Consider the following 576,716-nt stretch of genomic DNA (forward strand, 5'->3'; position numbering starts at 1 on the left):
AAGTTCTTTCTTCTGCTTGTTTGATTGTATTGCTGAGACTTTCCAGAGCATTTTGCATTTCTGTAAGTGCGTCCATTGTTTCCTGGAGTTTTTACTGTTTTTTATTTATGCTACCTATTTCATTGAATATTTTGCCCTTCCCTTCTTGTATCATTTTTAAAAATTTCCTTACATTGGCCCTTGCCTTTCTCTGGTGCCTCTCTGATTAGCTTAATAACTAACCTTCTGAATGCTTTTCAGGTAGCTCATGGATTTCTTCTTGATTTGATTCCATTGCTGGTGAGCTAGTGTAATTTTTGGGAGGTGTTAAAGAACCTTGTTTTATCATATTACCAGAGCTGGTTTTCTGGTTCCTTATCATTTGGGTAGGCACTTGTCAGGGAAGGTCTAGGGCTTAAGGCTGTTGTTCAGATTCTTTTGTCCCATGAGTGTTTCCTTGATGTAGTACTCTCCCCCTTTTCCTAGGGATGTGGCTCCCTGAGAGCTGAGCTGTAGTGATTGTTATCTCTTTTCTGGATCTAGTCACCCAGCAAGTCTACCAGGCTCCCTTGCACCCAGCAAGTCCACCAGACTCTGGTGGTACTGAGGGTTGTCTGCACAGAGTCCTATGATGTGAACTGTCTGTGGGTCTCTCAGTAATGGATACTGGCACCTGCTCTGGTGGAAGTAGCAGCATTGAAATGGACTCTGTGAGGGTCCTTAGCTTTGGTTGATTAGTACACTATTTTTGTGGTGGTTGGCCTCCTGCTGGGAGGTGGTGCTTTCAAGAGAGCATCAGCTGTGGTAGTATGGGGAGGAACAGGTGGTGGGAGGGGCCCTAAAACTCACAAATACAAAGAGTATATGCCCTTTGTCTTTAGTTACCAGGGTAGGTAGGGAAGGACAATTAGGTGGGGAAAGGGCTAGGTGCATCTGACCTCAGACTCTATTTGGGCAAGTCTTGCTGCACCTGCTGTGGGGATGGGGGTGCGGTTCCCAGGTCAATGGAGTTATGCTCCTAGGAGGATTATGGCTGCCTCTCCTGTGTCATGCAGGTTGTCAGGGAAGTTGGGGGAAAGGCAGCAGTCACAGGCCTCACCCAGCTCCCATGCAACCCAAAGGGCCAGTCTCATTCCCACTGTGCTCCCCACAACAGCACTGAGTCTGTTCCCAGGCAGTGGGTGAGCAGGCCTGAGAACTTGCCCCAGGCTACCTGCCTCCCAGCTAAGGAAGTAGGTAGGGCTTTCCTTCTTCCCCTGCCTGTGGAGTCTGCACACTAGATTCATGTCCTAGCCTGTGTTCTGGCCAGAAGACTTCTTGATTGGTTCAATTTGTTACAAAGTTCAGCTGGAGGTTTCCTTTTCCCTGTGGCTTTTTCCCAGTGCCTCTGGCAGCCCTCCTCAAGGACCCCTGTGAGGCAAGGCAGAAATGGCTTGCTAGCAGACCCAGTGAGCCTACAGGGCTTTTCCTGCTGCTTCCTCTACCCCTGTATTTCATTCGGCTCTCTAAATAGACTCAGCTCCAAGTAAGGTCAGAATCTTCTAGACCTTCAGGTTCTCCAGTGGGGGTGTGTGTTTGGGGGCAGATGATCTCCCTTTCCCACTTCCACAGTTTGGGCACTCACAGTATTTGGGGGGTGTCTCCTGGGTCCTGCAGGAGCAATCCACTTCCTTCAGAGGGTCTGTGAGTTCTCTTGGCTTTCCTAATGTATTCTTGCAGTCACCCTGGAGCAAAAGTTCATGATGTGAGCCTCCAAACGCTGCTCTGTCCGTCCAAGTAGGAGTTGCAGTCTCGTCCTGCCTCCTCTCCGCCATGATTTTCCATATCTTGAATTGTTTTTGTAGCTAGCGTGTAGACTGTGTACACAGTGCTATCAGGGTAAGAGGTTCATAGGATGATGATCCTGCAGGTAAAGGATCATTATTTTATGCTTGAGGAAGCTAATTATTAATATTGCTTAAGTTGGACTCAAGTCAAAATATGTATTGTTTCTAAATCCCAGCTCATTTTCCACTGATTGATGTATAATGATTTTGAGTCATGGTTTTAATGAATTAATTTCATAGTCTTCATATATTAGTTATGTACTGCTGTATTAAAGATTACCCAAAAACTTAATGGCTTAAAACAGCAATATATGTTTTTTATCCTCATCTATGAGTCAGGAATTCAGAGGTAACTTAGCTGACACTGTCTCAGCTCAGTGTCTCTCAAGAAATTGCTTGGAGGATATCGACCTAAGCTATAGTCAACTGAAAGCTTAATTGAGGCTGGAGGTTCTGTCTCCAAAGTGGCTCACTGAAATGGCTGGCAATTTTCTTTCTTTTTCCTCTCCTTTTTTTTGGGGGGGGGGCTGGGAGGCAGTGCCTTGCTCTTTCACCCAGACTGGAGTGAATGGTGTGATCATAGCTCACTGCAGCCTGGAACTCTTGGGTTCAAGTGATCCTTCTTCCTCAGCCTTCCCAAGTAACTGGGACTACAGGGAAGCCACCATGCCTGGCTAATTTTTAAAATAATTTTTTGTAAAGATGGGGTCTTGCTATGTTGCCTAGGCTGGTCTTGAACTCAGGCCTACCAAAGTATTGGGATTATAATCATGAGCCACTGCACCTGGCCCACCTTATGGGCTTCTGTTTAGCGGCTATTTGGATGTTCTCACAACATGGCAGCTGGCTTTCTTGAGGGTAAGTAATCCAGGAGCTAGGAACTGTCAGGCAGAAGCTCTGCTTTTTATGATGTAGTCTTGGAGGTCACATAGCATCACTTCCACCACATTATCTTCATTAAAAACAATTTACTAAGTCTGACTCACATTCAAGGGAAAGGGAGTTAGGCTCCACCTCTTGAAGTGAAGTGTATTAAAGAAATTTGTGAACATATTTTAAAATTACCTTAACAAGAAGAGACAGACTGATTTCTGTTTGCCATTGCATTATCTTTGATTAAAACTCAGAAAAATAACTGCTTGTTTTCTTGAGTTTCTGACCATCTCCATGTATTATGTCTGGTTGCACCTTACAGTCTCCAAAATTTAAGGATCAGTTAGAATCAAGTGCTCTTGATATTTTTGTCCTTTTTCAGGACAGGAAATGACTCTGGAATTTCTCACACTTTTATCATGGCCCTTTATCTATTCCAATACTTAGATTTAGTTTCTAAATACAAAAAGGCCATAGTTGCCCCCAGATCCTATTTATTAGGATACTTGCACTTGAGCTGAAATGGTGATGAGATTCTCTATGTCATTGAGACAAAGCCCCATTTATGTTAACAAAGTTTGTGATGACTGTTCTGTTTTCTAATCAGGTGTTGAGCTGTGACTGTGCTGAGCAGGCAGAAGCTTGAGCTCTGGATAGAGCTGCTCAATGCTTGTTGTCTGGCCAATCAGAAAACAGAGTGGGTGAGGGAAGAAGGTGGGGAATTGTGGAAGAAGATGATGTGCAGTAGGATAGATTTTTTTTTCCTTGTCAAGAATATTGACATTTTTAAATAGGAATGAGGATTTATTGAAATAATCCACATGACTACAAGGCATAAAAGCTTGGATATAGTAGACTCTAAGATAAAAAATATTTTTCTGGCCAGTTGCGGTGGCTTACACCTGTAATTCCAGCACTTTGGGAGGCCAAGGTGGGCAGATCACCTGAGGTCGGGAGTTTGAGACCAACCTGGCCAACATGGCAAAACCCTGTCTCTACTAAAAAATACAAAAATTAGCCAGGCATGGTGGCTCATGCCTGTAATTCCAGCCACTTAGGAGGCTGAGGTACAAGAATTGGTTGAACCTGGGAGGCAGAGGTTACAGTGAGCTGAGATCGTGCCACTGTACTCCAGCCTGGGTGACAGAGTGAGATTCTGTCTCCAAAAACAAAAAAGAAAATTTCTTAGGAATGCCATAAACTGGTGAGCATTTTTCAGTTTATAGATTTCCAGACTCACATCTTATGGTAAAGCTAATTTAGTCCCCTTTCTTCCCACATTTTATATGTAAGAAATCTGAAATCCAGTGAAGTTAGTATCAGTGAAGGAGCTAGAGGGATAACTCTTGGGATCTCTAATCCAGTTTTTTATTCAGTGTTATGCATTGTCTTAAATGGCCTATAAGGCTTTGTGTGGTCTGGTCCCTTGATAGTTCTTCATCCTCATCTCATCCTTCCTCTTCATTCTTCCTCATCTGAGCTGGCCTTCTTGTTAGTCCTGAAATACATTTTGCCTCAGGGCTTTGGCACTTGATGTTTTTCTGGTTTGAAAACTCTTCTTCCAGATATCTACATGTCTTTTCCCTGTCTTCCTTTATATCTCTGCTCAGATGTCACCTTATCTGAGATTTCCCTGACTACTCTATCTAAAGCATTCCCCAGTCCCTGCCTCATCATTTCCCCCTAACATAACCCCCTAACATTTCCCGTAATGTAGTATTTTTAAAAATTTTACATTACTACATTATATATTTATTATTCATTTCACTAAAATGTAAATTCTATGAAGGCAGGTATTTGATAACTGTTGTATCTTCCAGTTCTTAGAACAGTGACAGAGAGTAAATATTCAATGTAATGTAAGTCAGATTATGTTACTCCTTTGCTCAAAACCTTCTTGTTTCATTCACAGTAAAAAACCAAAGCCTTCAAAATGGCTTATGTTATGGACAGAATTTTGTCCTCCCTAAATTTATATGTTGAAGCCCTAACTCCCCATACACCTCAGAATGTGGCTATATTTGGAGATTGGACTTTTAAAGAGGTGATTATGATTAAATGAGGTCATAATGGTGGGGCCCTAATCCAATATGATTAGTGTTCTTATAAGAAGAGGAAGATGCATATGCATAGAGAAAAGACCATGTGAGGACACGGTGGGAAGGCAGCCAACTGCAAGCCAAGGAGAGACATGTCAAGAGAAACCAAACCTGTTGATACCGTGACTGTGGACTTGCAGCCTCCAGAATGGACAGAAATAATTTCTGTTGTCTAAGCCACCGAACTTGTGATTTGTTACAGCAGCCCTAGCACACTGATACAGCAAGTGTTTTCAGCTCCCCTCCACCTCATCTCCCATGTCCTTTTAATAATGCTGTTGTGGCCTCTTTGGGCTTTCGGCTTTCTCAAGTACAGCAAGCTGGCATTCACCTCAGAGCTTTTACAGTTTACTTTCACTCTTCCTGGAATACTCTTCCTCTTAGATTCTATACTGCTTATTCACACACTTGTCAGATTTCTGCTCCAATGTTGCCTTCTTAGTGATGCCTTTCTTGACCATCTCATTTCAAATTGCAGCCTCTGTTATGTGTCCTGATCTTGCTTTGTTTTCCTCCATAGCATTTGTCACCATTTGACATACTATAAATGTACTTGTTAATTTTCTGTCTCCCTGATCAAGGCTGTATGTGCCATGAGGGCAGGAGTGAGTGTTGCCTTTTGGTTTGCTACTCCTTGGTGGCTAGAATAGTTCCAGACACAGAGTGCACCCTCAAGTAATATTTTGTTTTGCGTTATTTTATGTGAGGGTCAGTCAGGTGCGGCCACAAGAGGAGTTCCAGGAGAAGCTCAGGGAAACAAAGTTTACTATGCTCATAGGTCCTAAAAGCAGGAAGCATGCTCTGCCATACAGGGCCACATGAGGAAACACCCAAGTCCATCAGGAGGCAGAAGGGGCAGGAACGAGTGGCAGAAGGAGGAGCCCAGGACAAGGTCTTTATTGGAGTTTCTCAGGGAAAGGCAAGACAGAGCAGGGTAAACAGCTCAGGACTGGCTAGTTTGAATCATTTCCGCAGGCTCTAAGCTATAGGAGTGGTCTGTAGTTGCCTGGTACCTGGCCCTGGGATGACTAAGGCAGAGGAATATTGCCTCCTGGGGTATACCGGCCAGATAGAGGAGGATGGCTCTGAATTGGTAGTTTGCATATCAAAGTCAAGCTCCGGCTGAACTTTGCCTTCTCTAAGAATTGGCTAGCCCCAGGAGTGGCAATTTCTCCCCAGCCAGAAAGGTTAATAAGATGTCAAACATCATAATATACAGAAAATAAAAACATAAACAATACATATTTACTGGCTCAGTTAATGAAATGGCCCTGACTCACCGGTAGACAAATAGATCGTTAAATCAGACTGGAAGGGCCATAAATCCATTTTTATACATGGAAACGAAATAGTTTTTGTTGTTTGCTTTTTAAGGGGAAGATATATTTCAATTATGTGAAAAAGGATGGTTTACTTAACATCTGGAACCTTCATTATTGCCTTTATTCATTTGGAAGAAAATGAAGCTAGATCTACCTCGTACCATAAAAATTATGTTAGATTGATTAAACATCTAAATGTAAGAAATAAAATTGTGAAGTTGTAAACAAAAGTGAACAATTGTGAACAACTGTGAAGTTTAGATAACTTAGGAGAATTTTGTGTAATTTCTGGGTGTGTATGCTTCAAGGGAGTGGGATGAAAAGAAAACTCAGAAGTCATAAATGAAAAGATTGATTTGATTTAATGAACATTTAGTTTATAATAGCAAAAGATAGAAACAAAATTTCAGTGAGGAGAAACTAATTGCCACATATTTGACAAATATATATATAGTGAGAGCTACCTCTGATAAGAGACAATCACTTCACTAGAAATATGCACAAAGAATATGAAAAGGAGTTATTTTGAATGAAGAAATACACATGACTCCTGCCAAAGCCTGGACATGGGAGCCTGGCTGGGACCTCTCCCTCGGTCCCTCCTTGTGTTGCCAATTTGTTAGCAGCAGATAAACCAGTTAAATGGAAACTTAAAAAAAAGAAAAGAAAAAAAGAAATACATCTGTCTAGTAGATATGAAAAGATGCTCGACAGTGACACACACACACACACACACACACACCCCCATCAGAGTCATTCATTCTTGGAAGAAATATTTGCTGATTTTCTACTATGTATCAAGTATCATTCTCTGTATTGGAAATAAAGCAGTGGAGAAAACAGACAAATATCCCTGACCTCAGGGAGCTTACATTTCTAGTGGAGGAAGATGGAGAAGAAACAAATAAATACATTATTGGTATATTGGAAGGTGATAAGTGCTGTGCAAATAAATAAAGCCATATAAGGGGCCCACGTAAAGGAAATGAAAGAAATTTCATAAGTTACTTTGCCTAACTCTAGGGAAATGTTTGAAAATCTAGATGAAATGAATGCTTTTCAAGCAAAATATAAATTACCAAATTCATTGTGGAAGAGAGAGAAATTCTTACCCAACTAAATATCATAAAGTATCAAGAGAAAATTAGAAGAACAACTCTCAGCAAAAGCACCAAACAAGATATTTCAAAGGTGAATTATTTCAAACTTTAAAGAACAGATAGAAGTCCAATGATATTTAAAGTATTTCAGGTTTGAGAAAGAAGTGAGTTTGTAGGGAAATGGTTCTTTTCTTTTCTTTTTTTTTTTTTTTTGAGACAGAGTCTGACTCTGTCGCCCAGGCTGGAGTGCAGTGGCACGATCTCACCTCACTGCAACCTCTGCCTCCTGGGTTCAAGTGATTCTCCTGCCTCAGCCTCCCAAGTAGCTGGGATTACAGGCACACACCACCAAAGCCAGCTAATTTTTGTATTTTTAGTAGAGATCGGGTTTCACCATGTTGGTCAGGCTGGTCTCAAACTCCTGACCTCGTGATTCACGCACCTCGGCCTCCCAAAGTGCTGGGATTACAGGCATGAGCCACCTTGCCCGACCTATTTTCTTACATATTTAGTGGAAGTGACACTTTGTAGAAACTTTTTGGGAAGTTTTCCTACAACACCTATTAAAATTAAATGTATATACACACATATACATTTAATCTAGCAGTCCCACTGTGATGATTCTAGCCTTTAGAAATTAAAGCATCATTTGGTAAGTCTTTGTATACAGCAATGTTTGTAGTAGCAGAAAGACTGGAAACAACTTCAGTGTTCAAAACAGGTTGAATAATTGCTGAGGCAGGTATACTATGAATATTATATAATTATTTTAAAAAGGATTATATGGTTTACTTGGAGAAATGTCAATAATCAGAAAAGCAAATAGCTAATGTGTGAAAAAAGAAGACATTTCCTGTTACATGCAAATAATGTGTTTGTATGAATATAAAGAAATGTATAGAAGGAAACTTATTAAATGTTAACATGGGTTATTTGGTGTTTAGGGGGCTCTTGTTGGCTTTTTCTTTGTTTTTGGTTTGTTGTCCCTAGCAGGATTTTTAGTTTGAAATGAAAATCCGATAAGATATCTTTTTAAAACGACTTTTCTTTTGAGTCTTTCAAATGCTTGTTTTAATGTGAATAAAAGAAATGCATCTGCTTGAGTGCTAGGTAAAACCAATGTGTGAGACTCAGAGTGGGTGGTGTGATTTGTGTGGTATGCATACGGCAGGGCTTGTAGCTTTACCAGATTTTGTCCAATGACTGGGTTTTCATATTGGTGTAGTACAGTCACCTTGAGAAGATAAAACATTGCGTAACACAGTTCTTTAACTTCTGTCATCCCAAGGTTTTTCATGGGTAAAATGAGGATTACGAATACCTACCATACAGATAGGGCTTTTTATTGTGAAATGACAGAAGGATTTTCAGAGTGTTCAAGTTTTAGCTGAATAAGCTTTAGTTGAATTCTAATTTACAGTTTTGAGTAGCAATGACACACATCATTGCCATAGGGATCAAAAGGTGCAAGGTGACAGGATAAAAGAAGGCAAAATCTTGACCATACAAAGCATTATATTTTGTGCTATGCATGAGTATAACCTGTTATAATGTTATTGTTATTATTATTATTATTTGAGATGGAGTCTCACTCTGTTGCCCAGGCTGGAGTGCAGTGGTGCGATCTCCGCTGACTGCAACCTCGGCCTCCCAGGTTCAAGCAATTCTCCTACCTCCGCACCCCCAGTAGCTAGGATTACAGGCGCGCACCACCACGCCCGGCTATATTTTGTGTTTTTAGTAGGGACAGGGTTTCACCTTGTTGGCCAGGCTGGTCTCGAACTCCTGACCTCAGATGATCTACCCACCTCTGTCTCCCAAAGTGCTGGGATTACAGGCGTAAGCCACCGCGCCTGGCCATATAATGTTATTATTGAAGGCACAAATGATCAGGGAAGACTTCATGAAGGAGGTGAGACAGTATAGATCTTAAAAGGATGAGCGGTTTGTAGAGGACAGGCACAGAACCAGCAAACGGGTGGAGACGGCGCTGGAGTTTTTTGGTTTTTTTTTTTTTTGCCGCAGGCGCCTTGGCCGCCGCCACGCGGGAGCGCCCCCTTCCGAGAGCCAGCTCCGCCCGGCTCTTCTCGGGCTTCTGGCGAGCGCAGTGCCAGCGGTACGCAGGCGCCGGGAGCCTACGAGGGCTCGCAGGGGCTGGAGAGGCGCGCATGCGTGCTGCTCATTGGAGGCGGTAGCTTTTTCGGCGTCGAGAGTGGAGGCTGAGTGCTAAACTGTGTGGGGCGCGAATGGGATCCGGCTGTTAGTCGGGTAGGCATAGGTAGGACCGCTGCCCTGTGGGGAGTAGGGGGTTGGAAGGCGGAGGCCCGTATCGTGGGGGTCCTGAGCCCTTCCTGCGAGATCCGGGCCGACTATTGTATCTGTGTCGCAGCGGCTCCGCACAAAATGGCGGCGGGCAGACGGCGGGGGCGGGAGGAGGTTGGGGGACCCCCGGGATGGGAAGGGAAGCTGTGCTGTGCTGCCCTGCTCCGTCGTTTGTTCACCTCGCTACCCGGGAGCGCCCGTCCGGGCACCCGTGTAGGACCCTGCCTCGAGAAGAGCTGCCTGACGCCGTTGCACTGGGCCGAGGATCTTGAAGAGCCCTCGGCGAGGCCGAGGCGGCCCCTTCCCCAGCCGCGCAGGGCCTGCCGAGGCTGCGCCGGGCCTGACAGCCGAGGAAGCGGTGGTGAGGGAGCGCCGAGCAGGGAGGAAGCGTTCCCGTCGGGCCCGAAGAGGCGGGGGAGTTTGAGCCAAGCCCCCTCTGGCCAGCGACATTGTGCAAGAAGCGTGGAGAGAAGAGCGTGTTTGTGTTTGGGGCTGGGGAGGGGGAGTCGGGATGAAGGAGGGAATGTTAGGATCCAGCGGCTTTTGCGGGCCGGCGTTCTGTGCTGCGTAGTGCAGGTATGAAAGCAAAGAAAATGTCGCCTCTGTGTGGGAGACTGAGGACTCATAAATGGTTGTGATACCTAACAGCATTTCCAAATTTCTCAGAGGAATTGTGAAAACAACGTCAGTGAATTGTTTGTGTGTGATTCTTTGCTTGAGCCCCGTTCTCTTAAAGGGAGGGGGAATGTATATATCACAGACTGGAGTCCTTGAGAACCTTTGAAATAGATCTTTTGTTGTTTGAGGTAATTGCTAATGAGGGATACTTCAGTATTACAAAATCATTAATTGAGCTAGACAGTGAAGGCTACCTGAAGCTAATTTTTCTTAATCTTAAAATTTGCCCTTAGACGAAGTTTGGGGCGAGGACCAGGAATTGTAGTAGTCTAAAGGAGTCCGGATGAAAAACTTGTCACCAGGATCCAGCGACTTATGTTAATTAAACAACTTTTTCCAACGAACTTTGGAATTGTGCATACAAAATTTTCTGCGTTTTTCCCTCATTTGTTTTAAAGGATTATTTTTTCAGGGATGTTGTGCTTGCTGGTTCAGATTTACAGTTAAAAATTGATAACCTGGAAAAAAGGATTGACCAAAAAAAGGTGAAGTTAAGGAAGTTTTCGCAGAAAAACATGTTGATGACATTACTTCAGATAACTTTAAATTTTGTTAATGATTAGACATTCGAGACTTAGTGGACTTACGTTGCTATCTTTTAAAAAAATTTATTTGACAGCATTTTGTATTTTATTTTGTACTCCATATTCTGTAATATGTATTTCTAAATAATTAGAGGGCATCCCAGCATGTTAATACACTGAAATATGCTGGGCTATTCCTTCCTTGGGAGTTTATTTGTCTTGGAACCAAGAAAGGGTAAATATAACAGCTGGAAGAAATCACAAAATCTTACTCGTTTTTATTAACAAGTTTTCATAATATGTTTATGGTCACATACTTTTTGTATATTGGTTGTATTTGTTTTGTAATTTTTTGCATTTTGTTTCGGAGGGTGTGTACGGCAGTTACTCTAGTTTAAAAAGGTTTAGGTACTCTAGTTTAAAAAAGTCGTCACTGTACTTGAAGACTATCTTACGGTTTTTCTTGGGTGCTCTTAAGTAGGTGATCTCTGGAAATTTTGTTCTTAGGTAGTGGAAGAAAATGAGACAGATTGTTTAGTGGAAGGAGAATAGGCTTTGCAGTCAGAAGATCTGGAATCAAATCTCTTCCTCAGTATGTGTGAGACTTTGGTAAATTATTTTAGTCTTTCTGAGCTTTTGTTTCCTTATCTCTAAAATGGTGACATTATTACTTCCTGCTTGGGATTTTTGTGAGTGACTGTTAAGTGAGACAGTTTATAGAAAACTCCTATTCCTTGCCACATACTAGGTGCTTATTGTTAGCTGTTAGTTTTATTTCAGAATTTAAGTACTTAGGCAGCATCATTTGATAGAAAATTATTATCTGTGGGTATTCTCTTCTAATTAAACAGCTTAAAAGGATTTAGAGTAATAGAATTTTGGAGTTGAAAGACAATCTAATCTTTTTAAAAAATGTTTTGTGCTTCTATAAACTTTTTACGTATCTGTCTTGTAGAACTTATCAATATATATTGTAACCATTTATATGATTGTTACGTTAGTCTTTGTGTCTTTCCCAGTGCCTGGTATGTATTAGATGCTAAGATGTTGAGTGAGTGAACTCAGCTCATAGTCACTAGAGCCTGGACTCTAAATCATGCTCTTTCCATTGTGCCTTAATGTATACTGTTTAAGGTTTGGACTAAATTTGTCCAAATCCTTAATAAAATGCCTTATATACTTAGAAACAGTACTTCCAGTATTGGTACCCAGTGACACAGTTTGGGCTGTTTTGCAAGGAAACAGGCGCTGATGAATGTTGCAATGTAGTGGTTTTAGAGACTCTCCAAATTGAAAGTAGTTATGTTTGTGGCTAAAACTAATAAGCCCTCATGTGTATCCAGTTTGTCTACTTTTCACTGCTTTAACTTTGTTTAGTCTTTTGAAATTTGTGATGGAAAATTAAAACGAAAGGAAAATAAGTATATAGCAGATGAGAAGAGAATAATGGAAAGGAGGAAGAGTGAGGAAAAGGTGAGATGTAGAAATAAAACACACAACTATAATAATGGGGGTGAGGGCTGGCCGCGGTGGCTCATGCCTGTAATCCCAGCAGTTTGGGAGGCAAGGTGAGTGGATCACGAGGTCAGGAGATCTAGACCATCCTGGCTAACACGGTGAAATCCCATATCTACTAAAAATAGAAAAAAAAGTTAGCTGGACATGGTGGCGGGTGCCTGTAGTCCCAGCATCTGGGGAGGCTGAGGGCGTGAACCCAGGAGGCAGAGGTTGCAGTGAGCCGAGATTGTGCCACTGCACTCCAGCCTGGGCGACACAGCCAGACTCCGTCCAAAAACAAAACAAAACAAAAAAACTCCGGTGAGGGTCAATAATAGTAAGGGTTTTGGATTGAAAAGAAAGTCTAGGAAACAGAAGTAGGTTTAATGTACATATGTTTTCTTGCTTTGTTTTGTTTTTGAGACAGGATCTCACTCTATCTCGAAGGAGACCATGGCTCACTGCAGTCTCTATCTCCTGGGTGCAAGCAGTGTTCCTGCCTCAGTCTCCTGAGTAGTTGGGACAACAGGCACACGTCACCACGCTCGGCTAATCTTTTTTAAAAAGAAATTTGTAGAGACAAGGTCTTGCTGTATTGCCCAGGCTGGTCTTGAACTCCTGGACTCAAACCATCCTCCCACCTTGGCTTCCTAAATTGCTGGGATTACAGGTGTGAGCCATTGCGCCTAGCCTGTTTCCTTAATGGTTACCCTGAGGAACATATATTTTGGATTTTTTTTTTTTTACTCTCTTGAACCAAAATATGTTTTTTGTTCATATAAAGTTTTAAAAAAATTTCCTATTTCCACAGCCTTTGTTTATTTTTTTTTTTTTTTTTTTTGAGACGGAGTCTCACTCTGTCGCCCAGGCTGGAGTGCAGTGGCCGGATCTCAGCTCACTGCAAGCTCCGCCTCCCGGGTTTACGCCATTCTCTCGCCTCAGCCTCCCGAGTAGCTGGGACTACAGGCGCCCGCCATCTCGCCCGGCTAATTTTTTGTATTTTTTTAGTAGAGACGGGGTTTCACAGTGTTAGCCAGGGTGGTCTCGATCTTCTGACCTCGTGATCCGCCCGTCTCGGCCTCCCAAAGTGCTGGGATTACAGGCTTGAGCCACCGCGCCTGGCCTGTTTATTAAGCTTTTAGCTAATTTGCCTGTTGTCTCTGCTGAATGTGAGTTGCCAACTTTTAAATATTTTTACCAAAAAAAAAACCAAAACATTTTACTATGGAAAATTTTAAACATATACAAAAGTAGAGAGAATGATACTAATTCATTCATGTGCCTATCCAGTTTTAGTTATCTAGCTAATGGTCAGTCTTGTTTCATCTCCTGCTTGCTTATTTTTAAACAAATCCTTCTATCAGTTCAGTATATAGTTCAGAATTTTCTCTAGAGTGTTTAGAAAAAAACACGCGTGTTACACCTAAAACAATAACAGTAACTATGAGTAATTAATTTTGATATCAGATATTCAGACAGATACCAGATTTCCCCAGGTATATCTCACTACCTCCCACCCCCATACATATGTGGTAAAGGTTGTTGGAGTCAGGATCCAGCTAATGTTCATAATTGGTTACGATTGATAACTCTCAAGTCTATAAACTCCCCACCTACCTTTTCTTACAGTTTACTTGTTGAAGAAAAACTTTGCTTTTTATACATTATTAGATAATCCTTTGCTTCATCAGCATCTGAATTCATGAATTTTGATGTGACTTTAAAAATTTACTTGATAAGGCTGGGCATGGTGGCACACGCCTGTAATTCCAGCACTTCAGGAGGCCGAGGCAGGCGAATCATCTGAGGTCAGGAGTTTAAGACCAGTCTGACCAACATGGAGAAACCCTATCTCTACTAAAAATACAAAATTAGCTGTGGTGGTGGGGCATGCCTGTAATCCCAGCCACTTGGGGGGATCGCTTGAGCCCAGAAGACAGAGACCGCAGTGAGCCGAGATCACCCACTGGACTCCAGCCTGGGTAACAGAGCCAGACACTGACTCAAAAAAATTAAAAAAAAGATTTTATAAATGTGAAATTTACTGAAGTTAGTAACTGTGATGACTATGAAAGAAAATATTTTTAGGAAATACACGCTAAAGTATTTAGGGATAAAGGACCACAATATATGCAACTTAACGTCAAATTTCAGGAAAAAAACATATGGAGGAGACAGGGAACTCCCCCATCACCTGGCACTTAAATTCATTCAAATATAGTGAATGACCTCCAGTACTGGAGGCTAAGGTAGGAGAATCGCTTGAACACGGGACACGGAGGTTGCGGTGAGCCGAGATTGCTCCTTTGTACTCCAGCCTGGGCAACAAGAGCGAAATTCCGTCACACACACACACAAAAGTACTTGATAAACAAGTTGCTAGATCTCAGTATAGGAAATACTGAAAGAAGGGTGAACATAAGCAATTAACACCTGTTTCTAATATAATTTTCTTTATTTTTTTTTTTTTTTTTGAGGCGGAGTCTCGCTCTGTCGCCCAGACTGGAGTGCAGTGGCGCAATCTCGGCTCACTGCAAGCTCCGCCTCCCGGGTTCACGCCATTCTCCTGCCTCAGCCTCCCGAGTAGCTGGGACTACAGGCGCCCGCCACCTCGCCCGGCTAGTTTTTTGTATTTTTAGTAGAGACGGGGTTTCACCATGTTAGCCAGGATGGTCTCGATCTCCTGACCTCGTGATCCGCCCGTCTCGGCCTCCCAAAGTGCTGGGATTACAGGCTTGAGCCACCGCGCCCGACCTCTAATATAATTTTCAAAAATTACTCAAGTCTTACTAAAAGGAAGAAACACCTATTTTCTTAAGTAAAGCATTTTGTTTACTGTTTAGCATTTTTTGCGCACCCCGTTGCATGTCAGGATTTACAATTTTAATTGATCTTCACAGCAGCATTCCGAATGGGTACTGTTGTTTCATTTTCACAGGATGAAACAGGCTTGGATTAACCAGCTTGCTCCGGGTAACATTGTTAGCAAGCAGCAGGACCAGAGTTATTTCACAGGATGAAACAGGCTTGGATTAACCAACTTGCTCAGGATAACGTTGTTAGCAAGCAGCAGGACCAGAGTTAAAACACTGAATATAGGGTCTAAGTTCTTAAACACTATGCTGTACTACCTCTCTAAAGCTGAATTAATAGTGTTAAATTTTACTTATGGGAGTTAACTAATTTTGCATGAAGTCATTCGCTGGCACCCCTCCTAGCAGGGTGGGTATCTTCAGATCAGTGGACATTTCCCCAAAGATTAGATTATTATGGATTGCATAATAGGCTGACTAACAGTCAATAGTTAGGAAGTGAACATGATGTAGACAAGAAGGGCCAAATCCAAAAATGTGTTTAAGGCTGATGCTCTTTATTATACTGCAAGTTTTCTGCCTCTTGCCATATTGCTTATAGTTTTTTTTGGACTTTGTATACAATAAGATAATATAGTCCAATGTTGGACATGAAATATTGGGTCATTCACTATATTTGAATGAATTTAAGTGCCAGGTGATGGGGGAGTTCCCTGTCTCCTCCATATATGTTTTTTTCCTGAAATTTGACGTTAAGTTGCATATATTGTGGTCCTTTATCCCTAAATACTTTAGCGTGTATTTCCTAAAAATATTTTCTTTCATAGTCATCACAGTTACTAACTTCAGTAAATTTCACATTTATAAAATCTTTTTTTTAATTTTTTTGAGTCAGTGTCTGGCTCTGTCACCCAGGCTGGAGTCCAGTGGGTGATCTCGGCTCACTGTGGTCTCTGTCTTCTGGGCTCAAGCGATCCCCCCAAGTGGCTGGGAGTACTGGCTCAGGCGCGCACCATCATGCCTGACTACTTTTTATGTTTTTTGTAGAGATGGGGTTTCGCCATGTTGCCCAGACTGGTCTCGAACTCCTGAGCTTAAGCATTCCACCTGTCTCGGCCTCCCAAAGTAGTAAGATTACATGCGTGAGCCACTGCATAGCCTATAAAATTAACCAATCTACTGTTTGTATTCTGGTTTTTGTCAATTGACCCAATAATGTTTTTTATAGAGTTTTTTTCCCCTTCCAGTACAGGACCAAACTAAGATCAGATGTTGCATTTAGTTGTTATGTCTTTTTAATCTTTAATCTGGAACATTTCCACAGTGTGCCTTTATCTTTTGTGAAGTTGACATTTTTGAAGAATACAATCTGCTTTGCTTTTCTCTTTAATAGAACATTTCTCACTTTGGATTTATCTGATGTTTCCTCTTGATTAGATGTAGATTATATGTCCCTGGGCAGAAAAATCACGTAACTAATGCTATGTCCCCAGGATATCAGATCTGGAGATTCACCATTTCCATTTGCCCTTCATGCATGATACTATGTGTGAGCATATGTTTTGGTTAAAGTGCTTGTTTCCCCCCACTCCCCCTGGAATTAATCTGGAGAGACATTTTAAGACCATGCAAATGTCCTGCTCATCAGAATTTACCTCTGTAATACCCACTCATGATTCTTACCTGAACCATTCTTTACTATGATGGTTGCAAAATGATTTTCTACTTCAGTTGTTATTCTACATTTACTAGTAGGTACTCAGCACTCTGTAAGAGCTTCCCTTCTTTCCATTGATTAATTTATTGCTATGTATTTATGGACTCCTGTTTTTTCCAGTGTTTGATAATTTATTGCGGTTCAGTTCTTTCTTGCTTTCTCCCATTTCCTATTTGTATTTCTTGTCTTCCACAATGAAAGCCCTAAGTTCCTAGCACCATCAAAACATTTACTTACTTGCTCAAATCTATGATGTGTCTAAAGTAGTTTCAGAATTGCTTCATCCATACCACTACAAAAAATAAAATTACTAAAAAGAGTGAAAATTTTTTCTTCTTCTCTTTCCCTTAGCTCCATCAAAACTGAGGTACATAAATTGTTTCCTTTATTTATTTATTTTCCTGGGGGGGCTGTAACTCTCAGGGGGTGTGGCCTCCTGTGAGGTACGTAAATTGAATAGCGGTTTTAAGTTTTTGGATTAGTTTTCTTTTTCCCCTTCAATGTATTGTGGTATGCATTTGAAATATTGGATTAGTTTGCTTTCAGTGTTAGATATTTTTCTCCATCCCATCCTTACTGATTTTAAACATATATGTAAATTGTTAACATGTTTCCAAAGGTTAAAACTGTACAGTAAGATGCTCCATGAAATAACATTACCATATCCCTTCAATCCTTTCTATCCATTACCCCTTGTAGATTACCACCTTCATTGTTTTCTGTATTATCTTTCCTTTGTTTCTTAATGCTAACCATAAACAGGTATATGTATGTTTTCCTATTTTCCTTTTTTGTTTAACACAAAAGGTGACATGCTATATGCTCATTTGTACTTGTAAAGACTTTAAGGCTTATGGTTTTTAATGCATTTAATCAGTTTAGTGTTTTTTTTTTTTTTTGTTTTTTTGAGACGGAGTCTCACTTTCACCCAGGCTGGAGTGCAGTGGTGCGACCTCAGCTCACTGCAACCTCCTCCTCCCAGGTGCAAGTGGATTCTCCTGCCTCAGCCTCCTGAGTGGCTGGGATTACAGGCGCCTGCCACCACACCCAGCTGATTTTTATATTTTTAGTAGAGACAAGGTTTCTCCATGTTGGGCAGGCTGGTCTTGAACTCCTGACCTGGTGATCCGCCCGCCTCAGCCTCCCAAAGTGCTGGGATTACAGGCATGAGCCACCGCGCCCGGCCAGTTTAGGTATATTTAATTGAAGATTTTAGAACCCACTTTAGGTCAATGGAAACATTTTTTGGCCCATGTGACTCCATGAAGAAAAGCAAATAACCAAATGGCAGAGAGGGCAAGGATGCAGTTAGGCTTCAGAAACAATTGGGGACTGTATATTGAATACCTTCATTATTGTCTTTACTTCTTGGTCTTGCTTACCTCTGTTCCAGTGGTTTTTTTTTTTTTTGTTTTATGGTGCAGTTTCTCGGTAAAGCAGTAAATACGGCTGTTAACAGCATTTGAATTTTAGAAACATCTACCACTTTTCTCATTTCTAGTTTAACAAAAAATCCTGGGGAAGATTTGTTTGTTCCAGCTTGGATAAGGTGGTTTCTCTTGGGCTAACCTGTTAGACCTTACTAGGAGTGTTTAGAGCAAGGCCACTAGTGCACATCTCCAGAGGAGCATCATTTACAATAAATAACAATGTTGTGCTCTAGAGGCCCGTTTATGTATGCAGTGTACATGCTTTTAAGAAATAAAAAGGTATATCTTACAATAGCTCATTTATCAAAAAATCGTTTTCCTGAAGTTGATAACAATATTAAATCATTGCTATATGGGATTAATGCCTGGTTCTCATGGAGATCTCTTCTTAACATTATGCATTAGCAGTTTTCCATTTCTTTTCGAATCTGAAATCATGGTGTTTATCAATCCTTGCAGTTAGTAGTGAAATTTGGTGTTGCCCTTCATGATGCCAAATAACGTTTCTAATTTTCTGCTTATTTTTGCTTTCTATTTCGTTGACTGTTTCTTTGAAGGCACCACATTTTGGCATTTTAACATGAAACGTGGTACTCTCTGTCAACACTTGGGCACCCTCAGAATTGTTACTTGCATACCTTTTGTGAGACAAGAGAGGACAAAAACTAATAGTAAAGAAGTTGGCTGAGTGGCTTCATCTGCGTGGTAGGAGAGATTGGCAGATTGAGTACCAGGAAAGCACAGAATGACATGCTAGTTTTTATAGCTGAATAAACAATCAACCTCTTGTATTAACTAGCCATTGTGATAACTGCATTCTTAAGTACCAAAGTGAATTTATATACTCTGAGACAAATAGTGCTCTAACAAAGCAGTACCAAATGAGGTATATGTTTGTATGTCTAGAAAAATAATGTTAGTGGTAGTTTTCATTTTGTGGGAAGATTATAGAATACTTTTTATTCTTTCCTGCATGTTATAGGGTAGTTTTTCTTTTTTGGGGGCGGGTTATGAACCTGTTGTGCTTTTTTATGATTAGAAATAAAGTTATAAAGTAAATTTATACTTAATGTATTTGGTATATGGGAAGAACACCAATGGGAGATGTTGTAATCTTGTTACTTCCTAGCTGTGTTTTACTTAATATGTAAACTGGAATTCCTTTGCTCTTAAGGTCATTGTGAAGCTCAGACGAGATAATATTTAAAGTGCTTTGTAAACTGTAAAGTAGTGTAAGTCCAAGTATAGGGTTTGATATAAATCTTTTCCTTATAAGTCTAATGGAGCCATTATCTGATGGATTGATTTTTGATGATTGCTTTGGATAAAGTACCCATATCTGTAAAGAAAATTAAGGGCTCCCTTCCTTCTGAAAGACTGCATCAAAATAATAGGCAGTTCTTGATTGTCCATGGTATTGGAGATCTCAGAAATACCTCACAGGATCTAATAGCACTATCTTTTCAATTCATCAAGCCGTTCTGTCATGGCTTCCTCAAGAACCCATTTTCTACTATGTGTTTCTGAAAGAATTTTTATGGTTGACATTATATTGAATATTTCTTGTTTTACAGTGGCATGTTTTTGTTCTTAAAAGGACACAAATGAGTTATTAGTTATTTGTTAAAATAAAACAGTTCAAAGGTTGAGAATATTTTGTCACTATTATCCAGTTTTGGAAAATATTAAATTTAGAAAAATAAAATGTCAATTGAAAAGAGCAAATAGCATAGTTCTAATTTTGTACAGTGTTTGATATACCACACCCGCCCATCATGCATGCATGAACATACACTAAAGTAGATGAAACTATACCAGAGTATTGATTTACTCTGGGTGATGGTTTTATTGGTAAGGATTTTGTTTGCAGGTTGTTACTGTTTCTGTAACAAGCACACGTTACTTACATAACTAGGAATAAAACATTTATTTTAAAGGGTTAATATTATTTAATTGCAGTTTTTTCCCCAACAAGTTAATAGTTAAGAACCCTGATCTCAACTCTCGTTTTTCCAGGTTATTTATTTCATAAGAAGACTATCCATAAATCTTCCGACGAACAAACCTCTTTATGACCAGAGCTCCTGGGGTTAAAGGAGAAAGGTTTTATAATGACTGTCTTAATTTGTTTGGTGGTTTTCCAGGTATTAATGCCAAATTTGCCTTTGGTTTCTGTTTCTTATCACATTGTTTTCAGGTTACATCTTTATCTTAAAAAGGCAGAGGGTTTATTTTCTTCGTTGTGATATAACCTAACTCTTAGAGGTTTCTTACCAAGATCACTTTGCTTGTTTTGCTTAATTTTACTTTCTAAACTTTACAAATTAATTTTTTCCACCAAAAGGTAGAATGAAACAAAGACAGCAAAATATCAAACTGTTCAGTAATAGTTAAAAAGTCAAGTGGGAAGGAAGGGTGTAGGGTATAATTTAAATGATTTTAGACTTAAATCTGAATTTATTATTTATACATTGCTTGTTAATCAGCTTTTTAGCTGATTTGGCTTTGTTAGACCTTGGTGTGATGATGTTAGATTGAGAAGAATGATGTCATCTTCACTAACTCATGTGCGTTGTTTTTTACTCTTCCCATTTTTTTCATTTGGTTAAAAATGTCATACCGGCCGGGCATGGTAGCTCACGTCTGAAATCCCAGCACTTTAGGAGGCCTAGGCGGGTGAATCACATGAGGTCAGGAGTTCAAGACCAGCCTGGCCAACGTGGTGAAACCCTGTCTCGACTAAAAATACAAAAAGCTGGGCGTGGTGTCGGACGCCTGTAATCCCAGCAATTTGGGAGGCTGAGGCAGGAGAATCGCTTGAATCCAGGAGGTGGAGGTTGCAGTGAGCTTAGGTTGTGTCATTGCACTCCAGCCTGGGTAACAGTGAGGCTCTGTCTCAAAAAAAAAAAAAAAAAAGTCATACCTAATATTTAGGACTTAAACTTTTTATTTTGGAAATCTTCAGAAATGTGAAAAAAGCACAGATAAATTCTTAGGGACTCATTACTCAGCTTCCACAGCCAGTATTTTTACGTGTCTTACTTCATCAAACTCCCTTCATTTACCACCACGACCTACCCCTGCCCCACTACACATGTTCACTCTTTCCCTCACCCCTGCCCAGATTATTTTAAAGAAAATCTCAGACACATTATTTTACTCATTAAGCACTTGAGCCTATAACTTCTGCCCCTTGTGGCCAGTGCGTCTGTGAATCTGCATAGATAACTGTAAATTTAAAGTTTGTAATAGCCAAAGAAAAGGCATTAGGACGATGATGGTGGTGAGAGGAAAAAGAAAAGTACGTATGAGAAGTGTTGACAGGAATACATTGAATTTTATGTTTAGAAATGGAGTTATTTTATTTTATTTTGTATCTTGGTAATTTGGTAAGAGAATTAGTATAGAGAGAGCAGAGGATTGAAAAAGCCACTAAAAACAGTAGCTGACATATGGCATAAGGGATGTTGGTTCCTAACACTTTTTTTCTGTCTTCGTAGCTGACTTGTATCAGATAGTCCTGAGGGTGCAAAGATTCTAATGTTTTAGCTGAAGCTATTTTTTTTTGTCTTGAATGTTATGCCTTTGTCAGAAAAACATAGTTAATAAGTTATAATTTACTTACTATCATTTCCAGTACAACTGTCTTACAAAAAACGTAGTTAATAAGTTATAATTTACTTATTATCATTTCCAGTACAACTGTCTTACAGTATTTCATCCAAAGACTTTAGGATACTCCAAATTTTTGAAAATTTGATAAACACATGTTTAGTAAGACATTGTTATTTGAAATCTCATTTCTACTAGTTTCCTCAAAACTGTAGAAGATGCCATGCTACAAAACTCAATTCAAGCATTTCTGTCTTCCAGAAATCCTTTTCTGATACTTCAGCCTTGTTATAATGCTGACAAACCTTACTGCAGTTTGTTTTTTTCTGTTAGATTGTTAGCAGTTTGGTTGTAGGAACGTAACTATTTTATTTGGCTTTAAAACTAGGAAGTAGCCTGGTTACTGTCATGTTAGGCTCTCAGAAGATATTTAATACAGTGAGTGAATGATTCTGAACTTACTCCTTTCCACTAAAATCAAAAAGGGGAAAAAGAAGGGTCTGTTAGGATGTATCTCCTCACCCCATCCCACAGTGGCATGCAGGATTTAGATGGACACTTGTAAGAAGGAAATGTGTGACCCACTGTCATTCCCTATTAAATGTTCCTGCCTGCCAATAAGTAAAACAGAAACAACAAAAATCAGTGTTTAGCAAAGTTGAGATGTATGGAAGTGATGATCCAGTAGAAAGCATTAGGCATGTAGCAGTGTAGGAGAGCCAGTACCTGAAAATTAAATGGAATAGAAGAGAGATTAGATTGTCTCCTAACCATGTAAATTGAGGCCTTAAAAATGTAGATTCTGACACCCCTAAATAGAATTTCTTAACCTTTTGGGAGTCATAGACCTTTTGGACAAATGGATGACAGACTCTTATAGTTTGAATTTGAATTTACTGCTTTATGCTCCCCTCTCCCCACCAAAAACATCTCAGATATTTTCCTGTTGTATCACACCATCTCCTGTTAAAATTAATAGCTTGCCCTCTACTTTTAGTATCCAAATTCTGAAATTCTCTCCAACCCAGAAGAATTTTCCTGTCTTGTCTGTATGGATTCTGATTCTGGTCATTAAAAGCCTTTACTTAGTAGTGTCCCCTTTTCTGAGGGAGATACATTCTAAAACCTCCTAATGGATGCTGAAAATATGGATGTACTATAGTTTATTTGACCAGTTTCCAATCTCTGTACAAGCTTTTATAATTGCAGAAGCGTGAAAAGGGAAGTTTTCAAGAGATTTTTAACTATATATTTTATCATTTTGTTTACCCTAATTTTATGAGATACTAGCTCCATCTGAAAAAGTAGAATGTTAGCTATATGAAGGAGAGATCTGTTCTGGCTTTAATATCTTTAGTCCTTCCTTACCTAGAACAATGATGTCAGTAATTATTTTGTATGAATAAAAGCTGAATTTGAACTTACTGTCTAGATTTATTGCTAAGAAAAACTTTCTCAAAATTTCTTGGGAATACTTAGTATTTAAAAAAATATCCTGAATGGCCTGATACTTAATCTTGGAATTTTATTCCCTTGAATTGATTGAGAAAGACATAAAAGTTAAGTGACAAAGTAAAGAAAAGTGCTGTTGGTGGAGCACCTAAGTTAAATTTGAAAAAATAAGACTGCAGAATTATGTAATTGCAAAGGGAAACTTTATAATACTTTATAAATAGAAAGCTTGAAGTATAACAAGCATCCTTTTAGTTAAAACATTTTATTTGGAGTGGATATGAATGATAGAAGACAAACTTTGCTAAATGATTAAAAATGTACTTAACACTTTTAATTAAAAGTGAAAATTGTGCAAATGAAATATGAGTATATACCACGGCTTTACTTTCTGCAGTTAGTTTTACCCGTAGTCAACCACCAGCCAAAAATAGGTGAGTATATAGTATGAGAATGGCATTTTGAGAACAACCACGTTCATATAAGTTTTATTATGCTATATTTTAATTCTGTTTTTTATTGTTAATCTCTTACTGTAGCTGATTTATAAACATTATCACAGGTATGTATGTACAGGAAAAAACGCAGTATACATAGGATTTAGTACCATCCATGGTTTCAGGCATCCATTGGGGATCTTGGAATGCTTTCACCTCAGAGAAGGGTGACCATTATACTCCTTAAATTTCATTCACAAAGAAGAGGCAACATAATACATACTTTTTTAACCGTTGAAGATATGTTATTTGGCATGTAGGTCATAGGCAGATTTTTTATTTATATAAATTTTTTGAGACAGGGTTTTGCTTTGCCACCTAGGCTGGAGTACAGTGGTGGAAACAGCTCACTGCAGCCTTGACATCCTGGGCTCAAGCAGTCCTCCCACCTCAGTCTCCTGAGTAGCTAGTTGGAAAAAGCCAGCATGCTTGGTTTTTTCATTTTTGTAGAGATAAGGTCTCACCATGTTGCCCAAGCTGGCCTAGAACTCCTGGGCTCAAAGCAGTCCACCTGCCTTGGCCTTCCAAAGTGTTGGGATTACAGATGTGAACCACCTGTATTTTAAAAAATGTCTTTATTACTTCTTACCAGTGCCCAACATTGTGTGTCATGCTTAATTTGAGAATCATGTGATTTTAGTAGGAATTCTAATAAAGCTGGGACAGTTGAACAAATGTATGGTAAAGTAATTGATTATAATTCTTTTTTTTTTTTTCTTGTTTTTTGAGACAGGGTCTTGCGCTGTCACCTGGCAGTGGTGCAATCATGGCTCACTGCAGCCTCAACCTCCCAGGCTCAGGTGATCCTCCTGCCTCAGCCTCCTGAATAGCTGGAACCACAGGGATGCCCCACCACTTTACTAATTTTTGTTAATTTTTTTATAGAGGTGAAGTCTCTGTGTTGCCTAGGCTGGTTTCGCAGTCCTGGGGTCAAGCCATCTACCCGCCTCAGCCCCCAAACTGTTACAGGCATGAGCCACTGTACCTGGCCCATAATTCTTCTTTTAACGATGTTTTGACAAAGTATTTCATCAGAAACTTCTCTACCAGGATTAGAAATGATGCGGTAGCATAAGAAGATGATGATTTTATATCAACTGGGTTATTGTGTGAAAATGTAACTATAAATACAAACTACAATGATATATACTACACATAAAAGTATGAAATTTGTGTGGCGTCTTGAGATAAGTTAGAAGCATTGGCTGAAAGTTCAGGAGGATTAAAGAAACTTGTTCTCAGAAAGGAAGTTGGCAGAAGTGACCTGTTGGAAGATTGACATGTGCTTCCTGTAGTAGGTTTCCCAGGATATGAATATTAGAAGAGAAACTTTCCTACCTCTAGCTAGCAGGTCCTGGGACCAGAATGCTCAGTAAATAACTGTAGCTGAACAGAACTCTGACTTTTCTTCCCAGTAGAGAAGGGAGAGAGATCTTCTAGGGAGAGCCAGGGCTACCAACTTATTACTCTATCTTCATTATATTAGATTTTAGGATGGGACTAACCATATGGGAGGTCAGGTGTCGTTTTTAAAGACTCCTAAAAAATGCAAACAGGCCATACCTCTGCATATTGATAGTTGAAATTCCTTAACTGGGAAAATGCCGTTTAATTCTTCTCTTCATGTGAATTCCAGATTGTTCTATGAAAGACTGGTGTCTTTGCAGGACTAATAGTGACTACACACTGACACCGCTGTGTTAAATACAGAAATAATTCTTCCATGATTAGCATGATTAGTAAGTAGTGGCTACTCCAAGGGTGGACCCCCACATCCTTTTCTCTTCTAGTTCCTTCCCTAGGGATGCCCCACGACTACCTTCTCATGCTACAGCAACTTAAACCCTTAACAGTTTAAGGGTGATAGACAAAGGAGGGGCTTAGGAGTCTGCTTCCACACTGTAAAACACCTATGTTTTGATTGTTCATTGCATGTGCTTTACCAGTTACTAAATATTTCAGACATGACCAGTTACTAAATATTTCAGACACTATAAATATTAAAAGGAAAGTTTCTCTTTTAACATTTATATTTTGGGAAACCCACCATAGGAAGCAAATGTCTGTTTTACGAATAGAAACCCAGGTTTGGGAAGTGGAAAATGTAAAAAGGATTTTGATAAACTACAGCAGGGCTTCTTGTAGCTTTTTTTCTTGTTTTTTTTTTTAAATACAGGATCTCACTCTGTTGCTCAGGCTGGAGTACAGTGGTGCAACCTCAGCTCACTGCAACCTCTCCTTTCCAGGCTCAAGCGATTCTTCAGCCTTAGCCCCCCGAGTAGCCAGGGACTATAGGCACGAGCCAACATACCTGGCTAATTTTTGTGGTTTTTTTTTTTGTAGAGACAGGATTTCGTCATGTTGCCCAGGCTGGTCTTGAACTCCTGGGCTCAGAGTAATCGGCCTGCCTTGGCCTCCCAGAGTGCTAGGATTACAAGTGTGAGTGAGCTACCTCACCTAGCCTCTCATAGACTTTAATATGCTAGTAGACATTATTCCCCTCTTAAAAAGCAAGTATGGTGCCCTTCAAACTTTCTTGGCAAGGGAACATCTTTGTAGAAGACCGCTCAGAGTACTGTAGTATTCTGGAGAGTACAGTTTGTCAAGGGCAGTTCTCTTAACCTCTGTAAATGTGTATTTGAATCAGTGTAATGCAATGTTGGGCACATTAGGAAATACACAGTAGATTTTTGCCTTTAAGGAATTCAAAATGGAGATGTTTCCAAATGATACTTCTTCACAATTACATTTAGTAATTAGATCACTCTGATTGAAATTTGCTGTTTTATTTTGGGGGAGAAACATTATTTGGAAGAGCTCGTGCTTATGAATTTATAAGAGGAGTCTTCACCAAATGGAATAAGTGGTTCAGAAAGCATTGTAATAACTAGATGATAAACTGCTTACATAAGCAATGTGTATCTTTTAGGATTGGGTGAAGACAGTTGTTTTTGGAAGAGATTTTATTATGTAGAAGGTAGGCACAATTTCATGTAATTTATGATTGTTTAAAAAGACCATGAGTTTGTTACAAATGAACTTTTTAATAGAATTTGGGTATCATTGTTTGGTAAGCTTGTGTCTGCAGCTTGTATATGGTGAATCAAAAACCTATGTATTTGATGTATTTTTGTGTTTCATTCTAATTTGAAAGTTAACCTGTGCATGTTAATAATGAATACTTTGGATGTGATCATTTAGATAGTTTAACAAATATTTGAGGATCTTTTGAGTAGGAGTAGGGTTTATATGCTTGGGGGATAAGACTTAGCCATGAATATAAACCTTCAGTTGACATTAGGTTGTTGAAAAAGATCATGTGTGTTTGAGCGCAAAAACGTAAGATATTAAGAATCCAAAAATGGTGCAAGCAATAAATAAAGGTTATTGGATGCTGGGCGATGTGGCTCACACCCCAGCACTTTGGGAGGCCGAGGCTAGTGGATCACTTGAGGTCAAGAGTTTGAGACTAGCCTGGCCTACATGACGAAACCCCATCTCTACTAAAAATACAAAAATTAGCCAGGTAGCATGGTGGCGCATGCCTGTAATCCCAGCTACTTGGTAGGCTGAGGCAGGAAAATGGCTTGAACCCGAGAGGGAGAGGTTGCAGTGAGTCGAGATTGCGCCATTGGACTCCAGCCTGGGTAACAGCGCATCCCTGTCTTTAAAAAAAAAAAAAAGTGTTATTGGAAGACTCGTTCTCGGCATTGGTAGTCAAGGGAGGTTGAATGGGGGTGACCTTGAAGGATAAATAAAGTCAGGTCAGCATCCAGGGCAAGATTTGTTTTTGATTGGAAGAGATGAAAAGAGTTGGGAAGAATAGGAACAAAGACATAGCAAAAATACCTGTCTGATAAAATTAGAAAGATTGGTTAGATTGGTTGGATCTTAAACAATAAAGCTAAGAAATAAAGGGAATGAGATATTTGTGGCTTTTTGAACAGAGGAGTTGTGTGGTAAAAATGTCCTTTTGCAAAGGTTAAATGTGGTGGCAGCATGCAGAATGATTGGAAGGGAGGGTGTTAACCAGATAAAGACCATTTTCCCAGCCAAATTAACAATTACTAACATTATATATAAATAAAGAGAAAAGTACATAGTAAAGTAATGGATGGAATTGTAGCTTGAACCAGACAGTGGTGGTTAGCAAATAGGATCCATGATGTTGATTTTTGTAATGATTGTAGATGCCTCAAGACCTCACATTGTCCACCATGCATTTCAATCACGCATAAAAGTGAGGTCCTGATAGAAAGCACCAGCATAGTCTATATGCTCATAATTTTTTTAATTGCAGGAGGAAAGCCAAGTTATGTAGCTGCTGACCTTGGTCCTGAATGATAGCTAAAGTACTGTTTTCTATCTAGAAGAGTGTTGAAGTGGGTAGTACAGTCTGATGGGCTGGTCAACAACCAGTTTTAACTAATAAATTGCCTGGAAACCGTAAGATACTTTGCTCACATCTGTTAATGGTTAAGAGCACAGATTATTGTAACAGATAACCTTGAATACAAATCTCAGCAGTAACTTGTCTTTGTAAGTTACTTTACCTGTGTGTGCCTTTGTGTCTTCTTCTGTAAAACTGTACATACCTCGGGATTGTTGTGAGCATCATTTAAAGTTCATAGAACACTGACTGACATATGGACAGTGCTGTATAAAGTTATTATTATCATCCATATATATTCGTCTAAACCGTGATTATGGAGGGAATCCAAAGGAAGGGTTACTGGTTTTGTTACATATTATGTTCTGTGTTATAACAAATTCCATGCCATTGCTTACTGTTTTCTTAGACTCTGTAGTCAAGTTATTGACAACACATTTTTATCTAACGAGAAACAACTATTTAATAATACGAACTTAAGTGTAGTTTAATTGCCCTGTGGGATAGATTAGATGTGAAGGCTGATTCCAAGGAAGATTGTGTTTTACAAAAATGGGTCTTTTAGGCTTACAGTTCTTATTTTCATTATTTGTGTATCTGATAACATGCATATTAAATATGTGTGCATTTGTAAGTATTTTAATGCCTTCATCTTTTTTTCTCCCAGTATTACAGCGTGAAATAGATTCCCAGTATTTTTCAAGATAATGTAAAAGGAGTTGTAATTACTGCTCAGCACCTAGGACAGCACCCAGAACAACACAATGTACATGAAATCTGACTTGAGGTTTGGGGCTTGTGTTCTGCATTCAGGAAAGAAAAGAAGAGAAAATTTTTGGGAAATTTAAATCCTCGTAAGCCCTTACTCCAAAAGTATATGAAATGCAGAATGGTTTCATGGCTTTATTTCAAAATGTTTTACACTGGCTGTAGAACCCACTTCATGAAGTAGTTTGAATTAAAATGATCTAATATTTGTGTTTTAACTTTCAGCTTTGTGTTATTCTTGGAAAATTTCGCACCACTTGTGAATTCCTTGAACCTGGGCATTGCAAACCCACTTCTGTTGGGCCCATCTCCTTTGCACTTTGCTCAGATTAAGACTCAGTTGGCGCTTCAGCAGCTGAATGCCGTTGCCTCACATGGTTCAACACCACCTTATACTTTATTAAATCAGGCTTTCTTGAAAATAGCCATGTCGAGACCCAGGTTTAATCCTCGAGGAGACTTTCCACTTCAAAGGCCACGAGCACCTAACCCTTCTGGGATGAGGCCTCCAGGACCATTTATGAGGCCTGGATCTATGGGTCTTCCAAGATTTTACCCAGCAGGGAGAGCACGTGGAATTCCACACAGATTTGCTGGCCATGAATCTTATCAGAACATGGGACCACAGAGAATGAATGTTCAGGTAACTCAACACAGAACTGATCCAAGATTGACCAAAGAAAAACTGGATTTTCATGAAGCACAACAGAAGAAGGGGAAGCCTCATGGTAGCCGGTGGGATGATGAGCCTCATATATCTGCATCAGTGGCAGTGAAACAGAGTTCTGTAACACAGGTTACAGAGCAGAGTCCCAAAGTACAGAGCCGCTATACAAAAGAGAGTGCCTCAAGTATCTTAGCAAGTTTTGGATTATCTAATGAAGACCTAGAAGAACTCAGTCGCTATCCTGATGAACAACTGACTCCTGAAAATATGCCATTAATTTTGAGGGATATAAGAATGCGAAAAATGGGGCGCCGATTACCTAATTTACCTTCTCAGAGCAGAAATAAAGAAACCCTTGGTAGTGAAGCAGTTTCAAGTAATGTGATAGATTATGGGCATGCAAGCAAATATGGCTACACAGAAGATCCACTTGAAGTACGTATTTATGATCCTGAAATTCCAACTGATGAGGTCGAGAATGAATTTCAGTCACAGCAGAACATCTCTGCATCTGTTCCCAATCCAAATGTGATATGTAATTCTATGTTTCCTGTTGAAGACGTATTTCGTCAAATGGACTTTCCCGGTGAGTCCTCCAATAATCGGTCCTTTTTCCCAGTTGAGAGTGGAGCCAAGATGTCAGGCTTACACATTTCGGGAGGACAGTCAGTCCTTGAACCCATAAAATCCGTCAACCAATCCATTAACCAAACAGTTAGCCAGACAATGAGTCAATCTCTGATTCCTCCATCTATGAACCAGCAGCCTTTTTCATCGGAATTAATTTCAGCTGTAAGCCAGCAAGAGCGGATCCCACATGAACCTGTGATTAATTCATCTAACGTACATGTTGGATCAAGAGGAAGTAAAAAGAATTACCAGTCACAGGCTGACGTTCCCATTCGATCTCCCTTTGGTATTGTGAAAGCATCCTGGCTACCAAAGTTTTCACATGCTGATGCCCAGAAGATGAAGAGACTTCCTACTCCTTCTATGATGAATGATTATTATGCAGCATCTCCAAGAATATTTCCACATTTGTGTTCTCTGTGTAACGTAGAATGTAGTCATTTGAAGGTGAGTGTTTTTAAAAAAAGATCACTGTATAATGATGCTCAGCGCCAAAGTTTTCTCTAAATTCTGATATGTATACTGCTGTTAACTAGGTGTTAAGGAAATAGCAGAAGGTAATTTTAATTGCAGCCTCAATACATAGTTGTAATCCTTAGTAGTTCTGGCCTTAGTACTGAGTTTAGTATTAGGCTTACTGTATTCCTATGACCGGGCACACCATATTTTAATAGTTTGTCCATTTATTTTGAACTTTTAGTTATCCCACTTATGCAACATAAAATTTATGTAACATAAGCTGCGTACTTACAAGACAATGTCACATGGAATCACCTTTCTCTAAAAGGATCTGTTAGTATAAAAATACAAAGAGACGGTATAACCCATTTGTAATGCACACATTTAAGAGACAGTATATTATAGACTTGCACATATATACCTGTCTTGGTTATCACAATGTTGATCTAAATATTTTATGTAGACTAGTGATTTTTAGTATTTTTCGAGAAGAAGCTCTCTAAAATAACTTCATAGCAAAAATAAGTCAAGGTGCAGTAAATTATTCTAGGACCAGCTGTGGACTCAAAAAATAATGTGAAATGATAGAAATTTGTAGAGAAAAATCTTTAAAAAATAAAGATGATTTAGGTACTTTGATAGTATAGTTAGAAGGAAGTATTTTGCAGAGGCAGTAAAGTTAACTATAATGTAGAACATACTATTCAGTTGTAATCATTGGTAGATTTGAGCAGGAATTTCCAAGTAAATTTTATATACTTACGTATGGTTGGCAATCACTGTTTCTTCTATTTGCTAATGTGATTTATAGATGTAGGTTGTAAAGGGTCAGAAGGGAATATACTAACATGGAAGAAAGCTTTGATTCAAGGCCATGGCCTGGAATTGGTTGTATACTTAGGCTTAAAAATCTATGTGTTATGCTCTTGTTCTTTTCTTCCAATGTTGCCTTTTGATTTTCTTTTCATTATTCACTCATTAGGTTTTCATCAACATGAATCTGATTAGATCTGTTGCTATGCTATTTTCTTAAGGTTAACCCCAGCAAAAGAAAGCAGCGTTCTACCCCATTTTAGCCAGATGTGCCAAATTCTGTTAAAATAATAGTTGTCTTATTCCATCAGAAGGGATAGCAAAGTCCTTACAAGGGAAAGTCTTAGAATAAATCATAGCACCTAATTGTAATCTGTAAGTAGCCCTGGCCTAAGTAGTGAATTGAGTGTTAGTCTCTCTGTTCTTGTGACTGGGTATACCACATAATTTTTTAAAAAATTTATTTTGAACTTTTAGTTGGTCATAATGAATCCAAGAAAATATATCTTTAAATAAAGAACTTGAAGTTTTGTATTCTGTAGAGTAGAAAAGGTGTACATTTAATTTAGTATGTACTTACGGATACCAGTTTTGTGCTTGACTCCAGTTAGGTACTGGGACAGAAATGAGGAACTGTGTAAAATTTTAGATGTTATTAAGCAGTTTATTCAATCTTATTGAGGAGAAAAATTATACTCCCAAGACATTTAAAACAATTAGAAGGCAACAAGTAGTTTTGTGATTTGTTTAACTTGTTTGAATATGCTGTAGGGAACAGAGATTTCGATCTTGATTTCAGGCGTGTATCACTCAGGCCAGCATCATCAGTTTACCAATTTAATCATTACCCTTTTACCAATTTAATTATTTTAACTATTGTATTTGTAGCAGTGTGTGTTTAAAAAGAACTATAAATACGCATCCTGACATCAAAAGACTTTTATAGCCTAGTTAGACTAATGGAATGACAGTTACTGAATGCACTGAGTCTGTCTTGACTAGAATGATGTGGGAGGGAAGACTTGATGGCGTAGGTTGAAGATGGGTCTTGAATGATAAAGAGGCTTTAGATATGCCTGTATAAAGAGGAGGAGGGGGCCGGGCGTGGTGGCTCACATCCTGTAATCCCAGCACTTTGGGAGGCCAGGACGAGTGGATCACCTGAGGTCAGGAGTTCAAGACCACCCTTACCAACATGGTGAGATTCCCTTCTCTACTAAAAATACAAGAATTAGCCGGGTGTGGTCATGCACACCTGTAATCCTAACTGCTCAGGAGGCTGAGGCGGAGAATCGCTTGAACCCAGGAGGCGGAAGGTTGCAGTGAGCCGAGATCGCGCCACTGGGCTCCAGCCTGGGTGACAGAGCGAGACTCTATCTCAAAAAAAAAAAAAAAAAAGAAAAAAAGAAGAGGAGGGATGGCAACAACATACAGAGAGGCAAAGGTCTGGAGAGAAGATTATATTTCATAGTGGTAGGAGGCACTTGGGAAAGAATGATGAGCATATTATAAGTAAGTATGAAAGGCCTTGAAGAGCTAGCCTAGGAGTTTAGACTTGAGGTGAGAGGCGTTAGAAAGCTAGATAAGTCTGTTGATAAGTGAAGTGACATGTTGGAAGTATGTTTTAGGGCAACCTGACTGAAGTATGCAGGGTAAATAGAGATGAGATGATGTGGAGTAGGACTTCCACTTGGAAGCTTCTCTAGTTGTTCAAGTATAAGATGGTAAAAACCTGGGTTAATGGGATAAAAGTAAAAATTTGAGAGGAGAGGAAATCATTTAGTCATCATTAGAGCTCACCTAGATTGCCGTTAAAAACACACACACACCTTTTAACAGACTGCACAACAGAATGGGGCTCATCTAAGTAATGAATTTTTCACTACTAAGTGGCCAAATGATGGGGGTTTGTGAAGGTGGATTTTGATAGTACACACTGCCTCTTGTTTCTGTGATATATTTTGCAGCCTCGTAAGTGTTTGTGTGTGTGTATATGTGACATAAATATGAAGCCAATAAATGTAAATTACCGATTGTAAACTTTTTCCTACTGAGTAAATCTGACAATATGTATATTCCCCACCTTCGAGTCTTTGAAACTGTAGCTGTGAAGATGTACTTTGAGAATGTGAAATGTATTTGCTTGTTAAATTGGGGTTCAGATTTTAAAGGAGAAACTTTCCTTGGTTTAGGAGCTGTATCATAATGACTTAAATAATTCAGTTTGAGAAAGTACTGACAATAAAAAACTGTTGAGAGTAGTAAGTGAGCCCTGATATGAGTAGATAGATATTTTCAGTTTCATTCTGAGCCTGCCTAATTCTGTACAGTCCTTGCAGCATCTCCTGTTAGTTGGTAATTATCACTTTTTCTCTGGGGAGGCAGTGCTGCTTTTGGACTATTATCTAATTTGGAAACTGTTACTAGAGAGTCTAGAAGTTGGGGTGGGATGGGTGTATTTACTGAGCTTAAAGCAAGTAATGTCAATTTGTGAAGCAAGCCTAAAAGAACATGTGTATGTGTGTGTTGAACTGAGAAGAGTATGTCTTAAATAGGGCAGCCATCATCTTCAGGTGATAGTTGCTATAAGAATGATACCCTGTATTACTGTATCTTCCTATTTTTTCAAGAAAAGCTGGAAATCTGGACTTGGGGGTAAAATCTCTGGATTATTGAATGTTGGCATCGTATTCAGATAAAACACTTTATGGTTCAAATAAATCATGCCCAACCCACTGCCTGCACCAGTGTGTCTGTTTGATGTAAACAATGTTCAATTAATATTAAAAATATGGGTTTTAGTTCTACTAGAGACTCTTAACTACCAATCTCTTCTAGCTTTCTATTTGTATTACTAAACAGGATATACAAACATTTCTTTTTTGTAGTCCACAGTCAGTTCCGTGGCTTAATAAAATAGTTTAGGATTTGTCATACCTTGTTGCTGAGTTTAAATTGATGCTGAGCATTGCAAATCAGTGTACCTTCTTTCAGATAGTTCTTGCCAAGGCAGAATCCAAAATTATTGTCAACCGTGATTTTAACTGTGGAAATTTCTAATGACCTAAAATGTGTTTCAAATGGAAACAAATAATAACGTTTTCCTTAAGCAAAGTGTTGAAATACAGAGTTATCTAGTAAGTTTTCTGCCTTTCCAAATGCTGGAAGAACAGTAAAACATTGAGTAACATACATATTGCTTTTAACTAATTGTTTCACCTTGGAAACTGTATCTTTGTAAACTGTATTGGCCTTTTTTTTTTTTTTTTTTAAACCAGGTGTATCTTCTAGAGTTATTTATGGGTACAGATTGTAATTTTAGGACAGATTTATTTGTAAATGAAGTAATGTATAAGAAAGCATTTTGGGCTGGGCATGGTGGTTCACGCCTGTAATCCCAGCACTTTTGGGAGGCCGAGGCAGGTGGATCACCTGACGTCAGGAGTTCGAGACCAGCCTGACAAACATGGTGAAACCCCGTCTCTATTAAAAATACAAAAATTAGCCAGGCTTGGTGGCGCATACCTGTTAATTCCAGCTACTAAGGAGGCCGAGGCAGGAGAATCGCTTGAACCTAGGAGGTGGAGAGTGTAGTGAGCTGAGATCGCATCATTGCACTCCAGCCTGGGCAACAAGAGCGAAACTCTGTCAAAAAAAAAAAAAAGAAAGCATTGTGTTAATTGTAAAGCTCTGTATATAAGGGATATTGGATCTTTGAAATGTTGTTACTTTTAAATTTTGAAAATAGATTTGATCAGTAGCATTTTTCCCCATGTTTTTCCTAATCTTATTTGCCAGTGTAGTGAGTACCTTGTATGGAATGGTACTGGTCTATGAGGTGGCATTTTTTGATTGTTGATGTTGTTAGCTTGAATTTTAGAGGTATTTTGTCATTGAAATACTGTATTTTGAAGATGCTGTTTCACAGATACCATTTTACTCATAGATTTTTTGGTGTTTTCTGGTGTGTTGTTTTTATATTTGCTTGCAGTAAGTTTTTTCTGATCCATGTTTTTATTTTCTCCAAGTTTATATATTGATTTCAAAATGAGCAGCCGTGGTTTTGATTTTTAAAATGTTTTCTGTACTAAAATATTTTCAAATGGGATCAGTGAGGTATGGTATTAAGTGCATTTGTTTTAAGGCCTTTAACTTTTGTTTGTGAAAATTTTATTGAGCAGCCAAGTGCTATTTATGAGTATGTTTGTTTAATTTTTGAAAAAAAAATTCTTTGTCTTTTTTAAAAGCCTAATTCATTAGTCAACATTAGGAATATTCTGATTTCAACACTTTTCTCCTTTTACAATAGGATTGGATTCAGCATCAAAATACATCTACTCATATTGAGAGCTGTCGACAGTTACGTCAACAGTAAGAACTTTTTTTTCTTTATTATAGATAGCATATTTACAACATAGTTAATGTTCAGATGTGACTTAAATACCTTTAGTATAATACTTTAGAGAAAAATATTTTTGGAAAGCTTTTGTCTTTTAAAAATAGTTTTGTGGAAGTATATTTAATATTTTTCCAAAATGGTAGAATTCAATATATCCTTTGCTCTTACACTTTTCTAGCTTAATTCCCAGTAGGTAAACTTTTTATGTCATTAGTTCATTCTTTGCTGGCTTACCTTTCCCAGGATCTTTTATCTATATCAGAGCAGGTATCTTTTCTTCTCCTATCTCCACCTCTTCCCATAGGACAAGTAACTGAAAATCAATGCAAACCAAACACCAGTATTTAATTTTGGAACTAAAACTCTTCTCTGACTTAGAACCAGTTTTCAGAATGTACCTTAAGTAAGGGATGGACAAGCTAGATGTCTTGCTTCCTTAACATTGGCTCTTCAATTCTTCCACCTTTTTCTTCTTAAAGACAGGGCACCTGTGAAGGTTTCCCTACTGGCCATGGAGGTGAAAAGTGTGATTTTAACACTGTGTTCCTGTATCTCTTGAAGTAGCATAAAATTAAACTCTCTCTTCCCTAATACCATTAAACAGTTCCTAGCCACCAGACTGACAGTAACATGTTACTGGGCAAATGGATTTGAGATTATCATTGAGGATCCTTCTGGTCATAAGTGATTAAAGTTGCAAATTAGTTGCAGTGGCTTATGACTGTAATCTCTGCACTTTGGGAGGCTGAGGCAGGTAGGCTTGCTTGAGCTCAGGAGTTCAGGCCAACACAGCAGTATCTCATCTCTACCAAAATAAAAATAAAAAAATCAGCCGGGCATGGGGGTACACATCTGTAGTTATAGTATTTGGGAGCCTGAGGTGGTAGCATCACTTGAGCATGGGAGATAGAAGCTTCAATGAGCCATGATTGTGCCACTGCACTCTAGTCTGGGCGACAGCCTATTTAAAAAAAAAAATTTTTTTTTTGAAGGAAGATAATTTGTAAGCTTATTTAACTGGGAAGCTTAAATCAGGTTGGTGGTTCTATTAATAGTTTCAGGAGCAGCTGTATTGGATGCTCAAATAAAAATTAGTGTCAGAAATACTTCTTTCTTAGCTGTTGTCTTTTACATTGGCCTTATGAAATCTTGGACACACTTCTTTCACATAGCAAAATGGACCCCACGGTTCTGGATGTAAGTGATGTGTATAGCTGGCATTTCTAGGAGTTTTTTTTGGTTTTGTTTTGTTTTTGTTTTCCCTACCCCACCCCTCACCCTGTGACACAGCCTTGGGAGGTTCTGAGAATATATGCCTCTTCCGTCTGACCTTTTTTCTTTAAAGCACTTGTTTCTCCGTAACTCTGGCAGAAGTCCTTGTTTTGACTCTTTGGTTCACTTTGGATTAGTTGTCCATCCCGAAACCCATTATAGTGGCTGTGGGAATAGGGTAGTCCACCTCAGTTTGTGTCATGTCTACTCCTGGTGTTGAGAGTGAGATAAGCGTCACCTGGATCTTTTGCATTAAGACTAGAAATCGGGGTTAGTATTCTATATAGATGCTGTACAGACAAATATAGGTTATCATGGGGAGATAATTTGTTACCTGAATTGGATATGCCTTACTGCCACTGTAAGGAATACAGTTGAAAATTGAAAAATCTCTCCAAAGCGGCATTTTCCCACAGGTACCCAGTGGGACGTCTTAATTCTTATGAAGGTGAATTTTTATTTGGGTGGGAGTGAGTTATTTATTTTAGAGAGTCATTTATGCTAGTAAGAGGATTATAGCTACATTAATTTACTTGAGCAAACAGCATGTGTATACCTATTAAAGCCTTTAGTGTAGGTAAGCCTATTATTTTTTCATACACTTAGGACCCTGATTTTTAAAGCATTTGCTTTCCATGCCTGCTACTTTAATATTCTACTCTATTTATTTTTTAACCATATCAAGTGTATTTTGGTTCTCCACAGAGATCAATAGGGAAGACATATATAAATATAAGCATACCTCATTTTATTGTACTTTGATTTATTTTTCTTCCCGTAATTTGCCTTTTTTACAAATTGAAAGATTATGGAAACCCTGTGTCAAGCAAGTCTATTGGTGCCATTTTTTTTTTTCTTTCTTTTTGACTTAAATTGGGAGAGAATAAATTTCTATTTAGAGTCCAGAAGTCTGAAATCATGCTGTTAGCTGGGCCACCATTCCCTTCCGAGGCTCTGGGGGAAAAGCTGTTCCATGCTTCTCTTCTAACTTCTCATGACGGGGGACAATCATTGTCATTTCTTGACTTGTAGCCCATCAATCCTATCTCTGCTACTGTCTTCACACCACCTTCTCTTCTCTTAAACCTCCCTTTGCCCTGCTATTAGAAGGACACTGGCTACTGGATCTAGGGCCCATTGGATAATTCAGGATGATTTCATCTCAAGAGTTTTAGTTTAATTACACCTGCAAAGATCCTTTTCCAAATCAGGTAACATTCACAAGTTCCAGGGATTGGAACATATATATGTATGTATCTTTTGGGGAACACCAAGATGGGTGCTGACGAGTTGATGGGTGCAGCACACCAACATGGCATAAGTATACATATGTAACAAACCTGCACGTTATGCACATGTACCCTAGAACTTAAAGTATAATAAAAAAAAAAAAAAAGAATCCATCTTAATCATTCTCCTAATACCAAATCGCTCTCTCGTTTGGGCCTTGAGCAGTGCTTTTGCTGCCAGAAGCAATCAAGAGCTGAAGCTGAAAATGAACAGTGTGTATATTAGCACCTGTATGCTGGTAAGAACTGCAACTGGATATATCCTTTGATCTGGCATCCTCTGGGTCAGTTTCCACTTTTTCCTATTGTGGAGCTTAAGTTCTTTCGTTACACAGGTAACTGTGGTTTGAAATTTAAAACAACAGTATATCTTTCATAATTCTCCAGGCTGTGTCTCCTAACCAGGCCTCATGATGCCTTCACAGTTTCTTACCTTCTGCACATTTTTCTTCACCTGGCCTCACTCTGATCACAATGGCAGATCCAAGGCCTCCCTCTTCCCTCGTCTCTACTGGGCCGGTCAGGACTCTTTCCTATTGGTGCCATTTTTCTAACAGCATGAGCTCACTTTGTGTGCCTGAGTCACATTCACAGTATTTCAATTTTTTTCTTTATTGTTATACCTGTTATGGCAATCTGTGATCAGTGATCTTTGATTTCAACTTACTGAAGGCTCATGATCATCAGTATTTAGCAATAAAGTGCTTTTAAATTAATGTATGTACATTTTTAAAAACATGCTATTGTACAGTTAATAGACTGGCATAGTCTAAATTGAACTTTTTATTTGCACTGGGAAGCCAAAAAGCTTATGTGTCTCGCTTAGTGTGATGTTTTAGAACTGAATCTACAATAACTCTGAGGTATGCCTATGTATTGTTACACAAGAGAGGATTTACTAGGGGAATTGGCTTACACCATTATGGAGGCTGAGAAGTCCCACAATATGCTGTCTGCATATTGAAGACTCCAGGCTTCTGGTAGTGTGGCTCAGTCCAAATTCAAAAGCTTCCACACCAAGGAAGCTGATAACATAATTCTCAGTCTGAGGTAGAAGGCCCTAGAGCCCCAGGAGTCTGCCGATGCAAGTCACATAGACCAAAGGCCAAAGAACTTGGAGTTCTGATGTCCAAGAACAAGGAGGAGAAGGGCATCCCGCTCTGAGGGAAGGAGGGGTGGAGGGAGGGAATTCCACCTTCATCCATCTATTTGTACCATCTGGGCTCCCAGCCTATGGCGTGATGCCCGCCCACATTGAGGGCAGATCTTCCTTACTCAGCCCACTGACTCAGACTAATCTTCACTGGAAACACTCATAGACATGCCAACAGAGAGTGCCTCACCAACCATCTAAGCATCCCTCAATCTAGTCAGGTTGACACCCAGAATTAACTATCACATTCAGGTTGTATGCACTTGAATAATTGCTTCATGACTTTCTCTCCACTGCAAAATAATTTAATTAATAATTAGATTTGGTTAGGTGCTTGGGATCTGCATTCTTTATTCTTTTAAGCTGCGTTATGAGGATATACCTTCTTTCTACTCATTCCTCCCTTGATGTATATTTAGATTTTTCTTTTCTTACGGCTTATTCTCTCTGGCTTTATTGGATCTTTCTGGATTATGACACAAGAATAGTTGAGGAAAGATACAGTGCATCAGAATTTTAGTATTAAAAATAGGTAATTATACTATGTTTATTGTGTGCTGGGCATTCTAAGTGCTTTACATAATTTAGTTTTCAAAACCACCTATGAGGTGTTAAGTATAAGGATACTTCCTGATTTTATCAGTGAGAGAACTGAGGCACAGAGACAATTTCCCTACCATAATGCAGCAAATAGTTAAACGGAACTAGTTTAGCTCATAGGCCTTTATGTATCATCCCTTCTACTTTTTTATGGCTTAAAAAAATTTCAGAATAAAATATTGAAGGGAAAAAGGAAGAAAAACATTTATATATTATTCATTTATAGTCACCATTTGTTAGTATTTGCTTTATTATATCTTCATACTTTTTCTGAACTATTTGAAAGTAAATTGCAGAAATTATGAGACGTCGTTTCTGAATTCAGTGTTTGTCTCCTAAGTGTAAGGACGTTGTTCTGCATAACCACAATACAGTACGTTTAAGGAGATTAGCAATAATTCCACAATTCCTTCTGATATATAAACCAAATTCATATTTTCCCATTTCTTTCCAGAATGCCTTTTATAATCTTTCCAGAATGCCTTTTATAACTCTTCCTGTCTGCCCCATCCATACCCCCAATCCAGTATTCAGTTAAGATTTATGTATTGCAGTCTCTTTTAATCTAGAATAGCCTACTCTTTGTTTTGTTTTGTTTTGTCATCTTTTTTTTTGTTTGAGGAGGATGTTTTTACAGTGTTGACTTTTTCCTTGAAATGTCCAGGAAACTTGTCTTGTTGAATGTCCCACTTTATATAGTTTTCTATTTGTTTCCTTAGCATTAAATTCACTGAGAACATTTTTGTTGCAAATACTTCATTGGTGATGTGTATATTTATTGCATCACATTGGGATAAAGATAATATCAGTTAACTAGGTCCTTGTTCTTAATAGTTATGTTATACCACCTATGTTAGGAGCGTTATTGCTTCTGAAGCACATTTTTGACTAGTTGGGCAGGATAGAGGTGTTTCCAAATTCTGCTTGCAGAATGTATACATGCTTTATCTTTCGCCCTGGGCAGCAGGGATAAGAACATGTGTTATCTAGTGAACAGGTCTAAACTTGGTGAACCTGAACCTAGTGAAGATCAACAATATTATTTATTACTAGCTCTCTCAGCTCACTGCAGCTTTCACTTCCTGGGTTCAAGTGATCCTCCCACCTCAGCCTCCTGAGTGGCTAGGACCACTGGCGAGTGCCACTATGCTCAGCTAATTTTTTGTATTTTTGGTAGAGACGGGATTGCCGAAGCTGGTCTCAAACTCCTGAGCTCAAGCAATCTGCCTACCTCAACATCCCAAAGTGTTGAGATTACAGGCATGAGCCACCATGCCTGACCATTATTACCAACTCTTGAATGATAGTCTTCAAGCTCTTGTGAACCATAAACTAGAGAGCTCTGGAAATTTAATAACTTTGATGTGTTGTTAATCACCTTCATTTCCAGCATATACATGTGAGAAAGCTAAGGCTTACACATACTAAGTAACTGGCTTTAAGTTTTATAGCCATTAAATGACAGCACCTACAGTGAAATCCACTTTTGTTTGATGATAAAAGATTTGCTTTGAATCACTGTAAGACTAGGAATTTATCCTCCTGGATGGTACAGAGCAATTAAAGTTTTTAAAAGTGTGGAAATAGATGGAACAGAATTATCCATATATTGGGAATTGTTGACACTAGGTGATGGGTATGTTGGATTAAAGTTAACTATTTTGTCTTCATAGCTTGTCCCCTCATAATTAAAAGATGCTCCAGACAATATATCTATTCTCAAAGTAGGAAGAATGAGGCAGAAGCTTTCTCAGATATCTGTCAGGGGTTTTGTACCTATGTCTCATTGGTTAGAACCTATCACTGGCTATCTTCTAGAGATAGTGGGAAAGCAAATATTTAACTTTTTTAGCCATTGTAGTAAAGGCAAACAAGGGAAAAGGGAATTGAGAATTGCCGTGGGGTTAGCTCATTAACACTGTCTGAGACAAATAGCAACCAAGACAAACCACTTGACTAAGATTTGACCTAACTTAATTTTCCTGCTTGGTGATTTGTCAGAAGTTTGCTGCCTCCATTTCCTTACCTGGCTTTCATCTTGCTGCTGAAATTGTATTCTTAAATGTAGTGATTTATTTATTTAATATAATCAGCTTGTCCAAATGCCTCTTAGAGTTCAGATTTTCTAGAAGTTGAGAGTGAAGATACAGCCTTTTTCTTAGGCTTCTGTGATACTACTGTTTCTCCTACTAGTTTTTTCTGTGATTACTCCTTAATCATTTATTGTTGTTTTTTTTTCTTTGCTTAATCATTTATTGTTTTTTTTTTTTTTCTTTGCTTTACTCTGAAGTTGTCGATGTGCCTAAGGTTCTGTCCTTGGCTCTTTTTTTCTATAAACTCCATCTTATGTTAGTCTCACTCTTAGGGCTGTAATTATGGCTTCTACATGCCTGATTTCTAAATAGCTCTCATCTTTTCCCCTAATTCCAGCTATTCCTTTACACTTGTTCTGAAAACATTCCTGTTGTCTTCTCTTACAAATGCTTGTTAAGTTCCCATTGTTTTTTCCTGTGTGTAACCTCATTACCTGATTTTAAGGCTCTTCATAATTTGTCTCTACTTGAAACAACAGACAGTCTGTCCAAGTTTCCCCCTTTATAATTCCTTTTCATCATTTCTATGCTGCAGCTAGACCAGTTCCTGAAACAAAACACCAATGTTTTGCCTCCAATCTTAGTTTATGTATTGCCACTGCATGAAATCTAACCTAATCCACTCCTATTAATAGGTCTTTGTAAGGGCTACTTGAAAAGCAGCCCTTTCTATGAATTCTTTCCTGATTCCTCTCACTGGATATATCTTCATGAGGACTACTTGGTGCAAGTTAAGGGGCACCATTCGTGTTGTATTCTGTGAGTTGCCACATGGAATGTGATAGGAGTGGTGTTCCCTAGAGTTCTGTGTAGTAGATGAACTGTCTTCTCTTTTTTAACCCTTAACCTAAGCTTGTATCTTGTACCTCTTAACACTTTTGTGCATATACTGGTCGTTTTACTTAAATAAAAGTTTAGTCCTTTAACATATGGGGAATGTGTTTCCCTGATACACCTATTAGCATAATACTTTGATTATTTATTGAACACTCAAAATGTTTTATTTCCAGCAAAGGTTGTGAAAAGTCCTTCTGATATATTACAGGTAAAGATTAATTGAGCCTTACAGTCTTATTTTAGCTGTTAGTTAATGTTGTTTATTTTCAAAATAGATATCCTGATTGGAATCCTGAGATCCTCCCATCAAGAAGGTAATTTTTAAAAATAGTAATATTATTAAAACTTGATTGTATTTTAAAAGTAAGCCGTTAATTTTAAGAAAGTGATTCTTTTGAGTTCTACTTTTGCCATTTAAACAATAGACAAATGCAAAAACCTTTATGAATCTGTGACTTACTCCAATGCTTAAATGTGACACAGCCCCGCCCCGATCTACTTTCTTTAGCCTTTTCTGAAAATATTTTATTCTGACTTTATTACTTTATGTTTATATCTTCTGTTATAAATGCCTTGACTGCTAGGAGTGGTATTATTCCGTTCTGTATACCCTAGGGGATTCTACTCAGGTTAGGTGTGTACACACACGTACACACACCTAGAGAAATCAGAGTCATATTTATAGATGGCATAATCTTTCAGGAAAAAATTATTTAAAACTTCTGTTTATGTAAATCATTTCCTAAATTCTTACATAATTTAATACTTTAAAAACATAATTAGATATAATGTTGGTACAGGAAAAACCAGAGAAGTTCATTATTGTATTCTTCTATAAACTAGAAAACAGACATCCAAGCAGTTGGAGGGCTGATAAACTGTTCTTGATTATTTCTTATTTACCTATAAGGCTGAATTACATTGTAACAGATTTTTGTTTTAAGGACATATCTTTTTATCAGAGTTTGGTATTGTTAACAGTCTGTTTTTAACAAGGTACTTCTGTCATTTAGTATCGTTTAAATTTACATTAAATTGCTGATCACTTTCTTCCCCCCCCCCCCCCCCGCTTGTAGAAATGAGGGCAATAGAAAAGAAAATGAAACTCCACGAAGACGTTCTCATTCCCCCAGTCCTAGGCGTTCTAGAAGATCAAGCTCAAGTCACAGATTCCATCGGTCTCGAAGCCCAGTGCATTACATGTATAGACCAAGAAGTCGAAGTCCAAGAATTTGCCATCGTTTCATTTCTAGATACAGATCCAGATCCAGATCCCGTTCACCATATCGAATTAGAAATCCATTTAGAGGTAGTCCAAAATGCTTTCGATCAGTTAGCCCTGAAAGGATATCAAGGAGATCAGTGAGATCATCAGGTACACTGATGGCCATGAAATAATTAATGTACTTATTCTGACTAAATTTTTAAATGTCTGTCTTTTTGGATTTTGAGAAATGTTCTATTTTTTTTAAAACTTTAGAATTGCTAAATGAGATCTGACCCACATCCCACAGAGTTAATTATTCCCTCTGGTAACTTGGCAAAGAAATGTGTGTGAATGTATGTGTCCACCAACATATTTAAAAACCAAGGATGATAAAAATGTCTTAGTTTGCTTTAATAATTGATTATCAAATTCCATGAATTAATTTAAAATGTTTTTGAAATGATTATTATTTTTAACCTGTGACTTAATGTTGATTTTATGGCCCTCTCAGAAATAATTCACACAGGCATGGCACACATACAAACACACTCCTTCTTCTACAATGAAAGAAACCATAGTTAATATCTGAGAAGTACTTCGACACTCCCACTGCTTCACTTGACTAGCCTGAAAAATTCAAAAATAGTACTTTGCACAGGTCTTATTGTATCTAATATAGTCTAAAATGCTGATTTCAAATGGAGATACCTTTAATATATAAGGCATTCCTTCTTAAAGTATGGTCCAAGGATCGATTGAGGTCCTCAAGATCTTCTGAGAGTTCTGTGAGGCCTTCTCTTTTCCAATTACATGCCTTTATGAGTCTGGATTTTCTTTATCCAGAAGCAGACGAAAGAATTTAGGTTCTTCTTTTAAGCCCAACATTAAAATGTTTGGAAGAAGATATAGTAGTGTTACTCATTTCACTAATTTTGTTTTGGGAATTACAGTTGGTTTTTATAAAAATACTTACGTTAATATGGGAATTTACTTTTTTTTGTCATTACACAGTGGCAAAGACTACAGTTACTTTTGCACCAACCTAATATATGAATTAAGAAATATTTTTAAGATTTTAATTTCTAATATGGTAAATATCAATAAATATAACACAAATCTTTGTAGTCTTCAAAAAGTGTAAAGCAATCTCAAAACCAAAACTTTGAGGATCACTGGTATAAGGGAATAAAGGAACTTCATGTAAGAGCCTTCTGAGTGAATAAAGTATAGGTTTTTTTATTGTCTGTGTGCTTCCTGTTTAGCTTGAGAATAGCACTATGTGATTATATCAGGAGATGGCTCCTACCTTAATTTTTTTCCAATTGAAATTGTGTTTTATATATTTTTACTAGATAGAAAAAAAGCATTAGAAGATGTGGTACAACGATCTGGGCATGGGACAGAATTTAATAAACAGAAGCATCTTGAAGCTGCTGATAAGGGACATTCACCAGCACAAAAGCCTAAAACTAGCAGTGGAACAAAACCATCAGTTAAACCTACAAGCGCTACAAAGAGTGATTCAAATCTAGGAGGACATTCTATTCGTTGTAAATCAAAGAATCTTGAAGAGGACACTGTGTCAGAATGTAAACAGGTGGCTGATAAAACCGTTTCTCTCCAGCGAAAGGTAATTCTTTAAAATAATTATTTTTGGAGATAAGGTTTCACTCTGTCGTCCTGGCTGGAGTGCAGTGGTATAAACATGGCTCACTGCAGCCTCGATCTCCTGGGCTCAAGTGATCCTCCTGCCTCAGCTTCCCAAGTAGCTGGCACCACAGGCGTGTGCCACCATGCCTGGCCAATTTTTTAATTTTTGTAGAGATGAGGTCTTGCCATGTTGCTCAGGCTGGTCTCGAAGTACTAGGCTCAGGCAGTCCTTCCACGTCAGCCTCCCTAAGTGCATGAGCCACTATGCCTGGCCTCGTAATTCTTTGTTAGTGCAAATATGCATACATTTGCTATGACAAACAGAAAACAAAATTGTTGCCAGGCATGGTGGCTTATGCCTGAATCCCAGCACTCTGGGAGGCCAAGCGGGGTGGATCGCTCGAGCTTAAGAGTTTGAGGCCAGCCAGAGCAACATAGTGAAACTCCCTCTCTACAAAAAATATAAAAATGAGATGGGCGTGGTGGCAGATGCCTGTAGTCCCAGCTACTTGGGAAGCTCAGGTGGAAGGATCACTTGAGCGCGGGAGGCAGAGGTTGCAGTGAGCTGAGATCACACCACTGCACTCCAGCCTGGACTACAGAAGGAAGACGCTGTCTCAAGAAAAAATGAAGTTGTCTTAACTTTTTTATTCCATATTTCCAATAACTTTGAAATTATGAGTCGTTAAATGATTTTAGTATGGAATATTTTACTGGTTTTCTTATAAATATAATGAAAGTCCAAGGTTCAAAATGTTGTAGCTTAGGAATTCCAGTGGTTTGGTGTTTGATGCGTCAAAAGAGAACATTTTGATGATTTGACATTTTTGGCTAGCTTCCCAAGCAGATCATTTTGATGAGTTTTGCTCTCTAATTGAGAAAGTGAATAATCACCAGCAGCATTATTGAGCTTTTGCAATCTTTTTTAGTAAGGTATAAGAGTGAGCCTCTCCTGAGAAATGATCTTTATTCATCTGTTCTATATTTTCTGTGGTACAGTTCAGAAGTCAAAAACTCTGTTGTACAGTGTAAAATGTATATTTTGGTACTGATTTTTAGTGTATTTTGACTGTAAGCTACTGGTTACAATACTAAGGTATTGTTTTATTGTGTATGTTTATTGAATCACTATGAAATAATATATTAAAACATCAAGAGACTTCAGAGAAAATCCTAATAGGCCAAATATCAAATATTTTGTATATTTTAATATTAATAAGTTTTCAAGTATTTAGGTGTGGTATGCATTGCTCTCAACAGTATCTAAATACATTAAAGACTTTCAGTATGTGCTGTTCCCTGCCCCAAAGAATTTAACATTTAGAAGGATAAACTTACAGTAATCAACCAGTAATAGAATTTTGAAGAGCATTGGGAACAAATTTTTGAGTATAAGGAAAATTTTGAAGAGGCTGAGTTAGTCTCATAAGATTATTAATAGATGAAGTTCTTTTCATTTTGGTTCAAGACTTCTAGGTGGTGGCAGTGGAACTTTTTAAAAAAAAGTTTCCTTATTTAGTAAAAAATAGGAGAGATGAGGGTCTCACTCTGTCACCCAGGCTGAAGTGCAGTGGCACAGTCATAAGTCACTGCAGCCTCAAATTCCTGAGCTCAAGTATCCACCTGCCTCAGGCTCCCAGGTAGCTAAGACTACAGGTATGCACCACCACACTGGGTGTTTTCTTTTCTTTTTTTTTTTTTTTGAGACGTAGTCTCACTCTGTCTCCCAGGCTGGAGTGCAGTGGCACGATCTCAGCTCACTGCAACTTCTGCCTCCCGGGTTCAAGTGATTCTCCTGCCTCCTGCCTCAGCCTCCCGAGCAGCTGAAATTACAGGCGCATGCCACCACGCCTGGCTAATTTTTTTTATTTTTAGCGGAGACGGGGTTTCACTGTGTTGATCAGGCTGGTCTCGAACACCTGACCTTGTGATCCACCCACCTCAGTTCCCAAAGTGCTGGGATTACAGGTGTGAGCCACCAGGCCTGACCTTTTTTTTTTTTTTCTCTTTTTAAAATAGAGAGTCTTAGTATGTTGCCCATCCTGGTCTTAAACTCCTGGCCTCAAACTCCTGGCTTCAAGCAGTTTTTCTGCCTTGGCCTCCCAAAGCACTGGGATACAGGCATGAGCCACCATGCCTGGCTCTAATTTTTAACATGAATGGTAAAGTTGATACTACAGTGTATTCAAATGGTATGCATTATATATGAATTTTTTAAAATATACCTGTCTAGATATCATTTCCAATTATTAGAACAGAGGGGGTGAGCAAAGCTGTAATTTCAGCTTTCCTTGTTGGTGGGCCATGTAGTTTCATAGAAAAATTCTCTCTAATGGCCTTGGACCATTCCCTAGATCTTATTTGCTATAAGATGCTATAAACAGAAAAGAGTACCTGTAAACCATTTCTGGGTTAAAAATATAAATAACATTTCTTATCACTTTTGCATTTAAAATCTTATTAAAGTGTTAAAATTGTGATTTAAAAAAATTGTGTAAAGGGGGTGGTGAAGGAAAAAGGAAAATGGGTAAAATATTTGGAAAAGACCCTTTAATGTACTAATATTAGTCGTAGAAGAAATTATATATAGGAAATTATTACTGTACATTGTAGCTTAATTTGGTTTATTTTTAATTTTCTTTCACTCCAAAAATAGCTTCGGAAAGAACAATCATTGCATTATGGTTCGGTTCTTCTTGTATCGGAATTACCAGAGGATGGTTGTACTGAAGAAGATGTTAGAAAATTATTTCAACCATTTGGGAAAGTGAATGATGTCCTGATTGTTCCATATAGAAAGGAGGTGAGTCGTTTAATCTGTGGTAAAAATTCATACAAAGTCACTGCTTTGATGATTCTATAAATTGCTGTTGTGTTCCTTAGCTGCTTGTACTGCATATATAATTGTTCTTTGAGAGTTATATAAATGTTTGGATGTGAATGAGCAAGTCCCCAATGTAATGTTTTATATCCTTTAAAATAAGTGTTTGCCCACTTTTTCTGTAAAGAGCCAGATAAATATTTTCAGTTTTATGAGCCAGTTATAGGATCTCAACCACTGTGCTCTGGCATTCTAGTACAAAAACAGCTATAAGTAGTATGTAAATAAGCAAGCATGGCTGTGTTGCAAAAAACTATTTACAAAAATAGGTAATATGCCATAGCTTGCCAATCACTGCTTTAGAACACCAGTTTGATAATACTAAAACAAATTACTTCCTTTGTATGGTAAGTATTGTCTGTGGGTTATATTCCTATAACTCACATGATAAAGTTAAGAACTATGAACAGTCTTTAAGCACAGCATAAAATAGTGAGTTAAGGCTGGGCATGTTAGCTTATGCCTGTAATCGCAGCACTTTGGGAGGCTGAGGCAGGTGGATCACCTGAGGTCAGGAGTTTGAGACCAGCCTAACCAACATAGCAAAACTCTGTCTCTACTAAGAATACAAAAATTAGCCAGGCATCTCTAATCCCAGCTACATGGGAAATTGAGGCAGGAAAATCTCTTGAACCCAGGAAGTGGAGGTTGCAGTGAGTAGAGATCGCGCTGCTGCACTCCAGCCTAGACAACAGAGTAAGACTGTCTCAGAAAAATTTGTGAGTTAAGACTGGGTGTGGTGGCTCAAGTCTGTAATCCCAGTACTTTGGGAGGCCAAGGCTGGAGGATCGCTTGAGGCCAGGAGTTCAAGACCAGCCTGGGCAACATAGCGAGACCTCTGTCTTTTTAAAAAATTCATGAGTCAGGACGGGGAACATGGTGATAGTGTTGTCTTTGTTGCGAGAAACCTTTAAAATGTCAGACCTACCACAAGCTGGACCATATCTTCCCTTCCCTCCTGTTGTTCAGTGAGCCCTGCCTTCTCATTTCCTCTTGTTCCATGAGACTGCCTGGATTTATCTTGGTAGTGGTATGGAAATTATGTAAGGTTAAATGTCCATTTCATGTGTGAAACATCCTTAATCAAATTACACATGAGCAAAATAAAAATGGGCAAAAACAACCATGACTTGAGGTAATTTCATAGTTTGATGTTACAAAAGAAAGGATTAAGTCAATTTTAAAATGCAGGAACTTTTAAAGGTAAATTTGTGACTAAAGATGGAATAAATTTCATTTTAGGCTTACTTAGAAATGGAATTTAAAGAGGCGATTACTGCAATTATGAAGTACATTGAAACAACACCTCTTATGATAAAAGGCAAAAGTGTGAAAATATGTGTTCCAGGAAAGAAAAAAGCACAGGTAAACTGGATTTAGGTCACTGTTGTTTGGTTTAACTTTTTTGTTTAAGTATGGCACACATACAGAAATATGCATAGAAACATAAATGTTAGCTCAACAGATTATATGTGCATTAATTCGAGTATGTTGAAATCAAAACTTCTTCATAAATGTATGGTGCTGTGTACAGTATTAAATAACAATGACTAGGAGAAAATACTTGGCCATATATAACACAAAAATAGCAAATATCTGTGAATCCGGTACCTAGGTCACAAAAGAGAACATTGACAGTACCTGGAAGTCCCTTGCTTACTTCTTCCAATTCTTACACCCTCCCTTCTTCTCACAAGTAATTACTAACTTGTTTTCTAATGCCATAGTTGAGTTTTGCCTGTTTTCAGCTTTACATAAACAAAATCATAGAGTGTATATTCTTTGGGCTTTTACTTCCTTAGAAGTATCAATTGTTGTATATTCTTTCTAGATCATTTCTATGCTTCAGTTTATATGTCTATAAATAATATCTAAGAATTAAGTTACCCTTTAAGGATGACCTTTCTGTTAGGTACAAAAGCTATATCTCACCTTTAAGGTTTTCTTTGTGTATGTGTGTTTTTTAAAATAGGGTGTTGAGAAAATATTTTTATAATTAAAAAAAAATTGTTTTATTTTTAATCTTGTGGGTACATGGTAGATATATATTTATGAGGTACATGAGATATTTAGATACAGGCATGTGATGTGTAATAATCACATTATGGAAAATGGGATATCTGTCCCCTCCAGCATTTATTCTTTGTGTATCAAACAGTCCAGTACTCTTACAATTGTTTAAAAATGTGCCATTAAATTATTTTTTACTATAGTCACTCTGTTGTGCTAGCTAATACTAGGTCTTATTCGTTCTTTTTTTTTTTTTGGTACCCGTTAATTATCCCCTCCTATCCCCTATTACCCTTCCCCGTCTCATAACCATCCTTCTACTTTCTGTCTCCATGAGTTCAGTTGTTTTAGATCCCACAAATTGTGGGATTTTTAAGATACCACAAATAAGTGGGAACATGTGATCTTTGTCTTTCTGTGCCTGACTTATTTCACTTAATATAATGACTTCCAGTTCCATCCATGTTATTTTAAATAACTGAATGTCATTCATTTTTATGGCTGAATAGTACTCCATTGTGTATATGTACCACATTTTCTTTATTTATCTGTTGATGGACGCGTAGTTTACTTCCAAATCTTAGCTAATGTGAGCAGTGCTGCAAGAAACGTGGGAGTGCAGATATCTCTTCGATATACTGATTTCTTTTCTTTTGGGTATATATACCCAGCAGTGGGATTGCTGGATTGTATGGTAGATCCTATTTTTAGTTTCTTAGGACCCTTCACACTGTTCTCCATAGTGATCGTACTAATTTACATTCCCACCAACAATATACTGAGGGTTCCCTTTTCTCCATATCCTGCCCAGCATTTGTTTTTGCCTGTCTTTTGGATAAAAGCCGTTTTAACCAGGGTAAGATGATATCTCATAGTAGTTTTGATTTGCATTTCCCTGATGATCAGTAATGTTGAGTATGTTTTCACGTGCCTTTTTGCCGTGTGTGTCATCTTTTGAGAAATGTTTCTTCAGATCTTTTGCCCATTTTTTTTTTTTTATCAGAGTATTAGATTTTTTTTTCCTGTAGAGTGGCTCGAGTTCCTTCTTTATTCTGGTTATTAATCCCTTGTCAGATGGACAGTTTGCAAATATTTTCTCTCATTTTGTGGGTTGTCTCTTTGTTGTTTCCTTTGCTCTGCAGAAGCTTTTTAACTTGAAGTGGTTCCATTTGTTCATTTTTGTATAGCATTTGCCTATGCTTGTGGGGTATTAATGAAGAAATCTTTGCATATACCGATATCCTAGAGAGAGAGTTCCTCCAGTGTTTTCTTGTAGTAGTTTCATAGTTTGAGATCTTAGATAAAAGTCTTTAATCTATTTTTATTTGATTTTTGTATATCTTGAGAGATAGGGTTCAGGTTCATTAATGCATATGGATATCCAGTTTTCCCAGCTGGTACCTCCCTAGGTTATATGCCACCCTAGTCCACTAGCTGTAATCCCAGCCCCAGCCCTAAGAGTTGCCTAGGAGTTGCAGTCCTTGTGTCCTAGACTGCCTTTCAGGTTTACCTAGGACCCTGGAGCACTTGAGCCCATGGTAGTGAGGCTTGCCAAGAAAGTCAGGTTCTTATTGCTGGGATGGATGATTCCTCTTTGGCTAGATCTGGTCCAAAGGCTCCGTCAGTGCATGGGCGCTGGCTGAGCCCAGCATGGCTTTCCTGTCCCTTCCTTAAGTGCACAGACTCTGTCCATGTTGTGGGGCCAGATCGGGGAGGTGTGCTGTCAGGGATTTAAGGCTGTCTCTCCTACCCTCTTCAATGCCTCTTTCAGTGATACAAAGTCGAAACCAGGTAGTATGATTGCTCACCTGATATTTGGTTCTTGTGATGATGCTTTTCTGTGTGCAGATGGTTGTAAAATTTGGTGTTCCTGCTGGGGGTGGGATGAACAGTGTAGGCTTCTATTCTACCATCCTGCTCCACCCAGTAATTTAGTTTTTCTACTTGCTGTGGAATGGCTACTTTTTAGGGGTTCTATAACACACATTTCTCAGTAATTTGATTTGGTAGTCTAACCATGTTAGTATATTTAGATTTTCCTCATTCTTTTTAACTTCTCTATAGTGTTTCTCTGTATGAATATACCACAGATATATTACCAATTTCTTACTGATTGATATTTAGGTTGTTTCTAGAAACAGAACTTGGGTTAACACCTTGTGTACATTGACAGGCCATCTTTTGACATTTATGATAGTGTTTTTTTAGGTGATACCTACCCAATGGAGTGGTTTGTTTATAGATGCACAATAATGGATAATGTAAGATTGCTCACTAAATAACTGTAATAATTTACTCCTTGGTAATTTATGAGAGTGTTACCAACATCTTAATTTCTTCAGCTTTAAAAATGCATTATATAGAAAATGATATCTAGTTTTAATTTGCATCTTTTTGATTATTCATTAACTTCATCTTTTTGTATAATTGTTAGCTCTATCTATTAACTGTTTAAGTGAGTTGTCTGTATCTTTTCCTATTCTGTTGTTGTTGTCATTTTAAAAATATTCATTTGAAGGTACATGAATGTTGCGCATCCTAGACACTAATTTTGCATTTTATGTAAGAAGTATTTTCTTATAGTGTGTTGCTTGTGTTATGCATACATATATTGAGTTTGAATTTTTTTTTTTTTTTTTTGGCAGAGCCTCGCTCTGTTGCCCAGGCTGGAGTGCAGTGACGCTATCTTGCCTCACTGCAAGCTCTGCCTTCTGGGTTCACGCCATTCTTCTGCCTCAGCCTTCTGAGTACCTGGGACTTCAGGTGCTCGCCACTAATAGAGACAGGGTTTCACCATGTTAGCCAGGATGATCTCGATCTGACCTCGTGATCTGCCTGCCTTGGCCTCCCAAAGTGCTGGGATTACAGGCATGAGCCACCTCACCCGGCCAAATTTGAAATTTTTGTGTACTCACATTTATTGGTATTCTGTGGCTTCTGTGATTTTTTTCTTTCTTTCTTTTTTTTTTGCCTGTGACACAACCTCAGGAGGTCCCAAGGACATGTGCCCCTGTTTTTGAGATAGGGTTTCACTCTGTCACCCAGGCTGGAGTGCAGTGGCACAATTTTGGCTCATTGCCACCTCTGCCTCCCAGATTCAAGTAATCCTCCCATCTCAGCCTCCTGAGTACCTGGGACTACAGGTGCAAGCAACCACGCATAGCTAATTTTTTATTTATTTTTTGTAGATAAGAGGTCTCACTTTGTTGCCCAAGGTGATCTCACACTTCTGGGCTCAGGTGATTCTCCTGCCTCGGCCTCCCAGAGTGTTGGGATTACAGGCGTGAGCCACTGTTCCTGGCCTGCGTTTTTCTTTTGTCTTTTTAAGAACTTGCCTGTGCTCAGGAGAATGGTGTAAACCCGGGAGGTAGAGCTTGCAGTGAGCTGAGATCCGGCCACTGCACTGCAGCCTGGGTGACAGAGCGAGACTCCGTCTCAAAAAAAAAAAAAAAAAGAACTTGCCTGTGCTAGTGCCTAGAAGATTTTATTCCTTAATCTATTACTTGCAGCATAGTATAGGATTGGAATCAGTATTATTTCCAAAATGGGAGCCAGTTAGCCTCAACACTGTTTATGTCTAATTTATCCTTTCTTGTTGATTTGAAAAGCTGCTTTTATTTGTATAAATTCTGTATACATAGATGTGTTTCATACTCTTCTGCTGTGGCAATACTATGTGGTTTCTGTTATAGCAATTATTATAACTTCATAATATTTCCCTGTCTTTCTTGTAGAGTTATTTTTCTTGGTTTATTCATTTTGGTTAATGTTTTTCCTCTTTATTTAAATTTTGTTTAAACTTGAACATTTATTCCTGCACATTAGTTTTAGAACCAGTTTATAACTTCTCTAAAAAAAACTTACTGGAATTTAATTAATACTGTGTTGAATTTGTAATAGTATTTTTACAACACTAAGTCTATCAAAAAACATGGTTCATTGGCTGGTGGCTCATGCCTGTTATCCTAGCATTTTGAGAGGCTGAGGTGGGCAGATAACTTGAGCTCAGGAGTTTGAGACCAGCCTGAGGCAATATGATGAAATCCGGTCTCTACTAAAAATACAAAAATTAGCTGGGTGTAGTGGTGCGTACATGTAGTCACAGCTACTCAGGAAGAGGCTGAGACAGGAGGATTGCTTGAACCCACAAGGTGGAGAGGTTGCATTGAGCTGAGATCGCACCATGGCACCCCAGCCTGGGCAACAGAGTCAGGCTTTGTCTTAAACAAAGAACATGGTTTGTCTATTTAGATTTCCTTTTACGCCCTTTAGCAAGTTTTATTTTATTTTTTTTCCATGAAGTTCTTGAACATTTTGTGGGGGTTAAATTTATTATTTTACTTATTATTAGAGAGGATCTTTATTTTTTAGTTCTCATATGTTTTCTAGTTAGTTACTACTAGAGTAACTTGTCATCCTAGTTTATACCTGCTACATGCCATACATTTATTCCCATTGTCCTGGTTTGGATAATTAAATCGTGTGGCCTTAGTTATTACCAATTTTACCATTTAGGATTTCATTGTTTCAAATAACAGAAAACCTCACTAGTAGGTTGTTAACAAATAAGAGAGATATTTATCTCATAACAGAAATCTGCATGTAGGTGGTCCAGTGCTGGTGTAACAGCGCCATAGTATCTTCAGGAACCCCGCCTTGTCTTCCAGCACTACTATCTTTAGAATGTGTCTTTCATCCTCAGTTGTAAGATGGTTTCTGCGCCTTCTGGCATCTTTTCTATCTTCGAGACATAAAGGAATAAAAATGAAGAGCAAAGTGAGTTTTTGTTTTCTTTTCTGGAAAGAATGAGTTCCCCAGCAGCATTTGCCTGCATTTGATTTACCAGAACTACCAGACACATGGCCATCTAGTTGCAGAGGCAGTTAAGGAGAAACAAGGATTAAATACATAATTTAAGAACTTAAACTTTATTCCGTAGAGAGGTATATGTTCAAGGTTTTTGAACTGGGGCATGACATAATAAAATGGAGATTAGAAAGATTCATTTGGAAGTGGTCTGGAGAGTGAGTTAGGCAAATGATTCTGAAGGCAAAGAAAGCCTAGCAGATTGATTTAAGTGGAGAAGAGCACTGAAGTCCAGTTAGAAAACTCATTTAATCAATATACTCAGCATTTTGTGATAATGGTAATGGTTTGGGGGTAGACTGGTAACCTTGAAAACAGAAAGGAATAGTGGCTTTTACTAGTGACTGTCCAGAAAGACCTAGCTGATCATTAAATTTTGGAAATTGTTGAGAAGGCCAGTTTTCTTTCATTCTGAACAGTTAACATAGTTAAGGATAAGGAACATAGGTAAGGATACATTTAAGGAAATAGAATGTTTCAAATAGCTTAAAAAATTCTCTTGGCCAACTTTTTGATGAAGTTGGTAAAGTAACAATGTAAGTCTAAGAGCCCAGGCATATTTACTGTCATGATTTTCTTAGTAATGAATAGGGTAAAGAAAATACTAGCACTAAAATCTAGAAAACATGCCATTTTCATGGCAAATATTAATGTTCTTCAGCTATGTATCGTTTGGATGATGCTGGAACAAGAGGGCTAACTCATGACACCTCTGTTGTGATAGAGCAACATGCCTAGGGATTGAATGGAGGGAACTCCGAACAGAATTTGAGTTGTGCCTTCTTCATATTGGAAGTATGTGGGCATTTGTTTTTTTTGTTGCTGTTGTTGTTTTGTTTGTTTGTTTTGTTTTGTAAATAAGTGTCTGAGGCAGGAAGGGGCAATCTTTTTGGCCTGTTACCACTTCAAGTTTTTCTACCAGTGCAAGCCAGAAATAAGCTGAAAGAACAAACTAGGAAAAAAGAGCTGTGCTATAGCTTTCTTGGTCCGGATCTTGATTTTGGCATGGCATGTCAAAATGTAGAAAAAACTTACCTTCCCAACGTTTGATATTTCATGTTAGGACTGCCTCTGACTCTAGCTATGTTTCATGTAACATCCTTTCCATGTTGCTGCTTCTAGGAATCAGTAAATATTACAGAAAAGGTTTTCTATATCCCTGTGTTAATATGGATTTGTACAATTCTTGTCAGAAACTAGGTAACCTAGTCTTTAACAATAACCTTGTAACCTAGTATTTAATAATAATAATTTAATAATAATCTCGACATCCATTCTTAGCAGTGATTCTTAAGTCTTTTTGAGCTACTCCTTGCCCCACCATTACCAGTAATCTAATGAAAGCAAACATCCTTTTTTTCCCCAGAGAAAGGGTCATATACTCATAGTTTAAAAGTTTTCTTCAGGCCGGGCGCGGTGGCTCAAGCCTGTAATCCCAGCACTTTGGGAGGCCAAGATGGGTGGATCACGAGGTCAGGAGATCGAGACCATCCTGGCTAACACGGTGAAACCCCATCTCTACTAAAAAATACAAAAAGCTAGCCGGGCGAGGTGGCGGGCGCCTGTAGTCCCAGCTACTCAGGATCCTAGGGCAGGAGAATGGCCTGAACCCGGGAGGCGGAGCTTGCAGTGAGCTGAGATCCAGCCACTGCACTCCAGCCTGGGCGACAAAGTGAGACTCTGTCTCAACAACAACAACAAAAGTTTTCTTTAAAATATTAGGAGCCCAGTGCAGTGGCTCACACCTATAATCCCAGCACTTTGGGAGGCTGAGGCAGGATAATTGCTTGAGCCCAGGAGTTTGAGACTAGCCCAGGCAATATAGTGAGATCTTATCTCTACAGAAAATTTAAAAATTGGCCAAGTGTGGTGGTATGCATCCAGCTGCTGGGTAGGGTGAGGTAGGAGTATCGCTTGAGCCCGGGAGGCGGAGGTTGGCTGGGTGACGGAGTGAGATCCTATCTCAAGAAAAAGGGGGGCTGGGAGATGGTCAGGAGCCCTTGATGTGGAAAAAAGTAGGATCGGATTTCTAATAAAACCCGTTCAGCCATGAAATACTACTGCAGTTCAACCTTGTGCAAAAAAACCCCAATTTTTAAAATTTCAATTCAGTGTTTTCAGCAAGATTCATGGGAACATTACAATTAAAATTGGAGCAAGTAGTCAACTAAGAAGATTGTATGGATATAATGCCGGGCGTTAGTGAACATTTGAGCATTACAGAAAATCTAATGAATTAACAAGGAGATAAAAGCGAAAATATGCAATCAGAATTCGGATGAGAGGTTTTCATTTTAATTCTGAAACTATTTCTTATTAGTTAAGTATCTGTTACGCATCTGTTGTGTCAGGCATTGTAACATCTACAGAAGATGCAGTGGTGAGCAAGAGAGATGTGATCCTACTCTTGGTGTGAAAGTTTAAAAGAGTGAAAAATGATTATAGGAAAGGCATGGTAGATATATTTAGATGACACAATCTGTACATAAGTGGAATTCCAGAAAGAGGACATCACTTAAATACTGACGATTTTAAATTTCATGGTTATGGTGGGGCACCTTATAGTGATCTAGGCAGAAAACAGTTTTTAACTATACAAAGAAATAGTCTAGCCTTAGATGGCAGAGCAACACCTTCTTAAGAGTTGGGTGGGAAAAAGATTGTGAGTCATTGTAATTGAGTACATTCATTTCAAGTGGAATCCTAAGGTGTGTGTTAGGGCAGTATTTATTCTCAGACATGCATGGACTTAGAAGGTAGTTCACTAATACATCTTTTTCCAAAACATTAAAATGAAGAATATAAGAAATGGAGAAGTTATTATATAAAATATTGGCAGTGAACAATGAAACCAGTTAAACATAGACTAAAATCTAAATAATCATATTTTTATAAAATAAATTTCAAGAAATATCACTTAAAATTACCAGAAACATAATTTTCATCTGAAATGTATAATCAAAAATTGGAATGTAGCCAAGGAGTAAAGGCTAAATGTTTCAACTTACACATTGGAACTCAGTAGTTTCAAATTTCTTTTAAAATTGAAAGTTACCATTAGTAAAATAGAACTAGAACTAATTTCTTCTAAATAATTGAGTTGAAGGAATGTGTGGGATAAAATCCCATATAGTGCAAAAGGAAATGACGAGAGTGCCCAAAAAGAACAGAAAGTATAAAATTGCATGAGAACAGTTATGATGAAATTCAGATCAAGTTAACAAATATTTGCTGAATGTTCAAGCACGACTTTATGCACTGGAAATAGAATATTGAAGAAAACAAGGTCCCTGGTATCACAGAGTTTTAACTTCAAGGGATAGGGAGAGAAAGACCACAAATAAGTTAAAAATGCATACATAAATTATGTTTGTTTTCAACCAGTGCTATGGTAAAAAAAAAAAAATATTAGGAAAGGGGAATAGAAGTACTCTTGTTGGGGAATGAAGAGCTGTGCAACTTTCAGTAAGGTGGTTGGGGAAGATCTCATTGAAAAGGTGATATTTGAGCAAACACTTGAAGAAGATGAGGGAACAAACCACATCATGGATTGAGAGCATTCCAGACAGAAGGAATAGCACCTGCAAAACCTGTACCTGTGTAGCATCTTAGAGGAGTAGAAAGGATGCTTGGGGGTTGGAGTGAAGAAGTATAGGAAGAAGTGTATTGTGGTTTGGGAGTTAGAAGGTAGGTATAACATATGTTGTAAACTCTTAGAGGCTGTTGTGAGTACTGGGTTTTTTTCCTTGAGTCTAATGAGAAGTTTTGAGTTGCAGAACAGCAGGTTCAGTCTGGTTTTTTGTTGTGAATAGAGAATGGGTGAATCCCAAGGACTGAAGCAGAGATGGTTAGGAGGCAATTGTAGTAATCAAAGCAAAAGATAGTAGTAGATTAGACCAGGGTGATAGCAGTTGAACTTTTAGACATCTGAAATGTCACAGTGCTATAAGAAACCATGTTTTTGAAAGATACAGTAGTTCCCCCTATCTGAGGCTTGGCTTTGCCGTTTTAGTGGTCAGTTGTGGTTTGAAAATATTGAATAGAAAATTCCAGAAATAAAAAATTAACATGTTTTAAATTGTGCCCCGTTCTGAGTAGCATGATGAAATTTCATGCAGTCCAACTCCAACCCACTGGGGCTGTGAATCATTGCTTTGTCTAGAGTTATCCATACTTTATATGCTACGTGCCCACTAGTCACTTAATAGCTGTCTTGGTTATCAGATTGACCGTCACTGTATTGCAGTGCTTTGTGTTTAACCCTCATTTTACTTAATAATGGCCCTAAAGTGCAAGTATGGTGATGCTGGCAATTTGGATATGCCAAAGAGAAGCTGTAAAATGCTTCCTTTAAGTGAAAAGGTGAAAGTTCTCAACTTAATAAGGAAAGAAAAAAATTGTATGCTGAAGCTAAGATCTACAATATAGTAAGATATTTTGACAGACCATATTCACATAAGTTTTATTACACTATATTGTTACAACTTTTTTAAAAATTTAAAATATGGAATGCCTAACGAATATGCATGTCATCCTTGCGCAGGGGCCATGCTAATTACTGTATCATTCCAATTTTAGTGTATGTGCTGCTGAAGTGAAGAGAGTATTTTTCTATTTTTTTATTGTTGATCTATTACTATGTCTAATTCATAAATTAAACTTTCATGTATATATAGGAAAAAACATAGTATATATAGGGTTCAGCACTAGCACGGTTTCAAGGCATCCACCGGGGGTCTTGGATAAGGGGAAACTGAATGATGATAAAACGCAGATGAGTTGTAAAAGATGAGATGTAAAATTAGGCTGTGTAATCACAAATTGAAAAAAATGTCTTTGTAAATAGAAAAAGGTAATAAGCATGTATGTATCCTTTAGAATAGGAAGATTTTAATTTTTTTTTTTTGTTCTATATTTTTAAAATTGCTTTATACTAAATTTCTTTTGTTCAAAATATTTTTCCTACATAGAGCAAAGAGGTGAAGAGAAAGACTTTAGAGTCAAAGAAAGTATCTGCATCTACCTTAAAGTAAGTGACTCTGATTTCATATGTGAGAATGTAATGTGCATGTGACTTAAGAAATTTTAATTTTTGGCCGGGCGCGGTGGCTCAAGCCTGTAATCCCAGCACTTTGGGAGGCCGAGACGGGCGGATCACGAGGTCAGGAGATCGAGACCATCCTGGCTAACACGGTGAAACCCCGTCTCTACTAAAAAAAATACAAAAAACTGGCCGGGCGCGGTGGCGGGCGCCTGTAGTCCCAGCTACTCGGGAGGCTGAGGCAGGAGAATGGCGTGAACCCGGGAGGCGGAGCTTGCAGTGAGCTGAGATCCGGCCACTGCACTCCAGCCTGGGCGACAGAGCGAGACTCCGTCTCAAAAAAAAAAAAAAAAAAAAAAAGAAATTTTAATTTTTAAAACTGCATTTTTAATATATTTTATCAATATAACTACATTTAAGAGGGGTATCACTCCAGTTGAATTATTTTAAACCTTTTTAGGTTTAAATATTACATTTTTAGGATTTTGAAGAACTTGGAATTCCTAAGTTGCTGCTAATTTTTTTTCTCCTTTTAAATAGAAGAGATGCAGATGCTTCAAAAGCTGTTGAAATTGTTACTTCAACTTCTGCTGGTAAGTTGTTACTTTTAACATTCTTTCAAATGAGTGTGTCTTGTCAGTTTAGTAGAAACTTAGATGATGATGCTAGGAAGACACTATTGTGCTTTAATGAAGGAGACCCAAATTACATTCTTTAATTGACCCCTGTATTAAGCAGGTGGTTAGTATTTAGTGCTGTGTAATTACAGAATCTGTGCTGAAGTAAATACAACAAATCTGTGAGATAATGTATATGAAATATCTATCCTAGTTCCATAGTTAATAGCTGTTTTTTACATGTTTAGGTTAGTTATGCAATATCTCCCTCCATCCCCTTCCGATAAACCCACAAGACAAAACCTAAGAAAGGTATGTTAAGATTGCTTATCTGGTCCCCTTTGATTTTGAAGGTTAATTGAGAGCCAAAAGGCAAGCAAAAAAGACTATCCAGAAATGGATGTTATCATACTCATGTGCTAAAATCTATTTCTTTATACTCAGGAAAATACTTGAAGCCATCATTATGAATCTAGTTAAATAAATTTTGCATACAGTTTTATTATCCGAGTTCTCTTTTTTCTTAGTCCATTTAGGACTAGAAAGGTGGAAAGAAGTTTTGAGACTAGTACTAGTGAGAATAAATAGCTCAATACTGAAAGACAGGAAAGAAAAGCTAAAATAAGGCAGACACAAATTTAGGAACTTACATTGCGTTTTGTATGTTCTGTTTGGGAAAGGTAAAAATACAGTGCGTTTTGGTTTTTCTACCTGGAATGAGATAAGAATTTAGGCACTAAGTTTTACTAGTGAGGTGAAAATTGGATTGTATGGAATATCTCATTTCCCTGTAGTTTTTAGTTGTATAGAGTACTAAAGTATTGAAGGTTAGTAGAGATACTATGAATGGCTTCTGGAAGGCAGTGCATTTTGATTAAGATTTTAAATTAGGTAACGTTATGTGAAGAGATAAAATGTGGAGGCAGAAGATTACTTCGTGTGGGGGACACATAACAAGGGTAACAAAGTGGAATTATTCTATTGAAGGCCTTGAAGGGTCATGCTGAGAAGTTTTCAAATTTGACCCCATTAGTAGCATTTTCAGAATATGTCATATTAAAGATTAATTTCTGAAAGACATTTTGGGTAAAAAAGTTTGGGGTGTGTGTTACAGCTATTTTTTCTCTTTTGAAAAAATAATTCACAGAACACATTTTATGAAGTCCTTCAGGAAAGAAACCTATTTAGCTTTGTTCAGTCCACTGTTTCCTAAGCTTGGCAAAAGTACACTCTAGTTTTTCTGTATAAGAGCTAGTAACAATTTGTTACAGACTCTGGGAAATTGCAGTAGAGAATATGGAGCCACTCACTAATTGTTTAGGATTCTTATATAGATTGGATAAATTGGAGAGATGTAAAAATCCCACTGAGAAAACACAGTTGGGCTTCACTTTGGAATGATTAAGACCTGATGTGAAAAAGGTTAAGTGATGTGAGGAGGTAAAATTTGCATTTTATTATATGGAATTTTTCAGTAAATGAGTTTAAAAAAATTTTTTAAGTAATTAAAACATTTCCAAGTTTCAGTCCTGATAGGCTTTACTAAGAGTGTGATGATATTATTGATTACAATTGGAAAACTCACAGTGGTACCTTTGAATTTGGGGTTAGGACCTTAGATTTCAACATTACCAAATTTCAGCTGTCACAGGTATCTGCTGGAGATATTCTTTAGTCAGCCAATCATGTGGCATTGAAAGTGAGATACTTGGGAATTTTTTTAAGTTTAAGGTCTAAATTTTGAAAAGCTAAGTACTTCCTTCCAATATAAATGTAGAAAGAAAAAGGAACCTATAAAACGGGGCTGAGAAAGTGACAGGTGAGAAAGAAGGGTACTTGATAATTTTTTGAGATCCGCTCAGATTGAAGAGTGACAGAGTTAATTAGGGCAGTTTTAAGGATAAATTTGATTATAAGCACAGGGAGGAAACAAGTGTAATTTGATCATAAATGGAAACATTAGAGCTCTTACCCAGTACTAATTAAAAAGAAAAATAGTAATTATTGAGTACCTATTATATGCCCATGATAGGGGGCACTTTGTAGAGGCTTAGGATGTATCAGTGGACCAAATAGGCATCCCCCCAGACAGTTTACATTTTTAACTTGAGATGACAAATATTAAATATAAAATAAACATTAAATAACACAAGTTTTAGAAAATGAGAAGTTCTGTGACACAGAGCAAAAGCAGAACCAGGGTAAAGGTGATGCAGGATTAGTTTGTTTTAAAGTTAGAATTTAGTATACAAAATAAGGTAAAAATGATTTGTTAAGTAGACAGGCCTGCTAACATAATCTGTACCAGAAGAGAGAAAACAAGGAAAAGAAGTCTAACATTTGTGGGTATGATATTTATGCTGGGCACATGGTATATTTATGTTATTTTGTTTAATCTTTCAGACCGTTCTTTGAGTTATAGTTAATGTTAGGCTGGGTGCAGTGGCTTGTGCCTATAATCCCAGCACTTTGGGAGGTTGAGGCAGGCAGATCACCTGAGGTCAGGAGTTCAAGACCAGCCTGGCCAACATGGTGAAACCTTGTCTCTACTAAAAATACAAAGATTAGCCGCGTGTGGTGGTGGTAGTCCCAGCTACTCTGGAGGCCGAGACACGAGAGTCTCTTGAATCTGGGAGGCAGGGGTTGCAGTGAGCCAAGATCGTGCCACTGCACTCCAGCCTGGATGACAAGAGCGAGACTGCACCTCAAATAAATATATAGTTCTGATTTTCTAGAAGAGATAGATTCAGAAAGGTTAAATGAGTCAGGATCACATGGAGGAGTTAGAATTTGAATGCAAAACTTTATGATTCCAAAGCTTTGTGCATATAGTAAATTACCTCCCTCAGGAATGAAAACTTCATGATCTCCCTGAATCACTACTTTTCTCCAGCCTTTCTAGTTTTCCTAACAATCTTTTCCTCTTCTCATGTCATACTTTTCTTCCTGGGTGGTTTCTTTTTTTTTTTTTTTCTTTTATTGAGATGGAGTTTCGCTCTGTTGCCTAGTCTGGAGTACAGTGGCATGATTTTGACTCACTGCAACCGCTGCCTCCCAGGTTCAAGTGATTCTCCTGCCTCACCCTCCCGAATAGCTGGGATTACAGGTATGTGACACTATGCCTGCCTGATTTTTCTTTTTTTCTTTTTTTTTAAGTAGACATGGGGTTTCACCATGTTGGGCCAGGCTGGTCTCAAACTCCTGACCTTAAGTGATGCACCCACCTCGGCCTCCCAAAGTTTTGGGATTACAGGTGTGAGCCACCATGCCTGGCCCTCTTCCTGGGTGATTTCTTTCCTCTCAGTCTTTAAGGACATCTCCCATACATACATAAACTCTTCTATCCCCTGGAGTATACTCTTCTCAGTTTCTTATATTACAATTACTACTAATCATCCAGTAGAGTAATTCTTAACCCTGTCTTCTCTTTTCTTCTCTTTGACATAACTCAGATTTAGATAACATCCTTCCTCTTTTCAGCTGGTCAGTGGCGGATCCGTATTTTCCCTTGAATCTACTTCAGCTCTCAGATTCTTTATACGTAGCTCCATCATGCCTATAACTCCTTTTAATTCAGACCTATCGTCTCACATTTGAACTTTTGAAGATAGCTTCCTGACTGGTATTTTTTATTCCATTCTCTGCTTCATTATACACATTGTTGCCCAGAGGTCTCTTTAAAGCAGATCTGATCATTCTACTTTTAGTGACCAGTGGAATAAAGTCCAAATTCTTTGACTTTCCATAAATTATTATTTGCCCTTTGACCCCAGATTATCTTTTGAACCTATTAACAGTCAACTGTGTACTATTTTCTAGTCACTCAGAATAATTTATTTATTTATTTATTTTATTTTCCATGTTGTTTCATTGCTTCTTTATTTATGCTGTCTATTTGCATGGAATTGATGTCTGACTTCATTTAACTTTAGTAAGCACTTAGTAGGTCACAGGCAAGGTACTGAAGATAAAAAGTCAGTTAAGACTCCTTTTGGGGGGAGTTAGGGGACAGATTCTGATTTATCCTGTAAGGCTCATCTCTGATGAAACTTCCTTGATCGAATGATTGTTTTCTTTTTCTGTGGCTTTTCTTTTTAAATAGTATGTCCCCTTTTCTTTTTACCTTTTCAATTCCTAGCTGAAAATGGCTTTCTTTTAAATCTAATTATAAAAGTAATGTTTGTTGTCAGTAATTTAAAATATTTCAGAAAATGTTTAAAGAAAGATTCACACCATTCAGAGATCTCCTCTTGTTTGTTTGCTTAAGTCAGTTATTTCCACAATAAAAACCCTCTGCTCACCTGTGGGAACTCCCACATGTGAGTTCTACCAAATCTTTTAGAAAGCAATATCGATTTCAGCTATACCGTGGCATTCAGGGGAAGGGAAAGCTTCCTATAAAAGGGGGAATGAGAAAAGGTGGGGGAACAGGCTAATACATCAAATACTGACAAAGACACTACACACCTATCTGAATGGCTAATATAAAAAATAATGATAGCACCAAATGCTGATGTGTATGTAGAGAAACTCATACATTGTGTGCAAGAGCAGTTGTGAAATAGTACAGCCATTCTGGAAAAGAGTATGGAAGTTTAACTTAACAAAACTAAATATGTGCTTACCATGTGACTTAGCACTTATACTCTTGAGCACTCATCCCAGAGAAATGAAAACTTACACTCATACGAAAGCCTATACACGAATATTTATGGGTACTTTGTTTATGATTGTCCCAAACTGGAAACAACCCAAATGTTCTTCAGTGGATGAATGACTATTTTAAAAAGTTTTATATTATAAAATTGCATGTATATCATACTGAAATGAAATTACAGAGAGAGAACAGATTAGGGATTGTCACTGTTGGTGGGAGGGAGGTGGCTATTGCTATAAATGAGTTTTAGAAGAGATCATTATGAAGGAACTGTTCTGTATCTTGGCTGGTGGTAGTCACACTGATACCTGTGATAAAATTTCACAGAGCTAAGTACACATTGCATGTAAAATGAGTGAAATCTGGATGTTGGTAGATTGTATCAATTGTATCCATTTTCTGTCTGTGATACTGTATTACAGTTATACAAAGTGTTAACCATTGGAGGGAAACTGGGTAAAGGGTATATGGGGTCTCTCCCTCTTACTTCATGCAACTCCATGTGAATTTACAATTATCACAAAGGTGAAAGTTAAGTATTTTGTTAATGCTGACAGCTTTCATAAAACTGTAGAACAATTATATTTAGGAATAATAATGTTAAATTTTAGTGTAAAATTTTAACATACAGTGTCTGCGAGCACTTTGAATAATGAACTATTCTCAAGAGAGGGTTGTATTGGAAGTATAGAGATGGTTCAAAATGAGGAAATTTTTTAATTCAATTCTACCATATTAAAAAAAGGAATGTATGAACCTTTCCGTAAATACTGAAAGGGGTATTAACTTCAACATCCATTTCTAGCATTTAAAAAAGAATTATTAGCGTGGGCAACCGTAGTGAGACCTAGTCTGTATCAGAAATTAAGAAATTATCTGGGCATGTCGGCATGTGCCAGTTACTTGCAAAGCTGATCTGGGAGGATTGCTTGAGCCCAGGAGGTCAAGGCTTCAGTGAGCTGTGATCATGCTACTGTACCCCAGCCTATGCAACAGAGTGAGACCCTGTCTCAAAAAAAAAAAAAAGTTTCTTAAATATGATATGTATGTGTGTAGATATACCTTTTTTATGCACACACATATACAAGTACACATATGTTAAAAGCCAGCATATGCATAATAATATGCTTAATAATGCATTAGAGGCATTCCCATTAAACTGAGACTATGCATCAGCACCTCTTTGAGTTAAAATAAATATTTTTTAAAACTAATAACCATTAACCAGTACAATGTAATTCAAGAGGCGTGGAAATTGGAAAGTAGGATACACCATTATTTGCAAATATGATAGTATGATGGAGAACCTAAGAGAATCAATTATACAGTGCTATTTAATTATAATTACCTATCTTAATTCTCTGATATGTAATGTTTAATTCTTTATTTATAAAGAAGAGCTCCTTATGTAATCTGATATTAAAGTCCATTTACAGTAATAAAAATGGTAGAAGTTATAAAAAGAAAACTAAAATATTAAAAGGCATAAAATGAGTCTTAAATGAAAAAACAACATTCTTGGATAGAAAGCTTCACTGTTATAAAATGCCTTTTTTTTCTTTTTTTCTTTTTTTCTTTTTTTTCTGTTGCCCAGGCTGAAGTTCAGTTGTGGAATCTCAGTTCACTGCAGTCTCCACCTCCCAGGTTCAAGTGCTTCTTCTACCTCATCCTCCTGAGTAGCTGGTATTACAGGCCAGAACCACCTCGTCCAGCTAAACCTTTTTTTCTTTATACCCTAAGTATAAAGAATAATAGCGATAAAACATTTTAAATTACATAAGCTGATTCTAAGTTTAAGAAATTAACATAGAAGAATAGGCAGGACAGTTTTTTAAAGAAAACAATGAAAACAGACTAACCACAATAAATATTAAAATATATTACAAAGTTCAAAGATTTAGAATCGTTTCACATAGTTACATAGACAAAAAAGTAGGACAGAAGAGAATCCAGAGATATTTCCCAAAACATACAGAACATCAGTAAATTTGTATGATATTTCATATTGGTTGGGAAAAGATGAATTAGTCATTAGCTACTTTTTTTTTTTTTTACTTTTGATTAAAGTAAAAGCACTCTGCTTAGTGCAGTGGCTCCTGCCTGTAATCCCAGCACTTTGGGAGGCCAAGGTGGCTGGATCACTTGAGGCCAGGAGTTTGAGACCAGCCTGGCCAACATGGTAAAATCCTGTCTCTACTAAAAATACAAAAATTAGCTGAGTGTGGTGGTGCTCTTCTGTAGACCCAGGTACCCAGGAGGCTGAGGCAGGAGAATCGCTTGGACCTGGGAGGTGGAGGTTGTAATGAGCTGAGGTTGTGCCACTCAGCCTGGGCAACAGAGCGAGACTCTATCTCAAAAAAAAAAAAAAGTAAAAGCACTTATATCAAACTGAAGTTGGATCAAAGATTTACTATGATACATAAGATGATAACAGTGTGGAGAATATTTTTGTAAAATTTAGGTTGAGAAGTTCTCAATCAGGAAGACATTTGACTACATAAAATGTATTAGTGCATCAGTATTTTGAGTGACTTTTTAAAAAAATTGTTAACCTATGTGTTAATTTTCTTAATATATATAAGGAACTCTAATAAAAAATAAGGAAAAAGCCTCAACCCAAAAGATAAATTGGAAAATAGTATGATTAGGCAGATTATAGAAAAAGAAGTAGAGATGACTTTTAAACATAAGAAGCTGGATACATCTACACTTAACAATTAAAGAAAAAAAAGTTCTACCAGTTTCCATTTCACATTGGGAAGGTTGATCATTTCAGTTAACCATGTTAGGCTTTTGAAGGAGACTGGTCAGGGTGGTGGGAAAAGTTATAAGGAGAGACACAAACCTTGGAAGTCCTAGGAGGTTTTGCAAAGCTTCGGGAGAGAATAAAGGCTGAAGGCAGCTGAATTCTCTTACCCTGAGGCTACCGGCAAGTAGTAGGTAACAAAGGAATTTATCTAGGTAAGTTTATTTACTTTTGCCGACCTTCGATCATCCGACCTTTGATCCTCCGACCTTTCATCATCTGACCTTTCATCATCTGCATGCAGGACTGCTCCCTACAGCGGGGGCAGCAGTTACCCACAGATTGTGTTGGCTCCAGGCCTTCATCATTAAATCTGTACTGAATAAATACAAGCAGCTCCAGGTTATTGGGGCTGCATTCTCTCTTTGGAGTCTCTAAGGCCGAGCAGTTTCCTAGCCGCGCTCACGCAAAATACCTGTGTCTGCGTACTTTTTTCATCCGTCGCTCGGCCAGAGTCGGCGGATCAGACTCAGCAGCTGGTGCCCCTCATGAGGAACGTTGCAAGGGATTACGATGGAACCACCGAAAATGAAGGCGAAGAGACTGTGCAGTCAGTAAGTCATTGGTGCCCGCTCGGGATATCCAAGTTCAGGGGAATTCTCAAGCTAGAGTTTCATCATGAGACAGCAGCTATCCGCACAACAGAAACAGTATATAAAAGTATTGAAACAACTGCTTAAAGATAGCAGAGCCTTGGTTTCACAGGCTCAGTTAAGGGACCTAATGCAAACTGTTGTTTCCCATAATCTGTGGTTCCCAGCAGAAGGAACGCTGGACCTAGAACTCTGGGAACAAGTGGGGAAAAATCTTAAACAATATCATGCACAAGGGCAACGGATCCCAGTAACGTCTTTAACCGTATGGACCTTAGTTAGGGCTGCTTTGGCTGCTTTGGCCCCGCTGTACGCAGAAGAGCCCAAGAAGGGAAGGGAGGAGGAACCATCACTTACCTTAGTGCCACCGCCTCCTCCCTCGTCCCTGCCATTGCTGGGTAAAGATACTAAAGAGGAAATGGAGGTTTTCCCTGAGCCCCCTCCCCCAATAAATTGGAAAAAAGACAAGGGATACACTACAGCTATGGGACCCTGTCTTAGGCAGGTGGCATTAGAAGGGGAGCTCTTAACGTGCCCGGAAATGCAAGATCACCAAGGCAATCAGGTATGTGAACCCATTTCTTTTGACACTTGTAAAGATAAGAGAAAGCATTCACGCAAACAGAGCTGTTAGTCCATTTACGAAAGGATTAATTGAAGCCGTAGCAGACAACTTCTGTTTGGCCCCATGGGACTGGTCAGTGCTAGCTAAAACAACTTTAGAGCCCAGTTAATACCTCCTCTGGAAGGCAGAGTATGATGCGTTGTGTGAACAACAAGCCAACCAGAATCAATTGGCCAGGCAAGACATATCAGCTGCTGTGCTTCAGGGGAGGGGTTCCTATGCCAGTGTACAACAACAATTAAGTTTTGTTCCCTAAGCCTATGCACAAGTGTCTTTGTCTGCTCTCAGGGTTTGGGACCGAATATCTGAAAGCGGAGTTCAACAGGGATCTTTTATAAATGTTCGACAAGGGCCTTAGAAAGCATTTGTTGAATTTATCAATTGGTTAACCCAGGCAATTAAGAGAGAAATTAGTCATGCCCAGGGTGCTGATATCTTATTGTTGCAGTTGGCTTATGAAAATGTTAACATCCACTGCCAGCAAGCAATGCAGGCAGTCAGAGGAAAGGCAGCTACGGTCAGGGAACTTACGTGAGCATGTCAACTGATGGGGACTGAAACACAGAAAGCGAAAATATTGGCTATGGCAATAAAGCCTCCTAAAGTGAAAAGGGAGAAAAACTCAAATTGTTTTCTATGTGGAGAGCCAGGTCATATGAAGAGGTAACTCAGGAAAAGAACCCCCTTCTGTACGCCCCCGATGTAGAAAGGGGAAACATTGGGCAAATCAATGCAAGTCCAAATTTGATAAAGATGGCAACCCCGTAAGTAATCAGGAAACTTCATGAGGGGCCAGCCCCAGGCCCTGCTCCAAACTTGGGCAGTACCAGCAGCTTGGTCAATTGGAAAGCCCATAGTCCACTCTATCAGAACAGCCACCTCTGGGAGCGCAGGATTGAACTTACTCTGCCCCAACGAATTAGTGCTAAAAGAAGGAGAAGACCCTAAAAGGGTTGCAACAGGGATCTGGGGCCCATTGCCTCCAGAACAGTGGGATTGGTACTAGGATGATCAAGCCTATCCAGTAAAGGAATCAGTGTGCTCACGAGGGTAATTGATAGTGATTTTCAAGGTGAGATATTAGTTATGATGGAATGTAAAGGTCGGTCTGCATATTCTTCCTCCTAAATCTAAAATAGCTCAGTTACTACTCTTACCATACTGGGTCCCCAGCGCCTAGGGAAAGGATAAAGGAAGTTTTGGAAGCACCGGAGCCATAGGAGTATATTGGAAACAATTAATCACTAATCAGAGACCCATGATTACCTTAAAAATTGGAAATAAGAATTTTACTGGCCTACTGGATACAAAGGCGAATATTTCGATTATTAGTGATCAAAACTGGCCAGAAACTTGGCCTTGGGTCACTCAGAAACAAAAATTGTCGGCATCGGGGAAGTGCACACAGCCAAGCAGAGCACGTGCCCCCTAACGTTGCGATTTGGAGGGAGAAAACAGTTACAAAACTCTAATCATGACCATCCCTGTTAACCTTTGGGGATGGGACCTCTTAGCCCAATGGGAGCTGCAAACCCCTTTCTAATAATGACCACTGTTGTTATTCCTCCCCTACCCCTGACGTGGCTCTCTCAAGATCCAATTTGGGTAGAACAGTGGCCTTTAAAGGGAGAGAAATTACAGTGAGCCCACGAATTAGTTGAGCAGTTAATAGCCAGCCATATAGAACCATCAAAGAGCCCTTAGAATTCACCAGTTTTCATCATTCTCAAAAGGTCTGGCAAATGGAGACTTGCGTGACTTACAGGCTGTCAGTGCTAATTTGCAACCTATGGGGCCCCTTCAACAGAGGCTCCCTTCCCCTGTGGCAGTTCTTCAAGATTGGCCTATAGTCGATGTTGACTTAAAAGACTGCTTTTATACATTCCCGTTGCAGAACAGGGCAGAGAAAAATTTACGTTTACCATACTAGCTATCAGTAATGAAAGGGCAGCTCAGTAATTTCGTTGGAAAATACTCCTCAAGGAATGCTGAACAGTCCTACCATGTGTCAGCATCATGTAAATCAGGCTTTGCTCCCCAGTAGAAAAAAATTTCTTAATTACAATTTATTTTGTAGATGGTATTTTACTAGCAGACCCAACAGCCAGTACTTTTAAGTTTATATGCCTCTGTTTTAAACTAAGTTTATATACCTCTGTTGTTAAGAGGTTAATCGTAGCACCTGAAAAAGTACAGATGTCCTCACCTTGGAAATACCTTGGATACATACTAACTTCCCGGTCAGTAAGACCTCAGAAGGTTAAATTAAATACTAGCAATTTACATACCTTAAATGATTATCAAAAATTACTGGGTGATATTACCTGGCATTCTCCTACCTTGGGCATTACTGATAAATTACAGAACCTGTTTTCTGTCCTAAAACGCAGTGTTGTCCTAGACTCACCCGGCATTTAACCCCTGCAGCAAAAAGGGAAATTGAGGAAATAGACCAAGTTATTTCTCAGAGACGTCTAGATCACATAGATCCATGATATTCAGTTCAGTTGTTTGTTTTTCCTACTAAACACTCCTCTACAGGATTAATAGGACAGATGGCCGCAGGGCTGCGCTTCCTAGAATGTGTTTTTTGCTCACGTATTGGGACTAAAACACTATCTCACTATATCCAGCTAGTTAGTAAAGTCATCTATATGGGCCACAGACGATGCAATCTGTTGCTAGGTTATGACCCTGGTGTCATAAGAATTTTCTTGAGTAAAAATTCGAAGCAGTCTTGCCCCATCACTAGATCTTCAGATAGCACTCTTTGATTATGCAGGCCATATGAAACATGCCCTTCCTGCTGACAAACTATTTCATTTCTTATCTCATACTCCTGTAGTTTTGCAAACAAAAGTAGTTCACTCCTTCATACCTAGTGCTTTAACGCTTTTTACTGATGGTTCTGGTAAAAATGGAAAAGCGGCTATTTGGTGGAAACCACATAATTCCCTCACTAGATCTGGATTTACTAGCTCTCAGAGAGCTGAGGTTGGAGCCCGAATACTGGCCCTAGTAACCTATTCCTCTCAGCCCATTAACATTGTTAGTGACTCTGTTTATTTGTTGCAAAACCTTGAGACAGTGCTCATTAAGTCCGCTCTCGAGCCCACCCTGAGTGCACCTTTTCTTGGACTTCAGCAATTGCTGGATCAACATACAGTCAATTTTATCACACATGTTCCAGCCCACAGCTCACTGCCTTGCCCACTGGCTTATGGCAGTGATCAAGCAGACCTGCAGGTTATGACGTCACTGCTTGACCAAGCCACCCAGTCGCATCAATTTTTCCACCAAAATTAGAGAAACTTAACAATTGCAGCTTACCCCAAGACTAGCTAAACAAATTGTCCTGCAATACCCAGATAGCCAGCTCACAGGCACGTTCCCTCCTTCAACAGGTGTTAATCTTAGAAGACTAGAACCTAATCAGTTACAGCAACAGATGTTACACACGTCCCTAAATTTGGAAAACTAAGATATGTACATGTATCTGTTGATACCAATTCCTACCTAATTAGGACACACGCTCTTCCTGGAGAGTCTACCCGATATATCATTAAACACCTTTTAACTTTTGTGTTTTTGGGGTGGCCCACAAAAATTAAAACTGATAATAATCTGGCCTATGCCAGCTCACTTTTTCAACAATTTTGTCACACATGGAGCATCCAACATTCCACAGTTATCCCGTATAACCCCCAAGGACAGGCCATAGTAGAACGTGCTCTCTCCACCCTTAAAAATATGCTCAGAAAACAAAAGGGGAAAATGAGTAAGGACCCTGCAACACTAGTAGCACAAGCGTTATTTACGCTTAATTTCTTCAATTTAAATGATACATTTCAATCAGCTATAGAAAAGCACTTTGCTAAATCTTCTCAAGACATAAAACCCGCAGTTTTATGGAAAGATGTAAATAGTAATGTATGGTGTGTCCAAATGAATTGCTAACATGGGGAAGATGATATGCTTGTGTTCACACCCCCCTCAGGCCCTCTTTGGATTCCAGCATGATGCATCAGACCATACCATGGCGTGGCTAGGACCCAGCATGGTACCAGAAGTGAAAGAAATGACCCCACAGGACCTGCAGCTCCAGACAACACAGCTTCCTCAGACGACACAAGCCCCGGACATTACCTGGGGGATGCTGAAGAAGACAACTTACAAGGCTGAGCAAATCCTGCTCCAGGCACAGAAACCATTCACTCCAGATAATTTTTTCCTTGCTCTGCTCTCTGGTGTAAGTTGCAACTCACATAGGATCATTTTTATGCTCGCGCTTTCCCTGCAACCTGTACCTGCTACACTCTGTTGGATCCGCCTTTCTTACGCCCTGTTACCTGGGCAGACACTCCCTTCCAGCCTTAATAATGTAACTGCTTGGCTAGGAGGGATTGACTTACCCCTAGTAGGGTCCCTTATTAATGGCACACATTGGACTAAGATGCCAGGTAACACTACATATCACTCCACTGTCCTCCCACTGTGTGTAAGTTTTAAAAGTTCTAACCCTTACTGTGTACCTGCCCAAACAAAATTATGGGTACATCATGGCAAAGGAAATGCCTTAACATTCTTGGTTGCCAGTAGCTTCAAACCAGGCAGTGCAATCAGTGCCACTTTCCCCAGCATTCCTTCCTGTGCTAAAGAATAAAGCCAGGAAAGTAATGGATTCCACTTTGGCTGGGAGGTCTGTCGTGGGGGACAAGCCCTTAGTCTCCAGTTAGGCAATTTAATATCTTAGACTGGAGCCCCCGACAGTTTACAGGGCGAACATACTGATGTTTGCGTCCATTGTGATAACAGTCATAGTTTCGTAGCCATGTCCGTTCCTTTATGATTTGGGCCGAAGGGAGGATGGGATATTCCAGACCCCAAGTAGAGTCCATGCCACCCCAAGACACTTTATGGCATCTGGGACATCTTAGCACCACCCTTACCACCTGGCATGGGACATACCATAATTCCAGTAACAATTATACTATGACCTTTATACATAATCACACAGATCAGTGCCTGATTTGCACTACTCATCCATATGTTTTTCTTACGGGAACCAGTATTTCCATTACACCCCAAAACTCCACGTTTGTGACCTGAGTGCAAGGACAGGCTTGCTTCACATCATGTATCACTAATTACAATATATCTAATTTAAATATTACTAGTGTTACGGTATTAAGGAGACAATCTGAGACATTCCTACCAGTCAGTTTGATACACGATTGGCAAGGTTCCTCTGCTCTTGCCACCTTAGAACATGCCATGTCCCAGGTCAGACACAAAAGATTCATAGTTACTCTTAGAGCCTTTATAGTCTCAGCTGTAGTCATCCTAGCAACTGCTTGTGTTGCTGTAGCATCTATTACTGAGTCAGTACAAACAGCTACTTTTGTAGATAACTTGACCAGAAATGTGTCTAATGGACTTCTCTTACAGTGGGGTATAAATCATAAGGTTCTTGCACGTCTGCAAGCCCTCAAGACTGCCTTGGAACAGTAGGGGAGTGACAAGATGCGCTGGCATTCTGACAGCAATTAAACCAACTGGGAGCATAAGCATATCTCTGTCACCTCTCTACCATGGAGCCAGTCAATACATAGTTGGGATGAGGTAAAGCACCTCTGGGTGACCTTACATGATAATTTAACAGCAGACGTAAAGCAACTTAAAACTAAAATCTAGAATTGCTAAGTGCCATAGATCTACATGCCCAACAGACAGCCATATGGAAGGATGTGCAAGAACATCTCTCCTGGATAGACTCCCACTCCTTGATTAGAAAAAGATATTACTAATTATACTCATGTTTGTCTTACGTTTTTACTAATTCTAGGATGCAAAGCCGGAATACGAACAGTAATCGCTACGCCTGACAAACCTGTTGCTGCACACATCTGTACTCTTCAATCAACAAAACCTGATGCAAAAAAAACAGAAAAGGGGGAGATGTAGGAGCTCAGTCAGGGTGATGGGAAAAGTTATAAGGAGAGACGCAAACCTTCTTGGAAGTCCGGGAGGTTTTGCAAAGCTTCAGGAGAGAATACAGGCTGAAGGCAGCTAAATTCTCTTACCCTGATGCTAAGGGCAAGAAGTAGGTAACAAAGGAGTATAAAGGAATTTATCTAGACGAGTTTATTTACTTTTGCAGACCTTTAATCATCCTATCCACACGTGCAGGACTGCTCCCAAGGAGGGGGGGAAGGGGCAACATGTACCTACAGATTGTGTTGGCTCCAGGCCTTTGTCATTAAATCTGTACTGAATAAATACAAGCGGCTCCAGCTTATCAGGGCTGCATTCTGTCTTCGGTGTCTCTAAGGCCAAGCAGTCCCCTAGCCGCACTCATGCAAAATACCTGTGTCTGTGTACTTTTTTCATCCGTCGCTCAGCCTGAGTCTGCGGGTCAGACTTGGCAGGATTTTGACTTGATATATTGTGTATGTTTGGAAATGGGGAATAATTCCTATGCTTATGTACTATTGATGGGAATATTAATTGGTTCAGCCTTTCTGGAGGTCAGTCTAATGTTAATTGTTAAAATTTAAATCTGTACGCCTTTTGACACATCAAGTCCATATCTAAGAATTTGCCCCCATAGTAATTCCATAGACATACAAAGATGAGTATAGGGATGTTTCTTGCAGAGTTCTTTCTAAATTATTGCTGGGTTGACTTAACTAAATCCAAATGATGTTATTTGTAATGTAGTACTTAAATGTTTTTCTTGTTATTTTAGCCAAAACTGGACAAGCCAAGGCATCTGTAGCCAAAGTAAACAAATCTGCAGGTATGTTTTTTAAATTAGGATTCTAGACTATTAAAACTTCAAAGTATTTTAAAATCGTATGGTAGTAGTCTTGGATTTCACATGACATAGTCTGTATTGAATGCATGCTAATCTTTGAGATTTATAATCATCTACCAGTTTTGAGAAATGATATATACTAGATAATGCTCCTATAGTAATTATTGAAATAATTTAACTGCAGAAGTTTCTCATGATGAATGTCACATATTTTCCTCTTTCTCTTTTATTGAGGTCTCTCTTCTTCCTTTCTTTTTATACAATAGTTTAATAAATATGATCCCTTACGGTTTTTGTGAGCTATGGTGGGATTTTAGGTAATTATTAAGTTTTTTTCTCTTCCCTGGCATAATCCTTTCCAGTTTTTCTCCCATTTCTGCTAAATCCTCATTAATTCAGGGTCATTTCTTTTAAGTGAATAGAAATCAATGTATTAAATTATCTTTCAAGTTGGGCATGGTGGCTCACGCCTATAATCCCATCACTTTGGGAGGCCGAAGGGGGTGGATCACCTGAAGTCAAGAGTTAGAGTCCAGCCTGGCCAACAAGGTGAAATTCTGTCTCTACTGAAAATACAAAAAAAATTAGCCAGGTGCCAGTGGTGCACACCTGTAATCTCAGCTACTAGGAAGGCTGGGGCAGGAGAATTGCTTGAACCTGGGAGGTGGAAGTTGCCGTGAGCCGAGATCTCACCACTGCACTCCAGCTTAGGGAGTACTCTGTCTCTAATAAACAAGTAATCTTTCGTATAATATTAAAAAGGAAAGGAAACAGCCTGGAACTGGCAAAAATCATTATTAGTGGCAGATCCAGAATTTTCATATAGTAGTTTCTTAGAAGCAGTAATTTGAGTGGGTCATGGGTAGCTAGGAAACTTGTCTTGAAGCTAGTGGGTCATGGGTGGCTGGGAAACTTGTCTTGGAGCTGCATTTATTTTGCTAACACTTTGCTGTTACTTTGATACTAAGTGTGTGGAGTCACTGGGGATGTGATAGACTGGGATTAAGCTGATGGCCACTCCTTTACTTGTTGGAAATTAATGCCGGCTATTTTTTATTTTTTCCTTAAGTCCCAGTACGCAGATGGAAGTTATAAAGTGAATTGACTTGTGATAATAATATAGGGATAGTGAAAGAAATATCTTAAGGGCTCACTGAGGTTCAGTTTACTGCCGTGTGGCAAAAGTCGTGAATGACTAAGAATTGACAAGCTAGGTGACAAGCTATAAGGATTTGTATTGTTCTTTTTGAGCAAAGATTATGGACTGTCTTGAATATAAAGGGTGGATTTGTAAACTGGTTCAGTTGATTTTTGTAGATGTCAGTGAATGCTTTTTGTATGATTTTTAAAAGTATGGTTGTATTCTCATAAGGTTCCTGTTAACATAATTCTGGCAGTCATCACCCTTATATATAGGGAAATATGTACACAAATCTGTTAGTGCCCCAAAGCTTCTCAATATAAATTGGAGTTCAATTTAGATCTGTTGATTTTTGATCTTGGGCTTTTTCCTCATCCATTCTTGCTAGTTGTTATGAATCCTAATTTCGAAGTTAAATCTTGTGTTGCTCTCTGAATAGAAAGGGTTTGGGCTCTCTGACAGTCTTCTGCAACACTTTGATGATCACATCTTTATAAACAGCACCATCTTGTTAAATAGGCCATAGTAATAGATAATGTAGGTACAAATAATGGTCAGAGCAATTTAAATAGTCCTGTACAGCTAGGAAACTGTAGGAATGAGTCAAAACAATCTTTATATGACCTGACCATGATATAAGTGTTCTTGAATGCTTTTTAATCAATTAGGAGCCATGGAAGCATGGGTTGGGAGGGTCTAGGTTTAACTGCTTTTGGAACTGCTAAAACTATGGGATTGTTTTTATGTCCTTGGAATTAGTAATTTTGCTTCTAGTTGATCCACACCTTCAGAAATTTATTTAACTTGCATGAATGCTATTTTAAGTACAGGTTGAGTATCCCTTATCCAAAATGGTTGGGAGCAGAAGTGTTTTAGATTTTGGATTTTTTTCAGATTTTGGAATGTTTGCATATATATAATGAAATACCTGGGGGATGGGAGCCAAGTCTAAACGTGAAATTCATTGATGTTTCATATACACCTTAGCCTGAAGGCAGTTTTATACAGTGTTTTAAATAATTATGTACATGAAACAAAGTTTTTTTTTTAAGTACTTATGTGGGAATTTCCCTCTTGTGTCATGTCAGCAGCACTCACGGTTTCAGGTTTTGGAACATTTCAGATTTTGGATTTTCAGATTAGGGATGTTTGACCTATACCCCAGTAGGGAGGTAGATTCTTATTTCAGTGATTTCTTTTTTCTGAAGAAATTATCATCATTGCTAGATTTAGAAAACGGCCTGTGTCCCAAAGATGATTTTATGTTTTGAATAAAATATAGTCTATTGTTCTTATATTTTTTTCTCTGTGAAGTTCTTTGGGGATTGTTGATACTAGTTAAGTAAACCAGTTTTGACTGCAGCTTTTGTGGTTTAGGGAAATCAGCAAGTTCTGTAAAATCTGTGGTAACGGTAGCTGCTAAAGGTAATAAAGCTTCAATCAAAACAGGTAAGACTATTGGGGAGGAGAGATTTTATTGTTTATTCTTTATTCACGTTTTAAATTCGTATAATAATTGTTAGCATCTAATACTTGAAGAGTTTAGTAGATATTTCCTTGATATTTAAAACCTGAGCCATTTTGTTGGAATTTTGTCTTTGGCAAATAGGCAGATACTTTTTTGTGCATGTAAACAATCACATATATATACAGCTATATAACTGTATATTTTTGACAGCTTTGTAATCACAGGTTGCTCTTTCATTTCCCTCCATAAATGGTTTAATCTTTGTTTCCCTCGGTTTTTTAGAGTTGTCAATTCATATTGCCATCTCCAGTTTGTACAATTTCTTAGATGCTTGTTACTTTTAAAAAGATTATGTTAGGAGAATTCTTTTTTTTCCATAAAGAAATGGAATACTATTTAAAATAAATGTAGCACCTTGGAACTAGAGCAATCTTTTTAGTAGTATCTTTCCTAATAGACTAATTCTAAAGAATCTGCAGAAATTACACAGTATTATTTTTGTGTGTATGTGATTATGATGTTGGTCTGCCATATGAAAGTTAAACATGTGGCTCTTTTGAGGGCATCACCAAAAAGTTGTATCTTGACTTAATCTTACTGGGAAAGAGGTACTGAAAATAAATAGAAATAATGAATATTCAGAAAAGAGCTGCTTTTGTAATAAAGTCAAACTAATTTACTAATACATTAGTGTGAAACATGCTAAATGATTTAACAGACCTTTAGAATAATGGCTCACTCTACTTTTACAAGCAAAATCTGGTGGGAAGAAGTCTCTAGAAGCCAAAAAGACTGGGAATGTCAAAAACAAAGACTCTAACAAACCTGTGACTGTACCAGGTAAGCTTGAAATGTGATCTTTCGGTGCTTTGTTTTCTTTTTTTTCACTTTTTAAGTTCAGGGGTACATGTGCAGGTTTCTTACATAGGTAAACGTGTCATGGGGGTTTGTTGTACAGATTATTTTGTCACCCAGGTATTAAGCCCAGCACCCATTAGTTATTTTTCCTGATCCTCTCCCTCCTCCCACCCTCCACCTTCCAATACGTCCCAGTGTGTGTTGTTTCCCTCTATGGGTCCATTTATTTTCTTTAGATCATCTTTAAGGTATATTTTGAAATTTTGCCTAAAAATTATCAAAGTGGGGATTGCTGTCTTTTGTTTTTCAAAGAGAGATGTTTGACTTAGGTCAGCCTAAGGAGACTTGAAATGTCAAAATAAACTAGCTTAAGTTGCTGTTTAGATTCATTAGTTTAATTATATTAGTGTTTTACTAGACTATTAAAGCAGACTATTTGATGCAGGAAACTCTGAAATAAAGACCAGTATTGAAGTCAAAGCCACTGAAGACTGTGCTAAAGAAGCTATTTGTGGTAGGTCAATAGAAATTTAATTTGTTCTTTTATGTTTAAAGGTGGAAGGAAAGTTAACATTTTTAGAAAAGAAATTCTTAATTTAGTATCCCCCCAACGCATTTACTTATTTTAATTACCAATGCCATACCTAAGTGAAATTAAGATTATTATGATTCATGTCTGTATCTCTTAATCTGAAATTTTGATCTGAAAAAGAATGAAATTTAAATGTATTTTTAAAAAGTCAATGTCACTTTTGTAGTTATTTTGTTATATAGTTATTCTCTTGACTTTTGTTGTATTACGCGTTTTCATGTAGCTACTGTTTATTGTGGAATAAAGTGGGATCTTGATAAATATGTCTGCATCATTTTTAATTTTATTTTGTATTAAGATGCTGCTTTGGAGACCACAGAAAATGAACCAGTTAGCAAGGTCAGTTTTCATATTTTATTTATTTCTTTAAAGCTCAAGACATTTTAATAAAATATATTTTTCTTATAAAGCCAGGTAAAAAATTCATGGTATTTGGCATATGAGAAATTCCAGTCATTTATGACTTTTAACACATGATTTTTAAAAAGGAAAAGAGAAAAAAATGTGATTTTAGCTCAGAAACCCTGAGGTGCAGAGTAAGTCACAAAAATTAGAAACAGATCATCAACAAATGTACATGTTTTTTGATGATTACTATTCATTGAGAACAACAGGTTATGCCAAACTGGGTTTTGGTTAAATTAGAATCAGTAGAATTTTGTGAAATCTATTTTTTTCTTAGAGGTAAATGGGAGGTATGTTAATGGTTAGAATACCAGTTGTTTGCATTTTTGGAGAAGCAAGTGGAGTTTGCAGTTTTATTTAAAGGACAGAAAGTTCACTTAATAATTGTTTTCTTGTGTTTATGTATATTATTATGAATACTTTACAGTCATTAATGTACATTTTACTGGTGTAGATTTTAGATCCTTCAGGTGTTGAGCATAAGTTTATTTTTGTCTGGTAGAGCCATTCTTCAAGTAGTAACTAAGTAGTAAGTCTTACTTTAGGAAAAATATTTTATAGTACCAGTTTAGTTTAAAGTCACACTAAACTGGTTTATGAAAATTGTAACTTCCTGCCTTTTTTTCCCCCCTAGAGATAAAAAATTGCCAAGTTGACTATAACACATTTTCTTTAGAAATTTCCCCAATAAGCATGAAAGGAATAATTGGCATTGATGAGAGAGTTACCTTGAAGAATAAAATAGATCTGAGAGAAGGGATGGCAGAAAAAGTGCCTAATTGCATTGAGGATTGGGTTATGGGGTAAAGATTCTCAGGAGCTTTTGTATTATTTATTGCCTAAAAGTGATTATATTATTCAGGAAGATAAAAGGATACACACTGATTTGGAGCTTGGGGATATTATCACAAGGCACAGGGATGGCGACAGTATATGAAAGGAAGCAGTTGTAGCCAGAAACAAATCAACTTGTGTTTGAAAACAGTGGGTGACAGCTGCTTGGGTGGCTGAGACACAAGAATCACTTGCACCTGGGTGATGGAGCTTGTAGTGAGCCAAGGTTGCACTACTGCACTACAGCCTGGGCAACAGAGCAAGACTCTCAAAAAAACGGTGGGTGAAAAAGAGACCAGCAGACCTGGACTAGATGACAGATGGTATAACTACAATTAGTCTGTGTACTCTTGAAGAGTGTAAATTTGCAAGCTTTTTTGCTTTTCTTTTTAATTTGAGGTTCAGACCAGCCTCTTGAGTTTATCAGACTTTCCTTTGTATTAAATGCAACGCTATATTAACATAAAACTTGATAATACAGTATTAACTTAAGTAAATATAAAAGCAATTAAAGAAATTTTAAGGCCGGGCGCGGTGGCTCAAGCCTGTAATCCCAGCACTTTGGGAGGCCGAGACGGGCGGATCACGAGGTCAGGAGATCGAGACCATCCTGGCTAATACGGTGAAACCCCGTCTCTACTAAAAAAATACAAAAAACTAGCCGGGCGCGTTGGCAGGCGCCTGTAGTCCCAGCTACTTGGGAGGCTGAGGCAGGAGAATGGCGGGAACCCGGGAGGCGGAGCTTGCAGTGAGTTGAGATCCGGCCACTGCACTCCAGCCTGGGCGACAGAGCGAGACTCCGTCTCAAAAAAAAAAAAAAAAAAAAAAAAAAAAGAAATTTTAATACCAGGGTTTTAAAAATTTGTTTTGAAGGAAACAGAAGAAATGTGTGTGATGCTTATCTCTAATTTGCCTAATAAAGGATATTCTATAGAAGAAGTTTATGACTTAGCAAAACCATTTGGTGGTTTAAAGGATATCTTGATTTTATCATCTCATAAAAAGGTAAGAGTTGATTAATAGCTGTTCATATCCTCTGCAAGCATACTTTGAAAAACACTAAATTTACAAAACTAAAAAGAAAGTGTTTAAAAGTAGTATCTCTAAGTAAACTTTCAAGCTAAGGGATTTTAAAATATAAAATACAGATATCCTGTGTTTTAGTATTGTTGTAATGAGACATAGTTTTAATGATGGGGACAGATGGCTTTCTAATATGTCAAAGTTTTACTCAAAATTTTAGTTTAATAGGAAATGTTTTATATCTTTAATATGTTTAATAAATAGGAAATGTTTTATATCTTAATATGTTTAATACATAAGTATATGTATGAGAAAGAGCTTATTACCAGCAAACTTTATCTGTTTTGGCTTTTTAGGAAGCTATAAGATTTTATAAATCATTCTTCTACTTGCATTTCGTACTCTTTTCTGCTCTTTTATCAGTGATACTCAAATGGGAAGACTCAGGCTAATGATGTCATCAATACTTGAAACAATCTAGGTTTATCTTTATGTTCTGAATTTTCTATAAGCATGTGTTGGCTTTGTGTTTTTAAAACAACACATTAAAATGTATGTAATAATCAACTTGTAGAAAATATGTTTAATCAAGCGAGATTTCAGGAAGTAGTTTTAAGTCATGGAAATGACACCATTAGAATAGTGGGAAGAAGTGTTCTTACAATAGAAAGGAGTTGGTATTCACTAGAGATTTTTGAAAGTAGAATAGGATATATGTTTTGAGGCACTCGGAGCCAGTGTGCTTGAGAAAATGGTAGAAGAGAATGAGTACAAGTAAGGTATATGTAATTTCACATTATGTTAAAAGTAGATTATTTGAATGATCACAGAGCTCAGTAAATACACTAAAACCCATTGCATTGTGTACAGCGATTGAACTTTAAACCTAAGTTATCTGCCCAGTTTTGAGTGGAGTTTAGTAAAATTAAAATTTTTGGCGACTTAATGAAACTACTTTAAACATTTATGAAATTAAAATTAACATAAATTAAAATGAAAATTTAAAAACTGAAGAGTATTTGTTTAAAAAAGGGAACAGGATTCACATCTACATTATGCTGTAACATTTTAAAACTATAATAAATAAATAGACAACCTTAAGAGATAATTCATTTCAAATAGGCTTACAACTATAAGCAAACATATAGCTTTCTACCTCATTAACTATCAAATATATGGAAGAAGTTTCAACCTCTACTTACCAAGGTGTGAATATTAAAACCAAAATGTATGGAGCTACAGTTTTACACCTATGAAAATAACAGAATGAAAAATGACTTCACAATTATTACACGTTTCTTTGGTTCTTTATTTCTCATATTTTATCAATAAATTTATTTACTCAAAAAATACTAATATTGATTAGAAATGTATCTGCTACATGCCAGATACTGCTCTAGGTACTAAGGATACAGTGTTGAATAAGATTTTTCTTAATGTCGGTGGCTAGAACGTCTCTTCTTTTTTCTCTCTTTAGTTTGCCTTAGTATATTAAGTTTAGTCATTCATTATTTCTTGCTTATGGTTGTAACAGTCTTTGGGCCTCAGTTTTCTGAGGACTGCCTTTTGTATCTTAAAAATATTTACTAAGTTGTTCAATTCACTTGACTTTGAAGTAGTTTTCTTATACTTGTAAGTCTGTTTTTGAGAAAAATTAACGTAAGATTTTTTTTGTTACCATAATTTCTATTTTAAAAGGCATATATAGAAATAAATAGAAAAGCTGCCGAGTCTATGGTAAAATTTTATACCTGCTTCCCAGTATTGATGGATGGAAATCAACTCTCAATAAGTATGGCTCCTGAAAACGTGAATATAAAAGATGAGGTAAATCAGACCACCATTTTTACTAGCTCTTACTAAGTTTTTAAATCAAATTTGTTACAGTCTGTTATGTTTTCTAGTTTTCCACTTTGGGTCACATTTTTCTCACAGACACTAAGAAAGCTTCTTCCTGTCCCTCCAACAATCACCCAGTCACCCATCCAACTGTTTGAGAGTTACTTTCATTGTGAGGGAATCCTATTCATGCATGTTGGGATGGAAAAAGGGTTGAATTTTATCTTAAAAAAAGGTTTCTTTCTTATCTTTCTGCCATTATCTGTCATCTGAACTAGAATTCTGGAAGTTATCTTTAATTTTTTTTCTCTCATTTCTTACATTGAGTTTTTGCTAAATCTTGTTTAACTCAGTGAGCTTGTTCCCTCTTCCTCATCCCATATACCATTGCTTTATCTCTTAAAAACTCTTACTAGTCCAGGTATGGTGGCTCACACTGGTGATCCCAGCACTTTGAGAGGCTGAGGTGGGAGGATTGTATGAGCCCAGGACTTCAAGACCCAAGACCAGCCTAGGCAACAAAGTGAGACCCCATGTCTACAAAACTTAAAATAATTAGCTGGGCCTGAAGGCGCACACCTGTGGTCCCAGCTCCTCAGGATGCTGAGGTAGGAGGATCACTTGAGCCCAGGGGTTCGAGGCTACACTGAGCTGTGACTGTACCACTGAACTTCAGCCTGGGTGACAGAGGGAGACCTAGTCTCTAAAACAAACAGACAGACCGCCTCCTGGACCTTTTGTGTATACAAAAGTAATTTTCTACATACACGCTACCTTCAGTTTTATAAAACTCCCTCAAGTTCTCAGCTTTTGTCTCATGTGCATACCCTTCAGTGCCTCTGTGTGGCCTATAAACATTTACTGTCAACTGCTAAGAAGCATGAGGTAGAAATATTGTATGCATTACATGAGGTAGAAATGTTACATCCTCTCTAGAGGCAGGTAGAAATGCATGTAATGTAAAAACACCTTTCATTAAGAATCACTGTAATGTGATATAATTGGCGAGATTCTTTTGTACACGTCAGTAGTATCAACAAGAAAAAAAGTTTAGGATCCTCAGTCTTACAAAGTCCAAGTTCCTTTGCTACACACAGAGCCTTCCATTAGTTGTCCTCTGCCTGCTTTGATATCCTTGTTTCATGATATTCTTGACCTCTTCATAATTCAGTAGCATCAAATCTGCATTTATGCTCTGTGTTGTTTTATTTGCCTGCATTTCTGTTCTTTCTCATCGGCTTTGCTTAGTTAACTTTTCTTTTGTAATTTGAATTCTCTTCCTTGTTGTCTAAATTAAATCTCTTTATTCTTTATATGTGAATTTGAATGTCTTTCCTAAATGTTACTGTCTTACTAGTCTTTTATGTTCTTAGGGGATATTAGTCTTTTATGTTCTTAGGGGAATAAGAAGAATTAAATTATATGAGTTAGGATGAGGCTTGTTGAGGAGAGAAAGATTTTTGGAAAGAATGTAAATCTTGCTGCTGCTTAATTTTATGAAATACTTTGTGATGTATATTTGTATAGATTGTCATGTTATAAATCTTACCTAAGTAAGTATTTGTATGAGAAAGAGCTTATACCATCAACCTTTATCTATTTTGGCTTTTTAGGAAGCTATATTTATAACCTTGGTAAGAGAAAACGACCCAGAGGTGAGTTTTGCATTTAAATGCTTTTGTATACTTATTTAATTGATGGAAACATTGTTTTACTTGTTTGCCTTTTAGGGATTAAAACCTTAGAACTAATTTTAAGATATTGAGGTGTTGGAAATGTCAGATGGGTCTTCTTGGTACAAATAAAAAAATAAAGGGTTATTGTAGTCCTTGATGCGAAAAAATTGTTCAGGTACTGGAGTGCATACTCAGTGGTCTAGTAGGTCAATATCTTGTCTGAGGATGTTTTGGGTAAACATTATGTTGATAGTAGAAATATTTTACTTCCCATTTTAGTACGTCGTTTTACTGATTACTTGTATGTAAAATCAAGACCTCACTATCTTCCCCCATGTAGTCATTTTCTTACTCTTGGGAGAGAACATCATCTAACCTCTGTAATAGTAAGTTAATGTTAATCCGTTTTATGGTTTGTTGCTTCAGCTGTGGTTTTTTCTATGCTGTCTCTTAAAAAAACTACAGGCAAATATAGATACAATTTATGATCGATTTGTACATCTTGATAATTTACCGGAAGATGGACTTCAGTGTGTACTTTGTGTTGGACTTCAGTTTGGAAAAGTGGATCACCATGTATTCATAAGCAATAAAAACAAGGTAACAAGTTCCCTTATAATTTAGCTATACATTCTATAAAGAATATATAATAACCCTGTATTCTGACGATCTGCAACTTCTAACTCAGCTTCTGATCTGAAGCACCTATAAATATTAACCACTTTGCACGATTATGATAAACCAGAATATTTTATTCTAGATTGTGCCGAGAAAGAAGAGATGATCTCTCTTTTTTCCGAACTCCTAGTTTTTAAGGAAAAATAAGACTTACACAAGGGGGAAAGGTAATAGTGCAGACAGCATTATCTTACTGGGAAGTTTAGACCTGAATTCCTTTGGCTCTGATCTTAACTATCTTTGTGGTCCTGGCTCAGTTGGTTTACACTTATTTGTAAAATGAAAGGGGTATTAACCAGTATTTCTTTAAGTCCCTTCCAGCTATGAAACACCTGAGTTAGGTCTATTTGTTTGTTTATATGGAAAGAGAGAGATATAGATAAAATAATTGCTGAATGCCGTGGCTCACTAATCCCAGCACTTTGGAAGGCTGAGGCGAGGGGATTGCTTGAGCCCAGGAGTTTGAGACCAGCCTGGGCAACATAGTGGGATGCCATCTCTACAAAAAGTTTAAAAATAAGCTGGGCATGGTGGCATGTGCCTGCGGTCCCAGCTGCCTGGGAGGCTGAGGCAGGAGGGTAGTTTGAGCCCAGGAGTTGGAGGCTGTAGTGAGCCGTGTTCACGGCATTACACTCCACCCTGGGTAACATAGCGAGATCCTGTCTCAAAAATAAAGTAATCATTCCTTACTTTCATGATTTGGCCTCTTAAAGAACCAAAAATTACTCATCTGTTTACATTTGGTATGCCTTCTGTATTTAATATGTGTTTCAGCTATATGTTCATTAAAATTAAATTTTTGTCAGTCATATTATTACCTAGAAAGGCAGGGTTTTACATAAAAGTGGACAGTATTCATAAAGAGCTCTTAATTAACCAACAACTAGATAATTTCTTTGATATGCTTCTGATAAATAGAGCATAGAATGGACTATGATAAATAGTGTGACATAGATTGGAAGGTGGGGCACAGATGGCACATAGGAATTCTGAACCTTTCTTGTAAACATTTTTAATCCTCTATTTAAAAAAATACCTATCATTCTCTTCAGTTTTGCCTTGCCTTTACAACATTTTAAGGATTGTTTTCTCTTATTTCCTTTAAATAAGGATTAACCTTACCTTTGTAATCACATATCTGAAACCTGAAAGAAGAATATATTCCAAACTTTTAAAACAATTAAAAGCATTTTTATTGTAGCAAAATACACAAATTTTACCATTTATAAGACATAAATTTAACATTTTAACCATGTTTAAGTGTTTTATTAAGCACGTTCACCACCATCCATTTCCAGAACTTTTATTTTCTCAAACTGGAAGCTTTCTATCCTTTGACAATAACTCGCCATTAATTCAGCCCTTATCAACCTTTATTTCTGTTTTTATAAATTTACTCTAGTTATCTCATGTATGTGGAATTGTATTTACTTTTTTGTGACTGGCTCATGTCACTTAGCATAATGTCTCTAAGGTTCATCCATGTTGCAGCATAAGTCAGATTTTTCTTCATTTTTAAAGCTGAGTAATAATTTTGTTTTATGCATATAACACATTTTTATATCCACTCATCCATTGATGGACAGTTGAGTTGCTTCTCCCTTTGGTCTGTTGTGAGTAATGCTTCTGTGAACATGAGTATACAAATACATGTTCAAGTCTCTGCTTTCATTCCTTTTAGGTATATACTAAAAAGTAGAATTGTTGGATTATGTGGTTATTCTAATTTTAATTTTTTTAAAGAAATACTCATAACTTTTTAATCTTCTCCAAAGGCAATTCTTCAGTTAGATAGTCCGGAATCTGCTCAGTCAATGTACAGCTTTCTGAAACAAAATCCACAAAACATTGGTGACCGTATATTGACCTGCTCATTATCTCCAAAGATAGACTTACCAGAGGTAAGATTTCTCTTGCTTCAGCTTTTGTGCTTTTAGAAAATACAGAGAACATAAAGGTCAGTCTTAGGCAGTAGTGAAAGTGTTTCTGTGTTTAGAGATGATTTTTATAATTTGTTTTGCAATCAGTGTTCCCATTTTCATAGTTTATAAAGCAGTATAAATTTGTCTAAATGAGAATAAAGAAATTTTCAACAGTGTAACATATATGCATTTGAATACTTATTGTTGACATGTAGGTATCTACATTTTTGTGTACAGTGACTCCTTGTATGTAACATGATTGTCTCCAGAATGCAGCTACTTTGAATCCATTTTGGCTTCCTCTGGGTAGAAGGAAGTTTGTTTATTCTTCTTTTTGTTTCAGTTATATTTATTATAAACTGTTTTTGTGTTAAGAAGTAAGATTTCGGCCGGGCGCGGTGGCTCAAGCCTGTAATCCCAGCACTTTGGGAGGCCGAGACGGGTGGATCACGAGGTCAGGAGATCGAGACCATCCTGGCTAACACAGTGAAACCCCGTCTCTACTAAAAATACAAAAAAACTAGCCGGGCGAGGTGGCGGGCGCCTGTAGTCCCAGCTACTCGGGAGGCTGAGGCAGGAGAATGGCGTGAACCCGGGAGGCGGAGCTTGCAGTGAGCTGAGATCCGGCCACTGCACTCCAGTCCGGGCGACAGAGCGAGACTCCGCCTCAAAAAAAAAAAAAAAAAAAAAAAAAGAAGTAAGATTTCACAGGTTCTTGGCTTACGCAGTAGTACATAGAGGAAAGCTATGAATAGGCCACCTTTGAAAGCATTAAATTCAAACTCAGATATTTTCTCCTTGTATTCCATTGTATGCTGATAGCAGAGGTAAATAATGGAACCTTACATTTGGTGTCCATGTGTTGTCTGTCAATCTGTTAAAAATCTTGTACTATCTAAAGAAAAAGGCAATTTCATCATCTAAATCTAAATTTGAGTATCTGTAAGTAAATGTATTACGATAGGTACCAGTTTAAGCACAAATGAGTGGCTCATTTCACTTGATAATTTCAGAAAAAATATTTTTAAAGTTTTTAGCTATTCCTCAGCAGAACGTGCATTTTTAAAAATTTGTCATTTATATTTTTCAAGTTATTATTTAGTTGTGTTCAACTAAGTTCAAAATTGAACACTGACTGTACAGAAATCCTTATCCCGGAAATACAGTCCCAAATGCTTAGAGTTAAAAGAAAATTAAACAAGTGAAAATTTACATAAACTTCTGCTTGAATTGGTACTTCATTTCCTAAGCGCTTACCCAGAACCTTATTCGTATAGCTTAAGTTGGATAGTACATGTGGCTTATTTATAACCGTTTTTAATTGACTACTATTTAAAATGAGTAAAGAATCAACTTTATATTATCCTCTCTTCAACACCTACTGTTTTTGTTAGACTGAAATGTTACTTCTTTGTGTAGTATGTGTGACCTTCATTTCAATATCTGTAGTTAGCTTGTATACAAAGCAATGTAGCCCTCCATTCTAAATACTGAAAACTAGTATCTGCATTTTTGATATCATGAATATGAAGATATTTACTGCAGAAATAAGTAGTAATGAGAATGGGTTTATAAAGAAGGCAATATGTAATATGTGTCCATAACCTCTACACTCACAGGTGAGTTTCTTATATTCCCAGTCATTTCTCAAAATGGTGCCACATTTTCATTTTCATAAATATTTAGATTACGGTTTTCTTGTATGGTTTAGGGTTTGTATTTTGTTGTTGAAAGGGGAAAAAATGACAGTCTTCATGTTACTCTGATCATCTGTGTAACTTAGTTACTATTTGTTGAATGGAATCTCCTTTCAGAGCTATTCTTGTGACTCTTTTCTAAAGTTATGGCCATTTGCTTTGTCGACCAATTATACACCCTTGGTTTTCTTTCATTGTTTTTCTGAATTATGTCTGCTTTTTCTTGGATTCTGTCACATCACAGGTTTTCTGTTTGCTAGAGTACATTCTCAAATTTTTTTTTTTTACCCCAGAAAGTATGTAGAGGCAGTACATTTTCTGAATCTCTGCATGTTTGAAACCGACTTTATTTTGCTCTTACGTATTTCATTGATTGATTGTCAGGATGTAAAATTCTGTGCTTAGGCTATTTTTCCTTTGATTATTTTTAGCATCCAGAATCCAGTATTAGGAGAAGGCTGGTTTGGGTCATAACTATTTTGTTCCTCTGAAAGGTTTTAGGATTTATATATTAATTCTTTAAACTAGTTTTTATGTTTGTTTGTTTTAAAGACGAAGTCTTACTGTGTCAGTCACCTGGGCTGGAGTACCATGGTGCAATCATGGCCCACAGAATCCTCAACTCCTGGGCTTAAGCAATCCTCTCACTTTAGCCTCCAGAGTAGACTCTAGGGGCATACCACCATGCCCGGCTAACTTTATTTTATTTGATTTTTTATTTTTGTTTGTGTGTGTCGATGGGGTCTCACTGTGTTTCCCAGGCTGGTCTCAAACTTCTGGCCTGAAGTGATCCTCCACCCTGGGCCTTCCAAAGTGTTGGAGTTACAGGTGTGAGCCACTGCCTGGCCCTAAACTAGTATTTGTCTAATTCCTTTTCTCTATGCTAACACTATTTTAGGTATTAGAATACCATGATGAACATTGTTTCAATGTCCTAGTCCTCAAGGATTATATTTTAGTGGAGGAGATAGACTATAAACAGATGCAAGTGGTAAAAAGACTGTGAATAAATAAGTTGAGATAAAAAGAGAATGATTAATGTGGGGAATGTGTATCTTAAAGTAGTCAGTGATAGTCTCTCAGCAGAAGAGTTATTTGAGAGACCTGACGGAAGAGAGCAAGCTTTAAGAAAATTTCAAAGAGAAGAGATTTTTTAGACAGAAGAACCAGATCAAAGGCTTTAGGGACATATTTGGTGATTCAAGAATTTCTGAAGAGAGGGTTGGTATTGCTAGTCCAGTGAGCAAGATTTTTTTCTTGGTTTGGGACTCATTTCCTACATCCTGTGTTTAGAGCAGGAAGTTTTCCCCCCCTTTTTTTTCTTTGAGGCAGAGTCTCGCTCTGTTGCCCAGGCTGGAGTGTAGTGGCGTGATCTCGGCTCACTGCAGCCTCCACCTGCCGAGTTCGAGCAATTCTCCTGCCTCAGCCTCCCGAGTAGCTGGGACTACAGGCACGCGCCACCATGCCCACTAATTTTTTTTTGTATTTTTAGTAGAGATGGGGTTTCATTATGCTGGCCAGGCTGGTCTTGAACTCCTGGCCTTGTGATCCGCCTGTCTCAGCCTCCCAAAGTGCTGAGATTACAGGCGTGAACCACTGCGCCCGGCCCCAGGGAAGTTTTTCTATTACTATTTTTTGATTTATTTCCTTCAATTTTTAATATTCTATTTTTCTGGAAATAGCACCAGCACTGATTTCACAGATACTATATTCTCTTGAATTTTTCTGAGGTTGTTCCTTTGAGTTTTTTAAAAGGCACTTCAGTTGTCTGAAATATCTTTTCTTTAGCTTACCTTGTTCACTTTTGTGCATTTGTTTTTATGTTATTCCTGACCGGTATAGGTATGTGATGTAGAGTTCCTCTGAGACCATACAGGGTTTTTTTTTTGTTTTTTCTCTAATAAACCCTCCTGAATGGAAAGCTGCTAATAAACAGTGTCTGTAATTGGGACTTAAAAACCATCATCTTTAGTTTTGGCAGTATCATTAGGATATAAACTAGACTTATCACCAGATATCCCAGTAAAGAAAGTCTTTACTGTTGGACTCAAACACCTATGCCAGGAATCCTCTCTAGACACATTGAATTTCCTTAAAGTACCGTTTTCAGTTTTTAGTTTGACAAAATCTTTCTAGAAAGTTTCTACCCAGAGAATGCATGATTTCTCAGAAAAGGCTTCCTTCTATTATGTATAAGCTCTGAATGGCAGATATTTTTGCCATTTTGTTCACTGATGCATCCCAAGTACCTGGGACAGTGCTTGGCATTTAGGGACTGATTTTTAATTCCTGCCCTTTTTGGGGGCTCCAGAATATTGCTTTTTGGGGCCCACATATCAGATAAATAAATTATTTATCACATATCAGACAAATATTTAACATGATTATTATTCAGTTTTGTTCAGCATTTCTACGTATTTTGAATAGGAAACTTTTTTAGACAGCTGATCTCTCTTAGAAGTCTTTTAAAATAATTCCACAAGGAAGGTGTTGATATTTCACATTTATTGTTTAGGGAAAAGATAGAATTTCCAGGCTTCTAAAGTTAAAAAAGTTTCTTATTTATATCATTATTAAGGAAACTTATTTTTTCATTAATGTAAGTTATTGTGTGACCTAATTTGGAGGTCTTTAATTAGAAAAAAAATTCTAGAACCTGATAGTAATGTAGATACTGAAAACTAGCTGCTTTGATACATTTTTGAGTTTTTTTTTTAGCTTAAATTTTAACTAAAAACATCGCTTTTATAGTTAAATATTTCAAATCCAGTGGAATAGCCTCTAATAAAATGCTGATTATATTACAGGTGCAAACTGAGCATGACCCAGAATTAGAAAAAGAAAGGTATGTTGCTGTATGTTTACTAACACTTTTGTGTAGTAGTTTCTGAATTTTATTGCTGTATTTTTATGGCTCACATGTAGTGAAAAGTTCTATTCTACATATTTATTCTGTGTACATATGGGCTTGCTACAGTTTTCTTTCTGGATTCAGCCTGACCTAGGAGTTTTGTTTGTTGTTTTTTGTTTATTTACTCTCATTTAAGTATTTACTGAATATTTAGGGTGACTGAACATATAAACAGTTTGTATTAAATAAACCACTTTATAAAATGTTTTAAGATTCTCCAATAACTCAACTTCACAAACAGTAATTACATTGTTTTTGTTAGATTTTCCTATTCCAAAATAAACATGATAGTAAAATTTTAACCTTTTAACATTACTTAATTTCATTGTGTACTTTGATACTTTTTAAAAACAACTGGGTCGGGGCAAGTAAGTGTCCAAAAAAAATTGTGTATACAGTTTTGCATTATCAGAGGAATGAAAGCTTGTTTTTCAAAGTCTCCACAAAGTGGTGACTTACAGCCTTGTTTTGACCACATAAAGTACACCCTCTCCTTAATAACTTTCTCATTCTGATGAGTATCGTCCTTATCACCACCGTTGTTCCACCAACTAATGACTTGCCTTTCACTGCTCTTCATTGTAAATCACTGATTTAGAATATTTCTTTTTCCTCCTGTATACTGAGCCATCAGTATTTATTAATCCATATTGTACGAGCGTATATTTGTTTGAAACAGCAGTTTGAAAGTGTTTAAATACGAAAAGTGTTTATTTTATCTGATGCACTGATGTTAAGATCCCTATAAAACAGAATGTGTTAACAGATTTTTTTTCTCAGTGATTTTCATAAAATCAGATTATTTTAGTTGATAAAGATCATGAGTACGTTAAAATATACCAGGAACGTTAAGCAATAGGTTTGCTCTGTGTGTCAGCACAAGGTTTTTTAATTTGTATGTCATCATACCAGGTGCATTCACATACCTAAGAAATAGTACCACCAGCAGTGTGTGATGTGAAAGCTCACAAAGGGCTTAATAAATAACAGTGCCAATGTAGTACTATATATAGACCTAAAGACTGGTCACGAAAACTCTGTGGCAAAACCCATTTTATTTCATTTTACAAAGTTTTTTGAGGTCCGCATGAAAAGTTGTTGTCCATAGCAATAGCAGTTGGTCATTGTTCTCCTCTCATTGTTTAGATATAACTTTTAAAATGGAATATATTTCTTTTTTTTTTTTTTTTTTTTTTTTTTTTTTTTTGAGGCGGAGTCTCGCTCTGTCGCCCGGACTGGAGTGCAGTGGCCGGATCTCAGCTCACTGCAAGCTCCGCCTCCCGGGTTCACGCCATTCTCCTGCCTCAGCCTCCTGAGTAGCTGGGACTACAGGCGCCCGCCACCTCGCCTGGCTAGTTTTTGTATTTTTAGTAGAGACGGGGTTTCACTGTGTTAGCCAGGATGGTCTCGATCTCCTGACCTCGTGATCCACCCGTCTCGGCCTCCCAAAGTGCTGGGATGACTTTAGAGCTATTCAACCTCATAAAACTAATTTTTAAAATTAGCACCAAAAACTTATTAATTCCCTTTTTTTTTTTGACTTACATTAGAGAAAAAAATGTGGAGTATGTCCAGAATACTAAACGTTTCTTTTGGAGTGAACTGATGCTGAGAAAATACTATTTGTTGGTTTTGTTGTTTGTTTTTCTTTTTTTTAGAGACAGGGTCTTGCTCTGTTGCTCAGGCTGACCTTGAACCTCCTGGGCTCAAGCTGTCTTCCCACCTCAGCTTCCTGTGTAGCTGATACTAGATGCACTTGTTTGTTTCGTTTTGTTTTGGTTTAAAGCGCTTATGGTTGCCAATTCATTATGAATATGATACTTCTGTTTATAACTAATGTAAACAATTTAAATACTGTTTAGAGGAAAGTCACGTGGATACAATCATAATTTAATAATTCACATTATGTCTGTACTCATCCTGTTGACATGTAAACAGATTTTATTTATCATCTGATTAAGGCCACAAATAAGAATGCTAGATGAAATTTTTCTAATTCATTAATATTAGGAAGTAACCAGTTGGCCTCTGAAGTAAACACTAATCTTTAGCATTGTGAAGTCCCAGTTTAAAGTTTCTCAGGATGTTTGTCTTTCAGTGTTAACGTTTGTTCTCATGCCCAGCTTTTACTGTATGCTTTTTCCAAAGACTGTGAAATTCTGGTATTACTGGGATATTGGGGCAGGAGGGAGGAGTGGCAGATGAGATATCTATATCTCAAATGCCTTTCTGGAATCCTTTTTTGTTCCATTTCCCAGAATATGGCTGTGTTTTCATTTGATCGTTACAAAGGGTGGTTGTTTAACTTTGGTGTTAATGTAATTTATTTGACATTTCAAACTCTTTTCAAACTAACTTGATCAATATTGAGGTTTTTTTCCCATATTAGCCAGAAAGCAGATACTAGTTTTGGTAAATGACTTCTCTAAAGAAAACACTATGATTTAAAAAGACTAGCACTCAAGGACAAATATGGAATTAAATAATTTTTCTGAGTAGACCTGTGTTCTCTGTTTCAAGTATGGAACTGCATAATGGTTCAGTTTGTATAAAAGATAATAACTTTTTTATTGAAAAACTTGTAAAGGGGAAAGTCTTGCTGTATCCTTGAGCCAGGAATCAAGGTCTCCGTTGTTATTCTAGCCCCATAGATGTTTTTACTTAGCCCTAAGTTCCTAAAGCTTTTTTTTTTTTTTTTTTTTTTTTTTGAGACAGAGTCTCGCTCTGTCGCCCAGGCTGGAGTGCAGTGGCCGGATCTCAGCTCACTGCAAGCTCCGCCTCCCGGGTTTACGCCATTCTCCCGCCTCAGCCTCCCGAGTAGCTGGGACTACAGGCGCCCGCCACCTCGCCCGGCTGATTTTTTGTATTTTTTAGTAGAGACGAGGTTTCACCATGTTCGCCAGGATGGTCTCGATCTCCTGACCTCGTGATCCGCCCGTCTCGGCCTCCCAAAGTGCTGGGATTACAGGCTTGAGCCACCGCGCCCGGCCTCCTAAAGCTTTTATATGCAGTACAGTAATGAGGCAGGAATTTAATATATTCTTCATTATTGGAAATGAGTCTTGTAATTTAAAGACAAAAGCTTGTTTTGAGAAATAATACTCATATACCTGCTGTAACTGAATGTCACTACTCTTTTTCCTGTTGTGTTTTGCCACAAATTTTATTTTGAATTGTAAAGATTTGAAACTGTTTAATTAGCCATTTGTATTTTGAATAAAAGGGGTGTGATTATTTCAAATAAAAACCATTTTAGCATGCAAAGAATAACTTGCACAATGAATAGAATATATATTGATTAAGGTTTAGGGTCAAGAGGTATTTCTGTAATCTGCTAGAAAAGTTTTCTCCTCAGGATGTAACCTTTGGGGCATGAGGGAGGACCAGTTTGGTTCAGATGATGTAAGACCCTGATTTGGTAGCACGACTTATTCCAATACTTCTTAAATATGGTTAACATCTCAGTACACAGATATACATCATCTTGTGTTGTTAACTAAAGGGTACATGGCCACCCTCTAAGAAGCAGGTCAAAAGGGATGATAGCTCATCCTTTCCTTCCTTAAAAAATAGGAGAAGAAAGTCAATACTTTCTAATAATGAGGTTTTGATATGATAGGATCACTTTCTGGTGTCTTTCTCCAATCTGCTGCTCATTATGTCAATATACTTGGTAAATTTTAATTTGCATTGATAACATGTTGGGCATTGTTTTTGGAAGCTTAGATTTTCCTTGTTCTTCTTCAAGAAAACCTCTGATTTGTGGAACATTAATATAAAAATAACTTATTCTGTGCCTACCTCAATGAAGGTACTGGAATTATAGGACCACTCACTTTTCATATACTTTAGATCTGGGGAGACCATGATGAAATAAGATAAATTACATATACTGGGCCATGTATTTCCTCCATTTGTTCTGAATAATATTACTTACACATTTAAGTTAAATATTAGAATTATACATTATTCTCTTGAATTGGGAAGGTTTATTTTTTAACATATGTCTTCTTATAGCCAAAGGCAAATATTTATAATAAGACTGTATGTTCACATAAGGTGATTGTATCAGGTTTTGTCACTAACTTTAAATCTTCACTAGAGTATATAAAGAATACTTTCCAAAAAATGTTTTAAGTATTATTAATATGGTTCTTGGGTAATTAAATATTTCACATCCAAAAAAAATAAAAAGGTGATATGATTTAGAGTATGGTCTTTTCCCCCCACCAATTTCTTTTATATTCTTTTTAGGTAAGGTTCACTTATAAAGTTTTAAATCGTAATGCATAGATCATTAGTTTTATTGTAGAACTGTACACATATTTTATTATTTCAGTTACCACTGTTGGGAATAGGACCTGATAATATTTGAAGTATCTGAGATTCACATTTGTTCTTTCATTGTCAGGGGTGAGCTTGACAGAGGAGGGAAAATATTGGCTATAATCACATGAGTGCAAAAGGAACATATCAACAGTCATAATTTATATTATTTACATATTTCCATCAAATAATCTTAGCCATTTTATGCCGATTGGTTGGATTTCCCAGTGCTTATTACGAATGCATCAGGAAGTCTTAACAATTGGCATCAACAGGATTCTTTATAATGGTTGAATTCTCATCATAGTTTGATTTTTGTTTGTGTTTTTGTTTGTGTTCTTTTTGTTTGTTTTTAAATACTTTTAGCCCTGACTTGAAAAACAATCCAGTTGATGAAAGTGAGGTGCAAACAGCAACTGATAGTCCCTCTGTTAAACCTAATGTGCTTGAAGAAGAAAGTACTCCCAGCATTCAAACAGAAACTTTGGTACAGCAGGAAGAGTCTTGTGAGGAAGAACCTGAAAAAGCAACATGTCATTCTGACTTTGCTATTGAAACTTTGGAGCTTGAAACTCAAGGAGAGGAGGTCAAAGAAGAAATTCCTTTTGTAGCATCCACTCCAGCCAGTGTTGAACAATTCACTGAAAATGCCGAGGAGTGTGCTTTAAATCAGCACATCTTTAACAGTGACTTGGAGAAGAAAGAGGCAGAAATTATTAGCCCTAAAACAGCATTGTTACCATCCGACAGTGTGTTTATAGAAGAAAGGAACATCAAAGGAATTCTAGAAGAATCTCCATCTGAAGCAGAAGATTTCTTTTCTGGAATTACACAGACTATGGTAGAAGCTGTAGCTGAAGTAGAAAAACATGAAACTGTTTCAGAAATATTGCCATCAACTTGTATTGTGACGTTAGTACCAGGAATTTCCCCTGGGGATGAGAAGACAGTGGACAAGAAGAGTATTTCTGAAAAAAAAAGTAACATGGATGAAAAAGAGGAGAATGAATTTAATACTAAGGAAACCAGAATAGATCTTCAAATAGGAACAGAGAAGGCTGAAAAGAATGAAGGTAGGATGGATGCAGAAAAGGTGGAAAAGATTATGGCAGCAGTGAAAGAAAAGTCTGCAGAAAACACTTTATTCAAGGCATACCCAAATAAAGGAGTGGGTCAGGCTAAGCCTGATGAAACTAGTAAAACTAGTATTCTGGCTGTATCAGATGTATCTAGCAGTAAACCAAGCATCAAAGCTGTTATGGTCTCTTCTCCTAAGGCAAAAGCTACGGTTTCAAAAACTGAAAATCAGAAAAGTTTTCCAAAATCTGTGCCCAGAGATCAAATAAATGCTGAAAAGAAACTTTCAGCCAAAGAATTTGGTCTGCTTAAACCTACAAGTGCCAGGTCAGGCTTGGCAGAAAGCAGCAGTAAATTCAAACCTACTCAGAGCAGTCTTACCAGAGGAGGCAGTGGAAGGATCTCAGCCCTGCAAGGCAAGCTTTCTAAACTGGATTACAGGGATATAACAAAACAATCTCAGGAAACAGAGGCTAGACCTTCCATCATGAAACGGGATGACAGCAACAATAAGGTGAGGAGGGTAGGAAGAATGGCGCAGTGTGTCTTTGAAGTGCTTAGCTCCGCTGCTGTAGCTATGGAGTAGGAGATGTAATTTTGTTTCATACTTTCATCTCCTCACTCTACCCCAGAAGCTTCCATTTCCTTTTCTTAAATGATTCTGTTGTTTAAGCCAGTAGACATTTAGAATATTAAGCTCAAGTTCATAATTTATTGACAAGTTTGAAAAGCATTATTCGGATACAATTTGGAAACAACTGTGGTTTAAAAAAAAAAAAAGTCTGCTGTGAATCTCCTAAGGTGATTTACCACTCTCCTTCTGAATGGGAAACTGTTTCCTCTCTTAAATTGAAGCTTCCTTTGTCAGGTCACTGATTGCCTAACTAGACATTGTGGGATGAAAAGATCAGTAAAACTGAATTTAACTACAACTTGTAGAGACTGTGCCTATACTGTTTAGTGACTGTTGACTTAGTTTTGTATACATGTTAATTTGCGTAATTGACTGTATTTGGGTAATGTTTACTGGGGGGTTTTTTTTTTTTTTAGAACATTAATAATCTGGTTGTAAATTCTGTTTTTCTGTATTTCTTATTTACTATTTCAGACTTTGACTGAGCAAAACACTAAGAATCCTAAAAGCACTACTGGTAGAAGTTCCAAATCTAAAGAGGTAAAAAATAGATCACAGACCCTAACCCTTCTTTTTCATCTCCATAGTTCATCTATCTTACAACTTGTGCCTGCCTTAACAATGTTAGAGAGTAAGAGTATAGAGCAAGGGGATAGGAATGAGATGTTTCATTTTTAACTTATCTCTAATTGTACCATTAATTTACTTTTTGACCTTGAGCTAGTCTAAACACCTTGTGTTCTTGGGGTGGCGGCGGGGGGGAGGTGGGGCGCAAAATGTTATACAGGGACAAAAAGAGAGTATAGTAGGGAAATACCTCCAATCTCATATTGACAGGAATAGGTTGTAGACACAGAAAAAATTATATATGTAAAAGAGACTGACATTTGACTTGAGTCATCCTCATTTTGTTAAAACAGGTTATCCTTTTGGCTCTAATTGAGCCTTAAGTGGATGATCTCTAAGATTTACTTTAGTGGTACCAAGTTCCATTGTCAAACATATTTTATATTTAGTTGTTATTTTAGGGTTTTACCATTCATAGAATTTTTTTTCAGTCATTTTACTTTTCTTATCTGGTAGGGGATGAATTTGGGCCTATGTTGTTGGGGCAAGGAGAAATGTTACTAGTTTTAAGCAGAAATAAGGATTATGGCTACTTCATTTTGCTTTGTTAACTTGATATTGCAATCGCTTGCAGATACTCTCCCTAGAAATTACAGGGTACATATTCTAATGTCGTTGTTATATATAATAGCAGTTGATCATTGGTAACACACTAAGTGTATAGGAGCCCTGGTAGGAATTTATCTTCTTTACTATTGACAGCATTGAAAAAATTACAGATATTGTTGTTTTCAAATAGTTATATTAGGTGTTGAGTCTTAGTAATAATTTTTTCATACAACTTTCTCAAAATGTAACCATTATATTTCTTTTATTATTATTATTATTACTATTTTGCAATGAAGTTTTGCTCCTGTCCCCCAGGCTCGAGTGCAAAGGCACAATCCCGACTCACTGCAACCTCTGCCTCCTGGGTTCAAGTGATTGTCCTGTCTCAGCCTCCCAAGTAGCTGGGATTACAGGCGCCTGCCACCACGCCCAGCTAATTTTTATATTTTTAGTAGAGACAGGGTTTGACCATGTTGGCCAGGCTGGTCTCGAACTCCTCACCTCAGGCAATCGGCCTCCCAAAGTGCTGGGATTACAGGCATGAACCACCACGCCTGGCCTGTATTTCTTAAAATATGTATTCTATATATAATTAATGTGTAATCAATATATACTGATAAATGGAACAGACTAATTAGCTGTTTACTTTCTAACTATATTTGAGGTGCTTTTAGAAGTCCAGTAAGTCTCCTAGAACACGTATTAGATGTTTGACATATGGAACAGTACCTCCTTTGTATTGTCTGACAAATACTTTAAACGTATTTTTATGTGTCATACTTCAAAACTCATCATTTAGGAAATGTAATCTTATTGAATTTAAGTAAAAGTGAAATTAGGTTGATATTGTTAGGATTTTACCTTTGACTTATACTTTGTGAATTTATAGCTAAGTCATTTGTGGGGCTTTAAAAAAAATAACTCTAATTTTAGCCTTTAGGAAACCTAATTTGCACTGAAATTCTCCCACATGATCTTCATGCACATTTGTTGTGACTATTTGGAATCTAACCAGTGGTCAAAATTTGTTTACTATGATTTTTAACTTTCCAGCAGGAACCATTATTTCCATTTAATTTGGATGAATTTGTTACTGTGGATGAGGTTATAGAAGAAGTGAATCCTTCTCAAGCCAAGCAGAATCCACTAAAGGGAAAAAGGAAAGAAACTCTCAAAAATGTTGCTTGCTCTGAACTTAACTTAAAGAAGAAAAAGGGGAAAACTTCTGCCCCTCGTGGTGTTGAGGGAGAACTATCTTTTGTAACATTGGATGAGATTGGGGAAGAGGAAGATGCAGCTACACATCTAGCACAAGCTCTAGTCACTGTGGATGAAGTTATTGATGAAGAAGAACTAAATATGGAAGAAATGGTAAAAAATTCAAATTCACTTTTTACATTAGATGAATTAATTGACCAAGATGATTGCATTTCCCACAGTGAACCTAAAGATGTTACTGTTCTGTCAGTGGCTGAAGAACAAGATCTCCTCAAACAGGAACGCTTGGTAACTGTGGATGAAATTGGAGAAGTGGAAGAGCTACCTTTGAATGAGTCAGCAGACATAACTTTTGCCACTTTAAATACTAAAGGAAATGAAGGAGATACTGTAAGGGATTCCATTGGCTTCATTTCTTCTCAGATGCCCGAAGACCCTTCTACTTTAGTTACTGTAGATGAAATACAAGATGACAGCAGTGATTTGCATTTAGTGACTTTGGATGAAGTAACTGAAGAGGATGAAGACTCTCTGGCTGATTTTAACAGCCTTAAAGAAGAACTTAATTTTGTTACTGTTGATGAAGTTGGAGAGGAGGAAGATGGAGATGATTTAAAAGTTGAGTTAGCACAAAGCAAAAATGACCATGCCACAGATAAAAAAGGGAATAGAAAGAAGAGAGCTGTGGACACAAAAAAGACAAAACTTGAAGCCTTGTCCCAAGTGGGTCCAGTAAACGAGAATGTTATGGAAGAAGATCTAAAAACCATGATTGAAAGACACTTAACAGGTAGATAATTGGAAGGGGTAGTCTTTTTGTTTTATGAGGGGATTACATTTAAAATTAATTTTAAAATACACGTTGTGGCATTACCAATAATGTCACCCAGTATTGATATTAGGGGCCAACAGACAGTTAAAGTCAACAATAAATTTTTCAAAGAAATGTGTACAAGTTTCACAGTTTTTTAAAGTTACACAGCAGAACTTGCTCCAGGTTATACTTCAAGAAAGGATGACAAAAAACAGAAAACAAGCTAAAGTAGCCAAATTAGAATTGAAATGAAAATGATATATTTGTATTGTGGGAAAAAGACAACTTTTGACAAATAGAAGAACATTTACATCAGATTGCCTCCCAGTGTTTGCTTAGACTTAGGATTAAGAACTATTTATAAAGGAACTATTTTATTTTAAAGTAATATGGTAATGATACAGAATAGTAGGGCAGCTCACTTTCCGAACTTGAGGGAGATAAACATAATTTCCATTAAGAAAATCTTGAGGCCGAGTATTGTGGCTCACATCTGTGGTCTCAGCACTTTGGGAAGCCGAGGTGGGAGGATCGCTTGAGGCCAGGCGTGCGACACCAGTCTGGGCAGCCTAGCAAGACTCCATCTGTACAAAAAACTAAAAAATGAGCCAGGGACAGTGGCATGCGTCTGTGGTCCCAGCTGCTTTGGAGACTGAGGCGAGAGGATTGCTTGAGCCCAGAACAGAAGGTCGAGGTTGTGATGAGCTATGGTGGTGCCACTGCACTGTAGCCTTGGTAACAGAGTGAGCCACTTTGTCTCCAAAAAGAAGAAGAAAAACCTGAAAGATTTAATTCAACTAACAATAAAAAGTACTAGGAAGGTCCCACGGGCTTATGGAACAAATTAGAAAAACATTTATAGATACCATGAGAAAAGAAGTTAGAGAAGCATAGTTATTTGGAAAATGATAACTGGGAACAAAAGGAAATGCTTAGATTAAACTGATTATTTAAAAATAGAATCCTTCTATTTTATGTTAGCAGTAGACTTCCCACCCAGATTTGGGTATTTTTTGCAAAAATGTATAATGTTGATTCCGACAGTATGTTTAATTTAAAGCAATTTAAAATCTGTTACTAGAGCAATAAATTAGGACTTTCTTTTTAAAGCTAAAACTCCAACCAAGAGAGTTAGAATTGGGAAAACTCTGCCATCAGAAAAAGCTGTTGTGACAGAACCAGCAAAAGGTGAAGAGGCCTTCCAGATGAGTGAAGGTAAAGCAGGATTGTTGGAATGGGAAGGAAAGTTACACAACACAAGAGAGTAATTGAAGTTTTACAGATCTAGCTAAGAAGAAAAGTAGAAAATCAGTGGAATGGAGCAGGGGTGGGAAAAGTCAACTATAGTTATTAGATGTGGGTAAGATTTTGGTCTTTGTAACGTAGAGAGAATGGATTGATATTAGAATGTGACAGATTAGAGGAAATGATCCTTGAAAGGTTTTCTGACCATGTTGCAGCATCAGAGAGAAATTATTTATTACTGGCTATTATTTGTGGACCTTGCTTTGTGGATGCTTCTAAGCAGCCAGCCAATGAATTAAACAAGAAATCTTAATAGCGTTTATAAAATTTAACTTGAAACAAATAAGGAAATGTCTAGTGAGAGATAATACTTTAGTCACTCAACCAGATATTTGTCATATTGATTGTATTGGTCATCTTTCATAACAATGTTAAAAAGTACATAGCTCCTGCTCTCAAGGGGTTTATTGATTCAGAGAGGTTAAGCAAAAAATCACCTTGCCAGTATGATTTAAATAGAGCACTATAAGGGTATCACTTTTACCATTCTCTTTGTAGCACACGCATTGCCCTCTTTCTTTCCTATCCTGTCTTCTCTAAAGAAAACTTAACCAAGTATGATTTGGTCCAAGGAGTTAATTGAATTTGATCTCAGGTGGGCTGTCAGTGCTGCTCCCAATATATTAGAGGTCCCCTTCCTTTACTATTTCCTAACCAGATGTAAAAGTAGCTTTTTCCCCACTACATCACCTAGCCCGTTTCTCACTGGATGCCCTTGCTTTCGTTTTTATTTCCCAGAGTAAATCTAGGATCTCCCTTGTCTGCCAACTTATATTTTGCTTTATACACATAAAATTTGGCCAAGTTTTTCCCATTGAAAGAAATATCCCTTTGACCTTGAAATCTCCTTAGCTCCTATCTTTCCTCCTTGCTTTTAGAGCAAAACATCTAGAAAGAACCACCTACTTTTATGTCTTAATTTCCCATTGAACTGGATGTATTTTGGTTTCTTTCTCCTACTACCTTCCTGAAAATGATGTTGATGACCCCCAATAGGTTGTTGTCAAACGTGATTTTTTAAAGTATTTTCTTCTTAAGTTAGTCTTACTTGACTTTTCCACATGATTGGTTACTTTTGATTATGCCCTCTCTTGCAGCTCTTTGCCAAGTCATGGTCAAGTGGGTATTCCTTGTTCCTTGTCTATTCTTTTCCATAACCAATTTTTGATAACCAAGCTATAGGTGGTGGTTCAGTAATTAGATTCTCACATGATTTCACAAGGTCACCCCCGGACTTCAGAATTTCTGTATGGTAGGGCAACTTTAGCAGTCAGCTTGCTTAGAACTACCTCATTGCAACCGAGTAATATAAAAGGATTATTTAGTTACTGCTTACATAACAATATATTTCTGCTAATGAACAATATGTTTTGACAAAAGGACCTAGCTTAAGAAAAAGTCATTTTTCCACACAATTGTAAACTTAAATCATTTAATTTATTTTAATTATATAATTTTAATATATGTTATGTATTATTAAGATAAATGTGCCTTTGGAGTGGCAGGAACAAGTATGTTTGGAAAAGTTTATTACCCTGATGAAGAAATAAACAATTATAGAAAGAGATTGGAGGCTGGAGGCAAGGAAACCAGATTATTTTAACCATCAAGTTAAGAAAAGGATGATACCTTTTTCTTATTGACTGTAGGACTTGATCAGTAAAATGTGAGGAGTAAGAGTAAGTAATGATTTCAGAGTTCCTGGCCATCCCCTCAGGAATACTAAAGAGTAGCCCAGATGTATGGAGGGAACACTGAACTTGAAATCACAAAGTCTTGGTTCCACCCTGTGTCACTCACTAGCTGTGCAACCTTGGGCATATCTGTTTATTACCTCTTGATTGTGCTTTCTCCATCTCTGAAGAAATAGGGATGGGATAATAATGATTTGACCTGCCTATCTTACATGAGATAAGAGCTAAATGAATGATTATATATGTAAAAGGGTTTTGTCAAGTATTAGGCAACAGTAAGGCATTTCAGCTACTGAATTGCTTGGAATCAGTCTTCATTTTTGTCTGTCCCCAAGATCATAGTATGCAGTCTGCTAACATTGAGTGCTTCTTACGTGTTACTCACTTTGGTGGGCATTAACATTTGTATTAATAATTTTACTTGTGATTCTAACTGGGGTCTTAGGCTATCAGTTTAGGCTCAATTTTTCTAGGTTGGAAGGGCCTCAGTATTGGGCCATGGAATAAATTTCTGCTGGTACCCTTTTCCCTTAATCTCCACTCTGCTCACCTTAGCACTTTGCATATATAAGTTCTCTTGCCAGTAACGATAAGACTTGTATTAGTCTTTAAATTCTGCCTGGAACATACATAAATAAAATTTGCTGTTAGCTTTAGACTGTATTCCTAAATCCATTTGAATGGATTTACCCATTTATTCCTCACATTCAAGAATCTTGGAGAACATCGTGCAAAGAATGGCCAGATAGGATTAACCAAGGGAGGTTTTCTCTGAGTTCTAAGGTAAGAATTATCGAATGTTAACTTTACAAAGTCTGTAAGTCTATTCTGAATAGCTTTTTTCCTTGAAAAATTTTAGTTGACGAGGAATCTGGATTAAAAGATTCAGGACCGGAGCGAAAACGCAAGAAGACTGAAGACTCTTCTTCAGGCAAATCAGTGGCATCTGATGTCCCTGAGGGTAAAGTTAAAATGACATTTTTTTCTTACCTATATGAAATAAAAATTCAACACCATAATGAGTATTCTGTTGTTTAGATGAGTAATTGGGTAACCTTGCCTGCACTGTCATTTTATAGTGGAAATTTGCGTGTTTTGCACAGTGGCATTTTCGAAGACAGCTTACTGGGCTGTTTTTACCTGAGAAGGATATTTTTACTGCACTCTTGAAATCTGGGATGTATCTCCTGTTTTATTCCTGGTACTTTCTTTGCCACTCTGGTGAGAATTGAGTTATACTTGGCCAGGCAGAAAGTCACTCCAGTTAAGCAGAACGTGCTGAAAGTCTTTGCTAGCCGACTTTGTTCATGGTCAGCTAAGGTGAGCTGAGGGGGACCTTATTCGGCCAGCATACTCCTCAATCAGACAGTTGACCAACATTCTACCTCTTCTCTCTCTTTTATTTTAATGGGATTCCTAAGAAGTTTGTTTTTATTGTATTTTATTTTGAGACAGGGTCTCACTCTGTCGCCCAGGCTGGAGTGCAGTGATGTGATCTCAGCTAACTCCCAGGCTCAAGCAGTCCTCTCACCTCAGCCTCCTGAGTAGCTGGGACTACCGTCATCTACCACCACACCTGGCTAATTTTTGTATTTTTGGTAGATACAGGGTTTCACCTTTTTGCTCAGGCTGGTCTCAAACCCCTGAGCTCAAGCAGTCTGCCTACCTTGGCCTCCCAAAGTGCTGGGATTACAGGTGCTGGAGCCACCTCAACTGTTAGGTTCTTTTTTTTTTTTTTTTCTTGAGACAGAGTCTCGCTCTGTTGCCCAGGCTGGAGTGCAGTGATGCAATCTTGGCTCACTGCAGGCTCCGCCTCCTGGGTTCATGCCATTCTCCTGCCACAGCCTCCTGAGTAGCTGGGGCTACAGGCGCCCGCCACCACACCCGGCTAATTTTTTGTATTTTTAGTAGAGATGGGGTTTCACCATGTTAACCAGGATGGTCTCGATCTTCTGACCTCATGATCCGCCCACCTCAGCCTCCCAAAGTGCTAGGATTACAGGCGTGAGCCACCGAACTGTTAGGTTCTTATGTAATGACTTGGTATTCTGAAGGATTATTGAACCATTCTTTGTTATCTGAAGATTCTCCCTGGGAATCTATTCAACTTGGCGTTATACCAAAGCAGTGGCATACTGCCTTTCCCTAGTGGCTCTGGAATATTATAGAATGTGTTAACAAAATAAAAACTTATGTTTTCTGATTAAAATTACTACTATTGATCCCTAAATTTATAGCAGTGTATACTGTTCTTATATTTAAGTATATACTGTGCTTAATATTTTTGTCATGTTTAAATAAATTGATGAAGGCCCGTTGTGGTGGCTCACACCTATAATCCCAAGCACTTTGGGAGACCAAGGCAGGCAGATCCTATAGGGGAGGTCGGGAATTCAAGACCAGCCTGGGCAACATGGTAAAAACCCATCTTTACTAAAAATACAAAATTAGTCGGGTGCGGTGGCGTGCACCTATAATCATAGCTGCGCGGGAGGCTGAGACAGGAGAATCACTTGAACCCAGGAGGCAGAGGTTGCAGTGAGCTGAGATCGCACCACTGCACTCCAGCCTGGACAACAGAGTGAGACTTTGTCTCAAATAAATAAATAAATAAAATAAATTGATGAACACAACTGGAGATTAATTATTGTTAAATTTCTTCTTTTCTTATCCCCTAGAATTAGACTTTCTAGTACCTAAGGCTGGATTCTTCTGTCCAATTTGTTCCCTCTTCTACTCAGGTGAAAAAGCAATGACAAATCACTGCAAGAGTACACGTCATAAGCAAAATACTGAGGTAATTTTTAAAATTCTTTAAGTTTAAGAATTTAAAAATTCTTAAAAATTAAAATTTAAAAATCTTGAGGTGTTGTTAATTGTCTTAGAATCAAATTATTTATCCACCCCAAACGTACATTTTTCCCCCCTTTAGGAGAATGTTTATGCCAGTTTATTCCTCTTAAGTCCTGTTTTCTCCTTCAGTGTACCTTGCCTGTAATTTCTAGTCTTTACTCCTTTTCCTTGAACAGCAACATTTGACAGAGTAGATTCTGCAGATCACTAGTCTCATATGACACTCCATTATTAAAGAAACTGCGTATTTTGATGACCTCTTCAGTCATGTAGACATTAGCATGTTCAAGTTTCTAAATTGTCTAGCCGAAATGAATCCTGCTTAACTTCATGCAACCCATTTATTAAACTGATTTAATCACAAAACCTTTTAAATTGTACTCATCTTTAAGAAGTGTTACTCTAGAGAATCATCATTAGCCATAATTGAAGTGGTGGTTCTAGTTCTGCTGAATATTTGAGAATTTTGTACGTCCTCTCTGTTGAATTTGTGGCACAGACACTCATCTAACATTTATTGAGCTGTTCTATGCTGGATGCTTATTTAATCTCCTCATCAACTTCATGAGGTAGATGCTATTATTTCAATTTTAAGGATGGGAAAACAGACTTAAGGAGGTTACGTATCTAAACCCAAGGTCACACAGCTAGTAAGTAGCAGACCTAGGATTTGAACTAAGCTCTATTTCATTCTAGGCCCAAGCTCTTATACATTGTGCTTTGCTACCTGTGTGCTTAACTTAGTTCATCATGTCACTTTTCCATTTAAAACCTTCTAGTAGCTTCATATTGCACTTGGTCTAATATCCAAACTTCTTATTTTGGGTCTTTAAAGCCCTGCATGATCTGATTCTTTTCTACTTCTCTGAACTCAGTTTTTTTTGCTTTCTGTGTTTCAGCTTTTCTGACTCTCTGTTCTGTTTTTCATACATGAGAGGCCCATTGCTGCCTTTGCACCTTTATATTGCTGTTGTTTTGCCCCCTCCCAGTCTTATTTGCATGGCCAGTTCTTCATGTTTTTTGTCTCAAGTATCAGTTCCCCAGAAAGGTCTTTGCTTAAGAAAGACCTAGCTAAGTAGAACCCCCCAAAAAGTTCAACCTCAGTTACCTTGTTGCTCTGTCTTTAAAGTGCTTACCACCACCCCCAAATTATTTTATTTTATTGTTTCTCTTCTCCCATTAGAATGTAAACTCCATGGTATAAAAGATCCTATCTGTCTTGTTGCCCACTGAATCCTCAGGCACTAAGCGTAATACCTGGTGTATCATAAACAACAAATGACTGATGAATGAAAGGAAGAAATGTTTATATAAGGCACTGTGTTTATAATATTTTGTAGGATCAGTTTCTTTTAAATTATAAATATACAGTAGATAAGTTTGCACACATAGCAAAATAATGTCTAATAAGTCTTCTATATTGCAAATTGCTTTTAACAGAAATTCATGGCCAAGCAAAGAAAGGAAAAGGAGCAGAATGAGGCTGAAGAAAGAAGCTCTAGGTGATTGGGGGAAAGTGGAAAGAATTCACTAGAAATTTGTTTAGGGTCCAGTTGATTTGTGTATTTTTGTTATCATTTAATTTGTAATTTTCATTTCAGAAGCAAATATTTGTGTTGTACAAATTTCTGATTGCCCTAAATGTAGAGAGACTGATGGGGAAAGTATGATGGGTTTGATTTTTATATCAAATCATCAGGCATGGACAAATATCTTTTAGAAGTGTTAAAATAAATGTTCCTACTGTATATTTAAAATATCATCTGTGTTTGTGGCTGATTTTTTAAAGACTTGCTTGCCTCTTATTGCAGACAAAAGTTTTTCACTACAACTCCTGTGATTTGGGATGTTTGGGGATTCTTCATGTATCACTGGAAGTCATAGCATGACAGTGTTTTTACTTGGCTTCAACCATTCATGTATTTACAGGTCATAGGTTTCTTAAAATTCAGTTTTTTTCTGGATAAAATTAGATTACAGCATGTTTTCCCCAGATAGGTTTGAATGAAACTTTGCTTGATTTTTATATGTATTGGAAAGGTGTTTTTTCTGCTTCTGGTAACACTTGCTGTTTCTGCCAGAACCCATTTAAGGTAACACCAAGCTAGTTGTTTATTATTAACTTGAATCTGCAGAGCAGCTATTACTTCTGTGGACCACCAGAGTAGCTTTTTAAACCATTTGAATTATAGTTGAATGTGTTTATAAGAAGTTTTAAGGGCACAAAAAATAATTGAATGGCTAGCAGGTGATGGAAATAGCCCTATACTTTAAAGTTTTTAGATTGAGCCATTCTTCAGACATAGTCTGCTTACTTATAATTGTTTTAGTATTTGATGCCTCAAGATAGAGTACACCAATTAATAATACAAAGAGGATGAATGGAGGGGAACAGCAACAACAAAACCCCTACTTTTTTTAGATCTCTTATTTCCATCACAGCACGAGAGAGACAACACAGTCAGCTTTGAAGGACTTGGACAACAAAAGGCAGCACCTCTTTGTCACCTCCTGTGAAACTCACTGTTTTAAAACCTTATAGGTGAATCCGTCAAGAGTTTGTTGGAATTAAAACCTTATAGGTGAATCCGGATAATCAGAGGGAGAAGAGCTGTTACAAGATTGTAGAATAATGTGCCTGTAAACTACAGAAACAGTCATAGTGAATAAGAATCTTACTTTTAAAGAATCTTCCTTGCTTCTCAGCTTGCTTTTGGAACTTTTGCAACTAGGGAATTTATAAGCTTCTTTAATCTTGTCTGGGTCAGTCTTTTGAAATTGGGATTCTAAATTAGAATGAGAGGAGGAGCTGCTAAAGTATAAAAATGGCAGGGGTGATTTTTGTGTTTTATCCTAGTGACCAATGTTGACCATTAATTATACATTATAAATAATGTTTTTCTCTGGGACTTTTTGCACTTAGTGCTGGTAATTTTTATCACAGGGCTTCAAATACAAAAGATTTGTATGAGGTTTTCAGAAAATAAACGTGCTGTTTGCATATAATTTTAGTATTGTTCTTGACATTTTCAGAAAAATCTGCCTTCTTTAGTCACCCCACGCAAATGGAACATCATATACATAGTAGTTTCTGCTTAATTAGTTGATTGAGGGATGTAATTAGGATTGCAGCTGACTTAATTTTCTTTTCTTTTTTCTGTTTTTTTTTTTTTTTTTTTTTTTTTTTGAGACAAGAGTTTCGCTCTTGTTGCCTAGGCTGGAGTGCAGTGGCGTGATCTTGGCTCGCTACAACCTGTACCTCCGGGGTTCAAGTGATTCTTCAGCCTCAGCCTCCTGAGTAGCTGGGCCTATAGGCGTGTGCCACCATGCCCGGCTAATTTTGTATTTATTTATTTATTTTTTTTAGTAGAGACGGGGTTTCTCCATGTTGGTCAGGCTGGTCTTGAACTCAGCATCTAGACTCCAAGGCAAAAAAAGTTTACATTCATGATGCTCTCTATAAAAGTTTTTAGATTTTTATTACCCTTTCTGGCATTAGAATGCTGTGGAAACTTGCCTCTTCAAACTTACTCCTTTTTAATCCTTCTTTAAAAAACATTTATAGGGGAGTCAGGTTTTTAAACCTTAAATTTTTAATTTTACTAATTTGTTATTTGATTGTGGAAAATGTTAAGCATATTAAGACAATAGGGTAATTACCCTCATACACTAGTTTCAATAATTATCGACTTAAGGCCAGTTATGTTTGTGTGTATCTCCACTCCCAACTCTCTTGTATTACTTTAAATCTCAGTATGTTTTACTCGTTAATTGTTAATTGTGTATTTCTAAAATGGATAAGGGTTCTTTTTAACATAACCAGTACCATTAAAAATATCTCTTATTTAAATAGTAGTTTGGTTCAGATTTTCGGCTGTTTCATAAGTTTTTTTTTGTGGTAGTTGCTTTACTAAGTCTGAATCCAGATTCAGATAAGATCCATACATTGTGACTGGCTGGTAGGTCTTTTAAATTATGCCATTTTGAATATATAGGTTCTTCCCTCCCTCCCTCCCTCCCTCCTTCCCTGTTTGTAATTTATTTGATATAGAAACTAGATTCTTGGCTGTGCCAAGCAGTGCTGCTCCAAATGTCTTTGGACCCAGTGCAGTGCCAGTTCAGAAACTTTAGTACTAGTTTATGATTAAGTACAGAAATTGAGAATTTCTAGAAACATTTTGACAGTGATTTTATGTTCATTATTGAATCTTACAATAAAAAAATTGGAGTTTGTATGTTTTTGTGGGGCTTTTTAAATTTTTTCTTTTTTTTTTTTTTTGGTACTTTACAGAATAATTGGTCTACAGTTAATTGAAAATTAGGGAGAAAAAGAAAACTGATGAAGCACATAGTTTGAGAAGCACTGTTGACAGGTTTCCCCAGGTCTGACTTTGTTGCTTGCAACCATGTAGTACCTTTAACGTGTCCCTTGCCCTCTCTGTAGCTTCTAAATTGGTAAGTGAATATAGACACTTGATTAGAGTTTGTTTTTTTCTGTCTTTCTTTTTGATAAGACTACTTTAGGCAGTGATGTGGTCTTCCTGATAGGAGGCGCAAACGGATTGCTTTCTTTGGGTTTGAGTAGCAGCTGATGCTTAGTTTTGATCCACTTATTCATTAGGGGTTGCAAAATAATGATGTCTTAATTCTATATCCCTTTTTCATGTGTAAGCAGGAATATTTCTCTGCAAGGAGAAACTCTCCCTCATCTACTATTTGGCTACTTAGTGGTACAGTTTGTGTAAGAAACACACAGATATGGGATGCTTTTCCTTTACTCACCTGTTTTTTACAGAATGAGTTGATTCTTTGGCATCCACCAACTGTGATAAATTTTTTTCTTAAGCATTAGTATGAACTTGTGAATTTTAACATATTTGATGTTTGAAACCTCTGCAGTATTAGTGTTACTGATCCTCATATGTCCCACATTTGATTTAATTCCTCATTTCTACTAGTAGTTATGTGTATGTCAAGATGTTTCAGGCTCACTTCTCCAGATCTGGGGTCAGCTATTTCTCTAAAGAACAGTGGCTGATTAGGGGTGTTCATTGCTTCTGGGCTGGTTATTACTTTCCCATAGATGGAACTTGAAGTGTATGTTTTGTTTTCTAGACCAGGGTTCTCACTCTGTCGCCCAGGCTGGAGTGCAATGGCGCAATCCTGGCTCACTGTAGCCTCAGCCTTCCGGGTTCAAGTGATTCTCGTGCCTCAACCTCCCAAGTAGCTGGGACTACAGGCATGTGCTACCACACCTGGCTAATTGTATTTTTAGTAGAGACAGGGTTTCACCATGTTGCCCAGGCTGGTCTCGAACCCCTGGCCTCAAGTGATCTGCCCACTTTGGCCTCTCAATGCATCTGTTTTGTTTTTCAGTGAAAATTCATCATTATTATACTGATTCTTCTGGTTCAAATTCATAACCTCTTCTATCTTAAATATAGGTCTTCTTTGTCCTGTGGCAGGTATTACAATTCTCCAGGACATCAGGATGATAGACATAAACTGTCACAGAATTGCTTAGCTTTTATCTCACCTTACATGCATCACAGTCACAATAACAATGCCAAAACCTTAACCAACAATGTGATTATTGAAAACAGTTAAAAAATTGTTTTTCAGTTTTACTTTTGTTTTGTCCTAAGGGAATACCTCATTAGGAATATACATTCAAATACGGGAAGTCTCAAAGGAGTTTTGTGTGTGTGTGTGTAGAATGGGGTACATACTAACTAGGTGTATATATTTGTGGTTTACATGTGATACTTTGATACAGGCATGTAATGTGTGATAATCACATCAGGGTACACTGGGCATCCATCATCTCAAGCATTTGTCCTTTGTGTTTCAGACAGTCCAGTTATGCTCTTTGAATTATTTTTAAATGTACAATTAAAAAAAATTTTTTTTAAGCAAGATCTCATTCTGTCACCCAGGCTGGAGTGCAGTGACACTATCTCAGCTCACAATAGCCTCAACCTCCCTGGGCTTAGGTGATCCTCCCACCTCAGCCTCTAGAGCAGCTGGGACTACAGGTGCATGCCACCATGCTCAGCTAATTTTTGTATTTTTTTGTAGAGATGGGATTTTGACATGTTGGCCAGGCTTGTCTTGAACTCCTGGCCTCAAGTGATGTGCCCACCTTGGCCTCCCAAAGTGCTGGGATTATAGGTGTGAGCCATTGCACTCAGCCTTATTTATTCTTTCTATTATTTGTACCCATTAACCATCCCCCTTCTACCCCAACTACTTTTCCCAGCCTCTGGTAACCATCTTACTACTTTCTGTCACAGTGAGTTCAATTGTTTTCATTTTTTAACTCCTACAAGTAAGTGAGAACATATGTTTGTCTTTCTGTAAGTGGCTTATTTCACTTAACATAATGACCTCCAGTTCTTCCCGTGTCATTGCAAATGACAGGATCTCATTCTCTTTTTTGTGGTTGAATGATACTCCATTGTGTATATTGAACCAGTTCTTAATCCATTCATCTGTTGGTGGACACTTAGATTGCTTCTAAATCTCAGCTGTTTTTTATAGTGCTGCAACAAGTGTAGAAGTGCGGATGTATCTTCGGTTTACTGATTTCCTTTCTTTTGGGTATACACCTAGGAGTGGGATTGCTGCATCGTAGGATAGCTGTGTTTTTAGTTTTTTGAGGAACCTCCAAACCTTAGCAGTTGTACTGATTTACATTCCCACCAACAGTGTACAGTGTTCCTTTTTCTCAACATCTTCAGCTGCATTTGTTGTCTCCTGTCATAGATAAAAGCCATTTTAACTGGGGTGAGATGATACCTCATTATAGTTTTGATTTGCATTTCTCTGGTGATCAGTCATTTTGAGCACGTTTTCATACACCTGTTTGCCATTTGTCTGTCTTTTGAGAAATGTCTATTCAGATCTTTTGCCCATTATTTTTATTGAATTATTAGATTTTTTTTTTTCCTTGTAGAGTAGTTTGAACTCCTTATATCTTCTGGTTATTAATCCTTTGTCAGATGGATGGTTTGCAGATGTTTTCTCCCTTTCTGTGAGTTGTCTCTTTGTTAATTGTTTCCTTCACTTTGCAAAAGCTTTTTTAACTTAATATGATCCTATTTATTCATGTTTGCTTTGGTTGCTTGTGCTTGTGCGGTCTTTGCCACAAGAAGTCTTTGCCCACTCCAATGTCCTGGAGAGTTTCTCCAGTGTTTTCTTGTAGTAGTTGCGTAGTGTGAGGTCCTAGATTTAAATCTTTAATCTATTTTGATTTTTTTATGGGGAAAGTTGGGGACCTAGTTTTATTCTTCTGCATATGGATATTCCGTTTCCTCAGCACCATTTTTGAAGAGACCGTCGTTTCCTGAAGGTATGTTATTGGAACCTGTGTGAAAATGAATTTACTATAGATATATTGTATTTATTTCTGTGCTCTCTCTGTTGACTGGTCTGTGTGTCTGTTTTTATGCCAGTACCATGCCATTTTTGTTACCATAGCTCTGTAGTATAACTTGAAGTCAGGTTATGTGATTCCTCTGGTTTAGTTCTTTTTGCTTAGGAGAGCCTTGCCTATTCTGGTTCTTTTATTGTGATTCTGTATAAATTTTAAGATTGTTTTTTCATATGTGAAGAATATTACCGGTATTTTGATAAGGATTACATTGAATCTGCAGATTGGGTAGCATGAACACTGTAAAAATATATGAACACTTTAACAGTATTGATTTTTCTAATCCATGAACATGGATTATCTTTGTTTTGTGTGTGCTCTTCAGTTTCTTGCATCAGTGTTTTATAGTTTCATTGCAGCGATCTTTGGCTTTTTTGGTTAATTCCTAGGTGTTTTATTTTGTAGCCATTGTAAATGGAATTACTTTCTTGATTTCTCAAAGGAAATTTATAAAACATAGAATTGAATGAAAATGAAAACAGAATAAATTAAACTCTGAGATGCATCTAATGAAATGCTGGGAGGGAAATAATATAGCACTAAGAGCTTAAATTATAAAGAAAGATCTCAAATCAGTAATCTAAGTTTCTGCTTCAAGATACTAGAAAAGTTAGAATGAACTAAATCCAAAGCAAATAGAAGCAAGGAAATGATAGAGCAGAAATTAATGAAATTGTAAACAGGAAAACAATAGAGAAAAATTACTGAAACAAAAAGCTGGTCCTTCAAAAATAATAAAATTGATAAATCTCCAATAAGATTGACTAAGAAAAAAAAACCCAAACCACTAATATGAATGAAATAGAAAATATCATAACAGATCCTGCAGCCATGAGAACAATAGTGAAGGAGTACTGTGAACAACTCTACTCAAATACAACTTGGAAGAAATGGACAAATTCCTCAAAAATCAGAAAGTACTAAAACTTGGCCAAGATGAAATAGAGAACTTGAGTAATTCTGAGACCATTAAAGATACTGAACTTGTACTGAAAGCATCCATGAAAAAGATAACCTCCAAGTCCTGATGGTTTCTCTGGAGAATTTTACTGAACATTTAAAAGAAGGATTGGTTTTGTACAACCTCTTCCAAAGAAAATAGAAGAGGGAACACTTCTCAACTCTTTTTTTTTTTTTTTTTTTTTTTGAGACAGAGTCTCTCCGTTACCTACGTTACCTAGGCTGGAGTGCAGTGGCACAATCTCAGCTCACTGCAACCTCTGCCTCCTGGGTTCACGTGATTCTCCTGCTTCAGCCTCCCGAGTAGGTGGGATTACATTTTATGAGGAACTTATTTCAGGCATGCAGGGCTGGTTCAATACTGGAAAGTCCATTTAATTGACTGTATCAATAGGCTAAAGAAGAAAAAAATGAGTATTATCAATTCATTTAGAAAAGGCATTTGATATAAAATTCAGCACTTACTCATCATTCTCAGTAGATCATAAACAAAGGAACATCCTCAGTTTTATAAAGAGGATCTACAGAAAAAAAAATGACATCATACTTAATGTTGAAAGTGTGTGTTCCCTCTAGGATTAGGAACAACGAAAGGATGTTCATTCCTGCCATCGTTAGGCAACAAACTTAGTACTGCAGTTTTCCAGCCACTGCAATTCTAGGCAAGAAAAAGAAAAGGCATGTAGATGAGAAATTTAATGAAACTGTCTCTATTTGCAGATACATGACTGTCTACCCAGAAAACTTCAAGGAATGTGTAATAAAACTTTTAGAATCAATGAGTAAGGTTGAAGGACACAACATCAATAGACAGCAGTCATTTATGTTTTCTGCGTACTGACAGCAAACAAGTAGAAACCAAAATAACAAGTGAAGTACATTTACATTTGCACCAAATAAAATTACTTAGGTATAAATGTACCAAAACATTTGTAGGATCTATATGATGAAAATTATAAAAGGCTGATGAAGGAAATTAAAGGAAACCTAATGTGATTTATCATGTTTGTGGATTGGAAGACTCAATATCGATGTTACCTCTCCCTAAGTTGTTCTGTTGGTTTAAGGCAATTTCTACCAAAATCCAATCAAAATTTTTTGTAGGCACAGACAGTCTTATTCTAAAGTTTATATGGAAAAGGAAAGATTATGCAAATAGCTAAAACAGTTTTGAAAAAGAAGAATAAAACAGAAGGAATCCATTTCTGATGCAGATGCTTACTACATAGGTCCTGTAATCAAGAGCGTGCTGTATTGGCAGACAGAAGGAAACATAGATTGATAGAATAGCATAGAAAACCTTGAAATAAATCTACACAAATACACCTAGTTATTTACACAGAAGCAAAAGCAATTCAGCAGATGAGGAGAGCCTTTTCAACAAATGATGCTGGAGCAATTAGACATCCATCAGCTGAAAATGTACCTTGATCTAAACCTCACACCTTATATTAAAACTAAAAAACTCAAAATTATATATTTAAAGTTATAAAAACTCAAGGGACCATAGGTTTAAAGGTAAAACATAACACTATAAAACTTACAAAAAATAAGAGAAATTCTTTAGGACCTAAGATTGGGCAAAGAGTACTTAGACTTGACATCAAAAGCACAGTTTATAAGAGGAAAAATGGATAAATCTGATTTCATCAAAATTTTTGTTCTGTGAAAGACAAATTATAGACTAACAGGAAATATTTGCAAGTCATAAATCCAACAAAGGCTTTTACCTAGAATACATAAAGAAGTCTCAAAACTTAACGTTTAAAAATTATCCAATTAGAAAATCAGTGAAAGAGATATTTCACTAAAGAGGATATACAGATACACAACACCTGAAAAAAGTGTCAGATATCAGTAGCTGTTAGATGTAAATTAAAACCACAATGAGATAACACTGCACATCTGTAAGGATGGCTAACATGAGAAATAGGATAACACCAAGTGCTGAAAAGGATGAAGTTGAAACTAGATCACTCATACAATGCTGATGAGATTGTATAATGGTGCAGCCACCCTGGCAAGTAACTGTATGACCAAGCACTTACATACTTGAACGTTTATCCCGTAGAAATAAAGACCCATTTTCACATAGAATGTATACAAGAATGTTTACATAAATCTTCATAGCAGTTTTATTCATAGTAGTTTCGAACTGGAAACTATCCATATATCCTTCAATGTGTGAATGGTTAAGCAAACTGTGAGTACATCCATACCATGAAATACTATTTAACAGATTTTGTTTGTTTTTAAGGAAAGCTATTGGCTAGTATTGATAGCATGCAGCAACTTGACCCTCAAAGAAATTACATTGAGTGAAAAAAGCTCATATCAAAATGATAAATGCCACATGATATCATTTATGTATCATTCATGAAATAACAAAGGTGAAGAACAGGTTACTTGGTGCCAGGTATTTGGAATGAGAGGATCATAAAAGGGTACTAGGAAGGCATCTTGTGATAGTGAAGTTGTCTTGATGATGGTGGTGATTATGCAAAGCTGCACATGATAAAATTACATAGAGCCATATACACAAAAATTAGTGCATGTGTAGTGAAATCTAAAGAAGTTTTATGAATTGTACCAATGCTATCTGTTGATTTGGATATTGTACTATAGTTGTTTAAGATGTTAACCTTGAGGGGGATGGAGATAGGAAGCACAGGGCTTCCCTGCATACTTCTTTGCAACCTCCTATGAATCTATAATTATTTCAAAAGAAAAAGTTAATTGGATTCTGGGATTGGGTTGGTCGTATATTCAAGGAGTGCATTGATAACCTCTTTGTCAGGGGTGAATGGGATATAGTAATTGGTGATGTGCAGTGTCCTCACAGTTATTCAGATTATTGCCAATAACATCATGGAATGAAATGCAGGTAGAGGAAAAGGCATTGGGAGATGAAGTGTCTGAGGCACTTAAGTCACTATAACAACAATAATGATTGTTAAAACTGAGGTCACCTGTTTCTTATAGCCCTCTTGAGCATATTTTGGGAATAAGAGAAATAAGAAGTTAAGAGCATACAATTAAGACAGGCACGGAGAACCAGAAGGCCTCCATGGTAGCTTTGAAGGAGTCCCTCATCTCTTGGAATCACAGAGCAGGTAAGGGTGAGGAGCCTCTGGTATGACACATTCTTCTACCATGTACCTGGTAACAGGTTGGCTGTATTCAGTCTCTTTTGTCATGGAGGGTACAATGCTTTGTCCTCACAGGAGATACTATGGATATGGATTTGCCTTCCCTGAGCTCAGGGCTTCTGATGGCACACTGTAGATTTATGGATGGACTTCTCCATCACCGTGGAATATCATCCAACTTCATTTTAACAAGGAGATACTTTTTTTGGTAAACGGGCATGTGGGCAATGGGCCCATGCATGCAGACTTGACAAGTTTTACCATACAGTCCATCACCCAGAAGCAGCTGGCTTGTTAGATGGAATGAGCTGCTAAACACTGGTTATGGCACAAGTTGGAGACAGCATTGTTGCAGGAAGTCAGGTACCCTGAATGGAGGGACTGACTGGAGCAGCGGCAGAGGAACATAAATTGAAGATTTCGTGGACATTTATCAGTTCCTAAAATTAATGCTTTTATAATTTCTTATGCTTGTGTTTACTGCAGTCTCTGAACATAAATTGTGAAGATTTCATGGACATTTATCAGTTCCTAAATAATCTCTTAATCCTGTTATCTTTGTAAGCTGAGAATGTACGTCACCTCAGGACCACTATTGTACAAATTGATTGTAGAACATGTGTGCTTGAATAATATGAAATCTGATTGTAAAACATGGGTGTTTGAACAAAATGAAATCAGTGCACCTTGAAAACAAACAGAATAACAGCAATTTTAAGGAACAAGGGAAGACAACCGTAAGGTCTGCTGACTGCCTGTGGTGTTGGGCAGAATAGAGCCATATTTTTCTTCTTGCAGAGAGCCTATAAACGGATGTGCAAGTAGGAGAGAGATCGCTAAATTCTTCTCCTAGCAAGGAATATTAAATATCAAGACCCTAGGAAAAGAATTGCATTCCTGGGGGAGGTCTATAAATGGCCGCTCTGGGAGTGTCTCTTAACGCGGTTGAGATAAGGACTGAAATACACCCTGGTTTCCTGCAGTACCCTCAGGCTTATTAGGGTGGGGAAATCCCACCCTGGTGAATTTGAGGTCAGACCAGTTCTCTGCTCTTGAACCCTGTTTTCTGTTGTGTAAGATGTTTATCAAGACAATACGTGTATAGCCGAACATAGACCCTCATCAGTAATTCTAATTTTGCCCTTACCTTGTGATCTTTGCTTTGCCCTTTGACTTATGATCTTTATTGGCCTCAGAAGCATGTGAACTTTGTTCTCCTTTTTTGCCTTTTGAAGCATGTAATCTTTGTGACCTACTCCCTGTTCATACACCCCCTCCCCTTTTGAAATCCCTAATAAAAACTTGCTGGTTTTGCGGGTCAGGGGGCATCATGGTCCTACTGATAGGATGTCACCCCTGGAGGCCCAGCTGTTTTAATTCCTCTCTTTGTACTCTTTCTCTTTACGTCTCAGCTGGCCAACGTTTAAGGAAAATAGAACCTATGTTGAAATATTGGGGGTGGGTTCCCCCAATACAGCATGCTGAGAAATATAGCTGTTGTCTTATGGAAGCTTCATGTGCCTTAAAATAAGAGGCCAACACATGTTGCTATCTCTCCCATGGCTAGAACTTACGGGTTTAGGAACCAAGAAGTTGAGGTGAGAGTGCCTCCTCTCCCTATTAGACCTACTGACCCACTTGTAGGATTTTAGTTCCCATCTCTGTGATCTTGGCCTCTGTTTTTGGAAGCCCAAGTGCCCAAGAGAGGAATTCATATACCAAGAAATAAGAACATAACTCTAATGAATTGGGAGCCAAGACTGCCCTCTCACCTTTTGGAGTTCCTCATGCCAGTAAATGAATGGGAAAAGGATCACTGTGCCTAATGGGAATGATTGATCTCTTTGCCAGGGGGAAATTGAATTGCTGCTACACAGTGGGGACAAGAACTGTTCTGAACCAAGGAGATTCATGGGAGCACCCCTTAGGTCTCTCCTGCCCGATAGTCCTGGTCAGTGGAAAACTGACAATCCAGTAAAGATAATCCCACCAAGGATTCCAGTCTGCCTAGTCTTCATGCTGGCAGAGGGTGAGAGAAACATGAGTGGAAAGATTTAACTCAGATTACCAACACAGGCCTTGCCACCAGCTACAGAAGTGGAGACTATAGCAGCCTTGTGTGGCGATTGTTGTTTTTAATCTCATTCCCCTCCATTATATGCTGGATGGCGCAAACTCAGGATGCTCTGACAAGTACCCATCCTAAAACCACTGAGGAGGGTTGAATATGGGTAAAGATTGACCTCAGAGCCAAGCTATAGGCTTAAAGGGGGTCACCTTGGAGGGGAAGGTATTCTTAAATGTCAGGGATGTCAATAGGATCTGATTTCTGGATCAGACAACTGGGTAATGCTTGGGCAAGGGAGCACGGCTACTGTGGAGGACTGGCTGAGTGTGAAAGACTGTACCCTGCTTTATCCTGTAGTCTTGGACCTTTATAAAGCTCAGTTCTGTTTTTCTCAAGCTGAATAATGAAGAACCTCAAGAAGTGTTCCTCAGCTGGCTCTGTAAAAAGCTGTTAGGAAGGCCAGGGATTTGCTAGTGTCAACAAATTACGTGAGCTCCCTGAGTTTTGGGGAGCCTGGTTAATAGGGCATGTTGTGGAAAGACAGAGCCCTACCAAAGTAGCAGGATTTGGGCCTTGAAACCCGTACATGGCTCTGGCAGCATTCATCCCAAGGATAATTCTCCCCAGGTTTCCTGCTGCATCTGCTTCTCCAACAAGTTCTTCCTTATTCGTCAGGATTAGGTTCTAAGAGGTCCCTTCTCTCAGTTCATCTTCTTAGAGATGGAATTGTCCCTAAACTAAGTCGACATTACCAGATGCATATCTTTGAGCTAATGTAACTTCCCCAAATGTCCAGAGAGTGGAAGTCTCTCACCACCTCAGCTTGCCCATGCACCTCCATTGATCATACTCTTCAGATTATCTCTTCTTGTCCTCAACTAGAGCCTTTCTTGCATGAGTCTTGGTAAGGATTTCCATGCAGGCGTATGTCTTCTTGATCTGCAGAACTCTCTTCTCCCTGGTAGTAACTCTTCTTTGAACAAGAAGTATCTTTCACCATTTTCAATACCTCTGTTGTTAAAACCTCAAATGATTCCAACATTTTATAGATGTCAGAGATCATAAACATTATTTGTGGCTTCATTTCTAAAGTTTTAATCCTATAAAATACTAGTCACACATTCCAATAATAGTAATATTAGCTAATATTTAACACCATAATGTATGTTAAGCATTTCTTTTATGAGGCAGGCATTTCTGTAGTTCTCATTTTACAGATAAACCAAGCTGGGAAGGTAAGATCACTTGCCCAAGGCCATACGGCTATTAGGTAAAGAAAGCTAAGATGTGAATCCAGGTGGTCTGACTCTAGCGTCATTTTTTTACACTACTGTCATTGTTCTTGTCCAACTGGTCTTACAGTTTTTAGCTGAATATTATCTTTCCCACTGTCTTTCCCCCTGCCTCCCGAGTCCCCCCTTTTTCACTTAAAGCCAATTTTCAGACAGTCTTACCAATCATTGTGAAATGTACTGCATCCAGATTCAAGGGTGTATTCATCTGGCATTTTAGGTTATGATCCAAAGAGCTGAAGTCTGTTCTTTGACACAACCTAAGTCAGTGGTTCCCAGTTTTTGGTCTGCATAAGAATAAGTGAGAACTTTTAAAAGCCAGATTCCTGGGCCATTCCCAGAGATTTTGATTGAGTAGGTCTGGGAATGGAGGGGGACCCAGGTGTCTCCATTTTTTACAAGAAGATTCTGATGGAAGAGACCTTTAGATTCATAGTACTTTAAGAAACACTAGGCCAGTCTCAGTGGCTCCCATCTGTAATCCCAGCACTTGAGAGGCCGAGGCAGGATTGCTTGAGCCCAGGAGTTCAAGACCAGCCTGGGCAACATGGCGAAACCCTGTCTATAAAAAACAACAACCAAAAAAACCCACTAAGTCAAATATTCACTTCTCTTGGTGCCCGTTTTCCAAAGTCCTGGCCGTCAGCCAAGGGGGAAACAAAGTGAGACATTTGTTGCCCTCTTAACTCCTAAAGATGTTCTTTAGGCCTTTTCTGGTGATGTCTTCCCATGAATCAACAGGAGTCCTTTGGGGTGTGAGCTTCAGGAAGCTTTCTGGCCCCTCTCTCGCCTGAGACATGCAGTAGGAACACTCAAACCTGCTCTTTTTGCCTGCATCAGCTCTGCCTGTGCCTTCATTTTGCACCCTAGCCAGGAACCAGCCATCACCAGCACCTGACTCTTCTCACTGCTCGAGCCTATAACAGGTTTCCTCACATTTGCTAGGATTGCTGCATCCTGTGGGATGTTGTGGCCTCTTCCAGAAGATGAGATACCCCACTTTGGAAAGAAGTTGAACTCGTGTTCCTCAGTCTTATCGCCCTGGTTTGGATCTTCCTCACTTCTCAGAAGCCCTCTGTGTGTGTATTAATCAGGGTTCTACAGAGGAGCAACCAATAGGAGGTGTGTGTGTACAGAGAGAGTAAAATGAAGCAGAAACAGAGTAAATCAATCTCTATTTGTTACGGGATTTGACTTATGCTATTATGGAAGCCAAGAAGTCCTACAATATGCCATCTGCGTGTTGGAGAATCAGAAAAGGTCACACGTTGGGAATGGAGGTGGGGTGGCCACCAGGAGCTCAGCTGTCATGACCAAAAGCAGGAGATGAATGTCCCAGCTCAAGAAGAAAGAGTGGCTCTTCTAACAATCACTGTGTGTGTAGGCTTTCCCTCATGCTCTCTAGAGACTCCTCACCCTCTCAACTAAATCCGGAAGGAGAACTGTGCACACAGGCTGACCTGCTCACATTAGTCCCAGAGCTGCACTCTTGCAGCTCAGGAGATAGGCTGCTCTTCACACCCTGCACAAGGGGAATGAGGGCTTTCAGAAACCCCTGCACCTTCATGCTAAGCTTACTCCTTTCCATTGTATCAGCAGCCATGCCTGAACAGAAAATAGTTTCTATTTATTGCTTACTGTTTATTATGGTAGATTCTTGGGAAATTGAAACTCTGAGACTACCATGAGTTTTTCTTCTTAGGGGAAGCAGATGAGATGACCAGGCTGTTACCAGGGTCTATGGTTCTTAGCAAGCTTTGCAAGGATCTGTGGTTTTGGCAGAAGACAGAGAACATAAAAATAATGTAGTGTGTTCACATTACCTCTTTGGTGAAAAATCTCTTCTGTTTGTTGTTGTTGTTGTTGTTTGGTTTTTGCTATTTTCTGTTGGAAAATAGTATCAAACTTGTCCCTTAGTTTCTCAGTGAAATTGGAGAGCCACCTCCCTCCCCTTTGTTTCTGTCCTGAAACAGTAAAGTAGTAAAAGTGGCCTGAAAACCAGCCCTCTTTAACAGGTTGGTTGTGTTGACAAAGCCTTGGTGTGTTCGTTTCCTGTGGCTGCTCTAACCGATTGTCACAACCATGTGGCTTAAAAACAAATTTATTATCACAGTTTGACAGGCCAGAAACTCAAGATCAGAGTGTCACCAGGGCCACAAGAACTTGTTCTTTTATAGCAAGAAACAGAACTGTGCTTCATGCTCAGGAGTTGGAGGTTGCAGTGAGCTATTTTGCCACTGTGCTCCAGCCTGGGTGACAGAGGGAGACTGTCTCTAAAAAAAATAAAAAGAATTGTGCTTCAAGTTACCCTAAGTAAAATGTGCAACAACTCACTGTAAAGACACTGGACATGTTGGTCTGGATTCCTGGCTGCTAGCTACAGCAGCAGCTAAGCCTGGATATCTGAAGCAAGAGGATTTCAGAAGAGCTCTGGGGGGCTCACAGAATGGAGGGAGGTTGGAGAACTTGGCTTTGGTTATGGACAGGACTTGGACAGCAGGCGCCATACCTGGTCATTTGCTGTCACATGGCAGCTGCCATGTCTGACTTCCTGAAGCTCAAGAACTTGTCTCAAGTCTTGGGAGAGAGCATCCAACTGTCTGAGCCTGGGCCACACTGCCCAGTGACAGAGAGGGAGGCTCTAGCTCTGAAGCTTCCAGGAAAAAGGCAGGCACTTCTGCCCACCAAGACCACTCATGAGGGGTGGGAAAAGGATGTTTTAGGAAGAGGGAGATTAAAAGCTGGAAGCCAGAAATGACAAATATCCATCACAAGGGCTATCTCAGCACTCACAAGCACGGAAACTCAAGGAATGAGAGCCAGGAACAACCAGAAGGCTCTCTTTCTGTGTCTTGTTTTCCCCACCTCGCCCCCTACATGTGATCTCTTTTTCTCTGACTGCGGAACTTTCTGCACTTCTCCATGCACGGGTCCCCCTCTGAGCCTCCCATTTTATTCTTCTCAGCTCCAGCCACACAGAAGCTAGCTTCTCTCAGTCCCAATTCCACATTTTTGGGAGATAATGTGATTGATTCAGGTTGGGTAGTCTCAGAGAAAGTGGTTCTTTTAAATAGAGAAGATACCCCAAACATGTCCTACAATTTGGGGGCAGACATGCTCACTAGAGGTTTATTTCTGCACAGACAGAAAAAGTTTGAAGACAGCCTTCTGTATGAATAAAGTAGTGAAGTTGGGAGGAAGGTGTTTAACCTATAAGGAAAACTGGCTCTTTTCAAATCACTGTAGCCACACCATATTTTCAAGCAGCTAGCCACTTCTTAGGTCCAATTTTAGCTCTGCCACAGAGCAGGTTCATGTTACTTTATACATCTGAATAGAGCCAAACTGTACTTCTTCAAAAATAGACCATAATTTGGGCTTCCCTACATCAACAGGGCCTCCTGCCCTTCTTCCCAAAGCAATTAAATTTTACTCCCTCCTTGGTATCTTTCTCTAAAACTTGAATCTGAAAAATGCTTGCCACAGAGAAGGTACCAATAAATGTTGGTAAATGAATGAATGAATGAGTCAATCAATTACCACATCCAAGCCAAAGCTGTTTTCTCCAGCAACACATAATGGCCCAGTTCTGTAGTGGGAAACTTGATTGCTTCACCAGCTCTTGCAGAATTTCCTTTCTTCCTCCTAGCTTTGCCTTACTTTGCGCCATCCCCCTTTTCACAACCTTGGTCCAAGTCACCATCAACTCTCACCCTGACCCTCTGCTGTAGCTTTTAACTCTTCACTTCCACTCTGATCCCTTGCACTGTGTTCTCCAAGGGTAGCCAAAGGGAGCTTTTGAGACGTAAATCAGATCCTGCCACTCCTCTAGACTTAGCAGGCCTCAGGAAGCTTCTCCCAGGCCCTGTGTGGTGCCCTCCAGCCTGCCTGCCCCATCCCACAACCCCTTAATCTACACTCCTCTCCTCCCATGACCTTGACACAGAGCGCTTCCTTCTTTCTCTCTGGAATACTCTCTTCCTTGCCCCCACCTCAGTCCTGCCCAGTGAACTCCTAGCTGGCCTTCAGATCTTATCTCAAAAGCTCTTATTGTCCTGGGCACTCGATGAGGACTCCCTGCTCTCTGTTCTCACACTCCCACATTTTCTTTTATGGCGCTTACATATTTGTAATGGTATGTGACTGACGTGTTTATTCCATAACTGTCAGTTTCACTCACTGAACTGGAAGCTCTTTGAGGTTAGGGACTCTACTTGTTTGCTAGGGCTGTCATAATAAAGTACTGCAGACTGGGGGTCTTAAATAACAGAAATTTATTTCTCACAGTTCTGGAGGCTGGAAGTCCAAGATCAAGGTGTAGTCAGCAGGCTTGATTTCTTCTGAGGCCACTTCTTCTTGGCTTGCAGATGGCCGCCTTTTCCCTGTGTCTTCACATGGCCTTTTCTCTGTGTGCGTGCATCCCTGGTTTGTCTTTGTATCTAAATTTCCTCTTTTTATAAGGTCACTGGTCAGATTGGATGACCCTAATGACCTCACTTCAACTTGTTCACCTCTTTAAAGGCTCTATCTCTAAGTAGAATCACATTCCAAGGTACTGGAGTTGCCTTTCACACAGAAATTTTGAGGGGACCTAATTCAGCCCATAACATGGGCTGTGTCACTTGTGCCCACCACTGTGTCCCCGACCCATGACAGTGCCTGACTTATTTTAGAACTTGATACATTCCCATTAAGTGAATGAATTTCAGCTCCCCGCTTCCTCTTCCTCTTCATCTCCCCACCATACATTGTGCTAAATGCAAAGAAAAGAAGGCATAGATCACTACAGAAGGACCCTGAGTGACCACAGGAAATGTTTGCTACCCTAATCTTGAAATTATAGACCTTTTTGGGGAGTGTTGCTCTTTTCTAGTATCTCCCTATGGGGAAAAATCAGCCACCTGTCAGCGGCCAGCCCATCCTGCCCTGGGTGTGTCTACTGCCCCCATGGGCTGCTGTGGGAGTTTTGCTGACAGCTGCACACCCATCCAACTGGCCCTCTTTAGAAGGTGAGTCACAGGCTGCCAGGAGTGTGGATCTACATATCTGCAGGAAGGCAGTTTAGCAATAGGTACTAGAACCTAAAAAAAGTCATATCCTGTGACCTTAGAATCTAATCTGAAGAACTGGGCGATGGGGAGGGGGGCTAAGATGAGTTTATATCTATTTTTTATTAAAAAGAAACTCTTTCTCACTATTATAATAGAATCTGGGGAGAGCCTAAATGTGAAAGAAGAGAAAGTTTGTGAATCTAGTACATTCATATGACAGACAATTATATAGTTACTGAAAATATTCTTTATGAATGATTTTTGAATGATGCAAGATGTTACATGAAAACATGGGACACAGACTGCATTCTACACTCAGATACATAATAAATACTGCAGTTTACATGTGTATATACATTCAGAGGAGAAAGCCTGGGCTGCCAAATACCCAAATGTTCATATACTATTTTTTTTTAGAACCAGGGATTTCTTTCTATATGCTTTTTGTTTTAAAATGGCATGTGCTGCTTTTAAAGCCAGAAAAAGGGGGCAAAGTTTTTAAGACAGCTGCCTTGCTTGTCAATGAAATTCTCAGCTCCAGGCTTCTCTTACGGAAAGAGCCTCCCCAGGATTCCCCGTCCTACCCGGGCTTGGGTTGGGTCGGGTTGGGTTCTGGAGAGGCTGCTCCAATCCCCGAGGCGGAAGGAGGCAACCGACTTGGCGCAGCGCTCAGCCAGGGGTGGAAGCTCGGGGGAGGAGCCGAGCCCTTCTCCTTTCCAAGAGCGAGATCTGGGCTACGCCTGGCGCCCGGAGCCCTGGTCCAGCCCCCGGCCATCGCTGCCGCCGCCCAGCCAGGTGCAAAATGCCGTGTCATTGGGAGACTCCGCAGCCGGAGCATTAGATTACAGCTCGTCGGAGCTCGGGAAGGGCGGCGGGGGTGGAAGATGAGCAGAAGCCCCTGTTCTCGGAACGCGACTGACAAGCGTGGTGAGCCCAGCGCGGGTGGGTACCCAGCCTAGCCCACTGGAGCAGCCAGGGGTGGCCCGTTCCCCTTTAAGAGCAACAGCTCTGAGCCAGGAGCCAGAGATCCAAGCCGACCTCGCCCAGCCAACCCTCTCCAGCTAGGGGACCCACAAGCGGCGCCTCGGCCCTCCCGACCTTTCCGAGCCCTCTTTGCGCCCTGGGCGCACGGGGCCCTACACGCACCAGGCATGCTGAGAGTCTTCATCCTCTATGCTGAGAACGTCCACACACCCGACACCGACATCAGCGATGCCTACTGCTCCGCGGTGTTTGCAGGTAGGAGAGGCCGGCCACCCCCGCCGGGGGTCGGGGTTGGGTAGAGGAGGTGACGCCGCAGCTCTCAACCCTAAAGAGCACCTGGAGCTGAGAGACAGGAGACTTTCTGGCCCCTCCAGATTGACGTGACGTTGAGTGTTGCAACGACACAGGTCTGCAGAGGGCGACTCAGAGGTAAACTGAGGCTGGAAGGAGAGATGTGCCTGACTGGTGCTTCTCCTGGAAGCTCAGCCCGGGTTGGCACTGAGGTAGGCCAGGAAAATGGGACCAGCATCTCTCCTCTCACCTTTTCGGGATCTCTGAAAAGAGGCCTTTCCGCGTTGCAAGCGGCGAAGCGCTGTACTGCAGGGCTCTCCTCCTTCTCCCCGAAGGCCTGGTCCCAGGCCTATTTATAACCCAGCTCTCTTACCCGCCCTGGTCTGCGCCTGGCTGCTTTCCTGGCCCTTTGCTCTCTCTCAGAGGCTGGCCTGGCAGGCTGGCAGCCACTGGAGGCGGAGGCACCCTACCCTTTTACAGGATGGGGGAAATTTAGCAGCTGGGCACAGCTGTCACAGCACCAACCTTTAGAGACTTTCTCTGCCCCCAACCCCTGCCCCCAACGGACCAGTGGATGGAGGGAGGTGGGTTCTATCTGGTTTCTATCATCAGAGTGAGGCCTCCTTGAGCAGGAAAGCCACTCCCCTATCATATTGGGACCTCCCGCAGGAGGACCTTCATAGAGTTATGACTTGACTTTTCCTCCAGGAGCTGAGGGATGGGCCCTGTCTGCTCTCCAGGAACTTTTCAGGACCAAGCCAGAGCTAGGATCTACACAGCTGGGTCTTTGGGCTTGGAACCATACTGGGGGAGAAGAACTAGGGGGAAAGAGTGTGAACCTTCCACCCAGCCTGCGGGTTTTCCTCTCAGCCTCCACTACCTGCCACTCCCCTTCTCCCCAGAGATCTGACTTCTAACTACATCCCAGGCTTCCAGAAATCATAGTATTAGTTGGTTTCTGGCCATTCAGCACAGACATTCCCTTTCAGTTTCACAAGCTCCTGGATACACCTGTTCACAGATGCCATCTGCACATACGATCCCAAGCACGTGCACACTCTGGAGCGTTGGAACACCTGTGATGTTCCAAGGAATAGAAGCTCTGAAAGCACAGGCCCTGTGTCCAGCTCAGCATGTGCAGGGGATCATGTCATGAGTACACTCTCCTGGGTGTGAGATTCAGGGCTTCTGGATTTGTTGGACCAGAGCAGAGCTCAAGGAGGAGTTGGTGAATGGTCCTGAGGCCTGGAAAGCAGTGTGCACCAAGAGCAGGGGCCAAAGGGGTGGTGGCGGCACTCCAGCTGTGCTTTTTCTCCTAACATGCTGCTTTGACCTGCTCTCAATCAGTTTCCCACATGGCCTCTGGAAATGAGCTTTATCCAGGTGTTTCCAGCAGGGAGGACATGGGAGTCTTTCATGCTTCCTCTCTGCATCCTCAGCTCTGGGCAGGTCAGGTCAGTGGCCCTGTTTAGCAGCCTGGTTGAGGGCTCTGGGCTCCTGTTGCACAACTCCAAGGGGCACCATTCAACTGTAAAAAGCCCCTTAATGGAGGGGAGGGAGGACAGGCACTCTGTGGGTGAAGCAGCCTCCTCCCACCCCAGCACCTCTTTCCCATTTATAGCCCCCGAACCTGGGGGCTGAGTAGGCTTTGTGAATGGTGCCCTCCCCAGGTGCACAAATGTACACTCAGCTGCAGCAGCCCCTGCTGTCAGGGGCTTTGTCTCTGGCTTCCACTCAGCCTGAACCAGATTTTCTTTTTTTTTTTTTTTTTTTTTTTTTTTTGAGACGGAGTCTCGCTCTGCCGCCCAGGCTGGAGTGCAGTGGCCGGATCTCGGCTCACTGCAAGCTCCGCCTCCCGGGTTCACGCCATTCTCCTGCCTCAGCCTCCTGAGTAGCTGGGACTACAGGCGCCCGCCACGTCGCCCGGCTAGTTTTTTGTATTTTTAGTAGAGACGGGGTTTCACCATGTTAGCCAGGATGGTCTCGATCTCCTGACCTCGTGATCCGCCCGTCTCGGCCTCCCAAAGTGCTGGGATTACAGGCTTGAGCCACCGCGCCCGGCCAGAACCAGATTTTCTTCCACCTTCCCTGACCACATGCCCCCTCTGCATCCCCATACACTCAATACACCAGGCTCCTACCTCATGGTCCCTCACCCAGGCTAGGCTCAGACCTCTGGTTGGAGAAAGGAAAGAATGAATAATAGATGGCAGGCACTTTCTAACCCCACAAGTACAGGAAGTGCCGGCTGGTGTGGCTTTTGTTATTTCAGCCCCAAGGGCCTGTGTGTGGAACAGATCCCCCCATCCTGCATCCTCCCATTTACACATCCCTGGCTGGACCCTCTCCCCACCCCCACCTGCCTTTTGCCTGCTGCCTGACTCTTCAGGGTAGGCTCCCCCTTTCCAGGGCCCAGAGCACACAGCTCACCTTGGGAAAAGGAAGTACATTTTCTGTGCCAATCCGTCATGAGCCCCTGAGCCTAGGAAGAGACTGGCTGGAGCCCCCACCCCTAGTCATCACTGAAACAGCCAGGCCGTCCTGGGGAATGCAGTCCCTCCCCTCCCCCAGCCCCTGGCCACATTTCACCTCCTGCATTAGCCAAGCTCCTAACCCATGTCCAAATTTGGCCTCCCTATGACATTCAGGCCTGCTCACTCTCCTTCTCCCTGGCAGGGTCAGCTTGGTGAATGATTACACAGAAGACTTTGGTCTCAGGGATGCAGCTCAAAGCAAAACACCAGTCTGGGAAGCCTTCCCTCCCCAGCTGGGCTGGGTCTGCTCTTCTGAGACTCTTTATCTGTTGTCCCATAAAGCCCCTCCTTTGGTTACATGATTATAATGCCCTGTAGCCACACTTTCAGCCCCTTTGTGCCTGTAGACATTCATTTCAAGCTCACAGGAGCTTTGTGAGGCAAAGGGCAGGGATGTTATCCCCCCTTAAAGACAAGGATATTGGCCCAGAGAAGTGCAGGAGCCTGGCCAAGGTCACATAGTGGCCACAGCGTCCCCACCCCCAACCCCTCATCAGTGCCCTTTGTTGTTCTCAGCATCCTTGGCGCATGAATAAGAAAGTGCTGTGGAGAGCATACCATGTGCTGCCCACAGCCAGGGCACTCGGACCTGAGCCAGCCAGGGAGGGCGGTGCCTGGGGTCCCCAGCAAGAGGCTGAGTCAGAGAAGGGGGAGTGCAGGGCTGCAGGAGCACAGTGTGAAACAATTGACCAAAAGATGGAGGATTCTGGGGTTTCAAATGGGTGTTCCTCACAAAGAGAGGGAATGGACATTTGCTAAGCACAAAAGCATACCATTATCAGATGGTGTTTCTTTAAAATCCCACCAACAGTCCTATGAAAGAGATCTATTTAACTGACACCATGGTTATTTTATGGCAGATACTGTTCTAACTAGGAAGTTAATATAAGCTACATCATGACCCAGTTATAATTTGTACCAGGCACTTACATGTAGACACATACACCTCAATCCCCTTAGCAAGCATATGTGGTAGCAACTGTCATCACTCCTGTTCTACAGATAAGGAAACTGAGGCATGAAGAGGTTAAGTTGCCTGAGGTTATACCCTGGTAAATGGTGGGGTTATGATTCGAGTCTAAGTATCTGGCTCCTGAGCCCCCACAATATCCCCAGATTTAACCACTCTACTATCTACCTCTGGCTTTAGCATGGATTTACCAAAGACAAGCAAGAAAAGGTGGAGGGACAGGACTTGAATCCAGGCCTGGCTGAGACTCTGATGCCCCACTCAGTCTGCACTTTGACTTCTCTCATCCTGCCACATCACGTGCATGGTCCTTACTGCTGCTCGCTCACCCAAGCACAGACATCCTCAGCCCTTATGTTCCGGTCTTGCAGATGCTTTCTTATCTCAGGGAGCCCTTGTTCTCTGCTTCACCCTCTCTATATCTGATGGGACCAATCAGTCACCAGTTGATGCAGGATGCTCCCTCCAGGCAGTACCCTCATTCCGGGCCAGCTCACAGCTCTGACAGGGCTATGGTGGCTGCCTAGATTCTGATAAGCCAAGGCCAGAGCAATGGTCACATGGCACTGAGGTGGGCAACCTGTGGTGGTTGTGGCAGGTGCTCTGGAACTTCCAGGGAGGGGGGTCATGTAACTGTGGATCCCAAGCTTAGCCAGTCTAGGAGAAAGTAAAAGTTGGGCGGGGGCTCAGAAGAGCAGCTAGCTGGCAGCCTGAGTCACAGTCCAGTGGGATAACAGCACTGAACAAGAGGGAGAGAAGGACTGCCTGCATCTTGAACTCGGGATCCCAGGTCTGCCACTTTCCAGCTGTGTGGCTTTGGGCAAGTTACTTAACCATTCTATGTCAGTTTCCTTATCTGTAAAGTGTTGATAACAATAGCTTGTACCTGCTTTGGAGGAATGATTCTGGAGAGTTTATGTGTTAGTCCATATAAAGCACTTAGAACAGCCAGGCAAGCAATAAATGTTAACTATAATAATTATTATTACATATAATTTTACATAAATTTATTATGATAATCATTATTAACATATATTGTACATGTACTAAGAAATAATTGTACACATCCTTCAATGTCTTTTTTGCTTGGTCAAGTCTGTCCTCAGCTTTGTTTGTCCATCCACTGTCCTGCCAGGCTGGACACAACAGGCTGAGTGGTGGGTGGCCATCTGTCTGCCCCTAGGGACACTGGGCCTGTCTTCTCTGGCTGCCCCTCCTAGAGCAGTCCCTTCTGAGGTGAAAGCACTTGGCCACCTGCCTGATGGCTGGCAGTGGCCCTCACTGGGGTACTTTCTCTTTCCGGGAACAAATATTCCTCTGGTGACACCCCAGTAGCCCACAAACCTCTTCAGTCCCTCTCCCCAGGCCAAACTCACTTTCTTTCTCTACTTCCTGCATACTAGTCTCTTTCCAGATTTGTCCACTAGCATGGGATGTTAGCAGACAGAGCATTCACATCTATTGTGGATGTATGCTGTGCTGGAGTTGCTAGTGTTTTGTTTAATCCTCCCAACACCACTGCAAACTGTCCTCATTCTCTTGATTACACAGAAGCGGAAACAGACACTGAAACGTCCAATCACATGCCTCAGGTCACACCACTAGGAAAGGGTGGCCTAGGACAGAAGCCCAGGACTGTTTCCACTATGGACGATTTCTCCCCTGACAGGCTCTAATCATGGCTGTAGACAGAACCAGGACTGCACGTGGGTTCTACCCTCTTGCTGGACACACAGGTCCCCTGTCAATTCTAGCTGGTGGATTGGGATATCCACCGGACACACATTCTTAAATGAATGTGAAGGGAGAGGGAAGAAGGCCTCATCTCTACTTCTGGAAGCCTTTGGACATTGGCAAATACGCCCTGAAGGAGTCCTGTTAACTCATATAGAATGTTCCTCTCAAGGTCGAGGACATTGATCAGAGAGGCAAGGTTTGTTTGCCTCCTGGGCTCCGCATGTTTAGGTCTTGGGAAACACAAAGAACCAGCTAACATTAGGAGAATGTGGTCAGAGAAGGAGAACTGGCCCAACTCCAGCAGCAAGAGGGGATTAGAAGCATGCCTTCCTCGATGGTCAGGAAGGTAGGGCCACAAATAAGTGACAGGGGTCACAAACTCACGCACTTCCAGAAGCGTGGCAGGTGGACTGAGATCAAGCCAGAGGGGACATCATATATGCCTACTGGGAGTGAGCTGAGGGGGGACACCCGGTTTACAGGTGCCAGACGGTCAGTGTTAGGTGGAAAATCTAGGCCCAGATGCCACCTTCTCTGATTTTTTTCAAGAGAAGCTGTAAATTCAGATTTATATGGGAAAAATTTCTAACGTTTAAGGTACAATTTTGTTATAAAACATTATACTGATTAAAGACAACATGTCTGTAGGCTGGATGTGTCCCAAAGAACACCAGTGACCGCTTCTGAGATGCAGTATTTCATTCAGTCCTGGAGACCTTGGGCCTGGGCCCTCTGGAGAGAAGACAGCCAGTGTCCTCTCCGTTGGGCTCATCAGGCAGCACCTGTCATCAGTGACTACAGGATGGAGTGAGTGGGAGAGCTTTAGTCCCCTTCCCCCTTACCTCTGTCAGCCCTGAAATACTGCAATAAGCATGAAGCTCAGTTTGCAAACAGGCCCCTCAAGCCCTTCCTTCCAGGCTATGGCTCCTAAGCCGGCCCTATCACCTTTACAGTGGGGCTGGAGTAGCCTGGGGTCCCGAGGGGCTGCCCTCACCTGAAGCCTCAGGTGGGATGCAGACCTAGCTGTTTGTAAACAAGCCCTAACTAACACTGGTATAAGCACGATGGTCTCTCCACTCACATAATAGTTGAACGTAGACAGTCCTGGCTGGTAAGACTCTGACCCACAGGCTGTCCAGGACCCCAGCTCCTCCTGTTTTATTGCTCTGTTATCCCCAGAAGTTCCCTCTGACAATGTGGTTCATCATGGCGCACGCCCCTGTCTATATTCCTGCCAGAGGGGAAAGGGGGCCAGGGAGGCGTGCCCCTTCCCTTTAAGGACACATCCAGGCCATTATATACAGCCCTTCTGCTCATATTCTGTTGGTCATCAGTTAGTCTCCTGGCTACATTCAGCTATGAGGGAGGCTGGGAAATGTTTTTATTTGGGTGACCATGTACCCAAGTAAAGTGCTATGGAAAATTTCTATGGATGAAGGGGAGAACATATATTGGGGAGTGGAGGTCAGGTCTCAGCCACACTTTCCATTAGAACTTAATTCCTGATGGTGTCCCCTCGGGAGGAAGCCCTATTGAGTTACTAGGCCTCAGTATGAAGTCTGCAGGAATCAGTTATCTGATTATGGAAAAGTCCAGGGCAGTGAACATCAGCCAGACTAGGAAGTTGGAGCCTGGGATGAGAAAGAGGCCTCAGGAAGTGTCCAGGGGTCAGATCACCAGTGGTTGCTTTTCTGGTTTGCAGAACAGATGTGGGGAGACCCTTTTCCTTGTACACAAGCCAAGGGAAGGCAGAAGTCCCTTGGAATGTTCCTATGGAAATATTAGTTACACCCACTACAGATTTCCATTTCCTGTGCTGACTCTGATGGATTGGAGCTGGGGTAGGGTGCGGTATGATAGGGGAAAAAGCAAAGCCAGGAATCATTGTGATAGACAGAAAAAAAAAAAAAGAAAAAAGAAAAAGAAAAAAAAGCTTTGTAATATCCAAAAAATCCCTCTAGGGGGCAGTACTATCCCCCCTTTGAGAACAACTGGCTGAACTCACCAGGGGCAGAACCCACACCCGGGAGCCATGTGCAGTGTCCACTATACCAACGCCAGGCCAGTCCTGTACCATACGCTGGGAATACCTGGGTCACTAAGGCAGCCGTGGTCTCTCCCTCGTCTCTCCCCTCCACAGTCTAGCTAGACACGAAACGGGTGATTACACTAATAGTTATTCCTGACCATTGTGATGTGTGCTAAGAAGGAAAAGCACTGCTGTGCAGTCATTTGCCAGAGGGACCCGTCTAGACCCGGGAATATCATGACTGCTTTCCTGGAGAGGTGATCTTTAAGCTGAGGCCTGAAGTATGAATAAGTGGTTCTGCAAAGGAAGAGAAGAAGGCAGCTGGAGGCAGAGAGGACAGCCGACCTCAGAGCTGAGAGGGAGCCTGGCATATTCTAGAAACTGACAAGACACTGGAGCTAGAGCTCGGAGAGCGAGAGGTGGAATGGCCTTGCCCTTTGTCCCAAGGAAATGAATCTGGGCTTCATCCCAAGAGCGCAGGAGAGCTTTGGATAAACCTCCCAAGAGGCTTTTAGCAAGAGAGTGACCTAATCATATTTGTTTTAAGATCACTTGGCTGCAGTGTGGATAATGGGCCAGACATAGCCAGAGTGATGATATGATGATGCGACCGACCAGCTAGGAGGCACCTGCAGTGGCCCGGGCAGGAGAGGGTGGTGGTAAGACTTGGTGGAGTCACTTGGATGCTGTGGGCACATAGATGGTACCAAAGTCACGGGTGTCAGTAAGGATGAAGATGATTTAGGCTGCAAGCAACTGAAATCCTGGCTCAAATAGACTTAAATGAGCAGAGAGGCAAGGTTTGTTTGCCTCCTGGACACCCCATGTTTAAGCCTTGGGAAAATCAATGTATTAAATGATAAATAGAATGATAAATAGTCTTAAGGGGATCAGCTCACGAACTGGTGTCCAGAGACGCAGTGAGCTCTGGGCACATAGATTATACAACTCTGTCACAGGATCCTTAGGGTGTTGCTTTTTCCAGCTGGAAACCTTTGTGACTGGTGGCACCTTTGCCTGAGTTTTGCTTGGGCCCACTGGGCTCGTTCCACCCACTCAGCCTGGCAGGCTATGCTCAGCTCACAGTACTAGCCCCGATCCCACGCCTGCCAAGGGTGAGCCAGGCACCGAACAGCAAGGGGTGTGTGAGCGAGTACAGTGTCCGGCCACTGTGCACAGCCAGGCATGCCAGCTGTGGTGGGGCAGGCAGCTCCAGGTGCTGGTACAGGTGCTGGCTCTGTGCAAGGCTGCAGCTGGACCAGGCATAATGCAAGCGGCTTCCACTGTGACTACCGGGGAATGCGGTGGTGCCCAGAAGCTTAGAGGCACCAGGAACTGCAGAGCCCCAAAGAGGGTGTCACAGCCATGTGACCCCTAGGTCTGGGCTCCCCGAAGGGCTGAAGCTTTTGTCTCCTTCTCATCACCTGCAACGTGGCGAGTGGGATTGGGGGGCAGGTTGTTTCAGCCCTGTTTGTGTTACAGCTATTTCATTCCTGCTACTCAGCAGGTCCTGAGTTCTTGTCCTGTGTCCAGGAAGAATGAGGTACACAGAAAACTGGAGGGTAAGAAAAGTGGAGAGAGCTTCACTGAGTGACAGAACAGCTCTCAGGAGACCTGAAGTGGGGTAGTTCATTTCTGCAAGCAGGTTCTCCTGATGAGTGTCCAGCTCTCAGCAGACAGGAGACCTGCAGAGGGTAACTCCTCACTGCAGGCAGGTCTTCCTGACCAGTGGAGGAGACCTGACCCAGAGTGGGTAGCTCCTTCCTGCACCTGGTAGTCCCAACATCTGTCTGAGTCTAGCTGAGTCCTGGGATTTTATGGGCTCAGAAGGTAGGAAGTGTGCGCTGATTGGTCCATGGGTGGCCAGGAGCAGGCCAGGGGAAAAAGTACCGTAAGTTCTCACTCTGGGCTGAGGACTCCACCTGGAACTGGCAGCCCAGCCCCCAGGCTTCAGGCCATCCCTGGCTTGTAGGTGGGGTTTCACCAGGGACCCACCCCTTTCTGCCCAGGAGACTGTCTGCCTCCTACTGCCATCAACATGCCTAGGGCACCTAGGCTGTTCATGCAGAGGGGTGCTTGCCGGTCTGGACAGAGCCGCCCCTCAGCTTCCCTCCTGAGCTTGTCAGTGCTCAAAGTCTGGGGGGCATTGAGGCAACAAGGGGCTGGCATGTCAGTGCACACACCTGGCTGGGTTGCAACAGCACCTGGGCTTGGACAAAACTTTGCTCCACCCTGGAGTGGGTGACTGGAGTGGGGAGAGGCCAGAGATGGGGAGAAGGCACTTCTGAGCCTGCAAGCTTCCTGGGCCCTGGAGAGTGCAGGGATGCCTGGGTCTGGGGCCACAGCCAGGCAGCTGCAGCTGTGCCCGGGAGCTCTGGGCTCCCACCCCACCAACTTGGTAGGGGGTGGGGCTCCCACCTATTCCCAGCCCCCACCGGCTCTGCAGAGTGCACCGCACTGGCCAGTCTCTCCACTGCAGTCTGCGTCTTGGCAGTGGCCATTCCAGATGGGCCACTGCTGTCAGCAACTCCATAGTATCATCCTGCACCCAGGCAGGCTCCATTTTTCTCTCTGGTCTGCTGTCCATTGTGTCTGCTATGTCCTTAACTGGTCAGCAATTGGATCTATAAGCTTCCTCATGCACACGAAGCAGGAGAGGGAGTTGGGCTTCTCTATTCATGGCATATAAATCTGTCTCTCCAGGGGAATGACTTAGGACACAGGTCTCTTGCTAGACCGATAGCCATTGCCAAGAAATGTGCTCAGATAGAGTGGGATCCATCCTGGAGCTGGGGCTACGTAACTGAGCAGTCAGGTTCTGCTAGGAGGGAAGCGGGTCTGGATGAATGTTGAGGGAATCAAATGTCCACCTCATCTTGAGGGGAGATGAGAAGGGTACAGTTGGGAGGAAGGGGAGAGGGTCCAAGCAGCTAGAGAATGTGCTATGATGAGAATGGGCTCAGACTCTCCTCACTTTCCTTTTCCCCACCCCCATGCTCATCCCAGCTCTGTCCTTTACCAGTCTTCCACTTCTTGGGAGCACTTCCCACAGTGCCTATAGATGTGGTTGCCACCCTCTGTGGTCTCTACCCCCTGACCAGAAGCTCCCTGAAGGCAGGGATGTGACTTATTTTCAACAAGTCAGAAGTGATGGATGAATGTTTATTCTTTCAGTCCATCATTTAGAAAGAATTTATGGAGACCGTGTTTTGCACCAGGTGCTGTTTCAGGCACTGAGGAAACAGCACTGGACAAAACAGACAAAAACCTTTGCATCTTTGGAGCAGACATTCTGATGGGGAAGACAGAAAACCAGTAAGACACATATGCTACACAGTGATTGGTGCTAGAGAAAAAGCCTGAAATGGAGATGAAAGAGGGAAAGTTGTGGTTTTCAATTGTGTGGCCAGGTTGGTCTCATTGGAGTGAATATCTGAAGGAAGGGAAGACATGCCAGCCAGAGGGAACAGCTGGCAGAGACCCTGGGGAGGCACTGGTCTGGCCTGTCTGGGGAACAGCTGGAAGGCTAGTACGCTTGAAGGAGCGTGGGTCCTGGGGAGGTCAGCGAGGTCAGCCAGGGCTTTTAAGGTTACATAAGGCCTTTGAGTTTTGTGCTGAGTGAGATGGGAGCAAAATCAGAAGACTTTGAGTAAAACCAGGTCATGAGAATTGGATTGAGGATAGACCGTGGGGGCAAGGGCAGAGCAGGAGACACATAGGGAGTCTATGGAGTTCATTAAATGACTCAGGCAAGGGATGACAGGCTTCCACTGGGGGCAGTTACAATGGAGATCGTGAGAAATGGTGGGATTTTGGACATATTTTGAAGGAGAGGGGGAGGGGGATTTGCAGTTTTGGTGACCTGGTGGGGTTGAAGGGGTCACTGGGTGGGTTCAAGACAGAATGGAGGAGGGAGATTGGAGACAGAAAGTATGGAGAGCTCCTTCCAAGGGCATTGTTGTGAAAAGAGAGAAATGACCAGTAGCTGAAGGGGATGTGGGGTCAAGGGTGTGCTTTCTTGAGAGCAATAGCATCATACTTTTGTGCTGATGGGATGATCCGGTAAACAAGGGTACTTAGTAAGGCAAGAGAGCAAGAGAATCACTGCAGACTCACCACTGAATGGGAGAGAGGGGATGGGGTCTATGTCCAAGTGTCCAGTTGTTCTCAGTGGGGAGTACAGGTGATTCATTCTTAAGAACAGGAGAGAACTCACAGGATTTGGGCACAGATGCCGAGGGCATTAGAAGGAGCCTGGGGGCCTGAGGAAGTTCTCTGCTCCTTAAAGAGGAAGCAAACTGAGAGTGGGGTTGGGCGATGGGGTATTCTAGGGGCATCTGGGAGAGAGGGAGACAAGATGTATAGTATGATTGCCCCCAGCAGTGAGGACTCACTTGAGTTAGGGGTCATGACTACAAAAGGCACCCCTGAGGCCGGCTGTGTTACTCTCCAACACATCAATGGTTGGGGGCAGGCTGAGTTGGATTCGCCAGGGTTATGGCTTAGCCCTGTGAGAATGCTGAATCCCTCAAAATAAGAGAGGGGAAAGGGAGTTGAGATTTTGCGCAGCAGTGCATTTAGGTTGAGTGAACAGATTGGTTAGTGAGGACTTGGGCCGTGGGAAGACGGACAGTGCGGTGGCCGGGGCTAGGTGCTGGAGTGCTGGGGGATAGAAGCGCAAAGCCAGGGCCCCTGTGTCAAGAAGTTCATAGGCTGGAAAGGAACCAGGCATAATAAGCGAAACGACTATCACCGTTCAAGGCTTACACCTTGAGCAGCTTTCCCACTGTGGAGACTAGGGAGTGTAGAGATTGTTGAGGATGGGGGACTTGCAGGGGACAGAATGGGCCGCAGCTGGACCCTAGTTCTCCAGGGAACTCAGTATGATTTGAATACAGATCTCTGCCTCCAAAGATGAGTGACTCGACACAGCCGATGAGAAGGCTCCGAGGCGGGTTGGCGGGGACTCGAACCTCGGAGTGTCTCCCGGCCTGGGGGTCCCAGAAAACCCAAACGGCCGCCCCGGCAGCCTGCAGAGGGGAGAGGACGGGCTCCTGGGCGCAGATCATGGGGCGGGTGGAGAGAGGCGAGAGGCAGGGAGGCCAGGGGCTCGGGGTGCACGGCACGCTGCGCATACTCCCCCTTCAGCGTGCCCTCGGACTTGGTTTCCCCGAAGACACACTCGTCCCCGCCTCTGATCGCCCACTCCTTCCGCCTGCACTCCTGCCTCCTTCTCACCCCTTCGCCGAGCGCACAGGGCGGCGGCCAGGTCGGCACCGGTGCGCACCAGGCCCGGGCGCCCTGGCTGGTGTGGAGCCTTGGTCACCGGAGGCTCCCGCGGAGCAGGCCCCTCGGCGCCTTGTGCACTCTCGGAGGCCGAGCTGCGCGCCCGCATCAGCGGCGCCTGGTTCCTGGCCAGTAGCTGGGACCCGCGGAGCTAGGGACCAGCGCCCCCACAGGCGCCCGTCTGACCCCTGTCCCTCCCCGCCCGCCGCGGGCAGGGCGGATCTGGGTAGGGGCCGGAGGGGAGGGTCCGCCCAGTGAGTGTCGGGTGTCCTCCCTGCAGCCTCTCTCAGGCATTGGCCACTTCTCCGCGGAGGAGCAGCGAAGGCTACAGCTCTCTTGGCGCGGCTGCCTGGGAGCCGGGCGCTTGCTGGGTGGGTGTTCGGCCCCGGTGCTCCCGCTCCCGCCCTGACTGCGCGCCTGTGCGCCGCCCGGGCTGCCCAGCCATGCTGTGCTGCCTGCTGGTGAGGGCCAGCAACCTCCCCAGTGCGAAGAAGGACCGGCGCAGCGACCCTGTCGCAAGCCTGACTTTCCGAGGTGAGAGCCCCGTGGCCGCCGCGCCCACCCTCGGGTGCTACCCGACTCTCGGCGCTCACTGGCGGGTCTGCAGCCCCTGCTCGGGAGCTAACCCTAGTCCAGGCCACAGTTTCTCCCTTTGTCGGCAGGGACAGTAATCCCAGTTCCAACTTCTGCAGGGGGGCGATGAGGAGAAATGAGCAGAGCACAATAAATGCCACAGGGCTTTGAAAAATTGGAAAAGCGAAAGTGCCGTAGGTCAGCGGTTATCACTTTTCTAAGACTGATACCCAGAGGAAATAAAGTCCGAGCTTTTACTGGGTAGTGGGGATAAGGGTAAGTTGGAAGATGGGTGCAGAAGGTAGAGAGGAATCAGGGCCACTGAAAAACGGGGCGTGTAGATGATGTGCTTTGAAAGTTGTCTTTTTTCATTCATTCATTCATTCACTCATTCATTCACCCATCTTTATCCAACATTGGCTATATTGAATCTGCCCCGTCTTAATCAGTAGGAAAAGGAACAGAATAGGATGGAAATGGCCTTGATACAAGGAATTTTGAGGAATGTCAAGGATATTTTCTCTAAATTCAAGAAGCTAAGCCCCTACATGTAGTGCTTAGAGTGGATACAGGTATCTCTGTGTGGGGCAGCAGAGAAATCACACACACACACTCTGCTTCTCACCAGACGTCCTGAGCCTCCTCCCCCAGTCCCTCCAAGACTGATTCCCATGGGAGCGGGTGTCTCAGGAGGGGAAAGGGAAGAGGAAGGATCTGTCAAAATTAAGAGATGGAACAATAGCTGTGAGTCAGGACTCCAGTTCTGCAGAGAAAGATAAATAAGGAGAGGAGAGAGGGTTTCCACTTAGCCAGGAGCCATACCCTGTAGCTTTGTGGAATCAATAATAAAAATAAGAATAAGAAAAATCCATGTATCAGAAAAGATGGTCAAATGAAGAGGGAAGAGTGGCTGGTGTTCTCATAAGACTCCTTCAGTGGAGGCACCAAGGGAGCTCTTTTAAGTCTGATCCGTGGTCTGAATCATATCTCCAAGCACCCCCAAAATAATGATAGGTGAAAGACACGATTTGGCAAAGGGAGATCTATGTGTAGCTTTTATTCTTTGCTGTGGGACAAATTATATGTATTCCTCTTTTGAAAAGTGTGATTTGAAACGTTGAAGAAAATTTCGCTATTTTCATTGATCGGTGACATGCCTGGGAGTTCACCATGCAAGAGCAACTTCAAGACAAAGTCCTTCATTCTCCATCGTCCATCAGATGCTACCTAAGGCTTTGCTGTGCAGAAATTGCAGGGTCACGATTGTCTGGAAAATAAATTCCCTAAGGACACTGAGCAGGGCACATATTAGTATATGGCTCTGGATGCTCTAACACTCTTTTGGGTCTGCTCACAACTCTTTCCCTTGTCTTGTAACAGTCCCGTGGTGGCTACCGGTGTCTCCATTTTGCAAATAAGGAAATTGAAACCCAGGGAAGTTAAATGTGTTCAGGTCAGTGGTCACAGCAGGGAGCTACCAGCGCTTGGAGTGGGCACTGTCCTTGAGTCGGGAAGATGACCAAATCTCTTGAGGCCCCTCTTTACTATTGCCCTGGCCCAAGTACCCCGAACACGTGCAGCTGCTATCTCGCCCAGATCACTGTATTCCTTCTTTGTAATGCCTTACTATTTATTTGCACTGGTGATCTCCTCAGAAAACAGAAATACCATATAATGAATGTAACATATCCAGCTGTTTCAAGTCTATTTGTGTTTCAAAGCCCAGGGCAATGCCACCTTCTCCAGGAGGACACCCAGGATTCCCCTGGCTGTCATGAGTCTCTCCTCTCTGGATGACAAGCAGCAGCACCTTGCTAGGGATGCTCACACCCTTGCCCCCACTGGGCTGTGCTCAGCTCCATGCTTAGGGCATCAGGGTGCCTTGAGAGCAGTGACCTGTCCTATTTGTTCATTGGTTTGTCCCAGTGCTGAGCACAAGTAGGTGCTTTCTAGTGTTTGTGCCCTTTCTGGCCCAGCCTCTAGCCATCCTCCAGGTGTGCCCGGGAGCTTCACTCAGTCTGGGACATGGTCCACTCACTTGACTGTTCTTGAGGATCACTTGTAGAATGTGTTTGAGAAACAGATTCCAGAGTCCCCATCTGAAGATGTTCTGATGCAGCAGGTCTGGAAGGTGACCTAAGAATCAGCATTTAACAAATACCCAATGCAGGTTATTTTGGAACCGCATCTTGGGGAAAATGGGTCTGAGATGTGGTGGCAGGTGAAATTAATGTGCTCCCCCTGGTGGGAGCATTCACGATGGAGTTTGGGGCTGAGTTGATGCCTAAGGAGGGAAACCTATTAGTGGTACATATTTTTGACTGATTGTGTGAATGAACTTACAAAGCATTGTAAGTTCACACTTACACACTGAACTTACAAAGCATTGTAGGCTGGGGGGACTCAACTCTGGCTGCACGTCAACATTGTGTGTGGGAGCTTTACCAAAGACCACTGCCAACCTCCCTGCCTGCCTTTTCTGAAGCCAAATCCCTTCCGGTGGGGCCCCAGGCATAGGTCTTGTCTCTGACAAATTTTCAGGTGTTTTGGATGTGCATCAGGGTTGAGAAGCACTGAGCCCAACCTTCTCATGGCACAGATGGGACAGTGGCCCGCTTGCCGAGAAGCCAGCCTGCACTGTGTGTTTGGCTCCTACAGGCAGCCTGAAATGTATGGGGCTGGGCTGGCCGCACTTTCCTTGCAGTTGTTCCCTGTCTCGGATGTAATTTCAGGACCTGCCTCCCAAAATAGACTATGAGCTCTGGGAGGCTGGACTCTGAGGGCAATTTTTTGGCTTCCCCGTCTAAGGACCTCTATTAATAGTAGAGGCTACTAATGAATACTGCTCATTCTTTTTTTTTTATATTAATTAATTCATTAACTAAAAATACCATGAGTAACTGGGCCGTGGTAGATATTTTTGACTGATTGTGTGAACGAGCAGCTTAATTTCCTATAGTATTTAATCGTCTGTACTTCTTTTCTGCCCTGCCCATTTTCCATTCCGTAATGTGATTATTTATATCCCTCTATTCATGCATTTAGCTCATTGAACAAATATTTACTGAGTACCTACTATGTGCCTGGTGCTGTTGTTCTAGGTGCTTGGATGCATGCAAGAACAAAACCAGATCCCTGCTACTTTAAAGCTGAAACATCTTATTTCCTTGAAGGCTGGATCTGCTGTGTCCCCACATGGTGAATTTCTGCCCTGTGTCACCAGCCTGGAACCCAGAAGTCATTACTGACACTTCCCTCTCCCTCATCCTGTCAGTCCTATCAGGGCGTCTTCTCCTCCAGCCTCCCCCTCCCACCTCTTCTCTTCTCTATCTCCTGGGGGTCTCTAGATTTTGGACAGGAGTCGGGAGATCTTATAGAACTAGTTGGAGGTGGATTCCTATCCTCAGGGAACACTCTTCACTCACCTGTGTAGGGAAAGTGGGCTGAAGGCCCCAGACTCTCTGAACCTAGCTGTTTACACATCACAAATGACTTAAAATATTGAAAACAGCGGCCAGGTGCGGTAGCTCACGCCTATAATCCCAGTACATTGGGAGGCTGAGGTGGGTGGATCACGAGGTGAGGAGATCAAGACCATCCTGGCTAATACGGTGAAACTCCGTCTCTACTAAAAATACAAAAAAATTAGCTGGGCGTAGTGGCAGGTGCCTGTAGTCCCAGCTGCTCAGGAGGCTGAGGCAGGAGAATAGCGTGAACCCGGGAGAGGGAGGTTGCAGTGAGCCGAGATTGCGCCACTGCACTCCAGCCTGGGCAACAGAGCAAGACTCCATCTCAAAAAAAAAAAAAGAAGAAGAAGAAGAAAAGAGCTTTATGTCCTTCTTTCCCCCTCCCTCCCTCCCTCCCTCCCTCCCTCCCTTCCTTCCTTCCTTCTTTCCTTTCTTTCTTTCTTGTTCTTTTTTTTTTTGTTTGAAATTGAATTTCGCTCTTATTACCCAGGTTGGAGTGCAATGGCACGATCTCGGCTCACTGCAACCTCCGCTTCCCAGGTTCAAGTGATTCTCCTGCCTCAGCCTCCTGGGTAGCTGGGATTACAGGCACCTGCAACCATGCCTGGCTAATTTTTTTTTTCTTTTTTTTTTTTAGTAGAGAAGGGGTTTCACCATGCTGCCCAGGCTGGTCTTGAACTCCTGACATCAGGCAATCCACCCGCCTTGGCCTTCCAGAGTGCTTGTATTACAGGCATGACCCACTGCGCCTGGCCTGTTTTCTTTTTAGAAACATAATATGTACTTGCTGTTAAAAATGACAAACTACAGAAAGGCATGAGGCAAAAGTAAAAAATAGCCCCAAATCATGCCATGTTGAATTAACTTGTTAACAATTTGACACGTTTCCTCCAAGATTTTTTTCCCTTTTAAAAAAAATTTTAATTATGAAATTTAACATGCAAGCAAAGTACAGAAGATATAAATATATGATTTAATACAGTAGTTCTCAACTGGGGGCAGTTTTTCCTCAGAGGACATTTGCCAATATCTGGAGACATTTTGGGTTGTTGCCACAGGGGTTGGCGGCACAGGGTGTGTATTTACAGGATAGAGGCCGGGGATGCTGCTAGACATTCCACAGTGCAAGGGGAGGTCCCCCACACCAACCACAGAGTTATTCAGCCCAAATAGTAATAATGCCATGGTGGAGAGTAAATATGTGTGTGAAGAGAATACCTGTGTGATATCACCCAGGTCAAACAGGTCAAGAAATAGCACCTGGTCATTCCCATTTCTCCACCAGAAGTCTCCAGACTCTTTCTTTCTAGAAGTAATCCCATCATAGATTTTTTCCCCCAAATGTTTGCACATTTGCTGAAAAATAAACCAGGGGGCCGGGTGTGGTGGCTCACGCCTATAGTCCCAGCACTTTGGGAGGCTGAGGTGGGCAGATTGCTTGAGGCCAGGAGTTTGAGACCAGCCAACAGGGTGAAACCCCATGTCTACTAAAAAATACAAAAATTAGATAGGCATGGTGGTGCGCGCCTGTAATCCCAGCTACTTCGGGGGGCAGAGGCACAAGAACTGCTTGAACCCAGGAGGCGGAGGCTGCAGTGAGCCGAGATCTCACCACTGCTCTCCAGCCTGGATGACAGAATGACACTCTGTCTCAAAAAAATTAATTAATTAATTTTTAAAAAGGGGCATTTTTTTATGTCAGTAAGTATTCTTCTGTAAAACCTTTTAAAATGTCTGCATAATATTTTATTATGTGAATGTACCATCATTAATTTACTCAACCTCCTATTGATGACTATTTAGGTTATATAAATGTTTATATTTATATCCAGTGCTTAAATTATACAGTCACTGTGAGGCACATTCTGGTGACTAAATCTTTGGCCACATATTTAATTATTTCCTTTGGGTAAATACCAGAAGATAAATTGCTATGTCAGAGGTTATAGACAGATTTAATGCATTGCTGCATTTCTCAAATTGTTCTTAAAGTCTAAATTGAATAAAGATACAGACTTTGAATAAAGTCTGTACCAACTTTATTCTCCTGTCAGCCAAGTATGAGGGCTTATTTTTCTAATAATCCTGCTAACACAAAGCACTGTCCTATAAATCTTTGAGACGTTCTAAAGGTACAAATACTATTTGTGATACTTCATTGTTATCATCTATTTGTATTTATTCTTACTGAATTACTTTTTCATTTGCCCATGGTGGGGCATGTTTGTCTTTTTCTTCATTAGTTGCAAGTGCTCTTTATATATTGAGAATGTTACCATTTTTGTCATAGATGTTTCTAATATCTTCCCCAGTTCTGTTTTTTTTTTTAAATTGGCAAGTAAAAATTATATGTAAATATCTTCCCCAGTTCTAATTGGCCTTCTGAGTTTTAAGACTACTTCTCTTGAAGTGCATTTCACCATGGCTCCCTCCCTTTTTGGCCACTTCTGTGGTTCCAGCTAGGATTTAGAAAGATGGGGTGGAGGGTGGTTGAGGGGAGAGGAGCAGTGCTCTGCTGGTGATAGGGGAGACAGCTGCCCAGTTCCTGGGGTGTCCAGACCTGTGTAAACCATGGCAGGGCAGGTGTCAGAATGACCATCTACCTGTGCTTTTTGTTTGGGGGTGTCTGTACCAAGAGGTAATACAGGCCCTTCCTTCAGCCCAGGCTAGGGCCATCTTTCCTTCTTTCACTTGCTGCTGCCTTGGGGTTTTCTGCTGATTCTTTGAATTTCTGTCACTTTCTTGGTCTTATGAGTATTCTAATGGGGCCGTCAAGAAATGCCCTGCACAAAGTAAGCCCTCGATAAATATTTGGGGGGAAAAGCAAGAGTCTGCATCCAGGCTGCTGCAGGATCCAAAGCCCCCTGTAGCTTGTGAGAGTAACTCCTGTTGCCTGACTCATGGGCAGATGCAGCTATCTCTCTGTCTCTCTCACTGGGAGTCTGAGACACTGCAACTTCTCTCCTTCTCTCTGTCCCCTCTCTAGGAGGGACATCCGAGCATGGGAGACCTCTTCTGCTCCTCCTCCTTCCCATTCCCCAAGCTGATACTGGCTGGTAGACCTCAGGCCCACCATCTATGTCCACACCCTTTCCCACCTGGACTTAAAAAAAAATTGTGGTAAAATGCACATAACATGAAATGCATCATCTTAGCCATTTTTAAGTATACAGTTCTGTGGCATTAATCTTTGTGCAGTTATCACCATCTCCAGAACTTGTCATCCTCCCCAAACAAAACTCTGTATCCATGGAACGCTAACTCCCTATTCCCCTCCCTCACTGTCCCTGGTAATCACAATTCTACTTTCTCTATGATTTATTTTTTATTTTTTGAGACAGAGCTTTGCTCTTGTTGCCCAGGCTGGGGTGCAATGGTGCGATCTCGCCTCACCACAACCTCTGCCTTCCGGGTTTGAGTGATTCTCCTCCCTCAGTCTCCCCAGGAGCTAGGATTACAGGCATGCGCCACCACGCCCAACTAATTTTGTATTTTTAGTAGAGACAGGGTTTCTCCATGTTGGTCAGGCTGGTCTCGAACTCCTGACCTCAGGTGATCCGCCCGCATCCGCCTCCCAAAGTGCTGGGATTAGAGGCGTGAGCCACCGTGCCCGACCGATTTTGACTACTCTAGGTACTTCATATAAATGGAATCATACACTATTTGTCTTTTTGTAATTGGCTGAGTTACTCAGTCTAGAGGAACCCTGGGGGTTTCATAATGATTCTTACACCTGCTGCTGGTCCCCAGTTCCTCAGAGCAGTTTGGGAAGAGGGCATGGCCCCCTTTCCTCACCCCGCATAAGCTGTGAGCTTTCCTGTATCTTAAACTTCTGCTAAATTACATGCATAAAGCCACATCTCTCAAGGCCAAAATTAGTGATCAGGAACAGGGCGGGTCGAAATCCATGATGAGGAACTATTTTCTCGACTGTTTCCTAATTATCAATGTGCCTTCCCTTTTCTTGGTGTCTGTAAATCACGTGATTGTGCTGAGTGAATGTTTCATTTGTTTCCTGCTCCTCTTTGGGGCTGCAGCACCCATGAGTGACCCCTTCCTTTGTGTTACCCAGGGGTTCCCAGAGTTGGCCCTTTTAACCAGGACTTAGTGAAATCTCACTGAGGGCTTTTATTCTCCTCATCTTCAGGGAAGGTAGGAAGTGGAAAATGATTAAAAGATATTTAGCACAGGGCTTGGCACACAGATATTGCTCACTTAAGGAAGCCTGGAGCACCAGGAAATGAGTTTCCAAGTGTGCACCTCAGGAGAGGCTGAAGATGGAATTTTCCATGTTACTCCTGTAGGTCACAGGAAGCTGATCTGTGATAGGGGAGGGGAAGTGGACACGTAGCTTGCATCTCAGGCCTCCTCAGAACCCTGTGCAGCAGACACTTTTGTTATGATCCATTGATTGCTGAGGAGCAAGGCCTGGAGGTTATGAATCCTCCCTAAGGTCTTCCCTAAGGTGGCTGTTAGTCGAGTGACTCCCAAGCGGTGTGTCTGACTCCTGCTGGAGCCACACCAACATGGGCCACAGAGAATTCCAAGTGGCTCAGCCAGGACCCTTCCCCTACATGACGCCTCCTTTCATCCTCCCTCCGCTGACAAACAGCCACACCATGAATGAAGTCTTGGGGCGTTCCCTGCAAACAGCGCTTCTATCCTCTCGTGAGGAAGTCAACTTGCAGTCAAGGTGGAAAGAAAAGGACCCATTCGCTCAGCACCCGATTACTGGCCACCTCGCTATAGACTAGGGTTACTGTTAGTAACATGAGTAAGGCATGGTGTTTGCCGCCAGAAACTCCCAGCCCGGTTGAGGGTTCAGAGCTAGACGAACACTGCTGCTATGCTGCTGTGCTGCACATGTGGTCACAGCTTGGTTAGGGAGCACCAAAGAGAGACCAGCTGCCTCTTTTGGGAGAGTCAGGGGAGTCTTACCAGAGGAGAGACAACCGTGCTAGGTGTTGAAGATGCAGTAGGAGTTCACTAGATCCGTCAGAGTGGGCACAGAGGGAAGGGCAGGGGAAGGAAACTCACATGTAATCAGCATGCTATGTGCCAGGCACCTCAACATTCTATCTTGGTAATTTTCATAACAACTTCTTGTAAGGTAGGTATTATTATGAGGAAATTGAGGCAAAAATGTTAAATGCATTTCTTAAGAGATTATTTTATTTTTTAGAGACAGGATCTTGCTCTGTTGCCCAGGTTGGAATGCAGTGGTATGACCACAGCTCACTGCAGCCTCAAACTCCTGGGCTCAAGCAAACCTCCCACCTCAGCATCTTGAGTAGCTGGGACCACAGGCACAACATGCACCACTACATCTGGCTATTTTTAAAAATTTTTTGTAGAGATGGGGCCCCACTATATTGCCCAGGTTAGTCTTGAACTCCTGGCCTCAGGTGATCCTCCCACCTCAGCCTTCCAAACTGCAGGGATTACAAGTGTGAGGACCTCACCTGTCCCTCAGAAGTTCTTAAAGTGTACATGGAATCTGGGGGGAATCCTCAAGATTCTTTGAACAGGTCAGAAGATCAAAACTCCTTCACAATAACTGCCTTTTTCACTGTTTGGACATTTGTACTGATGGTACAACAGCAATGGCAGCTAATGCTACTGGCACCTTAACACTAATCAAGGCCTTGGCAGGCTGGGTGTGGTGGCTCACGCCTGTAATCCCAGTACTCTGGGTGGCTGAGGTGGGCAGACCACCCGAGCTGAGGAATTTGAGACCAGCCTGGCTGACATGGTGAAACCCCGTCTCTACTAAAAATACAAAAATTAGCCAAGTTAGGTGGTGGGCACTTCTAGTCGCAGCTACTCAGGAGGCTGAGGCAGGAGAATTGCTTGAACCTGGGAGGTGGGGGTTGCAGTGAGCCGAGATCACACCACTGCACTCCAGACTGGGTGACTGGAGCGAGACTCCATCTCAAGGAAAAAAAAAAAGGCCTTGGCACTAAATTGTGCTTCTTGTTGTGTTTTTTAGATTGCATGCACTTACAATTAAAAATAAAAAGGCAGTTTCGTTCAAGAGTGTCCTTGATGAAGCAGTAAAAGGATCAGTTTGAATCCTCCTGTACAGGTGTTGAGAATGTTCTGTATGATGGAATGGGAAGTATGTATAGAGCACCTCTGCTGCCCATCACAAAGTGATGACTGTCTCCAGGAAAAGCACTGGACTCACTGCTTGAGTGACAAACCGAACTAGCTGCTTTTTTTTTTTTTTTCATGGAATACTGTTTTTACTTTTTTTTTTTTTTTTTTTTGAGACGGAGTCTCGCTCTGTCGCCCAGGCTGGAGTGCAGTGGCCGGATCTCAGCTCACTGCAAGCTCCGCCTCCCAGGTTCACGCCATTCTCCTGCCTCAGCCTCCCGAGTAGATGGGACTACAGGCACCTGCCACTTCGCCCGGCTAGTTTTTTGTATTTTTTAGTAGAGACGGGATTTCACCGTGTTAGCCAGGATGGTCTCGATCTCCCGACCTCGTGATCCACCCGTCTCGGCCTCCCAAAGTGCTGGGATTACAGGTGTGAGCCACTGCGCCCGGCCTGTTTTTACTTTAAAGAATGACTGACAAACTATAGTTATTTGATCTGGGCATTGGGCAGATATTTTCTTAAAAATGAAACAGTAAGCCTGCCATTTCAAGGAAAATGGCTTGAAATACCACTTGCTGCCAATCAAAGAAATTTGAGCTTTCAAGCAGAAATTGGAGTTTAGAAAACTTTGAGAAGTAACTTCCAGCTTCCCAGTACTGAAAGTGTTACTCCCCCAAAACTCGGATTTGTTCACATGGGGAGTAACAAACGACTCTGCATGAGAATGCAGGTTTTGATCAATAGGAGTTTTATTACTTGTCACAAGCCAGAGCACCGGGACAAAGCAGTGTCTCCCTGAGGGAAAGTGACAGGAGGGTTCTATGGGGCAACGGAGAGGGGAGAGGGTGCATCATGGCATGTAGAGGAGGGTTCCCAGTGGCACAGATGCAGTAAGTCAGGTGCCAGCACATAGGTCACATGTTATGGTAATGAAGTTACAAGTCTCCTGGAGTGCAGGCTTTAGCGTGGTCATGGGGAAAGTTCACTGGGGTTCATCTATAAGTTCCTGGGGCCTGTCAGGAACTGGTTTTAGCCCACTAGGTGACCACCTGCTACACAGAGCTTGAAAAAAACAGGCTGTAAGACAGAAAGCTGTAAAGCAGGCAGATTGCTCAATCACCCTACCTCCTTACGGAAGGCTGATGGTGACATTATGAATGAGTGTAATTTTTTGTTAGGGCATTATGAAATGTGTCAACATCTGGAAGATCTACATAACTGATTGAACACAAATTTTCCAAATGACCAGTGTAGTTGTTACAGAATCATACGTGGGTGAAAGATTCATTCAAAGTGCAAGATAGAACAATGAATTTTAATGTAGCAGAGTACAAACTGTTCATTGGCCTAGTTTCAGATTTCACATTGCAACTCACTGTTAAGAAGTTAAGAACTAATACTTGTTGAGTTTTGATGTAGTATCAAAGAAGGATATTCACAATTACCTGAAAGTTTATTATAATAGGCCTCCCTTTCCATCTACATATCTGGCTGGATTTTCTTCATAGACATCAACCATAAAGAGGAATCTCAGCAGTTTGAATGCTGAAGTATTAATAGATACGAGAATCAAGCCAGGCATTAAAGAGATTTGCAAAAATCTAAAGTGTCACTTTTCCTTTCTTGGGAAGTTACAGTTTTTTGTTATTGTTGTTATAAATGTACCACTTATGTTAATATTTATTGGGCTTGTTATTGTGATTTTAAAATTAACTACTAAATAATTATTTTTAAATGCTTCAGTTATAATTTCTAACATAAAAATTCATGGATACAGGCCACCTAAGTAGAAGCTCTTTGGCATCCTCAATAACTTTTTTTTTTTTTTTTTTGAGGCAGAGTCTCGCTCTGTCGCCCGGACTGGAGTGCAGTGGCCGGATCTCAGCTCACTGCAAGCTCCGCCTCCCGGGTTTACGCCATTCTCTTGCCTCAGCCTCCTGAGTAGCTGGGACTACAGGCGCCCGCCACCTCGCCCGGCTAGTTTTTGTATTTTTAGTAGAGACGGGGTTTCACTGTGTTAGCCAGGATGGTCTCGATCTCTTGACCTCGTGATCCGCTCGTCTCGGCCTCCCAAAGTGCTGGGATTACAGGCTTGAGCCACCGCGCCCGGCCCTCAATAACTTTTAACAGCGACATCCTGTGACCAAAAAGTCTGAACTGCTGCCCCAAAGAATCACAGGAAATAAGTGTTTTATGGTGGTCTAGTGATTTCAAATTTCGTGATTTTTTCCATGATCAGTGATTCGCAGGGGGAGAGGGAGTTTGGGAGCTCAACCTCTCCCTGCGGGAGGTTTATCGGAATCTCTGCGGGACTCACTACAGTGAGCAAAGATTTACAAGATAACTCCCTTAGAATCTCCCTGAGCTCCTCTCTGCCTCCCTCTCTCAGATGGTCTTTTGCTCCCTCTCACGTGTGCACTATTTCTCTCTCCTCTTCTTCAAATCCTCCCTCACCCCTTGCCTGCCTGCTCGATCCCTCTCTGCTTCCCTCCTCCTCTTCTCCAGGCTCTGAACCTGGCAGGTGGGGCCGACCCCACAGGAGGCTGCACCTCTCCAGGCTGAATGGGCACTGATGTGCTTGACTGCAAAGCTTACTGGGGCTCCCGGGAGATGTTGCCAGAGGCTCAAGGGGCTTTCGTGGTCCAGGCAGGACTCTCTGAAAGCTGAGCCATCCAGGTGGAGACCAAAGGCTTTCCACTAAGTCTTGCACAGGTCGGGTGGAATGAGGTGATCTTTAAGAGCCGACCCAAATAAAAGTTCGCTGTCAGGCTGAACTCCTTGAATTGTCTGTTGAACGCCCCATCTTTTCTGTTCCTGATGCTTACTGGAAAAGTCAGACATGGTTAGCCCTTCCTGTGCTCCCCAGGGCACTGCAGAACAAAGCTTCATTAAATGCTTTCTCTTCTTCTCTGGGTCTTTCCATACTCTTTCTGTGGGTCAGTGTCTTCATGGAAGATATGTCTGCAGACCTGCTGGGCTTAGTGGGGGAACCCCTCGCTCTGACCTGTCAGTCCACATGGTGGGCCCTCAAGTGGGGAGGGCCGAAGCTCTGTCCAAACTCCTTGTTTTGTGGATCATTCAGAGAGAGAAATGCACTTGCCAGCCCAGTAAAGGACCAGGGGCTGCGGCACCTGCCTGTTTCTCCCAGCCTATGGCTCTTCTATGGAAATGACCTCCCTGTTCACAGCTGTAGAACCTGCCCTAGGAGGGGGGTCTCCTTGTGCGTCTCCCTCTCCACTTTTCTTTCAAGCCTCACCTGTCCCACCTCACTGGGGACAGGCACTCGCCCCTTCATGCCCACTGCTCCAGAGGAAGGGCTTCTGCCTTGCATCGTCTGGGGCACTATGGGTGAGCTCTCAGCCATTAAAGTGTTAGTTCTTCTTGTCCACCTCAACGCCATTCTGCATGCCCTCAGCCAGCCCTCCCAGCCACACAGAGCTTCCTTGGGACAGCTTGCCTCAGACAGACTCCTTCAAGGCCTTGGAGGGTGAAGTGGATTTTGTTTTAATGGAAGTAAAATTAACATATCATAAAATTCACCATTTTAACCATTTCAAAGTATATAATTTATGTGGTTTTAGGTTGCAATGTTGTGCCATCAACATCATGGTCTAATTCCAGAACATTTTTATCACCTCAAGAAGAAACTCCATACAGTTTTATCAATCACGCCCCATTTCCAACTTCCCTTTCCCTTTTCTTAGCTCTTGGAAACAACTAATCTGCTTTCTGTCTCTATGAATTTGCCTATTCTGGACATTTCTTATAGATGGAATCCTATAATTTCTGGAGGTAGATGTTGTTCAAAAGAGAAATGAAATACTTTCTAGGAAGATGGTTCATTTTTAAAATTAGAAGGCTGGATGTGGTGGCTCACACTTGTAATCCCAGCACTTTGGGAGGCCAAGGTGGGAGGATCCCTTGAGGCCAGGAGTTCGAGACCTGCCTGGGCAATATAGTGAGGTCCCCATCTACACACACACACACACACACACACACACACACACCAGCTGGATCTAGTGGTGTGTGCCTGTGGTCTCAGCTACTCAAGAGGCTGAGGTGAGAAGATAGCGTGATCCCAGGAGTTTGAGGCTGCAGTGAGCTGTGATCTCACCATCGCACTCCAGCCTGTAACAGAGTGACATGCTGTCTCTAAAAAAAAAAAAAGCTAGAATCAGAAAATTTATAATTAAAAAATTTAGGCTGGGCGTGGTAGCTCATGCCTGTAATCCCAGCACTTTGGGAGGCCAAGGTGGGTGGATCACGAGGTCAGGAAATCGAGACCATCCTGGCTAACACAGTGAAACCCCGTCTCTACTAAAAATACAAAAAATTAGCCGAGTGTGGTGGCGGGCGCCTGTCGTCCCAGCTACTGGCGAGGCTGAGGCAGGAGAATGATGAACCCAGGAGGCGGAGCTTGCAGTGAGCCCAGATCACACCACTGCACTCCAGCCTGGGTGACAGTGCCAGACTCCATCTCAAAAAAAAAAAAAAATTATTTAAAAAGCCAGAAATAACAATAACAAACTCAATAAAGAGAGTCGACCTGGCTACTTTCTTTTGAAAGCATGTTTCTGAGGTCCCAGAGCTGACGGGGGAAGTTGTGTGACTGGCATTGGGGATTCATTGCAGACTGGTGGGTTCACGGGGAATCTGTTGGTTTTGTAAGATTTCCCTTGGTGACCGAGCTGAAGCACAGGTCTCAGAAGCTGAGTCTAACTCAGTGGAAGGTGCGGGGTGGGATGTGTCTCTCCACTCTTCCTTTTGTGTCTCTTGTAGGGGTGAAGAAGAGAACCAAAGTCATCAAGAACAGTGTGAACCCTGTATGGAATGAGGTATGTGAGTTTTTCTCCTTCCTTTTCTCTCTTTCTGCTGCAGTTGTGTCTGCAGGGACAAGTTAGGGGGCTTGTGGAGGAGGTGCCTTCTCAGCAGTGTCCTTGAGGTGGGGAGGGGCTGGTGGTCCAGCCTGCCAACGAAATCCTTCTGGCTCTAGGAACCTGGGAGGAGGGTTGGTGGCCTGGCCTACTAGGTAAATGGAGAGGAGCTAGACATTTTTTGTTTCTGTTTCCCCCCAGCTCTGGCCAGCCAAGTAAAGGGTGCTCAGGGACTCTCTTGCCTGCCTGTTTCTCTCACACAGGCTGTTTGTTTTCCTTGCTCAAAGCTCACCTTTTCCCCACAGCCCTACCTGATGAGGCAGGTCCTCCTCTGGCTCCTGCTGGCCCCTGTCTCCTCAACCAACTCCCTGCATACATGGCTCCTGAGTGGTCCTTTGGAAGCCCTGCTGCCTTGCGTGGATGGGGTGGGATGCACAGGGGAGCCTTTGCTCTGAGGAGAGTCATGGGGGCCTAGCCAATATGGCACTAACTCGTGCTGCCCACCAGGGCCTGGCTTCTGGACAAGCCCAATAATCTTGGTCCTTGAAGATGCTTCAGGGTCACCTGTTTTTTTCCCAGCCACACTCCTCGTTTGGCTTCCTGGGGATGGGTTGAAACTGAGTTGGGAGAGGGGCCTGTGAGAGCCCTCTCTCCTTCTCTCTTCTGCTGTCTTCAGCTCTTACTGTCACCTCTGAAGTTCTGGAGCTGTGGTCTCCATCTATCCATCCATCCATCCATCCATCCATCCATCCATCCTTCCATCCATCCATCAATCCATCTGCCTATCCACTAAAATCATTTATGAATGCCTACTCAGTGCCCTGGTGGCATGAGGGTGAAGCAGACACAGCCTCTTCTCCTAGAGGCCCATAGGTTAAGATACCTTTTCTCTTTTTCTTCCAGGGCTTTGAATGGGACCTCAAGGGCATCCCCTTGGACCAGGGCTCTGAGCTTCATGTGGTGGTCAAAGACCATGAGACGATGGGGAGGAACAGGTAAGGTGGCCAGAGCGGGGTGCTCCATGGCTTGAAAGTGCAGGTAGGATTGTGGAGGATGCAGACTGCAGAATCCAGGCCCCAGGGAGCTGGGGTTTCAATTCACATTTACCAAGCACCTCCTCCCATGGGACTGGCCCAGTGATAGATGCTGGGAGAATCTGGCTGTGGCTTCAGGAACTCAGCCATGGGTACGGCTGAGTTGCCAGGCTACAGGGGAGGGAAGGTGGGCTGGAATCAAGTGTCCACGTATTTGCACAGACAGTGTGTGCCCTAGGGAGCAGGAAGACTCGCTGCCTGCTGCTCCAGCCCAGAGGATCCCTGAGGTGGGCTCTCTCTCCTGGGCCAGCCCAGGCCAGTGAGGGCAGAGGCCCCCTCCAGGAGGCAGGCAGGCAGGCAAAGTGAAGCCGCAGCCAGCAGGGAGCTTTCCAGGAAGGCTTCATGGGAGGGGCAGGACTAGAGGTAAGATTCGTGGTTTAGAAATCAGAACAGTAATAATGGGTAGCCCGGCCTGGGCGCCTTCCTGTGTCAGGGTTTCTGCTGAGTTTTTCATGTACCCAGTGGGTGGGTTTCCTGGTGAGGGGAATAGCAGGAGCAAACTTGTGGTGGCAAAAGCTGGCTCCCCCCAGGCAGGCGATGAATCCCTTCTCTTGCCATTGAGCTCCTGGGCCTTGTAAACGGAGGCGGTGGGGTGGACAGGTTCAACCCAACCTGCAGATGGATGGGCCTTGGACTGGGGCTGTGGGTGGACTGGGAGACACAGCACGTGAAACTGCACGTGATGAGCCTCGAGCCTCAGGGTGTGAGTCCAGTTGTCCCTGCTGGGCATGAGAGGAGGCATCTGCATTAGATGCCAGCAGGAGTGGGTTCATGCTTCAAGTGTCATTTACAGAAGTCTAGGCCCAAGCATCAGGGATGGGCTTGCTGTTTTGTGACCTGCTCACAGGGGAGCCTTTGTTTGGGAACTAGGTCAGCGGCGTCTGCGTCCTGGAAGCCTGGCTGTGTTGCCCCGGGGTGGGGCAGGAGGGGTAGGAAGAGAATTCAGGAACCTAGGGAAGGGCAATTAGGGTCTCCAGCTGCAAAACACCTGGAAAATTTGAAATGTTAAAAACTCGGAAAAAACCCCAATTGCCACCTTCTCTCTGTGGCTGTGCTGGCCATGGGTGCACAGTGTGGGGCACTTTCACTGGGCCCCCAAAAGTGCGGCTGCAAGGTGTGGGGCCCAGGCCTGTGGGCCAGGGCATCTTGAGCCCATCTCTTCCAGCTGTTGGCCTCAGCCATCTCCACCTGCACGGGGGACAGGGATTGGAATCAGTTCAGCTACCTTCCCAACACAGACACTGTGGAAGGCAAGGCAGCCGCTAACAGGCATGAATGGTGGACCCGCAGACCACGGAGGGAGCAGCCCTGGACAGTGGGCAGTCCTCAAAGGCTTCCTGGAGGAGGGTCACTCAGACTGACTTGAAGGCAGGGGTAGGCTTTGAAAAGGTGAGAAGGGGAGGGTATTCCAGCGTGTGGATGTGGCAGGCAGCCAGGCTCAGGCCTTACAGGTGCAGCCCTGTAAGAAGTGGGCGGTGGGGAAGAATTGAGACGGGGGTCTCCAATGCCAGGCTGAGGAGAATAGCAGCAAAGTCACACAACTGCCACACAGCTGAGTGTCTGGCCTTGTGCTGTCTTATATACAAGTCCTTTACCCATCAGTTAGATACAACTGTTGTAACTGTCACCTTTATAGATGGGGAAACTGAGCCTCTGAGAGATTGGGCAACTTTCTTGAAGGCTAGTGATGGCAGAACTGTGATTGGAGGGCAGGATTTTGGGACATGCGCATAATCACTGAGCCCCATGTGCCTCTCAGAGGCTCCCGGAAGCCCCAGGGTGGTGTTGGTCCCTTCTGGAGAGTTCAGTTCCCCTGACAATGCTGGTGTTGACATAGTTTTGAGGGGCAAGGCAGGACAGTCTGGTGACTGCAGGCCATGCAATGGAAACACATGTTTCATTTTCATGATCTTATTCAGCATTTTTACAGTCTCTGTGGGAGATTCCCTCCACCCTTTTTTTTTTTTTTTTGAGACAGAGTCTTGCTCTGTTGCCTAGGCTGGAGTGCAGTGGCACAACTCTGCTCACTGCAACCTCCGCCTCCCAGGTTCAAGTGATTCTCCTCCTTCAGCCTCCCTGTAGCTGGGATTACAGGCACGTACCACCACACCTGGCTAATTTTTGTATTTTTAGTAGAGACAGGGTTCCACCGTGTTGGTCAGGGTGGTCTTGAACTCCTGACCTCAGGTGATCCACCTGCCTCAACCTCTCAAAGTGCTGAGATTACAGGTGTGAGCCATCACGCCTGGCTAGAGATTTCCTTTAAAAAAATTTTAAAAATTATTACGGGTAGATAATAGTTGTATGTATCTATGGGGTACACGTGGTGTTTTGACACAGGCGTAATGTATAACGATCAAGTCAGAGTAATTGGAGTATCCATCACCACAAACATTTATCATTTCTTGTGTTAGCAACATTCCAGTTCTACTCTTTTAGTTGTTTAAAAATATACAATAGATTATTGTTGACTGTAGTCACCCTATTGTGCTAGGGAAATACTAGATCTCATTCATTCTATCTAACTGTGTTTTTGTATCCATTGACCACCTTGCTTCACCCCCCTCTCCCTGCTACCCTTCCCAGCCTCTGGATTCTACTCTATCTCCAGAAGTTCAATTTTTAAAAAATCAGCTGTCTGTAGGGAGATTTCTAAGACCACAAAGGCACCACGAGAGCTGTGAACATATTTTTGATCAATTCAAGGACCAGTCTAGCCCTCAGAGTGACGGTAGGTGAGGGTCACACGCAGGCTGTTCTGGCTCTGTAGAGCAGAGCTCATATGGAGAACGGGAAGCTTTGAACCTTGGGGTCCTCCCACTGGCCCCTGTGGGTGCCCTCTAGTTCCTGGGGGCAGCTAGTTTCCTAAAAAGAAGTGCCCGATGTGAGCAGTTCACTGCAGGGCCGTGTGCCAGAAATCAGGTCCTCAAAGATCAGTTTGCAGGGCAGCCAATTCACCAGTGTCACCAATTTACCAGAAACACCTTTCTTATAGCATTTAAATGTAATTTTTGATTTTTCCAAACATTTATCTCAGTTTCAGATTTCTAGCAATTAAAACTTGCCTTAAACTAGATTGAAATGTGCACATACATTCATAAATACTTGAGGACTCTCAGAATATGCCCAAGCAACACTGTCATGGGAGGAAATGATAGAATTTTGACTTCATGGCTAGACACGGTGGCTCACACCTGTAATCCCAGCACTTTGGGAGGCCAAAGGCAGCAGATTACATGAGGTCAACAGTTCGAGACCAGCCTGGCCAACATGGTGAAACCTCATCACTACTCAAAATACAAAAATTAGCCAGGCGTGGTGGTGGGCACCTGTAATCCCAGCTACTTGGGAGGCTGAGACAGGAGAATCGCTTGAACCGGGGAAGCAGAGGTTGCCGTGAACTGAGATCACTGGCTTTGTGCCAGGAAAACATGGGATGTGTGGCCTCCTCAGCTGTTTGCAGGCAGGGGCAGTGCCTCAGGGGAGGCAGCAAAGGTACCTGCAAGGTAATCCTGTCACCCCCACCCCATGACCAGATGGCGAAGGACTTCCACCCTGCATATGGATGTGAGAAAGCAATCCAAGACAGGCGGCAATACAAATTCTAAAAGTGTAAAGAGAAAACCATACCAGGGAGTGACAAGACACTTTAAATTTTGAAAGAAAAGGAAAACCCTTCAGGGAACCCAGTTCAATGAGCATTTAATTAATTAATTAATTATTTATTTTTGAGATGGAGTCTCGCTCTGTCACCCAGGCTGGAGTGCAGTGGTGTGATCTTGGCTCACTGCAACCTCCGCCTCCTGCGTTCAAGTGATTCTCCCATCTCAGCCTCCCAGAGTGCTGGGATGACAGGTGTAAGCCACCGCGCCCGGCCCTTCAGTGAGCATGTTAGATTGAAGACCTCCTCACTGCCCTCCAGTCCTGCCCATTGGGTCAGGAAGCAAAGAGGGACTCAAGGGTTAGGTGACTGTGCCTTGCAACTGTCCTCGGGCCTCTCCAGTTGGTGGGTTCCAGTGAGGGTCCCCGGAGTCATCATGCAGCCACCCCTTTTGTTTGTGGGAGTCCTGGGCGTGTCTTCTGTGAGCTCATCTGCTGTCCTCCCTCAACCTCTTCCAAGTGAGGGGATCTCAGCCTTCTGCAACCATTAACCCTCTCAGTCCCCCTCCACCTTGCTCCCCTCTCTCCTCCCCACCTCCACCCTCTGGCTCACTCTGTTTCTAGATTTCCCCTCAAGCCTCCCTCATTCTGTACAGCCTCTCACTCGCACCTCTGTCTCTGCATCTCCTGCTTTGCTTCTTTTCCTTCCTGTACCCCTCCTTTCATTCTTTCTCTCCTCCTTCTCTTGCCCTTCCTCGATCCTCACCATCCTCACTGCCACTGTCCTCTCTTTCCTATGGCTCCTGGGGCGTTTGGCATTTCTGGGTTTTTCCTGACGATCACTGGCAGTTTAGGCGTGACCTCGTTAAACCAGACTGGTCTGCTGGCCCAGAGTGGGATGTGGGGAATCCTTTCATGCCTTGGGAAGGAACTCTCCATCTGGGAACCATCTCTGGGCTGCTCAGCATCCCACTAACCCATGAGAGGGGCAGCCCTAAGCTCAAGGATCCCTGAGCCAACTTCAGGGATGGATCTTTATCTGGCTAAAATCAGGTTTCCAATGCATATAAAAGGAAGCTCCACTCCTTAGGATGGAGGACACTCAGGTAAACCTAGCGGGCGGGTCCTGTTCCAGGCTGCACTGGACAAGTTCCTGTTTACTCGGGGCTTCTTAGAGAGAAACTGAAGGGGAGATGATCCAGGTCCCTGACCAGGTGTTTTGGTCCCCGGGATGTTCAGTCCAGTGGTTCCCAATTCAGGCCACACAATAGAATCACCTGGGCAGCTTTTACATACACCCATGCCCGGGCCCCAGCCAAGGTTCTGATTTAACTGGTTTGGGGCAGGGTCTGCGCAGCATCACCCACTCTCCAGGTGCTGGTGTTTTCATTGTGCAGCCTGGGCTGAGACCCACTGATCTGGACTCTAGACCAGCGCTGCCCACTGGAACTTTCTAAGATGATGGAAATGTCTCTGTGTTGACTAGTGTGACTGAGAAATTGAATCTTAAACTGTATTTAATTTTAATGGCTTAGATTTAATTAACTACATGTGGCTAGTGGCTGCTGTGTTGGACAGAGCAGCTTTAGATTTTTAGAACAGTGTTTCTACCCCAGCTGCATCTAGAAATGACCTGGGAGCTTAAAAAAAAAAAAAGTGTCTGAGCTCTGCACTAAACTGATTAAACAAAAACCTCTGGAGAGGGCTGCAGGAGTCAGCACTTTTGGAAACCACTGGGGATGGCAGGGGGCAGTGTGCACGCAGGGTAGAGAACTCATTGTGTTAGAGAGACGTTGGCATCTTTTGGTTGTTGTTGTTTAGACAGAGTCTTGCTCTGTCGCCCAGGATGGAATGCAGCGGCATGATTTCAGCTCACTGCAACCTCCGCCTCCCAGGTTCTAGCAATTCTCCTGTCTCAGCCTCCCAAGTAGCTGGGATTACATCTCGCCTGGCTAATTTTTGTATTTTTAGTGGAGATAGGGTTTCACCATGTTGGTCAGTCTGGTCTTGAACTCCTGATCTCAGGTGATCCACCTGCCTTGGCCTCCCAAAGTGCTAGGATTACAGGTGTGAGCCACTGTGCTTGGTCTGATGCTGGCACTTCTGAAAGGAATTGCTCTCGATTTTTCCATGGATTCGCTAAGAAATAGATAGAAATGGTCATTCTTGTAATTGTTTATGTATGTGATTATTGGCAAAATAATCACCATCAAGTAATAATGGCTGAAACTGCATATGGTAAAATTGTTAAAGAACTGAAAAACAGACTGAAGAATCCTGTTGGTAACTGCAAACACTGACCTGGGAAATTGGACTTAGTAGAAATAATTCCACAAAAGAAAACTCAAAATGGCAGGGAACGATATTTGATAAAACTTGATGTCAACCAAAAATAATTTTAAAATCTGTGAGCCAAATCTGTGTTGGGAAATTTAAACAGGGATTAATTGTCCTCAATGAAAAGAATTTTGGTAAAATGAAAATAAAGATGGTAAAAGAGAAAAAGAAAGCACTTTAATCACTCTGTATGCAAAACGTATCAACACATTAAACTGGTTATATTTAATTTGTTCTGGAAAAATGCCTTCTCGGTGAAAATTAATTACTGTAGGTGTTTTTTATATTTAAATGTTTGGTAAATTTCACCTGGAAGCAAAAACCTCCATGGGGTCAAAACATCCACCTGGCAAAGCACCAGGGTCAAAATGATGCTACTTCGACTGCAGTGACTCACTAACTCCAGGCCTAACCGGACCCCAAGACAGGGGGCCCAGATGCAACAAGGAAACATACAAAACACCCTGTTAAATGAGGAGGTCTCAAATACCACAGGTGACACCTTATATTAAGGCATTACTCATCGTTTCTGTGAGACACAGGCTTCAGTGGGCTCCCTGTGTTTTTCCTGGTCACTCTACCCTCCAGCCTGACCATGCCCCCAGCCTCCCTGCTTTAATCAAGCGGTATAGGAGGAGGTCTAGTCAGGAGGCACAGGATTGCCTTTAAAGCAGCTCTCTTTTAGGTGTTCACAGTGGCATTTTCTTTGGAATAGTGTGATCTGCTCTGTACCTTTTAGCGACCGGATGACTCTGTAAAGTGGGCACTGAGGGGCCTCTCACCTGCACTCAGATGCCTTCCTGCCTTTACCCTTCCCCATGGTCTGAGCATCAATCATGGTGCCTGCAACTGGAGAGGACCCAGGAGACAACCTGAGAACCTTCCTGAGCTCCAATGCTCCTTCTCCTCCTTCCTCCTTCAGCTGCTCCTCCTCCCACCCCCACATTGAGCTGGATGATCTGGTCCAGTGGAATAAGCGTGGACTTTGGGAAGAGCCAGGGTCTAGCTGCAACACTCTGTGGCCTTGGGCAGGTCACTACACTCCCCGAGCCTTACTTTCTTCCGTTCTTAGGGAGTATCAAATCAAGGGACCTGCCACAATGGGGGGCTCCCTAAATGTTAGTTCTGCATTGCTACCTTGACCTTGTTCCCCCGTGCTTCCTTCTGCTGCCCCCACCGCTCCAAGTCCCACTGACCCAGCCCTTTCCCACCAAAGGCTGCTCTCAGCCAGCTATGGGTTGAAGAAGCACCAAATCGTATGAATGCATAGGTGGCAGCCTATGGCTTCATGTTTCACTCTGTTTCAGGAATTGGGGGGTGCTGCTTTATAGCTCAGACTCTGCTTAGAAAAAAGGGAAGTGTTAATGGTAGGTGTCCAGCCACTGCAGCAGATTATGAGAAGATATTTTAGGAATGGTGTATCTTCCTGACATAGGGCCAACTCTGAGCCTGGCCTTGGTGCCATCGGGGCAGAGGTGAGGGTGGTCTGATGCCTCCTATGACAATGAGCTTCATTTGTTGAGGGAATGTGGAGGTTTCCAGGAAGGGTCTGAAGATGCTTTTAGTTCTTTAGGGTAGCCATGCATGGGAGATGACAGGCACCTGGGGAGGAGACCTGGCCAGTCGGGGCCTGTCACCTACACCTGGAGTGTGCTGATGGGATTGAGGGGCTCTGTACTGGGAGGAGCAGGCATTCTAATTCTCAGGCTGTCCATCAGAGCTTGCAGGGCAGGGGTGGTGGAATGAGAATGAGGATCAGGGGCTTTGCTCAGGGACCATCCTGTCTTTGACCTGGACCTCTCTGAAATGGTTTCCTCATCAGGACAATGGCAATAGCAGTTCCTATGTTGCAAGGTTGCTGTAAAATTTAAATAATACAATGCATGTGTGTCAAATGCCTGCTCAGTGCTTGAAATACTGAAGGTGCAATATATGGGGGCTGTTGGGAGCAGGATCCATACAGATGCACTCACATAAACCCCACAAAATACCCCACCGGGTGTCCAAACGGGCCACATGTGAGCACTATGTGTGTGGCCCGTTTGGACACCGGCAGTACCTGAGTGTGCACTAACATTGCATAATATGTTCACATGCATTTTTTAAAAATTTAAAACAACCAAAAAATTCCACAAAAATATAAAAAATCTAAGTAATTTTTGTAAGTATAAAAGTGCGTTTCATTCTTAAAAAGTTCTAAAGGAAAAAGTACAAGTTCTCCCACCTTCTACCCATGCATTTCTTCTCTTTTCTCCAGAGATGCCCATTGTTAACGATTTGGTGCATATCCTTCTTTCTTTTTTTGAGACAGAGTTTTGCTCTCGTTGCCCAGGTTGGAGTGCAATGGCATGATTTCAGCTCACTGCAACCTCCGCCTCCCGGGTTCAAGTGATTCTCCTGCCTCAGCTTCCGGAGTAGCTGGGATTACAGGTGCAAGCCACCATGCCCAGCTGATTTTTGTATTTGTAGTAGAGACAGGGTTTCATCATGTTGGCCAGGCTGGTCTTGAACTCCTGACCTCCGGTGATCCGCCTGCCTTGGCCTCCCAAAGTGTTGGGATTACAGGCGTGAGCCACCGCACCCAGCCTGGTGCATATCTTTCTGGACTTTTCCTAAGTGATCTACAGACATCTATTTATATACATGCATGCTTGTTTACTTATACAAAAATGGAATTATGCTTTATGTATTGGTCTGCACTTTGCTTTTTATCACTTCATCATTGATTCTTTCCCAGGTCAGTCCGTCACATTTTTAAATGGTTATGTGGTATTCCATGGTATGTGTGCACTGTAATTTACCCCCACCATACTCTCATTGACTGATGTTTAGTTTCTTTTCAATGTCTTGCTCTCAAATGCTTATCCAGTGAACATCTTTATCCAAATATTTTTATGTTTTTATGCTATTTTTTTCTTTAGGATAGGTCGTTGGAAGTGGGATTACTAGATCAAAGGGTATGAGCAAATAACATTTTTGTAGATTCTGCCAAATTGCTTTTCAAAAATGTTGTCCCAATTAATGTTCAGCAACAATGCAATAAAGTGCCTGCCAATTTATGTTTGCTAGTATGAGGGACCCAAAAAAGTATCTGTAATTTGTGTTTCCTTGGCCATTTGTAAAGCTGAGCATCTTTTCTGTGCTGATTGCCCCTTTCTATTTCTTCTTTTGTGATTGCCAATCATTGTATTTTGGGTTGCTTGTCTTTTTCTTTTTAATTCATAATAATTACATATATTTGGAGTATTATTAGGAATACTAACCCTCACTCTGTTCTATCTGTATAAAACTTTTTTCTCTCTGCTTGTCACCTGTCAGTTGCACACTCACATGGCAATAGGCATTTACCCAGAGATGCATGTGTACACACAAACCTTTATTTATTTGTTTTAAATTTTTAAGTTCAGGGTACAGGTGCAGGTTTGTTATACAGGCAAACTTGTGCATGGGAGTTTGTTGTACAGATTATTTTATCACTCAGGTATTAAGCCCAGTACGCATTAGTTATTTTTCCTGATCTTCTCCCTCCTCCCACCCTCCACCCTCTGGAGGGTCCCAGTGTGTGTCCTTCTCTTCTATGTGCCCTCCATGTTCTCATCATTTAGCTCCCACTTATAAGTGAGAACATTTGGTATTTGGTTTTCTGTTCCTGGGTTAGTTTGCTAAGGATAATGGCCTCTAGCTCCATCCATGATCCTGCAAAGGACATGATCTTATTCTTTTTTATGACTGCATAGTATTCCAGGGTGTATATGTACCACATTTTCTTTATCCAGTCTATCATCGATGGGCATTTAGATTGATTCTCTGTTTTTACTATTGTGAATAGTGCTGCAGTGAACATGCATAGCACATAAAGGCAGAGCGACTTTTTGCTGTGTTAGAAGTTGGGAAAAGGCATAGGCTTGGCCTCTGGTTTTAGCAAGCTGGTTTGCCAGCCCCCGGTTCTGGCATGCTTGGGAGGCTGTTTTGGGCAGGAGTATTTGCTCTTCACTGCCCTATTGTTTTCAGCGGGCCCGAAAACATTGACCATATCCTTATTTTCAAGGATTTTTACGACTATATTTTGCCCTGGATTCTATCCAGGACATCCCTGGGTTTCAGAATCATTTTTCTTTTGTCTTTCTCTAGACTGAAGTGGAAAACTATTTAGAGTTACCCTTGGGCAGGCCCTGGGGAATCAAATACCGGCAGGGAGGCTGCCAGAGGCCAGGGGACTCAGGGCTGTGGAATGTCCTGCTGTCCCCCGTTTCCCGCCCCTCACTGCCCGGCACGCATAGCGGAGAGCTGGAGGGGCTCAGAGGACAGGTGTTTCCTCCCCTGTACGGCGTGTGTCTCCTTCCAGGACAGGGCTCTCTCACTTTCCTGTCACCTGGCTCATTGACGCTAACCAGGGGAAGATGCAGCTGAGTCAGTGATGAGTTAGTGGTAATACTTACATGGTTTTAATTGGCATGTCCTTTTCTTAGTTTCAAAGAAAGAATGAGAAATGCATACATGGTAACCCTTCTGGAACATTTTTTAAAATTCAAATTTAAAGTTGCAAAAATAGTACAAAGAATATCCATATATTGTTTACTCAGATACACTTATTCACATTTTACTCCATTAGTTTTATTATATATATTTTATTATATTTATTATTATTATTATCTCCCTTCCTCCCTCTCTCTTTCTCTTTTCTCTCTCTCTTCTCTCCCTTCTTGTTTCTCCCCCTTTCTCTTACTCCCATTTGAAGGTAAGTTATATTCATCATGGTCTTTGACTCCTAAATATTTCAGTGTATATTTCTTAAGAATAGGGACATAGTTATCAACATCAGTAAATTTAACATGATGCCATACTTTTTTGTTTGTTTGTTTGTTTTTGAGACAGGGCCTCACTCTGTTGCCCAGGCTGGAGTGCAGTGCCTTGAACAAGGCTCACTGTACCCTTGACTTCCTGGGCTCAATCCATCCTCCTACCTCAGCCTTCCAAATAGCTGGGACCACAGGCACAAGCCACCTCGTCTGGCTAATTTAAATTTTTTTTCTTTGGTCGAGACAGGGTCTCATTATGTTGTCCAGGCTGGTCTTGAACTCCTAGGATCAAGGGATCCTCCTGCCTCAGCCTCCTAAAGTGGTGAAATTATAGGCGTGAGCTAAAGCACCTGGCTGATACCATACTTTTATCTAATATATTGTTTATATTCCAGTCATGTTAATGGATGAAATAGTGTTTTTCACAGCAATTTCCCTTTCCCTCTCCCTCAGTGCGGGATCCAGCCTGTGGTCCATATTGAATTTAGTCATGTTTCCATAGCCTCCTTTAATTTGGAACATTTCCATAGTCTTTGTCTTTTATGACAATTTATGTTTTTGAATAATATAGTATCCCTTTTTTCTAATAGAATGTTCCTCATTTGGGGCGTCAACCTAAATAACAAACGGAGAGAGACTCTCTAAAGAAAAAAGATATTTATGAGGGAATACAGCCAGCCATGGGAATAGGCATGCCATAGTAAACCATGTGAGTATTTAAGGAGGTAAAGAAACACAAAGATTTTCAGCTGGGTGCGCTGGCTCACACCTGTAATCCCAGCACTTTGGGAGGCCAAGGTGGGTGGATCATTTGAGGTCAGGAGTTCGAGATCAGCCTGGCCAACATGGTGAAACCCCGTCACTACTCCAAATACAAAAATTAGCCGGGCGTGGTGGCGTGCGCCTGTAGTCCCAGCTTCCCGGGAGGCTGAGGCAGGAGAATTGCTTGAACCCGGGAGATGGAGGTTGCAGTGAGCTGAGATCATGCCACTGCACTCCAGCCTGGGTGATAGAGTGAGACTCTGCCTTAAAAAAAAGAAAGAAAGAAACACACAAGTTTTTAAAGGAAAATAATTAGGATTACATAATTATTTTGAAATATTATCCTTGGCTATAAAAATCAATTACAAGGGTGATTCCTGTCTGAGGTTGGACAGGTAATTAGTGGGCAGATGTTCTTGCAGAAGTATTTTTTTGTATAAAACTGTTATGGCCTTTGTGCAAGATTGTGTTTTTGCAGTCTTTTGTGAGGGTTTGTTTTATCAGGCATACAAGCATGAGAACCCTCTCTTCACGGCCTTCCTTAGCTCTTTTTGTCAGGGTTTTCTTAACATTAGCAACTCCACTTTGATTCTGACAACTTTCACGGCAGTTTGTTTAATGTTTTCTCATGCTTAGATTCAAGCTTGGATTAGGTTACTCATCCCTGTCTAAGTGATGCTGTGTCTATCTCCGGATCTGGAGGCACGTGATGTTCCTTACTGGGGAATGTTAATTTCAATCACCTGGTCAAGGTGTTGTCTGATTTTTCCACTGCATATTTAATGTTCTTTTCTCCCCCCTGAAGTTTGTTAAAATATACTTTAAGATGGTGCAAATATTCTGCTTCTCAACAAAATGTCCCCCTAAATTTAGCATCTGTGGATGGTCCTTGCCTGATCCAATCCTTACCATGATGGGTATGAGCTGATTTTCATCTCCCGTACTCCTTCCACATGTACCAGGCTGGGCTGTGTGAGGCTCTCGTGGTCACAGTGGTGCTGGTGTAACCCCAGGGCCACCACACATTGATCCTTACATGTGCCTAGCACTGTGCCTTGGTGACTCATGCCTTGAGCCTCACCCCTTGGCTCAGGGCCATTCTCTCAGAGTTGAGAGACTTCTGGGCCATTAGGTTGGGTGTCTCATCTCTTCCATCCTTGATAGACAGTGTTGGAGTGAGGCAGACACCCATTCCAGAGCTGGATTATTCATTAGAAAGTCCTTCCTTCTATTGGCTATAGTTTTTCTCCCTGACATTTTGAGGGTCTTATTTCTCTATCCTCAGGAATGATCAAAAAGAAATCTAACCTTCTTGCACATGACAGCACTTCTAGTCATGATCTAATGTGGTCCTGACAGTCACTGGGTGGGATGGGAATGTGCAGAGAAGCACAGGAACATGGTGAGTGGGGAGGGGAAGAAGGGAACTGACGCCCACCAAGTCCTATCTATGTTCCAGGCACATGTGGGGGACGTTAGATGCATTAACTGAAATTTTACCAGAACCCTCTGAAGAATGCATGATTTCCTCCAAGCTCCAAAAGTGCAGGGCGGGTTGTCCATTTTATTCTCGTCAGTATCTCCAGTACCTACAACAGTACCTGACCCATGATTGGTGCTCACTATATATTTGTTGAATGAATGAATGACTTTTACAGATGAGGAAACAGTCTCAGGAAGGTTATGTCATGTGTGCCCAGCCATGCAGCTGGTCAGATTGCAGGGCTAGGTTTCTGGCATGGTAGGATGACTTGAGGGCTCTTACTGTTACTCACTGAATGAGTAATACTTTTTATTTATTTATTTATTTTTTTATTATACTTTAAGTTCTAGGGTACATGTGCATGACGTTTATATCATGTATAACTCCCCAATGCAATCCCTCCCTCCTCCCCCCTCCCCATGATAGGCCCCAGTGTGTGATGTTCCCCTTCCCGAGTCCAAGTGATCTCATTGTTCAGTTCCCACCTATGAGTGAGAACATGCGGTGTTTGGTTTCTCTTCTTGTGATAGTTTGCTAAGAATGATGGATTCCAGCTGCATCCATGTCCCTACAAAGGACGCAAACTCATCCTTTTTTATGGCTGCATAGTATTCCATGGTGTATATGTGCCACATTTTCTTAATCCAGTCTGTCACAGATGGACATTTGGGTTGATTCCAAGTCTTTGCTATTGTGAATAGTGCCGCAATAAACATACGTGTGCATGTGTCTTTGTAGTAGAGTAATTTATAATCCTTTGGGTATATACCCAGTAGTGGGATGGCTGGGTCATATGGTACATCTAGTTCTAGATCCTTGAGGAATCGCCATACTGTTTTCCATAATGGTTGAACTAGTTTACAATCCCACCAACAGTGTAAAAGTGTTCCTATTTCTCCACATCCTCTCCAACACCTGTTGTTTCCTGACTTCTTAATGATGCCATTCTAACTGGTGTGAGATGGTATCTCATTGTGGTTTTGATTTGCATTTCTCTGATGGCGAGTGATGATGAGCATTTTTTCATGTGTCTGTTGGCTGTATGGATGTCTTCTTTTGAGAAATGTCTGTTCATATCCTTTCCCCACTTTTTGATGGGGTTGTTTGTTTTTTTCTTGTATATTTGTTTGAGTTCTTTGTAGATTATGGATATTAGCCCTTTGTCAGATGAGTAGGTTGCAAAAATTTTCTCCCATTCTGTAGGTTGCCTGTTCACTCTGATGGTAGTTTCTTTTGCTGTGCAAAAGCTCTTTAGTTTAATTAGATCCCATGTGTCAATTTTTGCTTTTGCTGCCGTTGCTTTTGGTGTTTTAGACATGAAGCCCTTGCCCATGCCTATGTCCTGAATGGTACTACCTAGATTTTCTTCTAGGGTTTTTATGGTATTAGGTCTAACATTTAAGTCTCTGATCCATCTTGAATTAATTTTCGTATAAGGGGTAAGGAAAGGATCCAGTTTCAGCTTTCTAGTTATGGCTAGCCAATTTTCCCAGCACCATTTATTAAATAGGGAATCCTTTCCCCATTTCTTGTTTTTGTCAGGTTTGTCAAAGATCAGATGGCTGTAGATGTGTGGTATTATTTCTGAGGACTCTGTTCTGTTCCATTGGTCTATATCTCTGTTGTGGTACCAGTACCATGCTGTTTTGGTTACTGTAGCCTTGTAGTATAGTTTGAAGTCAGGTAGCGTGACGCCTCCAGCTTTGTCCTTTTGACTTAGGATTGTCTTGGCAATGCGGGCTCTTTTTTGGTTCCATATGAACTTTAAAGCCGTTTTTTCCAATTCTGTGAAGAAAGTCATTGGTAGCTTGATGGGGATGGCATTGAATCTATAAATACCTTGGGCAGTATGGCCATTTTCATGATATTGATTCTTCCTATCCATGAGCATGGTATGTTCTTCCATTTGTTTGTGTCCTCTTTGATTTCACTGAGCAGTGGTTTGTAGTTCTCCTTGAAGAGGTCCTTTACATCCCTTGTAAGCTGGATTCCTAGGTATTTGATTCTCTTTGAAGCAATTGTGAATGGAAGTTCATTCCTGATTTGGCTCTCTGCTTGTCTGTTACTGGTGTATAAGAATGCTTGTGATTTTTGCACATTAAATTTGTATCCTGAGACTTTGCTGAAGTTTCTTATCAGCTTAAGGAGATTTTGGGCTGAGACAATGGGGTTTTCTAAATATACAATCATGTCATCTGCAAACAGGGACAATTTGACTTCTTCTTTTCCTAACTGATACCCTTGATTTCTTTCTCTTGCCTGATTGCCCTAGCCAGAACTTCCAACACTATGTTGAATAGGAGTGGTGAGAGAGGGCATCCCTGTCTTGTGCCAGTTTTCAAAGGGAATTTTTCCAGTTTTTGCCCATTCAGTATGATATTAGCTGTGGGTTTGTCATAAATAGCTCTTATTATTTTGAGGTACGTTCCATCAATACCGAATTTATTGAGCGTTTTTAGCATAAAGAGCTGTTGAATTTTGTCAAAAGCCTTTTCTGCATCTATTGAGATAATCATGTGGTTCTTGTCTTTGGTTCTGTTTATATGCTGGATTACGTTTATTGATTTGCGAATGTTGAACCAGCCTTGCATCCCAGGGATGAAGCCCACTTGATCATGGTGGATAAGCTTTTTGATGTGCTGCTGAATCCGGTTTGCCAGTATTTTATTGAGGATTTTTGCATCGATGTTCATCAGGGATATTGGTCTAAAATTCTCTTTTTTTGTTGTGTCTCTGCCAGGCTTTGGTATCAGGATGATGTTGGCCTCATAAAAAGAGTTAGGGAGGATTCCCTCTTTTTCTATTGATTGAAATAGTTTCAGAAGGAATGGTACCAGCTCCTCCTTGTACCTCTGGTAGAATTCAGCTGTGAATCCATCTGGTCCTGGACTTTTTTTCGTGGGTAGGCTATTAATTGTTGCCTCAATTTCAGAGCCTGCTATTGGTCTATTCAGGGATTCAACTTCTTCCTGGTTTAGTCTTGGGAGAGTGTAAGTGTCCAGGAAACTATCCATTTCTTCTAGATTTTCTAGTTGATTTGCGTAGAGGCATTTATAGTATTCTCTGATGGTTGTTTGTATTTCTGTGGGGTCGGTGGTGATATCCCCTTTATCATTTTTTATTGTGTCTATTTGATTCCTCTCTCTTTTCTTCTTTATTAGTCTTGCTAGCGGTCTGTCAATTTTGTTGATCTTTTCAAAAAACCAACTCCTGGATTCATTGATTTTTTGGAGGGTTTTTTGTGTCTCTATCTCCTTCAGTTCTGCTCTGATCTTAGTTATTTCTTGCCTACTGCTAGCTTTTGAATGTGTTTGCTCTTGCCTCTCTAGTTCTTTTAATTGTGATGTTAGAGTGTCAATTTTAGATCTCTCCTGCTTTCTCTTGTGGGCATTTAGTGCTATAATTTCCCTCTACACACTGCTTTAAATGTGTCCCAGAGATTCTGGTATGTTGTATCTTTGTTCTCATTGGTTTCAAAGAACATCTTTATTTCTGCTTTCATTTCGTTATGTACCCAGTAGTCATTCAGGAGCAGGTTGTTCAGTTTCCATGTAGTTGAGCGGTTTTGATTGAGTTTCTTAGTCCTGAGTTCTAGTTTGATTGCACTGTGGTCTGAGAGACAGTTTGTTATAATTCTGTTCTTGTACATTTGCTGAGGAGTGCTTTACTTCCAATTATGTGGTCAATTTTGGAATAAGTGCGATGTGGTGCTGAGAAGAATGTATATTCTGTTGATTTGGGGTGGAGAGTTCTATAGATGTCTATTAGGTCCGCTTGGTGCAGAGATGAGTTCAATTCCTGGATATCCTTGTTAACTTTCTGTCTCGTTGATCTGTCTAATGTTGACAGTGGAGTGTTGAAGTCTCCCATTATTATTGTATGGGAGTCTAAGTCTCTTTGTAGGTCTCTAAGGACTTGCTTTATGAATCTGGGTGCTCCTGTATTGGGTGCATATATATTTAGGAGAGTTAGCTCTTCCTGTTGAATTGATCCCTTTACCATTATGTAATGGCCTTCTTTGTCTCTTTTGATCTTTGATGGTTTAAAGTCTGTTTTATCAGAGACTAGGATTGCAACCCCTGCTTTTTTTTTGTTCTCCATTTGCTTGGTAGATCTTCCTCCATCCCTTTATTTTGAGCCTATGTATGTCTCTGCATGTGAGATGGGTCTCCTGAATACAGCAGACTGATGGGTCTTGACTCTTGATCCAGTTTGCCAGTCTGTGTCTTTTAATTGGAGCATTTAGTCCATTGACATTTAAGGTTAATATTGTTATGTGTGAACTTGATCCTGTCATTATGATATTAACTGGTTATTTTGCTCGTTAGTTGATGCAGTTTCTTCCTAGCCTCGATGTCTTTACATTTTGGCATGTTTTTGCAATGGCTGGTACCGGTTGTTCCTTTCCATGTTTAGGGCTTCCTTCAGGGTCTCTTGTAAGGCAGGCCTGGTGGTGACAAAATCTCTAAGCATTTGCTTATCTGTAAAGGATTTTATTTCTCCTTCACTGATGAAGCTTAGTTTGGCTGGATATGAAATTCTGGGTTGAAAATTCTTTTCTTTAAGAACGTTGAATATTGGCCCCCACTCTCTTCTGGCTTGTAGAGTTTCTGATGAGAGGTCTGCTGTTAGTCTGATGGGCTTCCCTTTGTGGGTAACCCGACCTTTCTCTCTGGCTGCCCTTAAGATTTTTTCCTTCATTTCAACTTTGGTGAATCTGGCAATTATGTGTCTTGGAGTTGCTCTTCTGGAGGAGTATCTTTGTGGCGTTCTCTGTATTTCCTGAATTTGAATGTTGGCCTGCCCTACTAGGTTGGGGAAGTTCTCCTGGATGATATCCTGAAGAGTGTTTTCCAACTTGGTTCCATTTTCCCCCTCACTTCAGGCACCCCAATCAGACGTAGATTTGGTCTTTTTACATAATCCCATACTTCTTGCAGGCTTTGTTCATTTCTTTTTCTTCTTTTTTCTTTTGGTTTCTCTTCTCGCTTCATTTCATTCATTTGATCCTCAATCGCTGATACTCTTTCTTCCAGTTGATCGAGTCGGTTACTGAAGCTTGTGCATTTGTCACGTATTTCTCGTGTCATGGTTTTCATCTCTGTCATTTCGTTTATGATCTTCTCTGCATTAATTAGTCTAGCTGTCAATTCTTCCACTTTTTTTTCAAGATTTTTAGTTTCTTTGCGCTGGGTACGTAATTCCTCCTTTAGCTCTGAGAGGTTTGATGGACTGAAGCCTTCTTCTCTCATCTCGTCAAAGTCATTCTCTGACCAGCTTTGATCCGTTGCTGGCGATGGGCTGCGCTCCTTTGCAGGGGGAGATGCGCTCTTATTTTTTGAATTTCCAGCTTTTCTGCCTGCTTCTTCCCCATCTTTGTGTTTTATCTGTCTCTGGTCTTTGATGATGGTGACGTACTGATGGGGTTTTGGTATAGGTGTCCTTCCTGTTTGATAGTTTTCCGTCTGACAGTCAAAGGACTGTCTGTTGGTCTGTTGGAGATTGCTTGAGGTCCACTCCAGACCCTGTTTGCCTGGGTATCAGCAGCAGAGGTTGCGAAGATAGAATATTGCTGAACAGCGAGTGTACCTGTCTGATTCTTTCTTTGGAAGTTTCCTCTCAGGGGTGACTCCACCCTGTGAGGTGTGGGGTGTCAGACTGCCCCTAGTGGGGGATGTCTCCCAGCTAGGCTACTCAGGGGTCAGGGACCCACCTGAGCAGGCAGTCTGTCCGTTCTCAGATCTCAACCTCCGCGTTAGGAGATCCACGGCTCTCCCCAAAGCTGTCAGACAGTCATTCGCGTCTGCAACGGCCCCGCTCTTTCCCCTAATGGACTGCAGCTGTGCGCTGTCTGCAGAGGTAGAGTCTACAGAGACAGGCAGGCTTCCTTGAGCTGCTGTGAGCTCCACCCAGTTCGAGCTTCCCAGCGGCTTTGTTTACCTACTTAAGCCTCAGCAATGGCGGGCGCCCCTCCCCCAGCCTCGCTGCTGCCTTGCGGATAGATCGCCGCAGATGGCTGTGTTAGCAGTGAGGGAGGCTCCGTGGGCATGGGACCCTCCCGGCCAGGTATGGGATATATTCTCCTGGTGTGCCTGTTTCCTTAAAGCGCAGTATTGGGGTGGGAGTTACCCGATTTTCCAGGTGTTGTGTGTCTCAGTTCCCCTGGCTAGGAAAAGGGATTCCCTTCCCCCTTGCGCTTCCAGGTGAGGCGATGCCTCGCCCTGCTTCAGCTCACGCTGGTCAGGCTGCAGCAGCTGACCAGCACTGATTGTCCGGCACTCCCTAGAGAGATGACCCCAGTACCTCAGTTGAAAATGCAGAAATCACCGGTCTTCTGTGTCGCTCGCACTGGGAGTTGGAGACTGGAGCTGTTCCTATTCGGCCATCTTGCTCCGCCCCCCCCCCCCCCCCCCCCGAGTAATACTTTTGGAAGATAGTTGAGAGAAAGAACATTTTCAAGTGTTGCTGTAGGTTGAAAGGCACAGTTTGAAAACACTGGGTTGGAGAGTGTGCCATCCTAGGGTCAACCACCGGGGCTGTTCCATGAACCCAATAGAACAGGAGCTATGTGCCCTGCCAGCCTTTCTGGATCACTTTCCTTTGGGGCTTTGGGGGAAGGTAGCTTGTCTCCTGTCCACTTCTTTTTTTTTTTTTTTTTTTTTTTTGAGACGGAGTCTTGCTCTGTCGCCCAGGCTAGAGTGCTGTGGCCGATCTCAGCTCACTGCAAGCTCCGCCTCCCGGTTCACGCCATTCTCCTGCCTCAGCCTCCCGAGTAGCTGGGACTACAGGCGCCCGCCACCTCGCCCGGCTAATTTTTTATATTTTTTAGTAGAGACGGGGTTTCACCGTGTTAGCCAGGATTGTCTCGATCTCCTGACCTCGTGATCCGCCCGTCTCGGCCTCCCAAGTGCTGGGATTACAGGCTTGAGCCACCGCGCCCGGCCCTGTCCACTTCTTTTTCAGTTTGAGTTGTACCCACTCCTCCCATCTTCCTGCTGCTAACATGGCTCTCCTCACCAGGGCCATGGTCCTCTGGGCTGCCCCAGCCCTGGTTCCTGCACACCCACGTTCTTCAGCTTAAACCGCCACTGGCATAGGGGAAGTCCCGGAGTCACTGGGGGACTCTGCTACCCTCTGCAGGTGTGGAGGCAGGGCCCTAAAAGAGGGAGGAGAGGTGGAAGAGAAGGGTGCACTGTGGGTGCGGAGGCATGGAGACCACTTTCATTGGAATGGTGGCTCTTTTCTGGGTCCTCAGCCGTCCCACCACAGGGCTGCCTCTCTCTGACCCACTTGTTTTCTCCGGGGTCTCTGCCAGCTACCATGATGCAGAGCTGCACCCACAGTGCACCCTTCTCTTCCACCTCTCCTCCCTCTTTTAGGGCCCTGCCTTCAACGCCACCTCCTGAAAACTCCAAATGCCATCCCTGCATAGTGTAGACCTCCCAACCTCCTCTTCATATGAGACTTTAACCCATCTGAAAAATACAATTAAAAAGCTTTTAAAAGCTTTTTAAAATGGCCACTCAAGCCTGGGCATGGTGGCTTGTGCCACCATGGTGGGTCCCCAAGGTGGGTGGACCACTTGACCCCAGGAGTTTGAGACCAGTCTTGGCAGCAGAGTGAAACCTTACTATAAAACACACACACACACACACACACACACAAAACAATTAGCCAGTTAGCCAGTTGTGCACACCTGTGGTCCACAGGTGGTGCACACCTGTGGTCCCAGCCTCTCAGGAAGTTAGGGCAGGAGGATCTCCTCAGCCTGGAGGTCAAGGCTGCAGTGAGCTGTGATCATGCCATTGCACTCTAGCTTGGGCAACAGAGCCAGACTCTGTTGCAAAAAAAAAAAAAAAAAAAGAAGTGGCCTTGTTCAAGCCACTGCACTCCAACCTGGGCAACAGAGTGAAACTGTATCAAAAAAAAAATTTTTTTTTCATTAATTCCTGACTTCCCCAGCAAAGAACAAGCATGTGTGTGTTTTTAAATATAGATTTTATTGTTATTCAGGTACAGTGAGGCCAACAGTTCAGGAGATGGCTGTCATTGAAAAGATTGTGTGTTACCATTTCCAAGAGGAGAGGGGAGGCCACGCCGTGCAGCGCCACACAGGGAAGCTCTGGGGTCAGGGCCAGAATCAGTGCAGGAGTCAGTCGGTAGGCAGAAGGAGTGAGGGGAACATGGGGACAAGAACCTTTATTGTGGTTTCCGAGGGAAGGAATGGGCGAGGCAGGGTAAACAGAACTGGGGACTGGCCAGTTTGAATAATTTCTGTGGGCTCTGGGCACACTTACACGTAGACATAAAGCTGTCTATGTATAGACATAAACAGTAGGGACTGTCCTGAGTTGCTGGAACCTAGCCCTAGGTTGCTTAGGAGAGGGGAATGTGGTGGGCCCTGAGTGTGACAGGCCATGGAGAAGGTGTGAGGTATGGGCTCAGAGTGACTGGTTTGCATATGAAAGGCCTGCTGGCAAGTGGGGAGTCCTTTATCAGCTCTGGGAATTGTGGGAAGACAGTCCCTCCAAGGTCAACAAGACTCCAGATGTGAAAGCATCAGAAATACAAAAAATAGTGCTTGGCATAAGATTAAAAAAATATGGGCCAGATCAAATTTATAGACTGGGCTCCCCTTCCCATGGATTAAGCAAACCAACGACCTTTCTGTTTCTTTCATGATGCACTCATGGGCCTCTAAGGTGGCACAGGAGGCTCACTGTAGGGTTCAAAGCAAAGCCTTTGGAGTCAGGCTCTGTCATCCTTGTTATTTGTGTGAAATCAGGCAAGTCAAACACCTTCCCAAGTCCCAGTTTCCTTGTCTATGAGGTAGACTGAACTAATAACAGTACCTACCCCACAGGACTAGTGTCCGTTTAAAGGAGGTAGTGTATCTAATATGTACCTAGTTAATGTAACCGCCCTACGGATTCATCATGCTGGCTGCCAAGATAGAGCTGATTTATCAAGACAGGGGAATTGCAACAGAGAAAGAGTTTAATACACGCCGAGCTGGCTAAATGGGAGACTGGAGTGTTATTCTTACTCAAATCAGCCTCCTCGAAAATTCAGAGGCTAGAATTTTTAAAAGATTGTTTGGTGCTGATATGGTTTGGCTGTGTGCCCACCCAAATCTCATCTTGAACTGTAGTTCTCATAATCCCCATGTGTTGTGGGAGGGACCCAGTGGTAGGTAACTGAATCATGAGGACAGTGATCTCCACCCGGTTCTCATGATCTGAGGTTTTATAAAGTGTTTCCCCTACTTCACTCTGCACTTCTTGCTGCTGCCATGTAAAGAAGGACGTGTTTGCTTCCCCTACCCCCATGATTGTAAGTTTCCTGAGGCCTCCCCAACCCTGCTGAACTGTGAGTCAATTAAACCTTTTTCCTTTCTAAATTACCCAGTCTCAGGAATATCTTTATTAGCAGTGTGAGAACGGACTAATACCGGTGTGTTCCCAGACCAAACCGAGCGTCTGGCTACTTATTCTCATGGCCCAATAATGAGATACAGATGAACTGGGAAAGAAGAGAGTTTATTTTTGTAACCAGGTACAGGCAGAAGGCCTGGAAAATATCAGCAGACCAACTCAACATTACAAAGCTTTCCAGAGCTTATATACCTTCTAAGCTATATGTCTACGTGTAAGTGTGCATTCATCTAAAGACATAAGTGACTAACTTCTTTGAATCTATAACTAAGGTCTGAGTTTTGAAGACCTTCCTCCAGAGCCTCAGTAAATGTACTTAATCTAGATGGGTCCAGGGGCCAGGGGTGATTACCCTTTTCTTGTCTCCTGCTAAACCATGGAGGTTTGAGGAACTCCTTTAGACCCCCAATAAAACTTGTCAAGACCTGGGGAATTTCTTCAGACCCCCAGTAAAAACTTGTTTAATCCTAAATGGGTCCTGTTAAGAATTCCTTTGTTATCTTGTCATGCATCAAGGCCCGGGAAAGGCCTGGGCAAAACTCTTGGTGGGCTTTTGTTACATTCCAGCCTTTGTATGATGGCAATGGCTCTATCAGCTTTAAATTTTTTAAATTTAAAAAATTTTAAACATTTTTTTTGAGGCAGAGTCTCGCTCTGTCTCCCAGGCTGGAGTGCAGTGGCGCGATCTCGGCTCACCGCAAGCTCTGCCTCCTGGGTTCACGCCATTCTCCTGCCTCAGCCTCCCGAGTAGCTGGGACTACAGGTGCCTGCCGCCACACCTGGCTTATTTTTTGTATTTTTAGTAGAGATGGGGTTTCACCATGTTAGCCAAGATGGTCTCGATGTCCTGACCTTATGGTCTGCCCACCTCAGCCTCCCAAAGTGCTGGGATTACAGGCGTGAGCCCCCGCACCCGGCCTCAGCTTTGAATCTTTTTTCTTTCTTTCTTTTTTTTTTTTTTTGAGACGGAGTCTAGCTCTGTAGCCCAGGCTGGAGTGCAGTGGCCGGATCTCAGCTCATTGCAAGCTCCGCCTCCCAGGTTTACGCCATTCTCCTGCCTCAGCCTCCCCAGTAGCTGGAACGACAGGCGCCCGCCACCTCGCCCAGCTAGTTTTTTGTATTTTCAGTAGAGACGGGGTTTCACCGTGTTAGCCAGGATGGTCTCGATCTCCTGACTCGTGATCCGCCTCCCAAAGTGCTGGGATTACAGGCTTGAGCCACCGCGCCCGGCAGCTTTGAATCTTTAACTTCACCACTCAGTTGGTGCTGAAACAGTTGCTGAAACAGTTGTTATGAAGGCCTACCTGTTCAGCTGTTAGTGAGATCTGGCCTGCCACAGGTGGGCAGGGGGCTAGGGAATGGGAGTGCTGATTTGTTGGGTTGGGGATGGAATCACAGGAAATTAAGGCTGTCCTCTTGCCATGAGTCAATTCCTGGTTGGGAGCCACATGACCAGATGAGCCAGTTTACCAGTCTAGGTAGTGCCAGCAGGAATGCAGGGTCTGAAAAATACCTCAGACACCAATCTTAGGTTCTATCAATAGTGATGTTACCCATAGGAGCAACTGGCTGCATGACTCCTGAGCCATAATTCCTAAGCTTCTGGCTGATTTGAGTTTTACAAAGACACTCTGGTCTCCAGGCAAGGACGAGGTTTGTTTCTGGAAAGGACTGTTATCTTTGTTTCACAGTTAAACTATAAACTAAATTTTTCTATGGTTAGCTGGCCTATGCCCAGGAATTAATAGGGCATTTTGGAGATGAAAGGCAAGACGAAGTCGGTCAGGTCAGATCTCTTTCACTGTCATAATTCTCTCATTTTTATAATTTTTGCAAAGCCGGTTTCATTAATAGGAGGGTTGCTATTACTAGAATGCAAGTTCCATGAGGTCAGAGACTGTGTTTTGTTGCACATACTAAATAAGTATTTGTTGAATGAATAAATTCTAAGACTTTTAAGAAGTTTTTATGTTTTGTTTTTAAATTTAATTGTTTACATTGGTAACAACTTTACAAAGTTATAAAAACAGAAACTATATTTAAAAATGCAGTGAAAATTCTCCCTGGCCTCTTTGTCCCTGATCTGCCCAGTTCTTCCTATTCCCCAATAAGTAACCCCTCTTCTTAGTTTCTTATGGATCATTCCAGAGATCTTATATTATTGCTTCATTGCCCATATAGATTCTAACTTTCCTTTTTTTTATGCAGCAAGTAGCATATTATACATGCTCTTTTGCACCTTGTTTTATCACTTAACACTGTATCTTGAAGATTTTCCACGTAAGTGAAGAATTCCGCATTATTTTTATAGCTGTCTAGTGTTCCATTGTATGAATGTACTGTACTTTATTTACCTGTTGTCTATGATGGACATTTGAATTGCCTCCTGTGTTTTGTTTTGTTCTTACAATGATGTAATAAGACCAGTGTTTTAAAATAAAATTGTTTTGATTTCTTCACGCTTCATTAAAATAAATTGACTTGGCTGCCATGATTCCCACATGCTGCCTAAGGCTAAGGTTTGGGGGCCACCCATGCCTCCTTCCCTTCTGTCATAGGGCAGTAGCAGCATCCCTGGATGGTGAGTTTGGGAACTAGTTCTTTTTCCATGGAGGAGAAGCGTGTGCCCTGTCAGACCACAGGCTGCCTTGGCCTCTCCCTCCCTTGCCCATGCCAGTTCCTGCCTTATCTTTCTTTGGGATAGCTGTGGCTCTTTCAGTCCCCACACTTCTCCAGCCCCCACATTCCAGTAGCTCCAGAGCACAGCTAGCCAAGAGGTGTGTGGAGGCTGGGAGCACCTGTGGTATCTTCCTCCATGTGGGCTGCAGGGGTTTGACCAGGGCCCACCAGGGCCCACGGATGTCATTTCCACCTATGTAAGCTCTGCACACACTCAGAGCTGGCCCTGTGCGGACCCCCTGGCCCCCTCCTTGCCTCATCCGACCCTCTGGAGTCCTGTCTGCGGCTTGCCAGGCCCCTGGTTGGTGCCCACTGAGTGTGCAGCATCCCTGATGAGCGGAGGGCACCTGGCCCTGGAGCCTGTGCCTCAGTCTGACTCCAGATGGGGTGGGTCTCCTCAAGGGCCCCAGACCTGGAGGCCCCTGGATAAAGCCACATCTTCTCCATCCTCTGTAAAATGAATGGATGAATGATGAGTGGCCTTCTAGGTTTTCTGTGACCAAGCCGTAGACCCCTCTAGCCTCCCAGGGGGTCCCTCTTCTGCACCCCCCTCCTTTCCTCCCTGAGCAATGCTTCCTGGGAGGCTCTGAATTTCCCTGACTCTTGTGAACTTGACTACCACAGCCTGCTCCTTACACTGTGGGAGAAACAGCCTGCCCTGCTGTTTCCAGCCCTTCCTCCTACAGGAGTGGGGGCTGGTGAAGCCACCCTTCTTGGAGGGACTTACTCCCAGGTCTGTAGCAGGGGTTGTGGGGGTGTATTTCATAGCCCCAAAAGACATTTAAGAGAGGAAATAACAAGCAGTCAACTCTGATTGCTGTGTCTTGGGCATCCAAGACGCACCCCAGGCTGGCAGGGGTGGGGGTGCTGCTTCCTTCTGCATTTCCTGCCATTGTTCCCTGACCCACTTCTGGGAATTCTCCCTGGGCTGGGAGGGCTGGACAACTGCAAGGGAGGCAGAGGAGGTCTGGATTTTCTCGGCACCCTATGACCTGGCTGCTACTCTGCTCTGCTCAGTCCTGAGGGCTCCTAAGCTGGAGCTCCAGCTGCCATGTACAGCTCTCTGGTCCATGAGGCCTCCTTGGTCCCTGCCTCCCAGTCCCCAAGGAGAGAAGCCTCAGTGCTCTGGGGGACTGACAGGGAACCTAGATACCCGGGTCCTGGGGCTGACTCAGCCATTCTCCTACTTGAGCAAGTCACTCCCCTCTGCCACTCCAGTTTTCTCGTGATGGACAGGGTGACTCTGATCTCTGATGTTGCATGGACTCATGTGTCCTCTATACCTACTGTCTGGTCTTTGTGACATTGCCTGGGTCCTGAGGACAATTCAGACAACATACTGATGGGTGCCTTCTGGCACTAGCCCCTAGGATGGAGACACTCCAGGATCCCAGCTTATTAAGTGATGGTAAAAACCCTGCTCTATGCTATGAAGGAATGGAACACAAATCAGTTTACATTCTAGAAAATATGGCTGCTAGCATTGTGAGGGGACTTCGAACCCTGGATTGAATATTAGTGAATATCTCTTCCCCTCTATCTCCTTCTTTCAGGAAGGGTTAGAAAATGGACCTTGAGTGTATATTACATTTACTGCCTTGCTAGAAGGGCACGGGCAAGGCGACAGAGTCTGCTGCTTTCAAGAAGGATGGAAAAAGAGGGATTTCATTGTTGAGAAGCTTAAATAAATAGCTAGTTTTTTATTTTAATTTTTATTATGATAAATAGACATAAACACTACCATTTTAACCATTTGTGAGCACACAGTTCAGTGGCATTATGTGCATACACGATGTCATGCAGTCATTCCCACCGTCCACCTCCAGAATGTTCTCATATTCTAAAACTGAAACTCTGTACCTGTTCAATAATAAATCCTCACTTCCTCCTCCCCCAAGCTTGTAGCAGCCACCATTCTACTTTTATGAATTTGACTACTCTAGTTACCTCGTATCAGTGAACTCATACAATAGTTATCGTTTTTGTGACTGGCTGAATTCACTCTGCAGAATGTCTCCAAGGTTCATGATATTGTAGCATGTGTTGAAATCTTTTTTGAGACTGAATAATATTCCATTGTATGGATGAACCACATCTTGTTTACTCCTCTGTTGATAGAGACTTGGTTTGCTTACACCTCTTGGCTATTGTGAATAATACTGCTGTGAACACAGGTGTGCAAATATCTAGGTCTCTGATTTCAATTTTTTTGGAAGTATATATCCAGAAGTGGAATTGCTAGATCATATGCTTATTCTATGTTTAATTTTTTGAGTAACTGCTATACTGTTTCCCACAGTGGCTGCACCATTTTACATCCCTACCTGCCGTGCACAAGCATTCCAGTTTCTCCATATCTTGGCCAACACCTGTGATTTTTCTCTCCAGGAATGTGTGTGTGTGTGTGTGTGTGTGTGTGTGTATGTTTATAATAGCCATCCTAATGAATGTGAAGTGGTATCTCAGTGTGAGTAATGAGTTTTAAAAATCACCTAGTGGCTGGGCGCCGTGGCTCATGCCTGTAATCCCAGCACTTTGGGAGGCCCAGGTGGGCGGATCACAAGCAGGAGTTTGAGACCAGCCTGGCAAACATGGTGAAACCCTGTCTTTACTTAAAAAATACAAAAATTAGCCAGGCATGGTGGCATGTGCCTGTAATCCCAGCTACTCAGGAGGCTGAGGCAGGAGAATTGCTTGAACCAGGGAGGCAGAGGTTGCATTGAGCAGAGATCATGCCACTGCACTGTAGCCTGGGCGACAGAGCAAGACTCCATCTCAAAAAAAACCAAAAAAACCCCAAAACAAACAAACAAACAAACAAACAAACAAATCACAAAAAAACCCCTATTAGGTCAAGGTTGCAGTTTTATTTCATAGGGTCACAAAAATCTGTATTCCAATCAGTATTTGCAGAGACCAGAAAAGGAATGGTCCCAGATGACAGGTGTGCTGTTCATCCATCAGGAAAAAGCAATGAAGAAGTACACCTGTGGCTGTTCACCAGCCTAACATGGCCTTGTGCCCCGACAGTAACATGTAGGGTAAGTCCAGTTCCCAGGAGGCAAGCAGAAGTCACACACAGACACCAGGCAACAGGTTCTGATGGTCACAGGCCACTCTCCGCCCCTGGTTTCCTGCTGCCCCTACAGAGGGGCAGACTACATGGTGAGCCCACTTCATAGCTTCCTCTGCACTCTTTGAAGGGAGTGTGTGCCAACCATCGCACTGCCGACCTACTCTTTCCTAATAACCCGTCCATGTGCCCCACCCCTCCTGTCAGTCAGAAATGCAGCCTCTGGTGTGTGTGGTATGGACCGCTCAAGGCCTCTCAGGAGTGGGGCCTGTTTCCCCTGCCCCAATATCCTTTTCTCCCTGTCCCTGAAGACAGAAAGGTTTCTTTGCTTTTCTTGTACAATCACTGCTGGCTGAGCCCTGGGATTCCAATACAGACGGCCAGTGTAGACGTGGGTTGTATGAGCTGCTGGGGCTCAGGGGCAGTGTGGGGCTGATGACATACTGACCTGGTGGACTGTCAAGGGCTCATGGGAAGACAACCCTTCATCTCTGTGGAGGCGTGGCTGGGCCTCTGGGAAGGGGCGGGAAGGGGCCAAGGCGGACCTCGGGAAAGGAAAGGTATCTCTTATCTCTTCCCATGCCCAAGTATTTCCCCAGCTGCCAGGCCTTCCAGGAATGGTGCATGGTGGTGACTGGGTGTGGGGATGCAGGGGAGCCCTCGTGGGGTGCCAGGTGACTGTGTGGTCTAAGTAGACCAGCCTCGTCTAAGTGGTGGCACTGAGGGGTCTGGCAGAGGAGCCAGGGTGCCTTAGGCCAGTTTTCTACATTTGACTTCTCTCTCCTCTCAGGTTCCTGGGGGAAGCCAAGGTCCCACTCCGAGAGGTCCTCGCCACCCCTAGTCTGTCCGCCAGCTTCAATGCCCCCCTGCTGGACACCAAGAAGCAGCCCACAGGGGTAAGTGCCCATCAGCCTCTGCCAGATTATGGTCCAAGGCATTGCCAAGTGGCTTCTTCCTCTCTGGGCCTTGCCATTCTGACCCCAGACACGTGTCTGACTTCAGCTCCCAGGAAGCAGGCCTGGCCCTCCCTGACCAGAGTTTGCAGTGTCTGCAGAGGCACTGGACTAGGGGAGATGGGAAGGGCAGAGGGAGCCCTGACCCCATCTGCGGGGCTCAAGTCAGCCTTGGCTTGCAGCAGCTTGGCCTGCCCCTTGGTCTGGGGCTGCCTGTCTGGCCACCTCCTGTCCCCAGCTTCCTGGTCAGCCTTGGCTATAGCCCACCTAGTCTCCCTGGCAGACCTCCCCTCCTCCCTCACCACCCAGCCCTCTTTTCCAGATTCAGAATCTCTGAGACATCTGGATCACAGGGCATGAGGGAGGGAGGGAAACAGCCCTCTCCCCTGCCCACCGGGACCCTCTTCCTTTTCCTCCGTTGTTCTTCCTGTCCCTCCCCTGGCCTTCTCAGCGCTCCCCAAGTCCAATCAGACAATTCTCATCCCTCCTCTCTGCCTGTTATTTTTAGTGAGCTAAATATACCCTACAGGGTTCTCTCTTCCTGGAAGAATTCTTGACCTCTCCTGTGGGTCAGCCCCGCCTTCCAGGATGTACCAGGAACCATGGATTGGAAGTACTTCCTCCCTGTGAGGTCTGGGGGATTCAGGTCCTGACTTCTCTCAGGCAGGGCAGCTGCACTGCCCCGTGGCGGGTGTGTGAGGCCAGGGCTCCTGGCTGGCTGGGTGAGTCAGGAAGTGGCTGGTCTGGGCAGATCTCTGAATGGAATGAGACTGGATGCTGAGACCTAGAGAAAAGGAACCCCTGAAGTCACATAGTCAGTGGCTGTCCCCACAGGGGTCTGGACTAGGAGTTTATCCCCTAGACCCTCTGGTGGAATGGCCGTGGATGGACTCCTGGTTCACTGAACTCCCAGTCTGCTGCCCTCCTGGTGCTGGACTTTGCTCCTGAGAGGTCTTAGGCTGGGCATGGCTGGGCTGCTCCCTTGATGGGAGATGTCACTTCCCAGGAGAGTCCATCCCTTTCCCACACAGGGCTCACTGGCAGAACGTTCTGGTTTAGAGCAGTATTCACTGAGCCTGTCTCTATCACCCTGAGTCCCCTGTCATCCTCCCTTTGAGCCTCCAGTCTCTTAACACTCCCTGTGGTCAAGGAGGACCCCAAGGAGTTCTGGAACTACCCCTTCAGGGGTCCCGAGGAGTCTCAGACCCAACCCTCGAGGCACAGAACACGGATGGAGAGATGACAGGTATCAAGGCAGCTGGCGAGAGAGAGCCTTGGGGTCAGGCTTGGTTCTCACTTCCTTGCTGGCACACCAGCATCTCTCCACTCCAGCTCTGCTTGCATCCATGACTGACATTTCCTGCCCCTCGGTCCCCTCCAACCTCAAAGGCCTGTCCAGCCCCAAGGCAGAACTTTCCATAGCTGGTCCCTGTTCATGGGGCCGTGCCAGACTGGGGCCATCCCCTCCATGCTTCCCCTCGCCTACTGCTGCTCCTCATTCACACCCTGTCTGGGCTTCAAGCTTACCAGCAGGGAGCCTACTGCCTTCTCTTCCCTGGCCAGAGATTCCTGGCTGTCTGCAGAACTTTATAATCCTTCACCAACCATGTGTCCAAGAAGGGTGTGCGAGATCCAGGAGGTGGCAGATGGGAGAGAGTGCTGGACCCTGCTGGGTTGAGCCCCACTAACTGAGCACGGGCTGGAAATGGAGTGGGTGGGGAAACCTCCTCCCTGTTGCCTAGGAGGGAGTCATCACCTGTGCAGAGGGTCTAGGACCAGATTCTAGTCCATGTGATGGCATTAAGGTCACAGAGCAGCCCCAGACAGGTCATACGACCCTATGGGCTGGGGCTTCCTGCCTGGGACCTGGGCTGGCTGCACTGTAGTGTGAGGTAGGGATAACTGGGGGTGTGCTTGGCAGGGACAGAGAGCCAACAACATTGAGGGTTCTCGCTGGCCACTCACTGAGACCTCATGTCTCAGCTGAGCCCAATCAGCAGAGCATGCCAGGTGCCCCCAGTTCATTGTAACTCAGTTGCCTCTAAGGGCCAAAGGAACCTGCTGATGGGGTGATAGGAGTGAATATAGGGCCAGTGGGCTCCTTAGGAAACTCTGGCAGACTGAGAGGCGTGGGGGAGGCCGGGAGTCCTGCCGCAGGCTGACTGCAGACCCCGTTTGCCTTTTGCTCAGTGTTCTCACCCGAGTCTCTTCAGATATGGCACGCTGGGCTGTGTGCCATGTAGGATGCCAAATCTACCTGGCAGCTGCTAGGTTGATGGGGAAAACACTCCCTCTGTCCTGGAGGAACCTCCAGGCCATGGGGATTTAGGACACACGGAGGAAAAGAAGTAGCATCCTCCCAGATGTATTTTAAGAGCAGCTCACTCATGAAGGTGTGGACACATGGAGAAAACAGTAGGCGACACCCAGGCCTTAAAGCCAGGGTCGGATCACAAAGGAGGACAAGAGCCCACGAAGCCCAGTGGTGTGCGGGTCAGGGATCCAGGAGGGCACTGTGTGTTGGGAGCAGGGACCTGAAGTGGGCAGGACAGTGCTCAGTGAGTCCCTGAGCTTTCTTCAATGGTATGGAGCTTCTGTCAACCAACCCTGCGTCAACTCAGGGCCACAGCTACCCTCTGCCTGCTTCTGCAGGTTGTCTGAGGGAGAGGTTAGTGAGGGCCAGGCACATATCAGGCCTGTCTTGTCCACACGGGACATGTGTGTTAGGGGAGGTGAGAGTGGGCTGGTCTGGGTTTTGATTTTGATGAGGTCAGTGTTGGAGAGCTGTGGTCAAGGAATTAGGTGGCACACAATGGGTTGGGCATGGCAGGGTGGGCAAAGGACCCCAGAGCCTGACCACACAACCTGGAGAACAGTCACGGCCAGGGAGGGTCTGAGGAGGTCATTCACCTTCAGTTTCCTGAGCCCTCAGCCTGGGGCCAAACAGGAGCCTCAAGTTCTGCTGATCTCATTGACTGTGGGCCTCAAGGCAGCAGACGAGGGCAACCGAGGTTACCCTGCTGCAGGGCAGCATGTTTGGTGGACACACGATTGACTGACAATGGCCTTGTGTGGGGAGAGCCCTGGAGTGCTGCTGGGCTGGAGACCTGAGGACCTGGGCTGTCAGGCGGGGGCCTGTGATGTGGAGGACCTTGAGGAGGGTCCCACTGGGACTCTAGGCCCAGGTTGTGTGGTCTGGGAGAGCACAGGGCTCATATACATCCCCCAGGAAGAAAATCTCAGCTCTGTTTGTCTAGAGAAGGAGACAGGGGCTGAGCTGTGATGTCACGGTGAGGGTACAAGGTCCTGGTCCTGGGTGGGGCCCACGGACATGCCCATTTTCCCTTAAGAGCCTCAGCAGAGCCAAAGAATTTCGGTATTCACCATCAGATCCTGAAGCCTTGGTCCCTGGGGCTCATCCCTGGTGCTGAGATCTGTTCTAGACCCTGAACTCCAGAGCCTCTGGAGCTGCAGGGATGTCCCTGTGGCTTCCTGATGGGCAGCTAGAAGACGGACCTTGCTCTGTGCCAGAAGTCTCATTCAAGGGCCCAGAGCCACCCGGATGGTGCCAGTTCTTCAGGAGGTTGGTGTGGAGCTGTCGGTGTAGAAACATCAGATGCTCAGGAAGCCCCAGGAGGGGCTGCTTAAGTGGTCTCTGGAGTCCCTCCTGTCTGCATCCTGGAGAGGGCTGCTCTCGAGCCCCAGTGCTGAGGAGCTGGCACTGGTCATGGTGTGGAGGAGTTACACTCCGGCGGCTCCACCTCTCACAGAGACGGTGTATGGAAGCCCCCAGGTGGTGTGCAGTGACTGGATAGCAGGGTGAGCCCCTAGAAACAGGAAGGAGCACTCTTCCAGGGGATCTGTCTCCAAGGTCAGAGGCCCAAGGGCAGCCCAGGTGTGGCCCTTTTAAGTTTTTGCTTAACTCTCCTCTCCTCACGGGGGTCCACTCAGACCGCTTGATTTAACACTGCAACCTGCAAACCCTGTCTTTGCCCTGATCTTTCTTGCTCTGGTTTACTTTTTCTTTTCTTTCTAACGTACTCTCTTCTTTATGTATTTATTTTGTTTATTATTTATTGTCTGTCTTCTCTGCCAAGACATCAGCTCCATGGAGGCAGGGGCCTTTGCCTTATTTATGGAAGTGTCCCCAGAATCCTGAACAGTGTGTTTGGCCCTGGCAGGTGCCCAACATGCATGCATATGTGCGCACACACACACACATCCACACACGTAGAGGGAATGAACATGTGAGTTAATGAATGAAAGGGTCAGGCCACACATGTCAGGCAGGCCCTCACTCCTCGTCTTTCAGATGTGGGCCCAGCTCAGGCCACGTCAAACAAACACCCCACACAGGCCTGGCCTCTGGGGCCACTGCACGGAGCCCTGCGCTCACAAGGGCCTCTTGCTTAGCTTAATTCACTACTGTTTCCATCTTGAAATTCTTAAGGCTCACTGCATCCTTGACCTCCTGGCTCAAGTAGGCTCAAGTGATCCTCTCGCCTCACCCTCCTGAGTAGCTGGGACTACAAGTGTGGCTAGCGCGTCCAGCTAATTTTTCATTTTGGAATAACGGGCTCTGCATTTTCATTTTGTGCTGGGCCTGCACGTTATGCAGCTGGTCCTGACCTCATGCTACTCTTGGAGGGCTGGAGTCAGCATGGATGGGCAGGGGGCTTTATTTGTCTTCTGGTCCATCATTCTGAACTTGAGTGTGCTGTTCTCCAGTTAAGGACTTTCTCCTACATAACCAAAACACAGCCTTCCAAAGGACGAAACTACCATGGACACAGCACTCTCATCTAATCCCCAGACCCCAGTCCCGGCTCATTCATTTTTCCCACAGTGTCCTTTGTAGCAGAAGGATCCCACTGAGGCTCGTGTGTTGTGCCTAGTTGTTCTGTTTCTTCAGTTTTCTTCCGTTTGGAATAATTCCTCAGTCTTTCTTTGACTTTTATAACCTTATAGCTGGATTTTTTTTTTTTTTTTGAAATTCAGGCCAATTATTTGTAGAATGTCCCCCACACTGGTTTTGCCTGATGTTTCCTGTGTTTAGATTCAGGCTGTGCGTCTTGGGTGTGAGTGTGACACTGACGCTGCGTGGCTCTCTTTGTGCCCTATCAGGTGGGATGATTGTGATTTGTTTGGTCACCACACTGCTAACTGTGATCATTTGATTACACTAGCATCTGCTGGGTGTCCCTGCTAGTCATTCATCTACTCCCCTTTCTCATGTCAGAATTTTGTGGCTCTGTAATATCCTCTTTGTCATCTAACCTTTACCCATGAGTTCCATGAGCTGTTTTTTTTTTAATTTTTATTTTAATTTCTTTTGAGACGGTGTGTCACTCTGCTGCCCAGGCTGGAGTGCAGTGGTGCGATCCTGGCTCACTGCAGCCTCCGCCTCCTGGTTTCAAGCAATTCTCCCACCTCAGCCTCCTGAGTAGCTGGGATTACAGGGGCATGCCACCACACCTGGCTATTTTTTGTATTTTTAGTAAAGATGGGGGGGGTTTACCAAGTTGGCCAGGCTGGTCTTGAACTCCTGACCTCAGGTGATCCACCTGCCTCGGCCTTCCAAAGTGCTGGGATTACAAGTGTGAACCACTGTGCCCAGCCTTCATGAACTGTTTTTGTTTTTGTTTTGAGAGTGGTCTCGCTCTGTTGCCCAGCTGGAGTACAGTGGTGTAATCATGGCTTACCGCAGCCTTGCCCTCCCTGGCTCAAGTGATACTCCTGCCTCAGCCTCCTGAGTAGCTGGAATACAAGCGTGGGCCACCACGCCTGGCTAATTTTTTATTTTTTGTACAGATGGAGGGTCTCACTATGTTGCCCAGGCTGGTTTTGAACTCTGGACTCAACAAATCCTCCTGTCTCAGCCTCCCAAAGTGCTGGGATTACAGGCGTGGTGAGCCACTGCACCTGGCCATACCAGGAGTTTTAACATCACTGCTGTTTCTTGGTTGAATTCATTATTGCTTTGATGATTGCTAAATAGTGATATTCTCAGTTATTTTTCCTGCATTAGTCAGTTGGCATTTTGTGGTCAGGAAAAGCTTTCTCCTCTCCTATTTATTTATTGCAATATGGATTTGTGTGTTTCTATTTTATTCAATTGTTTAACCTGTTACTGTTATTCTGTATTTTCATGTTTCTGTTGTCTCAGATTTGGCCTGTGGGAGCTCTTGAAAGTTGGCTTCTGTGTCTTTTTGACATGTTTTTACTTTTTATTATTTATTTATTATTTTATTTTATGTTTTTGAGGTGGAGTCTCACTCTGTCGCCCAGGCTGGAGTGCAGTGGTGTGATCGACTCATTGTAACCTCTGCCTCTGAGGTTCAAGCAGTTCTCCTGCCTCAGCCTCCCAAGTAGCAGGGATTACAGGTGCATGCCACCATGTCTGGCTAATATTTTTGTATTTTTAGTAGAGACAGGGTTTCACTGTGTTGGCCAGGCTGGTCTCAAACTCCTGACCTCAAGTGATCCGCCTGGCTCGGCCTCCCAAAGGGATTACAGGTGTGAACCACCTTGGCCAGCCTCTTTTGACGTGTTTTTAAGAATCATTCATTCATTAAGCATTTCCTTCCTTTCTGGCACAAGAAGATGGTCCAGGCTCATCTTGTATCTTCTCTGCCCTAGCCCTGGAAGTAGTTATTTCTCCAAAGAGCCCAACTTACCTTTCGCTGAAATGGAAAAAAGTCCCAGGACAGTTATTAAACGTGCAAATACCCAGGGCCACCCTAGACCTACTGAACTGGCATCTCTAGGAGTCAGGTGTGGTGTCTGGAGGGACAGGAAGGCTCTTCTCTTCCCCTCCACGGTGTTGCAGGAGCTGAGGGGACTGACTGCTCAAGTGGCGACACCTGGTGGTGATTCAGGAACCCACAGGGCATGTTATGGCCATGCCTTGGGTGAGGGAATTCAAGGGTCGCAGTTGCCTTTGTCGACCTCCTCCTGGGTCTCCTGGGATGCTGAGCTGGCTCTTGCCTCCTTCCTTAGTGTTCTGTGCCCAGCTTTCCACCAGTGCTGCTCTCCCTTAGTGTGGCTGTCCCTGGGCCCCAGTCTGGAGAGTTCAAGCTCAAGAGTGGAGTGTGTCAGGAGCCTTCAGGCCCTCTTGTCTTGGGACTGAGTTTGCTCCACGAGTCCCTGGACGTCCCTAACATCATTCAGCAGAAAGGTCCAGTGAACTAGCCAGAGCCACTCAGAGGGACATTATGCCTCAGTAAAAACTGTGTTTATAAAGGGTTTGTCAAAACCTGGGAGAGCTTATTGTCTGACATTCAGTAAAAGAAAATCATTTTGCATACAGCAGACCTGTCTACTATTTGTTTGAAAGATTGATGAGAACTGGAATGTGGAGTCAGGGAATTATGGACAGTTGGTTTTCTTTTCTTTTCTTTTCTTTTCTTTTCTTTTGAGACGGAGTCTCGCTCTGTCACTCAGGCTGAAGTGCAGTGGCGCGATCTCAGCTCCCTGCAAGCTCCACCACTCAGGTTCATGCCATTCTCCTGCCTCAGCCACCCAAGTGGCTGGGACAACAGGCACCTGGCACCAAGCCCGGCTAATTTTTTGTATTTTTAGTAGACACGGGGTTTCACCATGTTAGCCAGGATGGTCTCGATCTCCTGACCTCGTGATCTGCCCACCTCGGCTTCCCAAAGTGCTGGGATTACAGGCATGAGCCACCGCACCCAGCCAACAATTGGTTTTCTTTTGCATTATTTTTCCAAAGCTTTCTGTGCTTCCCAAACTTTCTTAGAGTATCTGTTGTGCTAATTTGAGAGAATGGCTGCTCCAGGAGGCTTACTGGATCTGTGGTGCCGGGGCAGGGCTCAGGCAGGCCCAGGAGCAACCAGGCTGCAGAGCCTGCTGACGTTGTGCCATTCCCAGGTTCGGGGTGAGGGTTGGGGTGGGGTGGGCGCATGGGCAACCCGACCTTGTCTGTGAGGGATGTCACCAGTCCCTCTCCTCTCCGGCCGGTGCAAGCTGGGGCAGCTGAGGATGTGGTGGGGTCAGGAAGGAAGAGGGCTCCGCAAGGCTGGCAGCACGCTGAGACCCTCTCAGTGCTAGCTGCAGCCTGAGCAAAGCAGAGCAAAGCTGAGTCGTCCCTGGAGAAGTAGGGGCGAGCCATTGACTGAGCAGAGTGGCCAAAGGGACATTTTCCTGAAGACAGGCCGAGTGGAGAGTGGGAAAAATCCTGCAGGAGAGGTTGGATCCCTGATTCATTTGCAGAAGCCCACTACGTGCTACATCAACGAATTCACTCCACCTTTGACCTGTGAGGAATGAGGAAACTGAGGCGAGGGAGGTCACAGATCTTGCCTAAGGTCACACAGCTCCTGAGTGGTGGAAGCTGACCCCAGATTCTGTGCTTCGAACCACCTGACTATGCTGATAGGTCCCTGGGGGTGCCTTTGCCACAGCCTCCTGCAAACCTGGCTCTTGTCAGAGCCATATTCCTTGGTGGAGGGATGCCAGAAACAGGGAACGTACCGGAGGGCAGTGGTCCGACGCCAGTGTACTTACCTGTCTCCCATGTCTCATCTCTTCTAGGCCTCGCTGGTCCTGCAGGTGACCTACACACCGCTGCCTGGAGCTGTGCCCCTGTTCCCGCCCCCTACTCCTCTGGAGCCCTCCCCGACTCTGCCTGACTTGGATGTAGTGGCAGGTGAGTAGCCCACATTGGCCTGGCCGAGCCCCAGAAAGAAGGCCGGCAGTGGCACTTGAGCCTGGGGGCTGGGAGCTGCAGCAAGGCTTCCCAGCCTTTGCTGCCCTCCCCAGGTTGGGGGCTGCCCAGGCCTGGAGAGAAGAGGGTGCAGTGGGTGGGAAGTCCTGAGGGTTGCCTTCTGCCGTGCAGAAAGAAGGGGCAGCAGGCAGGTTCCCTTGGGTGCTGCAGCGAGTAGTGTGAGGATGCCTCCCAGCCCCAGCTGCCTGGGAACGGGGCTGAGCCCAGACTGGGTGTTCTGAGCTGTGCAGCTCTGAGAAGGGTGTGTGGGGACCGCGTCTGGCTCAGGTAATACCTGAGGCACCACAAACTCCCCAGAACCGAATGCTTCCCTGCCTCGGGACCCAGCAGGCCTTTGGTGATGGTGTGTGACAAAAAACTAGTTTTTTTCTTAAAAGAGCCCTGAGCTGAACTTCAGGGTTTCAGTCCTGCCTTTGACATTGAGTCCCTGTGTGACTTTGGGCTGATTACTTTCCCTCTCTGGGCCCCTAGATTATTTGTGAGGGGAGCAGACTAAATTAGCTAAGTGCTGTGCCTGTCTCAGCTCTCTTCACCTGGGTCTGCCAGCCTGGTCAGCCTGGGGTGGCTGGCTCTCCAGTGGTGGGCCTGGGCGTGGGAGCCTCCATGTGGTCCAGCCTGCTGGGGTTGGGAGGAAGCTACACAGATGGGCTAGGGGGCACTTGCCCATGGGAAAGATTCTCGAGTTTTTCTCTTAGTGAAGGGAGCTAGAAGCAAGCACAGCATTAAAACCTGAGCAGCCCATGTTTCAACTGAGTGTGCCCTGTGCCTGATCTGGGACCAGCCCAGCAAAGGGCTCTGTGGTGAGGTCGGCAGAGCAGAGCTGTCTCGCTGGGGCTCAGCACTGTCGGAGCTTAGAGAGGGGAGATCAGTCTGGACTGGAGTAACCTGGTAATCCTGAGCTGTGCAGCTGGAGTGGGCTCAGGGGAGGAAGGAGAGGTGCCCCTGGTGGCAAAGGGTGGGGAGCGGGGAGGACCCGAATGCTCTGGGACCGTGTTGAGGTGGATCTGACAGAGTTAGGTGCAGGCCAATCAGGGGAGGCTTCCGGACACGCTTGGGAGGCGGTGAGAATTGACAGGTGCCACTGGGCATCACAGCTATTTCTGAGCTTTGCACCAGGCTGGGGTGGGCGGGGAAGGCAGGGTTGGGGCTGGGGGTGCAGTAGGTTGGTTTCCCTCACCCCAACCTCCTCCCTCCCCTCCCGGGGTTATGCCCTGCCCACAAGACAGGCGGGGGACAGAGCCGGGCCGAGACTTGGTCCCTGCTCAGTGACAGCACCGTGGACACGAGATACTCTGGAAAGAAGTGGCCGGCCCCCATGGGTGAGACACGGGCCAGGACTGTCCTGATCCCAGACCCTCCCTGTAACTGTCTCACTAGCTGCCAGGGTCAGCTCGCTGGAGTGGGGCCAGGTGGCAGAGGACTCATCCTGCAGGACTTGGTGGGTGGGAGGGCTAGGGCCATTCTGTTTTCTTCCTGTTGACTAACTGGACTGACTGCCCTCAAGTTTCAACTGCTGGAAGCTCCTCTTCTTTCTACCTTATCCATCCTGGCTCACTGATGGGGAGGGAGGAGGGAGAGGAAGAGGGGTGAGTCTTAGTGCCCATGCCTTTTGGATCTTCTGCCCCCTGGGCTGGGTCCCGGGGCGGGGACAGGGCCAGAGGGACCCAGGCCTCATTAGGGTCCTCTCTTCTTAGACACAGGAGGAGAGGAAGACACAGAGGACCAGGGACTCACTGGAGATGAGACAGAGCCATTCCTGGATCAAAGTGGAGGCCCAGGGGCTCCCACCACCCCAAGGAAACTACCTTTGCATCCTCCACCCCACTACCCTGGGATCAAAAGAAAGCGAAGTGCACCTACATCTAGAAAGCTGCTGTCAGACAAACCGCAGGACTTCCAGGTGATGAACAGGCTTTCTCTGACCCCAGGATCCTCTTCAACCATCAGCTGCTGGTGCCAGGCACCTGCCTGGTTTGTCCAGCTTCAGGGGAAGATGTGTGTGGGAGCCTCAGGGCCCTCCTGCCGGGGGGAACCTGTAGTTTCCCTGGGTCTAGGCAGATGCCGAACAGGGAGTTCACATCTTAGGTCCACAGAACAAGCTTCTGCCCAGCCCCGTGGTTTTGCGCTTAAAAAAACAAAACAACACAAGACAACAAAAAAACTCACTGCAGAGGTTCAGCATGTCTTTGCATCTCTGATCTGTTTTTCTAACCAGGGAGTATCCAGACAGCAAGCTCCTGGCTATTCAGGTGTGGTCTGTGTCCAGCACCTTCTGCATCACCTGTGTACTTGTTAGACATGCAGGGTCTACCCAGACCTACTCTACCAGAATCTGCATTTTAACAAGATCCTTACATCAGAGAAGCTCTGTCTAACATCTTTTTTCTCCCTATATCTATCCCCCTGCATAAAGCCATAGATTTTTCTGAGAGTCATATGGAATTTGAATTTGTTCAAGCTCGTCACAGAATAAAAACTATTAATGTTAACACTTCGACACATTTTTATCCAAAAATCCATCCCATTTTATTTGCTTTTAACTTTGGTCCTTTGCCTATTTTTTTTTTCTGTTCAAAAGAATTTTCTATTTTGATGTAGTCACACAGTGATATTTAACTCTTTACAACTACTTTTAAGGTTAAAAGCAGGAACCTTAAATCTCTATTTATAATACTAAGTGCAACAAATTGCAAAAATGTGTTTCTATTCTAAATCATGGTAATTTAAGCAGAAGTCCTAGCTCTAACCACTGTTTGCCCCAAGACACAAAATCCTAGCCCCCATACTATTATTCCCCAAACATGTTCATATTGCCTTTGTTCTCTTTATGGAGATAACATATGTTTATTTCAGAAAGTTTGGAAAATATATTAAAATGAGGAGATTAAAAATCACTCATCCATCTTTCCATTGCCTTAATATTGTAAAATTTCATATTTTAAAATATCTTACCTAATGTTTGGAAGCATAGATGTTCCTGAAGTCTTCATTTACTTACAGCTCAATGGCAAAAGTTCCTCATTTATTTCTCAGAATGTAAGAAAGCATTGCATCTTATAAAGAATAAAGGCTATTTCTGGGGTCACTTCACTGTGTAAGTTCGACCTCTGAGGGAATTGTCAATAAAGAACATTCAGAGCACTTAAAAATGCCAGTATCAATGGGGTCTTGGGTGGGGCTTGTGCCAACGGCTGAATGATATAAATGGGGGCTGTATCTGCCCACCCCTGGGGTTTAATGTGGGTAGCTGACGAGGGGCAGCCTGGCAGCTCTTCTATGGAGCTATGGGATTTTCTATAGATGTCAGGGGCCTTGGTGGGAAAATATGATAGTTCATATAATGCTCTTCCTAATTCCTTTCTAATACTTTCCCAAGAAGCCAGTGGTGAGATGGTCCCTGAGATTTCTGACTCTTGGGGTGGATGGTGGGTGGGCCTTAACTCTCCCCCCTTCCTCCTACTCTTTCCTCCTTCTGGTTTTCAGATTAGGGTCCAGGTGATCGAGGGGCGCCAGCTGCCGGGGGTGAACATCAAGCCTGTGGTCAAGGTTACTGCCGCAGGGCAGACCAAGCGGACACGGATCCACAAGGGAAACAGCCCACTCTTCAATGAGGTGAGAGACACGGGGCATGAGGGCCGGAACCTTGGTGGGCCTTCCCATCTGGAAGCCCAGCGCACACACCTGGCAATTCATTCAAGAGTGTTTACGTATGGTGCTGATCTTGGGTGGTGAGATGTGCTGGCTCCCAAGGAGGTTATCTGTGGGGCTGGAGAAAGGGTTCCTGCTGTTACTTCTCCTGCTGCTCCGCATCCCTGTCACCCTATACGGCCAGCCACTCACCCAACCTTGAAATGACCATGTCTGTGAGGCCAGGGGCAGATCACCCCAGAACTTGTCCAATCCCCAATGCTGAGCCCAATCCACATTTTCTGAGGGGACTAAACTGCTAGGCGTGGAGGCTTGTGGGGGGTGGTCCTCCCTCTCCCTGGACTGAGGGGTCAGCAGGCACTGGTATGTCTCCCTTTGCTCTGAACCAACAGACTCTTTTCTTCAACTTGTTTGACTGTCCCGCGGAGCTGTTTGATGAGCCCATCTTTATCACGGTACGTCTCAGCAGTCAAAGTGTTCTCCATGGGCTATATGTATGCACATAGGTGTCAGTGCACACAGGTGTGTGTGTGTGTATGCGTGATTGTGCATGTGTGTGCATGCATGTGTGTGCCTGTCAGTATGTATGTAAGTGTGTGTGAGAGGGAGGCGTGTTAAAGCCTGACACGTGGATGATGTGGAGTAACTCACAGTCAGGCCCTACGGGTCACAGAAATGCCTGCAACAGCTCAGCTGGGAGACAGCAGCTGCAGAAGACCTCACTGCTCAGCATCCCCCTGGGGCCTCAGGTCAGGGTCCTTGAATCACTTGTGGCAATGAACATTTACGTTTCCATCTTATTTTGTTAATCCACGTGCCTGCTTCTGACCGAGATTCTCTTTCTCTGGGCCTTGGCTCTTCCCCCATCTCCTCTGAAAGGCACTACAGCCAAGTGGCTGAAAGTGTAGGCTCTGGCACTAGGGTGGATTCCAGCTCTGTCTATGCCATGTAGGGGTTGTGTGTTTCTCTACAAGTCTCTGTGCCCCTATTTCATCCGTGAAATGGGGATAATGACAGTATCTGCTGATGGGGTTCTTGTGAGGGCTAAACATTGCTTAGAACAATCTCTCGAATTGAGTAAGTGTGAAGTGTTGGCAGTTATTGTTTGGGAGGGAAGAGCTATTGGGTTGGCTGTGTGGGCCCCATGTTCCCTGTGAATGTGAGTTTCTGTGATCTTTCTCTGCAGGTGGTAGACTCCCGTTCTCTCAGGACAGATGCTCTCCTTGGGGAGTTCCGGGTAATTGCTTATTTTCAATGAAAGCAGTCAGTTCTCACTTCTCCGTGTTGGTGGAGCTTCTGTGGGCCATGGGCAGGGGTGGCGCTCCAGAGATCCTATATGTCTCTGCTTTGGGAAAATATTATTTAAAAAAACAACACCAAACCCTCTGCACAGCATCTCCTTTCACCCCAGAAAACTTTTCCACAAAGGTAGAAGAGAAAGAAAGCACTTTTTGTCATTGAAGAGGCCTTAAACCAGAGTGAGATGCACATCACAGGCAATGATCTGCTAAGATGCTGCAAAGACGGAAAGAAGTCTCGTGCTAATTTAGCCAGCGGGTTCAACTGATTGCCCACCACATACATTCTCAAGAGACGTCACACCCCACCCTCAAGTCAGGGGACTTGACATTTCAGACCTCCTGAAAATGACATTTGTATACTAAAGCTGACAAAAGACTTATTTGGTTTCTTATGTACAGCACCTTTGGTCACACCGAGTTCATCCCAAAGTCACCTGGTAATCGGAGTGACCATCTATGTTAGCTAATTTATTGTGTCCAGAAGACCAAACAAAAATGAAACTCATATTTTTATGACAGGAAGTAGTTTAACAACTTGGAGCCAGGTGCCCACGGGAGTTAGGCTTCTATCTTCCCACAGAAGCTGGGACACAGGGGAGCTATCTCCCTTGGTGTCAAAGAGATGCATTTCAAAGAGACAGGGAAAGTGTAATACATTTACAAGTTTTCTAAGGTAAGTGTTCTGACAAAAAGAGAGGGGAGGGAAGTACTTCTTCCCTTATTTCCAACAGGCAGAATCAAGACCCTTATTTGTAATTTGGATTTTCCCCCGCCCCTGGGAAGGCAGTGTGAGATCTGAGTTTGGGCAGCCCTTCTTCTCATCCTGGCAATCCTGGGCTGGTGAGACTCAGTGCTGTCTGCCCTGGCATCACTCTCACTCTGGATTGGGAGTGGGGTTCAGGTGTGGATCCCTGGGGGAGGGAGAGGCAATGGAGAGAGGGGAACCCTGCCCCAGCCTCCTTACTTGTCCCAGATAGCCCAGAAGTGAATAGTCCTGTTCCGAGAACCGAGAACCAATGGATTTAACAGATTACGTAAAGTAAAGGTAACTAGTAATTGCACAGACTAAAGGAGACCTGTATTATTATTATTATTATTATTATTATTTTGAGATGGAGTCTTGCTCTGTCGCCCAGGCTGGAGTATAGTGGTGCGATCTCAGCTCACTGCAACCTCTGCCTCCCAGGTTCAAGCGATTCTCCTGCCTCAGCCTCCCAAGTAGCTGGGATTACAGGTGTGTGCCACCATGCCAAGCTAATTTTTTTTTTTTTTGGTATTTTTAGTAGAGGCAGGGTTTCACCCTGTTGGTCAGGCTGGTCTTGAACTCCTGACCTTGTGATCTGGCCTCCTTGGCCTCTCAAAGTGTTGGGATTACAGGCATGAGCACCGCGCCTGGCCTGCATGGTGTTTTAATGTAATTTGATGTAATTGTTATAAATTTTCTCATTTTGAAATTTTCAAGGATTTATCAAAAGGAAAGAAAGAACACAAGCTTATTTTACCCTCTCCCCTCTATCCAAGTGTATTATGCCTTCCTTCTTTACATTTGTATTTTAAATACAAATTTAAAATAAGGGGCTTGATTCTACCTGTTGTCAGAACAGTTACCTTAGAATTATTTATTCTGCCCAATAAATAATTGCTGGGACCAGGCGTGGTGGCTCATGCCTGTGATCCCAGTGCTTTGGGAGGCCGAGGTGGGCAGATCACTTGAGGTCAGTAGTTCAAGACCAGCCTGACCAACATGGTAAAACCCCGTCTCTACTAAAAATACAAAAATTAGCTGGGCATGGTGGTGGGTGCTTGTAATCCCAGCTACTCGGGAGGCTGAGGCAGGAGAATCCTTGAACCTGGGTGGCAGAGGCTGCGGTGAGCCGAGATCACACCACTGCATGCCAGCCTGGGCGACAGAGCGAGACTCCATCTCAAAAAAAAAAAAAAAAAAAAATTACTGGGTTGGACCTGATGGCTAGATCAGCAGGTGAGATTTCTTTGACTTCCCAAATCATTGCCTGTAGGAAGAAGTCACAAGATAAAAAACTAAGTCTGTTTACCTGGAGAAGCATTTTTTAAAAGAATGAACTTGAGCCTGAGTCATTCTGTAACAAATTAAATCTTAATTATGTTTTGAGTCTCTTTACATTCTTGTTCTGAGAACCCAAGGGTTAAGTCAAAAAATTATTTTACTTGTATCTAATTATAAAAGTAATCTATGATTTTAAAAAATAGACAAATTTTTAGAGCTGTTTTAGGTTCACAGCAAAAATTGAGTGGAATGGATACAGTTCCCACATACTCCCTGCCCCCCGCCCCCGCTGCCCCCTGCGGCCTTCCCCACTGTCACCATCCTAGTAATCTATGGATTTTTAATGGAAAATTGTAAAACACAGGAAGGAATAAAAAATGAAATAAAAATCATCCCAATCTACCATGCAGAGATAACATAGTCCTATTGTGTTGAATTTCCTTTCCTCTTTTTTTTAGATGGATTTTTGCTCTTGTTGCCAAGGCTGGAGTGCAATGGCATAATCTCAACTCATTGCAACCTCCACCTCCTGGGTTCAAGTGATTCTCTTGCCTCAGCTTCCCAAGTAGCTGGAATTACAGGCATGCACCACCATACCCGGCTATTTTTTTTTTTTTTTTGTATTTTTAATAGAGATGGAGTTTCACTATGTTGGTCAGGAGGCTGGTCTCGAACTTCTGACTTCAAGTGATCCACCTGCCTTGGCCTCCCAAATTACTGGGATTACAGGCGTGAGCCAACACGTCCAGCCTCCTTTCCTCTTTCTTTTCTGTACGTAAGCATTCTTTATCAAACTGGAATCAAAATGTATTTCACTTTCTTTTCATGTAGTATCAAATGGTGAATGTTTCCCTGTGCTTCCAGAAGTTCTTCAAAAACATGGTTTTTAATGGAATCATGTAATGCACCACACTGTGTTTAATGCTTCAGCGGCAAGAGTTTGATTTGTGTCTCCTCTCGTTGATTGCAGATGGACGTGGGCACCATTTACAGAGAGCCCCGTGAGTTCTCACCACTTTGGCTGTATCCGTGCATTTTGGTTCTGGAGTCTGACTGGAGAACACCCACTTGGCATCCTCACTGCCCCTCCTGGGGGTTTTAGAATCTAGAGGAAGGGTTTGATCTTGGGAGAGAAGGCAGGTCGCTCGTCCTCCATGTGAGACAAGCCCTCGGGAGCGTGTAACGCTCGCCTGTGTCTCCGTTGGCCCATTCAGGGAGGCTAGATCTGAAAGGCCCCATTACTGGAGACTGGGCTCACGGCAGACAGGGACAGGTCAATTGGGTGACAAACCAGGATTTCTCCTCACCCTGATTTCCATTCTGGTCTGGTCACTTCCTGAACGGAGGAAAATGGCCTGGGTTTGGCTCTGCCAGCCCCTTACAGGGTTTTCTGTTAATATTTCTGACTCTGACCGCATGAACACTCAAAGTACCTTTTGATTCTGGAATCTGAGTGCTGCGCTCACGGCCCAATGGATGAGTCCTTTACGTCCCCTGTGCAGTCCATCCTGGGCTCCTGGATGTGGTCACGGGCTGGGGTCTTCTGATTCTGGGATCACCAGTGGATGTTGTCTCTCTTAGGGCACGCCTATCTCAGGAAGTGGCTGCTGCTCTCAGACCCTGATGACTTCTCTGCTGGGGCCAGAGGTTACCTGAAAACAAGTCTTTGTGTGCTGGGGCCTGGGGATGAAGCGCCTGTGAGTACATTTCCCTGGGTCTTCCTTGTGGTCCCCCACACAGCACTTGGTGGTGGGGGCACCAAACCACAAACACTGTATTTTTTTTTTTCTGATGTAAACTAATATATGGTAATTAATGAGAAATGTAGAACATGTAGAAAGGCATTAATGAAAAATGAGTGCTCTGGATGCAAGGTATTAATAAAAAATGAATCACTCATAATCCTACCACTCTGAGAGAGCTATTATTATCTCATTGCACATCCCTCTGGAAGGATACACACATATTTTTCTTTTTGCAACAGTGAGCTTATTCTATATATATTATGTTGTGACTTGAATTTCATTGCCTAAGAATGTATCATGCTCATCTCTACATGTCAGTAAGTAAAGTTATAAGTTGGAGGTGGTAAGAATGAGAAAAGTGTTGAGAGCAGGGGAGGTATCCGCATCTTTGTATATTTCAGAGGAGGAGAAAAGGTTTGGAACCATCTTGGTGGGAGAGGAATGACAGGCTAGATTTAATGAAAGGATTTCTGCACAAACACCAGAGTGCCCACTCTGGGTTGGATGCTTTGTTTGTAGTGGAGCCACTTGTCTCATGGTGCTCAGCAGCGCAGAAGCAGAAGAGAGGCATGTGGGTGGTGGACATGTTGGGCAAGGGCAAGCCAGGAGTCCTGAAGGTCAGGAGTGAGGTGAAGGTCAGGGGTGAGGTGAAGGTCAGGGGTGAGGTACCAGGGCATCCTGAACATGGCTGATGGCACTGTGCAGGGAGGGAGAGGAGGACAGGGCCCTTGGGGTCTCCTGCCATGCCTCGTGTCCCCCCCATCCTCACCACACACTGGTTCCTTGGCCACCTGGATGTGCTGCTTGGATGAAGATGGGTTTCAGCTGGGCCCTGAGTGCTGTCTGCCTCTTCCTTTACCTGGGTGTAGTTTACTCCTTATCTCATTCTCCTCATCTCCTTACTCCTTATCTCTCCTGGCTGTTTCCAGACTTTCTTCCCTTTCCTAAGCTCCAACCTCAGCTTCCCTTGGAGAGGCAGAGCTGCACAGCGATGTAGTGGTGAGAGCTCTGGGAGCTCCCATGGTCCTCAACTTGCCCCCCCATCTTCATCCACCTTCCCTCCCTTCCGCTGCCCCTCCCGCTCCATCATCCCACCACCTCCTGGCCATGACCTCACAGCCTCCACTGTCTTATTTGCCTCCTCTTTCTGATCTCTTCTCACACTTGTGTCCTCTGCCTCCTGCTCCATGATCTGTACCAGGCTCAAGATTTCCCCATCCTAAAGCACCCCTTCCTTGACTCATTTCTCCCCACCCCTCCTCTCCACTACTATTTTCTCTCTCTCCTACTGCTGGTCATCACCAACTTCTTGACAGGGTGCACTGCGTCCCCCTTTTTCCATTCCACTTCCAACTGCTCATTCTTTCTCTTCAGTAGGAATCCTACCACCTCCCCTCCCTGAAACCACTAGTGTAAGGATCACTCATCACCAGAGCTTAGGAGCTCTCCCCTGTTGTTAGTCTGCACCACGGCTCCACAGCATTCAATTCCAGAGCCCATGCTGTATTTGAAATTGCCTCCTCCCTTAGCATTCATGACTCTCCTGATTCTCCCTGCTCCTTTTCCAGTGGGTTCTTCGAATTCGATGTTGCAGTTCAGTCCCTGTTCCTTTGCTGTGTCCTGCCCCTCACTGTTGAGGAGTCCATCTCTTTCAGACACCACCTGAGACTTGTAAATTGCTCTTCTCCAGCCTGGATCTTCTGAGCTCTGGACGCTCAGTTTCAGTTGTCTTGTTATCAGGCCACATTAACGTGTCCCTTAGGCCCCTCTGACTTATTAGAGCAAAGCCTAGTATCATTTGCTGCCCACTCCCCACACCTGTTCCCCATCCTGTATTAGGTGACATCTTAGGAAATTGCATGTTTAGCCACTTAGTCCCCCAAACCAGAGGCCAGAGTTTCATTCTTTACCCCTCAGTCCCCATGCAAGTAGTTGCCCAGTCTTGTTGGTGTGAAAACCTCAGTGTATGCCTCTTCTTTTTCCCATCACAAGACCAGAGTTTGAGGCCCAGCTCCCGCTCTCTCTTACTTGGGTCTCTTTGTGAATTACAATACAGGTTCAGCTGGTATAACAAAGATGCCCCAAGTAATAGGCATTAAGGAGGACAGATGTTTATTTCTCTCTCATGAATGCCACAGTCCAGAATTGGCGCAGTGCTTTGGCAGTGATCAGAGACCCAGGCTCCTGGTCTTTTCTTCACTGTGATCATCATGCAGCCTCCATCACACGGCCCAAGACGGTGCTCCAGTTCCCATCACCATGTCTGTACTCCAGCCAGGGAAATGGGAGTAAAGGACTATGGAGACCACATCTCTTCCTTCAAAGGCGTGACCCAGAAGTTGTACACATTTGTGCTTAGGTCCTGTTGACCAGAACTTAGTCACATGGCCACATCTAACTACGAGGGAGCCTGGGAAATAAAGTCCATCCTAATGCTGTCCAGCTAAAAATTGAGGGTTTGTTAGAGGAGGCAGAAAAGATTGGACTTGGGGGAACAACTAGCAGTTTCTGCCATCCCTCCTAAGTGTCCTCTGAGGTCTCCTAACTTCTTACGTTATACTTCTCCACCTATCCCCACCTTATCATCAGTCACCCTTATTTTTATTTTTATTTTTATTTTTGAGATAGAGTCTTGCTCTCTCACCCAGGCTGGAGTGCTGTGGTACAATCTTGGCTCACTGCAACCTCCGCCTCCCGAGTTCAAACAATTCTCCTGCCTCAGCCTCCTGAGTAGCTGGGATTAGAGGCGTGCACCACCATGCCCAGCTACTTTTTGTATTTTTAGTAGATATGGGTTTTCACCATATTGGTCAGGCTGGTCTCAAACTCCTGACCTTGTGATCCACCTGCCTTGGCCTCCCAAAGTGCTAGCATTACAGGCGTGAGCCACTGTGCCTGGCCAACAGTCATCATTTTTAAACCCAGGTAGAGTCACGCGTGTCTCCTCTTACAAAATGTCCAGTGACTTCCCATTGCTTTCAGGATAGAGTCCAAGATCCTTAGCATGACATTCAAGGCCCTTGACATTTGGCCTTTGTCAGTTTCCCAGTCCACTTGCTGTGATGTATCTTCATGGGCCCCGTCTGTGGCCACACCAGATGATATGACTCTTTCCAGAACACTCTTCCATTCCTCTCCGGCCTTCTCCCCTGCTGGAATACCTTCCCTCTCTTTGCCTACCAAGTGCCAATTTGTTCTTCCAGGCCCAGTTCAGATGCCACTTCCTCCCTGAAGCTTGCCTCCAGGAAGAAGTCCTCCAGGAAAATGTATTGGTCTTTCCTTTGGGCCACCACCCAGCCCTTTGGTAGTCTAACCAGCTTATGTGTCTGTCTTCATCACTGAGATTCAGTTTCTTGATGATGGGGACAATATAGCAAATATGATATCTTTTATCTCCCCTCTTGCCTAGTATGGCAGGTCTTGTACACAGTAGGTGCTCAATCAGTGCTTATAGTCTAGGGGAATAGACACTTTTATGGATGCCTGAAAGATGATTGTTTTCTTCTGATATGAGCTGAGGAGAATAAACACAGAACACATCCCTTTGGGCATTGCTGTGATATGGGCATTCTGGGATTGAGTGTTTTGCTGCAAGGATCCTGAAGCAGGTTTCTACGTGTCAAGTGTGACTGAGTGAGAAATGAATGAGGTGAGGCTAGTCCAGGCAACTGTCCAAGGAGTGGGCTGCTGGGCACAGCCTGACCTTGCTATTCTCCTGTCCCTTCGCTGCTCGCTAGCCCAAGAGCAGCCACCAGATCTTTTGTCTGTTCCTCCAGCTGCCAACTTCCCCTTGTGCGAAGGCCTCTGCAAGAGTTGCCTCCTCGTCTGGATGCCTCCACCTCTTGCTCATCATCCAGGTGCGAAGGCCTCTGCAAGAGTTGCCTCCTCGTCTGGATGCCTCCACCTCTTGCTCATCATCCAGGTGCGAAGGCCTCTGCATGAGTTGCCTCCTCGTCTGGATGCCTCACCTCTTGCTCATCATCCAGGTGCGAAGGCCTCTGCAAGAGTTGCCTCCTCGTCTGGATGCCTCCACCTCTTGCTCATCATCCAGGTGCGAAGGCCTCTGCAAGAGTTGCCTCCTCGTCTGGATGCCTCCACCTCTTGCTCATCATCCAGGTGCGAAGGCCTCTGCATGAGTTGCCTCCTCGTCTGGATGCCTCCACCTCTTGCTCATCATCCAGGTGCGAAGGCCTCTGCATGAGTTGCCTCCTCGTCTGGATGCCTCCACCTCTTGCTCATCATCCAGGTGCGAAGGCCTCTGCATGAGTTGCCTCCTCGTCTGGATGCCTCCACCTCTTGCTCATCATCCAGGTCTCAAGCTGGGCAGCATTTCTGACCCCACCTCAGTATAGTTACAATCCCCCTTGCTCTGTGCTCCCCAAGCACGTGGGTTCTGCTTCCAGCCTGTGTTAAACCTCAGCTTTTGTATCTGTAAAGTGGGGGCATTCTAGGCCCTTGCACCCAGAGCATCTGTGGGCAAGCAGCGTGGGCATCACTTGGACACTTGTTGAAATGCAGACTCTTGGGCCCCACCCCAGACCTGCTGAACTAGAACCTGCGTTTTAATTGGAATGCACAGCAGTGGTCTAGAAGACACTAATTCTCAGCCTCTGTTGCCAGTTGGAATCATCTGGGAAGCTTTAAAAGTCACTGCTGCATGGGTACTCTCTCCCAGAAATTATGTTTTAATTGGTCTGGGGTGTGACCTGGGCTTCCCAGGTGTGTCTTTTCTTTTCCTTTTTTTTGAGATGGGGGTCTCCCTCTGCTGCCCAGGCTGGAGTGCAGTGGTGCAATCTCGGCTCATTGCAACCTCTGCTTCCCAGGTTCAAGCAGTTCTCCCGTCTCAGCCTCTGAGTAGCTGGGACTACAGGTGCACGCCACCACGCCTGGCTAATTTTTGTATTATTTGGTAGAGATGGCGTTTCCCCATGTTGGTGAGCTGGTCTTGAACTCCTGACCTCAGGTGATCCGCCTGCCTTTGCCTCCCAGAGTGCTGGGATTACAGGTGTGAGCCGCCGCGCCCGGCCCCCCCGCCCAGGTGTTTCTAATGTAGAGCCAAGTTTGAGACCCACTCAAGGGGGGTGCTGTGAGGATTAAATGAGAGAGTGCATCCACATCAATACATGTGGGATGTGATTTTTGTTATTACTGTTCCAACCACAAGACACAGGACATGTTATTGGATTCGTTTGCTGAAAGTCTGTTTTCCCTGCAAGATAGTCAGCTCCATGGGAAGAGGGCGCTTATTCATGTCGTCCCCTTATTCACTGCCATATCCCCTACCCTTCAGCACCATACAGACACCTACTAGTCACTCAGTAGCTACTGGCTGGGTGAATGAACACCGGCATGTTAGTGAAGATAGAGTGGCCAGCTTAGACCTCAGTTACTACTGTATTATATTTTAACTGGGAGGTGGGGGAGAGCGGGAAGGAGACTGAGGTTGGTGGAATGCTTGCCGTGTGCCACGTGCATTTCCATCATTATTGGAGATGTTAACACCTCGCACAGTCCTGGAAGGTCAGTGTCACAGTCTCTGCTGTACTCAAGTGGAAGCTGGGGCTCAGGTGAAGGACCTTGCCTGGGACTATGCGGTAGTCCCTTGTATGGGACTAAGTGGCGGAGCGCAGTCTGCCTTACTTCCGAATGTGGCATTTATGTGGCGAAGGTGGAACTCTTAGAAAAGGAGGGTCAAACCCTGTGCTCAGGGGAGCGTGAAGGAATCATATTTGGTTTCCTTTGTAGCTGGAGAGAAAAGACCCCTCTGAAGACAAGGAGGACATTGAAAGCAACCTGCTCCGGCCCACAGGCGTGGCCCTGCGAGGAGCCCACTTCTGCCTGAAGGTCTTCCGGGCCGAGGACTTGCCACAGAGTGCGTGGGGCGTGCCCTTGGGTGGGACGGCTGCAGGAGGCTGGAGGCGCCGGGCTGGTGAGGGTGGGCGGTGTCGGGTGGGGTCAGCTCCCTGGGGGAAGGAGAGGCGTCTAGGAAAACAACCAGAATTTAATGAAAAGTAATCAGTGTTGGTGGAGTTACAAAGATTCAAGAACTCTTGAGAGTAATAGCTGCCTCTCAGCTCCATTCCAGTGTCCTCTGGGCCTGGTGTGGCTATTTGGCTACTTGTGGACCCATTTGCTTGGTTGTCATTGAGGAGTCAGCACCATATAGACTCTATTCTGGCCTTAGGGCTGGCTCTCCCTGATTTTCCCTCCCTCTAAGAGGAAGCCCATCCTGCAAGTCGGCAGAGCTGGATTGGGGAGCAGTTGCTCTAACGTTGGAAGGGTTTGCTTGAAGGACTCCTGGGGCCCCCTGTCTTCACAGATGAAGGACACGGATCCACAAGGTGACCCACTATCCTAGCTTGCCTCAGATTGTCCTGGTTTTAGCACTGAAAGTGCCTGTTCCAGGAAACCCCATGGTCTCCGGCAAACTGGGACAGTGGGTATCCGACTTGCAACCATCTCTTCCTCCCAGGAGGGCCAATGTGGCCACTGCCTGGTTCCTCACAGTGGTTGGCCCGGTTCTAGACCCATCTGTGTGTTTAGTAAATGCTGGGGAATTATACTGAATATTCGAGAGCTCTGGTTATCAACTTGGGCTGATATTAGAATTACCTGGGAAGATTCAAAACGGTCCAAATGCCAGGGCCCTGCTTCCAGCATTTCAGATGGACTTGAGTTAGGGCAGGGCTCAGCACAGGTAGGGTTTAAAGGCTCCCCAGGTTGTTCTGCTGTGAGGCCCAGTTGTGAGCCGCTATTTTAGAGCATACATCAACACAACCAAGCCACTGTCCACAGCATAGTCAATGAGAAGGTTTGCAACGTGGGTCCCTGGTTACAACTTTTCCATAAAGATAATTGTTTGAGAGTTTCTGCTTTGGCTGCTGACATCAAGAAATGAAATGTACAAGCTTACTTGGACCAAATCCTGAAGAAAGCCTGTAAATAAGTAATGAGTATTAATTCAGTACTAAAATACATGCTTACAAATATTCTGCACTTATTGATTGCAACTATGTAGAAGTGAGGCTGGTGAACTTCAAGAGGGGCATGGGGAAATAGAAATATTTGCTTTTCTTAAGGTGAAAGAGCTTTGTGTTGAATTCCCTGCAATGTTGTTTGAAAAAAAAAATAGATGGGCAAACAGATCATAAATGTTTGCTAATTGTTGTGCCTTTTGTATTCATGTAGACATTAGCTAGTGTATAATCTTTAACTATCCCCCCCACTCACCCACTCATATGCCTATAAATATAACATGCTTTATACACGTATGTATGTGTATACACATATACATATCTATCTATCTATCTATCTATCTATCTATCTGTATCTACATATATAAATAATCTGACTCATTCAAAAAATAATTGGTTTGGGGGAGCATAGATTAAAAACTCTTTTTTTTTTTTGAGACGGAGTCTCGCTCTGTCGCCCAGGCTGGAGTGCAGTGGCCGGATCTCAGCTCACTGCAAGCTCTGCCTCCCGGGTTTACGCCATTCTCTCGCCTCAGCCTCCCGAGTAGCTGGGACTACAGGCGTCCGCCACCTCGCCCGGCTAGTTTTTTGTATTTTTTTAGTAGAGACGGGGTTTCACTGGGTTAGCCAGGATGGTCTCGATCTCCTGAACTCATGATCCGCCTGTCTCGGCCTCCCAAAGTGCTGGGATTACAGGCTTGAGCCACCGCGCCCAGCCAGATTAAAAACTCTTAAAAAAAAAAAAAAAAAACAGAATTGACTTCTTGGTTAACCTCAGGTAAATCGCTGCACTAATAGATTTAAAGGAAAATGTCAACCAGGCACCAATAATGGGATATTGTTATAACAACTGCCAGTCCTTTTCTGGGTACTCACTGCCCTTAGTGATGTAGATTTCTAATCAGTCAAGCAGTCGATAAGTTGGTAGATTTGATTGAAAGGCTTTGAATGCAGGGCGAGGACAGTGAATGAGCCGTTTGGGACTGGTGACAAAGTGGCCCGGTGCTCTCAGTAGTTGCTGCTCTGAGACAGTCCTCCCTCTGGGGGGCCCCTGGACTGAGTCCCTGTGTGAAGGGGTCACAACTTCTTGCTCAGGTAGTCCCAGGACTGCCTGGAGACAGATGGGGGATAGTCAGGGTTTTGGAGGTGAGACAGCAGGCAGGCAATGACTGGTGTGTCCCTCTTCCCAGTGGACGATGCCGTGATGGACAATGTGAAACAGATCTTTGGCTTTGAGAGTAACAAGAAGAACTTGGTGGACCCCTTTGTGGAGGTCAGCTTTGCGGGGAAAATGGTAAGGAGTAAGGGAGCAGGAGGGTTCTCTTGGGAGGGGACTTCCTGGTGCCCTGTGGACAGTGCGGGGTGAGAGCAAGACAGTGCGAGGCGCCCCCACCAGATGTGTGTGCACAAGGAGGGGCTGATCCTGGTGCGTGGTGAGACACCCACACAGGCCCAGCTCTCAGAGGCTGCCCTGCACACAAATATGGACAGGTCTGCCTGGGGGTGTCCCAGACAGACACATAGATGTAGATAGCCCAGGAGAGGACGTTGGACAGTGGATAGTAGAGGAACATTTGGGGGAAAATGGAGCAATAGCATGGAAACCAGACATGAAGGCATAAAGATAGGGAAACTATATTTGAAAGATGTGGGATAAAAACATAATGATTATTTTAAAAATGTTGTGGGGGGAGTTGGGCAGAGAAAGACCCCTCTGGTGGGTGCCCTAGTCTCTTCCTTGCAGCCCGCCTTCCTGCCCTGAGGTGGTGCTGTGGCTCCAGTCCCTTCTGACTTCTGTTCCAGCCCTTGTCTCTACACAGGCTGCCCAGCCCACAGTGTCTGTGTGCCCCCTGCAGGCTTTCCTGGCAGCCCCAGCCCTCCCAGGCTTCAGCCATCACCTCTCCGCAGAGAACTCGGTAGCTCTCCAACCCCTCCCTTCAACCCCAGGCCTCTCTGCGCCTCTAAACAGCTCTTCCTGCTGCTCCTCTGAGCCCTGGAGGGAGTCATTTTCTCTGCGCAAACTGCCCCATATCCAAAAGCCTCTGTCTTAACCAGGTACAACCATCAAAGGCAGAAAATGTGGACCTGCTTTGATTCTTCCCTTTTTTCTCTCTCCATATCACACATGCCATCTCTAGCTTTTGACTTTAAACATGTCCCCAGGGCCCACCCCTACCTCGTGTCCCCGTAGCCACTGCCAGCTGTTCCCAGGACCATTCCTTTGTTTCTCACCTCATGCATCGAATTTTTGAACAGCCCAGGCCATTTGTCCAAGTACTGGATTTGTTTGATTGTTTCCTTCTGTTGTTTCACTTGTTTCCCTGGTTCCTCTCTTTCCTGTAAACTGGAAGTTAGGTCTAGAGACTCGATTAGATTCAGATGAAGTATTTCGGCAAGAAGTCAGCATAGGTGATGTTCTGCATGTCATATGGCATCACAACAGAAAGCCATCATGTCAGGTTGTCCCATCATCAGGGATGACTGCCTGATCACACGGTGAAAGTGATGCCCCCAGACGGCTCCCTTATCAAAGTAAATGTTCCCCCTTTGTAATTAGCAAGTAAACTGTGGGCGATATCTTGGCACTGCACGGATATCCTATTTCTCAGCTATCTCTTACCTAATGGTCTGAGCATCCATTGACCTTCCTGTCTGAAGAAGTCATTTAGTTGGGACTGCAAAGTGGTGATTTTCTCATTATCATTCTTTTTCTCTTGATTAGTCGACTTTTTTTCTGCAAAGAAGAGCGTTCTCCCTCCTGCCTCGTTGAATATTAGTATGGACCTCAATGCTTTTTATTTTTAATGTGTTAAATCAGTCATTGTTGTGTTGATGTTTGAATTATACTGAAGGTGGCCATCGGGAGCCCCTTTGAGCTGGGCTGTCTCTCCTCAGAGACTAGCACAGGTCCCAGTGAAAATGTACACGGGGATGTAATGCAGATTTTAAACTCGTTCATGTGGAGGTGTAACTGCTCACTGCAGATCCTCACCTGAGTGCAGGTTTTGGTGTGGGCTCAGGGTACGGGTCTTACGCCCCACTCCTGGCATCAGGAGGAATGGGGACAGCTGCTTGAAGGCAGGAAGGAAAGAGGAAGCTGCGGCTGTATGTTTTTTGTGGGACGCTAGCTCCAAGGACTAGGATTAATTTTTCCACTTGACACTTGGGAAATTCATGTCCTGAGATTGTTCTTATTTCGCATTCCCAACACGGAAGGTATTTCGATGGTGGCTGGAACCAAGACCGACGTGCCTTCACATTCGTTGGAACTAAGCCTCAGAGCTCTGGGGCTCCTGGCTGATCCTGGGTCCCTGTTAGCATCTTTGATCTCCCTGGGTCTTCTGTTCTGAGATGCCCTTGGCTGGCCCTGGGGATTTCTGTAGGAAGGTACCAGTATCTAGGGGAGGTGAAGGGACAAAGGCGGCCAAGACAAGTGACTGTATACAGTGGGTTGGCATGTGGGCTCATGCAAGAAGCTGTACCTCCCATTTTTCCTCTAGAAAGAGGTGGAGGGAGTTGAAGAATGACCTTATGGTGAAGGAGGCAGCTGCAACACTCCGTCTTGAAAGTTTCAATCTGGCCAGCCTTCTCCGGTGGTCCCCAGGCCTTTGCGTCCTCTCTTCCCTGAGCCACCTCCTTGTGGCCTCCCCGCTTCTGCTGCTCTTATGGCGTGTCTCATTCTGCCTGTCCCTCTCTTTTAGCCTGCTTGCATGTCCCTTTTTTCTCATTACATCCTAAGCTGAAGAGCCCTGAGGTTACCTTCTGCGTGCCCCACCCACCCCAGCCGGCCTTCTTTGCATTTCCCCTTATGGACGCTTGGTGGCAGTATTATCCAAGATGTGAACCATACTTGATTTGGCCAAGTTACTAAGAAGATAGGAGTGTGGAAGAGTGCGTGCGACTGTGCACTTCATGGTATGGAAGAAACAAAAAGTAGGTACTTGTAGGGCAGGACAGGAAGTTTTAAAACAACTTTTTCCTTTTATGAATTCAAGAATAAAACCTACAAATTGCAAAAAATTGAAAAAATCAGAGAAAAGGAAAACAACAAAAACTCCCACTGCACCATATTCTGTACCCTGCACCATATTCTGTACCCTGCACCATATTCAGTACCCTGCACCGTATTCTATACTCTGCACCATATTCTGTACCCTGCACCGTATTCTATACTCTGCACCATATTCAGTACCCTGCACCGTATTCTATACTCTGCACCATATTCAGTACCCTGCACCGTATTCTATACTCTGCACCATATTCTGTACCCTGCACCATATTCTGTACCCTGTACCACCCTGGAGAGAATTACTGGTAACATTGATTTGTATTTCCTTCTAGTATGTTTTCTCTTTAGCTCCCACTACCCTCTTACCTCCCCTCTTCCCACTTACTGGGAATAAAATAATGAAAATATTGATTTTGCAAGCCCAAAATCAACACTCGTGGCACTTTAGTGATGATTTGAGGACACTTTCAGGGCTTCGAAAAATTGGGATCTCCCAGCACGTATGTTGGTTGCTGAGGTTGAACAAGGTGACTCTGCCTCCCTGCTCCAGCTCTCATGGAGTAAACACGTGTCCATGATCAAAAGACATGTATTTACTCTGTGAGAGTTGAAGCGGGGAGGCAGAGAGTCTCAAAACATGATACCACACAGGACACATATCAAAGGACAGAGACAAAACACGTGTCCTGTGTAGTCTCATGTTTTTCACGTTTTTGTGCCTTTGTTGGCAACTTCACTGTTTAAAATACCCCAAATGTCATGCTGAAGTGCCGTCTGGCTTTCCTAAGCACCAAACAGCTGTGATGTGCCTGACAGAGGAAGTGCGTGTGACAGGTAAGCTTCCTGCAGGCTTCAGTCACAGTGCCATTGGCTGTAAGTTCAATGCTGATGACTCAACAATATATATTAAAAAGTAAGGTGTCCTTCCACAGAGGCACACATAAACCAAGGTTACCTATCGATCAGTTGACAAAAACGTTGTGACAGAGGCTGGCAGGAATTTAACCCTGCTTCTCCTCTGGGATAATGAGTCAGTGTTCACCAATTCAGGGTTCCTGGTGACCTTATAGATAGTAACTACCATGAATAATGAGAATCAACTATATACATGCAGTTGGGTAAACTGCTTGTGTTGTCTCATCTTTTCTCAGATTATTAAATAGTCATTGAAATGATTTTTTTGATGATGGCATAATATTCTGTCAGATGAGTATACTATAACATTTGACTTATATTTGGATATATATAATTCCAATTTTCCCCTTTTATAAACAACATTGTGACAAACATCAGCATACAGGAATCTTCATCCACACTCTGACTGCTTTTCTATAGGGGAGTTTCTAGAATTGGGGCTGCTAAGCCAGAGGGCTTATTTTTAAGTGTCTGCTACAGATGACCAAATAGCCTTCCAGAGAGAGTGTGCTAATAATACTCCATTGGGGAGTGAAGGAAGATAAAGAAAAAAGGTAAAGGAAGAAGAAAAGAGAAGCAGAGGAAGAGGAAGAAGCAGCATGGTGCGGCCCTGGCTGAGTGCCTATGGGTGAAACAGGATGGGGGAAGGCTTGCAGGGATCTCTGGGGCCAGAGGCAGTGCCGGCTGGGGTGTGGTAGATAGACCAGCAGCTGTTCAAGCCCCCAGACCCACATCCCGGTGAAGGCAGCCAGGTTGAAGTGTTTGCGATGGAGGGGGGCCAGATGCCTGGGGCAGGGGCTGAAGCAGCCCGTGTACATCCTGTGTGTGTGTTGGGGCAGCCTGTGCCTTCTTATTCCAGGGACCTGGGGCACAGAGTTGGCAGGGCCACTCAGCTGGATCTTGTTCACGTGTCTTTTATTTTAAAAATTTGTTTATCTAATTTTTGAATTAGGTAGTATATTTATTCTATCTATCTATCTATCTATCTATCTATCTATCTATCTATCTATCAATCATGAAAAATCTCCCTCTTGCTCTGTACTCCATCCAACAATCAATTCATTAATTTCTTCCTTTTCAAAGAAAACCACTGCAATTAGTTTCTTTTATATTATTCTGGTTTTGTGATGCATGTGTAAGCAAATATGACTACAGATTCTTTTTTTTCTTGAGATGGAGTCTCACTCAGTAGCCCAGGCTGGAGTGCAGTGGTGCGATCTCGGCTCATTGCAGCTTCTGCCTCCTGGATTCAGGTGATTCTCATGCCTCAGCCTCCTGAGTAGCTGGTACTATAGGCATGTGCCACCACTCCCGGCTAATTTTTGTATTTTTAGTAGAGATGGGGTTTTGCCACGTTATCCAGGCTGGTCTTGAACTCCTGACCTCAAGCGATTCACCTGCCTTGGGCTCCCAGAGTGCTGGGATTAAGACATGAGCCACCGTGCCCATCCAACTATAGACTGTTATCTTTTGCCTTTTAGCACAAATGGCTGTGCATCACAGTCACCGCTCTGCACCTTGCTTTTTCACTTAATCATATAACTTGGAGATTGTTTCATGTCACTACCTAGGCATCCTCATTCTGTTTGCGAGCTGCCTAGTACTCCATTGTACCGATGGACCATATTTGATCTAACCTGTTCGGCACTGGTGGACACATGGGTTGTTCCAAATCCTTACTAGTTCAAGCCACGCTGCAGTGAATAGCCTCACACGTATGTCATTCTTCACATGTGCAAGTATTTCTGTAGGATGGGTGTCTAGAGGTAGAATTGATAGGGCAGTGGGAACATGCATCTGAAACGGCAATAGACAGTGGCCAATTGTCCTCTGGAGGGGTCAAACTATTTTGTTTTCCCCCCAGCAAAACATGAGCATGCAGTTTTCCCGTAGCCTTGCCAACAGTGGTCTGTCAGACTTTAGAGATTTTTATGAATCTGACGGGTGAGGAATGGCATTTTGTTGGTTTTCTTTGTGTTTCTTTATGAGTGGGATGAAGCATCTTTTTATATGTCTCAAGGCCTTGCGTCTTCATTCTGTGAACTGTCTCTTCCATTCTTTGCTCTTTCTTCCATTCTTTGCTCTTTCTTCCATTGGATTGGATCCTTGGTCTCTCTTCTTTCCTTACTCCTCTCTGTGGGCCAAATCCTGGCACTCAGTCCTGCACACAGCCCTGTGTGGCCTTTGTCTGGGGCTCTTTTTATAGGGAGGAGGGGGAAGGTGCGGGCAGGGGCCAGCACTGGGTGGACCAGGAACGGAGACATCCTCCTCACCCCTGGGGACCTGAAGTCTCTGATTTAAGTCAGATGCTCATTAAGTGAGATAATGCACATAAAATGCTTAGCACAAGGCAGGGCTTATCACAGTAAATGCTCTGAAAAGGCTGCTTATTATTTTCATGTGTAGGACATGGAAATCTACCAGGATCTGTGTTTCTGAAACTGAGTCTTTACCTGCCGTCCCCGTGTGTGGGTACAGGATGCGCTGGGGCTGGCTGAGGGGCCTGGTGTTCCTTATGGACTCCAAGGCCAGGGCTGGCCTGTGAGCTGCTGGTTTGATCTGGTTTCCACTCCTGTGAGGTTTCTTGTTTCCGAAAAGCCTGGTCTTTAGAGCAGGGCTGCTTGGAGGCAGACTATGGCTTACAGGGTTTGCATCTTCCCTGAATTTTCTTTCACTCTCCGACCTCTGTGCGTGGCTCCCCTCCCTCATCTCTGATCTCCTAGAGGTGACAGTCTTCCTACATGGTGGATGATATGGGGTAATGAGCAAAAGGGCCTTCTGGGCCATAAGGGCTTCTGGGAAAACCTATCTGGACTGGACTCAGGGCCCCCACATTTAGGGTCCTGGCCATAATGGGAGGTATGGAGGGGGATTTTCAGCCAGAGGTGTGAGTTAAGGGTAGAAGGGCTGTGGCATTCAGACAACCCACCCTACCCTTACCCACTCCCCAGCTCTGGGTCTGACCTTCCACTGAGCTTTTTCTCTGCAAAGATTCCCTGTGTCTGAGCCCCCTGTACTAGGCCCCAACCCGAGGGTCTTACACCCAGCCCTAAGGGCAGCCAGTGTGGCAGAGAATGGCCACTGACTGGCGTGGTGGCCCTGGGGGAGCCCAGAGTCCCCATGGAGCTCGATCCACTTGTCCCCTCCCTGTGTCTTCTAGCTCTGCAGCAAGATCTTGGAGAAAACGGCCAACCCTCAGTGGAACCAGAACATCACACTGCCTGCCATGGTGAGCCCCCCACCCCCAGCACACCCAAGGAGGCTCCTGGGGCTCTGGGCTTCGGGAGGTCCAGGGCTCCTGCCTCCCCAGCATCCTGCCAGTATCCCAGACTTCAGCTCGGGGTGGGGAGGGGCTGTTCCCTCCTCAAAAGGACTCTTCTCCCAACACGCCTCTATTCCCTCCTCAGTTCCCCTCCATGTGTGAAAAAATGAGGATTCGTGTCATAGACTGGTGAGTCCTGAGTCTTGGAGTCTTTAGGGCGGGCTGTCCTGGGGGGGCGCTGGGTCCCTCAGTTTCATTCGGCTCAGTGACTGGTAGTGAGAGTGTGAGGGAGAAGTTTCAGGTGAGGTAATGTCCCCTTGGGGTAGCCAGGGATGGAGAGGGTGTGAGCACTTCCTGGGAAGCTTACTCACACCTGCTTGTTGGCAGGGAGGCAGATAAGGAGGGGCCAGCTGGGATCGGCTGTGAGGAATCATCTCTGAGGGCAGGGGGAGCTGGGAAGGCTTCCTGGAGGAGGTGGGACAGGTGATGGCCTGGCAGGAGGGGTGAGGTTTTGCTAAGCTCATGATGAGGACATTCCATTGAGGAGAGGCTCACAAACCGAGGCCAGGGACTGAAAAGAGCAAAGCTTCAGGGAGGATGGGCTGCAGTGCAGGCCTGGGTTGGTGGGATGAAAAGGTAGGGTCCCCCGGCTGGAGGAGTGGCCCAGATTGCCTGAGCAGGGGACGCCACGGCAGCTGTGCAGCAGGTGAGGGCAGCAGCTCGCAGGTATCTTAGAAAGATCACGGCATCTAATACTTGTTGAGCACCTACTAAACACCAAACCCTGTTTCCAGCAAGCACTCGACACGAGTCATCTCAGGTGAGCTGGGCTCACTGACATCAGTTCGCAGGTGAGAAGGCAGGTTGGGAAAGATTGAGTGACCTGCCCGAGCTGACAGCTAGCTGGAAAGTAGCTGAGGCCAGGCTTGAACCCAAGCCTGCTGTTTCCAAAGCCTGTGTTCCTAACCACTAGGCCATGCCACCTCCTGCTAGTTGAGGGGTGTTTTCTCTTACACTTGAGGGGAACATTTGGGGTCCACACGTGTGATCTCGGGGCATTGGGCTTCCCAAAAAGAGAGAGTTGTCCTTTCTTTGCCCCCAAGAAGTCTTGGCTGTGTGGTTCCCCAGCGTGTTCTCCTTTGGTCTCATGCCCATGACACCCCCAACCAGGAGGATAATGAGAGACTAGGGAAAAACCCCCAGGCCACAGAGCCATTAAGCTGTGTGCCAGTTCCCCAGGCCTAAAGAAAACAGCTTGTGAGAATTAGAGGAGAGGAAAGAGAGCCGCCAGGAGGGCCTGTGAGGGAGAGGCCGCGAGGGCAGTGACCACGGGTATGTACCGTGGGGAAGCGGTTTGGAGGAAAGATGTGCTTTACATCCCAGAATGATCTCTTCATCTCAGCTCTCCATGTGTGCCGCTCTGACTGCCGGCAGTGAGCTGTGCGTGTCCCTGCGTGTTTGCACATGTGGATGTGTGTGGGTGCGGTTGTCTCTTGTGTTGTGGATGTGTCTGGCCTGAGTCCGGGTGAGCTGTGTCAAAGGCATCAGCGTACTGTACAATCCAAACACATTACAGAATCTGGTGGTTGCATCTCTGGTTTGGGTTGAAGTGGCATTTTTATTGTGAGTCTATTTTCAGACTTGCTGTATTTTCCAAAAGCAACCCCAAGCCCCAAAACCCAACTCTTGGCCAGAAAGCATTCTGCTGCTTCAAGTTCCTATCCAGAAGAGTGCTTTCTTCCCAGAAAGTGCAGATAAGCTCTTGTTATTACCTGAATCCTGGAAATAGGATACAGTCCATATGGCCTTTTCTCTGTAACTTAATCTTCCATTTAATTCTTCAGAAATTCCTTTTTCATTAAAAAACCAAACAACACAAAACAAAAAAACCCAAACCACCCCCTACCTCCATAAAACAAAACCTCTCTCCTCCCACTCTCCTTCCCTCTTCTCCCAATTTAGAGAAGGCCGGAGGTCAGAAATCCAATTCCTTCTCAAGTGCTGGTCTTGTCTAGGGTTTGGTTATGAAGACAGTGTACAAATGCCATCAGCTGTCAGTCATCTGGTGCTGAGAATCTCATTGTAAAACGTTCCAGGAAATTTTTACTTTCCAGTTCTTTTTTTTTTTTGGGATGGAATTTCGCTCTTGTCGCCCAGGCTGGAGTCCAATGGTGCAATCTTGGCTCACTGCAACCTCCGCCTGTCAGGTTTAAGTGATTCTCCTGCCTCAGCCTCCTGAGTTAGCAGGGATTACAGGCACGCACCACCACCCCTGGCTAATTTTTGTATTTTTAGTAGAAACGAGGCTTCAGCATGTTGGCCAGGCTGGTCTTGAACTCCTGACCTCAGGTGATCCATCCGCCTTGACCTCCCAATGTGCTGGGATTACAGGCATGAGCCACCACACCCAGCTTTTCAGTTCTTATTAACATCATTCACCTGGAAAAATGGTAAAGATCTGTCTGTGCTGACAATTCATTCTTCCTAATGTAGCACTGGCGGTGGAAAACTTTAAAAATCAAAGCTTAATCACCTCCCTGGGAAATACAAAGAGAGAGGAAGGAAGGAGCACAGAAACTGGGCAGAGATTAGGGTACTTCATAGGGTCAGGATTTCAAAGAAAAATCGAAGCACCGTGCCTGGGTGTGCTTTCACAATGGGGTTGGGATGTGTCATTTGAAGCCGCCCATGGCTAAGGCACTCACAACAGGGAGAGGGGGTCAAAGAGGCACCAAGAAGAAGGGGAAAATATGCAGGAGAAACTTCCTGAAGGAGATGGGTCCTGCCCAGCCCAGCGTTTCTCAGCTTCTGCATCACTGGCATTTGGGACTGGAATATTCTTTGTTGTGGGGGTTCTTGACCTAGTGGTTTTGACCCCAGGTCTAGCCTACCCGGGAAGCAGCAGGTGGCTGCAATCAAAGCTCTGGTCTCCACATCAGCATTTCTGGCCTCAAATCCCAGCTTTGCCATCTTGGCAAATTATTTAACCTTCTCAACGTCGGCTTTCTCATCTGAATTTGGGGCTAATTGTAGGACCTACCTGGTCGTGCTGATGTGAGTTAAGTCACTTGATGGCTTTAGTGCAGTGCTTAGCTCTTAGTAGGTGCTCAATAAATGTTAGCTCAATTACTGTTTATTATCATCAAAGGAGGCAGGAGTGGGGTTCAGAGGGAGGGTCTGCACAGGACATAGTTGGCTAATAGGTGAATCAATCAGTTAGCCTCCTTGAGCTCCTGGCCACAGTCCCCTACACTGGTTGGGGAGCCGAGAACTGTGCCCCTGGAAGCAGGCCCTGTGCCATGAAGGAGCAGTGGTCCTGGAATCAGGACTCCGGTACTTCCATTCCAGTCTTCCCCTCCCTCCCAATGACCTTGGGCAAATACCTACATGGCTTTGAGCCTCGGTTTCCTCATTGGTGCAACAGAGATAATAATGAAAGTGCTTGTTTCTCAAGGCTGTGTGAGCCTCCGGTGTGATAAAGGCTAAAAGTGCTCCATTACATACAAAGTCAGATACAAAAAGGAATCGTGTATTACCATTGGCTACTTCAAGACTGTGGCCTTAGAGATGGTTTCTTCCTGGTCACCTAGTTTTCTCCTTGATCTGAACATTTCTTTAGCTCCTGGAGCCTCTCAGTTCTCCCTGGGTCTGGGAATCTGGCTCCCTGAACAGTCTCCCCAGTCTCTGGCCCTGCCTCCTTGCCTCCGCCCTCCTCCCTGTCTGCCTGCAGATGTGTCTGCAGAGATCCAAGCTGGCAGCCGGGGCTTGGTTGCCTGATGGGATGCTGGTGGTTGGCGAGATGAACTAGTTCCCTCTCAGAGAGTCTTGGAAAAGTCTTCTGTGCAGTTTCTTCATCTCTGGGATTACCAGGCCTCAGTAACCTACCAAAGTGAAGACCAGGAGCGCTCTCTGCCCTCCCCCGCCCCTCACTCCCCGCCCCCCGCCCCCCCGCGATGTGTAACTGAGGCCGCATACTTCCTGGGTGGGCTGTGGCCTGTAGTTCCTTCCCTGTGTTCAGGCCCTCTCTGCTCCCTTGCTCTAGGGATCGCCTCACTCACAATGACATCGTGGCTACCACCGACCTGAGTATGTCGAAAATCTCTGCCCCTGGAGGAGAAATAGAAGGTATGTTGCCTCTTCGTTCTACCCTTTGACCCCCTGTGCTCTCCCCTGTCCCCCCTCTATCCAGCTTATACCTCTAGTTTTGAGAGTTTGCAGAAAAAGGGAGATTATAAGGCCTTTGTTGCCCATTTTCCACTGAGAAGGGCTCTGGCAATGAAAGAGAGGTCTTGCAGACATTTAGGGTTCTCTACACTTGGATTGTGGGATATGCCACTGAAGGGCACAAAGAGGATAATTCACTCCTGCAGAGAATATTGGCTGGCTGTGGCCATGCCATCCGTCAGGTCCTGCATTGGCCGACTGTGCTCTAGCGGTTTCAAAAGCTATTGAAATAGATCTTATTGGTCTATTAAAAAAGTAAGTCATCATCATTTTGTAAAATTTTAAATAAAGAAATAATCTGAAAGAATATAAAATTTGCCTGAAATTATCCATAAGCCCACCCCTCCAGACAGAACTATTAGCACTCCGAGACCTTTCTGTGTGGATGTATATATCTGTACATGCATGTAAGATGTGTGTATTTAATATATAGATATGTATATATATACAGTAGAACAAATTGTTTTGAAAATTGCTTTTTGATACTTTGCGATACAACATAGATATCTTTTCCTGTTATTAAATGTTCTTCTATAATACAATTTTAAATGGATACATATATTCCATTATGTGAATGTATCATGATCCACGTTAACTAGTTGATGATGAACATGTAGGTGTTTTCAAAATTTTCCACATTATAAGTAACTAAATTGGCAATGAATATTTCTGTAGCTGAATCTTTATATAATTCATGAGTTTCCTTTTGGATAAATACCTAAAATTGGAAAAGATTTCAACTTTTTTTTTTGTTTGTTTTTGAGATGGAGTCTCACTCTGTTGCCAGGCTGGAGTGCAGTGGCCCAAACTCAGCTCACTGCAACCTCCACCTCCCCGATTCGAGCAAGTCTCCTGCCTCAGCCTCCCGAGTAGCTGGGACTACAGGTGCACACCACCACGCCCAGCTAATCTTTGTATTTTTAGTAGAGACAGGGTTTTACCACATTGGCCAGGCTGGTCTCGAACTCCTGGCCTCGTGATCCGCCCACCTTGGCCTCCCAAAGTGCTGGGATTATAGGCATGAGCCACTGCACCCAGCCTAGGATTTCAACATTTTTAAGGCTTTTGATATTTATCAAAATTGCCCTTCAGAAAGACTGGACTATTTTATACTCTTATCATGTCCCTAGGCTTATTTTGCTATGCCCTCCCCAACACAGGGTAAAATAATATTAAAAAAAGAACTTTGTTAATTTGATAGGTGAAAATGGTATTTCACTGTTGCCTTAATTTTCATTTTATTGAGAGCTGGTGAAGTTGATGACTTCAATTTGAATATATTTAAATAATTATTTTATATTTATATATAACATGTGTGTATAATTTATATTCATTCTATTATAAATGTCCTATTTATGTTCTTGGCCTATATGAAGAAATGTTTATCTTTTTCTCATAGTTTTGTAAGAGTTCTGTATATATATGGATATTAACTTTTCCCCTGTCATATATGTAGTAAATAACTCTTGTTGGCCTTATTTTACCAATTAATAGTTTTTGACCTATAGAAACTTGAAATTTTTACGTAGCCAAATCTGTTAGTCTTTTCCTTAGGGAATAAGGCAGGGATCTAGCATTACTTTTTTCAAAATTGTTCTTTGGTGATACAAACACTGTACTTTGAGTAATCTTTTCCCTATATTTCAAAATGCTGCCTTTATCACCTACTAAATTCCTAAATGTGTTCTTGGGCCTGTTTCTCTGTTATCTTCAAGTGGTATGTCTGCTTATTATTTCTTTGGTTTTGATATCTGGGTTATGCTGGCTTTGTAAAATTAATTGTAAAGATTTAAAGTTTTCTCTAACATCTGGAATAGTTTATATAACATAAGAATACAGTCTTTTGAGGGTTTGAAATAATTCACCCATAAAACCATATGGGCTGGGTGCCCTTTTTGAGTGGGTATAGTAATAGCTCTTTAAAAACTTTTCAATTTCTCCTGTGATGATTGTTATTTTTAGTTTGCTGCTTTTACTCTAGTCAATTTTGATAATTTATATTTTTCTAGAAAAGCATCCATTACATTGAGGTCTAATTTGTTTGCATAGTGTTGCACAGAGCAAATTTTTATAATTTGAATAATTCTCTCTACCTGTGGTGTTTTCCTTTTTCTTATTTCTAATGTTACATATTTGAGTTTTTTTGTTTTTCTTGATTAGCTGGTTAGAAGTTTATTTTAAAACTTTATTGGACTTTTAATCTTTGCACTCTTTAACTCTCTTTAGACTGATTTTATTGTTTCCTTCTTTAACTTTCTAGCTTCTTGTCTTTATTTTTAAAATTTCTCATTTAAATAATGAAAGTATGGTTTCTGCTTTCTGTGTCATGCTCAAACCCGAAGGTTCAGCAGACCCTAAGGTTGTATTTACTTCTATTAATTTTTTTAACATTTAAACATTTGATCTATTTTGAATTTATTTTTGTGTGTTTTCTGAGAGCAGTCTGATTTGATTCTTTCATAGTTAATTTTTTTCCTGACTAGATGCTGCTCATAGGAATTGATCTTTTTTCTGATAGTTTAGAAAATTATTTTAATCTTTCTTGGTAAAGGACACTTTCCATTGAATTTTGTCTGAGACATGAATTCTTAAATCTGAGTGGAGGATTGTTATGCCATGGACAGCTGAAGGCAGAGTGGGGAGGTGGGGAGAGCTCCAGCTCTCCAGCTGGCCAACTTGGGTTCAAATGCTCTTGGCTCTGCTTCTTTGTAACTGAGTGAGTTGCTCTAGTCACCGTAAAATGGGGTTCTTGCAAGTTCCAACCCTCATGAGGTGGTTGTAAAAATCATGAGATTATAAAGGTAAGGTTCTTATAATGTCTGGTACACAATAACCCTAAAGTAACATTTGCTGTTTTTATCATTAAGATGGGCTTTCTATGTTGCTAATCTGATTTTTTTTTCTGTACCAATTCTGCCTTTTACTGCTTCGTACATGGTTTAAAATGGGCTATTGCATTTGTAGGTTCTTGTCAAGCCTTCTTTTTCCCCTGTCACTCCTTTTATATTTTCCTTTACTTCTTTGCTCCTTGTCTGTTCTCTCCCGGCAGTTCTGCTTTGTTCCACAAAAACTACATCTCATTGTACTCTACCAAGGATTCCAAATCATTTTCTGCAATATGCAGGTGAATGCTTTCCTGAATCTTATGGATGCAGTTTCCATATCCTGGTTGGCCCTCTGCCCTCTCCCTGCTTTATTCACTCTCCCGCAAGATCTGTTTAGTATTGGTATCTCCCACAGATAGGGTGTGTGGGTCTTTCTCTGTTCATCCATCTCCTGAGATCTTTAGCTGGAGGACAGGTTAACATGCCCAGTTTCTGGCCGACTCTACCCAGTGCTCTTGAAGTTGGAGATCATCTCCAGATTCTGGATCTCTAGGAGACCTCTAGGAGAGGAGACTGGATATACCATTTTAAAAAATGTTCCTTTTTTTTTTTTTTTTTTTTTGAGAAAGAGTCTTGCTCTTTTTGCCCAGCCTGGGGTGCAGTGGTGGCGTGATCTTGGCTCAATGCAACTCCTGCCTCCTGGGTTCAAGCAATTCTCCTGCCTCAGCCTCTCAAGGAGCCAGGATTACAGGTGCCTGCCACCATACCCGGCTAATATTTTGTATTTTTAGTAGAGACAGGGTTTCACCATGTTGGCCAGGCTAGTCTCAAACTCCTGACATGAGGAGTTTCTGACCTGAGGTGATCCACCCGCCTTGGCCTTCCAAATGTTACATCGTTTTTAAGCAAGACATTGTTAACTTAGACTTCTAGCTGCTTGATGTCCTCATGTCCTTCTGTAAATGTAGGCATCTATCAGAGGCATATACCTGACATTGTTTTCCATTCACTTCATTCTTTTAGGAGATGTTTATTGAGCATATGCCTTGTGTCAGGGGCTGGGCATAGAGGGTTGAACAAAATATTCTTGATCACACCATCAGGGAACTTAGAGTCCTGACAGGCCACAAACAAGTAGACAAATAAATATATGGGTATAAGTTGTGTTAAGTGCCCTCAAAGAAAAGGACATGCATGGTGAAAGAGAATAAGAGAGTAGAGGAGAGCTGCTTCTGCCTGATGGAGTCAAGGAAGGCTTCTAGGAGGAGGTGTCTTAGGCTGCCAGAGGGGAAGCCACCAGCATGTGAGGAGTAGGTAGGAAAGAGCTCCAGGCAGAGGTGATGACATATGCCAAGGCCACGTGGCAAGAAAGAAATGAAAAGACTGGTTTTGCTGAGTTCTCTGAAACATTTAAAGGGCAACTTTTAATTGTAGAAAATTTCAAGTACACGCAAAAGTAGAGAATTGTACAGTAAACTCCCAGGCACCCTCCCTGAGCTTCTACATCTAGCTGTTCTCTGCCTTCTGATTTCCTTGTTGGGACTCTGGACTAGTCTCAGAAACGACCCTCCTGCAGGCACTGCAAACCTGCTCTTCCTGCCCCAGCCCCTCCCTTCCTTGCTGGGGGAACAATGTGTTCTGGGATGTGGCCCCACCCCTTCACTTATTGCTGTTCAGATAGTTTCTGAGAAGGGCTGTCTTCCCGAACAGGTAGAGAGATCTGGGGGTGGTAATGCAGACAGAGGGTCACCTCACAGGTCAGCACTCTTGGTATGGAAGGAACCTCTTCTTCAGTTTTCTGGCTGGCACTGTCTCTGTCTCTGATTCCAGGGGCAGGCACTGGTGGAGGCACAGTGGGGCATTTCTGACTGTTTTCTGACAGTCGTATTTCACGAGGCTGCAGCCGTGCTTGTCGCCAGCCCCCTGATGGAGAGTTCGCATCCCCCGACCTAGCTTCATTTCTATGCTGTGTGAGCCCTCACTTTTCTCTGTGTCCGCAAGAGTGTGTTGGTGGGAAGGCGAGAAAGATGTTTATGTGGTCACTAGATGGCGCTCAGGTCACAGGCAACCCAGCGTGCTTCGGAAGGCATTCAAAGTTGGGACCACCTTCCATCACCCATGGTTCTGGAAATAAATGAGAATCTTCTTGCAACCAGCTAACTGGTTTTGAACATGCAGTTAAATAGCTTGATCTAAGTGGCAGTAAAAGAGTTAAACTTGTGCATCCAACTGGAGCTGTCTTTGATGACTCTCGGACTCTGCCCACCCGTTCCTGCAGAGGTGGGTCCCTTTCTGGGGCCAGGGCCTCTCTCCGGCCTTGAGGTCGGGCCCTTGCCTTGCTCCGGCCAAGTGTCCCTGACTTGCACGCAGCCCCCTCGAAATGCATCGCTCCAACTTTCCTTTCAGCCCTTTTTTATGTTGTTTCTCCACGTTGTGGGCTTCTAGCCCACTGGGGCGATAGACAACACTTGTATTTCCTCACTGCTCTCAAAGCCCAAATGAAACTGAACTGTAAAAACAAGTTCTTTCTCTGTATTTCCCCGCCTCAGGGTTCACCAGATGATTTGGTTCAAGTAGGAGTTTTTGTTTTTCTGTTTTTGTTTTTGTTTCCAGTGAGGACAAGACCTAACACTAACCTCTTAAACACCTCTGCCCACAAGTTTGCCTGGGCACACTAGAGTGTTCCTTGGACCCTCTGCTCTGAAGTATTAAGTAAGAATTTTGTTTTTTAAAAAAGAGTGCTTTCCTTAGAAGCTGCAAGTCTTTTGAAAGGTAATAGGCACACGAGCTCTGTGAAATGTACACAGATTCTTTCATAACTTTATACATAGGAAACTCATGCTCCATAAATAGCACTTGTATCCTAGTGTTTTCCACAGCTAAGAAATCCAAAGTTAGTCTCCTTTCGTCTCTGAAATGTAGATGATGCTGATTTCCCAGCAGTTTTCAGTTTCTCCTCTTGCCTGGCGCAAGTGAGAGTCAGGCAGCCAGCTGCCGTGGGCTTGGGGATGTGCCGAGAGGCAGAGGGAGCTGGCGGGGCAGACTGCGGGGCACAGCCTCAGCTTCTTCATGCACCTCCCAGGGACTGTGTGCAGGGCTGGGACTTGTGGCTCACTGGGCTAGGAGGTCTTGCTCTCTATCTCCTTCAGCTTCCCCCAGGTGAGGCAGCTGAGCTTTGTTGCTCGGGTCACAGAACTGGGAGCATTCATCTGTGTTTTGGACTTCCATAGCCCCAGCTCCCTGGACTGAGGGAAAACACAATAAAACACTTGTGTTTTGGCAGAAGGGTGATGTGGACGAAGTAGAGGCTTTGTCTTGGGCGGCTTCACTAGTCACTGTGCCCTTGAACTGTCTGCAGACACAGGGGTGAGAGCCGAGGATGGGCCTTCACACCCAGAGACTGTGATCCATCCCCAAGTTAGGAGTCATTGACCTAAGACATCAGCAGGGCCATGTCTTACTGCATATTCTCAGTGCCTCCTCCTGCACCTGGTTAGGTTTGCTGAATGAACAAATGAATGAAAGAATGGGTAAATTAGGTTGGGTGCAGTGGCTCATACCTGTAATCCCAGCACTTTGGGAAGCTGAGGTGGGTGGATCACCTGAGTTCAGGAGTTCGAGACCAGCCTGGTCAACATAGTGAAACCCCATCTTTACTAAAAATACAAAAAATAGCCCAGTATGGTGGTGGGCACCTGTAATCCTAGCTACTTGGGAGACTGAGGCAGGAGAATCGCTTGAACCCGGGAGGTGGAGGTTGCAGTGAGCCGAGATCACGTCACTGTGCTTCAGCTTGGGCGACAAGAGCGAGACACTGTCTAAATAAAAAGAAAGAAAGAAAGAAAAGAAAAGAAAAGAAAGAAAGAAAGGGTGAATTAATGAAAAGGTGTGGTTGGGAGGCAGGCTGCTCTGCAGTCACCCACTTGGTCCTCAGAGCCACCAGAGGCATGTGTTGGTCAGATGGCCGACGGGATTAGGGGGACTTCTGCATCTGGGCTGGGCACCAGTCTGTAGCCAGAATTCAAAATCTCTGGGTGGGAAGCCAACTTTGCCTCTGTAAGAAGCACATGGGGGTTGGAACTGTGACCTTGGCCTCATTAGCCCAAGATAACAGGCCAGGCCTGTTAGTAATCATTTAGAAGGAGCTTAAAATGGGATCTGTTTCCTTCCGGTGGTCCCTCGCCACTGCTCTCCTTGGGCCTGCAGCTGTGCCTGTGTTGGCCCTCTCACTGTTGCAGAAATCTCCCGACGAGCAGAGCCCTGGCTTGCCCATGGAAGGAAACCTCTTGCTTTGGAGATGAAGGTGGCCATGAACTATGATTTATGCAGTCCTGGTGTCTGCTGGCTGACGTTCGTAGCTGAGGCTTGGCTGAGGAGGGCCGAGGGGCTGGGCCGGGCCCTCCTTGCTGCCTCTGCCCTGTCCTCACTCCGGACGGCCACGCTCCCTTCTCTCTTCTCCACTCTTTCTCTCTGTGTCTTTGTGCACTCTTCCTTCACAAAGTTTTCCTCAACCCTTGACTTCTGACTGCAGTCACAGGGCTGGGGAAAAGAAGTGTTTTCTGGAGGACAGCAACAGGTAAAGGTAAACGAGGAAGGGAAGTAATCAGCAAGTTCACCAACCACGTCCCGGGTGGGCACGTGACTTCAGACTGCGTCACACTTTGCTGTTGGACAAGGAGAATGGGAAGGTCAGATTTGGGAAGAGGCAGAAATCAGAGAGGACAGTGGAGGAAGACTGAGGGGTGTCCGCTTCCTTGGCGGCATTGTGTACCTGCCTAGCAGTGAGGGACAGATTCAGAGTCCATATGTGTGCCAGAGCATTTCCTTCCTTGCTTTTCTTATTTCTAGACATTCCTTACCAACCTTTAGGGGCGCACCCAAGTGTGTAGCGTGTTCAGCTTGTGGACAGCGTCTGGCTCTGTGCTTCCCTGGAAGCGGTCAGAAGCCAGATGCCAGTGCCTGCTGTTGTGAATAGGCAACGTGGAGCCTTCAGGGGTGATTCTGGACACGGCCACTAGGTGGAGATGTTGTGCCTTGAAATGTCCCTGCTCGGCGCGCCTGGTGCGACCTGCCTGTGGGCTTGGAGTGTGGGGTGTGCCTGGCTTCCTAGCTCTGGCCCTTTTGCGTCTCCCCACCCTTCCGTTGTGTCTGTACTTTGTTCCCCTCACTTATCTGGCTATCATATGGAAAAGCACATTTTCTTTTCTGAATTATTCCTTGAGTGTATTGAATCAAATTTCGGGTCCCGCAAACGGAACACAGAGTGATGGGCAGGCCAAGTGGGACCCCTAGGGCTCATGGGGTGTTGGGGGCTGCGTCTGGAGGGGCTGTGATGATTTAGTTTGTGATACATTTACAGCTGGGCAGAGGGTGGGGCCTCGGGCTGCATCTGTTTGACAGCTTGGAGCTGTCTTTCCATCTGTCTGTCTGCCAGCTCTTCATCCACAGCCTGTTCATGTAACCGGTACTTCTCCCAGCCATGCCCACCCTAACCCCTTTTCCATTTCTTTACGCTTCAGAGGAGACTGCAGGTGCCGTCAAGTCTTCAAAAGCCACAGACCGTACGTTGCTGTCACCTTGGGGACAACCAGGGGAGCGGGGCCTTGGGTTTTGGTTAGAGGGCGAGGGTGCTGGAGGCATGGGGGTTTTTGATTTGCCTGAGGTGGGACTGAGGTTCCCCCACAAAGGTAAGTCCCTGGACTTACATTTGCTGTCATCTCTCAGCCTCTGTGGAGCATGTAAATCGTCTGGAATGCTTTAAGGGACAATTTCCTCCCATTTTCCCCAACCCTTCCTAAATGGGATAGGCTTGGGCCGATGCTCCAGTTAGACCCCTCTGTCTGGTAGTGAGGGGTAGGGGCAGGCATGGGGGTCTGGAGTGGGGCAGGGGGAGTGTGAGGTGTTTCAGGGGCCAGGAGGAGGCCAAGAGGGGTTAAAAACTCTTGGAGTTGAAATCCCCAAGGTAAATCATAATTGAGATGATTAACGCAAACAATTAGTAATGCTCCTGTTAGCCCATCTACCTGGGCCTCCCACCTCTCCTGAGGGCCAGTGCCCTGTCTGTGCTGGGGTCTAGGAGAGGGAAGGTGTTGAAGGAAGTGGGGTGGCCCCTGGCTGAGAGGGGAGGTGAGGCTCCAGCCTTCTGGTCCCTCCCTGTCCTGGCTCCTCCCTCATCCCTAGGGTCTCGGCAGGGGCTGGACTCGCAGTGCATGACCTTAGGTCTGGCTCAAACACTTCTCTGCTGAGGCCATTTGTTTTGCCCCTATTTTGGCTCATCCTTGTGTGGCCTGATTGGGTCGTTCCAGAGGGTTCCCGTCTCTGGCTCTGCTTTCCACCTTTGGTATTTTGGAAACAACCTCTTCCCCATTCCTCTGAAAGGGACAGTGTGGCATTTTAGGGTTTTTGGGGTATGGCCAGTAAAGTCCCATCTGGCAAACTCAGCTGTGAGCTGGAAAATGATGTTAGCAAAAGAGAGCCTCCAAAAAAGGATGGAAAGGATGTGGAGAGATTTCCCCTCTTCAGGAGTGTAATTCTCTCTCCTCTGACCTGCTCTGTTAAAAAATGTTCTTTGCACAATGTGTGTGTGTGTGTGGAGGAGATTCTGGGATGAGGCAAGGCCATTAGGGCAGGGGGTATGTGCCTGGCGGCTGCCCTAGGGAGGAGGAACATCTAGCTGGGCTCCATCCCTGGCCTCCTGGGAGATGGTTTCTCTTGTTACCGGGCTCTGGGACCTCTTAGGTCCTCCCCATTGGCTGCAGGGCCTACAGTGCCTATAGAAGCGTAGGATGCAGGACTTGATGGGGTGGGGCTGGGGAGGGGCACGAGCAGTAGAGGGCCTTGAACCCCAACTTTGTGTGCTGGCTGAGTGCATGGGCTTTGAGGTGACACCATTCTGGGCCCTGCCACCTTGTAGTCATGTGTTTCTTTGCATCTCTGAGGCTCAGTTTCCTCCTCTATAAAATGAGACTAATACAAATAATACAAATATGATTGCATCTCAGCATGATGGTGAGGAGTAAAGAGACGTGGGGGAGGGCATGAGAGCTATTGCTCGTGGCGTTTGTCTTTATACACTGACAGGAGCTGCATCTGGGGGGAACTGAGGGTCGGGGTGGGCTCAGGCTGGAAGGTGGCTGGGTTGAGCATTGGGAAGCCCCACTGGGCCGATCCCTCTGATTGCCACTTGTGTCTCCCAGTGGATGACCACCTGGGCTTCCTCCCCACTTTTGGACCCTGCTACATCAACCTCTATGGCAGTCCCAGAGAGTTCACGGGCTTCCTGGACCCCTACGCAGAGCTCAACACAGGCAAGGTGAGCCAGCTGGAGCCCTGCCTGGCAAGGGCAGGATGCCAGATGCCCAGGTCCCTCAGGAGCCCAGGCCTGTATGCAGGGTCTTCCAACCCTGCCTGGGGGCCCACAACCAGGCAGCCACCCACTCAGGGAATTCTCCTTCTGCCCCTTGACACTACCTCTCCTGAGTGCCAGTCTGATCCTTCCATGTTCCCTGCCCTGAAGGACCCAGGCCCTGTCTCTCTGTCTTTGTCTTTTGGTCTGGGTTGGCATCCGGCACTGTCCATCTGGGTGGCTTGTCATATCTCCCGAACTCTCTGGGCCATGCTTTCCTCATCTGCAGAGAGATGAGGTTGGCTCAGGGACCTCCTGGGTGCCTGGGAGATGAGCTACCTCAGGGCCACAGGGTGCCCTTTTCCTTCCCCTCCTTCCCTCTGTTTCCCCTGCTCCTGGTGACCTGACCTCCCTGGCAGGGGGAAGGTGTGGCTTATCGTGGCCGGCTTCTGCTTTCCCTGGAGACCAAGCTGGTGGAGCACAGTGAGCAGAAGGTGGAGGACCTTCCTGCGGATGACATCCTCCGGGTGGAGGTGAGGGGCATGGCTCTTGGTGGGAGCTGGGTGTCGGGGGCGGGGAAGGGATGGCCACACCAGACTGGCCTTGAGGTGTCATGGCAGAGGAAGGACTCAGCCCTGCCCACATGCATAGTGCCTTTACCTCTCTGGGCCTCAGGTCTCAGCTGTAAAGTGGGAATAAATTAACACTTGCCCCTGCCTCCCTGGAGGAATGATCACAGGCTCAGAGAAGATAAATGAACATATTTCAAAAGTCTAGAGCTTGATGCAAAATGAGACGTGATTTTATAATAATAACGTAAGGATAACTATTAAGTCAAATAAGCACTGAACATGTATCAGGCACTGTGCTGCTGACACCCCTGCTGTTATTGACTCCTCCCAGCACCATGAGGTGGCTGCTGTTATTATTATTATCCCCATTTCACAGATGAGGAAACAGGTTCAGATATATCAGAGCAACAGATGGTGGAGCTTGGCCTTGTGTCCAGGAGGCAGCTGTGCAGAGTCTGTGTGGTGATTTAAGCTGATAGACACAGTGGTCAGATAGCTCTGGTTTGAAATCTGGCTGCAGCACTTACAGGCTCCATCAGTTTCCCTATCTGGAATGTGGGGGTATATTATACTTAAAGTTATATTATATAACTTGTAATAATATACTTTATAAGATGGTTGTGAGAATTAAGGAAATTAATACACATATGCAGTAAGCACTTACTAAGTGCTACTGTTGCTACTATTTACATTCACCTAACACCCAATTGTCTGACCCCTCTTCTCTCAATCATAGGATTGAGTTCCTGCCCTGTCCCCACCCTATGCTCAGTGCCTGGAGGGGACAAAGAGACCCTTTCATCCCAGGCACAAGACAGTGGCAGCCCGTGTGTCCTGCAGAGCTGGCTGCTGAGGGGGAGACCCTGAGTGGCATGGGGCAGGAGCTCTGAGCAGGTGCCTGGTGGCTTAGAGCCTTTAGCCCCTCTAAATGGCAGATAAGTTCCAGGTTGCCCCTGGGGGCCCAGTGGGAGACCCCACTCAGCTGATGTGGTGGTTTGGATTAGGGGCAGCTTGACCTTGGAGGAGCAGCTTTTATTAGGGAAACGTGGCCAGACACACGCAGATCTGGAATGAGCTTGTTCAGTTAGCAATGAAATCTGGATGCTGTTTCTTTCTTGGGCTATTTGCCACCCATCAGTCCAGCCAGGAGCTATTGGGTGCCGGCTATGGCCAGGGCCTGCCAGATACATGTCCCCTCCCCAGCCCGGGTGCCTTTCTTTGCTTCTCCTGTGACCCTCTGGCCCACTCTCTGCTCACAGAAGTACCTCAGGAGGCGCAAGTACTCCCTGTTTGCAGCCTTCTACTCGGCCACCATGCTGCAGGATGTGGATGATGCCATCCAGTTCGAGGTCAGCATTGGGAACTATGGGAACAAGTTCGACATGACCTGCCTGCCGCTGGCCTCCACCACTCAGTATAGCCGTGCAGTCTTTGACGGTGAGGCAGTGCTCCTGGCTGGGACCCCCATCACAGGATCATAGAGCAGGGGGCACACCTTAAATCCTGCCTCCCACGGAAAGCTGCCAGAGGCTATTCAAAGGCCCTGGCCCTGGCCAACCTGTTCCAGCTGTCCCCTTGCTCTCCTCCAGGCGAGGGACCCTGCTACTAGTGCCCACAGATGCAGTTCCTGGGACCAGCTGTGGTCAGCATTGACCCTGACCCATCCTGCTCATTTCAAGGAGTCTGCCGGCCTTGGTTTGGACATTTTAGGGAGTGTGGCCTTGGGTTTCCCAGGGCAGCTCTAACAACTCCTCAGTTTTGACATGCCCAGGAGCCCTAAGGAGAGCTGCAGCTGTCTGCTCAACTCACACAGAGAGCTCAGGCACCTCTTTCAGATACCGGGCAACATGGGTCACTCCACGTGTGTCCAAGAGGGTTCTTAGATGGGAAGGGTGAGCAGGTGCCTGTCTCTCCCACATGTGGTCCCCTTCCCAGCGCTCTGCCAGTCCTAGCCCTGGAGTGCCCAGGAGGCTAGCACTCTTAGCACCCCATCCCACCCGTCCTCCACTCCTGGCACAGTGCTCAGGCCTGTCTCTCCATTCCAGGGTGCCACTACTACTACCTACCCTGGGGTAATGTGAAACCTGTGGTGGTGCTGTCATCCTACTGGGAGGACATCAGCCATAGAATCGAGACTCAGAACCAGCTGCTTGGGATTGCTGACCGGCTGGTGAGTGAAAACGTGCCCAAAGCTGCACACGCCTGTGCATGCACCTGCTACCCCGCTGCACGGGGCGTCTCACACCACCATCCACTGGTGCACACACTGACACATGGCTGTGCCTACTTACCTTCATGGTTGGTGTCCTCGGTGTCTTGGCAGTACCAGGCTTGTGGTCCTGTCCTGCACGATTGGAAGAGAAGAGAGGGGATGCGAGCAACCTGAGGCAGCTCCAGTGTGCAGTGGGACCCAGGGCAAGGAAGCAGAAAGAAAACCTATGTCACGCAGCAGGGCACGGCCTTGCTCTCGCTCACTTACTCATTACAGGCCTTTGGACTCTTAATGCACGCAAGGGCTTATGCTAGAAACTTCTAGCCAGAAGCTAGAGGCCAGAGGTGAACAAGGAGCTGGCTCTGTCTTCAGAGAGTCAGTTTATTAAAGGAGGGCATAGGGTTACTTGTGCCTCTCATACAGGGCTTTCTAAACTTAGGTACAGGTGACACTCCAGGGGCAGAGAGATGTGGGGCTCAGAGCAGGGAGGGTGGCCAAGGAGCGTCAGGAAGGCATCATAGGCCAGTGAGGGGGCTGTGTCCAGTGCAAGCAGATGGGGGGTGGGAACCCAGCTAGGCCACCATTGCAGGGGCCTGAGAGAGGGTGACCAAGCCCTGGGAAGGAGATGGCCTCAGCGGGGGGGAAATTGCAGGACTTGAGCTACAAGGCCTTGGTGGCCAATGGGATTTGGGGCTGAGGAAGGGCTATAAAGAGGAACTCAGGTGGCTGGGGAATTGGGAAGCTGGGGAGAAGAGCAGAACATATGAGGTCAGGTTCTGTTTTGGGGGTGAAGAGGGGACGTCTGGGGAGGCCCCTACAGATGCTGGATGCTGCAGTCCTGGCACTTGGCCAGAATGGAGGAGAATCACAGGTGGGCAGAGGTGTAGAGGCCAAGGGAGGTGAGGAGGTTGAGTGGGAAGCTGATGGTCCTGGCAGTGGCTCTAGGGGTTTCTGTGGTGTGGATGGGGACAGCTGGTGGGAAAATGGAGGAGACAGGTGCAGGCTCCACTGTAGGAGCATGCTGGGATCAGCAGGTGGAGGGAAACGGGGCTGGAGAGGCCTGGGCATATCTGCGGGTGGGGAGGTGAGCATGGCTTAAAGGAAAGGTGGACAGAGAAGGGAAGGAGGCCATGGTGGCCCCACCTTCCCAGAGACTGGAAGTTTTAGGGGAGAGAGGAGATCAGCGAGTGCTGAGATGGGGAGAACATGGAGTTGATGCCATACAGCTCTAGACTCTACCTTCTGGGCCAATCACTGGCTCACAGCAAGACTCCAGACTCCAAGAGGGCAGGGGCCATGTTCTTTCCAGTTCTATGAGACTGGTAGTCCAAATCCCGAGCACGTGTCCTTGCTCAGGAAGGCCGGTGGGTGGGGAGGGGTGTGTGGGGGGCTGAGGGACAGTCCTTGGCCTCTCAGCTCAGGGCTGAGGCCCCACGGAGAGGGCTGGAGAAAAGCTTGGTAAGGGCCTGTTTCCCTGGGAGGCAGCACAGGGAATGAGCAGGCCGCGGGAGTTTGAGGAAGGAGGTTCCTGTGATTAGAGGTGGCGGGACTGCTCCTGGAAGAGGGCGCTCTTAGTCTAAGCCTCATTGGGTGGTAGAATCTGGAAAGAAGAGAGGGTTCCAGGTGGGGAACCAGAGCAGGCTGGGAGAGGGCCACTCACCTGTGGGAAGCCAGGCCTGCTTTGAGGGTGGCAGGGAGGACTCAGAAGCCATCAAGTTCTTTCCAAGTCTGCAGAACCCCCCCGAGCTCCTTGTGACTACATGTGAGGCTGGAGTTCCAGGTACGAGACTTTGGATGTATTTGGGTACGGGCAGCCTTGGAAGGCTCTTAGGTCAGGATAGAACCTGGTTTGTTGGGCCTGGGCTCTGTCTTCTTTGCTCTAACTGTTCACTCCTTTTTGGTTCAGTAGCAGTGACAGGGCCTAGGGGCTGGGTCCAGCGTGCACCCTCTGCCCTGTGGTGACACACCTGACCCTTGCCTGCCCCTTCCACAGGAAGCTGGCCTGGAGCAGGTCCACCTGGCCCTGAAGGCGCAGTGCTCCACGGAGGACGTGGACTCACTCGTGGCTCAGCTGATGGATGAGCTCATCGCAGGCTGCAGGTAGGGGGGACCTGGTGCCCCTGGTGCCCTCCTCTCCTGGCTCAACTGGGCCTGTTTTGCTGCGAGTGCTCATGTGTGGCGGTGAGCAATGGCACGTCTCCCAGCCACGCTTGGCCAGCAGTCCAGCCCGTGCTGAGTCCAAAGGTGGTGGAGCCAGCGCAGGAGTTGAAAAGGTGACATTGAGAGCAGGTCATAAATCTCCCTGCAGCAGCGGCAGCTGCGGGCCCGGCGGCCGGCTCACCTGAATGGGGGGCATTGTGTCTCTGATCCCCGACCTCTTATTTCCCTGATGGAATCTCCAGGAGGAGCTGGCTGGGGGGTGGGGTGACGGCGCCCCTCATTCCCTCAAGGCCATGTCGGGGATCATGGTTTCTGTTTAGCCTTCTATTGACACGGCTGATTGTCGACTTCAGGAAAAGAAGGCCCGGGGTGTGGAGGCCCAGCAGAGGGGTGCATCTCACATCTCCTCCACTGCCATGTGGTTTTGGGGAGCCACCCGTGGGTTCTGACCCTTGGTTTTCTCAACTTCAACCTGGCATGAAGAATAACTACTTTATAATATCTTCTAAACAAAGTGCCCGGCTCTTGGGAAAGATTTAATAAATGGTAGCTATAATTATTGCTCAGAAGAAGAAATGTCAGGAGACTTAGCTCCTGGTCTCTTTATCTGACTTTGTGACTTTGGGAAGCTTCTCTTCTCTGGACTTTAGTTTTCTCAGCTGTTAAATGGACTTAAATAGTTGCCCCTCTGCTCTCCACGGGGCTAATATATGCAAATGTGTGAATATACACAAATGTATTCTATGCCCCCTATACGCCTCATCACCCCTCCCTCAGCATGGCTGTACAGCCCTGCTGAACGCATCAGAGAATTGATAACCATGGCCACTGATGCAGCATCCCTTCTATCGTTTGTGGTTCAGTTAGGAAGTATATCTTTATCAAAATACTACCCCAGAGAAATGCTCCCGGCCCAGCAGTGGAATTCCTTCCCCCATTTCCCCCAGCCTTCCTAAAGCCTGGCAGGCTCAGTGCCAGACACCTAGAGCATACTGACAAAGGTACAACTTCAGCCCTCCAGGGATGGTTGGATGCAAAAAATGGGCAGAGGAGGTAAAGTCTGTTGGGAAGTTAGAGGTGTGCACTTTAGGCGCTCCAAGCAGGTGCATCTCATTCCCACTAACTGAATTCAGGGAAGCTTCCTGGAGAAGGGGATGCCTGTGGTGGACTTTGAGGGAGGAGCAGGAGTTAGCCTTTGGAGAGGGGACTGCCAAGGCAAAGGTACAGAAGCCTGAAACGCCTGCTGCCTCCTGGATGGGGGAGGTGGCAGGAGAGGCTGTTGCCCAATTGGGTGGCCCCGAGGGTCTCTGCTATTAACCAACCATGAAATCTTATGAAGTAGAAAGTAGGCTGGGTGTGGAGGCTCACAGCTGTAATCCCAGCACTTTGGGAGACTGAGGCGGACAGATCACTTGAGGTCAGCAGTTCAAGACCAGCCTGGCCCCATCTCTACTAAAAATACAAAAATTAGCCATGTGTGGTGGCGGGTGCCTGTAATCCCAGCTACTTGGGAGACTGAGGCAGGAGAATTGCTTGAACCCAGGAGGTGGATGTTGCAGTGAGCTGAGATCACGGCCCTACACCCCAGACTGGGTGACAGAGCAAGACTCTGTCTCAAAAAAAAAAAAGTAAATGACCCTTGTTTTACAGATAAGAAACTGAGGCACAGAGAGGAAGGTTGATTAACTTGCCCAGATTCACACAGCTAGTGAGTGGCAGAACCCCCTTGCAGTGCTGCTCTGTAATGGACAGAACTTGATGGGGTGAATGTGGGAGCCACAGGAAGGTTCAGAATGATCCCCTGGTCCTGGCCAGGGTGGCTAGGTGGGCATGGGGGCCATGCTGTGAGAGGGTTAGCAGGAGGAGGAGCCAGTTGAGGGGGAGGTGAGGCATTCAGGACAGGCTGTGTTGAGGCGTCTGTGAGGAAGCTGGCCTGTGATCTGGAGGTGGGAGGATAGAGTGGGGTTGGAGGGGCGCATACGGGCACGGTCGGCCTGGGGTGGCTGCAGCCACTGGGTGAGCTCCCCAGGGCATCCCCAGGGCCCCAGGCTCCACCTGCACGATGACTCATGGTGCCACGTTGGCACCACTTTGGGTGAGGTGGGTGGGCCAGGATTCTGGGTTCTACCTGTGGCCCTGCACATGACCCCCGTGTTGTTTGTAGCTTGGCAGGTCTGAGGGGCTTGGGACATCTGAGACCCGTGGGCCCTGAGTCCTTGGCTGCCCTCAGTGACCTCTGCAGGGCTCTGCTCTTGGAGGATCTGCCTAAAAACACTTCTGACCCCTTTGAGTCACTCTCTCGGGGTTGGACGAGTGGCTGGGCCTCCCAGCAGGGATGCTTGTTCCAGCTCAGGAGCTTGGGAGGAGAGCTGGGTTCCCGTCCTCTTGGGAATGCATAATGGCTCTCTAGGAGAGGAATTCCAGGCAGCAGGAGCAATTTGCTCAGCTCCACCTGAGGCCACTAGTGCCCCGCACCTCAGCAAGAGGGCTTCCTCCACCTCCCACTCCAATGCTGAGCACCATCACAACCGACATGCAGAGCAGCCGGGCATGGGGGCCTTGAGCAAACTCAGGCCCACAGCTGACCACAGCAGCTCACCCTTTCTCCAGCCAGCCTGGCCCACTTCTCCAGCATCAGTGTTCCTCATTCCATCTCAGTCCTTTTCCCGGCTCATCTTCCGGGAGCCTCCCCCTTCCCCAGGGCCGGTGGTGTCCACTCTGTTCCTCCAGCCCAGCCCTCTCCTCTGATCTCTACACCTATGAACACAACATGCTGGACATGTCCACGTGGATGTCCCGCCAGCACCTCCGTGCTGCGTCTGGGGCTACACGTGTTGCAGACAGGTTTCATCACCTCCCGGCACTGTCTTTTCCTGGCTCCCCAGAACCCACGCTGGAAACCTGAGCCAGCTCTGACTGCTCACCTCCTCTTTTCTCTGCCCCAGCCCTGGTGGCTCTGCCTCACCCATGTCCTTCCTCCTTCCTTCCTCTCCCATCCCTCCTTTAGTATCCCCATTGTCTTCAATCTGTGTCACGCCTGCCTCTACGTCAGCCCTGTAGTGGCTGCCGCTGCATCCAGGAAAAGCCCCTGCTCTCATCCTGGTGGACAGGCCTTTCTGTCCCCACCACCTGCCTCATGGAGCCCCTGCACTTCTGAAGCTCTGCGTTGGTTTGTCTGGCCCTCAGCGTCCCCACCCCTACAGGCTCCCCCTTGCCTCTGTGTCTTTGCACTTGTGCATATGCTGCTCCATCAGCCAGGATGCCCTTCCTGCTCTTTTGGGCCTTACTGACTCCTGCTGGCCCTGCCAGGTGCAGCTCAAAGCCACTTCCTCCAGGAAGGGCTCCTGACTCTGAGGCTGATCAGGCAGGGATCTGTTTGCATCTTTCTTCTGTGGGCTCCCTGAGAGCAGGGCCAGGTCTCATCTCTGGATGCAGCATCCAGCCCAGGCCCAGGGGAGAGCTGTTGCTCACAAGGATTGAAATGAATGCCCCGAGGCCAGTTCATCTTTCAGGCTGGACACTGCCCAGGGTACAGGTATCCACCCGGCCCCGCAGAGGCAAGCAGGGACCTTGGGAGCAGCCCAGCCCACTCTGCTCTCAGCCTGCTGAGCCCTGTGCTGGGCCTACCTGCAATTTCCAAGCCAGCCGGCGTTGGCGGGGCCCCTGGCTTTGCTTAGGGCTGGGTGGAGCTCCATCAGCCTTCTCTTCCTGGTCTCCCCTTCTTTCCGTATCCCCTGCCTTGGGCTTTCCTGAGGAGGGAAAGAGCCGAGACAGCATGGAGACAGCTTGTTAGTGGCACTCACAGGTCCTAAATGTTTCTTGGGGAGTCTTGGCTGGGCTGTGGCCTCCATGAAAATCTCCCTTTGGTGGTCTGTACTGCAGCCCCTCCCGGCTCCCGACCCAGGCTGGGCGCATAAATCACCCTGGTTGGCTGGGCTCTCCCTATCCCTCTCCAGACCCGCCTGCCCCCGCCCTCAGGCCCACTCAGGCCTGGTTCCCAGGCAGGCCCCAGCCCAGGGCTCCGGCCCAGGCCCCCCCACCCCCGCCCCGCTACCCACGGAGCATGCCGCTCCACCACCGAGGAGTGGCCTGGGGCAGCCCATCCGCGGCACCCTCGGGGCAGTAAATATTATATTACTACAGGGTGTGCAGTACGTGACCTGAGACAGGCCCCGGGGCTTAAGTTTCCCGAGATGGAGTTTGCGTACTGCTCCCCCCACCCTAAAAATTCAATTAAAAAAAATAACAGGAAAAATGTAGTGCGCCGAGGGCCTGCCAGAGTGGTGTATCTGGCGGCGGCGGTGCCGCTGCGCTCCGGCGGTAATTGGTTCTGCATAGCTCGGGGAAATTGGCAGAAAAATAAATCAGCCGGGAGCCGGGAGTCAGACGCTGCGGGGAGGGGAGGTGGGGGGGCTGCAAGTGGTGGGAGCAGACCTGGTGGAGCGGGTTTGACTAATGTCCTGTTTGGGAGTCAAGGGGGTGGGGTGGGGGCAGGGCAGCCCCCATACCCTCAATCAGGGAAAATGGAGGGGGTCCCGCTTGGTTAGGGAGTGCACAGACCGCCCCGCCGCATTTCTGCATGGCCCTTGTGTGGGTACCGACCCCTGGGCTTGGAATGGCGAGGAGGAGCCATATGAAGGACTTTTAGGGAGCGTCTGTGGGATGGGGAAGGTCAGAGTTCTTTGCCTCTAAACAGGATTGAGCTTAAACCTGACCTCCTACCTCTCAGGGCTCAGGGCTGTGTTTCTGGCATTGCATGTACCCCCCACCTCCTCTCCAAAGGCTTCCCAAAGCAGAGGGTTCTGGGAAGGGTTCTGTCGTGGCTCCCCACCCCACCTCAGGTGGATACATCTGAGCTGCTGGCCTCCCCGCAGTGCCTGCAGTGGCTTTTCAGGGGTTCCTAAATTTCTTCCTTGAAGAATGCGGACACACAGCACAGAGCGGGCTTGTTTCAGTGCAGGGCACTCAGCGCTGGGGCCTCTACTCTAGGAGGATCCAGGGGGCAGGAGAGGGACCCCCTGGGCCCTCTGAGAGCCTGTAGTCAGTGGGGCAGAGGGGAACATATATGCAAAAGAACTCACCAGACTGGAGTTGAGGACAGATTCCAAACTGGCAGTCCTGGAATTGGGGGCTGGGGGCTCCACATCAGGAGGTGTGTAGGCTGACATGGGTGAGGAAGGCTTCCTGGAGGAGGTGAGGATGGAGCACATCACACAGAGATGGTTGTGCTTGTGGAGCCGGCTGGAGAAGGCACCCAGCAGGCAGGTGGAGAGGGTGAGGCCTGCTGTGAGAACACCAACACATGTGCATGCCTGGACCTGGGGGAGCCCTGGGCTCATCAGGCGCATTCCATCTGTCTGTCCCTCACAGCCAGCCTCTGGGTGATATCCATGAGATACCCTCTGCCACCCACCTGGACGAGTACCTGTACCGGCTGCGCACCCGTCACCTGAGCCAAATCACGGAGGCTGCCCTGGCCCTGAAGCTTGGCCACAGTGAGCTCCCTGCTGCTCTGGATCAGGCTGAGGACTGGCTCCTGCGTCTGCGTGCCCTTGCTGAGGAGGTAATTAAGCCTGCGGGTACCTTTCTTCTTCTGCTCTCCTGCTGCCTGGAACATCAGAACTGGCAGGCTCAAGGGGAATGTCTGGATTATTACCCACCCTGGTTCCATTGCTGGGTGACTTTGGGCAGGTGACTTAACCTCTTTCAACCTCAATGGACCAATTTGCAGAAGGAAGAGAGAGGGTGTGGTGGGATACTGGGTGTTATGGGGCCTGGCATAGAACCTGACACACAATAGGTAACTAATAAATGTCCTCTACTTGCCAAAGTATGTCAGAGATAGAGCTGGAACCAGAATCCAGGTGCCTGGTTCTAGGTTCAGTGCCAGGGCCTGCTTCCTCAGGTTCCCGACTCCTTCTTCCTGCCAGCCAGTGCCTGTCTGCACCTGGCCAACAACCTCCCCTGCCTAGACCCTCTGTTTCCTGTTGCCTTGGATGCCTCTGAGCCCCAGGTGCAAGAAGGCTACATTTTCAGTAACTCGGAGCTTTGCTGTATCTGATCAGAGAGAACCGGCTCTGGTTTGTCTTTGGGGAACTCTTTCCCCACCTGCAGACCCTCCCCCTGAGGTCTGTATGGCCAGATGCACCCACCCGGTTCCCTGGCAAACAGGCAGGTCGGGGATTTGTCTGGAATGAGAAGGGTCTGCTCACAAGTGGTGGGCAGAGATCGCTGCTGCCTGCTCTGACCAGAGTCATGTGGGACTCCCAGGGAGGAGGTAGGGGCTCTCCCCAGGAGTGTGAGAAGGGCAGGGCCAGGAGAGGGGCTACTGGAGGAAGCTGTGGAAGGGGAGAGGGAGGCTGCTCAGGAAGGGATGTGGGTCCCTAGAGTCAGCAGGGCCTATAGGCACAGGCTGGTTCCCTGGTGGACACTGTGTTGCTCAGCTGTGGACCAACCCCTCACAGTGGCAGCAGAACAACCCCTCAGGCTGGTCACGGGCTGCTCTCTGTAATCTCAGCCCAGACTGAGCCCTGAACTCTAAGCATCAATTGTGATATGACTGGAAGGGGTTAAGGTCGCGCTGTCACTGTAAGGGCGCCGTGGAGAGAACCCTTCTCAAACTTGCATGTGCATCAGAATCCCTTGGAGGGCTTGTGCAAAGCAGGTTAGGGCCCACCCCTCAAGTTCCTGGCCCCCATGGAACTGGGGCAGAGCCTGAAAATAGGCATTTCTAACAAGTTCCCAGAAGCTGCTGCTGCTGTGGGCGCCACACTTTGAGAACCCCTGGTATAGTGGTTAGGAACGCATGTTTGGAGTCAGAAAAATCTGCATTGGTTCCTAAGCTTTCGAAGCCTGAATTTCCTCACCCGTCAAATGGGGCTGCCTGTCTTGCCTCCTGGGCTCGCCCTTGGGGTTCAGTGAAGTGATGCGTGGGCATGCTTCACCTGTGCTGCAGGAGCATCAGCTCAGCAGGAGCCCTGGGTGGAGACCTGGCCCCACTTGGGCTCACTTTGCTCATCGTCCTTGGAAGCAAATGGACCCTTACCCAATCAGCCTGCTCTCCAGAGTGTGCAGCTGGGAGCAGTTGTCAATCATGCTGGAGGGGCTTAGGGGCCTCACAGTTTCGTTCCGGACTAGTCACCATTTTCAGAGTCCAGTGTCTTCAGGCCACGGGAATCCTGCTGCTAGGGGAGGAGGGTGTGTGTCCTCTGGGAAGGGCATACCTTCCATGGATCTGTTCCCACTTTCGGGACTGAGGAAGGTGAGCGGTGTCCTAGGCGTAATGTTACCTCCCTGGTCAAATCTTTTTCTCTGATGTTTGCCCCCTGGGAATGTCTACCTGGTAGCGAGGACCTAAGAATGTAAGGTCTGAGGTCCAGGCAGGAGTGTCTCTTCCCAGAAGGATGTACTCAGCTCAGTAACCTTGGCAGGCTTCTCATGTGAGCTGGGGGCCGCCTTATGCTCTGTCGTCTGGGGACTTACTGCCACTCAAGCCAGACACTAGCCAGCCCTGGGAGGTCTGGGGGAAGGCCAGGGTGGGCAGCATGTGGGATGGAAGCTGGGAGAGGAGAGGCCTCTGTGGCCTCTGAGTCAGAGGTCAGCTCACGGTGTGGCTGTGGGGCGTGGGCCTGGTGTGTCACCATGCCTACCCTGACCACCGCCCTCTCTTCAGCCCCAGAACAGCCTGCCGGATATCATCATCTGGATGCTGCAGGGAGACAAGCGTGTGGCATACCAGCGGGTGCCCGCCCACCAAGTCCTCTTCTCCCGGCGGGGTGCCAACTACTGTGGCAAGAATTGTGGGAAGTTGCAGACAATCTTTCTGAAAGTGAGTTTTCTTTTTTCCCAAATCATGATCATATTTTTCCCAACACAAGGCCTTTCTCCCACCTCTTCTGCTTCCCTCTCCTGTTCTTGTCCTATCTTAGTTCTTAGGCTGTGGTCTTGGAAGGAGAGGAGGTCTTTGGGTAAAACAACTTTCCTTTTCCTTGGTCTCCCCCAAAGTCCCCAGGCCCCTGCACCTAGTGTAGGACTAGTAGGTTTGAGCTGGAATCACTGGCGCTGGGAGTGAATGAGGTGGAGTCTGTGGTCCAGGTCATGTCAGAGGGCTGACCCCTGGGGCTGTGTTTGTTCTTCCAGGCAGGGAGGCCTTTATAGGGAGGCCTCAGTCCTCAGCTCCCAGGCACTAGCAGGCCTTGCATGACCTGGCCTCTACACCCAGTCACTTTGAGTGTAGTGCCCTGGACTGGAGCTGGAGTCACTTTGAGGCTCAGGTCCCTCTGCTGGTAAGGCTGGTATCTGGGGTTTGGGACAGGCACACCACAAACTAGACCCACTGGAGAGCTGGAAGCATGTAATTGTGTCCCCTGGTCTCACCAGCCCCCACCTCTCCTGCCCTTTCTCCTATTCCAACACCCATCCCTGCTCCCTCTTCCTCCTTTCCAGGGGAGTCACCAGCTTTGGGGATGGGTGACTGGGAGGTGAGCAGGTGCTTGGGGAGAGCCCATCTGTGCTCCTCTCTAGGCTCATGTGCAGACATACAGCCAAGGCTGCTGTGGTCCTGGTGTGGCCTGGCGTGCAGGACATAATGCGGGAGATCCTTCCCTGCATGATGGCTGCCCAGGCTCAAGGGAGGGCCCTCCTTGAAGGGCTGTCAGTGAGGCTGCCCCTGCTTGGGGAGGAGTGGCCCTGAGAAGCAGGCCTGCTCCTTACCTCTTTTTTTTTTTTTTTTTTGAGATGGAATCTCACTCTGTTGCCCAGGCTGGAGTGCAGTGGTGTGATCTCCACTCACTGCCGCCTCTGCTTCTCAGGTTTAAGAGATTCTCCTCCCTCAGCCTCCCGAGTAGCTGGGATTATAGGCATTTGCCACCCCACTCAGCTCTTTTTTTTTTTTTTTTTTTTGTATTTTTAGTAGAGACGGGGTTTCACCCTGTTGGCCAGGCTGGTCTCGAACTCCTGACCTCAGGTGATCCGCCCGCTTCAGCCTCCCAAAGTGCTGGGATTACAGTCGTGAGCCACTGCGCCAGCCCTCCTTATCTCTTTTCATTTGCCCTGAATAGCTCTGCTAGCACTCAAGGCCTCCTCGACCTAAGCCACCGGGTCTTCATCCAGTCTAGTCCACTTCCCTAAAACCCCTCCGTGCTCGACCTTCCCCCTCCCCACATCTCTCCTCCCTCCTCCCCTCTTCCAGGAAGTCATTGTTGACTTACTTTAGCCTCCAACCCGAACCTGGGAGCAGAGCCCCCTGAGTGATGCCGAGACGCATTTGTATATTGGCCAGTCGTCTTGTTGTTCCCTGGAGGGTGCGGAGGGGATAGGTTTCAGTACCACAGAGGATGCCGGGGTTGACTGGAGCTCTGTGTGGCCTTGGGCAGGTTGCTTAACTTCTCTGAATTGCCTGCTGTCTTATCATCTGTAAAATGAGGGTGGGTGGGGCTGCCCATTTTACAGGTTTTGAGGGTTGAGTTAGGTAACACAGGTGATGGGACTTGCTGGAAATAAGTGATCAATGGATGTTAGTTTCTCTCCCCACCTCTCCCCTTTTCCTTTTGGAGAACTCCCCTTCTCTATGCGTGCCATGACTAGAGGCCAGCTGAAGTCCAGGGATAGTAGATGTCTGCACACAGTTGTGTGAGTAAGGATGTCTGTGTGTGTATGTGTGTTGGGCAGTAGGCTGCCCCCATCCACCCGCTCACGTGCCACCTGGGGCATGTTTCCCATTAGATTCTAACCTCCTGTGCTTGTCAGAGCCTAACCTCTGAGAATCTACCTCCTAAGCCGGTTCCTGGCCTGGTAGGGCAAAAAGGAAAAGCAGTCAAGAAGTGGCTGCATCTGAGCAGCGCTGTCGGGAAGGCTGGCTGTGAGAGCAGCGGGGGTGCCGCTGAATTGTGCCTGGTGGACTCGCTGGGAGGGGACGAGCTCCAGGTTCTGACCTCTTGGCCATGTAGCCTCAGGGAAATGCACACTAAAACATTTTCCCTGGTTTCAAGCACACACACAAAAAAAGATATAGAATTGTTTCTCGAAGTCTTCCCCACTGAGTTTATGAGCCCCGCCAGTAGCTCCTGAGCAAGCTCTACAAAAATGTTGGCAGCAAGCAGAGACCAAGAAAACACTGGTGTTTCTGAACTTAAACCAAAGTTGGAAAAAATGAGCACCAGCAGGGAGAGAGAGGAGCCCCAAACTAGACATTTCTTTATTTGCTGTTGCTATTTTGGGTCCGGCAGGCTGGCCCCGTCTGGGGGAGGACAGGGGAGAGAGCCGGGGGTGGATGGGGGAAGTGGGGGTCAGGCATTCCTGCCATCTCCCTGGGGCTGGTGGTTTGGAGGGTAAAGGCAGTTAACCACCCGGGGGAGAGGACAGCCTAAGCGAACAGCCATGGAGAGGTTTCCCCGGGCCATGACACGTGGACGCAGGGGCTCCTCCAGGCTTCACTGAAGATGAACCAAAAGAAGCGGGGCTGTGTTTGCAGGAGAGAAGTATGAGGTGGTCCCGGCCTTGGCATGTCCTCTGCCCCTTCCTGAGCATCCTACCTGCCCTGGGCTCTCCCTCCAGGGATCCAGGCCTCCCTGACCAGCGTGGGATGCCTTACCTCAGCCGCCCTTTCTTTTTCTGAACCCACCCCTTTGCTCACGCGGCTCCCTGCCCCAGAGGATATACTGCTTTGAGCTCATGACACTAGGCCTGGGTACTTAATGTGTTGCCTCCTCTAGGGGACAATGTGAATTTTAAGAGCAGGAGCTTCTGCTCCTCAGGCCATGTCTGACCTTGGGTTTCAATCAAATGGTGAAGTAATTGTGGAGAATAATTTCTGTTTCATGTTGGGTTGTTGTGGTTATCCCATTTGGCAGAGCTTCTGAAAGTTTCAGGATAAAAAGCAGTTGAAGACCAGTGAACAGTGGTTGACATGCTGATAATCACTTGAAAGGGTAGGGATATTAGATGATACACTAACCAAAGAAATACAATACTAAACTTGAAGGGGGAGGCTTTAATTTCTTCTCCTTCCAGATCTGTATCATTATATCTCCTTTAGAGACAAGTTTTAGAACTGTGCTGTCCAATATGGTAGCCACAGATGGCTATTTAAATTTGCATTAATTAAAAGTAAATGAAACGAAAACTTTACCTCCCCAGTCATACTGGCCACATTTCAAGTGCTCAGTAGCTACATGGGGCTAGTGACTGCCATATTGGATGGTGAAGATATAAACCATTTTCATCATAGAAAGTTCCATTGGCAAGCACTGTTCCAGAAGAAACTGGAAGTGAGGATGTGGTGGGAGAAAGGGAGAGGAGAGATCTGGGCTAGACATGGTTCCTCTCTGCAGAGTGCTCCTAGAAGGGAATGATGTAGCCTTTGCCTTTGATGGCGAGGAATCTTGGTGAGGGATGGGGGGTGGGGTGGGCGTTTCTCAATTGTATGCTCCCCTTCCATGCAATGCTGGTAAGCACTTCCACAGGGTACACGCCCAGTGAGGGTGTCAGGCTGGTCTACCCAACCCTGGAGGACTCCTCCTCAGGCTCTCGTTGGGACATCTGGATCCTGAAGGGGACTGTGGGTTTCTGTCCTTCTCTGGTACCCAGTATCCGATGGAGAAGGTGCCTGGGGCCCGGATGCCAGTGCAGATACGGGTCAAGCTGTGGTTTGGGCTCTCTGTGGATGAGAAGGAGTTCAACCAGTTTGCTGAGGGGAAGCTGTCTGTCTTTGCTGAAACCGTGAGTGCCTGCCAGCCCCCACCTCTGCCTCCCACTCCCTGGAGCTGCCTGGGCCCCCTGTTCATGTCTCATTCTTCCTGGCCCTCCAGTATGAGAACCAGACCAAGTTGGCCCTGGTCGGGAACTGGGGCACAACGGGCCTCACCTACCCCAAGTTTTCTGACGTCACCGGCAAGATCAAGCTACCCAAGGAGAGCTTCCGCCCCTCGGCCGGCTGGACCTGGGCTGGAGATTGGTTCGTGTGTCCGGAGAAGACGTGAGTCGTGGGCGGGGAGAACTGGGGAGAGCCAGGTCAGGCTGCCCACTATGGACTGCACCCTCCTTTTGGAGGCAGGCTGGGGCTCTGCTGATCCCTCTGCTTGCTCCTGTGCTGGTCATAGGAACTTCACTGAACTTTCCCAGCACTGAGGCTCGCCAGGCAGCAGTCCTTTCCAGAAGGTCTTGGATGGTCAGACAGTCCTTTATTCTTTTCATTAAAGAATTTTTTTTTTTTTTTGAGACAGAGTCTTGCTCTGTCTGGAGGCTGGAGTGCAGTAGCATGATCACAGCTCATTGCAGCCTCAGCCTTCTGGCCTCAGGTGATCCTCCTGCTCCTGCCTTCTGAGTAGCTGGGACCACAGGCATGCGCCATCGTGCCTGGCTAATTTTTAATTTTTTTGTAGAGACAGGGTCTCACTATGTTGTCCAGATTGGTCTTAAACTCCTGGGCTCAAAGTGATCCTCCCTCCTCAACCTCCCAAAGTCCTGGGGTTACAGGCTTGAGTCACCATGCCTGGCCAGGCCTTTATTCTTAAGCCTCCATTCTGTGTGGTGTCCATTGGGTGTGGCCCCATCCTCCAAGACACCCAGGACAAGCCCATCACCTCCTCTGCACATGAACCCTTCTCATGTCTGGACTGCTCACACATCCCCTGAGTGGTCCTTTCTCTCTCAGTCCCTCTCAGATCTATGTGGTCCTTCTCCATGTCTATGGCTGCCTTTGCCTCTCTCTCCTCTCCTTTTCCTGTTTGGTTGGCATTCAACTCTATGGTGTTTAATTTTTTTTACTTAAAAACATTGAAGTATAATATGTTATACAGTCAAGCACTCAAATCTTATGAGTACAACTTGGTAACACTTTATATTTTTACAACTATCCATCAAGTCTCGACTGCCCATCCTCCTTTTGCTGTCTTCAGTTGGCCTCCTTTTCTCTTTATCTTGGGTGATGTGCTGTTTTGTCCCTGATTATCTCAGGGTGTCCCTAGGTCTCCTTTTCACTCTCTGCCTTGGTCTCTTGCACCCTTGCCTCCCCACCCCCATGTCTCTCATTGTTGGTTGGGGTGAGGCTGACACGGGCAGGAGGTGGTGGATGGATGGGGGCCTCTCCAGCAGAGACTCTGACCAGCCCTCCTCCACAGCCTGCTCCATGACATGGACGCCGGTCACCTGAGCTTTGTGGAGGAGGTGTTTGAGAACCAGACCCGGCTTCCCGGAGGCCAGTGGATCTACATGAGTGACAACTACACTGATGTGGTAAACCAGGCGCTCAGGGGCAGGTGGGGTCTAGACATTTGGTCTCTGGAGGCACCTGGGGCTCAGGGGAGGCTGGGGCATGTTCCTCCTTGCCCCCTCCTACCTTCGGAGCCTTCATGCTTTGGTTTCTAGAGGGAAAGTGTGGGGTGCAGTGGTGGCAGGACACTGACTCTGGGTCTCTGCCCTTCTATCTGGGACTTCGAGGACGTATGTTTCAAGTTGTATCTTTTCTGCCTCCCTGCTCACATCTGTCTGTCTCCTCTCATTGCTTGCCTGTTTGGTTTTGTCCTTAGAACGGGGAGAAGGTGCTTCCCAAAGATGACATTGAGTGCCCACTGGGCTGGAAGTGGGAAGATGAGGAATGGTCCACAGACCTCAACCGGGCTGTCGATGAGCAAGGTGGGCAGCATGTGGAGCCTGGCGAGCCCCATCCCCGATAAGCTCTCAAGCCATGCTGGTGGGGACAGCTGAATGCTAGGGCCCTTCACTGGGCTATTTCACCCACCCCGGGACACTTCTTGAAGGCACCCCCACTCCAAGCTACAAATTAGGACCGAGAGTCAGTGGCCACTCAAGAGTCTATGACCATGCCCCAAATTCAGAGTGGTCCCAGGAGAGATGGGGAACTGTCAAGCAATGAGTGACGGGTTCCCCCTCCCCCAGGCTGGGAGTATAGCATCACCATACCCCCGGACCGGAAGCCGAAGCACTGGGTCCCTGTTGAGAAGATGTACTACACACACCGACGGCGGCGCTGGGTGCGCCTGCGCAGGAGGGATCTCAGCCAGATGGAAGCGCTGAAGAGGGTGAGCCAGCAGATGGTGGGTGGGAGTGAGGCCCCTGGTCACAGGTGACCAGCAGGCACAGGTGCAGACCTGCATGCACACAGACACATGCATGTGTGCACATGGTGTGCACAGACACCTGGGACTCACTGGAGGTGCTCACAGATCACACCAGGCACACCCAAAGATCACACCCAGCATACACACAGATCACACCCAGCACACAGATCACACCTGGCACACCCACAGATCACACCCAGCGCATGCACAGATTATACCCAGCACACCCAAAGATCACACCCAGCACACACAGATCACACCCAGCACACCCACTGTTCATACCCAGCACACCCAGATCACACCCAACACACCCACAGATCACACACAGCACACCCACAGATCACACCCAGTACACCCACAGTTCATACCCAGCACACACAGATCACACTTAGCACACCCACAGATCACACCCAGCACACCCAGATTACACCCAACACACATACCCACAATTCACACCCAGCCCACCCACAGTTCATACCCAGCACACACAGATTACACGTAGCACACCCACAGATCACACCCAGCACACCCACAGATCACACCCAGTATGGATCACACCCAGCACACCCACAGATCACACCCAGCACACACAGATTATACCTAGCACACCCACAGATCACACCCAGCACACACAGATTACACCTATCACACCTACAGATCACAGCCAGCACATGCACAGATCACACCCAGCACACACAATCACACCCAGCACATACACAGATTACACCTAGCACACCCACAGATCACACCCGGCACACCCACAGATCCCACCCAGATCACACTCAGCAAACACACAGTTCACACCCAGCACACACAGATCACACCCAGCACACCCACAGATCACACCCAGCACACACAGATTACACCTATCATACCTACAGATCATACTCAGCAATGCACAGATCACACCTAGCAGACACAGATTACATCTAGCATACCACAGATCACACCCAGCACACACAGATTACATCTAGCACACCCACAGATCACATCCAGCACATGCACAGATCACACCCAGCACACACAATCATACCCAGCATACCCACAGATCACACCCAGCACACACAGATCACACTCAGCACACACACAGTTCACACCCAGCACACACAGATCACACCCACCACACCCAGCACAGATCACACCCAGCACATCCATAGATCACACCCAGTACATGCACAGATCACACCCAGCACACAGATCATACCCAGAGATCACACCCAGCACATGCACAGATCACACCCAGCACACAGAAATCACACCCAGCACACCCACAGATCACACCCAGCACAGATCACACCCAGCACACTCACAGATCGCACCCAGCACACACACAGATGCTTATAGACAGACACACTCAGATGACAATGATTACAGGAGATCACATGCAAAGTTCACACACTGACCTGGAAGATGGAAAGACACCCACGGACTGTGTCTTAGGCTGGGTTTCCTGGAGGCAGAGGCTAAGACATGGATTTGGCTGCACGTTATTGGGGCAGTGCCTTCGGGAGTGTGAGGAGCAAGGATGCAGCTTCAGGCAGGTCAGCTGCAGCCTGAGCTGTGGCCTGGGGAGGTGCACAACTTGGAACACCACAGAATCCTCACCCGGAGGCAGGGCTGGGCTTTGTATCCTCTTAGTCATTTGTCTAAGCTTGGGGTTGCTGGGGTGAGCTGGAGCACATACCTATTTCTTCAGTGAGGGGATTTCCTTTAGCATGGGGGTTCCCTGGAGCAGGTGACTTCTGGGAGCTGGGAGCTGTCGATGCTGATGGCAGCTGGGGATGGGTGCGCCACACGTGTACACTGGCTGGTGAAGGGGCTGGGGCGGGCCCCATTGGCATTCATGCAATGCAAGCACACATGCCCACAGTTGAGCACAGATGCCACAGGACACTGTCAGGCCCATCGTGCACATGGATGAGCGCACGCAAGCATGTGCACTTGCTCTGGGGTCACACAGGGGCCTGTGCGCTGCACAGCCTCTGTGCCTGCCTCCCCTGAACCTTCTTGGTCTATGATCTTCCTTTCTAAACGCACATTTGAATTCTGGCTAAAGAACCAGACCTCCCTTAGTTCAGGAGTAGCCTGTGGCATGACTCAGGTTCCTTTCTTTCTCCTTGGGGGCAGAGAACCTAGAGAGGACTGTTGCTGGGTCCAGGGAGGGGCAAGGCTTTTGGACAACCAGCTGTTCCTGGTTCTGTGGACCAGACAGATTCAACTTTCTCCCTGAAGGGGCATCTAGCAGACAGAGGCAAAGCCTGCCCAGGCTCATGTGCCTTGCCCGCCACCCCACAGCCAGCATCCTTCCTGGAGAGGGGCACAGCTGGCCTCCAGGACTAGCCCTTGTCACTGTGCTTCTGGCCCAGACCTGAGGTGGTGTCTGATGACAGTGCCAGGTCACTCTCTCCCAGAAACTGAGTGGCAAGGGGGTTCCCAGGACTCCCTTCAGGCCTGGGAAAGGGACCCCGTGAATGAGGTACAGGGGGTGCCTCCACCACTGAGTTGGGTCTAGCCCCCTGGGGAGAAATTGGCTGTGGTTGGGAAATAGGATCTTTCTTTTACCTGTGAGCTGCAGACCCACTACAGGATGTGAAGATGAAAAAGGAAATGACAAGAAAACTTTGGATTCATGAAATCCACCCAGAATTCAAACAAATAAGCAAGTCAAAAGCCCAGTGTTTTCATCACTGCGTCAGTCTACCTTCCCTTTCTGGCTGTTCGGTTCTCCCCGCAGCCCACGGAGCCTCCTCTCCCCTCCTGATTTTCTGACCCGAGGTTCCTGTGGCTGCAGAAAGCCCCTCTCCTCTAGGTGGCCCTCCCTGGTTTTCCCACCTGGAGGGTGCTGGTGTGGGAGCTGGTGGGGAGTTGTCATGGAGGACAGGAAGGCAAAGGTAGAGCTGAGCACAGGACTCCCCCAGCCTTCCTACTGGCCTCTGAGTCTGCCCCTTCTCTTGTGCAGCATAGGCAGGCGGAGGCAGAGGGCGAGGGCTGGGAGTACGCCTCTCTTTTTGGCTGGAAGTTCCACCTCGAGTACCGCAAGACAGACGCCTTCCGCCGCCGCCGCTGGCGCCGCCGCATGGAGCCCCTGGAGAAGACGGGGCCTGCAGCTGTGTTTGCCCTCGAGGGGGCACTGGTACGTGGGGCTGCGCTTGTCCTGGGTCGGGTGGGGTGGATCTTGGTTACTCAGGGCTGTTCGGGCTGACGTGGGAGAGGCACAGGGACCCCAGATTAGGACTTTCAGATGGAACACTGGCTGGTCATCCTGGCGTCAGTATCTGTGGGGTGGCATGTGGGGAAAGCAGCCCCAGTCTGGGTGTTCTCCTAAAATGAAAAAGCTTCCTTGGCACTGAAACACTTGCTGCTACTACTTTGATGTGTCAAGATGAAAGCAGAGGGGAAGATGGCCTTGGCCATCTGGCTGACCTGTGCCTGGCTGGCTGGCATGAAGATGGGCGAGGAGGCCCATGGGAGGAGTGAGAGAGGTCTTGTGGCCCCAGAGTGTCCTTGGTTGCTTGTGCATCCTCTTGAGGCAGAGACCATCTCTTGGGCATCCCCAGCAATTTTGGGGAAGAGGTGTGCCTCAGAAGCTGAGCCCCAGGATGGCTTTCCTGCCCAGGGTGCACTTTCTGTAGCCAGTGGAACTAGGGTAGGCTCAAGGTTCTCCAGGACCTGGGTGACGGGCTCCCCAAAAGAGAGGAGCAGGTGCCTCAGGGACAGTCTGAATGAGCACTTGGTACTGGTACACAGCCAGTCCCCGCTCTGCTGGGGAAGGAGCCGCTTCCTCTGAAATCCACCCAGGACTGGCACCTCATTGGGGGTTTGGGCTTGGGCCCTAGAAAGCGGGTCCCATGGGATGTGAGGGTATCTATGTGGAGCCAGCTGTGTGATTGGATCAGGCTGGGCACCTATCTGTAGGACAGCCTGACTTTGAAGGCTGGAGGAGTGCTATGGGGAGGCTCAGGATCTGTCGGGCTGGGCACCGGCAGGGAGGTGAAGCCAGCAGTGGCCCTGAGAGTGAGTGGGCAGGCTGGGGAGGCTCTGTCAGTCTCAGGCCTTGATGGTGGGCAAGGCCCAGCAATGGCGGTATAGGAGAGGAAGCTCTCCGGGTGCCTGAGGACGTCAGAGGAGCCTGCCATAGGCTTTGGAGAGAGCCTCTCCCTTGTCCTGGGGCCAGGTCAAGGGGAGGCTGAGGGGAGGTAGCGGAACTCTTGGCTCTGGGCTGTGGACCGGTCTTCCGGCCAGGGTGGAGCAGGATAGGATGGAGCTGCTGCCGAGGTCAGAGCAGTTGGGGAGCCTCCTGGGATGGGGCTGGTGTTCTGTGGCCCCCTCTGCTTTGAGTCAGAAAGGGCCTGGCCTGGACACTGGGCAGGGGCTGGTGATGGTCCTGTGGCTCTAGCTGAGGGGTGGGGTATAAAGACCTTGGCAGGCCTCAGAGTCAGGGCCAGGTCTGAGAAGGCCAGGAAGGCACCCTGTGTAATCAGGAACTGTTTCCATCAGCCAGAGCTCCACCCGAAGGAGCTGAGGAGAAAAGGGGTTTGTGGGCTCACAGAGCTGGGAAGAACCCAAGAGGCGAAGCAGGCATTAGGCCTGGCAGGAAACAGGTTCACACACTGTCCCCAGGACTCGTACCCCGTCTTGGCCTTGTCTCACATGGGCTATCTCTGTGTGGTAGCAAAGATGTTGCTGGTGACGAAAGGCCAGCGTCGTCCCTCCAGTCAGCAGAGTCATGCTGGATAAAGTAGCCCAGCCCACAGTGCCACACTCTGTTTTCCTTGCAGCTGGAGACCCCTGAGTGCTGCTTTCTCAGTAATGTCAGTGAAGTCTGGGGCATGACTGACCGGCTCTGCCTGGTGGTGCCCCGCCAGCCCCTGCGCCTGGGTGAGGGATGGAGCATTCTGATTGGCTGGCATGGGCCATGCCCCTTCTCTGTGATTGACAGCGCCACCAGATTGGGGAAAGGAGCTTCTGAAAAGAAAAACAAAAAACAAAAACCAAAGCAGTGTTGGGCAAAGAGCTCCAGATGGTCTAGACGGTGACCAGAGCAGTAGGGAGCCAGTGTTAGTTATTGACAAGAGGAGTTCTCTAGTCAGAGCTGGGCTTTAGGACCATCAGTCGAGCAGCCATAGAGGATGTTTGGGAGGCAGAGCCTCCCATCAGGAAGCCTCAGGAGTCTTGGGTAGAGATCCAGGAGAGGTGACCACCTGGTGTGAGGCCGTGGGGCTGAGGTGGAGGGAGGTGGGACTGCAGGGTTTGGGGAGGGAAGGGTCAGAGGTGGACAGTGGGGCCCCTGTGGCTGCCAGGCCGCAGGGCGGGGTGGGGCAGGCTGTGATGAGTTCACGGTTGGCCCTGGCAAGGCTGACACACACGGTGAAGTGCTGTGTGAGGGAGACAGAGCTGATGGCTGCCTGCCAGGCGGCCCAGGGCAGGAAGGCTGGAGCGGGGAGCCGAGGGGGCTGGGAGTCGGGTAGAGGTGACTGGAGACACGTGGACAAAGCGTGGATGGGCCCTCGGGCTGGCTAGGGCCTGGAGGAAGAAAGTGACAAGGCTGGGGGACCCAGGCCAAGCTTTCATGGCTCAGTGCCTGGGAGAATGACGGGGGCACTTCCCAGAAGCAGAGAGACCGATCTGTGTATTCTTCTCATGGAAGAGACTGTCCTGAGGGATCACTGAAACCAGGCGTGAAGTCAGCAGCCATAGGCGGGTGATGGATTGTAATTCACCTGTGACTTGCCTGTGATACATGGAAGAGACCAATGTGGCAAAGCCCTGAGTCCTGGGACAGCTTGGCTGGCGGAAAGAACCAGAGAGGGAGGCAATGGCTTCAGAGGGCGGATCCCACAGACCTGCAGCTGGAGGAGCAGAGAGTTTTGGAAGGTTTAGGTGTGTCTGGCATTTGGACAGGGCCACAGGCCCACTTGACTGTCTGGAAGACTCTATACCTGAGTGACACACACTCACACACTGTCTTACACACCAGCACACACACCAACACACACTCTCTCTCCACACATTCATACACACCAGCACACACACAACACACTCTCTCGCCACACACTCATACACACCAATACACACTCATACACACCAACACACACACTCTCACACCAACACACACACCAACACACACTCTCTCCACACATTCATACACACCAACACACACACTAACGCACACATACACACTCATACAACACCCCCACACACTAACACCGATGCTAACACACAATCACACGCTCACCCTCACACACACCAACACACTCGCTCCACACACTCCCATACATACCAACACACACCCACTCTCATGCACCCCCACTCTCTCACACTAATGTACACAATCACACACACACCCTCACACACACCAACACACTCTCTACACACTCATACACACCGACACATACACACTCACACACATTCTGACATACACTCTCTTACACACTCACGCGAACACATACACAATCACATGCACACACACACACGCGCTTTCTCTTTCACCCTCCCACTCCCCCTCGACAGTCTCCTTTCTATCTTCCTGCCAGGACCCAGAATGGTTTGGGCTCCCGCTGCCGAGCTGCTATCTTTGTCCTGGGATGTCCTGATGCCCCAGCACAGCATTTGGGCTAAGGTCCTCCCTGCATCCTGGGGAAGGTGGTTGGATTTTCTGGGTGCTAGGACCCGGCTTCTGTCCTGAGAGCTGTTCTTTGCCCACGGGTCCCTGATGCCTGGTGATTCATTGGTGGGATGCGTGAGGCCTCTGTGACTCGAATTCTGCTTTCCCTGCTTACTAGCTGTGGACAGGTCACTCATGCCATTAGCGACTCTGTTACCCCACTCGTGCAAGTAACTGAATCCCAGGGCCATTGTAAGGATTAATGACGATGCATGTTGTGAAGCGCTTCTCAGACTTAGCAAAAATAGGCACTGTCTGGGGATATTGTTAAAATGCAGACTCTTGATTCAGGGTCTGGTGGGCCCCAAGAGTCTCTGTGTCTAACAAGCCTCCACGTGATGCTGATGCCGCCGGTCCAGGGGCCATCTCGGAGTAGCACAGATGTGAAGTACAAAGTGCCTCATCAAGATGGGGTTCCCATTGGCCCCCCACTTGGGTGCCCTTCTGAGAGAGGCAGAGCATGTGCATTCCTGCTGGGAGGTGTGTGGCCAGGGTCCTGGAGAGGGAGGTATGGCAAGATGACATGCTCTCCCTGCTGCTTGGTGGGGGAAACGTGGTCTTTACTTTTAATGATCTCCTGATCTGCTGGTGGAGGCCTGGCTCATGGGGAACTCTTGTCTGATCAAGAAGAGAGATGTTCACATGTGAGTGCAAATAAAGCCCTAGAATCTGCATCTTTGAAGTGTTGGAGGTAGAATAAGAATCATTCCAGAGTGGCAGTGTCTAATGAGGGGAGGCTTCTTGAAGAAGGATGTTGGGAGCCGGCCTAGGAGGGGCTGGGGAAGGACCATGGGTGGAAGCCAGGTAGCCTTGCTGGTAATCTGACAGTTCAGGACCAGGTCTGTGGCTCCCCCTTGCTTCCTGCCACCTTCCCTGACCCACACGTCCACCAGTGGGCTGGGCCTTGCCTGCCAGCTCCCCTCTGGAAGACGTCTTGTTGGAAGGCAGGCCCTGTCTGCTCATTAGCACGGGCAGCCTTTCCCTGAAACCTTCTGCCGGGGCCAAGCCTGGCTCCCTCCACGGAGCGGGAGGCCCTGGCTCCGTCTGCTAATCGTCTGCTGTCTCCATCCCGAGCATTATTTTATTTTCGTATTATTCTTTTTCCAGCTAATATCCTGGCATTTCCAAAGACACCGGGTTTCATAATCTTCCTGGCGTTCCCAGGGAGCTGGGAAGCAGAGCACAAAGCCGCTATTATAGCGCGTTCCATCCAGCCTCTCTCTCCACCCCACACCCCTTGTGGCCACAGCAGCCACCACCGCCGCCTCCCACCCAGTCACCCCCTCCTGACGCCACCGGCCTCTCTGGGAACTCTGGTGACGGCTGCTGGGATGAGCTCATAGAATCCATCCTGTTGCTCCTGCCCTGGGCCTGCCCTCCATGATCGAGGATTTTTCCAAGCCCTGCCTCTGTGCTTGGCCCTGAGTGTTGGGAAGGGTTCTCTGAGATGCCTGGGCCTGGCAGGGAGGGGAGGGACAGAAATGTCGGCAACGTGTGCTTAGAATCTTGGAGATTTTTGCTGCTGGAAGAAACTTTCATTTTCTAAAGGCGTGCCTGACCTGCCTTGGGAGATGTAGGAGCATCTTGATATTGGATGCGAAGTTGTGCATGTGCACGCACGCATGTATGATCTGGTGTGAGAGCCATGGTTTTATCCAATGCTCCAGGGGATCTAGGACCCCATAGAGGGTAAGCATTATTAATATTGATTTTACCATGTGCTAAAAACCAGGCTTTATATGCATCATCTCATAGTGGCCCCAGAAGACTGGATTCTATTATTAGCCCCATTTTATAGTTAGGGAGACTGAGGCTCTGGAGCTGCACTCTCCAACACAGCAGCCACTAGCCGTGGGTGGCTAGTTAAATTTACAGTTAAAGTAAATCAGAATAAGTAAATTCGATTCCCCAGTCAGGTCACATTTCCAGTGCTCAGTAGCCTCACCTGCCAAGTGGCCGGCTACCACATTGGCCGGTGCAGCCACTGATGGTTTGATCACTGCGGGAAGGTCTGCTGGACAGTGCTGCTCTGGAACAACTCTGAGCCCTAAAGTCGCCCTGGAAAAAGCAGAGGCCTGAGCAGGGATGTCCAGCAGCACAGCACGAGTCAGTGCTAGAACCAAGGTCCGGGCAGTGGTCTGCCCCTCTCTCCAGGTGTCTCCTGACCAGCAGCGAAATCCCCATCTGGCGCTTTCATTCCCCCACTTCCATGAGGGTACCATGTCCCTCCTGCTCCATGGAGTCCCTTTGTGGTAGAGTCCCAGGTGGGAGGATTGAATGCTGCTGGCTAGACACCTCTGTCCTGGGCGGCCTTCTCCTCACCTGATAGCCAGGCAGCTTGGCAGTCCTGGGGCAGTTGGGCAGCTAGAGAGGACCTGGCCCCCCAGCCTCCATCCTGAGAAACCTCCAGAGGGTTGGTGGAGGCCAGCGTCCCGACTGCAGTAGAGAGGACCCTTGGAGACAGGCGGCTCAAGCCTGGGCCGGTGAGGCAAGGCCAGTTGGGAGTCAGAAGTGCAGGGAAGTGGGTCAGGGAAAGGCTGGTTCCAGAGAGAAGTAATCTGGGATTTGAGCTGGCTGAAAAGGAGGTCAGATATGGATGGGGAGGGAGGGGCAGGTCTGTGCCTGAAAGGAAGCCATGCTGTGGGCAGGGGACCCAGGCTTGGTTCCCAGAGCTGGCACCGTGAGCAAGGGCAGGCCCTGGGAGGTACGAGGGGTTTACCTCATTAGGAAACAAGGCCTATGGCTGGGTCTGGGGCTGGGGTGTTAGAAGGCAGCTCTATGGATCTCTGGACTGTTTCTTGAATATTCATGCTGAGCACCTGTTCTATACCTGGCATCATGCTAGCATGGGCAGCTTGAGGGCTGGATCCCCTCTCAAGCAGAGGCCTCGCTGCTCTTCCTACTGCCCCACAGTAGGGGACAATTTGGGTAACTCTAAATGTGTGGACCCTGCGTCTGTCTCGCTCAAGATTTGAACCCCAAGGTCTGGAGGATTCAACTGCTTGTTCATGTGCCTCAGGCAAAATGCCAGTGCCCAGATTCATGGCTGCAGAGTGTGTTACAGTCGGGGGCATGTGTTGGGTGTCCCCCATGCAGCTCATTGTACATGTATGAGGGTCTTCATCTGTCATTGCTAGAGTGACCGTATAATTTACTGTCCAGTCTGGAACACGATTAATAATCACGCTGGAAAAACAGGCGTAAGTAGGACCATTCCAGGCAAACTGGGCCATAGAGTTGTCCTAATTACCAAGGCACCCTGGCAGGGGATGAAACCTGCTCCAGTGTTCTCTGCAACGTCCACATGTGGAGACATGGAAACCCTAGAAGGACAAATACACACGCATACATGCTCGTGCCAGCCCACACGTGGCATCGTGGATTCTCCAGGTTTCCTGATTCCACCCTCCGCTCCCCAGGGGCCAGCCAGTAGTTTTGCAAGGAGTTTAGCAGCTGCTTCCAAGCCCTGGCTCCAGCTGTAAATTAAATGGGGTTGCACTCTCGCCTGCTATTCCACTTACGGTTGCAATCAGCCCTGATTAGAAAGGGAGTCTGTGTGTTCCTGCGTTCCATTCTGTCTTTTAAAGGGTTCCCCTCCTTTGGCCTGGGCTCCTGGCCTGTATGGGGTTTCCCTGCAAGTTGAGGCTGGAGCAGCCAGGGAAATGAAGTGGGCTCTGGGTTCCCCACAGCCCTGACTTGGCATCCAACCGTCTGTAGCTCCAGAACTCTGCTCAGGTGCTTTGAGTTCTGATGGGATAGTAGGAGCCTGGGAAGAGCCTTGAGAGTGGGCAGGGGAACCCTGGTTCTGCCAGCTAATTTGCTGTGTAGTCCCAGGGAAGACCTTAACCTCTCTGGGTCTCAGTTTTCTTGCTTATCAGGTGGGAATGCTGAAAACACAACAAAAATAATAACCTCCTCTTATGCAGCAGGGGTCAGCAAACTATGCCCCACAGGCCAAATCTGGCCCTCTGCCTGCTTTTGTAAATAAGTCTTTATTGGCCGGTGGCTCACACCTGTAATCCCAGCACTTTGGGAGGCCAAGGCAGGCAGATGACCTGAGGTCAGGAGTTTGAGACCAGCTTGGCCAGTATGGTGAAACCCCATCTCTGCTAAAAACACAAAAATTATTCAGGAGGCTGAGGCAGGAGAACTGCTTGAACTTGGGAGGTGGAGGTTGCAGTGAACTGTGATCATGCCATTGCACCCCAGCTTGGGAGACAGAGGGAGACTCAGTCTCAAAAAAAAAAAAAAAAGCCTTTATTGGCACACAGCTGGTACTCATTCACCTACGTAGTGCCTGTGGCTGCTTTTGTGTTACAACAGCAGCTGAACAGTTACAGCAGAGACTCTATGGCCCACAAAGTCAAAAGTAGTTAGCACTTGGCCCTTTATAGACAAGGTCTGTCAACCTCGGTTCTAGGGCGTGTACCAGGGGCCAGCCATTGCTTTCTGCCCTGTCCACATAATATCTCATTTAACCCTTCCAATAATTCTAGGAGACAGGGTCTATCAGCACTCCCATTTTACACATAAGCAAACTGAGGCAACCGAGAAGCCAAGTCATAATTGTTTAGCTGTGTTTCCTCCCATGAATATTGTGAAAAATTTTATGGATAATGGTTGGGTTGTGCAGGGTTTGTAGCAGTCTACACTACACCATCATGTTGGCATTTGGACGTCCCAGCAAAGCCCATAGTGAAGAGTGAAGATGGTGAAGACCTGGAAGGTCACCCTGGAACTGTGCTGGTCAATGTTTAACAACCAGGTCTCCAAAACAAAACAAAACAATCCCCAGCTCTGGTTTGCAGCATTTGCTGATTTCCATGGTGTAGATGTTCCAGCTATGAGCAATTTCGAGCTAGCAATGTAGCACCACTGAACACGGAGCTGGGAAGAGATGGGCAGTAGCACACATATATATAATATTTCCATCGCAGATACATGAGATGGAAGCAGCCTCAGGAGCAGAGATAACAGGAAAAGGTAGTACAAGTATTAGAATGGGCCAGGCGTGGTGGCTCACACCTGTAATCTCAGCACTTTGGGAGGCTGAGGTGGGAGGATTGCTTGAACTCAGGGAGGTTAAGGCTGCAGTGAGCTGTGATTGCGCCACTGCACTCCAGCCTGGGTAACAGAGCAAGACTCCATCTCAAAAAAAAAAAAAAAAAATGGAATTAGAATAATTTCAAGTATTTACCACCTTGGGTTTTTAAATATAGTTTCTTTAGTGGTAAATGTATGTGATTTAATTTTTACTAATGGCTGTGTTTAACAACTGGCTTGCAGAATTCCTGAAAATATAATCTGCTCTCGTGAACCACACCCGCTCACTCCAGCACCTGCTGCTCTCAGGGCCCCCTGATCCTTTTTACATAAGAGATGGGGGATGGCCCCCAACAGTGGTGCCCCTTCCAAAAGCCCTGCCATGGGTGTTCTTCGGGCCCATCCTGTGTAGGAGTTGAGCCCTTCCCATAAAGTGAAGGGGGGTAGCCAGCCTCTAGCTGGTCCACACCCATCTGTTTGACTCCGCTGGGGCAGGGAAGGTCTCTGTGGCCTCCCGGGTGCCCCTGAGATGTTTCCTGTCTGGCCACCGTGGGGCTTTCCCCTGCCTGCTCAGCCCCAGGAAGCTGCACTGCTTAGCCTGTGACTTGTTGCTGTGTCCACCCCGCTCTGGCCTTTCTGTCGCCTTACTGTCTGCACTTTATAGATCCTGAGCCAGAACTTTAGGCCCTGTTTAGAGCAAGGCACCATAGCAAACAGCGGGTCTGCAGACAGAGGGCCAGACACCCGCTGGTGCAGAAGGAATCTCAGACATGCTGGTGGGCTCAATCTTCATATTGATCCGATTTAGGTGGGTTGAGGAGTCCCCTCGGTAGGCTGTGTTTCCCCAGAACCTGTCCATCTCCTCCCGGCTGTGGTCCTTGGATGTCAGTCCTTGGCAGACTCAGGTGAGTCTGGCCGTTGGCTCTGGGGACCCCTGGGGGAGCTCTGTGCTCTGGGAGGCAGAGAGTTCCTCATATTCCTATGCTCAGGCTCCTCCAGGGAGCCGTGGCTTCCAGCCGGGCAGCAGCGGGTTGGAGGCTGCCCAGTCCCCTGGACGAGCAGCAAGATCCCTTACACAGCTAGCCCAAGATGGAGTGCGTGGCCACAGACCGCGTGGCTGCCAGCCCCAGCCTGGGAGTCGCGGTGGCGTGAGCTATCGAGGCAGGAATGTGACTGTGGGAAACCCAATGCCCTGGGCCTGGCCCTGGGGCTGGGCAAGAGTGTGTGTATGCAAGTGGGGGTGAAGGGGTGGGTGGGCAGAAAACAGAGCATCAGCCTCTCCTGCAGCCTGGCTCTGAACGGGACTCAGAGTAGGAGAAGAGGGAAACCGGCCCTTTCTGTCCCGGCCTTGCCCACCTGGCCAAGCCTTTCCTCTAAGCCCCAGCGTGCTGCTGCTGCTCTCCCAGTTCCGGCACCCTCCTTCCCCTCCTCGGGGAAGCCTTCCTGAAGGGGCTTCCAAAGGCCCACCCCATTCCATCCTACCCCACAGATGGCCTCATCCTGGGGTGTAAGTGAGTCCACATTAATCCCTTTTTCCATAGTAACATCAGACCTGACTCTGAGCTTCCTGAAGGTAGGAGGTGCTGTCTGACGCACCTTTCCTGTCCTTTGCCCTGGGACCTTAGGCCTGGCTGCTGCACATGTGGCTTAGGGTGAGGGAATGCTGGTGATTGATCGCATGTGATAAATCTTCATTGGATGCCCGCTACATGCCCGATGTTGAGCTGGATACAGGGGATAAAGGAGTGTGCATGCCTTGCCCGCATACATGGAGGTTGGATGCAAGGGAGAAGATAAGAGAGGCTGGGTAGGGGCTGGTGCTGAAGGCTGGGCAGCCAAGGAGGTGCCCATGCCTCAGAGATGATGCAGCTAAGGAAAAGCCCGAGTTAGCTCATTTGAGAAGACATTCCAAATGGAGAGGACATCTCTGTGTAAAGGCCCTGTGGCAGAGGAAAGACTATGAATTCAAGAAATTTACAGAGGGCCAGAGGGGAGGAGGAGTATTTAACAAGAGCCTGGAGAGATGAAAGAGTTAAACACAGGTACCTGCCAAGGACTGTGGGGTATCATTTCATTCAGTTTGCACTACTAGTTCTCTATAGGGTGCAGTTCCCCTCAACTTGTCCACAGGGGGACATTGGGCAATGTCTGGAGACATTTTTAGTGGTCATAACTCAGTGGAGATGCTACTGGTATCTAACAGGTAGAGGCCAGGGATGCTGCTAAACATCCTACAATGCACAGGACAGCCTCATAGCAAAGAATATTCCAGCCCCAAATGTCAATAGTGCCAAGGTTGAAGAGCCCTGCGTTTTCCACAGTAGCCCTGTGTGGGTGCGTGTGAGGCTGTGTGTGTTAGAATGCAATTTTCAACAGTATCGACAGGGATGGCCTCTCTGGGCAGGTGCCACTGGCCACATGAGCAGCAATAGCCATTTCACAACTTGAATGGGCAATGCCTGGCACAGAGTAGGTGTTTCGCAAATGGTTGGCACGTCAGAGGAGAGACAGATGAGAGGGAGATGCTTCCCCAGAGTTCCCAGATTGGGTTTTCAAGAGGCTTTGTTACTGGCTTTGAGAGAAATTCCCCAAGCTTGACCACGCTGATGTCCACACCTGAAAACCAGAACATACTTCAAAGTCAAGAAGGCATGACATTAGCGGATCCCCACCGGGCCGGCCTGTGTCATCTGCCCTCCTCAACGCTGACACAGTTGTCTTCCCCTGAGGCAGGTGCCCATTGTTCGTGCATTCCCTCACTCATTCACCAATGATGTGCTGGGCACCTACTGCCTGTGAGGTGCTCTGCTGGGTGATGGGTGCACTCTGGGAACCTGGCTGGGCTCTCAGCGGGACAAGAAGATGGGTGCTTGCAATGTTAGGTGGTGAGTGCAGTGGCTGGGGAAATTCAGGGTGAAGTGGGAGTGCCCAGGAGGGGTACCTAACACATCCTTGCAGGGCGACCTTGATGATAAGACTGCATGGAAAAGTCAGGGGACACACAGGGCAAGGGCCTGGCGGCAAGAAAGGAGACCCCAGAGTGTCCCAACTGGTGTGAGCAGGTAGGGGTTGTAGGGGTTTGGGGGTGTGTGGGTTTGGTAGTGTCCTGACTGGCAGAGACTCAATTCAGAGGCCACAGTGGGCCAGGAGGGAGGGGTGGCCTTCCCTCTGCTCCCAGGGTCTAATGGGGATGTATGGAGAGTCCAGGCTTCCCTGGGAGGGGCAGTGGACCAGAGGATATAAGGATGTTGGCCAGGTGTGCGGGGGGAGTTTTGCCCAGAGTGTGAATCAGGGCGGTACCAAGAGGCACTGAGCTTAGTGGCTTCCCTGAGCCTGACTCTGGGGGGTGTGTCTCCCCTGGTCCCTGGTAATGCTTCTTCCCAAAAATCCTCATCTGTCTCCCTGAGGTAGAGGGAGAAGGTCTGTACTCGGGTGGCAGATGGGGTAAGGATGGGCAGCGGGTCCCTGGACCAGGTGTGGTGTGGCTGGGCCCCTCTTCTGGAGCCAGGTCAGGTTTTGGAAAGCAGACGGTGTGAGGGGCATTCCCAGAGGGAGTGCTAGTTCCTCTCCCTGCAGGACAGTCACTTGCAGGGCCAGGGCCTGCTAGGGGCCAGGGACTCAGTGAGGTCCACATGGAAATCCCAAGGAGGGAGATGCTGCTTCTGATCGCAGGCAGGAGGCCCTGCGCTTGGACAGAGACCCAGAATGTGCTGCCAGAACCCCAGACAGAGGCCTTGGGAGTGGTGCTGACAGGGGCCTGGTGAGGGGGGCCATCTAGAGGAGGTGCGAGGTGAGTGGGGATGTGCACTGGCAGCCATGAGCAAGCAGGGAGGTCCCTGCAGGCGCTGGGAGGGAGAGAGGAAGGATGGGGCCCTGGAGCTGGAGGCCCCTCCCTCCCTACGCTCACCCTAGCCCCCTACCTGTGGGTGGGGCACCTGTGTGTGGCCAGACCAAGGTAGACGGACCACAGAGTCCATCCCGCCTACCCGCAGCTGAGTCCACCCCCATCCTCCCTACTCCCACTGCTCCTACCCTTTACCCATGCCCCAGCTGGAGGTGCTGGAGATGCGGGCATCATGCATTGTTGCACCTGGGGGCAGGCGAAGCCCTATTTCCAGCGTAACAAGCTTTCCTTAATGTCCCTGCCTCTCAAGTCCAAGTGGCCTGCTGGGCCCCCAGGTCTGGCTTTGTGTTTGGTGTTGCACACCCTGTAGCCAGGGGGGTGTTCTGTGGTCATTTGCTGCTGGGCTTGGTGCTCCCTCCAGTGGGACACCAGTGCCTCAGGGCCAGGCCAAATGCCTCTCCTGCCAGGGACCCAGGGCTTCCACACCTGTTCACGAGGGAGGATTTCAGGCCTTTGGGTCCTTCCTTATATGTGTATGACACCTCTCCCTGTGTGTGTGTGTGTGACAGATAGACAGAGAGAGAGAGAGAGAGAAACCATGTATAAACCACCTGGAGGCATTGAGAGAGGCCCTTGCTGGCTTGCCTGATTCTTACTGAAATGTCCACTTTAACACCTTGGAATCATTTTGAACAAATATGAGTGATGTGAATACCACTTCCAGCACATGACAAACTTTATAGTTTATGACACGCCCCCTCCCCAAGCCCTGTAAGCTCATTGATAGCTAACATTTCTTGAGCATTTACTGTGAGCCAGGAAATGTGCTAAGAACTACATGTTCTCTATCTTCTTTAATAATCAAAGCAACTCTCTAAAATAGATACTGTATAATTATCCCAAATTTGTCAAGTGATTGATTCAGAGAAGTTAAGCAACTTGCCCAAAGTCACACAGCGAGTAGTAAATGGCAGGGCCAGAACTGGAGCCCAAGGAATCTGATTTCAGAGCCCATGTTGAAGTTGTGGCCAAAGGAAGAGGAGAGTCTGGGCATCTCCCTGTCAGAAATGAGGATGTCCTGTGGTGGAAGTCAGAGCCCACCCAGGGATAGCAGGACCTTGGAGAGTCCCCTGGGAGAACAGAGGGACTCAGGCTTTCCCAAGTGTGTGTTTTGCAGACCCTTTGCAGCAATGGAGCAGAGGAAGGCCCAGTCTACCTTTAGGGTGCAATTCTTTGTTGACCCAGAGTGACCAGGGCAGGCTTTGCTTAGGTGTCCTAAGATGATCTGCAGACGGGGCGGCCTGGGATGGTTGACGGCACCTCTGGCTGTGGAACAGTGTAAGCTTGCTATGGGGGTGAGTGCGTCTGGGACAGCTTTAAGGAGTGTGGTTTGCCTGAAGCCAAGGGCCGGGACTGGGGGAAGAAAGCCTTGGTGTTGGATGGGGAAAGATAGGGCGGGTCACTGGGGGTCTGACTGGGAGAAGGCTGGACTGGACCTTTCAGGCCACTGAAGGATTCAGGCCAAGGAGCCGCACAGTGACTGAGGGTGATGAAGCTGGTTTTGGCTTGGGGATGGCCTGGCCAGAGGTGGGAGAACAGGTGTCCAGGGAGGCTTCTTGGACAAGGGGGTCTGGGACTGAGCTCTGAGGGTGGGCATGGTTTGGAGAGCAGGGGCACAGTAGTGGCAGTGGTGTCTGTGGAGGCAATGGGGGGCTTTGTATCTTCAGAGCCTGGGGAGAGGTTAAAATTCTTGGGAAATGGTTCCAGGGTGAAGGTCAGGGTGGCCCAGCAGAAGAATCCTGGGAACTGGCCACTCTGAGTGGGCCTGGGTGGGATGAACAGGCTGGCTGAGGAAGAGGCCAGGGTTTTCTTTTCTTTTTTTTTCTTTTTGAGATGGAGTCTCGCTCTGTCGCCCAGGCTGGAGTGCAGTGGCCGGATCTCAGCTCACTGCAAGCTCCGCCTCCCAAGTTCACGCCATTCTCCTGCCTCAGCCTCCCAAGTAGCTGGGACTATGGGCGCCCACCACCTCGCCCGGCTAGTTTTTTTGGTATTTTTTAGTAGAGATGGGGTTTCACGGTGTTAGCCAGGATGGTCTCGATCTCCTGACCTCGTGATCCGCCCATCTCGGCCTCCCAAAGTGCTGGGATTACAGGCTTGAGCCACCGCGCCTGGCCTAGGGTTTTCTTTCAAGGGTGTGTACACATTTGTGAGATGTGGGACTGAACAAGGAAGTGGAGCAGAGACCGCTTTATAACTTAACCCCACCCCTCTGAAATGGAGCAGGTGACAGTTTGGGTAGTGGGCAGGAGGGAGAGGAGAGAGGTACTTGGAGACATCTGAGTGAGTGCAGAGGGAGCCGACGGCACGGGGTGTCTAGTAACGGCCCCCGACTCTCTCTAGTCCCTCTGTAGGCTGTGGCTTGGGCTTCTGGCTCTGGGCTGAGAAAGTGCATCAGAGAGCTGGGTGTCTGGCCTAGGGAAGTGGTCTGGTCTTGGTGCTCCCCAAAGTGGTTTGTGGCTCAGTGGTTGGAGTCTAGTGCTAATGAGGGCGAGGTGGCAGGGCTGACCATCTAGCTTTATACACAGTAAATGGACAGCTTGGCTTCCAAGCCTGACTGTCCACCCACTCCTGTCCCCACCTCTGGCCTCAGCCTGAGCCCTGCTCACCCTCAGCAGAGTGGGAACTGGTGAGAGATGGTGGGTGTGTGGTACAGCTTCCTCCAGAGCTTGGGACCCAGCTCTATGTTAGCAGGGGGTGGCAGAGATGGGGACCCAGAGATGCTGGCCTGGAACCTCCACATTTCGATTCCACTGGACTTGTCCCTAGTGGACAGATCCCCATTTGATTCTCCCCTGGAGAGCCCCTTCGAGTCATTCCTTCTGATCTCTTTGCCTGGAATGACTAAAAATTCCGTTCTTGGCTCATCTGGTCTTCACTAGAGAGGGAGAAGAATTTCCCACGGTTCTTTGGTGCTTTAACATTGGAGTCTGGTGATTTTTTAGGCCCCAGAATGAAAGCAGAGGCTGATGGCTCAGCTTTCAGCAGCAGACAGATCTCCTGGCCCTGGGGATCTAACTCTCTGGGCTAGTCTCCCTGTTACCCCCAGACCTGGGGGCAGAATCTGCCATAACCAGCTTTGTGTCTCCAGGGCGGCGTGGTGGACGACAAGAGTGAAGATTCCATGTCTGTCTCCACCTTGAGCTTTGGTGTGAACAGACCCACAATTTCCTGCATATTTGACTGTAAGTGAGGCTTCGGGGCATCTATGGGGTGATAGGGGTGTGTCACCTTATGCTTCTGTTTGGATGGAGTGTTATACAATCAGGTGTGTATGTGGGGCTCTGGGGAGCTGAGTCTGTGTGCTTTTTGGTGGGTCAGTGCCGTGTGTGTGTGTGTGTGTGCATGTGCGTGCGCTCGCACGTGTGCATGCCTGTCTGTGTGGTGTGTCCGTCCACTCAAATCTGATATCAGGCATTTAAGGCCCTGTGCTCTGTGGCTGCTCCCATTGTCTATTTGGCCTCCCCTCCTCCCCTCCTCCTCCACCTCTTCTCCCCCAGCCCTAGCCTGGCCCAGGGACACGTTAATTAGTCAGGTGTCCGCTTTCGAGCTGTGGAATGTTCTCCTGACCTCGCACAGTGGCCCGTGTGGTTTCCCTCGTTCAGCCCCTCTGTCTGCTGCCCTTTCTAGGGACAGACTCCACCTCCCCCCGAGCCCCAGCTCTTAACCGCCCCAGCTCTTACCCACCCCAGCCACTCACTCTGGCACCTCTATTTTTTCCCTTGTTGAAGATGGGAACCGCTACCATCTACGCTGCTACATGTACCAGGCCCGGGACCTGGCTGCGATGGACAAGGACTCTTTTTCTGGTAGGTGGGAGAGAGGCAGGAGAGTCAGAGACTGTGGGCTGAGAGCTGGGAATGGAGACATCTGGCTTTCTGGCAACAAGGGGTGCTGTTTGCTGGGTGCATGGAGGTGGGTGCTGTGTCGCCAGGGTCCTGTGGCTTCTTGGTCGCCAGGTGCAGCAAACTCTTGTCCATGGTCTGCTGGACTCCTTGGCAGGATCAGGCTTCGCTGACTGTCCCCTCTTTCCTGAAAGCTCCTCTGGCCTTGGCTCCAGCCGCCAGCCTCTGGAGGGTCCCTGCAGCCTTCTCCCTGACCCGCTCCTCCTTGATGCTCCACTGCCCTCTAATCCTGATGCTCCAAGAAGTCTTGTCTGTGTCCTCTCTCTGGGCACCGGGGCCCCCCAACTTCTCCACCTTCACTCACCTCAGTTCATCCTGTGCAAACCTCCGTGTGACCTTGCTCCTCAGCTTCCCCCACCCAGATCCAGGCTGCCTCGGCATTTCCTGCCGTGGCCCTGGGGTTGGCAGCCATCTGTTACCCAGGCTGGAAATTCTCAGTCACCCAGTCCTGAGGATTCTACCTCCTGAATCCCTCAGATCTGTTCCTTCCTCTTTAATGTCACACTGCCATCTGACACTGGCCTTGCCCCTTTGTATCTAGGTCATTCTGGTTATCTCCTCACCTCCCTGGCACCTTCCGCACTGCCCCAGACACACCTGGTCATGTCCCTCCTCTGATTTCAAGTATAGACACTGACAGGAACCTCCAACTCTTCAGCACAGCAGACAAGTCCCTTGTGATCTGACCCTGGGGTCCTCACCTGGTTCACCTTTTGCTCGTTGCCCTCTATCCAGTAGCTCCAGCCCCACCAACTCTGTCCATGTTGCCCATGCCTGGCCTTTGCACTCAGTGCTCTCTCTGTCTAGAATGCATTTGCTCCCTATTTCTAACCAGCAAACTCCTAGTCATCCTTCAAGACCCAGCCCAGATGCCCTCTGACTTCCCCAAGCCAAGCTGGTTGCTCCTTCTTCAGCGCTTGGCCAGCTCCTCACCTGCACCTCCCTCAGAGGCCTTCCCCACTGCACAGATTAACAGTGGTCTATCTCTGCCACCTCCTTCCTGCTCTAACCATGAGCTCCCCCAGGAAGGAGCCTCATCTCTTTGAACCTGCAGCACTTGATGGCTGAGTGCTCACTAGGTGCCCAGGCATTTTGCTGACATTATTTCCTGTAACCCTTACAACTGTCCTATGAAGTAGGTGGTCAACATCCCCATTTTATAGGTGAAGAAACAGAGACTCAGATAGGTTAGCTAAATGCTTGCATTAAAATAACTACCAAGTGTCAGAGCTGGGAATGGAACCCAAGGCTCTCGCTATCTAGTGCCTGCTGTTTGGTTGAGTAGAACTGAGTTCTATGGGAGTGACTTCCTGGACACAGCACGGCTCTGCAGGTGATGGCCATCTGCTGACTTCCTTGCTGGTCCACTCTCCTCCCCAATGTAGGGTCCAATCTGCATCCTCCTCTCCAGCAGCTGTGGCCCTCAGTGACCCATCCTCCAGCTCTGTGCAGCCAGGTGCGGGGTGGATGAGGAAGTTCTACCCTGTTTTGCTTTGGGGCCAGGGTCCTGAGAGCTCCCTCACAAGTGTATACAGCAGCAGCCCGCCAGAATTGACAGGCCCAGGCCAGACAGGCATCTGCAGTGGCTACTTCCTGGGAAACTTGTCCAGGAGTCTGACGATTAGAACTTACTCTGAGAAAAAGGACATGGACGAGTTTATAGCCTTGCTTTCTCTCCCTTCCCAGGAGGGAGTGAGAGGTGAGGGTGCTAGGAGCGGGTTTGGGAGAGGGGGGTGGCCAGGTGGGGCCCAGGCAAGAGCCCCCTTGTCCTCTGTGGGCCCTGCAGGCCGAGGACCCCGCAGAGAGGGGAGGGAACTCCTCCAAGGGCCCAGTGCTGGGAGCTGATGCTCCCCTCTGGTAGGGCAGTGGCAGCGGTCTGCGGAGACGTCACACTTTCCATCCTGGCCCCACCCCCTCCCCCAAATAAACATCCCTTGAGCTTTGAGGGCACTGCCCAGGGCTTCCTCAGAGGCCACTGGCTTCTGAATGAAAGGCCCGATTGAGCAGCTGCTGGAAAGGAAAACAGCAGCCAACATGGGTGAACCTATAAAACCCAGAGTGTTTATTTTCACTCCCAAACTCTAAACCAAAGCAATTTCTCCCCTGGAACTGACCCTGGGGCGGCTGGCGGCCGGAGGCTGTGCTCGGCCACCGGCTGGCATTTCTCTGAGGAAACTTATGTGTGAATCCGGAATGTCTGGGGCCAGGGGAGGGCCTGGCACAGTGTCTGTCGCCGATGCAGCTTCCAGCTGCCTGCCGGGTGTCTGGGGCAGAGAGGGCCCTCCTCGAGCCTCTCACCCAGTGCCTCTGACCTGTGGCTCTCTGGGCCTTTCCCCTGGGGCTCTTACAGCCCTGTGCTGTGCTCTTTGCTTCTCTCTACATGGTGGGCCTTGGGGCTGCCTGGACACTGGGGCCATGGCCGCTCCTTCTCCCTGGTTGAATATTTGAGGAGATAGGCAGGGGTTGCCCAGAAAACACTTGTTGAACAATATTGAACTTGGGAGAGGGAGGCTATCCTGGAGATATTGCCATCCAGATGACCTGAGGGTTGCAACTTGAGTGGGGTTTGAGTGTATGGCTGGGATGTCAATTCTCTGGACCAGTGGAAGGGCATCTGTGGTGTGTGCTTGTGTGTTTATTAATGTGTATTCCCTGTGCAGCAATTAGTCATAGAAAACATAAAGTGATACTTAATTCAGTGACTTCTTCTCTTTTTTGAGATAGAGTTTTGCTCTTGTTACCCAGGCTGGAGTGCAATGGCGCTATCTTGGCTCACTGCAACCTCTGTCTCCCAGGTTCAAGCGATTCTTCTGCCTCAGCCTTCCAAGTAGCTGGCATTACAGGCACCCGCCACCATGCCTGGCTAATTTTTTGTGTTGGTAGAGACGGGATTTCCCCGTGTTGGCCAGGCTGGTCTTGAACTCCTGACCTCAGACGATTCACCCGCCTCGGCCTCCCGGAGTGCCGGGATTACAGGCGTGAGCCACTGTGCCCGGCCAATTCAATGACTTCTTTTTGTTATTGGGATGAGGTTGCCACTGCTTTGTGAATATCTGTTGTGTGTACTAGGTTTGCTTTGAAATGAAAAGCTATGACTTGAGAGGACTTAGAACGCGTCACCAACACCACACCTAGCTCCGTCCTGCCTACCCTTTTGGTGTGGAGTGGGTAGCATTGCTTCCCTGAACGGTAGCTTGAGCTGAGTTACTCTTCATTGTAGACTGGTGTTTCTCACAGGGAACCAGGGAGGAAGGTGTCAGTTTGGTCCCTTCTGCCAGTTAAGAACTGCTGTTGTGGTTGGATGGATCATAAGCTCTGCTTACAGAGCAGCCCGCCCAGATGGAGGACCCTCAGGCAGCTCTATCATGAGGTCACTGTATTCCAAGGGATGACCCTCAGCTTAGGAGGGGCCCAGAAATCCCTCTTTAGGGCCTCCCAGGTCACTGGGCTCAGGGGCTTCAACTTGGCTAACCAAGCCAATTGAGAGATGGCAGATAGACCAGATGCCACATCATTTATTAATTTACAATGGTGAGTACCTCTCAAGAAAGTAGAAGGTCCTGTGCCCTCTTTGCTGGCCTTACAGCTCCAGGTAAGGTCACAGCGGTGGGCCAGGTAGGTGGTCCTGTGGGATAGTCCTGCCAGGCCAGGCTGCAGTGAGGTCTGATGAGCCAGAGCTGCCCACAGCTGGGGCCACGTCTTGACCGGTGCCTTAGTTTCCCTCAGATTCAGACTCAGTCCTGGGTGGTGCTGGGGATTTCTTGCTTTTGGGTTTCCCAAGTCTGAACTCCAGTCTCCCTTCCCAACCCCTTTTTAAGCACAGCTTTTTGTTAAGGTTGGCTCTGGCTGGGGCAATCCACCAGACGAGCTTAAGGAGGTGTTTTCCAAAGTGCATTGGAGGCTTGTGAAATGCTCCACTTAAAAAGGGTTCCTGAGTAAGAGAGACTGGGAAACACTGCACGCTTCGAGATTTATAATGCACAGTGGCATATGAGAGGCTCTGAGGCGGCTGCGGGGAAGGAGCCTGTTTAATCTGTTTAAGCACTCATTAGCTCCCCAGAGAACCCACCACTCAAAGAACACATTTTGGGAAACACTGATCTACAGGATTCAGTCCAAATTGCTCAGCAGGCAATCCAGGACCGTTTGTGATCTGCCCCTCCTCCCCTCTTGCCTCCTCTGTCCCCACTGCCCTGGTGCTCCCTTCGTCCCCTCAGCCAGACCGATGGCTTGCTGCTTCCCAAGTACCTAAAGTCTTTGGTGTGTTTACCCATGCCATGCTTGCGCCTGGAATGCCCCCTTTTCCTTGGTCTGCACGGCCTACCTCCTCATCCTTGAGACCTGCTTTGGGAAGCCTGACTTGATGCCAGCAGGCGACATCAGGCGCTCCTCACCCCAGCCCCTGCATACTCCACTATTAAGTAGCACATCACCTTGTATTATACCCGTTTAGGTTACAATTTCCAACCAGTAGTCACACTCTTAAGAGCTTGGATTACGTCTCATTCATCTTCCTATCCTTAGCACTGTGCTAACCTCCCACAGAGTAGCCAATCAATAACTGTATAGTGAATGAATGATGCATTACAAATAACGTGAGAGTGAACATCTTTGTACATACATCTAGCTTTTTGGTGAATATGGATGCCTCCCAGGAATATGGGAAAAGGGTATAAACGGTTTTATGTTTTTCAGGGCATAGTGCCCAGTTGCTTTTCTGAAGGGTTGCTGAATTGCTTCCAGCAATAAAGGAGAGTACCTATTTCATCGACTCTTTGCCCATACCGGGTTTTTATAATTTTGAACAATTTTTCTTAATTTTATAGGAAAAATATTGCTGGAGTCTACTTCTCATTTGCATTGCCTTGGTTATTGGCAGTCGATCCCACCCTCTCTGAAGGGCCCTTTCCTATGAGGTGGCGTGGTGGAAGGAGCACTGGACTAGGAGTCAGGGGGTCTAATACATAGGATCATGGCTGAACGACTTAGTCTTCCTGGGGAAAGCTCCCTTTTCTGAAAAATGGGGTGATACTTCCCACTCTGTCTGGGTGGTCTGAGTGGTTGGTAGGAAGGCCCAGGAGGAAAGCATAGTGTATTGTGAATGCAGACGGTCCTCCCCGGAGATCCAGGAATGTCTGAGCAGCACGGTTCAGCCCGAACAGCCTGGTGCAGGGCTCTGGATCCAGCCAAGGAATTGTCTGCCTGGGGCCTGGTGACAGGTCCCTGACTCCCTTGTGGTGATGGAGTCAGGTAGAATCCTTGGGTGCTCATGGCTGGATCCTCCCTGGGGCAGCCGTGCTCCTCAGAGCTGCAATCCAAAGTGCTTGCCTCAGCGAGGGCACGCTGCACGCTGCATATGGCTTGTGGGCGTGGCCCTGGGGAGAGCCCTATGCTGTGATGCACGTGCAAAACCCAGCCCCTCACCTTCCCCTCCACCGCTTTTTGGGAATCTGCCTCTCCCTCCTCTTAGCTTTCCTGGAAGAGGGATTTGTCTGTGAGTGTGTCTGGCTGTCCTTCATCTGACCACCTTGCTCTAGCAACACCCCTACTCCCCTTTTTCCTTTTTTTTTTTTTGAGGGGTGGGGTCCTGTGCAGGGAGAGGCCAGGCCCCTGTACACAGTAGCCCAGTGTCTGAGGCCCCAGGCCTCCAGGCCTGCTCTTTACAATGCCTTTGTTGTGTGTTTTCTCCTCCCATGGGCGGGTGGGGCACGTGTGTAGGTCTGGGTGATCTTTGTTTGAAAGCCACCCCCTCCCCGTTCTCCCCCGAGCGCTGAGCTCATTGCCTGGGCCGATGGGGCTGCTGGAAGGAGTCTGCCTGCTCGGGGGCCAGCGTGGGGGGTGCTGCCAACACCAATACAGCGTGCACAGCCGCTACAATGTGCAATTGTGATCTTTGTGTAAACGCGGTCGGTCTGGGGCCCGCACGCTTATAAAAATAAAGCGTAGGGAAGCATGGGGCGGGGCGGGAACAAAAGGGGCTTTTTCGCTGGCTCTCTAATATGGTTTTATTTATCGGAACGCGCCCTCCTTTCCTTACTGGAACCTGGAGAAGTTCTCTGCCGAGCTTGAAGCTGATGGTATCACAGCCAGACGGTTTCATTAAATACACAGATGCCGCTGGGCCCTGCCAGGGGCAGGAGGGAAAGGGCTCAGGGCCAGCCCTGCCAGGTTCAGTGCATGGAAAGGGGAGCCCCATGCCAGGGAGGCTCCCACCAGGTGGGGGTGGAGAGACGTGGTGGGCAGTTCTCTCTGGCTCCTTTGCCTGCCAAGGGCCTCCCATTGCCCCCTTCTGCTCCACAGAAACAGGATCAAAACCATTTTCCTGCAGGAAGTCCTCCATGATTTGTGCCTGATGGCTGTCAGGCTGATCCCAGGCTGGTGGCTGCCTTCTATTAACCAGACGCAGCATTGCTCAGCCAGTGGGTGGCCATGGCTGAGTCCACCCCTTAACTTAGATACCCGCTGCTCTTAAAACCAGCTCTTTGGGCAACAGGCCAACCTTGGACCCTGGTCTCTTCATCCCTTGATGGGTTTCCTGCCATTGCCCACTCTAACCTTCCCACCTCTTTCCTGGTCACTCCTTGCCAGCCCCTCTCTCTGCCACCTATGCAGTGGCCATAGTGTCCCATTTGGTCTTCTTGTGGCCAAGGAGCCCGACTTGCTCTTCTCCCCTTTGTGCGGAAGCCCTATCTCCCCATCCCAGCCCCTGGGTTGTGTTTGAACCTGCATCCTTCTGAGGCCAGCAACACAGAGGCCATTACCTCTGAGGCCACTGAGGCCCTCTTGAGGTCACATGGGAAGTGAATGGCAGTGTTAGGGCTGGACTGCAGAGCTCAGAGGGCACAGGCCATTGCAGGATGGAGCAGGGTGCCAAGGGTATTGAGTGCGTGGTTAGGCACTGGGTTCAGCCCTCAAGGTGACATCCCATTAGGAGGAGCTGAAGGGAGCCCCCTCCCCCAAGCCCTGCATTCCTCTCCCAAGTTATATGCACTCAGTCCCTCTCCTGCATTGGTTTCCAAAATGTGGTCCCAGAAGACAGCATGAGCATCGCTTTCAGGAACTTGTTAGAAATGTAATTCTTGGGCCTACCCTGGCCTTGCTGAATCTAAGTCTCTAGGTGCAGGGCCCAGCACCCTGAATGAGCCTTCCAGATGATTCTGCAGCATGCTCACATTTGAGAACCACTGCCCTAGAGTCTGCTCTAGTGACACCAACTTGCCTTTGGGACAAGGTAGAGGGAATGACTTGTGGCTGGGTCCCAGGCTGGCGTGGCCAAGGCTGGCAGGCTGGAAAGGAGTTTGCGGGCAGCAGGGAGCTGCGGGGGCCTTTGGGTTTCTCTCACACCCCTACTGCTAAATAGCTGCTGAGTCTGTGCACTTCCCTTTAGCACCCCACATCCATCTAAGCCACCATCGTTCCTCCCTGGACTACTGCAGTGGCCTCAGAACTGGTCTCCCTAGACCTCCTCATGCTCCCTGCAGTCTGTTCTCCATGTGGCAGCCAGAGTGAGCTTGCTGAAATGCAGAACTGGCCACGTCAGTGTGGTGGCATCCCAGAGCTCACAGACACCAGCAGCTCTGCTCTGCTCCCCCTTCCTCAAGGAAGCCAGATCGCTCCCTAACACATTTCACTGCATTTTATGTCTCTTCTTCAAGGCTCTGACCCAAATCATAATTTTACATAGGCTTGTGTGGATATTTTATATTTAGTTCAAATTGTATTCTCAGCCCCTAGCACCTAGTCCCTAGCCTGGCATAAAGAAGGCACTCGATAAATGCTTGTTGGATGGATGAATGAATGAATGAATGAATGAACAGACCGTACAGGCATGCACTTCCCCCAGCTGGACCCTGCTTCCAGCAGCCAGCTCAGGAAGCAGCACAAAAGGGGATGTTCTCTGGATCTTGTGCCTATTTGCCAGGACCCAGGCTCCATGTCCCTACCATGGCCCCCAGCTGGCCTCATGGCAGGGCTAGAAGAACCCCATAGGGAAGATGCATCCCAGCATGAATGTTGTTGCTCCAGAGTGGCAGCCACAGCCCTGCTCCAGCTTTGTGGCCCCACATGGCTCTGGAGCAGACATCTCTCATGGCTCCTGCTGTGTCCTGTCTCCCCTCCCCATCTCCGGCCTGTGCAGATCCCTATGCCATCGTCTCCTTCCTGCACCAGAGCCAGAAGACGGTGGTGGCGAAGAACACCCTTAACCCCACCTGGGACCAGACGCTCATCTTCTACGAGATCGAGATCTTCGGCGAGCCGGCCACAGTTGCTGAGCAGCCGCCCAGCATTGTGGTGGAGCTGTACGACCATGACACTTACGTGAGTCTGCCCAGCTCCTGCCTCATCCCCTCACAGGGAGGGACCATGTGCAAAGGTGGGGTCTCCAGGGACTCGTGGCTGCCCAGCCAGATGGGTGCTCCCCTAACTCCGCAGGCCCTAGAGCAATTAAAACTATTTTAGAGTCATTAAACATGGATTGCTAGCACAGATGCCGTTCCCACAGCAGACACTGCTCATCAGTGAAAGGGAACATATCCGGAAAAGGTGCTTGGTTGTGGGCCAGGGGCTTGGGTTTTCTCTGCCTCTGCCTTGCCTGTGTGATCTCAGGCCAGTCCCTTCTTCTCATCGAGGAGCTGTGTGGAATCCTTAAATGTACATCGAGCACTTGCATTACTGGCTGAGTGGCCCTTCACTTGGGGTTCCCTGTTTAGGTGGGAGCCGAGACACCCACACAGTGGTGAATCCTCCATGTGAGAGCACAGGTCCCCGAGTGCCTCCCAGCTCTGTGCCACAGGCAGGGCCTCTTACCACAACTGTCCCACAGGACCTCCTGTGGTGACAGGCGAGCTGTAGGGCTGTGCTGTCCGTAAAGGGAGCCTCTAGCTGTATGAGGCTGCACAGCACTGGAAATAGGACTGGTGCAGCTGAGAAATGAAATTGTAAATTTTATTTCATTTTAGCGAAGTAAAATTAAAATTTAAATAGCTGCAGGTGGCTGGTGCTCCTGTATTGGACAGAGCAGCTCTAGGGGGCTCCCAGGAGGGAGAGAGTGCTGTGGGTTGGAATGTCAAGAAAGCCTTTGGGAAAGACCCAGGCCCTGGAGGAAATGTGGGGTTGGGGTGTTGGCGCGAGGCAGAGGCCTGGAAGGAGGAGAAGGGAGTATGAATCCAGGGGAGCAGGAGAGTGATGACGTCAGGGCAGCATTTTCCGAAGAGGAGGCTGGATGCTGCTGAAAGAGACCCACTGGGCGCACGGCAAAGCTGGAGGTGGCGGTGGGATGAAAGGGGAGGGGCTGGGTTTGGAAGACATTATCAGTAAGAGTTGCCCTGACCAGATGTCAGGTTCCCTGGGTGGGTGTGGTGGGCAGGGGTGGGGAAAGATGCTCCTGTCTCTATTCCTCACCAGCTGATGGGGACAGCTGGCCGTGGGTAAGGTGGGCCTGGGCTGGGGGGTCCAACATTGGGGTGCTTGGAAGGAAAAGCTGGTACCATGCAGGGGGGAAGGAGCAACCGGAGGAAGAGTCCATATGGGACTGTTTGGAGGAGGGCACAGGCCCTGGCACCTTTGGAGCAGGAGGGAGGCAGGCGGCTGGGCTGGCACTGGTCAGGGGGACTCGGCAGAACTGAGTGCAAGTGCAGAACAGGGCAGGAGGGTGGCAGTACGAGCTGAAGGCTGCCAGAGCCCTGAGGGGGCTTGCCCTTGCATCCAGTGTGACGGATCTGTCTTCCGGGCAGCAGGGAGTCAAGGAAGGTGCCTGAAGAAAAGGCACCTTCCTTGATGAAAACATCATTTTGTCCAGGCTCATTTAATTTGATGAATGTGATCACAGTTTCCCCATTTGCAAAGTGGGGGAATTTAAGGGTGAAATGAGCAGGAGATACAGAAGTCCTTGGAACTGCAAACACCTGTACTGCTGAGGGCATTAGAGAAATTCCAGGAGGTTGTCTCTCTGGTCTCCAATAGTCTCAGCGCTGATTAAATTACAGCAGGGCAAACACTAGTTGGACACTAGTGTTTACACTAGTTTAACTGTCCAGAGGGACTTCTCAAGCATGATGGGAATTCAAACCTAGTGACAGTCACGAGGCTGCTCACATCTTGTCTTGTTGTTGAGTCCTGCTAAGGAGAGCAGAATTCACCATTCTGTGGGAGGGGATGCCCTCATTGAGGCCCCTGCTAGTTCAGAAGGCACATGTAGACCTGATCTCTCTGAGGCTCCCCAGAACCCTGGGTAAGGCATGCTGATTCTTGTCTCTCTATGCTTGGTCTAGGGCGCAGACGAATTTATGGGCCGCTGCATCTGTCAACCGAGTTTGGAACGGATGCCCCGACTGGCCTGGTTCCCACTGACCAAGGGCAGCCAGCCGACGGGGGAGTTGCTGGCCTCTTTTGAGCTCATCCAGAGAGAGAAGGTGAGACTGGTCTGTATCCAGATCCAGGAGGCCGAGGCAGGAGGTGCATGGCAGGGGTGGGGTGGGGGCCAACCCTCTGTGGGAGCCTGGAGCGTCTCCTCTGAAGCCAGGCCTCCTGCTGAGACCCATTTTCTGAACCCCGAGTCAGGATACCATCTAACATTGGAGTAGAATGTTGGGGATCAGGAGTGTCCAAGTCCTCTGGTCACTGGATTTAATCTTCCTTGGATCATATCCTGACATGGTTTCTGGGAGGAGGACCTCTGTTATCTGATTAAGGGAGCCTTAATTGCCACAATTCGAGGGACTCCAGGAACAGGCAAGGGTAGGATCCCCACTGCAGTGCTGGCTTCACCATGACGTAGCCTCATGGCCCTGGGCCAGCCACTCCCCTCTGTAAAATGAGAGGTTTGGGTTGGAGCTGTACCTTCAGACCTCCTCTTAGTATGATGTGAACCCCAATATGTAGACCAAATAGAAGTAGGGCTGCTCTGGGTGAAGTATCTGGAGGGATGGGCACAGTGCCAACCTAGCATCCCTTCCACCCCCAAGGAATAGAGGCTGCAAACCATGGACAGTCTGATCACTGACATAGTCTGTGAGTGTCATGAGGGTGATGGGGGCCTTAGGTGACAAGCACATGACCAGAGCTCTCTTTTCTTCACTCCAGCCGGCCATCCACCATATTCCTGGTTTTGAGGTAAGTCTTGCTCTGACCTTTCCTTCTTCAAACTGATTGCCAGTCTCCCTGTGTTTGGCATCTCTCTGGGTTAGGAAGGGCGTTCGGGCATTACCACGATCCTGCCTCAAGCCCCTGGGGAAGCTCTTTCAAGCAGAGGAGGGTGTGGGCTGGAGGAAGCTCAAAGTCTCCGCCCAGCTCAGGTCTTTCCTGCCCTTCTTCTCTGAGAAGTCCAAGAACCACAGAATTCCAGATGGAAGGATCCTCATAATTGTCCAGCCCGGTGGCTTTCAGCTGGCTGAGCATTAGAATCCCCGGGACAGCACTGCTCAGGGAATCTTAATGCACATCCAGGGCTAAGAGTCACTGACTTAGCCCCAGGGTTCTGAAAGTGTGGCCAGTTCTCCAGTCCTGCTTCAAGCCCACTGAAGCAATTCTGAGGGAGCAGCCCAGCAATCTCTGTATCAACTTGCCCTCCAGGGCCCTCTCACATATGCATGAGTTGCAGAAGCTCTGATTCAGACCACATTTCCCACTGAGTTGTTCTTACCAAGACCCCATTTTCTTTCCTCTTCCTGTGACGGAGGCTTCATTCCCTTGCCGCTGCTCTCCTTCCTTCTTCTGGGGTCTTGGTAGAAAATGTCGAGCTTTGACTGGTACCCAGGTGCATTGGATTGATTACCTGATTCCATGCCAAGTTCAGCTACATCTATGAGAAGTAGTCATCTGGGCTGTGTTGGGACACCTCCATTGTCCTTCACAAGGCAGCGCACACAATTTTTAGAGAGTTCTTTGGAGGCCCTCCCTGCATGCAGGCCCTCCTTCACCAGCCCTGCCCCTCCAGGTCGCCCTCCTTGTCCTAAGCTCCTGCTCTCAGTGCTGCCTGCTCCTGGGGCTTCTAGGTTGGTTCTCCTTGGCTTGCCAAGGCCACAGGCTCCCAGGCCCTTCCCACCACCTGCTGTTCTTCTCTTTCCTCTTGTTGCCTCTAGAGATCCCTGGCGTCCAGGCTTATGCTTTAGCCTTTCCTAGCCTCCCTCTGCATTGACATCCATCACACCTTCTTTCTCAGGGACCATGTTGGGGACGTGCCTGGGAAGTACATCATTCTTAACCTTGGTGGGAGGTGGTTTCTGTTGGCTCTTCTTAGTGCTGGCATCTGGCGTGCTGACCTCTGGCCCCGCCTAGTGATCCTTGATACTAATGGAGAACTTTGTCCCTTCCCAACCCCCATCACCATCTCCTGGATGTGCCACATCCCATGGCTGTGGGCCAGGTGCAGGAGACATCGAGGATCCTGGATGAGGTGAGCTGGGCCTGGTGGCCGGGGTGGGTGGGCCAAGGTGGAGGGAAGGTGAAGCCAGCCTCCAAGCACACACCTGGAGCCCTCCAGGTTCCTGGTGCCCAGTAGGCACCTGTCACATGGAGACCTGTCTGGATTTTATTCCCCATGCTCTGTGTGGATTCAGGGCCACCCAGAGTGTGTCCTGGGGGTGATCCTGGTCTAAAAAGGCGTGCTGTCCTGCTGGGAGGCCAGATTTCACCCAGACAACAGGAACAGCAATACAGAGTCTTAAATGATTAAGTACCAGGTGGCACGTTTTGAAGAATAAATTGTTTGGAAGGGGCCAGAGTAGTCAAGGAAGGCTTTCTGGTGGAGGTGGCATTAGCCAAATGTCTTTATGCCCATCAGCACTTAGAAAGAAAGTGAGAAACATGGCTTTGGCTTAAAAGGCCAAGGACCAGTTTTGGTCCTGGCTGGTTTGGGGGATGGGGTGAGCTGGGGACCTCCTAGGGACTGGAAAAAGTTTAGAGTTTGCATTTAGATAAAGCAAGACTGCATCTTTTGCCATGGGAGGAGAGAAGCACGTTCCCTGTGGCCTCCTGTGCATCTGTGGGTGGATTGTCGTGAGCCAGGCCAGAGGGTGGGTGGCAGAGACCTGGGCGGAGAGACAGGAAGGAGAGCCCTGGTCAGATGAGGCGTTGGGAAAACGGCAGCCACTTCCTGCCGTTAGGGAATCCCCAGACTGTGAGCGGACACTATTTGACATTTTCAGTGCAATTTGGACTTGAAGTGCAGAGTCAGGATGTGGGATCCACAGGCCCCGCACCCCTTACCTCACTTCCTTTTGCTCCCAGACCGAGGTGGGGTCCGCCAAGTGAGCTTGCTGTAATTGCGCCTGACAGGCGGCCTCCTGCTTCTGGCTGCAGTTGCGAAAGACTGCCGATTTGGAAAGGGAGGTGGAGTCCTGTCCAGGGAAGCAGCATGGAGCCCTCTCTCTTGATTGAGTGCACTTTGTGGCCAAAACCCACAGCCTGCTCTGAAGAAGACCCAGCCCAGGGATGAGTTATTAAAAAAAAGTTAAAATCCTTAATAACTGGATTCGTAATATATAACAGTGAAGGCTCAGATTCCGAGGACAGGGATCTGGCTGCAGTCTCGTCAGAAAGCAAATCAAAACTGCAGCTCATGGGCCAGAGCCCAAAGAGCGCCGAGTGTCCCCCTGTAGGGCCAACCAGGCGGCAGGCTGAGGGCGGGTGTGGGTCAGCAGGGCCAGGGGAGAGTGAGTCCTAGGAGTGTGCTAGGCACAGGGCTGGGCCAGGCCAGCAGGTTCAATGGGTCCGAGGAGGACCTATCCCAGTGGGATGAATGATCTGCTGGTCCAGGGACCAGCCCCAGAAGATGACCTTGTGACCTCCCTCAGCCCCAGGGGATAGCCCTGGGACCCCTAGCTCAGCCCATGTCCTTCTCACTTGAAGGCTAAGCCTGATGCCAAGATGCTGAGTCCTCTTCTCTTTAAGAAGCCCCGGGGCTGGGTGGTCCTTCTGTTGCCCCTGGTCCTGCTGGAGGCAGGACCCCAGCAGGGTTTTTCTGTCCTCTTTGCTGTGACCAAGCTCTTGCCTTGTATCTCCCATCTGGCCGCTCCCAGGCTCCTGGCCCGCTCGTGAAGAGTGCTCAAGCCTTCCTGGAGGGCTGGGAGCATCCTCCTGAGCCCCTGGCCACGGGAGCCCATGAGAGTCAGGGGGCAGTGAGGGAAGGATGGGTGTGTTGGGGAGTTGTCTGGCTGCAGGGGTGTGGGTTTGAGAGACTGGCTAGGAGGCTCTTGAGTCAGTTGAGATAGGGGCTTGGACTAGAGACAGACCAGTAGGAACGGATGGGGCAAGTGACTCTGAAGGATGGTTTAAGGCTATCTTCTCTTGTGGGAAGTGCCTTTCAGCTAGCGCAGCCAGGTGCGGAGATTCGCAAGCCACAGTGCCTGTGAATGAGATGAAGTGCTGTCTGCCCCTGTCAAAGATTCCCAGAGCAGGACAGTGAGGATAGCTTCCCGGAAGAGGTGCCACTGAGCTAGCTTTTGAAGTTGGGATTGGTAGAAAATGTGGGGAGGTGGCCCAGGCAGCAGTGTCTTGGGCTGAGGGCATGTCACCTCCTGGATGCGGCTTGGTGGACAACAAACTACCCGTCTCCCAGGCTTTATGCCTATCTGGGACGCCCCTCTCTGTGGCTCTTGGTCAGGAAGTGAGGCTGTTGCATGGTGTGTCTGAGGCTTTGATGATGTCCGGGAGATCTGAGTCCTCGCAGAGGGAGCGGATGGAGGGAATGGTTTCCTTTGCGCTCTCCGGTCTGCATTTTCTTTGTTTTTCCCTCTCTTCCTGAGTCTCTTCCCACTCTCCTTTCGTGTTTCACTCTTCCTGTTTGCTCCTTGGCCCCAGCTTCCTCCTTCTCCCCGCCTCTTCTGAGCCCTCTGTCTCGTTTCTTTTCCTTTTTGTCTGGAGAACAAAGGCAGTCCATGCTGCCAAGGGGAATGAGTTCAAAGAAACTGCAATTTTAGATTTCCTGAGAACTGGAGAATGTGTGCACGCACGTGTGAGCGTGTGCGAGTTGTGTACACTCTCGAGGGCGCACACATGCACGCACACACAGCAGCAGAGGTGATGGCGGGCCCCTGAATGCCCAGGGCCCCCTAGGATACAGAACATGTGTAGAGGAAGACCCATGGGGCTTGCGGTCCTGACCATTTTGCGGAGGTGGGGAGGGGAGGGGGCGTGGTTTAGAGTATTACCCTTGCTTCTGCTGCTTCTCTCCTGCTGGCGCAGGGGATGCCCTGGTGGGAGGGATTGTATGCTTCGTGGCTGATTTTACTGCCAGCTCAGGGGTGGGGGCCACTGGATGCCACTCCATCCACCCATCCAGGCTGCAGGGTATATGGCTTTTACTCTGAGATGTACCCGGGGTACTCTCCTGTACCCCCAAATCCACTGGAAGGAAAAATTTCGTGTTTTGCAATCAGGAAAATAAAGCCCGTGGTCCCCCATCCCCCATACCTCCCCCAAGGCCTTAATTTAAAACACTGTTTTTCCTGGGAAGTGTAATTAGAGCAACATGTTGTTCCTAACGAGCTGGGTGGGGCAGGCAGACAATGGAGCCCTCCCAGCCTGCCTGGCTGCCCCCTGCCTGGAGCTCCCGGAGGAACCAGGATGTGACTGCAGAGTCTTCTGTCCCCTGCTGGGTGAGGTGAGGGTCCATAGGCTACTGGTGACTGGGCTGACCTAGGAGGCTTACCACCACTACCCTTGCCCTGGGAGTGACTCCTGTCTAATGCGGTGGCCCCTAGATGGGGCTAGGGGAGCCCCTTTCATGGCTCAGGGCCTTGGTTCTTTGTGCTAAACTGGCCAGCGGGACAGATAGACTGAAGTGGGCTTAAGGATGGCTTCAGCTTTGGTAGGGGAGAGAGCTTCACTTGTTCCTGGGGTCCTCTTAGTCTGGGCTGGCTTGATCAACACCTTGCACACCTATAGAACCCATCTCTGCAGCCGCCCCTGGTTGTCCCTGCATTTGAGGGGAGCAAGTCGGGAGCTGGTCAAATGTGGCTTCCTCTAGTTAGGCTTATCAGAGTCCCCCATCACCCGTAGGATGGTGAATCAGGATGTTCTGGTGGCACTTTCAGTTTACACCCCATCTGCCCAGCAGTGCTGAGAGGCTTCCCAGTTGCAATGAGGGTCACAGCACCCTCACTGAGAATTACTGTCCTGGAGGTGGGGCTGCTGTACCCCTCAAGTGGACTGGACCAGAAAAAAAAGTTGAAAACCAGGCTCAAGAGCTGGCAGAGGCCTCAGGACTCCTGCCTGTGAGATGATCAGAGACCCCTTAGGACCCTGGGAATGGGCTATGTGGGGAAAGGGTCATGTAGACGGGGTTAAGAGAGTCAGAGTCAGGTTATAAGGCGTTTCTGGAGCGTGTTGGGGAGATGTTCTAGAGATCTTGAATTAGGCCCTAAAAATGGGTTAGATTCAGGTGGCAGTAAAGAAAATTGAACCAGAGGGAGTAATGAGCAGGCCTGGGGAGGACCCAGGGTCAGGCTGGAGCAGCTGCGGGTGCTAGGAAGGAGGAGAGTGTGTGCTGGATTCATTCCTTTATCTTCCCATCCACCCACTCTTCTGTCTTCACCCTCCCTCTTCCCCTTCAGTTATCCATTCATAATCATTTATTTATTGGACGGGGGAATTCAGCTATGGTCCCTGTGTACAGAATTGCTGGTTTAACCACGGACACAATCAAATGAACACGTGGAGATGGCACGGGGTGATGGATTGATGTGTCTTTCTATGAGAATAAGTGTAAGTTGCTATGGGAGCTACGGGGGTACTTAAGCTTGGGGCACCAGGGAATATTTAAATAGACACCTGCAGTCCGAATAGGAAGTACAGAAGGAGTTAGGGTAGAAGTGCATTTCATACAGAGGATCACTGAACTCCAAACCTCAAAGCTAAAAGAGCATGGTGTCTCCTGCAACCTGCTAGCATTCAGAAGGGCAGGGGTTGCGTGTATCCCAGGAGGTGGTTCATCACTACTTGGGGTCATCAAGGGGAAATTTATCTGAGGAGAAACATGCCCAGAGAAGGCAGCAGGAGCTGGAAGATTAGGGGTCTTGTGGAGGCTACTTTGAAGAGTCTGCACTTCATCCTGAGCCGGTGGGAAGACATTGGAGGACTTGAAGCAGAGAGTGACATTATTAGAAAGCCTGCCCTGGCTGCAGATTGCAGCGCGCGTGGGCTGTTGGGAGAGGGTGTCAGAACCAAGTGAAAGGGGGGCGCTGGTGAATCCAGGTGAGAGAGGGTGGTGGCTTGCACTGAGCAAAGGAGATGGGTGGGCAGGTGTGAGAGATGTTCAGGAGACAGGCTCACCAGTGTTTGGTGATCAGTCAGGCAGGGCGATGAGGGGCAGGAGGAGCCAAGGATGGCATGGGGGCTTTTGGCTTGGTTGTCTAGATGGATGGTGGGGTCAGACTTGAAGTGTTCAGGTTCTGAGGGGGGGGATAAAGAATCCAGTTTTGGACACATTCAGTGTGAGAGGCCAGTAGGACACATGAATGAACTAAGCAGTAAGATATTGGGGCTTAGCAGAGATGTTTGGGAGCAGAAAGTCCAGGAGAGGGCTAAGGAGCAGATCAGGGCTTGGTGGAGGAAGATGGGGCGGCTGCAGAGGAGGCTCAGCAAACAGGGTGGGGGCCAGCAGTGTGGATCCAGAGAGACAGTTTGGGAAGAAGGCGAGGTCAGCTGGCCAGTTGCTGCTGAGGGGGCGAGAGAGAGAAGAGCCCATGAGTGTCCTTCGGGTAGGGGACTTTGGAGACAAATTTCTGGGGAGGGGTGCTGAGGGCAGAAGCAGGGTGCACTGGGCAGCTGGTGGTGTGGACGTGAAGGAGGAGAAGTAGTGCATGGAGACAGGATTAGAGAGAGGAGAGGAGGGAACCTGCAGAGGGGTCACAGAGAGGAGGGAGCGGGTGGATTTGGGAGATGGGGATGTCTTTAAATCGGGAAGGAGAAGATCCAGGAGACAGTGTGAAAAATTGGGGAGGAGCATTTGGATGCATGGTCATAGGGGGAGCCACAGAGGCAGGCAACCCTGGGAGGTGGCAGGAAATGGCAGGGAAAAGCATGTCCTGGGACCCCTGGGGACAGAACGGTGGACAGAGATGGCCTTGGGATGCATGCAGTGACCTCGTGCTGAGGAAGCTGCCTGGACATACCTCTAACCACTGTCTCTGCCTGTCTCTTCCTTCTGCCTCCGCTGGGCCCGATGCTCCGCAGCTGTGTGCTCCTGCCTTCTTCCTCCAGGGCCTTCTCCAAACGGTACTGGAGCTTAAGCTTCTCTAGGTTCTTGTTCCCCTGCCCTCAGCAAGCAGGCTCCTGAAGATGGGGAGCCTGGTCCCCAGCCTTTAGAGAGGAATGTCATCACCATGGAGCTTGAGGGAGCCCCGAGGGAGAGACAGGCCGAGGAAACGAGGGATAAAGTGGATACTGCCCAGCGTTTGGGGGCCTAGAGAGGAAATATTCTGGGAGGAATGTGTTCATGAGTTTTCCCTAGTGATTTTAAGAGAACAAGTATATGAGAAAGATTGGTCTTTCTGCCACTCCACTCAGGGGATCCTGGGGCTGTTCCCTCCCTGATGGTTTTTTTCTTTTGGCCCCTCTTTGACTTAGGTTTTTGGCTCTGGGTTCATACTGGGTTGGGCATTAGCTGTAAGGGGCCATGGACAGGCCACAAGCAGGCCTTCAAGTGCAACCCTGTCTTTAAAGAGGACACCCTGCTGTGCTACCACCTGCAGCTGGTTGCCTTGGAGTGCCCAGGGAGGACATCGAACTGGGGGTCCCCATAGCAGCCAGGTCACTGTAGAAGCTGTTCAGGCCCTGCCTCCATCCTCCAAGGGCACCTTTCATGTGGACTGTGCCATGCATAGCAGTCCCTGGGACTGTGCACTGCAGCAGCCCTGTCCATCACTCCTCCCTATCAGCCAGTCAGCAAGGCAGGTGCTTCCTGCATCATGTCACCTGCATTGTGGGTCTGGAGGAAAATGACAAGTTTTTTTGCTTTATGCCCTGGTGACTTAGAGACAGTAATAAAGCCAGTGTTGCCCTGAAAGATGCTTCTGATGGCTCAGCTCTCTTGAAGTCACCCTGGGGAGATCAACACCAACACCAATGGCAAAAACAATGGTACTAAGCACAATTCTAGTAATAGTTACAGTCACAGCCATTTACTAAGCGCCTCCTGTGTGCCAGCCGCTAGTCAGATTTGTTCTCTCATTTAATTCTCAGAGCAGCTTATCTCAGATCTTCATCTGAGAATACTGAGTCACTGGGGTTAAGTAATCTACCCAAGGTCAAACGGCGAGGAGGTGGCAGAGTTGGAACTAGAGTTGAGGTCTGATTCTAGGACTAAGCTTCCAGCTGCTGTAGGTCCAGGAAAACATGGTGTCATCAGGGTGTCACTGGGCAGGAGTGTGGCTTGGGTTGGCTGTAAAGTGAGTCATGGAGGTGGGGGAAGCTGATATCTTTCTCTGCTGATATCTTTCTCTGCTTTGACTGCTCCCACCATCTATGGCAGAGTGTCTGTGTATGGATGTACCATCCTTGTGGAAGGAACCCAACGCAAGTTGCTTGGAGAATGAATCCAATGATTTCATTGTTTAATAAATGAGATTACATGAGGCAAGCTCTGTAAAGTGTCCATCACAGTCCTTTTAATTATAGTTAACATTTCCTGCGTGTCAGGCCCTCCACGTATGGATGTGCAGGTTGGGCACTGCACAAGGACACTGTGTCTAAGGGGGTGCAATTTCTAGCACAGGACACCATATACTTGTATTTATTATAACAATTTCCCTATAGGTGGCAGTAAAGTGTCTTGTTCAAATAAACTCAGAAAATATGATGATTTTCTGACGTGGAAGTAAAGAGTCTTAAGCACATCTTTCTCTAATCGTCACAAAAGCACCACATGGGCTAATAGTCCTGTTGAAGGTTTACATGAACCAGGCAATCCTCCAAATGTTATACAGGTATTAACTTCTTCAACCCTCACCCTGACCTTTACAGGTTGACAACTTTTGCTAACCATTTTATAGATGAAAACATTGAGCCATAGAGAGGTGAAATAATTTATTTAACGTCATATGTAGTGGAGGTAGGACTCACACCTGTGTTCCTAACTGCTGTTATTGGCGGTTAACTATCGAAGGCAGTACCTGCCTCCCTTGCCCCATCTTGCTTCCTCATGTAGTTCTTTGTGATCATTGAGGATTTTTGCCCAACTCTTTCTGGCAAACGCTTTAGTAGGGCCAGAATTGACACACACTTGCTTGTCTCTGTAGTGGAGAGAGACCCTCCCCAGCAGTGTGCTTTGGTTCTCTGGGGATGATGGGCCCGTATAGCCCCTTCTCCCATTGGTCGGTTGTTCTCTTTCTGGCTCACAGTGCAAGTGTTCTGTCCTCATAGGGACAGGTGTGAGAGGTGGGGGTTGGGGCTGGAAGGTGTCTGGGGGTGGGGATGGGGGTGGGAGTGAAATACCAGGGCAGATGATAACCTGGAAGGGTCTGAGCCAGGAGGCAGGAGAACCAGGCTGGGGGGCAGGCATGTGGTCCTCTCTGGGACTGAGAGGGGCTGAAGTGGGTCCGCCAGGATGGAGTGGGCAGCGTGTGCACGCATGTGCCGTGTGCATGTCAGGGAGGGGCAGACCCGGAGCAGCTCAGGGGGCAGCAGAGCCTGCGTTATGGGAGGAGGGATTCATTTGAAACAAGGTGACCTGAACCCTGGGTGAAGGTGCTGGAATTACGATCCTGGGGAAGATGGTGCCTGGCCAAAACTGACTTAGCTTTCTCATTTCTGCCTCCCTGTTGGTCCACTTCTGTCTTTGCTTCTCTGTTTCTCCCTGCACTTGGCATTTCTTTCTGTCCTATCTGTCCTTCTCTCTTGTCTCTTTGCTTTGGTCTTCCTCCCACCTTTGCCTCCATTCCACCTGCTGTCCACTGCAGTCTGAGGACACAGACCTGCCCTACCCACCACCCCAAAGGGAGGCCAACATCTACATGGTTCCTCAGAACATCAAGCCAGCGCTCCAGCGTACCGCCATTGAGGTGAGCTGGCTGGGCCTGGGCGTGGGGGCTGGGAGCAGAGTGCCCTTCCCCTTCCTGCCCCAGCCTTTCCTGAGGCCTGGGGCCTTCCAAGCCACTCTCCTCATTCTGTGTGCCCAGGTCCTGGCATGGGGCCTGCGGAACATGAAGAGTTACCAGTTGGCCAGCATCTCCTCCCCGAGCCTTGTGGTAGAGTGTGGGGGCCAGACGGTGCAGTCCTGTGTCATTAGGAACCTCCGGAAGAACCCCAACTTTGACATCTGTACCCTCTTCATGGAAGTGGTGAGCCCCACCTCCCTACTGTCCTTTTCCAGAATCCTGGGGCTAGAAGTTCTACATGGCCCCAAGCAGCCTGGGACTTGTGTTCCAATTCCCTGCGTGGTCCAGGGTAGGACCCCTCACTTTCCTGTGAACATGGGGAGAAATGCTCATACCCTCCTCACTGGAAGGGTTCAGGCCTCTGAGTAGGACAAATGGGGCTAGACTCTGCCTCCTACCCAGATCCTGGATCAGTGAAAGTCCCAAGGAGCCATCCCCTGGCTGTTTTCCCCGTGGGACAGGTTTCAGTCCCCTGGAGTGCCCTCAGGGACCTGCTAGGGCTTGGCTTTCCAGGATTCCTCCAAACCTTTTCTGACCATGTCCTACCCTAGCCCGGGCCCCCTAAAAGGAGCTCACCCCCACAGCCCTCAGGCCCGCCAGGCCTCTCCAGCTTCCTGGGATGCCTAGACCTAGTGGCTGGAGTAAGGCAGGTCTGAGGAAAAGAAAATGGTTTGCGAGATGAAAGCGCTGTAGAAATTCCAGGCCCAGTGGCTGTCAACAGAAGCCTCCTCTTGGCCGAGCCAAAGCTGCCCCGAAGGAGAGCATATAAATTATTTCAAGTTGTGTTCAAAGTGCTTTTTGGGTGTGCGGGGAGAAGAATCTGGGTCTGTAAGCCAACTCTTGAGTATCCACTTGGGGGGGACTGTCTACAAGAAATGTTGAGTCCCGGGCCAACTCCCCTCGCCCGCTCCCCAGCCAGTGAGGGAACGCAGCCTTGTTTTCACTTCAGGCTGAACGGGATGGATTTGGAAGGTAAAGCTGTGGGGGGGAAAGTCAGCCTCTGCATGCAGCATTCAAAGGGCCGACAGAAAAGGTGGGTGGCTTTGCTCTACTGCCCAGCTCTGGGCCAGCCACCATTTTGGATTTCTGGCTGTGGGGATTATCTGCGGGTTATAGTCATTTTTTGCTCTTTGGGCTTGACCTGGAGACTTCCTAGAGAGGCATTCAGGCCAGTGCGTTCTTCCTCCTCCACCCAGATGCTGCCCAGGGAGGAGCTCTACTGCCCCCCCATCACCATCAAGGTCATCGATAACCGCCAGTTTGGCCGCCGGCCTGTGGTGGGCCAGTGTACCATCCGCTCCCTGGAGAGCTTCCTGTGTGACCCCTACTCGGCGGAGAGTCCGTCCCCACAGGGTGGCCCAGGTAGGGGAAGGGGAGACGATGGGCAGCTCAGGGAACGGGGGGCCTCAGGGCCAAGCTACCCTTCCTAGTTGAGATGCATCCTGAAGTCCTTCTCATATGGAGACCTGAATGAGAAGCGATTTCTGCTCTGCTAGACCACAGGGCGGGGACCTTGCCTTCCTTAGGGCAGAGCCTAGCTCTGGGTGGGGGGGCACCAGGAGCAGGTAACTGATACCCGTGGGAGCTGAGGGGCAAGGGCTCAAAGTGAGCCCAGGGGGAGGGAGACAGAGGGCAGGGAGACAATGATGCGGGGAGGGAGGAGAGAAATGTGAGGAGAGGAAGACAGAAGTGGGAGACAGGCATGCGAAGGAGGATGGGAGAGATGGAGATGAGACAGGGACTTATTGGGAGGGAAGAAGAGAGAGATACTGACTGAGAGATGTGGACAGACTGCAGGGTCTTGTCTCGGTCCCTTGGCTGAGCCCTGGGGCTGGTGAGGGGCGAGTCTTTTGAGAGAGCCCCTCTCAGGCCTGGATGGCTCCCTCCCCTGCAGACGATGTGAGCCTACTCAGTCCTGGGGAAGACGTGCTCATCGACATTGATGACAAGGAGCCCCTCATCCCCATCCAGGTAGGATGGGCATCTTCCAGGGAGGCCTGGGTCACCCTTCCCCTCCGTTCCTTATCTCTTCCCACCCCTTCTCCCCAACCCTTCATTATCACATGGCCTCTATACACATCCCCTTCTGGGGTCCAGCGGCTGGACACTGTCCAGTAGAGAGACCCAGATGGGAGCTTTCAATCTGGCTGAGGGGGGTGGGGTGCACTCATCTGGGCAAGACTCAATCCCTTTTCTTGGAAGCATATGTGAAAAATAGCCCCTGTACCCTGGGGGCCATGGTGAGGGCTTTCTCCTGGAGATCACGAGAAAATCAGGGTGGGGAGCAAATGAGAGAAGGACAACAGGGGAGGAAGTGAGTGGGCCATCTCTGGCATCCTCCAGCCCCATCTCCCTACCTTGGACAGGCCCCTTCTTAGGGGGAAGGTTTTTCTGTGGGCTTGTGCTTGGTGGCTCCTTGGAGATAGCTTAGAAAGAGGAGGCTGTGTCCAAGCCAAGAGTCCATCTCACCCCATTCCTCCATCTGCAGGGAAAAGGAGGAGGAGGCAGGAAGGGGCATTAGTCTAAGGTCTCCAACCCTGGGGGAGGTAGGAGTCATCCCTTTGCTACATACTCAGCAACCAAGGGCCAGCCAGTGATGCAGATGCCAATGCCACAGAGCATGGCAGGAGGTCTGTGGCATCTTGTGCTGAGAGGCAGCACTGCCCTCACTGTGGGCCGTGGGGTGGCTCTAGATTCTGTAGGGCTGAGCCCATCTGGTCCTTCCCACAGCAGACATGGAGAAAGGTCTCACTGTGAGCACCAGCCTTGAACTCACCGTCTGTTCCAGGTTGACACCCTCCTCTCTGGGCTTTGCAAGATGCTGGTCACACCCCTGGCACCCTGGGGCCCCCAGAACTTCTGAGCCACCCAGAGGCAGAGCCTCCAGGCCTGTGTGGACAACACTTGTGTCCTCGGGCCTTGCTGCATCTGTAGTTTCACTGATGCTCAAAGTCCTCAGACGCCCTGAGTTCCATCTCTCCAGCCTCCATGGCTCTCCAGGGCTCTGCCCTGCCAGTCTTTCTGCTGGGAAGACCTCCTGTCCCCTGTCCCTTGGCCAACTCTTGGTCATTCTTTAAGATTTAACTTAGGCATGGTCACTACTCTGGGGGAGTCTTTCCTGGTTCCTCCTCTTCTCCTGTGAGACTTGCCTATTTTGGGTCACTGTGCTGCCCTAGGGCCTGCACGTCTCTGTCAATGTTAGCACATTCACCAGGCTGAGCTCGGGAGCAACTGCGGCTCCTTCCTCTTTGTATTCTCAGTGCTCAGCACAAGGCCTCGCTTAGCGGAGGTGTTAATGAAAGTCTGTCTGTCTGGGCAAGTGGGTAGTTGGGCGCATGGGTTGATGGATGGATGGATGGATTTTCTGGCTACTGTCTGTATGGATCTGAGGAGGAATCACTCTCCTGGCTGGGGAAACCCAAATGGAAATTTCAGATGTCCCTATGTGAAATTTAACTAAACTCAGTGCTAGTGCCTCTGGCCTGCTTGAGTGTTTATAGCTGAATTAGGCAGATAATTTGCCCCAAACTCTGGCTGCCTGCTCCTGGCTCCTGTTTCCCGGCTGCTCCATAGGCCTGTCTGAGATTGTGCAGGGAAGTGCAAGGCCTGCCCAGCAGGATTTCCGTTCTGTGTGTGCTGCCCTCAAAATGTCTACACACTCAGATGGGGAGGGACTATTTTAGGTCCTGCTGGCCACAAGCACAGCCAGAGGCAGACGATGAGGAGGCCCAGCCTGGCCATCCTCCCGGTGTTGACATGAGGGAACTGGGGCTGGGGTCTGAGCCAGAGCCAGGCCTGTGCTGTTTGTGGGAGCACATGGCCACTCTGGCTAGAGCTGCCGGCCAGACCAGCAGCACTGGTTGGAGCTGGGATGGGGTTCCTGGAGGTATGTCCGCCTGGGGAGGGGCTGGGCCTCCCCTGGCCTGGGACGGGGGAGGAGGAGGAAATGACACTGCCTTGCTCTGATGAGGGAGGCTTGGACCTTGCCCTCATGGAGCTCCCTGTCTGATGAAGGAGATAAAACTCTGTTCTCAAGAGCCTCAAACCCAGCAGGGAGACCAGTTCTGGTCTTCAGGGAGCCCTGGCCCTCTGGGGAAGCCCCTTGTCTGGTATCTGACTTTGTTCCTGTTTTTCTTTGAGATCTATTGCTCCGATTGGGCTGATCCAGGAAATCTTTCACTTGCTCGCCTCTCCTCCCTGTCCCTGGCACTCTGGAGGACAGGCGCTCCAAGGCCAACCCAGGAGGCAGCTGACCCTGGGTGCAGTTCCAGTGGTTTGCTAGATAACTATGGCTGGGCTCTTTTCCTCTCCCTCCTCCTCCAATGCAGATAGCATGAAAGTCCCTGGCCTCTGGGGACAGGCGGGACGAGAGGTCTGGCAGAATTTGGATTTTGGCTGGCTCCTGTCTGCCCCACCGGTGTTTCTCAGCAGCCTGTTCCATCCTCACAGTTGATGCAGCCGTGTCTGGTGCCGGATGTGTTCACCATGTCCTGGCTGTGGTCCTAGGACCCCTCCTAGCTCAAACCTGCTCTTGCCAGAGTTACCTTTCCATCTTGGTCCCTTCCTGTCTCTTTCCTCAGTGACACCTTCTCTCTGCTCCTGAAGCCTTCTTACCAGCATCTGCCCAGGTCCTGGGATGAGCTGGCCACACATTTAGAACATGTCACTGGAGACCCTTGCTTGATGTTCACGCCATGGGCTGGCACTCACCACGGAGCATTTCTCAGGTTTCTAGAAGTGTTTTGGTTTGTGTCGAGAGTGGCCAGTTCTGGAGGTGACTCAAAACGTGTATAAGGCAGGTCTGTGCTCAACCTCCCAGGGCTTGTAGATCAGTGTCTGTCTTTAGGAGTAAGGGGGGGGGGGCCCTGCTTGGTGGGTGCCTGGCCTCTTTAAACTCTCCATGGCAGTGAGGATTGGGATGAGAAATACTCAGACATATTAACTCCACCACTTGTTCTTGGTCTGTGCAGCCATCCTATGTGTAGACTTTAGCCTGGCAGACTAGGGGTGGGGGTGGTGTGTGCACATGAGTGTGCATGAGAGGTGGGGGGATAGGAGCAGGTGTGTGCATGAGCTCCCATGGGTGCTGGCCAGAGGGGTGTCTAGGCTTGGTGGTGGCAGTGCAGGAATTGTGGCCTTGACTTTGAACTTTCTGAGGGCAGGCCTGGGTGTGTCCTCAAATAGGGAGAGCAGAAGTATCCTATTCCATCTAGTTCTCTGCTTTAGAAAACGATGTTTCATTGTTTTCAGACGATAAAATGATATGTGTTCTTTATATAGCATTTGGAAAATATAGAAAAATACTGAAACCCACCCAAACACACAATTTGAAAGCACAGCTCCCAACATTTCATTCTCATTCTTTCCTCTTCCTTCTGGATTTCTCTTTCTGTCTCTGATTCTGTCTCTGACTTCATTTCTACCTTTAAAATAAAATTAAGGTCTTCGTTCACTAGTTTTTTTTTTTTTTTTTTAAAATTAAGGCAGTTCTTGGTGTTGTAACTATGATTAGGGGAAGAAAAAAGAGTGTTCAAGAACACACAGAGAGCCTGCCACCCCCTGTCCCTTTTCTATAGAGAGTCTTGAAGCTCCAAATAGAGGCTGTGCCCCCAGAAATCGCACCTTTGAGGCACGGAGATGCTCCCAGAGCCAGCTGGGTACGGCAAGGGCGGCTGTTGCTGAGCATTCCGAGAGCACTCTTGGGTAGAGGGGCTCCTCTTTAAGTCTTCAGAGAAGGAGAATTTCGGGAGGTGGGAATATGTGTGTGTTGAAGAACTAGAGAAATAACTTTTAGGAAGTTCCAACTCTGGTCACAAAGAGACAAGGGAAGAGGGGGTGTCCAGAAGATCTCAAATAAGTGACGCCAAAGTGAGGAGATGCTTCATTAACAAGGAGACCAAGCTCTTGGAGTCTCCTGGCCCTGCAGGTTCAGCATAGGTTAAGCATCTGGGGAAGCTTCTCTGGGGAGGGGGGCCTCTGAGGCTGGTGGGTGAACAGGGGAGGATAGGGAGGCTTTCCTTGCAGGCAAAAGGGCTCGGGCAAAGGCTTGAAAGTGAGACTTTGTGTGTATGTTTTATGTGACAAAGAGGTACGTGCGTGTATGTATGAGTGTGTGTGGTAGAGGTGGTGTGTGCGTATGTGGGGTAGAGGTGGTGTGTGTGTGTATGTATGTGTGTGATAGAGGTGTGCGTGTGTGGTAGAGGTGGTGTGTGTGTTAGAGGAGGTGGTGTATGTGTTAGAGGAGGTGGTGTGTGCGGTAGAGGAGGTGTGTGTGTGGTAGAGGTGGTGTGTGTGTGGTAGAGGTGGGGTGTGTGTGTATGGTAGAGGTGGGGTGTGTGTGGTAGAGGTGGAGTGTGTGTGTTTGTGTAGGGTAGAGGTGTGGTGTGTGTGTGGTAGAGGTGGTGGCCGTTTGTGGTAGAGATGTGTGTGGTAGAGGTGTGTGTGTGTGGTAGAGGTGGGGTGTGTGTGTGGTAGAGGTGGGGTGTGTGTGTGGTAGAGGTGTGTGTGTGTGGTAGAGGTGGGTGTGTGTGTGGTAGAGGTGGGTGTGTGTGTGTGTGGTAGAGTGGGGTGTGTGTGTGGTAGAGGTGGGTGTGTGTGTGGTAGAGGTGGGGTGTGTGTGTGGTAGAGTGGGGTGTGTGTGTGTGGTAGAGGTGGGGTGTGTGTGTGTGGTAGAGGTGGGTGTGTGTGTGGTAGAGGTGGGGTGTGTGTGTGTGGTAGAGGTGGGGTGTGTGTGTGTGTGGTAGAGGTGGGGTGTGTGTGTGTGGTAGAGGTGGGGTGTGTGTGGTAGAGGTGGAGTGTGTGTGTGTGGGGTAGAGGTGTGGTGTGTGTGTGGTAGAGGTGGTGGGTGTTTGTGGTAGAGATGTGTGTGGTAGAGGTGTGTGTGTGTGGTAGAGGTGGGGTGTGTGTGTGGTAGAGGTGGGGTGTGTGTGTGTGGTAGAGGTGGGGTGTGTGTGGGGTAGAGGTGGGTGTGTGTGTGGTAGAGGTGGGGTGTGTGTGTGGTAGAGGTGGGGTGTGTGTGTGTGGTAGAGGTGGGGTGTGTGTGTGGTAGAGGTGGGGTGTGTGTGTGGTAGAGGTGGGGTGTGTGTGTGTGGTAGAGGTGGGGTGTGGTGTGTGGTAGAGGTGGGGTGTGTGTGTGGTAGAGGTGGGGTGTGTGTGTGGTAGAGGTGGGTGTGTGTGTGGTAGAGGTGGGGTGTGTGTGGGGGTGTAGAGTTGGGGTGTGTGTGTGGTAGAGGTGGGGTGTGGGGGGGTAGAGGTGGGGTGTGTGTGGTACAGGTGGTGTGTTTGTGGTAGAGGTGTGTGTGTGTTAGGGGAGGTGTGTGTGCGTGGTACAGGTGGTGTGCATGTGGTAGAGGTGGTGTGTGTGTGGTAGAGGTGGGGTGTGTGTGTGTGGTAGAGGTGGTGTGTGTGTGGTAGAGGTGGGGTGTGTGTGTGTATGGTAGAGGTGGGGTGTGTGTGTATGTGGTAGAGGTGGGGTGTGTGTGTGTGGTAGAGGTGTGGTGTGTGTGTGTATGGTAGAGGTGGGGTGTGTGTGGTAGAGGTGGAGTGTGTGTGTTTGTGTGTGGTAGAGGTGTGGTGTGTGTGTGGTAGAGGTGGTGTGTGTGTGGTAGAGGTAGTGTGTGTGTGGTAGAGGTGGGGTGTGTGTGGTAGAGGTGGAGTGTGTGTGTTTGTGTGGGGTAGAGGTGTGGGGTGTGTGTGGTAGAGGTGGAGTGTGTGTGTGTGTATGGTAGAGGTGGGGTGTGGGGGGGTAGAGGTGGAGTGTGTGTGTTTGTGTGGGGTAGAGGTGTGGTGTGTGTGTGGTAGAGGTGGAGTGTGTGTGTTTGTGTGGGGTAGAGGTGGGGTGTGTGTGTGGTAGAGATGTGGGGTGTGTGTGGTAGAGGTGGAGTGTGTGTGTTTGTGTGGGGTAGAGGTGTGGTGTGTGTGTGGTAGAGGTGGTGGGTGTTTGTGGTAGAGATGGTGTGTGTGGTAGAGGAGGTGGTGTGTGTGGTAGAGGTGGGATGTGTGTGTGTGTTAGGGGAGGTGTGTGTGTGGTACAGGTGGTGTGCATGTGGTAGAGGTGGTGTGTGTATGGTAGAGGTGGGGTGTGTGTGTGGTAGAGGTGGGGTGTGTGTGTGTGTGGTAGAGGTGTGGTGTGTGTGTGTATGGTAGAGGTGGGGTGTGTGTGGTAGAGGTGGGGTGTGTGTGTTTGTGTGGGGTAGAGGTGTGGTGTGTGTGTGGTAGAGGTGGTGGGTGTTTGTGGTAGAGATGGTGTGTGTGGTAGAGGAGGTGGTGTGTGTGGTAGAGGTGGGATGTGTGTGTGTGCGTGATAGAGATGTGTGTGGCAGAGGTGGGTGTGTATGTGGAGTAGAGGTGGTGGGTGTGTGTCTGTGTGTGTGTTTTGTGTGTGTGGTGAGCGTGGGGTGCCAGCAGGAGACAGGCCTGGCCGGCTAGTATGCAGGAGGCCTCAGGAGACTGTTTCCTCACTCTGTGGGGCGGGTGCTGGGGCTGGCCGGCTCCCAGGCTCCCAGGCTCCCAGGCTCCCAGGCGCTGGGGCTGGGGCTAATTTTGAGACTGCTGCTCCGGTTATAGTCTCTGGGATGCCGTGAAGGTGGGAACGTGCTCCCAGAACCAGAGTGGCAAATTATGCCTGAGTCCCAAAGGGGAACGTGTAATTTCTGAAGCTGGACCAGATCTTTGGAACACTATGTTTAGCTTTATTTTGCTCTGGTGAACTGCCGGTTTCCCTCTCACCTTTCTAAAAAAGAACTGCATTAAAAATAACAGTAAGGCTTCTACGGGGTTCAGGATGCGAATGGGAGGGGCATAGCTGCTGCCTGGCGAGGCCCGTCTCTGGCCAGCTGGGGGTGGCACGTGGAGTTCACCCAGTCTATTCCAGGGGTCACATGACATGTGGCCAGCACCCCAGGGCCATCCAGCAGCCCTGGCTAGGTGCCCAGGGCTGATTCTGCTTCTGACTCTGAACAACCCTGAGAGGCCCCTCAGTGATGTGCCTTTTCACAGAGCAGGGAGGGATCCCAGTCCCCAAACACCCCTCCTGGGCCCAGCAGGGCTTCACCTTCCATGGATTTCTGTGGGCATCGGGAGAGTGTCTCCCAGAATCTTTGTGCTGAGGAACGCAGGGCAGCCTGGGGTTTGGCCCTTTGGAGTCCTCCCGGAGTCCCCTGCTCGAGGCTTAGAGGATGAGGAGCCAGCCCCGGCAGCTCTGGGTCCCAGCTGGCTGCTCCCCAGCACCCACCCTCCGGAACCCTTTGCTCTTTCTCGAAGGGGCTGTGCTTCTTTCTTCCCCTCCACCTTTGCGCTTGCAATTCCCTCTGCCTAGCATGCATCTTCTCAGGTTGCCCACCTGCTAGCCTGGTATTCATCCACCCAGAGCCCCATCCCCTTCTCCTAGAGGATCGCAGTGGCCTCTGAACAAGTCTCCCTGCCTTCAGCCCTGAGTCCTGAGGCCCTCCTCAGGCTGCAGCGCAGGGATTTCATAAGGTGAACATTATGAAGTATTGATTCACAGTACTGGGAGATTGCAGGCAGGGAACTGATGCTCAGAAAAAGATGCAGAAAGTGATTTGTAGCATGGAGTGGAGGTTGGACTGTAAGACTCCTAAAGTCACCACTGATGTCAGGTTTTGGGGAAGACATATGATGTCCTGGTTCTTGTCCCGGAGGAGGGAACACTGAGTAACCTGCTGTAGCTTACGAACCATGCCCTGCAGTGTTGGTGTGGCTCAGTGGTTAGGATGCTGGGGAGTTGGAGTGTCCCCGAAGTAGGCAGATTTTGGAGAGGGAGGGAGGACATGTGAGAGAGTGGGCAGGAGTCAGGCACTGGCTGAACTCCTTCCACGTGCCTTGCCTTGTGCTGGACGTGCCCAGCCTTCATCTCATTCGTACTCACTGTCGCTGTGTGAGGTGGGCTTTGGACCCATTCTCCAGGTAGGAAGCTGATTCAGAGAGGTCAAGGGACTTGCCCAAAGTCACACATCTGGTGAGGTGTTGGAGCCAGGCTTGTCCAACTCCAAAGCACATGTTCTCCCTGGAGGAAGAGCAGAGGGTGCCTGGTCAGAGAGCGCTACCTCCTGGGGATTGTCCAGCCTTCCTGTTGCTAACCAGCATGTTTCATTTGTAGCTTGCAGACGGTCTGTCGAGCTTGGTCCCTACTAACACGGCTTCTCCTCCATCCAGTCCTCATGTATGTATTGCTTACTTATTTGTGGGCTCCTTGTGTTCCCTTGTGGGGCTGGGGGTAGGGGGTTAGGAGGGAAACGGGAGGGGAGAGTGGGAGGGAAGAAAGGAGGTATTTCCTGAGCCCTAGCAGGAAAGTCACCTATCTTTGCCTCACTGTAAAGGAGGAGTGAGAGAAAGCTATGGAGTAGATGCTCAGAAATGGACACCCCTAGGTTACTTCCTGGGATTTACCTTAATTTTATTTACCTGTGTGAAGACTGAGGGGCATAGGTGGGGCTGCATGGGCCAGTGGAGGCAGGGAACTCTCTCTATTAGACTCTGACTTCTGGAGTGTGGGACCCCAGAAGCCTCTTCTGGGCGCAGGACCTCAGACGGCAGGCTGACTTTCTGTGCTCCTCCCTGGTGTGTGACGGGGATGTGTGACTGAGGAACCCTGGCTGGCCCCCTTGGGTGCTAAGAGGTCTGCTTGGGCCAACAGTCTGCTCCTGCAGTTTCTGGCAGGGCTCCTTTCTGCTTGCCTGAGTGGATTTCCTAGGTGTCATCTTTCTGGGCTGTGGGTCCCTCTAGGAAGATGACTTTGGTGTCTAGCCTTCAGCATGTGCGCCTGAAGTCCCATGCTGAGGGCCAGTGGGAGCCCCTGACCTGTGGAGGGTGGCGTAAGAGACAGAACTTGCCAAAGGCAGTGAGTTACATTCTACTTATGGTGTCAAGAGGAGGCACTGCTGTACTGGGGGACTCATGAACTTCTAGAAGGAGGCTATCGATATAGATATATATTTTTTCTGATTTATCTTTTTTAAATAAAATATGGAAAACACAAAAAGTGTCAAGCAGGAAGTTAAAACCACTTTTATTCCTACCAGTTAATGATAGGCACTGTTAGGATTTTGATGTGCCTTCATTTTTTAGATGTCTTTTAAGCTCACATGAATACTTTTTAAAAACAAAATTGGGATCATAGTTTTTTTATAATTTGGATTTTTTAAATTTAAAAGTATACATGAATATTTTCCCATATTTGTGTGTATATATGTTATATAATGTATATTATATAATATATATAATATAGACTATATATTATATATATGTATATTTTTTGAGGCAGAGTGCGCCTTTTTGCCCAGGCTAGAGTGCAGTGGCATGATCTTGGCTCACTGCAACCTCCACCTGCCGGGTTCAAGCAATTCTCCTGCTTCAGCCTCCTAAGTAGCTGGGACTACAGGTGTGCACCACCATGCCCAGCTAATTTTTTGTATTTTTAGTAGAGATGGGGTTTTACCATGTTAGCTATCCTGTTCTCAAACCCCTGGCCTCATGATCTGCCTACCTCGGCCTCCCAAAGTGCTGGGATTACAGGTGTGAGCCACCACACCCAGCCTATTCTTGTATTCTTTAAAGATATGGCTGCATGTCATATGAACTTTTAACTACTCCGTATCATTTGCCATTTAATTTGTTTATTTCTCCTATTGTCTTCTTTTGTCCCTTAAAGGACTTATTTTAGTTTACTTTATATGTGTCCGTCCAGATGATTTCTTTCTGTGTTTTTGTTTTGTTTTGTTTTGTTACCCCTAGGTACACCTGCTCAGGCCATTTCTTGTTAAAGTGTATTCCTAGGCATTTTATGGTCTTTGGTGCTGTTCTAAATGGAATATCTGTTTTTCTTATGACTTTATCAAACTATTGCTAGAATGTAGGAAAATAATATTTTTGTATATTTACTTTGGAACTGACTCTTTTTAAAGCCCCATTTATTAGTTCTGACTATTGTTCTTTGATTGTTTGGTTTTCCAAGTAGGTAAGATCGTTTTCTTCAAATAATGGTAAACGTGTTAGTTTCTTTCTAATAATAACGGCTTATTCCTTTTTCCAAATACCATTTGATATTTGAGATGCTGCTGAGCAGACTTATTTAGTCATTCATTCTAATGAGAATGCCTCTACCAGATTTCCATTAATTAGGATAATTATTGATGGTTTCAGACAGATATTTGATTTTGGCAAGGTTGTGTCCTTTGTTTGTTTGTTTATTTATTGTTTTTGAGATGGAGTCTTGCTCTGTTGCCCAGGTTGGACTACAGTGGTATTGTCTTGGCTCACTGCAACCTCTGCCTCCTGAGTTCAAGCAATTCTCTTGCCTTAGCCTCCTGAGTAGCTGGGATTACAGGTGCCCACCACCGCGCTCTGTTAATTTTTGTATTTTTGTAGAGACAGGGTTTCATCATGTTGGCCAGGCTGATCTTGAACTCCTGACCTCAAGTGATCCACCCTCCCTGGCTTCCCAAAGTGCTGGGATTATAGGCGTGAGCCACCGCACCCAGCTGATTGTTAGTTTATTAATAGCTTAAAAATTAGGCATGGAAGTTTAATTCTCTCAAATGTCATTTGGCATTTATTAAGATGATAATTTTATTTTCCATTGTCTGTTAATAGGTGTATAATTGTGCTATATTCCTGGGGTAAACCCAAATCGGTCAATTGGTCATGGTATTATAGTTTACTACAGTTGCAGCCACCTTATCCAATGCAGTCAAGACAGGTAGTTGATTGGCTAATTGAAAAAGTTGATTAAATAGGGACTTATTAAAAGTCATAGAAATGTACCACAAACAGGCCAGGTGCGGTGGCTCTTGCCTGTAATCCCAGCACTTTGGGAGGCCGAGGCGGGCGGATCTTGAGGTCAGGAGATCGAGACCATCCTGGCTAACATGGTGAAACCCTGTCTCTACTAAAAATACCAAAAATTAGCCAGGCGTGGTGGCGGGCGCCTGTAGTCCCAGCTACTTGGGAGGCTGAGGCAGGAGAATGACATGAACCCAGGAGGCGGAGCTTGCAGTGAGCCCAGATCGCGCCACTGCACTCCAGCCTGGGTGACAGAGTGAGACTCCATCTCAAAAAAAAAAAAAAAAAAAAAAATGTACCACATTTTGTTTTTAACCATATCCATGTAACTTTATTTGTCAATCATTTGACATGTGCCATACCCTCTTTTTGAATTTGGATGTGCTGACTTGTGTGTCATGTCATCCTTTTGGTATAAATCATATCCAAAATGCATTATCTAGGATTTTTAGTTTTAGGTTTATTAAAGTTTAATGAGAATGTAATGATACTTGAAAAAAAAAAAATCTGAGTGTAGAGTCCTCTTAGAGTTTAAGATGCCCTTCCACCTTTTATGTTATCTCACTTGTACTTGATAGTCCTCACTTAAAAAAAAAAAAATCAAAAGAAAGCCAGGTGTGGTGGCTCTCGCCTGTAATCCAGCACTTTGGGAGGCCGAGATAGGCAAATTGCTTGAGCCTAGGAGTTTGAGATCAGCCTGGGCAGCATAGTGAAACCCTGTCCCTACAGAAAATACAAAAATTGGCCAGGTGTGATGGCACATGCCTGTAGTCCCAGCTATTCAGGAGGCTGAGGTGGGAAGATTGCTTGAGCCCTGGAGGACGAGGTTGCAGTGAGCCGTGATAGCATCACTGCACTCTAGCCTGGGTGACAAAGTGAGACCTTGTTGCAACAAACAACTCCACCAAAACACAAAAGCCTTAAATTAGTTTTCATGGATACAATGCCCTTCCTTCCTTTTTATATCCAAATTCTATGTGTTTTTAAGTATATACTTTGTTTATCCAATTTCTATATTAGTACAACTGGCATAAACAGGTCTTGGAGGAAACACAGTTGACTAATGGCAAACACCCAGCTCATCTTCTGGAGCTGCAGTGGGCATCCTAGAACAGCTGTGGACAGTCAGTGGTTCTGGATCTCAGGCAGACTGTTGGCAGACAGGACAGACTGCCAACATTTGTTAATCCTGGCTAAGAAGAAGTTTTAAGGAGAGCTTCTATTATACATTATTGAGTTAGATTTGCTACTACTTAGGATTTTTATGTCTCTATTAATAAGTATTACTTTCAAGGTGTCTTTGTTACACTTTGATGTCAGGGTTATACTAGTCCCTTAAAATCCTTTCCAGGTGTGCTTCTACTTTCTGTGCTCTTTTTTTTTTTTTTTGTTTGAGACGGAGTCTTGCTCTGCCACCCAGGCTGGAGTGCAGTGGCCGGATCTCAGCTCACTGCAAGCTCCGCCTCCCGGGTTTACGCCATTCTCCTGTCTCAGCCTCCGGAGTAGCTGGGACTACAGGCACCCGCCACCTCGCCTGGCTAGTTTTTTGTATTTTTAGTAGAGACGGGGTTTCACCGTGTTAGCCAGGATGGTCTTGATCTCCTGACCTCGTGATCCGCCCGTCAGGCTCTGTGGCATGCTAATTATTGTTCCTGAAAGGCCCTAAAATACACTAGAGCCACTGTTTATGAACTGAAATTATGCAATTTGGAAATTATATGATACAAATATTTCAATAGTTTGGCTTTATGTACAAAATGTATAATAGTAGGAAACCTAAATTAAAAAAAAAGACTGACAATCATGTGATTTAAAAGGTGGTGAAATTGTATCTATGTAGCTGATACAGGATAGCCATGATTTTTTCTCTAAAGTGGTGTTATGTTATATGTTTTGAATTATAGAAGAGTTTCAGGAATGCATATCTTATATAATTGTATATGATGCAACTGTCTTGTATGCATTTGTAAAACTGGGCTCAGCACATTTTCTGGGAGGGGATTCTTTGATCATTTGGTACTTCTTCAATCAATTTGGTAGCTGAGATGTCACCACATACTGCCTGTTAACACTGGTATAAATTTGTACATATTACTATAATAAAACCTTTGTATCTATTCTGTTTTCATCTTTATTCTTAATTTTATGTATTTATGTTATTTTCCTTTTTTATTAGGCTTCATATAATTTCATGTATTTTATAGCTGTTTTCCATCCAAAGAACCAGCTCCTTAAAAATTCTGCTGATATTATAATAGATTGGTTTCTTTAATTTCTACATTCAAGTCATTTTTAAGCTCTCTCAATCTGAAATTCCTATTATATATATTCTAGATATCTTGGGTTATCAGTTTATCTTTCTCTCTCTCTTGTTTAGAAAAGACTGTTAAGGTAGATATTTGTCTATATTCTAAAAATTCTAAAGTTTTGCTTTTCACACTTAAGTATTTATTTCACCTGGAATTGATTTTGTGTGTGTGTTAACTGTGAGGTAGAGATTTTTTTCTCATATAACTAACCAATGAATTAGTATCATCATAGAATGACCTGTCCTTTCTCATTGACCTACAGTGACAGCTGTGTCATTTGTTGAGTTTCCATATAAGTGTGGGCTATTTGTGGGCTCTCTATTCTGTTCCATTGGTCTATTTGTCTTTCCCTGGGCCATTTCACTATCTTATTTACTATAGCTTTCTAATAAGTCTTGATCTCTGATAAGGAAGTACTTTGTTCATGTTCAGAAACACCATTGCTATTCTAGTCCTTTGCTTTTCCACTTCAGTTTTAGAATCAGTTTTTCAACTTAAAATAATGTTGAGATTTGTGATAGAGTTACAGTGAATTTCTGGATCAATTTGGGGGAAAGCAGACATTTTTATTATATTGCCTTTTAACCATGAACATTATATATCTTTCCATTTATTTAGGCCTTCTTTAATGGTAATTTAATGAATTTTTATAATTTCATCCAAAAAAGTCTAGTACAACTTTTATTCTATCTAGTTCTAGCAATTTTATGCATTATTGTTCTCTTTACTTGAATTTTTAAAGATATATTTTCTTTTTTTTTTTTTTATTATACTTTAAGTTCTAGGGTACATGTGCATGACGTTTATATCATGTATAACTCCCCAATGCAATCCCTCCCTCCTCCCCCCTCCCCATGATAGGCCCCAGTGTGTGATGTTCCCCTTCCCGAGTCCAAGTGATCTCATTGTTCAGTTCCCACCTATGAGTGAGAACATGCGGTGTTTGGTTTTCTCTTCTTGTGATAGTTTGCTAAGAATGATGGTTTCCAGCTGCATCCATGTCCCTACAAAGGACGCAAACTCATCCTTTTTGATGGCTGCATAGTATTCCATGGTGTATATGTGCCACATTTTCTTAATCCAGTCTGTCACAGATGGACATTTGGGTTGATTCCAAGTCTTTGCTATTGTGAATAGTGCCGCAATAAACAAACGTGTGCATGTGTCTTTGTAGTAGAGTAATTTATAATCCTTTGGGTATATACCCAGTAGTGGGATGGCTGGGTCATATGGTACATCTAGTTCTAGATCCTTGAGGAATCGCCATACTGTTTTCCATAATGGTTGAACTAGTTTACAATCCCACCAACAGTGTAAAAGTGTTCCTATTTCTCCACATCCTCTCCAACACCTGTTGTTTCCTGACTTCTTAATGATTGCCATTCTAACTGGTGTGAGATGGTATCTCATTGTGGTTTTGATTTGCATTTCTCTGATGGCCAGTGATGATGAGCATTTTTTCATGTGTCTGTTGGCTGTATGGATGTCTTCTTTTGAGAAATGTCTGTTCATATCCTTTCCCCACTTTTTGATGGGGTTGTTTGCTTTTTTCTTGTATATTTGTTTGAGTTCTTGGTAGATTCTGGATATTAGCCCTTTGTCAGATGAGTAGGTTGCAAAAATTTTTTCCCATTCTGTAGGTTGCCTGTTCACTCTGATGGTAGTTTCTTTGGCTGTGCAAAAGCTCTTTAGTTTAATTAGATCCCATGTGTCAATTTTTGCTTTTGCTGCCGTTGCTTTTGGTGTTTTAGACATGAAGTCCTTGCCCATGCCTATGTCCTGAATGGTACTACCTAGATTTTCTTCTAGGGTTTTTATGGTATTAGGTCTAACATTTAAGTCTCTAATCCATCTTGAATTATTTTCGTATAAGGGGTAAGGAAAGGATCCAGTTTCAGCTTTCTACTTATGGCTAGCCAATTTTCCCAGCACCATTTATTAAATAGGGAATCCTTTCCCCATTTCTTGTTTCTCTCAGGTTTGTCAAAGATCAGATGGCTGTAGATGTGTGGTATTATTTCTGAGGACTCTGTTCTGTTCCATTGGTCTATATCTCTGTTGTGGTACCAGTACCATGCTGTTTTGGTTACTGTAGCCTTGTAGTATAGTTTGAAGTCAGGTAGCGTGACGCCTCCAGCTTTGTCCTTTTGACTTAGGATTGTCTTGGCAATGCGGGCTCTTTTTTGGTTCCATATGAACTTTAAAGCCGTTTTTTCCAATTCTGTGAAGAAAGTCATTGGTAGCTTGATGGGGATGGCATTGAATCTATAAATCACCTTGGGCAGTATGGCCATTTTCACGATATTGATTCTTCCTATCCATGAGCATGGTATGTTCTTCCATTTGTTTGTGTCCTCTTTGATTTCACTGAGCAGTGGTTTGTAGTTCTCCTTGAAGAGGTCCTTTACATCCCTTGTAAGCTGGATTCCTAGGTATTTGATTCTCTTTGAAGCAATTGTGAATGGAAGTTCATTCCTGATTTGGCTCTCTGCTTGTCTGTTACTGGTGTATAAGAATGCTTGTGATTTTTGCACATTAATTTTGTATCCTGAGACTTTGCTGAAGTTGCTTATCAGCTTAAGCAGATTTTGGGCTGAGACAATGGGGTTTTCTAAATATACAATCATGTCATCTGCAAACAGGGACAATTTGACTTCTTCTTTTCCGAACTGGATACCCTTGATTTCTTTCTCTTGCCTGATTGCCCTAGCCAGAACTTCCAACACTATGTTGAATAGGAGTGGTGAGAGAGGGCATCCCTGTCTTGTGCCAGTCTTCAAAGGGATTTTTCCAGTTTTTGCCCATTCAGTATGATATTAGCTGTGGGTTTGTCATAAATAGCTCTTATTATTTTGAGGTACGTTCCATCAATACCAAATTTATTGAGCGTTTTTAGCATAAAGGGCTGTTGAATTTTGTCAAAAGCCTTTTCTGCATCTATTGAGATAATCATGTGGTTCTTGTCTTTGGTTCTGTTTATATGCTGGATTACGTTTATTGATTTGCGAATGTTGAACCAGCCTTGCATCCCAGGGATGAAGCCCACTTGATCATGGTGGATAAGCTTTTTGATGTGCTGCTGAATCCGGTTTGCCAGTATTTTATTGAGGATTTTTGCATCGATGTTCATCAGGGATATTGGTCTAAAATTCTCTCTTTTTGTTGTGTCTCTGCCAGGCTTTGGTATCAGGATGATGTTGGCCTCATAAAAAGAGTTAGGGAGGATTCCCTCTTTTTCTATTGATTGAAATAGTTTCAGAAGGAATGGTACCAGCTCCTCCTTGTACCTCTGGTAGAATTCAGCTGTGAATCCATCTGGTCCTGGACTTTTTTTGGTGGGTAGGCTATTAATTGTTGCCTCAATTTCAGAGCCTGCTATTGGTCTATTCAGGGATTCAACTTCTTCCTGGTTTAGTCTTGGGAGAGTGTAAGTGTCCAGGAAATTATCCATTTCTTCTAGATTTTCTAGTTGATTTGCGTAGAGGTGTTTATAGTATTCTCTGATGGTAGTTTGTATTTCTGTGGGGTCGGTGGTGATATCCCCTTTATCATTTTTTATTGCGTCTATTTGATTCCTCTCTCTTTTCTTCTTTATTAGTCTTGCTAGCGGTCTGTCAATTTTGTTGATCTTTTCAAAAAACCAACTCCTGGATTCATTGATTTTTTGGAGGGTTTTTTGTGTCTCTATCTCCTTCAGTTCTGCTCTGATCTTAGTTATTTCTTGCCTTCTGCTAGCTTTTGAATGTGTTTGCTCTTGCCTCTCTAGTTCTTTTAATTCTGATGTTAGAGTGTCAATTTTAGATCTCTCCTGCTTTCTCTTGTGGGCATTTAGTGCTATAAATTTCCCTCTACACACTGCTTTAAATGTGTCCCAGAGATTCTGGTATGTTGTATCTTTGTTCTCATTGGTTTCAAAGAACATCTTTATTTCTGCTTTCATTTCGTTATGTACCCAGTAGTCATTCAGGAGCAGGTTGTTCAGTTTCCATGTAGTTGAGCGGTTTTGATTGAGTTTCTTAGTCCTGAGTTCTAGTTTGATTGCACTGTGGTCTGAGAGACAGTTTGTTATAATTTCTGTTCTTGTACATTTGCTGAGGAGTGCTTTACTTCCAATTATGTGGTCAATTTTGGAATAAGTGCGATGTGGTGCTGAGAAGAATGTATATTCTGTTGATTTGGGGTGGAGAGTTCTATAGATGTCTATTAGGTCCGCTTGGTGCAGAGATGAGTTCAATTCCTGGATATCCTTGTTCACTTTCTGTCTCGTTGATCTGTCTAATGTTGACAGTGGAGTGTTGAAGTCTCCCATTATTATTGTATGGGAGTCTAAGTCTCTTTGTAGGTCTCTAAGGACTTGCTTTATGAATCTGGGTGCTCCTGTATTGGGTGCATATATATTTAGGAGAGTTAGCTCTTCCTGTTGAATTGATCCCTTTACCATGATGTAATGGCCTTCTTTGTCTCTTTTGATCTTTGATGGTTTAAAGTCTGTTTTATCAGAGACTAGGATTGCAACCCCTGCTTTTTTTTGTTCTCCATTTGCTTGGTAGATCTTCCTCCATCCCTTTATTTTGAGCCTATGTATGTCTCTGCATGTGAGATGGGTCTCCTGAATACAGCAGACTGATGGGTCTTGACTCTTGATCCAGTTTGCCAGTCTGTGTCTTTTAATTGGAGCATTTAGTCCATTGACATTTAAGGTTAATATTGTTATGTGTGAACTTGATCCTGTCATTATGATATTAACTGGTTATTTTGCTCGTTAGTTGATGCAGTTTCTTCCTAGCCTCGATGGTCTTTACATTTTGGCATGTTTTTGCAATGGCTGGTACCGCTTGTTCCTTTCCATGTTTAGGGCTTCCTTCAGGTCTCTTGTAAGGCAGGCCTGGTGGTGACAAAATCTCTAAGCATTTGCTTATCTGTAAAGGATTTTATTTCTCCTTCACTGATGAAGCTTAGTTTGGCTGGATATGAAATTCTCGGTTGAAAATTCTTTTCTTTAAGAACGTTGAATATTGGCCCCCACTCTCTTCTGGCTTGTAGAGTTTCTGCCGAGAGGTCTGCTGTTATTCTGATGGGCTTCCCTTTGTGGGTAACCCGACCTTTCTCTCTGGCTGCCCTTAAGATTTTTTCCTTCATTTCAACTTTGGTGAATCTGGCAATTATGTGTCTTGGAGTTGCTCTTCTGGAGGAGTATCTTTGTGGCGTTCTCTGTATTTCCTGAATTTAAATGTTGGCCTGCCCTACTAGGTTGGGGAAGTTCTCCTGGATGATATCCTGAAGAGTGTTTTCCAACTTGGTTCCATTTTCCCCCTCACTTTCAGGCACCCCAATCAGACGTAGATTTGGTCTTTTTACATAATCCCATACTTCTTGCAGGCTTTGTTCATTTCTTTTTCTTCTTTTTTCTTTTGGTTTCTCTTCTCGCTTCATTTCATTCATTTGATCCTCAATCGCTGATACTCTTTCTTCCAGTTGATCGAGTCGGTTACTGAAGCTTGTGCATTTGTCACGTATTTCTCGTGTCATGGTTTTCATCTCTGTCATTTCGTTTATGATCTTCTCTGCATTAATTAATCTAGCTGTCAATTCTTCCACTTTTTTTTCAAGATTTTTAGTTTCTTTGCGCTGGGTACGTAATTCCTCCTTTAGCTCTGAGAGGTTTGATGGAGTGAAGCCTTCTTCTCTCATCTCGTCAAAGTCATTCTCTGACCAGCTTTGATCCGTTGCTGGCGATGGGCTGCGCTCCTTTGCAGGGGGAGATGCACTCTTATTTTTTGAATTTCCAGCTTTTTTGCCCTGCTTCTTCCCCATCTTTGTGGTTTTATCTGTCTCTGGACTTTGATGATGGTGACGTACGGATGGGGTTTTGGTATAGGTGTCCTTCCTGTTTGATAGTTTTCCGTCTGACAGTCAGAAGGACTGTCTGTTGGTCTGTTGGAGATTGCTTGAGGTCCACTCCAGACCCTGTTTGCCTGGTATCAGCAGCAGAGGTTTCCGAAGATAGAATATTGCTGAACAGCGAGTGTACCTGTCTGATTCTTTCTTTGGAAGTTTCCTCTCAGGGGTGACGCCACCCTGTGAGGTGTGGGGTGTCAGACTGCCCCTAGTGGGGGATGTCTCCCAGCTAGGCTACTCAGGGGTCAGGGACCCACCTGAGCAGGCAGTCTGTCCGTTCTCGGATCTCAACCTCCGCGTTAGGAGATCCACGGCTCTCCCCAAAGCTGTCAGACAGAGTCGTTCGCGTCTGCACCGCCCCTGCTCTTTCCCCTAATGGGCTGCAGCTGTGCGCTGTCCGCAGCGGTAGAGTCTACAGAGACAGGCAGGCTTCCTTGAGCTGCTGTGAGCTCCACCCAGTTCGAGCTTCCCAGCGGCTTTGTTTACCTACTTAAGCCTCAGCAATGGCGGGCGCCCCTCCCCCAGCCTCGCTGCTGCCTTGCGGATAGATCGCCGCAGATGGCTGTGTTAGCAGTGAGGGAGGCTCCGTGGGCGTGGGACCCTCCCGGCCAGGTGTGGGATATATTCTCCTGGTGTGCCTGTTTCCTTAAAGCGCAGTATTGGGGTGGGAGTTACCCGATTTTCCAGGTGTTGTGTGTCTCAGTTCCCCTGGCTAGGAAAAAGGGATTCCTTTCCCCCTTGCGCTTCCAGGTGAGGCGATGCCTCGCCCTGCTTCAGCTCACGCTGGTCAGGCTGCAGCAGCTGACCAGCACCGATTGTCCGGCACTCCCTAGCGAGATGACCCCAGTACCTCAGTTGAAAACGCAGAAATCACCGGTCTTCTGTGTCGCTCGCGCTGGGAGTTGGAGACTGGAGCTGCTCCTATTCGGCCATCTTGCTCCGCCCCCTAGTCCATGATTCTTATGGCACCAAATCTGCTGGCTTAAATTCCAGTGCAGAGAAGGGGTGGTAACCACTTTCTCCAGCACAGACACAGTGTCTTAACACAAGCAGTGATTCTGACCAAAAGAACCACCACCCTCTTGCCCCTCTCCCTGCTTATCATACAGGGAACACCAAGTCCACTCCGGGGCTGGGAATCTGAAATCAATTCACTTTAACCAGATCTTTAAAATCTGCCTGGGAGCGGCAGCTTCTCTCTGCAATGTGCCTGTGAGTCACGCCAAAGATATATTTTCTAATTGGTTTTTGCTTGTATATAAATGAAATCAATTCTCATATACAGATCTTATATCCAGAAACTTCGCTAAAATCTCTTATGAATTATACTGGTTTGAGAATTCTCCTGGATTTTCTATAGAGTCAATCATATAATTTGTGATTAATCACAATTTTAATTCTTCTGTCTGTATTTCTTTTACTTTTTAATTTTATTTTCTCATCTTATTGCCATTGACTAGAACCTTCAGCTGATGTTCTATGTACTTAGTTATAGAGAGTATTCTTTTCTGCTCCTAATTAAAAAATGAGTGTTTTTATGTTTTACCACTGAGCGTTAAATTTATCAGGTGAACCTAGATACCTGTTAGAACCTTACTAGTTAGCTGTTTTTTTCATGAATGTTGGTAAATTTTATTGAATGTTTTTAAAGTATCCATTGAAGTGATCATATAATTTTGCTCCTTTAACTGTTAATGTAATGAATTACATTAATATATAATACATAATTATATGATATAATATATTAATGTATATGTTAATTAGATAACCCAAGATATCTAAAATATATATAACAGGAATTTCAGATTTAGAGAACTTAATATACACTAATAAATATATCTATATTAGTACTTAAACAACTTTGCATTTCTGAAACAATCTAATCTGATCATGATATATTATCTTTTTTTTTGCCTTGCTGGACTCAGTTTGCAAACATTAAGTTTAGGATTTTTTTTGCATCATTTTTTTGGGATGATATTGGCTTAAAGTTTTCCTTTTTCATACTATTATTTTCAGGTTTTGGTATCTAGATAATACTAATCTTATAAAATGACCTCTGTTGTGTAAGCCGTAAGATTAGCATTATCCATTGCCTAAATGTTTGGTAGATTCACTCATGAAACTGTCTAGACTTAGTATTCTTTTTGGGACTATTTTAAACTGCTGATGCAACTTTAAAAAATGTTTATAGGACCTTTGAGATTTTCTGTTTCTATGTGAGTGACTTTTGGTGATTTAAATTTTCTAGGAATTATCTATTTCTTCCTAAAAATATTGGTGTAACATTTTTTATGATCTCTTAATTTTTCAAAAAGAATTTCTTCTCCCTCTAGTTATGCCTCCTTTCATTCTCAAGATTATATTTTATTATTCTTGCCAGAATTTGTCAGATTTTTTTCAGTCGATTCAAAATATTTTTAGTTGATCTTCTCTATTATTTCCTTATTATATAATTTATTCACTTCTTTTCTTCTATTTTATTCCTTCCATTTTATTTCTTTTCTTCCTTCTATTTTGGGGGAGTTTATTATATTTTAACTTCTATGCAAACATTTAAGGCTATAACATGTCCTGTCACTGCTGCTTTATGCATCCTGTAGGTTCTGACAACGAATATTTTTGTTATTTCCCATTCTGAGTATTTTTGGATTTTTATTATTTCTTTTTGACACCTAAGTTATCTAAAAACATGATTTTTGGAAGTTACTAAGTTATATTTTAAGTTATCTTTTGTTATTGATTTCTAGGTTAACTGGAATGGTCTCTATTGTCCAGAAAATGTAGTCTGTGTGTAATGATTCGATACTTAGAAACGGCCTGACACTTGCTTTATGGTCTAGTGTAAATCTGTAACTGTCCTGTGTGTGCTTGAAAAGAATGTGTATTGTCCAGATGTCTTATATATGTAATGTGCATTTAGAACAGGCTTGTTAATTGTTATTAAAATCTGTACTTCTTCTGATTTTTGTGTCTTTGGTGGTTTATCAATTTCTGAGTGAGATATAAAAATATTCTGCTTTGATGTGACATTTGTCAATTTCTCCTTATAATTCCACCTACTTTGATATATTTGATGATCTCTATATTTTTTCTCTCATTATAGAGAATTCTTATATCTTCTGGGGAATTGAATCTTTTAACAATATGTAGCAAGCCTCTGCCCATCTCTGTCTTTTAAAATCTCTGCTAATGAGAGTTTTTCTTAAAGTCTGTTTTGTTCATGTTAATATAACTACCCCAGCTTTCTTTTGGTTAGTATTTTCCTTGTATAGCTTTTTCCATCTTGTTACTTTCAACTTTTCTGTCTTTAAGTTTTAGCTATCTCTCCTGTGAGCAGCAAATAGATAGATTCTATTTGTGGTTAATGCATTCTTACAATCTTTACTAATATATTTGAATTTGCTTTTGCCATCTTGTTTCGTATCTCTATCAGCCCTTTTTTTTGATTAAAATATTCCCCTCTTTTTTCCATCCCTCCTCTTCTTTTTAGTTTCAAAACTATGTATTGTTTCTATTTCTTTAGTGATTAGTATAGAAATTTTAACATGCATATTTAACTTAGCAAAGTCTAAATTTAATTGGTGTTTATATCTTCCTCCAGAATATTACAAGGAACTTAGACTGCTTTAACTCCAATCATCTATCAATTTGCAAACTTTTGTACACTATTTTAGTTTTATCTTTTTTACCTACCTTTTTAAAGCACTATTATATATATTTTTTGAGACGGAGTCTCACCCTGTGCCCCAGGCTGGAGTGCAGTGGCGCAATCTCGGCTCACTGCAAGCTCCGCCTCCCAGGTTCACGCCATTCTCCTGCCTCAGCCTCCTGAGTAGCTGGACTACAGGCGCCTGCCACCGCGCCCGGCTAATTTTTTGTATTTTTAGTAGAGACGGGGTTTCACCGTGTTAGCCAGGATGGTCTCGATCTCCTGACCTCGTGATCCACCCGTCTCGGCCTCCCAAAGTGCTGGAATTACAGGCGTGAGCCACCGCGCCCGGCAGCACTATTATATTTTAAGTAATCATTTTTTCTTTTAGCTATGTTCCCATTTACTTTTTTTTTTTTTTAATATCAGTCGTCTTCTTCCTGAAGTAGGGCTTATTGAAATTCCTGTAATTGAGGTCAGTTCATTATAAACTTTCTCAATTTTTAATTGACCAAAAATATTTTTTTCACCCTTATTTTGGAAATAATAGTTTCACTGATAGTTATTTTCTGTCAGCACTCTCTTCTGGCTTCCATTGTGCTATTGTTTTCTTAAATCTGAGGACTTAAAACATTTTTATTTTGAAGTTAAGTTTAGTTTTGGCTGGGTGCAGTGGCTCATGCCTGTAATCCCAGCACTTTGGGAGGCTGGGGCAGGCAGATCATTGAGCCCATGAGTTCAAGACCAACCTGGGCAATGTAGTGAAACCCCATCTCTACAAAAAATACAAAAAATTAGCTAGCTGTGGTGGTGCATACCTGTAGTTCCAGCTACTTGAGAAAGTGAGGCGGGAGGATCGTTTGAGCCCAGGAGGTTGAGGCTGCAGTGAGCCATGATTGTGCCACTGCACTCCAGCCTGGCCCACAGAGTGAGACCCTGTCTGAAAAAAAAAAAAGAAAATTAAAAAAATAAAATTAGTTTAATTTAATTTTTAAAAGATATTATTTTTATTTGTTCTGAGCAATTCTCCACCATGATCTCTTCAAATGTTACAGATTCCATTCTCCCATCATTTCTGGAACTCTGATTGGATATATGGACCTCTTCTATTCTTCATGTCTGTTAAACATTCTTTCATATTATTTCTTTCTTTGGGTTGCACTCTGGCTAATTTCTGAAGGTGTACCTTCTAGTTCACTCGATCTTTAGCAGTTTCTAATCTGCTATTTTACTCTATCTGTTGAGTTTTCAGTCTTAAGTACTATATTTTTATTTCTAAAAGTTTTATTCCCCTAATCTGCTTGTTTATGTTTGAAGGTCTCCTGTCTGTTTGGCATATTTTTAATGTCTTTTATTTATTTAAACAGTTTTTCCTTAAAGCCCTATTTCTGACTACTCTGACTTCTGTTTCCTGATTCTGCAATTGGTTGGCTCTAGCTGGCTCTTGCTCATGGTGCCTAGTTCCTTATGTGTTTGATTGTGAACCATATTCCTTGGAACTTTATCTGACAATTCATTGGGGCCTGTGTGGAAGTTACATTCTTTTAGAGAGGATATGTGTTTACTTAAGCCAGATGTCTGTAGATGCTATAAACCTAGATTCACTTAAAACTAAATGTTCAGTGTGTGACTTTTTGGGTCCCCTAGTTAGTATGCATTTTGGCTCCTTATTTCTCTGGATTTTTCCTTTCTCATTTGCCCTTAAGGATTTTCTTTACATTCCTATCAGCTCAGTCATGCATTTAAAATGGATTTTAGAAGTATCTTATCTGTTAATTTAGGTGTTCTTACTTGGAGGGTTTCTCCGGTTGTCTCATTTGTCATTTTGCTGGAAATCAATGTCTTTATTAGAGGTTTAAATTTGAAGTCATGGTTTTCATCATGCAGGTTTATCTCCTTCGGGGTTGTGTACTCTAATTTCTTGTTTGCAGTTTCCTCTTAAGACTTCCTATGAATATACATGAGCCATTTGTTTTCTTCTGCTTTTTACTCAACTCTTTAAGAACATTGGGAGACATTTGTCTTTGTCTTCAGATTGCTCTCCTTCTTTTGCCCTTAATATCTTCTCTTTTTTTGCCTTGTGTTTATCCTTACAGAGGGAAGCCCTTTCTTGTCAAATACTGGGAGCTCAGTTAGATTCTTTCCATAAATTCATGGCCCCTTCTAATCTCGAACTTAGACAAAAGGAAGAAGGAAATAGTTTAGATTTGCAATAGTTTCACTTTGCTGGTTAGAAATCCAGCAGGGTGGGATAAGTAAGAAGGAAACTAGAATCAGAGGCAGCTACGTGGGGCTATTCTTCTGGGCTGAAGAGTTTATTTCCTGTGTTTGTTATGGTAGTCAGGGGTTAGCTAGGATAGGCTGGAGGGCCAGAGCTGCTGTCCCTACCAATGAACTTCTATATAGGAATTTTCTTAAGTAAAGGAGAGTTGACCCTTTCCCACCAGGCCCACCAGGCAGGGTGTTACTTTAGGGAAGTTTCTACAGTTTTGGCTAAGTGAATCCTTAACCTTGTGGGTTCAGACACCTGTTGGGTCAATTTTCTCACAGCTAGCATCTGTGTAAACTTACATGAGAAATATACCTACCTGGGGCATGTGACCTTGGTGACTGGTCCAGCGAATAGTCTTCTATAGCTTCAGTGAGTGGGAAGCCAAATAGTGATTAAGAGTGAGAAATCAGAATGAGGAGAGAAAAAGTTCTGTAATTTGAGCTTTAGTGCCAGCTGACCAAGATGGCCTGACACATCCATCTCCAAAGGTAGGGGCAGCTTTAGTCCCTAAGCGTAGGCCCCCTTTCCTCTGATGGTGCTGGTGTGGACACCTGTCAGTGTTTACCCCTTACTCCTGTTTGCCTGTTCTTCAGGCCTGATTAGTACCTTTCTTCATGAATATGCTCTTTCTCTGGATTAATACGTTCTTCCCACTTATGGTTAAGTCTTAGGGTAGGAGGCATTCTTCCCTGTTGAGGTGACTTTGCCTCTCCTTGCTCTCACTGACTATGAAGTTATTCCATGGTCTAATTCTCTAAGGGCAGCCCTATTTCCCTTAATTCCAGGTTGTGGGGGGATGCGGGATGCCTTATTGCAGCTTATGAGTACTGACAACAATTTATTCCAAGACTTTGAAGCAAAGGTTTTCTGAGCAAAGGAATCAATTACAGGGCGTGGCTCCCAAGTGAGGAAGCATTTTCAGAAGGCATCCAAGGCAGTTTGTCTCTGAACTTCATGGTTGCACCTCTGAACTGGAGAGTTAGAGGGGGAGTATTTTAACTTTAATAACATTCATGGTTTTACCTGTACTTTTGTACATATCAGATGTGCTAATTAGGAAGACTGTTGTCTTTTTCTTAAAGTAGGTTTCCTAAGGACATGTATTTGGCAATATTGGTTTAGCAAGAATTACTGTATGTGCTTGAAAGTAACTGTACTTCTTTAAAAATATCACTCGTTCAGAAGTGTTGCCAGTGCAGCCTGGCCTCCCCCCACTCCCGTTAGTTCTGATTAGGAGGTTTGATGTCCGTCACTGGTGTAATCTGGACCTTCCTTTGTGACTCATTCTTTCTCTCATTTTCTCAGAGCAAATACAAATCGCCCATCAAATGACAAGTGAAAGCACAGGGGAGACGAGGGGAGGGAATCAGAGCCGAAATCTGTTAGCTATTTGGAGTAATTGGTTATTTGCTGTGTTTGCTGGTTGGGAAGCAGAGCACATACTTCACGGTCTCTCCTGTTACGGGGGCTGGAGTCACCCTCCGATATTGGATCCTTGTTGCCAGAGCCCTTGGCTCGGGGCGCCTTTTCCCTGCTTGGCATTCCTGTGGTCTCCTCGGGGATGCACCCCTCCTCCCTCGCTGCACACTGCAGGGGGGACAGCCTGGGGTGAAACTTGTCTGGCAAACTTCAGGGCTCCATCAGGGAGGAGGAGGCCCTGGCTCCCACCATCCAGCCCTCCTTGCCTCCACCTCATCCTGACATAACCCCTCCACCACCCCCTGCCCCAAGGGGTCTCTCCCCTGGTCCAAGAGGGATCTGTTTTCCCATCTAAAGAAAAAACACTCATCTCTTCCTAGAGGGGTATTCTCGGCTTCCCTAGGAAATCTACAGTGTAGGCAACTCTCTCTGAGGTCTAATTTGATGTCTTCCTCTCCCCATTGGTCCTATGTACTGTCTACTCCCTAGCCTGGGTCAAAATAGTGCTTGGAAGTCGGTGCAGTGCTCACTGCTGAGCACAAGACCCCTCTGAGTGTGCTTGGTGAAGCTTATTAACCCACCTTTTGTCTTTAACTCTTCTCTACATTAACCAAGGCACAGGGAAATCAGAGCAAATTAACAACAAGTTCAAAATATAAAATACTTGAAAAGTAATGTGATTTTGTGTATGAAAATGCACACAGTAACTAGAAAGTAGGTTGACTTTGGCACATAGTAGGCTCCCCTCAAATCCTCTTAAAATTGAATTTAGGAGAGCTAATATTAGTGTCTGTAGCTTGATGAATGCTTCTGTAGTCTTGGGAAGGCCTTCAAAAATAGTTTTTCTCTCGAGTAGTTGGAACTCTTGTTAAGAAAAATTGTATACATAAGCAGAAGGAAGATAAAGTATGCTGCCTAGGCCCTATTGGAATTGTCATAGATTCTGAATTAGTGATGTTCTGTTGCTTTCTTTGTATGTTTGAAAAGTCTGATGGAAGCTTCTTTCATTCACCTCCTGTCTAGGTTCCATTCCTCTAGGCTTTCTGCATAGTTGTATGGGGTTATGCTGCCCTCACAGAATCCAGGCATGGGCCCCCAAGGATCTATCTTAGGATCCTGAACTGAGAAAACATCAGCAACCTGGGATTCCCACAGCTCCCCAACACTCTGTGAGTCCCCCATCCGGAGCAGGCCAATAGTCAGGTGATCAGGTCCCCTTGCCATCTGTTTGACTTTACTGGATTTCAGGCCCATGTAGTCTCTGGGCCTTTGGAAGCAATTCAGCATTTTGGTTAAAGGTCTTCACTTCTTTCCCACCTCTGCTGATCCAGAAATCAGAATAAGCGGAGTAATGATCCCCTCCACAGACTAGGAGGCTGGACTGCAGGGAGTGTCTACAAGAGGTTAAAAGCCCAGTGTTCCACTTGTAGAAATAATTAAGTGACTTTTGTTATGAGTGTGTGGAGTTCTGCTGAATCAACACAGTGGCTGGCTGTGGGCATATGTCTATGTGGCTTTGAGGGACATGAGTGATTTCGTATACGGAGGGTGGAGTAGTTTTGAAGTCAGGGTATTTGCATGTCTGTGGGTTTGTCTGGTCTACATGTAGGCATGAGTACTTTTATGTTACATATGTGTTTATTCATGTGTGTATGAGTAAATAGTCCATTTCCTAAATCTCAGGACGTGAAAGAATTAGAGGAACCTTTGTACCATGATTCCAGTAATACAGATGTAGAGCTATAGTGTAGCAGTACTGGAGATCAAACTGATGACACTGGCAATATCACCAAGAACATTAATCATGGTAAACTTTACAGGTTACAGCATATCTTTGTAGATATCTACTCTGAGCCTTACAGTAACCCCAGGGGTGGGTTGTTATGTTATTATCTTGATGATGATGATTTGTACTAAGAGGGAAATTACTTTCAGCACAGTCTAGGATGTCTATGTCTGGGTTGACGTAGGCATGAAGGCCTACTTAAAATTATAAACAATAATGGACCACTTTTTTTTTTTTTTTTTTTAAGAGTTGGGCATATAGTTCTTTATAGTGACCCAAGGTTTAGCATTATAACCTTGGTGGCAAACGGATTTGACCAGAAATTTTTCTCTTTGATTCCACTGGTCATCCTGGTAAGAGAAAACAAATTCTGTACCTGCCCCCTGTTTCCTGCTTCCTAACTTCACAGAAAGGAATTATTGTTGCCCGTTTTTCTACCCATATTTATGAAATGTGTTAGGTCTACTGAATGCTGATGGGAGATTAAATATTTGGAATGTATCATACTGATTTAGGTCTTCAAGGGGATTAAGGTGCTCATTAGACTGGATCAAGACTGGAGAAATATATCTCTGCTATTTTGCTCTGGCTGCCCAGGAATTGCGTGTTGGCTATTAGCTGAAACTGGAGAGGCTCCCAGTCCATGCCTTGATCAGACTTACTGGGTTGGCTGACTGCACAAGGGGCCTTGAACCTTGAGCATGGGGGCGTGATGTTTTAATGGCCAGACTTCTTGTTAAAGCTTAAGGTGACACCTCAAATATCAAACCTTTTGTATTTCTTTTTCCTCCTTGCCATGTTCCAAAACTGGATGCTTTGCTATTGCAAAATGAGGTAAAAAACACATTTGGAATGAGAAAACATACCACTATTTCCCTTTTGGAGCTTTGGAATATGGGATTCCATTAACATCAGAGGGTTAGTTGGCTTTGGCACCTCTGAGTTCAGACATGGAATAGCTGTCCTGTTTTTTTGTGGGGCTCTTTCTTATGGGTGTGCTAACTTATTCCTGGACTTTCTGGCGAAGAAAAGGGAGAAGTGGGCTTGAAATAACTCTATCAGAAGCCAGATTAGTGAAATAGCAGAAATGATATTTTCAAGTCACATCCGTGAGTGTGTTAAAAATAGCACTTTATTTTTCTGTAAATCAACTTAATCTCTCCTTTGAGCCCACATTTTTCCTGATGGCAGAAAAATCTGGGTAATCTTCAGCATTTTAGGTTTAAACTTAGGTAGTGTGGGCTTTCTGTCTTCCTCCTTAACCCCAGGAGGCAGCTGAATTCTGGGTTGGGCTTCCATAACGTCCTGACCTCCACAGGGAGGAAGTCCTAGTCACCAGTATGTGTACACTTTGACATTTAGAGACCCACTGATTTCTGGGCACACAGGCCCTACTGCATCTTCTCATTTCAGCCCCCAGATCCTTCTAGGTTTCCTGGCTTTTTCTTTCTCCACTAACTTTCAAGCCCTACAGGGAGTGGGGCACCATTAAGCAGCTCTCCCGTGACACTCTGGGGTCTACGGGAAATTCCAAGGGCTTAGGCTCTGCCTCCCATGACACCCATGCAGCCATCTCCAGTCAACTGCCGCACATCCAATTCCTCTGGCAACTTCTGGGTGGCTGCTGCTGCCTGGACTTCCAAAGTTATGGAGGGGTCTGTTCCATATATACTTTAGAGCTGACCTGGAGGCAGGGTGTGTGGTGCCTTATCAGAAACTATCACAAGTCTCTAATTCTTGCTTCCTTTCTCCTTCTACACTTTCATTTATTTTGCCTATGATGGGGAAAAACTGGCTGGACAAAACATTCTTTTAAGCCTATTATTTTAATGGCATGTGATCAGCCTTTGTAAACTTAAAAGCCAAGGATCACCCCCTCTTTCCCCACATTCTGCTGTTGAGGCATTCCTGTATCCATCAAATATTGACAGAACTACAATTATGTTTCAGGCAATGTTCTAAGCATTGAGGTTATGAGTGTTACAAAAGATAAACGGGGTTTGGTGCGGTGGCTCATGCCTGTAATCCCAGCACTTTGGGAGGCAGAGGTGGGTGGATCATTCGAGGCCAGGAGTTTGAGACCAGCCTGGCCAACATGGTCAAACCCCGTCTCTATTAAAAATAACAAAATTAGCTGGGCGTGGTGGCACACACCTGTAATCCCAGCTACTTGGGAGGCTGAGGCAGGAGAATCACTTGAACCTGGGAGGCAGAGCTTGCAGTGAGCCGAGATAGTGCCACTGCACTCCAGCACTCCAGCCTAGGTGACAGAGCAAGACTCTATGTCTCACCAAAAAAAAAAAAAAAAAAAAAAGAAAAGATAAAAGGCTCTGCCTTCATGGAGAAGGAGATACAATTAACAAATATAACAAATATTACCCACGTAAAATCTATGGGATATCAGATGGCAATAATCACTGTGGAGAAAAAGCAATGAAAGGGGAATAGGAATTGTTGAGAGGGGGTTGTGATTTACAATATGGACAATAACAAGGGTGAGACTAAGGCTGCACTGGAATCAAGACAAGAAGGAAGTGAGGAAGTGGCTTAGGGATCTATCAGGGGAAATAGTGTTCCTGCCAGGGGAAGGACATGAGGGTGCTGGAAGTGTTCAGGACCAGGAAGCCTTGTTGGCTGCAGTGGCATGAGTGAGGAAGAAAGCGGAAGGACGTGAGATCAGGGAGGTTGGGGGCTCGATCACAAGAGACTTTAGAAGTTATTACAAGGGCTTTAGTTTTATTCTGGGTGAGCTGACAAATCACTGGAGGGATGTTCACAGAGGGTGACAGGATCCGACGTACATGGCTGTTGGGTTGAGCATGGATTCAGGGAGCAGGACAGCAAAGGTAAAGGTGGGGAGGCAAGTTAGGAAACTGCTGCAGTCATCCTGCATGGGATGATGGGGCTGGACTGGGGCGCTAGTGATAGAGTGGTCTGGTTCTGAATATACACTGGAGGTAGTGCCAGCAGGAGTGACGGATGGATTGAATGAGGGTCATGAGGAACAGTAGTCAAAGGTGATTGCAGGGATTTTGTCTTGAGCATCTGGAAGGAGATAGTTTGTTCATATGAGGAAGGGTGTGGGATAAGCAGACTGGGCAGGGATGTTCAGAGATAGGAATCTGGACTTACCTTTGAGAAGCCTATCAGGTGTCCAGTGGGAGATGTCACATGGGTAGCTGGAGTCCAGGGAAGGCATCCAGGCTGGACAGAGCTCAAGGTGGGACTCATCAACGTATGTGCTATTTAAAAAGCTAAGACCCAGGGAGAACCTAAGGGAGCGAGAGTGGATAGAGAGGAGGGGCTCAAGCACTGAGCCCTGAGGCACTCAGATGGTCAAAGCGTGAGTGACAAGAAGGAGGCAGCAAAGAAGACTGTGCAGGTGTGGCTGGTGAGGTGGGAGGACAACACTGTGGTGCTCCAGACAGTGGAGCTCTGCAAGGCGAGGGGAGATGCTTCAGGGACAGAGGAGTGACCACTTCTGCCAAATACTGCTCCTGGATTGATTATTGAGGTCTGAGTCACTGGTGACCTTGACAAGAATGTTTTGAGGGAGGACAGAGAATGGAAAGATAAGAATTAGAGACAATAAGTATGGGCAACCCTTTCTAGAAGTTTTTCTGTAAAGGGGCGAAGGTAATGAGGTAGAAGCCAAAAGGGAACGTGTGGGCAGAGAGAGAGAGACATATTCTTGGTGAATAGTGGGGCACTGGTGCCCATGTGTGAAGGCCGACTGGAATGACCCAGAGGGGAGGGATGTTGGTGACACAGGAGAGGGCGGGGAGAGTCATGGAGTGATGGCCTTGAATGGGCCAGAGGGGATGAGCCCCGGGCATGAGGACAGAGGTTGACCTTGGGTTGGGGTACAAGCCGAGCACCCACAGGAGCAGAAGGGAAGTTAACACATGGCATGGGTACTGGTGGGGGCTTGGGGAAGTCTCTTCTGGTTGCTTCTGCTTTCTAGGAGAAAGGAAGCAGGGACATGGGCTGAGCATGAGTCTAGGGAGGAGGTGCTAGAGGGCTGGGGAGAGGGCGAGTGTGGCAGGTGGTATCAGGAGAAGGGGTGAGTAAAGGGCCAGGGAAGTGAGATGGGGTGCTGGGTGGCATGGGGGCTCCTTGAAGCTGTGCCAGGAACTTGGTGTGAGACCCAGCAGCTGGTTTCATAGTTTTCTTCAGACACATTTGGTTGTGGGGACCTGATGCGAAGTGGAGAAGAGCTGGATTTAACCCCAGGTGGCGTTGGCCAGAAGTACAATGGAACAAGAGAGGCACAAGGAGTTTATGAGAAGGAAAGGGCGAGGGGCTAAACAAAGCATGGTAGGACCAAGAAAATATTAGTTAATATGCAAATCATGATTCTGTCGCATGCATAATTTCTGTTAAAGGTGCGAGTGATTGATTAGAAGAGGGTTTACCTGTGGGATGTAGGAAGAAAATGGGGGCAAAAGTCACTGAGCAGCCAGCCAGCTGGCGTGGCTGGGAGGAAGGTCACAGGCCATTCGTCTCAGCAGCTGTGAGTCTGCTGGGGAACAGCAGCCACCAGACATCACCTGGAACTTTGAAGGAAGAGGGAATTGTAGCCAAGAGGGGAACTTGGGGAAAACAGAGCGTGGTAAGATTTAGGTCCCGTTGGTGGTAAATAACTTGTTCTGTTAAAAAAAAAATTGAACTCTTATTTCCTTAGAAAGAAACACTTGAGATTCCTGCTTTTATTCTTTTGTTTGATGTTATATGGTTGTCTTTGATCATTTGTTCTTTTTAATTTTAGCAACTTTATTGAGATAATCCATGTGAATACAGGTTCTTATTTAAAGTGTACAATTTAATGGTTTGTAGTATATTAACCGAGTTGTGCAACCATGACCATAATCCATTTTAGAATATCCTTATAACCACAAAAAAAAGTACCGAAGAGCATTTATTCCTCATAACTGTCAAATTTATACTATTATTTTTCCATTACAGATTAGATAAATGGAGTCCTAGAGAGGCTAAGGAGTGAGCAGTCCCTCCCAACCATTCCAAGCCCCTGGCAACCACTAAATATTTTTTGTTTCTATATATTTGCCTATTCTGGAACTTCATATAAATGGAATCCTACAGTACATGGTCTTTTGTGATTAAATTCTTTCACTTAGCATAAGGTTTTCTAGGTTCATCTATGTCATAACATGTATCAGTTCTTCATTGCCTTTTTATTACCAAATAATATGCCAGTGTAAGGATATATCACATTTTCTTTATCCATTCATCAGTTGATTCATATTTGGGTCTTTCTACCCTTTAGCTATTATGAATAATGCTGCTTTGAACATTCATGTACAAGTTTTTGTGTAGACATAAGTTTTCATTTCTCTTGGATATATACCTAGGAATGGAATTGCTAGGCCATATGGCAACTCTATGTTTAATGTTTTGAGGAACTGCCAAACTGTTTTTCAAAGTGCCTGCAACACTTTATGTCCTCACCAGCAGTGTACGAGGGTTCCAATTTCTCCGTATCTTCACCAACACTTATTATCTGACTTTATGATGATAGCCATTCTAGCAGGTGAGAAGTGGTTTCTCACTGAGGTGTTGATTTGCATTTCTGTGATGTCTAATGATGTGGAGCATCTTTCCATGTGCTATTGGCCATTTGTATATTTTCTCTGGGGAAAGTCAACTTCAATCCATTGCCCATTTTAAAACTGGATGATTTTTTTTTTTTATTGTTGAGTTGTGAGTTCTCTATATACTCTGGATACAAATCCCTTATCAAATATATGATTTGCAAATGTTTTCTCCCATTCTGTGCGTTGTCTTTTCACTTTATTGGTAGTGTGTTTTGAAGCATCTTGCTGTTGTTCTTTATTTACAATTTTTTAATTTCTAAATCTATGCAAGGAATACTTGCATACAATGAAGAATTAGAAATTTTTGAGTTATATACAAAATAAAAGGAATAAAACATGTACAATTTTACCATTCAGAGTACCACTATGAACATTTGGGGTTTAGTCCTTTTGTTAAAATGAGATCACATTATTTTTTAGCCTTTTATAAATCTCATCAGTTGTGAGTAATTTTTCATGTCAGTAAATATATTTTCCCAGCATCGCTTTTTAGGTTGTGTAATGTTTAATCATATGGATGTACTGTTTATCCAAACAGTTCCTTATTGTTGGATACTTAAGTTGCTTCCAATTTTTCACTGTTTTAAATGAAGTAAAATCTTTATGCATACCCATGATTACTTTCTTTGCATAGAATTCTGGAATAAGATTCCTGTGTCAAAGTGCATGTTCTTTTAGGCTAAGGAAATGTGCAGCCGATTTGCATTCTGGAATGATAGTGGCCATCCGTGCCCACCAGCAGTTTGTAGGAGATTAGCTCTTGGCCAAGAAGCTAACCAGGTCCATGCAGCAACAGCAATATTACCATTATCAGTGAGAGCAAGAAACACTTATACTGCATTTATGTGCTAGGCACAGTTCTGAGCACTCTCTCGATATTGACTCATTGATTCCTCACAATAACTGTCAAATTGACACTATTATTTTTCCATTATAGATAATTGAGTCCAAGAGAGGTTAAGTAGTGACCCAGTGTCACACCACTGAGTGTGGCAGGATTTGAACACTGGCAGTCTAGCTTCTGGGTCCTGGCTTCACCCACCCTGCTTTACTGCTTCTTTATGTCTATGTCACATGAAAATTATTGGCAGAGGCACCTATATGTGCAAAAGCCCAGAAGGGAGAAAGCCTGATACTGTCAAACACAATGCTGACTATTGCTTTAAAATATTCTTTATAATGCTAAGAAAGCTTCCTTTTAATTCACTGAGAGGCTCATTTGAGAATAAATGAAAAATTCTAACTTCTTAAATGTCCATTTTTTTTTGTTTGTTTTTGTTTTGCATCTTATAAACTAGGGGCTGGCAAATTTTTTTTAAAGGGTCAGATAGTAAGTATATTAGTCTTGGGGGTCATGAGGTCTTTGTTGCAATGACTCAACTCTGCAATTGTAGCTGAAAGCTGCTATAGAAGATATTGATATTTAAATTACGAAACTAGGTAGCCAGCCAGTAGGCCATTGTTTTCAGACCTCTGCTATAGATGATCCTGTGGATTTCCTCTCCTGACTCACTGATGCTGAGCCACTCTTGTATTCTGGAATAACCCAGCTTGACCATGCCAGATTGAGTGCTGCCATCTGTTCGTTAGTGTTTTATTTAGGATCTTTATGTCTCTCTTCAGGAATGAGATTAATCCGTGTGTGTGTGTGTGTGTGTGTGTGTGTGTGTGTTGCTTTGTCAAACTTTGCTTCATAAACGAATGTAAAAACTTTTGTCTTTTTCTATACTGTGGAACAAAGAATGATTTATTCTTTGAAACATAGAATTTTTCCCCTGAGAAATGATCTTGGCCTCATGCCTTTTTTTGGAAGTAGTTCATTGAGATCTTTTCCACTTTCTTTTAAGGTTATTGATCTCTCCGTGTTTTCTACTACTTTTGAATCAATTTTGGAAATTTTTATTTTCCTAGAAAATCATTCATTTCATCTACATTTTCTAAGATTTTGTCGTTGGTTTCAGCCTTGTAAACCTCTTAATATTTTCATTGTCTCCAATAATATCTTTTTGATTTTTCTCATTCCTAATAGTATATCTACTTATAAAAATTAGATTTGATAAACGTTTATCTATTTTAATGGTCTTTTGAAATCTTGCTCTGGGTTTTAATGATCAATTGTAATATTCTCTTTTCTAATATATTCATTTCTATTTATAATTTTCTTTGGTCTTTCTGCCTTTTCCAATTTCTTGAATTATCAGGTAATTTATTTTCATTTTTTTTGTATAAAAGTGAAAACACTTAAGATAAATTTTTTTTTGAATACAGGCTTAGCTACAACCCAGACGTTTTGGGACATGTATCTCCTATTGTTGGTATTTCCTGAGTATCCGAGATTTTAGTTTTCGTTTTCTCTTTGACCAGGTAGGCTTTAAGTATATGCCTTTAAATTTCCAAAAGGTTAGTATTTTATTTAAAATTTCTCATTTTTGTAGTTTTACTGCAGTATGGTCAGAAAATGTGACTGATAGTGGTTTTATTTCTGGGATTTTACTGAGATTTGCTTTGTGGCTTTTTTATTTTTTTCTAAGTGCTCCAAAGGTGCTGGAAAAGAAGGTATATCTTCTGTTTTTAGTGTACATAATGTTTGTCTATTTAGTTGTCACTGTTAATGGTATTATTCAGACTATCTGTCTCTGACTCCTTTGGAAATTTACTTGGTTATTCAGGATTGAGGGAAGTGTGATACCTTCCCCACAATTCTTGTTCCTGTCTTTTCTTTGTACAGAACTCACTGGTTGGTTGTCTGTCTGTGCCTGACTCTGAGCCTGAGTTATAAACTCAAACCTTTAAGTATTTGGGCTGGGAAAGAAAAGCAAAGATTTAGGGGCACTCAACAGCTAAATTGGATTCCATTCTAACCATTTCTACCTCAGTGTCCATGTTTGCTTGTGTGCCAGTATGTGCCGTTGTGTGTTTCTGTGGGGGCGTCTGTGTGTTTTAGCATGCACATCTCTCTTGGACGTGACTGTGTAAGTCTGTTCTTCTGCGTGTGGTTTATCCTGTGAGTTTGATATGTATATCTGTATATGTGTGTCACCCATCGCATCTTTTTCTTTAAATGGAACTTCAAACATCAAGGCTTGGGTCTGCCTTGCTCTAAGGTAGCTTTTTCTAGAGTGGTTATAAGTCAGAAAGCTCTGCCATGCTGTACCCTACCCCACCTGACCTTGTTTCCTCTCTCCTGGCTGCAGAAGACCCTCCAGGTAAGTGGGTCGTCTGGTAGGGCCTGGCTGCAGATTCAGTCTCACTCTGGTACACATTCCCTGTGTGGTGTGTCTGGAGACCACCCGGCCACACAAGGGGTGTTAGGACCACACTTCCAGGATGGGTGGAGACTCGAGAACCTCATCCTACCCTCTCCCCAGGGTGCCTGTTCAGGAACCCTTGACCGGGCTCCAGCTTGTGTTTGCCCTTAGTAAGCCAGAGCTCGGAGCACTTGGCTTTAGTTTGAAGGGGCCACGAGCATTTTCAGAAACTCTGTGATAGATATTCAGTTCCTGGTGGAGAATCAGAGCAGGCTCCTGGGAGATCTTCTAGCTTACCTTCTCATACAGAGGAGGAAAGTGAGTTCGAGAATGAGCTCCTGACGCCGTGTACTTGGCCCTTCCCACTAAACCAGATGAGCTCTAATGGTACAGATGGGCACAGACTGAGTGATGAGACCTTGGTGAGCTTTTGGGGTGGACTGACCATCCCACTTTCAGGGAGCTTGGTGACCCTCTAGGTGACAGGACACCCTGCCCCCTGAGACAGGACACAGCTGAAGGAATATTCTAGACACCAGAGCTAAGAGGGCCTGCAGACACACCGTGTATAGGAGGAGTTAAAAGGTGGGGAGGTCAGGATTTGCCACAACAGTCCTGTTCACCTTTTCCTGCAAATAAGAGTGACTGGAGGAAGGATGCAGGTGTCACACAGAAAATGTGCTGTCACACACTTCCTTTCTTCTCACCTGATACCTCACATTTAGCAGTGTCTGTGGAATAAAGGGTACTTAGTATTAATTGATTTTCAGGGACTCTGCCTTGATCTGACCTTGATCTGACCTTGGGGAGGCTAAGTGCTGATTTCCAATGCTTCCTTTATTGCCTGGGTAGGGAGACGGGTGGGCAGAACAGATAAAACTCTTTTGGGTCTGAATTTTCCTGGGTCTCCTGAATTTTATTCATAAATAAAACATTATTGACATTTTCCCCTAAGAGTTACCCTATGTACCTTCTGATTTTGGTCTCAGTGTGTTGGGTCCCTGTGATGCAGGAACTACAAAGATGCTTATGCCCACTTCACAGAAAGGAAAAGGGAGGCTGGGGAGTTTGACAGAAACACACATGCTTGGGAGGCAGAGCCAGGGCTAGAGCCTCCGCTTCTCAACACCAACCAAATGCTGAAACTTCTTCCTCAGTCTGCAGTCTTTGCCCCTGGAGAGACGGAGGTTTCCTCTCTCTGCTCCCCCAAATCACCCCTAGGAAAGCCTTGTGGTCCAGAGCAGCCCAGCAGCAGAGGGAGGGTTTCCAACTCTGAAGGACACTCCTTGGCAAGTCCTGTTTCTGAAATGGTCTTTTTCTTTCTACCCACTCAGGAGGAAGAGTTTATCGATTGGTGGAGCAAATTCTTTGCCTCCATAGGGGAGAGGGAAAAGTGCGGCTCCTACTTGGAGAAGGATTTTGACACCCTGAAGGTAAGGCCTCTCTTCATTCTGATGGTCGCTCTGTGTGTGTGTGTGGTGTGTGTGTGTGTGTGTGTGTGTGTGTGTGTGTGTGCTGGGCAGTGGGAGACACAACAGAAAGAGAGCTCGTGCAGTAGATCTGTTTGCATTTGCCTCCTCATTCGGTGTCTGAGGATGATGAATGCTACTAGACCAGCTGGGTGAGAAAACCACCCACTGATTTACAGCCTGAAGCAAGTGTGGGCTGGGATAACCACGACAGTGTTCCCGGGAGAATGCTGAAGAATACAGAAGTGTTTAGAGGTGAAATGATCAGTGTTAACATGCCCCAGCTTCCCCGCCACCACCCAAAACAGGGTGGCCCCCCGACTGATTTTCAAAATAGTCAACATTATTAATATTGCATGACATTGAAAATTGTTAAAGCTTGGAGATGGGTAGGCAGGGATTTGTTGTCCTATTCCATGTCTTTCAGTGTTATTTGAACTTTTCTATAATAGAAAATTTGTGTTAAAATAAAGAGCATCAGTTTGAGAATGTACTCCTGACCCCTAACTCCTACAATTGGGTCAGAAAATTACCTACAAATCTGAAAATATGGGAAACCCTGTTTCTGTGGAAAAAACCAGAAATGAGTGAGTCAAATTGTGGTATTTTGAGGAAATTATACAAATATAATTATGCTTTGAAAAAGTGGACTACTTTTAAAGAAGATAATCAGAGGTGACTCAGAAATGACTCCTTAAAGGAGTTGCATGATCTCCCTGCCAGGGTTGCCAGTCAAAATTCAGGATGCCCAGCCGCATTTGAATTTCAGATTAACATTGAATAGTTTTTAAATATCAACATGCTTCAAGTATTGCACGGGGCATATTTATTTTAAAATTACTGGTTATGAAACAGGAAAAGTTCCCTTATCCCCCTCACAAGACGTGCAATGGGGGTGTGGCTGGCTTCTTCGGTGCCCTGCTGCTCAGACCTCTAGGGGAGCATTCAGATGGGTAGGTTGTGGGGCTCCCACCCCACAGCAGTGTCCAGGGGTGAATGTTTACAGCTGAGGCCCCAGTGGGCGTGTGTTACGGAATGCTATTTCAGCTTAGCCATCTGTAGGCGGCTTGTGTTATCTCAATTAGACCCTTGCCTTATCGCGAGGACAGAGGGCTTTCTGTATCCCGGGGTTTCTTGCCCTGGTGTACTGAAAGAATTGGATCACACGTGGGCTTGGAGATTGAGTGCAAGGTTTTATTGGGTGGAAGTAGCTCTCAGCAGACTAGGGAGCCAGAAGGGAGATGGAGTGGGAAGGTGGTGTTCCCCCGGAGTCGTGCTGCTCAGCGGCTTGGACTCTTCTCCCACCACCCGGACCAAACTCCGCGTTGTTCCGCCGGTCGATGGCCTGCCGCCCTGCTGGGGACTGTTGGTGTGCTCCTACGCCAGTGGGTCCTTCTTGACACGCCAGTGTGTCCTTCTTGACATGCCATCGCTCCTGTGTTCCTCCGCTGGTGTGTTCCTTTCGATGTCCAGCAACTTGTGTTCCTGCCTGCTAGGGTCTCGGGGTTTTTATAGGCACAGGATGGGGGTGTGGCAAGCCAGTATGGTCTTGGGAAAGGCAACATTTCGACAGGAAAACAGAAATGCCTGTCCTCCCTAGGTCTGTGGGCACAGGCCCAGGGGTGAAGCCCTCGCCCGGGACCCCATCGTCCCCTACCGAGCACTTCCCAGACCCTGTTCTGTATCAGTTATTTATTTCAAATTCAGATTTAACTGGGAATTGTGTATTTTCACTTACTAAATCTGGCAACACTACTTCTGGATTATAAATGGGGGAGACTGTACCCCGCAATTACCTCCCAGGCTTGGAGAGGAGAAAATGAGAGGTGGGCGTAGGCTGTTAGACACATAGAAAAGGACCCAGGAGCCCTTTGAAAGGGACTGGATGAGAGAGAGTTGCTACCCTTGTCAGGGTAGCAGGTGGCCTGGGCTTTCAGGTGATTCTTTTGGCGCAGAACCTCAGCTAGGCACTCTGGAGGGCAGTTTCACCAGGTGGCAAAAGTTGTCTCTGCTCTATGGGCCTGCCTGGTGAATTGTGCCTGGAGACCTGGCTGCTCAGAGATGAGGCACAGGCAGCAGCCGCCGCGATCCTCAGGCAGCAAGTTCTTTCTCGACTTGGTAGTTGGGTGTGTGAGGTTGGGCAAAGAGACAGAACTATTTGTGTACCAGGAAGAAGGTCTGACACATTAGGTCTGGCATGTGGTCCTGTGGCCTTGCCAAAAAGTTAGACAACCCAAGCAAGAATGAGGACTCCTGTCAGGGTGGCCCATGGCCCATGGCCCTGGCCCCTCACTGCTCCCTCAGGTGCGGATGCTGAATTGGCACCCAGCCCTCCCGCTTGACCTCTTGGAGGAGGTCTCTGACAGCATCCAAGTGAAAATAGGCTGTCCAAAGCCAAATGCATTCCAACTATTTCTGGGGGAAAACTAGACCTGGAAGAAACGCTGGTTCTTTAAAGATAAGTAAATGGAAGAAAACCACCATCACCAACATGGGTCTTTGAAAAATAGCCTGCCACATTATGGAGAGAATGGAGCACACAGTGGGTACAGGAAAACAGATTTTAGAAATCACTAGCATAGGGGGATGAAACAACTCCTAATCTACATAGAAAAATATAGGAACAAAAGACACAACAAGAAAACATTAAAAACAGAAATCACAGAAAACACATAGTAGAGAAAGAACAAAATATCTTCATGTTCCTAATTAATAAAGATGGACTAAACTCCCCCATTAAGTGATAAGGGCTCTTAGGCTATATCAAAAGTCAAAATTCACTGTACTGTCTTTAAAAGACACATCTAAAACAATACAACTTAGAATGGCTAAAAAATAAATATTTCGGAAAACAATATTTTAGCAAACAAGGTAAGTGTAAACCAAAGGAAAACAGAATTTAAAGTAAAGAGCAAAGGAAGCAAAATAGAGTGTTTCATATAAATAAAAGGTGTACATTTCAATGAAAAGACTCTCAAATATTTATGCATAGAATAGTAAAGCTTAGAAATACTTAAAGCAAAAATGGATAAGAATATATAAACTAATATCTCACACAGATAAAAGCACAAAATGACAGAAATTAAAGTTGCAGTGGGGATTTCATTACACCATTTTCCTTAACTCATCAAGCAGACAACAAATAAATAAGAAGATAAAAGATCTGAATAACAAGGTAAATGTTTTCTAAGCTACATGAAGTTAAAATTATAGCTTTAAAATAGAGAATAAAAATAATAAAAAATGGAGAATACATTTTTTCCTGATGCTCAGCGAATACTCACAAAATGTGATCACATATTAGTTTTGTAGTAAGTTACCAAAAGCAGAAATCTTACAAGACAGATTATAATGCAATAAAATGAGAAATTAATAACAAAAGTTTAAACAAAAAATTCAACCGCTTAGAAATTTAAAAAATATTTTATTGGGACTTCCAGTATGAACATGGCTGCATAAGTCAGCATTTTTCCCCTTTTCTCTTGGAAATCATTCAAACCCACCAAATCCATTTTCAGAAAAGTTGGAAACAAATAGAAGCCACAAACTTCAAAATATATGTAAGGGCTGCTCAAAGACAACTGAAATTGGTTAGAGGCCACTCAGCAGTAAATAAAGAGAAGATACATGCAGAATGTTGTAAGATCAGAGTGGTAGCAGATCTCAGAAAGCCCTAGCAAAAATATACTTTCTAATGGAAGAATGTTGATAATTATTTAGGACAGATAATGGTTACATGGGGGTTTATTATCTTTTCTCTTTACTTTTGTGTGTGTTTGAAAATATTCATAGTAGTTTCAAAATACAGTTCCTGAAAGTGAGGTTTCACCATGAAATATAAATGTTATATCCTTTGTTTATAACCGTGGATATGGAAACTTTGGAGACAGGTTGAAGCTGATGACAGAAGCCTTTTAGACCTCGTTTGATTCAGAGAAGCAGAGGTGGAGCTACACAAACAAGAATTATATAAACGAGCCATATTTACAGGAAGCAGTCTGCCTTTGTGGTGGGAGCAAAGGAAGTAGCTGGACTAGGAAAATTCAACTCATTTAGTGAGAAATAATTTTGAAAAAATGGTGTAACCTGAATTCAAAAATCCTGCAAAAAGGAAAGAAAATCAAAATTAAAACTTATCAATAGAAGAGGACATATACCTACTTGAAAAATTTTGCCAAGGAGCAGACCATACGAAATGCTTTGCTGTGAACCTTTTCGAAACGGGCAGTCAGAATGCAAAGCAAAAATGAAAGAAGTCAAGGACTGATAAGATGAGTGATAAACTTTGAGCCAGCAGGACTCAGGAAAGAAAGAGATGAAAACGTGAAGTTGGAAGGAGCACAGGGCAGAATGGCCACATGGAAAACACAACCAAGGGCACAGAGGACAGAAACTATAAAAGTAAGCAAGCAAAAATGAAAAAGTTATAAAGGAACAAAGAGAAAAATGACAGATATAGACGTCAGGGAAAGGAGACCTAACATTTGCATAATTGGAGTCTCTGAGGAAGACAACCAAAATAGTAAAAAAAAAAAACCCCAAAAAACAAAAACCCTTATGGTTTGATAAAACCTTATTGAAATGAAAGAAATGAATACACATATTAAAAAAGTTCATGGTGTGTCAGGAAAAACTGACAAAAATTGGTCAATCTGAGACATATTCTAATATAATTATTGTACTTTAGAGATAAAGAAATAATTCTTTGGGTAGTCATACCTCCTCCCCACTCCTTGAAAAGAAAAAAGCGGCTGGGCGCGGTGGCTCAAGCCTGTAATCCCAGCACTTTGGGAGGCCGAGACGGGCGGATCACGAGGTCAGGAGATCGAGACCATCCTGGCTAATACGGCGAAACCCCGTCTCTACTAAAAAATACAAAAAACTAGCCGGGCAACGAGGCGGGCGCCTGTAGTCCCAGCTACTCGGGAGGCTGAGACAGGAGAATGGCGTGAACCCGGGAGGCGGAGCCTGCAGTGAGCTGAGAGCCGGCCACTGCACTCCAGCCTGGGCGACAGAGCAAGACTCCGTCTCAAAAAAAAAAAAAAAAAAAAAAAGAAAAGAAAAAAGCAACATTAAGTCATTTAAAATAGGAACCGAATCAAGGTAGCTTCCATTTTCTCATAACAGCATTCAATATCCAAAGACAATAACATACTGATATAAGATCATCAAAGAAAGACAGGGTGACCTGAGGATTTCATGTTCAGCCAAGCTCCCCTCCAAGCATAAAGGCTACAGATAACCACTTATACATATTCAGGAACTGGGGTAATATGGTTCTAATGAGCCTGTCTTAGAGGAACTCCTAGGGGGTGAACTTCAACTAACTGGGAAGTTATCTGGAGAAACCACAACAGAAGGACTGGTTGTAGTTAGAGGCTGCAGTGAGCTGTGATTGCACCACTGTACTCTAGCCTGGATAATAGAGCAAGACCTTGTCTCCAAAAAAAGAAAAAAAAGAGTGAATATGGTCATATTTTACCTTAGAACCAAAATGAAAACAAATGGAAGGGTTAAGGTAATAGGTAAGAATGTAAATATCATATATACTGAAAATGTAGACATGATAAAACTGACAAAAATTAGGTGGAGAAGGACAAAAGAGTATGGAATACAGAGTAAGGACAATGATTGCCATATGATAAACTAAATACAGTGGACAGCTATTATTTGAAATTGGCAAGTCACATAATTGGCATAGAAGCAAGATAAAGCAAATAGTACAAAGGTAAATGTTAAGGAGGATATTGTTGTCTAAAACTGGGTGATAGGGAGAAGGAGGGAGATAAAATTGGATTACTTTATTATTGCTACAGTAGGGACCCCATAAATACTATGCCTAAAGACATAGAGGGCTAAGTATTATCAGGAGATATAAATGTATATTAATACTAGAACAGAAGCTGAGATCATTCCAGCTATCAGAAGAACTGTACACATGCACCACTCCCCTCCTTCCCACACACAGAAAGTGGACCATCCGTTACTTACTAATTACAAAATGTAAATCAGATCTCAAAGCAAAGTCTAACTCTCAAATGAAAAGACTGATAAAGTTTGAAAATAAGATTAAGAAAATGTGTGCCAGGCAAATGCAAATGAAATGACAGCAGAAGTCATAATCTTAATATTAGATGAGAGGGTATTCAGGTTCCTAAAATTAAATGAGACAAAGGATGACACTTTATAATGCTAAATGATATAATTCCAAGATATGACACTTATGAGAATATCTATATGCTAAATAATACAATGTCAATACTTACAAAACACAACTTACAGGAGATTTGAGAAGCAATAGAAACACACTGTTTCTATGGGTAGGGGGAGATTTAATTCCCTTCTCTCAGTTCATGTCAGATCAAGGAGACAAAAATGTCAGAGGAGGCCAAGTGCGGTAGCTCAAGCCTGTAATCCCAGCACTTTGAGAGGCCGAAGCGGGTGGATCACTTGAGGTCAGGAGTTCCAGACCAACCTGGTCAACATAGCGAAACTCTGTCTCTACAGAAAATACAAAAATTAGTCAGGCGTGGTGGCGTGTGCCTGAAATCCCAGCTACTCAGGAGGCTGAGATAGGAGAATCGCTTGAACCTGGGAGGTAGAGGTTGCAGTGAGCCAAGATGGTGCCACTGCATTCCAGCCTGGGTGACAGAGCAAGACCCCATCTCAAAAAAAAAAAAGAAGAAGAAGAGGATGTAGAAGGCTTGGCATGATTAGTGACCTGATTTAACCCAGTAGCCTGAAAATAAAGACTACACATGTGGCACTTTTACTACAATTGACCATGTAAGAGGCCATGAAGAAAACTTGAATACACTTCAGAAAGTGACAATGCCATAGACAACATTTTCTGATTGTAATGCAATAAAATAAGAAATTTGTAACAAGATCAAAAGCCCAAAAGGCCTCTTCTACCTGGAAAATTAAAGAATAAAAATCCCTCTGTTTTAACAATTCTTGGGTGAAGGAGAAAATATTAACAGAAATCACAGAACATCTAGGAAACAGTGATAAAACACTACATATTAGAACTTACTGGTTATAGTCAGAGCAGCATTTGGAGGAAATATGTGGCCTTAAGAAATTATGTTAATTACAACAAAAGAAAACTAAGTATCTAACTCTGGGATCAAATAATAAAGATAAAACTGTAATTACAGAATGCCAGGAAAATGAAAATGAAAATGTATCAAAACAAATGAGGCAATGCCAAGACATTAGTGAGCAGAGGCAATTTCATATGAGTAAATATTTTCATTATCTGGAAAAAGGGAGTAAATAAAACTTCAATTCAAGAAGTTAGAATAATGATAATGAAAAGCCCTTAAAACAGCAGGACAAAAGAGAAAAAGGAAAAGCAGAAAAAATTAGAAAAGAGAAAGTTGTAGAATTGAATTGAAAAAAATCAGACAATTGGCACTTTGATTGGAATGAATCAACTAAAATCGATAAATCTTCAGCTAGTCTACTCTAGAGAAGTGTAGAAAACCAAGCCAAAATCCATAATGAAAACAGGGACATAACAGCAGAGATAATTGGGAGTTAGGAATTTTAGAAAAATTCTAAGTATATTTCTATGTTAATAGATTTGAAAACTCCTTAAAATGAGATAATGTGAAGGAAAAGAGAAACAGAACTGTCTCAAGAAGCAGCAAAAAATATGAAAGGAACAGGAAAATTATCAAAGAATTACCTTCAAAGAGAGAGCTGGAGCCAGGGAATTATAAAGTGAATTTCCTAAATTTTCAAACGATTAATAATTCCTGTGCTATATATACTATTTCACAGCAGAGAAAATATTAAAATGTAGAAAACCTCGATTTTTATAGAGCTAGAATTACCTTACCACCAAAATCTGGTAAAGTCCAGCCATATGTATAAGTATCATTTATGACATGAATATATATGAAAAATGTTAGAGAAATGATAGCAAATGAAATCTAACTAATATTAAAATAATGTCATGATAACTGAATTTTCTTCATTCCAGGAATATAAAAAGTTCAACATTAGGAAATCATGAGCGGTATTAATCATATCAGTAGGCAACATTAGCAAAGATTATTTCAGTTGGTGCTGAAAAGCATTCAATAAAGTTTAATATCTATTGATGATTTATAAGACCAAGTAACATATTGGAAATAGGAGTCTCCTTAATGTTAAAAAGAACATCTCTCAAGCCAACAGCCAACATCCAACTTCATGACGTCAGAAGGTTTCTTTACTGTAGAAATTGAACTTGTATTTCTCACGAATGTTCCTAAGTGCATTTGTCTGGGGAGAGGGTCCATGGCTTAATGACTACAGATTATTGAAGCACTCTGTGACTCAATTTACATTAAGGTACTGAGTGAACACTAGGGCTGTCCTTTCACAAAGTCAAGACAAGACTCACCATGATTGCGTTCGTGTTGTCACTCACATTGGTCCGTATCTTCTCACCATTTCAATGTCAACAAAAAGAAACGGGTCGTTCATTTTAGAAAGGAGAAGACAAAATTATCCCTGTGTCTGACTGACTTGCTTACCACCTGAAGAGAACCAGCTGAAAAATTAGTAGGACCATCAGGAGAACCCAGTAAGATGGCAGCAACTATTCAGAAAATCTAGCGGAAGAAAAATTCACGTTCGTAATACCGACAAAACAAGCTTCATGAGGAATAAACTCAACAATAAACACGTAGGCTCTGTATGAAGATGCCTATAAGTAGTAAAAGTCTTGTGTAAGTTGAGAATCAGATCATGTTCCTGTATTAAAATGTTAATACTATAAAGATATCAATTCCCCTATTGAAAATTAGTTTTAAGTTTAATGCAGGCCTAACAAAAATTCCAAAGAAACATTTTGTTGAGAATGGAACTTAATGTTTTAAAATTTCATCTGGAGGGACATCAGATAACAAAACAGGTTATGAAGGCACAGTGATTAAAACATGGTATTGGTGAAAAAATGCACAGATCAATAGAGCAGAGATCACAAACAAACGAAAGGAGGCGTGAGCATTTGGCGTATGACACAAGTCATGGGAAAGTGAGAAGTTTAAACAAATATGATGCTTAGATAATTGCCTAACCATTTAGCAAAAAATAAATTAAATTCTTGCCTCATGCTGGGTACCAAATTGAATTGAGTGTTGAATAATCTTGCTATGAAACATGGTAAGTATAATTTGAGAGGCAGACGCTATAAAGAAAAAGATCTTTAGATGAGATGATCTAGAAATTTCTAGTATGGCTAAAAAATTATAAATATAAACATGAGATAAACATAACCATAAATATGACATAAACACAAACATAAACATACCATAAATAAAAATATCATGAATATAACATGAACATAACTGAAAAGCAAGTGACAGACTGGGACAAATATTTGATAGACTGAAGTTTAATATTCTTTATATACCGAGAAGTCTCTCAAATCACCACAGAACAGAAAACAAATACCAACAGATGGAAAATGTACAAATGACAAGGATGAGCAGAAGAAATACAAATGACTGATAAACCCACGCAAGTTTCTCTATTATTATTATCTCTATTAAATAAATGCAATTTAAAATTCAGCATACTATCTTCCGTCTATCAAATTAACAAAGTTAAAAAAGGGTGAAAGTGTACTCTGATGTGAAAGGCTGGGAGTGTGGGCACACTTGAACACTGTAGTTAGGAGTATATAAATCCATACAATTTTTCCAGAGAGCAATTTGTGCACATCAGAGGTCTTAAAATGTGCATACTCCTTGTCCAGGAATTCTTTTTCTAGGAGCTTATAATAAAGATGAATTTAAACAAGTGCACAAAACACTTGGATAGGAGTTTTTAAAACTCCTCTACCCTATAAGTTGTTTTAAAAAATAATATTGATGGCTGGGTCTGGTGGCTCATGCTGGGAATCCCTGTACTTTGGGAGGCCGAGGTGGGAGGATTGCTTGAGGCCAGGAGTTGGAGACCAGCCTAGGCAACATAGGGAGACCCTGTCTCTGCAGAAAATAAAAATAATAATATTGAAAAACCGCAAAACTAAATGTTCATCATATCTTGTGATACGTTTATAAAATTGAATATCATATTGCCATTAGGAAGGAAGAGTATTACAGAAGTATATATTTTGACCTTGTAAAGATTTTCATGGTACATCATTAGGCTAAAAAACAAGTTACAGGCCAGGCACAGTGGCTCACACCTGTAATCCCAGCACTTTGGGAGGATGAAGTGGGAGGATTGCTTGAGTTCAGGAGTTGGAGACCAACTTGGGCCACATGGCCAGAACTCGTCTCTACAAAAATAAAATAAATTAAAAAAATAGAAAAATTAGCTCAGTGTGGTGGCATGCCTGTAATCCCAGCTACAGGAGGCTAATGGGGGAGGATTATTTGAGCCCAGGAGGTCGAGGCTGCAGTGAGCCATGATTGCACCACTGCATTCCACCCTGGGTGACAGAGTGAGACTTCTCCCCTCACTTGTGCCCCACATCCACAAAACAAGTTACCAGTTTGTATCTTGTGAGTCCGTAATTTTGGTTAAAAAATTATATGTATAAAGAAAATATTCAAGGGGACGTATACCAAATGCTTATCAAATAACTAGTTATTTTTGAGAATAAGAATTTAAGACAACATTAATTTTTAAAAATATTTGCTTATATTTTTCTAAATGTTAATAATGAACCTGTATCACTTGCATAATTAAATATTTATTAGAAAAGATAGAACGTGACCTTCAAGGTACAGACAGAATTTGAGCTGGGCCTAAATGAGAAATAATATTTAGAAAGATGATTTCAGATATGACCAATTTAGCATGTATATTAACCTGTTTAACGTTACTCTTGATTAGATGCATTTTATCAGCATAATAAAAAAACAGCTTGCTGCTTTATTAAATCCTAAGCAATTCTGAGACACTGGTTCAACAAATAATAATCATTGGCTGTTTGAGAAGAGACAAGTAAATCAACTGAGCTAACAAGTTTAAAGTGATGCTCCAAAGATACACTTGGATTGATATTTGATACCGTTGTCATTGGATATCCTGTATGTGAACATTTTTGCTTGAAATGCTGACCTGTTAATTTTCCAGACATCTGTCACAGTCTTCAAATAAAACGTCAGTCCACTCTTTGCTCATTCATAATCTTGTTCTTTTAAAAAATGTACTGCCCATGTCTCTGATGACTCTCAGGTTCTTAGAATATTTGATTAACCAGAAAACCCTATTCCCTAATGGAGCTGAACAAATTCTTCCCTTTTGCTCCCTTCCCCTGGAATTTTCTGTCCATCTCCTCCTCTGTTCCTTCCTCGCTCCCTCTGTGACCTCTCCACCTCTTCAACCCTGCCCTCTCCTTTGCCTTCATTCCTTTATTTTGTTTTTGGTCACCTTCCCTTCTTTTCTTCTTCTCTCTTCCTTCTCTGTCTTTCTTCACTCTCATACTGTCATGTTTCCCCTCCTTCTCTTGTTTCCTCTTCCTTTGCTGTTCTACTTTCTTTCTGTCTCTTTTCCACTCTTCTAATCCCCATGCATGGCAGGTCTATGACACACAGCTGGAGAATGTGGAGGCCTTTGAGGGCCTGTCTGACTTTTGTAACACCTTCAAGCTGTACCGGGGCAAGACGCAGGAGGAGACAGAAGATCCATCTGTCATTGGCGAATTTAAGGTAAATCCTCAAGGACATGTCCCTAACCCAGGTGGGCCTAAGACTATGGTGTTGGAGCAATAAGTGAAGGGGAGGGGTCATACCTACAGTGGTGACCCTGGTGCTGATAATGGTGACCATGTGGGTAATGGAGGTGGTGATGGTGATGCCGTTGATGCAGAATCTGACTGTGGTGATGGGATGGTGTTGGGCTTGGTGACTTCAGTGGTGGTGACTCTGGTAGAGATGAGAGTGGTGGTCATGATGGTGATTATGTCGGTGACAATTGTATTTGTTTTTAGTCTGTTTTCATGCTGCTGATAAAGACACACCCAAGACTGGGAAGAAAAAGAGGTTTAATTGAACTTAGAGTTCCACATGGCTGGCAAGGCCTCAGAATCATGGTGGGAGGTACAAGGCAGTTCTTATATGGCAGCAGCAAGAGAAAATGAGGAAGAAGCAAAAGCAGAATCCCCTGATAAACCCATCAGATCTTGTGAGACGTATTCACCATCACGAGAATAGCATGAGAAAGATTGGCCCCTATGATTCAATTACCTCCTCCTGGGTCCCTCCCATAACACGTGGGATCTGTGAGATACGATTCCAGTTGAGGTCTGGGTGGGTACGCAGCCAAACCATATCATTCCACCCCAGGCCCCTCCAAATCTCATGTTCTCACATTTTAAAACCAATTATGCCTTCCTAAGAGTCCCCTAAAGTTAACTCATTTCAGCATTAACCCAAAAGTCCACAGTCCAAAGTCTCATCTGAGACAAGGCAAGTGCCTTCCACCTATGAGCCTGTAATATCAAAAGTAAGCTAGTTACTTCATAGATGCAGTGGGTGTGAAGGTATTGGGTAAATACAACCATTCCAAATGGGAGAAATTGGCCCAAACCAAAAGGTTACAGGGCCCATGCAAGTCCGAAATCCAGCGGGACAGTCAAATTTTAAAGCTCCAAAATGATCTCCTTTGACTCCAGGTCTCACATCTAGGTCATGCTGATGCAAAAGGTAAGTTCCCATGGTCCTGGGCAGCTCTGCCCCTGTGGCTTTGCAGGGTACAGACTCCCTTCTGGCTACTTTCATGGGCTGTTGTTGAGTGTCTGAGGCTTTTCCAGGTTCATGGTACAAGCTGTTGGTGGATCTACCATTCTAGGGTCTGGAGGAAGGTGGCCCTCTTCTCACAGCTCTATTAGGCAGTGCCCCAGATATGGGGCATCAGAGCCCCCACATTTCCCTTCTGCATTGTGCTAGCAGAGGTTCTCCAAAAGGGCCCCACCCCTGCAGCAAACTTTTGCCTGGGCATCCAGGTATTTCCATACATCTTCTGAAATCTGGGCGGAGGTTCCCAAACCTCAATTCTTGACTTTCATGCACCCACAGGCTCAATACCATGTGGAAGCTGCCAAGGCTTGGGGATTCCACCCTCTGAAGGCACAGCCCAAGCTGTACATTGGCCCCTTTCAGCAGCTGGGACACAGGGCACCAAGTCCCTAGGCTGCACATAGCATGAGGACCCTGGGCCCAGCCCACAAAACCACTTTTTCCTCCTGGGCCTCTGGGCCTGTGATGGGAGGGGCTGCTGTGAAGATCTCTGACATGGCCTGGAGACATTTTCCCCATGGTCTTGGGGATTAACATTAGGCTTCTTGCTACTTGTGCAAATTTCTGCAGCTGGCTTGAATTTCTTCTCAAAAAAATGGGTTTTTCTTTTCTGCTACATCATCAGGCTGCAAATTTTCTGAATGTTTATGCTCTGTTTTCCTTTAAAAACAGAATACTTTTAACAGCACCCAAGTCAACTTTTGAATGCTTTGCTGCTTAGAAATTTCTTCTGCCAGATACCCTGAATCATCTCTCTCCGGTTCAAAGTTCCACAAATTTCTAGGGCAGGGACAAAATGCTACCAGTCTCTTTGCTAAAACATAACAAGAGTCACCTTTGCTCCAGTTCCCAACAAGTTCCCCATCCCTATCTGAGACCACCTCAGCCTGGATTTTATTGTCCATATTGCTAGCAGCATTTTGGGCAAAGCCATTCAACAAGTCTCTAGGAAGTTACATAGTTTCCTACATTTTCCCATCTTCTTCTGAGTCCTCTAAACTGTTCCAACCTCTGCCTGTTAGCCAGTTCCAAAGTCGCTTCCACATTTTTGGGTATCTTTTCAACAACACCCCACTCCTGGTACCAATTTACTATATTAGTCTGTTTTCACACTGCTGATGAAGACATACCCAAGACTGGGAAGAAAAAGAGGTTTAATTGAACTTACAGTTAATTAAAGTTCCACATGGCTGGCAAGGCCTCAGAATCATGGCAGGAGGTGAAAGGCCGTTCTTACATGGTGGTGGCAAGAGAAAATGAGGAGGAAACAAAAGCGGAAACACTTGATAAACCCATCAGATCTCATGAGACTTATTTAGTATCACAAGAATAGCATGGGAAAGGCTGGCCCCATGATTCAGTTACGTCCTTCTGGGTCCCTCCCACAACATGTGGGAATTCTGAGATATACAATTCAAGTTGAGATTCGGGTGCAGACACAGCCGAACCATATCAACAATGATGATAAAAATGAAAATTCACCCCTTCTTCTTTTCAGGGCCTCTTCAAAATTTATCCCCTCCCAGAAGACCCAGCCATCCCCATGCCCCCAAGACAGTTCCACCAGCTGGCTGCGCAGGGACCCCAGGAGTGCTTGGTCCGTATCTACATTGTCCGAGCATTTGGCCTGCAGCCCAAGGACCCCAATGGGAAGGTAACTTTCCTAGAGCCCTCACTTCCCCCAGAGTAGCAGGCTCAGGTACACGTGGCCTATAGAACCTGGACACAAACTCTGTGTTAGGGAGTTCATAGTAGGTTGGAAAACAGACAAACACACAAAACCGAGAGGTGGCTGGATGGAGTTGTGTTAAGGACCAAGTGCTCTAGAAGGTCAGGGAAGGCCAATGTCAGTACAGAACTTTGGGAAAGTGGGGAAGACTTCCTGGAAGGAATAGGACTCTTAGGATAGATGAGATTTTGATAGGCCAGGAGGGAGAAGAAAATAGTGTTTTAAGAAGGGCCAAAAGCATAGGCAAAGATTTGAAAGAAAATTGCTTAATGTGTGTCTAGAACAAGAATATAGCATGAAGATAAGTAAGACTGAAGGTATAGGTTGAGACTTTCAATAGTGAATGGGGAGGAGTGATGGGGGAGAGGAACAGGCTTAGTGACTGCTCTGCCTAGTTATGGCAGAGCCCCAGGCAAAAGGGAATGCTGGTAACACTCACCCTGTCTTTATTTAAAATTTTGATATTTTGTTCATCACATACTATTGATATTGATTTTTATTTTTAAAATATTTCATTAAAATACTGTTTATCTTGATAACTATTTTGGCTCCTCCTTACATTTTGTGCCCAAGGTAAGTGCCTGAGCTGTCTCCCCCTAGTCATTGCTTGAGATGGAGAGGGGATATTTGAAGGAGGAAAGGAGTCTGGAGTTATGGGGAGATGGCGGGGGTGGGAGGCAGAGTAATGTTGGGAAGAGAAAGAAAGAGGAAAGAAGAGAGGCAGGGGTGGGGCCTGATTTGCCTTTACAGGCATGAGGCTAGTGTCCCCTCTTGTCTCCTGAGGCAGGTTTAGGCCAAGCCTGTGTCCTTCAGGTGGTGGGTGGAGGCTTGTTGTCCCACCCTGTAGCCCCACCTTTCAAGGGGCAGAATGGAGCAGTTCTCAGCGTAGGCACCACTGATGGCCTCCAACGTGTGGTCATGGCTGGTGGGTTGGTTTATATGCTTGAAGCCTTCTTGATGCCAGACTAACCTTGGGTAATCTGCAGCCCCAGCTGCTGGGCCACTGGCTGAGGGGTGCTGCTGCTTCCAGGAAGCATGGGGGGAGACCTCCCTGGGCTAGCCTAGGCTGACAGAGGCTAACCGCCCCTCTCCCTTTCCACATACTTAAACAGAGGTCACAGAGAGCTCTCTTGTCATGTGTGTAATGCATGCAGACTGTTGTATTTCTGATAAGGGCCCGGCCTCTCCCAGTGGAGCAGTAGATTGGGAGTGTGAAGGACTCAGGTGCCCCATTCCCACGGCTGGAGCCAAGGCCAGAAGCCCATATCAGGGGCCAAGTGGAGTGGTGTGGTATGTGGGAGGGGGCCCTGTCCTGGCAGGACACAGCCCATATCCCGATTTCCTGATGGCTGCTCCCTCATCCCATCCAGAGTCAAGGCACTCATGAAGCCCCAAAGACAGGTTGGGGAAATGATTTCACAGAAGTGTTTTGTCTCCTCCTCCAGTGTGATCCTTACATCAAGATCTCCATAGGGAAGAAATCAGTGAGTGACCAGGATAACTACATCCCCTGCACGTTGGAGCCTGTGTTTGGAAAGTAAATTGGGGCATCTTGGGTCTTGGGGTGGAGGAGCAAGACAGGATAACCCACAGTCTAGTAGGGGAGATATGACTGGCACTGTGAAGTCCCTATCTCCTGGAGCAAAACTGTATTCCTTAAATCTTTCATGTCTATGGGGGCATAGCATCAGCTAGCCCTTCTTTAGCTGCTAGACTTGATCCCAGCAGAAGCTCCTAGTTAAACACTAAACAATTACCTCTAAGATCAGAAATCTACATGGCTTGAGCTCAGGAGTTTGAGACCAGTCTGGGCAACATAGCAAGACCCCATCTCTACAAAAAATAAAAAACTTAGCCAGGCATGGTAGTGCATGCCTGTGGTTCCAGATACTTCGGAGGCTGAGGTGGGAGGATCCCTTGAGCCTGTGAGTTTGAGCTTACTGTGATCTGTGATCAAACTACTGCACTCCAGCCTGGGTGACAGAGCAAAACCCTGTCTCAAAAAAAAAAAAAGGAGAAATCTGTATGTAAACTCAGAAGATGCATTTGCTAATTCTTTTTTTTTTTTTTAAGATAAACTTATGCTTTGGAATAATTTTAGATTTACTAAACAGTTACAGAAATAGTGCATAATTTCTACATACCCCTTACTCAATTTCCCCCACTGGTAACATCTTACCTAACCATGGGACATTTATCAAAATGAAGAAATCATCATTGGTGCATTACGATTAACCAAACTCTAGACTTTTTCAAAAGATGTAGTCAGTTTTCCTACTAATATCCTTTTACTAATGTCTCAGGACCCATCTGTTATACAACATTGCATTTAGTAATTAATTCTCTGTAAGTGTCCCACATGTATCTGTAGCAAGAGCTAGGGAAGAATGTAGACCCAAGATAGTAAAATGATTCCTGAAATCTAAGAACAAGGAAAGGAAAAATCAATGCCCATTGCATGGGAGTATTTCCTAGGCATCCTGAATTGCTGTTTGGATGTGAGCTTGTCTAGGCCAGAGAGGGGAGGATGCAGAGGGAGGGTGGCAGCTTTTTCTCTTGCACCTGCAGGAGAAGACACCTACTGTTCTGATGTCATCAAGTCACATATGGTACTTATAAACTGGGGTCTGTTGAGTTAGTTGTGGTCACTCACCCTGCAGTGAGGACCCAGTCTCCTTGGGGAAATGCAGCTTTTGAAGGTGAACCAGCTCTGGCCAGTGATGAGCCTCCACCAAGCGGGGATTGGAGGGAAATGGTAGGTGGGAGAGAGGAACTCCGTATAAGTTCCAGGAGCTGACGAGCTCCAGGGGCTGGCGCCAGGCCTCAGGCTAATGCTCATGGGGCAGTGGGCAGGGCCTGTTCCACAGTGGGTAGGGGCATGTCAGGGTTCAGGGGAGATAGGGGAGCCAGTGCAGGAATACACCCCTCCCATGCCTGTTTTCCCATCTCCCACCAATCCTGGGCAAGCTGGTCTGCCTGGTGCTTCAAGCCTCCTTCAGATCACAACGGAAACCCTTCCATTCTATAACCCGTGTGTCAGGCAAACACACGCATGAGGTGGAATCAAAGCACAACTTGGTTTTTGTAAGCATGTATTCCATGGCGTTACCTTCCCCTTTCCCTTGTGGAAACTGACAGGCAGGTGACTTTTCTGCTCACATTGAGCCCAGCCACTTTAACTCACGAACCCACAGTCTCAGGCCATAACCCACTGCCCGTTTGTATGGAATCCCGAGCTCCCTGATGGCTCTAGGGAGTGTGTCCCCACTTTGGGTGCAGCTGTGTGTGTGTGTGTGTATGTGTATGTGTGTGCGTGTGCATGGGTGTACGTATGTATGTATGTGTGTATATGTGCACATATGTGCACGTGTGTGTATTTGTGTGTGTCTATGTGTGTGTGTGTCTGTGTCCGTGTGTCTGTGTGTGTGGTGTGTGTATATATGTGTGCATGTGTATATGTGTGTAGGTGTGTGTATGTGTGTGTAGGTGTGTCTGTGTCTGTGTGTGGCATGTATTGTGTGTGTGTATGTGTGTGTGTCTCTGTGTCCACGTGTCCGTGTATGTGTGTGGTGTGTGTATATGTATACGTTTGTGTATGTGTATTTGTGTGTATATGTGTGCGTATATGTGCATGTGTATTTGTGTGTGTGTATGTGTGTGTCCGTGTGTGTGTGTGGTGCGTATATGTGCATTTGTATGTGTGTGTAGGTGTGTATATGTGTGTGTGTATGTGTATGTGTGTGTATGTATGTATGTGTGTATGTGTATATTTGTGGTGTATATGTGTGCACGTATGTGTATGTGTGTATTTGTGTGTGTCTGTGTGTCTGTGTCCATGTGTCTGCATATGTGTGTGGAGTGTGTATATGTGCGTGTGTATGTGTGTGTGTGTGTGTGGTGTAGGGAAGGAGGGGCCCTGCCTTCCTCCTTTCCCGGTCCAGTGTTTCTCCCTTCCTGCTCCGGCTGGCCTCTGAGGTTCTGACTCCTGCAGTGTCTGGGCGAGGGAGAGGGCCCTTCTCATGTGCCCACCACTGCTGTCTTCCGGATACTCTCTGAACCACAGATGTTGAAAGCCGACTTATTTTCCTGTGCGTGCTTTCCAGAGGTTCCCCAGAGAGCCCCCCGTGAATCCTCCCACTGCACTTTCTGGGATATGGCAGATGCTGCGTCCCTTTAGCTGCTGTCCCCGGCCTCTGGTTCTCAGATGGTCCACTCCACAATCTCTCGCTGCTCCGAACCTTTGGGGGTCCACAGGGCAGGATTCAGAGCAGTTCCAGTCTGGCCTCATAGTGGCCTCTTCTCCTCCCAGGAAATCCTTGCGTTCCTTGCCCAGGCATGGGCCAGAGTGCACCTCCTCCCAAATGTGGCCCTTGCCCCCCTCCATGCCACAAGTTGCTTACGTTCCCCTGAGCATGCACCAGGTGCCAGGCTTGTGTCTCCAACCTGCAGGGAGCTCATTTTAGGGAGAGAAGAGAGAATACCTCTGCCTTTGATGCCCATGGTAGATGGGGGTCTCAGATACAGCAAGAGCTCCCGCCAAAGAAATCTTTTCACCAATTCTCCCTCATCCCATCCCAGAAGTGGGTGTGAAGAGTCCAAAAAGCAGGTCCCAGGCCATGTCATCGGTAAATTCCAAAGCTCTGGCCCCTGGCTCTGGAGTTTCACATCTCTTGCATCTCTTGTTTCCTGGTGTCATGGTCAAAGCTTCAGTTTTAAGGTGCATTTCCAATTCATTATTTCGGTCTGTGGTCCATCAGGCAGGCACCTGCCTTATGCCCAGCACAGTTTATTTGGGAAAGTCCTGTCCCCCCTCTCCCTACACGCACACTCAGACAGGCCCAGTACAGCAGTGCTGTGGGTAGTTGTGCCTGTAAGAGCTATAGGGGGCCCAAGGAAGGAAGACTCCCTGGGGTAGTTTCAAGCTCTTGACCTGCCCTGCCTCTCCCTTGGGTGCCCCATGTTGAGTGACATTGGGAATCTGCCTCTCCTGCAGGATGTTTGAGCTGACTTGCACTCTGCCTCTGGAGAAGGACCTGAAGGTCACCCTCTACGACTATGACCTCCTCTCCAAGGATGAAAAGATTGGTGAGACGGTCATCGACCTGGAGAACAGGCTGCTGTCCAAGTTTGCGGCTCGCTGTGGACTCCCACAGACCTACTGTGTGTACGTGGATGGGGGCTGGCTGCTTCTCTGACAACACAGCACCCCTGTCTACTGAGCACTTACTGTGTGCCAGCCCTGGGCTCAGCACTTCCTAGGCATCCTCTCGTTGAGTCCAATAGGAGTCCCATCCCCACTCCACAGATGAAGAAACTGAGGCCCAGAGATGTTATTGCTTCTAAATGGTGGTGGAATTAGGATTTGAACCAAGAACCTGGCTCATCACATTGTTATAATCCAGTTATCTGTAATGCACACAGAAGGCCTAGAGAGGGCTAGGCACCTGGAAAGGAAGAGAGGGAAGGAAGGCAGGAAAGAAGCAGAGGAGACAGATGGGAGGACGTGTGTGCTGCAGCTGGGCCCAAAGGGGAATTTTGTGATGTTTTATGTCAGGGGAACACATGTGAGGACAGCACTCCTCTTCCCGCCGTCTCGAGTCTTGTCTGGGTCTGATCCTCTAACTGGAAATGGAAACTATTTAAGTTGCAATTCCATACTTAAATGAGTCCTTTTCTCTCTGAGTCTCCATTTCTCCATCTGTAAAATGGGATACCCCGTCATGGTGAACGATCAGATGGGACACTCACTGTAAAAGCAAGGGCTGGGCAATGCTGTGCGTGGGGGTACACTGGTCCCTGCATGCCCCTCTGCCCTCATGAGTGTCCTTGAAGCATCTCATCTAAGTCTTGTGCTTGGTCCTCAGCTCTGGACCGAACCAGTGGCGGGACCAGCTCCGCCCCTCCCAGCTCCTCCACCTCTTCTGCCAGCAGCGCAGAGTCAAGGCGCCTGTGTACCGGACAGACCGTGTGATGTTTCAGGATAAAGAATACTCCATTGAAGAAATAGGTGAGCTGCCACATGACCCCAAATTCTGGTGGGTTCTCGCTGTATCCCTTCCTCTCTCATCAGACCCTCTGCTACCATAAAGGACCCAAGCGGACATAACCCATATCAGCAGACTATGGGCATGGGTCTCTCCAGGGCAGCACAGATGGGCTCCACTTGCACTTGGTACTTTGAGCACCAGTACTGACCTGTGATGCCGCTGTGAAAAGTAGAGGTCAGGGCACGGTCAGGGTCAGAGCGCAGTCCAAGGCCCGGTTGGGGCCCATCTGAGGGCAAGCTCAGAGGTGAGTCTGAAGCCAGTGTCAGGGTCAGAGTTAGGCTCAGTCTCTTTCTGGCATTGGCTGGTCTGACTCTGGTTGGAGTCTGGGGTACAGTCCACTTTTCAGAAACGGTTTTCTACTTGAATTGCACCAGCCTGGCAGCTTGACCCTGATGGTACCTTCCAGGCTCCCCACTCACAGCCCATGCAGCTAAAGGATCACAAGGCAGGCAGGCCTGGTAGTGCCCCCACCCTGCCCTGGGTCCTGCCCAGCACTGCTGGCTGAGAATCCTGCCACATGCTCTCCGTGTGTCTGAGATGCCCGCAGGCCTGCATCACCCACTCAGAGCAGCTCAGACTCCCCAGAGGTGTTTACAGGCCCAGCTGGCCCCTCGCCTCCTGGTTGCTTCAGAGATGTTTGATGTCAGAGCTGGTGCCAAGGTTATAAAAGGGAAAGGATGGCTTTGATGCCCCATCCCCACCCCCTCCTCCTTCTCATTCTGTTTTCCTGACTCTCCCAGGTCATAGCTGAGCCAGGCTTGGCCATAAGGCACCCCCTGCCCCGCCCCCCTTAATTCCCTTTTCCCATAGATGTGCATCTGTTTTTGGAGGAGTCTCATTTCCTTCTACTAGTCTGTGAGCAACTTTAGCACAGGGCCGTGGCTCATGGTCATAAAGTCATAGGAAACAAAAGCCAGAAAGCTAGAGATGGTGAAGTCCAACATCTGCCTGCTTTTACAGATGAGGCTGTTAAGACCGAGAGTGATGAACGACCTGCCCAATGTCACCCAACCAACTAGGAGCACAGCCAGGTTCCTGGCCCTGTGTGCCTTCTGAGGTGCATGCCTCTTTCTTTGAGGCCCCTACTGAAATGTGCAGGGCAGGTCTGATGGGTGAACACATGCGTGTGTGCATATGGGTGTGCATGGGCACGCCTGGATACGTGTATAGATGCGTGTGCCCACCATCAGCTCCCCAAGCCAAGGCCTTTGACATAGTGGGCTCCAAGTTCATGTTATTGGATGCTCGGCCAGGCTTCTCAGGGTCAGGAATACCGCATGTCTTCTCCCCACCTGTAGCACTAGTTTTTGACCCATCCCCTAGCAGGGAGGAGATGTACCTGGGAAACACCTGGGGGCAGGAAGGGGTGTTCATGCCTAGTCACGCACGTTTCCTAAGTGAGCCTGTGATCTCAGCTGCCCTGCTGCTAGTCGTGTGGCTTCTCTGTGCCTCAAATTTCTCATCTATAAAATGGGGATAATAACAGCACTCAGCTTCTAGGATCCTCGTGAAGAATAAATTTGTTAATAGCTTGAAGAATAGTGCCTGGCACGTGGTTCCTGCTCTAGAAGTGTTTGCTGTTATTGCTATTATTTTAGCTACTGCTCCTAATATAACAACTTACATGAGTGACAGCATAAAACTAACAGAACCAAGATGCCAGATCTAGGGGTAAAGGTTGCTGAGGCTTAGAGTTGGGAGCAGTCAGGGAGGGCTTCCTGGAAGAAGTGGGCTTTGGAAACAGAAGGATTTGTATGGTGGAAAATAGGAAGAAAAACTTTATAGAACAGGCTTGGTAGAAATGATGGCAATGGGGAATCTGGATTTGAAGCCTAGAGCTCATGGACAGCAAGATTTCCCCTATGAAAAGTGAGACATGAGGACCAGAACAAATGCATCTGGGCTGGGGGTGAGGCTGGGGGGTTAGGGGCTTCTTATGACTCTCAGGCAGCCCTGCTCAGCCTGCTCACTGGGCAGCCCCATCATCTCTCACTTCCCCAGCTCCTGCAACATTTTTTTGTCTTCTCTCTGGGGCAGAGGCTGGCAGGATCCCAAACCCACACCTGGGCCCCATGGAGGAGCGTCTGGCTCTGCACGTGCTTCGGCAGCAGGGCCTGGTCCCGGAGCACGTGGAGTCACGGCCCCTCTACAGCCCCCTGCAGCCAGACATCGAGCAGGTAGGACCTTGACCCTTGGGACCCAGAGTCCTTGAACTCCAGATAACCCCAACCCCAGGGACAACGTTGATATCCCAGAGGAGCCAGTGGGTCCCTTGAGATTTGGTCAACCCCCTCCTTGACCTATTTCTTCACAGTCCGAGTGTGGCCGTGGTTGGCCTTGGAAGGGATCTTTAGAGTCTGGCTTCCCCTGGCTGCCTCCCTCCCTCAGGGATTGTGAAACGAGTCTGAGCTTCCCCCTTCACCCCTGTAGGCCTGGCCTCTGACCTCTCCTTGTCATCCTGAAGCCTCTCTGTTTCAGTCTGACTTCAGGATGCCCCCATCCAACCACTATCTGTCAGTGACTCAGTCTCAGATGCCTGGCCCTATGCTGGGCTGCTGTGGGGTATGCAGCCAGGGTGGCCCTGGTATCCTATGACCAAATGACAAAGCCACCCACAGAGAGCAGTCCTCAGTGGGAGGGGAATCCTCTCACGCTGAAGGGCGAGGACCACAGAGACAGCAGCCTTGGGATGGTGACAGGGAGGGCTTCCTGGAAGAGGTGAGCTCAGAGCTGGGTTTTGGAAGAGGAGAAGGGGAGACAAGGTTATAGGCAAAGAGAAAGGCCAAAGTGAGCCATGAGGTTGCCTTTGTGAATGCCAGAGGTCATACCTCTGTTGTTGGGAGCTGAGCTCTCTCTCCACTTAGGTGGTTTGCCTACCGGCCTCCCCAAGTGGCACAATGGGTGTGGAAACTTTGGCTCTTTCATCTTCTAGTTCTGTGACCCTGCAGAAGTGACTTAATCGAGTTACTTCAATCCCTGCTCCTTCTGCTCTAAGATGAGAAAAAGTCACACCTCACTTGCAGAGAGGGAGGAGGATGAGGGGTGGCAGGGAGAGCAGTGTCCTGCCATGGAAGCCTTCTGAGCCCTCCATAACTGAACGGTGCTCTCTGACATGCCACGACTGTGCACATGCCATTCTCCTGGCTGCCAAGACTGAGCTCAGCCACCACCATCTCTGAGAAGCCCGTCCTGACCCTTGACCTCCAGGCACAGGCCTAAGTCAGAGGCCTGTGGGGCAGTGGTCACCTCTGCAGTTGACCCTGTAGTCCCCTGTTTAGGGCAGTGAGGTTTTCCCTGGAAGGGTCTGGGTTTCTCTGTTCTGTGTCCCCAGCGTCTGGCCCAGAGCGGGTGCTTGGTAACAACTGGTTAAATGAGAAGGGTGGGGAGAGAACGGGCCCTGTCTCCACAGGGGAAGCTGCAGATGTGGGTCGACCTGTTTCCGAAGGCCCTGGGGCGGCCTGGACCTCCCTTCAACATCACCCCACGGAGAGCCAGAAGGTGACTTGCGCAGCCACAGGCTCTGAGCTGGGCTGAGGGGTGGGGGCCTTGCAGCCTGTGGTGGGTGGGACTAGGCGGTTGCTCTTTTCTGCCTGGCTTCAGGCTATTCGGGCCATGGAATACAGTTCTCGTTTGGGCCTGGGCCAGTGTCCAGCCAGGCAGGCATCGAGTCCTCTTGGACTAGTCTGCTTCTTGGCTTCTTGGCTTCTTGGCCAAGGCCTTCCCATCCTCTGGTAGGAAATCTAGGTGGATTGGAGTTATACCTTTCCCCAGGTTTTTCCTGCGTTGTATTATCTGGAATACCAGAGATGTGATCCTGGATGACCTGAGCCTCACGGGGGAGAAGATGAGCGACATTTATGTGAAAGGGTAGGGAGCCAGCGTCCTCTTGCCTGTCCAGCTTGCCACAGCTCCCATGCTCCCTCTGGGTTGCGCACAGCATGGGGGGCTCTGACTCAGGGAAGGGGAGAACAAGCAAGTTTCCAAGGAGGGCTCCTGGGGGTGGTCCCTGCCTTTGGGAAAATTGTTCTCCCACCAGATTTCTTTTTCCGCACTGAACTTTGGGTTGAACTTACAAGTTTAGTGGCTGGGAAGTTAGAATGTTTTCAAATCTATGGCACATTTTGTACATCGTGCCGATTACCCGGGAATTCTTTTTGCGGTAAGCTCATCTACCTTCTTAACTCCTTGTCTGCCTAAGTTGACGATGTATATGCTGTGTTGGAAATCTTAATGAGAACCATTCTCTAAAAACGTGTATGTCTAGTTGGATGATTGGCTTTGAAGAACACAAGCAAAAGACAGACGTGCATTATCGCTCCCTGGGAGGTGAAGGCAACTTCAACTGGAGGTTTGTTTTCCCCTTCGACTACCTGCCGGCTGAGCAAGTCTGTACGGTTGCCAAGAAGGTCAGTGTCCTTCCCATTCCCCGTGGTGCCAGCACCAGTGCTTCTAAAGTTACCCTGACCTGGCCACCAAGTCCCTGCCCGGCCACTGTCACAATCTCACTGCTGCCCCACCACGTTGGAGCTACCACTGCGATCTCCACATGGCCACCACCTCCACTGTCCCGGCACTGCCAGTGTCACCACCACTGCTGTCTCAGCATTGTGTGATGGCCTCTGTCCCATCACAGCCCATGTCACCACGGCTGCTGTCCTATCTCTGCTGGTGTTATCACGACTGTTGCCTCCTCACTGCCAATGTAACCACCACTGTTCCATCGTTCATGGCACTACCATAGTCCTACCCCTGCTCTCATTACTGCCAAAGCCACCTCCACCATCTCTGCATCCACCCCTTGTCACCATCTTTCCCATCCTCAGCTGCCGCCACCCCATGGCCACCTCATGACCACACAGTGCCATATCCATCATTTGTAGCTAAATCCAGATCCCAAAGTCACTGCCTCCCTCCCTACCTCAGGCAAGTTAAGCAGCAGGAAGGATCATGGGGTCTGAGTGGGCAGAGTAGGGACACCCAGCATGGCCTTCAAAGGGGCAATGGGGCAGACCCCATGGGGGAGCTTCCCGAGAAGGCCAGCCTGGTCTATAGATCATGGTGTCCACAGGATTGGGAGTTGCTTGGCCAAGTCTTTCCCATACCCCATTTTCCACATCTGTGCCTGTGGTCACTGTCCAAGCTGGGCAGTCACTTGGAGCGGCTCTGTGCTTGCAGCCGCACAGCCATCACCCTCCTCTCTCCACTCCCGCCTCTCACTACAGGCCAGAGGCACCTGGGGAGACCTGGTTTGCATCAGCCAGAGGGGAGGCTGGATTTGGGGACCTCGTTCTCTGTGTCTCAGCATCTGCTAGTTTAGGTCTCATCTGGGGCATCAACTTTTTACCGCTGAACTAGGCAGAACTCGAGGGCAGCCGGCCTCTTCCTGGTAGGACTAGGCCTGCCCTCAGAGAGCAGCCCCCAGAACACAGAATGGGTGCTGAGGGCAGTGGAGACTTCAGGGCTATGCTGGCTGGAGGCAGAGGGGCCTCTGATGTAACTTCTGACCATCCTTGTCGCACCCGGAGGTGCTCTCCTACTCAAGTGGGTAAATGCCTCTCTGGCATCTAGGTTCTGCTGGCCCAGTTTCCTTCCAGAGGTGGCCCAAGGCTTTAAGCCTCAAAGCTTCTATGACTCCTTGTCTCTTGAAAGGAAGGGGATATATGATGCGTTCCGGTGCCTGGATGTTCTTAGTTCTCTTCATCACACGCCCTCTGCATGGCCCTTCCCAGCCTAACATGCAGAGTCATCTGCATGTTAGAGAAAGCAAAATGTTCCGTGGAGCATTCTGAAACCATGAAACGAAAGAAAACATGGATTCAACAGGGTTAAGTGGATCTCTTTACCGAGCCATTGCTGTGGAGTGACTGGCAGAAAGCAGAACTGAGCAACAGGGTTCTGTGAGGTCAAGGAAAGCCTGGGCCGTTTGCAGGTTGAGCCTTGTTTGCTGCTGTTCGGTGTGCTTGCCTGTCACGAGCCTGCTTCCATCAGAAAGCCAAGGCTGCATCTGCCCCAAGACACAGCACTGCCCTGGCCCGCTCTGCTGTGAACAGAGGGAGAGGAGGCCTGGGAGTGGACAGGGAGGGCTGTGCCGCACGTGGCACCCCCAGGGCCCACCTACAAGGGCTATACATGGATGGGGACTGAGACTGAGAGGAGTGGGAGGTGGGACAGCCCCTTCCTCATGACAGGTGGAGATGTGGATAAGGAGTGGCTGGAATGGAGGTTTCTGCTTTTGTCTCTGAAGTAAGAGGAGAGATGATCCAGTACTGGGGCAGGTGACTTGAGACCAGTGGAAAAAGCTGGAAAGAGCTGCTGTGCTGAGTGGGTGGGGGAGGGACACAGAGAGATGGGGAGGGAGTGTGGCATCACAGAGAGGGTTACCTGGAAGTTCTGGGGACCCCGTTGTGGTTGCTGATTAAGAATTTGGGGTGACTCCATTCTGGCAACGATGTGGTTTTGTCTCTGCATCATACAGCCTGGTCAGGAGGAATGAAGAAGGGGAGAGTGGGGCCAACCTGTGGGCGAATTCCAGAGGAAGACAGGATATGGAAGGGACTGCCTGATGGCCGAGAGGGTCTGGGCCAGACTTAGGACAATGAGAAGCCCACGGGGGAGCAGGGACGGAGAGGAGGAAGAGGGGTCAGGAAGTTGAAGGAGAGGATCGCTGAGACGGAAGGCCAGAGGGGAAGGGACATTCTACATGATGCCAAACTCTGGGGAGAAGGTGGCTGGAAGGAGGGGCAGAGAAGGTCAGAAGGTGAGGCTGAGAAACAGAAACAGAGGCCAGGTGGCTCTGAAGTCAACCAGAAGTGGCAGACAGAAACTGGCTTGGCTGAAGGCAGAGCCAGAGGGTCCCTCTTGGAGTGAAGGGACCCTGGGAGGCAGGCAGAGTCATGGCCACAATGGGGCACCAGTTCGCTGGGCTGGGCTATCGAGTGTGAGGTGGGTTTATGCAGGGGCACTGCACAGCCTCTGGGCTCCCTGGGCCTGCCACAGAGCCAGCCCTCTGCCGTGGGGTTCAGGGCCTCTGGCAGGCAGGCCCTCCAGGGACCCCATTAACCAGACGAGACTGTCGTAAAGTACAAGGTCTCCTTTCATCCGGCGGCTTTGAACCACCACTGGTTGCCCCGGCCCGGCTCCCCACCTGGAGCCCAGCACACCCACTGGGGCCTGCCTGCGCGTCAGGCACCCACCCTGCAAATAAACAGCTAGTAAAAGCGCCCAGGCCAGGAGCATAATGAGCGCCTGGGACCTGGGGGGGTTCATTCCCCAGGCTGGAGCCCCAGCCCAGCTGCTCCCACCAGGGGCCGTTTGAACCTCTGGCTCATTACCGAGCCCATAAACCAAGCCGGCCAGAGGAATGGAGGCTGCTGGCGGGCCATGCAGGCGGGCCTGCGGAGCTGGCCATAAAAGCCCGCCAGAGGAGGGAGGCACCTGCAGAAGGGCTGGGGCCCGGAAAAGGGGGGCGGCACCAGACAGAGGGCTGGAGGCGAGGGGCCAGCTGGAGACCTGAGCCCCTTCCCCAACCCAGGCAGCAGTCCAGGCCATGGCTGGTGCTTTGCACGGTGACCAGTCTTCACAGGGAAGGGATTGTGGTCTTTGGTTCAGGAGCTCACTGGGATTTCCATGGTCAACCTCTGAGGCTGGGCTGGCCACACAGCAGGCCCTGGCTGGACAGCAAGGGTGGGTTTACCAGGCATTCAGTGGAGCTTTTCCCCTGCAGAGTTGGGTCCAGGCCTCTGCTCTGACCCGGCACTCAGGACTTGGCACCTGTCGTCTGCAGGATGGTCACACTGTTTCCTGTCCTTGCCACTCACCCAGGGGAGAGTTATAGTGAGAAAACAGAGAACAAGACTGCACTGGAAAGCCCTAGTGACAGTGCTGTGGGTTGAGTATGGCTGGACCGAGGGGTGCTCTCCGGCCTCCACATGTGCAGTCCCGCACCTCTCAGTTGCTCCATGAAGCCTCAGTGGGAGGAAGCCCAAGATGACCTTGTTCCAGGCGAGCTGGTCTGAGGGAGGTGGGGTGGGGAGAGAACGGCCCCTCCTCTCCTTTCAGCAGGAGAGGCTTTGCTCTGGGGCAAGCTCTTGGCTTTCCCAGCACTTCAGGCTTTGGCTTTGCTCTGGGGCAAGCTCTTGGCTTTCCCAGCACTTCAGGCTTTGGCTTTGCTCTGGGGCAAGCTCTTGGAGTGAAGTTGGATGGGGTGGAGAGGGAGGAGCTGGGGTCTAGATCCCAGTGCCAACTCCTCACAGCAGCGTGCTGGGAGATCCTTCTGTGACAGCCAGGCTGGGGTGGGGTCCCTCAGCGTCTCAGTGACCCCACCCTGGCCCTGAGATGCCAGGTACAGGGCAGGGTTTGCGGTAGAGAGCAGGACTCTGGAATCTGGCTGCCGGAATGTGAATCCAACTTGCCACTTCCAAGCTGTGTGATCTGGGACAAATTACTTGCTTTGGTCTCCTCCACTGTGAAGATAGTATCTCCTTCATAGGTAGTTGGAAGGATAAATGAGTTCATAGCAGTAGAGGGCCAATGCATAGGAAGCATGATATTAATGTTGTTATTATTAGTGGTCAGACCTCAGGCACATTCCTTTAACTTCTCCAAGCCTCTCCTTCATCATCTGTAAAATGGTAGTGACAACTTTGACTTACAGAATTGGGAGGATTCATGGAGCCATCTTATGTGAACTGAGCCTGCATGGTGCCCTTTTGGGCCCTTTTGGGCCTTCTGGGATCTGCCCTTCCCAGTCTTCCTACAGGACCTGGCTCTGTCAAGACCCTTGGGGATGTCCTACTCCTCTGTCTCCTCCAGGCAGCCTCCAGGCTGGAAGGGAACACTACCTCTCTCTAACCTCGCTTCCTCGCATCCTTCTCTGTTCCTCCTCTGGGTCAGGATGCCTTCTGGAGGCTGGACAAGACTGAGAGCAAAATCCCAGCACGAGTGATATTCCAGATCTGGGACAATGACAAGTTCTCCTTTGATGATTTTCTGGGTAAGCACCATTTCTAGAATCCCATTCTGCACTTGGGGGCTGCCCCAGCACCCACACTGTGTGTTTATGCCACTGTTGGACCCTTGGGGAAGCCTAGCAGGAGGAGTGATCCTGCTTTCTGCTTTCAGGGAGCTCAGGGTCGTGTGTCCCAGTGTTAAGTGGGGTGTATGACACACATCAATGTCAGAGTAATTGGTGGCCACTGAGGGTGGCCTGTCAGTAGAGGTGGCACTGAACACAGCCATGCTGGATGGCGGGACTCAGATCTGTAAGGATGCGAGGGACGCAAGTGTGTGCTGCCTGTCGCCAGCTGTCTGGCCTCACATTTGACACAGACTGAGCCCTGTGAGTGAGGGTCTCAAGTCACTCTCCATCCTTGTGCCTGTGTGACCGACTGAACGAACAAACACAGCCTCCATCCCCATTACTGCCAGACAGGGTTCTGGTGGAAAGGGCTGTGCTGAAATCTGGGGCTGGGGAGCAGGGATTCTGGGTTGAAGGGAAGGTGGTGATGGTGGCCTTGTAGGGTTAGGATATGGGGACAAGGAGGAAGACATTGTATGGGGCCAGCATGCTTGTCCGTGAGAGCAGTGAGTTCATGATAACCCCGTCATGGCTATAAAGGTTAACTCTGGAAAATGCGGTCTATCCATACAATGGGGTATTATTCAGCCATGAAAGCAATGGAATACTGATACATACTACACTGTGGGTGAACCTGAAAACATGCCAGGTGAAAGAAATGAAATGTCCGTAATAGGCAAATCCATAGAGACAGAAAATAGGTTAGTGGTTGCTAGGGATTGGGAGAAGCGGGGATGGGGAGTGACTGTGACAAGAAAGAAGTTTCTTTTTGGGGTGATGGAAAGGTTCTGGAATTAGATGGTGGTGACAGTTGCACAACTCTGTGAATATACTCAAAGCCACTGATTTGTACACTTAAAATGGTTAAAGTGGTGCATTTATGTGAGGTGCATTTTTACCTTGATTAAAAAATAAAGCGAGCTTGTGAAAATGGCAGCCCAGGAAGTCGGGATCCATGGTTTCTAGATCCGCTCTGCCACTTGGGAGCAGGGTGGCCTGGAGCTCTCTTGGGGTGACCCTTGATTGGAGAAGGTGAGTTGGTCTTAGCTGAGCCTTGGGGTCCCTGCAGGGGATATTCTGAGGTGTGGCTTCCGGCAGTGGGGAGAAGCAGCCTGCCAGTTCACCTGACTGTTCCCCTGCCCTGCACACCTAGCCTGGTCAAATGCACACAGAAAACTTTGTTATAAAAGCATCGGGTCTAAAAAGGGTGGCACCAAGTTTGACTTCTATTATTTTATTTATTATTTTGTACATAATTCCTGTAGAGGAATTAGAAAATGCAGGTAAGCAATGACTCCTCCCCACCTTAATCTCACCACCCGGAGATAATTTCCACTAACATTTTGGAATGTATTATTATGTTATATATTATTTGAGACTTAGACAAACATAAGTATTTTATATACGTATTAATATATACACATATACATGCATACATATACAATACATGCATATATTCATATGTATATGAACGGATTTCTATTACACAGACTGTTTTACATCCTGATTTTCTGGAAAACCTAATCTTCCAAGAACATCCTTTCTGGTCAGTAGGTATCGATCTGCATTTATATCTCCATCATCACACTTAATGCCTGCCTATGTTTTGTTGCAGAGATGGCCCCTGTTTTGATTAATTAATCCTCTCTTGGTGGGTATTCAGGTCATCTCCAGGTTTTCCAAAGTGAGTGACACCCTTGGTGTATACACATCTTTGGATCTTTTGTGCATATCTTTCCTTAGCTCTAAGAAGCAGATGTGTCTTTGTACATTTTAATAGTTTTTGAAACATTTTGTTCAGTTGCCCTCTAGAACGGTTTTACTTGTTTATACTCCCACCTGTGCCCTGTTTGTACTTTTGCTACCACTGTACATTAAAAAAAATTGCCAATAAGACATTTCCTTTTTATTTGCATTTTTTATTGCATTTAAGGTAGAACTTTAAAATATACTTATTATCCATATTGTGGAATTTTTTCATGGTTTTGCAATGTTCATCTTTTATTATTGATTTTCAGAGCCTTTTATGTATTAAGAATACATTGCAAATAATTTCTCCCAATTTTTCCTATGCTTTAAATTTTTTATGGAGTCTTTTTTCTTACAGACTTTATGAATTTATGGCATCAGCCTTTCCTTTATGAAGTGAGGCTTTAGAAAATTAGTTTTTAAAAGAAAAACAAAAAAACCCTGCCTTTTTTACCGACTGAGTAAACCATGTTCAAAATAAAGTTAAACAGACTCATCCTTTGTTTTAAAAAATAAAACCATTAACAAATACTAGCTTTTATATCCATGAGATTTTTCTTTTCCACCTTCATAATTTATTTTCTAATTATGTAATTTATGTCTTTTGAATATTTATTAATTTTTAAAGGTAATGGTTAAGCTCCTATAAACTCACCATCCAGTTATCCAGTGTTTTCTTACAGTTTCTTGTGTAGGTCATGCTGAGATAATGTGTGTGTGTGCGTGCGTGCGTGTGTGTGTGTGTGGTTTAATATTCTGATATTTGCTTAATATATTGGCACCATATTTCAAACAGAAAATAAACATTCATTCATCTGCCCTGGAGGGATGGAGAGCTATATGGGTGGGAGGAGAGATAGATGAATGCCACTATACAGTTGAATAAGTGGACAGACAGGTAGAATAATAACCTGATTAATGGACAGATATAGTGCTTAACAAATGGTAGCTATAGAGGAATGTAGATAGTTAGGTCAAAGTAGATGGACAGCTGTATGGAAGGACAGATTGATAAATGGATGAGTGGAAAGAAAGAAAACTAGAAAATGAGTTATATTTAATGTTCACTTATAGTAACTATGCATTTCACACTGAAAAAAATTGAATCACCTTTGAATGGTGTTTGAGAATTTCTTTAATTTGGCTTCAGAAAATAATTTTTCTATTGATCTCTCTTAATCACTTCAGCAGCCTGTGCTCCAATCCCGTTGACTTTATCAGATCATGATTAGATTAGGTGAAACCACATGAAATTGCTGTTTAAATGGGTCAAAGATAGTTAAATACAAGAATTTTCATATGATTCAACCTAATAGCTGAAGGTATCCTGGGAGATGATGGATAAAAGGGATGATTAGATAAAACAATATAAAAAGATGGCTGCTTGGATAACTAGGTGGTAGATGAAAAAGACTGTTGGATGAACCACAGTGAGGTACCACTTCATGTCTACTAAGATGGCAATAATAATAATAATAATAATAATAATAAACCAGAATATAACAAGTGTTTTGATGATGTGGAGAAATTGCTGGTGTGCTGGGACATTGTTGGTTTGAGTGTAAAATGATTCAGCTGCTGTGGAAAACTGTTTGGCAGTTCCCTGAAAAGCTGATCATAGAGTTACTAATGAACCAAGACTCCTCCTCCAGGTGTGTACCCCAGAGAATTGAAAGCAGGGACTCAGACATTTGTGTGCTAACGTTCACTGCAACATTATTCACTCTATGAAGTTAAAAGATGGGAACAACTCAAGTGTCCATCAGCAGATGAATGAATGAACAAAATGTGGTACATTTCACTTATCTGAAATGCTTGGAACCAGAAGTGTTTCAGATTTCTGATGCTTTTTGGATTTTGGAATAATTGCATATACTTAAAGATATCTTTGGGATAGGACCCAAATCTAAATACAAAATTTTTTTTCATATATACTTTGTAAGAATAATCTGAAGGGAATTTTACAGAATATTTAAAATAATTTTATGCATGAAACAAAGTTTAAATACGTATGTGTGGAGTTTCCCACTTGTAGCATCATGTTGGCAATCAGAAACTTTCAGACTTTGGAGCATTTTGAATTTCAGATTTTCAGATTAGGGATGTTCAACCTGTATGTATCTAGAATAGAATCTTGTTCAACCATAAAAAATAATATGGATAAAAAAACACTACTGACATATACAACAAGGATGAACCCTGAAAACATTATGGAAATCAAAATAAGCCAGACACAAAAGAACAAATATTGCGTGATTCTACTTATATGAAATATCTAGAATAGACAAATTCATAGAGACAGAAAGTAGACTAGAGGTCACGAGAGCGAAGGGGAGGGAGGAATGGGGAGTTATTTTTTAATGGGTGCAGAGTTTTTGTTTGGGGGATGCAAAGGTTTTGGAAATAGTAGTGGTGGTTGTACAGCATTGTGGCTGTAATTAAAGCCACTGAATTGTGCACTTAACATGGTTAAAATAACAAATGTTTTGTTATATGTATTTTACCATGATAAATACAATTTAAAAAAATTGATGGATCGCTGTTTATAGATGGTGTATGAATGGATTTGTACATAAATGAGTAATTGAAGAGGTGGGTGGCTTTGTTAAGGGTGAGTAAATAGGAGTGGATGAACATGTTTATGAATGCATGAGTAGGTGAATGGGAAGCTGTATAGATGGAATGGGAGACAATGGGTGGGAGATGGAGAGTTTGTGAGATTTTACCTGTGGCTCGGCCATGGATAGAAGCTGGTGACAGAGGAAGACTCTGAGTTTTTCCTGAACCTCTCCTGCCTAAGGGTGACTACAGGCTGGCAGTGTTCGAGAAACCCTTGGCCAAAAACCACCTCTCTGTTGCAGGCTCCCTGCAGCTCGATCTCAACCGCATGCCCAAGCCAGCCAAGACAGCCGAGAAGTGCTCCTTGGACCAGCTGGATGACACTTTCCACCCAGAATGGTTTGTGTCCCTTTTTGAGCAGAAAACAGTGAAGGGCTGGTGGCCCTGTGTAGCGGAAGAGGGTGAGAAGAAGATACTGGCAGTAAGTCTACTTCCTCCAGCCCCAGTGGAGGGCATGGGGGCGGCTTCCTCCATACACATTGTCAGAAAATATATCATCAGAAAATACACGCTTACTGTTCCTCCTCCTTCCTCCCTCTCTCCTGCCTCCGTCCCCCCTCTTTCTCTATTTTCCAAAGCGTTCTCCCTCTTTCCTCCCAGTTCCCAGCCTTCTTCTCCTTTGAGGCTCACATCCCAGGGGAAGCCTATTTAAATCAAAAGATGACTCTGTTTATACTCTGCTCATTGGCTTTAATAGAGACCTGTGTCCTGGGTTCCCTCTGATCCGGGCTTCCTGGGTGAATGGACAGGGGTCATGCCTCTCCCATTTGAGCAGGACCCTCCAAGGGACCATCCTTGTTCTACTCTCTGAGAGATCTGCTTAGAGGGGTGACTGGAGGGCCAGAGAGAACCGTCCTTCCCTTGAGTCCGCAGCAGCCACGGAGAGGAAGTTAATCCCTGAAAGTTTACTTAGAAATTGCAGGCAGCCAGCCAGCCCCGAAAGTGGTCCTTGAAATGGAATCTACTTGTTATATAAAGAATGGTAACAAAAGAAACACTAGTACCCCAAAGGAGAAAGGAGAAAACGACATGCATAGACACTTCACAAAATAATTACCAATGTCTGCAAAACATTTTAAAATAGATTTAGTCTCTCTAGTAATTAAATAAAGGGATACAGTAGTCCCCCCTTATCTGCAGGAGGAATGTTCCAAGACCCCCAGGGGATGCCTGAAACTGCAGATAGTACCAAAGCCATATTATGTACTATGTTTATTCCCATCTATACATATCTATGAGAAAGTTGAATTTCTAAATGAGGCACAGTAAGAGAGTAACAACAACAATAATAAAATAGAACAGTTATAACAATATATTGTTATGAAAGTTAGATGAATGTGGTCTTTCTCTCTATGTGTCAAAATATCTTACTGTACTGGCCCACAGGTAGCTGAAACCCTAGAAATCAAACCCAAAGATAAGGGAGGACTACTGTATTTTAAAATGTGGGGTTTTTTTGTCTGCTAAATTATATATATTTTAACAATAGAAATGCTCATTGCTGCTGAGGATGCAGAGAGAAGACAAGTCCTCCTTTCACTTCTGCTGGGAGTGCTAATGGTTTTACTGTGTGGAGGAAGCAATTTGATAATGTATAGTAACAGATTTACCAATATTTCTGCCCTTGGACTCTGTCATCCCACTTCTAAAATCTCTTCTAAGTAAATAATCCAACAAAATTTAAAAATCTAGGTTCTGGGATATTTGTTGCAGCATTATTTATCCTATCAAACAGTTGGAAACAACCTAAGTGAACCAAAATAAGTAGTTTACTAAATAATTATGGTCAACCATCCCATAGAATGTTTGGCAGTCGTTCAAAACCAAACTTTAAAGAATAGACAACTACATAGTGAATATTCCTAAGTGAAAAGAAGCCAGCTATGGAAATGTATATGCACAGTGTGACATTTCATCCACCTGCAGAGAAAATCAGCTGTGATGCATGCAGTTGTTAACAGTGCTTGTCTCCATGTAGTGGACGTGTGGGTAAGAGTCTCCCTTCTTTATACATTTCTGAGGTTTCCAAATGTTTTACAAAGAGCAGGTGCTGCGTTTATGTTCAGAAACCCTACATCTTTTTTTATTTTTATTTATTTATTTATTTGTATATATTTTTTAAATAATGAAGTGGCCCTTGTGTTTTTCCTGGCCTGGTTATTCTCCAGGCCACTGAGCAGAGCCTTTGTGCCCCTAACCAGGCGCTCTCTGTCCCCTCAGGGCAAGCTGGAAATGACCTTGGAGATTGTAACAGAGAGTGAGCATGAGGAGCGGCCTGCTGGCCAGGGCCGGGATGAGCCCAACATGAACCCTAAGCTTGAGGACCCAAGGTCAGTGCCCAGCCCCTGAGCCCCAATGCCCACAGGTCTGGGGATACAGGCACAGTCCAGGAGGCATCCCATTGCATGGCCATGTAGAAGTCACAAAGCCCACATGGCTCAGAGAGAGGCATAACTTATCCAAGGCCACACAGTAAGTTAGGGGGCAGGTGACGGGCATCTTTCCAGAGAACACTGGGCTCAACGAATTCAAGACGCAGGTGCTATTGGGTACCTGTCGGTTGTGTGCCAAGCATGCTATCATATGCATGTATACATTGTTCTATGGAACCTTCCCTGCAGGGTAGTTGTTATTATCCCCATTTTACAGATGAGGAAATAATCTCAGCAAAGTTAAATGAGGGCATTCCAGCTAGGACAGTGGTGAAGCGGAAATGCTCTCACCTGGTCTGATTGGCTCCAGAGCCCGATCAAGGTCTTGACCCTACCTACCAAGCTGCCTTCCATGGCTCTCCTGTGGTGCCAGTATGACTTTCAAATGGTCTCTCAGCCTTCATTTTCCCATCTGTGAAATGGGGAGCCCAATCCCTGTCTTCCCTTCCCAATCACAGGCCTCTTAGGGAATGTGCTATGATTGTGCCATGGGGCTGGCAGACCAGTGAGAGGCACCCTTGCCCAAGGATGCTGGGATCTGCACAGGAAGAGAAGAGAGACCCATGAGACACCAGTGTGCAGTCTGAGTTAACGGGGCCATGATGGAGACACAGAATCCTTCACGTATTTTGAGTTGTGGAGCTGGCCTAGGGAAAGGTTTTGAGATTCTTGGTTGTGAGAGAACTAGCTTCCTATGTTCTCTTCCCACCATCCCTCCCTGAGCATGGACCAGCCATGTGCATCTGAGCAAGTGGCTTGGCTTATCTGGGACTCAGTGGGCTGGGGAGCACTTTGAGGCACTGCCCAGCTACTAAATCTGTAGTTCGTGATTAAGTCCTGGGTCAGGAATGGGCAAGGGCACCAAGGAAGGTGTCCTGGAGAGGGTGGCAGAGAACTGGGCCCCTGAGGATGCTTAGGGCTTGGCAGCACCCAGAAAAGGAGGGCAGCACAGGTCGGGGTGACACTGTAGCAAGGGCCTGGGGGAGACGGAATACAAGCGCGAAGGACTAGTTTAGGGACAGGGCCTGGGCAGGCGCTGGGGGTGGACTGTGGATGGCCAGGCCATTGGACCTGTTGTTGAGAGCAGAGTTTGGAGAAAGCAGCCCTAGTAGAGGATGCCCAATTGACCTCCAGGATCTCGCTTCCAGGCGCCCCGACACCTCCTTCCTGTGGTTCACCTCCCCATACAAGACCATGAAGTTCATCCTGTGGCGGCGTTTCCGGTGGGCCATCATCCTCTTCATCATCCTCTTCATCCTGCTGCTGTTCCTGGCCATCTTCATCTACGCCTTCCCGGTGAGCAGGCCTGATGGCGCTGTGGTGAGGGAACTCTGGGTCTAATGGGGGAGTGCATCGTTGTCCTAAAAGAGCTCTCCCAGTCTAATGGAGAGAAGTAACCTCTGTCCTTGGAGAGCCCCTGGTCTGATGAGGATCCAGAGCCTGGCTCTGGGTGGTCTCCAATCTGGTAGGTATACAAAGTTCTACCCTTGGAGGCTCTTAGTCCAGTGAGAGAAACTGAGCACTTGCCCTTCCTGGTGAGACAAAGCTGTCCTCAGCAAGCCCCTAGAATATGTAATCAAGGGGTTAGGAGAAGATGAGGCCCTTTGGGTTGTGGTGGGCAGGGGGACTTTCCGGAAGGGAGGTGTGGAACTGGGTCTGAAAGGAAGGTGAGATGTTGATGGCAGAGCAGAGAAGGTCCCTTTGTCTTGACAGCAGTTGCAAATCCAGAGGAAGGGAGGAGCTGGGGCTGGGAGAGCATCTCAGGGTCCACCTGAGGCCCTCAATAGAATGTGTCCTGCCTCCTGCAGCAGGTGGGCATAGGAAAGCTGTCGGGGAGTGGGAGACTGGCCCAGGAGCCTTTATTTGGCTCGATGCCCATTTGGGTTTCCTTTCACTTGGTAAGAAGCCAGTTGATGAGCTTGTAGGGCCATACCAGAGGTGGCTGTCATGCCCCTGCTCTGTGGGGCCCTGCTTGTAGGAGGAAGGTCCCTGCCTATACTTCCCCAACCTGCACAGCTCATCAGGGAACCCGGATTACCAGGGAGCCTCCCCCAGTGTCTCTGATACTTTAGACCTTGAAGGGGTTGCAGCATTCTCAGGCTGACACCTGATTTCTAATGCTTTTTTAAATGTAAAAGAAATCTTTTAATATGAAAACTCCAACCCTATATAAAAGTGGAGAGAATGGTGTAATCCACCCCTTGAGGACCTTATGTTGGTGGTAAAGACGCAAACACTCAGATAAGGAAAGGGCCTGGCCGTAGGCTGCACACTACTCCGCGCACACTCCCAATCCAGGGCTCGCTGTGATTCCCGCTTCAGGCCTCAGTCCTGGTCAACACCAGGCCACTGGCCCACAGCCTTGTTCCCATGGTAGACAGGCTGCTTGGGGAACTGCCCCTAGATGAGCTCTTTGCTCTGTGAGTCCTCCAGGAGAGGGAAAGGGCAAGACCCCCCCTCCCACTGTAGCTGGCCTATGCCCATGTCTGCAGAATGCATCTCAGAGAGAAAGAGAGTTAAAACCACACATCTTTCCATGCAGTTCCTAACAGCTGAACAGAGAGGAGCTGGGGAAAGGATGTCTGCTTTGGATGCCCAGACTAGCTACCCTCTGGGCCGTAGTGACTAAGGAGAGTCTAGAATCAGGGTGGTGATGGGTCTGCCTATAGGCCAGACCTACTAAGCTGGCTGTGGTCGCCTGAGGCGCCATGGCAAAATGTTTCTGAGGTTCTGAGGTTTGTTGATCAGCAGAATCTGACTGTGGTCCAGGGTAGATCTAGGTTGCAGGGACCGGAGGTGTGTACCACGTGGGAGGCCTCTTTAAGCAAAGGAAGATGAGATTACAAATATAAGCTGAGATACAGGACTATGGAAGGGTGTGTGCACGTGTGGTGTCCTGTAGCATGAGCTGTCGCTGTGACCTGAGATCCGGGGTCAGGTGCCAGGACTTCTGCCTGGTGTTTCCTGCGCAGGCGGCACCTTTCCCAGCCTGCCTCAAGCTCCTCCTCCCATTCGGAGCCCAGCTGGCCAGTGTTCAGTTAGCCACAGAGACTCTAAGCACCTGTGTGTGTCTGGGAGGTAAGGGCGTGTTTTGGGGATGAGGGAGAAGAGGATGAGGCCTCGTGCCACTGGGGAGTGCTCAGTTCCCTGGGGAGACACTGAAACCAGAGAGTAAGGAAAAATACTGTGGATGGTCAAACGCTCTTTCGGGAGGCTCATGCCATGGGAGTTTAGGAAGAGAAGAGCTGTTGCAGACCCTTGCCGTCTGTGTGGTCTGAGGACTAGCAGCAGCAGCACCAGGGAACTCACTAGAAACTCAGAGTCCCCAGCCAGCCCCAGCCTGCTGAGGGGGTATCTGCATTTGGGCACATGATGGTTGGAGAAACCCTGTTGGATGTGACAGAGCTCTGTCACTGGAGTCAGGATTACTGACTCTCCCTGTGACCTTGGCAAATCCCTCCTGCTCACATGAGGAAGGGGCTGCACGAGGCCAGCTCTGGCCTTCTGTGGCTGGGACTGTGCTTAGGGGAGCACCATCATCTTCCCTGGGTGCTTTAAGCCAAGCCTCCTTCTGAAAAGCCAAGGGGAGGGGAAGGGCAGGTCCAAAGTGGCATCACCACCACCCATGACATGCTTAAGCCCAGCCCCTGCCAGCTGCACCCTGCACTGTGAGGTTACTGGGCCGCAGATCTAGGCCTCTAGGGGCCTGGGGAAGGAGGCCCTGCTGCCTGGCCGGGACAGGAAGGAAAGATTTCCAGTGACTTCCAGCCTGTGGTCCTTCCTCATCCCTGTGGGAGGAGCAGAGTGGCACTGTGGGGGGCCTGGTCAGAACTCCTCCCTGTCTCCTGGCCCCCCAACAGTGGGCCACTCTCCTTTGAGTTCTTCTGGAAGTTTTCCTCTTTAAAATATGGACCCTGCCTCCCCTCTCCCAGGGCTGGTGTGGGGGTGTCAAGATCCTAGGTGAGGGGTCTAGGGATGAAGGGGGTGGCCTGGGCCTGAGGCTGCAGACTGGCTTTGCTCACAGGTCTTTGCTGCAAGCTGAGCACATCCTGCCTCCCTCCACCCAAATCACTTAATCATTTGGCCAGTACCAGACTATGAGGGCCGGGCCCTGGTGACCCTCACCTGGCTTTCAGGCCTTGGGACAGAGGCTGCCTGCCCCAAGCCAGGGCCTAGTGGAGAGGGGCTCAAGGACAGGGCAGCTCCCTCCAGTTGGCCTAATCCCCCACCCTCTTGGAAATTCCCCTGGGAGGGATACGAGGGGGCAGCCTGTCTGATTCCTCTCAGCTTCCCCCTCAGAGCCAGCCGGGAGCAGGGCCAGCGTCGGGAGGCATGAGGCGTTTGGCGGGGAAGGAGGCCCGCTCTGTTTCCAGAGTTGGCTTTCCCCGGCCGGCGCTGGGGAACATACTGTCCCAATTAGGAGCCCTGTGTTGTGTTGTATGTGTTTTCATGGTTTTGGGGGGGAGAAGTGGGGAGGGGAGGATACTGTCAATCCCGCAGCAGGCAGGGCTCCATCAAGGGCGCCCCGTCTCTAGTGCTGGGCTGTGCCGTGGGTCATCCACGACAGCCCGTCCCCAGCTCTCTCTCTCTCTGCTTTCTGGACAAGGGTGTGATGACCCGTGAGCCCTGGGCTGCCATGTTGGGAAGGACCCTGGGCCCTGCCTTCAGCACCTGTCTGATGAAAGAGGCCAGGTCCAGGGTGCTCAGAGTCCTCTGGGCAGTCAGCTGGAACCTGGGAATGGGCCTGGCTTGATGGGGGAGAAGACAGCAATTTGGGCAGCTTTGGCCCCCAGGTGGGAGGGTGCGGGTGGAGTTTTGGAGGGTATGGGTTTGCCTGATGGGCTGGAGCAGTAGGCAGGGCCGAGTGTTGAGCCCCGCATGGGATGGATGGCAAGTGGTGAGGGCGAGACCTAGGCAGGTGGTTGAAGAGCCACGAGCCTCCTTTCCCAGCCTCTTGCCTGCTGGCAGCTCAGCCCCATCCTCTGAGCCCCAGATCCGGGACAGCAGCTCTGGCTGTGCCTGCCCCAGTGGGATCACCGTGTGTCCCTGTGTCCTCCCTCCCTCCCTCCAGAACTATGCTGCCATGAAGCTGGTGAAGCCCTTCAGCTGAGGACTCTCCTGCCCTGTAGGAGGGGGCGTGGGGTCCCCTCCAGCATGGGACTGGCCTGCCTCCTCCACTCAGCTCGGCGAGCTCCTCCAGACCTCCAAGGCCTGATTGTCCTGCCAGGGTGGGCAGACAGACAGATGGACCGGCCCACACTCCCAGAGTTGCTTACATGGAGCTCTGAGATCACCCCACTTCCATCATTTCCTTCTCCCCCAACCCAATGCTTTTTTGGATCAGCTCGGACATATTTCAGTATAAAACAGTTTGAACCACACAGCAGTGTCAGTGTGTGTATCTCTACGGGACCTGAACAGGGTGTGACTGTGAAGGGGGATGTGCCTGGGTGGGCGGGGAGGGTGGACTGGGTGTGGGTGCTACTTCCGGCCCAGCCTTCTGGAGGGAGAGGCAGCCCAGAAGCAGTGGGTGGGGCTCCGTGGAACTGCTGCTCCACAAGACTGGTTGGGGGTGGGGTGGGCCTGGGGCTTGGTGTCTGGCTTGCCTTAGCCCCGGCCTTCTCTGCCTCCTCTCCAATCCAGGACTTTCCTCTTTCCCCCTGCCTTCTCCTCACTCGGGCACCCCTGTCTCTTTCCCAAGCTGCTACAGGAGGGCAGCTACCTGTATCTTCTGGTTTCTTTGACCATGCTGGGGAAGAGGTTCCATTTTCTAGAAAGGGACCTCCAGGGGGGAGGGTTCGGCCAGGAATCCCCTAGGCAGGGAGGCCACAGCACCTCTGGCTTTGGCCTACTCCCATAGAACCCTGGGATTGCTTGGGTTCTCTCTCTCCGCTTCCTCTCTCTGCTTTCAGAATCTGATCTTGACAAAGACACCTTTTTCTTGTGGTCTAAAGCTTAGTTGTAGCCATTGGTTTGACATTTCCTGCAGGAATTGGGCTTAATCTACAGGAGCAGCAGGAACATACTTGGAGAGAAAGCCAAGAGCTTGAAAACATCACGTTTCCAAGAGTCTCCTGCCTCTCTCGCCCAAGGGGCTGAACTCTGTGAGCACAGTGCTGGCAGCCTCCGCTCCTGTTACCCAGGAGGTGCCCCCTGTTTTCCACTGTGACCCTGCACCCTGGCCCAGTCCTCCTTGGCTCTTCACTGATTGGCAGGACTGGAGGTGGTTGGGACAGGGTTAATGTCTGGAGCCTTCCTGAGTGAGAGAGCTGCACCTTGAAAGCAGGGTGATTCTTACTTCAGGAGAGCTTCAGGTTAGAGGTGGCTATGAGTTCTGAGACCCTGACACCTGAACCCTAGAGCCAGGGGCCACAGTGCACATAGGACACAGCAGGGACTGGGGTCAGAGCTTTTCTGGGAAGGTCAATCTGGTGCTGAGCCTTCACTGAGCACGCTAAGCATGCCTGTGGGGAGGCAGTGAGAGGAGGCTGGTCTTTAGGGAGGGCTAGAGGGAGAGGAAGGAAAGGGTGGGACCACCGCTTCAGGAGGCCCCGAGCGAGTTTTTAGGAGAGAGGAAACCTGAGACTATTTGAAGGGAGGAAAGAGGAAGCCACTGGTTAGGGAAAGATCAAAGACACAAGAAAGAGTATGAGGTAATTCATGGAATCAGTTTCTGGAGAAGGAGAGGAGGGGGTTTGCTTTGGAAAGAAGCTCTGTTTTGTCTTCCAAGCTCAGAAAGGCAAAAGGAAATGAATGAATACCATGCAACTATCAGCTGGATTAAAAGAACGTTAGGGGTCATTGTGCTTATTTTTTCATTTGTTCCTTCACTTTTTTCTCGATTCTCTGGGTTGCAGGTAATGGAAAACCCCATTCAAGTTAGGAAAGGGAATTCAATGGCTTTACAGAAATGAAACACCCAGATGATTGGCTTCAGGTAAAGGCTGATCCAGCTCCTCAATGAGGTCATTGAGAGTTTGTGTTCTCAGGGTTGGCTTCAGTTTAAAGCTGCCTCCATTCACAGGGCTGTGCTTGAAGCTGCTCTCTGAGACCACATAGGCCACTAAGAAAAACTCAGAGGGGGATGAGGAGTGGATGGCAAGGGGACACCATGTCCAGCAAACGTGCCTTGAGATGCTCTATGTAGCAGGCCTTGAGCAGGGTCTGAGGATGAGTTGCATGGGACTCTTGGCCTTCCATAGCTCCCAGCATGGTGGGGAAAGTTCCCTTTTGGGAGTATCAAAGAAGGAGTGCCCACTGCCCTGGGAAAGGAAGGGGCAGGAGACTCTCAAGAAAGAATATCATTTGAGTGGAGCATTGGTCTGGCCCGGCGGCTAAGAGAGGAAAGGTGTTCTCAGTGGCAGAAGTGGAGGCCGAGTGAAGGAGCTGTCAAAGAACTCAGCTGGTTCAGGGCATGGCTGGGGAGAGTGAGTCTGGAGGGAAGGGGCCCAACAGATGAGAGGGAAGAGAGGCTGGAAGGGCAAGGCCAGGTAGGGAGGGCCTTGTGTGTGCAGCTGAGGAGTTTGAACTTCATTGTGGAGGCAGTGAGGAAGGCCAGAAGGACTCGAAACTGGACAGACCTTGATCAGAATCATGTTTTTCTGAAAAATCATTCTAGCTTAGTTCTTGGGAGTACATGGGAGTTCTGGGGGTACGTGGGTGGGCTTCAGGTATATAAACCTTATGTCAAACTGCCTTTGATGGGGTGAGGGCCCAGTGATCCCACCCGATTCTTAAAATGGTCTGTGGTCACAAATGGCAAAGGACAATTGCTCAGGCTGCTGTGTGACTGGTTGCAGGGGGACATTCTAGAACACTGGTTCACTAATCCAGGAGCCAAATGGGAAAGGTCTGAAAGGGCTCAGGGTGATTCATCCATTCATCCATCCATTCATTTGCTCATTAAATAAATATATATGTAATATATATATACATAAAACATATATATATTACATATATGCGGCGGGGGGCTATCTGTGTACCAGCCAGGGTGGTAGCCTCTAGAGATACAATCTTGAGTAAGATAAACATGGTTCCCACCCTCCCAGAGCTCACAGTTGAGTAGAAGAAGCAGACAAGTAGATGGGCAATTACAATACACTGATGGATGATGAACAGGAGCTGTGGAGTCAAGAGCAGGGGTGGAGAAGACAATAGAGGGAGCAGTAGTTCATAACCAGAAGCTGCTTCAAAGATCTCCAGGAGTTTCCACGTGGTCACAGGGCCAAGGTTTCCGGCCAGGGGCACTTTTGTCCTCTAGGGCATATTTGGCAATGTCTGGAGATATTTTTGACGTCACAACTGGTGGGGGAAGGGAGTGGTGGTTATAACAGGGACTGAGGCACCTTTAGAAATGTTTTCTCCCGGCCGGGCGCGGTGGCTCAAGCCTGTAATCCCAGCACTTTGGGAGGCCGAGACGGGTGGATCACGAGGTCAGGAGATCGAGACCATCCTGGCTAACACGGTGAAACCCCGTCTCTACTAAAAATACAAAAACTAGCCGGGCGAGGTGGCGGGCGCCTGTAGTCCCAGCTACTCGGGAGGCTGAGACAGGAGAATGGCGTAAACCCGGGAGGCGGAGCTTGCAGTGAGCTGAGATCCGGCCACTGCACTCCAGCCTGGGCGACAGAGAGAGACTCCGTCTCAACAACAACAACAACAACAAAAAAAAGAAATGTTTTCTCCCTAATGAAAAGGGACACACAAGGAGACACATCCTCATCTTCTGCCTCTCAATCTTACGGAAAAATGTAATGACTAGAGCTGTGGCTGCCATCTTGTGATCCTGAGGCGATGAGCCTGAGGAAGAAAGCCAGCACACGCAGGACGGCAGAGGAAGTGGGGAGGACCTGGTTCTTGGTGAAGCTATTGAGGAAGCACCAACCCCGAAGCCGCCGTAACACCAGATGAGACAGCTTGTGACTCAGGGCCGTACATTCCTTATAGCGTAAGCCATCTTTGGTTGGGTCCTGTGTTACCCACAGCTCCAAGCCTCCTTGCAGGCGAATTTCATTCTGCTCCTCTGAAACCGGTTTTCACTGCCATCTGCAATAACCACGGCTGCCGTGCACAGGCACCACATCTAAGACATCATACGTTTATTATTTATTATAGCAATTTTCCCACAGATGGCAGTAAAGGGTTTTGTTCTAATAAAATCAGTGTGTTACAGTAGTTTTCTGATGGAAGTAAATTACCTTGAGGAAGGGGCACCTTTTTCTAATTCACACAAGGGCACCATCTAGCCTTGGTGGTTAAATCTGTGGACGCCCACCCTTCACGATTCTTAGCTGTAGCTGACAACACAGACGTTCTCTGCTTCTTGATCAACTTTCTGTCTGTACCCAGCTTCCGTGATACCACAGTCGCCTGGTGGTCCTCCTCTCCCTGTGGCCTGGCATCCCCCCTCTGTTGGTCTGTGGTGTTCCCCAGGTCTCTTTCCCCGGCCCTGTTCTCATATTGTATGGCTCCTAGACACCCTCACCCACCCCGCTTTCTCTGCCCTCTACAGGTGAATGACCCCAGAATCTCTCACTGCAGCCCAGTTTCTCCCCTCCGCTGCAGGCGCCTTAATGTACTGCTTGTGCACCGGACTATGAACTCAAACCCTCCCCACTCAAAGTCTCCATTCTCTGCCCCATTAAAAAACTCCTGCTCTGTTGTGCCCTCCACCCGTCTAGTCCCTGGAGCTGCACCTGTGGGAGGCATCCTTGAGTCCTACCCCCTCCTGCTCCTCATATGCAAGACATCACCAAATCCCACAAATTCTGCTTCTTGAATCTAAGTCAAGCTACTTCTTGTCCCATTACTAACATCTCCACTTAGGATCAGGCCCCCAACAGGCCAATGTCATTGAAACCCAAATGCTACTGCCTTTGGCCATTCCTCTCTCTCAGATCTGCCCTGCGTGGTTCTCCACTGCCCTCAGGAGGGAGGCCAGCCCTGCTCACTCTCCCTGCTCACCTCTTGCCTTTCCTTCTGCCGTGCCCATCTCTTGGGTCTCAGCTTGGCCCTGTCCTCTGGGTGTTCCCTCTGTCCTGCCCTGGTGCCTGTCTGCCACGCTCAGTCAATGCGATCCCTCTTCGGTTACAGGGCTTGTTAACACTCCATTGAAACCGGCAGACTTGACTGTCCCACCCCCACCCTGGAGTCTGCGCCTCCAAGGCTGAAATCACATCTCAATTCTTAATGAGATGTCTGCTTCCTTCACTGAAGGGACTTTACTAAGTGTTTCATTGCAAGTTTTCTTTAAATAGCCAGGCTCTCAGAGCCATTTCAAATAGGGTTTTATGTTCCTAAATTCAGTTAGTTCTCAACATTTGAGACCAATTCTTGCAGTAAGGTGAAGAATAACTCTCATCTGTGAAAGAAAAGTGGTTCAGTAAAGCTTGATAAGCCTTTTGTATCCAGAATACTCAGTTCCCTGCCTTTATTTTGCCTGCTAGTGTTTTTGAGAGATTCTACACACCTACACACACACACACACACACACACCATTTTCTGCTCCTTTTCCAGGGCTGTGTGGACAGCCCAGGACAGGGTGACGGGAGTGTGGAAAGACAGAAAGGGCTCTGAGTGTAGCCCCTGCTATCCGGCCCACAACCCCTTCCCAGTTTGCCTCCACCCCCAGGGAACTCAAACTTGTCTCAATCCTCTCTCCATGTGTTTCATAAATGTAGGATTATGGGATTTCCAGAGGAGCCAGGTGGGCATCCCCTGACTGGGACCCGGTGACAGCCCAGGAAACGTTTCCTGCTTGGGAAAGAGAACTGGGTGAGGGCAAGGGTTCACCCTGACACGCGAGGTCCTCACACGGCTGCCAGCTATTGAAATGAGTGACGCCAACCTTCCCCTCTCCCCTTTCCCCATGTGCTTTTGTTCCTCCCTCTGGGGAAAAATCGCTGAGGCTCCTATTCCCTGTGGCTTGGCCCAGCATGGCTTGCAGACTCTGTTTCTCTGCCTTTGTTTTGGTCTCAGTTTTTCATGGGGTGGGGGATGTGAGTGCAACAGAGAGACAACAAACGGAGGCAGATGCAGAGAGAAACAGACTCATGGTGAGGACCAGAGACAGAATGTCAGGGGCAGATGGGGACAGGAACAAGACCAAGAACCTCACGCAATCGCTGGAGCATTTCCTCCTCGTGCTCCTTATCCCTGCAGCTCCAGAACCACACCATTCTGCTGGCGCCCAAGCTTACCGCTTGCCCCCGCTAGCCGGTTCTCCCTGTTTCCGCCTAGTCTGGAGCCTGCCTCTGCTTCATACTCCTCAGACTCCCACCTCGCATTCCCGCAGGAGATCGGGGCCCCCTGGGGGGCCTTTGAGGAGCCCACTTGTGTCCCCACTGAGCTCAGGCCTAGGTAGGACACTCTTCCCTTTACATCAACAGAGATGTTCTGGGATCTTTTCTAAAAGGACTTGACTGAGAACCAAGGGCAAAACAAAAGAGCGAAATACACAAATCACTCACATGTATAAAGGGTAATACATTTTTAAAATACCTGCTGGTGTATTTTGCCTCTTTGTGATTTGTTTTTCCCTCTCCCTCCCCTGGAGCACTTTGACCATCTGGGCTTACTGCCTGGAGAAGAGGACAAGGTCAAAGATGCTTCAGGATACGAAAGACAAAAAGATACACTGAAACCCCAGGAAAGGTGCCCCACTCAGCTCTCACAGGAGCCACTGGCCTGGGAGCGCTCCCCCCATCTTGCAGATCCAGATGCAGCTGGGAGGCTTGGTGAGGCAGCAGCACTTCAGGGCCAAAGGCTTCTTCAGTCTAAAAAGGGATTCCCAGCCTAACAGATGCCCGGTTAGCAGAGATCTTCCTCCAGTCTGGTGGTCAAGGGCATGACGTTTGGAATCAGTCACACAGTGGTCCAAGTCCTGCCCCTGCCACTGAGCGATGTGACCTTGGGCAAGTCGTGTGACCTCTAGGCCTCAGTTTTCTCATCTGAAACATGGGAATGATGGTTTTTTCCTCGTGGGGGTATTGTGAGGACTACAATGCAGAGCAGGTGCTTAGCGCACGAGAACTGTAATCATTCACTTAAACAAGGAGCTCTGTCTGCCCTGCATGCTGGGGAGGAGGCAAGGATTGAAGAAGATGGAGCAGTGGGGAGATGGCTCCCCTTGTTGGGAGGCTCCTCCAGTGTGGGGGCAATGCTGATTCATGTCTCCATTTAGAAAGGCTGGGCTTTCTCCCTAGAAATGGGGAAGGACTGCAGAGAAACTGTGCAACTGCCTCAATGTCTCTCCACCCAACGCTGTCCCGGCCACTGTGTCTAGGCATTCCTTTAATAGCTAGCTAGCAGCGTGACTTCGGTTACTCTACATGCCACCTTCAGGTGGGCTATCGCCTCATATGACTGCAATGGGGCTCCCTCCAGATGTGCACACTGAAGACCCCTTGTATAGACCCACTCATGCAGCTGGTTATGCCCGGCCACACTCCAGCTCACCCAGGACACACCCGTACTCCCTCCGACCCAGTCACAACGCAGGCATCAACACAGCAAGCACCCAAGTGTGCTCTCCACACATACATTTCCTCTCCGTGTGTGTGTGCGCGTGTGCGTGCTTCACATTGTTGGCCAGAATATGCTCTGGAAACCCAAGCAGAAAGGAGCATGTGAATGTGGCCATCCAGGATAAATTAATCCCAGACATATAAAGGGATTTTTTTTTTTTTTTGTTCATTCTCGGCCGTACTGCAAATTCAATTATGACTCTCCGCCAGCTACTGAACTGAGGGGACAAGCAAGTACGTGGCTGAGCCTGGAAAATGGGGCAGGGAAGGGGACCCTTCTGAAGCCACACCCTCATTCCCCTTCCCTGCTGTCCCTGGATTCCTGGATTCCCTGCATCAATCAGATCTTGGAGCAGCAGCAAGGTGCCATCCAAGACATGGAGCTAGTGGAAGCAGAGCTGCCTTCTGAGAGCTGAACTAGGAAGGGACTGTGTGCAGGCTCAGAGCATAGACTGGCAAAGCCTTGCCAAGGAGGCCACTGGTCCCAGGTCCTGGCAAGTCTTAATGGGCCGTGCATTCACCCACCCAGGGAGAAAAATGTGAGTCTCAGACACCTACCTTGACAATGTCCGGGAAGAGAGGCTTGGCTTGTGACTCTGTGGCAAGATTTTCTATCCCCCATGGCTACTGAGGTGTGGCCATGATATGTCCCTTGCCCTCCACATTCCCAGGCAGCCTTCTGATGGTGCTGTGGCTCCCGGCACAGGCCTGCTTGCAGGCAGTCCTTGGGTAAATTATACTGACGCAAGCTGTGTTTCCCACTGTGCATTCACATGCTGGCATTTTGGCTTCTATGACCCTCTCTGAGTTCCGCTAAGGAGAGTCTGCCCCTTTGGGGACACACTCTAGACCCACCTTCCTCAGACCCACACAATCAGGGGTGTTAGCCTGCAAGCATGCCTAGGCTAGGAGCCCTCCTAGGTCAAGACTGTCCCTGGAGAGGCCTGCTGGGAAGACACGACCAGCCTCTCCTTGGAGACGCCCATCTCGTGGGATGGGGGAGGCTGGGCATTCATGTCCGCCACAGGCTGGGAATGAGGCGCATCTCCTGTCAGACCTAGGAGCAGTCCTCTGTGACACAGCTGCCTCCTCCTCTTCTTCTGGTGGGGAGGGCTGTGATGGGCCATCTGTTACTTTAAAGGAATACCTTGGGGTCTTTGAATTGAGCTTGATTGCATAAGAATGGCCAGAGGAGGCCAGGTGGAAGCCAGTTTTGAAAGAGGAGAGAGAATTGGAGGAGATTGGATTGACTGTTGTTTCTCAGGTGGTGGTGAGGTGGTGTGAGTGGGCAGTCGGGGTGTCTGAGACTGGGAGGGAGGAGAGTGATAGGGAAATTTGGTCCTAGTAGGGGAGCCGAGGCCCGCAGGGGAAAGCCCCCATAGGAAGAGGTCCCTTAGGGAGAAGTCCAGGGCCTCGAGGAGCAGGCCTCAGACTGGAGGCGGGGGCTCTGTGTGCCACTCCCTGGGGTCCTCTGGAGCCTCCTTAAGTAACCTAGGTCTGGCCAAGGAGAGCTGGGTTTTCACAGTAAGGCTCAGGTTGCCAGAAGAATGAAAAGAATGGGCCTGAGGGAGCACCTCCTCCATGGAGGGGAGGAGGGAGGAGGACAGAGAGGAGTAGAGGCCCATGTATGTGTTGTGGGCAGCCGCGTCAGCCCTGGGTCAGCACCCAGTCTGCCTTCCCTGGGGTCTCTGCATGGGGGAGGCTCCACACCCTGTACAGTTAGGCTGCCCCAGGTGCCTGGGACTCACATCACATCCCACCAGGCCAGGCTCCCAGGCCCTCACCCAGGACAAGCCCTCCTCTCTGCTCCTCTCCTTTTTCCTCCTGTCTGCACCAGGTAAGGGAGCTTGGGAGAGAGGGAAGGAGGAGGAGAAGGAGTAGGGTGCTCCCCAGAAGCCAGCCCTTCCCCCACCCTTCAGAGATGGCTCATTCAGGGCTGAGGATGAAGTTTGAGACTGGCCCGCCTCCAGGCTGGTCAGAGAGGGAGCCCTGGCTACCGAGTGCCAACTGTGTGTCAGGCACTGTGCTAGGCAACGATGCCGTCTCTAGTCCTCACACGTGAGAGATAGCTATTTTGAGCCCCATTTTAGAGATGAGAAAACTGAGTCTCAGGGAGATCATGCAGCTGTTAATGAAAGGCAACCCCGGCCACATGGACTCAGAATGTTTGCTTTTCGTGCTACCCCACACTCCTGACTCTGTCCCCAGCACAGTCACCCCGCCCAACCAGTCTCACATCTGCTGACTTCCAGGCTAGACCCAGAACTCCTGCCTGGTGGGGAAGGGGGGACGCAGGAGGCAGGGGGGGCCATTGTGTGTAGAGGTAGTGTTGGCACTGTGAAGTTTACAGGTTTTTCATTTACTCAACAAATACTTATTGAACAACTCCTGTGCCCAGGCTCTGTTCTGAGTACAAACTTCTTGCCCTTGTAAAAGCTCCTGGTCAGGGAGTCAGATGAGAAACAATTTCAAGCGGTGATAAGGAAGCATTAGGAGGAAAAATAAAGCCAGGCGAGGAGGTTAAAAAAAATCACTATGGTGGGAACTAACTAAACGAATAAGCCTTTTTAGATGGGAGAGGGGAGAAGCCCTCTGGAAATGGGAAGCGGAAGCAGAAACCTGGCTGAAGGACAAGAGTGAGCCGTGCAAAACCTGGGGGACAGCATTGCAGCAGTAGGGGGCACAGCAAGTGGCAAGGGCCTAAGGCAGGACTGAGCTTGACTTAACTGTGTTTATACTGCCTGGAAGTGGGGCCTTCAGCCCTCTGTGGCTCATCGGAAACTTTGGGCCAGGGAAGGTGTCTCTGCTCATTCCTACCTGCTCCCTGCTTGACTCTTTCTAGGACCAAAGTGGATGTCCTCACCACGCTAGGCTGAGCTGGGAAGACAAGCACAGAGCCCCTTGGCCGTCTTTTTCCTGTGGTTGGCCACCTGGCCCCCGGCCTGGGCTTGGGAAATGCTTCCGGAGTTCACACTCCTCGCTGCCCACTCTAACCCCCGCCAGTGATCAGCGCAGCACACTATTTCCAGATGGGCATGGGAGACTATTTATTTTATTTTTAAAAATAGCTTTTATTGGTTTTTGTCTTATTACAAAAGTAATATATGTTCATTATAGAAACCAGAGAAAACAGCTAGCAAAAGGAAGAGTATAAAACAGCCACTAATCCCATTACTCAGAAAGAACCACTGCCGGTACTTGGGTATCTCCAGAATTTTCCATGTGAGTATAAAATATATGTTAGTATTTTTTTTTAAATGTGATCTCACTGTGCAGAGTGGTTTGTAACCACTGTACCGTGAATATCCATCCGTGTCTACATATTCATCTACAACATGATTTTATGGCTGTATAATCATTGATCGCTCTGAGGAACCATGGTGTCTTTAGCCAGGGCTCCTATGGATGAATTTTAGGTAGTTTCCTTTTTCTTTCTTTTTGAGCATCTTCTCTGCAGGGCTTCTCCATGGCCATCCTGGGTGGCTGCTTTGAAGCGTCTAAGCAGTCACTGACATATAAGGGCAGGATAAGAAGGCTCAGAAGGCCAGAGGTCCTGACGGGTCTGGGGTGGGTGGGTGAGTCCCTGCTTCCTTGTCTAAGGCAGGGATCTTTTAAATCTCTCAGACAGCCCTAGGCAAAAGTTGAATCACTGGAAAGACTGAGGAGTTAGGATTAAACTGGGAAAATGGTGTTTTCCTTACAAGTGGTGCTGCCATAGAGAAAGGACACTCAGGTCTTCCGCCTGCCTCAGGGCACCTCCATGATCCCTGCCCATAGTAGGCTGGGGTGGGGGATTGTGGGAGCAATGAGTTCACCGGTCAGGAGGGCTGGGGTGGTCAGGATCACCTGCCTCCTCTGCGGAGGGCATTACAGGAAAGCTGGGAATGGGGATGCGGGTGGGGGGTATTAGGTGAGGCCCCCAGGGACGTGTAGATGTAGTATGGATGAGGGAGGCAGTCTGAGTGTCACCAAGGGTGAAACGCCTCCTTTGCCTTCTTCATGAGGCTGCCTCTGATTTCTCCATCCGGGGAGGCTTGGAGCTCCTGCTTTCATGGTGTGTGTCTCCTCAGGGCCCTTACCACCCGCTGCTTACATTAACAGGAATAATTCAGGCCAGCCTGAACTTGACTCCAGCTCTCTGGCTTCTCTCCCCGCCATCTGTGAGGCCTGGGGCAATTGTGTCCCTGCTCCCCCTAGTCGAACGCGGTTGGGTCATCAGAGCTCCTTCAGTTCCTGTGAGGTCCAGATGCCAGGAATGTGGAATGTGGCACCTGGTAGATGCTCAGCTTTAAAATCTTCTTTTACATTTTCTTCTCCCACCTTTGACTAAGTCTTTGAGGGGATGTAAAGCATCTTCATCTTTGTACCTCCACAGGGATGGTCTCTAAATCTCTCCCTGGGAGGTGCACAACACTTCACTGGGGTATGGGAAGAAAACATTTACAAATCCAATCTGTTACTCTTTCTTAATATATGATGTTTGGATAGACCTTGGACGCCACTCATGCCATGTGACTCATGGTGATGTGTTCTATGCTAAGTGCATAGGAGTCCTGAGGGAAGGCAGTGGTAGTGCCACCCTTGTTTTTCAGCTTTTGGTGTATGGCTTTTTGTGTCTTAGCTTTTGGTGTGAACCTGGTCAGTTAAGGGGATTTACAGATTACACATTCTGGATTTAACTAAAGTAACCCTCATGGAAATGGACACACAGCTTAAAATAATTCCTATTGTCGAACTACTCTGATTGAAATTAAGCTAAGCATACAAACAGGGGAAAATGGTGGCTGGGAGATAAGTTAACCATGGGAAGTAGAAATGAGGGCACAGCTAACCCATGCATTCACCACATGCAGGGGCTCCCCACAGAAGCTGCATTAGGAAGTAAAAAACATGCCGGGTGCAGTGGCTCATGCCTGTAATCCCAGCACTTTGGGAGGCCAAGGCGGGTGAATCACCTGAAGTCAGGAGTTCAAGACCAGCCTGGCCAATATGGTGAAACCCTGTCTCTACTAAAAATACAAAAATTAGCCAGGTGTGGTGGTGCACGCCTGTAATCCCAGCTACTCAGGAGGCTGAGGCAAGAGAATCGCTTGAACCTGGGAGACAGAGGTTGCAGTGAGCTGAGATCGCACCATTGCACTGCAGCTTGAAAAACAACAAGGACATAATCAGATCTGCCAAGAAGTCAGTAATACCGCTGAATGACCCAGAGGCCTTGCATGGGTCACCTGCAGCAGTGGCCCTCATCCTAGACCTAGAACCTGCCTTGAAGTCCTCACTGTTGTCCATGGATAGATGTGTGGGGAGAGAAATCAGCATCTCGGGGAGTGCATGTTCAGACTTTTCACCAGTGGAGGTTTGCTATCAGTGCGTTTGGAGGTCACCGCTTCACAGCCTCCAGCCCCAGGCTGGGCACACAGCGGGGCTCAGGAAGCTTGCACAGGCTGATGTGTGTCTTTGTGTGAGTGCGTGTCTGTAAGAGGTTTTTATGACTAGGTGTTCCACTCACCTCCCTCATTCAAAGCCCTCACCCCTCCTTCTCCTCCATCCCCCCCTCAATTTTTCTCTCATTTATTCCCTCCTGCCAGTGGGTGCCCCTGCCTGACCCTCATTAACTCAAAGTGTAAAAACCATTTGTCTGCAGCCCCCTTTCCTCCCTCCTCCCCCAGCTGGGGGCATGGCCCTTCTTTCCTCCCATGGAAGCTCAGACCTCTGTGGTTTATGAGCGAGACCCTAATCGGGGAGGCCCCATAGAACAGGCAGGACTTGTTAGGGGATGGCCTTAGGGCTGCTCAGAAGACCTATAAAAAGTGAGTGATACCCCTGGGGAGCCCAGATCCTCTGTCATTCCTCAGAAGCTGGCAGTGCACTGCACACCACTAAGAGCCCCGTCTTCAAGGACAATGATGTAGGTGTCACCCCCCCAACCCAGGGCTGTGTTGGACATGACTCTGCAGCCATGTGTGGATGGATGGTTCTTGGCTCTGCACCCCTGCCCGATCCTCCAGGGGAGCTCTTGCCCCGAGGATCTCTGACCCCAACCTTCTCATCTGGGGAGGGCAATTGTTGATTCCTCAGCCCCAAAGGAAGGGGACTTGGACAGGGAGGAAGGAGGGCAAATTGGACCTAAGAGTACGCTAGCTAATACATGCTTAGAACTGGATAGGAGTGTTTGTAGTATGCCAAGGAGGTGATGGATCAGGATGGGTGGCTGAGGAGTAGGTCCAGAAGACTTGGGTGGTAGCACTGGAGATTACGAGGACTACAGATTGTCCTTAAACGAGGAGAGAGCTTCCCAGAGTGGGGATGCTAAACTGCCACTCAAAGGCAGGTGGCCTTCTCCATCAGCTCCACAGGATGCACTGGAGGTGAACCCCAGGGCAGGGGACCCAGGTCCTCCTCTGCTTCAGTCTTAGCCGGCTGCCAGAGGGGCTGGTTGGCTGCCCACCAGGGCAGAGAGAGGTGAGTGGACTGGGGACATTCCTGCCCCCCCTCCCCCGCCCAACCCGCCCCATGCTACTCCCTCTGGCAGCAGACCAGAGGAATCTAGGAGCCAGAGGTAGACCCAGGGCTTGTGGCTAGGATCCCTGCCTGGCCCGGTGCAAGAAGGCATTGAGTTTTCATTCCTCAGGGGAGCCACAAATTTCCTGACAAGCGAGCGTGGTTGGGTTTATGTAACGTAAACACCTCAGCACACAGTGTTCCACCTGCAGGGGGTACAGGTGGGGGCCTCAAGTGCTGGCTGCTGGAGGTAAGAACTGAGGAAAAGCCAGCCTCACCCGGGAGCCAGGTAGGAGCCACCTAACCAGTGTGCCAGCTAGGCTGGTGCAGAGTCTGAAACTCACTCATCAGTGTTCACTCACTGGCTTCAGCAACGACCTCTCCCGGATAAGGGTCACTGAGCAGATAGCCCCACCTCAGGGCAGGCGAGATGAGACCCTCTACTCCCCCCTCTGCTTTCTCCATTCTCAGACTCTGATAGCCCAGGGCATCCCCAGGAACCCCAAGGGAGGTAGGGGAGGCGGGGGTGGGGGTGGTGGTGCTTGACCAGGAATGGCTGGGGAAGGGCTGCAGGAATCTCCACTTCTGTTCTGAGCTGACATTGTTCACAAGACACGGACAGAAGTGAGTGCCAGGGGCAGAGCCGGGGAGAAATGTGACGGCCCTGGTGGGGCCCCTTCCGGGGATGCTCTGACTCGCTCCTTGGTCTGAGGCCGGCCTGACCTGGTGCTGCACGGGGGCTGCCTGGGTGGCCCTCCGCCGGTCTGGGCTGTCCCTAGGCTGGGACTAGGCCCTGGGTGGCTGCACTGGGATTCACTCAAAGCCACCGCTGACCTGTCTCCCCGTCTGCCAGGGTAAAAATAGCTGTTTCCACTGCAGCCACCTCCGCAGCTCAACTTTCTCCTACTTGAGCCCCTGCCAGTGCTCGGCTCGGGGACTGGAGCATGAATTACAGGGCCGAGCTTGGCGTCGGGGCCTGGCGTCAGGGCCCTGCTGCGGAGCCAGGCTGCTCATGAATGCCCTATTGTTTGGGGAGGTGACCCTGTGTGTCCCTCCTTGGGGCCTGGGGCCTGCCCTGCTCACCTCCAGGCCTCTTCCCATTCCCTTTGGCTTTGTGCCCACCTGGCCTCTGAGTTTCTCACCTGTGCCTCATCTTACAAGGGAGGCACAGTCCCTTCCATACAGGGCCAGCTCTACGGGCATGTGACTTATGCAGTCACACAGGGCCCCATGCTCAGAAGAGCCCCACATTTGGCTTAATGCCCTGCTATCACCACCTTGACATTCCTAATAATTTTGGAAAAAGGCACATTTGTATTTTGTACCTGGCCCTGTGGATTATGTAGGTGGGCCTGCTCCATTAGGAACCACTACTCTGATGAGGGAGACACAGCTTCTGCCTCCACAGAGCCCCATGTCTGATGTGAGAGCATCTGCTCTCCTTCAGGGAGCCTTAGATTGGAGAAAAAGGCATGGCTGCCCTTAGAATGCACACTGATAGGGCACACGTGGACTTTGCCCCTTGTGAGCCCCCAGGCCTATGTAGGAGACCCCATCTGTGCTCTCAGGGAGCCTCAGGTCTGAGGAGGGGGTAAAGTCCCTGCACTTGAAGAGCTCAGAGGTTGGTGGGGAAGGCATGGCCATTGCCATTGGCAAACATGTATTCTGATGGGGAAGACAGAGCCTCTACTAAGCCCACAGTCAAATGGTGGAGATACTGCCCTTGGGGGCCCTTGGGACCCATGGCAAAGACCAGACAGACACTCGTTCACATGTGTAGCAGGGTTGGTCCCTGCCGAGACTCGAGGCCATTCAGGGTATGGGGGAGTCTGACCAAGGGCAGGGCATGGGGACCTGGGTAGACACAGGCCGCTATGAGTGAGCTGCCAAGGAGGAAGAGCTGGGGCCAGGCCCTGGCAGGAGAGGAAGGCAGGCATGTGGGTCCTGCAGGGGTGCACGCTGGCTTGTGAGGGGGTCCTGGGAGGATCAGAAGGATGTTTCAGAGGACCCAGAGAGCATGGTAGAGCTTGGATGGTCCTGAGGGTGGCAGGCCCAGAATAGCAGGGGCTGGTGTTTTCCTGGCAGAGCAGCGTTCGGGCCGGGGCCTTGCCTGCCCAGGGCTGGGGTGCAGCTTGCAGTGGAGGCCGGGAGCGCAGCAGGCCCAGAGGACTAGGACACCTGCGTGAACCCCTAGGACCCACTGAACTCCCTGGGAGTGGGTAGGTGTGAGGGGGCCTCACTGGGGTCCTGTGAAGGGGAAAGTGGTGACTGGATGTAGGGCCAGCTGCCTCCCCAGCCGCAGGGAGAGCAAGTGGCTTGGCAGCAGCTCCTCTGGAAGCCTTCAGAGCCAAGGGACCCTGGCTCACAGGAGGCCTTTCCCCATGAAGGGAGGCTTCCTGGAGGAGGTGGCAGGAGGATCAGAGCTCTGAGAATGTCTCTGCCTGTCCATCAGCCTGCCTCTTCTTTGGGGTGCACGTTGCCCTCTCAAGGCTGCTAGTATAAAAGGACCCTCAAGAGGTGACCACATTAGAGATGGTGAGGAGAGGTCTCTCTGGTAGGTGACGGGCTCCCCTGCCCTGTGAGGGGAGCTACAGTGCAAAGGCGAGTGGCAGGCAAGATGGAGCCCTGGAGCCAGCTCCCCCTGCATGAATGTGAGGGCTGTGCCCTGGGGCCGACCCTTCCTTCATCCAGAGCCCAGCTGTGGCTGCTGACTTGCCTCTTACACCTCCCTTTGACCTGGCAAGGGTAGCCAGGAGTTGGCACCCCAGGTCAGAGCAGCCAAGCCTTGGGGAAGCATCTCAGGGTCTTTCCTATGTAGAATCCTGGGCAACGTCTTGAGGAAGCAGCACCCCTGAGTGGTCTGTGAGAAGCAAATTAAATCATGGTCAGAGGCCACAGCCACTGTGCTGCTCTGCCCCTGGAAAGGGCTGGGGGCCGCAGCCTACCCTGAGCTGGCCTCAGCCAGTCCACCAACCACCTGATTCCCAGTGAAGGCTAGGAGATGGACCTCACGGTTAGTGGTGGCTATGGGGCTTGTTTGACCTGGACTGTGAGGCTCAGAGTGTGCAGGGAACTCTCCATGGGGCGACAGGAAGAGTCCTTTCACCAGGAGTTTGGCGACCAGGGGCTGTTGAGGAGGAGAGAAGGGAGGAGGGAGAGATGATGTAGAGAGTGCTTTTGGGAACCAGGGTGAGGGCTCGGTCTGGGGCTGGGAAAAGACTTTTTAACCTCTGCAGAGTGACTGGACGCATCCAGGTGAGGTAGAACTGGGGACTCTGCCATCTGGTCCACCCAGGCCTGCCTTCTCAGCAGACATGTCCCTTAACGAGGCACCCCGGGCACTGTCCCTGCCTGGCTCAAGACCCAGCTCTGTTGGTGTTATGCTCACTGTGCATGATGTAGCAGAGTGAGCTCCAAGATGCCAAGCCCTTCCTCAGGAGCCCTGCCATCGTGGCCATAGCAGCCGAATTGGGGGATGTGTGGCAGATCAGGGGAGGATGGAGGACAGCAGCAGGGGCCTTGCTCCTACACTCCCTATCCCTGCTTGCCCCTCGGAATGGCACCTCTGCAGGTCAGGCAGCAGAAGGGAAGGCAGTCAGACACCAAGGGGGACTTCTGGATGGCCCCACCTGGTAATGCATCCTGCACCAGAAATCCAGACATGTGTGGAGTTTCTCCTTCCTGGAAATTGAGGGCAAAGACACCCCCAGCTCCATACCTAGAGCTGGGTGGACCACATGCCGACATTCTGGGGGGAGGAGGAGCCCTTCCCTTTCTCCCCCAACCTGGGTGCTGACTTCAGGGGTCAGCTCAATCCCCACAACTGTGTTTGTCTTCTCTGCCCAGCAGCTTCTGCGTGCACCTTTCAGCCCTAGCCCTCAGATCCTTCCATATGGGGAGATGGTAGGGCCCCCACCCAGCTGATCCAGTCCACCTGTGAGGCCAGAGGCGGTGGGAGCCTGCCTGGGCCCACACAGCCGCACAGCAGGGAGCAGAAAGCAGAGCTCCACTCTTCCTCTTGCTGCCCACTTACATGAGTGTCATTACTTCATTCATTTATTCAATCAGCCAATAGGTGCTGAGCGTGTGCTGAGCTCAGAAGGCTGTGTCAGGAGCTGATAAATGAGACTGCCCCTGCCCTTGGGAAGGCAGGCAGATCTGGGCAAGCATGTGTCCCCATGCCCTGCAGGGTGGCAGAGGCTGCTTCTGGGACAGGGAGGATGGTCTGTCCTGCTGGAGGGTGGGGTGTCCCTAGGAAGACACCTGACCGGAGACTTGTGGGATGAGGAGGATGGGATCAGGTTGTCCATGTGAGGCAGCTGAGGCTGAGGGCCGAGAAGCTGTGGGTTGGTTGCGGGGACCTCGGTGTCCAGCTCTCTCCTAGGACCCTGCTTTCCCTCTAGGTCTGTGGGTCTGGCCTCTGCATGACCTCCCCTCCCTCTCACCTCAGGGCTGGGGCGCCTCTCAGTCACCCGCTTTTCTTCCTCTGCCTTCTCCTCCCTTCCCTGTCACCTTCACTCCAGAAAGCAGCTTTCATTTTCCCCACCTGCCTCTCTCCTCTCATCCCCCAGCATCTGTTGGGGAAATTGGGCCATTTGAAGAATAAAGGAGAAGGCAGGAGAGAGGAAACTCCCATCTCAGGGCCCAGCCCACAGCTGGGGTGAAAACCTGTTCCTCGTTAACACCCTGAGGAAGGGACCAGAATTGGGGGCGTCATGCTCCCCAGCCTCCCTCAGGGACTAGGAGGGGAAAGGCATGCTGGGAGACGTTAGCTGCAGTGATTGGGAGCAGATGGGAAGGGGGGGTGAGGGGCAGGAACACTGGGAGGAAACCTGTGAGGGTGGGAGGGAGCATGTGCGGAGGGGCCTGGGAAGACCCTCACTTGACCTCTAGGGTCCTGAGCCCATTATCTGGAAACAGGTCTTCCACAGGGCATCCTTCCATCCAGACTGAAGGGAGTTCCAGGTTTGGGGTGCGCAGAGGCCTTCGGGAGAGTGGAAGCAAGAGCCAGGTCTCTCTTTGGGAGAGCTAGTGGAAGCTCCTGTGTGTGGACACTGGGGGCCACACTGCCCTGGCCCTCACCTGAGACCTTGAGGGTCAGAAGATCCCTGTCTAGGATCCTGGCAGGGGTGAGGTGAGGATGGAGCATACGTTTGGATCTGAATTGTGTACAAGGAAGCCGGGGTCGTCTGGCCCAGAGCAGGAGGGGGACACAGCCTGCAGGGAGCGAGGTGGGAGCCCAACAGAGGGGACATTTTTTAGGGCACTGCTGGCTGGTGACCAGCATTAGGGGTGTGACAGTGGTGGTGATGACAGCGATGTGGAGGATTGAGGTGGCGGTGATGGTGCTGACGGTGACCGTGTGACAGCAGGATGGGGTAATAGTGGTGGAGACATGTCCTTGCTTGGTCCACTTTCATGGGGTTCAGGGGGTATCAGAGGGTATCAGCTGACCCTTCTCAGTTTCCTCTTCAGCACTCCCCATCCACCCATCTCCAGCCCTCAGAAACACCATAGGAAAGTGGCCTCAATTGGAGATCTTAATTTAGAAGCTGTGGAGTTCTGAGTTACAGCAAAGGCAGACCTGTCCCCTGTCCCCACGGGACTCGGCTGAGTGCAGCCCCCACCTGAGTGTCTGTCCTGGAAACAGGTGTGGGCTGAATTGGGCTAGGCCTGGAGAATTTCACTGGCCCTGGTCCCATTCTTCACCCCTGCCTCTATCCTCAGCCCTCAGCCCAGAGCCCATTGTCTCTGCAGAGAGTAGTGACATGGTGTCAAAGTCCCCAGCCATTTTAGAATCCATATGATTGAGGTCCTGAAGGAAGAGGCAGGGCTGGGAATGTAGGGTCAGGACCATATTTGTGTTCCTCTTTGGCCCCAGCTCCTCAGCCAAACACTCCTCCTACCCCACCAAACCCAGGCTCAGGCGGGCCCCTGGTCTACACTTCCTGCTCCACGTGGCTTGGACCCAGATTCCTCCTCCAGTCTTTTAATTAGATCCTGCACTCATTAGCTGCCCGAATGCCTTCCAGACACTCGCAGCTGCTCTGGCCCTCTCCACACCTGCCCGTCCAGCTGGGCCTCCCCACACCTGGAAGACATAGAAGCCTCCAGCCAGGGCCCCCAAATGGCAGCCCCTCCCTGTGGCCTCTAACAGCAGGGGCCAGAAGAGACACAGAACCTTCCTCTGAGGGACGTCGGGGACTGTAGGAGAGGTGCCTCCCCAGCCCTGGCGATGCTGGCCCTTGCAGGGAAGGCTGGGAAGTGAGTTGTGGCCACAGCACAGGAGACAAGAAGTCAGAGGACCCTTCTGACCATAGCCAGAAGAGCCAATGTCTCCCTATACCTAGGCCCTCCCTGCAGGACCACCCTTTAGAGAACCTGCTCAGGGCTTAGAGTGTTTGCCATCTGTGTGTGGGGAGAGGACAAGAAGGTCTGTGAGAGAGCTCAAAAAGAGGGCTGGAAGAAGCTGTGGCTTTCATCTCAGCAGGCTTCCCTGATGAGGGGCAATTCCTAGAGGATTTGCTGGCCCAAATCATCATTCAGTAAGTGTCAGAGGGTTCCAATCCAGGGTCTTGACGCAGCCTTGAACTCTCTTGTCTCTAGTGGCTGTCCTCTTTCCTGGTCCACTGAGTTGCACCAACTCCTGGGCACCAGTTACATGGACTCAAGTGAATGAATTAATTGAACACTCACATATAAGGAGTGCTTGTGAGGAGTCAGGCACTGATACAAGTGCTTGCAAATATGGCCACTTAATCATCACACTAACCCTATGAGATAGGTACTATTACCTGTCCCCCTTCCACAGACAAGAAATAGAATAGTCGAACGGCTCACACACATTCACATGAGTTGTAAGAGGCTAGCAGTGACAGGATCCCAATTCCTGTCATCTCTACTCTCTGTCCCCATGCCTGATTGCCTCCTTAGAATACACACTGTGCATGCTACTGTCTGGAGTGGGGCAACAGTGGTCTGGGGCCTTTCCCTCCAGGAACCAATAGGTGCTGGAATTACTGTCACCCCTCCTGGGGAAGATGGGAGATCCTGGCTGCGTGGCCAGGGCCAGGCAAAGCAACTTATTTCTTGCATACTCGATGTGTAATGTGAAATGGGAAAACTGGGCTTGGAACTGAGCATGACATAGAGAATGGCAGGGCCTCTCCTATCACAGTTCCGATCCCTGCCTGGAAGGATGAAAGTATCCACTGCAGCTCAGAACCTCTGCTGCCCCAAAACCCTAGGACGATATTTTTTTGAGTTTTATATCTTTTTCACTAAGTAAAATGTCTAAGGACCCCAATTTATTAAAACAGGTAAAAGCAGACCTGAGCTGGTTTAGGGCTGGTTTGGATGGGAGTGATGGTGAGGAGGCTGATGCTGGGGTACCTGGCCCCTTAGGGCACCCCCAAAGCACCTTGAACAGCCTCAGGACTCCCCATACTGGGGAGCCATTGTCCTGATGGGACCAACTGAGCATCTTTCAGGGGGCAGATGGTGGCCTGGTTGATGTCCCAGCCAGTCCTCTTGAGCCTGACTTAGACCACTCTCCTTCCTCTCATGTGATAACAATTCCAAACTGAGTGAGTTGGCCTGGGGAGGACACATGGAGGTGACAGCATTGAGCTACAGTTCACTCATATACAGGGAGCAGAGGAACAGAACAGAGAGAGCCCCCCTAGCCATCCTAGATGTGTGTGTGTGTGTGTGTGTGTGTGTGTGTGTGTGACCTTAAAAAGTTTTACCACTCGCCCTCCACCCCTCATTGTGTTTCCCCAGCAAGACTCTGGGAGGGGCTGGCTGCCAGGGCCAACTCTAAATGTCAAGGCCTGGAAAATCCAACTTGGGGCCATATATTCCTACCCCAGGTGGCAAGATCATGGGGGCAGAGACTGGGGCAGGATGGTGAAGTTAGCCTCTTCACCCCATCCATGTTCTATCGCTGCAGAATAAATCTATGTCTAGTCTGGCCCCTGGGCATCCCAGATCCAAGCTCCTCCTTGGCCATTGCACACATCTTGGTCAACTCAGGCCATGTCATGCCCCTGCTGCTCATGAACCTCCAATAGCTCTCTATTCTCTGACAGTGCCAATATTAGGTCCTCAGCCTAGCACCTAAGTTCCTGCCATGAGCTGATCTCATCCGTTTCATGTAGTCACTCCTGCACCCCCTTCTAGAATCAACCTTCTCTGAGAAACCTTTGAGAACACCAGTGTTTCTTAATACATGGTCTTGTGCCTGGGAAGATGAGCTGTCTATTCATCATGAGTGGGTATATCACATCTGCACACAACTAGATTGAAACCTCTGGGGAGTTGAGGATGTCTTCTGATTCAATTGGAGCTGAGTTTGGATTCTGTGTGCCCAGCTCTGTGCAGTTGTGTAACTTTGGGTCACTTGCTTCTTGCTATCTATAATCTATGATTATAGACAGGCATGTTAGTCTGTTCGGGCTAACATAACAGAAGACCACAGGCTGGTTGGCTAGAACAACAGAAATGTATTTCTCATAGTTCTGGAGTCTAGAAGTCTAAGATCAAGGTGCTGTCAAGGTTGGTTTTTGGTAGGTCTTTCTTCCTGACTTTTAGCCACCTTCTTGCTATGTCTTCACATGGTCTTTCCTCGGTGTGTGCACTCCAACAGAAAGAGAGCTCTGGTGTCTCTTTCTCTTACAAGGACATCAGTCCTATGGAATCAGGGTCCCACCCTGCCCTTCATTTAACCTTAATTACGGTCTTAAAGGCCCTATCTCCAAACAGTCACATTGGCTGTTAGAACTTCAGCATATAAATTCTGGTGGTGGGTGGCACAACTCAGTCTATAACAATGGTTTAAAAATGAAGGAAAAGAAAAGACTTCCATGGTTGAGTAAGTTTGGGAAAGGATGAATTCAAACAAATCAAACAGGAATCTTGATGGCAGGTCTTCTCAGAACCTTTCACTGTGAATGACTGGAGGAGATAAATAACATGCTGTGTGTTTCTCAAACATTTTGCCTTGGAATTCACTTCTGGTTGATGATCTTGCAGAGCCAATGTTTTCTGGAGCTCTGTTTGGGGCCTGCTGCCCTAAGCAATTCCTGCATAATTGTTTCTAACTTGAGTACCTTACAGACAGGGTCAACATTACTGTTCTCCCCAGAGAACCAGACAGTAACCAGAGAGCTCTTCTTGGTTAATACTAGATCTTGAATGAGTAACCTCAGTTTGTGATATTATCAATCCTGCTTGATAGAGTGCTTAAAACTTACAGGTTTCTGTTTTCTTTTTTTTTTTTTCCTTTTTTCTTTTTTCTGTTTTTTTTTTTGGGAGTCTCCCTTTGTCACCCAGGCTGGAGTGCAGTGGCGCAATCTCAGCTTACTGCAACCTCCACCTCCCAGGTTCAAGCAATTCTCTGCCTCAGCCTCCAGAGTAGCTACAATCACAGGTGCCTGCCACCACGCCCGGCTAATTTTTGTGTTTTTAGTAGAGATGGAGTTTCATCATCTTGGCCAGGCTGGTCTTGAACTCCTGACCTCGTGATCCACCCGCCTTGGCCTCCCAAATGCTGGGATTACAGGTGTGAGCCACTGGGCTTGGACACAAGTTCCTTCTTTGTGTAAGGTTCCTAATGCGGACTGGCTACTGTACCCTCACTTGGCCCTAAGATCATAGCAGTTGACCTGGATCCCCGGAGGCAGCTCTTTGCCATCATATGGCACCACGTCTTTTCTGCATTTTGGTTGCAGCCTTGCCTGGAGGCTGAGTGATGGATAGCCCTCAGTGGGATAACCCTCCATCTTCCCCTTTGACTTTTCATGCATGATCCCCAAAACACTTTGCTGAAATTGGTACTGCCCAGGAAATGTGGTCCAGGGCCTTGTTACTCCAGGATCTGAGGACCAGCAGCATTAGTATCACTTGGGGGCTTGTTAGATGTACGGAGTCTCAGGTCTCGTTCCAGTCCAACTGGGCCAGAATAGGTATTTAACAAGCTCCCAGGTGATTTATTGGCAGGTACATTAAGATTTGAGAAGTACTAGTCTGGAGTACTAATTTTTCAGAACCACATGTCATGACCTACACTGGGTTGTGAAAGCAATGTCATGAGTTACAATCAGCGTTAAAAAAAAAAAAAAAAAAAAGAGTAGAATTAAAAATATAGGATGCATCAACTTAATAAGGCCAAGTATTTTGAAGGAAAAGTTTGTGTATTCTGGGTTGTGGCATATAATGTGTATCACTATAAAAAAAGAAGTTTGAAGTCTAAGGCAAAAGTCTAAGGCACATTCAAGGGTGGGGAGACAGGGGACTGGCTGTGGTGACCTCTGCCTGGCCCCGCCCACCCCTGGCTTCCACCTGGCCTTTCCCCAGCCATTCTGGATGTCTAAGGGTTTCCCATCACTGACCACACACACCTCGTCACCACACCCTGTGGCCCAGCGCCTGGGCTTTGGGGTGTGGTGGGGGAGAGCTGGAACCAAAAAGAATGACTTTTAAAATAGGTTCTCCAGGTTTATTTTTTCCCTGGCTCCTTCTCCTCCCTGCCTTTTCAGCTCTTTGTCCTGGGACTTCTTTCTTCTCCCTCTCCTGTTCCAAGCTAGATGGCAAAGCCAAGGACAGCTCATCAGAGACTGAGTCTCTCTCCCTCCATGCTGTAGATTTTTCTTTCCCAAGAAGCCCTCACTCCATACGGAGAAATCAAAATAACCCAACTGACCCCACACCTGCAGGGCCATTCCCACCTCTGGCAGTCTGCCGTCAGCCCGTGTCTGCCAGAAAATTTATCTGATCTTTGAACCTTGCACTCGCTTGGAGATAAACGTAGGCTACTGCTAAAGGCATCAGCGCTGTTGTAGAGTTGGGGCACGTGGAGGTGAACAGGGCAGGGAGAGGGCAGAAGGCCTTGCAGCAGAGGGGCTGCAAGGAAGGTGCAGGGAGTGTCTGCAGTCATTTCTCCCTCCCTTCGTGCTCATCCCCTGGTTCCAGGCCAAATAGAAATGCCTGAACATCTACCAGGGACAGTCCTTTACTGTCATCATCATCATCATCACTACTCTAGATGACATAGGGTGATCATAGGTTCCATTTCCCTCCAACATTTGGAGTTGATACCTGTTCTCTGGGTATACTTATTAATACTACCCCCTTTCACTCTCAAGAGTACTCCAATTTGGATTTCAAATGATTTCATCCCTGTATATAAGAAAACAAAAGAGCCTGCCAAAGGTCACAAAGCTAACAAGCAGTTCAGCTGGCACCAGACCCAAACCACATGCTCCTCCAGGATGCTTCATGGCCTTCCCAAGATGCTTCACAGTCTTCCCAGGATGCACCACAACCCTCCCAGGATGCCTCATGGCCCTCCCAGGATGTCTCACAGCCTTCCCAGGATGCCTCACAACCCTGCTGGGATGTATCATGGCCTTCCCAGGATGCCCCACAGCCTTCCCACGATGCCTCACAACCCTTCCAGAATGCCTCAAAACCCTCCCAGAATGCCACACAGACTTCCCAGGATGCACCACAATCCTCCCAGGATGCCTCACAGCCTTTCCAGGATGCATTACAACCCTCCCAGTATGCCTCACAGCCCTCCCAGGATGCTTCACAGTTCTCCCAGGATGCCTCACAATTCTCCCAAGATGCCTCACAACCCTCCCAGGATGCCTCATGGCCCTCCCAGGATGCCTCACAACCCTCCCAGAATGCCTCACAATTCTCTCAGGATGCCTCACAGTTCTCCCAGGATACCTCACAAACCTACCAGGATGCCTCACTGCCCTCCCAGGATGCTTCACAACCCTCCCTGGATGCCTCACAACACTTCCAGGATGCCTCACAACCATCCCAGGATGCCTCACAACCCTCTCAGGATGTCTCAAAACACTCCCAGGATGCCTCGCAGTTCTCCCAGGGTGCCTCACAGGCTTTCCAGAATGCTTCACAACCTTCACAGGATGCCTCACAGTTCTCCCAGGATGCCTCACAACTCTCTCAGGATGCCTCACAACCCTCCCAGGATGCCTCACAACCCTCCCAGGATGCCTCACAACCCTCCCAGGATGCCTCACAGTTCTCCCAGGATGCCTCACAACCCTCCCAGGATGCCTCACAACCCTCCCAGGATGCCTCACAGTTCTCCCAGGATGCCTCACAACCCTCCCAGGATGCCTCACAGTTCTCCCAGGATGCCTCACAACCCTCCCAGGGTGCCTCACAGGCTTTCCAGAATGCTTCACAACCTTCCCAGGATGCCTCACAGTTCTCCCAGGATGCCTCACAACTCTCTCAGGATGCCTCACAACCCTCCCAGGATGCCTCACAACCCTCCCAGGATGCCTCACAGTTCTCCCAGGATGCCTCACAACCCTCCCAGGATGCCTCACAGTTCTCCCAGGATGCCTCACAACCCTCCCAGGATGCCTCACAGTTCTCCCAGGATGCCTCACAATCCTCCCAGGATACCTCACAATTCTCCCAGGATGCCTCACAATTCTCCCAGGATGCCGCACAACCCTCCCAGGATGCCTCACAACCCTCCCAGGATGCCTCACAGCACTCCCAGGATGTCTCACTTTCTGCTTTTCTCTCTACCTGGCAGGAAGGATAGTGTAGATCAGTGTGTGAGCCGTGTGCTGAGGTCCTAGACTCCTTTCAGAACTTGAAAGCTAGATAGAGGAAGTCAGTTCACCTTCTAAAAATCTCTCTCAGCCTTCAGGGTGGGGTAGAACCCTAAACAGTTTCTGAAGCCTCTGATTTTGCTTCACAGGTGGGCAGGGCTGAGAGGGAGGGATGCAGAATCTGTCCACTGGTGCTCTTTGGTTTTACCCCTCAGGCTTGCTCAGAATCCCACCTGTGGGAAGCCTTAACTTCCTAGAGTAAAAGACACACAGGCTGTCTCTTTCTGTTCTCTGCAAGGGTGTGTGTGGAGGGTGGAATGGGGGAGGTGGACCTAGGAGTTAGTGATGATGTGCGGGCGGAGTGGTGGCCAGAGCTAGTACTTTGCATACTGGCAGTCTTGGGGCCTGGGGACAGGATTTTAGCTGCAGGTGGCATATACTGGCAGTAACTGCCCCTTGAACTTGGATTTGGCACTGGGGTAACAACTTTGAGGCACAAGGCCACCCCAAAGGCTTCTGAAATTTTCATTTCTCCAGGCCACCCATGGGCACTGAACTCCTGACAGGCCTCTGGCTCTGTTAGTGATTCTGTCCACAGACAGAGGAGGCCTGGGATCTTGTCCCACTGAACCCAAGCCCTGAAGCTTTGCTGGGAATCTGCCACATCCAGTCTTAGGAGTGTGTAGGAAACATAGGTGAGGGTGCACTGTAGGGAGTCTCCCACAGGGAGAACACTGCTGCTCAGGGATGGAAGAACAACATCTAAAAAACATACACACACACACCCAGATACACACATATAGACACACCCAGAAACATAACACGTTCACAAATACCCACATACCTCATACAGGTCTACATGCACACCACATATTCACATGCATACAGGTGCCTTCTACACACTCTCCCATCCATGTTTATGGACAGGTATATCCATGCACCCGTGGAAACACATAATCATGCACTCATATCCACATGCATGCACATCGACATGTGGATACAATTATTCACACACTCTGCATAAGAGGTACTCATATGTGCAAGTTCCCTTGGCCAGTCATGCAGGAATGGGGAATGGCCCCCTGACATGAAATAATGGGGGTCCAGAGCTCTGAGAATAGGGACTGTATATGGAGAGCATCCTGGTTCTCAGGAACCTGGAGGCTCTGGAATACGAAAGTGGGAAGAAGCTTGGAGCAGAGGCACAGCGGAGAGTGTGGGGGACAGCATAAGCCAGGAACCCTCAAACCAGGCTCCCATTTCATTGTCCATACCCGCTGTCCCAAGGGATGAGCCTCTCCTTGATCCTTTGGTACCAAACCCATTTCTTCCTGACTTATTTAGAGAGAGATAACAGATAACCTACAAAAGGAAATCCAAGTCAAATTGACATGACTTCTCCCCAGCAATGATGTATGCAAGAAAACAGTGAAACTTTATTTGAAAAACTCCAGGCTGGTCTCCACTGAGTTTTGCTGGAGGAAGGACAGGGCAGGTCCTGCATCCACTCTTGGATTGAAAGGTTGGAGAAAGACATTCTTCAGTGACCCTCTTAGAAGACATTTCCTGCCCATTTCAAAGATCTTTGAAAAGCTAAGTGGAGCAGTCAGATCAGCTTCCTAGGGTGGGTGAGATTGCAGGTGGCAGGATTAGAGTAAGCAGAGAGGAGAAGGAGGCATGCCTGGCGGGGAACTGCACTGCAAAGATCCACAGGCCAATAAGCTGGTGTGCTGGGCAACTGCGTGGCCTCTTTCTGGTGTTCTGGATGCTGCTTTGAAGCCCTCTTGCCTGGGAGACTGATTGCTGCAGGTGGCCCTGGGTTTGCACAAGACAGATCCTCATTTTTCTGGTACATGTGGCTGTCACTCAAGTAGAGCCAGACTGACACCTGTGGGCCCTGTGAGGCTTGTGATGGCATGGTCCATTCCACTAACCCTGGTCAGAGGTCAGGGGTCAGTCTGTGATCCAAGTCAGGGTGAGTTTTGTAGCCAGGGCAGGATGAGTCTTTGGACAAGGTCAGTTTTGTGGCCAGTATCAGAGGTTAGTCTTGGCCAGGACTGGAATCAGTCTGAGTCAGTTTCAGGATTGGTCTGTGGCCACGGTTGTGGTCAGTCTGAGGTCACACTGATGTGACCAGAATTAGGGCTGAGTATGGCTGGGAAGCAGTTGGCCCTCTGTGTAACTGGTGTGGATGAGACTTGCAGTGAGGCCCCAGCTCATGAAAGGTCTCCCGCCCATTCCTCTGATGGAGACTCTTGCCATATCCTGATGTTAGCACCTCTCACTTCCAAACTCCTTGGCGAGGTCTGGGACAGGGGACAGCAGGGCTCCCAGGCCATGTGTCCCCATAACTGGATGGCCCTAGCTTCTCACTGGCAGGACTCCTGCCTATGACGTCAGTCTGAGGGGCCTTGGGAGGGCTATGGCGGATGGTTTTCCTGACTCTGGGCTTGACACCTGGAGGCCAGGCTTTGTTCTGTTTTCCTGGCAATGTGGCCCATGGCTAGGGCTCTTCAGATCTGAAGAGCTGACTGTGGACTCTGTGTAAGCCTTTAGCAAGGCTGGATGACAACCTCATCCTCTGAAATAACCAGGAACCTCACTCAAGGTCATTTCTCTGCCTAAGGAAAGGGGCAACCAAGCAGCTTCTTTGCTTGAAGCTCATGCCTTTTAATGTGCTGTTCCAGAAGGAGAAGCAGGGACAAGGGACTTGGAAGGCTGCGTACAGTTTCAACTTCTTCTGTCTTCCTGGCATGTGGCTTATGATTGTGAATGATCCTGTCTGCGTTTACTTATTTATTTTACATTGCTCCCATGCCATTAAAATGTAACCCCCAGGAGGAGGGACTTTGTTGTCTTGCTCACTACTGTATCCTCAGTGCCTAGCAAAGAACTTGATGTGCATTAGACACTCATTGCATTGCTGCTGAATACATGAAAGAATGCATGTTTTACTTCTCTCTATCTCTCCTTCTCTCTTCCAAGTATTCACTGTGTCTTGTGGTTTCTGTTTCCTATTGATGTCTTGGGACTACCTACCTCTCCCTACCTCCTACCTCCATCAGCTGAGTTCAGGCTGCTGCCATTGTTCCCCTGGATGTTCACAGTGCCTCTTAAGTGGCACATCCCATCCAAGCCCTCTCCCATCCACTCTCCATACTGTGGCTTGAAGGATCTTTGTAACATATAAATGGATCAGGCTACCACCTGGTTAAAACCCTTCAGTGGCTTCCTATTGCCCTCAGAAGTTTCCTTAACACAGAGTCCAAGGCATAATTTGGCCCCTACATACTTCTCTAGCCTCCTCCTGTCTCTCTCGTCTTTTCTTATCTCTCTCTGTCTCATTCTGAGCACCAGCCAGGCTGCCCTTCTTTCACATCCTCAAAGAGCCCTCCTTTCTTGCAGTTGGAGCCCTTTTATATACAGGGGTCCTGCCTGGAGTCCCTCACCCCTCTGGACCCTGCCCCCCAGAGGCTCTCCTGACCCCATCTCCTGGCTAGGCTTCCTGTACCTCCCTCATCTTCACGCTCTCCTTCTCAGCACACTTAATTCTGAGCATCTACCAGAATAGCTCCTGGGTCTCATTCCCTCCGATATGCACAGTGCTGCCTGGCATATTGTGGGCTCTTGGGACATCTTTGTGGAATGAAGGGCCAGTGTCTGACATTGGGACCCCAAAGGTGGCTGCACCAACCCTGCATGCTGCAGCCCCTTCCCCTACACAATTGCAGAAACCTTAACAGCCGCAGCTTGGGGAGGTTCAGCAGTTCTTCTCTGCAGGGTCCTTGCTGAACTGACATACAGTACCTGGCCCGACTGTCAGGAACAGCGATGGGGAGGGTTTGGCACATCTTACTTTCTGAGTTGGAGGAGTGTGCCACTACTTCCCATAAGGGCACATCCAAGGAGGATTCCGCCGGATTGGAAGGAGGCTCAAGGCAGGATTGGTGGAAGTATGATAAGTGTGGATCATATCCTGCTTAGAGAGAAAGTGTTGGGCTTTGTGGGATTTGGAGGCACAGGCAGTGAGGATAGTGATGAAGACAGGGATGGTCTCCTCAAATTCCCCATGGGACCCTGATGACTTCGGCCAAGGAAGGACTGGCAGAAAAGTAGTACAGCTTGGTGACCTTGGGAGCTTGGGGACATACTTGGGTATGGATGGGGTCTCAGGGGACAATGGCAACAAGGGCTGGGGTGAGACTTCTTCAGGTGGCTTACAGGTGAGTAGACATGGATGAGGAGGAGGCTTATTCTCAGCCACAAGTGAGATGCTCCCTGGGACCTCCAGGGAGTGCAGGAGACACCACCATGCAGAGGGGCTGAGATCTGGAGCTGTCTGCCTTGTTTACCACTGTCATAACTCCTTAGGTGGGCACATAACGGATTCTCTAAGTCTCAGAACTCAGAACCAAGCTCTGGCCCTGAAGGAGCAACTTGAGGGACCCTGAGAGGAAACTGATAGGTGCAGAGAAAGATTTGCGACACCGTCAGCCCAAGCAGCTTGCGTGGCCAGGATCCTTCAGGGGAAGGAGGGGGTATGGGTAGGGAGGTCCATGGCTGCCATCTCCGAGGCCCCCACTTAGGTCAGGCCCCTGGCTTGCTTCAGAGACCCCTCTTGGCTCTGGACTTCAGAACTTTCCATTTCTCTCATTTCCATTTCTGACTTGAGGCCTCTTGGAGAAAAGGCCTCAGTGTCAGTCCTCCGGGGATTGGAAGGTGTCTGGGGTCTTGACCAGCTCATTTGGGGAAGGAGATAACCTCTGTTATCGAACTCAGGGCACAGCCACGCTTCCTGCATCAACGTGGCACTTCCAGAAGATGCTGGCAGAACATCGGTTTGTCTGCAGACTTCTCCTGAGCCTTGGGGTCCATCGTCACCGAGGCCCCTCAAGTCCCTCCCCTCCAGGCCTCTGGCTGTCACTTCCTTTGGGAACAGGAGATGCTAGCTGATTTGGGAACTGCTCACTGCAGAGGAGTCTGGCACTGTGTCCGGGTCGGCAAGGCTATATTTAACCGGCTATATTTGCTGTCCCACACACTTGTCCCAACCCGGCCCCGCCCGCCACCCCTCCCCCTCAGCAGCCCGTCCTGCCCCACTGGGGCCGCGCCGTCCTTGCTCACCCTGCTCCAGCTGTGCAATTGTGGTCTGGGCCACAGGCTATTTTTTGCTTGGTGCCAAAGATTATTCAGTTATCAGGAATGTGTGTTTAAGTGGCCATCTCCGGAACAAGGATTATAAATAGGAACTTGGGGTCAAGGCCTGGGCCCCAGTGTCCTCCTTCTCTTTGTCCCAGTTCCTGTCCTGGCTCCAGGATTTTACTTGGGGTGAACACCATGAGGCCATGGCGAGGTTGTCTGGAGGAAGGGACCCCAGGCTGGGAGGTCAGAGGTCCAGGACTAAGAACACTTCTGACAGGCAAGTCACCTGATGTCTCTGGGACTTGTTTTCTCCATCTGGGTAATGGGGAGACTCAGGCTCATTCACTGAATGGCAAACAGGTGGTGAGTTCCGGCCAGTCTATGGAGGGAAATATAAGACAAATGGCTATCTGGGAGGAGGAATTATCAAACTTCAAATCCCAGGTCTTTCTGGGAAATAGATAGTCAAGAACTAGTCTCGGGAGTAAATGCGTAACAGTTCAATTTGCTTTTGGGGAGCTCCCAGGATTTTGATAGGACTGTGCCTAGGTTTGATCTCAGCACCAAGTGGCCTAAGCAGGATGAAGTGGGCATATTTGGTCACAGGTACCCAAGATGAGGCTAAATCTTTCTCCTGCAAGATGAGAGCTGTTTCCAAAAAAGGCGCCAGTTTTCATGGAGAACAGGCCCAGGTCAGAGGCCTTGACCCCAGGCCGTTTGGTTGGTGCGTGTGGGCAAGGGTGCCTGGTGAAAATGGTTGGGCTGCTTCCTGGTGATCAGTGGCTCCTCCTATCCTGGGGAGAGCCATCTTCTCATGCCCTGGCTTGGGAAGCGTTGCCTCTTTTTCCCTCCATCAGGGGAGGGTAAGGAGGGATGTCAGGGCTCCACCCAAATGCTGGGGTGGGCCAGGCCCTGGGGGCTCCATACAGCTGCCCTGGGCTCCTCCCCATGCTCCTACCTCTGAAGAGGGTGGTGCAGGAGAAGGACATACTGCCATCCTTTCACCTCAGTTTCTCCACTGTCAAATGGCAGAAATAATGTACAGCCTCCCTCTCTGGCATTGTTAGGTATGAGAGTGATCTAAAAGGATATTCAATCATTCATTATCACAATAAATGAGAATGACATTCTGAGCAGAAAGGCATTGGTTGACCTGAGGGGTCGCAGCTTCCCAATGTCACCAAACTTGGCCAAACCCCAGCAGTCCTGTGGCTTCAATCCCCATACACTGTGTCTCAGTTTTCCCCTTGGGTGCAGACGCTCTCATGTGTTCTCCTCACCCAGTGGTCTTTCTCACCCTTCCCCTTCACTCTGGTAAATCTCAGGCCTGGATGACTGATTGATCTGGGACACAACTATGGAGACCTCTCCTCCACCCATTCGGAATCTCTAGACTCAGTAGGAACTTAGCTCTTCCCCCTATTCAGGTAGGGCCAGTACCTGTCCCATACTCTGTCACAAGGAAAGGACTGAATTGCCAGCTATGGCATTGCACCTGCAGCTCCAGCCCTTGTTCTGGGGCCATTGATGTACACAAGGGCCTCTTCTTTCTGGTAATATTGGTACATTAAATGTGTACTGTAATGAAATGAAATTGACTTTTATATCTTCGTAAGACTTTTCATTTAAATTTTCGAGTAAGATAAAAGATTCTTTGACAGACTACATTTTGGATTTTTTTCTCTCTCTCTTTTTTTTTTTCCTTTTTGTGGAGAACGGGGTCTCGCTATATTACCCAGGCAGGTCTCGAACTCCTGGGCTCAAGCTATCTGCCTGCCTCTGCCTCCCTGAGAGCTGGGATTACAGGTGTGAGCCACCGCGCCCGGCGGATTTTTTAAAAAAGTGGCCATAAATGGGGTAGTGGGGCCCTCCCTAGTGGAGGTGAGAATTGGGCAGGGATCTGTCCCCCAGGCTGGGAATGCAGAGGGCTCCACAGTGGATGACCAAGCTAGCTGCCTGGCATGGGAGAGTTGTGGACATGGCAGGCCCATGGAGTGTTTCCATGACAGGCTCTAGGGGAGTCCTTGCTGGGTCATTGCCAAGGGCGTCCTTTGCGTTTTCCTCTGGAGGCTGTTCAAGCTTGGTTTGACAATTCTGAAAGTCCTAGGGGACCTCCATCTATCTCCACAGGCAAGAGCAGGTGCCATCAGAGGGGATTTTCCCTTAGTATTGGAGAATGGGGTGGAAAATCAGTAGAGAAAGAGAGAGACAGAGAGAGGACATGCTCAGCTTATTCTAGATCCCTACTTCCCAGCTGGCCCCAGGTCCTGGCTGCTCCTCAGCCAACTCCTGGGGCAGTTTTGTGGAAGAGAATGTAGACTTGTGCTCAGCAGCCACCAGGATTCAGTCATGCATAGCACTGGATGGAGACGGAGGTTGAACAGTTTTGAATAGTTTTCTCTGAGGGCTCAGCTGCCATCTCCCTTTCCTACAAGGTCAGCGTGACCCCCAGACGAGAACCTTCCTCAGCCCCCTACCCTGTAGTTCCCACAAAGAAGAAGTGATTTCTTTTCCTTTTCCAAGGTGAATGCTTTCCTCATTCCTTGGCTTTTGGCTGTATCACTGCAATTCTGCTCTCATTGTCAGGCTGCCTTCTCCTATTTTCTCCTCTCTGTCTCTGTCAGTCCGCGCTGGCAGTGTTTCTGCTGGAATAACAGCCTCAAGCACCCTGCTTTGGTGACCTAGCCTGGGCCTTCCTCCCCTCCTGTCAGGTCCACAGCTTGGACTCACTGCCCTCAACTGCCTACTTTGGATAACAGGCCTTTACCTTGGCCTTGTGCTTCCCCGCTGGCCTGGTGGCCCCTCTTTTCAAATAAGGTTGAGCCATGTTCCCAAGGCTAGCACTAGGGACAAGGAGAAATGGTGCCAGCACAGGCCTGCCCCAGAGCCCCTGGAGGTAGGGCCAAGATTCTAGACCTGGGTCACCTGCCCATAGGCAAGTCGGCCCTTTGCAGGCAAAGGCAGGATCAGGAAACTGGACTATTTTTACAACAGCTCTATGGGGTGGGCATTGCCATTACTGGTTTATGGACGAGGAACCTGAGGCTCAGAGAGGAACAGATGGTGACCTGAGGTCACATAGCCAATAACAGAGCCTGGACCGAAAAGCCGATGTTGCTGCCTGCCCCCCGGCCTCCTTCACTGTAGAGGTATAAAGAGCCTTGTTGAAAGGCTACTACCTCCAGCCCCAGGACCACCCTAAGACCTGGGCAAGAAGGACCTCATGCCTTGTAGCACTCTCCTTGAAATCTAGGTTTCTCTCTGTAGCTGGAACTGACCAGGGCTGGCAGTGCCATCCAGCTGGGGCACTCTGAGCTTGAACTGGCACCTGTGTGGGCCCCAGTCCCTGTTTCTCCTCCTTGAGGTACCCTCTGACACTCAAACCCGTGTGTGAGGTTGACTAGATGTACCAAGGAGCAATGGGCCTCATGCCTGTGCAGTCATCTTGGGGCCACATAGCTGCACTTGGTTCCTGGCAGGCAGTCTGGTGAGTGGATTGCTCCCCTGGCTGGTGAAGAATTTTTTATGTGGGATCACACGAAATTGGGCTTCCAGAATGGTGCTGACATGCTGATTTTGAATGACTCAATTGTTTGTATAGACAGGAGCCTGGCAAAAAATTATTTGCCCAGGGTCCCATTCACTCTAGGGAAGGCTCTGCCATCTCCCTGACATTAAGCCATCCTGCTGTATTGTTGCTTATTGTATTGAAATTGATTTTCCCTTTGTTGCTTTGAAACCTCTTTAAAAAGACCTACACCAAGGGAGATTTCCCAAATTCCCTTTATTACACCCTCCCCACCATGTTTCACAATCCTTAGATTTTAAAATTGAATCCAGATCTGACTTCCAGGCCCTAGTTCTTCAGCTAGAACAATATCCCTTTGTCCTGGCCTCAGTGGACAGTGCTTAGCCCAGTTCGACCTTTAACCTTCTTGCAAAAAAGCAGGAGGCCCACTTACACCCTGGGATTTCCAGGAAAACAAAGATGTGATAAAACCTGCCAGAGATCACATGCTTGTCCAAGGAGGTTTGGGAATTTCAACTACAGTTATTATTTTCACCTTGATATGGGGCACTCTGGGTTATCCGTGGAGGCTGTGGTCAAAGGGACCCCATGGGGCAAGCATCCTTTGCTCTTGGTAGCCACTCCTCTTCTCTCTCTGTAGCGTGCTTGCCCAGTCCTGACCCCCTGGCTTCTTTCTAACACATGCCCTGGCCTGTGCTCCCCAGTGATGTTGGGATGAGGACTTGGAATGGAACAGCCACTGAGGGCCCTACATCCAGGGAGTGGTTGTCCCCTGGTAGATAGAGGTGAATGGACCATCCCTCACTCCGGGAGGTCAATGCCATGAACCCATATTTCCTTCCCAGCAGCATCTGCCCTTGGGCCCCTCTCTGAGCCTCTTTGTCTCTCTCTTCTCAGTGGGGCTGTCAAAAGCTGAGCCTCACAGATTGTGACTAATCACTAGCAGATTTTTTTTCCATCCAAGAAGAAGAAAAAGCTGAAGGAGATGAAGAAAAACCCCAACAGTGAATAACTCGGAAGAGTTTCCAACATGTGGGTGTTTTTCTGGGACCAAAGATCAGGAAGATTCCAAATGTAAACAATCCCAAAATAACTCAGCTCTCTCAACCCCAGGCATTCCCAGGACTGGATGTCCACACTTCTTTTCTTTCCCTCAGGGAATCCAAGGTCAGGGAGAGGTGGCAGGGCTTGTGCATTAGGAAGAGTTGCTGGGGACTTCAGGCAAAATAAAGGGTCTGCCTTTACTTTTGTAAAGGCAGGGATTTAGTCTTATTCATCAGATAACAGTGATTATCTCTTTGTTTGAGAGAGGGGCTTCTTCCTGTCTCATTAGACCAGATTGTCCTGGGATTAGAGACCATGACTATGTCTTTTTTTTTCTTCTCAGAGTCATATCCTATTGTGCTTAAACCAAGCTCCTGAGATTTCTTGCCAGCATAATGTAATGGAAAGAACATGGACTTTGAAGTCACACAGGGTTGGAATCTTGGCTCCACCACTTATTAACTGTGTGGCCTTGAGTACATTATTTAGCATCTGGGAATCTCAGTTACCTCCTTATGAAACTGGGGCAATGATTCTCACCCAAGAAGATCCCTTTCTAACACACCTAGTATGATGTCTCTTATTTAGAAAGGGCTCAACACATGTTCCCTGTCCCCCTGACTCTACCCATGAATGTGACTTGAGCTGCAGAAATCAGTAGCTTCTTTTCCACCACTTTCTTTTCTGAAAGAAGAGTGTATGCATTCAAATGTGGAAATCACTTCTTTATGTTACTGAAAATCACTATGGCAACTCATGGGAGAAGGATATATTCAATATAGAATGTAAAACATCTTTCTAAAGGAGATAATGCTGGAGGATGGTGGAAGTCTTGGTGAAAATGATGGAGGTGATGACAGTGGAGTTGATGGTGAGATAATGATGGTGAAGAGAATGGTGGTGGTGGCAGAAGTGACCGTGGTGATAAAAATCATGGAGGAAATGATGGAGAAGGTACATAAAGTGATGGTAGAGGTAGTGGTAAAAGTGGTAATGGAGGCTATGATGCAGGTAATGGGGAAGTAAAGGTGAGGATAGTGGTGGTGATGGTGGTGATGAAGGCTATGTTAGAGGTGACAATGTTTGCTTGTTTAGGATGATGAATAAGTTACACTTGATTTGGTGTCATGGTGAGACAGGGTGATTTGTGATCAGAAATACCTCAACCACTCTTCCACTCCAGTAGATAAAGGCACAGAGAAGGCAGGCAAAGCAAGGTAGAAGAATCTTTATGATTAATTGTTACTTTGGCCCTGAACTACAATAGAGAACATTAAACTTCTTAATTGTAGCTGATTGAACACACATGTTTATTTTGGCTACCTCCAGAAGCCCCACTAAAATGTCACTAATACAGTTTTTTTAAAGGCATAAACCCACAAGGAAAAAGAGAATGGGAAAGGAAACATCAGCAAATAAGAGAAGCTAACAATTTGGAAATGAGAAAGTACACGGATGAGTGGTATCTGACTTAGCAGACCACAGAAAACTGAAACCCAAGACTGCAAGGGTGTGTGGGTAGATGGTAGAAACCAACAGGTAGTGAACTATTTCTAGCCACAGAATCCTACAGAGGCCTGGGAGTTGGAGGCACCAGTTACTTCTAAAGGCACAGATTCAGAGTGCGGCTGAAAAATGGGAGGGTTGATTAGAAGTTTTTTAAAGAAGCAGTAAGAGGCCGGGCATGGTGGCTCACGCCTGTAATCCCAGCACTTTGGGAGGCTGAGGCAGGCAGATCATGAGGTCAAGAGATCGAGACCATCCTGGCTAACATGGTGAAACCCCGTCTCTACCAAAAATACAAAAAATTAGCCAGGTGTGGTGGCACGCACCTGTAGTCCCAGCTACTCAGGAGGCTGAGGCAGGAGACTTGCTTGAACCCAAGTTGCAGTGAGCTGAGATCGTGCCACTGCACTCCAGCCTGGGTGACAGAGCGAAACTCCGTCTCAAAAAAAAAAAAAAAAAAAAAAAAGAACCAGTAAGAACCTCCCCATCCCAGATGTATTCCGTTACTCTGTTCATTCAAGTAATCATCCCTTCCCAGAACCAGAAAGGTTCTGGGCACAAGGGCAACAGGCACAGTTAAGGGAGGAGTGAGGAGCCAGTCCAAAAATGAGGATAATAAGGATAAATTTGTTTTCTGAAAGGTGAGGCTCTTAGCTCTCTTCTCATTCAAATCCCAGAATACTGGTAGCCAGGTTAATATTACATGAGCAAGACATTAGAAGAAACTTTCCTGGGAAAAGTTTTCTCAGAAAAACTTCTCTTGATTTTCCCAAGAGAAAAGACTTGCAGTTGTTGACATTTGGTCTCCCAGGGAAACTGTGAGCCCACTCAGCCACTCAATGGTGAAGCCCACCTGTTGGTACCTTTCTCTCTTCTCCTCCCACCGCTTTCAATCAAGATTTTAATGCCTCACACTTCGACGTAAATGGGGACCTAATAGTTACTTGACATTTAAGAAAGCCCTTCAACACAAAAGGCAGAGATCAAAACAAAGAGGAAAAAGGACGGTAAAGGAAACGATGAAAAAAGCAGCACAGAAATTACAATGAACATTTTCAGAATGATGAAATGAGGTGAAGTTACTTTTATTTTTAATTTATTATTATTATTTTTTGAGACGCTGTCACCCAGGTTAGAGTGCAGTAGCGTGATTTTGGCTCACTGTAACCTCTGCCTCCCGGGTTCAAGCGATTCTCCTGCCTCAGCCTCCCTAGTGGCTTGGATTACAGGTGTGCGCTACCACATCCAGCTAATTTTTTATATTTTTAGTAGAGATGGGGTTTCACCATATTGGCCAGGCTGGTCTTGAACTCCTGACCTTGTGATCCACCAGCCTTGGCATCCCAAAGTGCTGGGATTACAGGTGTGAGCCACCACACCCAGCCCATTTCTAATTTTTTTTTAGAAGACAAGGTCTCACTCTGTTGTCCAGGCTGGAGGGCAGTAGTTCCACTGTAGCTTATTACAGGCTTGAACTCCTGAGTGCAAGCGATCTTCTCACTTCAGCCTCTTGAGTAACTAGTACAACAGGTTCATGCTACCATGCCTGGCTAACTTTTAGATTTTTTTTGTAGAGATGGGGTCTCGCTTTGTTGCCCAGGCTGGTCTTAAACTCCTGACCTCAAGTGATCTTCCTATCTTGGCCTCTCAAAGCACTGGGATTACAGATGTAAGCCACTGTACCCAGCCAATGTCTCTCTTAAATGAGAGCCAAACGTTATATTTTTTAAAGGAACAGAAAAAAGAAATACAAACATAACATTCATATTTGATTTAAAGATCAAATCAAAACAGAAGAAGGGTTGGAAGATAAAGTCAAGACAAATTCCCAAAAGGTAAAACAAAAGTACCAAAGAAATGGGAATTGACAGAAAAAGTTAGATTATCAGTCTAGGAGTGGGATTCACAACTGTAAGTCCTAGAGAGAAACAGAATAAAGAAAGGAGATGAAATTACCAAAGGAAAAATATAACAAATTAACTAGAACTGTAAAATATGAATTTAGAGATTGAAAATTTTCTATGGGTACATGACAAGCTGAATTAAAAACATCAACCAAACCAAGAAACCGTTCAGCCAAAGACACACTGCAGTGAAATCTCAAAACTCTGGAGACAAAAACTTTAACAATTATAGAATGAGGAAAATAGTTGATTTACAAATGATTGGGAGTCAGAATTGCATAAAAGTTCTCAACAAGTACCATATAAGCTAGAAGAAAATAAACAATGCTTTTATATTCTGAGGGAAATGCTTTCCAAAGCAGAGTTCTATACCCAGCCAAACTAACAATTGAGTGTGACAGTAAAAATAAAGATAATTTTAGATATGAATGATCTTTAAAAACTACTTTCTAAGCATCATTTTTTAAGGAGGATATTGACAAATGTTATCCATTTTGAATTAGGAAGTAAACCAAGGAAGAGAAAGGAATCAAAGGACCTAACAATCAGGATAGAGTGAAAGGGAAGTCTGAGAATCACGGAAGGAAAATTTCAGGATGAGAGTCATCCAAATATATATAGAACAATCAGTCAGATGGGCCATAAGGATGGAGGACTCATCAGGAAAGAGATCCACAAGAAAAAAATGGAACTGACTGCAATGTACAGCCAAAGGAAATCTTTAGTTTTGTTGGACAGTTTGGGAATGAATTGGTAAATGATCCATGGACAATTGAGCGAATGGTAAAATAAGGCAATTACTAACTCCTAGAGAACGAAAGAGTTGTATAAGAACCAAAAGGGGCTCAATTGTGAATGATAGTCATAGTCATATAGTAATAGTAATGCAAAGCCTGAATATGGCTGTGATCAATATCAATATCCGTGTGTATGTGTGTGTTAGGGGGTGATATGTGTGGGTAAGTGGTAGTGCAAGAGAACTTAATCCTCATCGTCCATAAGCATCTAGATCAATACTTATTGATAGGTCAAAAGATGAAATCTAAAGCTGAAAAATGCAAAAATACCATATTATCATGTCACTTAGAAATATGGAAATAAAGAATACAAGAAAGAGTTAAAACAATTCAAAACGTTTGCCTCAGGAGAAGAAGACTCAGAAGTGAGCAGGATTGGAGCAGAAGTCTGATGTTTTTTATTAAAACCCTTGTAGAACATTTTACTTTCAAAAATATGTACATGTATTACTTTGATAAAAATAAAGATTTAAATAGAATATAAAAATGAGAACTCTAGTGAGCCATGCTAGATTATGTGGAGAACATATTGACCAAATAAGTCAGTCCAAATGGCTCAGAACCAAAATCAGCTAAAAGACCTGCTCCGTCTACTGCCTCTAGGTCCAAACCCAAGTCTTGGATATGTCCACGCTCACCAGAAAGCCACAAAAGGGAGCTTAAGAAACACAGAAACATCTTGCATTTGCTCCATTGCTCTGGCCTTTCCAGGACCATGTGGCTGCCACATGGGAGAGAGAGGAGTGGGGAGAAAAGGCTCAAGCCAAAAGCCTTCTCACTGGGGGAGCAGTCCCCAGCCCTCATACTTCACCCATGTGGTCTAGACATTTAGTCTGGCACACTATCTCTTCAGCACAGTGCACCATAAGCTCTTCTCAGACCTGAGTAAGCATTGCCATCCTCCTCCTTGAGGGTAGGACAAGGGGGAAGGGAGAGCTGTGAATGACTCCTAGAATCTAACAGTGATGGTGGCAGTGAAGTTGAAGGTGATAGTGTGATGATGGAGTTGACAGAGGTGGAAAAAGTGGCAATGAAAGTGGGGGTTTTTATGAGAATAAGAGAGGAAGTGACAGGAGAAGTGATAGGCAGTGATGGAGCCAGTGATAGTGAAAATGATATTGATGATGATGTTGGAGATAATGGTGAAATAGTTACAGTGCTACAACAAAAGTGATTGTATTAGTGATGATAGAGGTGATAGTGGCAGCAAAGGCAGACATGACAGAGGAGGTGCTACTAGCATAGACAGTGGAGGTGATATAGTGGCAGTAGTGGTGGTGGTTTGGGAGAGATGGTAATAATAGGACTGATGGCAGTAATGAGGGTGATGCAAGGGGAGGGGTTAGGAATAAGGATAGATTTGATAATTACGGCAATAAAAGTGAAAATGAGTGGTGGTACTGAGTGATGACAATGATGGGGATGGTGGGAGTGATTGCAGAATTGTTGTTGAAAGTGGTAGTGGTGGGAATGTTGGCAAAGATGATTGAATTTCATAGTAGTGGGGATGGTGGAATTGGAAATGATGGCAATGATGGTAGCTGCAGCAATGACAGACACTATTGTAAACATGAGGATATTAAGATCAAAGACAGACATATATGTAGGGCATCTAAAGTCATTAGTTTAGACAGGCTAGATTATGCTGCAGTAACAACCATCTCCCACATCTTAGGGAGTTTGTGCAGCAAAAGTTAAATCCTCATACAAAATGTTTAAAATAGGTTAGAAGGGGGACCTGCTCTCATCGTCACCTATGGACCTGTGCTGATGAAGGATCCAATTCGGTGTGCTCTTAGGGTCACCATTGCAGTAAGGAGAGAATGTGATGAGTTATGCACTGTTTCTCTGTTGGTCAGCTTAGACTAGGTTATAGTGTGGTAATGAAAGACTCCAAAATTTCTATAGTCTTTACCAACAGAATTTCTCACTCACACTCTCTGGACACTGTGGGTTGGCTGTACTGTGCTCCTCCTCATTTTCACTCTGGGATCAAGGCTGATGGTTCAGCCTCCATCTGTAAGTTTGCCAGTCTTGTGGCAGATGAAAAAGAGAATATGGTTAAACATGTGCTGGATTTTCAAGCCTCTGCTCAGAAGTGACACGTATCATTTCTGCCTACATTTTATTGGCTAAAGCAAAACTAATTTCAGAAGAGACAGGGAAATACAATCTTCTTAGGTGCCCGGAAAGAGGATAACTGGAATTTTTGTGAACTCTCTAATGATTATGATAGGCACTGTTTGCTTATGGAGTGGGGGACGTAGAAAGAGCAATGAAGGAATTACAGAAGGCTGGTATGGTCATGGGGGAGGAACTTGGCCAATGCGGAGGGGCTTAGGGATGAGGGGAAAACAATTTAGAGAAAGGAAACACCAGGAGCAAGAGACAGGACAAGTCATGGCAAAGTCCACAAACCTGCTTGCCATTGGTCCTTGGTTTTTCTGGTATTTCTGGTTTCCCAGAAATCCAACAGATTCTGGGAACATTTGTTTGGAGCACAGGATTGACTGAAAGAAGCAGCAGACGACAAGGATGGAAAGATTGGTAGATCCAGAACATGAAGGGGATTCAAATGCCATGCTCAGATATTTTGCAACATAAACCATAAGTAAAATGCACCATAGTTAAATAACGTTGGGGAATGCTCTATGCATTGTCCCCCTTTTGTACATTGGTTCTCTTTACATCAGAAAGCTCTCTGGTGACAATACTGCAGTCCTCAATACATGACTTCCAAAGTCACCCCAGGTGTCAACATCCTGGTCAACGGGAGGAGAAAGAACAAGGAATGGCCCATGGGAGGTTATTAATAGGCCAGGCCAGGAAGTGGTGCATATCACTTCTACTCAGCTATCACTGGAGATAACTTAGTCACATAGATGCACCTAATGACAAGGGAGGCTGGGCAGTATAGTCTGAATGTTTGCCCAAATCCAGAGAGATGAGATTTTGGAGGACAGGTAATGGTCTCTTCATGAAAACACCCTCAAATCTTTGAAGGACTTGAATGTGAACAAGGGCCAAAACTTTCTGAGTATTGCTTCAGAAGAGAGAAACATACAGGGAGGCAGTTGTTGGCTCAATGAATGGAAGGAAGGACTTTCTTGACCGTTTTATCAGAATCGCAGATTATCAAGATTAGGAGTGACCTGGGAATTCAACCCACCTCTGAGGCTTGAACCCTGCTTCTAAGAACTCTGTTTAGAAACCTCCAGCAGTGGAGCACTCCATGTATGGAGCAGCCTGTTCCATTTCCTGAAAGTTTTGATGGCCTAATTCATGCAGAATTGCACGGCAGCCTTTACTTATGCTCTGGGGGTGATGTTTTAGGGGTTGGATCCCTGCAAGTGCAGCTTAGGTGATAGCTTCAAGAGTGATCTCTAGACCTTACTGTTCTGAAAAGTCTTTTAGTCTGCTGCTCATTCTCATTGACTGTGTTTCTTTGCAGACCCAGCCCTGCTGCTGTATTGCCCAGCCCAGCCCCTCTCCCCAGGTCCCAGGCATCCTTTTTTGGTCCTTTGGATTCTCTCCAAAATCTGTCAACCTTTTGATTTTCTGTGCTGGACAATGTATTTCCCTTTGCCTTCCATCTCTCTTCCGAGGCCAGCTTTGCCACCACATGGTCCTCCAAGGTGCTTAGTTTAACACTAAGGTATCTACTTAAAAGAGGCATTATATCATAGGAAATGAAATTACTGCAGTTAGGATGTTAAATGATTTTTGGCTCCCACCCCTCCCCCATTCATCTATTTGGTCATTTAGCACCTTATTTATTGAGCACTTACTGTATGCTGGGCAATAGTAGGTTGAATACTTAGCACAGATCAAGGCTTCAGTGACTGGTAGCTCATTTTCTTCCCTCTCTTCCATCAGAAAATCCTCCCTGCTGGTGAAATGACACTTCCCACCTTGAAACCTCTAGTTCTGGGTGCTGAAAGAGAGCTGTCCAGCTGAAGGATTGGCTGCCCCTTGTCCCTCAGATTCCCACAATGGAGACTCTATACTGGGGAGGGGTCAGGCCCAAGTGTTCAAACTCCAGGGCCACTTTTGGCCTTTAACATTTCTGATTGACAATGGCAATGACCTTGACAGTCTGGTATGCCCTGTGCAGGCAGGAAATCTAGTCTTTAAAACTGATAAACTCACAGGGCTCTGGGCAAAGTGATCCAGGGGTGTCTGGTTTAGCCCCCTAGGTGCCAGATCTGACAAGGTGTTCCTATCTCTTCTTTGTCTCTTGGAGTAGCTTTTGGAGATGCAATGGGGTGGCATTGGGCTGGCTTCCTCCTGCAGCACCCTCTTGGGAAGCAGCATGAATTTGTTTAGACTAGAATGTCTTTAGCAGAACTGTCCTTCTACAAGGACCTGGCTCCCAGACAGCCACCCAAATGGTCAGATGACTATGGCAGTTCCACTCCCCACCCAAGGACCCTTCTGAACAGTTACTGTCCCAGCCATAGGATTGGGTCTTGTATTAGTCCATTCTCATGCTGCTATAAAGAACTGCCTGAGACTGGGTAATTTACAAATGAAAAAGGTTTAATTGACTCACAGTTCACAGGGCTGGGGAGGCTCCAGGAAACTTACAGTAATGGCAGAAGGGGAAGCAAACATGTCCTTCTTTACATGGCAGCAGGAAGGAGAAGTGCCAAGCAAAGGGGGAAAAGCCCCTTATAAAACCATCAGATCTTGTGAGAACTCACTCACTATCATGAGAAGAGCATGAGGGTAAACACCCCTGTGATTCAATTACCTTCCACCAGGTCCCTCTCATGACACATGGGGATTATGGGAACTACAATGCAAGATGAGATTTGGGTGGGGACACAGCCAAACTATATCAGGTCTGCAGGTCTGCAGCACTTCCTAGAGCACCCTTCACATTGCAGTTGTAAATGGGCTCATGCTCCCGGGGAAGCCATGCTTAAAGGCTACAATGTGAATGGTGCCCCCTGACACCATTGTTTTTTATTTGCATTAATGTTGTGTTCTCTTCGAGTGCAAAAAACTTTAAGGTCTCAAAGCACACCTCTGTGCTTTCAATAGATCCTCACTTTAGGGTCAGGTGGCATTTCCATTTAATAGAAAGGAAACTGAGGCTCTGAGAAAGAAAGTGACTTCTCCAGGGTCACAGAGCTAGGAAGTGGTGGAGGAGGAGCTACGGCCGTATCTCTGACTCTTAGCACAGTGCTCTGTCTGTAGGATAATGTGAAAGCTCCTTGTCTCCAATCATGATGCCCCCAGTGCCACCAGGCTCCTGCCACTGACCTCCTGTCTCCTATTCTGTTAGAGTCCAGGCCTCTCAGTTCCAAAGCAAATCGGTGATAATAGTTTGGGCTGATGGGAGAGGACAGAAGTGCAGGCTGTCCGCCAGGAAACACAGGTGTGTTTTCTTAGGGGCCAGATCATGGTGGGCTCCTTTGGTGCCCTAATGGGAAGTGAAGAGGGAAGGTAGCAAACCTGCTTCTGGCCCAGGATAAAGCAAGGGAGGCAGAAGCAGTGCTGGGGCTGGGGGAGCACCTCTGGCCTCCCACATCCCACATTCCACCTTGAGTCCATATGCAGCCCCCTTCTTGTCCTCTTCCCTGTCTGTCACATGCTCCTGACATCTAGAAATCTGAGATGCCTGGAAAAGAGGGGAAGAGGCAGCAAGCACGATGAGCTCATCTGTGCCGGCCGGCGCCGGGCGCCCCTGCGGGACCCTTTTTCCATGTCGGGGTCCAGGCTCCTCGGGTGGTGATGACTTCAGGGCTGGAGATTCCCCACTGGCCTCCCTGAGGGATGACTGCTGGCTTGTGGTGCATTCCAACCATGTTCCCCTCAGCCCTGGCGACGTGAGAACCAGAGCCCATGACCCTCTGTCTCCCGGCTACTCTCCAGGGGAGCCTGGGGCCCAGCGTGTGGCTGGCCATCCAGGCGGCACCTTCTCCTGACCCAGACCTTTCCAGTCTCCACTCTTCCTGGGATGGAAAGCCCAGGACCAAGAGATGGTCCTTCTTCTTCCTTTTGGTCTGTCTTCCCCTTCAGCCTTTCTCCCTCCTCCCATTGCCCCCAGCCTGCCCCGAGCCCTTGGCCTTGCCTGCCCCGTAGACTCAGCTCAAACAAAGCCAGTATCCTCAATGGTGATGATGTCCATGAATGCTGTGAATTGAGAGGGGCAGCTGTGTGACAGACCTTTCTGGAAACTTATCCTTTCCTTCCTAAACCGTTCATGAAGCACCTTACTGCAGGCCTTACATAGATTCCCCTTCTGCCTAGCCCAAAGCAGGCATTGTTTTTGCAATGCCCTCCTTTTTCCTGGCCCCTTTCATGACCTTGGGGTGTTTTATGGGTCCCTGTGGCCTGGGATGTCCCTACCTATTGGCAGCACCCCTCATTGCCCCCTTCTTGGCTAACCCAGCCACAATGCTCTAGTTGAGGGCTTACATCATTCCTGCAAAGAAGGGGCCTCCTTACCCCCTCTCTCCCACCCACACCTCATCTCCTGGCTCTCCATGTCTCTTGAAGTTGTTGTCCACCCTCGCTTCTCCACTCAACCTGCCGTGCACAGTTTGGCTGACAGCCCCTCCACTCCAGTGAACTATGCTTACTGCAGTCACCAGAGCCTTATTACCACATCCTCCTTTGACCTCTGCAAAGCCAATTACACTGACCACCTCTCCTCCTTGGCCTCTCTCTGTTACCCCTCTGAACTGATGGAACCTCAAATACAAATTAACCAAGACACAAATTCTTTCCTTTCTTGAGTACAAGGCTGGGTGCATGGCTGGTGTGGTGGTTTGATGGTGTCAGGATCTGTTCCTTCTACTCGTGTTGCCATCTTCAATGTGCTTTCATTTCTTGGCTTGGAATGGATGCTCCAGACCCTGTCATCAGTGGGAAAAAGAAGAGGAAGGGGATGCCAGCAGCTTCTTTTGAAAGATAGGACTTGGAGGCTGCAACGTCACATCAGCTCCCTTCCCCCGGCCAGAACATAAGCACCTGGCCACGTCTCACTGAGGATGATACTCTCCAGGCAGGTGGACATGTATCTGGCTAAAAATCCTATTGTTTGTAAGGAGGGGAGAACAGATGTGGGGGCAGGCGAGGGGGGAGGGTGCCTCTCCCTGACGGTTCCTTGTCAATGTGTTTCATGGGATGTTTTCCTCTGTCTGCCCCGTCAAGTGCTGCTTGCTGCTCCCAGGGTTCCCATTTTAGGCCTACTCTCTTCTCTTTGTATGTGTTGTCCATTGGACTTAAAGCTCTCCAGGGCTTCACTGCCCTCCCTAACCCCTGAATAATGACTTTTAAGTGGCTAACTTTAGTACAGATATACCTCCTGACTCAACACCCACAGTTTCACCTCACAATTGAGTAATTTCTTTTGGTGGTCCCACTAGCACCTCAAAATCGGCATTCCCCAAACCGAACTCATTATTTGCTTCCTGAATCTCCTTTTCCTCCTGGGGCCTTTGCTCTTGTGTCTGGCACCCTCCCCTGGTCTCTCTCCATCATTCCCATGTAATCCATTCCTCAAGCTCCCTCAAAGCCTTCGGTTCTCTCCATCTCCCCTGCCTTGGTCTATGTCCTGTTCACTTCTCACCTGGCCTCGTAGCTGCCTGCTGGTTGTCCCCTTGCCTTCTGCTTGCATTCACCTTGGGAGGTCTATGATACAGCCATACTCTTTCAAAATGTGCTTTCAATCAAGCCATCACCTACTTATGGACCTCCTTGGCTCTCACTGCTTGCAGTGGACGTCCCGCTGGCTGCCTCTTCCTACCTAACCCCTGGTCTCTGCCTCTTCTTCGTCCTGCTTTGCTGTTCCAAACAGCTTGGTGAGCTCTGACAACTGTACATCCTTGTTTTCTGCCTGCATTTTCTGCGTCTTCTCATTCTCCTTCTCCTCAACCACATGGCCAACATCTTCTCAGTCCTCAGGACTTGGCCTAAGTGTCAACCCCTCTGGGAAGCCCCTTTACTCCCCTTTCCATGCGTTTTGGGGGGCTGAAATTTGTCTCTGATCCTTGGCCTCCACAGCACAACTTCTGGCCCATACCAGAATTATGATGACCCATTTATGAATCTGTCTCTCACCTGCCCAGGAGCTCTATGAGGGCAAAATCACACGCTTTCCCTCTCCCAGTCCTCAGCACCTGGCACGATGCCTGAATGATAACAAGCATCCTCAAGGTGTTTGTTGAATGCTTGACCATGTAGCAAGGACCACCTCTTGGTCCTGGATTACAAGCATGAGCCACTGAGCCCAGCCTGATATACATATATTTTAAACAAAACTGAGAAATAGAATGAGGTACTAATGGTAAACTTGTCAACCTGGCTCAGGAAATATTCATAGCGTCTCTTTGACTATATAATAAAGTCCACGCTCTTTTCCAAGGCATTTCAGATGGAGACTATATTAGTCCATTCTCATGCTGCTAATACAGACATACCTGAGACTGAGTAAATTATAAAGGAAAGAGGTTTAATTGACTCACAGTTTAGCATGGCTGGGGAGGCCTCAGGAAACTTACATTCATGATGGAAGGGGGAGCAAACACATCCTTCTTCACATGGCAGCAGCGAGGAGAAATGTTGAGCAAAATGGGGAAAAGCCCCTTAGAAAACCATCAGATCTTGTGAGAACTCACTATCACAAGAACAGTGTGGGGATAACCACCCCATGATTCAATTACCTCCCACCAGGTCCCTCCCACGACACATGGGGATTACAGGAACTACAATTTAAGATGAGATTTGGGTGGGGACACAGTCAAACCATATCAGAAGCCATCAGGTTTTTCCGTTTCAACTCCCTCTTCATCACCTGGACATGCTGTTTCTTGCCATAACCACCCACTCTTGGGCTCCTGTGTTTGTCATTTGCTCCTCTCAGTCTGGAGTGCCTTTGCCTCCTTCTTCACCTGTTGAACATCTGCTCATCATTTGGGCTAACTTTCATGCCACCTCCTTTGATCCGCCCAACTCAGTCACATAGTCTTCCCTCTGCACCCTGCTGCTCACATTGCCATATAGTTCTTATTGTCTGTCATCAGAGTGCAGTGCCTTACTGAGGCAGTAACATCGAGCACTCCTTCTTTCATCTGGAGTCCTCTCCCTTCCCTGATGCCCCCACCACTCACCTGGCTGAAGAGAGGGTACTGCCCTGGTCTTGGACAACCCTATCTTTTTTTTTTTTTTTTTTTGAGACGGAGTCTTGCTCTGTCGCCGGGGCTGGAGTGCAGTGGCCGGATCTCAGCTCACTGCAAGCTCCGCCTCCCGGGTTCACGCCATTCTCCTGCCTCAGCCTCCCGAGTAGCTGGGACTACAGACGCCCGCCACCTCGCCCGGCTAGTTTTTTGTATTTTTTAGTAGAGACGGGGTTTCACAGTGTTCGCCAGGATGGTCTCGATCTCCTGACCTCGTGATCCGCCCGTCTCGGCCTCCCAAAGTGCTGGGATTACAGGCTTGAGCCACCGCGCCCGGCCTGGACAACCCTATCTTTATGATCACAATTGATAAACTTTCTCAAGCTAAGCCAGTCATAACTCCTCCCCTTCTGGTTCTAGTTCATTGCTTCCAGACCAGCCATGTGTCTTCCAGGCCAATCAGAGTCCTTCCCTAATATATATATGTTATATGTGTGTGTGTGTGTGTGTGTGTGAATATATATACACACACATATACACATACACACATATATATAATATATTTATTCCCTGATATATATATGTGCAATATATATATTTTAAATATATTATATAAAAAGTATGTTTGTATATTTAAATATATTTAAACAAAATATATTTATATAAAAATACTTAAATATTTCTTTAAATAATTTAAAAATAAATATTAAAAAAAAATATATATTTTTTAAAGAGATGGGGTCTCATTCTGTCACCCAGCCTGGAGGGCAGTGGCACAATTATGGCTCACTGCAGCCTCAAACTCTTGGACTCGAGCAATCCTCCCACCTCAGCCTCCTGAGTAGCTGGGATCACAGGCACATGCCACCACACCTGACTATCTTTTGCATTTTTTAAAAGAGATAGGGTATTTATATGTTCCCAGTCTGGTCTTGAACTCTTGGGCTCCAGTGATCCTCCTGCCTCTGCCTCCTGAAGTGCTGGAGGCAATAGCTGCTTTAGGCTGGACAGGAGGGGAGTCTGGACAAGGGTTGGAATAGGGTGCTCCATGAAGGGTCTGGGAAGAAAAGGATAAGTAAAGTTTCCAGAAATTTCCGTCAAACAGCTGTCCCTCTCAAGTTGCAGGTTTCATCAATGTCATCAGTGTTGGGGATGCTGGCTCCATCTGAGCTTAGTCTTTGGGGAAAGCAAGACTAAGGACTTGGGGCAGGCTGGGGACCCAGGTAGGAGGGAGGAAGGATAAAGGGGAAGATAGACCAAAAGGAAGAAGAAGGAAGGACCATTTCTTGGTCCTAGATTAGAGGCATACACCACTGATCCCAGCCCGAGATATATATATATATATGTGTGTGTGTTATATATATATTATATATATGTTATACATATGTTATATATAATATATGTTATATATATATATGTTGTGTATATTATATATGTTATATATTATATATATGTTATATATATATATATGTTATATATAATTATATATGTTATATATAATATATATGTTATATAATTATATATATGTTATATAATATATATGTTATATATAATTATATATATGTTATATATAATATATATGTTATATAATTATATATATGTTATATATAATATATATGTTATATATAATTATATATATGTTATATATAATATATATGTTATATATAATTATATATATGTATATATAATTATATATGTTATATATAATTATATATATGTTATATATATATATATATATGTATGAGAGAAACTGAGAAATAGAATGAGATAGAAATGGTAAGCTATATAGCCAGGAAGTTATTGGAGGTCTTTTTGTGTGTGCATGTGAAGGGAGCCATTGCTCAGTAAGAGAAGGAAGCTAACACCAAGAGAGTCATGGGGCTGGGTGAGAGAAAGAGTGGGAGAGTGTTCTGGAGCATTTGAAGGTTTTCTGAAGCCCAGCTGCATTCTGCTCTTGCCATGACATGGTTGGATTCTTTGAGTGGATGATATCCATCTCTTTTCCTAATCTGGTTCAAGTTGCATTCAAGAGTGCTAACTAGTACTTAAGCCTATTTGATTCTGCTTAGTAGTGTAGCTATCTGAGTACAAAAAAGACTCCTCCCTTATTTGTCTCCAAGTCTGTAGAGGACACAGGTACATTGAATGCACCCCATTACGGCAGGGTCCGGGTCTCTTCTCACCCCAGCCCACAGCCCAGACCAGGGCTGATCCACCTTTGCTAATTCAATGACTAAATGCTCACACACAAGAAGACTGGGCTGCTGCCTAACCATGGCTTTATTCCCATTTTAAGCTGTGTAAACCCATCAACAATCAGCAAATTAATAGTCTGTAAGCCAAGGTCACTCATGGTTTGTTTACTACAGCCACTATTCCCGTGGGCCAGGGAACCCTTTCCACAGGTGCTTTTTGAGCCTGGGTTTGATTTATTGCTTTTCCCTTCCCCTGCTCACTTGGGCTAATTATTGCTTTTGTTTACAGTTGAGTTAAGTAAACTGACCACCATCTTCCCCAGCAGAAGCCTCTATGCCTGCACGGTCTATTAATGCTGCCGCCGTGTGGCTGGAGATCAGCCAGTTGTAGGACACCAAACATCTGGATACTGGAGAGGCTTCAAGGACTGCTGCTAGAGGGAAGTGTCAGGGCTTGGGGAAAGGGATACTACAGGAGACTTTCACTGCCAGTGACCCGAGACTGCCCGACACTCAAACCAAAGTGTCTGTGAAGTACAGTGGTGAGGTCAGCCTGGGTGTATGTTCTGAAGCACGGGCCAGGCCTGGGAAAGGAGCAAGATGTTTCTCTGGGAGGAAACCATGGAGCAGATCCATAGAACAGGATGGCGAAATGGTCGTGGCTGAACAGATGGGGCTTTGATGGAGGAGAGGAAGGCACCATTCTCTGCTCACTGGGAGCCACTAGGATGGGAAAGTCCCTGAGGGACCCTTTCTAGTGGAGGCAAGAAGGTGGAGCTACCTCACGGAAATTGGAGCTGCAGGGACTGCGTCCAACATTCTCCAATGACCCATTCCATCCAGGGACCCATAAATACTCAGTTGTTCTTGGTGTACAAAGACCAGCTACAGGCTCATCAGCGGGGTATCCTCAGCTGGGAGGAACAGCCATACTCTTTCATTCTGGCTCCCATGTGGCTCCCAGCACACGGGGAACTGTCTGGGCGGGGGCTACCAACCAGGCTTGGCTGCCCCCCAGCTGTTGCCCTAATCCCTGACGTCACCACCCCAGACATCTGGCTGTCAGGTCTAATTGAGCTCATGCGTGGAGGGAGCTGGCAGGCTAGGAAGCCTCACTCCATGCACTTCCGTGCCCACCCAGCCAGTATCACTCAGAGGCACTGCATCCCTCCTTGGACAAAGCACTTAACCACACTGAGTCTTGACATCATCATACATTAAACAAAGATAATAATAGCACCTGCTGGAAGGGTTGTCATAAGGATTAACAAAGATTGTATGCTGGATGTATCTTGCATGCAGGAACTGGCACACAGTAAACACTCAGCTAATGACAGCTACTGCTAGTATTATAGACAAGATGCTCCGCTTACTCCATGACACTAACATGCTGTGTGACCTTGCATTAGCCATGCTCTCTGAACCTCAGTTTCCTCATCTGTAAAATGAGAGCATTTCTATCAAGTTTTTTTTCCTAAACCAACAGTTCATTATCTATAAGTGAGGATAATATTATTTTCTCAATTATCTTATGGGGAGAGGGAAAGGAAGAGGGTCCAATGACATATGGTCAATGTGATAAAGTTTTAAATAGTATAAAGAACTATTTTAATTCAATGGATAATAATGATGCTGAGCAATAATTGTAAGTGCTAATCAATGCTAATGGTCAGGGTGTCAATTAACAATGGGGATACGTTCTGAGAAATGCATTGATAGGCCATTTCATTGTTGTGTGAATATCATAGAGTATACTTCTCTAAACCTAAATGGTAGAGCCTACTACCATCTGGGCTATATGATATAGTCCATTGCTTCTGGGCTACAAACCTGTACAGTGTGTTGCTGTACTGGATACTGTAGGCAGTGGTAGTGCAATGGGAAGTATTCGTGTATCTAAACAAAGAAAAAGGTCAGTAAAAACATGGTATTATGATCTTACAGGACCCCCGTGGCATATGTGGTCCTTGTTAACTGAAATGTCACACTCCTCTTATGTTACGTGGTGCATGGCTGTAGTTTTCTAACATGCTTCCATTCACTTGTTAAGGGTTGGAGGGGAGAATTTCCAGTTTATATGGCAAGGAGGAAGCTGGACAGAGTGGTCCTGGGCAGAATGTAAATTATGCAGGGATATGGCTGAACTGAAAACATTCAACCCACTCTTGGGATGTCTCCAAATTATTAGGTGTGTGGTTTGGACAAGCTCCCCAAGTAGTTCTGATGCTCTTGACTGCCATCCCCTTCTTCTTCTTCTTGGTTATTTCTTACTTTAGCTCAAGGCCTTGAGGCTTATTATAAAGTCAATGCCCCAGAGATTCCATTAACAGCTGTTCTCAGATTCTCACACCTGTGTATGAAAGAGATTTCTGTAAGGGAAGAGTCTGGACTAAGGAAGGGTAGACTTGGAGTTGGATCAAAAGGGGAGAGCTTCATAAAAGGGAGGACTGCAGGCAAATGCCAGTGGTCCTGGTATGTCTTCTTTTTGTGTTGGCTGGGATGGTTTCAGATTCTGTGTTCTCAAGAACCAGCACAGGGTCTACATTAGGGTATCTCAGCCTCTTTAATCCTGTACATCTCTTTCTGCCATCCATTGACTTACCCCTTTCTTAGAAGGAATTATTGCTAGCTTTTGCATCTCTCAAGAGGAGAGTGGTAAGCTTTACGTTCTATATCTTGTATTGTCAGAATAATACATGCTTCATTTTCTTTTTTTTCTTTCTAACTTTTATTTTAAGTTCAGGGATACATGTGCGGGATGTGCAGGTTTGTTACATAGGTAAATGTGTGCCATGGTTGTTTGCTGCACAGAACATCCCATCACCTAGGTATTAAGGCCAGCATCCATTAGCTATTCTTTCCGATGCTCTTCCTCTTCCCACCCCACCCCCCACCCTCTGACAGGCCCCAGTGTGTGTTGTTTCCCTTGATGTGTTCATTTGTTCTCATCACTCAGCTCCCACTTATAAGTAAGAACATACAGTATTTGGTTTTCTGTTCCTATGTTAGTTTGCTGAAGATAATGGTTTCCAGCTCCATCCATGTCCTTGCAAAGGACATGATCTTTGTTCCTTTTTATGGCTGCATAATATTCCATGGTGCATATGCACCACATTTTCTTTATCCAATCTGCCATTGATGGGCATTTAGGTTGCTTCCATGTCTTTTCTATTTTGAGTAGTGCTGCAATGAACGTAAGTGTGCATGTATCTTTATAATAGGATAATTTATATTCCTTTGAGTACATACCTGGTATGTACTCAAAGGGTAATGGGATTCCTGGGTCAAATGGTATTTCTGCCTCTAGGTCTTTGAGGAATCGCCACACTGTCTTCCACAATGATTGACCTAATTTACACTCCCAACAGTGTAAAAGCATTCATTTTTCTCTACAATCTTGCCAGCATCTGTTGGTTTTTGACTTTTTGATAATAACCATTCTGACTAGTGTGAGATGGTATCTCACTGTGGTGTTTACCTGCATTTCTCTAATGATCATTGATGTTGAGCTTTTTTTCATATGTTTGTTGACCATATGTGTGTCTTCTTTTGAGAAGTGTTTGTTCATGTCCTTTGCCCATTTTTTAATTTTTTTTTTTTTTTTTTTGTAAATTTGTTCAAATTCCTTGTGGGTGCTAGATGTTAGACCTTTGTCAGATGGATAGATTGCAAAATGTTTATCCCATTCTGTAGGTTGTCTGTTCACTCTGATGATAGTTTCTTTTGCTATGCAGAAGCTCTTTAGTTAAATTTGATCCTGTTTGTCAATTTTTGCTTTTGTTGCAATTGTTTTTGGTATTTTCATCATGAAATCTTTTCCTGTGCCTATGTCCTGAATAGTATTGCTTGGATTTTCTTCTAGGGTTTTGATTCATCACATAAACAGAACTAAAGACAAAAACCACATGATTATTTCAATAGATGCAGAAAAGGCCTTTGGTAAAATTCAACATCTCTTCAATCTTAAAAACTCCCAATAAACTAGGTATTGGAGGAACAGACCTCAAAATAATAAAAGCCATATATGACAAACCCACAGCCAATATCATACTGAATGGGCAAAAGCTGGAAGCATTCCCCTTGAAAATAGGCACAAGGCAAGGATGCCATCTCTCACCACTCCTATTCAACATAATATTCTGGAAGTTCTGGCCAGGGCAACCAGGCAAGAGAAAGAAATAAATGGTATTAACATGGGAAGAAAGAAAATCAAACTATCTTTGTTTGTAGATTACGTGATCCTATATCTAGAAAATCCCATTGTGTCAGCCCAAAAGTTTCTTAAGCTGATAAACAACTTCAGCAAAGTCTCAGGATACAAAATCAATGTGCAAAAATCACTAGCATTCCTATACACCAATAACATGCAAGCCGAGAGCCAAATCATGAATGAGCTCCCATTCACAATTGCCACAAACACACACACACACCACACACACACACACACCCCACTAAGCATACAGCTAACAAGCTGTATGAAATGAAGGACCTCTTCAAGGAGAACTACAAAGCACTGCTCAAGGAAATCAGAGATGATAAAAACAAATGGAAAAACATTTCATGCTCATGGATAGGAAGAATCAATATAGTGAAAATGGCCATAGTGCCTAAACCAATTTATAGATTCAATGATATTCCCATTAAATGACAATTGACATTCTTCAAGGAATTAGAAAAAAAACTATTTAAAAATTTATATGGAACCAAAAAAGAGCCTGAATAGCCAAGACAATCCTAAGCAAAAAGAACAAAGATGGAGGCATCATACTACCTGACTTCAAACTATACGACAAAGCTACAGTAACCAAAACAACATGGTACTGGTACAAAAACAGACATGCAGACCAATGGAACAGAACAGAGATCTCAGAAATAAGACTTCACACTTACAACCATCTGGTCTTTGACAAGCCTGACAAAAACAAGCAATGGGGAGAGTATTCCCTATTTAATAAATGGTGCTGAGAACACTCGCTAGCCATATGCAGAAAATTGAACATGTACCCCTTCTTTATACCATATACAAAAATCATCTCAATATGGATTAAAGACTGAAATTTAAAATCCATTTTCAAATATAGCATATTATGCTGCTAATTAAGTATCTTAGGTGGAATCCCTAGAAATAGTCACTGAGACAAGGATTTAAATGTAAGCAGGAAAGTAACCCCCAAAGCATGGGAGGGAGGGAAGAAGAGAGATAAAGATGAGAAGAAGCCAATAAAGGGAGTATTATCAAGCAGCTATCAATGTGGGCAACTGGGTCTCCATCTATGGGAAACTATGGAAGACAGAGTTATCCAAGCCAGGAGGAAGAAAGCTGGGATATTTATCTTCCATCTTCCCGTCGTTCTTTGACTGAGGGCTACCTCTGGGAGCATTAATTCTCCAGTGCTGTGGCTTGTCCCATGCACAAGCAGAGTCACAGTTTTGTAAAGAAGGCAGTCTTTGGTCTGTGGAGGTAAGTATTGAGGGGCTTTGGACAGGGCACCAAGAGAGCTTGCTGCCATACGATTTCACGAATAAGGTACCTCTTCCACCCTTGCCTTAAACCTCACCAAGAGTCTGGTGTGCAATCCAGAGTTAGGAGTCACTGTGCTGGTGTGCTATGACAAAGTTTTTGGATAATGCTGGAGATGGTCATTATGAGATGAATAAAAAAAGTTAATGAAGTGCCCTGTTGGGAGACAGTTTTCCATGGGTCTGTCATGTTTCTGCACATCTTGCCAGCAGAAGCACAGGCTCCTTTTATACCTGACTACCTTTTCAAGGTTGTTTGCTTAGTTAATAGTTTGAGAAGATAAATATATCTCCCTCTGGAGCAAAGTACACTGTTGTTTACTGTCCAACATAATAAAGACAACGTCTTCCTCTGGGTCAAAATTTAGGCATTATTATGCCTATTATAAAATATTCAGGATCCCTAAGCTAGGGATTCTCTCCTGTAATACAACCCACTGTGTGTGCAGGCATAACCTGGCCTTCTTAACATTACCCTGTAGGAATTAGGATTCATGGGACTGGTGCAAATGTTGATTCTCTGGTTACTGCTTATTTTTGTGAGTAATGAACTATCCTTTGTCTCTGACCCAGGAGTCTTGTGTCTTCTGCCAGCATCCATGAAACAGTGGCAGCTAGCTTGCTAGTTTGCAAGAAGGACAGAATCTCAGCTCCTTCACAGTTCTTGACGCCTCTTCCCTAATCCCCCACCCCAAAGTCCCTGGTCATCGTGTAGTTGACAAAAAGAGATTTCCTGCTTGGGAGCTCATAATCTATTTGGGGAAATAAGACAAATGAGTAGGAAATAAGAAATTATCCACAACATTGCCTGAGGGATAACAGCATAGTCCTTGAGTAGAGGCTCTGAGAGTGGACTAGAGGGAGGGAAGGGTACTTTGGGCATGAAGAAGATCTGGAGCAAAGCAGGGAGGCTGGGAGTAAACACAGGGTGTCCAGGATAGTCCTGGGCTAGGTGAGGGTTGGTCCTAACACAGAGAGTCAGGAGTGCCCAGCTGGGGAGTGTAGACTGGGCTCTGTGGGTCATGGGGAGTTCTAGAAGCCCCTATATCCTGTTGTCTTTTTTCCCCATGTTCCACCCTTTTTCTTCTCTAGTACTCACTGACATGACCCCTTCATCTCCCCAACTCACTGTGCCCCAAGGCGTCTTGGAAAAATCCCCAAAGAAAATATGGTGGTTTTGTTTGTGTGGCCTGGGAGCTGGGGTGGGAGCTGAGTCCAGAGTCCATAAGAGCCCCCACCTACTCTCCTGGGCAGCAACGAAAGACCACCAGGAATGTCCAACAGGGAATAGATTTATGGCTAAGCCAGAAGGAGCATCCCTGTGAAGACACCTACAGAGTCGTTTCGACAGGAGAATTTACAAGCGCCCTCCTTCGCTTGCTACTGAGTGGAAAAATACACTGGGCCCAGAGCAGTGAGCTCCTTGCCAAGGCCTGTGACTCATCCCCAAGTCATAAATAACGGGTCCCTCATGACAAAGCAGAGAAGGGAGCCGGGCCCAGGGCCACGTATTTATTAGAAAAGAGAGTGGAACCATTAGTCGGGGGCTTGGTTTCCGGAAAACTCAAACCACACCACATTAGAGAAGGTCAGGAGGCCCTTCCACAGGAATTCAGACCTGACATTTTTTTTCATATTCTCAACCTTTCATGTGGGGAGGAGACCCCTGCTACATCCACCAGAGGCATTCCCCGGCCACCCAGTTCCTTGGGCCAGAAGGAGTCTTGCTATTTCCCAGGTCCTGGGGGCCACTCTGCAGTCCCCTGTCCCTGATGCTTTTGATGGCAACCAGGGGAGGCAGAGCCGCCTGTCTCGGTGGCCCCACTGCTGTGCACATCAGGAAACGTTTAGTGCCTGGGAAGTGTGACCTCTGACGAGTTATGGCTCCTCCTGAGGCCTCCATTTCACAAACCTTCCAGGGCCGCTGTCAGAATGAGGTCGGGGAGTAGACTCAGGACTGTGCATGCCCGCGGGATGAGCTCACAGCCACGAGCGGCATGGTCTAGGGGCAAAAGGAAAGAGAAGATTCGGCTCTACTGGTCTTTCCCTCTGGGTCGTTCCCCTTGTGTCTGTGCTCTTCTCTGTCTCTGATTATACAGGACTCAGAATCTAAAGGATAATAGATGCAGATGGATGGAACAATAAATCATGTGTGGACTGTTGATAAAACCTTTGTGCTTGAAGAAAATACAACCGTGTGTGGTTCTGAGAAGGCTGAACTCATCATCTCCCCCTAAACCCACTCCTGTGTGGTCAACAGCACCTCCCTAGTTGTTCAGAACAGAAAAATGTGTGTCTAGGTTGATACCCCACATCACCCCTACTCCCTGCAGCAGTGACCTTTGAATCCTCTCCCCAACTTCTCTTCCTTGGTCCCCACCCCTGCCAGGATACTGACATCCTTCACCCAATAGCATAGGTCTGAGCACATTGCACTCCCAACCCTTTGGTGGCCTCCCCCAATCTTCTGGCTAGGCCTGGTGGTGCTGTGCCTTCTCTCTTGTTCACTTCCCAAGGCCAGGGGCTGGCCCCTGCTTCTACATGCTCCTTCCTCAGAGCCCCTGCCCATGCAGACACTTCCCTTAGCCTCCCGAAGCCTTGGTGGCCCCTGACTGCTCGTACTCATCTGTGTCCCTGGCCTGGCCATGCACTCCTTCAGGCAGGGGCCATCTTACTCATCTAATCCTTCCTGGCTGCACAGAACCTGGCCTGCAAATGACAGCTGGGGAGAGCTCAAGGAGTGAATGATGAATGGCTGAAGAGATGAATGAAGTGATGAATCAATCCTGCCTGCATGACAGCTCTTGGCACAGACAGGAATGTGTGCTGCATCTGCTTCCCTGCTCTGAACTGTGCCCTATTTTCATTGCCTTCTTCTGGCCCTAACTAACGACTGGCCTTACACACAGATGACTAATGGAAGCTCTGTGGGTCAGCTGTTTGATCTTTGCTACCTCAGCTATCAGGGAAACTTCACTCTTCCACCCTGACCTATGCTGGGCATTTCAGACACTGCAGGAAGGTCAGGAACATTTATTAACGTGAGTTTCCAGGGTCCCAGTTCTGAGCTATCGAGGCTGGAAATGCATCTCCCCAGGTATGTTTCCATGTGTACTGCATTCCCAGAGCATGAGCATTGAAGCAAAATGAAATTGCAGGCACTCAGACCTGAGAAGCCTCACAGGAGTGCTTTGGACCAACATCTTCACTGTACTGATGAGGTCCTTGGAGGCAAGTGCTCGACCTGCAGTCCCCCGTGTTGGTGAGAGGCAGCCCTGGAACCCCAGGTTCCTGACTCCCAGTCCATGGTCACTAGTGAGCCTTCCATGCTTGGCAGTTGCCTCAGCTGTCTCCCCTTGCCACTGTCCCTCTTCCTGATGTCCAGGAGCCCTGGGCTGCTTAAGCTCCCTCTCATTCAGCCAGTGCTGTCTACAAACTCTCTCTCTCTCCAGGTATTGCCAGTTCTGTTTATTGTTTCTTTTTGCAGATAGTTCTTTGCCTCCCATCTAGTATGTGGGACTTAGAGTCTATTGCGGTGACAAAGAGGCCTCAGCCTTGGTGATAACAGGTTTGGGTCTCAGAATCCCTGGGCTTAGAATCACCTTCTTGGGACTTATTCAAGACAGCAGGTCATCCAGGTGCCTTGCTGATCCTGTTTCAACTTCTCACAGGCTCAGAAAGGGCTGAGAAGGACCCAGAGTGGAATTACTACAGGCTCATCCATCTCAGCGGGGCTAAGGGTGTTCGCTGATCAGGGAGGGAGGGCACACCCAGCCACAGGCCATAAACAGAAGAGGAACAAGTTTGGATAAACATGAGGCAAACTCTGTGCTTCACTCTTGAGTCTTCACCACTTAAGTTTTCAGAATCAAGTGGATCCACTTTGGGAGGACTTCCTGGAGGAGATAAATTCTGGGAAAGTTCACTGGGAACCTGGGAAAAGGTGGACTGGGAGAAGAGGAGGGACAGAAGCTGGAAGAATGTCTCCCTAGTCCTGGGACCCCAATTAATGCTGTGGCTGAAGTGTTGCCATATTTAGCTCAGGGAGTGGAGAGCCTCATCCTCTGTAGGGTGGGAGGGACTGAGAGGTTTCGATTCAACCTAGAGGGGTTATTCAGGCTGATGTCTTGGGCTGGAGCCCTTGGTGTGGAATCTTCAGCCTTAGGTTCCAGAGGGACGTGACCTCCCCACCATGACCCTCCTGAGCCAGCTCTCAGCCTAAGCTGCTGCTACTGCCCATTGCTTGAATGGGCTTGTATGTTTATTCCCCTCAAAACTCTTGTTGGAATTCAGTTGCCATTGTAACAGTATTAAGAGGTAGGGCCTAATGGGAGTTGTTTAGGTCATGAGGGCACCACTCTTACCAATGGATTCATGCCACTATATGAAGTGTATATGGGTTCACTTCTTCCTCCTTGTGCCATGTAAGGACACAGCAAGAAGGCCTCACCAAGATGCTGACACCTTGAGTTCAGACTGTGCAGCCTTCCGAACTGTGAGAAGTACATTTCTGTTCTTTATAAATATTCCAGTCTCAGGTATTCTGTTTTAGCAGCACAAATAAGCTAAAATACCCATCAAACACTTTCTCTGGAGAGAGAGACACAGTATCCCAGTAAGCAGATACAACCACTTGTCCATCTTTTCTCCTATCCTAGTAGTGGTCAATTGCGTTTGTAGAGGAATGAGCATTTGAGAAATACAGTTCTAGAGATGGGATTTGAGGCAGCAGTCATGAGCTTGAGTATAGATAATGCTTGAGGAAGGAAGCAGGCTGGTCGCACTGCCTCTGCACACTGCACCTGCACAGTGACGCCTCTCAGGGAATTCTCCAGTTTGGAAAAAAGTTGGTACTACTGGTTTTTCCAGCCGTGTTTTCTGCCTCAGCCCATCTTTGCCTTGAAAGGATCTACATATTCTCAGTTCTTGCCCAGGCTATTTTCTCTGCCCTTTCTACGAACTTCCTACCCCTATTTCAGCCTTCATTCTCTGGGTAACTCCTACCTGGTCTTCCAGAGCCCATCCATGTCACAGGCACGTCAGAAATGTTGAACCAAACACCAGGCACTGCTCAGGGGCTGTAGGAACTGAGAGAGCTGAGTTCAAGCTCTCTAAGTTCTCTTTGCAGAGAATCCCCTGCACCGAATTTGCTTGTGATCTCGGGCAAATCACTCCCATTCTGTGGCCTCAACTTCTTTATCTGTCGATGAGGCTGCTGAGCTGGCTGAGCTGTGAGCCTTCCAGCTCTGACACACACCCTGGGTGGCAACGAGGCCAAGGTCCTGGCCCCACGCTCTCTCCCTGGCCTGCCTCACTCTCCCCAGCCGGGAGGAACATCCTGAACAGCGTTAAGAATAATAAACACGGGCTGATAAACATCAATAGGCCCTCCTGGTGCCAAAAGGAAAAGAGGGAAGACTATGCGTTGCTGGCGGGAGCGTCCCTGGACCACGGAGCTGCTGCCAGCTCCTTAATCATCTGGAGACAGCCAGCCGGCTCCCCGAGCCCCGCCCTGGGTCCAGGGCAGGCAAAGGCCAGGCCGGGCCCTGGGGAAGCCAGCCACTAGGTCCTCAGCCACAGCTAGCCACAGATGCCCCACCCCCTCCATGCCAGGGCCTGTCTTTGTATGGGGACGTTATGTTACTGCCTTGCTTGTAACTGTCAGTGGCTCACCGTTGCCCACAAGGCAGAGCAGAGCCCACAGAAGCTTGGAGGCACTAAGGGCTTCGACTCTGGCCTCAGCCTCGCTCACCAGCCTCATGGCTCACCTGTTTCTAGATTACAGCTCTGGAGAGTCTGCCACTTCCTACCAGGCTCTATTCCTCTGATATTTTTCACAGACTGCTCCCTACTGGGGAAGGGCCTGGTGCCCCTGGCAACCCTATGTTGACACCCATTTCGGGCCCCAGGGCCCTGTAGAGTTAGTATTTTTGGCTCAGGGTGCTCAATATTCTAATTCTTTGGTTCCTTGTCTGACTGTCTCAAGGATGAACTCTTGAGAGAGACCTGTTCCTGGAGAAGTAAGATATGTTGCTGCTCAGAGCTTGAACTCGAACCAGATGGTCTGGGTTCAAAACCTGTTTTGGCACTTTGCTATGTGGCCTTGGGCAAATTACTTAACCTCTCTGTGCCTCAGTTTCCAGTAAAATAAAGATAATATGAATAATATAATAATACCTATCTTACACAGTGGCTGTCAGGCTTACAAGGGCTAATACATGTAGCGTGCTTAGAAGAGTGCCAGGGACCCAGCAATGCTCTCTGAATGGTAGCCATTATTATTTATCTCTGTGCACCATATGCTACCAGCGCCTGGTGCAGAGCAGGCTTCAGCTGCATTAGTGGAATGACTAAATGATGGTCAGACTCATAGCTAGAGAAAGGACCATAGGCCTGGCTCCCCCATGGAGTCCTGGCTGCTGTGGTTATGTGATGAGTATCTGTTGAGTGCTCAGCTGTGGTGGCCAACAGTGTGGCCACAGGACAGGCCCCCACTGACGGCAGGGCTGCATTTTCTCCAATAGAACAAGGGCATCATTTCACAGGCAGCCAGTGGGTATTAGTGAACTTGTGGACTTCTGGGTACCTAGGCCTTGCCAGGGGTGCTGATAAACTCACTGGTCAGTGGCTCTGGGTGCTGAGTCATGTAATGCTTGGAGTCAGCAGTGGCTGGGGGAGGGAGGGTGGCCAAGGCAGGAAATGGCCTGCTGTGGCCAGGGTGGGCTGCCCCTATGACCTCTGGGGCCTCAGAGGCTCTTCCCAGAGCAGGCAACCTGGCTCATTCATGAAACCGCACGTCCAAGGGAATCGCCATTCCCAGGGACGCTCAGCCCTCTGCTTTCCAGCCTTCCCGCGTCCCTGGGGAAGCTGTGTCTCTCTGCTTTGGTCCAATTTTCCATGTGGGTCATGTGATAGGAGACATGGTTCGGGAACTTCATGCATTTCTAGAATTCTTAACTCTATTTTCAGATGTCCGCTCCCCTGTGCATACCCCCTACCCCCATCCCAAACATACCCTTTTATTATGAGTAATATCCTCCTTCCCAATGAAGAATAAGAATCATTAGTAGATTCATGAATCAGGTTTTGAGAATTATCCCTTAATCTGAGAAGATGTTTCTACTAGATTTTGGTTAACACTTGCCTGAGGGGTCTTGGTGGGAAATGTACACCACTTGGAAGGCAAATATACTGGAAAGAATTTGAATACTCTGCTGTTGGTTGGGGGTCATCTATTGTCTGGTTACTCATAGCAAGGGGTGCAAGGGGCTGCCCTGACCTGCCTATCAGAGAACTCAGGGTGACCCTGCTACAGGCCGTCTCAGGGAAAGTCATGTCCACAGCTTTGCGCATCTGTAGACTGCAGCAATCTGCAGCAGTGTCAGCTCTGGACGTCCCATTCCTAGTAGTTTACAGGTGGTGATGAGTCTGGGGCAAATGGCACTGAAAAATTCTGTTACACAGTCAGTGACTAGAGATGGTGGGGCATGGGGGGCAGGACCTTAGCCTATAGACCAGGAGAAGGAAAAGCAACTGGGGAGACTGGGGTTCTAGGAGGAGGCAGGACCAGTGTCCTGAGCTGGGGAAGGTGGGCCAAGGAAGGAGGTGTGAATTTAGGTGTGCGCTCATCACTGCAACTGTAGACAAAGATCACACCTTTGTGGAAATCAGAAATAGATACCCCCTCTGGCTGGGTATAGCCCTGAGCTAGCACAAAGCTTGCTGGGTGCTATCTGGGCTACTGGGACCATTATGCAATGAATGCATGACCTGTACAGCCTCACACTGCGGCGCTGAGCTCTAGAGCAGAAGTACTTTTGCATGTGTGTATGCTGGGGCTTCCAGATTAAAGACTGTGTCTCCTCTGTGTCCTTCCACTCTTCTGTCTTGGGGAATTCTCCCCTGTAGGGCCATGATGTGAGGACTGTGAGGCTTGCAGGGAGGGGTCAGCTGCTGTAGAATTGGGCCTTATTAATGGGGTACTGGATGCAGCCAGGGTGCCCTCTTTCCCTCTGCTGAGGTGCCCTGGGGAAAGCTGATTAAGGGCCTGGCACAGTGTCAGTAGTGATTTACAGGCTGCCCAGAAGCTTCTGCCTTGAGAGCTAGGCTGCTGCATTATTCATGGTGGTAAACCATAAATCTGCTGCTGGAGCTGGCTGCTGGCTTGGCCATGGAGGATGAAGGCCGAGGGAAGGGTAGTGGGGGAAGAGCAGCGGCTGCCAGGACAGGAGAGGTGTTCCGCAGGCAGGATGGGCTCTGAACAGGAATCTAATGCTTGCTCTTTAGGTCTGGTGTATGGCCCCATGAATCATCTTGTCCACTCCCTTGCATTTCAGTGGTGAAATTCTAGGTCCTCCCTTGGTTACTCAGGTCCAGCAACCTTCCTCTTATCTAACCTGGCTACCTTTAATTGTGGCTGAAGGCCATAGTTCCTGCCAAAATGCCAGAGGAATTTCTTAACAGGACTTAGAAATATCAGATCACATTTCTTTAGAACAAATGATCTGCCTAAAGTCCTGCCATCTGGCAATGAGGGCCCCTTTGAGCTAGTCTTAACTTTTTGCAGTGGTTACTTTACCTCACTCACTAATACCTGTGTGTGAGAAAATGCACTGCAAGATATAGCCATGGGTATGAGAAGAAACAGTGCAGGGGTTCTCAGACTTGAGTGTGCATCAGAATTGCCTGCAGGGCTTATCAAAACACAGATTGCTGGGCCCCACCCCCAATGTTTCTGATTCAGCAGGTGTCAGGTGGAGTCTGAGAATTGGCATTTCTAACAAGTTTCCAGGTGATACTGATGCTGCTGGTCCAGGGATCACACATTAAGAACCACTAACTTAGAGTAATTTAACCAAGCTTTGCTGTGCTAGCATCACCTAGTGAGGGTGAGAACTATCAGTAAAATATACAAATCATTAAATTCATTCATTTGTTCGATAAGCATTTATTAGAACCCACTAAGTGGCCCTGCTGTGCTCTGAGCTGTGAACACAGATATGAAGAGCCAGGCACTGGCTTTCCCAGGCAGCTCACAATTCAGTTGGGAAGAGGACACGTGGGAAGGCATTTGCTGAGAGGTGAGTCAAGCAATTCAACAAATTCATCCCCTGTTTGGGGGTCTTTAAATGCCCTCATTGCTCACTGTTAAAAGTGAAGTAAATAGTAAATAGAAAGGCATAGTCTTGTGCTTTCTCTCCCAAAGCTGTCTGGAGAAACACCCAGAGATTTGATGGGCTGTGGGTTAGATAAGTCTGAAGGTACTGCTGCCCTGAAAAGGAGATGACCCTGCAAGTTGGGAGGTTAAGAAGATTTCGTACTGGAGGTGAGACCTGAAAGATGGATTTGGGAAGGAGTATGAACCAGTAAACATGACTATCCATACTAGATTAACAATATTTTAAAAACCAAATAAATGTGGCCACCCACTTGTCTCCCATGTGTTATACTGAAAAACCTTTCCCCTGATCTTATTGGTCCCAGATTTTTAGTTTTTCACAGTTCCTCATTTGCACTTTCTTTTGGGACTTGCAGACAACAAACATGTTTGTCTCAAAGACCTAATCGTAAGTTCAAACAGACAGTAAAGTGTGTCTGGGCAATATCTGAGCCTGGAGTGGTGGTGGAGGTAGTTAATGTGGAAAGGGATTTGTGACAGAGTGGAAATAGGTTGCAAGGAGCTATAATCGGGCATGGGGTGTCTGGCTGGGAAAGCGAAGTGGCTGTAGGATAAGGAGCAGGTTATTTGGATGCTACAGCAAAGGGCTCTGTTAACTCCCCTCAAGACTGCACTTGACTGTTCTTCTCCCATCTTACTTCCCAGAAAGAAATATTTTAAACTTTTTAAAGTGCTTCTTTTGGTATTTGTAGCCATATTTGTAATCTAAATGGATGCACTGCTTTCTTTTTGTCCACCAATTTCAGACATTATTGACTTTATATCATGATAGATGGAAATTTAAGCTCATTTATAAACACTCTTCTGCGTCTGTTCTCCTAAGATCATTATATCTCAATTCTTGTTTAAAATCATTTTCAGAGATTCCATTATTATGGCTATACATTTTGCTTAGCATTGACACAAATGGTATAGTCTGATTATACTTTAATTCTTGCACAACTTTTGGTTTTTCCTGGAGTTAATGATTGCTCCAGTTTTTCATTTGTTTACTTTCCTTTTAACATCTGATGAAGTTCACAACCTTTCACAGTTTTGTAAAGCACCTTTTAATATAATTTTATGATTGGTTGAAACAAATAGTGTAGTCTGATTATACTTTCATTCTTGGACAACTTTTAGTTTTTCCTGAAGTTAATGATTGCTTCAGTTTTTCATTTGTGTACTTGCCTTTTAACATCTGATTAATTTCACAACATTTCACAGCTTTGTAAAGTACCTTTTAATATAATTTTATGATTGGTTGGCACAAATGGTATAGTCTGATTCAACCTATCACCACTTGTATTCTCTTCCCTCTGAAATCATGTCTTCTTGCACTCTGTGATCTATTGCTCCAACTGGACTCACTGCTGTATGGCTTCTGCACAGCCTCATCCTGCCTCTTCCTTTCACTAACATCCTGGCATTCCCTTTGACTCTCTCTTATGTGTATTCCGTGTTTCTTTGATCCCATGTACGTTTTCATCTTTCCTGTTTTACCCCTTGCTTTGGGGATGCACATCCTCCAATAGCTTCCTAAGAAATGGCACAACAGAGGGAAATGTCAGAAGGGCTCTGAATCCCTGAAAATGTCTTTATTCTACCCACAGTCTAGATGGAATATAGGTAGAGAATTGTAGGCTAAGAATAGTTCACACTTAGAGTTTCCAGCTTTCATTGTTGCTGTTGAAAACTCCAGTTTCATTCTTGTTCTCAGTTCTTTGTTTGGGCCATCTTTTCTCTCAAAAAGCTTTTAGAATGTTTTCTTTATCCCTGGTGTTCTAAAATGTCATGATGATGGATCCTCATGTGAGGTTTTTCTTCCCTTCCTTCTTTCTTTTAATAGTTTCTTTTGTACCATTTTATTTCTTTACTCTGGAACGTCCAGATGTTGAAAATTGAGTCTTCTGAATTTATTCTTTAATTTTTGAATCTTCTATTATATTGTCTGCATCCTTGTCATTTTGCTCTACTTTATAACAAAAGTTACTTTTTTAACTTTATCTTTCAACTCTCCTATTAATTTTTTATTCATATGTTTAATTTTCAAAGGTTCTTCACTGTTGTCTGGTTGTTCTGTTTTTATAGATATGCTTATTTATATAGATATAAATATTATAGATATTTTATAGATATGCTTTATATTTCATTGATGCAATTTTCTCTTTTATCTCCTTAAAAATGTTAATTATATACATTTTTGAGGCTTTCCATTTATTTTATTTGGATGCTATAGCATCCAAATAAAAGAGAGCTCAGAAGAAACAAAGACAGCAAGAAAAGAAATTATGTTTTTCACATGGAGGATTTCCCCCAGATATCTGGAAATATTTGATTATCCATTTATATTTAGAAGTGAGGATGAAAAAAGTGAATCAAAAGCTGGGAAAGAAGGTAGGGCTTGTGAACAGGTAGTTGGATAGCTCAGAGTCTTGTTATGAACCTCCAACAGATCTATTCTTTAAGGTAATTTAATTTCCCTACCAAAAATTTTTTAAAAATTTAAATTATCCTCACTTATACCACACGGATGTTGCTAGTGTTCTGTAACTTTGTTGATTTGGTACATTAAAGATGGTCACTAAGCTTTTGGAATTCTCCTTTTAAATGGTGGAGTTATTTTCTCTCTTCCTCAAACTGGGTTGGCTTTGTGACTGCTTTAGTAGTAGAATATGGTAGAAGTGATGTGATAATTGTTCTGAGACTAAGCCTTAAGAAGACATGGTAGCATCTACTTTTGGAATCTAATCCTCTAAGCCTTAATTTAATTTAATGGAATTAATTTAATGGAAGCTCCTACTTTTGAAATCCTTTTAACACCATGTCAGAGGTCTAGCTATCTTCCTAAAGAGGCCAAGTAGAGAGGTCAAGCATAAAGGAGGTGGCCCTGAGATTATGTGGAGAAAGAGGCCTAGCCATCCCAGCACCCCAACAGACTCTAGCCTTCAAGCAAGACCAATCAAAGCATCAGATACTTGAGTTGGTCATCTTAGATGTTCTAGCCCAGTTGATCCCTCAGATGATGATAGCGCCCAGCCAACATTGCCTCATGTAGAAGAATTATAGTCATGCACACAGTAATGACATTTTGGTCAATTATGGACTGCATATATGACAGTGGTCCCACAAGATTATAATAGAGATGAAAAATTCCTAGCACCTAGTGACATTGTAGCCTTCATAACGTTGTAGCACAATGCATTACTCATATGTTTGTGGTGACGCCAGTGTAAATTAACATATTATGCTGCCTGTCATATAAAAGCCTTGCACTTACAATTATGTACAGTACATGATAACTTGATAATGATAGTAAAAAGCTTTGTTACTGGTTTATGTATTTGGTATACCATGCTTTGTACTGTTATTTTAGGGTTTACTCCTACTTATTTAAAAAAAAGTTAACAGTAAAACAGCCTCAAGCAGGTTCTTCAGGAGGTATTTCATAAGAAGGCATTGTTATCATAGGAGATGACAGCTCCGTGCCTTTTAGTGACCCTGAAGACCTTCTAGTGGGACAAAATGTGGAGGTGGAAGACAGTGATGTTGATAATCCTGACCCTGTGTAGGCCTAGGCCAATGTGTGTGTGTGTGTTTGTGTCTGCGTCTTAACAAAAAAGTTTAAAAAGAAAAAAAAGAAAATTAAATAGAAAAAGCTTATAAGGCTATGAAGAAAAAATATTTTTGTACAGCTGTCCAATGTGTTTTAAGCTAAGTGTTATTATAAAAGACTCAAAAAGTTAAAACAATTTAAAAAGTTTATAAAGTAAAAAAGTTACAGTAAGCTAACTTATTATTAAAGGAAGAAAAATACTTTAAATAAATTTAGTGTAGCCTAAATGCACAGTGTTTATAAAGTCTACAGAAGCGTAATGTCCTAGGCCTACATATTCTCTCAACACTCACTCACTCACTCACCCACCCAGGACAACTTCCAGTCTTGCAAGCTCCACTCATAGTAAGTACCCTATACAGATGACTGCTTTTTATCTTTTATACTGTACCTTTTCTATGCTTAGATATGTTTAGATACACAAATACTTAATCATTGTGTTCTAATTGCCAAGTGTTCAGTACAGTGATATGCTGTACAGGGTTGTAGCTAGGATCAGTAGGCCATACTGTACAGCCAAGGTGTGTAGCAGGGTCTACCATCTAGGTTTCTATAAGGTACACCCTATGATTCTCACAACCAAGTTGCCTGACACATTTTTCAGAACTATCCCCATTGTTAAGTGGCATATGATTATATTTAGTTGGGTGCAGCCAATCTACAGAATTGTAAGCAATAAAACACTTGTTGTCTTAAGCTGTTGGCTTTTGGGATGGTTGTTATGTATCAATAGATAATCAAAACAAGGGGGGATGAGAGCCTGGGGCTGCGTCACATGATATAATCTGCAGATTTTCACTCAATACCCTGATTTTAGAATGGCTTCTTACTTCTGCTCTCTCTATACTTAGATTCAGGAGGGTCTGTGGTTTGAAAATTTATTGGCCCAAATTTAAGTACTGATTGACTTCAACATCCCATTTGTAGTGTTCAGGATCCCTACCTTGATATAGTTCAAGCCTAAAGTTTGGCACTGTGATGATCCGTAATTTCCTGGTTTAGTGTCTTGTCTCCAGCTAAGGAACCTTTTCCATCAAGCCTCTCCTTTACTTCAGACATTTTCCTTCCCAATTTTTTCTCCACAGGACACTTGCATCTTTTGAGAAGTGGAATTAAAATTCTTTCTGCACAATGTCTTCTTAGGATTATTGCTACTTATGCAATTTCTCCAGCAGCTCTAATACAGACCTCTAATACAGACCTCTAATACAGACCTTGACTGCTAATGATTTTAATGAAGGCAGGGTTCCTAGTGTCAATTACAATTAATTAATTAAAATGAATCAATTTGAACTTTCAATTGGCTGTCTCTGATGTGGCCTCCAGGACCTTCTCTCTAAAAATCTATGACAACGTGGGAAGACATGACAATGTTTAACATAGTTGAAAAGCAAGGCTGATGTACAACGTATGGTCAGATTATAGAAGGAATTTACTGAATGTGATACAGATAAAGCTGTATCACAAAACCAGAAATAAGTGACATTCTGATGCTCCTCTTGAAAGAAAGCAGAATACTTCCTTACTCCTGCTCTAGTTGCCCTAAGCCTCTCTGAGACCAAACTAATTTAAAAACTAGGAAGCTTTGTGCACATGTATCCTAGAACTTAAAGTATAATAATAATAATAAAAAAAAAAGCTAGGAAGCTGACCCACTACTGCGTGGGTGCTGCTTATTCTGCTTTTCCACTAATGTTTCTATATTCATTTGGAGACTGCAACTGCTGGAAAACAACAGGGTAATATGGGGTGACCCCAAAGGGGTGTTTTGCATTTTAGGAAGTGTACGACCCTCATATGCAGCTTCATGCCTGTGGATGAGGACACACAGACCTGGTAGCAAGGCATGTGGGGAATCATAGGCACAATGTTTCAGGAAGTTTCAGGAGCAGGATAAGAATCCTCCATATGCTTACCTAGCTGGGATAGAAAGGAAAAAAAAAAAAAGACTCCACCACAGTACAGTAGCACTGTATTAAAAGAAAACCCAGAAACCAGCCCCTGGTAGTTGGGCTGAGACCTCTGTGGTTACAGAGCCCGCAAAAGCTCTGTTGCTATAGATATAAGAAGGGGACTCTACTGATTACAAATGGGCAGTGGTGGAACTGAGGGAAATCTATATGTTTTGTGCATCGCTAAAACAGAGTCTTGGTGTGTTTCCTTTATTTTGAAAATGAATACAAAAGGAAAACATTCAACTTGGTTTATTAAAAAAAGGCAAAGGGCAAAGCATGAGAAGGAAACCTCATCCTGATGACTCAGAAGTGCAGAGAGTAACTATAAGACAATTTTAGAAAATTGTCTGGAACCCTCGCTAACTTGCAAAAAAAACAAAAACAAAAACAAAAAAACAAGTGATCTCTATGACGAATAACTAAAGAAAATCATAAGAAGGGAGAAGACCAAGATGTAGTAAGATGAGATAAAAAGATGACAAAGTGAGATGGAAAGGGAACTAGGAAAGATGTAAAAGTGTATCAAGTTACCTATTGTGATGTAATGAGTGGCCCTAAAATGTAGTGGCTTAAAACACACCATTTTGTTTGCTCACAATTCCGTGGGAAAGAATTAGGACAGGGTCATTTGCAATTCTGCTCCCCATGGCCTTCTCCAAGGGGTGGTAGCAGTTGAGAACTGGGCTGTGGCTGGAATGTCTCAGATGGCTTCAAGTGCACATCTGGCACCTGGTAGCTAGAGAACTGTGGGACCGCCTCTCTGTCATGTGACTTGAGTTTCTTTGTATGGCAGCTGGATCCCCCAAATGAGAAAGTAGAAAGTGCCAGATCCAGGATCAGAAGTCTTCTAAAACATTAGTTCCACTAATTCTATTGGTTAGATTAAGTCACAAGATCAGCCAAGATGAAAGGGAAGGGAAATCAGCTCCTGTCTTGGGAGGAGGTGCATGTGCATACAGCTTCAGGAGGAATTGTTGGCAGCCATCTTTGTGGTCAACGTACCTGGGGAATTGTAGGTTCAAAGAAGGATGAGAAAGAAACTGAAAGACTCACTATCCACACCAAAGGGTGTGAGGAGCAGAATTAACACTGTGGAAAACAGGAATAATGATGTGGAAGACAAACATGAGCAGTTCTCCCAGAAAGTATGAATGGATAGAGAGAGAAAACAACAAATGAGAGGATGGAGGACAGGGAACCAAGGTCATAGTGAGACTCCCTTTCTGTGTTTTTGGAATCCTCCATGTTAGGTGCTGTGGTGACAGAAACTGCCTTATACATAGAGTCTGAAAAGGGCAGAATCACATTTTCTCAGGCTGCTTGCTAGGGTACCAGCACGTGAACTATGCCAGTCAATCAGGCACACCCATCCAGGACTCTGAAAAGGAAGTTTGTAGCACAGAGATGAAAGAACAAGGAAGAATTCATTTTGAGGTTGACAGCATGAAGTCCAGGGCAGCAAAAGCCACAGAGCAAGCTGCAGTAATGCTGCAAGCCATGCCCCTAGCATTCAGTGTTATCATACCTAGAGTCTTCACTAAATGTGTTCTGTGTGTAACATGGCTGTCACTCTGGCTGCTGCTGAGCCTCATATTGTACTGCTCATTTTCTAAGCCTGAGTCTTGATCTTATTGATATTTTTGTAAGATTCCCAATATCCTTTTAATAAATTATTTCATGACAAAGACAGCCAGAGTTAATTTGCGTTGCTTGGAAGTAAGATCCCTGACTAGTGCAAGCACCTGAACAAAGAATGCAGTTGGTCTTTTGTTTCTGCAGGTTCAACCAACTGTGGATCAAAAATAATTCAAAAAAAAAACAAAAAACCAATACAACAATAAAAATAACACAAGATAACAACTAATTTACATAGCATTTACATTGTATTATGTATTATAAGTAATTTAGAGATTATTTAAAGCATACTGGAGGATATGCATAGGCTATACACAAGTACTACACCATTGTATATAAGAGACTTGAGCGTCTGCCAATTTCAGTATCTGGGGGGAGTGTTCTGGAACCAATCCCTGCAGATACTGAGGATAACAGTAGCAGGTATTGCTGTTGGGGGAAAACCAGGATAACTGGAACAAAGACAGTGATCAGTCAAAACAATTCCTTTTTAATTTCTTAGAAGCCAAAAAGGAATCCAAGTATGTGTTCAGAAATGTTTTACTGTATTATAGACAATTTAATAAAAGGAGATCTCATCTAGACAAATTATAAAAGTAATTCTATTAAATAGGATATTAACTCATAAGATAAAATTATATACTCATAAAATTCTAAAAGGATATAACAATATTTACTAGGATAAAATATTCTATAGGAATTAAGAAGTGAAAAAATAGATTATCTACAAGTTAAAATGACTTCAGACTCCCGATCTGCAACGCTAATTGCCAATAGAAAGTATAGCAATATTTCCAGTTTTTAGTTTTGCAGGTAAGAGTCTGCGATCCACATTTTTTCTTTTAAAAATTACTGGAAGATGTTCAGCATGGAACTGAGTTAATGATTGTCACACAAGTCTTCTTTCTGAAGATTGTTTTAGCTATTCTAGGGCCCGTGCCTTCCATACAAACTTTAGAATAAGCTTGTCTATGTCTACAAAAAAATCTTGCTGGATTTTGATAGGAACTGCATTAAATCTAGAAAGCAATTTGAATAAAACTGCTATCTTTACTATGTTGAGTCATAACATGAGCATGAACATGCTATGTTTTTCCATTTATTTAGGTTTTCTTTGATTTCTTTGAGCAATATTTTATAATTTTTAGCATATAAACCCTTAATTACACATTCATAATTTTTATCATACATACTTTGGTAAACGTTTGCCTATTTTTTTGAGTGATTGTGAATGACACTATGATTTACATTTTCGTTTCTATGTGTTCATTGTTATTTTATAGAAATGCGATTAATTTTTTTGTTGATACTATATCCTGTAACCTTCCTAAACTCACATATTATTATAGTTTTTTTGTACATTCCATGCAATTTTCATATAGACAGTCATGTTATCTGCAAGTAGAGACCGTTTTATTTCTTAATTATAAGCGCTTTATTCCTTTTCCTTGCCTTATTGCAGGAGCTAGGACTTGCAGTACTATGCTGAACACAAGTGGTGAGAGTACATTCTTGCCTTGTTCCTGATTTGAGGGAAGAAGCACTCACTCATTTACCATTAAGTGTTATGGTAATACTGTGATTAGCTATAGGTTTTTCAATAGATGCTTTTTATCAAGTTGAGGTAATTTATTTCTATTCCTAATTTGCTGAGAGTTTTATCCTGAGTGCATGTTTGATTTTGTCAAATGCTTTATCATGGACCTAAATGTAAAACATAAAAGCATAAAACTTTTAGAAAAAAATAGAAGACAATCTTGGGAACTGGGGCTAAGAAAAGAGTTCTTAAATTTGACACCAAATCACATCCATACAGCAGATAAAATGATAAATCTTATCTTTTCAAACTTAAAAGCTTTTTCTCTGTGAGAACCCATGAGAAGAGAAGAAATCGACAAGCTACATACTGGGAGAAAATATTTGCAAACTACATATTTGACAAATACTAGTATCTAGAGTATGCAAAGAACTCTCAAAACTCAACAGTAAAAAAAAAAAAAAAAAATCCAATTAGAAAATGAGGAAAAGGCATAAACAGACATTTCACATGAAGAGAATACATAGATGGCAGATAAGCACATGAAATAATATTCAACATCATTAGTTGCTTAGTTTTTATTTATTTATTTTGAGATGGAGTCTCACTCTGTCGCCCAGGCTGGAGTGCAGTGGCACGATCTCGGCTCACTGCAAGCTCCACCTCCCAGGTTCAGGCCATTCTCCTGCCTCAGCCTTCCGAGTAGCTGGGACTACAGGTGCCCGCCACCATGCCTGGCTAATTTTTTTGTATTTTTAGTAGAGACGGGGTTTCACCATTTTAGCCAGGATGGTCTCGATCTCCTGACCTCGTGATCTGCCCTCCTTGGCCTCCCAAAGTGCTGGAATTACAGGCGTGAGCCACCGCACCTGGCCAACATCATTAGTTGCTTCATTGATAATAGCCCCAAATTGGAAATAATCCCCATGTCCTCAACTGGTGAGTGGTTAAACAAACTGTGGTACCTCCATATGTGGAATACCACTCAGCAGTGAAATTGAACCAACTACTGATACAACAACTTAGATGAATTGCCAGGGAAGTATGATGAGTGAAAAATGCCAATCCTAAAAGGTTACTACTGTATGATTTCTTGTATATAATTTTCTTGAAATGACAAAATTATAGAAATGGAGAACAGATAAGTGGCTGGCAGGGGTCAGGGACAGGGTAAAGGGGTGGGAGATAGATATGGCTGTACAAGAGCCACTTGAAGGGCCCTTGTGATGATGGACTTGTATCTTTACTGTGGTGGTGAATATAACAATCTATTTATGTGCTAAAATTCTATAGAGTTAAAATACACACACACACAAATGAATACAAGAACTGGGAAAATCTTAATAAGATAAGTGAATTAGATCAAGTTAATAACAAGGTTATGACTACAGTTTTTTAAGATACAAGTTTGTGTGAAACTGGTTAAAGGGTACCTGGGGTCTCTTTGTACATATTCTTACAACTGCATGTACATTTGCAGATATTTCAAAATAAAAAGGGCAATTAAAAATGAAGCATTCAAACATTTACAAATAATAAAATCAAAAGCTAGACAAAGATGCCCACCATAACCACTATTAGTTGATTTTGTTATAGAGGTTTTAGCTAATGCAATTATTTAAGAAACAAGTAACTAAGAAATAGGAAATGAAATGATTATGATTTGTATATAATATTTTTTTTTACCTTGAACATTCTAGGGAAGTTGCGGAAGAGAGTTTATAAGGGAATCAGTTATGAATTCAGTCAACGAAGTCAAGAGTTTTCTTATAAAATAGCAATAGCTAGTTAGGGGGAAAGATTTCCTTGGCATGAACTATTGAAAACTGTGCAAGACCCATAGGAAATAATCTTTTATAGTTTTGCTGAAAGACGTAAAAGACGACTTGAATGAATGGAGGAACCTACTCCTCATTGGGAAGATTCAATATGTAAAAGTGTCATCTCACTGCAAATTAATTGATACCTTTAATAAAACTCAGATAAATTTCCCCATAGGATTTTTTCAGAATTTAAAGAAAATACAAAGTTTATTAGGAAAAATAAATCAGCAAAAAAAATGCTTCATTGCTAAATAAAAAATTAAGCTTTCAGCTCAAGAAACTTAAATAAGAACAAAAGATATAAAAGGAAATAAGGATGGGAAAATTAATAGAATTGCTAAATATATTCAATAACTCTTCCTTTGAAAAAAGCAATAAAACAAACAAATTATTTCTTATAATGTTCACCATAATAAATCACAGAAGAAATAAAGTGTAAGAAAAAATACATCTGTAATTTTATTCTTATGGTAGGAATGAGATACGTGTACAATTTTTTTCCTATTAATTTGTTCAGTTGAGCCCTCTTCTATACCAGGTGGTTTTAATTTCTCTAGCTTTGTAATGTGTTTAATTAGCATGGTAGCTAAACTTTAAGCTTGAAAGTAATGAGTCCTGGGTTCAAATATAGACTCCTGATATTTAATACTTCTGTAATACTGGAAAACATTTTTAGCATTGCTAAGATGCAGGCTATTGTACTTTTCCGAGTTTTGGGGAAGAGTAAATAGAATCCACAATGCTTGTGAAAAACCTCAGTGCTACATACAGTGTAAGAACTAAATTAAGTTCTTACTATCTGGTAGGCAATATCTTAGAAAATTCCTCACTTTCATTAATTTTTCCAACTCAACTTTAGAATGGTTTTGTTGAATTTTAAAAATGGTCACATTGGAATTGCATTCAATTTATGGATTTAAGGCAGATGATTATTTTTATAAATATATCTTTTAATCCAAGAACAATGTATATCTCTTCCCTTGCTCAAGTCACCTTTTCATCCCCCTAAGTAGCGTGTTCTACATTTTTTCCATAGGTAAGATATTACTGGATTCAATTCTCCAGGTACTGAATGGTCTTTGTTGATATTGTAGATGGGATTTTTTTCCCCATTATTTTTTCAAGCTGGTTATTGTTGATTGATGGGAAAGTTGTTGATTAGAATATTTATTTTGTAACAGATAGATATGAAAAACAGTTTTGCGTTTTCCTTTCCAACACTTATTCTGTTCCTTTTTTTTTTTTTTTTTTTTTTGGCTTATTGACATCTGTGTCTGCTTAATCTTGACTTGGATTATGTTACTTGCAACAAAAAAGTCCTGACTCATACATCTGGAAAAGACTCTGAATTAAAAAACAAATCCTCTTGATATTAACTGTTATATCCGTATATCTCCTTCTACTTATAACTTTAAGTGAAGGTATTTCCTAAGATTGACCTAACCCTGCATTCCTGGAGTTAAATCTATTTGGTCATGCACTTATCTTGAAATATATTGCTGAATTCAGTTTACTATTGTTTATGTGTAGTTTTTGTTTCTTTAGTTGGTTTTGATACCATAGTTTTGCTGGTTTTGTAAAATGATTTGAGATACTAATTCTTTCCCTGAGTCTTAGAACAGTTTAATAGCACAGGATTGATTTACGGCTTGAGAGTCTGAAATATCTTTTGATGAGTAGGTTTCTAATTATTTTTCAATTTATTTCAAGCTTATTTCTCTATTGTCTTTCTATCTTTTTTGAAATCAATTTTGATATTCTATATTGCCTGCCTGTCAGCCTCCTTGCCTCTTTCTCTCTCCCTTCTTGAATTATTCTTCCAGAAGCCATTAGGTGGGACTGAACAAGATAGGGCTCCATACAGGCTAGGTAGTGACCACGGCTCTAAGTTGGGGTGTCAGGATCTCAGCAGGGTGAGGAAGAAGACTGCATGGGGTGAGGGGTGACAGTGAGAGAAAAATGCTTATAAGTGGGGTCAGGGGAAGAGACTGACTCAATAAGTAAATATATTAATAATAAATGATGGCCAAGTTTCCCATTATCAGAGAAGGGAGTTACAACTATGGAAGGGGAAGAAAGCTAGAATTAATCCTGTAGTGTTGAATTGGAATTGGGATTATGGGTGTGAACTCATTGTTTTCAATACATTGATATAGAAATAAATATATGTATTTGTGTGTATTTAGTTTTGTACTTCTTATAATAAATTACCCCAAACCTTACTGGCTTAAAACAATAGGACATATTTATTATCTCATAATTTCTGTATAGCAAGAATCTAGGCATAGCATAGCCAGGGGCCTCAAGGTCTCTCATAAAGTTGTCATCAAGGGTTGTAGTCTCATCCGAAGGCTCTGTTAGCAGAAGATCTGCTTCCACACTCATTCATGTGGTTGGCAGGATTCACTTCCTCACTGGCTGTTGGTTGTGAGCCTCTCCAGAAGACAGCTCACAAATGGCAGGGGGCTTCCCTTGAGCAAGAGAGAATGCCCAAGTTGGAAGTCAATCTTTTTGTAACCTAAACTTGAAAGTGACATCCCATCACTTTTGTCATATTCTATTTGTTAGAGGTGAATCAGTAGGCCAAGTCTACACTCAGGGGGAGGGGATTATGTAAGAACTTGAATACCAGGAGGTGGAAATCACTGGTAGCTCCTATAATAGGTAGATAGGTAGGTAGGTAGATAGATAGATAGATAGATAGATAGATAGATAGATGATAGATGGATGATAGATGGATAGACAGGTAATATAGATGATAGAGACAGATAGATGATATAGGTAGATAGATAGATGGTATAGACAGATAGACATACACAGATTTCTCAACTCTATGTATTGAAACATCCTAATAGCACTGAGCACACATAGTGCCCAAATCTTTGTTTTTAAGTACCTTTATCCATTAAAAGGAACCAGGGCTTTTGAAGGAATGGTGGATTCCAGGACTGGGGCAGAAAAAGTACACAGTGAGCCTGGAACATCATGTTGTGCCAGAAAGTAAAGAAGTGCTCAGAGAATGATGAGTCCAGGTCAAACAGACATAGAAACCAGATTGAAGGCACTCCCACTAACCAAATCAGGGATAATTTGACATGATACTTAAGAATAGTAACTGATTTTTTTTTTAACCATTGAATAAAATAGGAATCCCTGAGTCCATGCGGATATAGATAAATAAATGAATATATAAATGGGAAAAAGAGAGAAATCTGTCCTTGAGAGTAGAATGCCAACTATACAGAGGGATGATAGATTTAGAAAATCACCATTTGACAACCCTCACAGTAATATGACTCAGCCAAGAAACATCAATGGATGCTAAAACTGTGGGTGAGGAATGAGATAGTTACATAAATCTCAAAGCACCTCCTACAAAGTACTTATTGATTACAAAGGGAAAAAGAGTCACTCGACAGTGGAAGGCAGTCCTTTAATTAAGTGATCGAGGTCAAACTGAAATTATGTGACACCTGATAGGATGCATTGAGAAGCATGTGATACAGAACTTGTATCTGATCATTAGGAGGCATCAGACAAGTCAAATCTTCAAAAGTATAAGGTTAAGAGAGTCAAGAAAAGACTGAAGAATCATTCCAGATTGAGACTAAAGAGAAACGATAACAAAATGTATCACATGATACTGGATTAGATCTGCTTGCTATTGATATTATTGAGACAATTGGCAAAACTTGAATGAAGTCAGTGGATTAGATGGTAGTAATGTATTCATATTATTTTTTCTATTCTGATGGTCATGTTGTGATTCTGTGGAAAGATGTCCTTGTTTTAAGAAAATACACACTCAAATATCGGGGGCGTATGGAGACATCCTATTGGCAAATTGCTCTGAAATGGTTAAGGAGGAAAAGTTATTTGTACTGTTCTTATAAACTTTCAGTTTGAAATTATTTCTACATAAAAAGAGATAAAGGATACAAAACTCAATGAGGTGTGTGATCCTGACTATGTCAACAAAAACTTGCAATAAAGAAAGAATAAGTGAAAGTTATCCTATTCATCAAATTGTATGTAGTATTTTCTCCTGATTTTTAATTCTCCTCTATAGGGATGCATGCCTCTCTCCTTCACTGTGCTGTGTGTCTGTGGCTGCCAGCTCTTTCCTCTTTGATTTGCCCTGCTAGAGGCAGTTTTATAATGACTAACAGCATGGGTTCTGCTGGTGGACAGATCTGAGATACAACATTTAACTTCCAAAGCCTTAGTTTTCCCATCTGTGCAACAGGATTAACTATACTTCCTACCTTATGAGGCAACTGTGAGAACTGAATAGGCCAACGTTAAAGTGCTTATCATGTGTGATGGTTAATTTTGTGAATCAACTTGACTGGGCCATGGGATGCCCAGGTATCGTTTAAATAGTATTTCTGGGTGTGCCTAATGTGGGTGTTTCCAGAAGAGACTAGCATTTGAATTGGTGGACAGAGCAAAGCAAAGGACCCTCTCCAGTGTGAGTGGGCAGCATTTGATGTATTGAGGGCCTGAATAGAATAAAAGGTGGAAGAAGGATCAACTCACTCTCTGCCCAAAAAGTTGAACTGGGGCATTGATCTTCTCCTGCCCTTAATGCCCCTGGTTCTCAGTCCGTCAGACAGACTGGAATCTACAGCCTTGGCTCTCTGGCTTTCAGGCCTTCAAACTATACCACCAGCTTTCTTTGCCTCCAGCATGCAGACAGCAAATTCTGTGACTTCTCAGCCTCCATAATTATGTGAGCCAATTCTCTCTCTCTTTTTTTTTTTTTCAATACGGGGTCTCACTCTGTCACCCAGACTGCGGTGGCCCAATCTCAGCTCACTGCAGCTTCAGACTCCTGGACTCAAACAATCCACCCACCTCAGTCTCCTCAGTAACTGGGACTACAGGCGCCTGCAGCTACATTCAGCTAATTAATTTTTTTTCTTTTTTTTTGGTCAAAAAAGTCTCATTATATTGCCCAGGCTGGTCTTGAACTCCTGGGCTCAAGGGATCCCCCTGCCTCAGCCTCCCCAAGTACTAGGGTTACAGGCATTAGCCACCACATCCAGGGTGAGCCAATTCTTTAAAATAATCTCTCTTTCCCTCTCTCTTTCTCTCTCTCTCACTCTCTCTTTCTCTCTTTCTCGCTCTCTCTCTCTCTCTCTCTCTCTCTCTCTCTTGCTGTCTCTCTTGTCTATTAGTTCTGTTTCTCTGGAGAATCCTGACTAACACATCATAGTACCTGACTGTTAGCTGAATGCCCAATAAATACTGTAATTATTATCCTAATTATGGTCTTTTCAAAGACCCAACTCTTAGATTTCTCAGATCTATAGTTTTTATTTTTATCATCATCTAATTTATTATCTTCAAATCTTTCTTCTAACTTTTCATAGTTTTGTGGACTTTGCCCTTTTACTTGCTTTATTGAGTTGAGAACTTAGTTTATTTAATTTCTTCCTTCTGTTTAATGAGAAAAACATAAAACTCTCTATATTTTGCTCTTTAGAGCTTTGTATGTTCTCTTTGCTGTGGCTCTCATTGTTTCCTAATTCGTTAGTTGCAGTCTTCATTTCCTCTTTGACTCTAGGGCTGTTAAAAGAGTTTACACCCCTCACAGATGGACATTGGGTTGATTCCAAGTCTTTGCTATTGTGAATAGTGCCGCAATAAACCTACGTGTGCATGTGTCTTTATAGCAGCATGATTTATAATCCTTTGGGTATATACCCAGTAGTGGGATGGCTGGGTCATATGGTACATCTAGTTCTAGATCCTTGAGGAATTGCGAATCAACCCAAATGCCCATCTGTGACAGACTGGATTAAGAAAATGTGGCACATATACACCACGGAATACTATGCAGCCATAAAAAAGGATGAGTTTGCATCCTTTGTAGGGACATGGATGCAGCTGGAAACCATCATTCTTAGCAAACTATCACAAGAACAGAAAACCAAACACCGCATGTTCTCACTCACAGGTGGGAACTGAACAGTGAGATCACTTGGACTTAGGGAGCGGAACATCACACACCGGGGCCTATCATGGGGAGGGGGGAGGGGGGAGGGATTGCATTGGGAATTATACCTGATATAAATGACGAATTGATGGATGCTGACGAGTTGATGGGTGCAGCACACCAACATGGCACAAGTATACATATGTAACAAACCTGCACGTTATGCACATGTACCCTAGAACTTAAAGTATAATTAAAAAAAAAAAAAAGAGTTTACACCTCTCTAGAGTGGCTTCAGTTTGTCTCTTTGTTTTTCCTTTTGTTTTTAAAGTGTAGTTTTGCTGCACTGTGGTTTGAGTTTGTGCATTGTACTATTTCTGCTTTTTAGATTTTAATGAGATTTTCCTTGTGGCCTAAGATAATGATCAAATTTTGTAATTGTTTCTTGGTCATTTGAAATGAATATGTATTCTCTGTTTCTAGGAACACATTTTGATATAGATCTATGAAGCCAAAGTTTAATAATAATTTTTAATCATTCTATCTTCTTCCTGAAATGCCTGTCTACCTGATTTCTCAGAAATGGCGAGCTTATTTGGTGTTCTTTTATGGCTGTCGTTTTACTCAATTTCTCTTTAATACTTAACCTTTTTGTACTTGTACATTTGATGCTTTATTCAGCACACACAGATTCATGGATCTTATATTCTCATCTAGTTTACATCACTTACCAATATCCCTTGCAAGGGTTTTTTTGTTGTGAATTATACTGTCTGATATTAATATTGCTTTCTTTTTGTTTGCACTTGGGTACAGGATACCCAGTAGATTGTTCACTCTTTCCCAGAAGGTGGTCTACCTTATAGGAAGCCATGTAAGACCCTGACTCAAGCCACGTTTGTTTGCTCCATAGATGAGCATGTGACCATGCTGGGTCAATCAGATACTCCCTGAGTGGTGGGAATTGGGACCACCGGGTTACACTTCATTTTGCTGTTGTCTAGATTTGAGGGGATACACACTTGGGACTGCCTGCGCTATGACCATCTTCCTCCAGGGAAAGATGGAAACCAGAGGACATGGATTGTTGCAAATGTGGAAAATGAAGGAGATGCACAAGAAACCCAGGGATGAGAGATGGTAAAGACTCCTAACAGCATGGAATTCCCTGTGTCATTCCAGTTCTGAGCCTCTAGAGCCAGAAAATTTCATCATTCATCTCATGATAATGCTCTCTGTTCTTCATTCTTCCCTATACTCCCCCCACCATGTTCCTATCTCAAGATTGCCTTGCAAGTTTTTTTATACAGTCATGCATCACTTAATGATGGGGTTACATTCTGAGAAATACATCTCTAGGCAATTTTGTCATTGTGTGAACATCATAGAGTGTGCTTACACAAATCTAGATAGTATAGCCTACTAAACACCTAGGCTATATGGTATGGTCTGTTGCTCCTACGGTACAAATCTGTACAGCATGCTATATGCTGAATACTGTAGGCAATTGTAGCACAGTGGTATTTGTGCATCTAAACATAGAAAAGGTACAGTGAAAATATGGTATTAAAATCTGATGGGACCACCATTGCATATGTGGTCCTTCATTGGCTAAAATGTGGTGATGTGGCACATGACTGTGTTTAGAAATTAGGAAATTACACTTTCTATTTTTATTCTACTACTTCTTCCCTTAAACACACACTACATATATATAAATATATCTATGTGTATATACGTACGTTTGTATATATGTATGTACATATATATGTATGTGTATATATATAGGAAATTATGCTTTCTATTTTTAGTCTACTACTTCTTTCCTTAAACACACTCTACATATATATGTATGTGTATATATATGTATGTGTGTGTATATGTATATATATACACACATATATACAAAAAGTGTATATGCACACATATACATATATACACATACACATATATACATATACATGTATACACATACACATGCACATACACATGTATACACATACATATGCACACATATACACATATGCATATGCACACATATACACATACACATATGCATATACACATATAGACATACATATATGTGTATGTACATATATACACATACATATATGTAGTGTGTGTTTAATGGAAGTAGTATATATGTATGTATGTCTATATATGTATATATGCCTATATATACTGTACATTGTTTCTTCATCAACTTCAAAAAGAATATGATATGTATTTATTTCCCCTGTGTAGGATAATTTCATGCTTTTTAATTGCCTCCCCACTTCTACCTCCCATTTTTTCTTGATATAATGACATTTTAGATTAAAATTATTATTATGAGTTTGTTTCTTACACTTAATGTATCAATTTTTCAGTAATTGTTTTAGATGTTTCTATTACTTTTAAAATCATGTTAATATCAATTTTAATAAGTTCACTCTACTATGTATCTAATTTCTACTAATTTTTTCATTTTTTCTTGCTTAGCGGGAACACTGCTTTGAAAAAATTTTCCTTGTTGATTGAGGGAGTGATATACATTCTAAATGCTTACATGCTTTAAAATGTCTTACTTGCCATCACAAATGAATTATAACCTTCATGTTTCAGTTGCAGTCTTTTCCCCTTGGAACTTTGTAGATATTATTCTATTTATCATATTTCTTTTTCTATTTAGGATTGTAGAGGAGAAGTCTGATCTCAGTTCAATTCTCTTCACCCTGACATGTAACCCACCACCCTCCTCTCACCCCACAAATACAAAAGGATTTTAAAATTTATCCGTGACATCCTAAACTTTCACCAGGAGATATTTAAGCATGGTCCCTCTTTCATTAATAATACTTGGTTTTTCACAGGAACCTTTGTTTCTGTGGTTAAATATATTGTCCATCTCTCATGTTTCCCCCTTGATCCATCTGCTCCTCTTTCTCCTTCAGGAATGGCAATGAAATTGTTTTAAAATACAGGTTTTATTATTATTCAGGTGTGATGAAGCCAACAGATCAGGACACAACTACCATTGAAAAGATGGTTTATTACTCACAGTCCCAAGACGAGAAGGCATAACACGCCATGGTTGTGAGTGGGAGGGACACTGGGAAGCACCAGGATCAGTCAGAAGGCAGAGGGAGTGGGGAAAATGTGGGCAAGAGCCTTTACTGTAGTTTCTGTGGGAAGGAATGAGTGAAGCAGGGTGGGCATGCTTAGGATTAGCTAGTTTGAATAATTGGAATAATGCTGAATAATTGAATAATTTCAGCAGCTCTGGGACATACAGGCTGTTCCTAGATGCCTGATAGCTGGTTCTGGGGTGATTAGGGTGGATGGATAGTGACCCAGAGTGTGAGAGACCGGTAAGAGCTCTATAAAGGAGATGGTTAGGGTCTGGGCTCTGGATTTATTAGTATGCATTTGAAAGGCATGCTTGCAAGGAAGTTCTTTACTAGCTGTAGAAATTGACTAGGAAGAGATGTTCTCTCCAGGGTCAGCAAGGCCCCAGATTTTGAAGCCCCAGAAATACAGAAAATAAAAAGGCATGATGAATACAGAAGTAGTTAGAGAAGCCCCCTAAATAACTCTGCTGTATCTGTAGTTATATATGCTTGTTTCTAGTAATAATATGTTAAAGAAAAGATTATTATTATAACATATTATTTAGCTCTCCTTTTGCTTTTCATACTACCAAAGGCTTGTATACAGTCACATACCTCATAACGACATTTCATTCAACAATGGACTACATATATGACAGTGGTACCGTAAGATTATAATGGAGTTAAAGAACTCTATCACTTAGTAACAGTGTAGCCATCATAACGTCATAGTGTAACACATTACTAACAAACCTACTGTGCTGCCAGTCATATAAAATTACAGTATGTACAATTATGTTCAGTATATAATACTTGATAATGATAGTAAATGACTCTGTCACTAATATATGGATTTGCTATGCCATACTTTTTAATCATTATTTTAGAGTGTACTTTTTCTACTTAGATGAAAAGGTTAACTGTAAAACAGCCTCAAGCAGGCCTTTCAGGAGGTATTCCAGAAGGAGGCATTGTTATCATAGGAGATGACAGCTCCATGCATGTTACTGCCCCTGTAGACCTTCCCGTGGGACAAGGTGCAGAGGTGGAAGACAGTGATATTGATGATCCTTACCCTGTGGCGGCCTAGGCTAATATGTGTGTTTATGTCTTAGTTTTTAACAAAAAGATTTAAAAAGTAAAGAAAAAATTTTTGGCCGGGCGCGGTGGCTCAAGCCTGTAATCCCAGCACTTTGGGAGGCCGAGACAGGTGGCTCACGAGGTCAGGAGATCGAGACCATCCTGGCTAACACGGTGAAACCCCGTCTCCACTAAAAAATACAAAAAAAAAAAAAAAACTAGCCGGGTGAGGTGGCGGGCGCCTGTAGTCCCAGCTACTCGGGAGGCTGAGGCAGGAGAATGGCGTGAACCCAGGAGGCGGAGCTTGCAGTGAGCTGAGATCCGGCCACTGCACTCCAGCCTGGGCGACAGAGCGAGACTCTTTCTCAAAAAAAAAAAAAAGAAAGAAGACAAAATTTTTAAAAAGGAAAAAGCTTATAGAATAAGGAAATAAATATTTTTCTGTAGAGTTGTACAATATGTTTTAAGCTGAATGTGTAAAGTCAAAAAGTAAAAAATTAAAAAGCTTATAAAGTGAAAATAATTACAGTAATGTAAAATAATTTAAGGTAAATTTGATTGTAAGTTAAGTGTAGTCTAATCATTTATGAAGTCTACAGTAGTGTACAGTAATGTCCTAGGCCTTCACATTCACCCACCACTCACTCACTGACTCACCCAGAGCAACTTCCAGTTCTGCAAGCTCCATTCATGGTAAGTGTCCTCTACAGGTGTACCATTTTTTATCTTTTATACTAAATTTTTACTGTACCTGTTCTATGTTTAGATACACAAGTACATAACCATTGTGTTCCAACTGCATACAGTATTCAGTACAGTACCATGCTGTCCGGATTTGTAGCCTAGGAGCAATAGGCCATACCATACAGTCTAGTGTGTAGTAGGCTGTACCATCTAGATTGTGTACATACACATTATAATGTTTGCACAATGACAAAATTGCCTAATAACGCATTTCTCAGAATGTATCACCATCGTTAAATGGTGCATAACTGTATTTCATTAGTTTTATGTATTTCCAAACAGCCACTTTTAAAAAATTTCAGCTTTTATTTTAGATATGGGGATACATGTGCAGATTTGTTACATAGGAATACTGTGTGATGCTGAGGTTTGGAGTATGGATCCCATCACCCTGATAGTAAGCATAGTACTTGATAAGTAGTTTTTAACCCACCCCACTCACTCTACCCTCTAGTGGCCCACAGTCTATTGTTCTTGTACATATGTCCATGTGTGCACAGTGCTGAGCTCCTACTTGTAAGTGAGAACATACAGTATTTGGTTTCCTGTTCCTGTGTTAATTTGCTTAGGATTATGGCCTCCAGCCCCATCCATGTTGCTGCAGAGGACATGATTTCGTTCTTTTTTTGTGGCTGCATAGTATTCCACAGTTATATGTACCACATTGTCTTTATCCAATCTACCCAGTGATGGGCACTGGGTTGATTCCATGTCTTTGCTATTGTGAGTAGTGCAGCAATGAACATAGAAGTACATGCATCTTTTTGGTAGAATGATTTATTTCTTTTGGGTATGGCCCCAGTAATGGGATTGCTGGGATGAATGGCAGCTCTGTTTAAGTTGTTCAAAAACCGTTTTTTATCATTATTCCTTTCTATTTTGTGTTTCTTTTTGTTTTATTATTTTTGGCTTTTATCTATATTATTTCATTTTTTTCTATTATTCTATTTTCAACTTCTTGAGTTGACTCTCTAATCCATTTATTTTAAAACTTTCTCAATTTCTAATAAGTGTATTTAGGCCTAGTCACATCTCTCTAGTTACAGCTTGACAAATTTTGATGTGACATGCTCTTCTGCTCTCATCTCTCATCCTTGTTCAGTTCTAAAAGGTTCATAATTTTTATTGTGATTTCTTCTTTAACCTATAAATTATTTGGCAGTGAATTGTTTTGCTTGTTTGCTTTCAAATATACAGGGCTTTTTTTTTTTTTTTGGAATAGGGCCTCCGTTAATAGTTTGAGTTGTATTGTGTGTATTGTGTGGGGGTCAGAACATGTGGTCTGTATCATATTGATAAGACTTCTTTTGACAGACAGTGCAAGTCAAATATCATAAATGACCATATATACTTAAAAGGAGTATGTGCTTTCTATTGAGTACAAAGTGCTATATGGCTCTATTATATCAAATCTCTTGTGATTTTTATTGTTTAAATCTTTTTATGATGTTAGAAATGTTTTACTGCATGATCTGTTCATCTCTGAGAGAGCAACCTACTCTGATTGTGGATTTGTCTGTTTCTTTTTTGATGCTATCAGTTGCATAGTTTAAGTGCATTGTTAGTTGAATGGTTATGCCATTACATTTAAAATAATTATTTAATTTATTTTTAATATTTATTTGTTTATTTTAGCGACACGGTCTACTCTGTGGCCTGGGCTATAGTGCAGGGTGCCATCATAGCTCACTGTAACATTGAACTTCTGGGCCTCAGCCTCCTGAGTAGCTGAGACTACAGGCAAGCACCACAGTGCCTGGCTAACTTTTATTTTATTTTGTTTTATTTTATTTGTAGAGATGGAGTCTTGCTATGTTGACCAAGCTCATCTTGAACTCCTGGTCTCAAGCAATCCTTCCATCTCAGTCTTCCAAAGCACTAGGATTACAGGCATGAGCCACCCTGCCTGGCTGATTTTATTTTTTTATTTTTAAAGAGGTCTTGCTATGTTGCCCAGGCTGGAGTGCAACGACTGTTTATAGATGCAATTATAGCTCACTGTAACCTCCAACTCCTGGGCTCAAGAAATTCCCCTGTCTCAGCCTCTTGAGTAACTGGGACTAAAGATGTGCACCACTGTGCTTAGCTGTTATACCAGTTTAATGGATCATTCTTTTTAAGACTAGAAAATGTTCTGTGTTTCTATAAAATTAATGTTTTCTTCTTCTCATTAACATTTCACCAACCTCTATTTAGATAGCATTTTACATGTGTGTGTTTTGCGTAACTTTATTTCCATCCTTCCTCTCCCAATTTTAGATTTTTCTCATAAGCAACATATAAATGAATTAACGGGGGTAAAGATCATTATGAAATTCTGTCTTTGAATAAAGATTTAACCCATTTATATCCATTTATTATGAGTTTAAATATATTTTCACTTACTTTGGCAATACCATTTTTGTTCTTATTCACCATGGGTTTTCTTTGCTTATTCATTTCCCCTTCATTCTTGCCTTCTGTTGAATTGACTTCTTTATTTTTTCCGTGTACATGTTTGTAAATTACACATCTGTTTGTTTCCTTTGTTGTGGATAATCTCGTTTGACGGTTCATTTTTTATGGAGGTATTCTCCTAAATGCCATTCTCTATAGGGTGGTTTTGCAGTTTCCGTAGCCCCAGCTCCCCAGGGCTTGGAGTTGTGAATTAGGTGTCATGTGAACAGGTTTGTCTTGTGGTCTTCTCCATGTGGATGTAGTTCTGAACTTCATATCGACACAGGGAGCAATTTCTTTCTTAGGCCACTTCTCTATTTCTGGCCATGGACAAGCAGTACGTTTCCAGACACATGGGTAGGTGGGTGAGCAGAGTCAGCTGCCTCCCCTGGTGGGTGGGCTATGTGTTCATGGCTTCGCATAGGAGCCCAGTCTTGGCACAGCACTCCAGCTCCTGCTTTGGTTTCCTCTGCCATTATTCACATGTGAAGATTTTCCTTTCTTTATTCTCTTTAACACAGTTATGTACATATATTCTAAATTAATGACATATCTGTCATTCCTATATGCTGGGATGAAGGGGTAGGGTTTGGGCACATGCTCGCTCTGCCACCTTGGCCTGAAAGTCCCATATTATCAATTTGCATACAAATTAGGCTGGAGTTAAATGACTGATGCATGTTGTAATACTTTAGGATGAAATTCTTCATCCAGGCAGCTATCTTCCAGGAAGGAGGGGCCCTCTCTTCCTCAAGCAGCACTAAAGGTGGCATCTTCTTGGTTCATCTTGTGCCTTTCTGGGTCTCTCTGGGCTCCAGAACAGCACCTGGCACTCCTCATGGCCTCTGCTCCTCATGCACACTGGCTTGGATGGAGAAGCCTGACAGCTTCTGAAATATCCATGAGCAACTTGAAGGTCAAAAAAGGGAACATAGCAATGCAATAGCAGAAACAAAAGAGTGACAACAGAGATGGATGCGGTAAAACTAAGGGAGAGCTTTCCCAGGGCTGGATTTTGAACTCTTCTGGACATCGAACAAATAGGTTCAGATGTTCACCCGAGATAGCACTGGGCAGGCTCCAGGGCTGCTGGCTGACAGGACTCCCAGCCCTGAGAGCCTCCTTCTTGCCTGCAGACTTTGTCACCAGTGTGCTGAGTACTTGGATGCTGCAGCTGACCAGGATTTTAGGGTCCTTGCCAGGCCACTTGCATGGCTTCCCCAATCCTCTGTTTTGTTCCCCTACCTCCTGTTTTGAATTAAGCAAATTTATTGATTGCTTGGGGAGGCTTATAGGAGGCTTTCTGCTTCTTGCTCCCTTGAAACAGCACACTAACACTAAACATCATTTATTAAGCACTTCTATGTACTACGTGTCAGACAGACCCTATGCTAAAGGCCGTCTTGTTTCATCCTTTTTTCACCTTTAATTGGATGCTATCACGATGTGGAGACTGAGATTATCATTTTACAGATGAGGAAGTTGAGGCCTACAGAATTTCAACCCCGTGCCCAAGTTTACACATCTAGCCCATGGTAGAGTTGGGAATCAAACCTGAGTTTGTCTGATCTCAAGGGCTGGGCTGTTTCTTCCATACTCTTCTGCTAACAGATACAACAAGAGTCAAATGTGATGCTAATGGTCGCTTCCAAGCTAAGTCCCAAGTTGCTTCCCAGGTAGCTTTTTTTTTTTAAAATTGAGACAGAGTTTCACTCTGTCACCCAGGCTAGAGTGCAGTGGCGTGATCTCGGCTCACTGTAACCTCCACCTCCCAGGTTCAAGTGATTCTCCTGCCTCAGCCTCTCGAGTAGCAGAGAGTCAGTCAGGATGGGAAGAGCTGTACTGCAGCAACAAGCCTAACATCTTGATGGCTTAAAACAATGGAGATTTTACTCGGGAGGCTGAGGCAGGAGAATGGCGTGAACCCGGGAGGCGGAGCTTGCAGTGAGCAGAGATCCGGCCACTGCACTCCAGCCTGGGCGGCAGAGCAAGACTCCGTCTCAAAAAAAAAAAAAAAAAAAAATGGAGATTTATTTCTAACTCATGCTTCCTGTCCACTGTGGGCTGGCTGGAGCCTGTTCCATGTTATCCTTATATAGGAACCAGGCTGATAGAGCAGGCTCTTTGGAACATATCTGGTGGCAGAGGGAAAGAGCTCTGGAGGGCTTTACACTGATAATGACAAGCTCCAGCCTGGAAGGGACACATACCACATGGACCAGGAAGTGTGTTCAGAAAGCAGAAGGCAGCAAAAGTCAACCACAAGATTTACCACATGGCTAAGCAAGGGCACATTTCTGGAAGGGTGAGGAGCTGGGTTTCATGTGGGTGGTCAGAGGTCAACAGGCAGCTGGGGAGATGTATTCCCCTTCATTCAACACTATTGACTTTGGAGCTGGACTTCCCTGGTTTAAGTTTACATTCTACCGCGAACTAGATGTGTGACTTCAGGCAAATTGCTTAGCTGCTGTAAGTCTCAGCTTCCTCATCTATTAAATGGAAGCAATACCATCCAGAGTGCCACAGCCAGGAAGTGCTGCTGCCAAGATTTCCAGCTACCTGGATCTGGATCCACAGTCCGTGTGTCTGCCAAAATCCTGTCCCCACTGGCAAAAAAATCCTGGCTTAATAACACCCACATGGCACAAGATGGCAGTGTAATCTCTCCCTTATCCCACTTGCCTATTCTTCCCCTTCCATCCCAAGCCCCAGATTTCTCCCTGATCATTCTGGGCCCTCTGGAGCTTCCCCTCAACCCCAGCTCCTGCCTGGCTGGATGGCACAAAGCCTGCTCTCAGCGCCTCTAAAGTCATTTGCTGAGAACTGATTGTAGAGCACTTCAGACCATTCAGCCTAGGTTCTCACCAGCCCCTGCCTTGGGTGCTCAGACTCCTTCAGCCTCCAGAGTCAGCCAGGTTCACAGACTCTCACTGCACTTGGGAGTGACCCTGCCACATGCGAGAGGCCCTGAACCCTGGGTGGTGTCTTGAGCTCCAGGCTGTGACTGGGAGCGTTGTGGGGAGCCCACTCTGTGGAAAAGAGAGAAGAGTTACAGAATCCCTCCAAACAAGGCAAAACAAAGCCATTTATCTTGGGACATTAGTCACTGAGCTGCTGACGCAGGCAAACATGCTGTACTCTTGGCAATCATCATTTACATTAAAACAGGATGATTTGTGGAGTTGGAGGCCCGGGACCCTTCCAGACTTCCCCACCCACCTCAGTCTGTCCCTGCAAGTGCCAGAGGGCTGGGGCTCTGGGTTCTTCCTTGGCAAAGAGAAACTGGCCTTAGTCTGGGTATACAGGTGCCCAAAGTCCCAGCCCTATTTTCTTCCAGGTGCAAATCCTTCCAGGCTGTGGGACTGTAGAAGCTGCCTCAGCTTTCCAGAGCCATGCTTACTGGGGCCAGCCTCTCAGCCTGGGCTGGGTTCAGTGTCAGCATCACATTGTATGTGTGGTCTTTTTTTCTTGGCTGTTTAGTGTTTGGAAGGAAGGGTTTTCAAGCCTCTGATTTTCCCATATTCCAGAGGAAGATGATGACAACAATGAACACTGTATATATATATAGTGTCTTCCTACCTTTCTCTCTCTCTCCCTTCTTTCCCCCTCTCTCTCCATTCTCTCTTTGCACACACACACACACACACACACACACACACACCTCTTATACAAATTGTTCCATATACGGATGAAATTGCACCTTTGAGAGCTGACACTCTCTCTGTCCAGGCTTAGGTGATATGGGATAGATAGCAGAGTCTTCCTTCTCAAGGTGACTTGTCATTTGGTCCGAAGCAAATCCCAGGTGACCGCCTCATCCAGGTCACACAGAGAGTGCCCACGCTGTCTGTTGCTCTTCGGCCCTGGGTCTGTCCTAAGTGCTGCTGGCTATGGTACCCCTCATGTCCCACTCTCAGCCTATATGCCCAAGGATGCAGCACACAATTTTGCAATTTTGTCTGTGCCGGTCAGAGGATAATATTCTCCAGGCCTCAGTGAGGGGTGCAGAGATGTATATTTGACTCAGTCAGAACCAGTGAGCGTCAAGAAAACATTGCTGAATTTCTGTGAAAGTGAACCCCCAGCAAGAGAGAGAGAGAATGAGTATGTAACTGGCATATAATTTCTTCTCTCTTGGTCAGTGTGCCAGAAAGTGGGTCTGCCATGGCTGCCCAGAGGGGAGAGCTGAAGGGTCACCTTGCAGGCTGAGAATACAGCAGAGACCTAGAGAGGAACTGAGTTCCTGGTGATGTCCTTTAGGTGGCTGGGTTGAGCTTCTCTGGATCAACTTGTCAAGTTTTGTTGGAGAGTTAACCTATTCCCTTTGTTTAAGTCAGTCTAGGGTGAACTCTGTGTCACATATGGCCACTAGAGCCTTAACCAGCAACAAGTAAGTGTGATCAGAGAGTATGGGAGACCTCAAAGTTCAGCATCAGAGCTTTGCACAGGCTTCCCACAGCTGAGAACACTGTTGTCGCCTAGTAGAGCTCCATTCCTCTTCCAGGGCATTCAATAAGGAAGGAAGACTCTGCTGTCTATCCCATATCCCCTAAGGCTGGAAAGAGCATCAGCTCTCAATGGTGCAATTTCATCCTTGTACGGGACAATCGCGTGTGTGTTTGTGTGTGTGTGTGTGTGTGTGAGAGAGAGAGAGAGAAAGAGAGAGAGGGAGGGAGAGAAGGAGAGAGAGGGGAGAAAGGTGGGGAGAAAGAGGGAGAGATCAGAAAGCACTGTATATATCTTCCAAGAAGATGTACTAAGCACCAGGAGCATTCAACAAAGGGAAAAGACAGGGAGCTCATTTTTGTCAGTCATACCATTATGTTTTAGAGAAGCCAGGCAGAGTAGGGAGAAATCACTACCCATTCAAGTATTGCCTCTCTGTTTGGAAGTGTTCCGTATCTCTGGGACCCAGACTGTACCATGGGCATATTCTGGGCTGCATTTATTGGTTCACATCCATTCTTTACCCAAACACTGACCTGTCTTGCCTCTAGTTCCTGTGGCTTGGGGCACACAGTAGGTGGCATTCATGCGATAAATAATTGTTCTTCTGAACAGCTGCACTGGTGGAGAGGGGGATCAAGGAGTGGGAGGGAAGACAGAAGACCTTGGAGGGAGAACTTTAGAGTTCAGAAAAGAATGTATGAAGGCCTGAGCTAGGCAGTGGAAAAGAGGAGATTTGGGACAAGAAAAGAAATTGCTTTTAAAAATGAGAGAAGGAGACTTAGGCAGGAGGATCACTTGAGCCCAGATGTTTGAGGCTGCAGTGAGCTATAATTGTGCCACTGCGCTCCAGCTTGGGTGGCAGAGAAAGACCCCATCTTTAAAACAAAGAAATAAGTAAAACACAAATGAAAAACTTTAACTAAGGAGAAAAAGCTCTGTAAGCTGAAACTGAGAGTGGTTCATGTTGCAGGTGGGAGGTGTGGTGGGTGGCATGGAAGTCGAAGGATAGAATAACAGGGAATAACTTCGAGTTGGGGTGGGTGGGGACAGGCAGATCTCCCATCCAGTCAAGGAGTCTGTGCTCCCCTGGCAGAACAGACAAACCAACAGGTGCTCCCTTAGCTCTGCCTGCAGCCGGTGCTGACGTGAGTCATCCGAAATGCTGGTGGTGAAGAGTGAGCACTCCTGGCTGGCGTTGGAAGGCATTCTTATACCTTAAGTGACAGAGGGCTGCTTGATGTCCCAGATATGACTCCAAACTGATCATGAACATTGGGTTAGGTGTGGGGAATTAGGGTGCCCTTCCACTCAGATCTAACCCCACGGAGCTCTTCTTTAGGGCTAATCTCATTTTGAGGATGCTTGGAAATAGCCCAAGAGGAACTGTCTTTTCTCTTTGGGGTATAAACTACCTGGACTTCCATACTGATTGCCACCAAGGATGGATAGACAGCAGCCAAGGTGGGGTTTTGGGGGGCCAGGGTAGGGGCTGGTGTGGCAACCTGGAGTAGAAAGCTGAGGCTTCCATCCCAGCAAGGAGCAGAAATGTAAATAGGGAACCAGGGGCGGGGGCAGAGGACAGTGGGGTGAGGAGGGCTGCCTCCAGAGGTTCTTGGGGATACTTCAGCTCTGCCACACCAGCCTGCTAGACTGAGACCTGAAGCCTCTGGTTGCCAGCAGGGGAAGAGGCTCCCTGTGTCCCTCCAGGCCAATCTTCTGGCTCAGAGCCTGGGTGAGCTGAATCCAAGGTTCACAGGCTAATACGGCTATCCATGACCAGCTCAGGGGCAGACGTTGGGGTGGTGGGGTGTGGTCTGCGTGGGAAGGGAGTCAAACTTTCAGCCTGGACCCTGGTTTGCACCCATCCATGGGGCAAATTCAATCAGATTGGACTTTTACCCACCTGGGGCTGGGCCTTAGAATGAGTCAGCTGCCAGGCTGCAGCTCTCTGCCTAATTCCCATGACAGGGCCTCCTAACCTCTGGTTCTCAGCCAGCCTCCATCCACTGTCTGCGCAATTATTTGCCATGCGACTCTTCTCTTGTGCCTGGGCCACTCTACCTCTGCTCCTTCCTTAGCCCTGACCCCAGCCCTTCCCAACAGCAGGGGCCAGAGCTGGGGGCCTGGTCACAAGTGGGCCCTCCCTATGCACTGCCCAGACTTTTCAGTGGCTTTCCCTTTCTCCCAGGTGGGCCCTCATGATGTTGGCATGGGACTCCCAAGAGCTTTTGACTTGGATTGAAGAGGAATGCAGCTAAGTGAGGCAGCCTAGGGATGCTCCTGTCTCTCCAGCCCTGCCTTATCCCTGCATTTCCCCCTCTTCCTTTCTGCCCACCCGTCTCCAGATACAAATCTTTAGACATCTTATTTCACTTCTCTTGGTTATGTATGTAGGAGTGGGATGGCTGAGTCATGCAGTAGGAATATGTTTAACTTTTGAAGAAACTCATAAATAGTTTTCCAAAGTAGCTGTCCCATTTTACACTCCTTTCAGCAATCTATGAGAGTACTAGTTGTTCTACCTATTTGCAATACTTGGTATTGTAAATCTTTTTAGATGAGGGCTGGGGTCATGTGGGTTATAACAGCAACATTAAAGGGACAGAGTCGGAGGTGACAATACAGTTAGAGCAGGTAAATAAAGAAGAATGAGACTGAGATGGGGAATGGACAGTGTTGTTGGGCTCTCACCTCCGTCAATTATCAGCCATGCAACTTTGCACGAGTAACTGAACTTTGTCAGGCCTTCATTTTCTCACCTGCAAACGGGGATGTAACATTTACCGCTGCTGAGATTAAATGAGGCCATGGACATAAACATATCTACACAGTGCCTGGCATCGGGGCTTCTGTTAGTCTTTGCATGAATTAGGTAAAGGTGTTCCTTTTTTGGGGTTGATACGGCCCTGGACAAGGGTGCTGGGATTGGCACAAACTGCTTAGCTATCCACAGTGATTCTGTTTGGCCCGCAAGTTGTCAACCAAAGCACCCTGAACAGACCGAGTTGAAAGGAAGAGGTGAGCGTATCTGTCAGTGTGCCTGCTCTGCCCTCCCCACAGCCCTCCCCTTCTCTCTGGTGACTTCCCCTGTCCTCCACCACCTGCTGCCTTGGGTCTGTGAGAATGTGGGTGCCAATCTCTAGGTCAAATCTGCAAGCAGAAACTTCTTTGAAGTTTGGTATCTATACTGAATCATAAGAAATCCTGCTTACATAGTCTGGTTCTCAGAAATAATTTAAGTGTCGTAGAGGCTGGGGGTGGTGGCCCATGCCTGTAATCCCAATGCTTTGGGAGGCTGGGGCAGGCGGATTGCTCGAGGCCAGGAGTTGGAGACCAGCCTGGGAAACAGGGAGATCCCATCTCTACAAAAAATTTAAAAATTAGCCTGGTGTGGCAGCACACACTTGTGATTTCAGCTACAAGGGAGGCTGAGGCAGGAGGATTGCTTAAGTCCAGAAGTTCGAGGATGCAGTGAGCTGTGATTGCACTACTGTACTCCAGCCTGGGTGACGCAGCAAGGGACCTGACCCTGTCTCAAAAAAAAAAGAAAAAAAAAGTATCACGGAGATGTGCTCAAGACAACAGCATTTATGGTGACTGGATTTGGTCTTTGTTTGAGGGGAGCCAGAGAGAGGCACAGAACCTTTGGGGGCCCCAGGAGATATTGCAGAGTTCACGGTTTACAGCAGGCAGGTGCTGAGGGCCTGGAAACACATTTTCAGTACCCTAAGGTGAAGACTTTGGTCAGAAAAACATCCTCTTCCCAAGGCCAAAGTCCTTGGACTATCTACAGCACATACATGCAGAAGGCCAGGGCACCTTTGCCTCAGCTCAAAACATACAACTTACTACATGAACAGCTCAACCGAACCAGGCCCTTTGATTTGTGTTTACACTCCCAAAGGGAACCTTTCTTTACCTGAGGGACTCTTGGCTGGGTTCCTTTCATGATGAGAGCAGGACATGAAACTTTGTTTATGGAGAGGTAATACTCCAAGCTGGGGTGGAGTCCAGCCCTTAAAGTTTGGGGCTGGGCAGCCCTGATAACCACCAGGTGGGGAATTTTGCCTCCAAGCTTTCCATCCCTGTCCCTGATGTCTCAGCCTGGGCACCCAGCAGGACTCCCTGGTGTCAGCAACATGAGTGACAGATGAATCATTCATTCCTGAGGTGCTCAGATGAGTCACTGGAGAAGCAGTGTCACCTTTCCAAAATTTAACTTTCCAGCAACTTCAGGAATTCAGCAGTTGTGTAGAGAGAGGGATGCCTGCAATTTGATTTTTGTCCCTTCCCACCACCCTTTTCACCTGCTTGATGGTGCGGGGCGAGGAGAAGGGCAGCACACTGCAAACGGCTTTTAGCTGGGTGACGATGAAGGAGAACTTTCTTGCTTGTGGCCACCCAATATAGATCCAAATGCACGGTTCTTTCTCTCCGCAGCAGAAGGGAGTGAGACTGGACTTTGGGGAGCACTGGAGCGGCTCCCCTCAGTCTTCCAGGCTGAACCTTGTCAGGGTTGAGTACGTGGGTCAGATGCAGTTGGGGCCCCACTGGAGAAGGTGACAGCTGGTGGCAGAGGGCCGGACTACCCAGGGCTATGTCAGTGCTGGAAGGGGCAGCTGTGGCTAAGGGCTGGGCAGCGGTCCTGCCGGCTGGGACCCCACCACCCCTTTCTTCTGCCCTCCTGGGGTAGTGCGCTGGCTGCTCCTCCGGAGTAATGATGGCTCTGAAGGTGAAAGTCACCTTCTGCCTCTCTCCCGACTGCCTGCTGCTGGGGTGGGGAAGCGGGGGACGTAAATCCTTCCTCATCCCTGTCCCGCGGCACCTGCCTGCGCAGCCGCGGGGAGGAGGCCCCTTGGCTGTAAATCAGGGCCTCCCCCAGTGCCTTCCGGTCCTTCATCACGGTGCTTTACGGCGCTGACACCGGCCAGGATTTAGTGGGCCCAGCCAGGCTGAGGCTGCCTCCTCCCCTTGAAATTAAGGCCACCCATAAATCCTGGAGATGCCCATTTGCATATCCATCTGCATACATTTGCCCCTTAAATTGCCTGCCTTGAAACACCTCATGGAAGTTGGAGCCACTGGGACTGAGAGTCTCTGTTGTCTCAGCTCCTGTTGTAGAGGGGAAACTGAGGCTCAGGAGGACAGGGACCTGTCCGTGGCACAGTGGAAGGCAGAGGTAGAGTAAGGTTGGGCCCAGGAAGGATTTCAATAGAAGCTGGGTTGATTTAGATAGAAGTAGAAGAGAGAGTCAGAAGTTGAATGCCTGCAGTGAGCAGATTCCAGATTCCCGCCCTGGATGGCCAGGGAGGCTGCGAGGAGAGAAGACAGTGGGAGCGCCCTGGAGGAGGTGGGCAGTGGGGACGGCCACCAGGAGGCCTGAGGAAGTTTCCACAGAGGGGAAGCAGTGGAGGGGAGCCTGCAAAGGCAGTCCTTGAGGACAGGACTGGCTGATGGGCTCATCCAGGCCTCTGTAGCGAAAAGCGGGAAAGGGAGGGAAGAGGCCAGAGGCAGGAACACGTCATCCAGGGTCTCCTTGGCTCCTTCTGCTTCCTGCTGGTGTCAGTCATGACCAGGCCCCTACCTGGACACGTGTGATCTGTCAGAAAGGCCCAGACTTGGTGGGAACTTGGCATGGCCACAGCGTTCTCCTCTGCTGAGCCTCCCACCTCGCCATTCCGCCTCTGCTTCGCCGGACAGCCACAGTGCACCTGAGAGCAGCCCATTGCTTCAGGGAGGGCCTCCTGGGCCTTTTTTGACAGACCCTCTTCAAGGGTGAGCACCCATGGAGGCCCTCTCTCATGTTCTCCTTCCACCCGGGCAGGACCTTAGAGCCAAAGCTCAGGCCTTTCTGGGCCCTAAGCAGGAGGGAGAGCCATGGCAGACCCGGAAAGCTTTTGCCTCCCTCAACCCCAGGGGCCATTCCATCTTCCAAGCAGAAGTCCTATGGGTGAGACCCCGTGCTTCCAACTGGGTCCAGGGCTGGCCGGTGACCAGGACGAGGAACTGCTCTGCTCCAGGAGGTCACCCCTGGGTCTGCACGAATGCTCCCTCCTTCACCCGTGGGGTGCATGCATCATGGGTTTCTGATGGACTCAAACATGCCCTCTCATCTGTGTTGCAGTAGTCTGGGGAGAGAGGCTTTAGGGGAACCTGATGCTCTTTCTGAGACCGGAGTTCTGGCAGGATTGGCAGGTGGGCTCTTCCCTGAACCAGGCCAACCCATGGTGGCAGCCAGGCCTGGGGACCCCCTTCTTCCATCTCCGGGATGGGACCCAGAGGGTCAGCAGTACATGGGTAGAGCTCCAGTCTGGCCCCAGGGGCAGAGGACCCCTCTCAAAATCTCCTTTCCCTGCTCCCTTCCCCTCCCCCTTCCACCCCATCCTATCCCACAGCCTGAGGCTGGTGGGCAAATCTCAGCCAGAGCTGAGAGGGGTTGGGGATCCTGGCAGACTGAGCCCTAACAACAGTGTCTCTGCTCTGGACCTCTCCTGGCCACTCCAGGGCTCTGTCCTTGCAGCCCAGATGAGACTAGGTGTCCCCAGGATAGGGCTACATGTTCTGACCACCCCAGCTCAGGGAGTGGCTGATGGTGGGGACAGGCCAGGAGAGAGGATGGGAGCCAGGATGGTAAGAAGGTTAAAAGGCAGCTAGGCAGCTGTCTCAGAGTGTGGGCATCATGGAATGCTGAGACAAGAGTGGGAGCCCACCCCACAGCAAGCCCTGGCTGGGTGCACAGGGAGATGTCTGCAGGAGGGTCTGGACCTGCCCCAGCTGACCCCAGCTCTCTTCTCCTTTCCCCTGGGAGGCCTCAGTTGCTGCTTTCCCCTTTTTCCCTCCATTCCTAGCCCCCACCCCTCCCCTCCACAGAGGCCCCACAGTGGATATGTTTTCTCTTCTCTGGGAAAATTGTCTCTCCTGGTATTGGGAGAGGAAGGCCCTTCCCTCTACCTCCTTGCCTTCAGGGCAAAGCAGCCAGATGAAGCGGATAGAGGGGATGCCAAGACACTGAGAGCCTCTCAGGGAGGAAACAGGGTAACAACAATGACACCACATTCTCCGTCTGTGCACCCCCTGAATAACTACTACGCCGACTACCAAAGGATGGGATATGGCCCCTGTTAGCTTGGGGACAGTGGGGATCACAGAGGCAGGGGAATGGCCCAGAAGACCTCCCCAGAGCCTTCCTGACTAACATTTGCTGGGATTCTTAGAAAGCATGCACAGACTCTGTGGCGGCGCAGCAGTGGGCCTGGGCAGAAGGGCCCCCCATCTGGAAGCCTTTAAGGTCTCCCTCCCGCTCTTCTCCAAATAGCTTGTTCCCAGAAAACAGGAGGAGAAGTTACCCAACAACATGCTGGAGCTTCCTGTGGGGCTGGCGGCCCCCTCCCTGGCCTCTGTTGTAGTGCACCAGGCCCGCACCAGCTGCCCAAGCACTAGCTCAGGAAGGCTCTGCCAGTTATATATTGCAGAGCTGGCTTCCCTCCCCTCCTCCAGGATCTGTGATCACAGCTCACCTCCCCCAGGAAGTCCCCCAGAATTGCCTCTCTGCTCTCTGGTACCTGCTGCCAGATCCCTTGAAAAGACACACCTTGCTTTTATGGACTCCTTCAGTCCTGTTCCACAATCGGTAGCCAGTCTGTTTGTTGTAATGAGCTCCCCTTCCTATTTGACATCATGGGAAACTGAGGCCTAGAGCAGCCAAATGACTTGCCCAAAAACAAACAGAGCCAGACATAGACTCTGGCTCTCCTCCCCAGTCCAGGGGTTGGTCCCACCATGTCCATTTGGCTGTGCCTGTCTCCCCAGGCTGACAGGCCTAAAGAGAGCACCCAAGTTCTGGTTGCTGACTTGACATTGGGTTTGGCAGAGCTGACTGAGGTGCTGTCCAGGCACAGAAGCTGACAGGGACTGAGAGGCAGAGACCTTGGTGAGATGGGCAAGATCCTGGCCAAGCAGCACTGAGGACCACCAATGCTGCCACCTCCTCGGAGGACCTCGCTGCCTGGCCTGCATGCTGATTGTCTGACTGGGCTCCTGCCCTGCCCTGTCCCCACTGGCATCTGAAGGCACTTGATTGGGGCAGCTTGGCAAGAAAAATTTCCAAATTTCCAACCCCATGGGTAGCAGCAAAAGAGGTTTAAGAACTTTTAGGTAACCAGAGAGTTTAGTTTTTGTTGTTATTGTTGTTTGGGTATTTTTAGATGGAGTTTTGCTCTTGTTGCCCAGGTTGGAGTGCAATGGTGCAAACTCGGCTCACCGCAACCTCCACCTCCCAGGTTCAAGTGATTCTCCTGCCTCAGCCTCCCGAGTAGCTGAGATTACAGGCATGCTCCACCATGCCCAGCTAATTTTGTATTTTTAGTAGAGATGGGGTTTCACCATGTTGGTCAGTCTGGTCTAGAACTCCTAACCTCAGGTGATCCTCCCGCCTTGGCCTCCCAAAGTGCTGGGACTACAGGTGAGAGAGCACCACGCCCAACTGAGAGTTCAGTTTTAGATGACAGCCTGGCCCCTGCAAGAGCTGACGGTCAATGCAGTCACTGCGCTATAGGTCTCAGTTTCCTTAGCTTTAAAATGGCGGTAAGAGAACAGAGGCTTCATGGGGAAGATGGAAATGGGCTTTGGAGGATGGGAAGGAAGAGGAAGGAGCACCTTCCAGAGCAGTAACCTGTCTGTGCCTCAGTTCCTCATCTGCGTAGTGGGGATTGTAACAGCACTATGCCTCCCCCTGGTTAAGTGACGTAATGTTTGTAAAATTCTAGACAAATACCTGACACATAGTGAGTGCCTCATGACAGGTTTGTGTAGTATTTATTCACTTATTCATTTATTTAATAACAGCCTTTGGCTATTCACTTTAATTCCCTTGAGCAACACAAGATGGCGTTCGCTCAAACATGTGACTCCCAGATGCTCACCCAGAGGTCTTCAGGCAGGGAGATCCCTGGGACTTGCAAACTCCAGCTCCTCACACAAGATGCTGTTGGTGTCTGCAAGGCCTCCCCTGATACCTTGAATTCTTCTCACAGCGGTGGGGGAGGTTTTCTCTTCCTCTGGGGCAAAGAGGGATGCAGACAGGGGTGGGAATTCAGCTCCAGGGCAGAGGGTGTCCATCTCAAAGCCACAAAGTCCTGCCTTAGTCCTTGCTTCCTAGTCCCCTGTGTCCATAACCATAGCCTGGTAGAGAAGGCCTCCCATAGGAGGCCACTGTCTCTGGCCACCCCATCCTGTCCCAGGGACCAGAGACCCCACAAGTCTTTGATGCTGGGGACAGTCTGAGGAGAAAAGGGTGAGGTGGTGGGAGGGGGCATGCGTGGCCAAGTATTGCAGCTCCAAGTGAGAAATAAGCAGGAGCAGATGGAGCCCAGAGCACAAAGTTCCTGTTTTCACGCAAATGTCTGGGACAATAAAAGTCAGGGGGGAAGACGGGGGTGGGGTTGGAGGGGAGCATAGAACCAGGGGTGGGGGTGCAGAAAGAAGATGCCATGTCAGCAGAATTAGCTCTTATTAAAATAGTTTCCATCGAATTGGTTGGGGATGGGGGTGGACTTTCCAGCCCCCTGCCCAGAGCCCTTGGCCGGCCTGCTAGGGACTGGCCCAGCCTGAGAAGGATGGGGAGGGCTCTGGGCCTGTGCCTGCTGGGGACGTCCAGACAGCGAGTGCTCCTCAGAGCTGATTGCATTTCCTGGCCTTTGATGCCCAAGATCAAAGCAGGGCCAGGCCATCCTGGCCTCCAGGCCTCCTGGCAGCCTCTCTGTCTGCAGGGTCCAGGCTGTGTGGTCATGGTGGCTGGAGAGGGCAAGGCAGCCTGGCATCCCTGGTAGGCCCAGAGCAAGCTAGAGGACCAGGACGTGGGCTGCGGGGGGCTGCAGCTGTGGATACAGCCCATGTCTGCTGTCCACGCATGTCTGTGCTTATCATGCTGGTTCTGTGTCCTCAGACAACGAGATGTTAAACATGGAGGTCACTAATGCCCAGGTCGTGGGAACTTGGGAGTTGGGTCTCATGTGGCCCAGATCAACTGTTACATGAGCCATGCCTTGGATCCTGCAGCCTGTGGAGATGGCTGGGAGTGCATCTTGCTGTAGCGAGAAAGAGCTGTAACACTGCCGTGCAAACGGGCCTTTCATGGATCCTGGCTGGGAGGGCTTCAGGGGTGGTTTGGACGAGGGTCTCCATACACAGACCTTCGTCCCAAGGACCCCCTAGCTCCCCCTGTGAAGGGGGCCAGCCCCTCCACTGGACCTGTGGGCGTTTCTCATCAGGTGGAATGAGAGACTTGAGAAAAGAAAGAGACACTGAGACAAAGTATAGAGAAAGAAAAGTGGGCCCAGGGGACCAGCGCTCAGCATACGGAGGACCCACGCTGGCACCGGTCTCTGAGTTCCCTCAGTATTTATTGGTCATTATCTCTACCATCTCGGAGAGGGGGATGTGGCAAAATGGAGTCTCTTCTTTCAACAGTCTGATCTCTCTTTCTTTTCCCCACACCTTTGCTGGCCCAGACGGCTCCATCCTGGGGCATGTCTAGTCCCTTCCTCTTATTTTCACCAGCCTGGGCCCCCTTTGGGGAACAAGCCCTGGGGGTTGCTCAGTGATGAGAGGACAGCTGCTTAGGGTCCTGCTCCTTGTGTACAGGGAGGCAGATAAGCCCCTCTTGGTGCACTGCAGGGATTTGCAAGAGTTGGTCCCCAACTCCCGGGCAGGTTTACTGGACGTCTTTGCCTGTTATGCCCTTATGAGGGCTTCAGGTCCAGGCGGCTGCCTCAGCTCAGGCCAGACTCCTTGTCTGGCTTCTTCCAGCCAAGTGTCCATCCGGTGGTGCTGACTCAGTTTCCCTTTGATGTGAAGCATTCATGGGGATACCAGGCAGAGGCTAGCCTGGGGTAGGAGTTGGGCAGTGTGGAGGCTATGTAAAAAATGCTGGGGAGGCAGAGGCTTCTACAATCACATACCTGTAGGGCCTGGGGGCAGGGTCCTCCCTGTGCAGTGGCGTTGGTGTTCCTGCAGGCCTGTGTGTTGCAGCGGGGCCCTGGCGGCTCCAGTGCCCACCCATGTGGAGAGGATTAGGGCCTGGAAAGACACATTTTCCCCTCTTCCTTCTTGGAAAGAGGATCAAGGGGACCTGGTGACAGCCCAGAGATTCTGGGCGTGTGGACAGCCCCACTTCCGTCCATTTCCCAGGCAGCCTGAGAGATGCACACCATCTGCCCTAGTACTGAGCCTGGAGCCCCCAGCCCACCCGGAAAAGAGGCACCAGCGCCTGCCCTTCCATCCCTGAGGCCCTGCCCTGAAGAGGGAGCAGAGAAAGTGGACTGGGGGCTTCGTGGAAATAAGGCAGCCAGTGGTGATTGATACATCCTGGGTTATCTGGAGTGGTTACTCTTAGATCACTGGTTGTTCTCGTATTCTCAGGATGGAACTACATTGTGACTTCCTGGGATAGAAACCCTGAGCTCACCCCTACAAAGTTTCTATAGTCTGGGCTTGGTCTTCAGCCAGCCCCTGCCACTGATTTCTTGGGACCTCTGTTGGGCCTTCCAGAGTTTGAGACTGAGCACGGAAATAACTGTTTTTGTCTAAGCCATGCCCTTGTGAGCAGGAGTAGCAGTGAAGTGGGTGGGAGCATGGTTTAGGTGGCTAGGAAAGACCCAGGGCTCAGGCACCAAGCAGAATTAGGACCGGGGCAGGGATTTTTAACCTGGGAATATGTGCACCGCCGGCCCCTTCCCCACCACCAGACCTTATTCTCCCTGCTCGGTGTGATGTATGTGTGAGTTTGCTTACACACACACACAAGAATGAAATGACACTGATCACCTCCCCCTCCCCTTGCCTCTCTTCTCCTGTCATCTCCTTCTCCACTCCTGTCCTTTTAACTCTCTCCTCCTCTCTCTCCCTTCCCTCCCTTCCTGTCTCTCGGACACCTTGGACTGGGTGGTGATATATCTCAGTTGTCTATGTCATGCCTATGAATAAGGGGCTAGAAACTGCCATGCTCAGTTCCCAAGCTTGAGGGAAGGTTGTATCTTCTCCCTGTCTTCTGAGTCCTCAGTATAGTGGAGTGTGGTGGTACACGGGACTTGTGGGAGAAGGGGATGTGTCATTGGCCAAGAGTGGGGACTGGAGAACATCTCTGAACTTGGTTTTCATGCTGTTCCTCCAACAGGAACCCTCTTTAGATGTGACTTAGTGTAACCAAAGCCATTCCGCTACCCATCCAACGGGATGCCATTCCTGAGCCATGTAAGCCAGGTTGCCCACAGGGTTGCTCAGAGTTAGAATAAGGTGGAGGGAAGTGGCTGAGACCTGACCTATGCTAAGACTTTGTGCCTGGCCCTTCAGCTGACCCTGGCTGAGATTCCTTGTGTTTGAGTGTGTACACACTTGCACGTTTTCCTGTCTGCACACGAGTCAGCCTCTGTGGGCAACTGCGTGTATGTATATACATCTATGCACGAGTCAGGATAGGGAAAATGTGCTGTGCATACACATGCGCACTGTACATGTATGCACGTGAGTCAGTGTGGGGATTACGTGCTTGCGTGTGTGGGCTCACAAATGGAAGGCTTGGCTGGGAAACCCGAATCTCTCCCTCTCAGGCCTCAACCCGTGCTCCCTGGGGCCCTGATGGAGGAGAACAGAGAGTCCCCAACTCTTGCTATCTGGGACGGCGGCTTCTGTTGGATTCCCCCCACCCCTTTCTTTCTTGACACAAACAGCCTGTGGAACAAAGGGAACTGGGGATTTGGATTATTTACACAGTCAACATTAAGCAAGTTGTGGTCTATTTAAATTCTTCTTCATTAGGCTGGGAAATTCCATGGCAAACACTCAGACTGTAAGGAAACCTCCAACGCAGCAGCTCCCAGCTTCTGCCATTGCCATGTGGTTCCCCATCTCCTCTCCCCTGCTCCCACCTCTCTGACCCCTGCTTCCTCCATTCAAGCTCCCTGATGTCATGACAGCCCCCTTCACCTGACGGATGCCCTCCAGATTCCCCGTCCATCCCTCCCATCCATTGGCCCAAATTTCCTTTCTTCCATCTCCCTTCCCTTTGCCTCTATTTCTCAAACCTACACCCCTGCCTCACACCTCGCTTCTCCTTCCTAGACTTGGGAGGGACAGCTGGAAGCCCAGCCTCACACCCAGCATCCAGTCTGCAGGCACAGTGTGCAGAGAGGGAAAAAAAGCAAGGCCCATGAGAGGATGGGAGGAGGCAGGTGGTGGCCATCCCAGTGCAATTCATCAATGTGCTTGGGAGGCTGAGCCTCTCTAAGGCTGTGAGACAGTTTGAGTGGGGAAGGAAAGGGTCCTACCTACAGGTAGAGCCACGGGATTGCTCCAAGTCTCCAGTAAATTCCACATAGTGACAGTGTGAGACAAGTCGAAGGATCTGATGCTTATGCTAAAGACGGGGGCCTCTGCTGTCACCCGGGCTGACACTCAGGGGCCCTGTGATCTGGGGCTACAGCAGATGATTTGTCTGGGCCAGAGTGAAGGAGACGCCAAGCATTAGGTTTCAGGGCAGTGAGAAGTCCTGGGTGGGGGCGAGGGGCAAGTTGGGCAGAAGAAGGGAGGCCCCTGAGGCTGCAGGGCCAGAGTGGGGAGGGGCAAGCCACTTGGGAAGGGGTCTGCAGGGTAACCTGGTCCTGAGGTAGCTGCAGCCATGTTAGCTGTGTTCTTCAAGACTTTTTCTATGAGGCCTAGAACCCAGGCCTGGGACTCGAGTCTGGAGGATTTGAGGAGGCTGATGCTCCCCCGTATAGGGCAGGGAATCACTTTGGCTCCTTCAAAGCTGTCAAAAAGTGACTTCTGGATGTCTCCAGAGGCAGATGTTTGCACTGCTGAAATGCCCCAGTGAGAAGCAGGCGGCAAGACCAGGCAGCTGGTTCAGACCTGTGGCAGGAAGTCATAGCCACATGCCTTTCTCAGAGGGAGAGCCTGTGCCCATGTGCTGAAACCTTTAGGAGAGGGAGCCCACTGAGGGCTGGAAAGCTCATCTCAGAGTTCTCCTGCTGGCAGGCTATGCTGGGGGAAGGGAGACAGGCCCCAAGGGTTTTAGAAGCCCAGTCACCTGAGAAGGGGACTCCAGAAGTAAGGGTCACCACACCCTGTAGTCCCTTGCTTTAGCTATTGTTGAAACTGATGTTAGCATTACTGATGAACAGTGCACAAATCCCCCTCCAGGCAGGCAGGGCTCAGGAGAGAAACTGCCCTTCCAGATTGCAATGTGACAACCTCCTTCTCCAAACAGCAGCACAGCCTGCAGCGGAGAGGGCCTGAGAGCTGGCTGCCCATTATCACCTCGGTGCTGGCCCTGCCCTCTGGGCCTGTCCCTGCTGCCACCTCTGGGCCTGTGTTTCTGATTAGCGGCCCCAGCTGCGCAGCATTAGTTGCATTTTTCCAGGATGAATCTTGGTTGTGACTTCCTGCCACAGGTCTGAACCAGCTGCCTGCCTTTGCCGCCTGCTTCTCACCCCAGTCCCCTGGGCTACCCTAAATGCCCTTACTCCCAGGGGCTCCTCCTGGAGGGCCAGCCTCAGGAGTTTGTCTGCTGGGATGGGCCAGATATCCCCCAGCTTGCCTGGGGCAGCTCAGGGCTCAGCCACTGCTCACCAAGCAGAATCTGTTCAGCTTTTTGGATGAGTCCCCTTCAGAGTGAGTGATAAGGACCCAGACCTTGGCACACATGCTGCTGGCCGCTGGGCAAGGGCAGAGCAAGCCAAGGCCATAGAGAGGCTGAAGGCAGGTTCCCAAGGCAGACAGCATCACCTTCTGGCTTTCCAGGATCTGTCCACCCTGTCCTGGTCTTGGTTTTCATGAAGCCGTGGTCTCCAGCTAAGGCTGCACAAGCCCCCTTCTTTTCCAGTGCTCTTCTGGAAAGCTAAGTGAAGCTATCCATAGACTCAGCATTCACCTGAGAGGTAGTGAGCTCCCTGACCTGCAGGTCTGTGAATAAAATCTTTCACATTCATAGCAGCCTTTCAATCTTTTGTGATCCTTACTGTGTCCCTGTAAGTGAGTACGGCAGGGGTGAGCTTGGCAATTTTTGGAGGAGAAAACTAAGGCTGGAGTGAATACGTGCTGGAGTCTAGGCTAGAACCCAGATGTGAGGCCCACTTAGTCCACTGTGAATTTGATTCAATATCCCTTCTCTCTGAACCCAAGCAGATTCTAAGAGACTAAGACCCCAGACCCCAACTTGGCAGCTGGCGCATGTTCTTTCCTCTTTCCCTGCCTACCAGCTCCCTGGCCAGCACTCCTGAACAATCTGACAGCCTATCCCAGGCAGGCTTGATTCTGACTGTCTGTCACTTTCCTGCCGCAACATCCTGCCCTGGGCTGTAGCCTTTGGTCTATGCTAGGGTCTGTGATCTGGGATGAGCCTCTGAAAATCAAAGCCCTCAGAGGACTCACAAGACCGTGAGCAACCTGAGTATGGGGCCCATAGAGGGTAGCTGGCTTCTGTGTCCCCAGTGCCCAGGGCAGGCCTGGCATAGAACAGAACTCAGGCAGGAGAGTGGGAGCAGTGGCTGGAAGAAATCAAGCAGGGAGCCATGGAGAAGCGGCTGCAGTTGGCTTTGGGGACCCCATGTGGTCAGGGAGGCTCGCTCGCTCTGGGAAGTAGGGGGAAGTAGGTGGAGGCTGGAGGCCAGCACTTCCTGGGAAGAGGATGCCTATGTGCCAGGAACATCTGGCTCGTGAAAGTGCTGGGCAGAGAAATGCTAGCAGTAGGGCCAGGTGTCGGCGCTCAGGGTAGGACAGAGTTCTACTGTGGCCGTAGGGTCCTGCAATGGGTAGAGCTTGTTGAGGGGTGACCGGATGCCATTGGGACCCTGGGGCTGCCATTGACTGCCTTTAGCCTGGGCTGCTGCAGGGGTGCGGTGTTTCTACCCCGTAACCCATCTCAAAACCCCTGAGAGATGGGCACATCAGCTCTCTCAAGTGCCCTGGGAGAGTTTCCTGGCCTAAGATGATGAGTGGCACGGGGCAGGGAACACAGACTCTGCTGGGGAAGCCTCTGTCCTGGCGGGGAGATGCTGTCCCTGTCTTCAGAGCGGCCACTCTTTGGTTTATGATGTATTGACATATCATAACCCCTGGACGCCTTTGCCCTGGAGTTAATGATCATATTTCTACAATTCTTCAGTTATTTTAGGAAAATGTGAGCTGTTTCTTTAGTTATCTGCAAGGAATTGCCAACAGCTATTATACATTTGGCTCGATTGAGACTAGGAATGAAACTTGTATTTGTCTCTAAAAGTCTCAGTTGGTTTTAGCCTTCACTGTTCCCTGGATGGCTGGTGGTGGAGTGCCATGTGTGCGGTCAGCTAATGGGGACACAGTGCTGATTTGCTTGGGCCGTGTCAACAGGATCTTGGAGCTGGGAGGACCATGACGACTTTTTACATGATGAAGAAATTCCCCTGTTGGAAGACAATCCCTCCAGCCTCCATCACATACCTGCTGTGATAGGGAGCTCACTGCCCGCTACTTGATCATAGGTTCTGTCACCTGCTCTAGGGCCACAGGTCAGCCAGGGGTCACTGCAGGCTCTCTTCCAGAGGCAGCGCTCCCAGGGGCCCCCTGGTGGTCACTCTGAAGCTGTGCGGCTCTCCTGGAGGGTTCCCTTGCAGCCCTCAAGCGGACAAGAGCTCATCTTTCCTGGCCAGGGGCTCCCTTGTAAAGGCCCTTTGGCCAGCAAAGGCACTGGGTTAGTGTTTCCTTGTGCTGCCCACCAGGCAGAAGGTCAAAGGTCTTGGTCAAGGCCCACTGTCCTCTTCCTGCAGTGACCTTTGAGCACCTCTTCCTGAACATCCTCACCCCACCCTGCCAAGTCCTGGCACATACAGGACCAGACAGTAGAGTTCAGGCTGTCCCCGAGACTCTGCTGAAATGCCCCTTCTCCTTCACCAAGGACCAGGGGAGAAAAAGGAACCACAGACTGGAGACAGACAGCAGGAAGGGCGGGGAGCCAGGTGATGTCATCTTTGCCTGCTGTCAGGCTGGGGCCCTGCCATCATCTAACCTGCTCTGGCTGAAGTATCCTGGTCACTGTTAGTCCATAGGAGAAGGACCCTTACCATGGTTGGGAGACCAGGAGAAGGGGTGCAGCTCCCCTTGTGTCTTGGATTAGAACATGATTGCCAATCTGTGGCCCCAGTGGTGCTGAGGGCTGTGAAGGCGGGCCCTCCATCTGTCCTGCCACCTGCCGCACCACCATGGCTACCTTCACCACCTTTCCAGCCAAAGCCTTTCAAAGCCATGTCTTGGTAGGTAGAGCTGGATGGGGCTCTAGGCTGTGACTTTAAATGAGAATCACTAAACTGTTGGAGATAATGGAAGGGAAATGAGAGGCCAGTGGAACTTGCCAGCCCTTGGGTCCATGAGACCAGGGCACTGTAACCAAGAATCTGAAGCCTGGCCCACATCCTCAGCCCTGGGAACACAGGAACGGCCTCAAGACCCCCGCTCAAGCCCTGTGTTCTCTCCCACCAGGGACAAATGGCCATGTGGCCTTGTCTCATGGCCCCTGCATGTAATCACTCCATTCAGTTTGGACTTCTCATTCTTAAGTAGCACCACAGTGGGAAGTCTCTGGCCCATCTAACTCCTTTATACAACCTCCCCCAGCCGAAGCTGAAACCTATGCCTCCAAGTCCTTCCTGCAGCCCTTGGGATTCCTCTTCAGCCCTCTAGCAAATAACTATTCCAACAAAAACCTTCACAGCTCCCCAAGAACTTGCCATAATTTATAGGCACAAGGCAGTCCAAATCCATATGGAGAAAAGTAACATTCCTCCCGAAGAAGCAGCCCAGCCAGCTGAGAGGGGGAAAGAGAGAGAGAGAGAGAGAGAGAGAGAGAGAGAGAGAGAGATTCTGCTAAAAGATATACCTGTATATTAAAAGAACTGGGGACTGGGGACAGACAATGGGAAGTCAGTAAGTGAGGCAACGTCACCCTCACAGCTTTCAGTCCAAGGGTGACCAGTTGCCTTCAAAGACAGAGGATGCCTTGGGACAAAATATGGCTGCCAGCTTTCATTTGTCCGAATGGTGGTTTTCCTAGAACAAAGGGACTTTTTTTTTTTTTTTCTCAAAGGTAAATTGAAGCCACTTCTTTTAGGGAAGCCCAGAAAGATTTGAACTTTTAAGTGAGTTCGCCCAGCTTCTGCACTGTGAGGCAATTGAACTTGCACAGTAAAACCCAGGGAGATGACGTGTTACCATCCCCATTTTATGAATGAAGAAACTGAGGCTGAGAGTGGTTAAACTGCTTCTACTCTGATGTAACAAGAGGAGGCGGGATGCAGAGCCAGGTCTGCTGGCCTGCAGAGCCCATACTGCAGGGGAGAGGGGGTCCCCAGAACTTAGACGATATCAAGTCGAGAGGACAAGCACCTTCCAGTGGCTGAAAAGGCCAAGTCAAGCAGCACCGGAATGGGAGGGGTTAAGATCCATACTGTAGAGGCAAAGTCATTTCAACACCACCCCCTCCCCCCTTTTCTCTTCCTTTTCCACTGAGTTGACCTTTAAATTATGGCATCAGCTGTCGTGCCAGACACGCTGCGATTTCCCCTCACTCCATCTGCCCAGCCTTCCCACTGGCGCAGTTTCTAGCTTGCTGTGCTCTCCTCCCTCCTTCCCGCTCTCTCCTTCTCTCTCCTCTGCCCCCATCAGCTGCCTCCCTCTGAGTCCCATTCACAAAATCCCAGCCATGTCACTGGCCCTGCTGCAGGTGGCATTCGGGCATTGCTGGCATTCCCCCAGGATCATGCCTCCCCACCTCCCAACTCTGCTCCGGGACACTGCAGCCAGGAAATCACATCTGCCCAGTCCCACTCCCACCTCCCTCCAGGCTGGTCTGTAAGCCTGCACACCAGCCTCTCCCCACCCGTGCCCCATCCAGGCCCTTGCTGCTCCCATCTTCCTCCAGCCCCACCCCTCCCCAAAGCCTCCAGTGGGGATACACCCTCTGCTTAATGTTCATTTGCATTTGGCCCAAGGCCTACACGATACGTTTTGTTTTTTGCCATGACTGTAGAATATAGCAGACATTAAATCTTATCGGTTTAATTTTCTTCCAGATAATAGTACAGGCTTTGAATTTTTTCTTAAACTATGGAAAAAGTGTCAAAGAAAAGTGGAACATTAATCAAGAGACTTTGATGAAAGGAATGAAAGTGTTTTCCTAAGAGCCCAACATGTGGTGCAGCTGCTGGTGGATATTTAAATGACATTTTTCATATGTTGCTATAAAAAAAAAATCTCTTTGAGTTGATTCTGGAAATATATTCCAATTTGCTACAATGCCAGTGGTCTTAAAATTATTTAGAAATAAAATGTGTTTATGATTTCTGCTCTACTTTGTGTATTTGTCTGCTTCAGGCCTCTTTCCTTTGAGGAGGGCCTAACCGATCTACCCCAGAAGCAGTGGGGCTCTTCAGGACAGGCACCATCAGACAGGGGTCCCCAAAGATCACAGTCCTACTTTCTTCTGTGGCCTTTGGCCTAACACGTCACTCTTCTCCAGAGGTTAAACTGCAACGGGAGGGATTCAGGCGAGAAAGAAAGAGAAGGTGATGGAGAATGTCATTATGTATTAGGAAGGTCTGGGGAAAGCTTTTTAAAAGGTGTGATTTCTCCTGTAAATGAGAAAGGAATGAATTCGTTCAGCTCCTAGGTTTCCTTATAAGCCTGAACACCCAGGAGAGTGGAATCCAGAGGCTGGAAAAGCCTGACCTCCAGCCTCCCTTGTGAGGCTCCTTACAGCATGGAAGGGACCCCCTCCCTCCATTTGGGCTGGGAGAGACTGGAGTTTCAGCCTCATTGTTGGAGCCAGCTGGGCTGGGAAATCTTTGGGAGTCTGCCCTTCCCAGCCCCCTCACTGGGATGCCTTCCTCAGAAGATCATTTAGGGCTTTCAGGCTCCTGCCCTCTGAAGGACCAACTTCTCCCCTATGAACCTTGCATCCTTGTAACTGTGCCAATCCTAGTGCCAGGGGAAGGAAAGAGACTCCCAAGAGGTGCCTTTGGCATGTGGACACGGAGGTCGTCTGTCCTGGGCTGTCTGACTGACGGCAGGGGCAAGGCCAGGGTCTCAGCAGTGGGAGCACCTAGGCTGATTCCAGAGCAGAAGAGGCCCCACAATCCCTCCCGGGACCCAGAAGGCAGATGTCCTGGGCACTTGCTGTTCTTCCCTAGCCTGCGCAGCTCCTGGGGGAGATGAACGGAGGCCTGAAGGCCCCGCCCTCCCCCACTCCCCCTGCCGCCCAGTCTGGCCTTGGGCCCTGCATTGGCAGTCAGTTCTGTCCCCATTGACCAGTGGGGGGCACACTCTCCCAAGTTTTCCTGTCTCTACTGCAATTGTCATTTGGACCTGAAGGTAAATTCAAGGGTGTTGGTGCCTCCTTCCCTGCCAGGGGCTCCCTGGAGGAGGGGTGGATGGGAGAAGCTCCGCTCCCGTGCAGTCTGCAGGGCATCTCCAAACTCTGGGCTGCTCCCTTCTCCTGTTCTGGCCTTTGGCTCCCCAACTTCTCCTTCTGTCCCCTTGCCCCACATGTCTTTCCCGGAGGAGACCTTTTATGGGGACTCTGTGGTTTGGGGAAGGGAAGAAACCTGCCCAAGCACAACTAAGCCTTCCTTCTGCTCAGATCTGCCTCAACTTCCCATCCTGATCTCATTGTCCTCTCTTTCTAACCAACCTGCTCAGTTCTGTGCTGTCCCCCAAGTGTGCAACCTTGGGTCTGCCTCTGCTTCTTTTCTGCAATTAGATGCCTTCTTGTAGGCCCAGCCGAGGCTCCACTTTCTCCCTAGGGCCTTCCCTGTCTAACTCCAAAAAACGCAGTGGCTGAAGCTTGGGAAGAGGAGCGAGTCAGGTGGGGTCTTGCCTTGCCAGTTGCCTAGCTCTGCGACTTTTGTCTTACACCCTCCCTGGACTATGAGCCCCTGGGGCAGGACGGTGCCAGGAGGGCAGCCTTTATTTTTCCATACAACTGTTTGGTGCAGGTGGAGTTCAGAGAAGACACCCCTGGAGGGATTTGGAACAGCCTCTTAGGCACCTTTGGGAGGTGCCTGGGTCTCTGCTGATTGAACTAATTTAGCTGATCACGATAATTCTCTTGCCTGTAACAATTTAGGAATGAAACATGAGAAGAATCTGTTGGGGGCTTTGAGGAAGTATTTTCTCACACCCAACTCAGAGTTACAGTGACACAGGAAGACAAGTCCTTTGCTTTCCTCTGGACATATCCATGCCTAGATGAGACGCTAGAATGCCTGCAGCATCTGAGGACGAAGCCATGACACGGATGAGGACAAGCCAAGAGCATCTCAGAAACATGCAGCAGGAGCCCTGATGAACCTTCTTAGAATACAGGATCATCAGTTTCTCTCACCATGTTGTCTAGCTGAAGATGGGATGTCCTGCTACTTACCGCCATAAAACAGCCTACCTGCATGGGAAGGGGTGGGTGGAGGCTGGAGAAACACTCACTGTTGAGCTGAACTGGGGCTGACTGATAACACAGACCTTACCCTCCCTCTCTCCCTCTTCTTCCTTCCCAGATAGAAAGAAGGGGTCTTTGTCCAAGGCCACCGCTGAGACTAAATAGGGATGGCTAGGCCTGCCTCACTGGGCAATTTTAAGGTCCCTCTAGGATAACACACTTACTGTAAAGGCTCATTAGGGGCTCCATTCCATCCCCTTTCCCCTGCTGTTTTGCTTGCAAAGACAAAATCTTCATAGGTCTTTGTTGCACGTTGAAGGTAGCCATTAGGCAAGAAAAGGGAAACAAGGGCTCAAATGGAGGACTCCCAGTGTCTGCCCTTGATCCCAAACCAATCAGATCCTAGGGGCTTTCAACAGGGAAGGAGCATTGCAGAACCTCACTGGGTCTGGAACACTGCATTTTATGATTCAACACCACTGGGAAATGGACTGTATCTCATAATGGATCCAAGAACACAAGAGTTTCACCTTCCAGGGATGCCGCGTGACCATAGGGATATAGCCCATGTCAGCAGCAGTTGCCTTAGAAAATACTGAAGACTGAGGGCCTGGTCATTCATGCCTGGTGAGAGCATTCCAAGCAGGGTAAAGTGAAGAACTCAGCCCTGCCTGCACAGTTCTCTCAGACCACTGCATGTAAAGTAGAACCCAGTGCTAACCAGATCTCCAAGGAGTTGGCTAAACAATATCTACAAGGTGTTGTAGATATTGCTGTGCTCCTGCAAGCCAGCGCCAATGAACATAGCATGGCACCAGGGCTCCGATATTCACTATAAAAAGTCAGGTAGAAACAAGCTTAAACTACACCCATAAAGGTTTGAGTCAGCGGCAAGGAGACTTTCTGAAAAAGTGGTTGGGCCACAGCTAGAAATGGGCAGCCAGTAACATTTTCCCTGCCTCGGTTTTAGACTCAGATATCTTTAAAGGCAGGAGAGCTACTCAGAAGACACGTTTGGAGTTGGTGCTGTTCTCAGTTAGAGGCTAGGGCTAATTGACGTGCCACTCGTCTCTAGGCCTGAAGGTGGACATGTGTACTCAGGCTCAGTCCTGCAACACGTGGACTGAAGTGTTATATGGCCTGTTTCTGGTTTACTGGGAATTTCAGGAAGCCCAAATACCAAGTGATTTGTGTGGGAGGGGCTTTAAATTTCTCCAGATAAAAACATTTTTACACTGTATAAATTCCTTTGTGGGATTACTTGCTAGCATTTTTCTATCTCCCAACCATGTCGAAAATTCGGTCATCCAGTTTCATGGACACATACAGAGGACCAAAAGGGGCTGCATTTCTATGCACATGACTTAATCTCTGGCAAGGAAGGCTGATGGGAGGACGATGGTGAGCTCTTTGATGAGAGATGACCCTGGGAAGAAGGAGTGAGGAGAGGAAGGCTAGCATACAGCTAGGGGAAGGACTCTCGTGAAAGTGGAGACCATCAGATGAGAGAGGAACATGTGTTCTCGTGACTGCCCTCTATTATCCTGGCTGGATTTTAAGGGGACTCATATTTCCCTTTCTTGACCTAGCCTCCCCTGATCAAGGAGTCAAAGTCCTAGTCAGCTGGAGCTGCCAGTCTGATGAGCAGATAATCTCTGAACTTGAGAAATCTCAGGTCCATGTACTTAGATACAAGGCAGAGACACAGTCTAAGAAAGCAGTTCTAATAATTAGCACAGCTAAGTCTCTTTGGACCTACATCTGAGCACTTGTGACAAGACAAAGGGGAAAAAAAGGTCCTTTTTCCAGGGAGCTAGAACAATAGGGATATAGTTCCTGGACCCTTATCCCCAAGCCCTGGCCTCCTAGAAATGGGCTACTAGCTTTTTCATGGGGAAGGGATGTCCTACCACTCCTACTCCCATTAACAACATAAACTATCTTTGTCAATTCTACAGTCTTCTCTTGCAAAGGCACATCTACTAAGTTTTCTGATGTCCTAGACTTCCTCCCAAGACATCTCTGGTTGTGAACTCCTTAAAGATGATATCTTTGGTTTCTCTAGAAAATAGAGGCTGAAGCAGCGCTTAAGTGTTAATGCTTTATTTTGGAAGTGGAAACCCACGGAAGCAAAAGTGAGACAAGATAGAAGTGAGGCGGTAAAGGGTAGGGAACAATGAAAGATGATATGTTATTGCACTGGCTGTTGCTTTCTGACAAGTTGCAAAGAGACACCGCTGACCAAGATGTAGAGGCATCCCATCAACCAGGAAGGATATCTCTGGACAAGCTGTTCAGAAAACATTTGCCCTTGGAATCAACAATTAGAAGGGAAAAGGAGAGAGAACTTTATCTAAAGTTCTCTTCTGTCTTTTCTCTTTCAAAATTACTCTTACAGGGAACTCACCTGAACTCCCTGATTGTATCACTTGGCCCCTTCAGCAGTGGCTTAGCAAGCTAGATCCCACGCTGTGTATATTGTTGCTTCTTCCAAGTCTAAAATGCAGCAGGAGTCTGAGATTCTGGTGGGGCAGCTGGTCAACCTCAGATGGCAGAACCGTGCAAGTATGCAAGGAGTCCGTGTGGAAGCAGCTGAGGAGAAGCAAGTGTCTGAGTGTTCAAGAGAATCTGAAGAGGTGCCTAAGATATGTCCAATAGAAATAGAAAGGATTCCTAGAGGATGAGGATGGAAATAAGGGATCCCTGCAGAGAGGGAAGGTACTCAGAGATCATCAAAAGTGAGGGAAGAAGGAACTCTAGGAGAGAAAACATGAAGATGGGAAGTTGAGGGTGTCATGGAAGTCTAAGTAGGTAAAATAGAAAGACCCAGTGACTCTGGATAGAAAGCTACTCCAGTTCTGGAAGCTACTTCAAGGGCATGCTTCTGGATAATAAAGCACATTAAATTAGAACCTTCTTAGCCAGTATATGCTCCTGGTTGTAAAGAATAGGTCTGTTTTGTCTTTGCCCATCTGTATAGTAGATTGTAAAATGGCCATAAATTCTTCCCTTCCATGAATCCATGCCCTTGTAATGTGACTTTGTAGATCCTCCCATTATGAGATGAAGTCTATTTCCCAACCTTTTGAATCTGGGTTGACCATGTTATCTACTTTAGATAATGGGACATTAGCAAACATGACACAAGCAGAGGTGTGGAAAGCACCTTTGTGCATTGGGGCTTGCCCTTGGCTGAGCTTAGAACATGAGACTACTGTGAATGAGCCTGAGGTAGCCTGCTGGAGGATGAGAGACCACATGAAAGAAAATTGAGGTGCCCGTCAGACGTGAGTGAGGCTATCTTTGTTAATCCAGTTGCTAGCTAACCTATCAACTGACTGCAGACACATTAGGAAGCCCAGAACTGCCCGGCTGACCCAAGGATCACGCACTAAATAAAATGGTGGTTGTTTTAAGACACTAAGCATTGGGGTTGTTTGTTATATAGTAAAAGCTACACTAATTCAACCTGAATAACCAATTGTGTGTTAAACTCATGAATTGTGTTTAGTGAAGATTTTCAGAATAGAGTTGAACTTTATTTATTATATGAGAGTTGATTTTCAGAATAGACTCCACTACTTAGAGAAAACAACTGAATAGAGTGGATAATTGACAATGGGGATGCTGATGAAGGGTAGTAGCAATAGGTGTTGATACTAGCAATGGTATTGATGATAATAGTAATGATGATGGTGATGGCAATGTATAATAGTGCTTGTGAAGGTGGTGGTGATGGTGATCCCAGTGATGATTGGTGATAATAATGGTGATGTTTGTGATCCCAGTGATGATTGGTGATAATAATGGTGATGTTTGTGAAGGAGGTGGTGACTATACAATGATTGTGGTGTTGGTACTACTAGTGATAAGGTGGCAGTGATAGAAGGTGGTGATCATGGTGGCAATGATTGTGGTGATGTTAATACACTTGATCTTAGCCAACAGGCTGAGAAGCAATGTAGTTGTGTTAATAGTAGTGATTATAACTGGGGATGATTGCTGTGGTGATGGTGGTGCTGACTCTCAATGATGGTGATGGTGATCATGGAGATAGTGATAAAGATGGTAGTGATGATGAGAGTGATGATGCTTATTGAATGGTGGCAATGTTGGTAATGGTTGTGAAGACTACAGTGATGGTGGTAATGATGGTGGTGATGAAGATGATGGTTTTAATAGCAGTAAGTTGATGATGCTAGCTACAGATATGCCCAGATCTTTATGGCCAGTATGCCTCTTGGTTTGGGTTTCTCCTTCCCATTAAAACCCAACCCCAAAACCTAGCTCCCAAGTGAAGAAGGATTTTCTGAGCAAATTATTCTATGAGCTGAGAAGATTAGAACTCCTGGCACCAATTCCTTTCTTGAGAAGAATTGATGAACCAGAGCCAGAGTAGAAGTGAAAGGATGAAGGGCCTGTGCTGTGAGCACTGATTTGGCCTCTTTGAAGACAGAATGAGAGAAAACACATGTAAGGGCACACAGCAAGACTGGTCAGCTGTAGGATGAAGGAGGCAAAGTGCATACCCTCTCAAGCCAGAATCCACAGATCTGGGTCCCTGGATGCTTTTCCCTCTGCCCTGGAGAGAGCCCCACACCTAGGGAGAGAGACATGAACAATGAGTAAGTCCATGGCCTCATTTGCCCAGATGGGGCCACTATGGCAATGTGTCGGGGAAGACCTCCAGGGACCAAAGGCTCAGGCTTGATGGGGATTGGAGTGCTTATCACACCTGCCATCGAAGTTGGGAGGAGCCCACCGTGGCTTGCTTGGACCCAGCCACTCTCAGGGTGTGAGCCACAGAATGCACTGTGGGCTGGAGGATGGGAGAGGGTGAAACGAGAGGCTGACGACAGGCTGCTGGCTTCAGGGTACAGTGTGATCTACCGGGCCATGTGGAGGTCAGCCGTGGGGAGGACAGGGCGGGCCAGAGCTGGCCCAGCTGCAGTACAGCTGTTCACTGACCGGTCATCCAGACCTTGCTAAGAACTGGAAATGCTGCAGTGTTTTACCACCCAGCACAGGCCCTCCTGGTTAGCTAGATGCAGCCCTTGCATCTCCAATCATCCCCAAGACCCTGCTCTGGAAGTACAACCCGTGTTTCTCCCTGGCTGAATGGGACACCCCCCATAATTAAATACAGAGACACAACTGGGAGCCCAGTGAATTATGTAGGGCTGGGGATGTCTTGTCTGCATGGCAAAGGCCCCTACTCAAACAAGATTCTGAGCAAGGCCCATGACAAGTGTCAGCAGAACTGGGGAAAGAGTAGGGGAGGGTGAATCATTGATTTAAAAAGAACCGAGGAACTGAGTGGCTAGGGCTTGTGGAAGGCCCTGAGATGTCTATGGACTAGAAAATAAAACACTGAAAGAGGTTCAAAGGCACTGTGGAGGAAAAGGGGACACAACTTCTTGAGGCCCAACTGGGTCTTGAGAAAGCTGCAGTTTCTGAACATGGGTCAGTGCCTTCCGTTGGCTTGAAAATGAGTTCATTTCTGTACCTGGGTCTTAATCAGGGCACACCCTGTAATAAGATGCTTGCACCAATGGGCGACTTGGAGCTGAAATGTACCAGGCCAGACTCCGTTCATCAAGGCCTATGCTCTGCTGTGGGGCTGCATCTTCCCTGAAGAAGGGGCATCTTTTCTTAACCTCACAAAGGTACTGTACAGGCTAATGAAGCACTGGTCTAAATGTGCTTAGAGTGTCTTTTCCAAACCAGGTTGGCTTCGTCCCAGTTGCTCCAATATGTCCTACAGGCTTTAGCCAGGCCATTGGAAGGGACAAATGGGACAGTATTCTCCAAGCTCTTCCCCAACGAAGGCCTGGGGTTAGTTGAGTCAGCCCAATATCTGCAGCAAACACAGACAGGTATGGGGAAAAGAAAGAGAGATCAGACTGTTACTGTGTCTACATAGAAAGAAGTAGACATAAGAGATTCCATTTTTGTTCTGTACTAAGAAAAATTCTTCTGCCTTGAGATGCTGTTAATCTATACCCTACCCCCAACCCTGTCCTTGCAAGAGACATGTGCTGTGGTGACTCAAAGTTTAATGGATTTTGGGCTGTGCAGGGTGTGCTTTGGTAAACAAGTGCCTGAAGGCAGCATGCTTGTGAAAAGTCATCACCATTCTGTTAATCTCAAATACCCAGGGACGCAAACACTGGTGAAAGCCGCAGGGACCTCTGCCTAGGAAAGCCAGGTATTGTCCAAGGTTTCTCCCCACGTGATAGTCTGAAATATGGCCTCGTGGGAAGGGAAAGACTGATCGTCCCCCAGCCTGACACCCGTAAAGGGTCTGTGCTGAGGGTTAGTGTAAGAGGAAAGAAGGCCTCTTGGCAGTTGAGATAGAGAAAGACATCTGTCTCCTGCCCGTCCCTGGACAGTGGAATGTCTCAGTGTAAAACCCGATTGTATGTTCTATTTACTGAGAGAGGAGAAAACCGCCTTAGGGTGGGACGTGCTAGCGGCAATGCTGCTCTTTATGCACTGAAAATGTTTATGGAGATGTTTGCATATATTCATATCAAAGCACAGCACTTTTCCTTAAACTTATTCATGTCACAGAGATCTTTATTCATGTGTTTTTCTGCTGACCTTCTCCCTGCTATGACCCTGCCACTTCCCCTTTTTCCAAGATGGTAAAGATAGTGATCAATAAATACTGAGGGAACTCAGAGACCAGTGCCAGCGAGGCACGGGTCCTCTGTATGCTGAGCGCTGGTCCCCTGGGCCCACTTTTTCTTTCTCTACACTTTGTATCTGTGTCTCATTTCTTTTCTCAAGTCTCTCGTTCTACCTGATGAGAAATGCCCACAGGTGTGGAGGGGCAGGCCGCCCCTTCAACAGGGTCCCTCCTCTCGAGGTGCTTGTGATAGTCAAGAGAAGGAAGCCATAGTTACTTAAACGATGACTTATCACATGCTAAGGGCAATGATGAGAGCACATGAACTGCACTCATTTTGCCAGAAGGTCAGGTAAGATGTCTCTTTCTGAAGAAGTAACTCTTCCATTGAAATGTGAATGAATGGCAAGAGTTAGCAAGAAGAGAGTGAGGATCGGGCAAGTGTGGTAGGCAGGGGAACAACACATACAAAGGTAGTGAGGGAGGAGAGAACTTGGACATGGAGGGTCCTGAAATCCAGTGTGACTGTAATAGGTGAGAAGATGCCCAACTCAAGATAACATGGGAGGGCATTCAGGGGATGGATTGTGCTGAAATTGGTATTCTATTAAGGATGCTGACCTTTACGCTAAGAGCCCTTGAAAACCTTGGAAGGATTTTAGGCAGGGCAATGACATTCTCAGATTTGTGCTCTGAAAAATCTCCCTGGCTGCTGAGTGGGAACAACTTCGGAACAGAGAAGGGGGAGGTTGGTTCACAGCGGCTTCATTAAAAAGGCTGGAGCAGCAGAGAAGCAGGTGGCCCCGGAATTCTGTCTAACTCAAAGGGGGCTCTTGGAATTTAGTCTCCACTCTGCGTACCAAGTTCTATGTTCCACCCAGACCTGGGCTGGACCAGCCTAACCCTGGATCAGACTTCATCTTGGGCTGGAATCCTGACTGTACTTCATCATCATTTTTTTTAATGGAGGAAGAAGAAAGAGCCCAGCACTTTGTATACTGCAGGGTCTTGGTCAATATTTGGCAAACGAAGAAACAGTAGAGAAACAGAGAGGCAGTTGGTAAAAACCAACAGTAGAGGTGCCCCATCTTTCTGCAATTTGATGAAGTTCTATTAGATCAGAGGAATAGCGATACAAGATCAATATGGAGAAGGGAAAGAAAGAGGAGGAGGGGCAGAGAAGAAACAGAAGGAAACCTTAGTCAAGAGCTAACCCTGGGCAAAATTTTCCCAAAGGCCCTTTTCTTTGACCTGCCCTCATTCCTTCTCTGGAGCACCTCCTCTGGCCAGCCAGAGATAACTACCATGCTCCCAACCCCCAACGGGCTCCCAGGGGTCCCTGCTCCTCTACCCACCATCTCTCCCAGACACCCATGTGCCCACAGTGTCCTGGCCTCAGTTGGAAGTGCAGGAACTCTAGACTGTGCATGAGGGCAAGGCCCAGCCTTTGCAGAGGGCCTTGCATTTAAAAAACTTATTCCTCAAACAAACTCACAGTAGGCACGTTTTTAAGAAGTTGGGGAAAGCGAAGGAAAAAGTCAAGGTGGTAGAAAGGCAGCCGTTTGGGACTCTGGCCACCTGGGGGATGGCCTTCCCCTCTGAACCTAACCACAGGAGCATCAGGCTCCTCCCACTGTGCCCTTCATGCCTCCAGATGAGCTCCAGGTCTCTTCCTCTCCAGAGTCCATGGTCACCATATGGACAAGAGGGGCAGCAGGAAGGCTGGGAGCAGAGGATGTCAGGACTGTGCAGGAAATTCTGGAGTCAACATCTGCTTGGGACTCCCTTTTCAACCCCTTGAGGCCCCACGTTGGAGCCATCTCACCAGAGACCCAAATACATGCAGACAGCCAGGCCACGACTTATCACATGGAGTTTCAGGAGCCCACATGAATGGGATGAGAGAAGTATGCAATAAGTGACATCCACATTTTGGAGAGGTTCAGGGTGCTGGTGGAGATTCAGGTGAGAGTAAAGGGAGGGAGCTCAGAGACCCCTGGAGACCTCAGGGGAGCTGCACAGTAGCAGAGTCCTCAGAGATGTCTAGGAGAGGACACAACTATAGCTCTCTGGAAGGGACAGTGTTTGATTACAGGGGATGAGGACATCGTAAACACTGCATCACCCTCCATAACGTTGGCATTGATGAAGCTGCCATCTTATTTGGGGCTGCTGATGAGAATGACCTAGGTTCTAGTGGGGACAGCAGTTCGATGGACCCCAGAGTATTGCCATGAACTTCATACAAGCCAGGGGGCACAGAGAAGTGGGCCCAAGGTGAGAGCAGGACTTTAAGGACTCAGAGCCAGTGAGCCCTTCCTGATGGCAGAAGAGCTTCTGAGGCTGTGAATTCTGGAAGGCCAGCCCCTTTCCACCAAAGGTGAACTTTAAGTGGTGTCCCCTGAGGCCTCAGACATCTGGTCTCTCAGGTGTCTCACATCCCACACTTGAAAGTTGGCTGGATGAGCTTTTGGGGTCATTGTGAGGGGACAGCTGGGGTCAAATGAAGATGGGAGTTAGGGGTCAAAAATTGTTCAGGTCAGGGAGGTCTAAGCCAGGTTTAGGGTACAGGCTGAGGGATAGCTGGTCTTTGATTAGAGTATGGTCTCAGTTTGGGCCTGGTTTATGGGCCTGTCTGTGTTGGGGTGAAGGGAACAGTACAGAAATTATACCCTCAAATGGGGGCTATGCTTTGGGGCTCCAGCTTCATAAGAACTACTCTGAAAGGTCTAAACCAGCGGGCTACTTTTCAGGGACAGGAAAAGGGAGTGACAGGACAGGAGGAACCCCCCTGGGTGAGGATGTGGCAGTTCTTGGGCCCTGACAGTGAGGAAGAGAATGAAATGGCCTTGAGGGGAGGTAAAAGGAGGGTTTGTGGAGATTCAGGCCAAGATTCCAGCAGGCAACTGAAAGCCAGAGGCTTGAGAGGTGGTGAGACATTAGAGTGGGGTGGGAGAGCGGGCCTGGCTATTCCTGGGAGCCCAGACCACCTTGGTGGCCTCCTTGTCAGTCCTCCAGAGTTTTGCCTGGAATGCAGTGGGGGAACAAAAGGTTCTGGCCTTTCCTGGTGTCTGGAGTCCAAGAATGAGCGATATCTGCCTCCTTGTGTTCTGGGTGGCGGCGGGCAGGAGGTGGCCTTGGATCTGGACCCCCTGGGAAACCAGCAAGTGGAAGGAGGTACTGAGGAAGTGGAGAGGGAGCCAGGATGGAGGAGCAGGGGTGTACAGATGCGGGAGGCTGGAGAAACCTACTCCCTTGACAACGTTCATTAGGACTTTGGGAGCTGGGTCCAGCCAGGCCTCCCCTCCCCTTGACCACTTCCAGAATAAGGGTGAGCCCTGAGTACCCACACCCCAGGATGGCAAAAAAGGAGCCACCAGATGGAGCCTTTGAGGTCCACATGGCTGGTGAGTCTGTATCCCACAGGATCAGGGACCATTCCCAAGGCTGTGGCGGACACAGGACACCCAGGAAGAGAGGCAGAGGCCAGAAAGTTCAACCTGGCACTAGGGAGCTATGGCACCTGGGCAGGTGGGAGGAGATTGTTCTGTGTATGATGGATTGGTTCGTTTTGGAGAGACCAATGAAGCTGCAATGTGTGGTGAAGGAAGAGGAGGGACTGCAGGTGTCTGCCCCATAGTGTCTTTCATTGTCTGTTTCCCACCTGTTCTTGGGCTCCTTTTTTTCTCCCATCCTTTTATAGTGAGTTCAGGCCTTTGCACATTCATTTATTCATTTATTCATTCAATAAATATCAAGCATCTCTATTGTGCCAGCACTGCTCGAGAGACTTGGGACAAGAGAGCATCTGTGAACAAGAGACACCAAGGTCTGGCCTGCATGGGACTCACCTTCTAGTGAGAGTACAGCTCGTCTGGAATAGTTGTAGGTGGGAGGCAGTGGGGAGTTTGGGAGCAGGGAGGAGGCTTTGGCCATTAATCTGGGATCTGGGCAGAGCTTCGGTCTCTGGGAGGAGATTAAGAGTGAGGTCCAGGCCTGGGTTTCAGAGCAATGCTAAGAGGATCTCACAGCAGAGCTTCAGACTCAGGAACATGTTTCGTTGGATACTGGTACAAGGTAGAACCCTTTGGCAGGCTGTGGGCCCAGGGTCCAGGCTGCCTGGGATGGGCCCCACACTGCCCAGGCTTCTCCTCCCTCTGGCCCACCTGAGTGTCAGGAACAGAGCAGGGTGTGTGCCGGTGACTGTGTGCAGAGTGGGTCTTGGTTCTGTCCAGAGCATGCGCTGGCTGATCTGGTGGGGGGGCTCAGTCTTCCCACCCTCTTAGGCTGGTGAAGGATTCAACATTTTCAGCAGAAGATCCTCCAAGGGAGGCCTTTCTTCTGGAATACTTCAAATTGCCTTTTTGCTTCCTGGGTGCCTGAGAAACTGTAGTTTCATGTTAGTCCCCACTATGTCTGTGGGGTTAGAGGTCAGGATTTGTCTCCCTCTTCTACAAATGGGCACACGGAGTCCCTGACCATTCAGGGTGAGCTCAATACTACAAAGAGAGCTGCTGTTAGAATTAGGCCTACATGTCTGCTCTGCAGAGTCCGGGCAGCTTCCCTCATTCTGCTGGGACCTAGAGCAGGGGCCGGGGGCAAGGAATGCCTTAGTCTCTCTCAAAGGGACAGAGGAACAAGGAGCAGGTGGGACCAGAGCTCTGTCGTGTGGTCATGGCTGTGATATATGGAACCCTAAAGGCAGTTCGGATGAGGAAGGAGAATATGCAAGGAAATCCTCCATTTTCCCCTCACCTCCTCTCCCCTGGTTCCTGGGGGCCATGCTGAGCTGAGAATGAAGCCAGAGGTCAGGGCTGCCTGGCCCTGACATGGGGGGATGTACCACAGAGTCCAGCCTCTTGAAGCAATAGCAGCATGGTGCCTGTGCTGGCCTGTCAGAGGCCTCTTGGTGCACTGGAGCTGAGCTTGCTCAGTGCAACCTTGACCCTCTTCTCCTTGGTCTCTCTCCAGCTCTGCTTCTCAGCTTGAGCCTGCTTCCCATCCCTGGTACTCTGTTTCCCTGGGACCCTCTTTGCTCTCCATGTCTCTACTTCTGACCTTTTTTTTGCTTCCTATGATCTCCCTGCCAATCATGGTTAATCTGCTTCATTGCTACATGGATACCACAAAACTGGTCTCCAGGGAACATCTGCTGGATTCCTTTAGTAGACTATAAGTAGCTATGTGTGTCTTTCCATGCCTAGGGGCCCTCTGAGCCTTGGGGTACAGCTCTTTCTGATGGCTCATTGATCTTCCTTGGGGAAGCGGGTGCCAGCGGATCCCCCCAGCTCTGGCCCCATCTCCTGGCTCTGCATCTCCGGCTCTCAGCTCCAGGGCTGCCTGTACCCCTCCCTTTGCGGGCAGCCTCCTGGCTGACTTCACTCCCTGTCACATTCCTGGCTGTGAAAGGGACCTCTTTCAGGGCCCTGGGGAAATGACATGAGTTTGTTTGTTTTTCTCCTGTCTCCACTTCAAGGGCTCCACTGGCAAAAACAACACCCTGATGACTTCCAGCTCTTCTCCTCCTTTGCCCTGAACATGGGAAAGACAGCCTCCACTTTCAGACATGTCAGCTGAGATAAGAGGAGCAAAGGGGGTAGTCTTTAGGATGGCCATCTGCTCCCATTGCCTTTTGGTGGAGCAGGTACAGAGCCACCTCATACCCACAAAGGCCTCTCTATGTGACCAACCCAGTGGCCTCCCAGGAGAGGTGGGAAGACTATTGTTTAAAACTAAGGGTTGGGTAAGGCATGCCTCAACCCAGAGAAATGGAGGTAAGGAGCAAATGTTGAGACAGCTTGTAAGATCAGGAAGCTTTTCCAGCACCTCTCATACCACATTGTGCAAGATTAAGCCGCCTTTGAGTGACGACGTGTGCTCCTGTACAGCTTAACTCTGTTGAACCTTAGAATCATGATTAGGAAAGACTGCCCTGTCACTGGCAGAATTAGTAAGAAGGCATAGTAGACACCTGGGGCACAGCAGGTGTCCACTCTCCAGGCTCCAAAGATGAGCTTCTGAAGACCAGACTCTCTTCTAAGGAACAAAGAAAGCAGCTGCAGTTGCCTTTAAGGGACAGTGCTTGGGTAAAAGAGGCCAGTGTTGAAAGTCCATGGATGAACAGGGTGAATGACTGAGGACATTGTACATACCATATCCACCTCCACAACCTTGCCATCGGTGGGGCCACCATCGTGAGCCTTGGGTCTATGACCTAGGTTCTAGTAAGGGAAGAAATTGAACTGACCCAAAGAGGAGAGCAGAACTTTACTAACAGGAACCTTGCGTGTAAACTCCAGACAAGCTCAGGGGCCACAGAGAAGTGGCCCAGGGTCAGAGTAGGACTCCAAAGAACCCTTTTGATGGCAGAGGCATCTCTATGAAGCAGTGAATGCAGGGATAGCTCTAGAGTTATTTAGGAACACTTAGGGAGCTAAACAAGAGCTACACAGCTATCCAGTCCATCTGCCATGGATTCTTAAAATGCAAGGGAAGCTGACGAGGCTCAAAGTGCCCACACAGAAGCTGATACAGGAAAACAGCAACAAGGAGGCAGGGAGGATTGGACATTCCGCTTCTTCAAAACCTCAGGGTTCAGGCCTCTGCTCCTCACTTCGCCCAGGCCCAAGCCACTTTCTCTGAGGAAAAACCATTGCATAAAATTCACTTGAGGTTGCCGAGGAGAAACAGTGTCATCTTAAGCTTTTTCAAATGTCTGCTTTGTGTCTGCCATGGTGGACAAAACTTTGGCTGGTTTGATTCCACAAGGTTAGACCTATGGCCCTTCCCTTGTAAGCCTTTTGCCTTATGAGAAAACAGACACTAGCCTTTGGGGAACTACTACTTGTTCTGATCAGAAAAATACATTTTCTTCTCCAGTGAGCTAGGTCTCAGGGAATCTCACCCTTGCAGATCCACTGCTCAGCCTAAAGAAGAGAGAGGACTCATGGACACGAGATGTATGCACAGGAACACAGAACGAACAGTGATCACAGCAGCCAGATGGAGCTCCTCAAAACTATGCTGGGGGGTGTTGAGTAGACCATGGAGGGTGGGACCAGCTGAAGTTGACCAGGAGAGCCTTCTGAGGGGTCTTCAAAAACAATGAGAGGCATAGATTGGTAGAGAGGTGAAAAGAGGTGTCATGGAAGAGAGGCTGGTAGGAATGAAAAGCCCTGTGTGGCTGTGCACCAACAGAATGGTGCCATTGGAGGGCACCAGCATCAGCATTCTAGTGTCCCAGGTCAGATAAAGACCATCCTGTCCAAACTGAGTTGTCTTCTCTGCCTTTCCCTGACATCATATTTTCTCCTGGTCTCTGACTTTTGAACATGCTTCATGGAGCTGTCTGTATTCCTCTTGACATGTAGTATTCAGAACTTAGTCTCTCTTCTACTCATTCAATCAACATATTTAGCATATTCTATTTTCTAGGTACCATGCTGAGGGCCAGGAGTACAAAGATGAATAAGAGCCAGTTTGGTCTTCAGGTAGTCGTTAGTCTAATGCAGCTGTGTTCAATAAAACTTTCTGTGATGAAGAAAATGTTCTCAATCTGTATTGTCTAATGTGGAAGCCTCTAGCTACATGTAGCTACTGAGTATCTAAAATGTGGCTAGGGCAGTTGAATAATTGAATTTTTAATGTTATTGAATTGTAAATAATTTAACTTTAAACATAACATTCTCCTGTGGCTAGGGGAAGTTATATTAGACAGCATAATCTAATGGGAAAGAGAGACAAGTAACCAGGCCATTACATGATCAGGACAGCATGGTCAGAGCTGTCACTGTGGTTGGGTCAAGGAAGTAGAGGAGAGAGAGTGACTGGATCTGCCTGGGAATTAAGAAGGTTTCCCAAAGAAGGGGGCATTTGAGATAAGTCTGGAATGATGAGCAAGATGTGCTTGATGATGGGGAGGGGACGTGTGTGGGTAGAAGACTCACACTAACAATTCTTGTGTTTTTTTTTTATAGACTTCCCAGCTGGGTTCTCCCATAGGTTAACCAAAAGAGTTGGGCTTGAGCAAGAAGATGCAGATGTGCTCTGCCCACTGGCCTGGCTCTCTGCCCTCCTCAGTCCCCAGGGGGTGGGTGATGACAGATGGACTCATGACTCTCCCAAGTTTGAGGGATCCAAGGGGCTGAACTGACCCTGGGAATGATTGCTGTACCCAAAGGGAGGGTGCGGGGGTATCTGGAGACCATCTGGAAAGCTGGGAAGCATTTAGAGGAAAAGGATTGACGCAGCGGGAGGAGGTTTCTGGGAGCCAGTTCTCAAGAGGAGGCCAAGAGCTACTCCCAGGGTCAAACTAATCCTTCCATCCAGATGGAACAATGAGGGAGCAGTGCTTGGGGCACTGTGGGGCAGTTGGAGAACAGCTATTGTGGTGCTTGACCAAAGAGTAGGAGATAGGGTTTTTCAGGACTCTTCTGTGCTCTAGAGTCCTTGGTGGTTGATGCCACCCCCACCAGACTAGGATCCCCCATGGGTGAGGCCTAGTGTGTTGCCCTAGAGAAGAGGGAGTTCAAAAGGTAGATATTTAATTTCTGTGTGCTTAAAGTAGGACTCCTGATTTATCCCTTCAAGACTCATCACACCCTCAAGCTTTTCCATCTCAAGATAGCATCACCACCCAACAAGTCACACCATTCAGAAGCCTGGGAGTAATTGTGGATTCTCCCCTCTTTCTTATTTCCCACAATGTCTACATCATTAGTAGATTTTGCTGATTCTCCCTCCAAAATGCATCTCTAGATCATTTACTTCTCTCCATTTCCACTGACACAATGTTGTCCAATCTTCTGTAATTTTTCAACTGGGGATTTGCCTTTAACTAGTGTCCCTATTTCCTAAGCTTCCCTCTTCTATCTATTTTACATCTAGCTGTTTGAACAATTTTTTAAAATTAGGTTTTTATTCACCTGCCTAAAACATTTTCTATGGGTTTTCATTGTACTTGGAATAAAATCCATCCTCCTTAACAAGGTCAAAAAAGGGCCTGCATAATTTGGTCCTGATACATCTTCAACATCCTCTCACAGAAGTAGCCCCCTGCATAGGATGCTCCTGTACGTGGTTGAGTCTTCCAGTTCCTCAGAGAAGCCAAACCTTCTCCTGCTGCCAAGAATTTGCCTATGTAGTGGCTGCTCTTCCTCTTCGTTGAGATGGCTTCTTCTCACCCTTGACGCTTCCATGTGTGTATCCTTTCTCCTTCTCTCCCACAGCACATTCTTTCTTTACTTCCCTTCATAACAGAATTTAACATTTGTTTTCTGGTTGACTGTCTCTTTCACTAGACTCTAAAGTCTGTCAAAGCAGGCATGTGTTCATCACTATATACTAAGCAGCTGGTGGGCTGCCTTGCACACAGAAGGGACTAAAGAAGTATGCATCAAAAAGATGCATACTTATTTATATGAAAAAGAGTTGCTTTCCTTTTGTGCGGTCCTACAAAATCAACACCGTTCTCTGGTAGGAAGAGACGGCTAACCCAAGGGCTTCCAACATTGGCTTTCGTTGTTACCGACGTTTGTCCTACATTTTCCCACTCTCTCTTCAGCATGTGTCAGATAAGTCAGACTTTTCAGGGATTACTAAAGTCCTGTGGATTTTCCAGCAACTCTGATTCATTTTTATGTCAATTCTAGTGTTTGTGAACACAGAGCTGGTAGTTGCATGAACATTGTGAGCGGGCCAATCCTTTCCCAGTCAAGGCCTGACTAGGATTTCCATAAAATTTTTAATTTTCCTAAGGTCTCTCCATCTCTAGAAAAAAAAGTGTGTAGTGTGAGAATAGGAGACCTCCATCTCTGAGAACCCTTTTAGACAGCAGGGGACTAAGTAGCCGATCCTGATGAAAAGGTCTCTGTGGACCAGAAGAAGCTTCAGACCCAGGTAATGTTAGACGTAGGCATGGGGAAGGAAACTGGTTCCTCTTTTCCTGAACTTTCGTTTTCAACATATTTATGGTCTTTGTTCTGAGCATTATAGATCAGCCCTCAAGGCAATATGGTAGTGAGGCTAAGAACTCAGGCTTTGCAGGCAGACTACCTGGGCTCAAAACCTGTGTGACTGTGGGCAAGTCACGGGTTGGCTGTCCCAGTGTCCTCATCTGTCTTCTGAGTGCCTCTCCCCATCCATCAGACTTTAATCCTGTCTGTTACCTCCAAGACCATTCTAATAGAGGTCATATGGAAGGAGCAGTTGGTGAATTGGGCTATCCAGGGTGCCTGCTTCTAACATGGTTACCATCTGTGGCTCATGTCCTGGAAGGGCACAGACCTAAAGTCTGGGTCGGAAAACAGAGCCGGATGCCATATCCTCAAACTTGACTCACAAATGCCCTCCATAGATGCTACCACATTTCTCTCCTTTAACCGGGAGCTCACCCATAGTGGAAAAATGTCACAAATTGCTTGTTGCTTTTTATTAAAAAAAAAAAAAGTCTGTTACCTCGCCCCCACATTATAAAAGCAGTTATCAGAAATGCAGAAATAATCCAATGTTAAGAAATTTATTCATGTAATGTATCACACAAATAAGACATCAAATGCATAATCATTCATTCAACATTTACTTTTAATTAACAATTTTCAATCAGCTTGCCCTGAAATGATATTTTTTTCTTAGTAAAGAGTATTAAACTTTATCCAGATAACTCTATCCAAAATGGTAAAATACCAGTAAAGTCAGGGAATACTATTGCTGCAGTTTTTCAGCTTAGTTTTGAACATCCTAGACAATGCAATAAGAAAAAAATGGGTAGCACAAATATGGGAAGTGAAGAGGCAGCAACACCACTATTTTCATAATTTTATTTCATTGTCTATTGAGTATCTATTGACTCTCCAGCATCTGTTGCTTCTTCCTCACCAATTTCACTTGAGGATCCATTACTTTATACAGTCTTGCTCCATGTAATCTGGATGGAACTCCTCTTTCAGCAAAAGAGTCAAACCTGTGACCCAGGCCTAGCCAATTAAAACACTCCATGCCCTTAGGTCATTTGGTGATGGCCATGACCAAGTGCATGTAGCCTGAGAATGAATCTTACAGATCCAAAGGCCAAGGAGAGATATGGAGAAAAACTATATTTTCCTAATGTCAGTCTTTCCTGTGGATTTTTCTTTCTGAGAGCAAATACATTTGCTTTTTGTTTAAGGCAGATTTGCCTTTTTAAAAAAATTAAAATTAAAAATTCCTAGTTAATACAGCTACTAAAAATACAAAAGAATAAATGGAAAAGCTATTGTAATTAATATGAGGATATCCTAAGTTAGCTAGATTTAAGATAAACATAGCTTTTCTATATGTTGTCAATAATCATTAGAAAATAAAACTAAATTATTTCTCATTGGCAATAGTACAAAAGTCATAAACTTCTCAATAAATATTCAACATCTGCAAAGAAACCGTAGATGTCACTGAATGATGAAACATTTGTTTCAATGGAAAGACAGATTCATTATTGCAAAGATGGTAATATTCCCCTAATTCAACCAATAAACTCAATAGAATTCAATCAAGTTCCAATTTTCTTTTCTTTTATGAAATTATGTGGTTTAGCATATTGATTGTAAAGTTCATTTGAAAGAGTAAATGAAAGACAATGGCATAGGCTATTTTGTCTGAGAAGAGTCCAGCCAGATACCAAAATATTCTATAAAGCTACACTAACAAAACCTATGCAATATTGATGCAAGCACAAATAAAGAAATAGAGAATGGTGTCTAGCAACAGATTCATGTATATTTTTGAAAATTTAGTATATATGTTAGTCCATTCTCATGCTACTAATAAAGACATACCTGAGACCGGGTAATTTATAAAGGAAAGATACTCAATTGAGTCGCAGTTCAGCACGGCTGGGGAGGGCTCGGGAAACTTACAATCATAGCAGAAGGGGAAGCAAACATGTCGTTCTTCACATGGCGGCAAGAAGGAGAAGGGTCAAGCAAAAGGAGAAAAAGCCCTTTATAAAATCATCAGATCTCCTGAGAATTCACTCATTATCAAGAGAACAGCATGGCAGTAACCATCCCCATGATTCAATTACCTCCTACCAGGTCCCTCCCACAACACGTGGGGATTATGAGAACTTCAATTCAAGATGAGATTTGGGTGAAGATGTAGCCAAACCATATCAGTATGTAATAAAAATTTCATTTCAAGGCAGTGCCAAATGAATAGTTTATGCAAAAAAAAATGGAGTTGGGACTAATAATTATCCTTTTAAAAAATAAAATTCCTTTCTCACATCCACACAAAATATTAATTCCATATAGTTTAAAGATTTATAGAGCAAATTGTATAAAATTAGAATAAAATATAACCATTTAAAAATAGCTTTATTGAGATATAATTCACATACCATCCAAGTCACACTTTTAAAGTATACTATTCAATGGCTTTTAGTGTATTCACAGTTATACAACCACCACCACCACAGTTGGTTTCAGAACATTTCCATCACTCCCCTGAAAAATCATTTTCCCCCCGCATTACTTCTCTAGCCCAAGGCATCATTAGTCTACTTTCCTGCTCATAGATTTGCCTATTCTGGACATTTCATGCAAATGAAAACATATATGTGGTATTTTTGTGACTGGCTTCTTTCATGTATTGTAATGTTCTCTAGGTTCATCCATATTGTAGCATATCTAAGTACTCCTGTTTATTGCCAAATTGTGTTTCATTGTATGGATATACCACATTTTATTTATTCATTAGTGTAAGGAATTTGGGGACTGTGTCCATTTTTTTGGTTATTAAGAATATTGCTGTTACAAACATTTGTGTACAACATTTGTGTACATTTGTGTGAAGATTTGGTGTTATTTCTCTTGGGGATTTATGTAGGAGTGGAATTGCTGGGTCCTATGGTAACTCTATGTTTAATCTTTTAAGAAATTGCTAGACTATTCCCAAAGTGGCTGTACTGTTTTGCAGCAGTGTATAAAGACTCCAGTTTTGCTGCTTGTTATTATATAACCTGTTTTTACAAATAAAATTTATTTTTATTTTTTACAAGTTTTATTTTGTTTCTAATTAACACATAAGAGTTGTACATATTTATGTGGTACAGTGTGATATTTTAATACATACATTGTGTAGTGATCAAATCAGTATAATTAGCGTATCTAGCATCTCAAACATTTACCATTTCTTTGTGGTGAGAACATTCAAAATCCTCTCTTCTAGCTATTTTGAAGTATACAGTACATTAATCTTCACCATAGTCACCCTGCTGTGCAATAGAATACCAGAACTTATTTCTCCTATCTAACTAGAACTTTAACCCTGTTGACCAACCTCTCCCCATTATCTTCTCTCCACTACTCTCTCCGCAGCCTCTGGTAACCACTATTCTACTCTCTACTTCTGTAAGATCAGCTTTTTAAGATTTCGCATATGAGGGAGATCATGCAGTATTTGGCCTTCTGTGCTTAGCCTATTTCACTGAACATGGTCCATCCATGTGGTCCCAAATGACTAGATTTCATTCTTTTTATGACTGAATAGTATTCCATTGTATATGCACATCATGTTTTCTTTATCCATTCATCCACTGATGGGCACTTAGGTTGACACCATGTCTTGGCTATTGTGAATAGTGCTGCAATGAGCACAGGAGTGCAGATATCTCTTCAGCATACTTATTTCATTTCCCTTGAATATATACCGAGTAGTGGGATTGCTGGAACAAATCATAGTTCCATTTTTAATTTTTTGAGGACTGTTATCCATAATGGCTGTACTAACTTACATTTCCACAGATAGTGTACCATGGTTTCCCTTTAACCACATCCTTGCCAACATCTATCATTCTGTCTTTTTGATAAAAGCCATTCCGACTGGGATGAGATGGTATCTCATAGTAGTTTTGATTTGCATTTCTTTGGTGATTAGTAATGTTGAGTATTTTTCCATATACCTTTTAGCCTTTCATATATCTTCTTTTGAGAAATGTCTATTCAAATCACTTGCCCATTTTAAAATCAGACTATTTGTTTTTTGCTATTGTGTTCTTTGAGTTTCTTACATATTCTAGATATTAACTCCTTGTGAGATGCATAGTTTGTAAATATTTTTCCCATTTTGTAGATTGTCTCTTCACTCTGTTGATAGTTTCTTTTGCTATGCAGCTTTTTAGTTTGATGTAATTCCATTTGTCTATTTTTGCTTTTGTTGCCTGTGCTTTTGAAATCTTAGTTTAAAAAATCCTTGTCCAGACCAATGTCATGCAGCACTTTTCTTATATTTTCTTCTAGTAGCTTCAGTTACAGATCTCACATTTAAGTCTTTAATGTATTTTGAGTTGATTTTTGCAAGTGGTGAGAGACAAGGTTCTAGTTTCATTCATCTGCATAAGGATATCCAGTTTTGCCAGCACCATTCATTGAAGACACTGTTATCTGACCTTTTGATTATAGTCATCCTTATGGGTGTGTAGAGGTATTTCCGTGTGGTTTTGATTTACATTTCCCTGATGGATAATAATGTTGAGCATCTTTTCAGGTAAGTATTGGCCATTTGCTTATCTGCTCTGGAGAAATATTTATTTTATCCTTTGACTTTTTTTTTTTTTTCTAATCATGGAGTGGAAAAGACCTTGCTAGGCAGCACACAAAACTCAGAAGTCTTAAAGGAAAAATATTGAAAGATTCAACCACATGAAAAATTTAAACATCTTTATTTTCAAAGACAACATTAACACAATTAAATAAAAATCATTTTTCCTTAGAGAAGAAAATATATGAAACACATATAGCAAGGGTCAATATTTGTAATATATAAAGAAGTCCTACAAATCAATAAGAAAAAAAATCAAACAACTCAAAGCAAACTGGTCAAAGGGTAAGAATGAGCATTTCACAGAAGGGCAAACATCCAGTACACATATGGGACAGTGCCCAACTATTCTTCAGACCTGGAGCTACAAGTTATAGCAATAAGAAAGTACACATTTTTCCACCATCAGCTTGGCAAACTTTTAATAAATCAATAATACATACATTATTAGCAGTGGGTGTGAGGAAATAGGAATCTGAGACACCTGGCTGGCGTGTACACAATTACAACCCTCCTGAAGGTTCTGACAGGATCTATTCACATTGAATTCATAGAAGAAATCTCAGGGTAGTAAAATTGTAGATGGCTTTTGCTTTGTGTGTTTGTGTGCTTTTAGAGCATTCTGTATTAAGTAAGTTTTAGTTTTTCAGGTGGGTTGTAGAATGTTATTTAAAAATCAAAAAGGAAACAGAGATAATCTGTTTCCTGGGAATGTCCAGATGAAAGAATTGTAGGAACATAAACATAGAATTGGTAAAGATGAGGGTATCTGATTTCTTCCTAGGTGCGAATACTCACAGCATAACAGCTACCTCTCCAAGAATCAGCATCTATAAAGGGGAACCTATAAAGGGGAATGCAGAATCCGGGAAACAAAACCACAAACATTACCAGCAACACACACACACACACACACCAGCAAAGAAAAAAAAGTTAGAAATACTCACGGAAACTGAAAGGTACTTTGAACTGGTATGTTGGTAAAAACCTGAATGAAAAGTGATTGATAGTGACAATCAGAAGTTAAATAGGAGAAAAGTGGTTTAAGATCTGATCTTGCTTTTTCCCTACATTATAGTAGGACAAGCATTGTTTACCTCTTACTGCAGATTTTGGAGACAGTGGCCATGGAGTTTGAACAGGTATCTGTAGGGGTATTGTCTGGGCAATGCACCTACTCCTCTGGAGGAGGTAGTTGGGGGAGACAAGTTGGGACAAGCTCAGCTGCATATTCTATCTTCTTCCTCTCCCACCCTAGGCTAGTGGTTTCTATCCAGAGAGATTGTTCTTTCCACCAACCTTTGGCCTGAGGAGTTGCTTTGTAGTATGATGGTAAACAAGTGACTAAATGTCTTGGCCCCATGACTAGAGTATGGCCTTCCTTTCCCTACTATGTATTTTAAGACAGTAACTGAGACCCTTGGAGAATATGTGCCCAAATAACCCTGAGGGAATGCCACCACCTCAAGAGTAAAAACACATTCCTTCTGAAGTAAGATATTGGAAAACTGGACTGAAAATTGAAAATAAGCTAAACACATTTACAGAAATGGAGCACCATATATGTAATAATATGAAATGACAATTAAAAAAATTTTTAAAGTACCAGGTAGAATTATTAGATAAGAGAAATAAAATAGTTGAAATAAAGAACATGGTACAGAAATAAATAATAGTATGAATACAGCTGGAGAACAAATTGATGAATTGGAAGATCAGATTGAGGAAGCTTTCCAGAAGGTGGTAGGAAAGGATAAAGAAATAGAATATAAACAAGAAAAGTTAAAGAAGATAGAGTATGCAAGTGTTAACATCCTGATAATAAGAGTCCCAGAAGAAGATAAAAGTATAAGAATTAAGAAGATAAAAATATATAGGAAGTATTTGATAAAATAATAGAGAAATATTTGCCAGAATTAAAAAATAAATAATATGAGATTAAATGGATCAATAAAGTGCAATAAAGTGTAAATAGGAGAAAAAGGAAAATCTCACTCCTGAATACACTACAGTAAAATATAATAATATTAAAGAAGAGAACATTTTAAAGGCTTCTTTAGAGAAAGGATTGAACAACTACAAAGTTGCAAGAGCTGTATTGACATCAGACTTCTGAATAGCTGCAGCAGAGGTAAAAAGACAGTGGATTAATATTTTTTAAATATTGAAGGAAAACATTTGAATTAAGACTTTTATATACACCCAACTTGTCACCTGAAAGACATAATAAAAATATTCTTAGTTATACATGGGCTCAGATGACCAGCTGCAAAAGACCCACACCGAAGATACTTTTTGAAGTGTCTTTTAAGAAAAGAGATAAATTCTAGAGCTACTGCAAGATATTTCAGATTCAAAGGTGCTAAAAAATCTTGTTAAACTTCTATGTCTATTTGTAGTGATAAGAACAAGGAAAAGAAAAAAAGTATGCATCCATGTACTACTTACATGGATGAATCCATAAATTTTGGATGAAACATAATTTAGAATGAAAAAAAGAAACTTCAGAAGGTTCTGACCCTCAGCTCTAATCCCACAAGTTTGAAAACAAATAAAACTAAAGAAAATTATATTTAAAAATACATATATAAGTAAAAATGAGGTTTTTAAAAAAGCAAAACAATGATAAGGAGATGGGGCCAGGCAACAGGATTGGGGAGGAACATAGGTAGTTGTAAATTATCTGTAATGTTCTGTTTCTTGCGATGGGTGGTGGTCCGTGGGTGTTTATTTTCTTAAAAATAAACAAATACATAAATAAGAAATAAAGGAAATCCACATGTGAACTAATGATGGTGAACCATGAAGCAGATACTGTAACTTTGTGCACCATAGTCTATAAGAAGAAAAGGTAAAGGAAATGTAAGACAATCCCATTTATTTGTTTTCTTGAAGTTGCAAACTGTTCATAACCAGTGTCAGGAGCTTCTGCATGAATTTTACCTGGACCAGAAATGGGTCCAAAGGTTCACATGTGTCCCTGGAAGGGCACTTCACATTAGATGCCTTGAGTTACAAGCAGGGGTGTGGACACACAGTCAAAGAGAGGCAGGGTGGAGGGTGATCAATACATAGGTCTTAGGGTCGGAGAGCCTGGTTTCAACATCCAGCCCTGCCACTTTCCAGGGGAACAGCTGTGGATGAATTATTTAACCCCTCTGGGCATGATAAAATGATATATGTACACAATGCTGAGCCTGATAAAATGATAAATGATCATGTTGCAAAATGCTTGGCACATGACATGTGCTCAAAAGGATTAGCAAAACATAATGAGAGTGAGGACTAGTACAATAAAATAACAAGAAGAAATAAGAAGCACTTCTAAAAAAAATCCTGAGAGATTTGAGTTGGGTTCTTTGACTGAAGATTGCTGTTAGATTCTGCAATCCTATAATAGTTCACCAACCTCCATCACTTGCTTTTGGTTTTGTTTTGTTTATTTCTTAGTTTCCTAGTAAACATTTTGAGAAAGTCTAACCTCATTTTAGCTAGGTAAAGGGGGAAAGGGAATTGGCTGGAAGAGCAAAGAGGAAGCTCTTACATTCCTGGCGAAGGCTGCCACCGAGGCCTCCTAGGAGGAGATAAGCCAGAGAAAGGAGTTAGGGATGCAGAACTGGGAAGGGAATCTCGCGTTTGTTGTCTTTCCAGAGTCAAGTACCATGTGTAGTGTTCTGGCAAAGGCCAGAGCAAGGTTTGTTGCATTCAGTTTTAAAACCTCAAGACTCTACACACTAGGTGAAGTCAAGGTCTTCTAGGTAGCAATGAGTGAAGAGAACTCAGGGAAGCCCCATGCTGGCAGTTTGCAAGTCCACCTTCCACCATCTTGCTCAAAGGGAGTGCAAATGGCCATCCCTTTGCAGGTCTTCCCAGCAAGAGACTACCTGCCCAGCCTAGGCTCTGAGTGCTCTAAGGTCTTCTGCCTTCTCTGGATCCTCTAGAAGTCTGATCTGGGCCCCTTTCCCCACCAGGCCCCCACGCCTCTGCTTTAGTTACCAGTAAGGACACAGAGGTACAGAGATGCGTGTCATCAACTTCCCCGCCTTCTGGAAGCCAGTGACTCTGGGCCTTGAGGTCATGTAGGCCTCTGTGGATCCCCAGGCTCTCTCTGTAGTCTTTGCTGGGGTTTCTGGGAGTTTCCCGGATTGTCTCCAGTTTGCCTGTAATGCGCCTTCTTCCTCTCCATCCTGCTGCCCCTCCAGCTCCCTTCCGGCAAACCCTTGGGAAGGTGCCAGCGTTCCCTCTCCCAGCGTACAAAAGCTCGTGTTGCTAAGGCACTGGTCCTGGCGGCAGCTGGCAGGACATATGGACAACCTCACAGTATGATTGGTCATGGGACGGGTGGAGGCCCCAAAAGGTGGCTTTTGATAGCTGATGGTCTTGGCCTCACATTGACTCCTTGGTGTCATCTGAATCTTCGTTTAGTTCAATGCTTCATCTTTTGTCTTCCTGCTTCCCTGAAATAAGGAATGACAAACAATCCTAGAACTGGAGCCACATGTCCCCAAATGCGTGTGGCTCAGCATTGGCCATGTTTTTCCAATTATTCCTTGCTCTGAATGCCACAGCTAATACGCGCGTGCACACTCACACACATACCCTGGGCAATTTTTAGCCAGAAATTCAGGCTCCTCTTTTCCCAGAACCCCTTGGCCCTTCAAGACCTTGCCCCACCCAGCCCCTCCATCCCTGCTCTACACCCTCCACAGCCCCTGGCCCTTGGGCTCACCCCTGCCCTGGGAGGTCACTCTCTCAAGACAACATGTGCTTGTTTTTGTATTGCCCAGCACGCCTTCCCACCCGCCTGGGGATTTCTAAATCCTACCCATTCTTGAGACCCAGGGTGAGGCTGTCCACCATGACAGTTTCCCAAGGTCTGGCACCCACGCCCATCTCCCTGAAGGAGCAACTCCCACCCTTTTTGAATTAAGAGTACCTACTATAAATCTTAACACATATTTCAGGCTGATCACAAAAGGAAAGTGTGTTCATTGGAAATACAGATAAACAAAATAAAGAAAATATAACCTGCCTCATTTCCTCTACTTAGGGTCTTAGTGAGGGTCTGAAATGAAGGCTCTTTCCTGCACACACATGCACACACCATTACTGTTTTAAAGAAAGCAAATTAGACTCATACTTACATATGGCTTTATAACTGTGTTTTTTCACTCAACAGTGTGTTGTGAGCCGCTTTCCACGAAGAATCCCTTTCTTAATGTCAAAAGATTTCATGAATGACCACATAAGAACATTTATACTTTTAAAGAATCATTTTATTATGGAAAATGTCAAATATAGAAAAGTTGAGACAACAGTATAATAATCCCCCAAATACTCATCATCTAGCTTCAATAATTATTAACATTCTCTCCTTCCAGTTTCATCCACCCCCTGCCTTTTTTCCCTCGAGTATTTTAAATAAAAGGCCAGATATTGTTTTATGTCCCTGTAAACAACAATTGTCTTTATAAGGTCTACTGTTTGAGACAATGCATAGCAACCCAAAGACAGTCTGCATTCAGGACCGCTTTTAAATGAATCTGCATTTTATTCATGACAGCAGCATTGACGATTTGAAAAATAGTCCCACATATATGTGCAAGTTGTATTATGTATTCAGCCTTCAGTTGATGCTTGTAGGGCATATGGATGTACAGATCTCTTGCAAGAGCTCCAGCCCACAATCCAGGCAGCGCTGGTCTGATCCACTAACTCAGGCATTCAATCAAACTCTGTCTTGCATTTTTCGCCAGTTGGTTCACACATGTGAGTTTCCTCTCCTAACTCCACCGCTCTACCCTTAAATCCCAATGCCTGGGATCATGTTGGCTTCTCTCCTGCACACAAGGTTGTAAGTATCAAACTAAATTCTGGCCATAAAGTTGCTTCAAGTGAGGAGTTTCATTCTACATTGAGGAAACTGAGGCCATAGAGGAGGAAGGATTTCTTTAGGAGCAGAGATGGGATGGAATTGTAGGTCTCCTATCTCTTAGCCTTTCCTTATTCCACTGCCTTATTCCACTGCCTTCTGGGCAGAATTTCACAGAATGGACACGATAGGTGGGGAGTGTGACCTTGAGAATGGCATATTCGGCATCTTCACTGAATTACTGCTGCCCTGACTTCTTGTTAGGGACTCTAGGGAGGTTTGGGGCCTGAATCCTGCTGCTCACCTCCCTTCCTTTCAGGTTTCCTGCCAAGGGAGTCACAGCATAAGGATAAAATCCAAAAGGGAAAAACAGTAGTAGCTTAATCTCTGATGAAGCAGGACTTCTCTGATAAGCTGGGCTGGTCCAGGAGGCCCTTTCCTGGAAGCCCAAGGGGTGCTTCCTGTCCCCAAGTCCCTAACATCCACGTCTCCACCTAGCTATAGGTTGGAAATGTCCCATCCACCTAGCCACAGGCAAACAGAGAAAGACATGGCTGCTTTTGTGTCTGGGAGGTGTGACACAGCACAGGAAGCGAGAGTGGGCAGGAGAGTGGTCGTGCCTGCCTGGGAAGTCTGAGTCCCAGGAAGTGAGAGGGAAAGGAAGGTAGTAACTGAGTGAGCCCACTCTCAGAAAGCCTGGCCAAGAGAGCATCCAGCTCTGACCAGAGCAATGCGTCTCTCAAGGACCAGATAGGAGGAAGATGAGGAGAAGTTTCATGATCATTCCGCCTGCCGTGCCCAAGGTGGGAGAGAAGCTAGGAGGACTTCCCTCCCTTTGTGAGTCAAGCTGAGCTGTGGAGGTAAGAATCCTGGCTCTTCTCCAGAATATTGAAAGGTTTAATGTTTACTATTTTGACCATAATCTGTAGTTACTTTGTTAAAACTGAGATACACTGATGTCTTTGTGATTCACTGTACTATTTGTGTGTTATAATCACACACTAAATTGTGCTACAGAAAGTCTACATATTTACTCCTCATTTCCATTTTTCTACCAGAAGTTTTAGATCTAAAAACTAATTTTCTTCTCCCACCCTCCCTCCATCTCTCCCTTCCTTCCTTCTATCGGCCTACAACTTTTAGGAGCCTACTAGGGGTCAGGTTGTATGCTTGGGCCCAGGGCTTCTGTAGTTCAGAGGCTCCCACATTTGGAGTGAGACAGCTGGACAGAGGCAGTGAAAAGGAGAGGGCCCTGGGGGAAGAACAAAGGTACAGTTATAAAGGAATGGTCAGTCATGAGACACACCCTTGACTCCATGTGTCCTCATTCCTGCCACTAAAGAATAAAAATCACAGTTAGTTACAACAGCAGCAATTGAAATCCAGCTTCTGATGTGGGATCTCACCAGGGTCCCCAGAGGTTCAGCCAAAGAGAGGAGGCACAGGGCAAAGCCCAGGCAGTTGTAGGGCAAAAGATGGGGGCACCAGCTCTTCAGGGTATTCAGGGGCCATCTTGAGAACCCTAGAAGTTGCTCAAGCATTCCAAACATTCTAACTCTTTCCTTTGGCTTAGCACAGTTTCTTCCATGCATGTCGTATTCAAGGGCAAGTGCATGTACACACACACACACACATCCCCACTCATTGGGGTGAGGGCTCCTGGCCACCCCCATCATTCTACATACTCTCTCTGAGCCCCTCCCCACTCTTTCTTCCCTATCCTTAAGAATTTGAGCATATTCAGATGAACTAAGCCATTCAATTTATTCAATTGATCAGAAGAAACATGTATTAAGCATCTACTATGTACCCAATATTAGGCTGTTTGCTTTTAGAGATAGAATAAAAGGACAAAACAAAACAACAACAACAACAACAAAATGGGTGTAGTGGTCTTAGCTACTCAGGAGGCTAAGGTAGGAGGATCCCCTGAGGCCAGGAGTTCAAGTCCAACCTAGGCAATATAGTGAGACTCCATCTCTTTAAAGAAGGAAAAAAAAAAAAATACAGAGATTCCTCACACTCCTCCCCCCGCTGCCATTGAGAAGATTCTTTTATAAGAAAATCAATCTAACCTTCAGAAATTGAGGGAAAGATAGATCATCCAGTGTCACATTGTGTCATTCAGGTTCTTAGTCTAGAGGAACTTAGAAGCTTGGGAGTCTCCCCAGAAGAGGTTAAAGGTGATCTGTGAGAAGAGTATGAGTCCTGAACAAGCTGGGGATAAACCACGAGGAGAAGAGAGACTGCATCGGGGAGGGGAGAATGCAGACAAAGGTTGGGAGGTAGGAAGGAGCCCAGCCTGCTCTGGGGATGGAGAGGAGCCAGGCCTACGTGGAAGAGAGGTGTGTAAGCCCCGAGGAGAGAGTGTTGGATAGGCTGGTGAGGAAACAGCCGATTTCAGGGGCCTGCATCAGACGCATTTGTAGGACACTCTCTTGGAATTTTTCTGGAGAGGTAGAGAATCTGGGTCTGCATGTATTTTTAGCCTGTCTTTTCCGCCCTCTTCTGAGCAATGATTCTAAGAGCTTTCAGCCTGAGGTCATCTGTTTTCCTAGTCCCTGTTCCAGGGAAGCAGATGCCAGCACCACCACCTCACACAGAGGCTGCTGCCGCCCCAGCGCTGACCCCAGGAGAGCGACGTGTCCACTGGACCACAGGAGCAGGCTGTAGGAGGCTGTCCTGTGGCAGGCTCCACAGTCCTGAGTTCTGCCAGAATGTCACCCTTCTGTCCCGGCATAACCCTAGAGAAGAGTTTCTTTGAGGTCCATGGGAAGCCCCAGATGCCTGTCTCCATTTCCTTCAGGGCCAATATGGGCACCCCTCAGGCTGGAAGGCTGTGGAAGGACATGGGTTATGGGATCCAGCCCTCAGGATTGCAAATGTCTGCCTAAACCTTGGTTACTGGGGATTCTGCCCTTCCTGTCTTCTTACCTCCCGTCTCCCTCTCTCTCCATCACCATTTCCTTCCTCTCTGCCAGCACGGCAGGGGCAGGTTATTTCCCAAGACTCTGCTTTCTCCATTTAGGCATCTATAATGCACCCAATGGCTCCTAGAGGAGAGTTCATTTGCTCCCTTGCTACAACCCAATTGAAAGCTTCTTTTCTGTGCTCTAGGTTCACGTTTTCAAGTCCTCAGTGGACATGACTACTGGAGAATCATGGCCCAAAACAATTCATAGTCTTCCCTCCAGAATATAACTCCTTTCACCCATCTTGTTTCTGTCAGAGATGCCGCCAGTCTCCTCCCAGGCTGAGCCCCTGAGACATGGCTCCTCTTCTTTACCTCCCATGTCCAATGAGGCAGAAAAATGGGCCCATCCTTTCTCAGCACCACTTTTCCATTTCCACCACATCTACCATTTCAATCCCAGCTCTCCTTGTTGCTTGGCAGGATGATCCCCACAGCCGCCAAGTGGTTCCTTCCCTAAAACCCCTTCTTACCCTGCCCCTCTGCAATGCCACTGCCACCCCTTCACAAGTCTTCTGTTACCTCTTTTCTTATCTCATCTCAAATCTTTGCTCTGGCTGCAAGATCCTTACCTGGTTCCCCACTTCTGCCCAGCTTTAGCTTATTCTCTTCTCCTCCTCCTCTCTTCCACTCTTGTCGTTCTGAGTTTCTCACCATCCCTGGAACATATCTAGCTTATTCCCATTTCGGGATCTCTGTCCTGTGGATCCCCTTCCTTCCTCCCTTCTCTCCACTGTGTGTCACATCCCTAGCAAGGATTTAATTAGCCAAAGGCAAACTCAACTTTTCTTCTCAAAGTTTACAAACATTCCTGCCTGGAACTGTCCTCAGATACAGCTTTTAAGTCACAGAAGAAAATCCTTCTCATTGCTAAAATATTTTAGCCATTATTTTTATGTTCACTAGAGTGGTATTACTCAGTTTGGTCACCTAGGCTTATTAATATGATTCTGCTGAAAAACATAGAACAAGACATGAGCAGCCATGGAAGAGATTTGTTGGGGGAAACGACTGGGAGGAATAAAAGAGAAGGAGCTAGAGAAGGCCGAGGACAGCCTTCAGATGGCACTGCATGTTGGACCCCTGTGGGGGAAAGAAGGAAGAAAGAAGGGCTAGGGAGGAAGAGTCTGAGACTGCAGTGCAATTCTAAGAAAATTTCATCCATGATGTGGAGTCTGATGGGGAGTGCCTGAGCCAGTCACTTTGCTGTGCTTGGTCACTGGACTGAGTAGTCCTTGGGAAGCAGGGCCTTGGCACAAGTGCTATGGTGGATCTAGAAGAGCAGCAGCAGGGGTCGCCTGTCCATCTGCTCATCACAGCAGGAATTCCAACAGGGCATTCTCATGGCAGCCACACAACACTTAGTTTCTGCTGCTGAATGAAGATTTGAATGAGGACTCAAACTCCAAATCATTCCAAGGTTGAAGAATTAAATAAAAAAGTATTGGAATGAACTATGTATTCCTAAAGATAATTCCCTGAGAGAAGGTAATTTATCTTCATTATCACATCAAGGCTGTGTCGCCATCATTACCACCATCATCATACTATAACCACCTTAACCATCATCATTACCATCATCATACTATAATCACCTTAACCATCATCATTACCATCATCATCACCGTATCATCACCATTCCTCCCATAATCACCACTATCACCTAGCCACATCATCACCACTACCATGACCAATATTATTGCCATCAACACTACCACCACCAGCAGGATCATCACCATCATCACCACCACCATTATACCATCATCACCATTACCATTGCCATTTCCACTACCATCACCACCAATATTATCATCACTATTTCCATCGTCATCGTCATCATCACCACCACCATCACCATCATGACAGCTACCATTATCATCAACCACCAGTACTATCACCATTATTACCACCATTATCGTTATGAAGTCAGAGAGTATGGTGTGGAGAAAAAGAATCCGATCGCAAGACTTAACACCTGGGCTTTGATCCCATCTCTGCTGCTGATTTTCAGTGTGGCGTTGGACAATCCTCTCCATCTCTGTGAATCTTCATTTTATTTTTCCATTTAGCAAATAATTACAGTGCATCTGCTGAGCCAGGCTCTCCTATCTGGAGGAGTGAGTAGGCCTACTGTAAGTCTGACCAGCTGCCAACTCTGAGGCCAAACAATCAATGGCATTGCCTGACATTGGCCACACCTAAGGTTTTATGAAAACAGTGGTCATGGTAGCTGCACAACGGGATGTGACCTTGCCCTGTTTAGAATACCCAAGGGCAATAAAAGTGATTTTATATCTTTTCCAGTTCCTGTGGGGAGCAATAAATGCATCACTAAACTCAAAGACCTCAGGAATGAGAAGAAAATTCACTGGAGAACTTGGGCTAAAACTTGAGCTCATATCTATTAAGGCCTAGGTAGGGTAAAGCCTCCCACACTGGTTGCATGACATATTGTGGCCGAGCTAGGCCGTTGATTCTCAGCCACTGTTTTCTGGAGCTGCTGGAGGAGGATGGTGGCTGGGTGGGACCTGTCTGGGATGGGGACAGGAATGTTGCTAGAGCACAGCTCAAGGGTGAAATGAAGGCCATAGGCCCTGGGTGATGACAGAGGCAGCTGCCGCAAGCCAGAGTCCCAGCCACATCTGGGCTTCTGATTGCACAACCCGGCTGTCGGCTGGGCCTGCTGACTCCCCAGTGGGATGGGCTGGCTGGGAGAATGGAGGAGGGTGGGCTAGAGGCCTTGGGAAAATTCAGCACCTGCAGGTGAGTCTGGTGAGTCCCTCTTCCTTTTGGAGGGTGCCCTGGCTGCGGATGAAAGTGGGTGGTGGGGGTCAAAGGATCTTTTTTCGTTCTCAGTATCCCTTTATCCTGCTCTCTGTTACCCCATGTTCCTAAAAAGGGAATTTCCACAGTTCCCTTCCCACCCATCCTGGGGATTGGGCAGGGTTGGAGGGTGAACTGAGGGGCAAAGGGGAGACGGAAATTCCCTTAAAGTTGGCAATAGTTGGGGGTGCCATGTGCAGGACTGAAACTACTAATCTGTGGCTTCAAGTTCATTCCAGGAAGGATGCATTCTTAGCACCCCCCAACCTGAGCTCCTTTGCACCCAAGGGTCCCTTGTTCCCTGGAACCTGAAGGAGGTTCTTGGGCTGTTTACTCCCTTGGGCTGTCTACCATGAAGGGACTGTCTACTCTTTCATCAATCTGTGTCCCTCATCTGACCTCTCCCCATGCAGATGTTAAGAGACAGAGTCCTGAGCCCTCCCTAAAGTCAAGAGCCATGTCTCCCTTTGGGAAAGGAGTTCCCCCATGCTTCCCCCACAAAGCTGGGGTTCCTGGGGCATTGGGTGCAGAGTGCCCCAGGAAGGGAGGACTTGGGGAGGGGTTTCCTTATCTCCATGGTCAGCAGGAGTGAGGCTCTGTGATGAATAGAACACCACAGCTAATTTTGGCCCTCTATTTTTTTTTTTTTTTTGAGAACTGACACAAAACAGAAAATACTGTATTTCCTCAATTTTAAGACTTGACTGATTATGAGAAGCCCTATTGATGTAATAACATGTTTTTATTTTAATTTGCTTTTTGCCTTTGGTGATGGGGTGGAGAGACTTGAGGTGAGAGCAGGCGTGAATTGCCTGACAAGAACTCAAGCCCCTCTGCTTGTATCAGCAAAATTTGGGGCTTTCCAAGACAAAGCCAGAATTCTAACTGTCCAGGTTTCTTCTTGTAATTGTGGCTTGAGTGGAGGTGAGATGGTTGTATGAGAAAGTAAAGTAATTCCCCTCCTTTCCACAACCCCATACCTAACACATTTCCCATTCAGGGGACACATTCTCTGAGCACCAGAGGGACCTTAAAATATACCTCCAAGTTATGTTCAGATACATTGAGGGGCAGGGACCCCAGAATGCCTGCCCCCAAAGAAATAATCCCATCTCAGGGCCACCTCAGGGGTTAAAGACATCTTCTTCATGTGGAACTGAAATAGATCTCTTTGTACTTCTGGGTTTGAGTTCTACCCTAGGGAGCACAAAGCATAAGTTATGTTTTTTAACAAAATGGCAAGTATTCTTAGATTTTCTTCTTTTGATGAAATTTTCATACCCCATTTCTTCTGTTTGAAACATGGATTGCAGATTCCTTCCCATCTCATTGCCCCTTCTATTTGTCAATATCCTGTTTAAAGGGTTGAAGCCACGACTCAGCAGCATGCATCAGAGACAGCATGGTACCCTTGGGACCCTTCCTAAATGATGACATGGTGCATTTTTTCATTCTAAGACTGCATGTATTTTTGTCTTTGTTTGTTTTCCACTGAGCTTATAGTCAATCAAAATTCTTAGGCCCTTTACAAACTGAAATAGTCTTCTATGTCCTGGCAATTTGTGTTTGGTTATTTTCTAGGACCTTAATATAGGATTTTGTACTAAACCTACATTTTAAAACACTTAGTTTTGTTAGATGCACCTTATCATCTCAACCAGAGTATTAGTTTCCTACAGCCGCTGTGAAAAATTAAAACACACAACACACATGTACTATCATGTAGCCCTGCAGATCAGAAGTCAAAAATGGGTTTCACTGGGCTAAAATCCAGGCCTAGGCAGGGCTGCATTCCTCTGGAAGCTCTAAGAGACAACCAATTTCCTTGTCTTTTTTAGTTTCTAGAGGTTGCTAGCACCTGTTGGCTCAAGGCCCTTTCCTCCATCTTTAAAGTCAGCAGCACAGTATCTTCAAATCTCTCTCCTACTCTGCTTCCACCCTCACATCTCCTTCTCTAACTATTCAAAAGATTCTTTCTTTCTTTTTCTTTTTCTTTTTTCCATTGACCAGCCACAGCAGTATCAAAGGATTCTTGTGATTACATTGGGCCCACCCAGATAATACAGGATCATTTTCCCTTCTCAAGATGCTTAACATAATCATACTTGCAAAGTCCCTTTTACCATGAAAGGTAACATATTCTTAGATTCCAGGGATTAGGATGTGGACAATTTTGAGAGGGCCATTATTCTGCCTACCAACCAGTTAAGATATTTTTGACTCCTGATTGTATAGTCTAATGTACTAATTATTTCTGTTAATAGTTACAGCATCTGTCAAATTGATTTGCATCCAGCCATTATTCTCATGCAAACTATTGATGAAAATGTTGAGGAAGGCAGGAACCAGTATAGTCTGAACACTAAAATCCTTCTTCAGGTTGACACTGGTTCATTAACAAACACTCTTGTATTATGATCAATTATACAGTTAAGAATCCACAGATAGCCTACATTTCCCCCTGATTTCTTCCTTCCTTTTCTCCTACCTTCCTTCCCTTCTTTATTTTCTTTTCATAAATCTAATTTGTATAAGCACTGCACCAAGTTACAGAATATAGGAGGGGACAAGCCAGAAACAGTCTCTTCCTCATTGGGTCTTATAGTTTATTGGTGAAGAAATATCGTTAAACAATTACACTAGCTAAGGTTTGATTTGGCAGTGCCTACTGGAGATCCAACTTCAGTGCCTTAAAGAAAAAACTATTTCTCTTCGCCCATGAGAGAAGCCTAAATGTAGGCAGCCCACAGTTAGTAGAGCAGCGCATGAAGTCATAAGAAATCCACACTCTTTGGATCTTTCTGCTTCACTGCCCTGGCTTCCATTCTCAGGGACACCTCATATTCCAAGATTGATGCTGAAGCTCCAATCATTTCACTCTTTTTCAAGGAAGGAAAAGGAAGCAAAGAAAAAGAAATGTCTCTGCCCCTTAAAAGGGTTTTCCTGGAAGTTTCCTACAATACTTCTACTTATGTCTTACTGGCTAGAGCTTATTTGATTACTCGGACACATCTGGCCGCAAAGGGTAGCTGGAAAATATAACATTTTGTTTGCTGCATTGCAGCTTCCACAAGGGTACCAAAGTAATTCAATGGGAAAAGGAAAGTCTTTTCAACAAATAGTGCTGGAACGACTGGATAGCCATATGGAAAACAAAGTTCAATGCTGACTCCTAACACAAAAATTTATTAGACATGGATTACATCAGAATGTAAAAGCTAAAACTACAAAGCTTCAAGAAGAAATCATGAGATAGTATTTTTATGACTTTGGGGAAAAGATTTCCTAGGTTGGACAAAAAATGTACTAACCATAAAATTTTAAAAATTATAAACATAACTTTTGCTCATCAAAATTAAAAATATTTGCTTATGAAAAGATATTATTAGAAAAATTAAAAAGCAAGATACAAACTAGAAGAACTCTATCTATCTGACTCATATCCAGAATAAAGATACAAATCAATAATAAAAAGATAAACAATACAATAACAACAATTCTACTTATACTGATATCAATACAGTCAGCCCTCTGTATCTGTGGGTTCCACATCCATGGATTCAACCAACTACGGATAAAAAAATTATTATTATTATTTTTTTTTTTTTTGAGGCGGAGTCTCGCTCTGTCGCCCGGGGCTGGAGTGCAGTGACCGGATCTCAGCTCACTGCAAGCTCCGCCTCCCGGATTTACGCCATTCTCCTGCCTCAGCCTACCGAGCAGCTGGGACTACAGGCGCCCGCCACCTCGCCCGGCTAGTTTTTTTTTTTTTTTTTTGTATTTTTAAAGGTTTCACCGTGTTAGCCAGGATGGTCTCGATCTCCTGACCTCGTGATCCGCCCGTCTCGGCCTCCCAAAGTGCTGGGATTACAGGCTTGAGCTACCTCGCCCGGCCAAAAAAATTATTAAAAATACCCAGTAACAAATAATACAACAATAAAAATAATACAAATAAAAAACCAATATCATATAACAACTGTTTGCATAGTATTTACATTGGATTAGGCATTCTAAGTTATCTACAGATGATTTAAAATACATGGGAGGCTGTGCATGGGTTATATACAAATACTACACCATTTTATATAAGGAACTTGAGTATCCATGGATTTTTGTAGGGGGATCCTGGAACAAATCTCCCGTGGATACTGACAGATGACTATTTTGAAGAACAGTTTGGCAGTTTTGCATAAAGTTAAACACATACCTAATGTATAACCAGCAACACCACTTCTAGGTATTTACCCAAGAGAAATGAAAACACAGATCCACAAAAAGACTTGTTCATGATTGGTCATAATTTGCAGAAGCTTATTCATAATTACCCCAAAGTAAAAGCAACCCAAATGTTTATCAACAGATAAATAGATTTTTAAAATTGTGGTCTAATCATACAGTGGAATACTACTCAGCAATACAAAGGAATGAACCACGACGGATACATGTAGCAGCAGGGATGACTCTCAAACACATCATTTTAAATCAAAGAAGTCAGGTGTAAAGAGTACATACTATATAATTCCATTTATAGAAAGTTCAAGAACAGATAATACTAACATGATAGAAAGCACAACAGTGGCTTGCTTTGGGGGTGGAGGAGGGGAGGACCCCCTGGAAAGTGGCATAAAAGTGATGGGAATATTCTCTACCATGATTGAGGTGTGGTTTTCACCAGTGTGTGTATATGTATCAAAACTTAGGCTGTAGTGTGCAATTAACTGTATGTAAAATATATCTCAATAAAAATTAAAAAGTCAAATTTGTAAGTACTGCATGGTGAAAACATGGCTCAATAATAGTTCATATGATAAAGAAATATGGCTTCAAATTATCTATAACTGATTTGAATCACAAATATGAGGTGATTGTTAAGAAAAAACTTTACACTAATAAAGGTTGTATACCCAGGTCAAAGTGGAAAAAATATAGCTATACCAGTTTTCTTTTGGTAAGTATTTGCCAAGTATATATACTTTTTATCTTTTTGCCTTTAACTTTCCTGTGTTCTTATGTTTACAATATATCTTCTAAAAGCACTTAGCTGTATTCTCAAGTAACCAATATAAAGTGATGAAAATCTTTCCCTTTAGACTGGAAAGTTTAATTAATTTATACTTACTGTAATTATTAATTCATTTGGATTCATTTTATTATATTACTTTGGATTTTCTATTTGCTCCAATTTCTCTAGTTTTTTTCTGTCTCTCTATTCTTTTGAATTATTGGAGGGCTTAATATTCCATTTTATCACTCTTATTTGAAAAATACATATTTGTTTATGTTTCTATGGGAGCTTACCTTTTCTCCATTGCTACTTAACAAAATCCAAAGTTATTCAATATATCTATACTCTTTCTAAACAGTACAAGGACCAAGCATCTTCTAACTTTTGCATGCTAAAGAATTTATTGTATTTAAAGTATTGTATTTCATTCCCACGTGCGTAATGCCCCCAAATTAATCATCATGATAATTCTTGTTTTATAGAATCAATACTTCTTTAGATTTATCTATATGTTTACCAACTTTTTTGTTCACTATAGTTTCTCAAATCCCACTACTAACCTCTGGGTTCAAGTTCTTTTTTCCTGAAAAGCATCCATTAGTAGGTTTTTCAGTGAGGGCCTGCAAGTATGCGCCTGCTGTTCTTATGAAAATCTCATTATTTCATTCTCACTTTTGAATTATACTTTATCTGGGTGTGGAATTTTAGTTGGCAGTTGCTTTCTCTCAGTACTTTGAAGATGGTCCAGTTGTCATCTGACTTCTGTTGTTGCTGATGAAAAGTCTGTACTTTCAAATATTTTTGCTTTGTGAGTAATCTGTCTTTTTCTACTGGCTGCTTTTATTATCCTTTGGGTTCTGCAATTTCTTGACACTTAATAGACTATGAAGTGTCTAGGTGTGGATTTCTTTTTATTTCTCCTGTTAGGAATTCTTATTTCTTGAATATGAGAAGTCATGATTTTCATCAAGAACACAGACAGTTCTTTTTTTTTTTTTTTTTTTTTTTTGAGACGGAGTCTCGCTGTGTCACCCAGGCTGGAGTGCAGTGGCCGGATCTCAGCTCACTGCAAGCTCCGCCTCCCGGGTTTACGCCATTCTCTCGCCTCAGCCTCCCGAGTAGCTGGGACTACAGCGCCCGCCACCTCGCCCGGCTAATTTTTTGTATTTTTTTAGTAGAGACGGGGTTTCACCGGGGTTTCACCGTGTTAGCCAGGATGGTCTTGATCTCCTGACCTCGTGATCCGCCCGTCTCGGCCTCCCAAAGTGCTGGGATTACAGGCTTGAGCCACCGCGCCCGGCCCACAGACAGTTCTTAACTGTTATCTCTTTAAATATTGCCTCTTCCTCATTCTTTATTCTTTCCATTCAGAAATTTATATTTGGTACTTTCTCTTTCTTCCTGAAACATTTACTAAACTCGTATTTATATTTCCATCTCTTTTTCTTTCTGTCCTGCACTTTGGGGAATATTCTCAAAATGGTCTTCCAGTTGACTAATTATATCTGTGGCTGTGTTTAATATGCCCACCCACTGAGTTTTTAATTTTGGTGAGTCTATTTTTTTGTTCTAGAAGTTCTACTTGGCTCATTTAAAGATTCACCTGGTCTTTTTAGAAGGCATTTTTGTTTTTCATATATTTAATATTTTCCTTTGTCTTCAATATTTAAAACATATTTATTTTACGGTATTTATCTGATAGTTCTATTATCCGAATTCCTAGGTGTTTAATCCAACTACTAGTTGTGTTTACTAAGTCTTAGTTAGTAATTACAGATTTTTTTTTTCCTCCGAGTTTCATCTTCAGAGGGTCTTTATGGAAATCTAGTGCTATCTGGATTGAGCATTTATTATTCAAAGATTTTGGTTTGCTTCTGCCACACATTTTAGGGATATCACTAGGATAAAACTGCTTTTCCTGAGGATCCTATAAGCAGCATAAACATGAAGCCCAAGCTTCCAAGAGGGCAGACAAATGGTTAAAAAATTTTAGAGGATTTTTTTTTCCTACATCTAAATCATAGACAGAGAAAGTAGGTAATTGAATATTATTCGATTTCATTTTTGCACTTAGAGCATATCCCATGATTCTGGAATTATGAAGGGAAATAAATTCCATGGACCATTGATATTTTTGGTGGGGAATACATTTCATGGAACCATGTCTGGTCTCTTGTTTCCACATGGGCATTGAGACTCAAGCTTCTTGATTTCTGAGTTTGAGAACCCCCTGTGTATTATGAGACCATTTAAAACATAACTGCTTACATTAATGGGGGCTCAACCAACTTCTTTTACATCATAGAAAAATAGATAAATAGAGAGAAACTTGATGTTTTTAAATGATAACTTAGGCGTTCTGCAGAACACTGTGTAAGCATCATCCCATTAATCCGCAGTGCAACCCTAAAGGTGGTATTATTATTCTCACTTTTACAGGTGAGGAAACAAAGCTTCAGAGAGGTTAAGTGATTTTTTTTCTGAGATCACACAGCTAGTTACTAGCAGTGACAGGCTTTAATCCTAAGTTTAATAGATACCATAGTCCAGGAGTTCTCTAATTTCATATATATATATATATATAAAATATAAAACACATACATATATAATAATATAAAACACATTTATATATGTGTGTTTTAATATATATTTAAAAAATATATATTTCATATATAAATGTGTTTATATAAATGTTTCCATTATTACTTATTTTATATATATAGAGAGAGAATTTTAAAAAATCCAACCTCCTTCTACCTTTAAAAAAAAAATGCCCTCCATCACCTGTGCTTCCCCTCAGCTAATAAACCTTAATGACAGAAGAAAGGATTTTGAAGGATTAGCGAACCATGACACCTATTCAGGCCCCTTTATTATCAGGATCCCTTCTCGTTGTACTCCAAGATCACCTCTGCTCTGGTCTTCAGCAGACCGTCTAACTGCTATGTCTATGGCCCCTATCCACCTTGGCTTTGGCAGGATTTCCTCTTGTTCCTTGACTCCTTTGTTAGAAACTTCCTCTGTTGGCTTCCTGAGTTCTGTCCATTCTTCATCTACGTCTTTGCTTTCCATCTGTTTCTCCTTTTCATATCTAAAGTGAAGACATTTTCCCACTTCCCTCATCTTCCCCTAGACTCTTCTCTTCTTTTGCTCCTTTTCCTGCTGGTAGGCTCACCAGTCCCTTAGCTTTGACCTCCACCTCTAAGCAGGTGACTCTTGAATTTCCATTTCCAGCTCAGTCCTCCCACTCTAACTTCAGACACCTGTGTACAATCACCTACCAAATGTCTCTACATGGATGACTCACAGGGACCTCAAATTCAATGCACCCACATCCCTACTCATCATCTTTCTCCTGAAACCTGCCTGGGTCTCATCACATTCAGTACTCTACTTCCCACCCATGCATAGAGCTCTGGTCTCCTCATACTTCCCACGGATTATACAACACCTAACAAAATTTCTCAACCCACAGTTCATTCTAAGATCCCAGTGTTCCTGTGGTCTCATTCCATGGCCTTGATCTTGCTGTTTCTCTCTCCTTGAATGCCTCTCTTTGCTTTACCCTACTCTTACTTCTGGTTTTCAAAACCTTGCCCAACCTACGAGGTCCATCTCAAATTTAACTCCTGTATGAAGCCATTCCTTATCTCTGCCTCCTTTTTTTTTTTTTTTTTTTGAGACGGAGTCTCGCTCTGTCACCCAAGCTGGAGTGCACTGGCCAGATCTCAGCTCACTGCAAGCTCCGCCTCCCGGGTTCACGCCATTCTCCTGCCTCAGCCTCCCGAGTAGCTGGGACCACAGGCGCCCGCCACCTTGCCCGGCTAGTTTTTTGTATTTTTTAGTAGAGACGGGGTTTCATCGGGTTAGCCAGGATGGTCTCAATCTCCTGACCTCGTGATCCGCCCGTCTCAGCCTCCCAAAGTGCTGGGATTACAGGCTTGAGCCACCGCGCCCGGCCATCTCTGCCTCCTTTAAACAAATCCCTTGGTAAATTTTAACAGATGCTGTCTATGCCCATATCCTCTTGCCCTTTCCATTTTAGTGCATTCTGGCTCAATTTCCAAGTACTAGCCCCCACATTTATATTCCAGGGGATTTCTCTGGACACTGGTAGCTTTGTCCTCCATGCAGCAAGCTAGAAGTATGGGTATGTTAACACTCCCTACAAACAGCTTCAACCAATACATACCCAGCTCCTTATTCTTGGGTAAAATGACTGAGCAGGGGTTTTATGTTGGCCCCTGGAGAATCTCTGGTCAGATTCTAAACTGTAGTTGTCTACAATGTTAACTGTCTTCTTAGGGCACCCACTGATGGCCCTCCATTCCTTGTCTCAGGTCCCCACTCCTGGAAACACCTCTTAAATAGATGACTTCACTTACATTCTTGTCTCAGGGCCAGCTCTGGAAGGCTCTAGCCAGGATGCATGTGGCCTGTGGCCATCCGAGTATGCTGACGTTCAGCTTTGTTTTTTGATGCTGTTCAGCCTTCTGTTTCCAGCCTTGGTGGAGTCCTGCCCATCAAGGAGGATGAGGGAACGGTGGTTCAATGAAAAGGCCCTGGAGCCTACAGATGTAAGTTAGGGTCTGCTCATGGTAAGTAAGCAATGAACTAGAACCTTGAAGAATACTATCCCAACCTGAGCATGTCAACTTCACCTTCTGTCCCGGGAAGGCCCCACTTTACTTGCAAGGTTTTTTCAAGCCAGTAGTACCACGAACCCTGGGCTCTGGGCCCCTGCCTCCCCATCAGCACTCATTCTTGGGGAGCCAGTGCCCTGCCCAAGGGCCTAAGACCCACCCAGGAACCAGACAGGAGGGCCAGGCCTCCTCAACACCCAGATCCCTAGATCAGGCACTTCACAAATATCTGCTTTGCATCACCCCTGTCTTCACCTCTGAGTCATTCTTGACTCACTCTAGTCCTGTCCTCTCTGTCCCTCCAGGACAGGCCTGGAAGCCAGTGGGGCTGGGAATTGTTCTGAGTGGAGAGAGTGTTTCAGGCCCTCGTGCTGACCTCCACCCTCCTACAGGCTGGAATTGTATGAACAGCACTCCTTCCAGTGAATACACCATACTCACCCACATGTGCCTCAGCCAGCAGCCCTGGCCCTGGAGGATTGGGCAACAGCATTTACCAAGGAGATGGGGCACGGCCAGGATGCCCCAAAAGGCCAGACTGGGGGCCAGCATCTGTCTGGGATGACTTCCTACCTGCTTCTGAGACAGGGACCTAAGGCTCTTTCTCGGCCCACCCAGGGAGTAAATGGGACTTCTGAGGAAGATTCAAGCTCTGTAATGATAAGCCATGCTAGAGAGAGGCAGGTGGGAGCAGCATGAAAGAAAGGAAGTTCTTTGGCTTAGGAAGAATGATCCCTGAAAGTCTGCCCATTAAACCCAGAGATTTAAACTGGGTAGGAGCTGCCTGGATTTAGGCTAGGAATCAAAAAAGGACCTCATGAAAAATCAATGAACAAGGCAATGTTGACCACCTGCTCTGAAACTCTGCACTGTTAGGCCACTTGTGACAGAAACAAGGGAAGAAGCCATCCTTACCCACAGGAAGGCGGCATCCTTACCTACTAGTGTCTTCTTACATGCCCTAGGGACCTCCCCACAGACCCTTCCTCCACCCCTGCATCCCTGGGGTCAGAGGCAGAAGCCTTTTCTCTTGGCAAAAGCTGGTCTCTCCTTCCATGTCCTTCAGCCAGGAAGCTCTGGTTCCTTCCCATCCCTTTAGGTCTCTGCTATGATGCCAATCTCCTCCCAGTAACTCTGGGTCTAAATCAGGCCCTCCTCAACACCACTGTGTCCCTTTATCACCCCCAGAGGAAATTATATTATGCTTTGACTTATTCACTTATCGATTGTCTGTCCCCACTAAAATTTAATTTCCACGAGAGTAAAGATGTTGTCTTGTTCCCTTTAGTATCCCTGACATTCAGACAGTGCCTGGAACAGAGCAGGAATTATTCCAGGAGGTACAAAGGGGTGGCCTCCATCCATGGAAGCTCACAGTCTTTAGAGGAGGGAGAACTCTACATCAATGAAAGAGCTAGAGAGCACTAGGAAAGGGTGTTATGGGGCTTATCTCGATGGTTGAAAAAGGCTTTCTGGAGTAGGTGAACCTTCCATGGGACCCAGAATGATAGGAACGAGTGAGAAGAGAGGGAGGGAGTGGCATGCCAAGTGGGGAGCCCTTCTACATAGGCCAATTGGCCATGATGAGTGTGTGGGGTACAGTGGGGAGGTTTGGGAGGCTGGAGCAGTGAGAAGATGTGGTGGCTTTGTAGAATGGCCTCTACCTGTGTTCTCTTCCCCAGTGCACCACCATCCTTGGAAGCCAGTGTCTTATTCATTGTAACAGCAATGGTGGCATAAACAATATGGTGGTAATGTTGGACAGGAGGGAAGACAGGGGACTCTCAGGAGAGCTGAGTTGTAGTCTTACTCTGGTCATTCATACACTGTGCAGGTCACCTGGCCAATCCAATCCTTTGTTTTTTCATCTGTAAGGCCAATGATTCATTTATTTACTCACCAAACATTTATTGAGCACTGACTGTGTACCAAGTACTGTCCAAGGCACTGGGAACAGAGTCAGGTCCTAGCCAGACATGGTCCCTTTCTGCTGGAGCTTGCAATCTGCTGGGAAAACCACACATCAAACAACCTACCTACAAATTCATCATTTCATATTTCAGGAGTGTTATGAAGGAAGCCAGGTGCCAGGTGAAGGAATAGCAAAAGAACTCATTTGGAATGAGGATTGGGAAGGGCCTTCAGAGAAGGGGATATTTCATCTGAGACCTGAGATGAGAAGACATCAACCAGGGGAAATATGGAGGGAAAAGCCTTCCAGATAAGAGAATAACAGGGACAAAGACCTAGAGATAGGAGAAAGCTTGTCTTGTTCAAAAACATGACAAGTGGCTGACAAGGCAAGAGTGAGACTAGAGGGGGCGGGTGGGGCCAGACCATACACAGCCTTGAGAACCATGGTCAGAAGTTTGAACTTTATCACAAAGCAGCTGAAAACCTACTGCAGGATTCTAAGCAAGGTGGTAGCATAACCCAGTCAATACCTTAAGAAGAAGACCCTGTCTGCTCAGTGGAGGACAGGGTAGGTTTGCAGCACAGGCAAGGGATGAAGGAGGCTTAGACTAGGGTAGTGGTGGTAGAGATGGATAGAAGTGAGGTGAGTGAATTCTGGACACATCTGGGAGGTACAATCCATAGGTTCTGGTAGTGGATGGATATGGCAGGTGAGGGAGGGGAACCAAGAGTCACCTGCAGGTTTCTGCCATGATGCAGAGAGGCCTGTGAAAAGAATGGGGAGTCTGGGGGAGGAAGAGATACAGGGCAAGCTGGAGAGCTCAGTTTTGGACATGCTAAGACAGAAGTAGCTGTGGTGTTTCCAAGCAGAACATCTTAAAGACAGTCTGGAGCACAGAAGAATGTTCTGAGCATGAGGGCAAATTTGAGAGTCACGGCATATGGTATTCAGAGCCAAAAGGTGAGACTTCCATTGTCTGCATCCCAGTAAAAGGAAAAGAATCATGGATTCATGGATGGTAGAGGAGCTTTGCCATGTTCCACAGCATTGGCAGGACTGAGGGTGAAAAAGTGCAGGCAGCTGGCTAGAGGCATGGGATCTCAGCCTCCCTGTTTCATCTGAGGCATTAGGATGACAGACTCGTAGTGAGTCTGTTGGTGTGAGTGGGGGTCTTAGTGCCTGAGGAGTAGCTGGGAGGAGCCATTGGGTATTTTGAGAGGAAGATTAGAGGTAGCAGAGAGGCTTGAGCAAGGGGGCAGGGCTGATGAGGATAGAATCAAGGGACTGCTGGATCAAAGAGCCAGGCAGCTAACCCTTAAGGGGCCCTGGCAAATGCCATAGCAAGAATTGTAGCCAGTCTTGCCCTAATTGGAGAGCTTAATAGTCTCCTTCTCCTCCCTCTCCTCTTCCCCTTTCTTGTTCTTATTGTTTCTTAAACTAGAGATCAAATAGGTGCTCTGGCCCTGCCATTAGATTGCACCTGAGGAACTCAGACCAAGGGTTTGGCCAAGAAAGCCAAAGGGGAAGAGACTTCATGAGATGTGGGAATTGCATGCATGGGGTTATAGGAGAGGAAAGAGACAGGGACTGGGAAGGGCTGCAGCAGGGGTGAAGCTGCGGCAGCAGACTCAACTCAGCAAACCACCTCCTTCCAGTCACTCTTCCCTGGAGTGTCCCTTTGACAGGGACAAGGTTTGAATGACAGGCCCTCAGGGGAAGATGCTCAGACCCCAGTCCCAGGGACCTGAGCTGAAATCCGCTGCCTGAGGGAAGTTCGAAAAAGCTTGCCCTGATGGTAACTGTGAAGCTGTGATTACTCAGGGCTCCCGGCAGAGCTCCTGGCAAAAATCATAGGAAGTGACTGGTATGGTAATTAGTGTGACTGAGAAGTCCAAGTCCTGGTTCAGATCCAGGGTGGAGTTCTTTCCATTGTTCTGTTTCTCATCTCCTCTTCTCAGCCACAGCTGGAACCTCTGCAGGCTGAATTTGACCCCAATTCCAGTGTGGCAGGGACCACTAAGTGTTGCCCAATACCTGTTCTCCCCACCTTCTAGGTACATGGGAGGTGGCACTTCCCCATTCCTTAGGAATTAAGAGTGGCCATGTGGCTTGCTTTGACTGAAGATATGTGAGCAGAAGTGTTGTGTGCAGCTCTGGTTAATAAAACTTGCCTGGCCATGCTCAGCTCTCCACCTCTGTCTTGTTGCAGCAGCTGTGTGGGCACCTACTGATGTGGAGGGGCCATGTTAAGACATCGCACAGAAGAGCCTGCCAGGAGAGTTACCCAGACCTGCTATGTTAAGTCACTGATACTGAGGGCTATTTGTTACCATATCATCACTTTGCTTATGCTGACTGATACTAAGCTGACTGCTATGTGGCTTCTGTGAGGGAGAGATGGAAAGTGGATAAAAGATAGAAGGGTTATCTTCCAGAAGTCTATAACACCCAGTGTTAATAATTTTTCTTTGGAGTAAATTCTGATCTGCAAGAACAAATTAACAAGAAAAGTGAAAGTGGGAGGAATTCTGATGAATAGTGACCATTAGATAGGCAGTAAGATTTCCAAAAACTCGGAGAAAAATAGTCACTCATTAGTTCATGCATTTTGTTGGTTCTTCTCCATTTATTCATAGGACAGTTGTGAGTGCCGGGCACCGTGCTGTGACAGAGGAGACAGAGATTAAAATGGAAGGCCACTGCCTTTGAGAAGGCAAAGCCTAATAGAGGGCAGAGGCCCTTACAACCCCAGAATCTTAAGACAGATATGGTAAGGCTGAAGCAGGAAGATTGCTTGAGCCCAGGAGTTCAAGATCAGCCTGGGCAACATAGTGAGACCTTGTCTTAACAAAAAATAAAAAAATTTAGGTGGGTGTGGTAGTGTACACCTGTTCCCAGCTACTCAGGAGGCTGAGACAGGAGGATCACTTGGGCCTGGAAGGTTGAGGCTGCAGTGAACCAAGCCATGGTTGTGCCACTGCACAGCCTGGGTGAAAGAGCAAGACTCTGTCTCAAAAAAGAAACAGAGAGAGAGAGAGAGAGAGTGGGACGGGGGGTAAAGAGAGAGAGAGAGGCTTCCAGGGAAATCTTGAATGATTTTGATGAAGAAAGGAAAGAAAAAGCTTAAACTGAGATGTGAGAGGTGCAGACACAAAAGGAGGAAAGAGAATCACAGCCCAGGTTAAGAAAACTCCAAGTTGTATTTCTGTGTCGGTATTCTCTTATGTTGCTATAAAGGAATACCTGAGGCTGAGTAACTTATAAAGAAAAGAGGTTTAATTGGCTCATGGTTCTGCAAGCTGTATAGGAAGCATGGTGCCAGCCACTGCTTCTAGTGAGGCCTCAGGAAACTTCCAATCATGGTGGAAGGTGAAGGGAAGCCAGCATACCCCATGGTGAGAGCGGGAGCAAGAGAGAGAGAAAGGGGGTGGTCCCAGACCCTTCTAAACAACTAGATCTCATGATAATTAATTGAGCAAGAACTCACCTATTACCAAGGCAATGATACTAAGCCAATTATGAGGGATCTGCCCATGATCCAATCACCTCCCCGCAGGCCCCACCTAGGAATCACATTTCAACAGGAGGTTTGGAGGGGACAAATATTTAAGTCATATCAATCTCAGTCGCTAATTCCATGGTACTGAGCATCTACTATGTGCCAGACATGGTTCTAAATGTTAGGAGGATACAGGGTACCCAAGCAAGGCCTGGAGAGAACCAGTATTGGACATTGATATGAGAAGTGCATAATAAGGGTTATGAGAAAGGGGTTGATACGGAATGAGTGGCTCTGCCTAGGCATTTGGGAAAGGCCTTTATGTGTGCAGACTTCAAGCGAGTTCACTATTCACTCATTCATTCATTAACCCCCTTTCAGGCCCTGTAAGCCTAGAAGGGGGCTGTCTGGGAGGGCCTGTGCCCTGATGCAAGGGCCCAGAGTTAGGCTGAACTGGGGCAGGCGTCTCCCCAGGGGACAGCAGCACTGTAGCCGTGAGAATCTTACATCCTGATGACAAGGAGAAGCCACCAGCCTGAGCTGAGCCACACATTTAGGGACAAAGTGAGGGCTTTGGAAAGAAATGAGTCACACTGTCAACATCTGAAAAGATAGGAGTCAGGTCAGAAAGGAGAGCGAAGGGGCCTGAGGAACTGTTAGGAACAGGCTGACCGCATCCAGAGCCCTGATGTGGCTGCATATGGGGGACGAAGTTACTGACCACAATTTGCTGGATCGATTTGGACTAAGAACATTTTGTCAAATTTTAAACATCACAAAAACAGACCTATTTTTGCTTAAAAGAAAAGAGAGGAAAAAGCCATCAGAGAGAAGGGTCAGATATGTCTCTAAAATGGGTGGATATTGTTATGTGAGCTTTGTTCAGTACCAGGGAGCATCAACCCTCACCCTCCTGCACATGAGCAGTGCGAGGTCGTGTCTCGAGGTGGAAAGCTGGGATCCTGACCCCTGAGTCTGGATGGTCACTGGGCAGCTGCCGAGAGCTGAGCTTCCCTGACTGGGGCCATGAGACTGCCTGGCTCGCACCTTGTGGACGACTGAGAGCCCCCCAGGGCCTTCTGAAACTGCTGCAGACAAGGTTGCTTTCCACAGGCCTGGCTTCTGGGGGCCCTGGAACCCTGTGCCCAGACCTCTCTTCTTAGGCCAGGACTGCGGGGCCGTCACAGCACTTTTCACATGTGTGTGTGATTTCTTGGTTTATGTTGGTCTTTTTCTGTCTTTAATTAAATTCCTTTTGGAAAAAATCCATTTCCACAGCACCAAGGGATTAAAAGTTCTCAGTTTTGTTTTTGATTTTGGTTTTTACTCCATCTGTGCCATGGCTGGGGGCCCTTAGTGACTGATTTTCATGCTGGGGACTACAAGCACCTGACTGAGCTGTGGGCGAGCAGGGGAATGGTGTTGAGTGAGGTGACAACTTGAGAATGGACAGGTGGCAAAGCTAATGACAATTTTGTCCCCTTACTTCCATACACTGACCTAAATGGCCACCCTCTTCAAAAAGGACAGAGCCCCAAACACACACTGCTGTCAGCCCTGACTCCCCTTTAGTCCCTCCCTCCGAGACCCTCCCCTCTCATCCTGTGTGGCCAAGTCCCAGCCTGGACACTCTGTCTTCAAAGGTAGAAGACAAAGCCGGCTTGTTGCTCCGTATTTGTCTTGGGAGTGCTTGTTCCTAGGAGAGCCTCCTGGCCTCCCAGGCCAGGAATAGCACCAGTCTACAAGGCCAGCCTGCCTGCCCTGCCAGCCCTTCTGAATTGCTTGTTTTTATTAAAATTCTTCTGCACGCGCAATCCCTGATGGTGTGTGGATTTTGGATGAGGCGATGTGGGGGACCCAGGGAGAGGAAGGCCCTAGGCTTATTGGGCCTGGTGTTTATTTGGCCTGCCTGTCCAGAGTGGTAGAGAATGGAAGTCCATAAAAGTGACCCAGGATTGGTGCCCTAGAGCTCAGCAGGATGTGACACAAAGCCCATGGCAGGCTTGGACCTGGTCTGGGCTACCAGCCCCCAGATGATATGAAACAGAATAGCTCTGGAGAGCTGTAGGAGTAGAAAATGACATGGCCCTGCACTGTTGCACAAATCGTATGAGAACTGCTCCCTCTCGGCTTCTACCTGCAGGCTCCTGCTTGGCAGCTGTCCCCGGGCCAGACGCAGCATTTTGAAGCAACCAGGGGCCACTGTGGCAGCTTCGGCAATATAGAAATGGCCAGAAGCAGGGTTGGGCGCCTTGGTTTCCAGTTTGTTCTAAGTCTGGTCTGGTCCCAGGCTCTAAACCCAATGCTCTTCGGGGCTGTGTGTCACCTTCCCAGGCCCAAACATTTCACAGCATTCCCCACCTGGTCTCTGAGGGGGACACTGCCCCAACTCCAGGGTAGAACCTGTTCTGTGTGGTTGGACTTACACACAGAAATTCTACTCCCATCATTCCATTCAATGTACCTGGATATGGATTTCCCTCTTGCCCCACTGATCCCCACTCTCCTGGGCCTTTAAGTGAGTCATTCTCCTGGGAGGCCTGGGCTGAGACAGGCAAAGACAGACAGCGACATGGGAGCTTCCAGCCGAAGAGTGCACCTTTCAACATCACAGCCAAAGGCCTAGATGCGTGCTCTCCCTACAGCCTGGGCTCTGGGCCCCTGCTGAGGTGACCACCCCCACAAGACCTACAGGAACGTGGTGGAGGGTGTAGGAGTAGGGGAGCAGTTTTCAACTCAGGAAATTGCAAAAGTTCCAGCGTCCGCAGCCAAAGACTCAGTGTGGAAAATTTCAGGCTCCAAGCAGGGTTCCAGAGGAGGAGAAAAGAAGCGATGGGGCCAAGATACTTGTCCCCAGCTTCCCAGACCTGGGCCCTCCCCTCACACACAGGAGGTGTGTCAAGAGCCCAGGGCAGAACTCTCTAGTAGAAACCTACATAGAGTCCAGGGGGCTGGCTCACACACCTTCCCTACTGGTCAGAGAGAAAAATGCATACAAAACAATCCTAGCTTCCAGGGAGTGCTACAGAGGAATCGCAGCCCTCAGTGTTCAGAGGGAAACTGAGGCACAATGGGAGGAATCTGCTCTAGATAAGACCAAAGTTTCACCGTAGGGGACTGTCTCACCTACATATCGGGCAAGCGTCACAGTTGGACACAGGAAAGGGTATATGTTCATGTGGGGAGGTTTAGGGTAGGACTGGTGGTCTTGGCAGGTTTCCCCTCTCCTTGGATTCTCTCTGGGGACTTGCTCTAGGAAGAGCTGAGGCTCAGGGTAGCCAGGACGATGAAGTGGTGGAATGAACTGGGGAGTGGGTGCCAGGCATGGAGGCCAAGAGTGTCTGCAGTCCTGCCAGCCAAGACTTCCTCACTGCCCACTCAGCCTCTGCTGCCGTCTCCCCTGGGTGGGTCCCTGCTCTGCGGCAGCCACGCTCCAAGTGGCAGGACTCCCACCTGTCATCAGGAATCACCAGGGCCCCACAGGCAACCCGGTGACCCCGCATCCTGGCCGGGACTGTTTGACCGGGCCTGAGGGGAGCCGCCTGCCCGCCGCCACCAGCATCTCCGCCGCCTACTTGGGCCTCCTTGGGGCTCCTGGAGCCGGGCCGAGAGCGTGCAGCCTGCCGGCTTGTGGCTGGGGATTTCACTCGGAGCCGCTACATTTGGAACCCATTATTTAATCATTAATTTCCTCCTCTCGTCGACCCCTTCCACCCCGCCTCAGCTCGGCGCCCCCGCCCCAGATTAGATCTCCACGTGGTGCTTTGCAGTGATCCTTGACAGGGCTTCTGTGCTGGGGATGGGAGGCAGGGAGGGGAGCTGCAGCTGGGGCTGGCCCAGGGCTGCTCAGTAGGTTGGTTGGGAGAGAAGAAAGGGTAGCCCGGAGCCTGGACCTGCGGGGCTGGAGGGAGCGAAGTATCCAGATCCTGACCCCAGGAACTGGGGGTGTGAGCTGTGCCTTCCTGTGGGTGTCAGAACAGGGACACCGCCCCCCTCCCCCCAAAGCTCAGGGCAGTCCAGCTGACCCAGCCCCGGTGTTTTGAGGTCAAGGGCACCTGAAGCTCCTCTAAGCCTCTATGTCCTGCCATGGAGCTCCCTGCCCCCATTCTACCTTGGGGGTGTGTGGAGTGGAGAGAAGGTGAGTGGGGGATGGAGACCCATTCTGGGTAAGGCTGTAGTCTGTGCCCTCCACTGTCCTGGAGACCATCCTCACCCCCAGCCCTGTACCCATCCAGGTAACACGGCAAGGCTCACCTCAGAGAGCTCCCAGTCAGACCCAGGAGGGTGTAGGGAGCACCTCCTGGCCTGAGCCCCTATCACACTTTGCAGGACACAAGAGGAGGTGAGGCTGAGGGTGCCCACACTTCCTGCACTCCCTGTCCTCCCACAGACCCTTCATTACATGCTCCAAGATCAGATTGCTGAGGGATTCCTGGGTAGGGGCAGTGCTGAGGACACTGTGCACCTGGGTGGGAGGGACAGCAATGGAATCAGGGAATGGGGAAGGAAACATGCACTGGTGCCTACTATGGACCCTGCCTGCCTGCTAGGCACTTTTCTGACCTCGCTGTGTCATTGCCAGCAGCAGCAGCCACACTGACTATAAGATGTGCTTTTATGTGCCTGACCACGTCCTAAGCCCTTTATATCCCTCACCTCCTTGTAACACTCCCAGTAGGCCCATGGGGGAGGCACTACTATTACACTTACTTTAAAGGTGGGGATACTGAGGCTCAAAGATATATGAAGCAGCTCTCAAAATCAGAAAAGGCAGGAACAAGATTGAAAGCTTGTGCTCTTCCCAACACTTAAGAAGCCTCTAGCTGCAAACCTCATGGTTAGTTGGGCTGGGGTCTGAACCCAGGCCCCCTCTGTCATTCCTCACCCCCCATCTCTGGAGAAAGCTGGCCAGTCACTGGCATATCTCAGTAGGAGAGGCGAAAAGGGACAGAAATTTCTCTTGCCCACCACTCTACTCACAGCAAAATGCCCTCCCTCATCCCTCCGTCCTGAAACACCATCTTCTTCCAAGGCACAGCTCAGCCAAGCCCTCCCTGACATCCCCAATCTCTTCCTTGAGGTTTTTTTTTTTTTTTTTTTTTTGAGACGGAGTCTCGCTCTGTCGCCCAGGCTGGAGTGCAGTGGCCGGATCTCAGCTCACTGCAAGCTCCGCCTCCCGGGTTTACGCCATTCTCCTGCCTCAGCCTCCAGAGTAACTGGGACTACAGGCACCCGCCACCTCACCCGGCTAGTTTTTTTTGTATTTTTTTAGTAGAGATGGGGTTTCACCGTGTTAGCCAGGATGCTCTCGATCTCCTGACCTCGTGATCCGCCCGTCTCGGCCTCCCAAAGTGCTGGGATTACAGGCTTGAGCCACCGCGCCCGGCCTTCCTTGATTCTTAATAGCACTTAAAGGCTGAGATGCATTTCTTGCCCTCGTTCTGATCATCTCCAGAAGTTTTCTATGGGTGAGACTTTTCTCTCACCAACCTGGGAGCTCTTGAGAAGAGATATACCATCATAAAAGTGCCCCTGGGCCGGGTGAGGACCCAGAGGGCAGGATGCTCAGGCTCCAACTCTGTATGCCATTGCCTCACCGCTGCTCACATCCCCAGAGGGGTATGCACAGGCCTGGAATCCAGAGGGCAGGCCTCCCTTTTCCTCATACACTCACTGACCACAGTAGCGGCTGATTGCTGGCTGAGCCTGTTGAGAGGCTGTGGAGAGGCACAGGCTCAGCCACCTCCCACTCCCACTCCTGCTACAGATGCTGAAACTGGATGCCAACCTCCCATGCAACTGGGATGGGGGCGTCTGATCAGGGCTGGAGACTCCCTGGCCTGGACTCTAAACCAAACCCAGGACAGGGAAGAATGATTCTGGTGGTAGCTTCAGCATCAGTAGCCTTCAGTTTCGAGGGAGAACAGCAGCAGCAGCAGCAGCAGCAGCAGCAGCAGCAGTGCCTGCCAGCTGTTGTGTCCAGCGTTCAGAGTTGGTGCATCTCAGAGCCCCTTCTGTGACATGCTTTGGGCTGTGCTCTGGCTTTTCAGCCTTCCACTACTCTCATCTGTTTTTGAGCCTGTCTTTCCACCATTTTGTGCAATTTTGGCGGACACTGAATAACCTTTCTTTGCTTAAACTGGCCAGGCTAAGTTTCTGTTGCTTATAAATGATGTGGTCTGGATTCTCAGAGCCTTTCTTTACCCACCTCCCACCTATAACTTAGAATCTACTTGGCCTGCAGTCTAGATATTCAGAGACAAGATACTAAGCTAGTATTCCATGCAGTGTAGATTCCAAAGTCAGACACCTGCTTTTTCCTAGAAGACCCTGGGGAAAAAATTAGAGTACATGATATAATAGATGGAAATAGGCTTTGGAGTGGCCAGAACCAGGGTTGAGTCCCAGCCCTACCTTTAACAAGAGATGAAATGTTTAACCTCTTTAAGCCATCACTTCCTTTTATCTGCAAAGTAAATAAAATAAAACCTGCTTCACATCAGTTGTTCAAAGGTTAAATGAGATAACTAATAAGCACAAAGCACCTAAAATGGTTCCTAGTACATAACAGTCAGTCAGCGTTTATTCATTCAGCCTGCATTTCCAAATTTCTGGCTGCAATTCTTCATTCCTCTCTACATCTGTGGTCTTTGCCATGTGAACGTTTGGTTCCTGCTATTAGAGGTGGAGTATACTTTGCTAACCCACAACTCCGTGGGCTCATCTGTATGACTTGCTTTGGCAAAAGAGATGCCAGCAGATGCGATGCAAGCAAGGACTTGAAATATGCTAGGACTGTTAAGCTTGCCCTCTCAGGATTCTACTCTCATTATGGAAAAAACATGCTCTGGGTAAGTGCTAGTCCTAGGAGGAAGAGAGACACATGGGGCAGACTCAGCCTGCAGCTTAGAGCCAACACCCGCTGATCCTCAGATGCAACAGTGGGAATAAGTCATTGTTATTTTAAACCATTGACTTTGGGGATGATTTGTCATGCAGCACTGTTGAGGCAATTGCTAAATGATGCACTCACTACCAAGAAGTGCAAAGATAAGTAATCCAAGGATGGCACAGTTTGGCACCCACAATGCTATTAGAGACCCATACTTTCTCTACCATTCTGCTTTGCTATCCTTAGGGTAGGAAATTTGTTATCATTATTGCAAGCTGGTTTCTGTACCTCATGAATCTTGAACCTCATGTCCATGTTCCAGGCACTAATATGGATGAAAGGCAAATGACGAAGGGGAAAGGGGAAAAGGAACATGTTAGTTGAGTTAACCCCTTTGACAAGCTTGCCCAGGAGCTCCAACCACTAGATATTTTATCTCATTGTCCCACTTGTATTTTATTATCCAGAACACTGTCTTAATGCCATCCTAGCTGCAAGGGATTCTAGAAAGCTGTGTATTTTTAAGGAATCTCATGGCTTCCCTGATCAGCTGTGAGGTTCTGTTAGTAAGGGAGAGGGAGAGGACACCTGCCTTAGATATATTGAGAACCTCTAATGTGCCAGGGAGCATGCTAAGAGCTGGGGATACAGCCAGCCCAAGGCTCCTGGCCTAGTATGAAAGCGATGAGAAAAATGGATGTGCTGTCTTTGCTGCTGTCCTGCAGTAAGCAATGCCTTGAGCAGGCTCTGTTCCATCAGGTGTGAAATGGGTGTGGGGAACTTTTGTTTCCATAGCCTCCTGTGTCCCACTTCCCCTTCGGAGTCCTGCATGCCTGTGATATCACAGTGATGGTGGAGGTCCACCTTGGGTGAGTTGGGTGGGGAATGATATCTGCAGCAGATACTGTTCAGATATCAGGGAGGTCCTCCAAGGGGGCCCACTCAAGTGGAGATCAGGGAGTTTGGAGTTACACCTATGGGCTCCCGCGGGCTGCCTGGTGCTGGTAATGAATGGAGCAGACTGAGGAGGGACCATGCCTTTCAGGATGCCTGTTCCACCTCTGGATACACAGCTCCTCCAGGCGCAGTGTCTTCCTGTCCACCCTCCACTCCTCTCCTCCCATCTTCCTTTCTCTCCCTTTATCTTAAGCTGGGGCATCCTATCACTTCCTCCATCCCCTCAGGGTAGGCTGTGAACTCTAAGAGGTCTATTGCTTTCTATTGAAACTTTCTATTGAAACAGCCCTTCCCTGAGGCATTGATGCTTCACAGTCCAGCTTAGATGGGAGAAAGCCGTGGGCTGAAAATAAATACTGGGAGGGAAAAATACATCAATGAGGATGCCAAAATCCTATCACCTACATAAATGGCCAGCTTATTTCAATACAACGTGAGCAATATTGAATGACAAGCCCAACCTGGCCTGAGGGAAGGGAGCGAGGGCAGAGTCTGAAAGACTCACCAGTGTATCCTTGTTTGCGGGCATCTGCTCTGTGCCAGGTGCTGTCCTTGGTGCTGGGATGAGAGGCATTAACCAGGTGCATGTCAGTGGGTACTATCCTGGCAGAGGGGGCAGGCGGTGTGGGGGCAGGGAGAGTGCAGAATGCTGGGGAAATTAGTGGGGCAGAGTGGGTATGAGAGCACTGGCAAGGTGGGGGTATGGGATGCGGTGTTGGAGAGGTAGGGGGGCTGATCAGGGACCTGGCAGAACCTTTGGGGCCATGCTTGGTAACTTGGACTCTATCCTGAGAGCTGAGAGGAACATCAGTGGGTCGTGCCGTGAGGCAGGGGTGGTATTTGAAGGTAGAGCCATGACTCTGGCTGGGGTGTGAGAGAGGGTCTGAGGAGCCTGGAGCACGCACAGCATATTGGTTAGGGGGCTTCCTTTGTCAGGGCTCCCACCCAAGCCAGAAGCAGCAGACATGGAGAGAGGGGAGGAAGAGAGTAACAGCTACCAGCAGCAAAGCAGTGGGTGCATGTCTTCTCAGGAATAGTTCATGGACAGGGTCACTGCTCCTTCCTCCCTACCGCTCTATTTCCCTTCTTGGGGTGTAGCCCTAATGGCCCTCAGTGGGAGGCTCGGCCAGGCATGGGGACATGGGAGTCAGGGAGGTAGAAAAGAGGAGTGGGGCTGTGGGCCAACATGAGCTCAGAGCTGGAAGGTGCAGAGCCGAGGGTACCAGGCTGGGGAATGGGTTCAAGCACCGAATGACCTCCTCCTCCAACCTGGCCAGCCCACCACGCCTCCCTTCTACCCCTCACCAAGCCTGGAGACCTCCCTGCTCTCTGTGGGACCTTCAAGGAGCCTTAGGGAGCTCCACCCTGATGGGACACCCATGCCCGTGTTCTGACTCCAACCTGGGCTGACCACCCTCCAGCAGCCCACTGTAGGGGACCCACCCCCGACTTGCTCTCCCCTATCTGTCTGAGGCCAGACAGCACTCCCTTCCTCGGCCCCTCAGTCCAGGGCCTCCTGCAGATCCCTGCCCACGGCCTCCATCTGGCCTTCAAGGCATCACTTCATTTTCCTTGGCTGTGGCTTTTTCCTCTTTCCACGTACCTGGTTGGCTTCCAGAATCAGCCGAGGCTCAGACTTGGCTACATGGAAATAGAGATAGACACAGTCCCTTTATTATTTAATTTAGTGAAAAAAGAAAGAAAGAGGAATTCTTGGCTGGGGTGGTACCTCCCAAATCAGAGCCAGGAGACCCTACCAAAGACTCTGGGAGCTGGGACAGGAAGTGGCCAATGAGAAGTTCTCTTCTAAGCTCCAGTGTCCTCCCCACCCCCACCTCAGGTCTCCTCTGGCAGCTCCAGGCCTCCCAGCTCTGCCCTCCACCTCCCACCTTCCAGGCGCTTCCTTGCTCCCAACCCCCCAGGGCCACAGCCCCTGCCAAGCCCTGGCAGTGACACATTGCTCAGCCCCTGCCTGGGGCCCTCCCAGCTCCAGCGACCTCTGGATGCCCCCCCAGGCCCACCACACACTGTGGGCTGTTCCAGCCGAAATTCCCTTGCACCGTGGAAAGAGGAAATGAGAGCAGGGGTGGGGGCAAGGGATAGAGGAAAAAAATAAAGTGAGATGGAACTAAGTCCTGGAAGAGAGAGAGAGAAGCAAAGGAAGAAGGAGGTGAGGATTGGCTGGCTTGGCCAGGGTGCCTCCATGGCCATGGCAGTGGTCTTCTCAGGTCATACTCCAAGGGAACTCTGCCCATGCCTCCCCTGTGACAGCATCTGGAGGCAGATCCTGCCTTGGCCTGGGTTTGGGTGAGCCTTGCCTCCTCTTGAATGAAAATTGCTATTTATAAGGGCCAGCCAGACTACCTAGGGGCCTCTGACCACCCCCACCGAAACATCTGGCCCGGCAGGTTCCCCAGAATGGAGCTCACAGGAGGAGCTCCAGGATAGTGCCCTCTCCACAATGTCCCAATGGGCTTGACATCCCCCAGCAATCTTCCTGGCCCCTTCCCCACTCCCTAAGCCCTGCCTCAGGGCCTTTGTCACTCCACTGTCCCTTCTGTCCCCTGAAAAGGGCTCTACTTCCTCTAAATTTTACAGCACCCTGTCTCTTTGTACCTCTGTTAACCGCATCTATGCTTTCTGATATGTTTTGTGGTTGTTGTGTAACTACTATATTCTCTCTATAAAACTTCGGCTCACTGGGAATGGGCTCCTAATGCCTATCTTGTTCCCAAGTGTGGCATTCCCTAGTGTAGCCTGTGGGAAGGCAGCAGGATGTCTGCCTCTTCCCTGAGTTCAGGCAGAGACCCTGTAGAATGATGTGGCCTTTTCAGTGCAGTGACCTGGTCACTGGCTGAGGGGCCCAGGGAGCATCCGCTTCTCACCAGCCCTACCAATGGTAGAAAGAGTACTACATATTTGCTTAATGAATTAAAGAAACTTACAAAAGCAGTGGATTAAATTAACCCATGCTAAGGGAGCAATGACTAAGAACTTCCTTGCTCTCCCAAAAGAAGTTCTTCCAATTTATGAAGAACATGCTCAGTAAACCAGGGAGGGACGGCAACTTCCTCAACCAGAGAAACTGGATGGGGTGCTGGAAATGCTCGAAAATCGGATTGTGGTGAGGATTGCACAACTCTGTGAATTTGCTAAGAATCATTGATGACATTGACATTATGAGTGTTGGCATGTAAATTATACCTTAATAAAGCTATCAAAAAACCCAAAAACTTGATGCTTGTTAACCTCACTATGTCCTCCACTGGAGCAATTTCTGCCATTGCTGTGGAGACCAGGAAGAAGATGAGGGAACTGCTGGTGAGACGCTGATGTCCCCTGATCCCTTAAGCTGGGGCTGGGTCACTGCACTAAAAAGGCCACATAGTTTTCCAGTGACTCTGCCTCAACTCAAGTAAGAGGTGGACATTCGGCCCTGTTCCTGACTCACCTACAGCAGGGAATAATGCATGGTGAAATTATTGGGATTCTGACGCTGTGCCTTGATCCCCATTTGACTCCCAATTGATTAGATACAGGGTATACGTGTAAGAGTGCACGAGTGTGTACATTTGCATGTGAGCGTGTGAGTGCATGTGTGTGAGTGTGTGTGCATGAGTAAATGTGGATATGTATAAATATGTGAATATGTGTGAGTGTTTGTTCATGTTTGTGATCCACCCAAGCCTCTAACAGTGGCCGTACATTCTCAGGGGATAAGTCTGCAGCAGACAAAATGACTGACCAGGTGGACTGGATGGCAGGGAGGGATGATGAAGGGTTGACCTGATGGCAGCCTGAAGCCATCTTGGGAGGAGAATGTAGCCTGACATTCCTCTTCATGTCCCATGCACCCTGCCATTTGCACACACACAGATAGACACATACTCTATTCTGGGCATTGAGGCTACAGTCATCAAAAGAGCCACAGCCTCTTCTAGAACACAAGAGACTAGAACACAAGGGAGTGGATTGAGAACTGTCCCCTTGGCCACTGAAGGAGAGAAAGGGGATGGGGTAACAAGGACATGATCCTTAAATCTTTCCACTTTGATTACAGGATACACTTTTCACCTAGCACGAGGTAGAGAAAAAGGAGTGCATACACCACCTTGTGGGTCTGAGCCAGAAACACTTGCTCCCACCCTCATGTTAGAGTATAAATAGTAAAGCCCAGACCCTCTTTCAACCATTCCATCCACCCATTCACCCACGCATTCATCCATCTACCATCCACACATCCAACCATCCATCTGTCCATCTATCCACCGCCTCATATGTTCAATGAATATTTACTGGGTACCTGCCAGATGCTAGGTTCCATGCCAGGCCCCAAGAACAGTGATGAAGGAGCCTAGGTCGCCTTCCTCAAGGAGTTCACAGTCTGAAAGGTGGGGTAGAGAATGAAAATAGACCTGCACAATCACAGAGGTTGAGTGTGTGAAGGTGTATGTGTGTGAATGTATGTGCAGTGAGACAGGAGGGTAGCGTTCCATGGGTTCACAGACCAGGGTCACCAGCTGAGCCTCAGAGAAGGGACACTGGTCAAGAAAAGATTCCCAGGACAGGTGATGCCTGTTGAATAGGAGTTTTCCAGGCAGATAAGCAGAAAGACTGCATCAGTCAGAGGAAAAAGTTTACGAAAACCCTGCAGAGGAGGCAAACCTTGACTTGTCCTGGGGTTTGTAGGCAGGGGATGAGGACAGATGGGATTCTGCAGGCTCCTTAGCATGCTGGAAGAAGGGGACGGGATTTGGATTCAACACTGAGACAACAATGCCATACCATCACCCCAGCCTCTCAGGAGTCCCAGCCAGACTCCCTGGATCTGTCTGCGGAGGCTGGGAGTCACTTGGATGTGTTTCAGTTTTTAGGTTTAGGAGGTAGGAAATGTGGGGGAGGAAACATTGTGCAGACCAGTGAGAATGCACCCTGGCCCTATGCCTTCCTGTGGACTGGTGGCTGGGAAATGCTGGGCTAGAGGATCCCTAACATTCCATGAAGCTAATGTTCCAGCCTTTCTGGTCTGTGAGCTGCAATGCTGAGTCCTTTCCTCCAAAATGCCAGGGAGCTGTGGGTGAAACCATGCCAAAGAGCATGGGAGAACACAGATCACATACCCCTTCAGGGTCCCCAGACAGCAGAGACACAGGTCCAGCCCTTGGGACATGGCTATCTGATGGGGAAGACAGGGGCCTGTCTCAGTTCCTCAAAAGGAGCCAAGAAGACATGAAGGGCAGGGGGTGGCCCACCTCTGAGTCCCTAAAGCACTGTGGATTGGGAAGGGTGATGAGGATGCTAGAAAGAAGAGGAGAATGTGGGGATGTTGGAGACATCCCATTCTTTGCAAAAGTTTTTGAGGAGGTAAGCTGAGACCCATTTGCTAGTGAGACAGTGGCTCTCCCCAGAAGCAAGAAAAGCCAAGATCTGCCCTTCCAGCACTGAGAGCACAGTGAGCTTCAGCCCTGCTCAGGGCCCTGCCCAGTCAGTGTTGCACTCAGCTCAGTCCTCAAGTCTTTGTCCATGTCACCCGTTCAGCAGGAGTGCCTTCCCCTCTTTGTACCAGCCTAGTCCTCAAAAGCTCTTGACCCTGTTTCTTCCAACCCTCTGAGGCTCCAGTATGGCTCTTAACATAGTGTATCTTGTTTTATAAAGATACTGGGGCAGTTTGCCCGCTCCCTGCTAAGCGCTCTCTGCGGACAGCCAGTCACATGCCCTCTATAGCCCTGATGCCCACTTGTTCCATGTCCAGTGCTGACACATACCAGTGGTGCCCAATACGTGTCTGTCTGATAGGATCAGATGAAGGTTTCACACCCCAGCCCATGCTGATTCACGTTCCCCTCCACGTGGACTAGTCACTGAGGGCTTCCAGGTTGCAAAACTTACCTTCCAGCTAGAATAGAGGCAAATTGAGGGCTGTGTTGTCTCCTTTTTTGTTTCCTAGAGTCCCAGAAGGGCTGAGATGGAAGGTCCCTTAGAAACTACCTACCAGCTCCCAGTATTACTTGGAGAAAACTAGGGCCCCAGCAGAGGACTATGGTAGAGGAAAGAGTACATCAGACCTGGTCTTAATCCTCACTCTAAATTCATTTAATACATGATAGTTTCCAAAGTGTACTCTGAGCTGCCATTTTCCCCTTCCCTCCCTCCCTCCTTCCCTCCCTCCTCCCATCCCTTCTTTTCTTCTTTCTTGAGATAGGGTCTTGCTCTGTCACCCAGGCTGGAGTGCAGTGGTGTGATCACAGTTCATTGCAACCTTGATCTGCCAGACTCAGCCTCCCAGGTATCTAGGACTACAGGCGCATGCCACCACACCCAGCTAATTTTTTGTAGAGATGAGGTTTTGCCATGTTGCCCAGGCTGGTCTCCAACTTACGGGCTCAAGAAATCGCGCATGTTGGCCTCCCAAAGTGCTGCCACTATAGGAGTGAGCCACTGTACTGGGCTGATCATTTTTAATATATTATAAATACTTGAAAAAGAGGTGTATTCTGTTTGTAGGATGTGGGGCTTGTAAGCATGTTATTCCTGCTTTATTATCCAGATGCTGTATACTCTTGCTTGTGTAGTTTGTTCATCAAATGGTGAGATGGGCTTGCTAAATCTCCCATAATGCCATGCTCCTGTCGAGTTCTCCTTGCATTTTAGCAGATTTTTCCCTATAAAGTCGAGCAGTAGGTTAATAGGTACATAACTGTTGGTGAGTACTGAAGCAGATGTATCCTTTAGCATTTATTAAGTGATACTTTGTCGAATCATATTGTTTCGTTGGATGTTACTGTGACTTCTGCTCTCTTTTCCCTCATTTGTTTGACATTCTTTTACTCATCCTTTGGCTGCTGTCCTCTGTGCCACGTTAGTATGAGTGTGTCTTTTGTAGCTGGCATGTCATAGATGGATATGCTAGACAGTCACCATTCATTCGTGTTGGGTACCCTTCCTTTTGAGGCTGTTTCATGTTGATTATAGCTCTGCTTTGCTATACGCACTGTTTCCTTTCCTGTTTCCCAAGTTGGCTCCAAGTTGGTGTGGAAAGAGAAGAGAGGCCGTCTGGCGAAGATGGCTCATACCCTGGGTACACTTTGGAGGCTTGCCCACATTTTTTAAATCTAAGGGCAGTACCTAGATGTGGCACAAATTAAATAATCATCCTCAAACATCTGAGGAGTGCATTCTCACTGCAAAAGCCAAACTCAGGGACTGTTGGTTCCTGAAGGAGAGACTAGCCCCGCCTGAGCTGCCGAAGGCCCTCGGATCCACCTCGCAGTTGGAGGGAAGCCTGGGAAGCTCTCTGAGCCTGATTTACAACCTGTGGGGGCGGCTCTATCCAATACTGGATGTCTCAGACAGAAAAACAAGGTCATTCAGGGTTATGTCAACTCACTAAAGTAAGTCTAAGAGATTCCCTGGTGAAAACAGCAGGCCTTGATAGATAAATGATTTCTTAAAAAGTTAAAATCTTTCCTGGAAGGGGAAGGGAGATCCCTGCCAGATTTCTTTTAGCTTCCACAACCCTGATTCACCTGCCTGCCTGCCTGCCTGCCTGACCCTGGGGCTGTGTGCTTCCAGGAATCCAGGGCCCCACTGTGACTTTCATGGACCCCAGACAACATTGCCTTTGTGAACTTCTTCCTCCATAAAAAAGTATGTATTTATAATTACATTTTACAACTGTGTTGGTAAAAGGCTAATATAATTCAATTATTATGTGTTCCTTTATCTGTATTTTTCCCCTGATTTTAATAGTAGATACAACGAAAACACTTTAGTGGGCCCGTAGAAGTCTTGTGGCCCCAGGCACTGTGTCTCCTATGCCTCACAGACAAAGGCCCCTGCAGACCCTAGGGCCATGTGTCAGGATTGGGCAACGAGAGGGGCAAAGGGGTAGACTTTGCACTGTGATTTCAACTCAGGGGGGCTTGCTTCTGAGGCAGAGAGCCCAGACTGAGAGAAAGCTTCATCGGTCAGCCAGAACAGACAGCAGGAGCACAAATGGTCTCCAAGCCACAAACGCCTTTCCATCTGGGAAGGCACAGGTCTGCCAACCCTCGAATGGGTATGTGGGGATGTGGGGAGGTGCCGAAATGCCCTTAAGGTTTCTGACCACAACCAACAAGGAGGAAAGGCCTCCACACATATGCTGGACAACAGAGATTTTGTTATAAGCCACACTGTCAGCTGCTGAGGGAGAGAGAGAGCAAAATGAGACCCACCTGGACCAAGTGGCTGCCCGAGAAAGTTCAGGGAAGTCTTCCAACATGTTTGGGGTGCTTGTGTTTATCAGAGGTGACCCCTATTCTCTGAGTTAGGCTTAATTCTGGTTCTTTTAAAACTGAATCTCTCAACCTCAGCACTACTGACATGTGGGGCTGGATAATTCCTGGGGCTTTCCTGTGCATTGCAGAACATTGAACAGCATCCCTAGGCTCTACTCACTAGACGCCAGCAGCATCTACCTCCCCAGGTTGTGACAGGCAAAAATGTCTTCAGACATTACTAAATCCCTCCCAGTTGGGAAACAGTGTTTTAAGATAGCAGTAAAGGGAAATTCCAGGTCACAAAGGAGCCTAAAAATGAGTCATCGGACACCCCAAAATTTAGATAATACTTAGATATTAGCATAGCCACCTGCTGACAAACTTGCCTCCTTTCTTCCCTCCTTCCTTTCCTCCTTTCTCCCTCCCTTCCTTCCTTTCTTTCAAGTAAGCTCTAGGCAGGTCTACCCAACCCCCTAGTTTTTTTGTGGGACCAGATGGACCCTGAAGGTTTTGCTCGCAGCTGGTCATTTCCTTCAAGGGGAGAGATACTCAGACCTCTTTTATAACATCTTGGGTGGCTAGAATTATTGGCCACGATGAATGTCAATCATAACTCTATGATCTCATTTGAGAATAATGGGTAAGTCTCTTTCTATGTTCTGCAGTAACAACATTTACCAAACTGGTGCAATTTAGGGCAGAATAATTTGCACAAGAATGATGTCATTCTTATACATTTCATTTGTCGCAATTTGTAAAATTCATCTTTATGGAAAGGTGCACATAAATTCTAGGGCCACTGACCTCTTTACAATGGAAATCTGTTAAAATTTGTTAATGTCATTATTCCTTGAGAGAAAATTGATTAATTAATTCTATGATAAGAATTATGGGACTGTAGACATATCCAGGGACTAGAAAAGCTTACAGCTCATGAGAATAAAGGTGCCCTCAAATTCCTGTGATTCATGTCACTAATTCAGGAAAAGAGAAAGACAGTAAAGACAGTGGCTGCCCTCAGGGGATACACGAAGTAGGAAGGTGGAGACAGGGGCACCAGGGCAGTCCTGGGGGAGGTGGCTTCACGCTGGTTCACGGGTAGTGAGAGGGGCTGCATTCCCATCCACGGTCAGTAGGCTTCCTAACATGAGCCCAGGGTCCTGTGCAAACTATGCCCATGAGTTTGTCTCTCACGTTAGGGTGCCTGATGACACACAGGACAGCTGTGACAAACAAGAGGCTCATCCCCTACACACCAGCAGGTTCTAGGACATGTGGGAGAGATTTAGGAAATGACAGGGGATTTCCACGTTGCCTTGAGAGGTGGGAGTCATCCGCTCATTTCTGGCCATCGTAGCAAGGAATTTTAGGGCAAACCTTGTGACAAGCTTGCCTTATGCAGGGAAATCCAAAGCATGACTCTAGAAATTAAGTTTGGAAGTAAAGAATAGGCGAGCATTGATGAGCTCTGCCAACCAAGCAAGAAAACAGGTCAGTGACAGTCTACTCCCACTCTAGGTGCAGGCAGAGGCTGGAGGAAAAGGGATTGAGTCAGGCAGGAGGCAAAGCTACACCATAGGGTTGTGCATGTTATGGTATGGACTGCACAACTGCACCAAAGCTAAGATGGCATTATTTACTCATAGTCATTAAAGGCCTGTATATTTATTAGCACAGTTTTTAAGAGATGGAAGTAAAGGATCTTGAGAAAGGAAATGACATTTTCCAACTCACACAAAGACATCATGTGGACAAGTATTGGCCCTACAAAGGTCATCCATCTAATGGCATTTACTCCTAGTCGTGAGAGTTCCAATGCTGTTCATATAAGTGGGTTTTTTCTTTTTTTTGGTACTTTCATTTTGTTTATTTATTTTTAATGGTGGTATAACTTACATGCAATAAACTGCATAAATCTTAAGTATACAGTGTAATGAATTTTTACATATGGATATGCCCATGTAACCATCTTTGTATCAAGTTATCACCTCAATGACTTAGGTCAATTCTTTTTTGTTTGTTTTTTGTTTTGAAATAGAGACTCTCTTCATTGCCCAGGCTGGAGTGCAGTGGCACAATCTCAGCTCACCACAACCTCCGCATCCTAGGTACAAGTGATTTTCCTGCCTCAACCTCCCAAGTAGCTGGGACTAAAGGTACCCACCACCACGTCTGGCTAATTTTTGTATTATTATTATTATTTTTAGTAGAGACAGGGTTTCACCATCTTGGCCAGGTTGGTCTCGAACTCCTGACCTCAAGAGATCCTCCTGCCTCAGCCTCCTAAAGTGCTGGGAATAGAGGCTTAAGCCACCGCACCTGGCCAGGTCAATTCTTTATGGCAAAAAATTAATGAATCTAGAATGGAAGTTGTACATAGCAATGGCCACGTAGGCCCCAGATATCTTCTCTCCAATTTTGGACAAGTGTAGTCATTTTTCTTTAAACCATAAACACAATTACTGAGATCCAAGTCTATGTTTTACAGTGCTCACTGACAGTCCTATTCTATACCCTCCCCTCTCTTGAGTTCTTTATTGCTGGATTATGTCTTCAAGTACATATTTTTCTTCTAGGAAGGGAACTGGGTGCAGTACTCTTTGGACCCTTACATATCTGGCAATAGGCTTCGCACATAGGTGGCAATTTGGCTGGTTTGTGTTTCCATTGTAGGACCATACCGAATAATTTTGTTGCCCTAAAAATCCTCTGTGCTTTGCCCATTCATCTCTCTCTCCCTCCTAACCTCTGGCAACCACTGATCTGTTTACTGTTTCCATAGTTTTGCCTTTTCCAGAATGTTATATAGTTGGAGTCATATAGCATGTAGCCTGTTAGACTGGTTTCTTTCATTTAAGAATATGCATTTAAGTTTCTCCCACATCTTTTCATGGCTTGATAGCTCATTTCTTTTTAGCAGTGAAAAAATATTCCATTGTCTGGATGTACCACAGTCATTTATACATTCACCTGCTGAGGGACATCGTGTTGCTTCCAGGTTTGGGCTATTATCAATAAATCTGCTACAAACGTCTGTGTGCAGGTTTTGGTATGAACATGATTTCAATTATTTTGGGTACATACCAAGGAGTGCAACTACTGGATCATCTGGTACACAGAGTATGCTTAGTTTTCTAAGAAACTGCCAAACTGGCCGGGCGCGGTGGCTCATGCCTGTAATCCCAGCACTTTGGGAGGCCGAGGTGGGCAGATCACAAGGTCAGGAGATCGAGACCATGGTGAAACCCCGGCTCTACTAAAAATACAAAAAATTAGCCGGGCGCGGTGGTGGGCGCCTGTAGTCCCAGCTACTCAGGAGGCTGAGGCAGGAGAATGGCGTAAACCAGGGAGGCGGAGCTTGCAGTGAGCCGAGATCTCACCACTGCACTCCAGCCTGGGCCACAGAGCGAGACTCCGTCTCAAAAAAAAAAAAAGAAGAAACTGCCAAACTGTCTCCCAAAGTGGCTATCCTGTTTTGCATACCCATGAGCAATGAAAGAGAGTTCGTGCTGCTCCACATCCTCACCAGCTTTTGGTATTATCAGTGTTCCGGATTTTGGCCATTAAATAATGTAGTGGTGTTTCATTTGAATTTGCTTTTCTCTAATGACATCTGTGGTGGAGCATCTTTTCATATATTTATTTGCCATCTGTATATCTTTTTCGATGAGATGTCTGCTGAGGTCTTTGATCTTTCTAAAAGTAGGTTGTTTGTTTTCTCATTGTTGAATTTTAAGGCTTCTTTGTATATTTTGTATAAAACAGTCCTTTTGCAAATATTCTCTCCCAGGCTGAGGCTTATCTTCTCATTTTATTGACAGTGTCTTTCATAGAGCAAAGGTTTGAATTTTAATGAAATTCACCTTATCAATTATTTCTCTCATGATTTGTGCCTTTGGTGTCGTATCTAAAAAGTCATCACCATACTCAAGGTTATTTAGATTTTCTCTTCTGTTATTTTCTAGGAGTTTATAGTTTTGCAGTTTACAGTTAGATCTGGGATCCATTTTGAGTTCATTTGTGAAGAGTGTAAGGTCTGTGTCCAGATTCACTTTTTCTGCATGTGGATGTCCAGTTGTTCCAGCACCCTTCATTGAAAAGACTGTCTTTGTTCCATCATATTGATTTTGCTCCTTTGTCAGAGATCAGTTGACAGTGTTTATGAGGGTCTATTTCTGGGCCCTCTATTCTGTTCCCTAGATCTGTTTGGTCATTTCAATGAGAATCTTGGGGTGCGGTGGGTAGGTATAAAGGAAGGACAGACTCCTGTGCTCACGTCATTTTCTTATTCAGAACTCGGTTGGTCTGTCCACCTGTCCATGCATCTAGTTAATTGTCCGTGAGGGTCAGATCTCAGTGAGTTTGGACCAAGTCTCAGCATCCTGTTTGCTTCTGACTCAGCTGACTTGGTCTCATCCTCCCTTTCATATACCAGGAAACTGACCCCATAGTTCCGGATGTGTCTTTAGGTGTCTATGGATTATCTGATACTATATTTCTAGATCATTGGCCAGTCCAGAGGAATTCAATCAAATTCAGTTGAAATCAATAGGTATGGATGGACAAGAGACATTTCCTTAGAGAGGAGAAGGCACAGCCTGGGTAGGGTGGAGGACTGGTCAGGCTTCCAGCTCTATCACTAACAGGCTGACTGTCCAGGGAAATAGGCTTCCTCTTCGGGGATCTCAATTTTCCTCCTTTTTTATATGAAAACATTGAATCTCTAAGGTCTTCCTCACTGCTATTTTTGGATTTTGCTGTGAGCCAGGCTCTGCTGTGGAAGAGACAAGAGAAAGTGCAGCTCATGTTTCTGGTTAAAGAGGCAAGATGGATGCTTGCATCTGCTCAAGGAGCCCTGTAATGTTAGGCGAGAGTAAACTTGGTAACCAAGTATGGGATGCATAAGACTTTGCTGGGAAAACAAAGTGGAAGGGGCCAAAAGGGGAACACAGAGCAATTGGATAAGAAAGAAACAGTGGTGGCCGGGCAGAGTGGTTCATGCTTGTAATCCCAACACTTTGGGAGGCTGAGGCGGGCGGATCTCTTGAGGTCAGGAGTTCGAGACCAGCCTGGCCAACACAGTGAAACCCCGTCTCTACTAAAAAAAATACAAAAATTAGCTGGGTGTGGTGGTGGGCAACTGTAATCCCAGCTACTTGGGAGGCTGAGGCAGGAGAATCGCTTGAACCTGGGAGGCAGAGGTTGCAGTGGACCGAGATCTTGCCACTGCACTCCAGCAAGAAAGAAAGAAAGAAAGAAAGAAAGAAAGAAAGAAAGAGAGAAAGAGAGAAAGAGAGAAAGAGAGAGAAAAAGAAAGAAAGAAAGAAGGAAGGAAGGAAGGAAGGAAGGAGAGAGAGTGAAAGAAAGAGAGAGAAAGAGAGAAAGAGAGAGAGAGAGAGAAAGAGGAAGGAAGGAAGGAAAGAAGGAAGGAAGGAAGGAAGGAAGGAAGGAGTGTGAAAAAAGTAAAGAAAGACTAAAAATAAGAAAATAAGAGAGAGAAGGAGAATGAGCAGGAAAGAGGACGGGAGTGGTCAGATGCTGTGGAGTAACAGGGTGGGGAGGCCCAGGACTGGGCTGGGCTGGTGAGGGGTGGGGGGAGATGTACTCAGGAGGGTGTCATTCCTTCTGGATACTGTCTGAGGTGACAAACAAGCTCTATAGGTCCCATAAGTCCTAGTGGCTGCCTCCTTCTCACATTACATTCACATTCCCAGCCCATCCCAAGCGCAGGAGAGGGAGACACAATTGTGCAGTGACATCCGGGCCCACTAGGCGGCCGCGGGCTCCTCTGAATTCCAGGCTCAGCACAGAATTCGGCCCTTTGTAACCAGAGACCCATTTCCTATTTCCTCTGTTCCCTGGAGAAGATGGGATGGACTTGTGATGAAAGGGATTCTAAATAGAACAAAGGAAGCACACACATACTTCGTGGAAGCAGTTATTGTGTGTGAAAACTAGAACCACTGCAGAGGGGCTGAGGCCGGCTACCACCCATTCTTACCTGGTTTCCTCCTGTCTCTGAAAGCCAGCAGATAGGGGTGGGGGATGAGTTTGGGTCCAGGGTTAGGGTCTATCTTTGGTTAGGGTTAGAGTCAATCGATGGTCAGTATCAGGATCCGTATGAGGCCAAGGTCAAGGCTCTGTTTGAGGTCAGGGTTGGAATTATTATGTATTTGGGAAACAAAGTAACTATGAGATTGCATAAGAAATGAACCATGATGTTCTCTAAGGAAAAAAACCAAGGATGATTTCATGGAGGGGCTAAGCTTCTAGTAAGACCTTGAAAGAGAAACCTGGCAGTGGCAGAGGAAGACCCTGAGGGACTGAAAAGAATGGCTGGACACAATTGAAGTTAATATCAGTGCAAGTCCCCAAGAGATGCTGCCTCCTGATCAGAGTCCAGCTCATCAGCAGATGCCGTGTGACCTCCCTCCTGGATGAGAAAGAGAAGGAAGACAACTGAGCTCCCAGGCTACCCTCCCTGGCCCTTTGGGGAAGAGGACTCTCCTCTGGGTTTGGTCAACAGCACCTTTCCACATATTCCTGGCCCTGAGTGCCCCTGGGCCTGGCGTTTGCCCTGGGGCTGCCAGGGCAGGGGCTGGTGTCAGGCAGCGTGGACACAACCTGGAAATAGGGAGCGGCCATGGAAACATTGTGGGTCTGGCACACTCTCACCGGCCATGCCCAGGCTGGAGATGGGCTGGGCTGCCCCTGGGGAAGCTGGGGCCTGGGAACACAGAGCAGAAGGGGCCCACTCAGTCCAGAGTCACCTTCTCCAGGCCTCACCATCATGGCCACCTGATCTGGTAGCTGCAGGAGGCCCAACGGCCATCTGCCATGTTCCCTGATGGTTTTTATTATGGTCTGCAGCATGTCTTTCAGCTCTGCTTCTCTGCTTTCTCAAATGATAGCCACTGGAAACACTGCTCTTCTTTCCAGGCCCTTCTGCAGGTATTCCTGCACCTGCTGGCCATCTCCCACCTCCGCAAGCATGGCCTTCACCCATTAGTCAAAGGCTCCCTGAAGACAGCCCTCTTAGTCAGCAAGTGGTCCTCTGAAAGGCTTTCTTTCTCCTCAATGTGAGGGAAGGGCTTCCTGAGGAAATGGTCCCCACAGCAATCTGGATAGCCTGAGGAAACACTGCACCTCCCCATCAGTCTGGAGACTCTCAGAAGGGATACCTCTCCCATCAGTCTAGGGGCTCCCTAACAGGATTCCTCCCTCAGATTCTCCATCATTGTGGTTAATCAAGGAAGGGTCTCTCCATCAATGTGAAGTCCTCGAAGGGATGCCTTCCCCTGCAGTGTGGGGTTTCTAAGAGGACACCCCCAGCAGTGTGGGGCCCCTGAGGGGATGCCCTAAGTAGTGTGGGTCCCCTGAAGGCCATCAGCTTCAGCAGATTGGGCAACTCTTGCCAATTCCTGGACAAGAGCAGTCAAAGTAAAGCGGAGGTGTCAACCATGAATCTGAGTCACGCTCAAGTTGATGGTCAGGATAGGATGCCAGTCCATGTCCATGCAGATTTTAAAAAGAAAATGATGGTGGGCATCATAATGTTTATGGAGCTGGTAATGAAGAGGACAGTGATACCTGGTGGTAGTGCCAGTGACGGTGTGGAGGTGGTGAGAAGCTGGAGGCATTGTTGCTGTTGGTAGTGTCAGTGATGGTGGAAGAAGCAGTGCTGGATGTGGTGGGGAGAACTAGGGAGGCGGTATTGATGGTGGTTGCAGCAGTGAGCATGGCCACAATTGTGGATGAAGTTGGCACTGGTGGTGGAAGTGGTGGGTACTGTAAACCGATCACCACCTGCTGGAGACCTGCCCTAAAAGAAAAGTTTCCTGTGCCAAGGAGAGCAGAGAGTTGAGGGAAGAAGGGGGACATTTATCCAGCATAGCTGGGGGAGAAGCTAAACCATAGTGTAAGGGGGAAACCAAAGGTGTATTTGTATTCAAAAGTGGTTCAAGTTAGATCTGAAACAGGAGCACCAGTGACCGAATCCATAGCTGTGGAAGTTATAAGCATCTCAAAGTATGATCCCAGGACCAAGACTGGGAACCTGAGAGGGGGGAAGCCTCGTTTTTATGGAGTCCCTTGCAAGGATGGGTCTGAGGGCTCTGAAGACCCACAGTGAGCTCTCATGTCTCTGGACTGGCCAGATGAGGTTGGCAACTCCAAGGCTGCTCCTGACCAGACGGGGAAGGACTCATGGCCAGACCTGTGCCTCTCTTGTCCCTCACCCTCTTTGTCTTCCACTCAGGGGGAAGGTGAGGCTGTGGAGGGAGGTCAGAATCAGTTGGTGAATGTTAAAAATATAAACACACCTCTTCCCAATGAACTGGGCATTCTGACTCAGTTTGTCCAGGGTGGGGTCTGAGCATACGTATTTTTAATAAGCTCCCAAGGTGATTCTGATATAAACACACACACACACACACTCATCAAGATCCGTGCCCAGATACTATATTTGGCAACCCCTACCTCTGCCACTGGGCCTGGGGGTATTTATAGTAGAAGACAACAATATTTCCACATTATCACATCTTCACCTGCTCCACTCAAAGGGTCTTGGGAGCTGTAGGTGATTAGATGATTTGCCAGGTGAAGAGGTGGGGCCCAGGACTGCAGCAGTGGCCTGGGATGGTCATTTCTTAGTAACGATCTCATGCCAGGGGCCAAGGAAGAAAAGGGAAGTGTTGGCATCCAGCACTTTCTGCCCAGATCTGACTCCACACAGATCCCTGGATGCCCTTGAGAGGAGGCCTTTGGGAGCTTGCAGGTTGGGGGAAGGAGCTGGGGAGGCTTGAGTGGAACAGTGAAGAAAGAGAGAAGGCTGAGCTGGGGGTAATTTGTGAGTGCGCTGGGCAGGGGCTCTCAGTCCCCTTGAGGGGACCATGCTTTGTGCGTGCAGGGCCCTCCACAATGCTCTCCAGGTGTACCTACCCGTTCTTCTAGACCAGCTCCCACTCAGCCTATCCGTGAAGACTTTCCAGACAGCAGCGCCCTCTTCTTTTGCTGGGCTCACAGCTTGTGTTCTTTGTGTTGGAGATTAGACAACCCAGTTCTGATAGTGCCGTCCCCGCTGGATCCCCCCTTCCTCTACCGCATTCACTGATTTGTGGCCTCCCTGAAGGCTGGGCCTTCATTGTCTTTCTCTGGGCCTTCATTGTCAACATGCACATTAGGCATAGAAGAGCATTTGTTAAAATATGTGGCCTTGATTTAAGGGCGGGATGAGCACCCAAAGGGAAGTCAGATCCCTCGGGTTCTAGCTCCAACTGGGCCCCTTTCCTGGCTTCTAGGGACCTGATCCAATGGGAAAGACAGGAAAACAGCTTATTCTTGCTTCCTGTCATGCTTCATCAGGCCCTGGAGATTCTGTGTTCCTGGTTCTAATGTAGCAGCCTGAGCCCACCAGCAACAGAGGGATAGGTCCCCCTCCCCGGTGCCCACAGTTGAGACTGCAGGAAGAGAAGGGGACCCTGAGGTCACCTTTTAGATGCCGACAATCCCATTCTCTCTCCTTGAGGCTCCACAAGGGGGCTGCCTCAGGACACAGGCCTTGGGGAAAGAGGGCTAAGGTTGGCAAATCAGGTTGAGGGAGTGACTTGAGTTGATCAAAGGAAACTTCTTGAAGGGGGAGGAAAGCAAGAATGGCCTTGGGAATGGGCCCAAGGACAGAAGTGGCTCACTTTGAAGATGGGGAGGCCCTAAAGTGAAGGAAGGGGGTGGCTCATGGCTGGGCCAGATGGAGGGAGAGGGTTTGAATTGGGGTTTGTCCAGGTGGGGAAGAGTTCAGGGAGGCCCAGTGTGGGAGGTTTAGGGGCACAAAAGATTTCTGGATCTCAGGTCCAGGGGAGGAGGGAGAGACAGGGATTAAAAGCAGCCAGGAAAGCGATGGGCTTTCTCGAATTCCTCACTATGTCAGCTGCCACTCAGTCACCTGAACCTGAGCTGGGCAGCTGCTTCCAGGTGAGAGCAGGAACCTCAGGTCAACTCCACCTCCCAGCCAAGAACCTGCTGGGGGGTCTGAGGGACTTCTTACCTTCTAAGCCCTCAGCCCGGCAGCTCCTGTCCCTCTGCTGCAGAGGGTGTGTGTGTGTGTGTGTGTGTGTACTTAGGAATGAAGGATGTCAATCATGGGGAGGGAAGGCGGGTGCCTGCCTTCTGCCCAATGGGAATAGAATGGTACTGGTGGATATTTCTCCATTCTAGATGGGGAACAAGTGAAGAAGCCTCTAAAACTTTGTTCCATAAGCAACCACCTGTGGAGGCAGAGACCCTGGGGAGGACAAGTCAGGAGTTCCTAAGGGGTGTGTGGGGTGTGTGAAAGCTGGCATCTCCCAGGATGCTCCACCTCTCCCCCTGGGGGCCTGTGCAAGGCCCCAGCCAGGCCTGAGCAAGGTGTTTCCCACCTTTCTCCTCTCCCACTCGCAGGATGTCTTCCCAACCGGGGTCCCTGCTCCCACGCTGGAGGTGTCCACACGGGGAGGCAGTGATGAGGGAAATGAAAGCATATGTCTACACGAAGTTGTGCAAAGACTCATACGCAGATGTTGAGCAACTTTATCTGTAATAGCCCCAAACTGGAAAAACCCCAAATATCCACCAACAGGTGCGTGGATAAACAAATTCTGGTATATCTATCCCATGGAACATTAGTCAGCAATTAAAAGGAATGAACTACTGATTCATGCAACAGCTTGGATGAATCTCAAAATAATTCTGCTAAGTGAAAGAAGCCAGGAAAAAGAGCACATGTTGTATGATTCCGTTTATAGAAAGCTCTGGAAAATGCAAACTAATCTATAGTGACAGAAAGCAAAGCAGTGGCTGCCAGGGACAAGGAGTGGAAGTTGGAGGGGAGGGAGGAAGGGATTACCAAGGAGCAGGAGGAAACTTTTGGAGATGATGAATATGTTCATTATCTTGATTGTGGTGATGGTTTCACAGATGTATGTGTATGTCAGACATGATCAAACTGGGCACCTAAAATAGGTGCTGCTTATTGTATGCTCAGTTACACCTCAGTACACCTGTACCAAAAGATGGGGTTAGTGACCGTCATCATGATGGTGATAAAGCTGAAGGAAAAGTTGCTGGCAGGTCAACCACAGGCATGAGTGAGGCCATCATTCTCTAACAGTAATTTAGATATTTGCCTTTCTCTGTGCTATAGTTTGAATGTGTCTCCAAATTTCATGTATTGGAAACTGAATGCCCAAATGTATACATTGATGGTATTTGGAAGTGGGGCCTTTGGGAGGGAATTAGGATTAGAGAAGGTCATCAGGGTGGAGCCGCCACAATAGGACTGATAGCTTTATAAAAACAGGAAGAGCCTGGTGTGGCAGCTCACACCTGTAATCCCAGCACTTTGGGAGGCGGAGGCAGGTGGATCGCCTGAGGTAAGGAGTTCGAGACCAGACTGGCCAACATGGTAAAACCCCGTCTATACTAAAAACACAGAAAAATTAGCTGGGTGTGGTGGTGGGTGCCTGTAATCCCAGCTACTCGGGAGGTTGAGGCATGAGAATTGCTTGAACCTGGGAAGTGGAGGCTGCAGTGAGCTGAGACTGTGCCACTACACTCCAGCCTGGGAGACAGAACAAGAGAAAAGAAAGAGAGAGAGAAAGAGAGAAAGAGAGGAAGGAAGGAAGGAAGGAAGGAAGGAAGGAAGGAAGGAAGGAAAGAAGGAAGGAAGGAAGGAAGGAGAGAGAAAGAAAAGAAAAAAAGAAAGAAAGAAAGAAAGAAAGAAGGAAAGAAAGGTAAAGAAAAGAGAAGAAAAAAAGAAAGAACCAACCTGAGCAAGTGCGCCCACTCTGTCTCACCACATGATGCCTCCTGCTGTGTCATGGCACAGCAGGTGGGCCCATGCCAGAAGCAGGTGCCAATGCTCTTGGACTTCATAGCCTCCAGGAACATGAGCTGAATAAACATCTATTCTTTATAAATTGTGCAGTCTGTGGTGTTCAGTTACAGCACTAACACACGGACAAGACATCCTAGAAACTGGGGATGCATGAGACTGTGCCTTCTTCATCTCTTCCCCAGCACTCTGCGTGGGGTTCACAGGGTAGCAGGCAGGCCATAGAGTTCACGTGGTCATCTCAGCTATGTCAACGGAGAAGAACAAATGCTACAGCATGAGAACTCCAGGGGGCTGTGGGAGCACAGAGGAACATGGGTACCTGACACAAATTTGGTGGGACTGGCAGTCCATGAAGGCTTCCTAGAAGAGTCGTATCTGAACTGAGCCTGAACAGGTATGTAGCAGGTATCTAGGCAAGGCAGGCTGGGGTGGATAAGTGTCCCGAGGGTAGGGATGAGTTTGTTGTCTCTAGAAATCATAGGCATCCCCTACCATGACGTGAGTACAGAGGTTGACATTGGAAGGTGACAGTGATGTCCCAGAGGTTTTCTTCTGATGTGAGAGAGGTCTCTGTCATCTCAATTGTCTTGCTGGTCCAGTATCCACGTGCCTGCCCTGTTACTAGCCCATCAAAAGTAGGGACGAGGATGCAGAAGATTGTAGAGGTACTCACAGACTCCACCTGCTGTCCCCCTCGATGGAGGAGAGACTCTGTGACTCTGGGAGGCACCTGCTTGATGGGCTTCCTCTCAGGCAGTGTTATGAGATCTCCCTTGAATTTCCACCCTGTGTCCTGTGATGCTCAGGTCTGGAGCCAAGGCGGTGGTGTAAACAAGGCCTGGCCAGTGAGGGTGGGTGTGTTGTTTGCTGATAGATGTCAGCTGGAACAACCTGAACTGGCCCCACTGGTCCCTGGGGGCAACAGGAACGAAGTGGGGAGGATGCAGGTCATGCCGGGCTCTTCCAGGCAGGCCAGCTGTGCTCCCCACACGCAGGGTGGCCTTGGGCAGCACAGCCAAACCTGCCTTGCAGGCTTGGGGTGAGCCAGAGAGGCAACCTCTTGCCCTGGCGTGAGCCCACCCTGTGTGTGGCCATAGCTTCCATGACCTGCCTGGAGCCCCAGCTCAGCTAAGGCTTTTGTAGGGTGCAGCCACTCACCAAAGCAGAGCCTGCCACACACCCTGAGGATTCAGTGTCCTCAGCACTCAGTGACTAGGGGCTACAGAGACCACTCATTCATGGGCGAGGAGATGCCACTTGTGTGGATTTGTCTTGACATGTCATAGTACTTCCCCTTCCCTCTGCCTCCATCATGGTTTCCGAATCATCTTTTCTTCTATACAACAATCCCTCCCCACCCCTGACACTATCCATCTAAAGCCATCTTCCGCCCACACCACTCCCTGCCCCCAGAGGGACACTGCTGTTTATTGCGCACCAGCTCACATGGCCATCAGCCCCACCCTGTGAGATCAGGACCCTGACCCAGCTGGAGCATCTGTTCGCATCCTCTGTTGATTATTTAAGCGGCGTCTGTCTACACAGAAGGGTTACAGTATTCTGAAGGGCTACTGTCCAGCCTTTTCTCCAGGGCTGGCCGCTTTCTTTCACCAGCCTTTGGGCTCCTGGGCAGGTGGTCCCAGGGACTCTGCAGCTGCTCCCACTACCCTTCTCCAGCTTGGCCTCATGCCAGGCAAGAGGCAGGAGCAGGTACCCTTCCTCCCTGGCGGGGCCTACCCCACTGTGGCCTCCATCCCTTGTGTCCCTGGAGGCACAGCATGCAGAAGAGGCTGCTCCCCGTTGGCCCTGCTCACTGCCCCATGCTGGGGAGGGGGCAGTGGCATCCTTTTCACATGGCAGCTCCACTGATGCCCACAGCAGCACATTCCAGGCCCCAGGTCCTTCCAACCAGGACTGTTCCATTCATGATTCACAGCTCCACAGCAGCCACGTCTCTGCCATGTTCTTGAAAAACAGACAAGGAAAAAGAAATGTCCCAATGACCACTGCACAAGCCATTCCAGGGCCTCTGAGGCCTTTAGTGAAAGCCAGCTTGAATCCAAAGCTGGCAGGGGTGGCAGTGGGTGGGGCCAGAAAGGCGGCTGCTGATTGATTGTTGGCAGAAATCACGAGGTTTTACCGGAAGTCAGCCCCTCCCCTTCCTCCAGCTTCTTCCCTCTGCCTCCTGGAGAGATCAGGGATGCCTGGCAGGTGGCCATGGCTGCCCCTTCAAAGGTGCTTCCAGGATGCAGACCAGGAAAGGAGCTTAGGAATATGATGACTGTCTATCTGTAGCCCCAAGTCACGTCTGTGTGTGACAAGACCAAGGGTGGTTCAGGATGCAAAGCATTTGAAAAGTAGATGGCTCTGGAAAAATCTGGCCAGCAGGGCGCAGACACTTCCAGGCCATCAGGTCCAAATTCCTCTCTTATAGATGGTGAAAACTGAGTTCTGTCAGCCCTGATCTGGGATTTCTCAATACAGGGTGCTAGGAGCCCTATGGGTTATCCAGGCCTGCCCTTTCGTTTCCCTCCTCATGCTCCCTCTATATACATGTATACATACGCACATGCAAACACATGTGTACCCACACACACAGGTAATTCACTGACACCTCCCTGACTTTAAGATTGTGAGAGTGACCTAAGACACATACATGGTGCATCCATTACACTTACAGGGAGGCCATCACACCTGAAAAGGTGCAGTAAACTCTGAGAGGTCTCAGCAGGGTGGAGACAGAACCTGGCTGCACCAGGCCCCTCCTGACCTGGGGTTTTCTTGCTGAAGCAGAGAAGGTAGACTTCATTTGGCTAGATATTGGAGAGACCAGGAATATAGATAAAATGAGAGAAGGTTCTGGGAGCATCAGAGTGGGCCCCAAAGAAGGGAATCCCTGAACCCAAACCAGCTGCCCAGCTACTGCTGGTAGCCCAGGTTCTGAGGCTGAGAAATGGGGAAGCCCCATCCCCACTCTTCAGCGCCCAGTTGATTGGAAGAGGGAGGAAGCTGGCAGCTGGGAAAAGGTCTTGGGCCAAATTTTTTTCCACTGGTGAATCAGAGGAGAGCAGTAACAGGAGCCAGGCTGGCCTGACCCAGCCACCTCTGTGAGTCATAGCTGAGGTCCCCGTGCTAATCTTAACCCCTCAGAGAGGACTTGTTGGGACTTGCCACCAAATCTTGACAACCAAAATAGTCTTGGAGCTGACGTGGCCCTGGAAAGCCCTGGCCCATCACAGGAGGGGTCAGAGAATGGAGCCAGGGTGGAGAGGGCTGGTCTGGGAGTTAGGCTGTGCCCCAGCTCTCCCGTGACCTTGAGCAACCCACAGTGAAGAGTTAGCAAGATGGGCTCCCAGGTCCCTCCCAGACATTCTCCCAGACCAGAGCCAAATGGTCTGAGAAGAAAGGAACCAGGACTCGAGGCAGCAGAAGGTTTTCAGGTCAGGTCTGGCCCTGCCCTCACCACAGCAGTTGCTCACCAAGGTCCTGGCCTTTAACAGTGCACAGCTAGTGACAGCAACCTTGGTTCTGGGGCCAGCTGCATCCGAAATTTGTTCTGGGATTTTTGACAAGTTGCTTCACAAATCCCCTTTCTACAGGGAAGGCAGTACAGCTAGTGGTTTAAAGCACTGGAGTTTGAAGTCAGACTAACCCGGGTTAGAATCTTGGTTCTAACACTTAGTAGCTGGGTGTCCTGGAGTAAGTCCCCTAATCTCACTAAGCCTTGGTTTTCTTGTCTGTAAAATAGGGATAATAAGAGTACTTTTATTGAGGACTGTTGTGAGAATTGAGTAAGATCGTATGTGTAAAGTGCTTAGCTCAAGATACGGCACGTAGTAAATGTTCAGCAAATCTCAGCTGCTGTCATCACCAGCTAGTATGTCTGAGCCTCAATTGTGTCCTTCTATAAGATGAGAGGATGGCAAGAATGATTTCTAAGTCCCTTTCTCTAGCTGTCCTTTAATCAGGTCCTTGACCCTGCACGATCAATTCAGAGCATGGGACCTTGTGACAAATGAGAAAACAATGAGTCGTGGAAACATCTCCAGGGCTACAGAAAAGGGATTCAAGATGCAACACAGGGACTGTGGAGAAACAGAGGGGAGCTAGCTCGGGAAAGGCTTGGCGCAGGAGCAGGAGCCAGGCTAGGTTCTGACACTCAGTGCAGGGGGCTGAGGCATGGGTCTGGGAGACTGGAACCTGAGCCCTGATGGCTGGGAGGAAGCCTTCTCCCCAGCTCAGGCTGAGCCTCAGGTTTCTGCTGCATTCTGAGCAGAAGAATCTTTCTTTTCACATCGTTTCCCCAGATGGTCTTTTCATCATGGTCTGAATGACCATTGTGTCAAATTATCTTAAAAGATTATTGAAAATATTGCACCCCCTCCTTTTCTCCTAGCATGCTGGTGTGCATGTGTGTGTGTGTGTGCGTGCGTGCGTGAGGAAGAGAGAGAGAGAGAGAGAGAGAGAATGGGGGAAAATTGAGCAAGAGAAAGAATAAGAGAGATGCAACTATGAGTATCCATTGACAGATAGGGGCATCCTTACTGTCTCCCAGGGATGCTGAAGCCATGGCTGGATGCTAAGGTGGGAAGGTGGAGGCCTAGAAAAGTTGAACCTACAGCACCAAACTCTTGCACAGACCAGAAAGAGGCCCTGCTCCCTTCACACCCAACACCAGGACCCGTCTCCCAGCAGGTCCTGGAGCCCCAGAGACAACAGAAGCCTTCTCCCGGTGGGAATGAGTGTGGGGACCTCAACCCTCCAGGGAGCTTGGATGGGGCCAGGGTGAGGGCAGGAGGGATGGAGGGGACCCCTCTTGGGAAGGTAAGACCATATGTGAGCCTAAAAGGGAGATGGGTCCTGGGAGGGGTGTGGTGCTGAGTCCAGAGCACCTCATGTGGGTGAGCCTGTTAAACTGCCTCCTCCCAGTCAGGAGAGTCCAGGAGCACTCAGACATCCTGGGTGCCTGGCAGGGGAGACAACCCCGATGGATCTGGGATGCAGGGTGCTGGGGGCACAGTGAAGACACAATGGACATTGTTTATGGTGTTGCCAAAGGCTGGAGGCTGCAGAGGCAGCTAAGGAGTGGGGAGTGGAGAAGAAAACTACAATTAAATGGCAACCCCAGCGCTCTCTCAATTCCTACCCTGATAGGGAGGAGGGGGCAGGGCTAACATGGAAGGGGTAGGAAGAGACAGGGCAATCCATTGACAGAGAGAGCTTTGACTCAGGGGTCAAGGAAACAGCTGTGGAAGCCTCGGGCACATCTGGCTGGGGCTGGGCTGGAAGAGGGTGAGCCTGTGGCTGGCAGGGGGCCAGGGATGTGGTGGAGACAGATACGGCCCATGTTTACTGTCCAGCTGAGGTGTTGCAACAGGAAGCTGGCTGGGGATGGCAGGGAGGAGGCTGCTCAGGCGGAAACTATTTATCTGGAGCAGGAGGAACAGCTGGGGAGGGAGGCCAGGCTCAGCAGCCAGCTTTCCAAGGCCACGCAGGATGCCCATGCCATGGCAGCGAGCCACTCTATCTACTGCCCAGCCTGCCTGCCTCACTGCACATCCAGCCCTGCTGTCCTTGTCCAGAGCAGAGCCAGCTGACCAATCATCCCTATCCTAGTCCCCAGCTGGGGCTGTGCCTCCCAGTGGGATGCCCCACCAGACTGCAGGTTTGGCCTGTGGCTGACTACGCTGTGAGAATCCGCCGTGTGCCAGGCATTGTGAGATAGGTGTGTGTGTTCTCCAGTTTCCAAAGGTGAATACAGGGAGCATGAGGGATTTGTCCAAGACCACACAAGAAGTTAGCATTGTGGAAGGAACTCCAACCCAAGTCTGTCATATTTACGGAATCACTCAGGTGTTCCTGCGCACATAGAAGTGGGCTGTGGGCCTGCCCTTGGTCCTGTGGGACTCACCTTCATCCAGCTCACAGCCCACCACCTGAGACATCAGCAGACCCCTCAACACCCACTCCCACCAGGAAAAGTTCCCTCTCCTAAGTCTCTGCACGCACAGCTGGGCATATGGGAACAACAGCAGCCTCTGAGCAAAGATTTCCTATCACAACCAGGGAAGAGGACCCAGTCTGGCAGAAATTTCCTGGAACTCTCCCTCACCTCTATGGAGGGATCTCCAGAATGAGGTGGAAGCCTAGGAAAACTGAATGCTGACTTCCCTTCTGAAGGAAGCCTGGAGAAAGTGGGAGCACAAAGCAGCAAAGTGGCCCCCACTTAGGAAGACCTCTGGATTTCCGTCCAGTTTTGAGATGGGGAAGAAGAGGCGGGGGAGCCCTGACAAAGCAGAAGGACAGGCTTCGCCTCATCCCCACTTTAATACCCATCACAGAATGGAGGCTCCAGCCCCACATTCAGTTGATTCTCAGGGAATGTCATTTCCCACCTGAAGGGATGTTGCATTGCCCATCTCACTTTGTGCCCCAGATGACACTGGGACCTACCTCCTCCAGGTCAGGGTCTTCACCTCCTACCTCTCTGTATCCATTCATGGAAAGGGAATGAAATGACCAAGAATGGACCATTTAGTATGTGTCCCTTCATCGGCCAAGCACTGTCACTTTCAGTCCTTGCACACTCCTATGAAGCAAACGTGGCCACCCCCAGTTTTCAGATGAAGAGACTGAATCTCAGAGACAAAGAGACTGGCTCAAGTTCAAATAGTGAGTCAGCAGCTGGCTTAATTTCAATGGTTGCATATTGCACACATATTGCATGTCTGAGTGTTGGTAAAGATAAGTGAAGTTATGCCGCATAACAAATAGTCCCTACATCTTAACAACAAAGATTTGTTTTCCTCTCACTCAAAATCTGCAGCAGTACTCTTTAGGGCAACGATCTTTCAAACTTGTTTGGGGCTGGCTTAATCTGGGCCTTTGTCATCTCATCAGAAGACTTCTCATTCACTGAGGGGGTGGGGTTATGAGACTGTTCACTGATGAACTGGTCAGAACTAGCCACAGGGCCCTGCTTACCTGCAGGGGAGCAGGGCAAATGGGGGAACAGATGGAATGCTGGTGGCCATGTGGAGTATCTGCCACGGCCATGCATGATGCCAGACACTGGGTCCAGTAGCTTATGCTGGACCCTAAACGACTTCTCATACCCCCTGGGAAGTCCTATCACTATAAATGCCCTCAAGGGGCTCTGGGCTCTGCAGTCACTCTACCCAGGTTGAGCTACTTCAGCTAGTGTAAGCATAGGGCTCAATCTCAGGTAAGCCTGGAAGGAAAAACCTCTGTGATAGAATTCAAGTTAGACCAAGTCTGTCTTGAAGTCCTATCTTCTTAGTGGCTAACTTCCCTAGGTAACATTCAGTGGTGACCACCCACTGGGATCAATTAGCTCTTTCCCTTTCCTGTGTCCTCTAATCCCTTCCCAAGAACAGCCTAGGCAGCAGCATCGCCCACCTCCGCACCTTCATTCACAACTGGAATACAGAGAAAGACCCCAGGGCTGTTAACTGACTCATCCCACAGACTCAACTCAGCTTGTCCCCCAGCAAGAGGGGAACTCAGCTCTCACTCTCCTCCTCCTTCCGTCTTTCCTCCTCCTTTGCCCAGCACCACAGCTATTTCAGTGATTCCAAAAATCCCTAGAGGAGTACAGTATTTTGTGTCTGGGCTCCAGGTCTCCCTCATATGTCTAGGGCCGAGTGGTTCCCCCAAGCACTCCAACCCTGCCTCAGAGGATCTCCTTTTTCTGCCACCAGAATTTCACTAAATGAGGCTCTGCTTTCCCAGGCTCAGGACACAGGCATAAGAGAGCAACTATTTGTACTTATCCATCCAGGTCAAATGGGGAGAGAGCCTAGAGGAGCACTGGGTTCCTCAGGGACCTTTTCTGTCCACTCCACAGAGGAACAAGAAGAACCCATATGGTTTCAAAGAAGCAGAGCGTTTCCAGTTGCCTGGACCCAAGTCCCCTAGACTAC

General features: G+C 46.0%; 3 protein-coding genes, 1 long non-coding RNA gene and 1 pseudogene across 30 annotated transcripts; 3 read left to right on the forward strand and 2 right to left on the reverse strand.

Moving 5' to 3' along the window:
• The first annotated feature begins 9,331 nt into the window (after nucleotides 1–9,331).
• On the forward strand, nucleotides 9,332–110,782 carry ZNF638 (zinc finger protein 638). 6 transcript variants are annotated; one of them, XM_033175032.1, is made up of 28 exons: nucleotides 9,332–9,477; nucleotides 29,125–30,643; nucleotides 35,778–35,839; nucleotides 43,387–43,425; nucleotides 44,188–44,486; nucleotides 45,671–45,948; nucleotides 48,625–48,771; nucleotides 50,092–50,214; nucleotides 60,696–60,754; nucleotides 61,307–61,359; nucleotides 76,813–76,863; nucleotides 79,400–79,471; nucleotides 80,244–80,330; nucleotides 80,794–80,862; nucleotides 81,239–81,279; nucleotides 83,053–83,184; nucleotides 84,901–85,029; nucleotides 86,655–86,696; nucleotides 87,183–87,317; nucleotides 89,171–89,296; nucleotides 93,822–93,859; nucleotides 98,618–99,842; nucleotides 100,437–100,502; nucleotides 102,192–103,146; nucleotides 104,281–104,385; nucleotides 107,029–107,130; nucleotides 108,848–108,966; nucleotides 110,463–110,782. In XM_033175032.1, the coding sequence occupies exons 2-28, from the start codon at nucleotides 29,327–29,329 to the stop codon at nucleotides 110,526–110,528; spliced, it is 5,937 nt and encodes a 1,978-aa protein (XP_033030923.1). In that variant the 5' UTR covers nucleotides 9,332–9,477; nucleotides 29,125–29,326; the 3' UTR covers nucleotides 110,529–110,782. The 6 variants fall into 6 exon arrangements, with proteins under 6 accessions (XP_033030923.1, XP_033030927.1, XP_033030924.1 ...); XM_033175033.1 differs by having other exon boundaries at nucleotides 9,353–9,467; XM_033175034.1 differs by having other exon boundaries at nucleotides 9,359–9,467; nucleotides 102,195–103,146; nucleotides 110,463–110,781.
• On the reverse strand, nucleotides 60,224–60,323 carry LOC117063097 (annotated as a pseudogene).
• LOC117062003 (periphilin-1-like) lies at nucleotides 67,821–76,428 on the forward strand. 2 transcript variants are annotated; one of them, XM_033175039.1, is made up of 3 exons: nucleotides 67,821–69,400; nucleotides 74,062–74,313; nucleotides 75,910–76,428. In XM_033175039.1, the coding sequence occupies exons 1-3, from the start codon at nucleotides 69,335–69,337 to the stop codon at nucleotides 75,934–75,936; spliced, it is 345 nt and encodes a 114-aa protein (XP_033030930.1). In that variant the 5' UTR covers nucleotides 67,821–69,334; the 3' UTR covers nucleotides 75,937–76,428. The 2 variants fall into 2 exon arrangements, with proteins under 2 accessions (XP_033030930.1, XP_033030929.1); XM_033175038.1 differs by lacking the exon at nucleotides 67,821–69,400 and adding an exon at nucleotides 69,527–70,004.
• Nucleotides 110,783–129,365: 18,583 nt separating the features above from the next.
• Nucleotides 129,366–376,931, forward strand: DYSF (dysferlin). Of its 21 annotated transcripts, XM_033175041.1 has the most exons (58): nucleotides 129,366–129,901; nucleotides 130,040–130,213; nucleotides 157,725–157,780; nucleotides 158,723–158,814; nucleotides 187,871–187,976; nucleotides 196,587–196,701; nucleotides 198,006–198,098; nucleotides 198,474–198,679; nucleotides 200,263–200,391; nucleotides 200,820–200,882; nucleotides 201,614–201,664; nucleotides 204,725–204,755; nucleotides 205,336–205,451; nucleotides 211,245–211,371; nucleotides 213,664–213,767; nucleotides 220,558–220,626; nucleotides 220,805–220,848; nucleotides 224,702–224,784; nucleotides 233,228–233,269; nucleotides 234,905–235,020; nucleotides 235,473–235,586; nucleotides 236,885–237,062; nucleotides 237,671–237,795; nucleotides 239,831–239,937; nucleotides 245,368–245,560; nucleotides 247,670–247,825; nucleotides 251,584–251,715; nucleotides 251,805–251,971; nucleotides 253,116–253,230; nucleotides 253,524–253,629; nucleotides 253,894–254,036; nucleotides 257,035–257,208; nucleotides 272,775–272,868; nucleotides 273,415–273,492; nucleotides 281,726–281,907; nucleotides 283,860–284,000; nucleotides 284,671–284,700; nucleotides 285,953–285,982; nucleotides 294,486–294,587; nucleotides 294,705–294,866; nucleotides 295,880–296,045; nucleotides 296,578–296,654; nucleotides 304,801–304,863; nucleotides 335,015–335,113; nucleotides 346,681–346,809; nucleotides 349,397–349,552; nucleotides 351,073–351,164; nucleotides 354,621–354,791; nucleotides 355,492–355,634; nucleotides 357,712–357,851; nucleotides 359,084–359,172; nucleotides 359,446–359,541; nucleotides 359,939–360,080; nucleotides 364,567–364,666; nucleotides 369,361–369,539; nucleotides 371,339–371,448; nucleotides 372,699–372,846; nucleotides 376,622–376,931. In XM_033175041.1, exons 1-58 carry the CDS (start codon nucleotides 129,367–129,369, stop codon nucleotides 376,658–376,660), a joined length of 7,020 nt encoding a protein of 2,339 aa, XP_033030932.1. In that variant the 5' UTR covers nucleotide 129,366; the 3' UTR covers nucleotides 376,661–376,931. The 21 variants fall into 21 exon arrangements, 20 of the variants coding, with proteins under 20 accessions (XP_033030932.1, XP_033030934.1, XP_033030933.1 ...); XR_004428173.1 differs by lacking the exon at nucleotides 364,567–364,666; XM_033175043.1 differs by lacking the exon at nucleotides 304,801–304,863.
• LOC117062005 lies at nucleotides 231,498–239,580 on the reverse strand. Its single transcript, XR_004428174.1, has 3 exons — nucleotides 239,498–239,580; nucleotides 237,917–237,969; nucleotides 231,498–231,526 (listed from the first exon to the last, which is right to left on the reverse strand). It is a non-coding gene; the product is annotated as an uncharacterized LOC117062005 (long non-coding RNA).
• Nucleotides 376,932–576,716: the final 199,785 nt, after the last annotated feature.

The sequence above is a fragment of the Trachypithecus francoisi genome, unplaced genomic scaffold (genome assembly GCF_009764315.1).
Source record: "Trachypithecus francoisi isolate TF-2019V2 unplaced genomic scaffold, Tfra_2.0 Lachesis_group17, whole genome shotgun sequence".
Classification (NCBI taxonomy): domain Eukaryota; kingdom Metazoa; phylum Chordata; class Mammalia; order Primates; family Cercopithecidae; genus Trachypithecus; species Trachypithecus francoisi.

What these genes read in the sequence shown, in the direction of transcription:
- LOC117062003 (XM_033175038.1), top strand. Translation starts at nt 69,570, where the DNA reads ATGCAAACTGTTGTTTCCCATAATCTGTGGTTCCCAGCAGAAGGAACG. An exon ending in AAGATCACCAAGGCAATCAG is followed by an intron (nt 70,005 to 74,061) that starts GTATGTGAACCC and finishes CACCCCCCTCAG; the next exon opens with GCCCTCTTTGGATTCCAGCA. An exon ending in TCCTTGCTCTGCTCTCTGGT is followed by an intron (nt 74,314 to 75,909) that starts GTAAGTTGCAAC and finishes TACTAATTCTAG; the next exon opens with GATGCAAAGCCGGAATACGA.
- ZNF638 (XM_033175032.1), top strand. Translation starts at nt 29,327, where the DNA reads ATGTCGAGACCCAGGTTTAATCCTCGAGGAGACTTTCCACTTCAAAGG. An exon ending in GAGATCAGTGAGATCATCAG is followed by an intron (nt 44,487 to 45,670) that starts GTACACTGATGG and finishes TATTTTTACTAG; the next exon opens with ATAGAAAAAAAGCATTAGAA. An exon ending in CAAACCTGTGACTGTACCAG is followed by an intron (nt 80,331 to 80,793) that starts GTAAGCTTGAAA and finishes TATTTGATGCAG; the next exon opens with GAAACTCTGAAATAAAGACC.
- DYSF (XM_033175041.1), top strand. Translation starts at nt 129,367, where the DNA reads ATGTTCATATACTATTTTTTTTTAGAACCAGGGATTTCTTTCTATATG. An exon ending in CCAAGGACCCCAATGGGAAG is followed by an intron (nt 349,553 to 351,072) that starts GTAACTTTCCTA and finishes CTCCTCCTCCAG; the next exon opens with TGTGATCCTTACATCAAGAT. An exon ending in AGCGACATTTATGTGAAAGG is followed by an intron (nt 359,542 to 359,938) that starts GTAGGGAGCCAG and finishes GTGTATGTCTAG; the next exon opens with TTGGATGATTGGCTTTGAAG.